The sequence below is a fragment of the Epinephelus lanceolatus genome, chromosome 23, assembly GCF_041903045.1.
Source record: "Epinephelus lanceolatus isolate andai-2023 chromosome 23, ASM4190304v1, whole genome shotgun sequence".
NCBI classification, from domain to species: domain Eukaryota; kingdom Metazoa; phylum Chordata; class Actinopteri; order Perciformes; family Serranidae; genus Epinephelus; species Epinephelus lanceolatus.
Genome location: NC_135756.1, coordinates 9,310,829 through 9,887,544, shown reverse-complemented (window position 1 = coordinate 9,887,544; position 576,716 = coordinate 9,310,829). Strand labels below are relative to the sequence as shown.

The following is a 576,716-nucleotide window of genomic DNA, read 5'->3' as shown; positions in this document are numbered from 1 at the left end:
CTTGTGTCAAAAAAGCATACAGGCCCTAAGTGCCATCAAGTGAAGAAAATGAAGCTCCATTAAAAGTAACTTTTGAAAAGATTCATAAGACTTTATATTCACTTTATATTTGTCTTGAAGGTGACAGGACGGCCGAGCACGGGATATCCACCAGTCAAGGATAGCACTTTATTAGTCAGTCATTAAAATCAGCAGCTCTGGGTCAAAATGAAAAGTCTCTGGGGACAGCAAAAAGTGACACAGAAGTAACTAATGAACTGTTAAATTATTGCATAGCCAATAAAATAAAGATTACATGTAGTAAAAAATGAATGGTCTTGGCCGACCTCAGCTGGCAATTGGCTGGCTGTGGAGGCTCGTCAGCTGATTAGGGTCACCTGGGCCTTTGATCTATAAAAGCTGGCTGATGTTTTCACTCTGTTTCTTTCCTCCAACTGCTGACAGCCACTCTGTGCTGCTTTCTTTTGGTTTGGACTACATGCTAACCACTTCATCTTACACCAAACCAGCAGAACACTCTACATCTGTGGCAAAAGCAAACAACTCTTGCAACACTCTTCAGACCCTACAATTTGAAGCATAGCGTTAGTTCAGGCAGCTCAGCTCACATCCCAGCTACATCAGCTGATCTCAAACAGCCCAATCAACTGATCTCAAACAGCCCAATCAACTGATGGAGCAGCTGATTGATGGAAGGGAGTCAGCTGATAGATCACATGATTCCTTTCTATGCAACCAATTGGTGAATCTCATTCAGGGCCCTATTTAAACTGCTGTGGCCTGCCTACTGTTGCTGCTTCCTCTGCAAACCGCTTTTCAACCCACCTCCACCCCAGCTCCTGCTTTCAATGCTGTGTCTGACTTATCAATGTCATTTCTGTTTGTCATTGATGCTGCTCTGTTTTGTTCCTGGGGGTCTTTGTTGTTGCTCTCCCTGCCTTAGGCTTTCCATGTAGGCGCATGGAAGGGCAGAGAGGTGTGCACTCTTTGCCTTAGGCTTTCCACATAGGTGCATGGAAGGGCAGAGAGGTGTGCCATCTCTGCCTTAAGCTTTCCACAAAGGCGCATGGAAGGGCAGAGAGGTGTGCGCTCTTTGCCTTAGGCTTTCCACATAGGTGCATGGAAGGGCAGAGAGGTGTGCCATCTCTGCCTTAGGCTTTCCACTTACGCGAGTGTAGGAGGCTTTCTGTGTAGGCCTAGGAAAGGCAGAAAGGCCCCAGAACAGAGCCATACTGCCAAATATAATACTGCAAATGGAAATAAAGTTTCCTTTTCTGAAAGTGGTCCTGACTGAAAACACTGTATCATGTATGAATAGCATATGCTGAGACTGAACTACTGACATCGGAGCAGCTTGTTTTCAAAAACTGTACGATCACAAAGAAGAAATCTTTACTTCAGTCAAATTTAAATTTAATATCTCTGGTGGAGTTTATTGCAGGCAATTCACATTTGGATGAGTAAGAGTATAATGAATTGCATGATGTGTGTGTATTTACGTTTCCATACCGCACCTTAGTTTGAGAAAAAGGTGTTGCTACAACTGTGGCTTTGTTACAATTATACTGGTACTCCCATGAAACCACTGAGTGAATCATAACGACTGCTTTCTCTATAAAATTTGAGCAACTACATGTGCAGGTTCCTCCAGAGGATTCCTTGTACCTGTGAATGTAGATTGCTAAGTCATCCTTTTCTACAGATGGTTTTGTTTTGTTACTAAATGGATGTTAAATGGACCTGCGCTTGTGTAGTGCTCAAAGCGCTTTTACACTGCACACTGAGATGCTGAAATCTTACAAGTACCTGGGTGTTCACCTGAACAATAAACTGGACTGGACAGACAACACTAATGTACTATACAAGAGAGGACAGGGCAGACTCCAACTGCTGAGGAGACTCAGGTTGTTTGGAGTACAGTGGGCACTCCTGAGGACCTTCTATGACCCTGACAAGACTAAACAGACTGATAAAGAAGGCCAGCTCTGTCTTGGGATGCTTCCTCGACCCGGTGGAGGTGGTGGGAGAAAGGAGAATGATTGCCAAGCTCTCACCCTTTATGGACAACATGTCCCACCCCATGACGGACACTCTGACAGCACTGGGCAGCGGAGAGATACTGCAGGTCCTTCCCTACTGCTGCAGTCACACTATACTCATGTCTTTGTTTTCCCACATTTCTAAAAACACCTCCAGACGTCCTGTATTTAAATGAAACGTGGTGACTAACTGTTTTGTTCTCTATAACTCAAGTGATTATGGTGCTGACCTGTTGGCTCTAATCAGGCACCAGAGTGGGACAACAGAGCCAAACACAGCACATTAACAGGCCTCAGGCTCCTGACGAGGAGCTTCCATACAATCAAAAAGAAGTTCCTACTGCACACTGTTAATCAAGTTACAATCACAGACGCCGTGTGGAGGCTGTGGATGGGTACAACTGGACTCTGCGTGGACAGAATGAAACATTAAAGATAAATAGAGTCTGCACACTGATGCCCTGAAGTTGTAAAACACATTTATCAAACCCAGTGAGCAGACTCTATTTTTCTCTGTCTGTCTGTTGTTGTTCTTCAGAGCATAAAAATAGCATCACGTCCAGGAGAGGCCTTCTGGACAGTTACAGCACACTGTGTGATGAAGGAGAAAAAGAATCCAGAAAGAAAAATATAAGAGGAGTGTGACTTTACCGCAACAGACCTACTGAATGATAAACTCACAGAAAAGTTTTCTTATTAGCGTTTTGATCAAATCAAATGATTTGAGCATAATTTGGAACGCAGCGTGGTGCAAACTGCAAAACCATTAGCTGTTAAATGAAAGATGAAAATGAGTGACTGTACAGTGGACTGCTAATAACAAGTAAAATCTGAATGTTCAAATTGATTACATCGTCCATTTGACTACATAATATGCTCAGCATTTGGCATTAGTTAAAAGCTGAAGAGTTTGCTCTAGTTGGCCACTAGATGGCGACATATCCTTGGAACTGATGGCAGAACTCCGTGCTGTTATTCCCCCATTATATACACACAACAAGTAAACTGTGCACACATATCTGGAAACTTGAGGCTCATATCAACAACAAGACTCCAGACTGATAAACTCTGAGCACAGTTTCATTGTTTTCACTAGGATGTGTCAGAGCATAACGATGGCTCTGCTGTGTTGGGGGGAAAAGAGAGGAAGACCTATAAAAAAATAGCATTCACTTTATTCAGCTGAACATTTTACTGTATTACATGAGAAAATAAATATTTGCTTTGTCACCTGTTTTGTATTTGTGCGCTGATTTCATCATCACTTCCTCTCAGAGACAGCTAAACAGAATCAGGTCATTTACTGTAAATAACACAGTCTTCCTCTAACAAAATGTCAGTAAAATGTGTATTCTCACTCTAACCATGTTGCAGCATTTACTATGAGGTCAAATAAATGACTCCAGGAAGCTGGGCTGGGCTGTGAGTTCAGCTCAGTTGAAGCTCATTTGATAGACAAATGGGCTTCATATCCTGTGCTGATGCAGTGATACCGTCAATGCAGTATTTACTGTGTGATAGATTCAAAGTATTGTGTTACAATATGGTTACAGTCTTTATCCTGAAACATATTTGAAGAACTACACAGTTTTATACATTTGAATATGTAGCGTGACCTCATGAAGCCTGTTTTGCTGGAAGAGTTTAAAGGTATACTATGCAGGATTTTCAGTTACTGTTTGAAAACACACTCGCCAGACAAAGTGGAAGTAAAACCCAACCACAGGTTCACTCTCGTTTGGCTTTTTGCCTGGTTATAAGTGTGTTTTTTCTGGTGCTGTGTCTCCTGGATGCATACTGCTTATGGTCTGGCCCCTCCTTGCTACCTTTTTGTAAAGCCCTGACTTCACCTGAGTGCTACAGGGGCAATCGCCCATAAACATACGGAACAAATAAATAAGGAGAAAATAAGAAAATCCAAGCAGAGGGCCGAGTCTCTGCAGAAAAGTACACTACCACACACTGATAGATGATTAAGAGGGATTACTTTAGTATGAGCCAGTCCACGACACCAGGGGTCTTCACGCCAGGTCTCTGCAAATGCCTGCTGCCAGGCACATAGTGCACCAGGCCCCGATGCCACTCCCTGCAGGTGGCGGGCCCACAGGGCAGTGGCTTCATGTCATTCATTCGGGCTGAATCTGGCCAGCAGATGCTCACTAGCGAGCCACCACCCCAGGTCTGGCTCCGGAGGGTGGACCCTGATATCCCCATATCTTGCAAGGTACTCTTTTCCTGAATGTGCTGTTTCATCAAGGTCTTCTTGAACCGCTCTTAGTCTGGCCTCTCCCCTGGGACCACTATGCCTTGGAAGACCCTACCAGAGGCTATTAGCCCCAGGCAACACAGCTCCTGGGATCATAGTGATGCGCAAATCCCTCTTAATGTGGCAGTTGTTGGAGGGTTGGGGTAGAGCTGCTGCTCCTTCGAATCGAAAGGGTTCAGTTGAGGATGCCTCCTGGGTGCCTTCTGTTAGAGGTGTTCTGGTCACGTCCAACTGGTAGGAGGCCTGGGAACAATTTGGGGTCCCCCAGGAGGAGCTGGAAAGTGTTGCTGGGGAGAGGGACATCTGGGGTGCTTTGCTCAGCCTGCTGCCCCCACAACCCGGCTTCGGATATGTGATTGAAAATGGATGGATGGATGGACTTTAATATAAGTCTAAATATTGTTTTTTTTAGGACAATCCTGCATAGTATACCTGTAACTTGAGATGAATTTGAGCATTGAGTTAGTGCTTTTCATTGAGATTACTTAAACCATAGTTTAGACCAGTGGTTCTCAACCTTTTTGGTTTATGGTCCCTTAAATTAACGTAGTTTCTACCTCATCCTCAAGGATTTTAAAGCCCCGGTGAGGTGATAGTATCCAGTATTTCACTTGGAAAACAGCAAAAATAAAAAGATAATCTAACATAATGAACGTAATTTGTGTAACAATACTGTTCTCATTTCCTTGTCCTTTAAATCGTATGGTCACCCCTCAGGTTCGTCCCTGTGAACAACTGATTTGGACTGTAAATGGGAAGTCTGGGTCAGTTAAGGGTTAAAATGCCTGCTCAGCCTCTGAGACTCCGCCTCCTTTGAGTGACTCATGAAAACAGGAAGCAGGAAGTGCTCACATCTAAACACGTATATCAGTCACAGGACTGTGGCTGTGAGGTATGTTTGGCTCTGACTCTTCTTACATGAAACTGACAGCTAATCAATTTGTGCTTAAAGGCTTCAGAGACTGGTGTGTGTTCAGTGGTGTTCATGTAGTGAAGTAAACAGACTCCACAGCATGGGATTGTGGGTATAAAGAAGGGCTCACCCTGTGTTTGACCAGCCTGCACCTTTGCCCTACTTTCATTTTCACAGTAAACCAGGAGCTCAGTGTCAGTATGGCAGGCAGGCTGTCGCTCCCAGAGGTGGACCTTTCCTGTCCCATATGCTGTGAAATCTTCAGGGACCCTGTGGTGCTCAAGTGCAGCCACAGCTTCTGTGCACCCTGCCTACAGCAGTACTGGAGTGGGAACACACGCAGCCGAGACTGTCCCCTGTGCAGGTCCCAGAGTGTGGACGAACCCGTGCCCAGTCTCACCCTGAAGAACCTATGCGAGTCTTTCATCCAGGAGAGTGAGGGTGTGGAGGAGACAGCAGGGGAGCTGTACTGCGATCCGGGGGAGATGTGTCCTCTTCACGGGGAGAGGCTGAAGCTTTTTTGCGTGCCGGACGAGGAGCCAATCTGTGTGGTTTGCCACACCTCGAGGAGGCACAAACAGCATGATTGTTGTCCCGTCAGCGAGGCTATCGTAGACATAAAGGTAAATACTTCGAGACAAAATCAAGATCTAAGTTTGAATAATGACTTGCTTCTCCTCAGGGCTGCTTTTCTAAGTTCTTTAAACAGCTGTTATGAGCTGGCACCAACTTCAAAGATTAACCTTCAAATTAATTTCCTCTTAATCATCTACTCAGGAGAAAATGAAGTCAGCCCTCAGCTCACTGCAGGAGAAGAAGGACGCTTTTGACAAGATGAAGAAAAACTACGAGGACACTGTGGCATGCATTCAGGTGTAGTGCAGCTTTTCTGCTAAAATACAAAATCATGCACTTGCAGGTCGTTCCAGAGTCATGATTACCGGGACTTTATTTCAGGTCCAAGCTCGATTTGTGGAGAGACGGACCCGAGAGGAGTTTGCAAAGCTTCGCAGCTTCCTGGAAGCCGAGGAAGAAGCCAGGATGGAGGCACTGAGGGGGGAGGAAGAGCAGAAGAGTCGTGCGATGATGCAGAAGATTGAGGAAATAACAAGAAGTATAACGTCTGTGTCTGAATCCATCAGAGCTTTAGAGGAGGAGATAGCGTTGGAGGGCATCTCTGTCCTTCATGTAAGTTTGTAAATGTTCGAAATATGAATAAATGCATGCATACTATTTTTTTTAATGAGTGACTTTGCCTCTGTTTTTCAGAAATGCAAGAGGACATTGGCAAGGTGAAAAAAGTTTTTATATTTTCAACTTTTCTTTTCTCTGCTTCCATAACATGATACATAAACTGCCTAATTCTGCTCCCTGCAGAGTGAGCAGCCCAGTCGAAGATCCAGTCATGGCTCCAGGAGCACTCATAGATGTGGCCCAATATCTGGGCTCGCTGAACTTCAACGTGTGGGAGAAGATGCATAAAATGGTCAAATACAGTAAGTACATAGTGTCCTACTTGTCAGGTCATGGTGAGGTTGATTGTTTAAAGTCCCCCTCCACTTAAAAAATGTATTTTTCTAATGTTTATTTCCCCTAAAATGTCTGATCTTAACAACACTGAGTTTCACATTCCTCCACTGAAGGGGGCGATGTTTTACCCAACATCTGAGATTCAAACGTGCGCCGGGAAAACTAGATTAGGTACGTCACTAATGTCAAAGTCAATTGTTGTCTAATATGGGAGGCACGGATCTACTAGAGTTCGACCAATAGTGGATGTTTAATGGCCGATATGATAACAACAGTTTGGAGCAGGATTAATCAGCTGATAATCGACTGATTGGCTCGGGCCCTGAAGCAACCACGGAAGCAACCTTCCAGCAACCTTATAATGCCCTTAATAAAGAAATAATGCTGTCCTACATAAGTTAACGTTCATTTAAATTATATAAATTATCTAAAGCGCATATTACCTACGGTCGTACCCACATGACAAGTGGAGGTTACAGCTATCGGCCACAATCGGAGCCCCGTTCCACCATCAACTAAAGTATTTATAAAGTCCTATCGGCACTGATTAATCGGCCAAACTGATGTATCAGTGGACCTCTAGTATCAACAGGGGAACAGACTTTGACACAGCACCACCAAAGAAACACCTGAAACCTTCAGCACAAAGGAGACTTGACAGAGAGATCAGAGTTAGCATTAGCACAGTCAAAGTTTTGACAACAAACATGGCAGAATGTGCACTTTTTGGACGTAAACTACTGTCTACCAAGATATTACAGTATGATTCCCAACTATTAACCACTGCCCGTTAGCCTACAAGCTAATAATCAAACATACAACATAAATAAAAGATGCTAACTAAACTTAGCATTCTGACTGAGGCTCAAACATGCATGGCTGAATCTCTCCAATGTTGCCTCTGATGCTAACGTTAGCTATCTTAATACGCACTGTTCCTTTTCTGGTCAACCAAGCAGAAGTGGGACCAGGTTTTTTGCAAGTCCAAAGTGAGTCTCAAGTCTTGCACACAAGTGCCAGGTCGATTCCCAAGTCAAGACTACCAAGTCCCGAATCTTAATCTTTGCGTTTCGAGTTCTAAACAAGTCATAATGCCTTTTTTGCCAATTTTAATTAAGTTTAAAAAATAGAGTAATAATATATTAAACCCAGAATATATTATGTTTAAAAAAATCATGGATGCTTTAAAAAAATGAGCTAACTATGTTATTATTAGCCTCGATTTACTGTTCGTATAGCTCCAGCCACGTTGCATTTGAAGTCTATTCGACATGTCCTGCAAACCACGCCCGCCACCAGCACAAGTTGTGACCCCCTAACCCCAACCCTAACCACCTCTACTGACCAAACCAGACCCCCATTAAAGCCGCTCAGCCTTGCAGCAATTTTTTCCTAGTGGCCACTGACAGTATTACAGCCAAGAAAAATCTGCTGCCCAAAAAACATTTTCCCCGTAACTGCAAACTGCAAACAAGGTCAATTATGACTCTTTCTTTTATGAATTTTCAATCCATTGAGGTATCTTATTTATTAACCTTTTCTGTAGCCAAAAAAAAGTGATGTCATCACAATGTAAAATCTATGTGACAAGCAGGAACTCGCAGGCGAAGCCAGTGGGAAAAACAATATTGTGCACATTTAGCAGAAGTAAATCCAGAAGCTCAAATTTTTTGGTGTATGTGAAAGGCGAGCAACTCCATTGGAATGAATAGGCGCCATCTTGTGGTCTAGTATCTAGTTATTCTATGCTATTATGTGTAAACTAAAGAAATATTAGTAAAAGTATTTAAAATGTTACTGGAGAGGGACTTTAAACTTTCAGGTGCAATTTCACCTCATCATGTATTCCTGAGGTGGAGAAAAGCTTGTGATGCTCACTGCTCACTGAGTTACAGTCAGAGACAGCTGACAATCTGCCATGTTTTCTTCAGCCCCAGTGACTCTGGACCCCAACACCGCTGCTCCGTGGCTCGTCCTGTCAGACGACCTCACCAGCGTCTCTGACAGTGACGAAAAGCAGAAGCTGCCCGACAACCCGGAGAGGTTTGACCCCGACACCGGTGTACTGGGCCGTGAGAGCTTCACCTCAGGCAAGCACGCCTGGGATGTCAACGTGGGAGACAACACGGCGTGGGTCGTCGGCGTGGCTAAAGAATCCGTGCAGAGGAAAGAGAAAGTGGCGTCAGTGCTAAAGAACGGCTACCTGAGCGTGTACTTTTACCACAAAATGTACTTCGCCGGCACGTCTCCTTTAACAAGGCTGAATTTGAAGAGGACCCCACAGAGGATCAGGGTGCAGCTGGACTGTGACAAGGGCAGAGTGTCTTTCTACGACCCACATGACAACACACACATCTACACCTTCAAGCACGCCATCACTGAGAGAGTCTTCCCCTACTTCTGGGTGGGTTGTCAGCAGTGTCCTCTGACGGTGGAGCCGTCAGAGGTTTCTGTGAGAGCTGCTGAATATTTCTAAAAGTTAATTTCCACTTCACAACTTCTTCTTTACTGCAGCACAAAGGGAATGGGAACCTTTTCCAGTTTCAAACATATAGGCCTTCAATAATCAGTACTCTGCCTGTACACTTTACAGTAAGCAGCAACATACTTCAGTTTGATCTCTGCACTTTAATCTACTATAAAAAGTCCTTCTGTTTCATTATTGTTTTGGAGGAAATACAGACTCACAGCATAATGTGCTTTAGAAATTAACCAGATAAACAGCTGTTTGATCCAAGTTTGTAAAGTGATTCTGAATTTGCACGTCAAACTCTTAATGTGTTTTTTTTTCTAATCCCAATTTTGTTAATAAACATATATGGCGAATACTAAATGGGCTTTATGTGCAGATACTAATGAGAGTGCTAATTTACAAATAAATTATTTGCAAATATCACGACTTCCTTGATTTTGTGCAACCTGCAGCTCCTGTTTGTTGTCTTATACTATATGTTTATCCTAAAATGAAACACTGAATGTTTCTTCTCACATTTATGGGTTATAGTAACATAAAAACGGTCCCAGAGGAAGCCATTATATAAAATTATTACAGGGTAGATGCAGTGTAAAATCACTAATGGCTGGTATTTCAATATATGTAACTACAGAAAGACTCCACACTGCAATGTCAAACATTTGACAGCTGTGATACTGATAATTTGATCGTAATAACTAAAGATTAAAGAGAATTAAACACTGAAAAAATTGCATCTTATACTAAAAAATGGATGTGGCCATACACAAAAATTAGCTCCATAAATATTCTTTTTTTTTTTTCTCTTTTTAAACATCTCCAAACATTTTCAGAACAAACAAAATGCATTTTGCACAGTCAGCATTCACAGTTGGAGAATGTCGTCTGTTTTCAGACATTTTTCTGCTTTATTGCCCAGTTTACATACAAGGCTCTCAAACAGGCCCCTCAGGTCTGCCAGTCTGGGTCTTCTACCTACTCCAGAGTCCAGGTTAAAGACAAAGGGTGATGGAGCCGTTTCAGTTCTTGCTCCTCGGCTTTGGAACAGCCTCCCGCTGGGCATCAGATCAGCTGACTCTGTTTAGGTCTTTAAGGGCCTGTCCCAATACCCCCCCCTTGGCCCTACCCCTAGATTTGCGCATTCCCGCGAGGGGTAGGGGTGTCCCAATTCCTTTTTGCTTGTAGGGGTAGGGGGCATAACGAGGGGTAGTGGGTATGAAACTAGCCCTTTGGAGCGAGGGATTTCAAATGCTGACTTGCCAAAGAGAGGTAGACGTCGCCATGCCTACCACCAAGCAAGAGACGGGGAAAAAAGTTCACACATAGCTAACGTTGCCGTCGTCAGGTTGCTTGTTAGCTAGCTAGCTAGCTCGCACTATCTGGCGTCTGTCATCTGTCCTGTTCTGCAAAATTGTCGGATTTTTCACATTACGATAACATGCCAGCTAGTATAACTATGCTGCCTTGTAATGTTAGCTGGTTAGCTATCTAGCTAGCTAGCAGAAGTCCCCTGTCATCTGTCGTTCATCAAACGAAGCATGATGAATACAGCAAACGCGATAGGTAGGATGAACTCAACCGGAGACTCCATTGTAGATGCCGGTTGGAAATGTAGATGGCTCGCAGCTTCCTGTTTAAAATAGTTACGTATGCGTGAACGTAACCGACGCGGTGACGTAGTGAGTGGTATCCCAATTCCTAGGGAAAGATTCCAACCCCTACCCCTTGTTGCTTCATTTCGAGGGCCAAGGGGTAGTGGACAAGGGGGGGTATTGGGATTGGGCCTAAATCTGGTCTAAGAAAACTTACTTTTTCAGATTGGCCTTTTCTCATAGTTGACACAGACTTATTGTGTGAATGGCACTGTATGTATGCAGCCATGTGCATGCTTACAGTATGTGTTAAGTGTATATGTTGGTGTAGGTGTATGTATATGCTTATGTTTTACTAGTATCTCTTTTATTTTGTATTTTTTGTGCGTTGGAAAGCACTTTAAAGTTTTTTCAAATGTTAGAAAAGTAATCAGTTAGTTCCATATATTTAATAAAATAATTAAAATAGTAACATTACTAATTACATTTTTAACAGGGTAACTAATAATTTGTTACCAGTACATTTCAAAAGTAACTTTCCCCAACACTGGTAATTACACATCAAATGTAATCTGGTATATTACATGTGATGTAAAGCTGTTTTTTTGTGTGTGATGTTATTTCTCATTTATTATTTTGATTTTAGTTTTGGCCTTCCTTATTTTATCTTTTACTTTGGTGACATTTAATGACATGCTTGTTTTTATTTTCCTTGTGTTTAGTTTTATTGTACAGCACTGTAACTGTGTTTTGAAAGGTGCTTTATGAACAAATATGTGTTTGTGTGTGTTAATGTGTTATTACTGTGAAAACACTATAAACTGATCCTTTTTTTATTATTGTTATTTTTAATCTTGGTGTTTTAACAGCAGTAAATGCCTCACCCCTCCCACCTCACTGTGCAGCCTGGGGCGTCGACATCAGTCCTCTTCTTCTTCACTCGAAGTTACACGGAAGTGCCAGTGATAAATTTAGCTTGTATTACCTGTCTGAACAAATGGTTAAAAAATAATTACTTCCATAACTTTCTGAGTACAGTTAATTTGTCTCAAGCTGCCTTTCCCCATCAAGTATCAACGTTAACGGCCTTAGCAGTGTCACGGTAAGATTAGCCGACTCGTTAATTAACGGTAGCTCAATTAGCTAACTGTTAGCATCGCTTTAGCCGCGATGCTAACAGTGAATGTAGCTAATAGCTAATTAGTTATAGCCGCGATGCTAACAGTGAATGTAGCTAATAGCTAATTAGTTACAGCCGCGATGCTAACAGTGAATGTAGCTAATAGCTAATTAGTTATAGCCGCGATGCTAACGGTGCCTGTAGCTAGCAGCTAATGATGTGTTTTAAATCCACAAGAACAGTGAAAAAGTTGAGTTTTTGTTGTTAATTAGAGGTTGGATAAAGGTATATTAACATAAATTAAAACACAGTTACCAACAAAAATATTATTTTCTTTGTAAGTTTGATTCTAAACCAAATCATATTGAAAATACTAATTTAATCTGAGCCTACACCATGTTCTTTTTGCTAATTTACTAAAACTGAATTGTTCAGACTGCATTATTATTATCAATTATTTTCTCAATTAATGAATTAGTCAAAAATTAGTCATAAAATGGTGGACAATATCTACCAGTGTTTCCCAGGTGTCCTCAAATGTCTCGTTTTGTCCGTAATATTCAGTTTACTGTCATAAAGGAGTAAAGAAATGGATTTTAATTTATCACCTCCATGTGTGTAACACTCACCGGCCACTTTATTAGGTACACTTGTTCAACTGCTTATTAATTCAAGTAGAGGCATTCAGGCATGTAGACATAGTCAAGACGACCTGCTGAAGTTCAAACTGAGCATCAGAATGAGGAAGAAAGGTGATTTAAGTGACTTTCAATGTGGCATGGTTGTTGTAGCATTTTCACACACAACCATCTCTAGGGTTTACAGAGGATGGTCCGAAAAAGAGAAAATATCCAGTGAGTGAGCCAAAATGCCTTGTTGATGCCACAGGTCAGAGGAGAATGGCCAGACTGGTTCAAGATGATAGAAAGGCAACAGTAAGTCAAATAACCACTGGTTACAACCAAGGTCTGCAGAAGACCATCTCTGAACCAACAACACGTCCAACCTTGAAGCAGATGGGCTACAGCAGCAGAAGACCACACCAGGTGCCACTCCTGTCAGCTAACAACAGGAAACTGAGGCTACAGTTCACACAGGCTCACCAAAACTGGACAATAGAAGATTGGAAAAACATTGCCTGGTCTGATGAGTCTGGATTTCTGCTGCCACATTCAGATGGTAGGGTCAGAATTTGGCGTCATGGATCCATCCTGCCATGTATCAACGGTTCAGGCTGGTGGTGGTGGTGTAATGGTGTGGGGGAGATTTTCTTAGTACCAACTGAGCATGGTTTAAACACCACAGCCTACCTGAATATTGTTGCTGACCGTGTCCATCCCTTTACGACCACAATGTACCCATCTTCTGATGGCTACTTCCAGCAGGATAACACACCATGTCACAAAGCTCACATCATCTCAAACTGGTTTCTTGAACATGACAATGAGTTCACTGTACTCCAATGGCCTCCACAGTCACCAGATCTCAGTCCAATAGAGCACCTTTGGGATGTGGTGGAACGGGAGATTCACATCATGGATGTGCAGCCGACAAATCTGCAGCAACTGTGTGATGTCGTCATGTCAATATGGACCAAAATCTCTGAGGAATGTTTCCAGCACCTTGTTGAATCTGTGACACCAAGAATTAAGGCACCTTTGAAGGCAAAAGGGGTCCCACCTGGTACTAGCAAGGTGTACCTAATAAAGTGGCCAGTGAGTGTATTTCCATGTCCATGTGGCAGTGCTAATCAATCTTGCATAGAATTGTATAGTAGTATATTGCAAATTCATATTGAAAATTAAATTAGTTTGGGATTCTTTTAATAATTTACAACTAATCAATTCATTGTTGCAGCTCCATCCAGGATGCCATACGTTCCATCCAGCAGAGGGACGAAGAGAAAGTTGGCAGACGATGCTGTTGGTTTACAGCCCCAGTCCAAATCTTCCAAAGTCACCTTCCTGAGCCCGTCTCTTATCCTGCTGGAACTCCCCTCTGACACCAACAGCAGCTTCCCAGTGTGGGAGGCCATGAGATCCCAGCAGGTTGACGTTGCCTGGACCGTCGACCCCTACAGCGCCATGGTTCATTTCACCCCTGTGACCTCTCAGCAGGGGAAGAGAACAACCTCCAGCCAAACTGAAGACACTTCCAGCGCTACACAGAGCTCAGTGCCTTTTTCTGGGATCCCGCAACCTCAGTTGGCCATCCAGTCCATCACTCAGCTGCACAGCACCTCCCAGAACTCCTGTGTTGTGCTCACCCTTTCCCAAGACAGCACCCAGTTAGCGCCAAGCCTTCCAGGTCAACTACTCTACACGCCTCCAACCCCTACGCCAGTCACCTCCGTCATCATTACCCTGCCACTCACCATCACCCAGCCACAGCCTGCCTTTCAGCCCAGCACCCCTACCAAGAGAATCACCATCCAGACCCCACCAGCCACCCCCACTATGCCGCAAGCCCCGTCTAAAGTGCCTGACCCCAACCTGTTCCACACAAGGAGCTCCGCCAACATCGAGATCTGTGACAACTTCCTCCTGGGTTTGTGTCAGGCAGGGAGGAAGTGTAAGATGCACCACACTCCCTACCCGTTTCACTGGCAGCTGTGGAGTGTGGTCACCCACCGGTGGATCGACATCCCCCTTCGCTCTCAGGTCCTAATGGAGAAGTTGTACTGCGATGTCAACCAAGAGGCCATTTGTGTCAAGGATGGGTGAGTGAGGCTAATAATTCTTGTTTTCTTGTTCTGTGTTGACAACAGTAAGTTAAAGCTGGCGTAGGCAGGCACCAGTTTCATCTCTCCTCTCTCACACTCTCTGCACAGCTCTGTCCTGCTCACTCACTCACAAGTTCTCCATCAACACTCAGAAAGACCCAGAGCTGCTCCTCTGTTTAATCTGTCTGTTAATTACAGTGCAATCTGGAAATCCATCAGTTAAAAAAAAAAACAAAAAAAAAACAAACTTTTTTTTCTTCCTTTACCTCTGGAGGCACAGCCCGGAGTTTTTCGACTAACGGAAGTGCAGGGGCCTCGGCAATCGCTCACGCCCTTCACTTCCGGCGGTGCCCCCAGGGAATCGCCATGTTGTTTACAAATACTTCGGATAGAAAACCAGCAGAGTTTAGCTATATATCACATTTTTCAGGTCACTGTATCACCGTGTAGACTAATCTGATGTTTGTTAAGTCTATAAACACAATGATTGAACAAACGTTCTGTGTGCACGTTTTGTAATTAATAACATGGTTATCGTAGATTAGCTGAGCTAACCGTTAGCTGTTAACGTTAGCCGTTAGCGGTGTCTGTAATAACCATAGACTGTATAAACATAAGGTAATAACTCATTAAACGGTCCGTGAATAAAATATTTTTTCCAGCGGATATCTTAGTTACAACACGATTGAGCTAGCAAAGCAGTTTTGTGTTGCTATGTGTGGTATTTATTCAGTTATGGGAAATCACGATGTCTAGAAAGCATCAGTGGCTGCAGCTGACAGGGACCGTTAGCAAAGCTAACATCAGGACGTCATCTGTTAAAAGCTTCCCGTTGTCGGACACGACATGAAACTACTCCAGTTAGCTCAATCATGTTGTAACTAAGACATCCACTGGAAAAAAAAAATTTTCACGTTGACGAGACGGCGTTTTGGGTGGAGCAGTCGCTATGGACGCAGAGCTTCCTGTTTCTGTAGGTACACATTTCCTGGGGACACCTGCGTGTCTCGGCCACGCCCTCTCCATTGTGATTGGCTAAAGCGCAGCATGTTCAAACTCAAAGCCCCCCCCTCTAGTCGTCTTTCACACAGGGCTGCCGACAGATTCTACAGTGTAAACTGCAGAATCTGTCTTGAGAGATTAATTACAGTGTCACATTGGTCTGTATACTACTGCGCAAGCTACGCTAAATCGGTCTGTGAGATGAATGAAGTTAGCGCAGTAGCACACGTACAATGCAGCGCTGTGCTGCTAGTGTGTGTATGTGAGGTGAATCATAGCACATCGCTGTTCTTCTTGGTAGTTGTGGTCTAATGTGTGACATGGAGACAGCACCTGGATGCAGGCAAAAAATGAAGCGACAACACATAAGATTAATAAGCCTTATTAAATAAAAATATTTAAATCATTTTCCAGCACTAGATTCATTTGAAAGGCTGACAGATCAGAAAAAAAAAAACTTTTTAACTCCCCCCACTAAGGTGTTTAGTTGTTCCCAAACCCACTTGATACCTTTTTACTCATGTTACAGTTTTGTGTCCTGTGCTGCAAACCTTTAAACCTCTGTAGCTCCATTGCTATGTGCAAAACATTAATGTGCAGCCCTGCTATTTATTTTATATCATTATTCATGTAAATGTTGTGCAGCTGTATATTTTAAAACAGCGACAAAAATCCCTGTCTTTGCATTTTATTTTGATCACAGTCTGTTTTTTATAGAAGTGCTTGTGACACCTCACATGTGGCTTTGACTTGCAACTGAAAACTACATTTTGTAAAAAAAAAAAAATCTGCATCAGTAGAACAGCCAATAGGAATGGCCTCTCTCTGAAATGACCTGTCATTGGCGTAAGTCTCCCGTCATGAGCTTGATTGTCTAAAGCCTGTAAGCAGACCTAAGAGTTGGTGCAGGAGTCTTCTCTCAGACCGCTTGAATAACAATGTGTTCAAATTTCATTATGGGATTGTAACCTTGAGGTGCTGTTTTGCCAAACTCTCCCTTCAGGCCGGTCTGCAACACTTTAAACTTTGACTCAATGGATGTGGACGACATATCCAAGTATGACAAGGTCAGACGACTCACTAACTCTGACAGTCTGATCAGAAACCCTCACTTTCCCAGTAGATGGAAGTTCTTCTGGTGGAACAGCATGGACTGGGAAGAGTACAACAAGGTGAACGTCTCCACTTTTTTTTCGGTCTTTGAATTTTTCTTATCATTGCACCCAGTTCAGTTTCAGAAGCTCCTTGTTCACTGAGATCTCTCTGTAGGATGCATCAGCCGTGCTCCTGCAGAATATGAATGAAAAGGAGCCGGAGTGTACTCTCACCATCGGCTCGCAGCAGTACAAGGTGGACTTCACCTCCATGGTGCAGACCAACGTCACCACAGGGTTCGAGAGAGAGGTTCGCTGCAGGCCCGTCTACCGCTCCCCTGTTTCCATGCAGCCTTACCTGAAGTCAGTATCCATCTCTCTGGAAGCATTAACATTTTAATTAAAAGAAAATTGTATTGGTGGTGCTGAAACCAACTCAGTAGTTATTGTCCAGCGTAATGTCCTTCTTCTCTCTGTACGCCCCACACCCAGGACAGAGGTCAAGACCAAACCCGACAGTGATCCTCCAGCAGCCAACTTCAGCGTGGACCCTCTGAAGGAGTTCAGCTCCTGGTATCCTCCAGTGTGGAGTGTGACCTCAGAGGACTACAGCCTGGTGGATGTTCCTGCAGGCACAGAGGCTTACCGCAGTCTCCTGAACCTGTTCTGCGAGAGCCTGCCCGAGACCAGGGTGGACATCGTCAGCATCCAGCAGGTCCAGAGCCTCCTCCACTGGGACAAATACCAAAGGTTCGTAAATAACAGCTTCAGTTGCCTGTTGGAAAGTCTGACGGCAAAATAGAGTGGTGAAAATATTCTAAAACACATTAAAATACTTGTGCGTGCGTGTCATGACAGGCAGAAGGCGTTCATGCAGAAGCAGCACGCTGACTTGAAGAATCCTCTGGAGAGACATCTCTTCCACGGGACGACCAAAAAGGCCTCAGAGGACATCTGCTACAACAACTTCGACCCCCGCGTGGCCGGGGTCAACGGAACATCCCACGGCGTCGGCTCCTACTTCGCCAGCACCGCCTCCTTCTCCCACACCTTCTCGGCCGTGGTGGCGTCAGATGAGGTTCGTCACATGTTCCTGGCCAAAGTCCTGGTGGGGAAGGTTTGTCTCGGGAGGCACAACTACCACCGGCCGCCGCCGCTGTACTCCACGACGAGGAAATTCTGTCTCTACGACAGCTGCGTGGACAACGTGGACAAACCCACGATATTTGTCGTGTTTGACAGCTGTCAGTGCTACCCGTACTACCTCATCAAGTACAAAGATCTGCCCAAGGAGGTTGAGATCTGAGGAAGCAGACGAGTTCGGTGATGCTGGTTGTTCAGAGTGTTGAGTTATAAGATCATCAAATGTTATCACCTGCAGTTTGTGTGTCAGTGTGTGCAGTTAGTTATGTGCCATGAACTTCTATTAACAACAATGAAGTTCTGAGAGGAGACAGTTCAAAAAAGTTCAAAATGTCTTTTATTTTGGTAAGTCAAACCTTTCACATGAATGGAAATAAGTACTTCTATTTGTCTTTTAAAGTGTTCTGAATCAAATTGACCTCTGCTGTGTTTATGAAAATAAACTGTTTGACTGAATACATTCATCTCTTGATGTTTAAACCTGATAAACAGGTTTGATCGTCCTTTGTTAAAATATATCTGGTTATATGTTTGTCAAATGTTGGACTGGAATGTGTTTAACCGAAGTAGTAAAAGCGTATATCTTTGAAAATATTTCCTATAAATTCCCTTTTCTCTCTGCAAACTCCACACAGAATGACAAAACAGGATTTTCATACATTGCTGGCACATTTACAATGACAAATGTATTACTTTCCTCAAAATTAGGTATTCTTTCCTGCTTGTTTTCATGTTTTGAGCAGGAAACGCCCAATTCAAGCAGAAAAGCACTGAACACCTTTTCTTTAAAGCATCCAAATTAAATTGATTTAAAGGTATACTATGCGGGATTTCCCTAAAAAACAATGTATGAATTTATATAAAAGTTATCCCTTTGAATCATTGGACGGAGCAGTGAGTGACAACAACCCCGCCCACATTTAAGAGTACTGTTAGCGGTGGAAACACTAGGGTCTAGGTACCATGTCAGAAGGGTTACTGTTGGTTCCAAAGGTACCATACTGGAAGTGTGTTGTGGTAATGGGGCTTAAGCCGAAACGCCAAACGAGAGTGAATGTGGGGTTTGATTTGACTGATAATCACGCATAGTATACCTTTAAAGTAACTGAATTATTTACTGTTGGCTCTGCAGCAATAATGACCCTGCCCCTCACAGACATACAGTACACTGTGTTAACAAAATATTAGGGACATTTAATGACAAATGATTACTGTCCTTTGTTGATTTCCCTTAAGTTTCCCTTATAACTCAAAAGGGATGAGATGGAGATGAAGAGGCACCGGCAGTTTTGTTGTTGAAGCTTTGACAAAATGTGGGAATATCAGCTCAATAAAATGTCTATTGAATATGAAGCGTAAATACAGTAGATTTCTGCAAAGTCTGGGAAGGTTTCTGTATCTTCATGCTTCACTTCTATCCATTATTTTAAAATCCCATGTCTTGAAATGACATTTTGTATTTCATGTCGCTATATGTACGCTAGAATAGATCGAATAAGAAGGCATGATCTTGTATTTTATATACAGTATGTAAATCCTTTCTCTCTCAATGTGCAATTCTGCATTTATGTTTTTTTCCCATGATAACCCAACCTGTTACAACAAAGAAAAATCACAGTCACAAGATAAAAATTACACTTATTCACAAAAACCCCACAAAAAGCGTTAAGACAGGCCTGTTCGGAATAATGCACGTTCCACACTAGAATAAAAAGAGGGATGACGAAATGATAATAAAAGGATGATGTCAACATTAGTTAAGAGAAGATGGCAGAGTAAATCATGTCACATTTAAAGATATAAACATGACTGAAATTGTGACTGTGATGCCAGTTACTTATCAAAAAGAGACTCTTGGACAGATGATAAACAGAAAACAACTTTCTTTGTCCCTTCTGACCAAATACTAACTCTACAGATTGGCCTGAGGGTGGCGCCAGAGGACAGGCCATGTAGTGGAGGGTTCAGACTGTGGCGTCGTGGACACCTACATCCTTTGGTCCACTCCTCTGAGTAAGGCAAAACAAAACAAAAACACTGACAGAAATAAAATGTACAGGCAAAAGAATTAATACAAAATGCATCATTAAAGGCACAGTTCACCCCAAAATCAAGCCCAGTTTTCCTCTTACCTGGAGTGTTTTTTTTTGTTGTTTTTTCAATGTAGATTGTTTTGGTGTGAGTTGCAGAGTGTTAGAAATATTGGCTATATAACCTTCAGACACCTGAACTATTGTTTGGTTTACATTTTTAATGTCTGCTAGCTATTTGGGATCAGTAGGACCGGATAAGTATAAAAAAACTAAACACTGTCAATGATAAAAAAGTCCCAATGTCCTCGAATGAGTACTAAATAATAAACGTCTCTTAGCTAGTTGCTGTTGCTAAAATTGGTCAAATTTGTTGCCATATCAAACTACAAATGTTACTAATCATGAATAAACAAGTTTCAACCATAAAAAGTGATCAGGTTTTGGACCTTTTCCACTTTTCGGGCTGCAGACTGACTTGGCAGAGATGGCTGCCATCTTGTTTTTACATGGATTAGTGTATTGTGCTCTTACTGCCACTAGATGGCACAAAAAGTGTCCATGGACAAGGACAACAGGTCTAAGATAAGTAGAATAAAGTATAAGGTCAAGTAAACCCAAAATGTGATGTCCTTATATGAGGACACAGGGTCTCAGGAGGATATGACATCACAGCACTGTACAAATGCCTGTTTCAGTCCACTGAATTGGAAAAAAAGGCCCCTTTAAGTCCCCAAAGTAGAAGGATGTGAAGGGTAGAAATAAGAAATAAATCACTGTGAAAGTGTCAAATGTAGATCAAATATCTCCGTCTTCAGTCTGCAGAAGCAGAGTCAACTAATGTAAAACGTTAATGTTTAAGTTGGATGCAATTACAACATGCTGCGCCAACGTCTCCATGTTTTAGTTACAACCCAGATTTTTAACAGCGTTTCAAAAGACCTCTGGGAAAAGTTGACATGGCAGTTAACTTGAGTTAGCTTATGTTACCTCGTAATGTTAACCTGGCAGCGGTGCAGCCATACACAGAGTTGAAATATAAAAGACGGTTGCACTCAAGCTCATCTACTCACCGGCCTAAAACAAGACAGCAGCCATATCAGTCGTGAACCCAACTGCACACAAAACAGCTATAGTCACTAGACGCTTGTACGCTTTCATCGGCTCGCTGTGTAACGTTAGTAACATGATGAGGTCTGGAGGGTGAGGTTATTTGTAACGACAACCGTGCCCTCACCCGACAAATGGTCAATTTTCGGACAAATCTCTTTTCTCTGTTTTGTATGAGCTGCATCATGGTGCAGAAGGAAGAGTGCATCTACTGCTAGCTCACCTAGCACCACTGAGATAGCTAACGTTACAGCTCAGCTGAGGCATTAATGTTTACGTCTAGCCCTGTCACAAGCACGAGCCTCTCATCCATGAGTAGATGCACGCTTCCTTCTGTGCAGTGATATGGTTGGCAGGTGTAGTTTGGTAGAGAGAAAACAGTTCCTACATGAAACTGCTCACAACAAGGTCTGTGGATTATCTTGAGTAACCAGGTCATGATTTCTGGAAAGAGACATTGATGTTGAGTTTTTCAAATGGATTTTTTTTTTTTGGCGCTTTGAGCACCACAAGCTGAGTGCCATCTAGTTCCATTATATTGGAGAGAAGGCAGACATCTTTACGGCTGATATCTGCAACACTCATCTCATGCCAAGACAAACTGATAAATAGCACTACAGGTAAGAGGCAAAGTGTGTATTTTTGATTTTGGGGTGAACTGTTCCTTTAACAAACAATGAGTCATAAATTTTACATCAGTTTTCTTGCACCAGATGTCTGATGAGAGCGCCTGTCTCCAGCACAGATGAGAGTGGTGTGATTTGTCTTTTCCCTTTTAGTTTGTACACATACACTGTACAAAATAATATTGAAATAAACCCCTAAATGACACAGGAAAAAAACCCTTCCACCCAGGAACCTAGAGGGTTGTTATTTTGCCACCAGAGGACCAACGTCTCCGATCAGTATCTACTTTCTCTTCTTTTAATCTTGCATTTCGTGCGCAAACACACGGAATGTGAACTGGTTCCTGATGATGTAAGCGGTGTAGCATCCAAAAAGTCCCGTGAGAAAAGATTTGAGGGAGGACAGGAGAGGTGGCGGTGTGGAAGCCAAACCGGTGGTTTCATTCGCAGGCCAACTTACTGTCAAAGCTTGACAGGCCGATGGCAAACGCCTGCAAAGCGCACATGGGGTAGTTGTAGTCCAGAGTGAAGATGTCCTCAGCCACTCTGCCGAACTGCATGACGATGTAGTCAGCTAGAGTAACAGGAAACAGTCTTTACTGTGAGCCTTAACAGCGCAGAGAATATGTGAGTGCAAACAGTGAAAGGTAGGGAATACTTACGGTCGTTGTCGTGAACTATTTGAAAGTTTTTGACTGACGCTTGAGTGACGCGCCCGTGGAAATTCAGCACATACGACTGGGTGTCGTCGTTCCACACAGGGGCTTTGTTGTGCAGCTCGATCAGGTTGTCCAGTGAGTGATTCTGCCACCTGCTCAGGAGGCTCTCCTGCTCCTGTAAAACAAACATGTTCAGGTTTGACTCGTTCAGCTGATGCTCCCACTCTGAATAAATGATTCTAGGATGATCAGACTCACATTCTGAGGTCTGACAGGGACTCTTTCAAAGTTCATGTTCATGCCCGGGATGATTACGGTCATCTTGCGTGGTCCTTTGAATCCAAGCACGTTGGTTTCCTGCCAAAGGGCACAGACAGTGTGACAGTTTCACACAGAATGAACACATGAATGAACGGGGACATGCAGCAAACACTTGTGTGCAACATCAGTCACTCACATAACAGATAGCAGCCACTTCCTGTCGCGTGTTGCTCTCTTCCAGCAGCGTCCCGGGGTTTTTACAGGGATTGGTGCCGTTGTCATACACTGTGAATTTGGTGCCCATGAGGTTGGACCTGTTAGAATACACACCGGAGATGGAACGTTAACATCATTTCATGTGTCAACTGCAGGCAGCATTTTCACCAGCTGAGTCATGTGGAGTGGGAAAGGCAAAAGCACTGTGCTTGGTTATCTTCAAACCAACCAAACATAAACACTAAAAGGTATCATTTCATACACTGTGCACAGATTAATAACAGCAATTACTCAGTTGCTGCTTAGAGTCTGAAAGCTGATAAAATTTGCTTGTAAGTGCTGGCTAATGCAGCTACTGATCATAGCCTCAACACAACAAGGAGGGTTTTAGGCAGATTTCTGTTTGACCCTTTAAGATGTATATTCAGTTAGGCTTTCAACAAATGACAGTGATAATGTAGTCCTCCATGGACACAGGTAGATCGAAGAGAAAGTGTGTTTTTACCTCAGTTTACCGATGAAGCTCTCTCCCTCTCGCGACAGATCAGTGGCATCCACTGAAATAAGATAGTTGGACGTCTTACTCTTTTTTCTCTTCCTTCCTGCCAGCAAAAACACCTGGAGAGAGGGGCAGAAAAATATATATGTAATCATGTAATCATGAGAACATGCCCATGAGAAAGGGCATGTTAGTCTTACACTAAGGTGTGGTCAGGCACATTGTTGACGTATAGCTATTTTGAGGCAGCAGAAAGAGACTGCGTCATTGACCAACAAAAACCGAGTCAAATGTCAGCATGGAGCAGTACTTTCCTGGCATTTAAAGCTCAGCCACTGTTTGTTCTACGGGAGAAATACAAAGCAATGACACTGATCAGACATTTTGCTTTTTGTTTTCATGAATAAAAGGTCTGCTGTTCTGAAATCTCAGTAGGCCCACAAATTACAGCTTCACTTTTCATTGAGCGAGTGTGTCCCCATTAAGACAGACGCTGTGTGAAGTAACGCGCGAGGAGCAGTGTAACGTCATTGATTATATCAGGAGCTAAAAGTTTAGTTCTGCTTCCTGTCAAGTTTATAGCTGCAGTTTAGTTTTGCTGTTTTAATGTCCCATGATATTTGCTGCAGTGACATCTGACAAAAGTTCAGTCAGGAATTTCCCAAAGCCCTGGTTTAACTAACCAATAGTGCAAAACCTGAAGATGTACAATCTACTTTAATATATGACAAAGAAAAGCATCAAATCCACAAACTTGAGAACCTGGAACCAAAAAATGTCTGGCTTTGTCTTTATGAATGTACCCATGGCCCACACTCACTCTCCTGCCATCCTCTCTCTCCATGTGCATGAAGTAGGTTGGGTAGAGGCCGCGGTCCATGCCCTTCTTGTCCCGGGTGATTCGACACTTTACGGTGACCCCCCGTGGAGCCGGACGCAGGACGAACTCCTCTAGATTGGCTACATCGATGAGTGAGCTCTCTGCTGTGGGTGATCCAGGGGTGACCACCTCCTGGGAACAACACAGTGCATGAACCTTTTTACACAATGTTCAGTATCAAGGCTGGGATTATGTAGTCTATGCTGGAAGCTTGTTGGTGAGTGTGTTTATTGGGCTACTCACTGGAGTGTCCTTGCCACTGGCAGCAGAGGCAGGTCTGGTGCTGTCGGCGTTTGGGGTCAGAGAACGCGTTCGCTCCTCCTCCGCATCGTCCTCATGCTCGCTGGATTCATCAAAGTTCATGCTGCCGGACAGACCTGCCGAGGAGATGGGGCAAGGGTGTGGGAGAGGTTTAATGCTACATTAAGGACATCAGACACACAAACTCACACCTGGCAGAAAAGAAAGTTAAGGCCCTGTCTACACTTATTTAGGTATTTTTGAAAACAGATATTTTCCTCAAAGTTTTGGCTTTTTGTTCACATACAAAGATCACTAAATCTTTTTTTCTTTGCTGCGTGTCACTCCTCTCTTTCCCCTGCCTTTCCTTCTCTCACTATCAAAATAAACAAAAATATCCTTGAAAAGAATGATGCAATACTTCGGCAATGGCTGAAGCAAAATTGTGCATCATACAGTTGAAATCATACACTTATATTTCTCAGAAATATTCAGCAGGGTATTTCTATCAAACAGGGGCGACTTATTTCATCTTTTCACAACAAAAGAGTTAAATGGATAAAGCCTTGCAAATCTGACTGAGCTATCTCCAGACTGCTTTCTATCAAACACAACAAAAACTCAGTTAAGCTCTGCTCAGTGCTCACCCAACTGCAAAGGTCACACTGGGTACATGGCCTCAATACCTGTCACAAACAATGCTTCTTTTTCGAAGTCAGCTTTTGCCAGGGTGAGATTAATGTGAAGAGATGAGGCTGACGCTTGTGAAGAGACAGCTCCATGCAGTCATGCAGATGTAAAATGGGCATGGCTCACTGCAGCCGGTCTAGACTGCTTGAGACATCTGTCTCTTCACTGATAATTGGATTTATCAGCCAGGACGCGACTCATGGCTGCAGCTAGAGTCCACTTTAATGTGCTGTCAGAGGGTGACAGTGGTCCAGTGGTATGGAAAGATCTCAGTAAGCAGTGTGTTTCCTGACAGCTTTGCAGTGTTAAGGCATGGTCACACCTCCCTAATATTTGCCATTCATTTCTATTCAATGAGAGCGAAGGGACGGACAAAACATTTGCAGCGTCAACTAACAGCACATAAATAAGTGTGTGAAGAAGAAACTGATTGCTGGCCATGAAAAATACAAAGCATTACTAAACTACACCCACCGACCATATCAGAGTGCAGAAGGAAGTGTGCATCTACTGCTAGCTCACCTAGCACCACCGAGCTAGCTAACGTCACAGCTCAGCCGAGGAGGACGCCATTAATGTTTTCATCTCGTCCTGTCTTGAGCAGGAGCATCTTGTCCATGAGTAGATGCACACTTCCTTCTGAGCAGTGATACAATTAGCAGGTGTAGTTCAGTAGAAAGAAAATTGTTCCTACATGAAACTGCTCAGAACAAGGTCTGTGGATTATCTTGAGTAACCAGGTCATGATTTCTGGAAAGAGACATTGATGTTGAGTTTTTCAAATGTATATTTTGGCGCTTTGAGCACCACAACATGCGTGTCGTCTAGTTCCATTATATTCAAGAGAAGGCAGACATCTCTACAAGTGATATCTCTAACACTCTGCAACTCACATGAAAACAATCTTAATTGATGAAGAGCACTACTGGATGAACTGTCCCTTTAAAATCCAACTTAAATTAATTGAAATGAATGAAAATAACATGATTTATGTAAATTATAGAACATGTTGCACAAGTCCTCCTAATTACTGTAAACCAATCCTCAACACTGAAGTGACTAACTGATGATATTTTGGGCCAACCCCAACTTCCACAAACACAAAGCATTTTCTATCTGGCACACTGCTTCCTCCCTCCACCCCCACCAACACATCCTAAGCAGGTTAGAGAGTACAGAGGACTGGGAGAGCTCTGCAGTATTGAACAAGAATAATAATGCGACAGACAACACAGCCAAACACAATATTTATACGGGGATATTTACAGGAGATCAACCCAGGATGTGCAGTGATCCCCGAGAGAAAGCAAGCACCATCGTGAAATACAGACTGCAAATGTTCCCTCTAATAGTGACTCCAGGGCTCCAATTAGAGCACTGAACAAAGTTGTGTGAGCCAGTGGCTTATGAAATCAACCATCTGGAAATGTCAGAGAGGACTCATAACAGGCCGACCAACAACCTACTAAACAAAACCAGAACAGACGTAATAATCAACACACAGCAGGTCGACAATGTTCCATTTTAAAGCAAGTCACAGATACAGATGTTGATTGAATGAGCTGATCAAATATTAATGCCCCAAAATTTCCTGTTTCTTCTGCCTCCTATCAGGTTGGGATGTTACACGAGGACAGGGAGCCAAAAATACCTGCTGGAAGTCCTGAGGACATATTCCAATGCTAAACCAGGCTGACATTAACAATGAGGCCTTGCATTATTGAGAAGGACGATGACATTTGCCACTGTGGCATGACGTCACGCTACAGCCCAGGAAAAGGATATGATAACGAGAGCAGCTTTTGTTCTGGCTTTGCAGCATTATCACACTTGTGGAGTTGCTTCAAAAGTTATTGCTTTCAGTAAAATGTTTTAAGGATGGAGGAACTTTGTATTTGCTCCACAGTAGCAGGTGGATCAAGAAAGTACACAGCCCACTCGGGGCGATGGTTTTAATGCATCTTCCATAAACTTTACAAATCCCTGCCAGCTGGCTGGTGAGTGTGGGTGGCAGTGACTGTAATGATGCCACAGATGAGCACTGCAGTGTGAACAATGCCCGGCCTATTATTAAATGACCCATTTCTCACTGCATCACCATCAATCACACCAATGACTGCATCCCTGTTCCATACTGCAGCAGCAGAGTTCTTAACATTTTATACATCCATTCTTTTTTGTCTGCTTATCTGGGGCTGGGGCAAAGTATTCCAGGCATCTGTCTTCCCAGCAATGTTTTCCAGCTCCTCCTGGGGGATCCTGACATGTTCTCAGGCCAGTTGAGATATATAATCCCTCCAGCGTGTTCTGGGTCTGCCCCGGGGCCTCCTATCAGTTGGAGGTGCCTGGAAAACCTCTAACAGGAGGTGCCCAGGAGGCATCCTGATCAGACGCCCGAACCACCTCAACTGGCCCCTTTTGACGCAAAGGAGCAGCAGGATGTCCAAAATCCTCACCCTATCTCTGAGGCTCAGCCCAGCCACGCTACAGAGGAAACTCATTTTGGCCACATGTACCTGCGATCTCGTTCTTTTGGTCACTACCCAGAGCTCAGAGCTTTGCCTTCTGGCTCAGCTCCTTCTTCACCACAAAGGCTGACACCACACCAAACCGCATTGTCCACCTCACGCTTCCATCACTCATAACAAAGACAAGTTACATGAACTCCTTTGCTTCCCCACAGGATGTCAAATACTCTGGCTTTGCTTAACAACAGCAGCTAATCTGGAGTGATTTAGAACAACGGCATTAACACAGAGTGGATTATAACAGCATCTTGGGACTCCACAGCTTCAGCAATAAAGGCAAATAATGAAGCAGACATGCTCACTCATGACACCAAACTGACTCTTATATTTGACTTTATTTTATTTTTTTCAATCAACCATCAATGCCAGTGATACAATAATAAAAGTGAACTCTTACAGTCATATCAGTGTTGATCCCATTCACTCGAAGCAAACCATTTTTTAAGACATATTTTGAACCTTACTTTGTTGGAGATTTTTTTTAGTGAATCGGGCAGTGAGTTCCACTGAGAGGAGGCTCTGTAAAAAACAGTTTTCTGGATTGCACTGGTTTTGGGTGCTGGAACCACTACGTGATGTTGTGTTGCTTGTCTTAGCATGAAATTCCTTAGGTGTAGCTTGAAACAAGATATTCCTAAAAAACATGAGAAGACTGCACATCAATCTATCCCCCACTCTAAGCCAGACAAGAGCATCATTCATGCTGTCAACCCTAGTCCTGGGTGAACAATGAAGAGCTAAACGTGCTGCTTTGTTTTGTGCAAGTTGCAACTTAAGAAGATCTTTAGTGGTTGCACTAGACCATACAACAGAACAATAATCCAAATGAGACAAAACTAGTGATTTTATTACAATATTGATTGAATGATCAGTCATGAAATACCTACAGTACATCTCCTGATAGATGACATTGCACTACCCATTTTAGTGATGATTTTATCGATGTGACAAGACCAGGAGAGCCGTTCATCCAGGGTGACACCAAGCAGTTTTACATTTTTGACTTGCTCAAGGGTTATACCTTTCATTGTGAGAGAAAGAGACGGCCCTTTTTTCAATGCATAGTTAGATCCAAAGATGATACATTTAGTTTTTATAATATTTAGTACTAATTTGTTATTTTCTACCCAAGTTGATAAGCAATCAAGCTCTCTCTGTAAGGTTTCATTAAGCTCAGTCAGGCTATTGGAGGGTCTATATAATGTGCAATCATCAGCAAACATTGTCATGGTTGATTCTTTTAACACCAAAGGCAAATCATTAGTAAAAATGGAGAAAAGGAGTGGCCCAAGGCAACTTCCTTGAGGAACACCCCACTCTAACCTTTTTTAACAGAGAGACAGCCATTAAGACAGACAGACACATTGTGATCTGTCATTTAAGTAGCTCCTTAGCCAGTCAACAGCATTTACACTAAAACCATAAACGAAAAGTTTTTTCAATAATAGATCATGATTGATCACATCAAATGCTGCACTGAAGTCAAGTAAAACAGCACCAACAAGATTTTTGTTATCTATTTGACACAACCAGTTGTCCGTCATTTGTGTTAGAGCTGTGCAGGTGGAGTGATTCACTTTATAGGCGTGTTGAAACTCAGAACCAAGGTCATTAATGGAAAAATAATTCATGATTTGATCAAACACAATTTTTTCTACAAGTTTACTTAAAACGGGAAGAATACTAATTGGTCTACTATTCTCCTTGCTGAAGGGACTTCTATTATTATTTGGTATGGGAATAATTTTAGCAACTTTCCAAGCATGAGGAAATACATTCTGTTTAAGGCTCAGGTTAAACATGACATACGGGTTCAGCAATGTAGTCTGCTATTAATTTAATTAATTTACCATCAAGATTATCCATCCCAAACTGTATGTCATCTTTTACTGAGGCCAACATTTTTCTCACATCCTCAGCTACTACTGGTTTGAAACTAAATTTACAGGTTTTGTTTATCATGATACATTTATTGATTAAGTCTTCTGGTATTGTGCAGTTTAAAGTGTTCATTTTCTGTCTTAAATTTCAACTTTATTGACAAAATAGTTATTAAGATGATAAGCAATTTTATGAGGTTTTGTGATAAATATTCCCTCCAATTCAATAAAGGAAGGAGTGTTTGCTCTGGATCTACCAAGTCTTCCCTTAACACAGGATTAAAGTCAAACAATGGGCTTCGTGGATAAGTGTTTAACAGGAAAATTAGAGCCTAACTAATCTTTATGAAGTAAATTAAAAAGATATTTAAGCCATAAACTGTAATTTCCTATGACTCAACATACTCTCAGTGAGAATGAAACTTAAGGGAGTGTTGGCTAGAAACAACAAGCCAGGACTCACCTTGTTTCTGCAGTAATTCGTGGATGTCTGTCTTGGGCTCGAGCAGCGTCTCAGTGTCTCCATCTCTCTCAGGCTCCTCAGCAGAGGGGGACTGGGGCTGAGACTGAGGCTGTGACTGGAACTGAGGCTGGGACTGAGACTGGCTCACCGACAGGACCTTTATTCCCACATCAGGGGCTTCTGAGCCCAGGAAAGCTGCTGGGCCGTCGATACCTACAGCAGGGGAGAACAGGCAGATGTTAGCTTAGCTGTTGATGTTCTCATGTTGTGGTAATTCACAGAAATGTTTGAGTTCTGCTGAATTTGAGTCATCACACTTGCTGAAAAGCTACGCTACTTTAATTAGCTAAAGATTTGCCTGGGGTGTTGCTGAGTGAGAGCCTTAAACAGAGTCATGATTTGTGTCAGTGCCTTCTGTTTTGCGAAGAGTAAAAGTGGTTTTACATGATCTTAAAAAACAGGTGACTGTTATGTTTTATTTTACCATCCATAATGACATTGTTGGTGACGTTCACTTGAGACTCCACTAGAGGGGCCTGCTCTTCACCGCGTCGTGTCCTGTAGCGCCGGGGCCGAGCGTCTGTGTTGGGCTGAACCATGAGAGGTTCCTGACGCTTCCTCCGCTGCCTCTGCTCCAGCAGTGCTCTCTGTGGACCAAACAGAAGAACAGAATTGATGTGGGGTCTCATTGTAAATACAAATGTGCGTGAGTTTCAAGTCAGGTGACCATAAAATCACTACATGCATATATACATAAGGTTTCTATTACAAGAGGCTGAGAACATTTAGTCGACTCTATGAGCTGAGAGTAATATCATTAGTATGCATGATGAGTTGCAACCTGTGCCTGTCAGTAGGTATTGCACATGGCCGGGTAACATTAAAGAAGAAACAGGCGACAGCTGCACTGCACAGTCAGGATAATTCTCAAAGACCAGCTGAGGATGATTTTTAGAGGCATCTTGTAATAAACTGAAGTATTGGACAAGTTTCTTAGGTTGTGTTTTTTATTTCATTCGTTCAAGTTGTTTTCTGTTTTACTTTGAAACTCACTTCACTTCCTGCCCCTGTGTGTTTTCCCTCCCTTTTGATGACCTCACCTGTGTCTGATTGTCTGTCCCGCCCTGATTAGCCTCACCTGTGTCTCGTTTGTCTTTGCTCCTTGTGTGTCTAGCATTCCAGTCTTTTGTTTATCCGTGTCCTTTTCTTGTTTTTTGGGGGGATCTAGACTGTTAGCTCTGCCTCTGCCTCATCCCTAGTGGATTTGTTTGCCTTCACAGATCGTTCTTCTGTGTATTGAACCTACCTTTTGACCAGTAAAGACTATTATTTTACGCAAAGTGTTGGCTCTCACCTGGTCCACCAGTTCTTACAAACTGACTTTCCAGTAGATTTGATATTTGCTGACATCACAAAGTCTGTCAATGTATGTTTTCAATTCAGGGGCCTGTAATTGATGAGACGGCATCAGTTAGGGCTGCACGATGCATCATTTAAACATCGTCATCGCGATGTGCGCATGGACGATAGTCACATCGCAGGACATGCGATGTTTTCTCTTTTTTTAGAACATGTAAAATTTTGTTTTGCTTCAGAAAAGCAGCTCTGAAGCTCTGCTCGTTGCTGCGCTCCGCACGCCTCTCTCTCTCTGTCTCTCGCCTCTCTGAGCATGCAGCAGCCCCTCCCCCTCTCATGCACACGCTGCAGTCACATGCTGAAAACGAGCAACATGAAGGAGGGAGAAACGGTAAAGGAGGATTTATGCCTGGTACACACTACGTGACTTTTCTGCCCGTTCTGAAAGTCACTATGTCACATTACATGACTGTGGAGTCATAAAATCATGCTGTGACTTGGCCGACGGACATGACACACTACACGATGGTACGCTGATACAGCTGCTCTTATTTTTATTTTTCATATTTTTGTTTAAAAGATGTTTACTACTTTGCTGCTGTTTTACAAAGAGATTTTTATTTCATTGTTGGATTTTTGTGAACCACTCAGGGGGCTGATGCAGCTGCTCTTTTATTTGTAGATTTTTGTTTAAAAGATGTTTACTACTTAAAATAAAGTGTTAAATAACGTCTATTCTGTCACTTGTGTTAATTCCACTTGTGTGGATCAACCTAATTCTTTCCAAATAGAGCTGCTCAAGTCATCTGGTGAGAATTCTTGTATTTTTTTAACACTGCAATATACATTGCGAAAAAATAAATATCGCAATGTCAGTTTTTTCCAACATCATGCAGCCCTAGCATGTCAATATGGTCATTGTCTTTTTCCTGGCTGCTTGCCATTGGCTGTCTGACAATAGGCTGCTAACACTGTTTGAATGTTTAGGATGGGAGTGTGTTTGAATGGAAATGGTGACAGAGACATGCCATGGAATTGTCAAAATCAAGGCTTATCTTAAAGATGACAATATGTATCGATGTTTTGAGTTTGCATCAACAATAATAGATCGCTGATCAGTGGATCAATATACCAGTTCAGGTCTATGTATCATTACACCCCTACTACGTACACTACACTCTTTAATTGATGAAGTGCGGACATTACTCTGTTAGTTGCCGATAAAAGATTCAGCAAGTGTTGCCTTGAAGATGATGTCATGGCAGTTTGATGTGACGTCACTATGGCAATTGGCTGAGAATCCTCCCAACACTGAGGTCTACTGTCTGCAGCGGAAAACAAAATAAAGAAAAAGAGACCTGGTTCCAAATTTGAGTTTAGTCGAGCCGTAACATGCAGTGAAAATATGGAATTTGTCCCCCAATGCTACAATGAACAGTATTTGTAAACCTCCTGGTCCCACAATAGAAGCAGAGAGAGCTACATCCTGTCTAGGCTTCAAGGCTGAAAAGGAAAGCCAATGCGAAAGTGCCATAAACTGCAGTTCCTCAACTGGCCACTTCAAGCTGGCTCCAAAAGTTGATCTACATAGAAGCCCATTTTAAAATGCACAACTTTACTACAGAAATAATGCCGTCATCATCTTGGATTTTTCTTGGATCATCAAGTCAAGGCTTTAGAACAGGAGTCTACAAACCAATGGATGACGTCACTGTGATTATGTTCATTATTTTTATATTGTGTATGGCAGCAGGATAAATATTTTATAACTACATGATGGATTAAGTGACTCAGAGTATGAATATTTAACATAATAGGTATAGAAAACTGGAAAGTGGTTTAAATAATGGGTATAGTGGCATACACCCACAATGCAAGGACAATACTAACACAGGTTGAGATTTGAATACAGGATGAGTCACACAACGGAAAAATAACCTTAAGAATGAAGCCAAAAAAAAAACGAGGGGCAAGAAATAAATCCATAATAAAACCCAACAATCACACCAAGGCCTGAATACCTCTGTGTGCAATGAATGGCTTCACTGAATAGCTGAAATAATGGGTGCTGCAAGGGTCTCATTTGGTGTTATGCTGTATTCTCTACTGAAGAATAGTGAGCATTCCATCCTGAGCATTTGGTGAAGAAACGAGGCAGGATTTTTAGCCTGATGTCGACACAGCATTAGTATATGCTTTAGGTAGTGTGGTATAGCGTATTGTGATTTCTGTTTACGTTTCAGTAAGGGCAGAACATTCATCCTGCTCATCCTGCTTCCCCCAAGCCCTCAGCCTCTGTGGTCAAAGCAGCCGATGGATTACGCAAGCACATTAATTAGCGCGTCAAATGCACAACAAGTCCTGTTTGGTGATGCTGTTTAGTGAGCTTGAAGAGATCAGGAGGCTTTGTCTCATATTTGCCAGACCAAAAAGCTTTCCTAACTCATCAGTCACTGAGAAAGTGTCTAAGAAATATATGTTTCCTCACTTCTGTACAATCACAGCAATATCAGCTCCCAATGTTATGATTTATGAGTACAAAGTTTTGGCATTAACAACACATTGACAACAGAAGGGGAAATGAGATCAAATGAATTCACTATGATATCAACAAAAGGTGAGATAAAAGTCAAAGGACGTTTAAGCATTATAAATGGTATTATAATGCACACATGTATAATAGTCCGGGAGCTTTTAAGCCTAGACCTGGATCTGTTATCATTTCAAAGGACTCTGCTTTAAGAGGACCGCAATTTGCATGCTCGCTTTGTCTATAAATAAAGGTGAGAAATGAATAAAACATAAAGCAGGATTATCATAATGAACGTCATTACTGTTGGTGTAATGAATGGATGTGGATATATAGCCAAATTTCAAGAAGCATAACAATGGTGATTGGGAGAAAAACACAGGAGGCTGCTGATGATGAAGGTATATGTAAAGATAAAGAGCCATTTTCTTGATTCAGTTGGAGTGATCTGACTTATTCTGTCTTTTGTTAATACTGGCTATTGAATGAGGGGAAACCGCATCCAGAACAACTGTGGTGTAATGATATCTTAAAGGGACAGTTCACTCTAAAATCAAAAATATATATTTTTTCCTCTTCCTATAGTTCCAATGTAATGGAACTAGATGGCACTCAGCTTGTGCGCTCAAAGCGCCAAAATATGCATTTGAAAAACTCAACATCAATGTCTCTTCCCAGAAATCATGACCTGGTTACTCAAGATAATCCACAGACCTTACTGCGAGCAGTTTCATGTAGGAACTATTTTCTTTCTAATGAACTACACCTGCCAACTGTATTATTGTGCAGAAGGAAGTGTGCATCTACTCATGGAAGAATATGTAGTCCCTCCAGTGTGTTCTGGGTCTGCCTCGGGGTCTCCTACCAGTGTGACGTGCCCGAAACACCTATAACGGGAGGGGCCCAGGAGGCATCCTGACCAGATGCCCGTACCACCTCAACCGACCCTTTCGACTCCAAGGAGCAGCGGCTCTACTCCGAGCTCCCTCAGCCACACTTCTAAGTGACCCATTTCTGCTGCTTGTATCCGCAATCTCATTCTTTCGGTCATTACAAAGAGCTCATGACCATAGCTAAGGGTTGGGACGTTGTTGGGCCAATAAATCCAAAGCTTTGCCTTCCAGCTCAGCTCACTCTTCACCACGATGGTCTGCACCAAATCACCAATCCATCTCACGCTCCATTCTTCCCTCACTCGTGAACAAGACCCCGAGATACTTGAGCTAGCTTGCTTGAGGCAGTAACTCTCTCCCAACCCTTCTTGTGCACTGAGCTTAACTGCAAATCAGAGTGATTATATTCACAGATGAGCTCTGCCAGCTCCAACGTCAATTCAACATGCTGAATCACCCAAAAAAAGGCCGAGACGGGCAGACTAGTGCCAACAGTGTAGGAAACACCTCAAAAACTGGGGCAAGATGGCGCCGCTCTATGGCGACTCGGTTCTGCTCTCACTAATTGTTTGTTTAGTGTTGTCTTGTTCCCGGAACCCTGCTTTGGTCTACTTCAGTATGATAAGACTGAGTTACTTCAAGCCGGTGCTACAGAAGCATTAAGAGAAAAACATCTCACTTCAGAGACAGCACCTACCTCCAAGCCATAAGGCATCTCAACATGCACTGTTAGCACTTTAAACTGTAAGCACTCTTGTGCACTTTCTGCTGAATGTGACGCTGCTGGGTACTGTCTTTCTGTGTGTATTGTTATTGTGGTGTATTGGATTGTTGTATTATTGTCTGAGAGCGAACCAAGACACATTCCTATCAACTATGTTGACATGGCAATAAATTATTGAATCTTGAATCTTGAATCCTGAATCTCATAGATGCTCACCGACAGCCCAACACTGACCAGCAGCCAACTGTCAGCTTGGTGTGTTAAGGCCTTACTGTTAGCAAGCTCAGTGGTGCTATGGAAGCTGGCAGTAGATGCTGGCTTCCCTCTGGGCAGTGATTTGGTTGGCAGGTGTAGTTTGGTGAAAAGAAAATGGTTCCTGCATGAAACTGAACACAACAAAGTCTGTGGATTATCTGAAGTAACCAGATTGTGATTTCTGGAAAGAGACATTGCTGTTGGGTTTTTCAAATGTATTTTTTGGCACTTTGAGCACCACACGCTGAGTGCCATCTATTTCCTTTATATTGGAGAGAAGGCAGACATCTCTACAGCTGATAACTCCAACACTCAGCAACTCACACCAAAACAAACTAGACTGATAAATAGCACAACAAGTAAGAAAAATAAAATACAAATTTTGATTTGGGGGTGAACCGTCCCTTTAACACTGATTTCACCTGCACTCACTGGGCATACACCCTGGACTACTTCTTCATATTATCAAAATCTCATCAATGTGTGTTGCCTCCCCTTCTAGTTGCTATTTAAAGCCAATCTATTGTAACATGGCATTCTTTTGTAAAGACTCAATACTTGGCATTTCGAGACCAGGATGTGACTTCATTCAGGCTCCAACGGTCTTTCCTGCATCAGCCAAAACATGAGATAAAGCAGACTCAAGTATAAATGTGATTTGAGGAGACATACTGTATATTAATGTGCCTTTTTTTGCAAAGAATCTATAGACAAAGGTTGAATATATTCAGTGAGAGGTTACTGTGTGTCCGAATCTTTCCTGTCTCACACAGATAAGAGGACTGGGTAAACAGTCACACACACCTACAGTATGTCACTGAACACAAACTGTTGATAAATGAAGAGAAGATATATCAGAAAAAGAGATATTAGAAGTTACCAACCCGTTCCATTGACATCCTGAACAAGTGCGAGTCAAAGCTGACCGGTTTCTCTACAGAAAAAACATTCCAAGTCGCGCTCGACTTGAGGTCAGATGCAAGTACGATCTCCCCCAAAGAGCAGCACTCCTGCTGGGAATGACTCTGTCTCACTGTCCGTCATTTCCTTCTCTGGAACTGGAGTTTGACCGCCGATACACCGACAACCTCCTCTGCACTCCTCTGACAGAAAAGGGTCTGGCTCTGGCAAACGCTGAACGCTAGTGTGCGCGTTAGTGTGAGTGTAAGCGTGGTCCCCGTTGCTAACTGAATCAGCCGTCATTAGTGCTCCAGCGGGAGGGAGAGACAGAGGAGAGAGGAGGGGGGAGCTGTGATGTACGCTCACAGTGAGATACGGTCACAGCCACAAGGTGCTCCTGGTATTATTGTCTCAATGGTTTTCATTTTACCAGAAACACTGATTTGAGCGAAAGCCATGGGCAGATTATGAGACAATGGGCCCCTGGGCGCAGACAAGCAGAGGGCCCCACCACCTCTCCTACACAGGAGCAAGACACACAGAATTTATGGTCATTTTGCCACACTTTTTAGTTTTGTTGTCTATTTAAGATAGTGTTGTTGTCTTTTTTTTTGGTCATTTTGTGTCTCTTTGTGGTTGTTCCGTGTCTTTCTCTCTGGTGACTGTGTCTTTTTGTTGTTGTTTTTTCTCTCTTTGAGGGTATTTTGTCTGTCTTAATGGTTGTTTTATGTCACTCTGTGGTAGTTTTTTGTCTTTTTATAGGCATTTTGTGTCTCCTTAAAAGCATTTTGTCTCTTTAAAAGTATTTTGTGTCTCTTTAAAGCATTTTGTGTCTCTTTGTGGTTTGTTTTGTGTCTCTTTCTGGTGGTTTATGTCTTTCTGTAGTCGTTTTGTGTTTCTTTGAAAGTATTTTGTGTCTCATGGTCATTTTGTGTCTTTTTGTAGGTTTGTAGGTAATTATGTGTCTACTTGAAGTACTTTTGTGTCTTTTTTGGTCGTTTTGTGCTCTTTGTGGTCATTTTGTGTTTATTTGGGGTCATTTTATGGCCCTCTAAGGGCAATTTGTGTCTCTTTGTGGTCATTTTGTGACTCTTTGAGGCCATTTGTGTTTATTTGGGGTCATTTTATGACCCTCTAAGGGCGATTTGTGTCCCTTTGTGGTTGTTTTGTGTCTCTTTGTAGTAATTTTGTGTCTTTTTTATTGTTTTGTGTTTCTGTGTGTCTCTTTGAGGTACATTTGTGTCTTTTTTTTGTCTGTGGTTGTTTTGCCACGTCTTTGTAGATATTGTGTGTCTCAGCAGTTCCTTTGTATCTCTTTTTGGTCTTTTTTGTCTCTTTGGAGTCTTTTTTTTCTCTTTGTGGTCTGTTTGAGCTTTGCTGAAAGGCATGTGTTACTTTAGATCTATTTACACAGAGATCACACTATATGAACTCTACCAACTCCCTCTCTACCAAGTACCAAGTCTCTAGTGTGACATATAACATGAGTGTCAGCAGTGCTCTGTAAACAATAATGATGGCGTAACATGGCAGTAACAATCATTTATCATCTCTGTTATACGGCAGCTGATCTCATCCTCTGCTCTGAGGGTAAGGAGCAACCTGACTTCATTGTTTATCCAATTTGTGGACATTTTCATCCACTTTTCTTCTTTTTTGAGTTAGCTGCTAACTGCTATTAGCTTTTAGTTACATCTCACACACAGAACACGCTGTCAAACGCCACGTTTCAAATGTCATGCTGTTACTACCTCAGATGCCCTCTTAAAGGCCCAACAACTCTGTGCCCCAATTCTGCTACTGTACCTTTTATACAGAACAGTGAGGCAGTATAATGGTGTAAAATTCCCACCTTGAAGAAGCAGTGTAAAAGGGGCTTTTGAGTAACATTTTGCAGATGAAGACCAGGGGAGCCCCTAGGCCTGTGCCTGGTAGGCCCGTTTGATAATCCACCCATGGTGAAAGCACAGTAAAAAGATGGATTTTACTTTCATTGTTTATTATATCTCAGTTTTTCCATAACCTGCATGTGATCCCCTCTGGGCATTAGAGCATCTGTGTTTGTCCTCATGAGTTATGTAAGAACAGAAGACTCTCGGGTGAGTCTGTTTGGACTCAGCTGAAAGTGTGCAGCATAACTGAGCCACAGCGGGACCACGAGACACACACACACACAAAGCCAGGCGCCCCACACTAAATCCTTCCCTCTCTTTGAACTCACCAATCTGGCCCTCCTGTTCCTTTCTGCCTAATGTGTGAGATAGTGGAATACAGCTTCCAGCTTAATCAAAGCTCTACACCGCAGCTCCTTAGCAAGGTTTGAGATAAAGCGTCTCACTGAGACTCGGGGGGGATGAAAAGGGAACAAATGTGTGGCAGAAGAGGGGCTGTGTCAGGTAATGGTTGGATAAAAGGAAACAATTCTGCCTCAGGAGTAAGCAAGCATTAAAATTCCAATTGACTGGACAGGTGAAAAACAGGAGATTTCCAAACCAACAACATTAATCACTAAATTGCACGCCACTGCGGTGATGTTAAAGCAGCTCCTGCCAACAGCAGGCACCCCTCGTTGACACCAGAGTGGCAGAACACAGGGTCGTCTCAGCCCTTTAATTTGACCGCTTTCATGCTAAATCTTGGCAGGTGCTTACAAATACAACAGGTTAGCTCTCGAAAACACCATCTCTGTGTGAGTAAGAAGGCTTAACCAGACTTAGGGTGCACTATAATAGCTGTGAACTACACCAGATGTTCTTTGAGAGTACAAAAGAGTAAAGACATCAAAGCCTTAGGAAAATGATGAGAAAACAAACAACAAAAGTGTGAATTGTTGTTAATTTGTGGGTGAAGTTCAGCTTCCTACCTGTCTCTCGAGCTTCTGTTTCCTAAGACTGGCTCCGTCATCTTCAATGCCACTGCAGAGAGAAAGCAGAAACCCGTCCTTAGAAAGAGTTGGACTTTTCACACACTTTACAGTTTTAATCTCTAACAAGTATTGACCTATACTTAAAGAAGTATTTCACTGCTGGAAAAATGGTCTTTTCATAAAACTGGGCTGTCTATGCTCTAGAAACAAATACACAAATAGACAACAGAGAAAAAGGCGCTTTTGTTCAAGAGGTAGAAAACCTGCAACTACAAGAACACACTGTGCCACACCAGACCAAAAACGCTCCTGCTGATGGGTGACATGATGCATGCTTGGCTGTTTTGACACAGGAGACATCATGTTAACCAGCTGGTTACAAACATCCTTGAATTACAGACATTAATATGACATCATAGAGATGTTGGACTCTTACACTGGCCAGATGACAAGCTCTGGTTGGAATGAAAATTGGGTTGAGAATGATTTAATTGTGTAACAACATTAGAATTTTACATTGGCAACGACCCAACTCAGTGTCATCTGTCGTCAGTATTCTATGTCAAAATGACGTTGGCATTAGATGTGTCCTGACATTGAACTTTGGTCACCAGTCGTCCCAACCTAAATTCAACCACATATCATTTGTCTAATGACATTGGTGGCCAGCCGTGTAGTTTTACCGTGTGATCTCAGTATTTTCAGCTTTCTATTTCTCACCTAAAAAACATTTTCTAGTGCACTGTTTGGCTGTCATATAAGAATTTGTCCCAAGTTTTACTTGAAGATCCATTGCAATACAAACTCAAGTAACGGTCAAAGTTGTCATATTGAAATTTAAGGTGTGTTGATGGATTCATGTCATCACCTCATGCACTGAGTAACATAACAATTAAACGTTCCACCTTAAAAGTCGCCGGCAGTCGGCCCAGTGAATGAAGTTATTTTTTCTCAGACTTCAGCTGCTGTGAGAGACAGCAAAACATCCTTTCATTTTATAGTTACAGTTTACTGATAAAACTCTCCACAGTATGAACAGTGGTTACATGAGCCTCAAAACTGGACACAACTCAGCCCTGAGCAGAGTGACCGTCCTCTATTGACCAATCAGACTGCAGCGTTCACAGCTCCACCTTTTAGTACCAGATCTGTGTGCTAGGTACCCCAACAGAGGGGGGACCAAACATGGGGACGGTACAGAACGGTTCCATTGTTACCATCCACAACTTTTCACTGTGGAAGCGGAAAATTAGAGTACTGAACTGAACCGTACTGCTTGGTGGAAACAGGGCTTTTGTATCCATGGTGGTGGTGGGCATATGAAAATGCAGAAATACAATCTGCAGTTTAAGAAACAGCCTTAGAGCCGACACTCACTCTATCAAAACACGGCAAACCAAACTCAATCTGAAATCATTCTTTAGAAACCTTTTTTTATCCCAGTGGAAAATACAAGTCTATTATAGCACAACTTTCAAAACACTTGATGGCATTACAAAAACTGCATTTGTTTTCATGTTTCAATTTTACAGGCATACAAGAGACTATGGAAATCCATTGTTATTTATAATTAAGTTTCCTTTCACTCTAAACCACTCTCTTTTGTGGTTGAGCGTTGAATGTAAGCATTGTGTGCAGTAGGGAAAAACTACTTAGTGACACAATTGCTGTGGTCAGAGCTTCATTAGCAACATGAAATTGCTGCTGGTGAGCAAAAGCAATCCAACATACATGGTCTTTGGTTCCAAATGTGTAAAAATAAAATGCACAAATACAGTACAAATAAGAAAAGGCAAAAAAAGTCTATACAATCTCCTAAAATCAGTCCAAAAGTCCCCTTGTGTCTATGTAACTGCGAGAACTTGCGACACCTGGCGATGTCTCCCATTGAGGAAGATGCAATGGTTGGTCTATTAAACACAACTTAAATCATCTATTTCTCAATGTTTCAATAATCTGTTAGCTTTTGAGATGCTGTTGTTGCAGAAGTAGAGGCTTTATATGACAACATTTTGCACATTAGTTTTCTATTTTTGGCATGCCTGTAAATAAGAAAAGAAGGGGTCAAACATTTAGGTATTGAGTAAGCTTGTGTGTAAAGAAAATGTAAGCATTTTAGAAACGTTTTAATTACTGCATATTCTGTAAAATAAACAAATTGTGTTAATGGTATGGTCCACCACAGATAGATGTTGTGAAGATGTGACTACAGATTGGACAAAAGCATGTTAGTGTTTGCCATCTAACAGCACGTACACTGAATTTGATTCGCCTCATCAAACCAGTAGAGGTCATCACTGCTGCTGCATTAATACAAGTCAATAAAGACTTTGTATCCTGTATGGTCGTCCATGAAATACACCAGTTAAGGCTTTAATAGTCACAGCAGTGGCAGGTTTGTAAGTGTAAATCCGCAATAAAACCAAATAATGACAAATCTACAGGCCGTAAAGTAACTGCTGGTTAAATGTGGCATGACTCATTCTTTTAAAAAAAGGATAGAAAGAAAAGCTAGTTTGTGAAAGAAGAGAAAAGGAGCAAGAAGAAGACAAAGGACAAAGATCCAGCTGAGAGAACGCCTTGAAGTCTGGGTCCTCTGGGCACTTACCCTGGACACCTATCTGAAGGGAACGGGCCCATGTTGCTTAGCTACTGTGAGGAGAGAGAAGGGCAACAGCAGGAGTCTGTACTGTCGGGAGTCAGAGACCTACAGACGCTCTACTACTGTCTCTCTGTCAGACACACACAGGCCTCGCACACAGGCTGATATATGTGCAGGTCACTCCATTTTTTATTTCTTTCATCTCTTCCTGTTGGGTAAATCTATAAATAGCTCCTGTTCTGTTGGGCTGAAATGAGTTTTTTTAAGAGAAAAGAATTAAAGGTATAGGATGATCCTCTATCTCTCCATCATCAGGTAAGCTCATCAGATATCTGACTCACTCATCCTCGCTCCCTATTCCCATCTCCCTCAGTCTCTCACATCCTCTCCCACAGTTCTAGTGTGTAGGTGATGACACACACTACTTAAGGACCTCGAGCCTGATGCTGGCTGACATCACATCTTATCTCTGAAGGACAGTCACCGAATGCCAAAAGGTGACGAGCTCCGGAAACCCATTTAAAGCCAAGAAGAAAATGAGTGCTTTAATGAGCCTGTTCCACTTATCGTAAACCGACAGAGTTTTTTTGGGGAGTTTTTCCTTATCCGCTGTGAGGCTGTAAAGCCCTGTGAGGCAAATTGTGATTTGTGATATTGAGCTATATAAATAAAACTGATTGATTGACTGATCATCATCTGTGGCTCCGACAGCCAGCATGGGCTTGAGTCATGATCTGTCCATTCTACGTCAAGATTAGTCATCTCGCACCAGCGCGTCATGTCACTCGTAAATCCCTCTCCAAGTGTCCCTCGCTGTTGACACTGGCAAACAGATGGGTCTCTTGGGAGGCCATTATGGCACCTGAGAACAGGTGCTGGTGACAAGGAGAAGAGATAGGGAGCTGAAGATGATAGTAGTTTTTAATTACACACAAAGGACTGTCATTTAGGATGCTGAGGAGATTGATGGGTGGGAGGTGAGCTCATCAGTGAGACAGAGTGGTCTGTTGCAGCAGTTGTGAAGACCTGACACCTGTCGATAAGGATACTTCTACCAGTGTGGCTCGTGCCAAAGGACTGCCACATTCACAGAACAGTTTGTCTCACACTACTGTCATTATGTCCAATAATAAGACCATGGCATAAATAACTCAGATTAAAATGGTGACTTAGATTTCCCATTAGGCTGTGCCATTAATAATGTTGTTTCCTTGCTGCAGAACACAGGCCCTTAACACACTATACTTAGCCCCAGGCTAAGGAAGCTGTTAGCTTCGGCACAATCCTGGCACATTCCAAAGTAGGCTAACCCAGACTTCAGCCTAGGGCTTGCTTGCCGTCTCAGGAGCAGTATTAGCCTCCAGTCTGCAGGGTTATCCCATGGATGTATAAAAAGAACTGGATACAGTGTTGGAGGTGGGACCCCGTTTCATTTCGGCAAAATGAAAATACCCCGACCTTCAGCATTGTGGGGCCCATATAGCAAGCACAGACGTCTTTCTTACAATGTAAGTCTACAGGGAAAAGTCTTTGTAAAATGACAGCCACAGAAGTTGTAATTCCATATATGGCCACTATGAAAATTGGCCTCAATGCCCAACACTGCTCCTGAGAGCCTGGGTTATCCTCTGAAAATCGACTAACCACATAGCTAAACGTTGCCTGTGTGAAACGAATCTAATGGAATTTGCATCATGTTTTTGTCATCTATTCCCACGACTTTTTCGTCACGTCATTAGTACACGTGTTTTATGTTTACATTGAACCATGGTGACCACTACGAACTAAAAGATAAGTACCTGGCTAGCTAACTTCAAACAAATCTGTGGGTTAGGCACTTTGCTATGTATGACACCCATTAGCCCCAAAAAATGGCTTCTCTGTTGGCCACTGCTGGAAAAGGTCAAACAATAGGACATCTTCTTTTCAGTTCTCTCTCTCTCTCCCCTGTTCTTTCTGTTTTTGATGTTTCAGCACCTCTCTCACATAAAGTCCTGCTAATGATGACACTCTGAAATTGTAGCTTTCTGTTCACACCAAAGTGAGCACATGCAGTGAGCAGCAGCAGGAACCATGAGCACGGAAACAGAGGGCTCGGCAGGGAAGGAGCACCTGCCTCAGCAAGCGAACACACCGTCTGCGGTCATTTTGACCTGACCAGCGGGCTTCACCACACGCTGACTGGCTGCTGAAACAGGTGACATGCTTTACGTTCTACAACCAGCGGCCGGTGATTTGACCAGTGGAGTTGCAGGTGACACCGTCAGCTGGCTTGAGTCGAGCTCAGACCAGCCGGTTCACACCACTGCAACTTTTCTCTGCAATGTTCTTAAACAGTTTCGTCTCATCTCGAATCTTTGGTCTGAAGAGCAGATGCATCATTCTAGAATGTAAATACTAGTCACATGTTGCAAATAGACATTTAAACCAGGGCTGCTAGAAGTGCAGTGTGAATCAAATAGCCCTGGGCTTACATTAACCTTTGGTTGACAATGTGTGTGTCAAAAGACAGTTGGTTAGCCCAAGGCTAAGGACAGCCCTGGGCTAAGAATATGCAGTTTGAAAAGCCCTGCAGTCTGATTAATAGCTGAAGGCATACCCTCTATATTACGCTTCAACATCAGTTTCCTTGATGTGTTTAACCTCAACAATCTTACTGCTGTAATGGTAGTGCACCAAACCCCTCAGGCAATCACTCTTGGAGTAGTCTGACTGAACAATTTATATGGTAGCTTTGATATACTAGAGCATGTTTTCCCAGATAAAGAGAAGCCACTTGGTAGTAGCAGATGATGCACATTAAGTTTGTTTGTTGTCTAGAGAGCAATCATAACTGATCAAAGAGTCTTAGCGGTGACACATCTCTGACATGCTGTGCGGCAGTTGGATTGCCATGTGTCATGAAAAGTTGTGAAAAGTCAAACAAACATGGTGTTGACATCATGGATAAAAATGCCCTTTTGAAAGTGAAATTAAACTTCCGTTAACTTGGTGATTCAAGTCACAGATTGTAAGAGGAAAGTGTGTGTTTGGTGAGTGTATTGCTGCCTACCTTGCCGTTGAGTTCGAGGAGAAGCTGGCAGAGCTGGAGGGTCTTCAGGTAAAATGGCAATTTGGCACCAAGGCAGGACAGGACATGTGGAGAGGAAGAGAATTAAACAAGTTCATTGAGATCAAAAAGTAACAAGAACCTATGGGACATGGCTCAGGGCTCAAATCTAACTTTTAAAAGTGGTCACTGGTTACTTGTTCACTTGTTCTCTCCCTTTAAAATTTTGCTTTGTCATTGACTTCATTCACAAACACAAAATATTACAGTTTTACCCCTTGCAAAGAGCTGGGGAGTTGGTTTGTGTATAACAGTGCTGCCCTCTAATAGTCGACCACACTTTAGTCTACCAGAAAGATCATTAGTCAGCAAGATTTCATTGATCACAGCACAAAAAAAACAACAACAACAAACATGAAACTCTATTAAGAGCCTTTATTCTATTTTATTTTGCCTTGTCAAAATAAATCAAAACCTATATGACTGGACCATGTGGGGATTTAATTTGAAAGGACACAGGAAGTGTCCACGCTCAGCAGTCAGACAGGAGTCAGGTTAATTTCCAGGGCTGGTACCTGCGGTTATTCCACAGGCTAGTTAATAACATGTCGGGCAGGAAATCCAAAGTGTGGGATCATTTTGAGAAGGTGAAGGACGAACCCAAGGTGATATGTAAACTCATCTTCATTGGTCGACTACAAACATGACGTATCATCTGAAACATGGAAGTAGCTACATGCCCATTAGCCCACAGCGTCATTAACAGGCGGCTCGCTCAGTGTGTGACGTGCACTTGTAGATAAAATATAGGCCTATATTAATGAAGGTTCATTAGTACGGTTTTGTATTTCTCTGTAATGTAGCACAGTGTTAACTAGGGATGGGAATTGATAGGATTTTATTGATATCAATGCCATTATCGATTCTGCTTATCGATCCGATTCTTTATCGATTCCCTTATCGATTCCTCCTTACAGGTTTTTGGTGTCAACAACATAAATTTATTGAGTTTCTATTCTAAACAAGAGATAAGTGCTAAGTAAGTAAGTAAACAAAATATGAAATTGGTCCACTGCTATCATCTAAAATGCAACAAATGAAAGAATATTTGTACAGCATTTGTTTTCATCTAGGTCAAATAACGTTACAGAATCTGTTAGTGTTGTCACGGTACCAAAATTGGGGCCCACGGTATGATACCAGTGAAAGTATCACGGTTCTGAGTAGTATCACGATACCACAGCAAAAATGAGGCAGGTGTGCCTTTTGTCATTTATAAAAAGATAAATCACTTTTCTATAATACATCAATGATATTTCAATGGAATAAATTACTTATTGACTTATTCATACTTCAAAAACAGCATCAATGAGTGATGAACATAGGGGGGGATCAAAATAAAATAAATAAATAAAACAAGAATCAACCAGCCACCCTCCTCCCCTGACATGTTAAGAACAGTCCCTCCATAAGTAAGGAACAGTCCCTAAAGTGAGGTGAGGTTTGTGGACCGTTACCTGCCACAAAGAGAGATGTGAACCGCTCGTTTCTCCTCTGACACGCCACATACCTGTGTGCCACCAGGGCTCGGCTGTTCAGGTACTTTTGGGCAGTCATGACACCAAGAAGAGGAAATTATTGGACCTGGAGCCGGGCTTCTTGGTCGCCGGTAAGCCGTTATCTTGTGCCGCGGAGCACTATGGGCGCGGTGTCTGTGTCTGTGACCCCCGTTCAACCCACAACTGGCAGGATTCGCCTTTCGTTTCTGCTGCTGGTTGAAATCTGTACTCGCACAGCGTGCTGAATGATTTATTTTGCTCACACAAAACTATTTTTAGTTGCAAATGCGAGTAACGTTAAAATGCTCGCACAGTAGAGCCCTGTAGTGGAAAACAAATCACTGTAGCATTGGTGGTGTTTCCACCCTTGCCTGTAATTACGGTGCTGCATAAACTGCATGTCATGCTGTTGTGATGAGTGAATGTCATGAGTCTTTTTTGGTGAAGTGAAGCCAAGCTTTCAACCGCTTCTGTCTCTCCACCATTACGTCTTCTTTGTTGTTGAACGTACTGCTGACTGACGAGCGTGACATGCGTCATTGACGTAAAGATTCGGCGTAATGAAAAGAATCAGTAAGGGAATCCTTAAGCATAAAGGCTAATGATGTCGATGAATTGAACCAGTTGGAACCGGTTCTTAACAGGAACCGGTTCTCGATTCCCATCCCTAGTGTTAACAATGTTACTGATATTATTCTTTTTCACACCTTCAACTCAAACCATTGTGTTGCCCCATCCAAAATATATCATTTAATAATTTAATTAATATCAGAAACATGCAGGCGACTAGTCGACTAATGGCCCTAAATGATGACTATTGGTCGACTAGGAAAATTCTTAGTCGGGGGCAGCCCTAGTATAACGTATTCATTGGAATGAAACAACAAAGCTACAGCAGTCTGCAAACAGAGGTTAGGCTTTATGAGGACAATAATTATCTAATTAAGTCAAACAAGCTGATGATTAAGACAGAGGACAGCTGAAGAACAGGTGCAACATAAATAAAAGACAACATCCTTCAGAGTGTTATCATAACTACTTCAAACTGTTGGGGGTTGAGGGAACGTTCTCTAGCACAAATGTTCTTGGAAAACATGTACATATGCACACACACACACACACACACACACACACACACACACACTCTTCCAGCGTGCCTCATCACAGCTGTGAGTGATCAATGTTTCATTAGTCCGTCACAGCTTGGGTGACAAGAGAAGGACACACCACTGTTGTCCCTTCCTTGTGTGTCAGACGAAGGTAACCATGGAGATTTCAGCTCCGTCAACAGCGCACCTCCACCAGCATTGATTAAAAACCCGCAGCCAGGTCTTGGGCTTCGCTGTAATTGGAGGTCTTAGCACAGTGCTGTAAAGATTTATGGAGTGACAGAGGGAGGGAGGGGTCTGCGAGGGCGTGTAATTTCTGCCGAGCTGCACATTAAAACGTAGATATTTATTTACTCAGGCAACATTCAGTCAAATTCATTTGTGAAGCAAAATTTAAATGTGTAACTTAAGTGAGAAAATGTAATTTCAATGCTACTGTATCACACCACTGTTGATTCAGGGTGCAAAAAGGGACACGTTGACCAGTGACTCTTTTCAGACAACAATATCAAAGCTATTTAGAAATGGCATGGCATTAAGCAGAGGGAGCTTATTATCTGAACCCAGTCCATTTTGGCTGTCGTTCATTTTAATTAAAAGCTTTCCATTTTGCCACTACAAAAAGGAAATTTGAAAATTGAATGAGCATAGCTGTCAGCCACAGGCAATTCAGCTTCCAACATCCAAGAGGATATTGAATAAAAGGAGGATGGACACGATTAAATGATTCATTCTCTGTGGGTCAGAACATGGCTACCAAAGAGAGGGAAATTACAACAGAATACATGCTGAAAGAATCAAACGACACTATCTGCCCTCTCCCAGTGTGAGGCTAGCTAACTAGTCGGCTTTAGCTTGTCACCTACGTAGTTCAATCATGTAACAACTGATCAAAACGAACTACATCCACACTGAGCCAGTATAAAAATAAAAAGTTTAACCTTTTGCTCAAATGCTTTCACACCTGGCCTGATTGGTTCAGCTCAATCAAACTCAAGTTCGTTTGTCCCCTAAGTGCAGTTCGTTTGGGCAGGTGTGAACACAGCAATCACACTCAGGTGCGCACCAAAACAACCGGACCGAGACCTTCTTGAAGAGGTGGTCTCAGTCCGGTTACAAATGGTGTGGTTCGTTTGTGGTGAGAACGTGTTCCGACCTGGATCTGAACCAACTGCAGTCACATGACACATTGTTTGGGTTAAACATGAGCATGTTACAGTCCTGGAGGATTATTAATGTGCACCTCCTCCTGTACTGCCTTAATATGCACATTCAGCACATCCAATGCATCAAAACATTGTTTTCTAGTTGGAGCCGCGCCTCGTTTTCAAACTGTATGGTTTGACTAAAATGAACAATGACAGCAATATAGTCCACGATGAGCAGCGCTAAAATCAACCTGCGTAGTTGTCCCTCCATTGTGACATTAGAAAGTGTCACATTTATCTTGCAAGTGTACTCTTCTTCAACGTTTGCTTTACTTCCTGGATTTTTCCCACATGGAAATTCTGACCAATCAAGAGCAGCTTTCTCACACAAGGCATTTGATCTGGTCCGCTTGTAAATGTTGCCGTGAGAACACGAACCAACTCTAGGCAATTATACAACTTTACAAAATTAGTCCTTGATTCGGACCAAAGCAAGACAACTCTAGGTCTGAAAGCACCCCAAGTGTCATTAATCATCTTCAATGATAATGTGGATGTCAGATACAGCTGTGAGCGCAAGTTCGGGTATAGGTTTCTGTGTACAAGCATGATGATATCAAGCTGTTACTAAACTGTTTCCAGTCTTTCACCAAAATTATGCCAGCCGTACACTAGAAAACCTTGAAAAGTGTGACACCCTCTCACATCTAAAGACAATGTGAGTTTTTAGAGAGATTTTGCAAAGACTGGGAATCTTGCAGGGTCACCATTTCCAAGACTACAACTAGATTCCTTTTCCCATCGTACTCCTGGTAGAAAATATTTCACCAAACCCTTTAAGGAAATATGACATATTAACAATTCCTTACAAATCCAAGACAAAAGGCATCATATGTCAACAGTATTCTTGTCAATTCAGCATCATTATAATCCGTACTGATCAACCCAAGTTGCGTACAAACACTACATTTTTCTTTTTGTAGCCACAATTTGCAACCAGCTTCTGTTGTTTAGCTGCGCTATTTTAGTGGGAAAAAAATGTGGGAATGAGAGGCAAACATTTAAAGAATAAAGATTTTCCATTAAAATAAGTGCTGGATGGTGGATCATGCCGGAAGACAACTAAACTTATGATAATATCACATGCTTGATTTTGTCGGAACGTCAAGTCACGAGAAAAAGAATGAGGTAAAACTCTCATGATTTTATTCTGACATTGGAAGTTTCTCTCTGACAGTGAAATCTGTACTTAGACTTAAGAATAATATCAACACTCTCATCTCACTCCCAGTGTTGAACTGCTCCTTTAAAACTCTTGGTTTTTATTGCGACACAGCCAGAGGAGCAGGAGGCGTGGATCGAGCAACTGATGACGTCTGCTATTCTCTTTCTCAGCATCACTTTGTCCCCCTACAGAGTTTTTCCTCATCAGCTTGAGCTATCTAAAAATGAGTTTGATGCATGGGGTTTACAAATAAGAGAGCCCCTTGAACAGCATACCAAGCATTTCAAAATGCATTAAATAAAGGCAAAAACGCAGAGAGATTACATTAGAATCTGACCTTGCTGAGCCTTGAGAAAGAAAATGCTGTGAGGACACATTTAAAGTTCCTCCCAAAATCAAAAATACACATTTTTCCTCCTACGTGTAGTGCTATTTATGAGTCTAGATTGTTTTGGTGTGAGTTGCAGAGTGTTGGAGATATCAGCCGTGGAGATGTCTGCCTTCTCTCAAATATAATGCAACTAGAGGGCACTCAGCTTGTGGTGCTCAAAGTGCCAAAAATCCATTTGAAAAGCTCAACAGCAATGTCTCTTTCCAGAAATCATGACCCACTTAGTTTCATGTAGGGACTATTTTCTTTCTACCCAACTACACCTGCCAACTGTATCACCGCATAGAGGGAACCGTGCAAAAACAATCTATATTGATAAACAGCCCTACAGGTAAGAGGAAAATTCTGTATTTCTGATTACAGGGTGAACTGTCCCTTTAACAGTCACAGTCATTTCAGCTGTTTCAGTAATCAGTTGGATGGATATTCTAAGCACATCCTTAGTTACAAGAGTGTTCCAATCAAGCAGCCAACAGCGAACGAAAAAAACAAAAAAAAAAACAAACAGCTTGGACACACGCACGCAAATCGCCAACTCTGGTTACAGCACAGTCACAGCCCGATGCTCTGAATAAGTAACGACACCGTGGCAGGAACATGAGCGAGAGGCACATCCTTGACTTGCAGGTCAGCCCTTCAGCTGGCAAGAGGGACGGAGCAGCGACGGGAAGAAACATTATATAGTAGCGCTGACCTCTCGTACTGGCACAGGCCACTTTGCAATTCTGAAAAGTCAATATGAAGAACTAAAGCCAGTTGTCCTGGAACAAATAAACCATAAGTCTTGAAGAGCACACAAGGAAAGCTATTTTCAAACAACAGCCTCTTTAGTACCAAGAGCATTATGTCTGTACCTGTATGACCAGCGACTGTAGACAGGCTGAGATCCTCCATTCTTCGTAGTGTCCATGGATGCGGCTGCAGGAATGTTAGTCCAGGACTCTCTACAGTATCACAAGAAGGCTTCATTAACACTGGAGCTCGGAGTCACTGTGCAGTCCTACCTAACAGTAAGCTCTGCAGGCTCCAAGATCTCTGCTATTATGTCACCGACAAAGAGTAGCTACGTCCCACTCAGGGGAGTGACGGCTACCAGAGGCAAACTGAGGTCGGGAGGCTTGGAGCTGTTACCATGACTTCACACTACAGGCAACGCACAAGGATTCAACTGGGGATAGGTATGAAAGTGAAGGGCCTAAATAGGGGAGAGCGGGGTCAGTTGGGACAGAGAGACAGTTAGTAAAGTGCCTTTTTAGCAACTGAGAAAGCAACTATGCCTATCCCACTAACTATGCTCAGCCACACACCTCACTTTCAACCTCAAAGAGGAGACCTTCTGACTATGTCTCACATTTTATTCAGAGTTTTGAAATCTATAGCGTGTCAGTAAATTTCTGATTCTGTTTTTAGTTATGCCACATACAAACATTTATTGTTGGAAAGCTGATTTTCTGGCCTATCAGGTCATGAATTTTTTGGTTGGGACTATTTTTTATTGTTACTAGCTTCTTACAAATCATCAACAAGTGGACCAAAACAAGACAAAGGCCTTTCCTAACTGAGTAAGACCCACTGTTAAGTCCCTTGAGTGAATGTTTACTGCTTAAACTTCATAAAGACTTAAATTTCAACCCCTGACCAACCTATTTTGAACCTTTAGTGTTCAAGTATTTCACTTTATATATCTATTAGTGGTGCAACAATACACGCATTTGTATTTATTGAACCATTCGGTACGAGGCTTTCGGTTTGGTAGGCATTAAAATTCAAACGCTACGTCAGTGTTTCCCATTAATTAACGAAACTATGGCGGCCCGCCATAGTTTAATTTGACCCGCCATAGTTTCTAAATAAAAGATTTAGGCTGCCGAAAGTATTGACTTCTCATGATATAAATAATATCTTGAACGCCGTAGTGTTTTGTGCCGATGTGCTCAGGCTGTCAGATCCAGCGCTCGACAGTGCTCGACAGTTTGATACAAAATCCCCTCTTCCCAGTGACTTGATATATTTCTTGAAAAAAATCAGACTTGCTATCACTTTACTGCCAGGCTACTCTCCAGTAACTTTGTGAAAGACTCAGCAATCAGTCACAGCTCATTTCCTCTGACTCATGGCGGAGCATTGCATATATCAAACCACACCATGCACATTGTGTCTGGCATCTCATGCAATAGTGGGAATTTATTGAGTTTTAAATAGCCAACATCTCTTCTAAGAAGCAGTGCCCCGTCGACATTACTGGATTTCTCTGTATTCAAATGTCAGCATAATGAGTAAGATATTCCTGTCTGTGTTCCTCACAGTAACATCGAAAAGCACACGCTGTCTTAAAAAGGTAACTCAATAAACTGAAACCTATAGATTGCCCTTTCTAAAAACAGACACGGTGTGGGGGACCTTAATCTAGTTTCTAGGAAATCAGAGCCTCCCAATCATTTTTTCTGTGCCTTATTTGCAAGAGAGAGAAAGAAAGCACGGAGAAAATGAAGAGCGTGTTTGTGACTGTTTGTCCTGAGAGACGGCGGTAAAACAGCATACAAGTCAAATGATGGTAAGCAGGGGAATCGTTCACTAGAGGGAGTAATTATTGAGCTCAAAACAAATGATGGAAATAAGCTACAGGAGTTGATAATAATACACTTTCCCTCTGGGACCTGAAGGGACACACTCCACTCATGACTCTCCTACAGCGATGCTTTAACTCAAGTCTCCAAACAGGAACAGAGAGTAATCGAGAACATACAGCTGAAACCATAACTTCAGTGGAATGTATACAACGCTGAAGCATTCAACAAGGACAAAGTGAGTCCATTACAAATACCAGGGATGTTTTTCAGTGTCTCAGTGATTGAGCAACACAGTGGATTACTCTGTCCAGCTGGGCCATATGTGTTTGGAATCCACAGATAACCACAGTTAATCACAACTCAACCACAATCCATACTCGAGTTGCAGAGGTCACCTTCATCCCTGTGGAGAATCCTTTTAAATTGATGGATGTATAATGATGTAGGTGTTATAATGGCCGACTACAACAAATGACCTTTCCTCTTGGGGGAAAGATATCGCACATTTTAGCAGTTTAGTTAGCTACATTTTTGACCTAGTTATGTTCTGCAAAAAAGCAACAAGGGATAGTTGTCTGCCAACTCCTGTGGCAACCACAAAGCTCATTTGTGATCCTTCATTCTCCTCTTATTCAATACCGTACTCTGTGAAGACTGTACACTCTATAGGAAACAGTATTCTGGAAATAGTCCTTCAGTTCTGAAGGGCAGAAGTCTCTTGGACGAGAGGTGAAAGGTCTTCAAGAAACTTAAGCAAGTCCAGTTGCCTATGATATAGCACTTAAGATTACCATGGCCTGGATGACTGAGAATCTTCACCAACATATTCTGGAAATAGTAATAATCGATGGTACTGTGATTGTGATTACAGCTGGGTATCAATACTTAATATCTTTTAAGGCCCAGACACAACAAACCAATGTCAAAGAACTAGTGGCGACAAAGGTTGTGTTGCCTCCCGTCGCCTTTGTCTTGGCCAAAAAGTTGCACCTGAACACACTGCAAAGACTACAGCCAAAAGCCAACTAGCACGTATGTTCTGTGCCTGCGTGAGAGGAAATAACTCTCCATACCAGCAGGCGGCGGTAGTCTGTATTGATCATTCAAAAAGGGAATCCAGGAGATGATCCCGACGATATTCAACGTGCACTAGTGAACAACAACACAAACGATTTTGAAGCGTTTCTGCTAAAGAGGTCAACAGCTGAGTCAGCATGGTGAATCAGCTGAAACAAAGCCAACAAGGGCCAACTGGAGCCAACAGTGCGGGACAAACCAACTAAACTAGGGCAACAGACGCTCACACTGACCAACAGCCGACCGTCGCCTTGGTGTGTCAGGACCCTTGTGCATTTGGCAGTTTAGTCAGGTTCTGACTGAGCTGAAATGTTCTGCAAAAAAGCTACAAGGGTTGTGGCAACCATACAGCTTATTTGTGATCTTTCTGACCTTATTCGGTACTGTATTCTGTAAAGACTGTACACTCTATAGGATATTCTGGATGCTTTTGTGTTTGCAACTAGGGCTGGGTATCATTATTCAGTACCTTTGAGGTATGGACCAAAATAACCCAGAGCCGAGCTGTATCAAAACTTCTTCAGTCAAATGATGACTAGCCTATATTTTGATCATTTTCACACCCAGACAGGCTGTTCTCATGCACTGTTCGTATACCTATGAAAAATAATGCACCATGATTCATACGTATCCTATGTAGCCATGAGCTGGTTGATGATTACAAATGCTGAGTCAGCCGTCTGTGAACTTTATAACACAAAACCTGTATGGGTTGGTTGAGCGTACAGAGTAGTGTGCATACTAAGGAATGAGTCTAGAGCTGCATCGATTAGTCAATTAATCAATTAGTCAATCAGTCTATCAACAGGAAATTAATTGGCAACTATTTTAGTCACTGAATAATTGTTTTAGTCACATTTTAAGCAGAAAAAGGGCAAATATTTCCTGTTTTTATGAAGGCCTTCTGACATTTTATTAACAAAACAATTTACTGATTAATTGAGAGAACAATGGGCAGATTGATCGATAATGAAATTGCTCGTTAGTTTCAGCCCTAAATGAGTCAGTTGCTGTGTTTCACATTTCTGAACTGACAAAGTCATAAACCAACTGACACTGACTGGCACAACTCAGATTATGGATATGTGTAGTCCAAAGACAATTTAATGAGAATATTCCACAGATATAGCTGATCACATACTTCTTTGTAGTGTAGTGGGAAATTAAAAAAACCTTTCAACATCACTGTAACTGTAATAAACAGTTTGTGTTATGTCTTGAATGATAGCTCTTGTCTACGAGCTGAAACAAGATAAAATAATCAGGCTGGGAGTGTGACAGGAAAGGGTGGGAACTACTTTGATTTTTATCTTCCTGCTTTCTCCCTGAAAGCTGACCTCTGTGCCACTGCTTGAAAGCGTGTGTAGTAGCTTCCATCATGCACACAAACACAAAAGATTCCTTTTCCCCTTTTACCGGCACCTGTTTGCTCGACCAGCAGAGTGGGCATCAGAAGAAAATCTTTACAGCACCATAAAGCCCTGAACTCACACAACCTTGGGGGGGCCCAGTAACCAATGTTAGGGCCCCCCAGGGTTGTGTGACTCTATGCTTTTCACTTTCTATACCGGCAACTGTTGTACATATACACCAAATCAATATAGTATTCAGATGACACAGCTTTAAAGGGGAACTACACCCATTTTTTTCTTAGATCATTGGAATAATGTATGAATTCTAAGACAGTCTAATTATATTAGTAAAACTCAAAACTGTGATGCCATTTCGTATAAATCTCAAGTTTAAGTTTGGACAATGAATTGGGAGCAAGGTTAGACATGACAATGAGAGCAGCCAGAGGGATGCTCTGATCCTTCTGGGTATAAAAAAGATTCTGTGGGTCCACAAAATCAGTCCCCCATTCACTGTCTATGGACAAGCCCCAAACTTTATATCCTATGACATCACAAGTTTGAGACTTACCTCTCTAGTTTCTTGCTTTGAGAGAGAGCAGCTCATGTTCACAAATTTTGATTTAACTTTCATAGGCCTTGGAAAAAAACATACTGGAATTCTTCATTTGGGTGGTGTTCCACTGTGATATCCTGGTTAGGTAATTTGGGCATAAACAAAGTGCTCAAATGGGACAATAATGCTTTTGAGATTAACACAAGGAAAACAGGAAATGTATTTGGTTCACCGTCTGACCCTCATTGCATTCCTATTGTTATCCATAATGAAAAAATTCTGCAGGTAATTTCTGTAATGACAGACCATTTGTTATCTTGAAAAGAGCAAAATGAATCTGTCTGCAAAAAGACAGAGCAAAGAATTTATTAGGTCTTCTGGGACGGGTAGGAAAATTCTTCTTTTGTCTTTTACTTCAGTGATTATGAGTTTTCTACAGTAAAGTAATACTTCACTATGTAAGTGTTTGTCCACTACTTTTAAGTCAAAAGTGTACCACCAATCTCCTTACTAGATAAACTCTATAAATCAGCCTACCATTACAATATATTAAAGCTAGCCAGCAACACTGTCTGCTGCCTTCGAACAGTGTCAGAAATTAGCAAGGGCCACGAGCCATTTGGCCCGCAATTTAGCCAAGAATGCCCCCAAAAGCCATGTTCCGGGGGCCAAAATTGCCCCCAAGTTTTCGAAACAACTATATGTATTTATATTTTTAACGGTATTACAATCTGACATTAAAGTATAATTTTATTTTCATTAAATTAATTTACCGTCACGTCTACAACTCATTTTCCAGGCATAATCAACGAGATTGCACTGATTACGTGAGAGTAATCTGACAGAGAAGGGGAGGGGGCTTTGCTGTACCATAAGTATAAATTAACCATTTCTTGGGTAATCTGTGTCTACACAATGACAAATTAATGAAAAATTAAGGTAGAATGAATGTTAAATTTTAAGTTAACTTACTTCCAGGATTGCATCTAAGGAATTTATAGTAATTTGGCCTTTTTAACAGTAAAAGTAACTGTAATGTGGTGAAACATTAGTACTGCTATCAGTCGATTAATGGTTAAATCATCACATTTAAACTGGTTGAATTATAGGAAATCTGAGTGATATTTTGCAACCATAACTTTATGTAACCCATTATTTGTTTCATTTATAGTGGTTTCTACTGAAGAGTGAAGACACTATCTTAGTTGGTTTTGCTTTTCATGTGCTTACTGTTAGAACATAATTACAATTTTTGATGGCCCCCAAACATTTTGAAAATGCCCCCATTTTTTAGACTGTGGGGACCAAAATTGCCCCCAAAATATTTTGTTAATTTCATACCCTGACTTCAAATATATAGATACAGCAGCATTCCACATTTTAATAAGGTTAGACTGAAGCACTCATTTGTGCACCAGTCAATCCTGGAATTAAACATGGAGCTTAATCCCAGATTAAATGCACGTTGAAAAGTTAAAAGAATCATCATCATCATCATCATCATCATCATCATAATCATGAGTGTGGGAGGTACTAGGCTATGCATGGTGCATTATGCTGAGGTAAATTATGCATGCTGAGTCTGACTTTTGCTTCATGTTTAAATTCAGTCCGTCCTGTTACTTTCAAATACGGAATAAAATCCATGTTTTGCACTTACTGACTGACTTGCTTGGCTGTTTATGTATTAGATGTATAGCTCAAGTCACTCTTTTGAGTTTTGAGATTGTATTAGGGCTGGGCAGTATAGCAAATATATCTGAATGCAGCAACAACACAGACTTTACAAGACATATAACGCAGACAAAGTGTTCCTCACTCCCTCAGCCTCTCTGTTGATGCTATGTGGATAAATAAGATTATTAGTCCAATTAAATAAAAAGATTTCAATCATTTTCCAGCACTAGATTAATTTGAAAGGTAATTGTTCCAAACTACAATAGATTTAGGCCTACTTCATACCTTTATACTCATGTTGTAGTTCAGTGTCCTACGCTGCAAACCTTTAAACCTCTGTAACTCCAGTGCTGTGTGCAAAATGTTAATATTATTTACATGTTGTGCAGCTTATATTTTCAAAAAGGGAAAACAACCCGTTTTTTAATTTTACTTTGATCACATTCTGTTTTTAAAAAAGTGCTTGTCGCATCTCAAATGTTGCTTTGACTTGCAGCTGAAAACATGTAGCCCATTTTATAGAAAACACAGAGATATATATCATGTTTCGTCAGTCAGCCTGTTAATACCAGATGTGAATTATTGTCCATATTGCCCAGCAAGTTGTATACCACTTTACAGGAATGCATTGACGCAACATAAACAGAGGCTACAGAAAGACATGCTCAAACATGACATCCCTTCCTTAAGCCTTCTCCCTTCACTGTATTCGTGTATGTATTCAGAGCTAAACCCAGTCAGAGCTTTGAAGTGGCTGAGTGCCTCCACCATCTGTGATGCATATCACTTGGTACATTGTAATTAAACAGGGTGCTGGAGCCCTAGTTTAATCATCCCACATTCCGAAACTCGACGCAATCCTACATATCCACAGAGATGGGGGTGTAAATGTGTTTAAATAAACTGTAGCGACAGAAATGCCTCAGGAAATTGCTTTAATTTTACACAAAAATACTGTCTACAGGTTGGAATAAATGCCTGGTTATTGTACGTTACTTAACATACATGAATCCTACAGGCTGGTGTGTGTGTGTTGTTTTACCAGCCAGCGAGAAAACCTATTTAAAAAGCACATTCGTCGGTTGGGGTGCCATTAATTGTGAATTTATGTCTTTTTTTCCGTTGCTCCGTTTCACGTTGAGCAATTTTTCGCCGTGACACTTCGGCCGTTGCCTAACTGACAAAGCTTGACACTCACCGAGCAACATACATCGTTAAATTAATGAAATTAGACACGGTAAATGTGTTTATCCGCCAGCTGTGTAATGAAATAGCTAGCTTGTTACCGTTAGAAGCTAACGTTAGCTGCCTCAGCCCAGCCTCAACTGTAAGCAATGGTGTCTTAATAAAAGTTGTGGGCGACAGGCAAGTTTTTCGGGTGTAATAAAACGGTAACGGCACCGGTTAGCTTCTCGTTACACAGTTACACAACCGGAACAAATATGAACACAACGGAACAACATATGTGTGTAGTATCTTACCCTATGCTGTTGTAACTCATGTTTGTATCCAAGGTTGCTAAGGAAGATCCTCGTGCAGCGGTTACACTCACTTTTTATGGACGCGGTTGAGGAGAACTCTGTTGCTCGGTCCTTAGTTACCGAGCACACGAAGAACGCGCGTTCCTATTGGTCGGTCGGTTACTTACGCGGTTGCTGATTGGCAGAGATTCGGGAGAGGAGCGAGGAGTTGTCTTCTTTTGGGAGCTGAATGATTTTTGGCTTTCAGCTTGAAATATGTCATCGTTTTAATTCAAATGTGCCCCACAGGCATGAAAAGACAACATATTGTTAAAGAAATTGATAAAAGAAAATAGTTTGGTCAAGGAGTTGCTAAAGTAACCAGCCAAAATGACAAGTTGTTGAATTCTGCATGTTTAAACCACTGATAGTCCAATCACATATTGTAGCCTGACAGAAGTCTTAATAAACCAAGAATTTAGTTTGCTCTTTGGACTTATATACATTTATTCCACATCTTTTATGCAATACATTACAAGTTACACAGCATTGCTCACAATCCCCAACAGCAGTGTTCAAATGATCTTACAGCAGCACCCTTGGTTTTATTACAACGGTGACTCAAAATTCCATGTCACTGACAAAGATATGCAGTTATTATTATATCAATTAGTCTATGACCTTTCTCCATATATCTGCCATTAAAATGCTGAAGCATAACTGTGACATAGAAGTCTCTGACCTGTCAGATTATGTGACCCAGTACCAGACTCCCTTAAAAAAAATCAGACTTGTGTTGCTAAAGGTCAGGATTTAGATGTGAATAAAAAGACTGCCTTTGATTTGCAGCATAATCTGTAACAAACAGTACAGTATAATTAGGACTGGTCAAAATAAATTATGAGATGTAAAAGGATTGGGATTTGGATATTGCGACGTGTCAGTTAATTGATTTAATTTTTGGATTCAACAATGATAACATCCTCGGCTTATCACTATGAAGTCAGTGAACTTTAAAACGCAGCAGTTCCATTCAGTGCAATAAAAATAGTTCATAGACAGATTTCAGGTCACAGAAGTGGTCCAATGATAGCCGATGTCTCTTCTCTGATCCTCTTCTCACCAAATCTCTACATCAGCTGTGAATTAGCGCATCTGCATCAGAGAGGTGGCCCCTCTCTTTTAACAACAACATCAAACCCCTCCTCCTCCTCCATGTCACCTTCACCCCATAATCCCTCTCTGGCGTGTCAGCCACTAAAATGTCAGGTGGCTCATTACATGGTGGTGTGCACAGTTGAGCTTGTAGCAAGTGTAGAGAGCTGACGGAGGGACAGCTACTCCCCTCTTGAATTACTTTTGGAGTGTCTACATCAGGTGGCGGACTGACAGAGCTGACCTCAGTGGTGATGAACTCATTTGAAGCAGGTGTTGAAACACCATCTGCTGGAGTTCTGCATTTCTCCGTCGCTTGAATATATGGAGTTTCAGGCTGGTCCAAGCATCTGCTGGTGGATGCAACACCGTCAGAAAATCTCTCCACATTGCGTTTCCTGATTGTAGTCGTCTGTCTCTTTGGTGTGTCTAAGCACTGCGCACTTGAAACTGTCCTTCTGATTTGGCATGGTTGATTTCCAGCATCAGCCACAGCAGTAGACGCTGTAGATTTCTTTGTGCGTATACTCTTTGGTTGATGAGAATGGTCTCTTGACCTTGTCTGAAACGATAACGGGGGGAATTTGCACACACTGGTTTTCCTGGACAGCTGAGTGCAACTTTGAAGGATGCTTGTTGCAGAGAGGCATCTTCTCCTCCCTCGTCTGACTGGAGGTGCAGCTGCAACTGAACTGTCAAACTGTGGGCTCACCTAAAGGAGTACAGGAAACAAACAACTGAATAAAACTCCAATCACATATCCTAATAATTATTTAGCGTAATAAGGGACTTTTCACCATTTATGAAGGGGGGGAACAGGGGAGGCATGTCAAAAAAAAAAAATTGGCACTAGGGAAGGGCTTAGGGGGCGATCACACCTTCAAGGAGCGCTAGAAACGAGACGCCAGTAAAACCATTGATTCCCTATGATACGGCCCATCTGACTGGTTTTCAAGCATTTTTCACGACGAGTGTTTTTCTGGCGTCTTTTTAGATGGGCGTTTGTAGACGCTGATAATTGAAATAATCTCAACGTTTGGGCGTCAGGCGTCATTGTTTACAAGCAGAGCAACGGCAAGTGCCCTCCTCCATCTTGGGTCCATTTTCAATGTTTTGATCGCCTGGTTGCGCACACACCCCTGCTCTACAGGCGCTCACTGAAAGGGCGTTTCAGGCATTTCAAGCATCTTTGAAGCGCCCGCGTTTCTAGCGCCACATGTAGGTGTGATCGGCCCCTTATGTATTGTATTTTGGCTTAGGTGAGGGACGTACAGCTTTGAATGGTTGTATTTTGTATTCATTTTAAATATAACATGAACGTTAAAAAAAATCCATTTATCTTAGCCAGAAACTGCCATCTTATGTTTTTGTAGCCTGAAGTGACCACATTTGAACGAGAGGCTGGCGCTGTGGAGGTACAAAACAAAATGTATACGAGTGAGCTATAAAAAATTCCCCTCCAGAACAGTTGTTATTAAGGGGAAATTAGCTATAAAGACCAAAACCATTTTTTGCACCAGGCTGTGAACATTTATTTATGCTTTAATGTTAGGCATTATAACATGGGTACGGTATCTATGGTGATTGACTTCTAGAGGCAGCCCCAATTGGCTGTGCAGTTTTTGGCACTTCCATGTTCACTCAATTTTCCATCCTTGGAGGTTGCTGCTTGCCCAATACCTCAGTCGGTGTGAATATATATATATATTTATGTATTGTTAGGGGCTATTTATGGTATTCATGTATTTTACCCCCAGTCACTCTGGAGGGCTCAAGGGAAAGTATTTGTAGCTTTGGGGAGATGATCTAGATGAAAAAATGGTCACAACCCACTTCTCTGATGAGTAAAGAACAGTCCCTAACTGCACATGATGCGCAGGTTTCCCTGCAAACTCTGTAGGCTAGGGCTCTGTTGCAGCGTTCAAAGAATGAAAATGAAACTTACCCATGAATTAAGAGCTGAGCCGTTCTGTGTCTCTGTGAAAAACTCTCTGGGATTAAGAGCTGCTCGGACTTCAGGCACATTTTGGAGTCTGGCTCCACACACAGGCCGCTCCACGAACTGCAGGGGAGACTTGTCTATCTTTGAGGCTTTTTTACGGGGCATTAATAGAAATCATTCCCGCAGACCTGATGGAATGAAAACATCACCAAATCAATGTAAATGTCTAATCAGCCAACATTGTTTCCACATCCAGATTACTGGCTGATTCAAAAGTCAACAGTCCGCTGTATACCTTTGACGGTTTTCATTCGTAGCTACTAACCTGATATTATACTCACCTAAAGGCGATAGTTCGCGAAAGATACCGCTATTAATGCAAACAATTAATTAAAGTACAAAAAAACAATAACTTAACTGTCTACTACGAACTTATTTTGTTTTCCGTCCTCTTGTTACATATTATTTCCCGGTTTCCACCAACATCGTCTCTGATTGGGTGATCTCACATCCAAGTGATCTGATGTCAAGCTGCCGTTGGTGCATTTTTATACCACGTGATCAGAGTGACGAAAGTGGCCACCCCCAGCGCCAAAATTCAAAAACGTTTCTGAATCGACCGGACATTATGTAAATAACACTAAATGAAAGAGTATCATCTACATCATAGATTTTAAATAGAATGTGAATCAAGTGTTTCAACTACTAGTAGAAGTCCGGTCAAGTGGAGTTGCCCGAAACATCGCAATAATATGAAGGTTTGTCTTTATATAGCTTTTCTGTTTGTTACGATAGCGCAGTTAGCTTGCTAGCCGCTACAACAGCGTAGCCCGATGCTAACTTAGCTTAGCTTCCAAACAGAAAGCTTAGAGAAAGTTACAACGTCAGCTAAGCTCGCCACGTCTAGTAGCTAATTCGTATTTTCCTCATCCTTAAAGCGATTGAAGTGCCTCCAAATAACTGTTATCTTCATTCCGTGCCCCGGTGCATGTCAGTCGTGTGTGTGAACGGGATGTCACATTGATCCCCATTCAAAAAGAATGGCATTGTAATGTTTTCATTACGTTTTAAGCAGATGTAGATCGATATTGAATTAAATTGAAATGTTTTATCAGTAATGACATTGCAGTCTTTAATTCGGCATACGTCACAAAACTTTGCAGCGTTTGTTTAAATAAAATATAACACAACGAATGTCTCGTTGCCACACATGGCTAACTAGCTAACGCAACTAATGGGCGACAACGTATGTTTAATTCTTTACAGCTGAAACGATCTAGGGTCGTTTTTTATCAGCCGAATTTTTCTATGAGTCCCAAAGGTTTGAATTATATTTGAGTAGTCAGATATCCATATAGACGTTGGCAGTTTGCCAGGGAATCAGCGGTAAACGTTACATGCAGTACGTCACCAACTGCTAACATGCTAACGAAGGTGTAACGTTAGAAGTCGCCAGAAAAAAACTGATCCGATATTAGGTTGCTAAACGGAGCAATTACACAGGTAAAACCCGGATTCAAGGACATTTGTAGGTTTATTGTTAACTTGTCCCACCGGTGTACATTATGTTCTGACTGGTGTTTGATATTAATCGATTACTTCATGTCGATCTCAATCGATTAACCCACAGAGTAACCGTTTAAACTGTTGACTAGCTAGCTACCAAATTAGCATTGACCTCATACTTCTGCCAGGTGAACTTAAATCTACAGGTTTGTCTGTGATAAAAGCTGAATATTTTTACCCCTCAGTGTCAGGAAGCTTTCAAACAGTCTTTGTTTTTTAATGGATCAGTATCTTTGTTATTTTTGTACAGAATACCAGTGAACACCAGGGAGCACTTTCAGTGATTTGATGACCATGAGACGGAGCCCAAGGAGACCCCTGATCCTCGGAAGAAGAAAGTTGCCTTTCCAGCAAAATGATCCTCCAGCAGCCGAGCCGCAAAGCCAAGCTGATGCTTCAACCCTCAAAGAACCTCCAAAATCAGCTGCCAGTCAGAGCCTCCCTGATGGCATCTGCATTATGGATCACCCCTCCATGTCTGACACACAGGTGGTCGTCATCCCCAAAACGGCAGACCTTCAAGGTGTCATCAGGGCCCTCACGGCCAAAGGCAAGGAGTGTGGTGTCCAGGGGCCAAACAAGTTCATCCTTCTGGGTGGGAATGGTGGCCGGGATGGTGGATCTTCATGTCAGGCTGCTGTTGACGGGGATGACGCCTCCACAGCTGGACAGCCAGTGGAAGCAGAAGCTATGTTCAGCTCCCCAGATGCTAAACCTCTCGCTGGAATTAAAGCATGTACGGAAATCTGATTTTTCAAGGATATTTGTGGCATTTTAAAGTGTTTTTTCCACCTCTTTAATAGCACTGACTTGGTAAGCTAACTTAAACTGCTTTTCTCTATCAGTGAATAAGGAGCTGGAGTGTGGCCCTTTAGATGACAGCCTCACTGATATTCAGTGGCTGGGCCGAAAGAACACATGTCCCATCAAACCAGATCCTGCCAAGCAGACCGCCAACAAGGAGAACCAAACACCCTCGCAGTTACAGACTCTTCAGGTCAGCTGCTCCTTCTTTTCACCTCAGTGTGACTGTTAACTGTTGGTGTGTAAACATATGCATGTGTGGAGGGGAGGCCTAGCTCAGGCATGTCTCAGCACGTCCCCAAAACACCATCCTTTCACTAGTCTGTCTCGTAAACATGTCACGTCAGCGTGATTTATGGTTCTATCTGCTGGGTTGGCAGATTTGAAAAGATTTGACAACAGTGCAGTTAAAGTGTGGTTTTAATTTGTCCAGCAGCCCATGTCAGAGAGGCCACCATTCTCCTACATGGCCATGATCCAGTTTGCAATCAACAGCCGAAAGACCCGGAGGATGACCCTGAAAGAGATTTACATGTGGATCGAGGACCACTTTCCTTACTTCAGAGAGGTGGCCAAACCAGGATGGAAGGTACTTTACAACTCAAAACCAAATATATCATTTGTAGGTGTATATAATAGAGCAGATGGAAGTGTTTGAGTGTCTCTTACCGAAACATTAAAGATTTGTTTGCTCATTATAATCGCAGAATTCCATCCGCCATAACCTCTCTCTAAATGACATGTTCATTCGTGAGATGTCAGCGGATGGGAAAACTTCTTTCTGGACAATCCGGCCTGAGGCCAACCGATGCCTCACTCTTGATCAGGTGTATAAGGTGAGCACAGCTTCTTATTTCTGTCCCCCTTTTCTTTTTCTTTTTTTTTTGGTAATTTATTTTTTATTGACATTCAGCATCAGGCATTTACATCTGGTACATCATATATTTATACATCATATATCTGTTGTCTGGCTTAAATGCCAAAATGATATTTTTGTTTTATGTTCAAATAGTGAAAAGAAAGACCAACAAACAAAAAAAACTATGTACAAGTAGGGAGTGATCTTTTCCATACAACACAGTCACACATTTGTGAAAATAAAATCAGGCCTATGAGGCGTGACATAGTCAACCTAGTTTTTCCAGGATGAGGCGAATTTCTCCAATTTATGGTTAACAAATGCTGTTATCGTCTTCATTTTATAAATGTCCATTGTGATTTCCATCCATACATTTAAAGTTGGGCTCTCCTGTGATAGCCATTTCCTGGTAATAGTCTTTTTACAGGCCACCAGCAAGATATTCATTAAATGTTTATCTCTTTTCGGCCATTCTTGAGGTATGTGTCCGAAAAACATAGTCTTACTCTTGAAAGGTATTTCGCATTTGAAGATATCTTGTAGGGCATTGTGTATCTCTCTCCAATAATCTTTCAAGACAGGGCAGTCCTAGAAAACATGGTAATGGTTTGCATTTTGATTTCCACAGTTTCTCCAACAAACAAGGGAGTTACTGTCATAGTGAGACTTCTGAGAGGGTGTAATAAAGTACCTAATCAAGCTTTTCCAGCCAAATTCCCTCCACTTAAGTGAGCTGGTACACATCCATTGATACCTCCATATTGTTGTCCATTCTTTCTCAGATATAGTTATCCCTCCTTCCTTTTCCCATTTTATTTTAATACATGAAGTTGAGTGTGATTTCAGATTCGACAGACCCTTATACAAGCATGAAATGGTTCTATCAATAGTTTCTGAATTATAGGCTTTTCTAAACAATTCAATCAGACATGCACGTGTCTCTGTTACATTTTTCATCTTCAGATCAACAAAATGCCGCAGCTGCAGATATCGATAGAAGTCTTGTTTTTCTAATAAACATGTCCTTTTAAGCATTTTGAAACTGAGCAATTTTTCATCTTTCATTACACTACATAAGGCTGTTATACCCTTAGCTATCCAGTCCTTGGATCTAGAGTCCATTTTATTAGGTGTAAACTCTGAGTCATAAGCACACCATTTAAGAACTGTAATATCGCTCTCGAGTTCGTGTTCCTTTATGATAGTTTTCCATGTTTTAAGGGTCCATTTCACCCATGAGTTATCAATGTTATTGATGTGGGATTGTAGGTTATTATCAGCTAGGATTGCCTGTATGGGAATGGAGGGCATTTTCTCCTGTTTGTGTATCAATGTTGGTAAAAACTCTTCTAATTGTTTGGCCATAATAGAGGTAAACAGTTCATAATCCACATTGAGAACAGATATTGGCCTAAAAGATCCGCACTCCATTTTATCCTTCCCTTCTTTCGGTATGGCCGAAATTATTGCCTCCTTCCAGCTGGGTGGCGTTTGTGCCTTTTTTAAAGCCCAATTCAGTGTGGGGAGTAAAACAGGTATTAGTTCTTTTTTAAATTCCTTGTACCACTCTGCCGTGTAACCATCAGATCCTGGTGACTTCCTTAATTTAAGCCTACTAATAGCAACTTTTAATTCATCCTCAGTTATATCTGCAGTCATTATTTCATTTTGTTCTTCATCTAGAGTGGGTAAGTCTAGGGAATTCAGGAAGCTGTCAATTTGGGTTACACTCCTTCCAGGAACTTCAGAATATAGAGTTTTTATAAAACACTTCAAAAGCTTCCTGAATTTCATTTAGTTTATTTTTTATCACTTTTGTTCTTGGATCCCTAATTTTATGAATTGTATTTTCGGCTATCTTTTCCTTTAGCCTGTTTTTCTCCCGTCGGGACCTCCCTTCATGGTCGAGTAACAGATGCATGACTTTTATCATCTTGTTCAACACCTGCTCCATGTTTTGAACACGGTCTTCCACTTTTTCAATTCGCACCTCTGCCTCTGCTATTTTGTGGTTAATGTTGGTGAGCTCTGATTTAATATCGTTTAGTTGTTGTTTTGAGTCCTTTCGGAAATCCAGAATCTCCTCCAGCGTCGTTTGAGTGAGGGTTAGCATTAGCTCCGCCATCTTGTGTCTGTGTAGGAGAGCTGTCCTTTGGGTTTTCCTCATTTTCAGGCTCTGCAGCGGTGCTTTTTTTGTTTGCATCCTTCTTCCCCATTCTTGCCCCTCTTCTCCATTCAAGTAATATCTGAAAATCTAGTATTTAACGGTCTAACGGGGCGAAATAACTATTTTCGCGAGGGAGCTGTTACTTGAGGCTGCCATTCAGGGTGATGACGTCAGCGGAACCCCTTCTGTCCCCCTTTTCACATTCTTCCACCTTTTTATATCGAAGGATTCCCTAAAACTGACTTGATTTTTTTTGTTAAGTTGTTCATAATTTTGTATATTTGATATCATCATTGTCGCCCGTGGTGTCAGGGGATTGTTTTGGATCTTTGTTGTCCAATCTTTATGATTTTCCTCACTCTCATTCCACATCTTTCTCCACAGCCTGGTTGTGACCCAATGACCGCTCCTGTTCCTGTGCCAATGCTTTTATTACCCAACCAAGTAAGATGGCTTTATCTTTTTCAGTTCTCTAGGAACATTCTTCATCTCTGCAGTCAGGCAGGAGAGAGCAGAAAAGGGACAGGAAATCAGATGTCCACTTTCACTGTCACCAGAGCCTTTGACCCAAAGAGTGCAGCTGCAGATGGAGGGCTAAGGTGTAGGGAAATCTTTCTGTTGCAGGATGAGAAGATGTGAGCAGCAGGGACGCTGAGGCTTTGTCTAACAATAATGTGTAGGGACAGTCTAACTTTGACTTTTGTCTGTTCTAGCTTGCCAGACCCTAAAACCAGGGAGAGAACGCAAGTTGTCACTGAGTGTAGTCAGGACAGAGAGAGCACAGTAAGATCACTCAGGCAGTGTGCTTTAACTCTATAAAGTGATGTTATGTTGTTTCATTTTTCACAGACTCAAAGGAGGATCGTTCCTGATGCAAGAAAGACGCCGACTAGTTCTGGTGAGTTAACAGATGGGGACACTAAATGGGTTGAAGGGACTAAAAAAAAAAGCAGCTGGAAGTCGGCAAAATTGACATTTGACATTGACAGTTGTTGTCCCTTCTTCACTCAGAGAGAAGGATGAAGCCTCTTCTCCCTCGAACCGATTCCTACTTGGTTCCCATCCAGCTCCCAGTGGCCTCCTCTGTCTACCTGCCGTCCTCGTCGGCCCCGTTTCCCCCGTCCAGCTCGCAGCAGAAACAGAACACTTTGCGAGGAGCCAAGAGAGTGCGGATAGCTCCTAAGGTAAACATTTGAGAAGCTAAATATGACATCTTAAAAATACATTTTAGATTTTTCAGTATCAAAAATATTGGTTAAGTCTGGCTAGAGTTTTCCATGCCAACATTTTGTGTTGGGTTGTGTCAAAAGGGTTCGGTATCATTTGGGGGGTTTTTTCCCCCCAATACCGGGTGCCAAAACAATACTTTTAAAACTGTGCTGCTGCCTAAATGGTTCCTGAACCACTACTTAAAAAAACACAGCACAAAAAGACTCAATGACATAAAACACGGTTGTTTTATTGCAAAGGCAAATCTTAACTTGAAACTGAACACTATCAATTCTTAATGTTCCAGTGGGAGGCTAACTTCACTTGCTAACTTTGTTGCTAACCCCCTTCACCTTAATCAGCAGATGGCAAATTAGACACAGGAACTTTGGTCTTGAGGAGTTGTAGTCTTACTCTATATGCGAGTTGGGTTTCCTCCAAATGTAGCACAAATGTCCACCTAAGTTTAAAACAATCGCCTAAAGAAAATGCACTTTTTTGTGCTTTTCCATCCACTACCATCATGCAAATATTGGCAGCCGGTTCACCAAGATAATTAGAAGGTGGCTGTAATTTTCCAGACAGGAGACAAGGGCACAACAAGAATATTAAATTAAATGAGCGCTAGTCCAGCCACCACTGGGAGATTTAAAAAGCAGCTGGCAGCGGTGAGCAGCTAACTCAAAGAAGAACGGTGACCGAAAGTGTCCACAAATAAGTGAAACATTGGCTTCTGGGAGCTCCTTAATCTCCGAGCCATATGACAGGGATGGTAAATGATTGTTGTTACTGGTAGAATCGTAAAATGTATTGTATGTCCGACAGGTGACACAAAGTGACGCCCCAGCTGTGGTAATGTATCCTCAGAAGAATAAAGACCTCAAGGTGGAGGTGAAGGAGGAGCCGATATGCGTCCCCATTAAATGCGAGACTCCCAAAGCCCCTCCAAAGAGACAAGCCAGCAGCTCCCGACGCAAACAGCGCCTGGTTCACTCTCAGCACGAGGAGCCCATCCTCCTGTGCCTTGACAATACTTTGTTTGACTCTGGCGTAGCCTCTGACGCCTCAACTTTCCAGGACGCGCGAGACACCGAGCCGGATGAGCCCGAGCAGGAGCAGCAAAGCCCCGATCGGGACTACTCCTTCAAGACCCCCATAAAAAGTAGCAGCCACCTGACCTCCTCCACACCTAGTAAGCCTCCCTCTCAGGTCTTACCCGAGCCGTGGAAAGTGACCCCTGTGGGCAAAGGGAGCCAAAACGTACTGGACTTCAGCCCCATCCGCACACCAGGCGGCCCCGCGGTCACACCGCGGCATGACTACACCACCTTCAACTTCAACAGCACTCCGTTTAAAGAGTTGCCTCTGTTTAACTCCCCCAGAGAGCTGCTCACGTCCGCTCCCTCCAGAGTGACCGGACTGACAGACTCTCCCATTGAGTACCACAGAGGCAGCTGCTCCAGCGAGCTCCTTCAGGCACCCACTAACTGCTCGGTCACAGAGGGCCTGGCCCTGGATACAATGAACGACAGCCTGAGTAAGATTCTCGTGGACATTAGCTTCACTGGTCTGGATGGTGAGGACTTGGGTATGGCCAATATCAGCTGGTCTGAGTTCATCTCTCAGTTTAACTAGCCGGAGGGACAAAACGCATTTCATGCACAGGGACGTGTCATGTTTTCCAAAACACTATAGGAGAAAATGGGAATACTGAGGGCAACACTTTTAGTTTCCAGGTTGTCGTCCTTCATGTAAGACGTTCCTCTCCACCTACTTTCTGATTGGTTTCATCACTTATTAACAGCTTCTTTTCGTCACTCTTATTTTGTATCTGTAAAACTTGTTTGCTTTAATCATTTCTCCTGTCATAACTGTCTGTACTCTTGAAGGATTTGCTAGAGAAATATGTCTGTCTGTATGTATGTACATAAACACCAATGTATGTCGATTTGCACATCTTAATATATAATTTAGCTTTTGCATATGTAAATGAGAAAACAATATATTCCCTGATAAGCCAGCGAGATGCTTGGGCGGCCTCTTGGAAACAACTTGTAGATTGTGACGCAGGATTGTTAGCAATAAAAAAAGGCAAAGTAATACACATAGCACTAACAGCAGTAGGATTGTGTCTGTACATTAATCATAGAACCGTCTTCACCACTTTGAAACCCTGAGTGTTCATCATTAGTATGCCATCAGTGGGCACTTTGTTCCTGCAGAGGGACATTTGCATGCAGTGACTCCTCATATCAACTGTATTTTAAGGCAGTCTTTGTCAACAAAATGCTGAATATTTTGTTTTAGTTTTCAGTTAAAATGACAGATTTCTTTTTACATCTGTAAGCACAAAGAGGACATCGCGATTCCAAGCGGAACATTATTTGTAGCACCGTCTTTGAAAGGCAGTAGGGGAGGTTTACCCTTTTTTTTTTTAAAATGCCACAAAATAATGTACGGCTTTGATAACTCCCTCAGGTTTGTGTGTTTTTATATCTGAGAGGTTTTCCGTTGCAGTTGGTGCTGGATGGCATGTGAGTGTGAAATGTTGTGGTTTCCAGAGAAACTGTTTTCAAAGCATGTGCCTTGTTTTTCTGAAGTTGGTGTTTCTGTGACTCTGCAATAAATCTGCTGGTGTTGACGCCTAAAACGGAACAAAAGGGCTTTTATTCACTCGTGTCTTTTTGAGCATAAGTACACTTTGATTTGCGTTGCTCAGCTGTCATTTCAATATCTAAAACAACAAGGTTTCTACGACCTCATGAAAAACTATATGACATGGCTGCCTATTTAATTTTATTTATGCATGAACAAAAGTTGAAACCATTTATACATCGTCTCTGTGATTTATAGGTTCTTCTGAATCTCTGCTCACGAGTCTTACTTGTACATGGTTTTATAGGCTCATGAGGAGTAATAACAGAGAAAAGCACCTCTTATTCCAGTGGCAGTGTCCTTTAAAAACACAAAATATGTCCAACATAGCACTTTACCTTAGTCAAGTTAGAGGATAAATCAGAAATGCCATCTGTATCCAGCTTAGTTGTTGCAAAAGTTTGCTCAAAACAGCACACTAAAATTGTCTACCTATCAAAATGGACACTTAAAACACAGGTTTGAACTCTAAAAAAAAAGGTTCTCAGTCTTGTTAAAAGGCCCGTTTCCACTGAAGAAGTTCCTGGTACTATTTGGGGGGCAGGAACTACTACAGGAATGTCCTCTCGCTCGGCCCTCTCAACCGCCGTGTCTCCACTGAGAGAGCGGAGTACGAGGAAGGTTCCTGTAAAGTTACGGGCTCTGGATGTGACGTAATCGTTGCGCAACCATTTTGGCCGGGGAGACGTAGGGGCGTAGGGACGCCGTTAGCCGATAGCGGTATCTGTAATAACTCACTAAATGGCCCGTGAAGAAAATATTTTTTCCAGCGGATGTCTTAGTTACAACATGATTGAGCTAACTGGAGTAGTTTCATGTCGTATCCGACAACGGGAGGCTTTTAACAGATGACGTCCTGATATTAGCTTTGCTGCTGCTGTTAGCTGCTGCTTTCAGACATCGTGATTTCCCATAACTGAATAAATACCACACATATCAACACAAAACTGCTTTGCTAGCTCAATCATGTTGTAACTAAGATATCCACTGGAAAAAATATTTTTTTCACGGGCCATTTAGTGAGTTTTTTTTTAGATGGCGGTGGAAGCTATATGAACGAGCTAACCCTCGTCTGCTGAGTTTTAAAAATGCCGGCTATTTTGTTGCTTTCTGTTGACGTCACATCCCTCCTTGAGTATATCCAATCAGCACCAAGTAAATCCCCAAGCCCCAGCCAGGAGTCTTTCGGGGCCGTTCTGAGTACCTACTCCGAGGCAGGGACTTGTTTAGCCCCCGTAAAAGTTCCGGAACTCTGTCCTTCGGGGGTGGTTCCTGCGGTGGAGACACGCACCAACGGCCCCGGCCCCGTAAAATTACCCCGAAGTTCCTGCGGTGGAAACGGGCCTAAAGTGGTATCCAGGTGTTGTGTCAGTAGACAGCAGTCTTTGGGGTCCTCAGTACGTCTGAACTTCTTGTTGAACCACTTCTAGAAGGATCTGCAGTTTCTTGCTGCAGTAGTCTGGGAACATTGAAGAGAGTTAGAATTAGGCCAAAGTTAAGATTAAATGTATCAAGTGGGGTTTAAGCAAAATTTGAAGTTAAAAACCATAAACGGGATGAACAACTCTATTTTCTTCTTTATGTTTCAAACAGTTGCCACTGTCCTCTCTATTTCACATATCAAGTTCTTTAAGAGGTTCGTCTTTGTTCCAAAATGACACATCAGTGAATGTAACATTAAGCAAATGAATCACCCTCTGCTCTCTGTAACATAATCACAGTGGGCAATTGAGCACCGTCAATTTACATCAACGAAAAGTGTTTGTTTTTGCCACTGACAGGCTCAGATTATTACTTCAAGTGTCTGACAACATTATGACATGGCTCCCTCTAGAGGTCGTCCACTTTGTTACAGAGTAAGATCCTTCTGTATAACCAGAAACGGACCAGAGGCCTGTACTACGAAACCAGTTCAACTTACCCAGGATATCTTATCGTTATCTGGCTTGACTCACCCTAACATTGACCGTCTGGATAATCAGTACCACAAACTTGTTCAGTTAACTCTATGTTTTGCTATCCAGCCACGGCGCATTCATATGAAAGAGGCGGGAATGTTAATTACAAAGGGACATCATCAGAATCATGAACCATGATGGTATGACTTACTGAAGATGCGTCTGCATCTATTGGGCAAGCGAAAGCGGTAGACGGTTACATAGTAAACTGGGACCCCGGTCAGAGTGAGAGCGAAGCTTTGCCCAGTGTTCCAGGGGTCAGAGTAAAGAGACAGGCCCACGATGAAGAAGCTAACCACCGTGAAGATGACTGCGATGGCCAGGGGCACCTTTGGGTCATCAAAAAGAGCAGATAACACAGTGTGGTGTCATTTTAGTGTACAGTTTATAATGGAGAATGCTGCACAGTTTGACACACTGACCTTGAAAGGTCTTGGGTGGTGGGGGAAGCGATATCGATGGATGAGCAGCCCCAAGGTTGCCAAGGCGATGAAGAACCAGCGAGCAAAGGAGACGAAGTTGATGAGCTGGTAGATCTCTCCACTGATTGACATCACAACCACTAAGGGGTACTGGAGACAGACAAAACCACGTCCTAATCATACAATTTCTTGCCAATAAACAATTAGAATTAAATGAAAAGGACACTGCTTTACATTTCACATGAACCAATCTAGTCTGGGGCGGGATTGTTTGCAGATGGCTCTCAACATGGAGGTGACTGTGAGATGCAGTCATGACATTGTCAGATAGCTTTTCTGGTTTATAGTGTGTGGACAGAATTTTACCAGTAACAGCACAGCAGGCATTGGTGTATGTCTGCGGATGTGAATCATGGAAAAGACTTGAGGCCAGTGGCCCTCTCTGGCTCCCACAAACAGTATCCTGCAACACAAACAGTAAGGCTCAGGGTGCTTTCAGACCTAGAGTTTTCTTGCTTTGGTCTGAATCAGGGACTGATTTTGTTACAAAGCTGTATAATTGCCTAGAGTATATTCATGTTCTCACGGCAGCATTTACAAGCGGACCAGATCAAATGCCTTGTGTGAGAAAGCTGCTCTTGATTGGTCAGAATTTCCATGTGGGAAAAATCCAGGAAGTAAAGCAAACGTTGAAGAAGAGTACACTTGCAAGATAAATGTGACACTTTCTAATGTCACAATGGAGGGACAACTACGCAGGTTGATTTTAGCGCTGCTCATCGTGGACTATATTGCTGTCATTGTTCATTTTAGTCAAACCATACAGTTTGAAAACGAGGCGCGGCTCCAACTAGAAAACAATGTTTTGATGCATTGGATGTGCTGAATGTGCATATTAAGGCAGTACAGGAGGAGGTGCACATTAATAATCCTCCAGGACTGTAACATGCTCATATTTAACCCAAACAATGTGTCATGTGACTGCAGTTGGTTCAGATCCAGGTCGGAATACGTTCTCACCACAAACGAACCGCACCAGAGTTCGTTTGTAACCAGACTGAGACCACCTCTTCAAGAAGGTCTGGGTCAGGTCGTGTGATTGCTGTGTTCACACCCGCCCAAACAAACCACACTGAGGGGGCAAACGAACTTGAGTACAATTTGACCAAACCAAACATGGCAGGTTTGAAAGCACTCTTACAAGGCTGTTAGCAGTCATTCTTGGCTGATTTGAAGCACACACATAGATGACAGTAATAACCTTTCTGTGCTCAGATTACCTGGCTGACCCAAAGAAACCACCGTTAAGTGCTCCAAGGCAGGATAGGGCCACTAGAAAGGGAATCACAGAAGCCAATCCCTGAAGAGCACGGTTCGCAAACGTCTGCAGAGACACAGGATTAGATCCCCATTTATACACATAGTGCATATTTCTCATGGATTTCTTTTTAAATGCAATAAAGCACTAACCACAGCCACGGCATCAGACACCAGCAGCTCAGCCGGAGTCATCATGGTGTAGTAGGCCACATTTACAAGCACATAAAAGACTGTCACTGTCACCATGGAGAAGGTTATTGCCAGCGGGATGTTTCTGACAAGACAGGTTACACACAGAGTGATATGATAGTATATTCAAGGCAACAAGGCTTTTAAAAAGAGATTGAGTGGAGAGCAGACGTCAGATGTAAAATACCTGTTTGGGTTTATGACCTCTTCTGTGACAAAGTTCAAGTAAAACCTAAAGGAAAAAGGAAAGCTCGTCAACAAAAGCAGACAGTTCTGATGTTTTTATAATACTACTGGTTATTATACGGTAATAGAGTCAGTGAAAAGGTTCCATGTGTGGTACAAGAAGACAACAAAGCTGGTGTTTTTACTATAATAAATGCTTGCTTACCATCCAGCATAGGCATATAGGCCATTATAGAAGGCCAGGGGCAATCTATCTAATGTTAATAAGTCAACCTCAAAACCATTCTGGAAATTCTCAGTTTTTCCTGGAAACACAAAGACACAGAAAGAGAGAGTAACTGAGCATTGTCAACAAACACATGTCAAATGACAGGACCTAACAGCTGTAAAGCCATCTGCATCCTCCCACCTTTAGCCAGTGCGATGACACCAGGGATGATGATGAGGGCCAGAGCAAACATCTTAATGAAAGTCAAGGTGACCTGAGTGCGAGAGGCCGTGGTCACACTCCAGCAGTTGACTGCCACGACAAACGCTACAGACACAAAGACAAACAACTGGTCAAATACACATTAATGACTGTACAGTATATTTTGCACTATATAGATTTATAAGGTTTTATATTGCAAGGACAGAACCACTCCATGGGGGGTGGTAGTGTGCTTTCCTCAAGCTTGGGCCCTCAGTTTGACCCCTGGTTATGGTGTTCTATGTACTCAGTTACTGCCTGCACCTTACACCCTGCTGTTATGTGCTGAACTGTCTCATTATAGCACAGCCTGCACCTGGGGTCCTGTCTGGTGTGGTAAACCCCTGCTTCTATTGATCCTGTACTAAGTGCCTGTTCTAGCCACTTCCAGCCACTGGTAGGGTTTCTTGATGGTGGCCACTCCTTCAGACTGTTGGTGTTACATGCCTTGCAGGGGCTTGTTCTTCCATGATGGCTCACCCTCCTCTTCTGCATTTTTGGGTTTTTGCTGCCTGAGGTATTCACTTAGCAGCTCATCTTCGGGGGCCATCTTCCTGATGTGTTCCTGGGTCATGGTTGTTTAGTCCTGGACAGTGGCTCTGATGCTCACCAGTCTTCGGTACAGTCTCAGGGTGCTGGACCTGGGATGAAACCCTCCATGCATTGTGAGATGCTACCTTGTCTTGATATCAGTGGCCTCTATCTCCTCCTTTGACCAGCTTATTATACCAGCGGGGTATCTGATGACTGGCGGGGCGTACGTGTTGATGGCTTGGACCTTGTTCTTTCCGTTCAGCCAACTTTTCAGGACCTGCCTTTCTCTGTGTAGCTATTTGGCTGTGACTGACTTCCTTGCGGCCTCCTAATGGTTCCCATTTGCCTGCAGGACCCCAAGGTATTTGTGGCTGCCCTGAACATCTGCAATGCTGCCCTCTGGTACTTCAATGCCCCCTTCTGATCATCTTCCCTCTCTTTGACACTATCTGACCACACTTACCTAGTCTGAATGAAATTTCAATGTCATTGCTGGCCTCCCTTGCACACAGCTTAATGTCATTCATGTAGAGGAGGTGACTGGTGGTTGCTCCACCTCGGAACTGGTATCTGTAGCCATTCTTTGTGATGAGTTGGCTGAGTAGGTTCAGGCTTATGCAGAACAGAAGTGGAGACAGTGCATCATCTTGGTATGTGCCGCACTTGATGGTAACTTGTGGCTTAGAGTTGGCCTCCAGAGTCGTTTTCCTAAGCCCCATTGAGTTCTTGATGAAGGTTCTCTTTCCAAGCATTCCAGTATCCCTGTGTGTGGCATTGAGTCGTAGGCTTGTAGTCAATCAAGGTGGTGCACTGGTTGATCTGCCTGGTCTTGCAGTCTGCAGTGACTGCTCTATCAACCAGTATCTGGTGCTTGGCTCCCCTGGTATTACTTCCAATTCCTTTTTGGGCCTTGCTCATGTATTGGGCCATGTGCCTAATCATCTTAGCTGCTATGATGCCTGACAGGAGCTTCCATGTTGTACAGAGTCAGGTTATTGGCCAGTAGTTGGATGGGACAGCGCCCTGCTGGGGATCCTTTATGGTCAGGACTGTCTGTCCTTGGGACAGTTTCATCTTTATATAGTTTCCTACAGCTAAAAGATACAAACACCATTCCAACTTCCATTCTTCAATATAATGTAAATTGGAGGGGTCCAACACTGCCCTCTTAAAAAATGCAGGGGACCTATCCTCTGTGTCCCCCTTATAAGTTAAGCCCCTGGTATAAAAGTGATGTATAAAAGCACTCACTTGCCCCCAGGATGGCAACAAGTTTGATTAGCACTGTCGGAGCAGCACAGGGTTCAAAGAATGGCTCCACCACATAACGGCCAAAAGCCAGGGACATGTAGGAAGCAACAGCAGGCCTGGACACAGAGAACATGTTTGTTAGGTGTTGTGGTTTGATTTTAGACGAGGACAAACAAGACGAAACAAATCTAAACTAACCTGATGAATAAGAACTCAACCCAGAGTCGTAAAAAGGCAGGCAGTGGCCCCAGTGTCTCCAGTAAGTAAGCGTAGTCAGCCCCTGATTTTTTAAAACTGGTGCCCAGTTCAGCATAGCAAAGGGCCCCTGATGGAACAGAGAGCAGATCAGGGAAAAACATATGAAATATAATTAAAGTTCTTAGATGTTGATAGTTCTTAATCAGCGTTGGAATTACAAGCATTACAAACAACATACTGTTTGTTTTATTATTTCCTATTGTGTTCTAAAATATTTTATTTTGTGTGAACATAGCGAGTGAATAAATAAAATAAAACAGTGATAAGGATTTACCAGGACAGCAGAGATTAACTAGACCATGAGGCATCTTACCAAACATGGAGAGGACCCCACACAGCACCCACACCAGCAGAGAGAGCCCCACGCTGCCACTGTTCATCAGGACTCCCTTGGGTGCGATGAAGATCCCACTGCCCACCACTGTGCCAATGATGAAGCACACTGCAGGCAGCAGGCCAATCTCTCTCCGGAGGCGCACCACGTCCTCTTCCGTCTTCTCCTTGTCAGCCTCCTCTGTCTTCACATGTGTCCTGTCCATGTCTCTGTGGCTGCACATCCTCCTTGGACACCTCAAACTGACCACACTTTGTTTACTCAATTTTGCTAAACTGAAGTTCACGTCCTTATTATGCATTCGTCCTGCAAACTCGAGTTCTTACCTCTTTTACTGTCTCCGAATCCTTTCCTCTTTCTTCCTGATGTGTTGGATAAAACAGAAACAACAGTCCTCTTTGTGCTTGTTCACCCTGACAGACACACATTTGCAACTGATTAATGAATGTTTATGAAACTGTGGTAGATGACACAACACTTGCTTCAACATGGGCTCCTCCCCTTCTAATTAATTCTGCATGCTTTCTCCCCTTATTGGCAGAAGGAAAGAGAGTGCACAGTAAGGTCACGTGAGGCAGTATTCTTGAACTGAGAAGGGCGAAACTTCTTTCCCCTCAAACCGATTCCTGCTTGGTTCCCATCCAGCTCCCTGTCACTTCCTCTTACTGGCAGCGCCATAGAACGATCTCTGCGTAAAAAGGGCCTCCCTCGCACACTTGCTATGCACACAATCTGATGATGAAATGAGGCATCGACATCTGTGTTGTGATTCGACCTGTAAGTACCGGTCATATAGAAACTGTAGAATAGAGAAGTTTTGGTACTCCACCCTGTGTGTGTTTGAAGGACACAGTTACTGGTAGAATCAGGCTTTTATTCGCTCTTGTCTTTGATTTACGTCGCTCAGCTCTCATTTAAAAATCTAAAACAACAAGGTTTCTATGACCTCACACAAACTACAGCAGCGTTAAAAACCCCTGTCAGGTGTAGTGTAAATAAAAAACAACAAGATTGCCTATTTTTATTTATATTTGAATAAAAGTTGAAACCATTTGTGCATCGTCTCTGTGATTAAAAAATGACCTTATTAGTTGGGATAAATCCATGTACAAATAAGACTATCATGAGCAGAGTTTCAGATGTTCATGAATGGTAACAGTAGAGAAAAGCACCTCTTATTCCAGTGGCAGTGTCTCTTAAAAACACAAAAATATGTCCAGCATAGCACATTACCTCAGTCAAGTGTAGTCTAAGTGAAATTTTAAAAGAGAAGTCAGAATCAGCAACTGTTTCCAGCATAGTGCTTTCTCAAAACAGCATCTTGAAATTCTTGTAAGTATCAAAATGGACATGTAAGACACAGATTTGAACTCTAAACAAAAAGATTCTTGATCTTGTTAAAGTGGTATCCAGGTGTTGTGTCAGTAGAAAGAAGTCTTTGGGGTCTTCAGTACGTCTGCACTTCCTGTTGAGCCACTTCTAGAAGGATTTGCAGCTGCTTACTGCAGTAGTCTGGGAACATTGAAGAGAGTCAGAATTATTTTCAAACAATTCATTCTTGCCAAAGTAAAATAAAATGGTTAAAGGTGGTTTGAGCTAAATTTGAAGTTGAATATGAAAACAGTTTTTGTTCCACACCAACGCCTGTTTTCTATCACACCTGTCTTCATCAGTCTCGTTAGTCCATCCCTGTTCCCAGAGTCTTCCATTCACACCTGTTCTGTCCTGTTCTTTTGGACTTTGTGTTTTGTTCCCTACCTGTTTCGAGTTTTTTCTTAATCAGCATTAGAGCTTGCTTTTTGTTTTACCTTCAACCTGCCACCTGCATTTGGGTCCTTCCTGAAATGATTCCTGACATTCTAAGTGTCTGACAGTATTATGGAAAGGATCCCTACAAAGATAGACATTTTTAAGAGGAGAATGCTTTTTGTTTAACCAGAAAGAGTCCTGAAATTGCTATAGTCAAACCCCCCAGACTCAATTTGAGTAAATAGTAATTTTATCATCATAAATCACATTCCATTCACAACAAAAGCAAAATAACTCTCAAAAGCTGTCTTGGTTCATTTTCCACTGTTCAACAATCAGTGACTCTGGTTTGGGTGAAATTAACCCTCAATTCACTCAGTTAGATGTAAAAACATGCTGGGTATACACACGCTTAAATTACTGTTTATGTAAATGAATTTCGCGAGTTTGCCTTTAGATATTTTGGGTCTGTTTCTGGTCAATCAAAAAGGATCCTTCTCCTTAACAAAAAGGTCTGTGTCTGTAGGGATCCTTTCCCTAATGTTGACAGACACTTACAATAACAACCTGAGCCTGTCAGTGGCAAAAACAAGCACTGTTAATGGACGTTACTCGATGGTTCTCAATAGCTGTGTCTCAATTCAGGGGCTGCAGCCTTCGAAGGCTGCATTTGAAGACCGATTACGTCACATCAGCTCGACCAAGGCTGTCCCATTTCAAAGGTTCCATCAACCGCGGCCCAGAAATGCAGCCTTCTTTCCCAGAATTTGGAGGATGTGAGGTGTCTGCTCATCCAATGTACATTAATGCTGATTATTTTTGGATGCCTTTAGAGACTGCTGTCCACCCAGACTCCCGTTGTTTTCGACTGTAAGGATGAATCCATCATTCTAACTGTGCTGTGGGGCCTACAGCTCTACAGATGCAAACAGGAATCCATGAGTCTGCCAAGATACAAGGGATCATCCACAGGATACATACATATATGGTAATTGCATGGCACATAAGCGAAGGCTAACTGCATTGTTTCTCCTAAGGAACATCTTGAAGGATTCGGGCCTCATAATGTATAGACTCATTGGTGGCTTGCCGAGGAGCAGTAAGGCGCCACTGTTATATTGTGTTTATGCATGTAGAAGTGACATCCAGAACCCTACGTGGAGAAACTAAAGGAACAAAGAAACACAGAAGAAACAAATAACCTTCTGAAACTGGAGAAGGGAATGACCACCTTTGGTTAGGAGGATGGTTTGGTATCCCATTATGCTATCAGAAATGAGCTAATATTATGAAAATGGATGAGGATGTCTCACAGGCCTTAAAACATGGAGTTTGGGGGGACAGAGGAGAGAGAGTTTCGAAGATTGGCTGAATCTCTCCCAGATTGCTGCAGAAATCTGAACTGATACCCTGGCTTGCTAATAAAGTTCTCTTGATCCGAAACAAGCCTGTATCAGCGGAGTCTTTTTCTTCACCATCATCTCACCATCATTTTGTCATTGCAATAAGAAAGGCCTGATAAACTACAGATGTAACAGATGAATCCTTTGTGGCAGGAAAAGGGAAGCAATGCCAATGGATCAGGGCGAGAACAACTGTTGATGTAACCAGGAAATCCTCCGCAGACTGGACCATCCCATGAGACAATTCGGTTTGGCTGATGCGGTCTTCAAAGGACGTAGCCGTCGTCGACCGCGAAGGCCGCGTCCTTCAAAGGCTGCAGCCCTTGAATTGTGACACAGCTAATTGCCTGCAGTGATCACATTGGAGCCATTTTGCCACTACTGTACAGAAGATGGAACGACATCTTTCCCCAGTGTGTTGAACTATAAATCTGACCGTTCTGTGTATTCTCTCATAAAACCCTTAAAAAATGACAAGTTAGCAGATTTTGGTACAACTTACTGAAGATGCGGCTGCATCTATTGGGCAAGCGAAAGCGGTAGATGGTCACATAGTAAACTGGGACCCCGGTCAGAGTGAGAGCGAAGCTTTGCCCAGTGTTCCAGGGGTCCGAGTACAGAGACAGGCCCACGATGAAGAAGCAAACCACCGTGAAGATGACTGCGATGGCCAGGGGCATCTTTGGGTCATCAAAAAGAGCAAAAACACAGTGTGGTGTCATTTTAGTGTACAGTTTATAATGGAGAATGCTGCACAGTTTGACACACTGACCTTGAAAGGTCTTGGGTGGTGGGGGAAGCGATATCGATGGATGAGCAGCCCCAAGGTTGCCAAGGCGATGAAGAACCAGCGAGCAAAGGAGGCAAAATTAATGAGCTGGTAGATCTCTCCACGGATTAACATCACAATCACCAAGGGGTACTGGAGACAGACAATACAGCTGTAATGACATATCCATACCCAGTCTGGCTCTGTTCTGACAGATTAATGTAGTTGAGAGCAAAGGTTCCCATTCAAACCACGTCCTAATTGAATTGTTTCTTGCCAATAAACATTTAGAATTGTATATACAAGTGATTATGGGATGCAAATGGAATCAATAAAATCAGTTTTTAGAAAAAGTCCCAAAACCATTCAGTGTACTGTATTTATAATGGACAGCTTTTGACGCTATTCTCAAAAATTAAGACAGGGAATACATATATTGCAAATATTGTCACATACAGCTCCTTTAAATGAATTTCATTACGACATTTTTGGTCAAAGCTCACACACATTGAGCATTAAAGTTCATTCTTGACCTTGGAAATAGTATTCTGACAAGAAAAAGAATTTTACCAGTAACAGCACAGCAGGCATTGGTGTATGTCTGCGGATGTGAATCATGGAAAAGACTGGAGGCCAGTGGCCCTCTCTGGCTCCCACAAACAGCATCCTGCAACACAAACAGACTTACAAGGCTGTCAGCAGTCATTCTTGGCTGATTTAAAACCCACATATAGATGACTATAATAACCTTTCTGTGCCCAGATTACCTGGGTGCCCCAAAGAAGCCACCGTTAAGTGCTCCAAGGCAGGATAGGGCCACTAGAAAGGGAATCACAGAAGCCAATCCCTGAAGAGCACGGTTCGCAAACGTCTGCAGAGACACAGGATTAGATCCCCATTTATACACATAGTGCATATTTCTCATGGATTTCTTTTTAAATACAATAAAGCACTAACCACAGCCACGGCATCAGACACCAGCAGCTCAGTCGGAGTCATCATGGTGTAGTAGGCCACATTTACAAGCACATAAAAGACTGTCACTGTCACCATGGAGAAGGTTATTGCCAGCGGGATGTTTCTGACAAGACAGGTTACACACAGAGTGATATGATAGTATATTCAAGGCAACAAGGCTTTTAAAAATAGATTGAGTGGAGAGCAGACGTCGGATGTAAAATACCTGTTTGGGTTTATGACCTCTTCAGTGACAAAGTTCAAGTAAAACCTGAAGGGAAAAGGTAAAGCCTGGTAGTAGAGTCAGTAAAAAGGTTTCATGTATGGTACAAGAAGACAACAGAGCTGGGGTTTTTACTGTGATAAAGGCTTGCTTACCATCCACCATAGGCATATAGGCCATTATAGAAGGCCAGGGGCAACTTATCCAATGTTAATAAGTCAACCTCAAAACCATTCTGGAAATTCTCCGTTTGTCCTGGAAACAGGAGGAAGCAGATGAATGAATGCCATTTGAAAGGACCTAACAGCTGCAAAGCCATCTGTATCCTCAGAAGAAACAATTACTGTACATCCTCCCACCTTTAGCCAGTGCAATGACACCAGGGATGATGATGAGGACCAGAGCAAACATCTTAATGAAAGTCAAGGTGACCTGAGTGCGAGAGGCCGTGGTCACACTCCAGCAGTTGACTGCCACGACAAATGCTACAGACACAAAGACAAACAGCTGGTTAGATGAACATTTATGGATTTGCAGTATATTTTGCACAATATGGATCTGTAAGGTATAACAATGTAAGGGTAGATTTCAAAGGTGGGGGGGCCGCAGTTAGTCCAGGCACATATCCTCAAAAGGGCTTTAGTTTATCATATAAAAGCACTCACTGAGTCCCAGGATGGAAACAAGTTTGATTAGCACTGTGGGAGCAGCACAAGGTACAAAGAATGGCTCCACCACATAGCGGCCAAAAGCCAGGGACACATAGGAAGCAACAGCAGGCCTGGACATCGAAAACATGCTTGTTAGATGCCGTGATTTTATTTTTAGGACAGGACAAACAAGATGAAACAAATCTAAACCAACCTGATGAATAAGAACTCAGCCCAGAGTCGTAAAAAGGCAGGCAGTGGCCCCAGTGTCTCCAGTAGGTAAGTGTAGTGGCCCCCTGACTTTTTGAAAGTGGTGCCCAGTTCAGCATAGCAAAGGGCCCCTGATGGAACAGAGAGCAGCAGGAAAAACATGAAATGTAATTTAAGTTGTAGGTGCTGATAGTTTTTAATCAGTGGTTGTATATTGGAATTACATTTTCCTGCCATGTCAGTGATGTTGCTTTGTTAGATGGTACTGTCAGGCTGTTGGTTGGTCAGAGCTACAAAATTTGGTAAAGACACAGACTACCATCAAATTGGCACACATATTCATGTCCCCCACAGGATGAATCCCCCCAGAAGAGAACAAAATTGCCAAAATTGTACATAAAAGGAGAGAGCTTGCCTAGGGCACTGAATGTGTGCTAGGTCTGGCAATGTCGATCCCACCATCAGCACTAACATCCACCATCAGGTCAACGTTTGATCTTGTACAATCATTTGGATTATGACAAAATCACCTAAAGTTTGTGTTTAGTACTAATTGGCAAATGTTAGAATGCTAGCATGCTAAACTAACATAGGATAAACAACACTGGATTTCCAACATGTTTGGAAATCCAATCTGCGCTCTGCTGCTCTGAGAGCGTGGTGCTCTGAATAACAAAACTTAACATTCCAATAGTGCTACGCTTTACGGTGTACTCCAAGTGCCAGAGCACACTTGGAGTAAGTATTTCCGAACACACCCATAGCAAACATGGTAAAAGGGTTTATCTGCTATACATCAGCATTGTCACAGGAGCTTATTAGCATGGTGATGTTAGCATTTAGCATGAAGTATTGCCCCACATGGTCACTAGCATGACTGTACATTCTTTGTCTTGTTAATGTGTAATGTATGAATAACTTGAAGCCAAACCAACAGATAAATACACATCATCTAGTGATTAACTGATAAAGTCAGCATTGTCAGATGAGCTTGTTAGCATGGTGATGTTAGCATTTAGCATTAAGTACAGCTTCACAGAGCCACACGCAAGGCTGTAGATTCTTGTTTTGTTATTGTGTAACTTGTGAAAAACTTGCAGCCAAATACACAACAGAATGTACATATTTTAGTGATTAATTATCGCAAATATGTTGACAATATCATGTGAGCATGTTAGTGTGGTGACGTTAGCATTTAGCACGTAGTACGGCCTTACAGAGCCACTAGCATGGCTGTAAAGTCTTTGTGTTGTTATTGTGTAACTTATGAATAATTTGCAGTCAAATGAACGGATAAATACACATCTTCTAGTGATTAATTCTAACAACAATATTAGCATTGTCATGTTAGCTCCTAAGCATGGTAATGTTAGCATTTAGTACAAAGTACAGCCTCAGAGCCACCAGCATGGCTGTAGATTCTTTGTTTTGTTATTGTGTAACTTGTGAAAAACTTGCAGTCAAATTCACAGATGAATATACATATTTTAGTAATTGATTATACTATAAATATGTTAGCATTATCATGTGAGCATGTTAGTATGGAGATGTTAGCATGCTGTAGCCACTACCATTGCTGCCGTCTCTTAGTCTCATTATTGTGTTACTTATGAATAACCTAATTATTACAATGATTTGACAGAATGATGGATTGAAAAATACATTGATGGATATATTGAAAACAAATGTACACTTACATAATGCTATCCAAAAATACACTTAAAAGTTTAATAACCATGAAATGCAACAATTGATAATCTTATCAGAGGAAATAATGTAATATAGGAAGTTTTAAAGGGATTCAAAACCTGGTGCAAGGCTTTAAATGTCATTGTCATTTCATATTGTGTTTTAAAATATTTTATTCTGTGCAATATTTTTATTCTGTGTATAAATGTAAAATTCAGTGAAAGTAACACATAGAAATGAACAGTTACAAGGATTTACCAGGACAGCAGAGATTAACTAGACCATGAGGCATCTTACCAAACATGGAGAGGACCCCACACAGCGCCCACACCAGCAGAGAGAGCCCCACGCTGCCACTGTTCATCAGGACTCCCTTGGGTGCGATGAAGATCCCACTGCCCACCACTGTGCCAATGATGAAGCACACTGCAGGCAGCAGGCCAATCTCTCTCCGGAGGCGCACCACGTCCTCTTCCGTCTTCTCCTTGTCAGCCTCCTCTGTCTTCACATGTGTCCTGTCCATGTCTCTGTGGCTGCACATCCTCCTTGGACACCTCAAACTGACCACACTTTGTTTACTCAATTTTGCTAAACTGAAGTTCACATCATTGTGCATTCGTCTTGCAAACTCGAGTTCTTACCTCTTTTTTTGTATCTGAATCGTTTCCTCTTTTCCTCCTGATGTGTTTCCCAAAACAGAAATCAACAGTCCTCTCTGTGCTTCCTGTTAACCCTTACGGACACACATTTGCAGGCGACTGGTGAATGCTCATGAACCTGCGGACAATGGCAAAACACTTGCTTCAACATGGCCTCCCCCCTTCTAACTTATTCTGCATGTTTTCTCCCCTTATTGGCTCCCACACCACCCTGCCCAGCCTGAGCAGGGAACAAAGCCAGCACTCTTCCAGGCTTCAGCAAGTAATTACCGCAGTTTAAAAGCTGGACACTTTCCTGCATTGTACTGTGTGTGCATGTGCTCTTGGATGTGTGTACAGCTTGACGGAGGCCTTCGGTCTCCGGGGGAATAAAGGGTCAGGGGTGATGTAGAGGCAGCTGCACAGACTGCAGGAGGGCTGCTTTCAATAACAGCAAACATTTTCATCTTGTCCCCTCCAATGCAAGTATTCCTTCATCATCAGCTTTTCACAGCTTTCATGCACAGGTAGCTTCAGCTAAACCCTAAAAAGTTGGTGCAATAATTCTGCAGAGATCAAATGGCCCAGGAGAGAAAATCACAGAGGCCACTCTATTAGCTTGTTTTTCTTTATTTCCACTTGACTGAGCGCTGTATGGATGTCAGTTTCACTCCATCAGCAATGGCTCTGCTTGTTAAAATTCCTCCACACCAAGAGGTTGCTTTGGTTAAGATTTATGAGGGGTGAACAATTGCATCAGATGTGCTGCGATGTCATCTGGATGCAATCCAAGGCAAAAGTGATTATATCAAGGATGTTGCAAAAACATGGAATTCCATTTCTGGTATTTTTGGCACTCGTGTCCAGGGCTCAGCGTAAAGGGGTCATGTGAGGTTTTTGTTTGGTTTTGTTTTGAGGTTAAGAAGATGGGAGATGCAGAAATGGAGGATGTTTGTGGGAAGTGTCATGCTGTTAGAGCCAATAAACATTTAGCATCTTAACTCTGAATTTAGAGTTGGGTTTTTTTTATCAGGCAAAAGTTAATGCTTAAATACAAACAGGAAGTTATGTAGATATGATATAGCATAGAGGTTGGACACAATTAGATGTACATGTGTTTAATGTCATTCACTCATGCAGTCCAGGACGTGCACCAAATTACAGCAGCCCAAGCAAAGCACCCCAGACGTCCCTTTCCCCAGCAACGCTTTCCAGCTCCTCCTGGGGGACCCCAAGGTGTTCCCAGGCCAGATGAGATATGTAATCCTTCCAGCGTGTTCTGGGTCTGCCCCGGGGCCTCCTACCAGTGGGACATGCCCAGAACACCTCTAACAGGATGCATCCTGATCAGATGCCCAAACCACCTCAACTGACGACGATGTGGTTCTGTTGGCTTCATCACAGCGTGACCTCCAGCATGCACTGGGGCGGTGTGCAGCCAAGTATGAAGCTGTCAGGAAGAGAGTCAGCACCTCCAAATATTAGTCCATGGTTCTCTGCTGGAAACTGGTGGATTGGCCCCTCTGGGTTGGGAGAGAGTAATATTGTTCCATTGAGGGTAGAATGGAGCATGCAGCTTTTCTAGACTTCCAAATGTCATCAGACTGAATATTTTTCCAGTTTTGCCACTATGTCAAAATATCTTCAAAGCTTGGTCCCCCCCCCCCCCCCCCAGGGAATTTTGAGTGTCAAACACTTGATTTCCTATATTCTGGTGAATTTATATGCACCATATTGTGCCTGTTCTGCATGAATGTATGAAGGAAATGACAAATGCACATATTCTAAATATGGAGGGGGATGTGTCCCCTGCACCTCCCAGCTGGCAACCAGAAATTGCCCTTCACTGTACCATAATTTGATGTATTATGTTCCATCCATCCATCCATCCATCCATCCATCTTCTAACCACTTAATCCTCTTGAGGGTCGCGGGGGGGGCTGGAGCCTATCCCAGCTGACATTGGGTGAGAGGCAGGGTACACCCTGGACAGGTCGCCAGACTATCACAGGGCTGACACATAGAGACAGACAACCATTCACACTCACATTCACACCTACGGACAATTTTAGAATTTATCAATTAACCTAGTCCCCAATCTGCATGTCTTTGGACTGTGGGAGGAAGCCGGAGTGCCCGGAGAGAACCCACGCTGACACGGGGAGAACATGCAAACTCCGCACAGAGGGGCTCCCACACCCGGGATTGAACCGGGAACCCTCTTGCTGTGAGGCGACAGTGCTAATCACCACACAACTGTGCCGCCCCTGTATTATGTTCCAGGTCTTTGAAAACAGGGGATTGAGTGCTTGCATTTGACACTTGACAAGGGTAATTATATTATATATGTCATGTTTATTTTTTTGTACAATATTCAATAGCATCTATAATAAAATTAGACGCTTATTCCATAACCATAAATCAACAATTAAGATTGTTAAATGAAATTAATAATTTCTTATTTTCTTTGGTATTTTTTGTCAAATACAGATATGCATTGCAGGGAAGTGATGTTATCTAAGGTCAAGTGTCTGATCATGTAACCAGACGATATGTGCATGATAGCGTGCACTAGGGCCCATAATAACTACCTTACACCACTGACCACAGCGTTGTTGTTGTATCCTCCACATAATAACATACAAAATCGTATCCATGGTTTACAACAGTGACGGACTCAGGATGTTTGAAGGGCAGGGGCGAAAAGGAAAAAAGGGCACCTACTGCATGACATGGGGACAAGAGGGCAGCCAAAAGGGCACATCCGCTCGTTTTCATTCAATAGGGCACATCGCCTTGTTTTGATCACTCAAGAGGGCAGCCAAAAGGGCACATCAGCTCATTTTCATCACTCAAGGGGGCAGCTGATAGGGCACATCCTCTCATTTTCGCCACTCAAGAGGGCACTTTAGCTCGGCGTTTTCAACCGAGGCGGCACCAGGGGGGGCGACCGCATTGACTGCATTTGATAAAAGTTTATAATCATAACAAAAATATCTTTCTAAAAGACAACAGTAACATTAGCATGTTTGATTTGTAGATTGACTACAAAATAAAGGTGACTAGTTTGATGATTGACACATTGTTCAAGTCTCTTTTTTTCTTTCAGCAAAATACTGTTCCCAGTTTCTCCAGTGTGAGGATTTGCTGCTTTTCTCAGTTTCATATCATTATAAACTGTATATCTTTGTTTTTTTTTTGTACAAATGGTTGGCTAAAACTATATGTTTTTATATGTCACATTTAACTCTGGGAACTGGGATGGCCATTTTTACTCTTCTCTGGCATTTTGTAACAAATTACACGATAAAAACAACCACTGTTTTCAGCTAGTGACAGATAAGTGAGTCACAACAGAGTGTAACATATATACTCAGACACTGATGTTTCTCTCCCTTTCACCAGCAGAGGGAGCCAAACTCTGACTTGTTAAATCCCATTCCCTCAAAACTGGGTGCACTTCATGTTCCCTACAGAAGATGGCGCCCTCGTCTCACTCTTAGTATTAATTATCTATCACTGAGTTACTTATTGCCTCTCTCTCCCAGGTAAGGCCCTGGGACATGTTGAGCATCACGCTGTGAAATCCCAGGGCAGGTCTGAATTTAGCCCCCCTCTCAGCAGGTAAACCTGCCTGCAGCTCACACACCGGCCCCAGGAGACGTGAGCCCAGCTCCCCTGCTGTTTTCCACCTGACCTCCCAAGATCCCTGCCCAGTCAAGTGAAGGCCAAACCAGCCTCAAGCACTCACTTCCAACCGTTCCTCCTATAGGCTCATCTCACACAGAACACAAAGGGAATATGCCCTGACATTTCCCATGAGCCATTCACAGGAAGGCCTCCCAGGTTTTTTTTTTCCATTTTGTACATCACTGGTTGTCAAAGTGGGATGTAAAGAGGTACACCAAGGCTTCACAGCAAAATGAGGATTTTGATTTAATACGATTGCCATCAGCAGACATCCCAGAGGAGGAAATGTACAGGAATGATCATGTTAATCACAGAATTCATTTCACCATGCTTTTGATACACAGCTAGGCAATTAAATATTAACAACAGCTGGAGTCTGAGCATATGGCTCTCTGATGAAATCGGGATCATCTGGGATCTGGATTTGAAAACATGTTCGAACCCTTTTTGGGAATCTATAACAAAATAAAACACCATCATTATTCATCCCTCTCCTTATGGATTATCCCTCTCAAGGTAAACAAGGAGAGAAAAGTCGTCCTCCACGCTGTCCTCATGGAGTCGTGCCCTTGGCAACCGGCGGAGGTTTTTGCATGAATGGAACAAGTCTTGAATACCCCAGTTACAAGGCCTATTATCACATATAATGTGTGTGGAGCCTATAGTGTGTGTGTGTGTGTGAGGAGCTGTCCTGGGAATTAATTAACCCTCACCCACCGACGAGCACACACAAACCATATTACCAGGAGTGGAGTGGAAGAAACATTTACCCTCATTACTGTAACAAAGTCATTTGTACTTTTTTTAATAAGCTATTTTTCAAAATCGATAAGTTTACATGTACTTTTTAATAAAGATCCAGTGTGTAGGATTCAGGGGGATATAGGAGCAGAAATTAAATATCATAATTGTGATTTTGTTACCTTAAAATGAGCCATTAATCAATTTATTTACTCATTTTTTTTAAATTTCCTTCAATGGTGCAAAATTAAAACAGTGGTGACCTTACAGGTATAAAACAAACAAAAAATGTGTATGTACACAAACACAAGGACAGAAAAGGAAAATAGGGTGACATACAGAGTTTGATAGGTATGTAAAAAAAACCATTGCAAACCAAATAAGGATCATTTTCATGTTTAAAGATCTGCATTTACTTACACTTAAAGTAACATAATTATGGATTGTTGTATGGGAAAACTGTTGGATGTGAAATAAAATAAAATAATAGAATAAGATTAAATAAAATAATATTACATTAGATTAGATTGAATTGAATTCAGGTTCAACTGGTTGCAATCTGCAATCCTCACCACAAGATGCCACTAAATCTCCCTGACTCTTACACACTGCTACTTTGCTACATTTCAATTAATTCAGTTATTATCATAAGTATCTATCTATTTTAATCATTCACTGATGTAAAAGTCTAGACAGGCTATGTACCGCAGTCTTTTAAGGTAGCTGTAATTAAACCTCTCCTAAAAAAGCCCACCCTGGATCCAGAGGTGTTAGCCAACTATAGACCAATATCTAATCTTCCCTTTATGTCAAAGATCCTTGAGAAAGTAGTCGCAGACCAGCTGTGTGATTTTCTCCAGGATAATAATTTATTTGAGGAATTTCAGTCAGGATTTAGAGTGCATCATAGCACTGAGACAGCTCTAGTTAAAATTACAAATGACCTTCTGATTGCTTCAGACAAAGGACTCGTCTCTGTTCTTGTTTTATTAGATCTTAGTGCGGCGTTTGACACAATTGACCATCAAATTCTACTGCAGAGACTGGATCACTTAATTGGCCTAAAAGGTTCAGCACTAAGCTGGTTTAAATCTTATTTATCTGATCGTTTTCAATTTGTTGACGTTCGTAATGAATCATCCTTACGTACCAAAGTTTATTTTGGAGTTCCGCAAGGTTCTGTGCTCGGACCAATCCTATTTACTCTATATATGCTTCCTTTAGGTAACATCATTAGAAATCACTCTATAAATTTCCATTGTTATGCGGATGATACACAGTTGTATTTATCGATGAAGCCAGAAGAAAGTAATCAATTAACTAAACTCCATAACTGCCTTAAAGACATAAAAAATTGGATGAGCACCAATTTCCTGATGTTAAATTCAGACAAAACTGAAGTTATTGTTCTTGGCCCCAAACAACTCAGAGACTCTTTATCTGATGACATAGTTTCTCTAGATGGCATTGCTCTGGCCTCTAGCACTACCGTAAGAAACCTCAGAGTAATATTTGATCAAGATTTGTCTTTTAATTCTCATTTAAAGCAAACCTCACGGACTGCATTTTTTCATCTGCGTAATATTGCGAAAATTAGGCCTATCCTGACCCGAAAAGATGCAGAAAAATTGGTCCACGCTTTTGTTACCTCAAGGCTGGATTACTGTAACTCTCTATTATCAGGTAGCTCTAGTAAGTCCTTAAAAACTCTCCAGCTAATTCAGAATGCAGCAGCACGTGTACTAACAGGAACTAAGAAACAAGATCATATTTCTCCTGTTTTAGCTTCTCTGCACTGGCTCCCTGTAAAATCCAGAATTGAATTTAAAATCCTACTGTTAACTTATAAAGCTCTAAATGGTCAGGCTCCGTCATATCTTAGTGAGCTCATAGTGCCATATTATCCCACCAGAACACTGCGCTCTGAGAACGCAGGGTTACTCGTGGTCCCTAAAGTCTCCAAAATTAGATCAGGAGCCAGAGCCTTCAGCTATCAGGCTCCTCTCCTGTGGAATCATCTTCCTGTTACGGTCCGGGAGGCAGACACCGTCTCCACATTTAAGACTAGACTTAAGACTTTCCTCTTTGATAAAGCTTATAGTTAGGGCTGGCTCAGGCTTGCCCTGTACCAGCCCCTAGTTAGGCTGACTTAGGCCTAGTCTGCCGGAGGACCCCCCTATAATACACCGGGCTCCCTCTCTCTCTCTCTCTCTCTCTCTCTCTCTCTCTCTCTCTCTCTCTCGTATCCTATTACTGCATCTTGCTAACTCGGCCATTCTGGATGTCACTAACTCGGCTTCTTCTCCGGAGCCTTTGTGCTCCACTGTCTCTCAGGTTAACTCATATCACAGCGGTGCCTGGACAGCGTGACGTGTGTGGTTGTGCTGCTGCCGTGGTCCTGCCAGATGCCTCCTGCTGCTGCTGCCATCATTAGTCATTAGTCATACTTCTACTGTTATTATACACATATGACTATTGTCACACAAGTATACTGTCAGATATTAATATATACTTTCAACATATTGTACCACAGTAGCCAGAACTATAACTATAATATTATTACTTTCATTAATGTTGTTGTAAGCTACTGTCATTACCTGCATCTCTCTCTCTCTCTCTCTCTCTCTCTCTCTCTCTCTCTCTCTCTCTCTCTTTCTCTGTCTCATTGTGTCATACGGATTACTGTTAATTTATTATGCTGATCTGTTCTGTATCACATCTATTGCACGTCTGTCCGTCCTGGAAGAGGGATCCCTCCTCAGTTGCTCTTCCTGAGGTTTCTACCGTTTTTTTTCCCCGTTAAAGGGTTTTTTGGGGAGTTTTTCCTTATCCGCTGTGAGGGTCTTAAGGACAGAGGGATGTCGTATGCTGTAAAGCCCTGTGAGGCAAATTGTGATTTGTGATATTGGGCTTTATAAATAAAATTGAATTGAATTGAATAGTCTGAACTGTGGCAAACATAGACTGGTTTTAATTCAATGCAAGCATGCAGGAGAACTACAGTGGCCGAGAATGGCCCTATCCAGAACCAGAGTTTGGTTTGTCCGTTCTGGGCTACTGTAGAAACAAAATGGCGAACTCTGCGATAGAGACTTGTCTGTATTTAGATATAAACGGCACATTCTAAGGTAACTAAAACACAACAATTATTATTTTCCGGTAATTATTAATGAATGAAAACATAGTTGTGAATATTGAAAACACACCGGACAAGGCACCACCCGGCCAGCGCGCGCGAGTTGACCCAAATCAACCGCACCCAAGCACAGGTGCGTTTGGCTAACATGCTAACATGCTAAGTGCGAAAGATGACGCAGCAGAGAATAGCCACAGTGCGCTCAACATGTTTGACAGCTTTGAGGACGACAGCGGCACAGAGAGGCTGAGAGGACTGGTTATACTGGGGCCGAGTGGCTGAATGAACTGGCTATACTGGGACAAAGAGAGAGAGAGGATATTAAGCTTTGAGAATGAAGGAGCAGAGGAGTTACATTGAGGGGAGCTTGCTGACGTAACTGTTACAGACCACCATAATGACAGGTGAGTACAACATGTTAGCATCTTCTCTGTGTTAGAGTAGGCTACATATTGTGTTTTAACTGTGCAGTATCTGCTTAACATGTGTAGCTGCAGCTGCTGTGGGGTTATATAGCTGGGTACATCTTTTTGTAGCTGCTTTGGTGATGTTTTATTCCGCTGTTAATTATATAAGAAGTGTCAGGCTGTTTAATTTATGTGATATAATATAAGGCTACTTGTTGCACCCTCCGTGGTGTCAGTGGTGTCACCAAAGGGGGGACAAGGGGCCATGGCTCCCCCTGATACAGTTGTTGGCATTAAGACGTATACAGAGGCTGTGATGCGTTCATTTTGTGTCATATATATACATTATCCCGTTTAGAACATGGCTTACTACTAAAACATTCAAATGTTACAACTGGCATTAATGTTCATCAATTAAACTGCTGGCAGAGTGTATTGACAGAGGAGAGGCGTTCACCAGTCAAAGGGGAGCGGAGGAGAGAATTTTACTCCACTTCTCCCGGTCAGAGATGCTGGGTGCCCAGTAGCTGCGAAGGCTGCCCTCACATTTATGGCCAGTGACCGACATGATCTCCCTGCTCTCCAGGACAGCTTGGGAGAGCTGTGTGGACTAACATTAACTGATTTTGATGCTCCTCAGTCTAAGGCCATTGCAGTGAAAAGTCCAGTGTTCACAGCTGGGCGATGTCCGTCGATAGCTGCCTCCGTGAGAAGAGAACAGAAGAAACGGAGGGGGTTATCACTGTCCGAGGGCTGCCGTAGAATGGCAACGAGGATGTCAGCCGACCAACACTCGCTACCCGGTCCCTGGTTGCGGTGATTTGCGATGCTGGCCAGCTAGGAATGAATTAGCAGCCAGTACAGTACAGTCCTCTCTCGGCTAGCTAACATTTAGCCGTGTTACTTACTGATCCATTACAAAGAAAGCTAGCTGGACATCGGTTTTGAAGCCTCTTTGGTCACGGAGCTCTTTCCATCTCTTGAACACCTGACTGAGGTTTACTCTTGTTTTTCCTCTTCTTTTATCACTCTCCTTTTTGCTCTTCTTTGCCTCCTCACACAGAGGAGCTCGTTTTCTTTCGCTAGGCCGTTTTTCACTTGTTTCCAAACTTTGTCCGTCTGCCATTGTGCTCGTGACTGAACTATCTCATGCCCAGCTTCTCATAAGGACCAGCTCCAGTCCCTGATTGGCTGACTGACCAGTTTTGCAATACATGACACGTTTCCTGCCGTAAAGCAGATTTTTTCCGTGAAATTTCACCCCTGGTGGCAGAAGCTTATTGCAAAGTTTGCAAAGCCACTAAGTAATCTATGTAAACGCTGATAGTCTGATTTTACTGTGGCCACTACCCTGTGCAACCCACATTATTTTCATAATGATATATTTAGGAAAAAAATGCTGTCTGTTGCCTCTTTAAAGTCTGTTGAGTCTCTTTACATGACTGGGGTGACATCCCTACTACACCTAACCTAGCCTGTCTGTTGGAGACAGGACTCCTTTCAGTGCAAGCTTTAGTGAGAGCCAGGTTTCTGACTATATTATCATACTTTTGGAGAGATGAAACAGTGATTCCAGAGAGAAGCAGACAGAGGGGTCTACAGTCTGTGTTTGAAGGATATATCCAGGATGTCAAACTGACTCAGCAGCAACAACAGGTAAAAAAGACAAAGATAGTTAGAAGCTAAAGCTGAACTATAGGCTACAGATCAGTGTAAAAGTGAACCACCACATCACTGCTGATCGTCACAGAAGACAGTAGTTGGGTTTCCATCCACCTATTTTTATTCTCATTTTCAACAATTATGGAAAAAAACACTTGACTGGAAATGCCAGAAATTCAAAAAAAGGCCGAAATATTGCAAAAAAAGTTTTTACACTTGGAGGAGGTGGAAAGGTCAGTGTATCGATATTAGGAAAATGTGACTTTTGGCAATGGAAACAGATTTAGCGAATAAACGATGACGTAGGCTACCGGATCCTACTTCTACTTCACTTACGCTCCACGAGTCCACAGTCACAGTCTTCCTCGTTTCTTTTTCAGGACACTTATGTATGCTGACAACGCTGATTTAAGTGTGATGAGAGCTCTCACGATAGCCAAGACGTTCCCAAGGAATCGCTCCATCTTGTCGTAGTCATGGATGTGCTGGTCGTTGTTTGAATCAGTTGTGGACATGAGACGCTCTCAGTGACGTCATCTCACGTCGCCCTCTTCTTCTATGGGTGTTCTTTTGCATTTTTATTTTTCACGAGAAGCGCCACATACTGCTCGACCTGTTGACTCCCAATACTCGCGAAATAAAAATGAATGGAAACGTGCATAAATTCGCATTTTCTTTTGCGCATTCGCATTTTCTTTTACGCATTTTAGCCAGTCTGCATCCAAGGGCGTGACTTAGCGAAGGGTCAGTTGAGCATGAAGACTTCTGGTGTTAACATAACATTGAGAAACAAATGCTCATACAAACATCAGGCACTGTTGTCATAGCAGGTCTTTGTGGAGAAACACATGGTGTTTTATTAGCAGATGAGCGAAGGCCAATTCAATTAATTATATATTGATGGATGTTACTGCAGTTTACAGCAAATGTCAGAGGTGACTTATTTAAGCGTCACTTGTGACATTTAGATACACAAGATTAAAGAGTGTGATTTAGACAGAGTACAGAGGGATTGTGTGGGGTTTAAATGTGATCCTGTGTCTAAAATGACACAGGTACCCTATATACAATAAGGTCATAAAGCTGGACACACCTTTATGCTGTGGTGGAGCTTCTTCTGAAATTGCCAAACAAAATTGCAGGTCATCACAGCAGGGCTTTTCTTCCCTGCATCATGCAACTTTCATAAATCAGAATCCAATGAGAGCAAAACACCAAAATGTCAGTGTGAGATTTGAATTGGCACTCAGGCTGTTGCACATTCACGGATGCTGATTTTAGCATTCAGGTCATGCCTGACAGCCCATCTCTTATTGCTCTGACTCTGACACACCTCACACACACATGCACCCTTCACCTTACAGAGTGTTTTAGATATGAGTCGTGTCAGGTGGGGGGAAGAGGATCATTACATTAGATGACATGCACTACACATGATGGATGGGGATGGGTGATAGTACGCAGGTAAAACCAGATGACAGGTTAACAGCAGAGTACTGGAGCATGCTGTTTAATTAAGTAGCTCATGGTGCATTCTGAAATTACAGCTCTGCCCAAAATGAAGCGACATACACAGACAGAGGAGAGGAAAATGTAAAGGAAGCCAGGCTGTTGCATTTTGGGGGATGCTTCGCTGCAGATTTAACGCTGTGGCTTCTTTAGCCTGTAGACAAACAAGAAAGGCTCCGATTCAAAGCCATCTTTGGGAGTTTGAGGTCTTCCCCGTATCTGAAGTGTAAATAAACACCACCGGCTCTGTAGTGTGGTGATACGGACCCCCACTGTCCAGAAGCCAAGATGTAAAGAACCCGGTTTTAAAAAATAGAAAAGAAGAACAATACAGCATCCTCGTCTGACACAGTGGCTCCCAGAAGGAAATCTCTCTTTCTCTAATCTCTAATCTCTTCTTCTTTCTGTTTCCTGCTCTGGTTTCCTCTCCACTTACGCACACACTTCCTGCGTGTTTAGAGTCTTGGACAGACATTCACACCTGTCTGCAAGGTGTGTGGGACATTATTTGGCTCTGTAACAACACTGTTTCTGTTCTCTGGTAAATTTACCTTTTGTTTGAGACTGGCCTGAATACCAGGTCAGATGATCAACCCAGTTTTAGGGTACGGTTTATGTAGGGTTTTGAATAAGGTAAAAGTAACTGGTTGTTTATGTCTGTATATTATTCGCTGACACTTCGGATCTATTGAAGGATAATCTTGATACACACATACCTGCATGTGTGTACAGAATCTCTCATTCCGGTTTGTAATCCATTTGTAGTGTGAGTAGTATTGACAATAGACTGTAGAAAATAATGGATGTAGCTACTGTTCCTGATCCATTGGTTTGTAGACTCCCATTTTAAAGCCCAACGTTTGGCGTTTTGGCTGCTGCCATCTTGGTTTATTGGAGCCAGATGTGGCCATATTTGGATGTTAGTGTGGAGCTATGGATGAGCGAGGGGTGAATCTGACTCATCGACTGTCACTCAAGTGGCCTTGATAAAACATAAATGGGTGAGTTGTATAAAAATTCACCCCCTGTACAGTTGTCATGGACGTTGAAATTAGCTATAGAGACCAAAACTGTTTTTTGTACCAGGCTGTAAACATGTTTATTTCTGCTGTAAAGTTGGGCACGGGCATCTGTGGGGATTAACTCACCCTTGGAGCCAGCCTCAAGTGGCCATTTGAGGAACTGCAGTTTTCAGCACTTCTGTGTAGGATTCATTTTTCACTCTTGCAGATTGCTGCTTGGTGTTGACCGATCACATCTGAGCAGCACGTAAACACTCTGTGTGGAGAGGTGGCTATCATTGTAAGATGAGTGTATTTTATAGTAAATAGAGATGCACCGATTGATTGACTTAACATTAGGTATCGTACGATATTCACCTTATTGACTGTCATCTGCTTATCAGCAAATAAAATGACATGCACTGATGGCAGTGGCTGATGTTTTTTCGAGACGAACAGCCACGAAACTTAAATTCTTGAGCAGGTACAAGAAGAACACAATGACTGATGAGATAGCTAGTAGCAGCCCGCAGTTCTCCTGGGGACAATAAAAATGTATTTGGGACAATAAAAATGTATTTGGGACAAACACAGATCCTTTCCGGGACGCCTTCAGGACTGAAGGACACAGGAAACTCACTATCTTTGCGTCAGGAGATGCAAGTGGTTTCCCACGTTAACGTTAGCTGTTAGCACCTGGTGGTCGCAACTAACTGCGCACAGAGGTTACACTGAGTGACATTATGATATGTTCAAGTTCTGATCCGTTAAATGCTTATTGTGTGATGGGACATTATAAAGTTTTGATGTGTTCAATGTATTCTTGTAAAATGTAGTTTTTGTCGAGAAACTTGGATAAATACAGTTTACAGTATTACAGTCAAATACAGAAGTTTAATAAATTTGTTAATTACTTGAAATGAAGATTTATTTGTTTACCGAACACAAAAATATTGGTGTCGGCCACTGGCTCATTTTTGTTTTATTTTAATTCTAATTGGTATTGGCCCAGAATGTCAAGGTTCAGTTTTTTTTCAAATACCTGAAATGAATAGAGGATGAAGTCTTGGCTTGTGTACCCACTGGCTACATGGGACCTCCCGAAATATTGGTTGATACTTCCAGAAGTTTATCTTCTTCAGATTGACAGATTTTTTCCTGTCCAGTAGTGGAAAATGAAATTGACGTGTTTCTTTGGAACTGAGTTATTGACAAAGACCAATGTGATTGTTCAAAATTCACAATCTGACGAGAATTATGTCGCTGGAGAAAAATTAAAATAATAATTTCACAACATTCCCTGAAATCAAATCAAGTAAGGCAAAAATAACACCCTTGCTTTAAAGACATCTACTGAATGCTTTTTAATAGGGCTGTACTGAGTTGTCCAAAGCATCTAAGCTTCATTCATAATGATGGTGAAAAAATCTAAATCAACATTCAAATGCTGTGCAGCTTTTTCTTTTGCATGTCCATTCAGTCTGTTTAAACCTGAGATTTCTGCACAGTTGCAAATAAAGATCAGGCTACACTAATATAGCAGTCTAGTTAAACAGTACCATACGTAACATTTATTCCTTAAAGAGGCAACAGACAGCATCTTTTCCTAAATATATCATTATGAAAATAATGTGGGTTGCACAGGGTAGTGGCCACAGTAAAATCAGACTATCAGCATTTACATAGGTTACTTAGTGGCTTTGCAAACTTTGCAATAAGCTTCTGCCACCGGGGGCGAAATTTCGCGGAAAAAAATCTGCTTTACGGCAGGAAACGCATCATGTATTTTGAAATTGGTTGGTCAGCCAATCAGGGACTGGAGCTGGTCCTTATGAGGAGCTGGGCATGAGATAGTTGAGTCAGGAGCACAATGGCAGACGAACAAAGTTTGGAAACAAGTGAAAAACAGCTTAGCGAAAGAAAACGAGCTCCTCTGTGTGAGGAGGCAAAGAAGAGCAAAAAGGAGAGTGATAAAAGAAGAGGAAAAACAAGAGTAAACCTTAGTCAGGCGTTCAAGAGATGGAGGGAGCTCCGTGACCAAAGAGGCTTCAAAACCGATGTCCAGCTAGCTTTCTTTCTAATGGATCAGTAAGTGACACGGCTTAATGTTAGCTAGACGAGAGAGGACTGTACTGTACTGGCTGCTGGTTAACTCCTAGCTGGCCAGCATCGCAAATCGCCGCAACCAGGGACCGGGTAGTGAGTGTTGGTCGGCTGACATCCTCGCTGCCATTCTACGGCAGCCCTCGGACAGTGATACCCCCCTCCCTTCCTTCTGTTCTCTTCTCACGGAGGCAGCTATTGACAGACATCGCCCAAAAAAATTAAATGATGGATCACTTTTTTTCCTCATATGTCTCACAAAGCAGAGAGTCATAGTTCCATTACTTTACATACATGGCTATAATATTTGATTTATTATTGATTATCATTACACCTATGACCTTATTTGGGTGAATATTATAAAAAAGGTAACTTAATGGTGTTGCAGAGTCATGTCAGTAAATCATTAAACAATCACCATGAAAAATGGGATTCAAGTGCACAAGTCAGTGTTCATCAAAAATAATGAATACAATTAATAATTCATCACCTTCACGACACAGCGGCTGGCAGTGACTACACTCATTTGTTGTGAATGCACTTTGCTGTCATGAATGGCATCCTGAATTATGGTTGTAATTGTCGTACCTAAATGTTTGTATTTTTTAAAATGATATCACTCATCAGTCATTACAAGAACCTCAGGATGGCACTCAGATGTCGAGGTCTGTGTTCTTTACACATTCCTGCAGACCTAAATGCATCATATTCAACATGTGTCGTCTAAGATATCCACTGTAGTCTCACTGTTTCATGCCACATGTTGCCATGCTGCAGATGATTCATGTCATCTGGTGTCTGTTTATCCTGACAGTCACACATTGTGGCTGTAAGTCATTCTGCCATTTGTTTCATCGTTATGGTGATATAAGAAATGGGTAGGATTCAGACATATTTTTAATTCTGCAGTAAAACTTTAGTCTGTATACGTATTATTGACATATTGAAGGGGCTGTTCACCCCAAAACATAAAATACATGTTTTTTCCTCTTACCTGTAGTGCTGTTTATCAGTCTAGATTGTTTTGGTGTGAGTTGCATAGTGTTGGAGATATCAGCCGTAGAGATGTCTGCCTTCTTTACAATATAATAGAACTAGATGGCACTTGGCTTGTGGGGCTCAAAGCACCGAAAAATAAATTGATAAAAATACATCCATGACTTTACTGCCTCAAGCGAAGGAGTTCAAGTATCTCGGGGTCTTGTTTACAAGTATGGGTAGAATGGAGCGTTAGGTGGAACAGTGATTTGGTGCGGCTTCTGCAGTGATTCGGGCGTTGCGCCGGACCATCATAGTGAAGAGAGAGCTGAGTCTGAAGGCAAAGCTTTTGATTTACTAGTCCATCTACGTCCCAACCCTCAACTATGGTCATGAGCTTTGGGTAGTGACCAAAAGAATGAGATAGCAGATACAGGCGGTTAAAATGAGTGTCCTCCGTTGGGTGGCTGGGCTCAGCCTTAGAAGATAGGGTAAGGAGCTCGGACATCCAGAGGGAGCTTGGAGTAGAGCCGCTGCAACTTCACATCGAAAGGGGTCAGTTGAGGTGGTTCGGGGCATCTGATCAGGATGCCTCTTGGGTGCCCCCCGTTAGAGGTGTTCTGGGCACGTCCCACTGGTAGGAGGCCCCGGGGCAGACCCAGAACACGCTGGAGGGATTATATATCTCATCTGGCCTGGGGACACCTTGGGGTCCCCCAGGAGGAGCTGGAAAGCATTGCTGGGGAGAGGGACGTGTGGGGTGCTTTGCTTGGCTTGCTGCCCCCGTGAACTGGCCCTGGAAAAGCAGAAAATTTATTTGAAAAACTCAACAGCAATGTCTCTTTCCAGAAAACATGACCTGGTTACTCAAGATAATCCACAACTCCTGTTAATAGATTCATTTCCATGACAACAGAGGGTTCACCATCCATTCATAAAGAAAGAGTGATATGGTTGAAAAATCAAGTATTTTAATCTGACTTTTAGTTGGGATTGTTTTGTGAAAGTGGCATTGCTTTATTATTTCTCAGTGAGATCTGACACTGCTGTGCTATATATACTTAAAATAGATTGGATCTAATTTTAATTTAGCACTCCTGTATGTGAAGGGAATGTTCCCATCATGCACTGTGTTCCTCTGAGGACTCCTTTATGAATTTATGAGAGCATTAACGCAGGAACAACCCACAGTGTCCGTTTGATTGTAACACAATAAATTGCTTGTTAAAGCTAATTCTCATTCAACAGATATTGATTTGGTCTGAGTGAAACTGTAATTACATCGTATTACTTACACTGTGATGGACTGTGGGGTGGCACACTTGTCTCCGCTAACCTCCTCTCATGCTGCCAATGCAAAGCTATGGTGATAAGCTAAATGTAATGTTGGTTATCTGGCTAGATTTCAAGGTCCACACATGCATTGTAAAACAGTGCAATAAAAGTGGGCTCGAAGCGCTGTGGTAAGCTGTTTGTTAGCAGAGGGGACGGATAAAATCTGGCTGTCCAAACAAACTTCTAGCTTTTAGTACAGGAGTTGTTTCAATGTTCCTTTATATGATTTTATTTGCTCTGTGATTTGCCTCAAAGGTGGGCTGATTCACTGCAAGAACAGAGAGGAGTCTGCTTTTGTGATTCTGGCATCTTCATTGTCAAACTTTCATGACTGCGGTGTCTTTGCACTCCATCTCAGGGATCACCGATGAGTTTTCTATAGTCAGGATGAGTGAACCTGAGAGAGGGGCAGCTGATGGGTCAAGAGTGCAGAGGAGCCAAAGGGGGCAAAGGGCCAGACTTGGGGTTCATCCCAATACCTGATCTCGCATCTACGCTTCCCTCACTTGTGTCTCTTCCTTGCGTCTTAGCTCTGCCCTCGTAATACACAGCGGAGAGATGCGAGGAGAAAAGAAACAATGAAATTCGCCTTGAGAGAAATGACATATCATTTCGTATCGAAAGGGGTCAGTTGAGGTGGCTCGGGCATCTGATCAGGATGCCTCCTGGGTGCCTCCTGTTAGAGGTGTTTCGGGCACGTCCCACTGGTAGGAGGCCCCAGGCAGACTCAGAACACGCTGGAGGGATTACATATCTCGTCTGGCTTGGGAACGCCTTGGGGTCTCCCAGGAGGAGCTGGAAAGTGTTGCTGGGGAGAGGGACGTCTGGGTTACTTCGCTTGGCCTGCTGCCCCTGTGACCCGGCCCGGATAAGCGGATGAAAAGGGATGGATGAATGGATGTAATTTCCTCCAAAGTGTCTCGTGAAGTAACGGCAGTTTCTGATGACGTTGGCAGCTTGCTATCAGTAGGCTTAATGCCTGGTTCACACTACATGATATCAGCCCGAATATAGCGACACAGCAGTGTACGGTGTCGGCATGACGGACATAAAGTAAGAAAATTTAAAAATGGCGGGGCTTTTACTCACCACAACTGCAGAGGCTACCAGCTTCATTTGAAACAGACTACATTATAAACGGGCTGTTACTTATTATTCCCTCTGTATTTTTATATTTTTATTTTTTATCCACTCCCGTTCGCCTTGATAAATTAAATGCACTGTGCCGTCATTTCAAATTCAACACTTCTGTATCTGTTTCATATTAAAAGCCCCTTATAACTTCAGTTGAGAGAATCCCCTCATTTTCTAAAAAGGCTTTTATTGTGAAACATTTGCAGGAACTTGTTGTGGAGGATTCAGTGACTTGCATGTTTGCATACGGTACTTCAGATGTAGCTCCTGCCATCTGGTGGCGCTTTTTATGTTACTACAACAACATTTCGGCTGGCACATGAGCAGACACACTGACTGAAATAATAGTAAAAGTAATAAAAATAGGACAAGAATAACCCGATGACATCACACACGTTGTGAAAGACGACTGGGGATAAATTGTGTGGACCATCGTGTAGTGTCACGTCATGGCACGATTTTATGACTCCACAATGGCATAATCTGACCTAGTGACTGTTTGAACGGACAGAAATATTGTGTTGTGTGAACCAGGCATTACAGACTTCATTGACAGCTCTAGAAACGTTTCGAGTTTGTGTCTACACACACATAATGTGTATTCATCAGGGAAAATTGAGCTTTGTACACGACCAGGTGCAATGCGGAAACGAGCCTTCTCACTTCTCTATACCACATTTATCTTTTGTATGAAAAGTGAAAGACCTCAGCTTTAAGAGTCTGAGTTAAAGAACGTCTGATGAATGTTTTGTCTTTCCTTTCCATCTGTACTTTTTCTTTGCTGGAAAAACCCCCCACATTGGCTAAGGCAGACAGAAAAGGCAGAAAATTTCATATGAATAATTTTTGCATCTGTCATTTGTTACGGTTTTGGATGACAAAGAGGATATCGTTCTGCCCCGAGGGCCGTCGGATCAGAAAACACTTACATGTGTCATTTTAGAAAGCAGCGACGAACAGCGTATTTTGTCATGCAGCTTGAAGGACTTGTTGGGGAGTGAAGCCAAAGATTTCCCAAACCTCTAAAAAGCAGCAGAATCACATTACATAATATTATTTCAGTTTTAGTATAGCCCTTTCCTGCTGTATACATTGAACAACCATATGCACTAAAGATGGTTGTTTATCACCATTTTACAGCAGCTACAGGTCCAGTGGTGATAAATGGCTACTTTCAGGAGAGAGGCCAGACATCATATATATGTCAGAGACGACCACGGCTACTATGTACAAGCACGGTATACTGCGTGTGATTCACAACATGTAATTCTTTCAGAGAGCTGTAAAACATATTGGAGCTCTCTGACCTTGTAAATACTCCAGGTGCCACAAGTGTGACAAGCAGCTCAGACGCCAAAACCCAAGAACAGGGATCCATTAGATTGAATTCTGAGTATACAAACAACTCACATACAACCCTGGAGATCATGTAATTAATGACCTTTGAGTAAATGTCACGAAGTTAACATAGATCTCGAGGATGACATTAAACCGCCAAAGCTAAATAAACACTCAGGATTAACTTCTGTTTTTGTCAGAGAAGGTTAATTAATGTCTCATTCTGGAAAGTTTGCTACAGGAGAAACTGAGAAGTCACCATAGTGATGTGATGGTGCTTCTGATTGGATTATAAAACTTTCAGTTTCTTGTAGTTTTTAAATGAGCAGTAAGAGGCCGAACATCAGCCCCTGCCAAGCAGAAAACAAGCACAGCCCAGAGAGGGCACTAATCTGTGATCTGCCTTCCGGGAGGGTTTGTTGAGCAGATGGACGCATGAAAGCGATCTTATTTCATTCACCTGGACACCAGCTGACCAAGCAGATCACTCTGATGGATGACAATTGGGAGACGACTCTCTCCCGCCGCAGAGACTTGGCCGACTGGGCTGCAGTCCGGCTCAGCAGGAGCAAACGACCCCCGCCGGAGCTGTCTGCTCTGCCGCCGCTCGTGACTTGCCTTATCTGCCCAGGTAAATGAAATCCAGATGGACTGCTGAGGGAGAGAAAGAGAGAGTGTTTAGAGAGTTCTGGCTCCTGTGAATGGATCTCTAACCACAGGGTTCCTCTTTTACTCTGGATTAGACCCAAAAAACACTGCTCTATTCAGAATCCCAATAGGCTAACACTTCTTTTCAACCCTTTGTGTGCAAATCAAACCCGTGCCCCCTGAGAAAAAGAAAAAAGGCCGGACATAAAAGCAGCCATAATCAATAACATTTGTCATGTTGTTGTTGTCAAACTATATTGAAGATGGTGGAGCTGTTGTCTTTGTTCGATCCAGCTATCAAGCACTGTCGTATGTCATCAAATAATTAAGTAACTTAAAACAAATATTGTGTTTACCTCATTGATCAACTAGCTTGTGTAACTCAGTGGCCATCAGCATGTGATTCTGACGCACAAGGCAAACCTTGAGTGTCTGCACGAAACATACCGGGCATTCATCTACCTCCAGTGTAAACCCATTTGCAATTATGATGTAGTATAAAGAGCAAGAAAGTCTGAGTCACGAGGGAAGGAGCACAAGCAGGCACAGCACTTTTACCCAGCAGACCACTGTTCATGGTCTGTGAAACGATTTTTTAAAAATTACATTACATAGTTAACACCACATCACACCTGTCATATATGTCACATGACATACTTATTAACTTACAGGCACTGTGCATGAACATCCACAACTGACGCCAGAGGGGTACCCAGAGCGTCATAGCTTGAAGCTAGGGATGCACAAAGATATCAGCACATCATCGTTATCGGCCAATATTGGCTTTAAAATGAACTCATCAGAATCAGCCAACATGCTTTTTCTTATGTTGCACAATGAATGAGTACTGAGCGTGACATGCAGCGTCTGCAGTGATGCGGACACTGTTCTGGACCGTCATGGTGAAGAGGGAGCTAAGTCAGAAGGCGAAGCTTTCGATTTACTGGTCCATCTATGTCTCAACCCTCACCTATGGTCATGACCTCTGGGAAGTGACCGAACCAACAAGGTCGCAGATACAAGCAGCTGAAATGAGTTTCCTCCGTGGGGTGGCTAGGCTCAGCCTTAGAGATAGGGTGAGGGACATCTGGAGGGAGCTCGGAGTAGAGCCCCTGCTTCTCTGCGTCGAAAGGGGTCAGTTGAGGTGGTTCGGGCATCTGATCAGGATGCCTCTTGTTAGAGGTGTTCCAGGCACGTCCCACTGATAGGAGGCCCCAGGGCAGACCCAGAACACACTGGAGGGATTACATATCTCATCTGGCCTGGGAACACCTTGGGGTCCCCCAGGAGGAGCTGGAAAGTGTTGCTGGGGAGAGGGGTGTCAGGGGTACTTTGCTTGGCCTGCTGCCCCACAACCTGGCTTCGGATAAGCAGATGAAAATGGATGAATCGATGGATATTACATACACTGAAAAGCAATCAGTTTCATGTCTCCCCAAAAAGTGTATATATCGATATCGGTATCGGTTATTGGTTAAATGAGTTGTTGCATATCGGCATTAGGGATGGGCAGCACAAGCAAAAACACTATTCGAAAATCGTGGCAACTACTCGACAATTTTTCGAGCCACGCACACAGAGATCCATTCATCATTAAAGGCCCGAACATACTCGGGCGGAACGTACGTGGAACGGACTCCACGGAGGTCCACACGGACTCAAAGCAGACGTCTGCAAGCCCTGTGCACGCAAAGCTCAGATTTTACGATTGTGCGGACTCCGCTCCGCGCACCAGTGACTGCTCGGCATGTAATTTTCACATCGCGGGGATTTTTCACGGACATTTTTACAGGACACTACAAGGATTGCAAATCGTCCGTAATGTCATTTACCCTTCCAATGCAGATCAGCTGCTATCTCCAAAGTTGGCGAAGCTCTTCCTCCCCTGATCACATCATATCGTCTGTTCTGCACGGGGGCATTCCTCTGTGTTCACTTAGGCTCCACATATTGCTGGACAGCTTGTAGGGAAACCTGCCTGATAGGCCGGGGTGGCAGCGATACAGCTGTGATGAGAGTCGGATGGGTGATAGACTGTGGCACTTTATTACCTAAAGGGGCGTGTTCAGCTCATCTCAGTGTGCTCAATCAATGTAAATCTGTCCGGCTGGGGAATTTATGTCCTACATGATGAAGTGCTTTGCTTTACTGTGCTGCATTAATTTGACGGGGCTGCAATGTAGTCAATGACACCATTTTCCACTCATTGCCAAGAATAATAAGTGAGACATAAGTCATACAAATACACTACCATTTGTCCAGTCCTCCAGCGTCTATTCTTGGAATATTCTTCTTAGGGGTACAGTATTTATTTCCTTTTTTTCCCCCCCACTCTCACATTTGCTGAATTAATCTGTCCCCTTGTGTCAGTTCATCAGACCACCACAGTGCTGTGCCAGTGTACTCCTCTTTAAGAAAACAGCCGGCTGACCAAATGCTTTAGCTGAGAAGCAGTTGCTAGGAGACACCTCCTCCCTGCCCAGCGGATGTCTGGGTAGCCCATTGTAAAAGTGTGTGTGATGGAGGGAGAGCGTGAAAGAGGGAGACAGTTTAATTCTGGTTCAGAGGAACAGTAAAATGGCCTTGGCTGATTTACAAGCGCTATATACTGTATACCACTTATTGTATAAATATCAATATCTTATTGCTAAATTGGAGTTTTATAAACAAATAAAACCACAGATGAAATATAATATGCATCACAGGGGGTTAGTTTTGTTTGTGCTATTGCAAACGTCTCAAACATTTAGCTTCAGACACTCCCCTCTTTATTTGTAAGAAAATAAACTGCAAAGACACGTCTCGAAATGTGCAAGTAGATGTTTATTCGGAAGCAGGGAGAGCCCAAAACACACACACAGTGGGTAAAACCTGACTCCAGTGCCTTGCTGGAAATCATTCAAGGGAATGCATTATCAGTGACTTTGACCTTGGTTGCTTGGTTACATTAAGTCAAGAAAATCTGACTGGGATTAAATTAATTTTACTCTCATGGAGGAGGGAAGCTGGCCGTTTTCTTGTTTTATTATGAACCAGTGATTCATCTTGCAACAAATCTCCCAAATCCTGCCTGCAGGAGAACACAATACATGTGCAGAAGACACAGGAGAATTTTAAGATACTTGTACATTAGTAACTCCACAGTACAGAGAGAAATAATGCACTTTTTACATTACTACATTTATCTGATAACTTTATAGATTCATATTATTAACACAAAACATTGGAAAATGTGATGTATTATTACAGATTAAGGGTGCTTTCAGACCTAGAATTGTCTTGCTTTGGTCTGAATCAGGGTCTCATTTTGTTACAAAGTTGTATAATTACCAAGAGTTGGTTCATGTTCTCACAGCAGCATTTACAAGAGGACCAGATCAAATGCCTTGTGTGAAAAAGCTGCTCTTGATTGGTCAGAATTTCCATGTGGGAAAAATCCAGGAAGTAAACCAAATGTTGAAGAGGAGTACACTTGCAAGTAGGGTTGGGTCGGTCCAATTCGGTTTGGTACTCCGTCCGTTTTTTTTTTTCCGAGACCGACCGGACCGCATACTCAGGCGGAGGTCCGCCCGGTAAAAGTGGACATCTGCAAGCCCTGTGCGCGCAAAGCACAACCGCGCGGACTCCACTCCGCTCACCAGTGTCACACAAAAGACTGTTCGGCATGTATTTTTCACATCGCGGGAATTTTTCACAAACATTTTTACATGGAGTCCGCTCCACTTATAGTAAGACCGAATCTGTGGGCACCTGTGTCTGCCTCTTCGCCAAGCGCACAGCGAGCAGGAGAGAGAGGGGGGTGGGGGTGGGGCAGGGACTGAGCTAGGGGGCTTCGAGTGCGCATGCGCTGAGGCCTCTACTGCAGCCTGGAGTTTGTTTAATAGTGACGGGGAGTCGATAATGGTGGACAATTTAGTCTTGAAGAAATCAAAGAATGTGCCACTATGGCAACACTTTGGCTTTGAGCCAGACGAAGGAGGCAACCCTTGTTTGCACTGATTGAGTAAGCTGCAAAATTTATTTGTAAGGAATAAAAGAAACAACGTGTTACTGTCACTCTGTTGTGCTATGGTCGCTTTTTATTTTAAATGAGTCAATTGTGCCCCCAAGTGGCGAAAATCCGGTATTACCGACTTGATGCAGTTTTTTACAAAAATTGACCGTTATTTTTTTTTCTCATACCGACCCAACCCTACTTGCAAGATAAATGTGACACTTTCTAATGTCACAATGGAGGGACAACTACGCAGGTTGATTGTAGCATTGCTCATCGTGGACTATATTGCTGTCATTAGGGATGTCACGATTATAGATTTTCTTGGTACGATTATTGTCAGAGAAATAATCACGGTTTTACGATTATCACGATTATTAATTTCACACTATAAATGTGTAAAATCACATGAACACTCCTCATAGATCTTAAAGTTTCATTTATTTCCATGCCAACATAACAAAAATAATATAACAACAAAGAAAAGTAACCAAAAAGTAGTGTGCGGACTCTACTTTCACTACATGCCTCTTTGTGGTCCAGCAGTCTAAGTTTTTTCTAGGATGTGTGTTTCTTTTTGTTCTCTTTAAATTACAATTACACAAATAAATTGAGAGCATATCTCGTGCAGTGTTAATAATAAATGAAACAGACATCGTGCTGGAAGGACAAGTCCAACATTTACTCAACACAGCCGGGAGGAAGCAAAAGGAGGAAATACTAATGCTAAATGTTCACTGACTGAGGACCTTGAGAAGACATTACGTATATCTTCCACATTGCACACTGACACTGAAACAGTCTGACGACTAAAAAAAAGGATTTGAACTTGTAACAGTCAAATATATGAAATGTGCCTTTAACATGGTGTATACTGTGTCACCTAGCAGCAACGTCATCAAGCAACACCTGTTATGATTTGAGTCTGTTGAGCGCACCCAACGCTGGTCGGACGTATACTTATGTGCTCCTGCTTTTTCTTTTATCTCACAACACAACAGTAATGGTTTTAAGTATGTGTGGCGACTATTTTGTTCATGCATGAAAATGTAGTAGCCGTACAACCGGGCTTGCTAAGCTTGGAGTGTTTATAAGTTGATGTAAAAATAAACGACGAGCATTTGTGAAATCCCACACTCGTGTGGACGTGAGTTTCTGCCTGTCGTCTCACTCCAAAGAGCTACACGGACCCAAAACCATTACAACCTCACACTGTGTGCACACAAACTGCAAAAGTATCCATCAAAAAAGTTTTTGAGATGTGCCTTAGCTTGTCACGTTGCACTGTAAGCCCAACTCGTATCATACCACTATGCCATTAATTGCAAATGACACGCTAACATATAATTTTTAATTCAGTGTTACATTAGATAAATCGAGATTGACGTGTTTTAACCCAGTTATTGTGCATTTACCTTTACTTGCGCATGTAAAGCCGGGTTGTTGTACCCCAGGTGTGGTATCATGTTGCTCGTGTTTGATCCTTTGGCTGCGACTTTTTTGCGGCATGTTTTACAAACTGGAAAGTCGTCGTCAACAATGACCCCTTGGTCATTTTGCGATAGCCAAAATGATACCACACGGCTGACTTTATCCGTTTTTTTTGGGGGGGGGGTCTTCTTCATCCATACTTCATCACTCGGAGACTTTTGTAACTTTGTTTTCGTTCCGTGCGATTTGCGCTGACCTACTGTATATGGTTCCGCGTCCTGGCATAATCTTTGGAGAGTGACGGTGTTGAGGAATCTTTACAAATAATTAACCGTGGCGTTTAAAATCACGGTTAATAGTGAAATCAAGTAATCGTGACATCCTTAGCTGTCATTGTTCATTTTAGTCAAACCATACAGTTTGAAAATGAGGCGCGGCTCCAACTAGAAAACAATGTTTTGATGCATTGGATGTGCTGAATGTGCATATTAAGGCAGTACAGGAGGAGGTGCACATTAATAATCCTCCAGGACTGTAACATGCTCATGTTTAACCCAAACAATGTGTCATGTGACTGCAGTTGGTTCAGATCCAGGTCGGAACACGTTCTCACCACAAACGAACCGCACCAGAGTTTGTTTGTAACCAGACTGAGACCACCTCTTCAAGAAGGTCTCGGTCCGGTTGTTTTGCTGCGCACCTGAGTGTGATTGCTGTGTTCACACCTGCCCAAATGAGCTGCACTTCGGGGGCAAACGAACTTGAGTTCAAACCAAACAGGGCAGGTGTGAAAGCACCTTGTCATATAGCATATAAGCCTTGTCATATACTCACAGGCCTGAGATGCACCTCTACATGCACTAAATGGAGAGGTGTCAGAGTGAGGGTGCTGCAGTGTCCACTAGGTACCTAGTTACCAGCTACCAGTCCATGCTCCATATTTGGTCCATACCCAAGTCCATATGGACTAAGCTACTGCTGCCCTTATAATACAAAGCAGTTGAAAAGCGTCAAAATATCCCTTTAATTATCTGAGTACTTCTTCCATCACTAGGTTTGGAGGGCTAAAACTACTTGATTAAGGTTATGGAAAGATGGTGGTCAAAGAATATAGGACAGTGGTTAGCATTGTCGCCTCACAGCAAGAGGGTTTGTGGTTCAAATGTGGGGTGGGGGGTTCAGGGAATGTATTGTGGAGGGCTCGAACCCTGGGGCGGAGGAACCCCCCAGTGTGGAGTTTGCATGTCCTCCCTGTGTCAACGTGGGTTTTCTCCGGGTACTCGGGCTTCCTCCCACAGTCCAAAGACATGCAGGTTAATTGGTGTCAGCCCTGTGATAGTCTGGCAACCTGTCCAGGGTGTACCCTGCCTCTCGCCCGATGTCAGCTGGAATAGGCTCCATCCAACTGCGACCCCTAACAGGATAAGCAGTGACAGAAAATGAATGACTGAATGAATGAAAGTAAGTCAAAGCTGCACTGAGAAAGTGTACAATTCTTCAATTCACAGCTTCTACACTGTGAGTGTGTTATCAGTAATCAAAAACATGTCAGTGTTGTTTGCTGTCTTCTTACTCTCACACATGCATCTCTCTTGTGACTTTTTCCTGTCTGCTGAACTTGATCTTTGTCCCTTGTGCCTCTCTGTACTGCGTGTGTGTTTCTTCTGTTGTGAAGCAGCGCTTTGAAGCGGAGATTTACTCTAACAAATGGTCTCTGCTGGATCAACTGCAGTAAAAGCTTCCCTGCAGTTTGCGTGGTCTGAAGTCAACTTACCCAAAGAGTGCATATGGGTAGTAGGAGGAGATGCAGAAGAGTGTGTGGGCTGAGTTGTTGCCGTCATATATGTGACCTTACCCTACAAAGAAACTGATGTTTCCCACCCGCTCACTTCCTCTCTGGCTTTTAGGTAATTAAACTGATATAAAATGTGGGACTAGAAAATGTTTTGTTTCTCTTAAATTCTCAATTATTTTTGTGTGAGGCCCCGCAGTGCAAATCAAATGACATCCAACCACATATTAGACTAAAACAAGACAAACAGTTGATCTTTGAACATGGTCTGTGGTAGAGGTCATATTTATTTTCACTGTATTCCCACCGCAGCACCTTATCTTGATTATACCGACGGGCGACGAGGGCTGAATTATCTGTTATTTGGTAGAGACACAGCAGAGATTGTTTATGAAATATGTTTGTGATGTAGAGGTCTGAGCTCATAAAAGCCAGAGAGCACCATTATCAAACACACACTTCATAACAGAGATTAAATCACAGTCTCTATGGTGAAGCTCACAGCAACAAAACAAGGATTACACTCACTGTGCCTCACCTTCGCGAACACTCAGATGTTTTTTCAGTTATTCAACAGGAAAACAACATTTAGCTGTTGGGTTGTGTTTGAACGCAGCCTTTGTGTTCCTGTCGAAAACTGACAAGATTAATCAGAAGACATAGATTAAGATCGACATTGATAGAGCATTTACTGTTTAAAGCTGTAATGATGAACATTTTAATCTTAACAATGAATCAAATGACTTTGTAAATGAAGAGTGCTGGTCATAGTGATGAGCACACAGTGACCTGTTATCCAAAGCTGCAGTTCCACTGTGCCTTTTAGCATCTTTCAGCTCATCGTTTTGGTTTGCAACCCACAAACTTTTGGGCAGAAACATGGTCTACGCAAAAAGGCGTACACAAGTACTTCAAGCTCATGGATGTATCATTAGATTTGGATACTGGACCCTAGATGGCACCTTTTCCGTTGAGTAAAAATTGCTTACCTGGTTCATACAGCGAAAAAAATATGCGCCATAGTGTTTCTCCGTCTGGCACCGACTGATAGTTCCTGTTAAGCCAATAGACTTTACATGCACAGTTAAGTTGAGCTACGGTTACAGCTCGAGCAAGTCATTTAATTGGACTACTTACCTTGTCCCAGTGTACAAGCACAGGAGGGAATCAATTTGGTGACCAAAGTACGTCCGACTCTGCTACAGTAGGTGGCCATATGCCCCCTTTCAGCTTGTTAGTAATGGACCTTTTGCCAGTGGACCTATTAGGTTACAGACCAAACAATCGGAAAACAAGTTAGCCACGGTTAACTTCCTTCACAGATATTTGTTTGATACTGTGGTCATGCAAACACTCTTATTAGCTTGATATCACCCCCTTGAAGGTATACTATGAAGGATTGTTGGCTACTGTTTGTAAGTACATTCGTCAGCCAAAGTGAAAGTAAAACCCAACCCACGTTCACTCTCGTTTGGTGTTACGCCTCTCTATTTTATTGTTTTTGTGGCAATGTGTCTCTTGGACGCTTGCTGCTTATGCTCTGGCACCTTACTGCTACCTTTTTATAAAGCCCTGATCTCACCTGAGCGATGTGGGGGTCCACGCCCACAAACGTCCTGAACACAGAAAATAAGAAGAAAACAAGAAAATGCAAGCATCTGCTGAAGTTTGTGACCGCCAATGGTGTCTAAGAGTGCATGTTGAAGTTCACTGGGGTTGTGCATTTGCACCAGCTCAGCCAGTTGTGTTTGCATATTTTCGTAGACCATGTTTCTGCCCTTACTATTTTGGTTCACTCTCACCAGTTTCATCATCAGCATTTCCAGAAGCTGCAGGCAGCTGTTTCAGTGATAAAGCTCTGAAAGCTCGCTGTACGCTACTTGCCCAGCACCAAATGGCAAACTTCGTGACCAGCTGGTGAACCAACCTGGTCTCACTTCAAAGTTGTCGGAATCTGGTGCGTGGGCAGTGACTTGCAGTATCAGACACTGATGAAACACGGCGGTACAAGACCGAAGTTAACTCAGCACTACTCCGAGTAGGGCGGGTGGGCGGGGGTTGGTGGACTTTTACCTGGGAGAGTGGTGTTTGTGTTCAGGTGTGTTAGTTGTTGAGGTAAAAAAAACCCATCAATTTGCGGCGTTGTACTGATGTGGTGCGTTTATTTTGACAGAGATTGTATGTTGTTGTAAATTTCCTGTGAAAACCGAAGTGTAATTTGAAAGAAGACAATGCATCTAACAGGGCAGAACTTGACACGGCGTCCCAGAACGTGAACGACCAATGCATCCAGGATACCTTGCACATTGGATCTAGACATGGAAAGTCCATGAATAAACATCGATATGTGACGAGGTTGGAGTGAGAATGTGTTGGGTGAACATAGTAGAGCATTTAGTGGATTATTCAATCAATGGGACTGAATAATATACTCTTGTTTATTCATTCCTCCTTTGCTGCACCAGAGATTAGACCGTTGCATTGCTCTCCAGCAGCTGGGTTAAAGTGGGTGTGATCCAGCCAAGAGCTCATTCCTAATTCCAGTTTTGTCATGTCTCCCCAATTCTTTCTGCCTGCCCCTAAACCTACACAGATTAAAGCCCTACTTTCTTACCCTGGCCCTGAGTGCTGACTCACTCTTTCACAGAGGCTCTTTGTTACTGAAACACCACATTCTCCACATTGAAATTTGGACTTTAAACTGAAAGTTTGCTAGATTAGTTAAATTCAGATCCTCTAGCCTGTATATGTAAAGTTAAACTCTGAAATAATGCAGGCATTTAGAGAACACGTTGAACTGTGTGCCACTGGGATTTGGTTTTGAGCTAGACAATATATTTTATTACAAAATCAGAACACAGATATTTTCTTGGCAGTGAAATGAAAAATGACAAGGTATTCTTTTTCACCAAGACAAGACAGGAAGTCACACACGGAGTCAACAGATGAATAGATGTTGAAATACAGTGTCCTTGCAGCCCATCTCAGATTTGGTCTCACAAGTTGACAAGCTGTCACCAACCCCATAGTCTCAGATCAATAAAACAGCTGTTTGGACTCCATCTCTGTCTGCCCCGTCGTGGTTGATGGACGCTCTGTCTGTCTACCTGTCCATCTTAACTGTGTTGGAGCGTCAGCCTGGGGAAATAAAGCACACATAGCTTGGCAGACAGATGGCGAGACACGTCCACAATCAATACTTAATGTGAGGTAGAGGTAGTTAGAATGAAATGATATGGTCGCCTTATTTTTTCCACTTAAAAGTACATGTCATGCTCCTCGGGACTAAACTGTGGGCCGCTGTTGACATATAAAAATATGAACAGTCTCTCGTACAATGAGTTATTCACTAGACTCGATATCCATCCTGACGTCAGCATTTTTAGGTTTGTGTGAAACAGCAGAGAACGTTTAAGCATCAAATGCACAGTGACAGCAGCAGTTCCCACAGCACTGCGTTCTGGATGCTTAAGAAGTCAGTATCTTAAATGTGACTAAATCATTTTTAAGGATGCAATGAAAGATGTTTTATATCAGAAACTATGTCAGTAACTACACTGCTGTTTTTGTCAGATGAATAGCTCTCTCATTTTATGGTCTTATGTTCCCATGAAAAAATGAGGGAATTAGTGTGCTTATTAAAAAGAAATCTGGTGGGGAAAAAAAACAGCCACACAAAATATAAATGAAGTTGTAAAAATGCCATGATGGCAACATTTACAAAAACCTTCCCTCCCGTCCTTAGTAATATAACTTTTGGGTGGAAAGAGAAACTTAATTAACCTTTCCACTCTCTTACATAAAGGAAATCTGGAGCTGTTATTGCCTTAAAAAGACCTCATTTATGTAGACTATGGTGAATGTAGTAGTGTAGCCTATAGTTCGGCTTTACCTTCTAACTATCTTTGTCTTTTTAACCTGTTGTTGCTGCTGAGTCAGTTTGACATCCTGGATATATCCTTCAAACACAGACTGTAGACCCCTCTGTCTGCTTCTCTCTGGAATCACTATTTAGTTTTCCCAAAAATATGATAATGTGTCTTCAGGGAGTGCAGTTAGTTACAGTGTGGGCTCCATGCTTACTCTGACAGCATGTTGGACCATCATGAAGGGGTGGGGCTTAGCAAAAGGTCAATTGTGATTCACCAAAGTCGCACAATAACACAAACAAATTATAATCAAGGCGGTGTGTCTCCATTGACAAAAAATACTAGTTTTGTCAATGGAGAGAAGAGAGCATAGATATGTTTCACTTTAAGTCAGGGCTCGACAGTGCGAGTGTTTCACTCGCATTTGCGACTAAAAATATGTGTGTGCGAAGTGTAAAAAATATTTAGGGGCACATGTGCGCATAAAAAAATCAGCCAAAGCAGCCTCTATTTTTGTCAGTAAAAAAATATGATAATCTAACCGCAAATGTTGGAGGAACTCCAACGCCACCTTCCCTCTTCCCTCTTCCCCGTGTGACACGGTTATGGGCGGTTTTCCAAGCCACTGTCGGCACAATGAATATAAGTCCCACTGTCGGCAGCATGGAAATAAGTCAAAGTGTGAAGGAGACGAGGGACCGGGAAAAGCGGCGGACCTCCAGGGAAGCCTGCTCCATTCTCCCCGCAGTTAGGGACCGTTCTCCACGGCCAGGCTGTTGGCTGGGTGGGAAGAGGGACCAGGAAAAGCGGTGGACCTCCGGGGAAGCCTGCTCCGTTCTTCCCGCAGTTAGGGACCGTTCGCCCCGGTACTGCTGCTGGGCAGGGTGGAAATAAGTCCTGCAGAGTTTCAGAGGACCTGGAGAATGTTTTAGGATAGTAATAACATTATATAAGATAATCATATTGCAAAATAATATATATAAGATAATAACATTGAAGGCAAAATTAAATTGCAATACTTTTTCAAAACTTGATGATTTTACCTTTCTGTACATTTTGTATACAAATTCATTAAATAATTTTGCTTGTAAATGTCTATTTGCGTCACGTTTATTACGGAAAACACATTATTTGATAAATTTACATTGTGCCCCTAAAGTTCTTTGTGCGCTCCTTACTTTTTCAACTTAGGAGCACATGCGTTCCTTGGGAAAAAAGTTAGCGTCCAGCCCCGTAAGTTCACTTCCCCATCCCCATCTGTCTGTTTGGGAAGTACTGAGCATGTGACTGGATAAATAAGACTTGGATTATACTGCAGAAGTTGCGTGAGAGTTTGTAACAGCACGTTTTGATGTAAAACCTGGTCGCCTATGACTTCAACTCATCAAGAATTTACTTTGTTTGAATTCTTTGTTTATCTTGGAGGCATACTTGTTACATACAAGTTTTTTTTCTCTAGTTCACTGTAACACAAGGTAAATATTTGACATGCAAATTACCATTTGGGGGGTGAAATAATCCTTTAAGACAATCTAAAATTGTAAAACTAAAATCCTTAACATCACACATCTTTCATCATGGTTTCACTGGTTGCTTTGGAATTTCTTTTCACTGTAAGACTTAAAATATCAGTTATCCCAAAACTGGCCAAACAGCTCTCACAGGTAGGTGATTCTGTATTCTGAATCTGATAGTTGATATAATAGAATAAGTCATCCAAAGAAAAGAGAGAAGAATAAATTTGGAGAGAAAGGGGAGAGCTTTTCCTCTTGCCAGCCTCTATTGATTCTCCTCCATGCCTTCCTGTGAGGATGCCCTAACCAGAAAGTAGTAATGAATAAATCATGGGGCAGCAAAGCATGAAAGAAAAATTGAAATGAGGTCTCAGATGTTTAAAGGTGAGCAGATAGCGCACGATCTCCGAACTTCACTTTATCTACTGTACACACTCCGAAGAATTTCCCCATAAGGCCTTTGCAGTTTTGTTCTCCCTGATTCGATGGGATCACCTGGACAGATCTGTCCATGAGGGATTGATTGAGCAGAGTTGCCTTTAAAGGAATCTTCTTGAGGCAATCCCACCAGGCGCGCTGTATGGTTGTGCTCAACAGGCTTCACTGGGGGCTTTGCTGCGGGGCTGGAGTACGCTGGTGGGTTATTGACATTCAGCTTGGCTACTGCAGCTGACCTTTGCTTCTCCATACGTTATTCTGCTGTTAATGAGAAGGAAGTCGATTTAATCCCATTTCCAGAGCTATGTGTTATTTAAATTGGCGCGTGTCTGCATAACATTGGCCAGAAAGTATGGCCCACAGCCAGTGGTTTGCATCAGCGCACAGTTGGAGATCTCTGACAGCCAGAACAGGTTTATAGTTTGGCGTGCAAACTAAATGCTTGGGTGTAAAAAAATAAAAAATTATGAAAATGATATGGTTAGATGCAATGCAAATATAATAATTTTATGTTAAAATAATGACAATAAAACACAGTATTGAGCTATGTATACAACTTCTATCAATCAGTCTCCAATCCAACCCTATGGACAGAATAAATGCTGGCATTATGCGTTTAAGTTTCACATGGAGCGGATATGTTAAAACTTCAGTGTTTCCGCTACATTCATTTAGCAGCAGTGGCACGCACATCCTATTTAGGGATGCACAAAATATATTCGGCCGAATACTGCAAAAAAACACACATTCGGTATTCGGTAGAATAAGTGAAAAGCAAGGCTGAATAATAGCGGCGTGTTTTGATAACGCAATCAAACAGTGTGCGGTGACGGACGGAGTAAAATGTCGGCAGTGTGGCAATAATTTATTCCGTCCATCACGGCACTCGAATTTGCGACTAAAAATAGTTTTGTGAGGGCAAAATAAATCATTCAGCGCGCTGTGTGACTACAGATTTCAACCAGCAGCAGAAACGAAATGGCGAATCCCGCCGGTTGTGGGTTGAACGGGGGTCACAGACACGGACAGGAATACGTATTCCTGTCAAATACGGCAGCGCATTATAACGGCTTACCGGCAACGGAGAAATCCGGCTCCAGGTGAATAACTTGTTGTCATGACTGCCCAAAAGTACCTGAACAGCCGAGCCATGGCGGCACACAGTATGTGGCGTATCAGAGGAGAAACGAGCTGTTCACATTTCTCTCTTTGTGTCCACAAACCTCACCACACTTTAGGGACTGTTCTTTACTTATGAAGGGACTGTCAGAGGAGGAGGGTGGCTGGTTGATTTTTATTTCATTTATTTATTTTACTTTGATCCCCCCTATGTTAATCACTTATTGATGCAGTTTTGTAAGTATAAGTTTATTCCATTGAAATATCATTGATGTATTATAGAAAAGTGATTTATCTTTTTATAAATGACAAAAGGCACATCTGCCTCATTTTCGCTGTGGTATCCTGACGCTACTCAGAACCATGATACTTTCACTGGTATCATACCGTGGGTCCCAATTTTGGTACCGTGACAACACTAATCTGGAGGGGGTTCATCTGCAAAAACTAATGAAAAACTAAATAACAGTATTCGGTACTCGGTATTCGGCCAAGCGTTTAATATTATTCGGCTTCTGCTTCGGCCACAAATTTTCATTTCGGTGCATCCCTACTCCTATTGGAATTAACATTATTCGCGGGATCTTAAAAGTGACATCATCACTGGTGCACCAGGTCAGAGTCTGTCGTCTTGAAGAATAGGGCAGCGAACCAGAGAAAAGAAAAAGGTAAATTTTATTAGCTGAAGATAACTTATAATATCAATATTTCAGAGAGAGAGAGACAAAAAGAGAAAAAGAGAGACAGAGACAGTCCGACACAGAAACAACATTCAAACATGCGGTTTATCAGAATCAAACACTTTCGTATTTCACATCCAAACTTTTTCTTTTCATATTCCAATGTAAATTTTAACAAGGTAAATATGCTTTCCATTTTTTCTTGTTGAATGTTTGTATGTTTGGGTATTTCTACTTCTCTGTGCATATGTATGTATGTTTTTCTTTTCAGATTTCAGTGTAAATTTTAACAAGGTAAATATTCTTTCCATTTTTTTGATTTACATATCAGTGCATGTTTTATGAAGGTTTTTCATCACTTTTTCCCTATATTTTGATATATGTGTCTTTGTATGTTTTTTTCTGTGTTTTTATGTATGGATTGCATTGTTATGTCTCTACTTAGTTTTTACCTATGTATGTTTATAAGTGGGTATGTATTTTTTTGTATGTCTGGTATTATTCATGCAGTATTCATGCATATATGTGTCTAAAATATATTTCATGTAAATTTTAACAAGGTAAGTATGTTTTTTCTTCTTGAATGTTTGTCTGTAACCCTGTGGATTTTTGGTGATGCATCAGTGTTATGCAGTATAATCCATAACAATGCACAATATTGACTGTAGCTGAAATTTGAGTGAAATGTATAGTGGAGGGGTATACGGTAACATTAAATGGAAACACTCAAGTACAGGTAACTCAAATTTGTACCCAAGTATCCACCTTATTTTCAAACACGGAAGTAAATAGTGATCAACTTCCATTTTTTTGTGCATGACTTCCGGTCAGCCGCTTTCCCTCATGCTTTCCCTTACCGGAGCTAACGGTGCAAGCTAATTTTTTTTCAATTTTCAGTTGTTTATGTTATTCAATCAGTTAGTTAGTTAGTTAGTTAGTCTGTGTATTTTGTATAACGTTAGATAACTGTGCCCACATTTCCGTTATAACGGAAATTTATTCCCTCTAAACGCGAATAAATCGCACATCAATCATAAACTATGAACCAAAAAAGCACAATCTATCCCGAGTGAGACAAACTGCTTGATCCCCGTCTCTAGTGTACCAGCAGAGAACCTGCAGAACCGAATCAGCGAAAAAACACACCGGGCTACACAGCCTCTCTACCTGAGCAGCTGAAGCTGCGGCTCGCACCCTCGACACACAGACACACAGACACACAGACGGTGCTTCTGCATGCCAGCCACACGTGTGCGCAACTTTGAGAAATAAATATGTGAGGTGTACGCTGCTTTTCTATCTTTTTTTCCCTTTTTTTTCTTTCTTTCTTTCTGTCAGCGACATACACTCCTAACACAGGACGGGTTGTTTTAATTGACTGAGTTGATCATTAAGCCATAGTGATGCGCGGATCGGCTCTGATAGCACCCGAATCAGCATGTACGCATCAACCATCCAGCCATTACAACATGATTGAGCTAGCAAAGCAGTTTTGTGTTGCTATGTGTGGTATTTATTCAGTTTTGGGAAATCACGATGTCTAGAAAGCATCAGTGGCTGCAGCTGACAGGGACAGCTAACGTTAACACTAGCAGCAAAGCTAACATCAGGATCGTCATCCGTTAAAAGCCTCCCGTTGTCGGATACGACATGAAACTACTCCAATTAGCTCAATCATGTTGTAACTAAGACATCCGCTGGAGAAAATAGTTTTTTCACGGGCCACTTTGTGAGTTTAGTGAGTTATTACAGACACGGCTAACGGCTAACAGCTAACGGTTAGCCCAGCTAATCTACGATAACCATGTTATTAATTACACACAGAGAAAATACTAATGTTTGTTCAGTCATTGTGTTTATAGACTTTACAAACATCAGATTGGTCTAAACAGTGATATAGTGACGTGAAAAATGTGATATATACATATATATAGCTAAACTCAGCAAGGTAAACAACAAGGGGATTCCCATTTACACAGTGGTAAGAGTGCTGGACCGGAAGTGTCGCACAAAAAAACGGAAGCTGGCTGCGTTCTGTTTTGCCTCCGTGTTTCCGTGAAAAATAAGGTGGATAGTATTTTAGTAAATATACTGAGTTTCATTCCCCCATTGTTTGTATTAAAAAAAAAACAAAAAAAAAAACAGTAGAACTGTCAGTAGAACTAGAACACATTTCACATTCCGGCCTTTGTGACATCACGGTGCAACACACCAGAGTCAGTAAGTACAAGAGGACACACACGCTCCGATACTTGTTGCATTGCGATGCAACACCAGAGTGTATATATACAGGGGGACACTTTCTCACTGGGATTTCAACAGAAACCCTTTGATAGTTGAGAGAGTTCTTTCAGCAGAGCTATAACTACTTTTTTGCTTGACTTTTTAAGTCCATGCACTTGGGACCTTCCGTAGTTTGATTGACTGATGAAATGTAATGCATTTTTATGTCTCTATGTACTTTATACAGTACTTGCATGTGTGTGTGTGTGTGTGTGTTTCTCAACTCTTCACTCCTACAGGGGACGCCTAGACAGCTCTGAAGCTCGAGGCGGACTGCAGCAAAGCACCCTCAAAGCTCTGCCCTGGCCTTTGGGAGCCTCTGCATCTGAGTGTTTGGATATGAGTTTAAGGCTCAGTCCCACTCTTGTACTCCTGCATGGTGACAGATGTCAGTGCAGGAGGCAGGCCATCGCCATCCAGTGGACCTGTTCCTCTGGAGCTTAGGTAGCTCCTATTGGACAGCAGAGTGTAGAGAAACTACTTCCTGAAAGGAAGTAGGCATGACTATTTCCTGTCCTATACTATTGGATTAAGTGATTAATCAGGTGTGCGGCACACCAAGCACACACCTGATTAATCACTTAATCCAACAGTATAGGACAGAGGGCAGACAGAAGTCTGTGTGTGTGTTACTCAACTCTACACTCCTACAGGGGACGCCTGGACAGCTCTGAAGCTCGAGGCGGACTGCGGCAAAGCACCCTCAAAGCTCTGCCCTGGCCTTTCAGAGCCTCTGCTGCCTGAGTGTTTGGATCTGGGGGGAAGGCTCAGTCCTGCTCTTATACTCCTGCATGGTGACAGATGTCAGTGCAGGAGGCAGGCCATCGCCATCCAGTGGACCTGTTCCTCTGGAGCTTAGGTGGCTCCCATTGGACAGCAGAGTGTAAAGATGACGTCATCTTTAGGCTCCCTGCACCAGGCATTTCCTGTCCTATACTATTGGATTTAGTGATTAATCAGGTGTGTGCTGGGTGTGCCGCACACCTGATTAATCACTTGATCCAATAGTATAGGATAGGATATACTCATGTCTACTTCCTTTCAGGAAGTAGTGGAGCGGGTGCCCAGAGCCCATAGAAGACCTGACAGTCATCTTTACGCTCTGCTGTCCAATGGGAGCCACCTAAGCTCCAGAGGAACAGGTCCACTGGATGGCGATGGCCTGCCTCCTGCACTGACATCTGTCACCATGCAGGAGTACAAGAGCGGGACTGAGCCTTCCCCCCAGATCCAAACACTCAGATGCAGAGGCTCTGAAAGGCCAGGGCAGAGCTTTGAGGGTGCTTTGCCGCAGTCTGCCTCAAGCTTCAGAGCTGTCCAGGCGTGGGAGTGAAGAGTTGAGAAACACACACACACACACACTGAAAGGAAGTAGGCATGACTATTTCCTGTCCTATACTGTTGGATTAAGTGATTATTCAGGTGTGCGGCACACCCAGCACACACCTGATTAATCACTTAATCCAATAGCATAGGACAGAGGGCAGACAGAAGTCTGCGTGCCAGTCCGCCTCAGAGCTCACTTGAGGCTTCCTGTGTGTTCCATGTAGGATGTTGTGGTGAGATACACACACTGCACTTCACCAATCTGACCTGCAACTTTGGAGACTAATTGGGCTTTTACTTTTTTGCTTGACTTTTTAAGTCCATGCACTTGGGACCTTCTGTAGTTTGATTGACTGATGAAATGTAATGCATTTTTATGTCTCTATGTACTTTATACAGTCCCTATTGTATGTATGTTTATAAGTGGGTATGTACTTTTTTGTATGTCTGGTATTATTCATGCAGTATTCATGCATATATGTTATGTTATATGGGCTGCCAAATGACCACACAGAGCCACCATGCGACACACACCCAGGTCTGATCAGCCTGTGGCGGGCCATCCTTGGTAGAGGGTGTCTTGTGATAAACGGTCGAAACACCCAATGAAGCTGGGGTACACAACTGACGATGTGTCGTACTGCTGGCACCACGTCTGTCTGCTTTTATTCATGCAGTATTCATGCATATATTTTTCTTATATATATGTATTTCAGTGTATTATGTAACAAGGTAAATATGTTTTCCATTTTTTTTTCTTGTATGTCAGGTTCTGTTAATGTTTTGATATGTATGTATTAATCCATGTGTTTCTTCAGGCATTTTTCATGCATCATTCATGTCTATATTTTTCATATTTATATATCAATGCACTTTTTAACAGGGTATATATGCTTTAATTGCTGATTTTTTTCATATATTTTGTCATGTGTTTGGCTATTTTTATGTCTATGTGCATATATATGTATGTTTTTCTTTTCGTATTTCAGTGTCAAATGTACCGAGGTATGTATGTTTTCCATTTTTCCTTCTTGAATGTTTGTATGTCGGATGCTGTTTGTATTTTTTATGTACTGTAGTTAGTAATCCATGTGTCTTTTCAGGAATATTTCATATATCATTCATGTCTATATTTTTCTCATATTTATGTATCAATGCACATTTTCACATGGTATGTATACATTATTTACATATATACTTTATATCTGCTTGTATGTTCTTTTGTATCGTTATGTGTGGGTTGCTTTTTATGTCTATGTACATGTGTATGTATGTTTTTCTTTTCATATTTCAGTGTAAAATTTACCAAGTTTAGTATGTTTTCCATTTTTCTTCTTGAATGTTTGTATGTTTGGGTATTTCTACTTTTCTGTGCATATGTATGTATGTTTTTCTTTTCATATTTCAATGTAATTTTTAACACACACCCAGGTCTGATCAGCCTGCGGCGGGCCATCCTTGGTAGAGGGTGTCTTGTGATAAACAGCCGAAACACCCAATGAAGCTGGGGTACACAACTGACAATGTGTCGTACTGCTGGCACCACGTCTGTCTGCTTTTATTCATGCAGTATTCATGCATATATTTTTCTTATATATGGGGCATTCTACCGAATGTGTGCAAAGTCAGGCTGGAAATATTTTGAAATTTTGTATGTTTTATTTCCAAAACTTTGTCCCTATATATATTGTGCCATATGTAAAGGGCACATATCTAGTAAAATGACTATAAATTTTTATATTGTATTTTCAGACTGTTTTGGAATGTTTTTCCTCTCCCAAAACTTGTCACTACCAAAACATATAGTATTATATTATACAAAAAAATATATATCAACCTGTTATGCTTGTTCCTTCCCTTGTCTAAAAATTTAAATTTTTACAAATATTTACTGAAGGTTTTCACAATTAAATCTATGAAAATTAATATTTTAACAAATTTCAAAGTTCGAATTATAGAATTCTTCAAAATCTAAATGCAATCTTTCTTTGTAAAATGCATAACGCTGATCAGATTGATTTCAGAGTTAATAACTGATGAAACAGAACATAAATGTAACCGATTAGCATCATAATACTTTAGTTGATAACTCAATATACTTTATTTTTTACAACCCAGTGTTTCGGTAGTGACCATTATTCTATTTTTAAGGTTGCATCATATTTCCTCAAATGTATGCCTCATGGTGGGAATATTACAAAGACAAAGACAAATGTTTTGTGGTCAATAAAACAATTTAATTTTTGAGAGAGCAGAGCATAGTAGAGTAGAGTGGAGAAGAGTATAGTGGAGCAGAGTATAGTAGAATAGAGCAGAATAGAGTAGAGCAGAGAAGAGCAAAGTAAAGCAGAGCTGAGTAGAGTTGAGCAGAATAGAGTAGAGCAGAGTAGAGTAGGGTAGAGAAGAGTAGATTATAGAGTAGAGTAGAGCAGAGTATAGAGTAGAGCACAGTAGAGTAGAGGAGAGCATAGCATAGTAGAGTAAAGCAGAGTATAGTAGAGCAGAATAGAGTAGAGTTGAGCAGAATAGAGTAGAGAAGAGTAGAGTATAGAGTAGAGCAGAGTAGAGAAGAGTAGATTATAAAGTAGACCAGAGTAGAGTAGAGTAGAGTATAGAGTAGAGCACAGCACAGTAGAGTAGAGGAGAGCAGAGCAGAGTAGAGCAGAGTAGAGTAGGGTAGAGAAGAGTAGATTATAGAGTAGAGCACAGTAGAGTAGAGCAGAGCAGAATAGAGCAGAGGATAGTAGAGCAGAGAAGAGCAAAGTAGAGTAGAGCTGAGTATAGTAGAGCAGAGTAGAACAGAGCAGAATAGAATAGAGAAGAGTAGAGTATAGAGTAGAGCAGAGAAGAGTAGAGTAGGGTAGAGAAGAGTAGATTATAAAGTAGACAAGAGTAGAGTAGAGCAGAGTATAGAGTAGAGCACAGCAGAGCAGAGTAGAATAAAGTAGTCAGGAGCAGAACAGCAGAGTAGAGCAGAACAGAGTAGAGCAAAGTAGAGTTGAGCAGAGTGTAGTAGAGTTAAGTAGACCAGAGTAGAGTAGAGCAGAATAGAGTACAGAGTAGAGCAGAGTAGAGTAGATTATAGAGTAGACCAGAGTAGAGTACACCAGAGTAAAGTAGAGTATAGAGCAGAGCAGAATGGAGTAGAGCAGAGTCGAGCAGATTAGAGTAGAGCAGAGTATAGTAGATCAGAGTCGAGCAGATTGTAGAGTAGAGCAGAGTATAGTAGAGAAGTGCAAAGTAGAGCAGAGTTAAGCAAGTAGAGCAGAGTATAGTAGAGTAGAGACGAGTATAGTAGAGCAGTGCAAAGTAGAGCAGAGTAGAACAGAGCAGAGTCAAGCAAAGTAGAGCAGAGTAGGATAGAGTATAGTAGAGCAGAGCACAACAGAGTAGAGCAGAATAGAGTATAGCAGAGTGGAGAAAAGCAAGACTTTGGACCACAAAATTATGGGGTTTAACTACTGACCATTCCAGTTTGTCACTACCGAAACTTTACCATAGGTTTCGGTAGTGACTGTTTCGGTAGTGACATTCCTAGCTATTTTTCAGGATAACTAAAGAATGCTAGCAGTCACATGGCTAACAAGCACATGTTTGAAGAGTTGTTCACACAGAAAAACATAATATTTTGCATAAACCCCCCAGTTTTTTACATAATTGAAGAGAACATGTGTTCGGTAGTGACAGTTTTAAAAGTAACACAGTGATTTTCAGACTTTGGAAGACATTTATTTAAAAAATGATGGGAGTCAGCGACTTACCATGCAGCCATGTGGGATGGGGGTGCAGTACTACCCCCTTTGCAGAAATTCAGGGGTGTGGCTAAAATCCAGACTCAACCAGTGCATTAAAACTCGTGTTTCGGTAGTGACATGAAAACAAGGGACACTATTTTTTTAGCACAGTTTCTCAATTTAAAAATGAATCTCACAATACATCTAAATCTTTCAACTTGTGTTTGAACTTAATCACAAAGATGTTTTAAATTACACTTTTGAAAAAAATATGAAAAATGTTTTAAGTGTTATTTACATGAATTGAATTTTAGAGGTCAGGGTTGGGGACAGCTACTTCCCAATAGAAAGTACCCTATAAATTATCACTTTTTCATGGGTTTAAATAGGTCATAACATAATCTTTGTAAATATCTATGTCTAAATACTCAATTATATCATTTTTGTTGTTTTTTGTTAAGGGACAGCACTTTGCACAAAATTGGTAGAATGCCCCATATATGTATTTCAGTGTATTATGTAACAAGGTAAATATGTTTTCCATTTATTTTCTTGTATGTCGGGTTCTGTTAATGTTTTTATATGTATGTATGTATTAATCCATGTGTTTCTTCAGGCATTTTTCATGCATCATTCATGTCTATATTTTTCATATTTATATATCAATACACCTTTTAACAGGGTATGTATGCTTTAATTGCTGTTTTTTCATATGTTTTGTCATGTGTTTGGGTATTTTTATGTCTATGTGCATATGTATGTATGTTTTCTTTTCATATTTCAATGTACATTTTAACAAGGTAAGTATGTTTTCCATTTTTTCTTCTTGAATGTTTGTATGTCGGAGGCTGTTTGTATTTTTTATGTACTGTAGGTAGTAATCCATGTGTTTTTTCAGACATTTTTTCTTATATATATTTCAGTGTGTTGTGTAACAAGGTATGTATGTTTTTCATTTTGGTATATTTAATGTGTGTCTATGAGTATTTTATATGAATTTTTATATGTGTATCTGTGTTTTTCAGAGATTTTTTTGTGTGTTTGTTTGGTCCTGTTTGTATTTGTTATGTAGGTATTAATCTTTTTTTTAAGGCATTATTCATGTCTACATTTTTCATATTTACATATCAGTGCATGTTTTATGAAGGTATGTATGTTTTCATCACTTTTTCCCTATATTTTGATATATGTGTCTTTGTATGGTTTTTCTGTGTTTTTATGTATGGATTGCATTGTTATGTCTCTACTTAGTTTTTACCTATGTATGTTTATAAGTGGGTATGTATTTTTTTGTATGTCTGGTATTATTCATGCAGTATTCATGCATATGTGTCTAAATATATTTCATGTCAATTTTAACAAGGTAAGTATGTTTTATCTTCCTGAATGTTTGTCTGTAACCCTGTGGATTTTTGGTGATGCATCAGTGTTACAACTTCACATACTGTTGTGCAGTTTAATCCATAACAATGCACAATATTGACTGTAGCTGACATTTGAGTGAAATGTATAGTGGAGGGGTATACAGTAACATTAAATGGAAACACTCAAGTACAGGTAACTCAAATTTGTACCCAAGTATAGTATTTTAGTAAATATACTGAGTTTCATTCCCCCATTGTTTGTATTCAAAAAAAAAAACAAAAAAAAAAACAGTAGAACTGTCAGTAGAACTAGAACACATTTCACATTCCGGCCTTTGTGACATCACGGCGCAACACACCAGAGTCAGTAAGTACAAGAGGACACACACGCTCCGATACCTGTTGCATCACGATGCAACACCAGAGTGTATATATACAGGGGGACACTTTCTCACTGGGATTTCAACAGAAACCCTTTGATAGTTGAGAGAGTTCTTTCAGCAGAGCTATAACTACTTTTTTTGCTTGACTTTTTAAGTCCATGCACTTGGGACCTTCTGTAGTTTGATTGACTGATGAAATGTAATGCATTTTTATGTCTCTATGTACTTTATACAGTACTTGCATGTGTGAGTGTGTGTGTGTGTGTGTGTTTCTCAACTCTTCACTCCTACAGGGGACGCCTAGACAGCTCTGAAGCTCGAGGCGGACTGCAGCAAAGCACCCTCAAAGCTCTGCCCTGGCCTTTGGGAGCCTCTGCATCTGAGTGTTTGGATCTGAGTTTAAGGCTCAGTCCCGCTCTTGTACTCCTGCATGGTGACAGATGTCAGTGCAGGAGGCAGGCCATCGCCATCCACTGGACCTGTTCCTCTGGAGCTTAGGTAGCTCCTATTGGACAGCAGAGTGTAGAGATACTACTTCCTGAAAGGAAGTAGGCATGACTGTTTCCTGTCCTATACTATTGGATTAAGTGATTAATCAGGTGTGCGGCACACCAAGCACACACCTGATTAATCACTTAATCCAACAGTATAGGACAGAGGGCAGACAGAAGTTTGTGTGTGTGTGTGTTACTCAACTCTACACTCCTACAGGGGACGCCTGGACAGCTCTGAAGCTCGAGGCGGACTGCGGCAAAGCACCCTCAAAGCTCTGCCCTGGCCTTTCAGAGCCTCTGCTGCCTGAGTGTTTGGATCTGGTTGGAAGGCTCAGTCCCGCTCTTATACTCCTGCATGGTGACAGATGTCAGTGCAGGAGGCAGGCCATCGCCATCCAGTGGACCTGTTCCTCTGGAGCTTAGGTGGCTCCCATTGGACAGCAGAGTGTAGAGATGACGTCATCTTTAGGCTCCCTGCACCAGGCATTTCCTGTCCTATACTATTGGATTAAGTGATTAATCAGGTGTGTGCTGGGTGTGCCGCACACCTGATTAATCACTTGATCCAATAGTATAGGACAGGAAATACTCATGTCTACTTCCTTTCAGGAAGTAGTGGAGCGGGTGCCCAGAGCCCATAGAAGACCTGCCAGTCATCTTTACGCTCTGCTGTCCAATGGGAGCCACCTAAGCTCCAGAGGAACAGGTCCAGTGGATGGCGATGGCCTGCCTCCTGCACTGACATCTGTCACCATGCAGGAGTACAAGAGCGGGACTGAGCCTTCCCCCCAGATCCAAACACTCAGATGCAGAGGCTCTGAAAGGCCAGGGCAGAGCTTTGAGGGTGCTTTGCCGCGGTCTGCCTCGAGCTTCAGAGCTGTCCAGGCGTGGGAGTGAAGAGTTGAGAAAGACACACACACACACACACACTGAAAGGAAGTAGGCATGACTATTTCCTGTCCTATACTATTGGATTAAGTGATTAATCAGGTGTGCGGCACACCCAGCACACACCTGATTAATCACTTAATCCAATAGCATAGGACAGAGGGCAGACAGAAGTCTGCGTGCCAGTCCGCCTCAGAGCTCACTTGAGGCTTCCTGTGTGTTCCATGTAGGATGTTGTGGTGAGATACACACACTGCACTTCACCACTCTGACCTGCAACTTTGGAGACTAATTGGGCTTTTACTTTTTTGCTTGACTTTTTAAGTCCATGCACTTGGGACCTTCTGTAGTTTGATTGACTGATGAAATGTAATGCATTTTTATGTCTCTATGTACTTTATACAGTCCCTATTGTATGTATGTTTATAAGTGGGTTTGTATTTTTTTGTATGTCTGGTATTATTCATGCAGTATTCATGCATATATGTTATGTTATATGGGCTGCCAAATGACCACACAGAGCCACCATGCGACACACACCCAGGTCTGATCAGCCTGTGGCGGGCCATCCTTGGTAGAGGGTGTCTTGTGATAAACGGTCGAAACACCCAATGAAGCTGGGGTACACAACTGACGATGTGTCGTACTGCTGGCACCACGTCTGTCTGCTTTTATTCATGCAGTATTCATGCATATATTTTTCTTATATATATGTATTTCAGTGTATTATGTAACAAGGTAAATATGTTTTCCATTTTTTTTTCTTGTATGTCAGGTTCTGTTAATGTTTTGATATGTATGTATTAATCCATGTGTTTCTTCAGGCATTTTTCATGCATCATTCATGTCTATATTTTTCATATTTATATATCAATGCACTTTTTAACAGGGTATATATGCTTTAATTGCTGATTTTTTTCATATATTTTGTCATGTGTTTGGCTATTTTTATGTCTATGTGCATATATATGTATGTTTTTCTTTTCGTATTTCAGTGTCAAATGTACCGAGGTATGTATGTTTTCCATTTTTCCTTCTTGAATGTTTGTATGTCGGATGCTGTTTGTATTTTTTATGTACTGTAGTTAGTAATCCATGTGTCTTTTCAGGAATATTTCATATATCATTCATGTCTATATTTTTCTCATATTTATGTATCAATGCACATTTTCACATGGTATGTATACATTATTTACATATATACTTTATATCTGCTTGTATGTTCTTTTGTATCGTTATGTGTGGGTTGCTTTTTATGTCTATGTACATGTGTATGTATGTTTTTCTTTTCATATTTCAGTGTAAAATTTACCAAGTTTAGTATGTTTTCCATTTTTCTTCTTGAATGTTTGTATGTTTGGGTATTTCTACTTTTCTGTGCATATGTATGTATGTTTTTCTTTTCATATTTCAATGTAATTTTTAACACACACCCAGGTCTGATCAGCCTGCGGCGGGCCATCCTTGGTAGAGGGTGTCTTGTGATAAACAGCTGAAACACCCAATGAAGCTGGGGTACACAACTGACAATGTGTCGTACTGCTGGCACCACGTCTGTCTGCTTTTATTCATGCAGTATTCATGCATATATTTTTCTTATATATGGGGCATTCTACCGAATGTGTGCAAAGTCAGGCTGGAAATATTTTGAAATTTTGTATGTTTTATTTCCAAAACTTTGTCCCTATATATATTGTGCCATATGTAAAGGTCACATATCTAGTAAAATGACTATAAATTTTTATATTGTATTTTCAGACTGTTTTGGAATGTTTTTCCTCTCCCAAAACTTGTCACTACCAAAACATATAGTATTATATTATACAAAAAAATATATATCAACCTGTTATGCTTGTTCCTTCCCTTGTCTAAAAATTTAAATTTTTACAAATATTTACTGAAGGTTTTCACAATTAAATCTATGAAAATTAATATTTTAACAAATTTCAAAGTTCGAATTATAGAATTCTTCAAAATCTAAATGCAATCTTTCTTTGTAAAATGCATAACGCTGATCAGATTGACTTCAGAGTTAATAACTGATGAAACAGAACATAAATGTAACCGATTAGCATCATAATACTTTAGTTGATAACTCAATATACTTTATTTTTTACAACCCAGTGTTTCGGTAGTGACCATTATTCTATTTTTAAGGTTGCATCATATTTCCTCAAATGTATGCCTCATGGTGGGAATATTACAAAGACAAAGACAAATGTTTTGTGGTCAATAAAACAATTTAATTTTTGAGAGAGCAGAGCATAGTAGAGTAGAGTGGAGAAGAGTATAGTGGAGCAGAGTAGGGTAGAGCAGAATAGAGTAGAGCAGAGAAGAGCAAAGTAAAGCAGAGCTGAGTAGAGTTGAGCAGAATAGAGTAGAGCAGAGTAGAGTAGGGTAGAGAAGAGTAGATTATAGAGTAGAGTAGAGCAGAGTATAGAGTAGAGCACAGTAGAGTAGAGGAGAGCATAGCATAGTAGAGTAAAGCAGAGTATAGTAGAGCAGAATAGAGTAGAGTTGAGCAGAATAGAGTAGAGAAGAGTAGAGTATAGAGTAGAGCAGAGTAGAGAAGAGTAGATTATAAAGTAGACCAGAGTAGAGTAGAGTAGAGTATAGAGTAGAGCACAGCACAGTAGAGTAGAGGAGAGCAGAGCAGAGTAGAGCAGAGTAGAGTAGGGTAGAGAAGAGTAGATTATAGAGTAGAGCACAGTAGAGTAGAGCAGAGCAGAATAGAGCAGAGGATAGTAGAGCAGAGAAGAGCAAAGTAGAGTAGAGCTGAGTATAGTAGAGCAGAGTAGAACAGAGCAGAATAGAATAGAGAAGAGTAGAGTATAGAGTAGAGCAGAGAAGAGTAGAGTAGGGTAGAGAAGAGTAGATTATAAAGTAGACAAGAGTAGAGTAGAGCAGAGTATAGAGTAGAGCACAGCAGAGCAGAGTAGAATAAAGTAGTCAGGAGCAGAACAGAGCAGAGTAGAGCAGAACAGAGTAGAGCAAAGTAGAGTTGAGCAGAGTGTAGTAGAGTTAAGTAGACCAGAGTAGAGTAGAGCAGAATAGAGTACAGAGTAGAGCAGAGTAGAGTAGATTATAGAGTAGACCAGAGTAGAGTACACCAGAGTAAAGTAGAGTATAGAGCAGAGCAGAATGGAGTAGAGCAGAGTCGAGCAGATTAGAGTAGAGCAGAGTATAGTAGATCAGAGTCGAGCAGATTGTAGAGTAGAGCAGAGTATAGTAGAGAAGTGCAAAGTAGAGCAGAGTTAAGCAAGTAGAGCAGAGTATAGTAGAGTAGAGACGAGTATAGTAGAGCAGTGCAAAGTAGAGCAGAGTAGAACAGAGCAGAGTCAAGCAAAGTAGAGCAGAGTAGGATAGAGTATAGTAGAGCAGAGCACAGCAGAGTAGAGCAGAATAGAGTATAGCAGAGTGGAGAAAAGCAAGACTTTGGACCACAAAATTATGGGGTTTAACTACTGACCATTCCAGTTTGTCACTACCGAAACTTTACCATAGGTTTCGGTAGTGACTGTTTCGGTAGTGACATTCCTAGCTATTTTTCAGGATAACTAAAGAATGCTAGCAGTCACATGGCTAACAAGCACATGTTTGAAGAGTTGTTCACACAGAAAAACATAATATTTTGCATAAACCCCCCAGTTTTTTACATAATTGAAGAGAACATGTGTTTGGTAGTGACAGTTTTAAAAGTAACACAGTGATTTTCAGACTTTGGAAGACATTTATTTAAAAAATGATGGGAGTCAGCGACTTACCATGCAGCCATGTGGGACGGGGGTGCAGTACTACCCCCTTCACAGAAATTCAGGGGTGTGGCTAAAATCCAGACTCAACCAGTGCATTAAAACTCTTGTGTTTCGGTAGTGACATGAAAACAAGGGACACTATTTTTTTAGCACAGTTTCTCAATTTAAAAATGAATCTCACAATACATCTAAATCTTTCAACTTGTGTTTGAACTTAATCACAAAGATGTTTTAAATTACACTTTTGAAAAAAATATGAAAAATGTTTTAAGTGTTATTTACATGAATTGAATTTTAGAGGTCAGGGTTGGGGACAGCTACTTCCCAATAGAAAGTACCCTATAAATTATCACTTTTTCATGGGTTTAAATAGGTCATAACATAATCTTTGTAAATATCTATGTCTAAATACTCAATTATATCATTTTTGTTGTTTTTTGTTAAGGGACAGCACTTTGCACAAAATTGGTAGAATGCCCCATATATGTATTTCAGTGTATTATGTAACAAGGTAAATATGTTTTCCATTTATTTTCTTGTATGTCGGGTTCTGTTAATGTTTTTATATGTATGTATTAATCCATGTGTTTCTTCAGGCATTTTTCATGCATCATTCATGTCTATATTTTTCATATTTATATATCAATACACCTTTTAACAGGGTATGTATGCTTTAATTGCTGTTTTTTCATATGTTTTGTCATGTGTTTGGGTATTTTTATGTCTATGTGCATATGTATGTATGTTTTCTTTTCATATTTCAATGTAAATTTTAACAAGGTAAGTATGTTTTCCATTTTTTCTTCTTGAATGTTTGTATGTCGGAGGCTGTTTGTATTTTTTATGTACTGTAGGTAGTAATCCATGTGTTTTTTCAGACATTTTTTCTTATATATATTTCAGTGTGTTGTGTAACAAGGTATGTATGTTTTTCATTTTGGTATATTTAATGTGTGTCTATGAGTATTTTATATGAATTTTTATATGTGTATCTGTGTTTTTCAGAGATTTTTTTGTGTGTTTGTTTGGTCCTGTTTGTATTTGTTATGTAGGTATTAATCTTTTTTTTAAGGCATTATTCATGTCTACATTTTTCATATTTACATATCAATGCATGTTTTATGAAGGTATGTATGTTTTCATCACTTTTTCCCTATATTTTGATATATGTGTCTTTGTATGGTTTTTCTGTGTTTTTATGTATGGATTGCATTGTTATGTCTCTACTTAGTTTTTACCTATGTATGTTTATAAGTGGGTATGTATTTTTTTGTATGTCTGGTATTATTCATGCAGTATTCATGCATATGTGTCTAAATATATTTCATGTCAATTTTAAGAAGGTAAGTATGTTTTATCTTCCTGAATGTTTGTCTGTAACCCTGTGGATTTTTGGTGATGCATCAGTGTTACAACTTCACATACTGTTGTGCAGTTTAATCCATAACAATGCACAATATTGACTGTAGCTGACATTTGAGTGAAATGTATAGTGGAGGGGTATACGGTAACATTAAATGGAAACACTCAAGTACAGGTAACTCAAATTTGTACCCAAGTATAGTATTTTAGTAAATATACTGAGTTTCATTCCCCCATTGTTTGTATTCAAAAAAAAAAACAAAAAAAAAAACAGTAGAACTGTCAGTAGAACTAGAACACATTTCACATTCCGGCCTTTGTGACATCACGGCGCAACACACCAGAGTCAGTAAGTACAAGAGGACACACACGCTCCGATACCTGTTGCATCACGATGCAACACCAGAGTGTATATATACAGGGGGACACTTTCTCACTGGGATTTCAACAGAAACCCTTTGATAGTTGAGAGAGTTCTTTCAGCAGAGCTATAACTACTTTTTTTGCTTGACTTTTTAAGTCCATGCACTTGGGACCTTCTGTAGTTTGATTGACTGATGAAATGTAATGCATTTTTATGTCTCTATGTACTTTATACAGTACTTGCATGTGTGAGTGTGTGTGTGTGTGTGTGTTTCTCAACTCTTCACTCCTACAGGGGACGCCTAGACAGCTCTGAAGCTCGAGGCGGACTGCAGCAAAGCACCCTCAAAGCTCTGCCCTGGCCTTTGGGAGCCTCTGCATCTGAGTGTTTGGATATGAGTTTAAGGCTCAGTCCCACTCTTGTACTCCTGCATGGTGACAGATGTCAGTGCAGGAGGCAGGCCATCGCCATCCAGTGGACCTGTTCCTCTGGAGCTTAGGTAGCTCCTATTGGACAGCAGAGTGTAGAGATACTACTTCCTGAAAGGAAGTAGGCATGACTGTTTCCTGTCCTATACTATTGGATTAAGTGATTAATCAGGTGTGCGGCACACCAAGCACACACCTGATTAATCACTTAATCCAACAGTATAGGACAGAGGGCAGACAGAAGTTTGTGTGTGTGTGTGTTACTCAACTCTACACTCCTACAGGGGACGCCTGGACAGCTCTGAAGCTCGAGGCGGACTGCGGCAAAGCACCCTCAAAGCTCTGCCCTGGCCTTTCAGAGCCTCTGCTGCCTGAGTGTTTGGATCTGGTTGGAAGGCTCAGTCCCGCTCTTATACTCCTGCATGGTGACAGATGTCAGTGCAGGAGGCAGGCCATCGCCATCCAGTGGACCTGTTCCTCTGGAGCTTAGGTGGCTCCCATTGGACAGCAGAGTGTAGAGATGACGTCATCTTTAGGCTCCCTGCACCAGGCATTTCCTGTCCTATACTGTTGGATTAAGTGATTAATCAGGTGTGTGCTGGGTGTGCTGCACACCTGATTAATCACTTGATCCAATAGTATAGGACAGGAAATACTCATGTCTACTTCCTTTCAGGAAGTAGTGGAGCGGGTGCCCAGAGCCCATAGAAGACCTGCCAGTCATCTTTACGCTCTGCTGTCCAATGGGAGCCACCTAAGCTCCAGAGGAACAGGTCCAGTGGATGGCGATGGCCTGCCTCCTGCACTGACATCTGTCACCATGCAGGAGTACAAGAGCGGGACTGAGCCTTCCCCCCCAGATCCAAACACTCAGATGCAGAGGCTCTGAAAGGCCAGGGCAGAGCTTTGAGGGTGCTTTGCCGCGGTCCGCCTCGAGCTTCAGAGCTGTCCAGGCGTGGGAGTGAAGAGTTGAGAAAGACACACACACACACACACACTGAAAGGAAGTAGGCATGACTATTTCCTGTCCTATACTATTGGATTAAGTGATTAATCAGGTGTGCGGCACACCCAGCACACACCTGATTAATCACTTAATCCAATAGCATAGGACAGAGGGCAGACAGAAGTCTGCGTGCCAGTCCGCCTCAGAGCTCACTTGAGGCTTCCGGTGTGTTCCATGTAGGATGTTGTGGTGAGATACACACACTGCACTTCACCACTCTGACCTGCAACTTTGGAGACTAATTGGGCTTTTACTTTTTTGCTTGACTTTTTAAGTCCATGCACTTGGGACCTTCTGTAGTTTGATTGACTGATGAAATGTAATGCATTTTTATGTCTCTATGTACTTTATACAGTCCCTATTGTATGTATGTTTATAAGTGGGTTTGTATTTTTTTGTATGTCTGGTATTATTCATGCAGTATTCATGCATATATGTTATGTTATATGGGCTGCCAAATGACCACACAGAGCCACCATGCGACACACACCCAGGTCTGATCAGCCTGTGGCGGGCCATCCTTGGTAGAGGGTGTCTTGTGATAAATGGTCGAAACATCCAATGAAGCTGGGGTACACAACTGACGATGTGTCGTACTGCTGGCACCACGTCTGTCTGCTTTTATTCATGCAGTATTCATGCATATATTTTTCTTATATATATGTATTTCAGTGTATTATGTAACAAGGTAAGTATGTTTTCCATTTGTTTTCTTGTATGTCAGGTTCTGTTAATGTTTTGATATGTATGTATTAATCCATGTGTTTCTTCAGGCATTTTTCATGCATCATTCATGTCTATATTTTTCATATTTATATATCAGTACACCTTTTAACAGGGTATGTATGCTTTAATTGCTTTTTTTTTCATATATTTTGTCATGTGTTTGGGTATTTTTATGTCTGTGCATATGTATGTATGTTTTTCTTTTCATATTTCAATGTAAATTTTAACAAAGTAAGTATGTTTTCCATTTTTTCTTCTTGAATGTTTGTATGTCGGAGGCTGTTTGTGTTTTTTATGTACTGTAGGTAGTAATCCATGTGTTTTTTCAGACATTTTTTCTTATATATATTTCAATGTGTTGTGTAACAAGGTATGTATGTTTTTCATTTTGGTATATTTAATGTGTGTCTATGAGTATTTTATATGAATTTTTATATGTGTATCTGTGTTTTTCAGAGATTTTTTTGTGTGTTTGGTCCTGTTTGTATTTGTTATGTAGGTATTAATCTTTTTTTAAGGTATTATTCATGTCTACATTTTTCATATTTACATATCAGTGCATGTTTTATGAAGGTATGTATGTTTTCATCACTTTTTCCCTATATTTTGATATATGTGTCTTTGTATGTTTTTTCTGTGTTTTTATGTATGGATTGCATTGTTATGTCTCCACTTAATTTTTACCTATATATGTTTATAAGTGGGCACGTATTTTTTTGTATGTCTGGTATTATTCATGCAGTATTCATGCATATATGTTATGTTATATGGGCTGCCAAATGACCACACAGAGCCACCATGCGACACACACCCAGGTCTGATCAGCCTGCGGCGGGCCATCCTTGGTAGAGGGTGTCTTGTGATAAACAGCCGAAACACCCAATGAAGCTGGGGTACACAACTGACGATGTGTCGTACTGCTGGCACCACGTCTGTCTGCTTTTATTCATGCAGTATTCATGCTTATATTTTTCTTATATATGGGGCATTCTACCGAATGTGTGCAAAGTCAGGCTGGAAATATTTTGAAATTTTGTATGTTTTATTTCCAAAACTGTCCCTATATATATTGTGCCATATGTAAAGGTCACATATCTAGTAAAATGACTGTAAATTTTTATATTGTATTTTCAGACTGTTTTGGAATGTTTTTCCTCTCCCAAAACTTGTCACTACCAAAACATATAGTATTATATTATACAAAAAATATATATCAACCTGTTATGCTTGTTCCTTCCCTTGTCTAAAAATTTAAATTTTTACAAATGTTTACTGAAGGTTTTCACAATTAAATCTATGAAAATTAATATTTTAACAAATTTCAAAGTTCGAATTATAGAATTCTTCAAAATCTAAATGCAATTTTTCTTTGTAAAATGCATAACGCTGATCAGATTGATTTCAGAGTTAATAACTGATGAAACAGAACATAAATGTAACCGATTAGCATCATAATACTTTAGTTGATAACTCAATATACTTTATTTTTTACAACCCAGTGTTTCGGTAGTGACCATTATTCTGTTTTTAAGGTTGCATCATATTTCCTCAAATGTATGCCTCATGGTGGGAATATTACAAAGACAAAGACAAATGTTTTGTGGTCAATAAAAGAATTTAATTTTTGAGAGAGCAGAGCATAGTAGAGTAGAGTGGAGAAGAGTATAGTGGAGCAGAGTATAGTAGAATAGAGCAGAATAGAGTAGAGCAGAGAAGAGCAAAGTAAAGCAGAGCTGAGTAGAGTTGAGCAGAATAGAGTAGAGCAGAGTAGAGTAGGGTAGAGAAGAGTAGATTATAGAGTAGAGTAGAGCAGAGTATAGAGTAGAGCACAGTAGAGTAGAGGAGAGCATAGCATAGTAGAGTAAAGCAGAGTATAGTAGAGCAGAATAAAGTAGAGTAGAGTTGAGCAGAATAGAGTAGAGAAGAGTAGAGTATAGAGTAGAGCAGAGTAGAGAAGAGTAGATTATAAAGTAGACCAGAGTAGAGTAGAGTAGAGTATAGAGTAGAGCACAGCACAGTAGAGTAGAGGAGAGCAGAGCAGAGTAGAGTAGGGTAGAGAAGAGTAGATTATAGAGTAGAGCAGAGAAGAGCAAAGTAGAGTAGAGCTGAGTATAGTAGAGCAGAGTAGAACAGAGCAGAATAGAATAGAGAAGAGTAGAGTATAAAGTAGATAAGAGTAGAGTAGAGCAGAGTAGAATAAAGTAGTCAGGAGCAGAACAGAGTGGAGCAAAGTAGAGTTGAGCAGAGTGTAGTAGAGTTAAGTAGACCAGAGTAGAGAAGAACAGAGCAGAGTAGAGCAGAATAGAGTACAGAGTAGAGCAGAGTAGAGTAGACCAGAGTAGAGTACTCCGGAGTAGAGTAGAGTATAGAGCAGAGCAGAATGGAGTAGAGCAGAGTCGAGCAGATTAGAGTAGAGCAGAGTATAGTAGAGTAGTGCAAAGTAGAGCAGAGTATAGTAGAGTAGAGACGAGTATAGTAGAGCAGTGCAAAGTAGAGCAGAGTAGAACAGAGCAGAGCACAACAGAGTAGAGCAGAATAGAGTATAGCAGAGTGGAGAAAAGCAAGACTTTGGACCACAAAATTATGGGGTTTAACTACTTACCATTCCAGTTTGTCACTACCGAAACTTTACCATAGGTTTCGGTAGTGACTGTTTCGGTAGTGACATTCCTAGCTATTTTTCAGGATAACTAAAGAATGCTAGCAGTCACATGGCTAACAAGCACATGTTTGAAGAGTTGTTCACACAGAAAAACATAATATTTTGCATAAACCCCCCAATTTTTTACATAATTGAAGAGAACATGTGTTCGGTAGTGACAGTTTTAAAAGTAACACAGTGATTTTCAGACTTTGGAAGACATTTATTTAAAAAATGATGGGAGTCAGCGACTTACCATGCAGCCATGTGGGACGGGGGTGCAGTACTACCCCCTTCACAGAAATTCAGGGGTGTGGCTAAAATCCAGACTCACTTTCCATTTGTTTTCTTGTATGTCGGGTTCTTTTAATGTTTTTATATGTATGTATTAATCCACGTGTTTCTTCAGGCATTTTTCATGCATCATTCATGTCTATATTTTTCATATTTATATATCAATACACCTTTTAACAGGGTATGTATGCTTGAATTGCTGTTTTTTCATATATTTTGTTATGCGTTTGGGTATTTTTATGTCTATGTGCATATGTATGTATGTTTTCTTTTCATATTTCAATGTAAATTTTAACAAGGTAAGTATGTTTTCCATTTTTTCTTCTTGAATGTTTGTATGTCGGAGGCTGTTTGTATTTTTTATGTACTGTAGGTAGTAATCCATGTGTTTTTTCAGACATTTTTTCTTATATATATTTCAATGTGTTGTGTAACAAGGTATGTATGTTTTTCATTTTGGTATATTTAATGTGTGTCTATGAGTATTTTATATGAATTTTTATATGTGTATCTGTGTTTTTTAGAGATTTTTTTTGTGTGTTTGGTCCTGTTTGTATTTGTTATGTAGGTATTAATCTTTTTTAAGGCATTATTCATGTCTACATTTTTCATATTTACATATCAATGCATGTTTTATGAAGGTATGTATGTTTTCATCACTTTTTCCCTATATTTTGATATATGTGTCTTTGTATGTTTTTTTGTGTGTTTTTATGTATGGATTGCATTGTTATGTCTCCACTTAATTTTTACCTATGTATGTTTATAAGTGGGTATGTATTTTTTTGTATGTCTGGTATTATTCATGCAGTATTCATGCATATATGTTATGTTATATGGGCTGCCAAATGACCACACACTGGGTCACACAGACCATCCTTGGTAGAGGGTGTCTTGTGATAAATGGTCGAAACATCCAATGAAGCTGGGGTACACAACTGACGATGTGTCGTACTGCTGGCACCATGTCTGTCTGCTTTTATTCATGCAGTATGCATGCATTTTTTTTCTTGTATGTCAGGTTCTGTTAATGTTTTTATATGTATGTATTAATCCATGTGTTTCTTCAGGCATTTTTTATGCATCATTCATGTCTATATTTTTTGTATTTATATATCAATGCACCTTTTAACAGGGTATGTATGCTTTAATGGAGTTAATTGTTTAACTTTGGTTCAGGAGCAGGACCACGCCTCAACCACTCCTCTAATCACCTGACTAACGTATATATACCAGCACAGCGCTACCACAGGCCTGTCAGATCTCTCGAACATTGGCGACCCTATGTATCTCAGCGAGTGTGTTTTTCATGTACTCACCAAGATGGATCATATGCTGCAAGTCAACCCGTCCGGGTCCGACTCCGACGACTTGTACGACTCCCTGTTCGAGCCAGGTGATCCTCTGACTCCGTCTCAGCAGTCTGCCGGTAGCCGACACTCTTAGGGGAGCCGGCTGCGCTCTGTGGTCCACATCCCTCGGTCTCGCCGTGGTTCTCCGTTGGGCTCCATCAACGAGATCGCCCCGACTCCTAGCAAGTCCCAGGCCTCCTCTCCTCCATCCTCGCGGGTGCCTCCATCCTCTCAGGTGGGAAATTGCCACACGCGTCCACAACCGCTACCCCCTCCCTTCCCCAACACCCTATTGTTTTTTCCTCTGCTGCCATCTACACTCTGGCCACAGCCACACCACCAGCTCCACCGGCCTCTGCCATCCACCGCCCCTCACCTGTCTCGCACTCACTGCGCCAGCAAATATTGTCCGGTAATTATGTAGACCTAGCCCGGCTCATTCAGCCAATCCTTTTTCGACAGTAGTCAACCCAGGGAACTGCAGACCTGTCCTCGGTCCAGTTCTACTAAAGCAGTCATCGCCAGCCAGGTCTAAAGACTTAACTCCTGTTGAGTTTGCTCTAGCTTTCTCCCTCTTTCGTGACGTCATCTGCTCTGCTAATCCTTACTGTCAATCAGAGCTGGACGACTATCTGTCCATCGTGTTGGATATGGCTTTGCATTTGGGGGGGGCGGGATTTTATAGTTACCACGTCCACTTTGCTGCACAAGCAGCCGGCCGGCTGCAGCAGCTAAATCAGGGGACGTACTGGGGGGTCCTCAATTCAGAAATATACTGCTGAATTTTCGCAGCTCGTGCCTCCCTCTCCTGCGACTTATGCGGCGCCCCTTCTCACCCAGCCTCTGCATGCACTATCATGGCTCCTCCACCGCACTCCCACCTCACCACTCCACGGACGCGGCTCCCTCTGTAGGTTACGGCGAGTATTACGGGGGGAGGTGGTTTGCTGCTGCTTGGCCCTCCGAGTTCGAGTCCCTCGACTAGGGCTATCACGATACTAAAATTTCAAACTCGATATCGATACCCAGGAAAATATTCGATACTCGATACCCATTTTTGTTACAGCAGCAAAAAATTAAGAGGCATGTCATTTTTTAAATAAAGATCAGAACAGTAACATCAATGATAACAACAAAATATCCCCCCAAAATAAATAATAACCAGAAACAAGATCTGTCCATACAAATGTATTTATCTACAGCCCTGTTTATTTTCTGTGCTTCTGGTGAATTGGCACCATATTTTCGTTGCTGATCAAATAGAGTTGGTAGTTTAGGCTCAGGATGCTCCTGTTTCTACCTCACTATGTGATCAGAGAACCAGGGGTTATGGGAGAAACCAAACATTTTTTCAGCTTCAATCTGTGACTTTACAGTTAACATAACTTTTCAGACACACATAATGATGTTGTCCTGTTAAACTAACATTGTCTATTAATGTTACAGACGGGCATGACTGATAAAGTTTTCTGCTTAGCTCCCACATTAACGTTAGAAGTTATATTTTAGTTTGATGCTGGCGACACCAGCTGCTCAGCTGCTAGTGACGGGAGGGGCTGTACCTGCCGTCTGCAGCGTGCTGTGTTCACTTCACTAAATATTTCCAAAAAGCGCTTTTTCCTTTATCATTTTTGACCAAAACTGGCTGCTCTGATCCTCCTGCAGCCGCGCTTTTGTATATTAGTATTGTATCCGGATACAGCGTTTGAGTATCGATACTTTTCAGAGTATCGATACTTTTGACAACCCTACCCTCGACACAGAGTCACGCTCTCCCTCGTCTGCTCTGTACGAGCTGTATTCCATGATCATCGCCACTCTAATTTGGGGGCACGAATGGTTTAAAAAAGGCATCACTATTCACTCTGACAACACAGCAGTAGTAGATATCATCAATAAAGGCCGTTCCTGTTCCCCAGCCATCATGCCATTCACCCGCCGACTCACTCTCATCTCTGCTCAGCATCAATTCATCCTCTGTGCGTCTCACATTCCCGGTCACCACAACGCCATGGCTGACTCACTTTCCCGCTTCTCTTTCCAGAAATTCAGATGCTCGGCTCCAGACTCGGATGTCCATCCCACACCAATCCCACCGTTTTCACCGACCATATTCAGTTAAATCCTCATCTGGCAAATCTCACTCGCACCTCCCAAGAAGCCACCCTTAACAGTTTAGCACCAAGCACGCTATCTTCTTACCTCACCGGCTGGAATTCTTTCAAGAATTACCACGCCACTTATCATCTACCATTTCCCTCTCTGGACGCCATGTCCATGTGCAACTTCATCACGCACTGTCACACTGTAACAAAGATCCGGGCCTCCAGCATACAAACATATCTGGCTGGTATCAATTTATTCCATAAATTATCCACCGGTCTCCCTTGTCAGTCAATCTTGCACTCTCACATCACCATGCTAATCAAAGGCTTACAAAAGCACAAACCAGCGCCGACAGCCAGGCGCCTTCCTCTCACCTCCGATCTGCTCTGCCGCTGCATACGCACTCTGCGCTCCGGTTACATTTCTCCCACAGTCGACTTAACACTGGAATCAATGTTTCTACTCGCTTTCTTCAGATTTCTGAGGTGCTCTGAATTTGCTCCAACCTCATCTGTCTACGATCCTTCCCGTCATCCCAGTCTATCCGACATCACCACTCACACTTCCGACTCGCTCATATTCACACTCCATAGGAGTAAAACCGATCAGTTAGGAGTATCCTTTCCCATCTACGTCTTTCGCCTCAACTCCTTTCTCGGCCGGCACGAGCCACTGACCAGATACATCCACACCCGGTATTCCGCCCGCGCTTCACCACAAGATCCCCTCTTCCTCACCGAAACAGGGAGGATGGCCACCCGTTTCTGGTTCCAGAAACACTTCTATAATATCCTCTGTCTCTCCAGAATTTCATCAGATCATTACTCTTGGCATTTGTTCCGCATCGGCGCTGCCTCCTCAGCCGCCAGATCGGGAATTTCAGACCAAGTCATCCAGGTCCTCGGCCGCTGGTCTTCACAAGCCTATGTTGGGTCTGTGTCTGTGTTTTTGTTTTGTCTGTCAGCTGGCTGAGGCGGGATCTTCTGTCATTCATGGCACCTGCTTCACCACCCACCTGCTGCTCATCAACCTGATTGCCACTACTCACCTCCTCCAGTATTTAAACCCGGTTTGCTCATCCAGTCCTCGCCAGCTGGTCAGTTACTTTCAGCGGTAAAACTACGTCCCGGCCTCTAGTCGACTATCTAGTAACTTTTTGCTGCATGTATATTTTGAATCTCTTCGTTTGGACCAATTTACCTCTGTTTTCTCCCAGTACCATCCTGTCGCCTGCTTCCCCGCCTCGGCCAGCTCCATTGCCACATTCCTGGTTCTGGCTCTGGACTCCTGCTTTTCGTTTCCCTGTTTTTTGGACTCTGCTTGGTGAAAATAAACTCACTCTCCTTTTTTTAACACAAGTCTGCATTGTGGATCCAGTTCTTTACTAAAGCCTAACAGCCTATCAATCCTACATCCACAACAACCTCAATGATCTCCGTCTAGCACACGACAGACTAAGTCTCACTTAACCAGACTCTTTTGGGGGCTTCCTAACAGCACGGGCTCATCAGGACAGGAGACGGAGCCCCCACACTGAGTCTCTCCGCCCACATCTACACCTCACCTAGTCTGACCCTCCGATGATGTCATCTCCATCATTCATTCATTCATCTGCAAATCTGCACTCCCCCATTCATCACCACCTCATTCATAACCATTTCTCTGACAATTGCACCTTCATTAAATCTTTAAACTGCATAACGTTGTGGTGTGAAATTGCTGTTTTTTTCATATATTTTCTTATGTGTTTAGGTATTTTTATGTCTATGTGCATATGTATGTATGTTTTTCTTTTCATATTTCAATGTAAATTTTAACAAGGTAAGTATGTTTTCCATTTTGTCTTCTTCAAAGTTCGTATGTCGGTGTCTGTTTCTATTTTTTATGTACCAGGGTTCCCGCGGGTCCTTAAAAAGTCTTAAAATGTCTTAAATTAAAATCTGGGTAATTAAGGTCTTAAATTGTCTTAAATATACTGTAAATTTGCTGTAGGTATTAAATTTTTAGCCGGTGCGTTTAATGCCAAGGGGAAAGCACAGTGGCCCACCGTAAAACATATAATAGTGTGTATTTGTGTGATTAATTTAGTATGGTGCCTATATGGTACGGTGTCGTAAATGAGTCTCCGCGATTAATAGCTGTTTTACGGTACGTCTGCTACAGACGCTGACATCGGGCATCCGCATTTCACGCAAAACTATTCAAGAGAAGGCTGAGACACGGAGTCAAACATGGGGGGATTGCACATGCGCAGTGTAACTTGAGCTGCGATGCTGGAGGGTGACAGCAGGGGAGCTAGATAAAAAGCGCAGGGTCCACTCAGGCGATCAAGGAGTGCACTTGGTGCGGTCTGCTTGGACTTTTGGACGGCGGCTACCTGAAGTTGTTGGAATTGCATCTCTGTCATTCTCACCCACAACGCAGGCCACCAGTGACAGTCCAGTAATAAGCTGTGAAAATGACATGCATGCACATATCCCAGAACCCACAAAATGGAGCCAGATCAAATACCTCTTGTTTTGCTGTGTGATGTTTCCGGCACAAAGCTCTTCCTCAGACTTTTAGTTCATTTGTTATTTGTGTGGTGACTGTTTGTGTGTGAAACTGCAAAATAAATCATTTTTTGTCCTGCAATTGTTCCTGTGTTTTGTGGTGTGTGACATCAAGACAATAATGAAACTGAGAATATTTGAATACTGGAATATGTCCAAATGTGTCAATAAGCCCTTTTTTCAATATCATTTCAATTTGTTTTTCTTCCTTAATAAAGTAGCTAACCTTAACTAATGCCTCTGGTAAAGAACTAGGGCTGTTGTCACTGGTTTTGATTCTGAGAATCATCCTTAAGTGTAACACTAGATATTATCACAATATATTTTGCTGTTAAGCCAGAGCACAGATTATCAGTTTTACCATAATAGTTAAATTCTATTGCAAAAACAAACATTTTCAAATCATTCATAAATTCCCAAATGTAACCAAAAATACAAATTGACCATGAAACAAACATCCCCCTTATTCCGCGGTCTCACGCCATCTACCTTTGAGCCTTTGAGGAAGTGCAGACCAGATTTTACTGCGCATGTGCAATCCCCCCATGTTTGACCCCGTGTCCCAGCCTTCTCTTGAATAGCCTTGATTTCGCGGATATCGAGGTGAGCGGTTGAAGATGCAGAGATGGGGAAATGTAAATTTAACGAGAAGCATGAATAAAACGACAAAGAGCAAACAAATGGACCTTCATTTGAGCCGAGGACATCTTGGGTCATTTCAGTGTAAGTAACGTTACGATTGTGTTTGAAATCACATATATTATTCATACTAAGTCCATTCTCACTGAGGGCGAATATCCGTGCGGATTATTCTCGCGGAAAAATATAAAAGTTGATTTCATGGGTTCTTATGGACATTTGCACACCGGGGCGGAACTTTAATGCGGTGAAAAAAGTTTCCGCCCAGACTTTGACCCGTGCGGAATTCGCCGGTGGAACTACGCAGCTGGGTAAATGAAATTGTTTGTTTATAGGTAACAACACATTAGCTCAGAGTTTAAGGGGTGTAACTGTTGGTTGATGTGGTTTGTTATGTGTAAATATGCCGAATTGTGGTTTGACGGTTGGGCAAATCTAGCTGCTAATGTAGTGTGTCACTTGTTGCCACAGCAACAGTAAACATTCACGTAAGGGTTAATGAGCTGTAAATAGAGATGCAGAATCAAGCTATGTTGTAAATACACATTAAATATGTTGTATTTTAGCACAAATCTATGATTTTACCAGTTAGTAAACCTTTAGAAAATCATTAGTTTAATTTGCAGAATCTACCATTAAATTTATAGGCCACACACACAGAAAGACCAGAGTGACCATAGACTGACTTGAATATAACCAGTACTGTTACTATCGGCATAAAGTCAGTAAATTGATATTTATATATGATTTTGGGTCTTAAATTATGTTCTTTGAGGTCTTAAAAAGCATTAAATTTTACTTTTAAAATGGTGCAAGAACCCTGTGTACTGTAGGTAGTTAGCCATGTGTTTTTTCAGACATTTTTCATGCATCACTCATGTCTATATTTTTCATATAAATATATCAATGCACATTTTAAAAAGGTATTTATGTTTTCATAACTTTTTCATATGCTAAAATGTATGTCTATTTTATGTTTTTTACATGTTTATGTATGGATTGCACTTTATGTCTCCATGTACTTTTTACCTATGTATGTTTATAAGTGAGTATGTACTTTTTTGTATGTCTGGTTTTATTCATGCAGTATTCATGCATATCATTTTCTTATATATATCAGGGTTCCTACACAAGTATGGAAAAGTATGGAAATAAATTTGATCAATTTCCAGGTATTAAAAAGTATGGAAAATGAAAAATAAAGTATGGAAAAATATTTATGTTTCCAGACTATTACCACTGTTCTAAAATACTGTTTTCTAAAATAGAAAATTAGGTATTTCCAAAAAAGATGTAATCAATCCAGATCGTGTTTTATGCTGGGCCAAGCACAGTTTGTGTGAGAGCAAACGTCTCAGAAAACATACCGCCCCTTTTACCTGATTGACAAGTGGTATGTCCAGTCCGCTGCCCCATGACCCTCCTCCAGCCCCCCAGGTATCAAGTTTCACTCCAACACTGCACCTTCGACAAGAAGATGAGTTGCACGTGGTTCACAGTGGGTTCCAGCCAACATTGTGGCTTTGCGGCCACAATGTTGGCTGGAAATATCCCAGTGTGTCCTCAAAAAATACCCGTTGTGACCTTGAAAAATACTGTCTTTTATTTATATATTCTGACGTGTCTCTTTAAAAAATAGCTTCTTTTGTCTCAGCTGGAAATATTCTGATGTGTCTTTAAAAAATACCTGCTTTTGTGGCAGTTTCATCTAGAAATATCACAACGTGTCCTTAAAGAATACATGCTTTCGCTGCCGCAGTCTCAACTGGAAATGTCCAGACGTCTTAAAAATACCTGTTTTGTCACCTCAGTCTCAGCTGGAAATTTCCTGATATGTCCTTAAAACATACCTGCTTTTGTTGCCACAATCTCAGCAGGAAATGTCTTGACGTCTCCTTAAAAAATTGTTTTTTTGTCGCTGCACTCTCAGCTGGAAATATTCTGACGCATCTTTAAAAAATACCTGCTTTTGTGGCAACAGTTTCATCTAGAAATATCGCGACGTGTCCTTGAAGAATACCTGCTTTTGTCACTACAATCTCAGCTGGAAATGTCCCGAAATATCCTTAAAACATACCTGCTTTTGTTGCTGCAGTCTTGGCTGGAAATGTCCTGATGTCTCCATAAAAAATACCTGCTCTTGTCGCCGTAATCTCATTTGGAAATATCCTCAAGTGTCCTTAAAAAATGCTGCTTTTGTCACCACAGTCTCAGCTGGAAATACCCTGATGTGTCCTTAAAAAATACCCACTTTTGTTGCGGCAATCTCAGCTGAAAATCGACGTCTCCCTAAATAATACCTGCCTTTATTGCCACAATCTCAGCTGGAAATAATGCGATGTGTCCTCAAAAAACCCTGCTTATGTTCCTTGATGGCCTTGAACAGTGGTCTGCAGTTTGACAGTCATCTAGCCACCTCGGCAAGGCAGCCATTTCACCCGAGGTGTCACACTATCCACCATCCCCTCCTCCTCCTCCTCCTGATGAGAAATTCAGTTAATATACATGTAATCTGAATCATGTCACTTTAGAATGTTGCGTGTAAGACGTACAAATAAAACACATCCGTGGTTTGTAGAAACATACAGTGCCAACACTTTCTTTTGGCAGCTGGGCTGATCCAGTTATATATGTGGTCTGGTCACTGTGGGACTGGGTGGGAGGCAGAGGGTATAAATCCACTGGAATGAGCTCGACCCCGGTCTAATGTCACCATGGGTCGATAGAGTCTGACCTGCCATGATTAAGTGAGAAATGTTCAGGGCTTTAAAATGCATTTAGCTTTCTTCTTACTGTGTTCCTGGATGCTCTTGAGGGAGCGGCCTTCCACCTCTGGAGGAGATGACTTTGAAGCATATGTTGTCCTCAGGATTCAGCGCTAGGCCTTGATTTGAAATTGCAAATCCATTGCTGGCAATCACAACATTGGAAGCCATCGCCAATTATTCAAATGCCAGCATTCTGGTTTCTAATTTACTTGTTATTACCCCTGGAGAAAAAGAAAAATTAGTGAGCTTTAGAGGCTTTTTTCTTTACTTTAGGGAGAGCCAGTAAGTCTGTATGCTAAGCTCAGCCAATTGCCCTCTGGCTCTACATTTTAGCGTTATACTTAACGCACAGACATGAGAGTGGGATTGATATTTTCATGTAACTCCTGGCAAGAAAAACAAATAAGCATACTTCCCAAAATGTCAACTTTAAGACTGAATATTATTTTTTTTTTTAATGAAATTGTCCTTTTGTGGATCTTCAAAGCAGCCATATTATATTAGACTGTAGCCTCTTTAAAGCAAAACAAAACCTGCAGACAGTGGCGGGCTCCGTCTTGGTTTCTATTCCAAACGTTTGCTCTTTAAATGCCGCCTCCAGCCTCTGCTACATCGTCCTTCATACACCCAGCTCTCCATTTAATCGCACAGGTGAGAGAAAGAAAGGTGTGCATGTGAGGAGGGTGACACATGTATGTGTCTCATCACGGCATATAATGTTTACCTGATGTTGAATTGCTCAAATGCATCTGTTCCCCTAAAATTAACATATCAGATACAGGCTGCTGTCGCTCCTTCATTACATCTTTTCTCAGAGTTATTGCACCCGTTGGGACACACAGTTTGTGATGTGGTTTTCTGTAGCGCTGTTGAATATGTTCAGTCTGCGTAAACATGGCTGAGCTATTCAGACCCCCCACAGCCACGTTACAGGGATGTATTTTGACGGAGTGTCTGTTTTAAAGGGTATAAAATCACACAGTTGGTTCTAAGTGTGTGCGTGTGATGGGAATTGTTGCTCAAAGTCGATTTCCCTTATTGAATCAAACTCCGAAATTCTTCCCATGGAGCCGCGCCAGGCTGATGGCACAGGGACACTGGGGTTTAGACTGCGAAGTGACTGATAGCGTGGAGTCCTAGGCAGTAATCTGAGCTCAGGGTATCTGTCAGATTCTTGGCACAGACAACAAGGAGAGCTGTAGAGGCAGCTCAGAGAGAGAATCACAGTTGTTGGCCAGACAGTATATATGATGGGGAAAAAACAATGGAGAGTTTGCCCGCTTGTCACAGAATTGTAGATGTTTAAATTTTTTCTGAGCACATTTTATCCATGTTGGATGAAGAGTTTATCTTTATGTAATGTAAAAAATGTAAACACTTGGTACACTATTGTGTCGTACATGTTAGTTTAACTTCCTGAGACTTGCACTTATGTTTGGTTTGGTTTGCATTTTCAATTTCTCCTAGCTATTTGGGATCAGTAGGACCTGATAATTACAAAAAACTAAACACTGTCAACAATAATAAAGTCCCAAAGTCCTCAAACGAGCACTTCCTAATTAACAGTGTCTTAGCATGTTGCTTGTTGCTGTTGCCAAAATTGGTCACATTTGTTCCCATATCAAACTACGAACATTATTAATCATAAATAGACAGTTTTCAACCATTAAATGTGATCAGATTTTGGAGCTTGTCCAATTTTGTGTCCGGATCGGCTGCAAACTGACTTGGCAGAGATGGCAGCCATCTTGTTTTTACATGTATTAGTGTATTGTGCTCTTACTGCCGCTACAAAGAAAAGTGTCCATGAACCCCAAAAAACCCAAAATGTGACGTCCTTATATGAGGACACAGGGTCACAGTAATTTATATTTATGTATTAGTCATTCAGATGTTATAATCTTTTATTAAAGTCAAGCTGAAGCATAAGAATTGTTCTTAACTCTGTTTGATGCCAAGGAGGTTTGAAATAGGAGAAGTCACAGTGTGATATTAGGTCATATCAATGCTGTACAACATGTGCAGTAAAATCTGGTCCGCACTTTCCAAAAGACTCAGTAGCTGGTGCACTATCATATAACATAGGAATGATTGATTAATTACACTGAGGCATTTGCAGTCAGCCTCAGGCCAGATTATTTTTGTATGAAAAATAAAGATGTGTGAGAATTACAATTCTCTAATTATTGAAAAAGTCCGTAATAAAAGACCATAAACAGATGCTTTCTATAGACCCTTTTAGGGCTGACATCATAATGACATCATGGCCTCTAGTTTCCCGGCGCAGCGCAGGGTGGTGAACCACGCGCAGAGCTAGTTTCGGGCAGCGCAACCCGAGGCGCGCTCAGTTTGGTAGTTTGGCAGACTGAGGTGCGCTAAAAGCTCGCCAGCTGAAACCACGTCTACTCCTACCTCACAGGCAGGTTTCCAGAATATCAGGCACATTAACGATGCAATAAATCCCCAAAAACCACTATTCAATGCAACTATCTGCAATCAGCACATAAATGTATCTCTGTATCGACTGTCCCGTCACATCTGATGTCAGATCAAAGGGGATTGGCACCGTTTGGCACGTTTGGCACGCGTAATGGAAACCCAACCTGATTTGATTAACACAGCTGCAAACTAATGAGTTCACATCCCTCTCAGACAACCACAAACAGCCCCAGCATCAGATAGGGAGTATATATTCAGCATCTGTCATCTTAGAAAAGTCAAAAGAAAAGAAACAGAGTGAGACTGCGAGAGAGAAAGAGAGTGCGCGTGCACGAGAGAAACGCAACATTGATTTACAATTGTGGTGACCTCCTCCCAGCTACCTTTGCATCATCAGCCCGTGGAGGTCTGCTCGCAGTTCCGTATATTCGGACACTGCGAGCTTGGACCTCCCGGACCAAAACATCAGTTTCCTCCTGGGAGAAGTTTGGCCGTCTGACGCTGCTGCTCTCTTCTGCTGTGGTGAATTGAGTAAACTCTCATTACGCCTTTGCGCGGCGCATTTAAGGGCGAGGAGAGGGGCTCATTTGATTGGTGTGATGTGTGTAAAACCCACTCCACGCCTTCTCTCCTCCCGCTTTCCGACTTGCGCAGGTAGGAGGGACGGAGGTGGGAAAGAGGAGTAGCTGCGCCAGGCGCACGGTGTGCCAAGCTTGCAAAATCCGCCTGGCCACACCCAGTTGGCGAAGCGCACCTCCGCCTCGCCTGGTCTGCGAAACTAGAGGCCCATGTCTTTAGCTGGAGGCAATCACAACAACATAGGAGTCTTAGAATGTGGTCTTGTGATCACATACTAGCTGCCGCTGCCTGTCAACAAAAACAAAGACAATTATAGTTAAATGTGATAAGACCAAAGGACTGGACGGCCATCATCAAAAATGCTCACATGTGCAGCGCACACTTCATATCAGGTTAGGGAAAAAGTATTTCCTGTTGTAGGGATGAATAACGTTATGTGTATTAAGGGTTATCATGTCCACCTCATCAGAAACTGGGGAGGGATTAAGAGGAATATTGGATTTCTTTGGAACGCTAACTTTTTAGCACATTAGCTTTGATAGCAAAACAAACTGGAGGAAACCATTCAAGTGTCGTCCTCCTTTGTAAGATTGGCATAGTAATCAACCACAAAGCTTCCTGTGACATCATCCATCCACTGAGTGAGAGCACACGGGTCGGCCAGTCTGGTCCCTTTGGTCAGTGTTTACTTTTTCAAGTAACAATCATGGTCCCAGAGAGTGAGTGACCTGACATGGTGTGTTCGTAAATTCAGTCTGGTGCTCTCCACTAAAACGAGAGCCCTGTTGGTCGAAGAAACGGAGCGTTATATTTCTGTATGAATTAACAAACGGTTAAGTAAATCACACATTCTCATGCTCGGTGCTCCGTTAACCACCAAAAAACGTGGCACTGTTCACTATTGCTAAAAGCGTCTATATGAAAACACTCCATTGCATATCAGCCACCATCCATTTGAGTGTACCCAAAACTTCTGTCAGGTTGAGCGCACTCATAAAGCACCTGAGCGGACATCATCCCTTTATTTCTGGCACTGTCTGATGTAACCCTCCAACACTGCAGCTCTAGTTACACCACACTAACATACCCCATTGCTCCCATGGGGTCTCATCCTTTATTGAGTACCTTTCTTGATGCTGACCACAGACTCCCCTCCCCCACATGATGTCACAGGAATTATGTCATGTGACTGGTCATGTGTGTCCACAGCAAGGCACCAAGTGCTTTGGCTGACACTTTTGAGGGCAGTGCTGTTTTCCTATACCGTCCTGAATTACCCGATGTCCCACTGTACCTTATGATTTTAGCTGTGAGCACCACAAACAAAAATCCATTCACCTACACAGTTGTCTTCATGTGTAGAAACCAGTTGAGTGGACTGACCCTTAAAAAAAACCTCTCAAACCCAAATGAAACAAAATTTGAATAATTGGTCTGATCTCCACTCGGAAGTCTTCAGGGCCGAATAAGCCGAACATCAATAAGCGCTGACTTGCTTGTTTGCTCACTGCCACCGCTGATCACCCTCCGCAGTGATATCTCTTGATTACATGTCGACTGCAGTTTTGCATGCATGTACTGAGTCACGGATTGTACAGGGCTTCACTCTCATTTCATGCCTGAAGGCTTTGGCTAATTAGCCTTTCTGTTTAATTCTAAACTTTCCCACTCCCCAGAAGACTTAATCAGCCTGCCTGGGCCGTGTTATTTATACTTCCGCTGAGAGTACTAAATATAAAGTGTCCAGGGCTGCTCATGCTGGAGGAGGGAGGCACTTTTTAGGTCCATTGGAGAGGAATGGAAGTTCCTTGGCAGAGGATACGTGGAATGCGTCCCTGGCGTTGTGGATGAGTCACAATTATCAGCTTATTAATTAATTCAGTGATTCATTCATTGCTCCGCCAGTTTTCTCTTCATTTTTCTCTGTCTCTCACGCTGTCGGCCAGCTCATTTAAATGTTTAGATATATTGACCCACCTTCGTTTAAAACTATTTCGTCCCTCAGAACAGTGAGAGGTAGTTTATATCAGAGGTTTGCTTCTCATCCACTCATTGCACCTCTTTTCCCTAAAGCAACGCTCTGGCTCACATGAAGCAATCACCTTGCTTCAGGCTCCGTTTTCTGTTTGTAGTATCCAACCTGTGCTCCATGCGGGTCTTTAACTCCAGCCGATTACAGCCTCAACTGTAGCCACATCTCTTATTCCATTAATAAACTCCAGAGATCCTTCTCAGTATCATATTCAGCCCGATCCTGCGTCAAAACCTCCCAAAGGCCTCAGAGGAGCACACAGAAGCTTCTTCCCCAGCACCAGCCTAAATAACCAGTCTAGCACTGGTGAGATGTGCTGGTTTCCAGTCTCTCAGGACCCTATGTGTATCCTGCCCTTGCTCCCGCTTGAATTATTTATGTCTGCTGCCTATCTGGCCTCTCAGCAGGCCCAAGACACTTTGCCTTTGAAATAGAGAGCACACAAGATTCAGGAGGAAATAATGCATTGTTCAGAAGACAGTAGGAAGGGGCCGCGAGGGCATTTTATACATGCTATCTGTTGAAAAAGTCATTTCCTGTCAGCTAGATAAACAATCAGGCGGTTTAAGCAGTCTGAGAAGACTCTATAGTGGTCATGTAATATATATTAGAAATTGCATGTTTTTTATTTTATAAACAAAAATAACTATGTCCAGTTACTCAAAATCTATGATGTGACTTCAGAGGATAACTATTCATCCCCTTGCTCCATATTCCCATGATAAACCCGACAGGTGGTCCATCACTTCTCCGAAACATAGGAATCACCGCAGGTGAGAGTACAAGGCCCTTTGACATTAGCCTCATAAAACCTTTATGTAGCCGCCATCAATCAGCCGTCGCCTGGAGAGAGAGCATGAAGACCTTGAGGGGAGGCCTGTATCTATTGAGAGACCCCGCGATCTTGTTTATCCCACATAACAAGATTCATTGCATATGGAAGATGTCAGACATGATGCGACAAGCTGGGCGTCTGTGGTACAGATTTCTTAACGGGGAGAGAGGACTGGGAAGATGTATGGACAGACACAGTGACGTACAGGAAGATCTTTCATTCATATTGGAGATTTTCTGACTCTATTATGTAGAGAAAGAGAATAAAATGATAAAAGAATAATAAAATAAATGAGAAAAAATAAGTGACATGTAGTGAAAGTGCTCTCAGGCATTATTTGAACCTGGGATTATTATGAGTAACCGAAGACAGAGTATTAACGACATTTATTAATGTATCTTTGTATTGCATTTTTATTGAAATGTTATTTACTTAACTCATTTTTACAAACTGCCTTCACCATTTTCTTACTTGGGTTAACATAAATGTGCAGAAACCAAGCAGCAACCTCCAGGGCTAAAAAAATTAAAGCCAACGCAGAAGGGCCAAAAGCTGCAGTTCCTCTCATGGCCACTGGAGGCTGGCTCCAAGAGTGAGTCAATCCCCACTGAGTGCTCCAGGGATGATGTTTCCTGACGACCCACACTGAGGTTAGTGTCAAAAAAAGCTCTGTGGCAAACAAACACTCATGATACTGACATGCTTACTTAAATGCAGTCGCCAGAAGTAAAAAGCTAATGTTAGGCTATAAACAAACTACACCACAGTGGCATGATTTAACATCTGTACCGCAACAAGACTGTAAATCTGTGTCTTTCTGTAGTCTACTTTAGCCATTTATTAGCAACTGCCTTTTTTTTAGACACATAAAAGCTTCAAATTTAACGGGTGGGGTATTGTTGTAACTAAAAACTCATAAAAAAACAAACCACTGATTTAGAGATGAGGGAACCAGAAAAATGCTAACTCATTGATGGACTCATTCCTGAGGCACTCTGTTGACCTCCATGTTAAAATCCCCAACCACAGCAGAAATAAACACGTTTAACTGCCTGTTACAAAGCTATTTACCCCCTTCATGACAACTTTAAGAGGAGGGGTTGCATTTTTATTTAACTCAACAGCTGAAATGTTATTAAGGCTTAAAGTTATGCATAATTGTGGATGTGGATGATTTGAGAGATAGGTGGGTGCTGTTCGTTGACAAATTGCTACCATAGCAACAATGTTGGTTGTCTTAAGGCTTTAAAACTGGAGTCCACAAACCAGTGGGTGACAGCACGGTGGCTACGTCATAGGGCTGGGCGATATATCCTTGAGTTGAGTTGAGTTTATTTCAATCAGCAAATTAACAGACATGAGGCTGACCGAAAGGGTTAAGGCTGAAGCTAAGTAGCTTATTAGATGTCCTAACCTGTATACCTTATATATGTAAACATATATACAGTACATATACATACATATAGATACATGCATGCACCTACACACATAAATAATGCACACACTCATATACACATATATATACATACACATATACACATACCTTCCACCTATACATATAAATACACATACACAGCTAATACCAAACATAATACTAGAAATTCAAATCATTTGTCCCATAAGTCATGATTACCTGCCATCATGTCTACACTTCTCCAGAATAATGTTTTTAAACGTTTTTTTGAATTGCACAAGATTTTTACTTTCTTTGATCTCATCAGGCGACTTATTCCACAGCTTCACCCCATAGACAGATACGCACATGCTTTTCAGAGTAGTATGAACCATTGGTTGTTTGAAATTCCATCTCCCTCTCAGCTCATATCCCCCTTCTCTATCACTAAACATTTTTTGGATATTACCAGTAGGGATGGGTCACGATTTTCGAATTTCGAATAGTCGTTTTATTTTTGAAAAATCGATTTTTTAATGCGACTATTACTATTCGCCGTCTTATTTCTCCCCCTATATTTGACATGCAATTCAGCTCCTAACCACACGAGGGCAGTATAGGATTGCTACAGCGGTGTGAGATGGGCTACCAGCTAGTTTGATGCTCTTCTACAAACAGGAGAAACATGCAGAGACTACTACTCCGCGAGGAATGTCCGCAGTCATTCGGGCTTTCATAGTCGAGCGCACTTCCGCCTTGTAGTTTCCTGTAAAAATGTCCGTGAAAAATCCCCGCGATGTGAAAATTACATGCCGAGCAGTCACCGGTGTGCGCACAGGGCTTGCGGACGTCCTCTTTGAGTCCGCGCGGACCTCGGCGGAGTCCGTTCCGCCCGAGTATGTTCGGGCCTTTAAAGATGAATGGATCTCTGTGTGCGTGGCTCCGGGGGGCGATTATTCGAAAAATTGTCGAATAGTTGCCACGATTTTCGAATAGTGTTTTTGCTTGTGCTGCCCATCCCTAATTACCAGGAAATAAATTATACCGTGCTTTATACAAAATTTGTGCAGTTTTGAACTCTACCAAATCCCAAAATTTCAGTGTCTGTGATTTTAAAAATAGTGCATTTGTGTGTTCATGGTATCCAACATTATTCACTATTCTTATTGCACTCTTTTGCATGTTGCATATTGTCTGCCCTTAAAATTATGTAATGATAATTTTAGGCTATTTCTCAATACACCATATTTATCTTGATATTTTTAAATCTCCTCAGAAGCACTTCATTAATACTAGAACTGGGAGACAATATCGAACATAATATTTCTGACCAAATGCCCTCTCTGATGCCACAAAGTTGTAAGGATGACTATTGTTTTTTTTGTTTGTTTGTTTTCAGAAAATATTAATACAGTGAGATTTTCAATCCAAAATCATCAATAATTTGGATATAATGTCTAAGCTGGTTAAGGCAAGCGTTAAAACAAATAGAAAACTCTGGTAAAATTATACATTCATATCACCATTTCTGCCATATCACAATGCAACGATGTCCAAAATCTAAGGCGATATATAGTGTCACATCTCAGTAACAATATAATAATGTACAGTCTATGGCGGAAATACATAAGCACTGAAAGAGACATGCAAGAAACTATAGTAGATATTGGATGATAAGCGTTCAATTGTCAATTTCTTGCATTTTTGGAACAAAACTTTTTGCATCATCTCTACGAATATTTTGCTTGTGGTCTCTCAGCAGTAACAACAACTAGACTTGTGGTGTAAATCCTTTAGAGAGCTTTCAAACCATTATCCTCACAAAAGTTAACAATCCAGAAAGCCTAACTTTGTCACAGAAATAGCCGGAATTATGAATCAAATGATGCCATAGTCCTCTCCTCACAACCTATATTTCATCTTTACACTATGTTTCAATCTGTTGCAGTGTGAGGAAAAAAGCTGTTGTACTTTATCTTACAATGGTGAGACTTCAGGGCTACTGTACAGCTCTTTTGTAACTGTTAATGCACAAATCATGTCTAAAAAAAAATCCTGCTGATTTGTCTTGGTTATTTATTATGTGGCTACAGTACAGACTACTAGTATCGACACTGATACCTCTTGAAAACTTGCAGCTAACCAGAAGAAATACTTCCTGGCAAAGTGGAAATTACCCAGAGGCCTGAGCTCTGCTCCATTTGCACCATGAACAGGCGAGGCAGCGTGTCGCTGGGGGCCCGACAGCCTAGTGTCGCTGTTCCAGTGGCTGCTAAAGTGCTCTGCAGAGGGACATAGTGAGGCTACATTAAGAGCTCGTGAACGGTGTATTTTCTCAGGCGTCCCCCCGAAATGTGTTACAGCAACATCCAGGGCAACGAGACAGACAATAAAGAAACAGTAAAGTACAACACTGCGTCATTACAGCAACATTACATGCATGAAATGTCTCGAAGCTTAAAGCAAAACACCAGGGAGCGGTTTTATCTTACAGCCACCAGTCTGCATAAAAACTCACACACTGCTGGATACATCCCACTTGGCCAATATTTATGATTTGACATACTGTAAATTATAGAACAAAAAAGAGGTATATTTCTTGTGGATTTCCAGTGTGGCCAAGGAGATTGAGCAGGCCGCTCGCTGCAGGATCTGTATGTGTGACCTGAGCGTGACTCATGCGCAGCAATCAACACTCTGCTCCGTGGCTGTCATGTTTGCGTGGATGCCATCTGTGTCTTTACACCTCTGAGTCCTCCACTTTCCAAAAACCTCTGACATGGCGGAGTGGAAGAGAGACTTTGCTTGCTGAAACCTGCCGAACATGTATAGTGATTACGGATGCCGTTCCTCCCTTCGCTGTGTAAATATTAGTCACTGGGCGATGAGGGGGATGGTGATGGCGATGGCGGAAGAGGTGGGGGCTGTCTAAGACATGATTGCATTCAAGCAGCTGACTCCTGGCCCCTGTGGGAGCACAGCTTCAAACACAGGAAGTAAATGAGTGTGTATACATGTGGGCATCTGTGTGTGTGTGTGAGGCGTTGGGTGTAGATATAGAGTCATGTACCTGTGTGTAGCAGGACCCCGAGACGTGTGAGGCATGAGAAAGGAGGTCAGATAGCCCTTTTCTGCAGCACGCTCCCTCTACCCGCCGCCCCGGCTTCATTAGCAGCTGTCTGTCAGCTAGGCCCCATACACCGCTGGATGGTTGCCTGGCAACTGGGACCCTGCTCGGCCAATCAGGGCCGAATGCAACAGGAGTTGTCTCCTTGACACATAAAAGAGAGAGACCGAGTTCTCTCCTCCAATTCAATTGATTTTGCGTCAGTGTCATTCACTTCAAGGGCAGAGCAGACGTGGGGCCATTCCGCCGAGTGAATGAGTCAGCCGGACAAAGTTGTGTTAACAGGGGCCGTTTGGGGGGAATTTTCCAGAGTCACAATCATTGCCGCAACCGTCATGTACAAATCTTTGAGGAACAGCCCGGCTCTGTCCTAAAAGGCAGACAGGAAAAGCTGCGAATCCCACCACTGCTCTTCTCACCAGATGGATGTGAGACACGCACACGAGCAGCCCTGCTCTTCATCAGTGATGTGTGCAGAGGGCAAACCATCCCTGCAGTATTCATCTGTGACTTATGGTAATAAATAAGCGCCTGGGGCCATTTGCTCTAGATAATGCACCTGTAGATAAGACGGTAAAGACGGCCATTAGAGAAACTGTCGCGCTCGGTGAGTCATCTCCAACCTCAGCCACCAACTAATGGCCCAGGTGGAGGAACACAGGTAATGCATCATTGTTCTGAGGACCGATATCATGACACACTCTTTGGTGCCTTTTTAAGGTTTTCTTGACCTCTCGGTTCATTGATCCAACACAGTGTCTTCTCTGCTATAGTGTTCCTCTCTCTGTCATGCTGCGCTTAAGCACAATGACAGCGGATCTTTATCCAGAGGAGCTACATGATATGTTAGAATTACATACAGAGCAGACTCATGAATCTTCATTCTGTCTGCTCTGATGTTGCTAAGAGACTGTCACCGGGGTCTACCTGTGTGTCTGAAATGCCAGTGGTACATCATTGAATCTGCTTTTTATCTCATATTGTAGAATTATTTAGCAAGTAAATGAACCAGAGACCCTCTTTACACCTTCCATTAAAATGTGTTTTGAATGATTAGGTTGTAGTCAGATAGTGCCTGACCACATTAAAGTCCAGGTGTAAATGCACCCAAAATGTATTGAGGACATATTGCGATCCAATCGGTCAGACGACCTTTGGAGGTGATCAGGGACACTCTGTAACCACACTGCGTTTTGAACCCATGTACAACAACTACGTGGGCGGAAAAGGTAATCTCGCACCAGCGAGGTAGCAGCCATTTGCCAGTTAGTGAGCTACGCTACCAGCAAGAAAGGCAGACTGCCCATAATTCCAGTGGCCCAAAATTCTGAAGCCCTGTTAGTCCAACATACGTCCCATTGGACTGAAAGCCAATTTCTCTAACAACCCTTTATCCTAAAAATCAAAAACCCAATGCTCCGAAGTCCAGTTTCTCTGAAAATACACACTCCCTGCAGTTAGACAATCCAATCACCAGAAAAAATGTTCACATTGTAGGCTTCTGTAAACCATGGACACGTTACATTTGTACATTAATTTGTAGCACGTTTCTCAACATTGCTGTGGTGAAGGTGTGGTCAGGCTCAGGCAGTGGTTTTCAAAATGTTTGTACCCAAGGCACACCAAAGGGCAAGCCAAAATCTCAAGGCACACATGTATTTATATTGTGCACAACAGACTCTGTTATCACTCTTATAACGATATAAGACAATAAAAATAAGAAAAAATAAGACAGGTAGCTTTCGTGATACTGTCTACTGACAGTTTTTTGTCTCTTTTCCTTCTGTGGTAGGCAGGGGTCGCGTTAACCGGATATTCTCGGTCATTGACCGTTTTTTTACAACAATGACCGGAAAATCTGAAGGCCGTTGGTCATTTTGACCGGTTGCAATTACCACCCCTGCCCACTTGGTGGCGGAGTGCACAGTCAGTGGTTTAAGTGGCTGCCGTTTTCACACTGCAGAGAAAAAGTCATTCATCTGCTTCATGTAGCGTTGTTGACATAACGCCCTGGACACACCGGACGTGGAACCAAAGTGCAGCGCCCAGCAGCGGAGGCAGAGCTTCAGTTCGGCGTCTGGTCTATTTTTCATGGGAGCCGCGAGCGCTTCTGTCAAGCTGGATCGAGCGGATCGTACCAAACAGGAAGTCGGACACAGAAAAGACGAGTCTTTTTTAGGGTATTTTTCAATACCCTAATCACTTCATTACAATTTTAATTTTGTGTCACCGAGCCTACAGGCATAACTACATAACGCCCTGGACACACCGGGCGTCACTAACGCCTAATGGCACGGGTGTGTGGATGTCTGTTCATCTTTTCGTTCATGTCCTTATTAATGCACACTTTATAACTTGCTTGTTGGATTTATTAAAAACGAACAAATGAAAACTAAATGTCTTTGAATATCTTTATTATCATTTAAAAACGAAAATTAAAATGACTGGTAAAAATAGATTATGACCAGATTTTTGTGACCCTGTCGGTCGTCTGGTGGTAGGTCATCTTTGTTGGTGCTTTGTTGTAATTTGTTTCGTACAAGAAAGCGATCCATTGTCCTGCATCCCTCACACTGGCTGCCAATCAGGGCTTTTGATGTGTCACACTTATAATTCCCACGTGGGAATGGCGATGAATAAGTTCCCCATAAAGGTTTTTTTTAAATTAAATTCAATTAAATTACATTTTTAGCTAGAATTTGCCTAAAAATTAATTCTTAACTTTTTGTATAGGCCCAGTTGAATATTTCACATTATTATGTGTGGTTATCACAAAATCCCACAGCCCACCTGGATTGACATCGGCACACCATTTGAGAACCACTGGGCTAAGGCACAAAACCACTTGGTTATGGTTACGAAAAGATCATGTTTTGGCTCAGAAACACCCACGTTTTGTGGCACAAAAGCAGCTGGAAAAGCAGGGATGGGCTGGTGAAATACACCTGGCAATACGCCGCTAAGAATTGCTGTGAAGGGTCGGTAAAAACACCCAGTGGCTCAGATGCCTCCAGGAAAGTGAAACTGACTGCAGGGAATGTGCATTTAAAGTGAAATGGAATTCTGGAGCAATGGGCGTTTGTTTCTGTTTTAACAGGCTGTCAGAGAAATGGACTTTTGGTCCAATAGGACATTTTTCTGACTAATGGGGCTTTGGAATTTTGGGCCATCAAAACAATGACAAGGCACCAAAGAAAGCAGCAAGAAAGCTCATGAATATTCAGAACACTCGTGGATGGAGCCAAGATGAAACACCCCTTGCCCCTACCACTTAGTCCTACCCCTTTAATTTGTACATATACGTCCAGAGGTAGGATGTCCCATTTCTTGTTGGTATAGAAGTGTTTGAGCCATGTGGCCCTCCAAACTGATGTTCAGAGGCATACTCCAAACTCAGTGTTGTGTATTTGACATTATGTGTCAATCACAGTCAAGTTGATCCAAAGTAAAGACACATTTTAATGCAAGATGTAAAGGACCTGATAATTTCTAAGTTGAGAGGATTTTTACATCATTTTTTATCTATTTCTCAGCAGACTCACTGCTGGCAAACATTTAACCAACAACATGGCAGCCTGTGATTGCTTTCAAACATATTAACTGTATCTCCAGAGTCATGAGGTGCAATAATCTACTTGATGAATGGGTTGCTGTTACAAGACCTTTCCTTTATGCCAAAATGAAAGAGAAAAAGTAAATAAGATATAAAAACTCATCACTGCAGTGCTTATCTGTGAATGACAAGGACCTTCTTTAGTCAAAGTATCTTTCTAGTATTAGGTGCATTTATACAACTAGATTTCTACATTTTCTAGTGCTTTTAAAGTCGAGTTTTTATAGTATCCAGTATTTATAGACTGCCCTGGCATAAAATTGTATTTTCGTAAAAAGTCATTTCGTTTAAAGTCCAGGTAAAACCAAGCCAGTGATTTCTTTATAAACACACATGTACATGTTAGAAAACATTTTTTTAACAGGCCTAAAATCATGACTCGAAGACACACTGGCGCCAACCTTAACATAACTCCTCCCCTACATATAAAAACTGTGTCACTACTTGCAACGATATGAGATCTTCATGGTACGAGAACCATCTCAGAAGATATTGCGTTTTCACGGTATCGTGGTGTTACAGAAATATCATCATCTACGACTAACCTTAGAGTGCATAGTGTCAGTGTCGTTTCGTTCGCTCCCTGTGTGAGCAACAAGTTTGCCACATTCAACAAGCTTTCGTAGCTCTTTTAGTCGAATAACTACATGAATGAACATCTCTTTTAAATGCAACAACCATATAAACACAAGCAAAACAGCCGTCACTTTTGTGTACTGCTCTAGTTTGGAGAACATGAGACAGCAGTCTCCAGTCCTTTGTGAGATAATGTGGCGTTATAGTTATACATGAATCGGCTGATCTTGAAGTCCAGGCATCACAAGTTAACGCCACCCTTCCTGCTGTACTCAAAGATTCCTCAACTTTAGGCTTCCCGTCTCTGTAGAGCTTAAGTACGGCTGTGTTGGTGAAAAAATGTGGGGCGAAGTCACATACCTGGGTTACGGTGTTTTTAGCATGAAACCAAAGCATTTGTTTTCGACAACGCTGTATGGACGCAGATCTTTGCACATGAAGTCGGTGATGGACTGTGTTATTTTCTTCGCTCTCTCGCAGTTGGATGGTAGTTTTGTTGAGCCAAATGTGTCCAGTGTTTTTCAGCAGGACATGTTTAGCTTTAGTTTGGCTGTCAGCGGCTAACACTATCTCTGGATGGTGGAGTGTGAGGTGAGCCCTCATGTCCGTAGTATTCCCAGTGTATTTTATTCTAATTTGACGCTACTTGCAAATCGCATGTGTTATATCCGAGTCCTCCTTTTTCGTGTCAAAAAATCCAAAATAAATCCAGATGTTTGATTTAAACACCAACGGCACATTTCTGATTTCTTCCTCCGGTGCCTCCATCTTTGTTCTGATGACCTCTGCTGACCTCACCAGCAAAAACAACATCAGCACCATCTAGTGGATCGAAAAAGCAATTGATTTTATTTAGGGGTGTCCCCGACTAAGAATTTTCATAGTCGAATCTGACTTGACAGATTTTTCCTTTAGCCAACTAATCGTCGAATCATGTTGTTTCCCCCATCATTGATTCATGAGCTCACTTGCATCAGTTTCCGCTCCAGAGAAAAGAGCTAAAACACCCAAATAAACAAATTTAATTCTTCAGTTGGCATAATAAGATAATAATAATAATAATAAAAGTAAAAGTAAAACAGTTTTCCTTCTTTCTGACTTCAAGTTACTTCATTAATCAACTCAGGTTCATACAAGTTCATCCACACGGACCATGCGTCACCGCTCTCAATCGTCGGGGTCTAGAGAGTCTATCAAGAAAACAATCAGCGGTGAAATTCGTTTCAAGACACTTCAGGTAAACGAATAATCCTTCAAAAAAGTTTGATTTGAGAGCACATACCTCCTCCAAACTTCAGCACTGAGCTGAGGACAGCAGCACAAGGGAGCCACACCAGTGCACTGGCGGCGGCGTCCTCAATGCCGCAGAAAAGCGCTGAAACGGAGATAAAGGGGAACCCGTTTTTTGCTTATTTTAACTGGCCCATCCAGTTTTCTGTAGGCCCACCCACAATCAAAATCCTGGCGCCACTACTGCTCCAAAGTGTTTGTTTATGCGCTCCGCCACCGTAAATCATCACCACATGATTCCCGAGCGCAGCACCGCTGCTGCTCACCGCTCCCTCAGGGGATGGGTCAAATGTGGAGAACAAATTGCACACACTCAGGTGTGTGGCAATCAGTGGGACTTTAACTTTAACTTGAAATCACCGTAGGCCTCGATGCTGCTCTGATGGTCCTGCAGCGCACTCACTCACCTCAGCTTATTTGGATCGAGCAACTGGGTGATTTATTCATGCGTAGTAATGATTATGCCTACTGATTAAACGCACGCGTCATTTTCAATTTTTTATTAACAAAAATTAGGCTGATGTTTGTATCAAACTAGGCTATATATCATGCATTACTAGAAAACAAATACATTCTATGTCAAATCAAGATGTTCAGCAGCAGTGAGCACCCCCATATAGTCAGAATGGTACGGTCTTGTTTCACATTTTGCGACGATTCGACGGCGATTCGACGATTCGAATCAGACTTCTCCAAATCGAATCACCGAATCATCGACTATTTGGGGTCACCCCTAATTTTACTATTCTAGCACCAAAAGTTGTATTTAGATGTGTATTTGCAGAAACTAATAATGTATAGAAGACAGATACTTGGGGTCCGTGTATCGATACAATATCACCATGCAAAATATCGCGATACTATGCTTTATCGATTTTTTTAATATGTTTCTTTTTTCCTGCTACCAGTTTTATTTACTCCATATTTATGCTAATGCCTTTCAAAATAAATCAGGATGCTCTATAGAAATCTAGTATACCAACATGTGTTCTATAATGAAGTGTCAAAGAGATGGTTTTAATAAAATACCTTTTGTTTGGACTGATGCACCTGTGGTACCTTGTCTGGCAGAGTTGGCGACAGGGCCACAGATTCAGCAGCAGCATATGAATCTTACTCTTGTTTGCTCTTTTTTATTCCATTTGAAAGATTATTTAAAGCCCTCTCCTTTTCTGATATACAGCCGCTCCCTGCATGGTTCACAGCATCTTCTGTGGCGCGTCTGTAGATATGAACAGTAACTTCATCACATCAACACGATGTATCAACGTCAAAAGCCCAGCAGCATTAAAAATAGATAAGAGTTTGAGCAGAAATGCGGTGGCATATGAGACTGTAATTGCTCCCGGCGAACACTACATCACGCCAGGGGTTGCTGTCGTCTCAGAGCTCCACTGATCTCTGCTGCAGTTCAAGGCGAAGCTATCTCTCCCAACTGCCAGCGCTGCCTCCGTCTCCCTCTCTCTGCCACCCCGCTACAAAAAGTCAATTGGATTTCAAATTGCGGAGGAGCACACTCGATTAATACTTAATGGCTACAGCAGCCGTGCTTGTCTTTCTGTCCGTGCGAGGTATGATGAGAGCAGCATATGTGGCCTCGGAGCTCTGATGCTGACCTCTGACACGTGGCCTCGCCGAGGTCTGAGCTGAATTTTCTGATGCTATCATTTCCATGCCGTCAGACTGGGTGGATTTCCCCGTTCGTCTCATAAAGACAGAGACATAAAGAAGATGTCAGAAGGAAAAAAGAATCATGCAGGGTTAAAGGCTCAAGAGTTCACAGTGAAGTTTTGGACAGTCTCCAGCGAGGTTTCAACAAGGAAAAAGTATCTTTCTTCCCTTTTCACTGAGCCTTCAAACAGATACTGTAATGTTTTTCTACAGTAAGATTGGCCTTTGGAGGCACTAAGAACCAGTGAAAGGTTGTTGAAGATACTAAACTTTTCCTACATCTTTTAAAGCTGGTTTCCAGAACTTAACAAAGCACACTGTACATTAATGTTCAAAATACGCAACTTTTATTTTGGGGGATTGACCACTGAAGAAATCAAGTTGTAGGCTGACAGCTGACATACATGAGACCCAGCCACGAAACTTCACATAGGTGGAGTGCGGCAAGGTTTTTTCCGCCTATGCAGCGTGTGGTTGCTGCCACTCTCACGGTGTGTGTATTGAGTTTATGGAGGGTTTCGAAGCGTAGGCTCGTGTGCTGACAAGGACCAGAGAGAGAGCACACATTACACCAATTTTAAAGTCTCTGCAGTGACTTCCTGTGTGCTTCAGAATTGATTTTAAAGCCCCTACAAGGAACTTTCATTTTGAGTTGATTTTGGCGACCCTGTGGACAAAAGCGGTAGTGTTTTGCCGGAATGAAGCCTACATTTCCCATGAGCTCTAGCGCGTATTGTCGTAAAGACGCTTACCTGGCTCGCGCACATGTTTGTTTTGGGGATGAATGAAACAACAAGACGGGAAAACTTTGCCCCCGCTCCTATCGGGGATCCCAGCTCACCTCTGCCGCGCCCCAGCTCCACCTCTCTGGCGTAAGCCGGGGTAAACGCAGCGATTGGCTGGTAAGGCTGAAGGCCTGTTTGGCGAGCACTTCCACAGCTTCTTGGACTGAGTATGGAGCGGTGCCTCGCCTCTTTATTTCTCGGCACTCGCTGGACCCTGTCGACACCTGGCTGGTACCTGTTGTCAGCCCAGATGAGGTGTTCCAGTCCCGCGGCCCCTGCTCTCCTCGTCACCGCTGGCGCGGGGTGAATCTGCACAACCTGCGGCCTCTGTGTGTGGCTCCCCGGACAGCTAACGCCGTGGACCCACCGGCTCCTGCCAGGATTGGGCTGGTAAATGCTAGATCTCTAGCAAACAAAACGTTTATCCTGAAGGATTTCCTGACTTCCCGAGGACTGGATTTTCTCTGTGTGACTGAGACGTGGCTGACTGTTGGTGAGTCCAGTGCTTTCACAGAACTTTTACCCGATGATTGCTGCTATTTTAACTCCCTGTGGACGTCGGGTCGAGGAGGAGGAATAGCAACGATTTATAAGAGTCGCTATAAATGTAAGCAGCTAGGTAAGTGGTGGTGCCGTCTGAGTGCCGTAAATCGTTTCGTCCTGGAAGCGACCTGGGGCGGACCCAGAGACAGTTTCCTAAAGGTATGGATATACACTATATAGAAATAGCTTATCTTCACACCGATGGTCTCATTTGCTGTTGTAGGTCATGCACAGACATCAGCAGAAACGAGAGACTTTTGCATATCCAGTTAAAAGTTCCGTGTAGCGGCTTTAAGATCCTTTAATTGGGTTATAAAGCTCTTAATAGTCTTTGTCCATGAATTTAATACATAGGAGGCTGCATTTAACAACAGCTTAACTAGATATCAGAACATCTGTTTATAAACTTTCACACAACTCGTGCAGTATAATCCAGCTCTCATTTATCCAGTCACACCCTCAGTACTTCGCAAACAGACAGGAATCTGAAAGGAAAGAGAAACTTATCTATGCTCTCTTCAAAGCCAGACTCCATTGACAAAACTAATAATTGCTGGTCTACTGCTGCCTCGATCAGTCGGTTAGTTTGTAGTTTGTGTGACTCTGGTGTTTCAGAGGGTTAGTTCAGATTCACCAAAGTCACACAATAACACAAACAAAATACGGATCAAGGAAGTGGTAGACCAGCAGCTCCCATGTTTAGCTGTTTTAAAATGGCTGTTTTTTGTCAATGGAGTCTGGCTGTGAAGAGAGAATAGATAAGTACTGAGCATACAACTGGATAAATGAGACTTGGTTTCCACTTCACGAGTTGTGTGAGAGTTTGAAAGCAGATTGCTGTAGTTTTGCTGTTGTTGAACATGGACCCCTATGTCTTCAAGTCATCAAGATTTTTCTGTTTTTGGATTCTTCGTTCACCATGGTAGCATGTGAGAAAAACAAAGTTTTCTTTACACACTCTACACAACACGGGGTGACTAGTGACACACAAAAGATCATTTGGGGGGGGGGGGGAGTGTTCCTTTAATTTCTTTCTTCTAAGTGACTGGTGGGAGTGTAAATGTGTGTGTACCATGCATCACTGTCCTCTATTACTGGCTGTACTTGACAAATTAAAAACATTTACATCAGCTGCAGCTAGACTTTATATTTTTGTGACTGTGAGCACGTTAGCACGCTGACGTTCAGCCAAATAAAAGCTGTTTTAGATTTCGCTATGCAGCATGTTAATGGAGCTTTAATAAAGTCATTCATGAATAGTAATGATTCATCCATTGCTTCACCAGATCAGGTGGTTTCTTATTTTACAAACACACATTCACACTCCTGCTCACGCTGTGTCTTGGAGCAAAAACTCTTTCCTCTTTGAATACACACATTAGTCCTGAGATGTGACAATTTTCATCTGAGTATAGGCCTGTGGATGAGGACAAAGATCCGTCAGTGTTGGGGTCGAGAGGGGTGCAGAGAGGTTTTTAGAGGTGGATAAATGAATGAAATGTACAGGTTGGTTGAAGGAGAATGGTTACGTCTGTTAGGGTTGTGTTAAATGTTTGAGCTCTACAAACAGGCCTCATCTAATGCTGAAGCTTTAGTTAACTCTGACTGCCAGCTCTCCCTCTCATTTCCTTTCTCCCTGTGAAGTTTCTTTACTTTCATTCTTCCTTCCCTGCTCTCTCCACTTTCTTCTTTCACATATTATTTCAGTGACTCAAACACTTGACTTTCACTCATCCTTGCCCGTGCAGAAACAAACCTCCACTCACGCACAGATACAAGCTGCACCTATACAGCCTTGCTGAGACTTCACCTGCTTCTTCAGCAGCCCATTTATCCTCAGATACTCCCCCACCCAGCCTGTCCTCTCTTTATTCCAACAGGTTAACGTCCCTGTGAGACACATTTTCCTATATTGTCCCCAGCACGAAGAGTGTTTGTCATAAAACATCAAAGGCCACTCATGAGGGTAGTAAATGGAAATGTGAACATGGCCGTAACTTCGCTCTCTCCCATTTAGATAAACGGCGAATGCTAATGAGATGAATACCATAACCTGTCAAGAAACAGGGAGCATATGGTCGTGGTGTAATAATTGTTATGGCACGAGATGTTATACAGCAGAGAGCACAGGTCAGGTCTTAATGCGGCATGAATCATTGGAGGCTGTGAGGAAATATGGCGATGTCAGATGTTACAGTACATTTGTCAGATTAACAGACTTAAAGAGATGAGTAGAAGTCATTTTGCAACAGGAAGTAACTTTTATTTTTAATTTATCAACATTTTTCCAAATATTCCACATACTAAATTCCAGATAATAAAAAACTTTATCATTTTTTTTTCTTAAAATGTGCGTGTCCCTGTGTGTCATTCTGTGTCCCTCTCTAAATTCAGATGTTTTTGTGGGTCCATGAATGCAGCACAGATGAAGCTCTCCATGAGTTCGTTTTTCCTCAGCAGTACTTTGTGAGTCACGGGGTAGATAGTTGTTAGGGCTGTCCCTGAGTAAGAATTTTCCTCGTCGACCAGTAGTTGTCATTTAGGGCCATTAGTCGCCTGCATGTTTACGATATTAATTTAAGTATTAAATGATATATTTTGGTGGTTTGAGTTGAAGGTGTGAGAAAGAATAGTATCAGTAACATTGTTAACACTGTGCTACATTACAGAGAAATACAAAACCGTACTAATGAACCTTCATTAATATAGGCCTATATTTTATCTACAAGTGCACGTCACACACTGAGCGAGCCGCCTGTTAATGACGCTGTGGGCTAATGGGCATGTAGCTACTTCCATGTTTCAGATGATACGTCATGTTTGTAGTCGACCAATGAAGATGAGTTTACATATCACCTTGGGTTCGTCCTTCACCTTCTCAAAATGATCCCACACTTTGGATTTCCTGCCCGACATGTTATTAACTAGCCTGTGGAATAACCGCAGGTACCAGCCCTGGAAATTAACCTGACTCCTGTCTGACTGCTGAGCGTGGACACTTCCTGTGTCGGTCCTTTCAAATTAAATTCCCACATGGTCCAGTCATATAGGTTTCGATTTATTTTGACAAGGCACAGCTACTAATAGAGTTTCACTAAGCAACCAATGAAAGCTTGCAGAGGAATGACCTTTCTTGTCGACTAACGTTTGGTCAACTATTAGAGGGCAGCCCTAAGGGTCAGGCGGTGGATCAAAATCTGATAATTCTGAGATGTGGATGAATATTTGTGGGCCTATGATATGAAACACAATAAATAAATAATGCTGAGGTTAGCACAACAAATTAAATGGTGTGCGATCAAGTCACTGGTGAACGCAAATGAATACACCGAAGCTGGAAGATCCACCTGCCGGCTGCCGGTGTAGAGAGCGTTATCAGAACGGGACAGTGTGCCGACGTTGCTCTGCAATTGTCGGGGATGTGAATGGAAACATCCGACATATACAGTCAGGTCCATAAATATTTGGACATTAACACAATTTTCAGCATTCCAGCTCTGTACAACACCACAATGGATTTGAAATGAAACAATCAAGATGTGCTTTAAGTGCAGAATCTGAGCTTTAATTTGAGGGTATTTACATGGGTTCGAGACTTCAGGCAGTCATTGACTGCAAAGGATTTGCAACAAAGTATTAAAAAGTGACAATTTGATTTATGATTATGTTAGTTTGTCCAATTACTTTTGGTCCTTTAAAAAGGTGGAAGGCACATATAAAATGTGTTGTAATTCCTACACCGTTCACCTGATTTGGATGTAAATACCCTCAAATTAAAGCTCAGAGTCTGCACTTAAAGCACATCTTGATTGTTTCATTTCAAATCCATTGTGGTGTTGTACAGAGCTGGAATGCTGAAAATTGTGTCAATGTCCAAATATTTATGGACCTGACTGTACTTACATCACCCAGATGTGCTGATCACCAGGATAAGGAAAAAACAATCAGGAGGCCAGTTACCAATCCACGCTGCTTTCAAGCAGCTTTAGGATGCAAATGCAGAACAGGATACTGTGTAGGTGTCTGAACAGAAACACACTGGACATGATAACACACACAGTCACTGGCACCCCTCTATAATGTAGCATATAATGACATGACAACACACAACAACCATTGAGGGAGGTTTTGTCTGGTGGTCAGAAGTGGAGTCAGTTTTGGGAGGTAATGTGTTACATGACATTGTAAATGTAATAACATTACTGAAATCCTGTTCATAACATGTCATATTACTTTGTTACTGCTGTTAATGGCAGTAAAAAAATCATTAACCCTAACCCTAACCCTAACCCTATGATTTGTATCTGCTCTAAAACTTAATGGGTGCCTATTTGGCTCATGATGCTCCTCTCCACCAAGTTTCAGGGAAATCTGGCCAGTAGTTTTACTGTAATCCTACAGACAAACAAGCCAAACTGAAAACATAACCTCCTTGACAGAGGTAATAAGAAGCACTTTAACCAGTTAAGAGGTGTTTCCAATTCAGCCCTGAACCTCACTATCCCAGAGCTTTAAAATAGACCATTAACACTGTTTAACGTGAGGATATGACTTGTGTGTTTCACGCTGACAGACGGAGGAGACGTGTGTCAAGGTGCAATAACATTGCTTTCTCAGGGGGTGGGCCCGACAGATAAAAAGATTTACAGGAGTCCAGACACCTGTAATCCCTCTCAGTTCTGTCTCTCTAATGCTTCTCTCACCCCGGCCCAAGCTCATCTCTGTTATCGCTGTATCAAGCGGCGAGAGGTTGGCAGCCTGCTTCATTTATGATTCCAGTCAGGCCTTAAAAACACAGGTTCAAGAAAGTCGTACAGATAGCAGGCCTCTGGCAGCTCTGTTTCTGTGCAGGCCGGGGCTGATATATGCCCATGTGTGTTTTTTGGGGTAGGAGGCCTTTTTTTTTTTATCCTCCGCAGGGCAGGAGGAACGGAGGCTGAGATGATGGACTTTCAAACAGGGCTGCCTGCCAAAAGCATGTTAACAGATGTGGAAAATGTCAGCCATGATAATACACATTTTCTTTGATCTTCTGTGAAACAACCTGGAGAGGCGGTGGCGTCCTGCCAGGCAGCTCTCCCTCGAGTTCACGGGAGCATTTTCTCAGCTGTCACATCATATGGACGGCTGTTTACATTAACATTTATTCATTAATATTAGCCGCCGCGCAAAGTCCCTCCATCATCCTGGGCAAACACTTGCATCAGCATCTCTGTAGCCCGGTGAGTGAGTGTGTGTGTCTTTTTAATTGGCCGAGAGGAGCTCAACCGCTTAGCCTTTTGAGATCATTGAGATTTTGATGTGAGATTTGCATGCGCTAACCCCGCGCATGAAAAGAGGGCCATTTGCATGACGAAAGGGGGGAGGGTGACTCGCTGTAATGACATTCACACATTTAGCGTGTCGAGCTGCGAGGAGGAGGAGGATTGGGTTTGAGCAGTGTCACAGGTCTCTTTTTCTTTTTATAGGTGTCTTTTTATAGCTTCCTCTTGATTCCTTTATCGCTTTGATCATTGCCTTTTAACTGGCACCCGTTTTAGAATAATTTCCACTGATGGAGCAGTCAAAAGATCCACTGTACAAATCCCACATTCAAGCTTTGCTGGTTCGGCTGTCTCTGAGACAAACCAGTCAATATGAGTGACTTTTTAGCCTCGAGGCGTTCAGATATGAGTGGGCTTTCATCACCTGGCTGCGTTACAGCCATTCATATGCAAAGGCTCATACTGACTCCTCCAGGGAAATTAATATGGAACGTCAGGAGCGATATGACACTGTAGTAGCAGAGCAGGCACACTGTAGGTCAGTATAGTGGGTGGGATGGTAAAGGAGCACCCAGCTGCATTATAAACAGGCAGTTAAAATGAGGTTATTGTCACTGTCATATTCATGAGGAAAAATCAGGGCGTTTTGTTGGTCCAGTCCGGTGTATGAGCCTAAACCAGTTTGATTTTATGAAGTGGCTGAACTGGCATTATGACATGTTCTGGCTTAGGATGTCAACCAGTCAACTGCTAGAGGGTATTTTTGACCGATTATGAATGTTGATCTACATGTCAGCTCTGCTACTCTTCAGTTTACTGCTCTGCGCACCACCTGAATATGGGGGGAGACAGACAAACAGCTAGCTGGTAGCTGGTGAGCTAGCTTTGGCTGCTCAGCACTGTGCACCAGCTCGGCATTCGGCAATCACTGCTGGTAATGCTGTCCCGACCCAACAACATTGCTGTAAAAACATTGTGCCCACCCTCCGGTGTCCCCCCAGGTGGTCTCAGTAGGAAGCGACTCAATGTTGAGTAGCAATCCCCCTTTAGCATCACTGTTATCTCTGTTAGCATCGTTAGCAGTGTCAGCATGGCTAGTGGTGCTAACATAGGTTACAATGCTAAAGGGGTTTTCCCACCACCAGGACGGTGTTACCAGCAGTCATCACAAATAAGTAGCTCGGTTAGCTAACTTAGCTCTAGTCTCGCTCACCAGACCTTTCTCAAGAAAAGAAAGGTCTGGCTGGGCCGACTCTCACTTTAAGATTGGAGAAAAAAATGCCCCGGCTGCTTGTATTTCTTTCAACCAATCACAATTGTTCTGGGCGGTGCCACAGCAACGGTGCGCTTGCAAAAATATTGCCAGGGGGAAACAGGTTTTGGTGTAACACGCCCACAAAAATATCACCTACAGGACGCGAACCATGGCAGAAAAATGGCTACATCCCCGCAAGATCAAACACCGCAAAAGTTAGTAAAGGACGTGCTGAAAACGGTTGGTAGGGCGGGACTTAAGCGGTTGGCTCGTTCCGCCCAATGAGAGGCTGATCTACACAGTGAACTTCCGCCCACTCAGACTAGCTTAGCTCCCACCTGACGAAGGTGGTGCGCAGCACAGCAGCCAAGGCTAATGTTAGCAACCCAGTTGAGACTGGAGGGTGGGCAGTGGGCACTATGCTTCTGCACGTTAACGTGGCCAGCTGGTTGTCTGTCATCTAAGCCAACCAAAAAGAAAATAAAAGACATTTACACCACAAAACATTAACATTTCATCACCTCTAAATGGATAGCACTTGAAAATGTTGTGCTAAAGCTCACAGAGTCAATGAAGCACTGAACTACAAGGAGAGGCCTCTTGTATTTCACGTGTATTAATCGATTAGTTACCTGTGATTGGGTGTTGGGCAACATTAACCAAAACATACATCCTGTGTCCTGGCAAATATAAAGGAGCCTACGTCAGCAATCTGTGCTGATGGGGTCACTGCGCTAAATCCAACTTTTATTGCATTAGTTATGAGCAATATGACAACGTGATGAACATAATATGTTTGCAATTAACCAGACCAGCGGAGCCACCAGCGTCTGACAGGCCATTAGCTGAGGCCGGCAACATGAAGGAGATCCAATTTCAGTAAAGGCGGACATTGTGTTTGTTTACCAGACAGTCCATGTGTTTTTTGGGGGTGATGATACGAGACGAGACATGGGAGAGTCATTCTCTCAAGAAAACTAAAACTGTACCAGTATGGAAACATTTGGTTTTGAAGATGACAAAAGAGGTGTGCTAACTGGCCGCAAGCGATGGGGCGCACTGTTTTGAGGTGAACTTCTGTTGGATGCCCCGTTTCTTTTACGTTGAAAGCATTGCAGTGGACGAGGACCAGCTGATTCATAAAGTAGAAATGAGGAACTATCTATACCAGTGGTTCCCAACTGGTCCCTCCACGGGGTCCAGATTTCTCCGTAGTCATTAGTTCACGGTCCGCAGAGTTTAATACATTCAGTGTCATACTTGTGTTCGGCCATGTCTTCATGCTAGTTTGCTGTCTCTGTCAAGAAGCTTTCCGTTAGTCACTCAATCTACTGCAGGAAACAGCACTTCATAATAAAAGTTCTGTGTTGGAATATCACTGTAATTTAAAAATATAGTGTGTTTTTTACAAATGTAATGATCTACTGTTGAACTACAACCCACCAGTTGGAGACCACTGATCTATACGATGCCTCCTTTTTTCCAAAAACCTAAAAAAAACAGCCCTAGACACTTAGTGGTTAAATTCGGTGTAACGGTTTGGTCAAGTGTTTGGCTTAATATCAAACCAGTTGGATATTTTTACACCAGCCCATCCTTTGTGTCTTTCATTAATCCTTACATAAAAGAAACCAAATCTGTTAAAAAAAAACAAAAAACACCAGAATTAGTCACCATTCACTGCTTCATCCTGGAAAATGTCAGCGGTCCCACTGCCCTTAGCGTCAAGTTCTGGGTGTGTCAGTGCCGACCCAGTGTCTTCAAACAGACTTTATAGCCCGCTAGCAGAGTATTTTCTCACTTGAGAGGAGAGCCAGCACTCCACTTCACCACTTAGCATCGCATTTGTTTTGGTAATTTATCAGACAAGAGGAAAAGAACAGGGGGAACTGAGCTGGAACTGCAACACAGAGAAGAGGCATCTGAGAGCTTGTTCCCAGGTGGGATTCAGTCCCTGCTAAAGAGAGGAACGAAACAGGAAACACCAAACTAGTGCATAATGTGTGTTAATTAAGTATCTCAGCCGATGGCAGGCAGCAGGAACATACATCCAACAGAGTGGAAGGGGGGGGGGGGGGGGGGAGTAGATTCCTGCGACAGTAGTCCAAGTAACAAATGTAATGTTCCTGTGTTGCGGCACAAAACAGCTGGCTGCACTGGTGTAATGTTAATACTTTCAACACACCTTCCTCAGTGAGCAGCACATACACAAAGCATACAGCATTCAGCACCATGGACAGTGACATCAATCGCTGGTCAGTTTACAGGCAACAGTTTGTCACGAGTCCTCAGTGCTGCAGCCGAGACAGACGGAGGACAGGGGGACAGACAGAGGTGCTCAGAGGCAGATGAAAGAGAGACATTGGGTCTTTTAATCAAGCTTCAATGATCACAAAATATGTAATAAAAATTTGAATTGAAATGTGATGAAATAGTGACAAACGCCCGATCTGTAAGCACGGAGTGATGTTTTCAAGTTGCTTGTTTTGTCTGACCAAAAGTCCAAAACACAAGAATATTCAGTTTACAGTGATATGAAACTGAATGAAACAGTGACTTCTCATATTTGAGGAGGTGAAAGCAACACTTGGCCTTTGCGTTAAGTTCTTGTTTGGTCTTTGTTGGGATGTTTCTCAGTGACCCGTGGCTGCTTTGCCAGCAGCTTTTTAAGTTTCGAACCAAGGTTAATTTTTAGTGACCAGTGGCTGTTTTCCAGTGGATTTTTAGCTTCAAAATGTGGGTGTCTTCCAGTGACCTGTTGCTGTTTTTCCAGCAGATTTTTAGCCTTAAAACATGGGTGTTTTAAGCTTTTTAATTTTTAGCTTTAAAATTTGGGTGTTTTTTAGTGACCAATGGCTGTTTTGCCAGCGGCTTTTTTTAGCCTTCAATTGTGGTTGTTTTTAGTGACCCTTGGCTGTTTATCCAGCAGCTTTTCAGCCTTAAAATATTGGTCTTTTTTAAGGACCCTTGCTGTTTTTCCAGCGGATTTTGGGCCCCCAAATGTGGCTGTTTTCCAGTGGATTTTTAGCTTCAAAATGTGGGTGTTTTCCAGTGACCTGTTGCTGTTTTTCCAGCAGATTTTTAGCCTTAAAACATGGGTGTATTTCAGTAACCCATGGCTTTTTTTGCAGCAATTTTTAGCTTCAAAATTTGGGTGTTTTTTAGTGACCAATGACTGTTTTGCCAGCAGCTTTTTTAGCCTTCAATTGTGGTTGTTTTTTAGTGACCAATGGCTGTTTTTCCAGCAGCTTTTCAGCCTTAAAATATAGGTCTTTTTTAACGACCCGTTGCTGTTTTTCCCAGTGGATTTTTGGCCCCCAAATGTGCATGTTTTTCAGTGGCCCATGGCTGTTTTGCCCGCGTCTTTTTTTAGCTTCACACCAAGGTTAATTTTTAGTGACCAGTGGCTGTTTTTCAGTGGATTTTTAGCTTCAAAATGTGGGTGTTTTCCAGTGACCTGTTGCTGTTTTTGCAGCGGATTTTTAGCCTTAAAACATGGGTGTTTTTCAGTAACCCATGACTGTTTTTGCAGCAATTTTTAGCTTTAAAATTTGGGTGTTTTTAGTGACCAATGGCTGTTTTGCCAGCGGCTTTTTTTAGCCTTCAAATGTGGTTGTTTTTTAGTGACCCGTGACTGTTTATCCAGCAGCTTTTCAGCCTTAAAATATAGGTCTTTTTTAAGGACCCTTGCTGTTTTTCCAGTGGATTTTGGGCCCCCAAATGTGGCTGTTTTTCAGTGGATTTTTAGCTTCAAAATGTGGGTGTTTTCCAGTGACCTGTTGCTGTTTTTCCACTGGATTTTTAGCCTTAAAACATGGGTGTATTTCAGTAACCCATGGCTTTTTTGCAGCAATTTTTAGCTTTAAAATATGGGTGTTTTTTAGTGACCAATGGCTGTTTTGCCAGCAGCTTTTTTTTAGCCTCCAATTTTGGTTGTTTTTTAATGACCCGTGGCTGTTTTTCCAGCAGTTTTTCAGCCTTAAAATATAGGTCTTTTTTAACGACACGTTGCAGTTTTTCCAGCAGATTTTGGGCCCCCAAATGTGGATGTTTGTCAGTGACCCGTGGCTGCTTTGCCAGCGGCTTTTTAAGTTTTGAACCAAAGTTAATTTTTAGTGACCAGTGGCTGTTTTCCAGTGGATTTTTAGCTTCAAAATGTGGGTGTCTTCCAGTGACCTGTTGCTGTTTTTGCAGCAGATTTTTAGCCTTAAAACATGGGTGTTTTTCAGTAACCCTTGACTGTTTTTGCAGCAATTTTTAGCTTTACAATATGGTTGTTTTTTAAGGACCTGTTGCTGTTTTTCCTGTGGATTTTCAGCCCCAAATGTGTGTGTGTTTTTTTTAGGAACCTGTCAGGTTTTCTAGCGGGGATGGCACCATGCAGGTTGTTTTCCTTATAAATTGCTGCTTTTCCAGCGGGGATTGGGCCCCCAGAACGGTGTATTGTAAGCCAAAACATAGTATTTTCCGACCCATAACTAAGTGGTTTTGTGTCTCACCTTTACCACACATTAACTACAGTGTTGCTATAACAAGTCTGCTACACAATAACGTGCAAATGTAACACATCCGCATTTTGCAGAAAGGTGCAATGCCAACATTTTTTTTCTGGCGCTTGGAACATGCAGTAAAACAGAGATAAAAACAAATTTTGTCCAACTTGTACTTGATAAACTGTATCTTTTTTAAAATATGCCCACTTCCTGTTGCACTTCTGAAATAAGAACCCAATCATTTATTCACTTAACTTCCTGGAGCAGACAGGCTGCTCTAAAACATTTATGCCTTTCTTTGAGAAAACTCGAGTCTTATAAATCGAAATAATACCGAGCTCAGTGACACCCAGACACAACTTACTCAAGTTCTTTAATATTTGATGAGCAGAAAAAGGGTGTTATTCTTGCAGTGATCACACTCCTGCAGAGTCATACGGTGATATTTCACTGTGGGTCGATTGCTGCAACAAACATTCATGTTGTAAAAGTGACCATTGGGGAACTAAATAATGTAATATTTAACTTCATTTAATATAAAAAGAATCAAGAATCATAAGATGTCAGTGTTTGTTCCTTAGTTTATTACAATGTTTAAAATATGTATTATAGATTCTGCACATTCAAACTGACTTGTATGTTTTCAATTACAAGAAATCTAAACAAACTTCCAGGGAAGATTTTTAAGGACAACATTTAATACGGACTCACTGACATTTCAGTGTTTTATTGCCTATGGGCCAAAACAGTCTAATTAGAAAGTAAAAGATGAAGTAGATGCAGTGAATCAGAGCTGCGGTGTAAATGCTCAATATGAATGAAAATATGTGTGAGGTGAGTAATCATCTCTCGCTTTAACTGCAGGAGAGTCACAGCTTTTCTTACGTCATACAAAGGAAAACAAAAGCAGCTTTATTTCTTGATGCTACATGTGCTTGATGTCTATTGCAAGGTGACAGCTCAGTGTTGGTAGCACAGCTGTTAGGCACGGGAAGCTCTGGTGGTTCTAAAGGTGGCTTCAACAACACTATGGTTAATGTGTGGTTAAGTTTAGGCACAAAACCACTTGGTTATGGTTTGGAAAAGATGTTGTGGCTGAAAATACATGGTTCTGTTTGCACAATCCCTGCTGGAAAAGCAGGTGAAAAACAACTGCTTTTCATGTAACTGTCCCCTCTGGAAACACTTTGACGGATTGCTAAAAACACATCCACAACTGGGGGCTGAAAAGCCACTGGAAAAAGAACAAACATTTCACCCGAGAGACCGATGGTCACATCCTAAAGTTTTCTAAAGCCAAACCCTTTTCTCTTTTCCTAAAGCCAAACACATACTTTTTTTGCCTAAAGCCAACCAGGTGTTTTTGTTGCCTAAACCCAACCAGGTGGTTTTGTTGCCTAAACCCAACCAGGTGGTTTTGTTGCTTAAACCCAACCAGGTGTTTTTGTTGCTTAAAGCCAACCAGGTGTTTTTGTTGCCTAAACCCAACCAGGTGTTTTTGTTGCTTAAAGCCAACCAGGTGTTTTGTTGCCTAAACCCAACCAGGTGTTTTTGTTGCTTAAACCCAACCAGGTGTTTTTGTTGCTTAAAGCCAACCAGGTGTTTTTGTTGCCTAAACCCAACCAGGTGTTTTTGTTGCTTAAAGCCAACCAGGTGTTTTTGTTGCCTAAACCCAACCAGGTGTTTTTGTTGCTTAAAGCCAACCAGGTGTTTTGTTGCCTAAACCCAACCAGGTGTTTTTGTTGCTTAAACCCAACCAGGTGTTTTTGTTGCTTAAAGCCAACCAGGTGTTTTTGTTGCCTAAACCCAACCAGGTGTTTTTGTTGCCTAAATCCAACCAGGTGTTTTGTTGCCTAAACCCAACCAGGTGTTTTTGTTGCTTAAACCCAACCAGGTGTTTTTGTTGCCTAAAGCCAACCAAGTGTTTTTGTTGCGTAAACCCAACCAGGTGTTTTTGTTGCTTAAACCCAACCAGGTATTTTTGTTGCCTAAACCCAACCAGGTGTTTTTGTTGCTTAAACTCAACCAGGTGTTTTTGTTGCCTAAACCCAACCAGGTGTTTTTGTTGCTTAAACCCAACCAGGTGTTTTTGTTGCCTAAACCCAACCAGGTGTTTTGTTGCCTAAACCCAACCAGGTGTTTTTGTTGCTTAAACCCAACCAGGTGTTTTTGTTGCCTAAACCCAACCAGGTGTTTTTGTTGCTTAAACCCAACCAGGTGTTTTGTTGCCTAAACCCACTCAGGTGTTTTTGTAGCTTAAACCCAACCAGGTGTTTTTGTTGCCTAAACCCAACCAGGTGTTTTGTTGCCTAAACCCAACCAGGTGTTTTGTTGCCTAAACCCAACCAGGTGTTTTTGTTGCTTAAACCCAACCAGGTGTTTTTGTTGCCTAAACCCAACCAGGTGTTTTTGTTGCCTAAACCCAACCAGGTGTTTTTGTTGCCTAGGGTACCTTTCACGTCATATGTGGACGTGGAAAATCCATGACCAAACATCGATATGTGACGAGGTCAGAGTGAGAATGTGTTGAAAATTCATTCAGCGTTTAAATGAAAAAAATCACATGACTTTTAGATTTGTTGCATTATTTGTAATTTAGTTTTTGCCCAACAATATTCAGGGTTTCAGTTGTATAGCCTGCTTCATAACACACTTGTGACTGTTAAGTTAAACCCAGCGTCCCCATATGAGGACTTTTTTTTGTTTGTCCAAAACTACTTCCTGTTCAAAGACAGTGTTTAGTTTTTCATATTTCTCAGGTCTTACTGATGGAGACATTAAAGATGTATACCAAACGGAAGCTGAGGTCTCAGGAGGACACAGTCACTGTTGTATTTTTTTAAACAATATATATTATAGAATAAAATTGGGATAAATTATAGAAAATATAAGTTATGATAATATTATTTTATTATTAGCATTATTATTATTATTATGAGAGGTCCACACACACACACACACACACACACAGAAGGGGGAAGAATTGCACAGCTGCAACTTTAAGACTCCACACGCCTCCCCTCCGCCAGCTCCGACAATGGTCTTTTCCAGCTCCGCTTATCACAGCAGAATTTGTAACATGCCATAATTTCTCCGCCGGTGTGTGTACAGCCCCGGAAATCAAATGTCATTACCCGACGCGGCTAATTTGGCGATTATTCCTGCTCTTTTGCTTTTGGACAATGCCAGCGGCGGGGAGCAGCCGCACCTTCCCGATCGGATCCTCGGCGTCGCTGCTTGTTTGCACTGAAGAAGCCTCCTAGGATTGTCCGCTCGCTTGATGGTATAGCTCGCAGAGACTGCAGTTGTCATTGATCCGCTGCCAGAGCCTGCACTCATAGTAGAAGGACTAAAATGTGAGTATGCACACACACTGTTGCGGTGACCTACATTGCCCCGCTCCTGCAGGCTCAAGGTGATTTTCCACGGTGCCCTCTTCACATCCTCAACTCTGGGTGCTGATGGAGAGGGGGGGGGGGGGGGGTGAGGATGGAGGATGGATACGCGGTGTATATGAGCTATACGTTCGGTGTGTGTGGTTGACATTGCGAGGCTCTCTGCAGGGGAGAGAAACACAGCCGGCTGTCACAGTGGAGAGACAGAGGAGAGAGTTAAAGGGGGGGCGGGATGCAGACTGAGAGGCTGGCATGATGTAATGCACTTGAGACAATAGCCAAGGATTCTCCCCAATTATCATTTCAGAGAATGAGGAGGAGATGTAAAGACGCTGCAGTCAGGCGGCCTCACTATGTGTGTGTGTGTGTGTGTGTGTGTGTGTGTGTGTGTGGTTAATAACAGTAAAAAGAGGAGCTGTCATAGGGGGAACAGCTGCCCCTCCTATAAACAATATTATCACCGGCTATTATAGAGATGCAAGAAGGGGGAGAGCATGAATAGCCTCTCTGTCATCCATCCGCACACACACGCTCACAAACTCATCATGCTGGAGATGAATGAATGAATGAATGAAAAAGGCACATGCAGGTGGCTTAATTTGATGCTAGAAGGCTAATCGCCGCAGGCAGAGCTGTGATCCTCTCTGGTTAATATTTGCCACCAACATGACAATATTTGCATCTGTCGCTGAAATTGTGGCACAAGTGGGATGCATTATGCAGAAGCGGTAATTTTGCATTGAAGAGTGTGACTTAATAGTCATGCAAATACACTCCACTGGCTAATATGTCTGGTGTGCAGGCGAGGCTTTTACTACCTTGAGGTGTCATGCAGAGGGGTGGCTACCTGTGGCGGGAGCTTTAATGTCTGTAAACTGATGGTTTAAGGGCACCTTAATGGGCATGGTTTGACTGAAGGCAAACCTTCTGTTAATGAGGAAATGCAGCTGAAATGTTGGCGGCGGCGGCGGCAGCAGTGTGAGGCGGCACGGTTCAAATCAACCCGAGCTTTACTGCTTTTTTTGTTCACCTCGATCTGTGCTCTTATTCAATCTCTATCGATTGACGGTTTGCATGACCTTGCTGCAGGGGATTGTGGGCGATGTTAAAGGCTACACGCTGTCCTTCCGTGCTTTCATGTGCATGCAGACTTGTTTTCAGTTGAACACACAGCCAGTGAAAGACACACACACTCCTTTCCCCCTCTCGCAGATGCTCACACACAGGTAGAGGTAAAGCGCGCTCAGACAAATGGACACACACATACACACACTTGATGCACAGCCTCCTCTCCCTTTCCCGCCTCCCTAATGGCAGCAGGCTGGGTGTAACTCTACACCCATGCCATCCTCTTCATCCCGTCTCTGTCTCATTCACTTTTTACTGCTCAGTGTGCCAGCGTTCACGCGAGGCTGTCAGTCGAAGCAGAACACATGAAAGAAATATTTTGTGGTAGAATTTTACACACGCACAAGATATTCGTTATTTATTTTTATCTGCTTAATCTGTTTTAATGTTCCACTGTATGGATGTCATTATGTGGTTTGTGATTTCACGCTGATAATAACTGATATTCAAGGAAACAAAGCAACAGTTGTTGGTAGATTTTGGGTCCATGATGAAGACTGTCATCTGTGGAAAGAGGCAGATGGGATTTTATTGATGGATCGTACATCATAGAGATGTCAGCCTCGGTTAATTTTGCTTGTGGTAGCAGTGACTAACTGGTTAATTTTTAAGGGGGGAGGGGGAGCTTTCCTTTTAGTCTGGCACTCCATTGATACACTGAGCTTTAGCACCATATTTGAAAGCACTATCCATTATGAGGTGGTGAAATTTTAATGTTTTGTGATGTCAGTGTCTTTTATATTATTTTATGTTAGCTTTGCTAGCTGCATTAACATGTGGAAACATGGTGCCCACTGCCCACCTTTCGGTCTCCACAGTCTTGGCCACTCTAAAATCATACGACCCGGGCAAGGTGGGTGCTAACGTTAGCTAGCAGCGCTGCTCATTTGCCACTGTTAACGTAAACATGGTGGCCACTTTCTGGTCTCCCCCAGGTAGGTTCGTCAAGTAAGCGCCTTCATTTTGAGGCAAAAATCCCTTTAACATTGTTAACCATGTTAGCACCACTAGCCATGCCGACACTGCTAACAGTGCTAACAAAGTTAATATTGATAATAGTTAAAATGCTAAAGGGTGGCTGCAGCTCAAAATCGCTTACTCACTGGGGCAACCTGGGGGGAGACTGGAGGGTGGCCACCATCTTCCCATAGCAACATTGTTGGGTTAGGATGGTGGTAAACTACTAGCTGTAAACGCTAAATGAGCAGCACTGCTAGCTAACGTTATCTCCCACTAGACTGGGGCAGTGTGCAGCGCAGTAAACTGAACAGTAGCAAAACAAATGTCAAGCTCGTCAATTTTGTGCGTAAGGAGAATAACTTGTTACGCAGGCGCTTCAGTCTTGCCTTTCTCTGAGTTAACAGTGTCTTCCACGTTGCTTATACGCTGCTCCGCCTCATACATGCCACTGGAGAAGTCGCGCACATCCCTCTTAACATCAGGGGTTCCATCCAGAACCCTATCAATTGTCGTGGCAAATCACTTCTCATCAAGTAAAGTTTTTGCATAACATCCACATTTAGAATATATTAGTCACCTGTCTTTTCTAGGTGTTGGGTCAGGCTAATTCCTGACGAGCTAGTGCTAGCATGGCTGCCAGTATCCAACTCGGCATCCTGCTACACAGAGAGAATCTCTAAATTCAATCTTTGGCTTTTTCGGTGGCATGACACAAGTTTTATACTCTGGAATAAAAAAATACAATATGATATGATAAAAAATGTAGGCTCCCACACACTTCCAAAAAAATATGGTCACTTCAAATCAAATTATTATTATTATAAATCAAATTAATTCTATTTTGTTCTTTTGATTAATTGTCATTGCCCTTGGATTAAATTCAAATCAAAATGACTTTCTCCTCCTGCCTCCTCACCAGGACTCTGTTTTATATGTCTGCTTATTGTCACTTGTTAAATAAAACACAAAGATGAAATTGATTGCACCAAAAATAAGAGCTCACAGATTGTTGGATATTCATTTATCAAAATTCCTCTCAAGGTTTCCCCACATGTGATGTCCAAATGTTGTTCCCCAACAACCTTCTGCACATTGCAGGAATTAAATTCTTGCAGAGAATACTCAATAAAACTTCTAATTTACTTTTTTTTACCTTGGCATACAAATGGTAAAAAATGAAATGAAAATATTAGATAAATGAAGCTATCTGCGAAATACTGCCATCCCACCATGTCATGTCATTTGGTGATAACCTCAGTGATAGTTTTCATATTTTTAACATTTATTTTATACCCCAACTGGCAAAGGTCAGTCCAATATTCACTCTCCTTTTAGCTTTGTTTTTGGTCTCTACCAACTCCTCTTTAGCAGCTAAATGCTCCACTGTGTTCAGCTGCTAGTAGCTAATTTCATCTGTCTGATTGACATGATTGACACTCGGTGGCTCTGATTGGTTGTTTTTTACAAATGCCGTTCGAGGCACCACAAGGAGGCAGAGGAACAGGATTGTTTTTTCACAGATCATCTGTCTTATATGCTTCTGTGTGAATATAGTGACAGTTTTCGTGAAGTTATTTTTATAAAACTCCTGCTTTTACATGTACCTCAGGTCACTAAAATGCCCCAGATTCCAAGGACATGACCGTAATGTCATAGCTGCTGCCCTGCCTTAAACTAGTCACATGACATTGTGGCCATCATGGCTTAATGCAACACTTTTCCTTTGAGAACATGCCCAGTTGTTAATACTCCTCCGGTATCCGAGAGCCTTGCACTGTGTTGCAGTGACAGAGCTTTTCATCCAAACCACATCAATTAGCATCAATATTATGTTTCATCATCCATGACTGTTGCATCACCCCAGATTGTCACAGCCCAGTCGCCAGGAGAAAATGTTGGCAAATGTTTCTGCAGACCATGAATATGTTACATTTGCCTGTTTCATACAAATCAACATTTCTAACGTGATGTCTTATAAGCTGACTTTGTCATCGGGAGGTGGATGGTGTGACACCTTGGTGAGGGGGGCTACCAAGCTGCAGACGATTGGTCAAGACCGACAAATAACAAAACTGGTTGCTATTTAGCGAGTCATTGCTGTGTTTTCAGTGGTGTTTTGTAGTACCCCATCGCTGTTGTTCTTTCCAGGATAGTGCCACAAAAAGTGATTGTATTTACAGAGGCATAGTTGGTTTCCTGCTGGGATAGTGTCCCGAAAAGTGGTTGTTTTTTACAGAGACATTGCTGTGTTTCCTGCCGGGATAGTGCCACAAAAAGCAGCTGTTTTTTACCGAGACATCTCTGCGTTTCCTGCCAGGACGCTGCCACGAAAAGCAGTTGTATTTACAGAGGCATAATTGGTTTTCTGTCGGGTTAGTCCCACGAAAAGTGGCTATTTTCTTTGACGTTGTTGCGTTTCCTGCCGGGATAATGCATTCAAAAGTGGTTGGGTTTTTTTTACAGAAACATTGCTCACACATAGCTGTGTTTCTTGCTTGGATAGTGCCCTGAAAAGTGGTTGATTTTTACTGAGGAATCGCTGTGTTCTCTGCCAAGATTTTGCCCCAAAACTGGATGTTTTCAATCAAAACATAAGCTTTTCCTAATGATAACCAAGTGGTTTTTCAGCCTAAATCTAACCATATGTTAACTGCAGCACTCTTGTTGATCTATGGTTTACAGAAACATACAATGCTAAAATGTTTTTCTGGCAACTGGGTTGACACTGCAGGTCACAGATCAGCTTTGTGTGGCCTTGAAGTGTTGGAGATGAGTTAATAGTTTGCTCCATCCGCTCAGTAGACTCCCATCTGAGTGCCATTGTATGTTCCTGTGGCTGTGATTAAATTGAATAGACTTGAATTGTTTTCTTGGCAGGCTGTCTCTTGGTTGTCAGAAGTCTCTGTGGTGCAGAGAGCCATATGAATAGGATTTCTCGGCACTATGAGTGTATCATGCAATCTGGTCTGTTCCATTCACAAAAATGCTGTGTCACACTTTTCCCACCTGTCGCCCAATATGGATGCCAAAGTGGGGGAAGAGCGGCGCGCAACAGTTTTGCCATTACCCTTTGTGCTCATCAATGCAGTCTGTAAATGCACTTTGTGCTCAGCGGCAGGCCAAGAAATCAAACACAGACATTATTTAAAAGTGGAATTTCCCAGTAGTCAGCTCCCCTGATGACCGCAAAGCGACGTGTGTAATCAGCCCAGTGCTCCTGGTACTGATGTAAGTGAAGTGCATTATCATCAAAACAATCGGGTCTAACACTCTTCTTCATGTCGTGAGGAGCTGAGCCTAATAGGGTGTTACAAATGTTTGAAAAGATGACCTCGTATTTCATAAAATATCGGCCTCTTAATGGGCTTTTTCTGGCCTAATTTGTTTTTTAAATCATTTCTAAATGACCATCTCTTTACTTATGAATTCCATGCTTGATGATAACAAAGCTTTAAACACACTATTAAATAATGCCGGTCCTATTTTAACGTCTCCAAAGTCAGCTCAACAAGCATACAGTAGTTCAGCTTATCTACAAAGCCACAGGGTGTCGTGTTCAGTCCTCTGCTTGTTCTGCACACGCTCGCTCCTCTGCATGCCTTTTGATGTTTCCCAGGTGGCGAATAGTGCTGAATTTGCCTCACATGGCCATATATTGCTCGGGAACATACTGCTGTTTTGTGTAGCTGCTCCTTATCTGCTCACACAATTGTTTCCATTAATTAGATTAACTGAAGACATTCAGGAAATTAGCCGCAGCTTGCTGATTTGTTCTTCCCAAAATGGAGTGGTTCTAAATAAGTGGTAAAATTTACATCTGTCCCATATAGATAGCTCACTGCCTGCTTCAGTTAAACTCAGGGGAACTCTCAAGCACCAGGGGTTTATTGTTCATTTTGTCACATTTGTCTGATTTACAGTCTTTAAAGTGTAGATCTTGAAGATATCTCTGCAGTTGCTGCCCTGACCATGTGGATGGCTAATATAGAGGCAAATATTATTCAAGGTCACCGTCAACACATTCTCATTTACAACTTGTCAGATACTACAGCTTGGTTTGCTTCAATTTATGACGCTCAAGGAGCCCCTTTAGCATCAGTTTTGGACATATCAGTTTCCACTTGTTACGTACAGGGTATTAATTATTATATGATATATTTTGGGCAGGACAACACAATGGTTTGAGTTGAAGGTGTGAGAAAGAATAGTATCAGTAACATTGTTAACACTGTGCTACATTACAGAGAAATACAAAACCGTATTAATGAACCTTCATTAATATAGGCCTATATTTTATTTACAAGTGCACGTCACACACTGAGCGAGCCGCCTGTTAATGACGCTGTGGGCTAATGGGCATGTAGCTACTTCCATGTTTCAGATGATACGTCATGTTTGTAGTCGACCAATGAAGATGAGTTTACATATCACCTTGGGTTCGTCCTTCACCTTCTCAAAATGATCCCACACTTTGGATTTCCTGCCCAACATGTTATTAACTAGCCTGTGGAATAACACTCTGTCGCCTCGCTCAGTGTCCCGCCCACAGCACTGTCTGATTGGTTACATGTCATATGTAATGGCCTATCAACAATGAAGGCTGCTGTGCCACAGATGGCGAAGACACAGATTAGAGTTGCTGCTCTGGTGAGCAAGCAGACCTGGAACTGTGTGTGGAACATAAGGCAGCAGATAGTACTGAAGTTGTATTAAGCATCACACACTGAAGTTGCAAGTGTTTCCACTACGGTTTGCCATTAGTCTAATAGTAGTTACTGCATGTAACTAACAAGGAGAGGAAGAGGAATTGAGACGGCGCCTTGGCATGATGAGAGATTTGACGAGTATCATAATTTATGAAAATGCAGAACAGCGAAGATACAGACATTTTACACACCAGCATCGTTGGACCCATTTATGAGTCAGCCGTCCTGTCACTCTGTTTGTCACTGTGAAGAGGGGGGCACTGGCAGTACACCACCAAACCGTGGTGATACGTTGCTGTTTAGGTTTAGGAAACGATGCTGATTTGGGTTAGAATTATGTTTACTTTTGGTTTCACAGGGGACACAAATCAGCGGTCTCCTACATGATTTATTTTTCTCGCTGTGTCACTCTCGCTTGCTACTCTTAAAACTGCTTACGTGCAGCGACTACAAGGAGATGTAAGACAACAACAAAAAGAGCCTAAACAGCTATGAAGTCTGTGTGTCTTTCTCCAGTGTAAGAGAGATGGCAGGGCCTGTTTTTGTCTGTGCCCAGGGGCTCATTGTCCCGTAATCCGCCCATGCTTTTTTGTAGTGATCCATAATTAAATAAACAGATGTGGCTCTTGTACAGGTCCCTTTTCTCCTGTACTTCATCGCCAGAATGCTTTCATATCCCAGCTTTTAAATCAGGTGGTATCCATCAATTGTATCCTTGCTACTTATAGGTCACACTACCTCCTGTGTTGGCACAAAAGCCCTGGCATCGAACTTAAATTGTGAGGTGCTGCGTTGTCCACTGTAGATGAGATCCTGGGCTGCAGCGGTTTGTCAGTGTGGCTTTTGGAGTGGGTTTTACAAACTTAGAGCCAGTGGTTCAGGTTTTGCTGTGATCTCATCAGTTTTCGATTTGATGTCAGCCATCGCTTCTGCCTTTTTTTCTTGAGTTTGCTCAGCAACTTCCTGCTGCCAGCTCGACGTCAGCCTGGAGCCAGGTGTCTGAGCTTACATGAGGCTGCTAGGCAGAAAAAAGGGCTCTGGATTTGTTGCGCTGATTGGGAAGAAAACCTCACTCCTACCCCCCTGAATAATTCATTGATTGGCATATGGCATGGAGAGAAAAGCCCAATGATCCCTGCCTGTCTGTCTGTGCGCATTTCTTACTGCATCTGCGGCCCACAATGTGCTCAATTGAGCGCGTTGCTGTTCCTCCCTCCCGTGATTCCTGCATAATTTCAGACTCGCATTTAACATCTTTAACCAGCCGCGCTAAATTCACTCACTTAAGCTCCATCTTGTTTATACAACATTCTTAGTCTATTGCTACAAATACCAATTCTGTGAGTATCATTCCGACAGATAAAATCGTACATACTCATTATTAGACATGCATTTATGCTAAGCCAAACGTCTGACACGCTAGTGGAATTTGAGGGCAGATTTCCTGGTGTGTATTACCATAATGTGCCATGATGTTGCACTGCAGAGGAGATGTGCAAAGAACGACACTCCATCAGTCGTCGTCCTATTTCGGGCTCTGCGAATATCTGTCGAGCAAATGGTTATTGTAATGAGGGTCAAATTGGCGGCGCACTTGTGAGGAAGTAGTATTGTCACTGCTAGTGAGACAACATCTGCATCCCAGCTGGCAAGTAGAGCTCCCAGACCACACATTGTTCACACTGCCCACTGTGGGTGATTAGCGTTTATCTTTCCAAGAGGATCACACTTGCTCTTACCTGTCATCACTACTGCCTCCTCGCTTCACACAAGAGAGAAACTAACGACTCAAACATGCACTCTGCTGACAGTATGTGGCAAATATTGAGCAGTAGAGGAGCCGAATTTCCCCACTTAAGAGAGAATTTTAGGAAAAGCAGTGGGTGTTTATCACTGCATTCGAGATATATCCCTCTGTCCCTTTTCCTGGATCTCCATTTTAACTAAAGAGGCAGGCCCGATGCCTTTTGAATGACACAATTAAGCGGATAAATGTTTAATTGAGTGACATGGTTTGCTTTCGGTTTTCAGGGAGGCTGCTTAATACGTCTAAGGGCGCAGACAAAAGCAGATCAGTCAGTGCACTTTCCCTCCGTGTCTATTGATTTTCCATAGACAGTAGAAATGATTTAAGGGGCAGTCACGGTAAGATCAAAGCATAAGGTGCAGGAACGGGACAAAAGGGGATCGTATGTGCCATGAAGCAGAAAAACATCCTCAATACACTTTGCTTCCCGCACAGCTTAAAGGGGAAATAAAATGCCATTACGCAACAGAAATGGGCCTATTTGTTGGTGCACTGTGGAGACCACAGCAGAGTGGGATCACTGAGGAGTTATGAGCGATGTAGGAGATTACAAGTAAAGGTCAGGTTTTGGAGTTAACCCCCCAGAATGTGGTAACAGGAGCTGCCATTTTGCTTTTCAGAGCTGCCATTTTGCATTTTGCGGAACAGACTAGAGCAGTAGTTCTCAGCTTGGACTTCAGAGACCTCCAGGGTAGGCTTGTCACGATACTGGAATTTCAGTAGTCGATACCGATACCAGTGAATTTCCATGATTGTTGATACTCATTCGATACCACGTTAAAAATAAAAAAAAACACAAACACCACTGGCCGCGCACATGTGAGTTGTTGACGATGACAATGTGTGCATCGGCTTCATCGAATGTACCAAGTATAGCGCGATGCTCATATATGACAACAAAAAGTCTGGGACCTCGACATTTAAGAGGCACATGACGAAGGTTTACCATGGAAAGAAAGACGAAAGTCAGCCTTCAATGTCCACATTCGTATCCTTAAAAAAAGTCGGGTTTAAACCGGGCTCGGGCTCATAATTACAGGGACAGGCCAGGCCGGGCATGGACAGAACATACACAGGTGGGGTTGGGCTGGATTTTTTGGGCCCGATCTAAGATCTAGCACTTGTAGAAGCCATTGTTTCTAGCAAAGACGATGGAGAACATCTTCTTCGGTGCTCGTCCTCGGCACAGACTGACGCGCGTATACTGCCCCTGTCAGTTCCGACAGGAATCGACAGGGGCACAACACTAGGGCAAAATTGTATCCGGTACTTACGGTACTGAGAAAAAAACAGGTACCAACGTATTTTTTGTGTGTTGGCATCGACTTGGTACCGAAGTATCGGTTCTCATGACAACCCTACTCTAGGGAGTTCCAGGGGGTCCTCATAAAAACGCTACTTAATGCACTATAGAAGTGAACCTGATGTGAGTAAAGGCTGTTTTAAAGTCGTGTTCTATGCAGAGCCTACGTCGTACCCTACACAACTGGTCTCCACTGTTCTGAGCATTTATACTTATACGGTGGTATGTCTGCGTCGCTCTACAATTACACATTCAAAACGCTAGCTAACGGTGGTGTTTCTACACTGTGTTGAGTGCTGTTAAGTTTGATAGATTAGATCAGCGCACATAAAACACACTTAAAACATGGGTTTATAGAGTGGTGCAGGAATGAATCCGAAACCCTGAAATGAGTTAGCATTTTTGCACTCCCAGTTCAGTCGTCTCAGAGTCAGTGGGTTTTTCCAAATCGGTTTTTGGTTAGATGCCTGAAATAAGGTCTGTGGTGGACACAAGCTTAAAGAGACTTTCACATTTTCTTCTATGATATAAAACACTATGTGTGTCATTTCAGAAGTTAGCATAGGAGCTAGCAGACTTTCCCCTGCTACACCAATGTTGAAATTTTAGTAAATAAAAGCCTCATTTGCACTAAGGGAAATGGTTTTTAGTTTACAAAAATAAACATGAGGTCTGCGTTGCTGTGACGTGTAGTTACCTGTGATAGTTACATTTCTGGGGATGTTCATGCCAGGTCACGACCTAAGAGTGTGACTGTTCTTATCACAGGTTTCACTTCCTCCAGGCTTGTCTCCTTAACTGTGGTTCACAACTAGGCTATAGAATTCTGGTCTTAATCATATCTAACAACCTGAGGCCACATCCTATCAAAGGGGGGTCTGTGACCTAAAGTGTATCAGTTGAGGGTCCTTGACATGATAAAGGTGAATTAATTTTTGAACCAACGGCATTAAATTTTGCAGATAAATTGTAGGAAATCCCAAACTAAAATAGGCATATACAAGTTAGTTTGTTGGAAACTGGAAATGGCACAAGTACTAAGAAAACAACATCACATGAACATTTTTCATAGTGGATTACTGGAGGGTGGATTTTTCTTTTGTCACAAGGAACACAAACTTACAATCAGCATCAATACTCCGCCTTCAGCCTGTTTTGATATTCCCTGCCAGATGCCGTATTTGTATGGATTTTTATGCAACCAGCACCTTCCTCCCTGCGCTCAGCTAACACGTATTGAGCCAGAGTCAGGAATAAATCACTACCTTCTACTTAAAATGCACCACCGGTGTCCCAGTCTGTCCGCCGGCTGGCCTGCTCTCCAAGCGAAAGGCTGGCATGTGCTGGAGCGTCCAGCCAAGCAGCACACAGGCTCGGTCTCTCAGGTCTAAACGGCAGCGGATGGTGAACTGGTGAGAGTCTGGCCAGGTGCCTGGAGAAGATTTGGGAGACCCCATATTACTGCCAGAACATGCTGAGATACAGACCTGCCATTATAACCCACCCAGAGGGGACCAAGTCTGGGCAGTGGGATATTGAAAGCTTACTGAATAAACCTGGCCTGGGTCAACACACTGAGTAACTGCAGTATAGATGCAGCTAACATTCAATCGAAGTGATTAACCTGTATGTATAGAGTGGTGTAGGAATGAGTTTGGAGGCCTGGACTTGAGTTAGTGTTTTTACACATTAGTTCCCTCGTTTTAAAGTCAAAGGGTTTTTTAAATGTGTTTTTGGAAGGGGTGGGTTCTGCTCACTTTTAAATTGATACCGGCATGGTACCCAACGCTACCCTTGTCTGGTACTTTACTTTCTCTGTGATGGCAAAAATGTAATTTTTGAACAGGCTGCAGGGGTGACGTAGTAGACAAAAATGCAATCCTGCTCCTCTGCTTTTTTATACTCATACATATTCTGTCTCTGCTTGTGCGTGTGTCTGTGCATGAATGTGTTTCTGCTTGTTTAGTTTTGGTACTAGGCTGTTACTAAAATAATATAGAAAAGAAAATAGACCAAACACTGAAGCTGTCGTGACAGATTGGTGTTGCAGTGATAGTTTTGGTTCGCTGAAAAGTCTACAGAGCTGTTGTGGAGCTCTGTGGTTGGCTTCCTGGCTCCAAGGTGCTTCCACCTCCTGTCTGAAGTCAACCCTGGCAGCTCCATTGTCAGCCACTGAGGTCTTTGCCTGGTTTCCAGGGTTTGGTGCACTTTGCAACACTTTGGCCTCTTGTCTAGACCCGGCCCTCCCACCCAGATGTGCTTTCAGGTACCGAAATTTAGCACTGATGGATTTAACGTGATACATATGATACCAACGTGATTCAGTTTGTACCCTTAGATGTACTGAGCTCCATACCCAACCCCAGGTTTTGGCTAGATCCCTGAAATAAGGTGTGTGTGCAACACCAGCTTAAGGCAATTTCACATATTGTTCTACAACATACCCCACTCCTAAATCTGAAGCATTTACATGTCTTAAAAAGGCGGTTGCTATCAAGCAGCTAAATCAAACTGTAGAGGTTGTCTGAGACATTAAACGACCATGTGACCATGCGACCATGCGACCATGGTGTAGTTGAATTTAAAGCCCAATGTTAGCTTTTTACATCTGGTGATGGTATCTACACTTCAGAAATCTTGTTTGAAGACTCTTGTTTGCCAAAAAGATTATTTTGTGCAGGAATCCAGTGGAAAAAACCCATGGACTTTTCGTCGAGGGAACCAGGGCGATGCTAACTTCCGCGTCAGCCTACAATTAGCATCATCCCTGCACTACTCTATTAAAGGCCAATGTTAGACTTTCAAATTATAGTTGGTAGACTGAGCTCTTGACACCTTTTAATATTTTTGTGGAAACTGAAAAATCAGTCAAAATATGTTTGGCTGTGCTTTTGACATTAGCATCAATCATGATTTTTGTCAGCATTTGTTGTTCCAGGGCCTGCAAAAAAAACCCAGTTAATCAGAAATGTAATACTCAACATTAGATGAATACATTGAAGCTTATTTTCTGTGCTGGAAGTTAGAAGATTTAGCCTAGAATGATTTCATACCTACGAACAGTGGAGCGATTGGTCCAAGATGAACTAACCTAGCTTAGCTTGCTTGGCGAAATGGTTAGCTCAGCTTTGGGCTTTCAATGAACTTGAAAACTATATACACATTATATCTGGTGTGTTACATTTGTAGAAATTATAAAGTATGACACGGTGGTTTAATGAACGCGTTAGTCACTATACCAAACAGCTGGTTCCAGTGACTGTGAGTGTAGGATGACTGAAGATGCTAGCTTTGCACAATTTCACAACTCTGAATGAAACTCTGAGGATTCTTAGATGTATTAATAACTGGCTTGCTTGTTGAATAAGATATACCAAGTGACAATGACAATTTTATTGCTTTTGGAAGGTGTACTTCTGTCTTTTTTGACAGAGGCTAACTGTTTCCCCCTGTTCTTAGGCTTTGAGGTAAGCTAACGATAAGCTAAACATGTCTAGGTATCTATTTGTACTCAATGCACAGATTAAACCGATATTAAATCAGTAAGAATGTGAAGAATATTTTCCAGTGTTACTTGTACCAGTGGAGTATCCTAAATGTCTCTTCTGTTTACCTCACCCTGTTAAATCTTTGTAACCCACGGTTATTTGTAGCTTAGCTAGCTTACATCATAACACAACTCTGACGCGTGATGATGTAAGCCCAGTTTTAACCCTTAAACTATCCCATCAGTTGTGACGACTCCGGAGGCTTCCTGAAGCCCCTCAGGGAAGCTGGAATATGGTTTCACATATCCACTATAGCATAGATGTGGTGTATTATGCAACTCGATCTGGGCTGGATCATTAAACAGCACAAGCGTGAAATGTAGGGCAGAATGCCCAGCCTCCCAAGACGTCTCTGCAGCTTTGCAACGCTGGGGTGACGCTGAACCGAGCTCCAACTGTGTCAGGCCCAGACTTATACTCACCAGCCATACAAGCAGAAATAGTGGGTATTCACATGTGTAGCAGGCACTGACGTAGACACAGAGAGTTGTCAACAGTGCTTCCAAACCTGGTGGTTGAGACCATTCAGTGGATCACAAGATAAACCTGAGGTGTCGTGAATAATAAACATGATAGAAACATTGCAGAAGTTGTTGTTGTCTGACTTATCTCAAATCTCAAAAGTGATCGCAGGTCAGTCTGTGATGAAATCTCAATGATTTAACATGCTCCTCAGAACTGGCCTCACCTTAGTAATGATTAGCCTCCAGATCTGTAAATTTGACCACTTTTATTGACCTTGCGATGGACCAGTGAGCTGTCCGTCCATCACTATGATGTATGGTAGGATATGTGCAGCCCGATGTAACTCTGAAAGGGAATATGTTGAAAATTCCCCCCTTCACGGTTCAGGGCTGTGGAAGCTGAATCCTTATTCCCACCTCAAATACAGAATAATACAGCCTGCAGTTCAGATTTGTTTGCAGTGCCTGGTGACATTTATTCTGAAAAGGTTGCTGTGATAGTTATTGGCACCTTTTAATAGCAAAGCTAAAGAGCGTCCTCCTTCACTCGATTAAACTGCTTCAGGTATGACCCAAGTGAGCTGATATTTATTGATGTTGCCATCTATTGCGTAATGCTGCCTCTTGCTGTTGAATGTTTTTGTCAAATGGCTTCCTGGGTCAAATTTTACTGAAGTTTGTGGGTTATTTCGTATGAGGCGATCAAATGGAAGCTAATTTCACCAGGATAGTAAAAGTAAAGTAGAGAGTGTACATGAAGTTATCTTTAAGATGCAAGCATCTCGCAAGTTGTATTGCTTGAGTAGGCATGTCAGGGGTTAACTGCCAATCACTTAACAGCCAATAATATTTTTGACTGGTTACATACTCTGTAGGTTAAATATGATACTGACTCTTCAGTTTACAGCGCACCAACTGGGTCTGGTGAGTGCTAGCTAGCAGATTACCGCTAGTAACACCTTTCTCACGCAACAGCATTGCTATAGGAACATTGTGCCCACTCACATTGTGAGTAAGCATCTCAATTTTTACCGCAAACCCTCTTTAGCATAATGTTAATAATGTTATCTCTGTTTGCACTATCAGCAGTGTCAGCAAGGATAGTGGTGCTAACATGGTTAACAATGCTAAAGGAGTTTTGTGGCTCTAAATCTTTCTGGCGACGGGCTAGCTAGCTCCCACCTGACCCATGTGGTGCACAGTGCAGAGCGGCTAAGGCTTACGTTAGCTAATCAGTGGAGACCAGAAGGTGGGCAGTGGGCACTGTGTTTCCACATGTGCATGGCATTAACAGACTGTCTGTCACCAAAGACAACAAATTAAGAACTGAAAATGACACCCCTATGCTTGATATATGTAACAAACATTTTGTTCAAGATACCTGAATCTATAAAAGGACGTACAACAGGAAATTCCATCAAGGTCAATGGTCTATATATAAATTACTTTTCTATGTTAGATGTTTCGCCATCAGAAATAAATCTAACACAACACTTTCTATGTCACATCAAACTCGTCTAATCTCTCATCTCCCTCCTCCCCGGCAGCGCCAGGATGATGTGCGAGGTGATGCCCACCATCAGCGAGGACACGGCGCTGAGTCAGCGTGGCTCTCAGAGCAGCGCCTCGGACCCGGATTCCCACTTTGAGCAGCTGATGGTCAACATGCTGGACGAGAGGGACCGGCTGCTGGACACGCTGAGGGAGACCCAGGAGAGCCTCGGTCTGGCTCAGCAGCACCTGCAGGACGTCATCTATGACCGTGACTCTCTGCAGCGCCAGCTCAGCTCCGCCCTGCCACAGGTGAGCCACGACAATGTCGCTTCTGGCGTCTTTTTAAATGTTATTTTCGTGTCGTTTTGGCCTTTAGTGTCTGTTTGATAGTGCAGATGTGGACAGGAAAGATGGGAAGACATGCAATAAAGGTGCACAGCTGGAATTGAACCCTGACATTGGAAAGTCCAAATTAAAACACAGTTGCATATTGTTTTCCTAATGTACAGTATTTGCTGTGTTAAACCAACTCAAATGTCAGATTTCAGACATCCCCAAACAAAACCTGATAAGTAGTTGGTATTTAAAATCCCAGGCCTAATTCACATTCAGTGTGCATTCATCCATGTTGTTTGTATGACACTGCAGGCCTGCCTTTGTTTGCAGTCAAATCACTGAAATATAACTGAAATATTGAGCTTGACATTTCGGGTTGTCGCTCGTTCATTTCTGTAGCAATATGTGAAGAAAAAAAAAGAGAAATCTTTGGTAATAAGTCCTACAGCAAGCGGAGATTAGCACTTTCTCAAAGTGTGTCAGTAATTCTAGTCACACGCTCTCCCCACTCTGTTTCCAGAAGACTCTGGAGGTTTGCTGGCGGTGGTTGGAGAGAGGAGGACTTTGTTCGATAGCACAGTAATCCGCATGGTTTCCGAGACACAGGCGAGGCACACACTGTGTCTGTATTAGCTTTGGTGTGATCTCATATTACTGCTTTAAAGAGGTTTGAAGTGTTCAAGCAATACTTCATATTTTGAATTAATTCAGCCAGAAAACCATTTCAACATCTGCTTTTTTTTCTTCGTCTCACCCTTTGGCCTGTAGAATAATTTGAATTAACCCACTTACACTTCTTCATTCGATCGTTGGGTGTCTGGGTGTCGAGATGTTACAAATATACCTCTACCAGAGTCTGTCTTTTCGAGGTTTTCATCTCGGATTCATCTTAGACTGTAGGTTTGAACTCAGGGTTAGGTGCTTTCCAGCTCGTACTTCAGCCTCAGGGCTTTTTATTTTCTTCAGAAGTTACACAGTGGACGTAATATACAGTTGAGAGTACAAGACAAGAAAGGGAAAACTTAAGCACTACAGAATGCTGTTCATAGATTTCACCCAGAGAAAATAAAAAAGACGTCTTTCCCCATTCTTGTTGGAATAGCAACCGTCTTCCTCTCCTGTCCAAACGTCCGCTTCATTTCAGGAGAAAGCATCCAGGGCTGCCAAAGTGAAATAACATTTCCATTATCAGACAATTTCATTGATGTCCACCGGCAGTGGAGGCTGTATGGTGGCGCTGTGGTGATGTATTGGTTGTCATTGTGTAATGACAGAGCTGACATAGTGTTCTGGTACTTTTCCCATCACCCGGCTTAAATTAGATGTCACTCCTGCGATTGGGATCCTCCCAGCGACGTCCTGGCACAAACGATTCCATTAATTAATCTGATGGCGTCTTATTGGCCTGTATGATTATCAACATTACTCTAATGGTTTATGAAGAGGTTTGTTAGGCCTTGGTAATTATACAGAGGCATTTAGTGACGGGAAAAGTGGCTCTGTTGTTCTGCTGTTTAAAATACAGGAGATTTTTGGACAATAAGAGAAAGCTTATTTCAAAGAAGCTGCCGCCACGTTTTGTGCTGGTGTGTTATGAAGGTCTTTGCTCTTGATTAGGCTGTCATAAGTTTGCCTGCATCGGACACTTCTAAAGGAGCTCTGCGTACAATTTAGGGGGATTTAGTGGCGTCTAGCAGTGAGGATTGCAGATTGCAACCAGCTGAAACTTCTCCTGGTTAGAATTCTTTCAGTGGTCATTGTTCAGGAAGTTTTAACTGGGAGCCGAATTTTCCGCAGAGGTCTCCTCCTGTCTAAATCAAACAGACCAGGTGATTATAACCAGCGAAAACTCTGAATGAAGCAGTTTCACCTTACAAATCAGTGTTTTTCTAATGCTGTTTGGCATATCAGAGATGTGCTGCTAGCCCAGCGTCTGCGTATTTGTGCTCTTAACTTAACTTAAGATCCAGACGTCCAGTAGGTTTTTACCGGGAGCAGAATTATCCACAAAGGTCTCTTCCTCTCCAAAACAAGCAGATCTGCGGATTAAAACTAGTAAAACACTGAATAAAGCGGTTTCACTTTACAAATCAATGTTTCTCCAATACTGTTTGGCATGTCAGAGATGTACCGCTAGCCCAGCATCTGCTAATGTGTGCTCAGTTTTCTTTTGTTGACAATTTAAGATCTAGACCAGGGTGTCAAACACATGGCCCGCCAAAGGGTCCAATCTGACCCACTAGACAGCTAGACTAAGAGGTGCCAGGTCTCAGGAGCAGGTTAAACAACACGTTGCCTACTTCATGTAAAATTCTGCTGCAGAGGCTTTTCCACCCTGACCAGAATACAGATCTCTGATATAACAATGAATACGTACTGTGACCATGTTTAAAGATATTGCACACTGTGCAAAAATATTTTTGATCAGCAGCTTCAGTTAAAAAAAATCTGTATCAGGAAGTGCGTGGATAAATGCACATGTGATGACAGTGACAAGCAGACTGAGTGAATGTGGAAAAACTGAGACATACTGTTGAAATTGCAGTTATTTTTCTTAAGACATCTCAGGCTGTTCATCTGTTTTAAAGAATGGCCGTCTACAGAATATACCTGTAATTATTTACACAAAAAAGGGAAAATATTGGAGCTGATGGTACTTCTAGGTTATTGTACGATGGTTTTATTGGTCCAGCCCATCTGAGATTAAATTGGGCTGTATGTGGACCATGAACTAAAATGAGTTTTAAACCACTGATCTAGACGTTCAGGAGTTTTCACCATCAGCCAAATTATCCACAGAGGTTTCTTCCTCTCCAAAACAAACAGACCAGATGATTTAAATCAGTAAAAACATTGAATAAAGCAGTTTAACATTACAAATCAACGTTTTTCCGACGCTGCTTGTTGCGGAGGGGCTGCTAACTACAGTCGCTGACATGAAAACGCAAATGGCCTTATCTAGAGTTTTGTTTTGTTTGTCCGTTCTGGGCTACTGTAGAAATATGGCAGTGCAAAATGGTAATCTCTTTAGATGAGGACCCGCTCCCTATGTAGATAAAAACGGTTTATTCAAGGGGTAACAAAAACACTACAATTCTTATTTGTAGGCGATTATACACAAATGAAAACACCAGGGCTTCTCCTGAAGACATTCTCTGGCTATATTATATTATATTTTTTTTTATATCTGCCATTAAATGCTCCTAATTGGTGCAATTTCTTTCAGAAACATTGGAAAAAAAGGCAATAAGCAACTTTGTGAGAGATGTCTCACAAATTGCAAAAAGAGAAAAGATTTATTTATTTTTAGAAAAAAGAAAAAAGCTAGAGAAAAATTATTCTTAGATATTATTATTATTACATATTTAAAATTATGGCACAGAATTATTTTAAGTTTTTTCAGGTCATTTACTTGTTTTATTTTTAAACTATTTTTCTTGTTTTTATTTTTTTCTTTTTACTCATTTTTACAATTTTTTTCTAATATTTTTTTTTGCTAATTTTTGGGTCATTCTTCTTTTATTGCTCCTTGCCTTCTCTCCACATTTTTGAAAGCACTCAAGCCAGTTAACTCAGGTTTCAAAGGGTTAATACAGATCTAATTTCGCAGCAGTTGTAGGGGAGCAGCATTGTGGGACGATGCTCTGATAATCATGTAGTAGGATTCTTAAAGAGGGCAATAGGTAGCTCGCAGGTCTTTCTCCAGCCTGTGATTGCAGAGGAGGTGGTGAATGAGAAAAGAAGCAGCAGAGTTTCTTTTTAAAGACAGAAATGGCCTCATTTAGGCGATAGGCAGGCTGAGAATGTGTCTTTACTGATATCACTCCTCTGTTCCTGAAGCCCGGAGCGCTGGCAGGATTTGGCGTCGGCCCACCACAAACTTCCCTCCCTCTTGTTCTTATTCCCCTTTTCCCCTCTCTCTGTCTCTCTCTGACTGCTTCTGCTGTCACTGCCTTTTCTGTTATGTTGCGCTTTGCCTTGTGTCTCTCTCTTCTCCTCTACTTCTCCCCTCTCCCCATCAGAGGTCACGGCTCCGCTACTCGTCATGACACTTTCGACTGATCGGAGTGACATTCGCCGTCCCCACTCGATGCTTCCAGGCAACACCACACCCCCCCCTTACATGCATAACAATCCAACAGTGCCCCTGTCCCTTCCCTGATATGCGTCCCCTCCTCACCCACTGTCCCTTGTCTTCTCCTTCTGCATTTCATCAGGCCATTTTGTTGCAGAGCGGAGGAATGGCAGAGGCAACCATTAGCTGTATATGTGTCATACGCCCATCGCTGCATGACATGCCCTGTATATATTAAATTGATGCCGAAATGCCTCTGCCTTGTAATTGAAGTAATATTTTGAAGGCTTGAAAGAAAGGCGGCTCTGAAAAGTTTCCTGCAGTCAGCTTTAGAACAAAGGATTCTTGTGGTAACTCAGAGTCTCGGCGAAAAAAGTCATAAACATAGCAATACGCCCTGAGAAACTTCTTACATCAATCCTGCATATTATTCCTTTTCTCTAGTCTATTCAAGTACGTTCCAAACACTTGCAGTTGTTGCCACAAAATTGCTGACTTGTACTCGTGAGGCTTCACTGGATGTATGTTTAATATCTCATTAAAAATCCATATCGTGATACTCGCAATATTGTGGCTCGTTGATATATCGATGTCATACCCACGGCAACAACAAGCATGGCTGAAAGCGACGTTATTACCAACTCCACAGTGGATCCAAAAAGAGGAGCAGCTTCAGCAGTGTTGAATAAACTGTGGCGTCCTGAATGTTTTATGAACAGCCCCGGACTTCTCAGACTCTTAGCGAGTTACCGCTCAGAGGGAACTCAGTCAGCGGCTCCTCTGGCAGCAGCTCAGTGTCTCTCCCTCTCCTCTCTCCATGTGCACACAGGAGTCAGTGTCTTCAAGTGGTTTTGTCATAAACCTTTGGTAATGTAAACCTACGTGACGCTCACAGCTCGACAAAAAACTCCATATATGTGAATGTGTGATAGTTGTGGTATCATAACAGCCTGTCACAGGTTACAGTGTGATGATTAGAGGAGAAATGTCAGAGCATAAAGGTCCAGGTGGAAAAAAACAACTCAATCATTTAGGATTTTACTAAAAGAAGGAAATCACCTGTTGATTTATATATATAGATCCCAGGGGACTTTTGTTGTATTTTGGAACTGTTTAAGTGTATAATTTGTGTTAGATTTTTTTTATTTTCTATTTTCTTAAATTGATAATAAAATGTATTCTATTAACTAATTTATCATATCGTCAAGACTATCGCAGAAATACCCTAAAATATTGTGATATTATTTTAGGGCCATATCGCCCACCCCTAGTATAGATACGATTACAGTTATTACAGTGTTTTATACTCATGTCAGAATCCAAACCTCTTGAAAGTAATCATCTTATTTTTTAAGGGGGTCATTAGGGAGCTATTTCAACCACAAAATGACCATTTGTATATAATTTACTCACCCAGTGTTACCTTGAATTTGTGAAGAAAACTTTGTTTTTCTCGCATACCTCCGGTGAACGAATAATCCAAAAATGGAAAAAAAATTCTTGAGGAATTGAAGTCATAAGGGTCCGCATTTAACAACAGCAAAATTGCATCAGAACATTTGTTTACAAACTCTCACACAGCTTGTGCAGTATAATCTAGGTCTCATTTATCCAGTCATATGCTCAGTACTTCCCAAGCAGACAGCGCTTTCCAAGGGCGAACTGAACTGAAAGGGAAACTTATTTATGCCAGACTCCATTGACAAAAACAGTAATTTTACCTCACTGAACACAAGAGCTGTAGGTCTGCCACTGCCTTGATTAATTAGTTAGGTTGTGTTAATTTGTGATTTTGGGGTTTTAAAGAGTTAGTTCGCCTTCACTTAAGTCACACAATAACACAAACTAACTCACTGATCAAGGCAGTGGTAGACCAGCAGCTCTCATGTTCAGTGCGGTAAAACTACTGTTTTTGTTAATGGAGTCTGGCTTTGTAGAAAGAATCGTCAGAAAGGGCTGTCTGTTTGGGATGTACTGAGCATACGACTGGATAAACGAGACTTGGATTATACTGCACGAGTTGTGTGAGAGTTTGTAAACAAGTATTTTGATATAATATTGCTGTTGTTAAACACCCTAAATGGACCCCTTTACTTCAATTCATCAAGAATGGTGGCTGTTTTTGGATTCTTCGATCACTGGGGAGACATATAAGAAAAGAGGGTTTTCTTTTCAAGATCAAGGTAATGTGGGGTGAGTCACTGATTTAAAAAAAAACAAAAAACAAGATGGTCATTTTTGGCTGAAATCTTCTTAAAGTGTTGTTTTTGAGCAGCAACATTGGGCAACTTGAGGAACAGTGAAAAAAGTTTCCACAGATACATAGTATAGCTGAGACGATTAAATGATTAGCTTATTCAAGGTCATAGGTTTGGTTTAGTTAGGTTTGGGGTTTGGGGGTCCTCCGCCAGAGGATTTTGAGCATCAAACACTTAATAACTTACCATTTTTATGTACTAGTTTGTGCCTTTCCTGCATAATTGTAGATGTGCATGTCTTTAATTATGTCAAGTAGAAGTCCTTTGCTGCTTAATCGGCAACTATTTTGAATAATTGTCATTTTTTGAGCAAAAATGCAAAAACGTCATCGGTTCTTGCTTTTTAATCGTCAGGATTTTGTGCTTTCCTGTGATTTCTGTTCACGTTATTGCAAGTTGAATATCTCTGGGTTTGGAAAGTTGGTTGTTGAAGACATCACCTTGGGCTTGAGGAAACTGTGATGGTCATTTTTCTCTATTTTTTGACATTTTATCAACAACAACAACAAAAAAAAAAATCGCTTATGAAAATAATTGTTACTTCTCAGCCCTAACAGATAGGAAGACTTAAACATTCCCAAAGAGGACTGTTTTTCCACAGTGTGTGAATTATCCATTCAATACATTAAATAATAAATATAATAAATATTTTTCTTAATAACCACCATCAGTTTGATACAATTTAGCGTGATATACATTCTGAGTGTTTTATTTTACCCTATAACAGGTGGTAAAGTCTATTCAGCAAATAAAGCGACAGATTTACCCTCGACTTCATCTCTGCTGCTGATGCAACATGCGTTTCATTGCACAGGGTGAGCAATTTGTTCTTGCCTCTAACTATAAGCCTCTCTGGGAAATGAGGGGCACCGCTGTCATCCGAAAGCCTAGTGTTTTTCCGTGTCTTGCATTATTCTGGCTTGTTTCCTCTGCTACAGTGTATCTGGAGTCACTCTGCTCGCACAAAGACTCCCTGCTTGTACTCGATAAACTCAGTTTAGAGAAAGAGATAGGGAAAGACACAAAGAGTGTGGAAACAACCCAAAGCCTGCAGCGCCGCACACATGTGACCCTCCTCCCATCCCCCAACGCCCCCTGTATCGTGACACAGGCAGGCGAGCTGGCAGACAGGCAGCGTTTCCCCATAGCACTCAGCTGTGCGTTACTGTACTCGGAGGGCCCTGAGGGGACCGCGGGAGCCTTCTCCCCATGCTGTTTATTTACTGTTGCCAAGCATGGTCTCTTGTGAAAGCTGCTGCAGATGATGTTCTCGACAGCAGCTTCCGCTCCTGCTGATCCTGGTCATTGGCACCATGCTGTAGTCTTCCACAAACACAGACTCAAGATGTAGCCATACAGATGCTTCTTAGAGGAGGAGATCCTCTGGAGCCAGGAAGATGTTCCTATGTTGGATTGTCTTTAAGTGAATGGAGCCTAGGGCTGTAGTCAACCAAAGAAAATCTTGGTCGACTAGAGTCGCACATAATCTTCAACTAATCGATTAGTCGTGGGAAAAAAAACCTGCACGTTATTTTTGCTTCTGTGGTGGTGTGTCTGTGTCACTCTGCAGTTACACCTCCAAAACACTAGTCGGCGGTGGAGGACTGTGTTAAGTGCTGTAAAGTTTAGTTCAAGTCAAAATTTATTTATATAGTTGATTCAAAACACACATTAAATATGGCTTAATAGAGACAGTTTCAAACACAAGTACACAAATTGGCTTCACTATAAAACACAGAACTGACAGACAAAGACTTGTCTTTATCTGGACACATTTCCCCCACCAGTACGACATGCTAATGTTATTAGCACAAGCCTATGGCATTTGGGTCCATGTCATTGGTTCGACATCCCATTAGTCCGACTGTCCACGGTGCTGAACGGCTCGCGGCGGGCGTGTGGTGCCCCGCAACCGGCTTGAGGCGGAGCAGGCTCACGGCTTATGAGTTTGTTACTTTCTTTTTCATTTTAACCCACACCATTATCTTTTCCTGACCCTAACCAAGTGGTTTTTGTACCTAAACCTAACCAGACCTTAACCACAGGGCATCATGATGATTTTGGAACGGACTTCGGAACAATGAGTTTAATATGGTCGGAACAATGGGATGTCGAACCAATGGGCAGTTCCCTGGCATTTTACATTGTATAAATTAGCCTAGCATCTAGCGATCTTTTCCTCATCTCATATGAAGCCAGGGACAACAGCAACATGTAACAAAGGCAACAGCACACAGTTTGGCTCCATTACAACTCACAAGATTCACCGACAAAACAACTGTCTTATACTAAACACGTTTTCCAAACAAATACAACATGCTAACATTATTAGCGCCAGCCTATGGCATTTTACATGGTATACATTAGCCTAGCGAGGAGCAGAGATTTCCTCTGCTCATATGAAGCCAGGATAAATCACACACAAGACTTAAAATGCTCTTTTAGTGGAGGCTTTACTGTCTTCACAATTTATTGTTTCTTATCTGTGAAATACAAGTAAATACAAGCTTCGTTTCCACTGAGGGAAATGGTTTCAGCTTACAGAAACAGACAGGAGGTCTGCGTCACCGCAACGCTGAGCGTGAGGGTGGGCAAGTCCAACTTTCTGTCAACAAGTTTTCACAGGTAACTTAGCCTGTCCCCCCGCTGCAGGAATAATGGGTTAATCCTGGAAAGCTATTGATGTAGCACTTTTCTCCTTATTAAAGTAATACGGCGATTATTCGACCAATGAGAATTTGGTTGGATGAGAGCATAGCGACCAAATAATCGACTAGTCGACCAGGAGACTGCAGCCCTAATGGAGCCAAAGTTTTTTTTTTACCTGGCAAAAAAGAGAGTGATCAAGAACAAATCCTGGTTCACATGCTGTATGATGGCGCTCGATTCTGATTATCTTTGATTGTGGCCTTTGTGTTTGTGATTGCAGATGGCCAATCACCAGAATAAATGTACGTTTGTGTAAATTCGTTTCATTTATACGTTATCAGTGTTGGGCAGTAGCGTCACTACAAGTAGCGACGTTACGAATTTAACTGTATTTCTCAGTTATGTCACAACTTTGTGAGTCAAATGTCTTTTCGGTAGTGAAGTTAACTAATTGACCGAGTAGCACAGGAGCTATTTTTCCCAGGGAAATGTCTGAAGTGCAGCGGACTGTTTTTCTGCAGAGGTCTGGATAAAGTAAGGAAAAAAAAACTGAGGATATGTAATGTGACTGACACCAGTGCCACACCGAGGCGTGTAGACAAGGTGAAGCATTTGACATCACATACGAATCCGCTGTTTGCTGCTTCTGCTATTGGCTTTTCTTGCCTCTGATTGGCTACATTGCACTTCTTGATGCATCTCTCATGTGTCTTGCCCACAGACTGTATATATTTAGTGGATTTGCAGTGGAAACGAGGGGAAAGAAAAGAGCCGGAGAGACGGAGAACAGTATTAAGAAGGAAAGAGGAGATAGAGACATACTGATGTCATGTGTTTATTCGCAGGACATGTTCATGATCTAATGTCCCAAAAAACAAAAGCTTTAATTTAGGTCTATTATTTTTATAGTTTATATTACTGTCTTTTTTTATAATGGTTTTATTGACTGAATAATATATTTTGCAATTCTGTTTTAGAATTACTGACAGAGAGCCGACTGAAAGAGGCCAAGACAGAGAAATGCATTAAGTAGGACAAGAAGAGAAAAAGGCCGAGAGCAATAGGCTGACTGATGATGTCATGTTATTGGAGGACACGTTCACGGTCATAAAGTCTTCAAAAAAGTTTCTATAGTCTGTTATTGTTGCCCGCCTATTTTTCCTGTCTTTATTGCTGAGAAAATGCTGCTTTGATATAAAGTAAAATAAATAAATAAAAGTAGCTTTGCAAGAAGCAAGCTACTTTTGATATTTTCTGGTAGCTTAGTTTGCATTTCTCTGGTGATAGCTTCAGGGTAGTGAAACATTAATGCTGTGGTTAATGCGTGGTTATATTCAGGCACAAAAACCACTTGGTTATGGTTAGAAAGAGATTGCTTTGGTTTAAAATACCTAGTTTGGTGGCACAACCCTGCCTTGAAATGCAATGATTTCTCAGCAAAAAACAACCCCTTTTCATTGCACTATCCCAGCAGGAAACAAAATGATGTCCCAGTAAAAAAAACAACTGCTTTTTGTGGCACTATCCCTGCAGCAAACACAGTGCTGTGTCCTTTAAAAACAGCCACTTTTCTTGGCATTATACCGGCAGGAAATGCAGTGAAGCCTTGGTAAAAATCAACAAGTTTTCGTGGCACTATCTTGGCAGGATACGTAGCGATGTCTCAGTAGAAACAGCTGCTTTTCATGGCTTCCACATTCCCAGTGGAAAAACAGGGATAGGTTGCCAAAAACAACCAGTTTTGTCATTTGTTTGCCTGCAGTGGTCTGCAGCTTGGCAGCTGTCTTGCCTAAGTGCCACACCATCCATCATTCCCTCCACCTCCCAATTACAAAATCAACTCATGTACTACCTCATTTTAGAAATGTTGATATAATTCATATGAAACCTACAAATAAACAGTATCAGCATTTTCGTCTTGAGACTGAGCCGCCTAGCCCTAATGGTCGGCAGGTGTACTTAAGCTCATGGGAAACCCCAGAAGCACAGCTGACCTTTAGATGTAGTTAAGAAAGGAAAATTGCATGAAATGACAATTTAACAAGCTCTGTAAGGGTGTGGATGTGAAGCAGGGAGCCATTTGTGTTTTTAAAATACACAAGGGAATGTCCACGAGACATGTGACTTTGCTAGTTGTTGGTTTGCGCTGCATCACAGTCACTGCTCTGTGATTTACAGCTGCGTTTTAGTCGTACACACAGCCACGTTTAAACAGGGTAATCGCTCTGTTGTGGGGTTGATACAGTGCGATTATCATATCTTTATCATAAAACATTTATCTTACGACAATTCTTATCATCACTGTTTTCATTCAGATTTAGATTCACAAATGTATTAATAAAGAATCTAGTAATAACATTAAATCATGAATGAATGTGTCGGCCACTGTGAAGGCAGTAATGAGATACCAGCCCATTGATCACTCGCACACCGATGTTGTAATGAAAGCTAAGACTGCACTAGATTACTGTACAGAGCAGCCAATTGATCTGTGGTTTGCTCATTCATGACTGTCATACTGGCCTCGGTAGAAATTACAACAGTGTCTTTTGTGCAGCATCTTTCATACCAAAGGGTGATTGAGCTCGGAGACATGATTTGATTTCACACGGCAATTACAGGTTCATTTAAAGATTAATAATTAGGGCGGTTGTGGATTTATCTAAAGGGTAAGCACTATGTACATCTGTGGTGTCTGGTCATTAGCGCCCTGCTTTAAGTCAATGATCCACCGCTCCACCTCCCTGTTTATTAATCATACATGACACGGCCATTCGTCAATGAGTCTGGCCACAGGCACACGACCATGTCCACCCATCCTTCTTAAAGCTTCAGCCGATATCGCCAAACAAGTGTTTGTAGTCATGGAACGTACCACTCTGTGGACCTCCGTGGGGGTGAGTGAGGATGCCATGGTGGTGGGAGGAGGGAGAGGAGATGGTGAAGCTCCCTGACAAGGGCAGAATGTGGAAGCGAAGATGACTAAGCTTGTCGAGGCGAGGGGATGGGAGGTGAATCCTTCTCCTCTTTGCTTTCTGATAGTTTTTTTTTCTCCTCTCCTCTCCTCACCGCTTCCCTCCTTCCACCCCCTCCCTGTCTTTCTGTTGCTTGTACAGGAGCGCCTCTGGGCTCCAGCAGTCAGCCAGTCAGCTGGTTTCCTCCGCCAGAGCACCACATGATTTTCCATGATTACTGTTATTGTTTGTGCCCCAGTTCACGCCGCCTGCAGGCTAGATGTGCAGTTGATGCGTGGCAAGAAGAGTGTGCAAAGACAAGCAAGAGTGGGTTGCACAGGACTTTACCAGTAATGACGGCCCTTAAGTAACAATTTCTCAGTTTCAGAATACATGATAATACATCATAAATAACATAATCGTGTCTGGAAACTTTCATAAAAGAATACTCCAAAACAACCCAGTCGCTACAATTAATGTTGTCATTTCTCTAAATCATAGATATGTGCGAGTTGTGCGTTATTATGTAGTGCATATTTTAATGTGGTTAATGTGTGGTTATGTTAGGGCAAAAAGGCTGCAATGTGTTACTAAAAATCACAAAGGTTTGGTGACACAAACATTGCTAGAAATGTTGTGTTGTGTCGCTGAAAGACACCCAGGTTTGGTGGCACAAACGCCACTGGAAATGCTGTGTTTTGGCACTGACAGAAACCCAGGTTTGGTGGCAGAAATGCTGCAATGTGTTGCTAAAAAAAGCAGGTTTTGTGGCACAAACGCAGATGAAAATGCCATAATGTATTGATAAAAAACACCCAGGTATGTTGGCACAAACACAGCGAGAAATGCTGCCATGTGTCGCTAAAAAAAAAAGGTTTGGTGGCACAAACGCCACTGGAAATGCTGTTATGTGTCGCTAAAAATCACCAAGACTTGATGACACAAACTGCTGGAAGTGCTGTGCTGCGTAGCTAAAAACACCCAGGTATGATGGCACAAACACAGCGAGAAATACTGCCATGTGTCGTTAAAAAAAAGGTTTGGTGGTACAAATGCCTCTGGAAATTTGTGATGAATTGCTAAAAAACGACCCAGGTTTAGTGGCATAAACACTGATCGAAATTTCCGCGGTGTCCCTAAAAAATACCCAGCTTTGGAAGCACAAACGCCGCCATGTGTCGCTAAAAGAGACCCAGATTTGCTGGCACAAACACCACTGGAAATGCTGGGAAGTGAAGCCAGAAAACATCCAAGTTGAGTGGCACAAACTGTTGCAAATGCTGTTTCGCTAATGAGCAACAGATTTTGTTGCTTTTTGGACTCTGAACACTAGTCTGCAGCTTGGCAGCCATCTTGCCTAGGTATCATACCATCCGTCATCTCCGTCTCTTGATGACAAAGTCAAGTCTTATATATGAAACCAGAACTACATCACTTTGGAAAGTATTATATGATGTGTATGAAACTTATCCGTGGCTTGCAGAATGGTGCATTGCCAGTATTTTTCTCTGGTGACTGGGCTGTGAAAAATGTAGTAGTTCATTTCTTTATGTCCTTGGCCATCTTTTGTCTAATATACTCACACGCTGATCGACAGTGGTAGAGTATTTTCCAATTTTCCTGTCTTGCAGGCGTTGATTCGCAAACTAAAGCCTCTCTCGTTTTTTCTGCTCAATTTACCCCCAAAGCCTTGTTTTTCCTCTCCTCCCTTAATTCTTTTCTCCCTTTAATCTTCTCCACATTGACAGAAGCAGGGATGGGCCCTTGGCACACAGCGTATGCATCAAGTGTCTGTAATGGCTCTGACAGGGATGCTTGATCAATACCCTTGAAAGTTTAGTTGAGTCTGATTAGGGAGACGGATCTCAGCCTCCTCCGGATGAATCATCACTGCCGGTGTCGACGCCGAGCGCCGGGTGTTGGTTGACCGGTGTCTGACAGTGTAACAGAAGAAGGGGATGAGGTGGGGGTTCTGATCAGACATGCGGAGGTGACAAGACAGTGCAGAAGGATCTCCTGCAGATGTAATTATCTCTCTAATGAACAGCACAGTAGGGCATCGGAGTGGTGTAAAGTCAGGAAGTTGCAAGAACAGTAGATCAGCCTAACAAGGAGACAGCAGCTGCTCGCATACAAAGTCGTCTTTTGGGTTATTCAGTCTGTGTACTCAAAGATCACTCTCAGAATTTAAAACGCTAAAGTTAAAGTCAAAATATTGAAATGATGTTTTCACTTTGCATTGATGATACTGGATCACTGATCATTGAATCCAGATCGATGGATCGTTACACCACTAATATTCAGCAGTGTCAGTAGTGAATATAAAATAACACAAAAAAGATGCATAGGATGCTACTACTCCTTCAATTAAACACAACCAATGACGTAAAAACCACTCTTGACTCCCTACAAAAAGATCTACATGATCCTGGAGGATGCGTTCCCTTCTCTGGACACAATATGCAACATCTTACAGCAGCAGTAAATACGCCATTGTGCGAGTTGACCTATGGGAAGCAGAAAAAGGTAGTGGGCTTGTAAATAGCATGATCAATCGCTAATTATTGGTTAGCATGGTTACCACTTGACATAATTGATTCCAATGAAGTGTTAGTGTAGTGCTTATTTCAACAGACCATAATGGTTTGGAAAATAATTAGGACTGTCAAAATAGAGCATTAATTTTGATGAATTATTCACAGAAAAATAAAGCGTTTAAAAAAAGATAACACTAATTAATTCCATTCCGTGGTGCCCTTTGACCCGGTGCGTCATTGAAGGCCACAGTGGCTTTGTCACATGATGGAGGCAGACGAGACGACGCTGTTTCTGCAGTAAGGAATTTTTGTACCATCGGAGCACTTCAAGCTGTAAATATCACCTCAACGCAAAGCATTTAGCAGCAAACCCGAAGGTCCGAGCTAGCACAGCCTCTGATGCTAGCGCTAGCAGCTAGCCTTGTCAAGCCACACTCGACCAGGCCGACTAACTAACTCCCTTACAAAATGGATTGCAATGGAATGCTGACCAGTTTTGGTGGTAGAGGACAGGGGGACAATTTTGTCCGAAATCCAGCAGCTTTACTACGACACATCTGTCAAAATTCATTTGAAATTCATTTAAATTTTTGAAATATTGTCACAGCAAAAGATATATGCGATTAGTTTAGATTAATTAATTGCAGAGCATGTGATTGATTATATTAATTTTTTAATGGCTTGACAGCCCTAAAAATAATAACAATAATTATTTTTAAAATTTATTTAAATGTGGAAATATTATTTTATTTTATTTATTTTTTATTATTTTATTTTATTTTATTTTATAAGGGTTTGTGTAAATGTGCCAGGGTTTCAACTGCCGTTCTTTGGCAAGATGTTTTGAAACCAAATTGAAAACTAATTTGAGTTTTAGAATATTATACAACTATAAAATTGAAGAAAACACACAAAAAATGTTATTTTGCACAAACATGTCAGAATGCAAATGTGCCCATGTGTGCTCTGCGTAGATTCTGTTCTTACCTGAATACAAATCCCAAATCAGAAATCATTGGTGAATGTCACAATCTTCATGAAAACTGCGTCACAGAATTTAAGAAGAAATTTCTTCTTAGGAACAGTTAAGAACAAGGCCTTTTGTTTGTGAATGATCCCTTACAAACCTGAATCAGTGTTGATGCTACAGATCAATAATGAGGGTTGATGGTGAGGGAACTGTCTCGTTCCTAGATGGCGATGAATCGTCTTGTGTTCATTGTTTAATATTAGCTTGAAGTGTTCTTGTTGGGGACGAAGGCAGAGCCGCAGCACCCGTCGCTCAGGCTGTCTGCAGCATTGTGGAGATGGCTCCACAGACAGGAAGTAATTACTCAAGCATGACAGACCCAGTTGTAGGATGAAATATTTGTTACTGCTAAGCTGCAGCTTTTAGTCGGCAATTGTAAGGTATTCATTTTTAATCTGGGGCTCTTCCCATACGGCATTTATTTTAAAAAGAGGCTCCTTCCACGTTTGATAACACATAGTAGAAATAAACATTTGAAGCAAATGTAGGGGGTTACAGAAATCTGAAGTCTTTCAGTGTAATCGATCCATCCAGTCCAACATTTATCCTGCGATGAATCTTAATACAATATTTATATATCGAGGCTGTTGTCGGTCCATAGTGTCCAATATGAAGCGGAGAAGTGGAAAGAGAAGTTGGGAATGTGAGTGAAGATATTGCAGGATATATTGGTTTCAAATTTGATGCTATTGACTGAACACCTAATTCACAATAGTTGCTGTGAATGCCTTTGGCTTTAAGAGTGAAGACTACACTCCACCATTGCTGTGTTCCAGTGGTTATCCCATAGATGCCGATGGCACAGATATTCATCTATAGTTCAGAGTTGGATTCAGTCAACTGGCTGTACGTGATGAAAGATGTGTACTTTATGATGTCATCTTGATCCATTGTAGGTTGAAGCTGTGGAGCTGTGCGGAGAGTGTGGGACAGTGTGAGAGGTGAGGGGCAACTTGTAACGCAACTTGACCCTACAGTATATTGTGTTTTCTAAATTTATATCTCGTTTGAAAATATATCGATATATCGTACATAGTCGTTATATCGCCCAGCCCTAACTTTAAGTCATTCCTCCTGTTGTCCTGTCCTGCTCCCTCTCTGCTGATGTATTTCACTGTGTGCAGGTAACATTAGTGCTGGTAGAGAGAGGAGGGGCTGTTTGTCTCAGCCAGCAGCTAAGTTTAAAAGTATCTGCCCAATTTTAAGATCTCAAACCAAGTTACAGGGTTTTCCCTGGGTTTTTCGAGACCAAGGTGGCAAAGGCCTGTAGTGGGGGGCATCTTGACATTTGTACTTTTAGATACGTTTCCCCCCTCTATTAAATATGAAAGGAGGCCCCCACATGCTTGAGCTTTACACTGCTGACTTGTATAATCAGAACAGACATGTCCTGTGATTTTCAGCCTTCTATGATTATATTTACCCTTTACAGCAGGCACATCCTGACAGCTGAGAATATTACTGTCAGGTATTGTCCCCCCTCTGTTAAATATGAAAGGAGGCTGAAAATCACAGGACATGTCTGTTCTGATGATACAAGTCAGCGGTCCTGAAATGTGTGTTTCTCTTCTATAATACACATTCTACATCTCGGAGGCGCCGTCTTTCCACATACGGGCTTCTTTCGCCTTTCAAACGGGGCAGAGCTCTGTGGGAAACAGTAGGAGAGACACAGCCCGAGGGGGAACCGGGATCTGACACAACATCAAAGGGAGAAGCAGGTCCGTGGAGCTGTGCGCCGGACGGAAAACAAGCGCACCAAATGCGCGCTGCTTAGGGTTTGTGCGCGCAAAAGATGCTACATCTGAACACCCCCCATGCACACACACAAGCTTTAACCAAGGCGGCGGCCAAAATCACCCAGGCGGCCCGCCTTTGTCTTAGATAGGCAGGGAAAAACCCTGAATTCATCTACATACAGACAGCTGTCATTTCACTTTATTAGTAACAATTCACTATCACTAGCGTGCTGTCCTTGTGTAAGACATAACGTTAGTGACGGTGGATAATCAATCAATCAATCAGTCATCAATCAATTTTATTCATAAAGCCCAATATCACAAATCACAATTTGCCTCACAGGGCTTTACAGCATACGACATCCCTCTGTCCTTATGACCCTCACAGCGAATAAGGAAAAACTCCCCCAAAAAAACCCCTTTAACGGGGAAAAAAAAACGGTAGAAACCTCAGGAAGAGCAACTGAGGAGGGATCCCTCTTCCAGGACGGACATACCTGCAATAGATGTCGTACAGAACAGATCAGCATAATAAATTAACAGTAATCCGTATGACACAATGAGACAGAGAGAGAGACAGAGAGAAAGAGATGCAGGACAGACGGTAATGACAGTAGCTTACAACAACATTAATGAAAGTAATAATATTATAGTTATAGTTCTGGCTACTGTGGTACAATATGTTGAAAGTATGTATTAATATCTGGCAGTATACATATGTGACAATAATCATATGTGTATAATAACAGTAGAAGTATGACTAATGACCAATGATGGCAGCAGCAGCAGGAGGCAGCAGCACAACCACACCCGTCACGCTGTCCAGGCACCACTGCGATATGAGTTAATCTGAGCGACAGTGGAGCACAAAGGCTCCGGAGAAGAAGCCGAGTTAGTGACATCCAGAATGGCCGAGTTAGCAAGATGCAGTAATAGAATACGAGAGAGAGAGAGAGAGAGAGAGAGAGAAGGAGAGAGAGAGAGAGAAGGAGAGAAGGTGCCCGGTGTATTATAGGGGGGTCCTCCGGCAGACTAGGTCTAAGTCAGCCTAACTAGGGGCTGGTACAAGGCAAGCCTGAGCCAGCCCTAACTATAAGCTTTATCAAAGAGGAAAGTCTTAAGAGACTGTGGATGGAGCATATTGAATATCACTGTCTACATGTCTACATGTTCATGCTTGCTGAACACATGTATTGATAAAGTATTGGCTTCTTACTCGCTAAGGTTTAATTGCACTTACAGTAACGAGCGTAGCTGCCGTCAGCTCAAGTAGTTTTTTAGTTATCTTGACTTTGTTTCCTCCGCGGCTGCTCGGCTGTTAACGGACTTTATGCCGTGTCCTGTAGGTGTGTGTGTATGTGGAGGAGTTTGGCCCCGGCGCAGACCCCAGGTGAGAGGCTGCAGGATGATAATAAAGTAAATCAAAATGTTTAAAAGTACTGACAAAAGAACCAATAACGCCAGAGCTCATCAATACGTTCTTTGATAATTTAGCCCCAGGGTTCGTTTAATACTGGGTTTCGGTACCAATCCCTACGCACTGCAGAGATATACAACTGCCAGGCTATACATCTGATTGATTTTTTAACTTTAAAGTACTTGAAGAGTCGGTAGTGGTATTGGATGGGGACTCGGTATCAGCAGATTCTCAATCATTGGGCACGTTTAGCCTGTGTGAATATGATGATGTACCTTTATACGTCTCTTTATCACGTCTTAGTGAAGCAGTGAGATCCATTGCAGCACCTCAAGGTGTTCTTTCTTTTCTCTTCTTCAAATGTCCCCAAAAAACACTTGATGAATCATTTGCGTTTAGGAAATGACAGTGCGTAGGCAGACACGCTCTGAACACTTTGATGTCATCTCCTCCAGTGAGCGAAAGTGCACGAGTGCGAGCGTGCATTTGTGTGGGTGGGATGGAAGTAGGAGAGGGCGGGGTGTGTGTGTCTGTGTAAGAGTTTGCATCACTGTGGGTAGAACTTGGGCATGACTCAGACCCCGAGGCAAGAAATACAGAAATTCTCAAATCTTACTTAATACACACACACACACATACATACAGACACACACACACACACTCACAGACAGGCAGTCCCATCCTCAGGAACACACACCCAAATACACATTCCACGCACAAACTCATGCCGCTTGCTGGCTTTGCCCGAATGAATTAGAGAACTGGTCCCTTGAGAGCCACTTAAGTGAGCCGAGTGAAATGAGGTTATGACCAATACTTAGTTCTCCTCGCTGTGCCGACCTGGAAATGTAATCCTCCCTCCAAAAGCCACTACATTTGTTTATTCTGCCTCGCCATTGATGATTATTACCTCTTCAGTTTCACCAGCTGCTCTGTGAGAACACCGAGAACCTCAAATCATCTGGTTTCCCCTTTAACACCTGATAATTTAGCATGTCACACACCGCTGCAGATGTAGGCCGACTGATGAGGAATTAGACTGACGTTCCTTTCTGACACGATATCCTGAAGACACGTAGCAGTAATGTGATTTTTTTTCACGGGTTTGGCAGCTGCACTTGACTCCTCAGAGCAGATCTCTGGTACGGACTGGTGTTTTTTCTGTGCAGCTGGTCCCCATTAATGGATACCTTTTAGCTTCTGAATGCTCCACTTGAAAGCCAGAAATAGAGCATGATGTCACCGGCTCTTGGCGCCGGCTGAGAATCTTGTTCAAGGACTCCTAAGAGAGTCGATGCCATGATGTCCTGCCTGCTCTGCTGCATCACAGCTCCAGCCCATAATGTGCTGTGATGAACTGGGTCTTCAGCGTTACACATCTGCAAAATCATTGCACTCATTACTGCTATAACGTTAGCATTTATCTGTGATTAGTTGTTTGGTCTATAAACTGTCAGAAAATGGTGAAAACCTTCGACCCAGAGACATTCAGTTTACTGTTATGAAGGAACAATGAAAGAAGAATCTGGAATCAGAGAAGTTTTACTCTTTTAAAGTACTTTAACCGATTATCAGATTTTTGCGATTGATTTGATTTAATAGTTGAAAACCAATCGATTAATCATTGCATCTCGATTAGCCATACTGCTATTTCCGATTTCGGGAATGCACACATAGTGAAGGACAGATCAGTCTTCGGGCCTGTCCCAATACCCACACCTCCCCTAGAAATACCCACTTGCACTTGGTTGTGCGCATTCACGTTTAGGCTAGTGGTGTCCCAGAACAGAATTGAGGTAGTGGAAGTGGTTTCCGACACTTAAAATCCACCCTAGATTCTAAGGGAGCCCCGACCCACACTTTCAGTGAAGTGCAAGATGGAATTTCCCAGAACACCTTGCAAAGTCAGCAACTTCGGCAAATTTTGGAAAACAATTTGTTACTGTACAATTGGAATGTAGGCTGTACAAACAACAGATGGTTGGACCAGCGTAAACTCATCAGCAATTCGGTTGAACACAGCGTCAAAATATTTAAACAAATCGACTTACCCGAACAAAATCGATCAGAAGCAGAGGACGTCGTAGGTAGGGTTGGGTCGGTATGAGAAAAAACAAAAAAAGGTCCGTTCTTTTTAAAAAAAAACAAAAAAAAAAACCGCATCAAGTCGGTAATACCAGGTTTTTGCCACTTGGGGCGCAATTGACTCATTTAAAATAAAAACGACAATAGGACAACAGAGTGACAGTAACACGTTGTTTCTTTAGCTTATTCAGTCAGTGCAAACAAGGGTTGCCTCCTTCGTCTGGCTCAAAGCCAAAGTGTTGCCATATTGGCGCATTCTTTGATTTCTTCGAGACTAAATTGTCCGCCATTATCGACTCCCCGTCACTGTTAAACAAACTCTAGGCTACAGTAGAAACCCCCTAGCTCAGTCCCCGCCCCACCCCCACCCCCCTCTCTCTCCTGCTCGCTGTGCGCTCGGGGAAGAGGCAAACACAGGTGCTTACAGAATCGGGCGTACTATAAGCGGAGCGGACTCCGCAAGGAATGTCCGCAGTCATTCGGGCTTCCATAGTCGAGCGCACTTCCGCGTTGTAGAAATGTCCGTGAAAAATCCCCGCGATGTGAAAAATACATGCCGAGCAGTCTTTTGTGTGACACTGGTGCACGGAGCGGAGTCTGTGTGGTCGTAAAATCTGAGCTTTGCGCGCACATGGCTTGCGGATGTCCGCTTTTAGTCTGGGTGGACCTCCACGGAGTCTGCTCCACGTCCGTTCCGCCCGAGTACAGGCTGTAAATTGACATATGCGGTCCGGTCAGCCTCAAAAAAAAAAAACCACCCAGTTCAAGACGGAGTACCGAACCGAATTGGTATTACCGAGAACCGACCCAACCCTAGTCGTAGGCGCCTCCTGTTTTTAGCATTTCTTCTCCATTGATTCGTCAGACGGAATAAATAATAAAAAAGAATAAACATAGCACACACCACAACACAAGCGCTGGAGCCGGCATTCTCATTGCGTCGCTACTGCGCGTGACACATGCCTGCACGTTGGCCACGCCGATTTGCATGAAGGGAAAGATCTCTACCCTAATATTTCTCACTTCCCTCATCAAGGGTTTTCTCACATGGGGCACTCAATACCAAGTGGAAAATTTAAGGGGTAGAAATGGGACAGGACCTTAAGCCTCAGCATAAATGCGTCAAAATAAATCAGGAGTTTTCTGACAATGATTGAATCGGTTCTTGTGACATCCCGAACAAGACATGCAGAGATGTCACCTCAAGCTGTAGGAAATTGGCATATTAGGAATATTATATTGACATATTAGGAATGTAATGGTAGGATAGCATGGAAGCATAATGCATTTACTCAGTGGTGTAAGGTCGTTACGCCACTGTTAGGTTGATGGGCCCCAGTGCACGCTATTGTGACAGGCCCTACTGCACACTGGTTACTAGTTACAAGGCGCACACACTCTACTGGCAGCTGTTTATACAAAATCCAAAGGAACCTAATTTAGGGAGCTTTGCCTGTTTTTCCTCCCGTTTGTTTCTGTCTTTTCTTTCTGCTGCTTTTATGTTTGAAAGACATGATCGCTTCCTGGACTTGTAGATGTGCTCAGCTTGTCAGTCTTGACAGATTTTGCACCTAAAGTAGCTACTGTATTGAATCATCATGTCACATGATCAAATAGAGAATTGACATTAGACATTAACATACGTCACCCAACAGGATGATTGCATACCTGTATATGACAAAAACATCATCACATCTCATTTAATTGAATAATTTTTCTGTATGTATTTGGTAGTTTATTCAGAGTTTTTTGTAGAATGAGCATTTAATTTTTGTTGTGGATTGTTACTGACTTTTTTACCCACAAATGAAATGAATAAAATATATAAAATAAAAAATAATAAAATTATAACGAAGACGGGTTTGCATTTTATAGCAAACAGCACCATTTTTAATAATAATATTTTTTTTTTTTTTTTTTTTTTATAAACACAGGTGTAGTATAGTTTCAAGGTGGCAGTTTGAATCAGGGGCCCCAGTGCAACTGCTCTGCCTGCACTGTTTATATTTACGCCCCTGTATTTACTGGAGAAGAAACATCTGCTTTGTTTTTCAGAATTAACAAGATAATCTTGTTACAGTAAATCATGTGATTAATATCTTGTTAGTTCAGAAAAACAAGCAGTATTTTTCCATTTAACTTTTTTTAGATTTCTGAAATAATAATCTCATTAAATAAAAAATAGGGCAATTGTTTTTTTCTCATGTGAATGAATTAGTTTTCTGTAAGATAGCCAAAAACCTTAAGGGATAAAGCATGATGACCTGTAGCACTGAGCTGTAAAACTTGTTTAATGTTGATTTCTAATACTGCCAACATTATTGTGGAAGTGCAGTCATCACATCAGTGGTACGAGTTTCTAAGAGCAGATGACTCTTTCTGCTCGCAGCTTTCCTCCAAGGCCACATACACATTCTCTCACTGAGCTTTTTGTAGCATCAACAAACGACCTATATATCACTTCTTCCCACATCTAAAGTAACGTGTGACAAGGACAGGAATGAAACTCCTCGGTTTTCAAGGTGAAATATAATGACTAGCTCACACTCTCAGAGGAGTTGGTCCTCTGGGTCTCTCCATGACAGCGTCTTACCAAACTGTCAGCACCGTACTGGAACTTCCTCCTCTCTGCGGCAGAGATGGCAGCTTCCCATCGCTCCCCTGCAGAGATCCAACATCTAGCCCACTGATGTGACTCAGGTGCATTGCAGCGTCGCACTTTATAATGTCACTACTAATCACGTGTCCGGTGTTAGGTAATACAGTGTGATGGCCCAGTAGGCAGTGTTGCAGGGGTTTGTGGGGGGATGGACGGGCGTACATCTGATATTGTTATGCGGTCAATGAGCCAGAGATGCTTGATGTAATTAAGTCATGGCTTGGTATGTCACAGTTGGTAATTACTTTCACATGATATAATACAACCCAGCTGTGCAGTAGCACTGCTTTGTCAATGCCATTATGGGATACTGAACTTCTGACCGTCTGGTACCATGACCTAAAAACAAAGCAAGACAAAACCCCTTAAGAAACAGACAAAACCCCTTAAGAAAACACTTAGAGGAAAAGGCATTAAATGTGCTTCCTTTATGCCTCCAGGTCAGGACAGCTGTGGCCAGAGGCATTATGTTTGTGGGTAGTCCATCTGTCCGTTGTACTCTCGTGAACATGATATCTCAAGGACACCTTGAGAGATTTTTTTATTTATTTTTTTTAAATTCGGCACAAACGTTCACTTGGATTTAAGAATTAATTGATTGGATTTCAGTGGTGACATGTGAAGGTCACCGTGGCCTTGCATGCATCTCATTCTCGTTATTGCAGTATCTCAAGAGCACTTAAAGGGAATTTCTTGAGATTTGGCACAAACATCCACTTGAATTCAAGAATGAACTGATAAGAATTTGGTGGTCGAAAGTCAAAGGTCAAGGTCTCTTTTACCTCGTCTGTCTCGTTCTCATTAATGCAATATCTCATGAACACCTTGAGGAAAATTTTTCAAACTTGGCACAAATGTCTACTTGGACTCATCAATGAACTGATTAGATTTTGGTGGTCAAATGTAAAGGTCACTGACCTTGCATGCATCTCATTCTTGTTAATACAATATCTCAATAACACTTTGGGGGAATTTATTTAGATTTGGCACAAACTTTCACTTGGACCCCCGATGAAATGATTAGAATTTGGTTGAAGGTCAAGGTCACTGTAACCTTGCATCTGTCTCATTCTTGTAAATGCAGTATCTCAAGAGGGCCTTGAGAGAGTTTTCTTGTATTACGCACAAACGTCTGTCGGTGATGAACTGATAAGAATTTGGTAATCAAAGGTCAAGGTCACTGTGACCTTCTATGCATCTCATTATCCTGAGCGCAGTATCTCAAGAAGTCTCTGAGGGATTTCCCTCAAAATTGGCACAAACATCCACTTGAATTCAAGAATGAACTGATCAGAATTTGGCGATCGAAGGTCACTGTGACCCAGACGTTGCCCTAGACTTTTTCATCGCCGGTCATTTTGACTGACAGGGTCATAAAAATCCAGTCATGATCTATTTTTACCAGTCATTTTAATTTTCGTTTTTTAATGATAATAAAGATATTCAAAGACATTTAGTTTTCATTTGTTCGTTTTTAATAAATCCATCAAGCAAGTTATAAAGTGTGCATTAATAAGGACATGAACGAAAAGATTAACAGACATCCACACACCTGTGCCATTAGGCTTCGCCTAGGCTTCGGCGTTACGTAGTTATGCCTGTAGGCTCGGTGACACAAAATTAAAATTGTAATGAAGTGATTAGGGTATTGAAAAATGTGTTCAGTTGTGCACTGTGGTGTTATTTTAAATTATAAACACGGTATTTTCTCCTCACGTTCCTCAGTGCATGCTGTTGTTATTTTATTTTGAAAATTGGTTGGATTCTCTCGTCTTTTCTGTGTCCGACTTGCTGTTCGGTACAATCCGCTCTATCCAGCTTGACAGAAGCGCTCATGGCTCGCGTGAAAAATAGCCCAGATGCCGAAGTGAAGCGCTGCCTCTGCGGGTTAACATGGGTGGCGATTGAAAACTGCCTCTGCTGCTGGGCGCTGCGCTTCGGTTCCGCGTCCGGTGTGTCCAAGGCGTTATATCAACAACGCTACATGAAGCAGATGAATGACTTTTTCTCTGCAGTGTGAAAACGGCAGCCACTTAAACCACTGACTGTGCACTCTGCCGCCAAGTGTGCAGGGGTGGTAATTGCAACCGGTCAAAATGACCGACGGCCTTCAGGTTTTCCGGTCATTGTTGTAAAAAACTGGTCAATGACCGAGAATATCCGGTTAACGCAACCCCTGCTGTGACCTTACAAAATATGGGTTTGTCTGTAACTCATTGGTGACACCAATCTTTGGTGTCCACCTTGAAACTGATTGTATAGATCTTCTGAGCTGCCGGGATGAAGATGTGTGTGAAGCATCCATGTTTTCACAGACAGATCTTAAGTGCACCTTGAGGGGTTTGTGGAGGCATACAACTGCCTAATTCCTCACAATTCTAGTTACTGGTTGTTTTTTATCTCATAGGCTTCCTGTAAATAACTGCACAAATGCAAACATTCTGACATCACCTCAGATATTTGCAGAGCCCGACATCAGAAGATCTTCCTGCTATGTTAAACAAAACTGTGAATGTCTTCTAGATAACTGTTAATGGCGTTCTGGTGTCAGCCTCTCCAACAATCAAACAGCTGGCGCATCCTTCCACACACCGTTTTGCACTCATATTCAGGGTGTTGAAAGAAATCACAGAAGCAGCAGAGATATCCGTTTCTCAGCAGACAGCAGCCTCAACACACAAGAACACTGTGGAGTTTTTTGTGACTGGATGTGTCTGGCTTTTTCTATTGATATCGCTTTAGCTGTCTATACGTGTTATTTACAGCTGATGTAGCAAGTCAGAGGAATTCTGGGACCTGTAGGAAACCATAAAATAGACACAGAGTACACAAAGAAAAGTTGAAGACATACAAGATGGCGTTTCATCAGAGAACACCTTGAGTCCTTTCAAATACAAACAAACACGGATGAATCCTCTGTCCACTGACGCTGCCATTATTACGTGGCAGAGCTGAGAACACATTTACTCTGACAGTGGAAGCATGCACCTCCTCTATCCTTTCAAAGTGTGGATATAAAAATGCTGTGGAGTTTTTAAACCCAGCAGCATTTACTTGGCCTATAATTATAATTCAGTGAGCTTGCAATGCATGAATTCTGGTAGGCACATGTAACACCCAAGACTTTTAAAAAAGTCTCTTGGAGACTACCCTAAACCCAACAGGAAGTCAGCCATTTTGAATTTAATGTGTAATTCTGATGCATTATTTTGGCCTTTTCCAGTGGTCATACTTTTACGAACACTTCCCACAGATTAGATCCGATTGACTTAATCTTAAGCAACTTTTGATGTCCTAGGTAAAACTTTAGGCCCGTTTCCACCGCATGAACTTTGGGGTAATTTTACGGGGCCGGGGCCGTTGGTGCGTGTCTCCACCGCAGGAACCACCCCCGAAGGACAGAGTTCTGGAACTTTTACAGGGGCTAAACAAGTCCCTGCCTCGGAGTAGATACTCAGAACGGCCCCGAAAAACTCCTGGGTGTGGGCTTGGCGTTTACTTGGTGCTGATTGGATATACTCAAGGCGGGATGTAACGTCAACAGAAAGCGACAAAATAGCCGGCATTTACCCAGTCAAAATGGTCGCGCAACTACCCCGCCCTCTCAGTGGAGACACAGCGGTTGAGAGGGCCGAGCAAGAGGACGTTCCTGTAAACTTCCTGCCCCCCAAATAGTACCAGGAACTTCTTCAGTGGAAACGGGCCTTGTGAGTGTTCGTCAAACCATGTAATCGTGGGAAGGTGTCAAATTTCCATGTTTCGTGACCAAACAGGAAGTGGTTTGTAACTCCAGCATACATGGTTCAGTCTGGCCCAAACTTCACATGTGTCATGAGGCTCCAGGCCTGAAGCAAACTACATGCACCTAAGGTGTCACTGTGATTGCGCCACCTACTGGCACCACGAAGTAGAACATGTCAGATAGTTATCTTTTGATCTATCTGAAATTTACATGATGTGGTCGACAATTGATTTACAGCAACAAGATGTACACTTTGTGTGTGATTGAATTTGTGCCCATTCAAATGAAAGACTGAACTGCTTTCAAACAGTTGTTGTTTTTTATAATGATGATGTCTTTGTTTCTCCGGCATAAAAAAGGGAATAAATAACAACAAAACAAAATATGCAACAACAACAAAAAAAACACATCTGTGACGGCTACGGCCAAATTGTTATTTTCAACATCGGTATTGGCCCCAGAATATCACAATTGGTGCATCCCGACTTAAGTTACTGTTGGGATGACTGTTATGTATTTTACTCCTTTGGACTATCATTCAGTTTGTTGGCCTGTACTGTTTTTCTTCCATTGACTGAGGCTGAGTAGATAGAGCGGGTTGTCCACTATTCGGAAGATCAGCGGATCAATCCCTGGCTCCTCCAGCCCATCTGTTGAGCAAGATACTGAACCCCAAATTGCTCTCGATGACTGTTCCTTTGGTGTACAAGTGAATGGTTACTGAATAGCAAGTGGCACCTTGTATGGTAGCCTCTGTAGTGTATGAATGTATGTGTGCATGGGTGAATATGACATGTAGGGCTCTAGTTTCGCAGACCAGGCGAGGCGGAGGCGCAGCGCACCTGTGATTCGCCAACTGGGTGTGGCCAGGCGGATTTTGCAAGTTTGGCACACCGTGCGCGCTGGCGCAGCTACTCCTTTTTCCCACCTCCATCCCTCCTACCTGCGCAAGTCGGAAAGAGGGAGGAGAGAAGGCGTGGAGTGGGTTTTACACACATCACACCAATCAAATGAGCCCCTCTCCTCGCCCTTAAATGCGCCGCGCGAAGGCGTAATGAAAGTTTAGTCAATTTGCCACAGCAGAAGAGAGCAGCAGCGTCAGACGGCCAAACTTCTCCCAGGAGGAAACTGATGTTTTGGTCCGGGAGGTCCAAGCTTGCAGTGTCCGAATATACAGAACTGCGAGCAGACCTCCACGGGCTGATGATGCAAAGGTAGCTGGGAGGAGGTCACCACAATTGTGAATCAATGTTGCGTTTCTCTCGTGTGTGCGCTCTCTCTTTCTCTCTCGCAGTCTCACTCTGTTTCTTTTCTTTTGACTTTTCTAAGATGACAGATGCTGAATATATACTCCCTATCTGATGCTGTGGCTGTTTGTGGTTGGCTGAGAGGGATGTGAACTCATTAGTTTGCAGCTGTGTTAATCAAATCAGGTTGGGTTTCCATTACGCGTGCCAAACGTGCCAAACGGTGCCAATCCCCTTTGATCTGACATCAGATGTGACGGGACAGTCGATATAGAGATACATTTATGTGCTGATTGCAGATAGTTGCATTGAATAGTGGTTTTTTGGGTATTTATTTTATTGTTAATGTGCCTGATATTCTGGAAACCTGCCTGTGAGGTTTGGTGATGTGTGCGCACTGTCCGCCAGTCAGCCAAACACCGGCTGCGCTCCCCCTGCGCTGACAGTAGACCTGGTTTCAGCTGGCGAGCTTTTAGCGCACCTTCGGCGAAGCCTTTTGGCACAAAACTGTCACTGCGCCAAGCTGGATCTGTCGACACCTCCCCCTGCTGCGCCGCCACACCCATCTCAGTGCACCTCAGTCTGCCAAACTACCAAACTGAGCGCGCCTCGGGTTGCACTGCTCGAAACTAGCTCTGCGTGGGGTTCGCCACCCTGCGCTGCGCCGGGAAACTAGAGCCCGTTGTGTTTAAGTGTTTTGAGTGGCCGTAAGATTGGAAAAGCACTATACAACTGCAGTCCATTTACCATCAAAAGCTACACAGGCACAAGTGTATTTGTATCTTTGCAAATATGAGCCATTTTCTTGCAGTTGTTTTTGGACATTTTGTCGCTTATACTTTTCATTTAACACTCCAGAGTTGTTTAAATAAATTAAATATTGACAAAATGTTTTCTGCTCTTCTGTATTTTTTTTCTTCATGTTTTACAGAAATATTTGACCAACAAAATGATCTTTTGTTCATCAATTCCGTGTAATGCTGAACTTGTGAAGAAAACTGTTTTTCTCGTATGCCTCTATGGTGAACGAACTGTATACTCAGTACTTCCCAAACACATGCATTTTTGTTAAAATCTTACTATTTAAAACACTTCTGCATAAACAGCCTCACGCATGGCCAGCTGGATAAGTGCGTGGGCAGTGCATGTGCTGCTAATCATATTCAGAAGTGTTTTGAATAGTAGTGTTTTAGGGAAGTACTGAGCATACAACTGGATAACGGAGACTTGGGTTATACTGCACAAGTTGTGAGAGAGCTTGTTAACAGCTGTTTTGATATAGCTTTGCTGTTGTTGAATGTGGACCCCTGTGACTCTAATTCATCAAGAATTTTCTCTGTTTTTTGGATTCTTCGTTCACTGTGGAGGTATGTGAGAAAAACAAATCAGGGTGTGAGTCATTGGTAAACATATGGTCATTTTGTGGGTGAAGTTCTTCTTTAACGTCCTCCTTAAAAATAATATGATTCATCTCAAGAGGTCCGGATTCTGACATGAGTATATAACAGTATAATAAGTATATAAAACATAACCATAGCATTGTTAGAACAGATTGATGGCTCATTCGGCGTTAGGATTAGTATTAAGCTGTAAGTTGCAGATGGCAGTGGTTAATTAGCATCAAGTGTTAGCTAGCTGGCCTGCTTATGTTAACAACACTTTGTGGCCCCGCTTTGCACTGTGATAATCATAGCCTGGCTTCCTTTAAAGACAGGGCCAACCCACCCACCGCTCCCACAGCTGCTTGTTTTGTTCCCAGGGCTGAGAACAGTCATCTGGTGCCGGCCTCCTGTTGCCAGCTGCTGCCCGGCCAGCTTCTATCACAGGTATCCAATAGGACACATCATGTATTGTAGCAAGGCCATGTCCGCTGCACTGGAGCTGCCAAACTCTCATAAGCACCATTGAAATAATCAACCAGATGAAACCCAGAGGTGTTGTTCTCTCTGTTGCATTTATTACTGGTTTGAAAATGTGTCCAGCGTGCTGGCAGTTCAGAGCCCCAAATCAGGTGGGAGAAACAGCAACCCTTGCACACCCTTATTGCTGCTGAAGTACCCTAAAGCCAGGCATTTATGGAGTGTTGCTTTAAAGAGACAGTTAACCCCTTGTGATCTGTAGTGCTATTTATCAATCTAGATTGTTTTGGTGTGAGTCGCTGAGTGTTGGAATTGTCAGCCAAGGAGATGTCTGCCTTCTCTCCAGTATAAAGGAATATAGTATGAGACTCTTAATCTCAGGGTTGTTGGTTCAAGCCCCACATTGGGCAAAGGTGTTATAGACTAAGATTTAAGCTGACATAAAAAGTGTTATAATATACCATGTTCTGAAAATGGTTCAGTCATCAAATCAGTCTCTTATGGATGTTTAGCCCGGAAGACACAATGTCCATGATTTCCAAAACTGGGTGGCTGCGGTTCAGAGGTAGGTAGAGCAAGTCATCCACTAATTGGAAAATTGGCGGTTTGATCCCTGGCTTCCAGTTCCTGTTCCATCAGTGTGTGAGTGTGTTAAAACTGAGTAGCAGGTAGCCTCAGCCACCAGTGTGCGAATGGGTCAGTGTGACATGTAGTGTAAAAAGCACTTTGAGGGATAGGAAGACTAGAAAAGCATGATACAAGTGCAGTCCATTTAGATGGCACTCAGCTTGTGGTACTTCTCAAGATGATCCACAGACTTTGTTTTCGGCAGTTTCATGTATTTTCTTTCTACAAACTACACCCGCCAACCATTTCCCCATGCACGAAGAAGCATGTATCCACTGCTAGCTCACCTAGCACCACTAAGCTAACTAACGTAACAGCTCAGCCAAAGAGGACGCCATTACATCTCGCACCTTCAAGGTCTGTGGATTATCTTGAGTAACCAGGTCATGATTTCTGGAAAGAGACATTGCTGTTGAGTTTTTCAAATGTAGTTTTAAGCACTTTGAGCACCACAAGCTGAGTGCCATCTAGTTCCATTATATTGGAGAGAAGGCAGACATCTCTACAGCTGATATCTCGAACACTCTGCAACTCACACCAGAACAAACTAGACTGATAAACAGCACTACAGGTAAGAGGAGAAATATGTATTTTTGATTTTAGTGTGAACTGACCCTTTAACTTTGGTCTTCTTTGTAATTATAATGTGTGTTTTAACATCTGGTTATTGACAACAGAAGGTAATTAGCCTTAGCTAATTTTAAGACAGCGTATTTACAGTTTCATGGTGATTAATGGAGATTGTCCCTGACAAATAAACAAATTAAACTAAACAGTAAAAGACTGTGTTTACCCTGGATAGCTGAGAAGGTGTGAATCTAATGCATACTCTTGTTGGAAAACAAAAAATGGAAAAAGCCAGTTTAGTCCACTTTTGCTTTAAAACATCAAAGTAATGAAATGGGTGTGAAGAATGCTTAATTTGTTATGTGACTCATTGTTTTTTTCGCTCTAACCAGCGTCTGACTAAAAGCGTCCATGTGCACAGAGCATCTTGTTACAGTGTTAGCAGGAGCCTGACATAAAATGAGGCACAGGAGGCTGGATAATCATTTTGTTTGTTTGATTTGAATAATTTTAGGAGGTAAAACTACCTAGTATTCCACAAGGAAAAAGATAAAAGTATTGTAGCAGTCGTTTCAGATTTCCTTCATTTTCAGGCTGGTTTTGTGGATTTGGAGCTAAATGTTGTGGCTGGGGCACGTCGTGTATTAATGATACTCGTTACCTGGAGAGGTTGGAAAAAGATATACGTTTCTTCCCTGTTCCAAAATCAAAATCAAACCCTGAAAAGTGTAGGGTTAGCTAGCTAGCTACTGAAGATATAGCCTACTGAATGTATACACATGCTGCTTTTGCTTTTTAATGATTATAACAGTGAAACAAAGGCCAACCCTGCTGTACAGGAACCAGTGAAGGGAAGCAAGGAAACTTTGCTGATAGTCAACCAGCTGTGTGTCATCGCAGTGTGCAGATGAACGTTGAAGCCAAACACTGTTCATCTATCTGCACACACTGCGATGCCACACAGCTGGTTCAACATCAGCAAAGTTTCCCTTTATATTCATTGTCTTGTGTGGCGATCAGCAGTGATGTGGTGGTTCACTTTTACACTGTGATCTGTAGCCTATAGTTCGGCTTTAGCTTCTAACTGTCCTTGTCTTTTTAACCTGTTGTTGCTGCTGAGTCAGTTTGACATCCTGGATATATCCTTCAAACACAGACTGTAGACCCCTCTGTCTGCTTCTCTCTGGAATCACTCTTTCATTTCTCCAAAAATATGATGGTATTGCTTTGGTGAGTGCAGTTTGTTACAGTGTGGGCTCCATTACTCTACTCCATTACAGCTTGACGGACCATCACAAAGGGGCGGGGCCTAGCGAAAAATCAATTTCCTTGTTAACTCATTGTAAATCATGCTTCATTCAAACTCAACAGAAACAAAATACAACTCACCAAAACCATCTCAGTTAGTCTTGTTAGTTATCTAATTTGTCCACCAATCACTCAATCACCAACTGTAGTTTAGTTGAAATATATCCCTTAATTCACAGAGTTAGATGTGAAAACATGTTGATCTCCACGGTCTCTCTCTGCCTTTCAGCTGTCCGCTGAGCAGCATCTTTTCCTTGTTCTTCAGAGGCAGCTACAGTAATGTTACGTGTTCAACAAACATGCAATTAATAGCAACAAAAGAAACATAGTAGTTAATATGATCTGCTTGTTTGGTCGTTCTTACAAAACCTCACCTCAGTGAGTTTGTGACTTGTCAGTTTGTGTATATGGAAGGTTATACAGAAGTTAGCCTGCTGAAATAATTGCAGTGGCAACAGTGTATATCCTCCTTAGTGTCCTCAAACAAGTACTTCCTAAATAACAGCATCATATTGTGTTACTTTTGCTAAAATTGGTCAAATTTGTTGCCATATGAAACTACAAACATTATTAATCATAAATAAACAAGTTTCAACCATTAAATGTGATCAGGTTTTGGAATTTGTCCACTTTTGTGTCGGGATTGGCTGACGAATGACTTGACAGAGATGGCTGCCATCTTGTTTTTACATGGATTAGTTTATTGTGCTCTTACTGCCACTAGATGGCACAAAAAAGTGTCCACGAACAAGGACAACAGGTCTAAGTTAAGTAGAATGAAGCATAAGGTCAAGTACACCCAAAATGTGATGTTCTCATATGAGGACACAGGGTCTCAGGAGGATATAAAAATGGCCGCCGCTCTGACCAGCCTGCATTGATTAGAACAGGAATGTCCGTTTACTCTGATTCTATTTCTATGGTTCATGCATTCAAGCTTCTCTTTGCTTTTAATTGTTGTCTGTGGGCCTCTGTAAAGCCCGCCAGTAAAAAATTCTCAGTGGCAACAATAACAAACCTTGATCTGTGTCTTAAACTTGACCATGTTGGGTCCTTGAATTTGAAGGAATTGGGCCTGGAAACTGGATGTTTAAGAAGGTGTGGGAATCCTGTTAAACGCTGTTGCATATTAGGGCTGCCACGATTAGTCGACTAATCGATGACTAATCGACTATTAAAATAATCGGTGACTATTTTAGTAGTCGACTAATCGGTTTGAGTCATTTTTCATAGAAAAGTAATATAAAAGTACCCCAAAATACTCTTACTGCAGCTTCTTACGTTCAGATATTGGCAGCTTTACACACTCTCCTGTGACGGTGAACTAAAACCCTTTGGTGTGAGTACGAAACAAGACATTAGATGACGTAATTTTGGGGTTTGGGCGAGACAGACTGACATTTTTCAACATTTTAACACATTTTTCGATAAAATGATTAGTCGACTAATCGAAGAAATAATCGACAGATTCGTCGACAATAAAAATAATCGTTAGTGGCAGCTCTATTGCATATCCTCATTCAGGCTTGATTTAAGGATCTTTTATAAATGTTTTACTACAGTATATTTGGTATGAATTTAAAAGGTACTTTTTTGGCTTTCATCCAGGCTCTGTTATTATTCTGTCTGACAAAGATAGGGGTCTCTTGAGCTCAATATACTCTTTTTCTTTTTTTATAATTTCCATCTGAACCAACAAATTTATTTCAGCACTGTGGCAACTAGGAACATCACAGACAAGAAAAACCGCTGAATAATCACAAAGTGCACATTTCCAGGAAATATATCTATGTCTGTCTTATGTAATTTAGGTTGAGAATGAGGTATATTTCTTGTTTTGCTGTCCTCTATATGAGGATATAAGGAGTGTGCCTCTCACTAAAATTAGCTTTAGCTATACTGATTTCTTCTGGTTGGATGATTATGAAAAAATTGGGTTTTGTTTCAGAAAGTCCAGAAACAGAACACTTTCCCTTCTATCCCAGGCCTGGCAAAGAAATTTAGCCACAAAAATGGTTCCCTGAGCAGTTAAATTGCATCATTACTGCGATGTCATTGTAATGGTATCTTGTAAACCCATGAGGGTTGGGCACATGTAAGTGTGCATGACACAAAATTAAAAACAAATCAATCAATCCATCATGGGGTGATTATTATTAGATCATGTAAATCATGTCACAACCCCTCAGCTTTATCTTAAGACCCTTCAGAGAGATCAAGACCACCAGGTTTGAACTTTTTGTATTACACTTGTTTTACTGGGAGTTAACGTTGGCCAACACACAGACACACTCCATAGACTAAATTGCATGTACTTCCATGTACCAGTAAGTAAATTCCAACAATTACTGCTCTGCATTTTCTGCTGTGTCACGGATAGAGGAAAGAGCAGATGTGCACCCAATCAAAGCCAATTTTACCCCTGTTAGTTCTCAGTGAATCAATTCCACATTTGTGCCTCTTTTAGAAAATTCAGGGAAATTGTAATGGCATGGTGTTGTCTAAACTGCCTTATCATTACACTAGCTCTGTGCAGATTTCTCCACGTTATAGCGGGCTATGTAGTGTGTTGAAACGGTGCTGCAATGCTGCAGAATCTAAAGCTATTCATACAGCACACCGCTAACTGAATTACTCAGACTGTCTCTCTGTATGGCAAAATGTTTCCATTATCTCCAACAAAGAAGCGTTTGACTGAAGCCATTAGGCTTGACTCTGACTGGGAGGCCGTCGCTGCACCGCTGCAGCATGTGAGGATCACAGGTCTCATGCTTTATGGATGCCTTTAAATGACTGATGGCTTCAGGGGTCAGTAAACTGCTTTTTATTAGAGCCTTTTCGTTTTTGAGAGTTTATAACTCTGTGTATATTATTATTATTATTCCCCAACTCTGAAAATGCACGTGGAATATAGATTAGCCGCCGCTCCTTTTTTAAGCTGCTGCCTTTGGCTCCGGCTCGCCGCTGAAATGCCTAATGCAGCTAATTAGCATCTTGATTGGCCAATCTGAAGCAATCTCCCTCCATCTCTGACAGCATTAGTCATGTAATATGCAGACAAATGCACGGCTGATCACAGATCCCCTGGAGTTTAGATTAATAACCAAGTATGTTCCATGTCAGTCCCTTTGTCCATATCATGAGCTATATTACAGGCATGTTTATGGCCGCCTTGCGTTCAGATCGTAATCAGTTCTCTGCTGCTTGCTTGACAGATTCTGTCTGCTCGGTTTTCATCTTCTCCAGCCTTGTGAAGAACACAGTTTGATAAGTTGATTGATTCATAATTAGATTTTTTTGTAGTCTGATTAATGACACTCTCAGTTTATTGACACTGGATTAAAAAATCAGATTTTATAAGTGTAGCAGTGCGACAATGCAACCATCAGATAAGCATTTCTCTCTGGTTGAATCGATGCAGTCAGACTCTTGGCCAGACCTCAGAACTCAATGACCGACTCGATTACTTCGGCTCTTTATGGAGATAAAACATAGGCTGACCTCTGACCTGCTTGTGAACACAATAGAAGCAGCTGATTGGTCACGTTTTTCATCAGGAGGCTTCCAGAGGCTGAGGATTGTGTCGCATCAAAGAAAGTGATGAAACAAGCTTGGCACGAGGCTGTTTGTACACACACACAACAATAATGAAATCTATATTCAAAGGTCATCAGGGAGCTGGAGGGTTTTGATCCAGTGTAGCGAGTGTGTTCATGAATGTGTGGGTGGCTGGATAAATAAATGGTGAGCGGATGTGTACTGTACGCACATAAATCTGTGACTGTTTGATTTCACACAGGCTGTGTTTCAAGCTGAAAAGAGAAATCCTTTGTTTGATAATGTTAATCTGAAGCGATGGCTGATTTATAGCTGTGCCTAGGCACGTGGTCTACTTCGTTGTGAGCATTTATACTTGTGTTGTGGTGTGTCTGCGTCACCCTGCAATTACAACTCCCAAACATTAGTTGTCAGTGGGGTTTCTATGCCACTGTGTTTGAGTTTTATGGATTCAACGACTAAAACACAAAACAACTCACAGGGTTCACAGACAAAACAATTGTCTGTTGGTAGACACTTTCTCCCCACAAATACAACATGCTTAGCATAGCAGCTAGCGGAGTTTTCCACTTTACATATGAAGCCAGAAACAACAGCAACATTTAACAAAGGTAACGTTACAAAATTCGGCCTTATTTTTCACGGACAAAACAACTGTCTTATACTAAACACATTTTCCAAACAAATACAGCATCCTAACGTTATAAGCACAAGCCTATGGCATTTTACATTGCATAAATTAGCTTAGCAGCTAGCAGAGTTATCCTCTACTCATATGAAGCCAGAAACAACAGCATCATTTAACAAAGGTAACGTTACAAAATCCGGTCTTATTTTTCACGGACAAAACATCTGTCTTATACTAGACACATTTTCCAAACAAATACAACATGCTAACGTTATTAGCACAAGCCTATGGCATTTTACATTGCATAAATTCGCTTAGCAGCTAGCAGAGTTTTCCTCCACTCACATAAAGCCAGGAACAGCAACATTTAACAAAGGTATTGTTACAAATTTTGGCTCCATTACAACTCACAAGGTTCACCAACAAAATACTTGTCTTATACTAGACATGTTTTCACCACATATACAACATGCTAACATTATTAGCATAGGCTCATGACATTTCTCGTTGCGTGAATTAGGCTAGCCGCTAGCGGACTTTCCTCTACTTATATGAAGCCAGGATAAATCACACACAGGACTTCAGAATGGAATTTAGTGGAGGCTAAATTGTCCTCACAATTTATTGTTTCCTGTATGTGAAATAAAAGTAAATCAAAACCCAGTTTCAACTGAGGGAATGGTTTTTAGTTCACAAAAGTAAACAGGTCTGTGTCGCTGTGCCATGTAGTGACAATTCTTAGTAGGTGCATGTCAGGCTACAGTAGAGGTACGGCAAGAGTATTAACCCCTGACTTATGATGTGCTGCACAGCTGTATCACTTGTGTGACTGGTGCAGACTTCTACAGAAGCCCTTAAAGATCAATTTCAAAACCCTGCAGTGTCTTTCCTAGATAGATAGGACATTATCTTATAGGCCTTTAAAAGTCTTGCATACACAAGAGGCCTTTATTAGTTTATATATGCACATTTTGTCATTAATAATCAACATAAACAATTATTATTAATGTTATGACTATTGTTGATTTTAATTATTTTAATTATTTTCTTTTAAAATCTTCTAATTTATGCATGGATAAATGTCATTTGTTGTGATAATTAAGACTGTTTATTTAGTAAGATTATTGTTATCTGTAAAAAGAAGAAGATTATTTATCACGAAGGGGAAATTCACCTTTGTCATACACACACAGGCCTGAAATACACACACCCAGCAAGTCCTTGTGAACTGAGCTACTGCTGCTTTGTGTGATGCCACACTTAACAAATAAATTATCCTAAATATTCTTAAGTGTTGAATTTATCACACACAAGGTGACAGCGCATTTTATTGCATCTCACCATGTAACTGTGTTCTATTAAATTATCTGTAGATCCTTGTACATGACACTGTGAGTGCTGTGAGGATTAACTGTGTGAATACTGAATCGTGGAGGTGTGGTATTTACAAGTCATAAAATGCATTTAAAAAATCCCCCCTTGGCACTTATGGGGCTCCATAGTTGCACCACTGCGGAAAGACTTCCATGTAGGATGCACCTGTGTTTCTTCACTCTAGCTCTACTAGAAGCCTCCTCTCTCCTTTGCCCTATCTCCTCTATCCTTGTCTCCTTGAAGTGCATTTAAGGGATTGGAAGATCCCCCATGATGGTGGAAGGGACATGAAATCTGGGTCATGGGAGGAGAAAGGAAGCAAGGAAGCATAAGTTGCCATGATGGAAAGGACCCGAGGCACTTTATGATTATATAGTGTGTTACTAGCTAATATCACATTGGAATAATAACATGAATATAAATATAATAGAAAAACCCCCACTAAAGAATAAAATAATGTTGATATTAGTGGTTTTAAACCGCCTGTAAACTGAATACCTTAGCTTAAATTGTAGCTAAGGCTGCAAAATCAAACTGCTGCAGTATTCAAATGTGACTATATCTTAATGAAATAATCATGTGATGATGCTCAGAGTAAAACACACACACACGCTCTCCTGGGCTGTGGTAAAAATCCACCATGGCCGGGCGACTGTATCAGCATTTTTATCACCTCTCCAAACAAAAAAATGTTTTCTTTTCATCTTTGCAGTTCAAATAACATTTTCCCAGCCACAATACATCAGCAGTTGTCTAAGAATACAATTAGCCCCCGAGATGACTAATTGTGTTCTCATTTTGTCATTGAGCATGATGTGCAGTTGTTATGACACATATCGCCGTGGCTGCGATGCCTGTCTATATTTGGCCACCATTGTGACAGTGCTAATTGATGATTTCCTTCTTGGTTGTGGAGCGTGATTCACTTTCACATGAAGAGAGGAGATAAAACAGATGTAAGGAGGAATGGAAAGAAAGGAAAGGAAAGAAGAGGAATGAACGCAGAGGGAGAGACATGATTGCGATGAACATAAAGCGCGACGAGGGAGCGATGTGCTCTAAGTGACACAGGGGTCACACTTTTATCACCCGGTGCTCAGACACACACTAATCCAGCCCGTAACTCACTCTGCAACCTCCCAGTACTCGTCTCCGTCTCCCATTCACGCTGCTTATTCAAAGAAAGTGACCAGCATTCATGCACATACTGTACTCCCACGTACATACTCCCACAAACAAACAGTCCTCACCCAGGGTTAAAGTGAATGAATATTTGTTTCCAGTCGGTGTTTTACTGCTCAAAGGTAGAAATCTTCTTGGCGTGCAGCAGCTGGATACAAGAAGCATAAAAACCTATTGACTTAGTGTACACTTCAAACAGTGAAATAAGTCTGCTTCACTGTGTGATTTTTTGGGTATTCAATCCGTAATAGTTCCCTATAAAGGTTCTCTCAGGTAATGGAGGAAATTAAAGGTATTTGTGGGGAAGGATAAACCTCAAACTGAGGCCTGTGTAGACTTTTAGACACTGAATCCCCGCTGACACTGTTTTGTGACTGTGTTACTCAATATTCAGCTTTTAGATGTATTCATTGAGTGATTTATGTGTTGTGCTCCCAAGCGAGGTCTCTCGTGATATACTGAAACTAAATGCAGTTTCACCGACTGTGAAAGCTATTATGATCAATGTCAGCAAACTATAAATGTGGTTTGAAATAAATCCTTTTCATACTACAGTAGACGGTGTTATTACAGCTGCCATCACTGCAGTGGCATCTCACTTGTAGGTGCTGCTGGGGTCTTGAGATTATCTTGTTTTTGCCATTTTAAAGAGAGCACTTTTCTTATTTTCTGTCATATATATATAATGTTAAAATGTTAGATGTTCATATTAAACGTGGCCAGCGTTTTAGATAATGTTGTAAATGTATGTATAAGTAATCCCATGAGCAAAAACCTCAGGCTTCATACTGTGTTTCCAAAATGTTTTCTCTACTTTCAAGACAAGCTGACATCAGCTTTTGAGAGATGTCTTCATATGGTCATCTGTTCCAGGCATGCTACTGCAAGTGATCATAATCCACTACATGTAGCTACATGCTGACACCAAGGAAAAGTCTAATATTGGTTTCTCCCCTATTTTATTTCCTGTTCTTACTGGAAGATGTCCGATTGTGAAGATTTTGGTTTAGAAGCTTTCATTGGCAATTTTAATGGTAGAAAGTAGGGATGTCCCGATCCAGCTTTTTCACTTCCGATCCGATACCGATATTACAGCCTTGAGTTTTGGCCGATACCAACCGCATATTATACACATTCACTTATTTTGTTGTCAGTCATGTTAGAAAAGGTTTGATCAAGCGATATTACTCTAACAAGAACAACTACTTAATCGGGTTAGTTAGAATGATCCACAACAGTTGGTATGAGAAACTGACCTGTTTATTGTTAACAGGGTTAAATAAACAAACTTTAAACTTGAACATTACCATTAAATAAAAAATATAGCTGGTTTGCTTTGGCTGCTTTGGCCCCTTAATAAACAGAAAATAAATCAACACAAGAAATCTTTAAAATGTCTAACAATGAAATTAAAATAGCAGCAAGACTCCACACACTTGTGCTTTGCCCCCTAATAAATAAAAAATAGATTAACACCACAAGACATTGTTGACATTTAACAAGCAATGCAGCCTTTCCTTTTCAGTTATTTCAGTAGTGTCAGTGCCAGCCTGGTGCTGCCATTTCCTGTGTGTCTGCATGCTGGCCTGGTGGATTGATAGTAAGTGCTGGAGCGGATCACTGGAATGGACTGATTGAATCGCGGAGCGCTGGGCTGGCCTGAAAACCTGGATCGGATTCCATGAAAAACTGGATCGGAGTTCTTGGATTGGCATTTTTCCGTGCAGTCCGATCCGATGCCGATGCACGTTTTTTGCTAATAACGGCAGCCGATACCGATCCAAATATCGGATTGGGACATCCCTAGTAAAAAGTGCCTCTATACTCTGTTACAGACATTGGAACCACTCTGTACCGTCCCCATTTTTGGTCCCCCCTCTGTTGGGGTAACTAGCAAACAGATATGGGGCTAAAAGGTGGAGCTGTGAACACTGCAGTCTGATTGGTCAGTAGAGGGTGGTCACTCTGCTCAGGGCTGAGTTGTGGCTGGTTTTAGTAATGAGTGGATCTTCAAAAATATCTACTAATTTCGACTGGGAAATGTGAACTGCATATATTCTAATCCTCACTCTCACTCGTCGTTCCTGTGGGCTACAGCAACACTAAACCCCTGAGGTTGCCTGAGAAGGACTAAATGCACAAACCAGGTATTTTAAGTTATCCCACGGAGAGAGACTCTCACTGCAGCCTGTTTTATTTTGTTCTGAAAATGTCTGCATGCAGCCTCATTCTGTGGACGATAAACGAGGTGCAGGCTGATAAAGGAGGAAATACAGTGAGTGCTGGACGGAGCAGTAAGTGACAACAACCCCGCGCACATTTAAGAGAACTGTTTGTGGTGGAAACACTGGGGTCTAGGTACCATGTCTGAAGGGTTACTGTTGGTTCCAAAGGTACCATACTGAAAGTGTTTGGTGGAAACTGGGCTTATGATGATATATTACCCTGGCATTAGCATGTAGCTACATCTAGCAGTGTGCTTGCAGCAGGGGGAATGACCATAACAGAGAGTAGCAACACTTTCTGCGTAAAAAAAAAATCACCAATAAAAGCTTCTAAACACAACCGGACATGTTTCAGCAGGAATATAATCCAAAAATGTGAAGAGATTACCAACATCGGCAACCAAGATTACATGTTTCCCTGATGTTAGCATGTAGCTACATGTAGCAGTGTAGGTAACGAATGTAAACACTTGCAGTAGTAGCCTGGAGAAGATGACCATATAAAGAAATCTTGTAACCAGGGTGGAACAACATTGGAAACAAAGTATTGAGAACGGTCTGAAGCCTGAAGTTTTTGCTCAAACAAACATTTACCTTATTATTTGAAACTTTGGTCTCCTTTAATATGAACATCCAACATTGTGACACTTCTAAGACACAAAATATGGAAAAGCATAATAGGTCTCCTTTAATATTCCAGTTGGTTGTGATGTTTTAGCCTTGGAATCATTGACAATTCGTAGAGTCTACCATCCTATCCTTCCTGACCTGTTTTACCTCTTTCTTGGTAGTTGTTCAGTAGTTCTAAAGAAGTGCACGGTTTGATCTCGACCTTGATTGAGACAATAATGAGTCCACTGACGTAAATGCAGCTGTAGGTAAAAGTAATGTTGAGCTGATGCCATCTCCTGCCAACCAGATCCTGTTTAGTTAATGGATCAGCAGTCGTTCCCAGAGTTGATGCTCTCAATAATTCAGCCGTCACTTATTCCGGGCTAATGGATGTAAACGCCACCTTCCTGCGCTAATGGAGCCACTGGACATGAAGGAGGCCTGAATCATCTTTTACCTACGAGGAGCCACTTGATGATCGCCAGACATCCTGCGTGGAGCATTACGCAACAGCTACTGGATTTTAAGAAAGACTCCTCATTTCTTGTTTATTGGCGAAGAGAGTAGGAGGAGGGGAGAAGGGGTAGGAAGCTGGAAATATCATCTGTGATGGAAGCTTGTAGCGGTGGTGGTGGTGGTGAGGAAAGCGGGCCAGAGTGAGGCAGCAGTATCCTCTCAGCGGCTGGTAAGGCGATGTGACGCACAGCTGCATGACTGACAGCTCCAGTTCTGCTTCGCAAAGTAGGTCGCAGCCAACTACCCCCTCTGGTGAGATGCTGGCAGATAGACAGACACGGGGAAGGAGAAAGAGAGGAGGTACACCAATGAAGGCAGACAGAGTAGATTAGTACACAGCACATTGGTCTGAGTAACCTGAATTGTACACTGGTGCAGGTGTGAACAGGTATGAGCGATGATACTCTGTGAAACCCAACTGCTTTTGTTTATATCATAAAACCACACCACCCTGGAAACAATTTAGTATGTTTTGAATGTCATTTGTTCGGGTGGTGTCCGCATCAGTCACAAATTAGGTAATGAGTCACCTAATCATGACACACAAGGCCCAGTCAAATGACCCAGTCACTGAACAGAGTCCTATTATCGTCCTAAATGATAGGCATTAGATGTAAAAGCGGCTGCTCGCCTGTGTTCTCCGGTGATGAACCTACATTTGAAGCAGAGCGTCGACTCCATTCGTCCCCTCTTGACCTCCACACGCTGCACACACCATGTGATCACCATTATCCTCGAGGCTTGAAAGACCAAAGAGATATTTTGAGATGCATGATGAAGTGAGGGAGGAACGAAGACAAAGGACTCTTTACATGAAGCGTATACCGCAGTGTATCTGTAATAACTGCAAGTACCATCAGTGAGTTCAGTCTTTATGTGTAGATGGTCTGTGTGAGTAGGCCACATCCAGAGTCAGCATGTCTCCTGGATTTCAAGCGTAAAGAGACGTGCTTTAATGACAGTATAAAAATACTCAGCCCTTCTGTGCAAAGTTTGCATGTTCTCGCCGTGTCAGCGTGGGTTTTCTCCAGGTACTCCAGCTTCCTCCCACAGTCCAAAGACACGCAGGTTAATTGGTGACTCTAAATTGTCCGTAGGTGTGAATGTGAGTGTGAATGGTTGTCTGTCTCTATGTGTCAGCCCTGTGATGGTCTGGCGACATGTCCAGGGAGTACCCCGCCTCTCGCCCAGTATCAGCTGGGATAGGCTCCAGCACCACCACAACCCCTAACAGGATAAACAGTTACAGAAATTAGTGCTAACGGCCCAAACAGTGCAGACAAAGCTAACAGTAACCCTTCTACACAGCGTGCTCAAGGCAGGAATGTCATGTTTTTATGCCGCCTCACCGATCTGGATACAATAGCTGAACTGGGGGGCGGAGTTGTCTCGCTTACAAGCTGGGAATGGAGATACAGTAGTAAGAAACAACAGCGTCTGTATAGAAGGGCCAGCCTAGAGGATGGGTGTGATATTTTGGATACGTGTTATGCCTGCGACCCACCGCGGAATACTTAAAAAGCAGCTAATAGCAGTTAGCAGCTAACTCAAAGAAGAAGAACAGCGTCCTTAAACATCCACAAATTGGAAAACCTGTTGTGTTACATGTCACACCTGTCATTTCACATTTGATCCCACGATGCTTGGATGCAGTCTATAATCAAACACAGGAGTGGCATGATGCCTCGGGCATTTTGTTCTGTGTAAAAATGCAAAGGCAGCATGAAGAAGTGACCCTATAGAGCAATCTCTGTATACCAGCTCACCAGTGGGATACTGATGTAGGACTCACACATGCACTGACATGCACCTTCAGTCTGTCAGATTACATATGAAGGTGGTGTGAATTCATTCTGTGCTCAGGATGTAATATCTTTACATAGCAAATAGTGTTTTGCTGCTATATTAACTCTCTGAATGTCGTCTAAGGTGAACACAGAGAAAACTTCCCAGAATCAGCAGATAAACTTAAAAACTGTCAATCTCTGCACATATATAATTTTATACAGTGAAGGTCAAAATGAAATAACAGAAAGCAGAACACATTATTGAGCAGCAGCAGCAGTGAGGGGCTGTAACTCTGCTGCCTCTGCTGAACAGCTGATCACGCCTCTCCTGGCTGACAACACAGAGCTTTGTTAAAACAGCAGGCAAACTGGAAGTAATCAGTTTCACACCGTATTTGTATTATGGTGCTTTGGAATCAGATGCCCGATGGAATTCATTGTACCAGATGATGTCAAAGTGTCTCTCTAAATGTGCGTGAGTTGCCCCTGCTAATGCTCTGGGATGAATCCTCTCTCTGCACAGTGGAATTGATAATTGATCATTTTTTGTGCGATACACTGCAGACTGGTGACGTTTGAGCCCGAGGTATAAGCAAAACATCTCATCAGTGTGCGTTTAAGCCTCAAGGAATGCAAGTTTCAATACAACTCCCTGGTTAATAATTATTTTAATTGCTATTGAGGATAATTTCAGGAGAAGCGAAAGGAAAGAAGTATTAATCTGTCAGATGTCATTATTTCAAATATAAAGGCAAAAGTAAACATTGACTGATTCTTTTTTTATCTACAGAAACCAAAACATTAAGTCACAAAAAAAGAATAATTTGTATGCCTCCGCACCAGTGACAGCTGTTGCCAGAGGCATAATTTTTTGGTTGTCCATACGTTTGTATGTCTGTACATATGTCCATACATATGCACGTCCATCCACTCAATTCTTGTGAACATGATCTCTTAAGACCTTAAGGGAATTTATCCAGCTTGGTACAAACGTCCTCTTGGATTCAACGATAAACTGATTAGATTTTGGTGGTCAAAGGTCAAGGTCACTGTGACCTCATCTGCCTCATTCTCGTGCGGTATATAAGGAACACCTTATGGAATGTTAATCAAATCTGGCACGGCTGCCTACTTGGACTCAATGATAAACTGATTAGATTTTGGTGGTCACATGTCACTGTGACCTTGTATTCCGGTCACTCTTGTAAACGTGTTATCTTAAGAAGACCTTGAGAGAATTTCGTCAAATCTGGCACAAACTTCCAATTGGATTCATCGACAAACTGATTCGATTTTGGTGGTCAAAGGTCAACGTCACTGTGACCTTACCTGTCTCATTCTCGTGCGATGTCTCAGGAACATGTGAGGAAATTTCATCAAATTTTGGTCAAAGGTCAAGGTCAGTGTGACTTTGTGTCCTGCTCACTCCTGAACATGATATCCTAAGATATCTTAAGAAGACCTTGACGAAATTTTCTCAAATTTGCCACAAACGTCAACTTGCACTCAATGATGAACTGATTTGAATTCGGTGGTCGTAGGTTCATGGTCACTGTGACCTCCTCTGTCTTATTCTTGTGTGATATCTCAGGAAAACCGTGAGGGAATTTCATCAAATGTGGCACAAACATCCACTTCGATTCAGTGGTGAACTTACTTGAATTTGGTGGTCAACAGTCAGGGTCACTGTGACCTTGTGTCCTGCTCACTCTGTTAAACGTCATAATCAGAATGTTCTGCATGTAAATCTTTTCTGGCCATTATTCACTGTCATATCTCAGGAGAACATTTGGTCAGATACTGGATTGGTGACACTAATCTTGGGTGTTGACCTTGAAGCTGTGTTGACTGTATAGATCTTCTGTGCTGCTGAATGAAGATGTGTAAATCATCCATGTTTTCTCAGACATGGGTGTAAACTGTAACTGCAACTTGACTTGTTTACCAAGGCATACAACCGTGAGGTGGTAATTCTAGTTAATATGGTGTTACATTGGTCTTAATTGAACTAAATGTAGGAGACTTTTTTTTATCACCTAGACACATTTTAGAGTGTGGGAGGCTAAATTAAGCAAATAATGAAGTATTCGTCTAAATGAACTGTGTAACACAAAATATTTGTAGATGCTGCAGAACAAGCAGACAACAGATTTCACGGACGCTGAGAAACAAATAAAAATGTTTGCATATTAAAAAGCAAATTTTTGTCAGGGTTATCCTAATTGCTTCAAATGAGTATCCAAAGCCACTGAAGTGAAGGCAAAGGACACTGGGAATATTTTTAGAAGAAATAAATGTTTTTTTTCCCCAGGTGTTTATATATATACATAACCCTGCCCAGTGTGGCATGAAATTGTCATACTGATAATAGCTCTTGTTCTTTCATAACTCCTCTCATCTAACATGTCTTGAGTGGAGCGTCTAAAAATAGCTGTTTCCCACACACAGACAGGTTTTGAACTGACTTCATCTCTCACAGCTTTAAATCTTGAAATCTTTTATTTGTAAGCTGTCAGAGATGTTTAGAGGCATCTGAGGCGCAGTTTAACATGTCTTTTTTTTTTTAAAGATACTCTTCAGTCATGGCTGTGTTTCTTTTTTTGGTTTCACAGACCTTTGTTTTCGCGTGGCTGGTCAGTTTTCTGAGCTCCATTCAGGAGAAAGATGCCATTTTCACACCATTTTTTTTCTCACTAGTTTAAAAGTGAGATCACGTAAATGGAAGAGTGAGGTGTGGGGATCTGAGGCTCACACTCGGCTTTATTTAAGGCCTGTATGATTTCAGAGTGATTTTACAGACATGTTGGATCATAGCTGAAGTATTAATGGTTTGAATACAAAGTCCTGGAGGGGGCTTCAGGCTTTGTTTCCTATATCTGCCGTGTTTTCCTTGCTCTTAGTCACCTTGAGAGACACACCTGGGGTCCCTGAGAGCACCTGAAGGTTACCACAAGACGTGGAAGGCGCTCGGTGGGGCAGAGAGAGTCTGGGTTTCCATGGTGATGGTGAACGTACAGGGGATGTGGAAGAGGATGACTGAGGAGATTTGTTGGGAAAAGGGCTCAAGGGAAGAAAGCAAGGAAACATTATTATGCTATTATGGTAATTTAAAAAAGGACTATTTTTTAATTTGCTGCAACTGTACTGCGTTTGTCAATGGGTGGTCTTTTATGTTAGCTCTAGAGTGGCACCGGGCAGTGGTGTAAGGTAGTTACAATAGGCCCCGGTGCACGCTATTATGACGGGCCCTTGTGCACGCTATTGTGCACATTGACATTGTATAACATTAACATGCATATTACCCAGCAGTCATCATTCCATATCTGTATATAACAAAAAATATCAAAGAAAATAAGAAATTATTAATTTAACACTTTTGATTGTTGATTTATAGATAATTTGTTATAGACGGAGATGGGTTTTCCTTTTTCAAGAGCATAACAAATGGCACAGTTTTGATTGTAATAGTGTAATGTTTTTAATGCATTCCCCACCCAATGCATTATTAGACGGCCCACTTTCTGAAGTCCTGTGTTTGATTCATTCCAGCTTCATGTGAGTAGAGAGAAACTCTGCTAGCCACTAGGCTAATTCATGCAATGTAAAATGTCATAGGCTTATGCTAATAATGTTAGCATATTGTATTTGCAGGAGAAAACATGTCTAGTATAGGACAGTTCATTTTTCAGTGAACTTTGTGAGTTGTAATGGAGCCTAATTTTGTAACGTTACCTTTGTTAAATGTCGCTTCATATGAAAACTCCACTAGCTGCTAGACTAATTTACACAATGTTAAATACCATAGGCTTGTGCTAATGACGTTAGCATGTTGTATTTGTGGGTAAAACATGTTTAGGGTTAATGTTTTAGAGGTGTAACTACAGAGCAACGCCACCACAGAAATTCAATTTGAAAGAAGTTAACGTTAATTTCTTTGTATTTATTTGATTGCTAATCAAGACACTCTGGTAAGAATTGCTTCACCTTGTTAATATGGACTTCAAAACTGTTTAGAAATGCAAACTAGTGGAATTCTAAACATGGGATTAAGAATGTGATTATTTATAAAGCAAAGTGCCCCACAGTATGATTACAGTTTGATTATATCTTTTATTTTGTTGGTAATTGTTGTATAATCACCCTCTGTTCACTGTTCACTCACTGGAATCAGGCCACTTCTCACAACAAATATGGACACCTGTGAAATGTGGGAAAAAAAGTTATTCGTGAGCACCAGAAACTCATAACTGTACAAGTTTAACTAACTAAAGTGGAGTAATTCTGATAACCAAATATTGTTAATACTATTGTATTGATAGGCAAAAGGTATGCTGAAACAAGTTATGTTATAAGTTTAGTTGTTCCCTGTTATTGATCATTCTAATTAAGTGCAGTGCTGCAGGAACAACACTACATTGTAAGTTATTCTTTATGTACTAAAACGCACACATTGACTTTACCCAGGGCTTAAATGTTCAGAGCTCCATACTAATCATCATAATGAGAAATCATTGAACATTGTGTCGACTGATCGAGCCACCGCAGGGAAGGGGGATGACTCCAGGGAAGTTTAGACTTGGTTACAGATCACACAGAAAGGTAGCAGTGTACGGATGGCTGCGTGTGTGATGGATGCACTGACAAAACAGGTAGAAAGGAAAATAATAAAATGTTCAACTGTCTGCTTTGATGGAGGATGTGTGTCGAGCTTTGTGGAGCTGTTGAGGGAGCTCAGTGGAGTGTCTCAGGAAAGTCTTTAAAGCTGCGCTGATCGATATTTTTTAGATCAACAATGGAATAAAATTACTACGTCTGTGAGAGGAGTCGTTCACAGTGATGAGTCCTCAGTGAGTTATCACCCCTGCCTGCTGTTTCCTTCAGCTCTGTGAACAGCTGTAGCTTTTAGCTCCTTGTTTGTGTCTTTGATATTCTGCTTTCATCAACCTTGCTCTGATTAACCATTTTGGGCTAGCAACAGAAGCTAGTCTACATGGGGTGTCAACAGTTAACCCTTAATCCATTAACCCCCGAAAACTATTTAGATGCGTTACTCATGTCAGTCTGTTGGGTTAATTTTGCCACTCTTCAGTTTACTACACTGTGAACCACCCGGGTCTGGTGGAAGCTAGCTAGTGGCCTTGCTCATTCAGTGATTAACGTCACCGTTCGTGACGTCTTGATCCAACAGAGGTGCAGTGGAAACATTGTGCCCACCCTTTAGTCTCTGCGCAGGTAGCCCCATGGTGTAAGCAGCTAAATTGTGAACCCAAGACCCCCTTTAGCTTTGTTAATGATATTATCACTGTTAGCTTTGTTGGCACCATTAGCAGTGTCAGCATGACTAGCAGTACTAACATAGTTAACAGTGCTAATGGGTTTTTGCAGCTCAAATGAGGGAGCTGGAGGGTGGCCACCATGATTTTGCAGCAACAGCATCTTGGTCCCATGGTAGTCACCAAATGAGCGGTCGACTTGGGTGATGTGCAGTGCAGAGCAGCCAAGGCTAACTTTAGCTAACAAGTGGAAAATGGAGGGTGGGCAGTGAGCACTATGGTTCCGCATTGCAGCTAGCTGGCTATTTGCCAGCAAAGCCAACAGAATATTAAAAACAGACAAGACATTTACATCACAAAACATTACAATTTCACCACTTCTTAATAGATAGCGCTTTGAAATGTGGTGCTAAAGCTCACTGAGTCAGTGGTGCCCCAGACCAAAAGGAAGGGCCTCTTGTCTTTCACACCATTTTGCATTTTCTTCCCCCTTAAAAATGCACTGTTTTGTTACCAGTTAATGGTTGTTCAGCTGTTGAAAGCAAAATTAACCAAAAGTAACACCCCTGTATTGAATATAGTAAAGCATTTTACAGCTACAGAGCTGAATATACTCAGGTGGTGGAGACCAAAGACAGAGCATTAGATTATCAATTTTCTAAGGCAGTAATAATTGTACTTACCTTAAGCCAAACCATGATGTTTGTTTTTTGTTAAACAATGTGCTTTTGTTGCCTAAATCTGAGGAAGTACACCAAAAAACAACGGTTTTTACCAACGTTCTAAGTTAATTTTGAAAAGAGACTGTTAGCATTTAGCGAGTGGAAACAGTACATGGCCTGTAAAACGTATATTTTGAAAATAGATAATGCATGTAATTACTTAAATTGACAAGCCGTGCCTAAACGTCCAAAAGTGATGCTGGAGGGGAACCGAGTGCTTTGTATTTTGACGCGACAGGCCAGTGACCAAGCGTCGGAATTGGACGAGTTCAGAGTGAGAACAGAGCCTACACACAAAGCTCAAACATTAATTTAATTATTGATTATTTTCTTAATATATAAATATATTTATCATTTAACACCCACAAACTGACTGGCATGTTCTTTGTTTAAGCCAGAACCATAATCAGAAATAAAATTACAATAAAATAGCCCCTGTAAATCACCTATTTTGTGGGTCATCCGCTGGGTACCCAGGTATCCAACCCAATGCAGGACTCTGCTTCATATAAGCCATCACACTTGATGTGGGTGACCCTGTCCAGTATCAGATTAGTTATAAAACAGGCCAATATTTCTCAATGGATTTATTTACCATCGTTTGGAGGACATTATTTTATGTGTTTTAGCTCAGACTATTGTACTATATGCATTTTCTGACACCTCAGTGTCCTTTCTCTAACACGGTGGTGCTCCTGTCTGGCTCCAGAGTGGTAACACTTCAAAGATGTGATGTCTTTTTTTTTTTTTTTTTTTTAGACTGTGTGAGTTTTACATGGTCAGTAGAGAAAAGCCGAGAGACACTGGGGCACAGATGGCCAGTGGGTAACTGATGAGAGAGAGGAGGAGAGACGGAGAGTTTGTCCTTGACCTTCACACACTGGCTCGATGTCGATGTGGAGCCCACCATAAGGAAGCGTCCCAAACACTCCTCCTGCCACACTCTGATGTATATTTATGTACATGCACATGCACTGTGTCTAATCTAACCAATCTTACTTCACATAAATCTCCTCTCCTCTGTTTAGCTCTCCTCCGTTTCTTTATTTCATTCACAGTTTCCCGCTGCAGTGAGCTCACGTCCTCACGAAGCTGCGATCAAACCTGATTCATCATTTGGTTTCATTTGTGTTGCCGTGGCCCTATTTCATGTGCATCCAATCTGTGCTTCTGCTGGATGAAATCAATGGAGGAGAAAATCATTTGCGCTGTTTCAGGCTTTTATTGTTCAAATGACGTATTTAAAACACCGACAGCTAATGTAGCCAGCTTGATTAATACAATACGACATCTGATTTGACTAAAGGACACAGTTTCCACTCACAATTATTTGATTTAAAACCAACAAACTTCTGTTGTGCAGACAGCAGATGTCGTGTTGGATGCAATTAGAGTCGGAGAGTTACTGTACACGTTCTCTGAGTAAACACTGGACTCTGCTGTATGGAGATGAGTCATATTGAAAGGCTAATGAGCTCCACTAATCCACTGTGTCTTTCATATCTCTGATGTCATGCTGAGCCATTGCACCTTATGGGAAATGAGAATTTGTGAAGTGTTGTAGACGGAGTGATGTAATGGGACATTAACTTGGTACAGCATGTGACAAAGAATGGTGTCAGTGTGTGTGCGTGGTGGTATTAAGGTGAGTGAGACGTGTGCAAGAGCTAATTTTGGGGCCAAACTGCAAAAGAGAGGCAGAAAAATGTAAAAAATAGAGATATCAGGGTTACATTTTCAAATCTAACATAAAAAGCAGCATGAAATACGCTAAACTACTATTTTCTTTTTCCTCCACATGTTCATAAAAGTGTGTTTAATCTCTGTAATACAAAAACTGTGAATCACGTCCATGTCATTTGTTCCCTCGACCCCGAATGAACTGTTTTCTTAAGTAGTGCAGTCCATTAGTGACTGGCGTGGGCTGATGTATAACGCCTCTTATTATTTCCGAACTTAACCAGAATCTGAAATATGTTTTTCTGTGTGAAGTTTAAATGTATGTTGAGTGAGAACGCAGTTTCATTTCCCTGCTTGATGTCTAAGGGGTCAAACATCAGGTAGTCCTAAAATTTATCAGCTTTTATCTTTGCTGAATGAGGGCTGTTGGTTTCAGAGGTCGTCCTCTCAAACATGGTGGGTCATTTTATTCTCTTATATCACCTTCCAGTATTAGTATCTCAGAAAGGTTCATGCTCTGGACTGATGTTAGTGTAAATGGTGCCTATTCTGCTCATTTTCAGGTTCATATTTATATTTAGGTTTCTCCTAGAACATGTTTACATGCTTTAATGTTCAAAAAACACTTTATTTCCCTGACACTCTGTGCTGGAACACCTTTCTTCACCCTGTGTCTGAAATGCTCTGTCTTATGATCTGTCTCTGACGAGCCCAGTCTTGCTCTGGAGTTGTCGAAATCTGGCGCTTGGGCAGTGACTTACAGCATCAGAAACCTACGGAAAAAGGCATCCTTTAACATCAGCATGATATAGTTTAATGCCACCCGGCAGCGTCAGGAGGAAAAGTGGCGAGACCAGGACGAAAGTTAAGGCGGTGAAAGTCCGAGTGGAGCGGGTGGGAGGGATGGTGGATGGGTCCAACGAACACCGACTTTCACCCGAGAGCAGTGTTTGTGTCCCTTAAGATTCTAAAGCCAAACCCTGTTCTTTTTTCCTAAACCTGACCAAGTGGTTTGTGATGTAGCGTGTTTATTTCCTGTGAAAACGGGAGTGTATTCTGAAAGAAGACAATGGATGTAAGGCAGAACTTAACACAGCGCACCCAGGGTACCTTGCACGTCACATGTGGACGTAGAAAGTCAATGACCAAAAATGTAGAGGTCGGAGTGAGAATGTGTTGCTCTGGCAGGTTTTATGATGGTGTTGGTCAGTCTGTCTGCTTTGCATCAAATTTTGTTGCAATAAAAATGATTGACGTCAGATGATAAGACTGAAAACTTAATCTTACGTTGTAAAACTGTCGTTGACAAAGTTTTCCTTTGGGGGAAATGATTTGCAGTCAGAAACACCTCTGTAAAACCTGTCGGAAATGTGAGGCTGGATTAAGCGCATGAGCAAAACACTTCACATGCAGGTATCTTGCTACCTGAATTGCAACACCCTTGTTAGAAGCATTGTCTGTTACAACCACAATCCCCCTTACTTGTGCTGCATTTTGCAGGAGGTCTGCACTGTTTGCTCCAGTGTGACTTTGGTGTCCTGGTCTAGGTTGGAGAATGTGAGACAGCAGTCGTCAGTCCTCTGTGAGATAATGTGCAGTTATAATCACACAGGAATCCACTGACCTTGAAGTCCAGGCGTCACAAGTTAATGCCACCCTTCCTGTTTGTGTACGGCTGTGTCGGTGAAAAACATCGGGATGGGGTCACAAACCTGGGTTCATGTGTTTTTAGCATTTAACAAAAGCCTTAGTTTTCAGTAACACTGTATGAAGTAGGTGATGGACTGTGTTATGTTCTTGGCTCTCTCAGAGTTGGATGGTGGTTTTGTCGAGCTAAGTGTGTCTAGTGTTGGTTGATTTTTCAGCTGAGCTAGTTTAGCGTTAGCTTGGCCGTTAGCGGCAGACGTTATCTCTGGATGGTGGAGTGTAAGGTGAGCCCTCATGTTCGTAGTATTCTAAGATTATTTTGTTCTCTTATGGCACTGCACATGTCATACCTACGTCCATCTTTCCTTCTGTCTTAAAAAAATCCAAAATAAGTCCAGACGTTTGATTTAAACATAAACGACACATTCCTGATTTATTTCTCCGCTGCCTCCATCTTTGTTTTGGTGAACTTCCTGCCAAATGCTGACTGATGGTGTGTTTGTTTTGTACTCAGAGTTCGGAAGTCAAAAGTGGGAATCACGTCACCTCCGAGTTGACAGTTTTTGCATTCTAGTTGACAACGGTGGACAAGTCGGAAAAAACATGGACGTTACCATTCTACCGTTGGTCTAGCCATAGCCACTGTTAGCTATAGTTGATAACAATTCGTAAGTTGGGGTTGATGCGGGTGATGCGGTTGCTCTGAGTTTCCGAGTTGGAAATCCGATCTCAGGGTGCATTCGAGTTTAAACTTCCGACTGGGAACTGGGAATTTCTGACCTCCGAGTACAAAACGAACGCACCAGAAGACCTCTGCTGACCTCACCAGGAGAAAAACATCAGCACCATCTAGTGGACAGAAAAAGCAATTGATTTTATTGTTTTAGTTCAAAAAGTTGTATTAAAATTTATATTTGCAAAAATGCATAATGTATATAAAACAGATCAAGACTTGGCATCTGTGTATCGATGCAATATTGTCACGCAAAATATCGCGATACTATGCTGTATTGATATTCCCCCCCCCACCCCTAATTCAATATTTACTCTAGATGATTGTGATTTCTTCTATCTGAGCATTAGCAAAAGTTTTTACTCTCCAGCTTTGCCAGAGTTCAAACTAAGGCCAGGGTACAGTCAAAATTTGGACAGAATTTTGCACAAACGGATTATCTCCTGGATAAGTAACCTCACTTCAAACAAACCGTTACCAGTGTTCCTTTCTCAGTTTCTCAAACGCAGCACACAGCACTGACCTGTAAATTACATAAGGCAACATGACCCAGCTTCCCCCTGCTTTTATTCTTCCCTTACTCTGCTTTGTCTTTATCCTTTTCACCTTACCGCCAGCACTATCTCTCTCTGTCTCCCTCACACACACACATTAGGCTCTTTCCATCGCTTTCACTTCCGTGCACACACACATACACACACACACACACACACACACTCACTCTCAGACCTTCACTGTGTCTCTCGCACTTGCACCTCAAATGCTCTTCTTAAAATCTTTCCCAACTGGCTCTTTTTTCCCTTCGCTGGTCCATTTCTGTCTCGCACGTACACACACACTTTTCTCTTGTACATGTGTATACACTCACTCACAGGTGGAGACACATTAAACACCGTATGTATCACTTTTTTACTTACTGACATACAGAAAAGCGCACACACCAGCTCTGCTCTTTGTTTTTGCCGTTAGAAAACACACGTCAGCACACACAGAAACACACACTGTACTCCCATTACTTCTTGTGGGTTGACCTCCCTCTGTTTGATTAAGGACTAGCTATGGGAGGTATGTGCTGACTGACCTGGCCACAGCATGCCACACACACACACTCACACTCACACTCACACAGACACAGTGGCTCATTTTGTGATTGGATGAGCGCATGTCCCTGGCCCAGGCACCACGGTCTCCCTGGAGCCGCCTGCCAAGAAGTGATGTCACCATCTCTGTTTAGACACATCTCATCTCTCCCTTCAACAAGGGCAAAGCACAAAGCACTTTGTCTCTCCCGCTCTCTCTGTCACACACACATAGATTCACACACTAGCATCAGAGTCTATACGTGGATGCTGACGTGTGAGAACACTGGCCGGAGTGTGTCCTTCCTCTCGTGCTTATGTGGTCACCGTAGTGATGTCGTTTCAATTCTAAACCACACATTGCCCGTCCAAGCTTCACCTCCAGCTGTGCCTTCAGGTTAACACCAAACCACTCGAGCTGCTGCTAACAAGAGTCTGAGGGTGCAGTGGGAGCGTAGTGGTCAGAGGAGTGACCTTGCAGCTGAAGGGTCTTTGGTTTGACCGACCGGTACAATGTTGGTGGGCAAAATCTTCAACACTCAGCAACTGCAGCATGCTCCGATAGAGGTGCTCAATAGTCAGATGCAGAGGAAAGGTTATTGTATCGGCCACAAGCTAGCCTTCATTGATGCTCTGCAACCTTGACTTAGCATGAAAGTTTTGACACTTTTCATACAGTCAGAGAGATACATAGATCTGCCTATAAAAGTCTGCTTGTGCAGCAGTTAGAGCTTAGATTGGGCCCAAAAAATCCAGCCCGGCCCGGCCTGTCCCTTTAACTGTAGTTATGAGCCCAAGCCTGGTTTAAACCCGACATTTTTTTAAGGATACAAACGTGGACATTGAAGGCTGACTCTCGTCTTTCTTTCCATGGCAAGCCTTCGTCATGTGCCTCTTAAGTGTCGAGGTCCCCGTCTTTTTGCTGTCATATACCAGCATTGCGCTGCACTTGGTACACTCGACGAAGCCAACACACGTTGTCACTGTCGACAACTCATATGTGCGCAGCCAGTGGCGCCGTCAAGGGGGGGCTGCCCCATGGATCGGCTCGGATCTGGGTCTGGTTCGGGCTCGGGGAGAGAATATAAGCTCTAGCAGCAGTGAGCTACAAAAGCCACTATCAAACCTATTGGGATGTCTTTATCATAAATAAATCTGTAATACAGCTGTAGTGCTACATACACATTCTCACTCCCAATAAGTCATATACCAACGTTTGCTGAGTGACCCTACATGTTAAAATATCATGCATTAGGTATTCCGTCTGTGTAGGTTTTGGACATTTCAGTTTTCAGTCAGGACCACTTTAGTCAAAGAAAACTTAATTTCCATTTGCAGTATTATATTTGGCGGTGTGGCTCTGTACTGGGGCCTCTCTGCCTTTCCTCGGGCCTATGGAGAAAGCCTCTTCAGGGAGAGCACACCTTCCTGCCCTTCCATGCGCCTACACGGACAGCCTATGGCAGGGAGAGCAGCAGCAAAGACCCCCCCGGGAACAGAACAAAGCAGCATCAATGACAAACAGAAATGACATTGATAAGTCAGACACAGCATGAAAAGGAGGAGCTGGGGTGGAGGCAGGTTGCAAATGTAAGGTTTTTTAAGTTCTGTATGAAACAAAACGAGGAACATCTTCAGGCTTGAGTCTGTTATTGTCACATGCCATACTCTACTCACTGCAGCAAACTTCTTACTGCTGTTATTGCCTGCTACTGCTGAGTGTATGTTCTGTAGCATTTCATTCTGGCATCCACCTGTAGGCTCTGACCTTTGGACGGGCTTTGGGGACATTATCTGTGCCGAAGTTCAAGGTCTGTTACGTTGGTTTGGATTAGGATCAATTTATTTTTGGTTGCTCTTTGGTTTGATTTAGCTTCATGTCAAAACACTGCCCGATCTACATGGTTTGCTCTTGTTCTTGTCCTGCAGCTTTTAGCTCACAAGTCCTCATTAGTCATATTTACAGTAGAAACTACAGCTGCCACGATAGTTCACTGGTGTCAATGGAGTTGTTAAATAGCAATTAATGGAGTAATGTAAACAGTTCAGTCTGTTTCTGTAGCCTCACTCAGATCAACTAAAAGGGCAGAGCGGCTTACAGCAGCTTCTCTAGATAAATAAAGGATAAAAGTCCACCTCTCACGTCATATACTTTATGCGTGGTAACCTCTGACCCACTGCGGCTCGCTCCCACCGTACCACACTCTTCTATCTTTCATACGAACTCTGCATCTTAAACACCTGCGAGCCAAGACTCGGTTATGTGCTCCTACATTGATATTTAAATGCCAAACAGTGCAGCATATGTGAAGAGATGTATCTGCGAGGAGGCTGACATTTCTGAGGAGGAGAGAGGGGGTAATGAGAGGAAGAGGAGGAAAGGCGGGGGTGAAGAGGAGAGAGCTGCAGCGAGGAGGTCGACTGGTATCAGCGGGAATTAAGCAGACGTGCAGAAGTGTTTTATATGTCTTATGTGAGTGTGTGAGCGTTTATACAGTATGAATCTTTGCATGTGAAGTCCCAGCTCTGTGCAAGTGACTAAGAGGGCTCGTCATGTGACAGAGCAGTAGAAATAGAGGTCATCAGTGAGGGAAGTCACGCATGTCGTGTCTGAGTGACTGGAGAACACACTCGGTTTGTGTGAGGCTGACACTTTGCTGCCTTTTCTTCCAAGTCTGCTTCTTCAAGGCAAAAACTCCCCCTAAAAAAAGACATGTATAAGGCAACTGCATGTTTACTGTATAATTGCTAGTGAGGTAAGACAATACCAAATGGTATCAAAGTTTCTCCATCAAATATGTGCTAGGCCTCCCTGCGTGGTGTTGGTGTCATTATAACAGGATACTGACCTCAGTAACAGACGTGCTGCTCACAACCATGTCTCAAAAAAAGGAACCTGCAGCCTTTCTGCAATAACTTGCCCTTATCTCTACCAGTGTAGGGCTGCAACTAACGATTGTTTTCATTGTTAATTTATCTCATTTTTGTGATTCATTGATGAATTGTTGGTCTATAAAATGTCGGAGAAAAATGTTGATCAGTGTTTCCCAAAGCCAGAATTGAAGTCCTCAAATGTCTCTTGTCAACAACCCAAATATATTCTTTTACTGTCAGAGAGGAGAGTATAGAAACCAGAAAATACTCACATTTAAGAAGCTAGAATAAGAGAATTATGACTTTTGTTTTTCCTTAAAAATAATCACTCATATCCGGGGCGCCCATTAGCTCACCTGGTAGAGCAGACGCCCCCTGTACAAAGGCTTTATCCTTGCCATTGGGCTGGGCGATATGACAACTATGTACGATATTTCGATGTATTTTCAAGCAAGATATACATTTAGACAACACCGTTTATAGAATGTGTAGGCTACGGCGTAGGCTCTGCACAGAGCTGATGCAGTGCGCTACAGACACAGAGCTGCTTCTCTGTTAAATCTGTCTGTTAATCTACAGTACGTGCGTTTACATGGAGCCATGTATTCCTTTTGCATTCAGGTTGGAAGCCCTACCCGAATAGAAATGCTCCTTGTAAACACCTCAACCCGCATGAAAACAGCCAACCCGAAAGAAAATCTAATCGGGCGCACAGGGGTGGAATATTCCTTTTTCAGAACCCGAATGGAAGAATTTTTCTGTCTTGTATACACCTCCTACCTGATTCCAGCCATTCCGGTCTTCCTGTGCATGCTCGTTTCCTTGCCCTTCTGGCGCGATGACATATATAGCGTGCATAGCAACGGGCTGACTCGTTGCACTCACCAGTTTCCATTCGCCACAGCACGGTCTTCTATCTCCCTTCTTCAACTTTCTACCTCCCTTCTCCTCCTCAACAGACAAAGCATTAGCAGAACAAGGTTGTTGTCATACTGCTGCTTCAAGAATATAAGCAAAACGAGCCCAAAAAAGGCACTAAGAACGGCGTCGTCAAGCATCTTGTTATCCGGAGCGAGGACTACAGTGTTTTCTTCCAGTGAACGTAAACACATAACATCCGCCCCGCCCCCTATCCAATCAGAAACCTTCCCTGCCCCAAACCTTGCACAGACCCAACTAAAGGCGATTAAACTGATCTCCCGTGTAAACCCTCATTAAGAATGAATATTTCTCATGTAAACTACCTGGAAAGACTTTAATTCCGAATGATTTCATTCAGATTTATTTCATTCTGAATGAGAGGCCATTATGTAACCGCACCCAGTGTGACATCATCCATATGTTGCAAGTGCTACGCTAAACCAGTCTGTGAGATGAAATTGCTGCAGTAGCACATGTGCAATCCAGCGCATGTGCACTGTTAGTTTGTGTGTGAAGTGGATCACAGAACATTGCAGTTCTTCTTGGTAGTTGTAGTCTACTTTGTGACGGATCTGTTAAAAACATGCATGGCACATGCAGCAAAAACCAACAAATGCAGCAACAAAACAGACATTTCATATACAAGACGTATATAACGAAGACAAAGTGTCTTTTGCTCCTTCCCTCCCCCGGCCTCTCGGTTGATTATCTGTGCATAAATATGATTAATAGCCTAATAAATAAAAATATTTAAAACGTTTTCCCGCACCAGATAAGACAAAGATTTTTAATTGTTCCAGACTACAGTGGATTTAAATCTACTTGATACCTTTATACTCATGTTGTAGTTCAGTGTCCTGTGCTGCAATCCTTTAAACCTCTGTAGCTCCAGTGCTGTGTGCAGAAAGTCAACGTACAGCTCTGCTATTTATTTTATATCATTGTTCATGTACATGTTGTGCAGCTGTATATTTTCAAACAGGGACAAAAATCCCTGTCTTTGCATTTTATTTTGATCACAGTCTGTTTTTATAAAAGTGCTTGTGACACCTCAAATGTGGCTTTGAGTTGAAGCTGAACACATGTCGCCCATTTTGTAGAAAATACTGAGATATGTGTTGTGTATTGCTAGTCAGTCTGTAAATACTGAGATATGAATTTATGTCCATATCACCTCAGCCTTACGTTACCGCAGTGACCACGGGTTTGATTCCAACCGACAGCCTCTTGTTGCATGTCATCCCGTGTCTCTCTCCCCCTTTCCCCTTTCAATTAAAATCAAAAAAGCCCTTAAAAATAACTCAAACTGCTTAATCGATTATCAAATTACTTGGCAATTAATTTAATAGTTGACAAATAATCGACTGATCGTTGCAGCTCTACTCTGGAGGTTACTCAAGGTCATTGTGGAGAGAATAGGAAAGTGGAAGGAGGTTAACACAAAATAATTTACACAACCTTGTAATTTGCAAAAATACAGCCCTCTTAGCGACCTGTATCACCTTATATGCAAATATTAGTGTCTATAAAAACAAATACTGCATTTGCAAGCACTGAATAAATTTTTTTTTCTAAAAATGATTGTACTTAAAGATATTAAAACTATTAAATATTGATGCAAAGTGTGAGCAGTATGAATCGCCTCCAACCAAAAATGTTATCATCAAATAACCGTAATATATATTCAACTGACAGCAGAGATGAGAGGGAGTGGATATTAGGACGCAGCACAGGATATGTACAGTATATTTGGTCTCTGTCCTCCTCTGCCTCTCCCAAATTCCCAAAACATCCAGTAAGAGATGAGATGAGTGGAGGAGGAAGAAGAAGAGGAGGATGGTTGGCTGTGGGTGGGGGTTGTTGCGTGACAAACAGCAGCTCAAAAACCACATGTCCGTGTCTTTGCCCTTAGAGGTGAATTGGGTTTGTGCTTTTCTTCCGCTGGCTGATTCTGTCCTCTCCATCCTTTTCCATCTCCCCACTCTCGTCCCCTGTGGATGGGCCGCTCTCGTCCACCATCACATACAAGCACTTACTGGACACAAATTCACTGAGGAGGAGGAGGAGGAGGAGAGGGAAGGGGGGGGACTGTCTTTGGAAAACAGAGTGCAAAGTTTACTGCGATAGAAGAAGCAATTTGGTTGTCAAAAACAAACACAGAAGACTCTCTCTCTCTCTGTGTCTAACATCTCTGAGCTGAGAGTTATTTTAAGAATCCATAGCAACCTCTCAGCTGATCCCTCCGGTGCTGGTGGCATCGCGGCACTCTGCCACAGCAAAACGGATCTTCATGAGATCCATTCACATGCCGGGCCTCTAAAGAAAAGAGGGAAAGAGATGAGGAGGGAGAGAAAGAGGCAGAAGTGCAGATGGATGAGAGAAATAAAGATATCGCTCAGTCAAAGCTCGAAGGAGCCGCATGGCAGCAGAACGCTCTTTGAAGTGTTTGATGCTCACGAACGCTGGCAGCTCTACATGTGCATTTGGTGTATGTGTCATTTCATTCATTCATGTCTGTGTATGTTGGTAGTGGTGGTGGTGGTGGGCGGGGGGTAGGTTTGGGCCTTGAGTCTTCTAATAGCAGCGGTTTCTTTCGCCCAGCCAGAAGACAAGTGCGTGGGTGTTGTTAAAAACCTGTCGACACGTCTCCATGAGCAACAACAGCTGGTTTAGCACATAACCCGAGAAACACATTGTCATTCAAAAGAGATCAGCGAAGCGTCCTCAATTTAGCCGTCTTAGCACAGGCGGTGCTGCGGTTTTGTTTGTGCCTCCACACTACAATTATTAACCCCGTCTGTCAGTGTGTTGATTTAATTTGTGTCATTGTAGGCAAAGTTTTAAATGTTTACCTGATCTCATGTGTTGTGTCTTTTCTCTTTCTCTCCCTCTCTCTGTGCTTGCTGCCTCTTCTCATCGGATCATGGCCCCTTTCGCTCGCTCCCACTCCCGCACCACAGGTAAATAACTTTCCACTTTGATTCCTGTCGAGTGTGAAGATGCCACACAGAGAGTCGGACCTCTTATGCAGAGTTGTTTTTGTTCTGTGGTCTGTGTTTTGAGCGCAGTGTGGGTGTCGAGACTTAAAGCTCTTGTCTATTTGGTTTGTTTGAGTTAGTCTCTAGATGAGTCCTGCTCTACTACCTGATCTTAAGGGCTTTTCTCCAAGAGGGTCTAAAGTGTTTCAGAAATTAGGGTTTCAGCAAAATGCACATTTTTGAAGCACTGAGCATCCGACTGGAAAAGTAAGACCAGACTCCACAGACAAAAACAGTAATTTCACCTCACTGAGCACAGGAGCTGCTGGTCTACCACTGCCCCGATCTGAAGTTTTTCTGTTGTTGTGTGACTTTGCTCTTTCCTAATCACATATTGGGAAAGACGAATCGAATCTTCTGTCTGTCTGAATGTCTGCTCGTGTGTGTGCACGTGTCCACTTGTCCAGTAGTAGTACTAGGCTATTACTAAAATAATATAGAAAGGAAAATACACCAGACTGTCTCAGCACTGTGGCGATAGTTTTGACTGGTGCATCTGGTTTTGGTGAAGCCGACGAGGCAACCGTGGAGCTCTGTGTCCCTGCTTCGGCCTCCTGTCTGAAATTAAACCAGGGGCCTTATTCACAAACATTCTGAGAACACTCTCAGAGAGCTCCTAACTTAGCTGAAATTTTTTTGTAAGATGTCCTAGCTTGGGAGTGATTTAGGAAAGTTCTCAGAGCAACTCTGAGCAAAGAAGGGACATAAACTTGAGGAGTGAGGAGGTGTGGTTGACCCCCATTTTAACAGATGCGATTGACGCACCCTTTTGTGAGCCTGCAAGGTGTGGACGCCCAGTGGATCACTGGGTCATAACTGCTGCACTGTTGCATTTTTCCAGTTTTCCAAATATCTTAGTGATGCAATCATTGTATTTCTGGTGTCATAGTGTTAATATGTTAGGTGTGAAATGTGTACGTATCCCTAATGAGACTGATCACAAATATTATCCCTGCACGCCGCAGTCTGTAGCATTTCATTTACTCAATGTCATCCAATGTTTGGAGAATATTTCTCGGACCTCTTTGTGATTCCACCATTTTCTCCTCTGGTAAAGAAACTCTTAAGCCTCTTAAAAGTCCTCCTCTCTGCTCCTAACAGTTTTCTCACCTTAGGAGCTCTTTTAAGGGCTAAGAGGTTTTGTGAATAACTTCCATCTTTACAAGGACTTAGTCTTAACTTTAAGGGGAAATTCTAAGAATACATCACAATAAGAATCACTAAGAATGTTCTTAGAATTTTGTCACTAGGAACAACACTTAGCACAAGGAAGCTTTATGAATACAGCCCCTGGTCGCTCCAAGGAGCTCTGTTGCTGGCCTTGGAACTAGGGATCCACCGAATATTCGGTAACTGAATATATTTGGCTGAATATTGCAAAAAAACACACATTCGGTATTCGGTGGAATAAGTGAAAAGCAAGGCCGAATAATAGCGGTGTGTTTTGATGACGCAATCAAACAGCGTGATTTGTTTTCCACAGAGCTCTATGGCGCAAGCATTTTGCTCGCATTTGCGACTAAAAATAGTTTTGTGCGAGTAAAAGCAATCATTCAGCACGCTGTGCGGGTACAGATTTCAACCAGCAGCAGAAACGAAAGTCGAATCCTGCCAGTTGTGGGTTGAACGGAGGTCACAGACACAGACAGGAATACGTATTCCTGTCAAATATGGCGGCCATAGTGCTCCACGGCGCAAGATAACGGCTTACCGGCAATGGAGAAGCCCGGCTCCAGGTCAAATAATTTCCTCTTCTTGGTGTCATGACTGCCCAAAAGTACCTGGACAGCCGAGCCGTGGCGGCACACAGGTATGTGGCGTGTCAGAGGAGAAACGAGCCGTTCACATGGCAGGTAACGGTCCACAAACCTCACCGCACTTTAGGGACTGTTCTTTACTTATGAAGGGACTGTTCTTAACTTGTCAGGGGAGAAGTCAATAAGTAATTTATTCCATTGAAATATCATTGATGTATTATAGAAAAGTGATTTATCTTTTTGTAAATGACAAAAGGCACATCTACCTCATTTTCGCTGTGGTATCATGATACTACTCAGAACCATGATATTTTCATTGGTATCGTACAGTGGGTCCCAATTTTGGTACCGTGACAACACTAATCTGGAGGGGGTTCATCTGCAAAAACTAATGAAAAACTAAACAACGGTATTCGGTACTCGGTATCCGGCCAAGCGTTTAATTTTATTCGGCTTCGGCCACAAATTTTCATTTCGGTGCATCCCTACTTGGAACTCCATGACTGACTTCTGGGCTTCGGGATGCTTCGTTTCACTGCTGTCTTTTTTCTTGGGTACCGAAAAATTACTTAGTAGCACCAGGGCTCGACAGTGCGAGCGTTTCACTCGCATTTGCGACTAAAAATAAGTGTGTGCGAACTGTAAAAAATATTTAGGGGCACATGTGCGCATAAAAAAAATCAGCCGAAGCAGCCTATATTTTTGTCAATAAAAAAATATGATAATCTAACCGCTAATGTTGGAGGCAGCAGCCTTCCCTCTTCCCCGTGTGACACGGTTATGGGCGGTTTTCCAAGCCACTGTCGGCACAATGAATATAAGTCCCACTGTCGGCAGCGTGGAAATAAGTCAAAGTGTGGAGGAGACGAGGGACCGGGAAAAGCGGCAGACCTCCGGGGAAGCCTGCTCTGTTCTCCCCGCAGTTAGGGACCGTTCGCCCCGGTACTGCTGCTGGGCAGGGTGGAAATAAGTCCTGCAGAGTTTCAGAGGACCTGGAGAATGTTTTAGGATAGTAATAACATTATATAAGATAATCATATTGCAAAGATAATATATATAAGATAATAACATTAAAGACAAAATTAAATTGCAATACTTTTTCAAAACTTGATGATTTTACCTTTCTGTACATTTTGTACACAAATTCATTAAATAATTTTGCTTGTAAATGTCTATTTGCATCACGTTCATTACGGAAAACACATTATTTGATCAATTTACATTGTGCCCCTAAAGTTCTTTGTGCGCTCCTTACTTTTTCAACTTAGGAACACATGTGCTCCTTGGGAAAAAAGTTAGCGTCCAGCCCTGAGCATCATTGTAATTCGATCTTGACGTTCAAGTACTGAGTTCAGTTTCCAACCTTAAGGCTATTTAATGTAAACTCTTGCAGTAGCGTGCTTGGAGCAGATGACTTCCTAGAAAAACCCGTCATGAGCTGATGTCGTCTCGAAAGTCGAAAACACTTTGGAAAGAGTATTCAGAACAGTCTGAAGCCTGAGGTTTTTGCTTTTACAAACATTTACCTCTTTATTTGAAAGTTTGGCCACATTGAATAAGAACATCTGACATTGTCATATTATATTTATGACAATAAGAAAATAAGAAAAAGCACAATAGGTTCCCTTTAAGGTAAGGTTGCTTTTGTTAGTTGCTGTTTTCAAGGTCAAGAATGAACTTTGAAGCTCAACTTCTTTGATTCAGTTTCATGCTTTTATTTTGTGTTCTCCTAAATGTATGTGTTTAATCAAATGACCACACTGCACACTGGTGCTATTCAAGCATAGAAGAACTTTATACATCACACACAGGATTGCATCTCAGTTTTACTCAGGTTAATTCAGCCCTGGTTTTGTGGTTCACCATTCAGTAAAATATGGTTCATAGATTCAGTGACACACTCAGGAACAAACACATTTAAAGACGCACTTGCACTTTTGCACGGCATCACTCACTGTGCACATAGAAAAGTACCTGTTCAAGCCAAAGCCTCACCTATTTGCTCAGTCGCTCTTTCTACAAGCCCACAGGCGCCCCGTGGAGACACTTTAATTTGGGATATCGAGTGCAGTGGGCTCAGCATCTCATTACCGTCTTAGCTTCAAGTGGGGTGGGAACCTGGGCTTCGCTTCCTTATCCATTATCAAGTGCAGTTTTAGCCTTTAAAGACCACAGAGCTGTGTGTATCAGACTGGATATTAGCCACTGCTGCTGCGTACAGGTCTGCATTACACTGTGAAGGATGTTCAGCAGTAAATAAAACACTACCGTCTGTAACGGCAGCCAATATCCCCCAAAAAGATGAAGAGAAACTGGCGAGGGCAGTGAAGGAAACCTGGCTGTGCTATTTCCCAGAGCTGTTTTTAAGTCTTGGAGATAAAGTCTCGTGTCAAGTCTAGGAGGACAAATGACAAGTTGCGTCTCAGGTCTACAAGTCGAGATGCAATCTTCTCAGGTTTATGAATTCATTGATCAAGGTTATTAAAGAAATACATCACCCTGCAGACGACCTTATACTGTATGAATAACTCACTCGGTGTTACATTGAATTCGTGAGGGAAAGTTTGTTTTTCTCACATGCCTCCACGGTGAATGAAGAATCCAAAAACGGAGGAAATTCTTGATGAATTTTAGTCAAAGGGGTCCACGTTTAACAACAGTAAAACTTAAAGTTACAAACTCTCACACAAGTCAGGCAGTAGTTAGTCTCATGTATCCAGTCGTATGCTCAGTACTTCTCAAACAGACAGCCCTTTCCAACGGGGAACGAAACTGAGAGTGAAACGTATCTATTCTCTCTTCAAAGCCAGACTTCATTGATAAAAACAGTAATTTTTCCTCACTGAACACAGGAGCTGCTGGTCTACTGCTGCCTTCATAGGTAGTTCATTTGTGTTACTGTGTGACTTTGGTGTTTTAAAGAGTTAGTTCAGATTTACTAAAGTTGCACATACTCAAAAGAAGTCCTACAGATCAAGGCAGTGGTAGACCAGCAGCTCCCATTTTCAGCAAAATAAAATATATGTTTATATCAATGGAGTCTGGCTTTGAAGACAACACAGCTAAGTTTCACTTTTAGTTCAGTTGCCCATCAGAAAGGGCTGTCTGTTTGGAAGTACTGAGCGTACAACTGGATAAATGAGACTTGGATTATACTGCACGATATCCTCCTGTGCCGTTGTACTTCATTCTACTTATCTTAGACCTGTTGTCGTCGTTCATGGACACTTTTTTGTGCCATCTAGTGGCAGTAAGAGCACAATACACTAATCCATGTAAAAACAAGATGGCAGCCATCTCTGCCAAGTCAGTCTGCAGCTGATCCCGACACAAAAGTGGACAAGTTCAAAAACCTGATCACATTTTATGGTTGAAACTTGTTTATTTATGAATAATAATGTTTGTAGTTTGATATGACAACAAATTTGATCAATTTTAGCAACTGTAACAAGCTTGTTTGAGGACATTGGGGCTTTCTTGTCGTCTCGTTTGAGGACATTGGGACTAGTTGCGATTAATCTAATCGCAATCGCAGTCGCGATGTCAGGCTGTGCGATTACATAACCGCATAAAAGGCTGCGATTTGCGATTTAATGTAGGCTAAATAAATGTTAACGTGTGTGCCTGTGAACGTGGCTGCCTCTCCTGTAGTGTGTGGAGTTTGTTGACATCACGCCCACAAGCTATCCTGGTGCGTGCAGCCGGCGTGCAGCAGTGACCAACACAGACGCTGAAGAAGAGCTCGACCATGAACAGGCTGAGTTGGTGGCGAACAAAACGTCTGTTACATGGCGATACTTTGGATTCAGGTACGGTGACGTTGGACAGAAAGACGTGCTGTGTAAGTGTAAAAGTTAAAGTCGCCACGTCCCGCAGCAACACGACCAATCTATATCAGCACTTGAGACGGGACGTGGCGACTTTAACTTTTAAATTTTTACACAGCACGTCTTTCTGTCCAACGTCGCCGTACCTGAAAGACGTGCTGTGTAAAGTTTAAAAGTTAAAAGTTGCCACGTCCCGCGGGAACACGACCAATCTATATCAACACTTGAGACAGCACAGGGAAAAGTAGGAAGAGTGCATGCGAGAGAAAGCCGAGCCGTGTAACGTTAAAGACAAAGAGACAACTGAAAGCCGCCAGAGCCTCATAAAACAACATCCAAGCACAGTTAAGCAAACATTTTTAAGTGTCACAGAGAAATCATGGACTCCATAACAAATGAAAATGACGCTGGAATTTGTCATTTACGTGACAACGCCTGAACGCAACATATGCTCACTCCGCTGTGTGTACAGTTCCGTGCTGCGCTGCTGTGTGAGCAGCGTGTTAGACTGTGCTCAGTCTGTTGATGGTCATTGACAAACTGTCTGTCCATAACAATAACTGTGTCAGGTCAGTTCCCCCTGATATAATGTAGGAGAAACACTGAATCAAGCAAAAAGACTCATGATAGCATTTATTTATTACATTTTATTGTAATTATATTGTAATCACAATCGCAAATCGCGATATTGTCCACCATAATCGCAATCACACATTTTTTGGGACTTGATTATTGTTGACAATGTTTAGTTTTTTACACTTATCAGGTCCTACTGATCCCAAATAGCTAGGAGAAATTTAATGCATACCAGACAAAAGTTCGGGTCTCATGTGTGAGAGTTTGTATACCAATGTTTTGATGGAAGTTTTTCTGTTGTTAAACGTGGACCCCAATGACTAACATTAATCAAGAATTTCTCCATTTTTGGATTCTTCGTTCACAGTGGTGACATGTGAGAAAAGCTAAATTTTTCCTTACGATTTCAGCGCAACACGGGTTGAGTAACTGCTACGCAAATGATCATAACAGGGGTGAAGTGTTCCTTTAATGGTTGAATCCAAGTCCTTTCCTCAGTGCATTTCATTGGAGCTTAAGTTAAAGTGAATGGGTGTAAAAGTGTGATTAAAGCCGCTTATTTTGACTAATTCAGACTAAGGAACACATTGGGATTAACAGCCATGTTTAGTCTACATCACATGTGCGAATGTGTAAATCTCGATAGAAAGACATTTAATACCATCCAGGGGAATACAAGATCAGCACCCCACAGCTCCTCTCACAACATTTTGCTCATGCTGTACAATAGCAGGAGCTGTGAAATGTCACACAGCTAAAGGTTATTTCCTACTTCATTAGTGCCCGGGGAAAAACAGCCATGCCTGTGTTCTGACTGAGCAAGTTGCAGTGGTCAGTGGGCCAAGGACAGTGTTAGTCTGAGATAAGGTGAGAGGGATGCTAAGTGCTCCACTGTTTAATTATAGCAGTAGGTAGTGTGGTGGGATTGTAGAGTGGGCCATTTGTTGAGGAGGAAGTGAAGTTGCACGCAGGATAAACATTCACACACAAGTATTTACAGCCTTAAGTTAAAGTAACAACACAGCAAAAGTCTTGTAGAGTTCTGGTCATATTTTATTGGCTTGTTTCAGATTACACAGCCCCAACCAGTGTGTCTCAACCCCCACACTCTCAGAGAATGACCAGTCATTACTGGAGCTAATTTTTGCGCCCTGGGTTTATGATTGGAAGTACCAGCTGCAGCCAGCTCCAAGCAGCCCCCGCCGTGAGGGGATTATAGTAGCTGCTGTAATTTGCTGCTCTGATAGGGCGCTGCTTCCTCAAGAGCGGCTCATGCGGATTGTGTGCTCGAGTGTGGGAGGATGCTTCAGTCTGATGGCCGGCACGAAGCCGTGCGATGCCTGGTGTGTATCGATCGCAGAGGCTTTACTGTAGATGTGTGCAGACAGCGCCGTTTCCTGTCTGGATGAAAGTGCAAAGCTTGTGGCCTGACTCCTGGCATGAGTAATGATACAGAGCAACAATGAAAGTACACTGAGGTACAGCTACCTGTTATTAAAGCCATTACAACAGAAATGTAGGTGAAAAGAACAGATGAAGATGCGTCTTTAATGAGGTGTACTCCTCTAGATTTAAATGTGATGAAATCTTTGCTGATCCTCATATAGAAATGTCTTTTTGTCCATTATTTTCCCCCTTTTTCCTTCATGAAATCTAAAAAATCTAAATATTCCCACTGAAAAAATCTATTGTTATTATATTTTACTTTCTTTATATGTTTATTTAATATTGAATTTTGTTATTATATTGTTCTAAAAAAACAAATGAATGGCAACAAAATCTGCATGGAGGCCAGGTCAGTTCAGGCAAGATCATTTAAGGAACCCAGTGTCCCTATGGTCTGTAGGTTACCTGCTGCAGCGGCATCATTTTTCTGTTGTTGTGAGAGTCTGCCATCTTGTGGCCAAGCCAGGTAGCGCAGTCAACAGGAATAATATTAAAGGAAAAATAGAGATAGAAGATGAGTTCTGGAATAATTTAAAGGACTCTGTGACATCAGCTGGTTTTACTGGTACATGGGGGCTATTTGTTGTCGATGTTTAAGCTCTAAAAAACATTTTTTAATTTGGGGTAGGTGATATGGATAATATTCTCTATCACTCTTTAGGCAATTTTATATTTTGATGTTGTTTTAAATTGCGATATAATTAATTTCCTGGAAGTTCAACATGTGGGGAACTGTGACAACAAAATTAGGTGCTGTATCACATTGGTGCAAAATTCTGTCAATGCAACACTGTTGAAGAGAGTGTTCAGTAGGGGTGGGGGAAAAATAGATGTTGTTTCGTGTGGCAATATCATATCGACACACAGACACCAAGTATAGATTTTTTTTATTATTTAAATTATTAATATCACAAGTACAAATTAAACTTTTGGTGGCTTACTAGAATAATAAAATCGATTACATTTTCAGTTCATGAGATACACTTTGCTGCAGTAAAAATCATCCAAGTGAGATTAGAGTTGTACCGATACCGATACCAGTATCAGAAATGCCTCCGATACTGCCTAAAATGCGGTCTTGGGTATCGGCAAGTACAACCTATGACCAATCCAATACCACATAATGCCTCACGTCATTACGCATACGCACACTACAGGCAAATGAAGCGGACACGGAGCAGAGTTTAAAAAGCATTCTGCTGTAGCCTTTAAAATGTCTTTTTTACCAAATTGTTTGGCTGCACTTTAAGCTGTGTCTTGATCTGTGTCAACACTGGATAATAATAAAAAAAAGTTTTATGGCATTCATTCTACTATTATGTTTTTATTTCTTAATATTTTACATAGAGTTTTATGGGGTTGAGACATACAACAATTCATATCCAATCCATTTTTATTTTACGCGCTAGTATCGGATTGGTATTCGGTATCGGCAGATACCTACGGTTCAGGGATCGGAATCGGTATCGGGAAGGAAAAAGTGGTGTCGGTACATCTCTAAGTGAGATGGACGGACTGAAAACTTTTCATTTTATTACATAAAAACAGATGTTGATAAAGTTTTCCTCTTCTCAATTTATAGTTGAATAAAGGAAAATTTTGTAATTTATCGCAAAATATTTTAGCGCAATACTCAGTACTTAGAAATACATATGCCAGCATTTTAACTATCGCGGATCACGATAAGAAACACTCACATTAAGGTGATCATAGTGACTTTCTATTATCAGGATTATCATGAATATTGTGTCTAGCAGCACTCAAAGATACTGCTCTGTCCATTGAAATAATTTGCATGTCCTATGTAAGATGCAGCAATGTTATTTAGAAGAAGAAGGTATACTTTGTTAATCCCCAAGGGATTTTTTCACTCTGTTGTCATATACACAGGCCCGAAAAACATGCTGCTCGAGCAGTTGCTCTGGGGCGCCGCTGCAGCGCCCAGGAGGTGAACTGGTGCTTCTCCAGCTACCAGTCCATGCTCCATACTTGACCCGGATGGGGACTTGAACTGGCAACTCTCCGGTTCCCAAGACAAGTCTCAAGTTTTAAGACTATTTAAATGACTATTGGGATAATATTGTGAATCACAGTTATTTTAACCAAGATAATCGTAACATTTCTGAAGTCTAATAGTCAATATTCAACATAATCTCATTTCCTCCACTCAGTTAACATTTCTTCCTTGGAAACAAATAGATTATGAATCTAGGACAATAACCTGACTCAGGAGTCCCTCTAATGTTGAGTGTAACATCTGCCTTTGTCCAGCAGATGGAGCCATATCTACTGAATTTCATTAACCTCTAATTTGCCAGCTATTGCTACAATCCTCATTATTTACCTCCTCATGTCTCCTCATCCACCGCTGCACGAAGACCTCTGCTCATATATCTCCTCCAATATCTCCCAGCATGTCTCAAGCAGTCATTAAACTAATCCACTGATCTCTGCAAATCGATGTTGAAGCTGTGATAATTTCTGGGACTATTTATCTCGATACCTCCACTAGCAGAATATGAATTGGCTTTCCAGCGCAGGGACGAATCAAAGCGATAAATCACAAGTCATTTGTGTCAGCGGACTCCTTCAGACTTCACAATGGTCTTTATCAGGCTAAAAGCGGCAGCACATGCTAATAAATATGGAGACTGGCAGTTTTCTGCTGCTTGCGTCCTCACTGGGGGACACTGTATTTTCTGCCTGCAGAAGCTGTGTCTCATGAATGCAGTTTGACTGTTCTGACCTTGGCGGTACAGATTTAACGCTCTTTTTTCATCCCAAATTGAAGATGATGTGTCAGATCCTCGAGAGGTCGCACGTGTGTTAACTTGTCTTCTGAAGCTTCATTTGCTTGCGCCTCCGTATGAGTGTGTTTGCACTGTCAGGAGGCCAATTAAGGCGTGTGATCAAGTGCAGGTCTCTGCTGGTTGCCGGCGACAGGCCAGAAGACGTAGTGCTCTGTGTCCACATCGCGGAGGATGGATGGTGCGTTTGGGGACAGTGTGTGTTCTCTGGGTAGACCAGTTGGGACAGCTTTCATTTCCATCCATCACCCCCGCCATGATGATTTGGCCTTTGGAGAAGCGGGCCGTCTGTCCGCCTTGTTAATGAGGTTTTGAGGGATTCTGTTGGACAAAAACTTTCTTAAGTTGATGCAAGAGTGTCGTTCTTTGCAGCCTAATTGTTCTATAAACTATAAAAGACATCTCCTGGTCTTAATTCAACAAGATTAGTAAGAATATCTTGGTGCATGATGTGGATTTATGCTCCTCCTTTTGGCCATGTGATTTTTTTTTTACCCAGTACCCTAAATGTGCTCAGTTTCAGCCCTTTTTTTCATTATCATGAGAACTTTAACCTTATTTCCTTTGCCCCTTTATTGGGTTACTTAATGAGTTTCAGAGTCACAAAGCAAAACTGCTGCAGAAATGGTATTTCGTGTCCCAAAAGCAAGGTTTGTTGTAATCTGTGAGCAGCAGCGGTATTCTTCATGAGGCCGGGGCGGTAATGAGAAAGTTATGAGATTGTTCCTTGCCCCCCTTCGCGCCGCTGGAGAAGACTGATGAGCCTGAACTTGCAAATAAAGTCAAAACAATCAGGGGAGAGGGCGGGAAGGGGAACGACGCACGCGCTCGCACGCACGTACCAAATAAAAAGAGATGTGCTCGTATACTGCGGGAAGATTGATCGTGTCAATATACACTTCATTTCTGTGGTGCAATATGTCTCCTCTTAGATTTCCTCCTTCACACTCAGCCCTCAGCTACAGGAAGGAAACTCCACTGCTGATTGAAACTTGTCCACTTCCTTATCAAATTGCGGTACTAATAGGACAAGTTAAGATTTACTGCAATAAAATGTTCTTAAAATCTAATTAGTGTCGATCAGATTTTATGTTGATCTCAGGCATCTCAGTCGTATTAGCCCCATCTGTGCCCTTCAGCATTTATTACTCTGTGACTTGGACACATTAAGTTCTCCACACAAACTTTAAAAGATAATATTTAGGAATTGCTAGCTAAGTCCCACCCCCAGACGCAGACTGGCCAATCATAACATAGCACTGGGCGGCTCAGACCAGGGTCCGACAACAACACAGCTCCATTGACTCTAATGCAGTGGTTTCAGATTTCTTTCATTTTCAGGCTGGTTTTGTGGATTTGGAGCTAAATGCTGTGCCTGGGGCATGTCATGTATTAATGATACTCGTTACCTGGAGAGGTTGGAAAAGATATACGTTTCTTCCCTGTAGGGCTGCCACTAACGATTATTTTCATTGTCGACTAATCTGTCGATTATTTCTTCGATTAGTCGACTAATCATTTCATCGAAAAATGTGTTAAAATGTTGAAAAATGTCGGTCTGTCTCTCCCAAACCCCAAAATTATGTCATGTAATGTCTTGTTTCGTACTCACGCCAAAGGGTTTTAGTTCACCGTCATGGGAAAGTGTGTAAAGCTGCCAATATTTGAACGTAAGAAGCTGCAATAAGAGTATTTTGGGGTACTTTATAGTACTTTTCTATGATAAATGACTCAAACCGATTAGTCGACTACTAAAATAGTCACCGATTATTTTAATAGTCGATTAGTCGACTAATCGTGGCAGCCCTACTTCCCTGTTCCAAAACCAAAATCAAACCCGGGGTTTTTGCGGACCTAATTGTATTGCAGAGTTTTGCACAGCGGTGACTGGATCTTTGCTCTCAAACCACAAAAAAATGTGATGGCACAACAGTCTCCTTCAGTACATTATTCTAGGCTTTCTTTTGATTTTCACATTGGCTAGTCATCCTGTTTAATTTGTCTTCTGATTAAATTGGAACCGTTGAAACAAGTTGTAGGAAGCCTCTGCAAGTAATTGGTTGCTGGCAGACACTCTGTGCTGCAATAAAATGGTTAATCAGCAGTGCCGTGCACTGTAGAGCCGATGCCTGCTGGTTCTGCCGGCCTGAATAGAATATAATGTCTACTGTTGTGTACAGCCTTTATAGACTGAGCTGAGTAGTGATGCGCAGGTCGACCCGTAACCTGTGGGACCCGCAAATGGACCTGCGGGTTGGGCAGCAGTGATCGTCTGTTAAATCGGTCTGTAAATGATATTTTGACATTATTGGCTATTACTGTCATGGCATCCGAAGGTACTGATGCGTTGAGCAGGTGACAGTCCGCGGTCGTTTTCAAAACACACTTGTGTCACGCACTCCAAAAGAAACTTGTTGAAACTTTAAACAATAATTTATTGTACAAAACGGGGGAAACAAACGTTGACAAAAACGGTTCCATAATTCACATTAAATTCAAAAGATAACGAAAAAACAGCTACAAGTTAGAGGGAATAGTGATGAAGTGGTAAAACTTGGCATTGATCCACAGCCTCAGACGGATGCGCTCATGCCTGCCGTGCGCACAAGCTCAGTTGGTAGGCTATACTATATTTTCACATTTTTAACAATGCAATTTAAAAGTTTTGATTTTTATTGATAACCTACATTTACCAACAACAAAAAGACTACATTTAGCACCAAAAAATATGTTAAAAAAAAAAAAAAAAAGTAAATAAAAAAAACGAATATCAAATACCAAATTTTCATAACGAATACCTACCCATAGACACGAATATTCAAATATCCGAATATTTGGGTACAGCCCTAGGCGAAACCAAACACTGTTCATCTGCGCTCTCGCGAAAATATTGCTGTCCACTTTTGTATTTCGTCAAAGCAAGTAGGGATGATGTCAGACACAAAACTAACCAGCATGCATTGTGCAGCAATTGCCAGTGATTGAATCTGCGCAAGCCTGGCTCATCTCGATTGAGCCAGCCACTCTTGCGAGTTTTTTGTGAGTGGGTTATCTTGGCGAAATGTGGTCCAGGTAACGCCAACTGTAACAGGAACTACCACAGAAATGGTTTGAGTATTTTTCCAGGTGTTTATATGTCATTTAACGCCCCTGGCCAACATTTGTTTTAAGTCGGGGATGGCTCTATCACAGCAGGAGTTGAGTAGTCTGTAGTTGAGAGGGACTACTTGTGTCAGCTGCAGTAGGTTGCATCTTTAAATGTATTTTTGCATGTTTACTGGTTGCCCAGAATGACTATATTTAAATCCAGTAGTTCAGACACTGTGCCACCCTGATCTGCTCTTCCCCATTTCTTGTAGTATGTTAAGTCCACTGCGCTAGCTACGAAAATATTTGGAAATATTTGACATCGAGCAAAGCACAGCACAGGAGACACCTGTGGCATCACAAAAATACATTTTCAGATGCTGTCCGCAGCTGTGTAACAGGTAAAAATAACGTGCACAGAGAGCTGGGGTCATAAATGGAGCTGAGTCACCACTTGCTGTATGAAAACATTTGCTTTTTCTAATATGAAATATCAGAAAATGGCCACTCTGCACTGGTGTTTAAAAGCATGCTGGCCAGTGATGCCTGTTGCTGGGTTGTTTATGCTCACAGATTCAAAGCTCCGTCCCAACATCAAGAGCAGCACAGGGGACTCAATCGAGACCGGGTGTTGAGATTATCGCTAATCATGAAAAGTCCACTTCTGACAGCCCCTTGGATCCACTGCTGAATTAACATTGTTTAGTGTTATAATACCGTGGACACATGCGTGCATAGACAGTGGCTCTTCATAATTTTGCTCTGGACTCCATTTAGGAGGCATCAGCCACCCACTCAGAGCTCTGCGGACTGTCAGCAGTGTGTACGTGTGTGTGTTTGTGCATGTTTAAGTGCTCATTAAAGCTTCAAAATGACTCCTGTTGACCTGTCAGCCAGCCCACATCTTTATGGATGTTCCCAGAGCTGACACAGGACGGGCATTTTGGATATTGATAGCATTGTTGTCGAGTGTCGAGTGGGGTGGCTTTCTACGTATTATATGAAGGATTTTAATTTCAGTGTAATATAGAGGCTTGGTTCACTGTCACAGCTTTTTTAAAGAATCATGAGTTATCACTCTGTGGTAAAGGAAGTGTAATTCCAGTCTGTGTGACTGCAGCAGAATCCTGCAGATCCCCAGAGGCTGTGTAAGCTGCCATCTTGTCTCTGCTCTGAGCTTCACTCAGCCAGAATCGGTCAAGTCTGGTTTTTCAATCCATATCAGTGCACACAAAAAAAAGTTTGTCTCTGTTCTACAAGATTTAGTTGTGTCCCCAGGAGAGTGAGACGGAGTTGTGACCTGTTTGTCAAAATGTGTCTCCGTTCCCCAACCCAAACAAAGATGGCAGGTGGAAGTGATAGTTGCTTACTCATCCACTTTCCAGCTCTATTTGGGTGAAGATAAAACAGGCATCTCGAGAGATCTGGTCACAGCTCTACTTCCCTGTACACTGGAGGCAATTTAATTTGTGCGAACGGAACATCCTGTAACAGAGGTGTATCTTTAACACACTGCAGGCCAGCTAACAACTCTGTGAGGCTCAGCTGGGGTTGATGGAGATGGCATTAGTTTTGCATGCTTAAAGGGATAGTTCGGATTTCTTTAAGTAGGTTTGTATGAGGTACTTATCCATTGTCAGTGTATTACCGACAGTAGATGTCAGTTGGCACACCCTAAGTTTGGAAAAGCAGGCAGGAGAACTGACATGGAAACTAGGCAAAGTACTGCTGTGGACTGGGGCAGCAAAGTGACTTGTAGCCTCCTTGATCTTCTAGATCTTAAAATTATTCACTGAATAAGTGAAAAGTTTAACCTGCTGGTGGCACTAGAGTAGAAAGTATCATCACCGGCATTAGAAGAGGAGCTTAAATATCTCTTGCAAATTCCATGGCAATCCATCAAATAGTTAGAGATATTTCGGTCTGGCACAAAGTGATGCCTCAAGTGAAGGAGTTCAAGTATCTCTGGGTCTTGTTCATGAGTGAGGGTAGGATGGATCGTGAGATGGATCGGTGGTTTGGTGTGATCTCTGCAGTGATGCTGCACCGTGCTGGAGAAGGACATTAGCCAGAGGGCAAAGCTTTCGATTTACTGATCCATCTACGTCCCAACCCTCAGCTATGGTCATGAGCTCTGGGTAGTGACCGAAAGAATGAGATTGCAGATACAAGCAGCTGAAATGAGTGTCCTCTGTGGGCTCAGCCTTAGAGATCGGACAGCCAGAGGGAGTTTGGAGTAGAGCCGCTGCTCCTTCGTGTCGAAAGGGGTCAGTTGAGGTGGTTCGGGCATCTGATCAGGATCTGATCCGTCTGGGGTGCTTTGCTTGGCCTGCTGCCCCCGCGACCCAGCCTCAGATAAGTGGATGAAAATGGATGGATGGATCAAGTGATGGGCTGACAGACCAGCATTCTTAGAGACATTCCTGGAGCTACGCTGCTGCTTATTCTGTGATGTAACTGTATGAAAATGTCTCAGAGGTATACGGCCCAATCCCATTTCTCATTTTTGCCCCTACCCCTACCCCTACCCTACCCCTCTTTTTCGAGTGCCCCTTGCCCCTTGCAACAATGTTACAAGGGGTAGGGGTTGAAATATTCCCCTATGAAATGGGACAACCCTTCATACCCAGAAACGTCATCATTAGTCGTCAGTGACATCATAAAAAGACGTGACGAGTATGTTGCCGGGGAAACCTCACAACTAGCGATTTTTTTTTTTGTTATGTTTGTTAGAACAAATGTATACAATACATTGAAACGACATTTCCGATGGTCATCATAGTCTTTAAATCTTTAGTTACGAAGAAAATACTTACATTTATGGTTTTCTTTCAATGCCTCTGAAGCCTTCCCTGCCATCTTGCCGGTGATTCACAAGGCATTCTGGGAGATTTCTCGTAGCACTCGCTTTGAAGTGTGCCTCTGAAAAAACTCCGTTTGGAGGGCCATATAGCCCTAGCACTCCGCCCTTCCCCTCTGCCTCAATGAGAATCGGGACATCCCTATCCCTATGCGTGAACGCGCAAAACGGAGGGGTAGGGGCAAGTAGTAGGGTTAAGAGGTGTATTGGGATTGGGCCCAAGACATGGGGTCTGGGGGTCAGTGCAGTATCCCTGTTATATGCATTGCAAGAGGTGCCAAGACATGCTGCACGCAAAAATAAGATAAGGATGTCGTCAAAATGTCATGTGGTCCATAAATCACAGAGGAGTGCGTTGTACATTTTGGGATGCACCTCTTGTTTTCAACGTTTTGATTGTGTTATGTGCATGGAGCTTGACGGTTCAATGTAATTGTATCTTCATGTAAGTCAGAGCAACATCAGGAGATACACATGAACCTGGTATTGGAAAAACATGGAACCAAGCTGCAGGCAGTCTCACTGTAACTCCCAGCAGGAGCCATGCAATACTGTTCTAGATTATACACAGGGCCAAATATCCTACTGACAACACTGACCTAACAGCAGGTTCAGGGCTTCAAAGCGTAGTGATACTCAGCACGAGTGGATGCAACATGAATGATGCAATGTTTGACATTATCTTTTTTCCTGTTCTTGAACCGTTGGTGGTGTTTGCAGACTGTAATTCTCGTCACATTTATCAACATTTCTGGATGATACATTAATGCAATGTGACATAAAGATTGTATCCAAGTCACACAAATGAGCAAATATCAACCAGTTGGTCGTAGTTTTACAATGTCGCCTCTCGTGTGGTTACTAAGCTATTTGTGCATCCAGAAGAAAGCTTCATGACATTCTGATGAGACTGCAGAGCCAACTTGCAAGAATGAGATGTGGGCGGTTTCACATCCAAGCTCTTCATTTTATGACTCAGCCATTATGTATGACTTTCACATTTGATTTTTTTTTTTTTTTTTTTTATCATGCACAAACATCAAAATAGCAGCTTCAAGTAGGAGTGTTTTGGTGCTTAAAACATTTCCAGAAGTTTTTTTATTCTTCTATAGTGTCATCAACAGATATACATGTTCATTCTCATGCATTCTCAAGTATAGATGCACTGATATTAAAGCAGTATGTAACAGCTTTGAACCTCGCAGACAGTGTTGGCTGTGATCAAGAACAGTTAACTCCAACACCTTTATGTAATCATATATTTTTACATTTTTATTTATTTTTTAGGATCCTAGAGTTTTTTTTTTTAAATATAGTCTTCTGCCAAAGGGTTAAGATGTCATTTCATAGTAACGGTGCTCTCATGGTTATCCTCTGTTTCCCCCGAAAGGGAGAGGCTATGTTGCTCTTTTCCCCTCTTCTTATGGAGCAGTCGTTTAGAAAATGAGCTTGTTGAGGATACGTCCTCATCATCCATGGATTCAATAGTCTCCGGTTTCTTCGTCTTGTGTGGGCTGATAATCCAGATCCTCTGTTTGGTCATTGTCGTCACTCAGATCAGTATCAGAGTCTTGAGGACTTTCTGGTATAAGGGCCAGAAAAGTGTGTGACCTTGCACTGAAACATGTTTAAATCACCATCTGTTATTTGTAAAATAGAAAGTCAAAGAAAACTTTATTTCCATTTGCAGTATTACATTTGGCGGTATGACTCTGTTCTGGGGACTCTCTGCCTTTCCTAGGTTTACACAGAAAGCCTCTTCCACGTGCCTATGTGGAAAGCCTTGAGGCAGAGAGAGCACGCGTCTCTGCCCTTCCATGCACAGACAAGGAAAGCCTGGCGGGTTGCAAAGCAGCTTGCAGAGGAAGCAGCAACAGTAGGCAGGCCAGAGCAGTTTAAATAGGGCGCCCTGAATGAGATTCACCAATTGGTTGCATAGAAAGGAATCATGTGATCTATCAGCTGACTCCCTTCCATCAGTCAGCTGCTCCATCAGTTGATTGGGCTGTTTGAGATCAGCTGATGTAGCTGGGATGTGAGCTGAGCTTGACATCGTGTCCTGCCTGAACTAACACTATGCTCAATTAATGTTAGGTTATCAACATGTATCAGTTTGCTACCTTGGAATAAGCAGTATTTCCAGTTCAGGTATGTCATTTTAGCTATTCATCATGTTTATAGTACTTTGAAAACATCCCAGAAATAGTGAAAAATAATGCTGTTATTTTTTTTGTTAAATTGACTCTTGAATAACATTAAATGTATATGATATTAACATTTTTTTTGTCATGAAAAATTTTACATTAATTACCTTAACACATCAGCACATTAGCTGATAGAGCATGTTTTTAGACAGTAAAAAGTAGGCATATTAGGCATATTATGAAATAAAGTAACTTATAAACATATATCATATATTGAACATTCAACATATGACATTGACAACAGTGAATGTTTATAAGTTATTTTATTTCATAAAAACTGTAAATTAATTATCTTAGCAGTACTGCCTTTACCATAAAATGACAGACAAGTATATTAATATAATTAATTACATTAACTGTATCATATTAACAACATTGAATTATCTGAGATTTTCTTTTTTAAGAATAAATTGAAAATGTATTGTCTTAGCATCACTACATTTACCATAAATGACAATTGAAATATTTGATAGAGCATGTTTTTAGACAGTAAAAAGTCAGAGTTATAGCATATATATGTATATATTATTGAACATTATGAAATATCTAGTATTTACGACAGTGAATGTTAATCTTATTTCAGGAAAATTATAAATTTATTATCATCACTGCCCTTATAAAATGACAAACAAATAATTTGGCAGGGCATGTTTTTAGATGGTTAGTTATCGCACTTATTTCAGCATATATCTAATTATATATCACGGGAAAATGTTTATTATATTATATTTACCACAATAAATGAGAACAAGTTATTTTATTTTGTAACAAAAAGTCTATTTTAAATACATTAACTTAGCTTCACTGCCTTTACTATAAAATGATAAACCGTTTCTTGTTTTTGGAAAATTATTTGACCCTTATTAGACTTTTTGTTATCAAATTACATAAATCTGTTCAGTAAGACCTCTGAAACTTTAATATGTCAAAAAATATGCCTACCAGAGTCCTTATGTCAGGAGTGCCATTTTTGTTGCTAACTTCCTGTATGAGTTGACCTGAAAAATTTGAACACACAGCGACATCTGGTGGAATTTTTTTGTGTAACATACCTGAGCGGTGGCGATAGTTCAGTCAGGTGGAGTTAAGTTCAACACATTTTTTAATAAGACATAGTGTTTTAAAATATGCTCGACCAAACAGCTGAGCAAAACATAAGGAGCATTTACAGTTAGTTATTGATCAGTGAGCAGATTTATTTACATGTAAAATGCAGCGAAGGAGAAAGAAGCTTGTCAATCTGGAGTTCTGACTTCCTCTGCTTCTTTTGTCAGGTTCTATTTCCATGAAGGAAATAGCAGTCAGCGTATGCACATAAATAACTACACTGAAAATAATGATTGACAGCTGATACACCGAATCAGCATGTTTCTTTTAGAACTGCTGAGCACGCCAGCGCTCGCCATCGGGACAGTCAGAAGCCACATGTTTATAATGCAGCGTTAGTTCACTCGGGGATGATTGAAAACCTGCTCCGGCGCTCTCTGCTCGCTTTGGGTTTGATTACTTTCCCCGATGGACTCTTCAACTGCATCCTGAAATCGGCTCTGTCTGTGTTATTTTATGTATGAGTAAACAAATAACTGTCACCAGTGTTCAAAGAGCTAAACATACAGTACGAAGTGCGGCGGGCCAACTGCAGAACGGCCATCCTTTGATACTGAACAAGAACTGTTTCTCTGTTGTGACAAAATATCATATTGTTCCTCTGGAAGATGCTTGTTTTTCAGCACTGGCTTTTAATACCCATTTTCACCAAAACAAATATCTATTTGCAGTCAGTAAATCATTGTCAGCTTCACATCCATGATGTGAATCTCCCGTTCCACCACATCCCAAAGGTGCTCTATTGGACTGAGATCTGGTGACTGTGGAGGCCATTGGAGTACAGTGAACTCATTGTCATGTTCAAGAAACCAGTTTGAGATGATTTGAGCTTTGTGACATGGTGTGTTATCCTGCTGGAAGTAGCCATCAGAAGATGGGTACACTGTGGTCATAAAGGGATGGACACGGTCAGCAACAATATTCAGGTAGGCTGTGGTGTTTAAACCATGCTCAGTTGGTACTAAGAAAATCTCTCCCACACCATTACACCACCACCACCAGCCTGAACCGTTGATACAAGGCAGGATGGATCCATGACGCCAAATTCTGACCCTACCATCTGAATGTGGCAGCAGAAATCCAGACTCATCAGACCAGGCAACGTTTTTCCAATCTTCTATTGTCCAGTTTTGGTGAGCCTGTGTGAACTGTAGCCTCAGTTTCCTGTTGTTAGCTGACAGGAGTGGCACCTGGTGTGGTCTTCTGCTGCTGTAGCCCATCTGCTTCAAGGTTGGACGTGTTGTTGGTTCAGAGATGGTCTTCTGCAGACCTTGGTTGTAACCAGTGGTTATTTGACTTACTGTTGCCTTTCTATCATCTTGAACCAGTCTGGCCATTCTCCTCTGACCTGTGGCATCAACAAGGCATTGTCACCCAGAGAACTGCTGCTCACTGGATACTTTCCCTTTGTCGAACCATCCTCTGTAAACCCTAGAGATGGTTGTGTGTGAAAATCGCAGTAGATCAGCAGTTACTGAAAACTCAGACCAGCCCATCTGGCACCAACAAGGAAAAAAGCAGTTTCATGGTACAAATCAGTGTTTCTCCTACGCTGTTTTTACTGGTCGCTTGCCCGGTGCCTTATGTGTTGTTCGGGAGGTATTTACCAGGAGCAGAATTGTCCCCAGGGGTCCTCCTCTCCAAAACAAATGGACTAGGTGATTAAAACACTAAATAAACCAGTATCACATTAAAAATCAGTGTTTTTCTAAAGCTATCCTCCAAGAGTGGCTGCTAACTTCGGTGCCTGACGCAAATGTCCCTATCTAGAGTCAGTGTTTGTTCTGAGCTTCTGTAGAAACATTGTGGTTAATATTAAGATCTCCTTAGACGAGGACCCACTCCCTATGTAGATATAAACGGCTTATCCGAAGGTTTACAAGAATTCAAGGATTTGTCTTTTCAGGTGATTATACACTGGAGAAAACATACTTAGTATATTATTTTCCATTTCTGCCAATATATCCTCCTGATTTTACTTGAATTCTATATATGATTCGGGCCTTGAAAAGGTAGAGCATTGAAGAGGGTTTAGAGACCTAAAGAATGGAAGAAAATAGGGCTGTCTATGGTCAAGATATTAGGCTCTTCTTTTGTGTCCTGTCAGGAATTATAGAACGGGGATCGAGAGGTCAGCCAACCACAACGGGGAAACCTCAAGTCCTTTCTGCACTTGAGAGCTGAGAGGAGCTGGGAGCTACATTTCCTGTCTTTATATTAGCTATACCATATCATAAGAGCATTTTCAAATGACAACCTACTGAGAAAATCTCCTCTTTGAGACTAACTTCCAAGGGAGAAAAATGTCAAAGGCTTTCTGTGCTGCTTTGGTGAAAACAACTTGACTGTGAAGAGGACTTGAAATTTCCCAGAGGGTGGCAAGCAATACCATGAGTTATAGACTGCCTCGGTAACTCAAATAAATCAATCTCCACCTTTCTTGTGGCGCTGGATGTCTTACACACCCTGCTTTGAAATCTCGCGGATCAAAAATGGAAAATAATGGTCTCTTGGATTTCATCATCCGCCCGTCGCTTGGAAGGAACACGGCAGCCGAAAAAGACTGCATGAGTCAGAGCTTTAAAATGACCACAGTAGACAAAAGGCGACAGACTCCGAGGACTAGAACATGAAAGATGCAGACAGAAGGAGTGTTGGAAAGTTAAAGTGGGCAGATAAAGAGATACAGAAGGAGTCTTTATGCTTCAAAGTTGTATCATTCAAAATCTTTATGTAAAAATATCTTGAAATTAAAAATATGACTCGCCAGAAAACATTGACTGTATCTGTAAGGCAAAACAGTCTAGTCTACTACTAGTACTACTGTCTACTTTTCTTGGAGTGTTACCACCGCTTGTCGATCAGTGGAATGTTCAGTGCTGGACCTAGCTCATTCACCTCCCAAGGCATGTGTATGTCCCCCTTGGGACAGAAGGGCACCATAGGCATTTTAGGTGCCTATGTTGCCTATAGGAGGATTTGACAGTGGCAATAGCGTGACACCATTGGCAGGACTGTGAATTGTGTGACCCACATGGACATCCTTGGCACCTGCCTAAGATACAAATAAAACGAGACATGTTCATGAAAACCATAGACTGTAAAAGTAATGGACGTAGCTACAGCGACGTCACCCATTGGTCTACTGTTTTAAAGCCTCGAGTGTGGCATTTCTGCTGTCGCTATCTTGTTTTTTTGGAGCCAGTTAACTGAAGCTAACTTTCCTTTTTTGTCCGTGTGCGGCCCTTTGTATCATTCTGCCTACTCTTTAAATTCAAATGCCTTTGCTGGTCTGTGAACGCAGCACAGGTGGAACGTGTCACAAGTTCTTTTTTTTTGAGTCAGGGGTGGATAATTGATCAGTCGAGGTGATCAGATCAGGTCTATGGATGAGAGGAGCAGCTGCTGCAGAGGCGAGTAAAAGCAAACGTACAGACCTAGTGCAGCAGTTAAGGGTGCTTTCACACCTGCCCAGTTTGGTTAGTTTACATCGACCTCAAGTTCGTTTGCCCCCTAAGTGCGGTTCCTTTGGGCAGGTGTGAACACAGCAATCACACTCGGGTGTGCACCAAAACAACCGGACTGAAACTCTGGTGCGGTTCGTTTGTGGTGAGAGCGTGTTCTGACCTCGATCTGAACCAACTGCAGTCACATGACACATTGTTTGGGTTAAACATGAGCATGGTACAGTCCTGGAGGATTATTAATGTGCACCTCCTCCTAGTCCTTGTTTCCATTTCCTCTGGTCACAAAGCACTGATTTCAAATGTCTTTATACTGCAAAGTAAAGGGAGAAAAATTACAATAAAAATACTCCAAATAGTCAAATCTAAATGTTCTCAAGCCAAAATATTGCAGCGTGACTCCAAAAGTTGACTTCTTTGGGTCCATTTTCTGTGACATCTCTATTTAAAAGTGAACTCTAAGAGCAACAATCAGATTATTTTCCTTTGGCATAAAGCAACACTGACTCTGCATTTAGTAACAAATCAGCGTGCTGTACGCAGTTAAGTACCTTACATGATGTGATAATAACCACATACTAGAAACACTTACCTGCTGTATCACTGCTGTTTAAACCTGCCGTTGTACAAAGTCTTTCGTGTTTGTATGTGTACAGTTAATTTGCTGTACTGAGCTTTTGCAAACCTACGTATGCAGCAAACAGCCAAACCTATACTTCTCTCCATAATCATGCCAGCATCCACCTCCTCCTGTTCTGCTGGTGTATTCTCCCACTGTACAGTACTGTGCACTCTACGGCCTCAGGGCAGAGCGTTTTTCTGTATGCACATGCATACATAAGCAGAGTTCTGAGGGCTTTTATTCTGGGATATAATGATTGCAACATATTTTATAACAGCACGGCTGCTTGTAGAATAGAAAGTAGAATTTGTTTCTCTTTTTCACATTCTCCAAGCGTGTTTAGAAGTTACAGGGAGTTCAGACAAGAACCAACACATTCATAGATGTTAATTTACAACTTCTAAATCAGATATGCAATTTGCAAATCATTGATTATCATATTGAATTACTATAAATGCAGTTATTCGACAGGCTTTTGTCCCAGCTGCTTAAACCCGCCCTCCTTTTTGTCCTCTCTACCATCATTTTGTTCCTCGGGTCGCATCTTATCGACTGGTTGAGGTTCCACACACTCTCACTGTACCTCTGACAATAGCTCTCTAATGTTTCAGCAGTGACAGGACCGGGGCAACGTCCATTACGGCTGTCTGCCCACACATGACTGTTGACACGATCAATATGCCTCCGCTGCTGCTGCTGCCGCCTCAGACCTTCGTTTTCCAAGAAACCTCAGTGCAGGTAGCGGCGCACGACCTTTCCTGACACCTGCAGATCTAGTGGGAGTGTTACCTGGTAATCTTACGAGGTGCTTCAGCTGGCTGATATTAAGACAAGCCAGTTAAGACACTTGCTGTCTAGGTGCAAATTGTGCGAGCAAAAGCAATCTGGAAAACACTCAATAGCAATCAAAAGCTCAGTTGTTTGAGAGTGCTTGAAGGAATGAGTATTCTGCTTATAAGGACGGAGCAGTTACAGAATTTATGGGACTCATTTGTGAGAATTAAAGCCACAAACATTCATATTCTAATAACAGGCAGTTGTTGCAGGCAGCAGAGAAAGACCCAATTAGGCGGCGACAAGTCTGATAATGAAGGTGGCAGTGTTGTGGAGCCTTGAGGGGCCCTTCAGCTGGAGACGGAGCTATCATACAGGAAGTAGCACAGAAATAAGAAAGAAAACCTCGAGCTTTCTTCACCAAACTTTCAGGAAGCCTGCACTCCTTTGTCTTCAATGATTTGTCCTCAAAAATGTCCTACTTCCTCCCAGTATTTGGAGAATCAGTGAAGCCCATTCCTGATGCTCATACATCCTTGTCTCTCTCTGTAATCTGACTCCACACCCAGAGGACGAGCGCAGATTTGCCACTTGCTTCATGTGACAGTTGAGCTCTTTGGGGAGCTCTGGAATACAGTAGGTACTACAGTACATGACAACACAGCCTCAGCGCCTTAAAGGGCCGCGTCTCTAGTCAGCTTGTTAAGAGTGTGTTTGACACTGTGTGCCAGGCATGGTGACAACAGAGTATGCTAATTCAAACATGCCACTATCCTCCCAATCCTGCAGTCCCACAGTGATTTATCATGTGCTGCATATCAAATGTGCGCCTCGGTAGCCAAAGCAGAGAAGGACTCTCTGGAGCAGTGCTATTTACAGCAACACCAACTGGTGATGGCGTGGAATGACAGTCATTAAATCACTGTATTATCTACTGTATGTCAGTGATCTATTTTTAGTGCATTTCATGATCCATGTCATAAAAATATGTCACATTAATATTGCAGTATTGCCTATAATTTCAAGTGCAGTTTGTGCCTAAATGGATCAGTTGTCTGGTTAAAAAAAAAAAAAAAATCTAGGTTTGGGACCCTTTTTGTTAGATTACCGAGAATAACACCTGCAATTCTGAAGACTACCCTGAGTGTTACATTAGACACCCATGGCTGTCGAACCAATGGGCTGTTCCCTCAAGAACTCCAGCCTCACTCTGATGACATGTTCAGGTAAAATGGGACAGTCATGTTTGTTTGTTTTCTAAATGGTTACATTTTATTTAAAAGAATATATATTTCCATAGCATTTCAAATGGCCTTTTTGCATGTGAAGAAAAACAACCAATCAGAGCTGTGGAGTCTCTAACAATCATGTCAGTCAGTGCTCGTGCTTGACATAATTGCCATACAATCATGGATCAACTTTCTCATTTTACAGCTAAACAGTACACTGAAATATGTTCCTGAAAACATCTAAGGCAAGAAATAGGCAACGCAGTAACGGAATTTTGATTCATATTTGATCAGCGCTGCTTAGTTTGACCCGCAGACCAGTGGTCCTCAAATGGTGTGCAGTTGGATTTTGTGATAACTACACATTATGATGGCAACATTCAACTGGGCGAATACAAAAAGTTATGAGTGGATTTTTAATTGACTCTATCAGTATGTTGTGCACACACACATTTCCTCATGAAGAGGCAAACTCTAGCAAAAAAAAAATTAATTTTAAATTTAATTAAAAAAAAAAACCTTAAAGAAAGGAACCTATTTGTCACTGTTCGAGTGTGGGAATTATGAATGTGTGACACATCAAAAGCCCTGATTGGCAGGGAAGATAACCAGGGTTGGGTTGGTTCTTGGTAATCCCAATTCGGTTTGGTACTCCATCTTGGACCGGGTTTTTTTTTTTTTTTTGGAGACCGACCAGACCGCATACGTCAGGCCCAAACATATGCGAAGCGGACTCTTGTGGAGGTCCGCCTGGACTAAAAGCGGACGTCCGCAAACCCTGTGCACGCAAAGCTCAGATTTTACGACTGCGCGGACTCCGCTCCACGCGCCAGTGTCACACAAAAGACTGCTCGGCATGTATGTTTCACATCGCTGGGATTTTTCACGGACATTTCTACAGGAAACTACAACGCAGAAGTGCGCTCAACTATGGAAGCCCGAATGACTGCGGACATTAATCGCGTAGTCCGCTCCGCCTATAGTATGCCTGAGTCTGTGAACACCTGTGTCTGCCTCTTCGCCAAGCGCACAGCGAGCAGGAGAGAGAGGGGGGGTGGGGGTGGGGCGGGGATTGAGCTAGGGGGTGCGAGTGCGCGTGCGCCGAGGCCTCTACTGTAGCCTGGAGTTTGTTTAACAGTGACGGGGAGTCAATAATTTAGTCTCGAAGAAATCAAAGAATGCGCCAATATGGCAACACTTTGACTTTGAGCCAGACGAAGGAGGCAACCCTTGTTTGCACTGATTGAGTAAGCTGCAAAATTTATTTGTAAGGAATAAATAAACAACGTGTTACTGTCACTCTGTTGTCCTATGGTCGTTTTTTATTTTAAATGAGTCAATTGTGCCCCCAAGTGGCGAAAATCCGGTATTACCGACTTGATGCAGTTTTTTACAAAAAAAAACGGACCGTTTTTTTTTTTTTTTTTTTTTTTTCCTCATACCCACCCAACCCTAATGATAACATTGAAATGGAGAAAGCTGTGAGTGGGACAAAGGATCGCTTTATTGTGTCTTACTTTATCTTATCTTTATCATCTTATGTCGTCATAAGACTGTTAGCACACATTATAGAAGCTATTGTGCACAGATATAAATACAGGTGTGCCTTGAGATTTTGGCTTGCCCTTTGGTGTGTCTTGGGTAAAAAAATGTTTGAAAACCACTACCATAGACTGCATAAATAATGGGTGTGGCTATCATGGTGTCTCCCATTGGTTGGTTGGTTGGTCATTGATTGGTATTGAAGCCTCAAGTTTAGCATTTCGGTCGTTGCCATCTTGTTTTTTGGAGCCAAAAGTGACCATATTTTGATGAGAGGGTGGAGCTGTGGAGGAGCAAGCAGTGGATCTGACTCCTTGTAGACAGCCTGTCACTCAAGCTGCCCTGCCCTTAAATAGGCATAACTTTGGGCCCAAACAGGGGAGTTATATCATAACATCAGCAATATTGTTTATAGTTTTACATGACTAGTGGTTCCATGTTGCACTGAAACAGTTGCTTAATCATTCGAGCAGTTAACAGACAGAAAATGCTGCTTTTCTATTGTATCATGCATCATCATTGATCAAATGCGTTTTAGTTTTACTGGACAAAACAAGCAACTTGATGTTGTCACCTGGGCTGTGGGGACTTGCTTTAGACATTTTTCACTATTTTCTGATATTTGATTGACTAAATGATCAGTCAACCCTTTGAAACCTGGATTGCTGTCACTTTTCTTGTGCTGCTTTCAGATGTCTTTCGCAAGTATTTAGAAATAACTGGTATAATGAGTGGTGGAGATAATCATAAGTTGCAGCCCTAGTTTCCATGAATGGTTGTTTTGTCCTTTGGATGAGGATAACCATTAAAATTCAGGCAGAGGGGCATTCAAGCATTTTTTTTAAGACAGCATCCTCATCTTGCTGAAGGATTGTTTTAAATAAATTGCCATATTTACCCCCAGCTTCTTCCCATTTGACAGTTTCAGTTTTTGTGTTTTTGCTCTGCACGTCAGGACAGACCGTCATGACTCTTGTTCCAGAAATAATTGCCTCCTGTCATCTCATTTGTCCCCAGTATTCCATGTAACTAATTAATTTGACTTCTCTGTTGTGTTTGCTGCTTAACAAAAAAGAGAGACTTGTTTCCAGTGATGTTTTGTTGGTGCAATATGATTTGAACACTGCTTTATCTTCATTTACAGCGTCTTCCAAGATGAAGATGCAAAAGCCGAATCGTCTTTGCACAGAGTGTTACTGTGCTGTACCTTGTTTGCAGCTCATTTGCAGTTTAAGTGGTTGTTTGACCATACAGGCCTGCGGCAAAGTAATCTGTCAGAAGCTTACATTGCGTGTTGGAGACACACAGTGCACACACACACATGCAGGGTGAATGAAAATGTGTGATTTACATACATATCCTCAGGTTAGCGCAGCCCTGCTAGTGTGGCCTCGTACTCCCACTATTATAGCCGAGGGTCACTGCTTAGTGCTTTATGTGTTTTCACTCAACAGCTGGGGCTTTACGGGGAATTCATATCGTCCCTTAACAAGACCTCTCAGAGAAGCGTTACACATTCCTGCACTCTTAGAAATAAACGTGCTAATGAGAGCCATGCAAGGTTCTTTGGCTTGTTACCATAGGAGAACCCTCTGTGGTTCCTGGAACCCTTTCATACACCTTTTCCCACGATGTTAGCTCTGGCTCTTAACCCGTGTTTCCACCAGATTTGAGTGGAACCACTGTAATCAAGGATGTGTCATCAACAGAGGGCGTTACACAATGCACATCGTAGCAATGGGGCAGATTGCACTGATCACCTGAGAGCATTTGTTCTGTTATTACAGATATTTGATTTTATCCAGAAAACAAGCACAGACCAATTTTCCATGAGACCACTGCACACTGTTTTCCTGACGATTTCTCCAGTAACGTCTCAATTGTAGCCTTCACCATCTTCTCTTTCCTGTCTATAGTATACGACACACCCACTGATGTTGTCATGGTTCTCACCTCAGGTTACGAAAGGCTTACTGTTATTTGGTTCCAACTGCGAACCAAATTTTCAGCTTCCAAACAAATTTATTTTTGAAAATGCTCTAACGGTTCAAAATTAGGTGCAGGAACCAGAGCAGAAGCTGTTCCATGTTGGTGGAAAAGGGGTATCAGAGGGTTCTACCTGGAACCCAACATAAAGGGTTACACCTAGAACAGTCTGTGTCAGGCACTACCCAGAACCTCTCATGGGAGGTCCTACAGAACCCTTTTATGGTGTAATGGTTCCACACAGACCCGTCAGATACCTCTTTTCCACCAACATGGAACAACATGGAAATTCCTGCACCTAGTCTTGAACTGTTCTGAGCATTTCGACGACAAATGAAGTGGTTCGGAACCCGTAAAGTTGGTTCTTAGCTGGATCAAAAAAAAAAAAAAAGCAGGTTTCTTTTTCCTGAGGTGTGAACCATGATAACATAAGTGGGTGTATCACATTCTACAGGTTGGAAAGAGATGATGAAGAGATGTTAAATAAGATATCATTGGGTAAAACAAAGTCTGCACTTGATCCATGCTTGTGTTTTGGATAAAAACAAATATCCTTGATAACAGAACGAATGTTCTCAGGTAATCTGCTGTTTTACTCTATCTACTTCTGTTGTGCATTATGCAACGCCCTCTGTTGATGACACCTCCTTGATTACAATGGATTACAATGGCGAGATCTCAACAAGGTTCTAAGAGTCCTGAAGAGAACTGGTTCAAGAACCCACCCAGAGGGGCTCTAGAAATAGCAATGACTGCATTAACCATGGATCTCTCTCTCCTACCAGCCATGGTTTTAGTCAAATAGGTTAGCCAGGGGTCAGGCAACCATATCCTGCAGCTTTAGGCTTGATCGGTGCAACCCACAACACTCATGGTTCACCTTTTTAGCAGATGGGGATTTCACAAAATCACTACTGTTACAGCCTTTACTATTGTAGTGGTGCAGTAGGGCTGAGAACCGAAATGTGGTTGTAAATTAGAACCACCAAATGCACCTGAACAGAACAACATCTGAAGTTTGTATTTGGTCATAAAAACATCGATACTTAATGATCGGTATCTGAGCCCCATCACATTTTGCTGCCACATTGCATTTGCTTATCTACAATATTGAAATACAGCTGGACAGAAAATCTTAACTTTAAGTCATATTCAAAAGGCAGACTTTTTACACATTCTTCCTTTAAAAAATGGTTTCAAGTTTCAGATATAGTAATAAAATGTTTGTTTAACCAAACATAACCCTTCCATTTTAATTCCTTTCTGACTGATAATAATAATTCTGAAATACTGTGAAACCGCAATATTTTCTGAGACGATTATTGTACTATGAAAATCTCATACTGCGCAACCCTACATTGAGCGCTAAAAAAAGTTTAGGCCATCTCATCTTTCGCCCCTTGGCAGCGACCACTGCTGGGCGCCACTTTGTAGCTTCACGCACAGGCTTCCATTTGAAAATGAATTGTAGCCTGTTGCTGTGTCGCTCATAGTGTGAACGCAGCATAAGTCTTATCAACACTTCAAGAATGCATTCTTCAAAAAAGGGTTCTCAATGAAACCCTAAAGCCCAGCTCAGAGCAAAGATTCATGACGAGACGAGTTGAAGCTTGCAACTACTTGCAACGGACCGTTCTGCAACGTTCTAAAAACCTGCCGGTTCACACCAATGCAGCTAGATAAGATGGTGTATCATCTCTATGCAACAACTCTCTGTTCTGATTTGCAGACTTATTTTGTGGCTGAATATAATTTGTAGCTTCTAAAATTTGAATGAGGATAGTGATAGTGAGATACTGGCTACAGCTGCATTTGTAGTAGTGATGGAACGGTGAAAAACATTAAACAAGCATCAGATGGACTGTGTTCATAATTAATACACCACAATAATATAAGTAAGCAGCGCCAATTAATGGCTGGGGGACAGAGCACGTTCCGCAGCACGTTAACACGCCATCTGTGTTCATTTTGACTTCACTACAAGCCAACTGGCTGTAGAAACAAGTGACGTGCTTTACGTTCTAAAACCAGACACTGACAATTTGACCAGCTGAGTTGCAGGTGACACCATCAGCCGGCTTGAGTCGAGCTCAGACCGGCCCGTTCGCACCGCTGCAACTTTTCTCTGCAACGTTCTTAAAGGGTTTGTCTCGTCGCAAATCTTTGATCTGACCTGAGCTTTAGTCTACAAAGAACCCTAGAAGAACCTGTTCTTCCAAAAAATTGGTTCCTCAGAAGCAGATGCTTCTGGGTAGACCCTCAGCCCGACAGGAGGAACCCTTATTTCTAAGAGTGTACCTAAATGCACATTAGCTTTCCCAGATACCCCCCTCTATGTATCATCACAGCTTCTATCTGATACACTGTGTCTGTCGGAGGCTGTAGCTGGCCTCATAGATTAGGAGCGCGGACTGATCAAACACAGGCTTTCAAACCAAAAATCAATTTGTTTGAGCTCTTTGATTGATGAAAAAGGACTGTGTGTGTTTTTCTCCTTAAGGGATTTAGATGGAGAGAGGGATGCATTTGAGGAGTTGCGCATGAAAGCACATGAACACAGAAACACACACACACACACGCTTTCTCACTCAGGTGTTGGTTTAATGAACACAGTTTCTGCGTTTGCACAAACTGCCTCAGTGGGGCTGTGTGAATAAGCACTTTGATGAAATATTAATTAAAAATATTACTTTTTAAACACCATACTTTGATCAGAAATTCTAGTAGCTGTTTAATTTGTTCAACAATAATGTGCTTTAATTAATTGGAAATCATTCTGTAAGAGTATTGGCCTCTTGACTGGGATATGATGGTCCATCCGTGATGATTTGGCAGCTTTGAAAATGCTGAAAGACAAAGAGCGGTGTCAATCAGAGCCGGAGAAACCACAGAGAGGATTGAGAGGCTCCAGCCAATGAGAGCTCAGAAGCACTAAGCCATGCCCACTGCACATCTGTACAATGACGTCAGAGTCCAGTGCACTGCAGCACACAGACGAGTCCCTTTATGTGACTGATGTGCAGGAGGGCTTAGTCGCCTCTGATGGCAAAGATCCTGCACGTCCACAGGGTGTAGTGATGCTGCAGGTCGGGCAGTTTGTTACAAGTGAGGACACAGAGCAGCAGAGAAGTGATACACAGGATGAAAAACGTTGGTCTTTTATTCCTTTGAAACTCCAACTTCTCAAATAATAATAGCTCCAATTTGTCCCAGTGTTGAACTGTAGCGATGTGTTTTTCTAAAAACTGAACATCATTATCCCTGCCAGTCTGGAAAACTGAACACTTTGACCACATTGATTGATTTTAAACAACACAAAAGCGCTTTTGCAAGTTTTAGCTCCTTAATAATTAAAGTTTTGAATGTCTTTTTCGAATGTTCCAGGCAGCCATTGATTTCTATTCTCCTCTCTGTGGAGATCAGTTATCAGACTGAACATGGTGAGCCCAGCAGGATCACAGGATGCATCCAGACTGGATGATTTTGCGCCTCATGATTTCAGTTCAGTGCCAGTAGGGCTGCTCCTGTCGGCTAATGGGCATGTAGCTACTTCCATGTTTCAGATGATACGTCATGTTTGTAGTCGACCAATGAAGATGAGTTTACATATCACCTTGGGTTCGTCCTTCACCTTCTCAAAATGATCCCACACTTTGGATTTCCTGCCCGACGTGTTATTAACTAGCCTGTGGAATAACCGCAGGTACCAGCCCTGGAAATTAGGGGCCGTACACATGCTGTGTCTTGAACCGCCAGGAAAACACAAAGTCAGGCACTGGGTGCTACTCTTGTGCCTATTTTGTGCCAGCTTTCAAGAGCACAGCGGCAGGTTGTGTCTGAGATTGCTAACAACCTTAACAAGCACTGTGTAGCCTATTTACCTGAAATCCTGAGAGCACAGCTGATCTTCTTCCAGGAGCTGTTTATAAGTGTGTAGACCTATCGTCTGTGGGACAGATGTAAAGCTCTTGGTAGCCCTGCGCTAACATGATCAACTTTTCCATATTCATCACAGACTGAGGGAAAAAGGGAAAGATATCTGTCAGCCCTGACTTGCTGACTAGATCTGCAAACTTTCTGTTGCTGCCTTTACACAGCTTAGATCTGGTGCTACCGCTGGACACCAGCCTGCTGTGACACCCAGTGCATCACAGAAATCTGTGACCTGTCAGATACTATGACCCAGTACCAGACTTTGGGAAGTTATTAGCCAGTTGGGGTTTATGGGCTGGGTCACAGACTCTGATGGGTCACAGATTTCAGTGTAACACCAGCTGTGGAGGGTTTGCGTTGGCTAAATTCAAGCTTCTACAGCCACCATTTGAAGGTTGGTTTATAGAGCTGCTGACAGCTCTTCTCCTTGTGAAGCAGTCAACAGCAGTGGGAGCAAGGCGGAGTGACTGTGGGGTGGCTAACTAGCTATCCTTGTCTCATTTGGCGAGTTATGACAAGCGTAAAAATAAGGTAGTCATTGAATGTTACGTTTGGTTTCAGCAGATGAGACTAAAGCTTCCCTCCCACTGTGCCCAGGTTTTGTCAGCCAATCAGATGCCTGGACTTTAGACCCCATCTGGAGCGTCTCTGCCCAGCTCTTTCCTGACACCACTCTGGGTAGATCAGGAGGTAGCGATCTAGTCCCAACATCCATTTCTCTGAAAAAGATGGAAGATGATTTTTGACACCTTTGTGCTCCCATCTTTAATTTTGTAGGTATCATTGTTCCTAAGTGTCTTTTCTTTGGCTCTTACTTTATCGTCACAGTGTAGGGGTGAGCCCACACTGGATACCTGGTATTACAGCACAGTGTGAGCTTGAGGAGCAGTCTGAATTATTTTTGGGTCAGGAGTGCAAACTCAGCTCAGGCTGGTTAATGGGATCCGCTGCTCCGCAGCTGGAAATGCTGTTAACCTGCGATGTAAAGAGCAAACACTTTGAAGTTTCCCAGAACCAAATCCCTCCTAAGAGTGTGAGGCTCGCTGTGAGTTCAACCCACTCAGCTTAATCAAGCTCACTGAGCTGTGTCTAACAGTACCAAATCAGGCCAGAGCACCGACTGCTTGGGTCGTTCCTATAGTGACTAAACTGGATTTGATCGCTGAAGAAAAGCTGAACACTTTGCTTTTTGATCCAATTATCACATTCCACCTCATCAGGATACACGTTCACTTGAATGCTTTCACATAGTTCAGCAGAACAAAGAAAATAATGTCATTTTTAAGGTGTTTTTTTTTCTCCTCAAGATGGCTCTTGGTAGTTAGGATAGAGAGTTGGATCAAACCATTCAGCAAATGTGGATTACTCTCATGAAAAGACCACTTGACGAGAAAAAAAAAAAATTGGATGAAAAGTGCAGATGTGTCACTGCTGGTTGGAAGTCTGTTGAAGTGGAAGTGATTTTCTTCATGTAAAATTGCAGATAAAAGCCGCTTCTAGGCAGTGTGCTTGTCTTAAATTGGCTGAGGCAGTTGTATTTCATAAAAACCTAAAAGTGCGTCAGCAAAAAAGCAAAAAACAAATCAATATGGGCCAACTGCATGGGAACATGGCAGGTCTGAGGAAATGCTTCTAAAGCAAGAGCCTGTGAAAGGATGGAAATGTTTCAGAGATGGCTCGATAATGGACGGTGGCTGGAGATCTGCTGGTGGAAGGAAGACGTCACTGTGTTTCTCCATTTTAAAAAAACTAGGTGCATTTGTGAGAAACGAAGACATCAGGGCACTTCTTCAAGTATTGCAATTTTTGCGTCCCTGTCAGAAATATGAAAAACAAAAACACACTGATAATGAGGAAAAACAGGGAGTGCTGCACTGGGTTAAAGCTCTGTGTAGTTAGTTGTAAACAATCTGGTGTTCTTCAAGAATCCTTTATTAATACATGGATGAACCAACGCGTTTCCACTAAAGAGTCTTCATCAGGGTGTAAAATGCATTGGAAACAGGTGTGCAATTGAAGAGCTCATGTAAGGGTCATGTGACACAGGTCATATGATATACTGGTATAACCCTACTAACAGAAATTGCGAATAAATGACATGAATGTACATTGTAAATAATTAACACATTTGGGAACAAGAAAAAAGGTTCAATGCCAAATAAATAAAAAGAAAACAATAGTGAACTAAAGTAAGAGTTGTTTTTGTTTTGTTTTTTTCAATTTTGTCACACTGACTTGACACCAAAAGGAACATACAAAAATTAAATAACAGATTAGATGCTATTTTTATTATATTAAAAAAGAGGCCTTTTACATGACATTTTTGCTGTTTCCTTTGTCCGATCCAGATTTTGGACACTTAATCTCGCTAAATTTTGAATTTAACAGTGATTTAATACTGTTGAATAAAAATGACACATAAAAACCCGTTTTCTTGAAATGGATCACGTCTTCTAAGTATAATGTTAGTATTTTATGTCTTTTTATTTTACTTTATTTTATGTACTGTACCTTGTTTTATTTTATTTTATTTTATTTTTCTTTGCTTTATGATACTGTACTTTATTTTATTTTATTTTTCTTTACTTTACATTATGTTACCATAATTTATTTTATTTTTCTTTACTTTACTTTATTTTATTTACTTTGCTTTGCTTTACTTTACTTTATTTTGTGAATTTTATTTTATTTTACTTTACTTCATTTGACTTCACTTTACTTCTTTATTTTACTTTACTGTACTTTATTTTATTTTTCTATACCTTATGTTACTGTATTTTATTTTTCTTTACTTTATGTTACTGTACTTTATTTTATTTTTCTTTGCTTTATGTTACTGTACTTTATTTTATTTTTTTACTTTATGTTACTGTACTTTATTTTATTTTTCTATACCTTATGTTACTGTACTTTATTTTTCTTTACTTTATGTTACTGTACTTTATTTTATTTTTCTATACCTTATGTTACTGTACTTTATTTTTCTTTACTTTATGTTACTGTACTTTATTTCATGTTTTTACTTTATGTTACTGTACTTTATTTTATTTTTCTTTACTTTATGTTACTGTACTTTATTTCTTTTTTTACTTTATGTTACTGTACTTTATTTTATTTTTCTTTACTTTATGTTACTGTACTTTATTTTATTTTTCTATACTTTATGTTACTGTACTTCATTTTATTTTTCTATACTTTATGTTACTGTACTTTATTTTATTTTTCTTTACTTTATGTTACTGTACTTTATTTCATGTTTTTACTTTATGTTACTGTACTTTATTTTATTTTTCTATACTTTATGTTACTGTACTTTATTTTATTTTATTTTTCTTTACTTTATGTTACTGTACTTTATTTTATTTTACTTTACTTCATTTCAGTTTACTTCACTTTACTTCATTCTACTTTACTGCACTTTCTTTTATTTTATTTTTTTAGGTTTGTATACTTGCAGTAGTCATGTGACAGGAGAGCACATGGCTGGAGGGCAGTTTGCTCATGGAGGGAACTGACTCAAGAAAAAAAATCAAGATACATTAAATGAAAAATAAATGTATTGGCTGATTCTCTAACAGCTCATGTGTGTTATATTTTCTAAAAGTTTCAAGACAAAAATGAACTAAAGCTGAAAAATGGCCCAAGAAACAACTAGAAATAATAAAGTATATTGTTGAATTAGTATAATTCACACTCAGACAAGACGCCTCATAATGGTCAGCTAAATGTATTTGGTTCCAATCGATATATTTACCCATAAAAACACCTGTAAACCTTCATGTTGTGATCAATATTTCCTCCTGCAGCCGCTCTGCACATGAAATGGAACAATAACATCACTTTCCTCCCTCTGAGTGAACACACGAGGCCGTCGTTCACACACAATGTGTTCAGACAGTGATAACTTCTCATCTTGTTCCACAGAGAAAATTGCCACAGTTAAGGAATTCAAGCGGCCCTCTCCTCCTCCAATCAATACAGAGCTACACTGCAAAAAATACACACCTATGACAACATGCAAGTCATTTAATAATCAAGGTTAGATATTTAAAACTGTGTCTGTATCTCCTAGCTTTATCTCCAAAGCAGAATATACTTAGGAGTATTGTTACTTTAACAACGAGAACAAAAAAAACAAACAAGTTTAATATTAATTTTATTAAGAAATTTGGCTTTATTTTTGTTTTGATTCAGGACTTTTTCTGCTACGAAAGGCAGCCCCACACTGCTATTCAACAATAATCATAGTTATTAATAGATGTAACAAATTGCCATTAATGTTACTGGTGGCTTTGGGTTTTACTGCAGTTCAGTGTTTGGTTTGTGCAAGCGGTGTTGCTGTAGACCAGCACAAGTCATTGCTGCCTGACTGCTGTTGGTACAATCAATGTCAAACACTGCTCCCTGTCTCTATTTTATTTCTTTCAAATGTATGATAAAATGGAAAACAAGGATGTATGTGTACTGTGTAGGTGTAAGTTACTGTCGATCATTATTGACCATTTCAAGGTTTCCTTCAGTTGCTAGGAAACAACATCATCGTTCCATCTAAACTTCCAGTCCAGCCAATACTGCATGTAATAGCATATGAAACACTGACCTTGAGTCCTCTTAAGGTAAAGAACACACTGGGGGAAACACCGAAATCAGCTTTAGGACCTTGCTGTTCAGTCTAAGTAGTTCCCTTTGACAAAGTATAAACTTGAGGTTAGAAATTAAGGTCCAATGAACCAGCGCGAAGTGTGGATTGCAGCAGTCATACCAAAGAAACAGACACCTTAGGTAAACCCCAAATTTTTGCAATTTTTTGCTGTTGGCTAGCAATTGTTAGCTTGTTCAAACAGAGGGAGAGCAGTGCATTGGTATTTGTGTATAGGTCCATTTCCACTGAAGAAGTTCCTGGTACTATTTGGGGGGCAGGAACTACTACAGGAACGTCCTCTCGCTCGGCCCTCTCAACCGCCGTGTCTCCACTCAGAGAGCGGAGCGGGTGGAAGGTTCCTGTAAAGTTACCGGGCTCTGTATGTGACGTAATCGTTGCGCGACCATTTTGACAGGGGCAACGTAGGGGCGTAGGGATGCCGTTAGCCGTTAGCAGTGTCTGTAATAACTCCGGTCATGGTTTGTGAAAAAAAAATTTTTCCAGCGGATGTCTTACAACAACAACATGATTGAGCTAACTGGAGTAGTTGCATGTCGTATCCGACAACGGGAGGCTTTTAACAGATGACGTCCTGATGTTAGCTTTGCTGCTGCTGTTAGCTGTCTAGACATCGTGATTTCCCAAAACTGAATAAATACTTCACATAGCAACACAAAACTGCTAACTAAGATATCCGCTGGAAAAAATATTTTTTTCACGGACCGTTTATTGAGTTATTACAGACACCGCTAACAGCTAACAGTTAGCCTAGCTAAACTATGAACCATGTTGTTATTTACAAAACGTCACATCCCGCCTTGAGTATATCCAATCAGCACCAAGTAATCCCCAAGCCCCAGCCAGGAGTTTTTCGGGGCCGTTCTGAGTACCTACTCCGAGGCAGGGACTTGTTTAGCCCCTGTAAAAGTTCTGGAACTCTGTCCTTCGGGGGTGGTTCCTGCGGTGGAGACACGCACCAACAGCCCCGGCTCTGTAAAATTACCCCGAAGTTCCTGCGGTGGAAATGGGCCTTAGGCCATGTGTTTTTCTTCATTCTACTAAAACATTGCGTAACTTACCAGTAATGTAACAAGTGCTATGTACCCTGGAGTTTCCCAATGATGTCCACTTCTTTGGGTTGACCACTGCAATCCACCCTTTGCACTTGTTTTATTTCTAACATAAAGTTCGTGTCTTGTCAAAGGGAACAACCTACCATTGAGCAGCAAGGTCCTAAAAGTAATTTTGCCATTTCCAACAGTGTGTTTTTCAGCTTCATATGCTGTTTAGATGCAATAATGGCTTTTCTTAGCAACTCATTGACACCTCAAAACAGTCTTCAGTTTTTGTTAAGTGTAAGCGTGTCATAAAAAAAAAATCATAGTGCGGTATGTCACAAAAAATTCATAGTGTGTGCACTTTTCATCATGTGCCAGCTCTCTAAATGGCACTCCATCATCAAAACCTTCCTATCTGAGGTTTTTGTTTTTAACTGCTCTAAAATGGTTGGTTTCGGGTTGCCTACTAGCTCACCTGGGAGAGCAGATTCCCCTTGTACAACCCTTTTTTAAGCCCCACCCTCGGCCGCAGACTGACAAATCAGTCGTTTCAGATTTCTGTCATTTTCAGGCTGGTTTTGTGGATTTGGAGCTAAATGTTGTGGCTGGGGCACGTCATGTATTAATGATACTCGTTACCTGGAGAGGTTGGAAAAAGATATACGTTTCTTCCCTGTTCCAAAACCAAAATCAAACCCTGCAAAGTGTAGGGTTAGCTAGCTAGCTACTGAAGATATAGCCTACTGAATGTATACACATGCTGCTTTTGCTTTTTAATGATTATAACAGTGAAACAAAGACCGACCCTGCTGTACAGGAACCAGTGAAGGGAAGCAGGGAAACTTTGCTGATATTCAACCAGCTGTGTGTCATCGCAGTGTGTGCAGATGAACGTTGTTTGATGGCAGTGGAGGTCCGGGTGCTTGTGGCAGCAGTATTGGGCCGAAGCCAAACACGGTTCATCTGCACACACTGCGATGCCACACAGCTGGTTCAACATCAGCAAAGTTTCCCTTTATATTCATTGTCTTGTGTGGCGATCAGCAGTGATGTGGTGGTTCACTTTTACACTGTGATCTGTAGCCTATAGTTCGGCTTTAGCTTCTAACTGTCTTTGTCTTTTTAACCTGTTGTTGCTGCTGAGTCAGTTTGACATCCTGGATATATCCTTCAAACACAGACTGTAGACCCCTCTGTCTGCTTCTCTCTGGAATCACTCTTTCAACTCTCCAAAAATATGATCATATTTCTGTCTACTGCTGACACTGCCAGACCGTCACAAAGGGGCGAGGCTTAGTGGAAGGTCAATTGAAAATGGGGCCCCCCAATCTTAAATATGTGGTTACGGCCCTGTGTTTTCATGCCTTTGCACCAAGTAAACAGTTTTTACAGTGTAAAAACAGAGTGAACGTGTGTCTCTGCTGCACCCGGGTATGTTGTTGGCTGAGCCGTGTCGTGATGCTCTGACTGATTATTGGTGAAGCCGGAGGAGGAGGAGGAGGAGGGAGGCGATAATCCGCGCACAGACGGACCCATCCGAGCCGCTGCCAGAGCTGCTTGCAGCGGGCGTCGGGGCACCATGGATCCGCTGTCTCTCCGCGGGTTTTACTCTCCAGGCAAATCGCTAGAAGGACACACAGCATAGTCACCTACATGCGTGAGGAGGGCACATTTAAATCAGCCCAGAGAGTCTCCTCGTTTCCTTCTTTCTTTCCCTCGGAGCGTCGCTGCGCATCTCCATCTCCACCTGAGCTCTCCACCGTCTGATGCCGGGAGCGCAGCATCGGGTCAGGGGCTGATCCGAGCGCTCGCCTCCTGCCTCGGGTCGCTTTTAAGAGTTTCCGTGAAGCACACTGCGCCTGGCTGATACAGCTGTGGATTGTTGGCTCATCAAAGGGATTATGATTTTCTCAGACATGAGTACGGGGACCAACTCCCCGAAGGTGCACCCGCCGAATGGGACGAGGTTTTACACATTTCAGGCAAGTTCACAGTGGATTTTTTTAATCCCTCTGGTTCATAACTCAGATGTTATAGCTGTTGATGTTTTCTTCTCCTGGCAGCTCTTTGTTGATGCTTTGTGGCTGTTATTGTGGCATAGTTAGGGGTGTTGGCATGCATAGGATTGCCTGCAGAGCACTGGTTGTTGGGTGTTTCCTACCTGCGTGCATGTGCAGACCCTCAGACTCCCATGATGGCTCAGTCCTAATTTTGCACGACTTTGTGTTGCATTTCAGTCCACTGCTTTTTTGCATTTTAGCTGGAAAAAGAGAGACATGCTCTTTCATAATGCCTCGTTGCATGAAGTGGATGCTAAGGAGTCCATATGTGCACCCAGTCATCATAAAACATACCATAAGGGACTCTATTTTTATATACTTTAAATCTTAAAAGCAGAATATCACAGAAGAATTGCAATGGCTTCACACTTCAGCTTGTTAAATAAAACATCTGAGGGTGAAATTGTGAGATCTTCATACTGTATAATGATGTTCAATTATTCAAGCTTAGCCCACTGTATCTCACCCTCTGTGTATCTATATTTGAATTGCGCTCTATTATATTCCTCTTGTTTCTAAAGAGAAATAAGGACGCATGTGCACAGTGCCCTACATTGATCACTGTAGGCTGCCCGTGCATATTTCAGCTCTGCCCAGAGCCTGTGCATGGCAATGAAGCGGTGTCAGTGGGTATTGATCGAGCGTGTTCCCTGTGACTCTTGTAACTAAGCCAGCACTTTCTGTTTTTTACTGTGGGTGGAAGAAAGGAGGGGAAGGAAATGTTTCAGCGAGTGAGATTTTGTTATTTTTCGCAGCAAGTCTTCAAGAAGCTGCTGGTTGCTTTTTGCAACGTGACAGAGAGAAAGGAAAAATAAAAAGGTGATGATGGTTGGAGTTTTTTGCATCCAGGTGCAGTCAGCGTGATTTCAGAGGCTGCTGCTTTTGCTGGAGATGAGTGGAAAGTGGTTTGTGGGTTGCTTTTCAAGTGAGCTGGAGTGCTGATGGGAGCTCAGATGAGATGTTTATGTAGAAATACACCTGCCTCATCAGTCTAATCACAATCTGGGGCAGCGACAGAGCCGAGCGTCTCATCCCTACTCGCAGGTTTTTACGTATTTGTTTTGCCAATGCTGTGATGTTTTCAGCAAAGAAAGGCCGGGGGCTGCAGAAGCCCAATAAGCCACAATATCATTATCTCTGCCTCTTAAATCACCTCTTCCAATATCATGTTCGTCCGCCCTCTAAGTGCACAGCCACTGTGACTTTCCCATTTGAAGATTTTTCCCGTCAGTGTCGGGGCGTCATAAACCTCACTTTGCCTTTTCATGTCAAATCATTAGTGAGGAAAAACTCCCTGAGGGCTCGTACCTGTTGGAAGAAGCTCCTCTGATATCTCCAAATCAAAGGCATCCTCGCTCACAGATTATAGTCCTGGGAAATCCCCATAAAAAGTCACTATCAGGCTGCTTCTGTACACATAAATCACAATTCATTTTCCTCCACCCCTGAGGTGACATAACATCTATCATGCTTCGTTAGGGACTGTAAAAAGCACGCATCGCTACAATGAGCCGTGCCAAATCAGTACGTTCTCGTCAGATTGTTTACCGACACCTAATGATATTCACATTATCAGATTGCCCTTACGAGTTTGCAATTATAAAATGGGGCGGGGCAAATTGAATTAAATTGCAAAGTAGGTCCCTTTTGAAGACTCGGCAGCTCCGTAGGGGTCATGAAGTTGTTGGGTTCCTTTAGTGTTCAGTGCCAGACTCTGCAAACATGTACCCACAAATGTCAGAGTTTGCTTAGTTCGGGAGCTCGCTAGTCTGCGACACAGCTGTGTCTACAGTCTCTGCATCTTGCTCCGACTCTCAGCAGATATCTCCTTTTTATATCTTCCATTTAGAGGCAACAGAGGTGGCACAATGTCACGAAGCACAGAGACGAGGAGGGCAAAACAGTGTTTCCCCCCTGCGCTAACCTGTAGTTTTGTAATCAACAGAGAAGTCTACACATTGACAGAGATATAGTAAAACATGTTCACTGCGATGTATGTTAGGCTCATTTTCAGGCTCATACTTGTACTTTGGGTTTCTACTAGAACATGTTTACATGCTTTAATGTTCAAAAAGCACTTTATTTTCCTCATACTGTGTGTGTTTGAACACCTGTGTTCACTCTCTGTCTGAAACGCTCTGTTTTAGCACCTGTCTCTTTAAGACACCCTCCTCAAAAAGGCCCAGTCTGCAGAAGTGGAGTGACTGTAACAGAGAATAGCAGCGTTTTGTACTGTGAAAAATGACCAATAAAATCTTGTAAACACAACTGGACGTCCTAGCAGGAATATGATCCGAAATCGGGAGAAATTAGCCAAAGAGTACATGTTTATCTGATGCTAGCATGTAGCTACATGTAGCAGTGTACTTGCAGCCTGAATATAACTATGTATAACGGCACTTCCTGTGCCTAAAAATGACTAATGACAGCTTCTGTATACAACCGGACATATTCCAGCAGAGATATGATCTGATATCAGGGAGAAATTAACAATGTCAGCAACCAAGATGACATGTTTCCCTGATGTTAGCATGTAGCTAAATGTAGCACTGTCGGCTACATAATGTAAACACTTGCAGTAGCGTGCCTGGAGCTTACATAATATTTACCTTTTTGTAGATGTTTAATGTGACCATCCGACATTGTAACATTACATATAAGGCAGAAAATGAGGAACAGCAACATAGGTCCCTGTAATGTCATGTTCACCATCTTATTTTAGTGTGTTAGCATGGTTATGTTTAGTGATAATCAATTGACACAGTTGCTGAAATATTTATTTAATATATAATTTATTTATAAGTTCTTTCACACTAGGGCATGAACCTGGATATGCATATAGATATAGGGGTAGGGCTGTCAAAATTGCTCAAAAATGACGTTCGAATATTCCTTCTAAAAATAACTCATAGGTTCGAACCATTCAAAAAAAAAATTTTCACATTATGTCAAGAAGAGGGCAAACTAATACAAGGAAACATACTTGTATATGTATTAATACAAGGAGACATAATTACTTGTAGGTATTTTTATTTCAACATAAACGTCTTTGAAAACATTTACATACCTACACATTAAAACACAACGTTATAAACGACCGCAGACCTCTCGCTCGACCTCCGTCAGGCCACACCGCCCGCGGAAGCGCTGCGAATAGCCTCGAAGCGAAGCCAGTTTCCTTTCGGCGCCCATGTTAACCGATTGTGTCATCCACACCGGCTGCGCTGCGCAGCTCTGTGGCTGGCTCGCGCCCTGCAGCGATCATTTCGGCGTCTGGCCCAGGCCAATGCCCACTCGCAAAGAGGACAGCTGCGGTGGTGTTTTTTTTTTCCTCCACAATCGAATATCAATTTTCACATTCGAAGGTCCATTTTTTTTTCGAATTTAAATTCGAATTTAGAATATTCGTTGACAGCCCTAATTAGGGGTGTGCCATATCATCTTGTTCACGATAATACCGATATAGTTTTTAATACCATATGAAAGATTCATATCGTGATACTCGTGATATTTCGGCTTGTTGACATAGTGATATCATACTGTTACCCACGGCGACAGCAAGCATGGCTTAAAGTGAAATTATTACCAACTCCACAGTGGTTCCAAAAAGAGGAGCAGCTTCAGCAGTGTGGAATAAACTGTGGCGTCCTGAATGTTTTATGAACAGCCCCGGACTTCTCAGACTCTTTAGTGACTTACCGCTCAGAGGGAACTCAGTCAGCAGCTCCTCTGGCAGCAGCTCAGCGCCTCTCCTTCTCCTCTCTTGGCGTGCACACACGGGAGTCGGTGTCTTCAAGTGATTTGGTCATAAAAAAACTACAATATGTGAATGTGTGATAGTTCTGGTATCATAACAGCCTGTCACAGGTTCCAGCGTGATGATTAGAGGAGACATATCGCCCACCCCTACTGCACAGCCCTAGCAAATATTGGTACACTGTAGTGTGTATGCCTTAGTTTAAGCCTTTTGTGTGTGTATTTGCTGGTGCTGGAGTGATATCCAATCAGATTCCTCCCATGGGAGAGGTTTGTTGGCAGTGCTCTGAACCCACTGGACCATATTAGTGGGTTCACAGCAGAGTCTTAGCCACGAGTCTCTTTGATGTGACACAAGTTTATAAAGTCCAACAGATACACGCAGCCAGTTGTTATAAAAACAGGAAAAGCCAGTGTAATGTCTTTATCAAGCGACACTTCATAGAGTTGTTCTGGTAAGAGGCAATTGGAGAAACAGTGTGTGCAGTGTTTCTTCTCCCTGGACGATTTTCTGGTGAGATGAATGCAGTTGTGGGGTTTGAAAAATCAGCTCACTGAGTGTAAAAGTTGAGCGTGAATGTTGAAACACGCAGACTCTAGTGTTGCGAGTCAGACTCTGGAGACTGTCGCTTGTTGAAACCGCAAAACAGCATCTTTCATTTTTAGTAAGTGTCACTTTATAGAGAGTGCATTTATATTTAGTTCAGCCCTGGATCTTTCCTTTGTTAGATTATTAGCTGCTTTGTCCATGTCCTTGTATTTAATATCCCATTGTTCCCATCCAATAAGCTGCCAAAGTGTTTGTCAGGGTTGAGCTACCTGAAAAATGAGATATAATTGTTGCCCAGTGTTTGTCCTTGGTTGTCAAATTAGCGCTGCATGTGATTAGTCTCTTCAGCTGCCTAAAGGCCGCTCCCTGGCCTCCTGTCTCTGTCTAAAATGTATTGTTTTCCACACGGCCCGTGCAGCTCGTCACCTCCAGCAGTAGAAGGTGTATTACAGCGAGAGGATCATACTGTACCGTTAATTGAAAGAAATTGGATAACAAGAATGAGGTAACACTGACTGAATCTAATCAGGGCTGAGGCAAAGTCACGCCAAAGTTGGCAGCCAACTTTCAGACAGATTGTCAGATACATTTTAATCGTCCCTGCGGCCTTTTTGTACAAAAGCATCCCTCTGGCCGGCCGGTAATGTGGAGAGGAAGGAAATGAGCTGCTTCTCGCCGCTCTCCTTCAAAGTAATCCTCTCTTTTTGCAGTGAATTGGCATTTTGGAAGTTTATGGCCACCGCAGGGGACTTTGGCTAAAGAGCTGCTGTTTGGGGTCGGATTCGTCTGCGAGCATCTGTCCTCAGTGCTCTGTTTGTAAGCACGGCCACGATGCGGGCCAACCCCACTTAATCAAACCGTTAAAGCCGTGACTCGTGTTGGCTCTCCCTTCTGACAGCCTGACTGAGAGTTTGCATTCTGGGCTCGACAGAAAAGACGGATGACAGGGCCGCGCACGCTGATTAAAAAGTGCTACTTCTCATTTAGCCTGGTGCTCACCTCCACACGGGGACATTCACACTGAAGCTCGGAGTCGTCTGTCGTACGCTACTAAAGCTGAGAGCAGGAATGGCACACACTGTGCCTGTTATTCAGCTCTGCGTCTTCTGGTGCATAAATCACACACTCTCGCACCTTCACACGCACAGCTGAACACTTTCCCAGGCCCAATCATGCTCCCGGAGCAGGGAAGGTCTGCGAGACAGGATAAGTCATCTGGTGACACCAGACAGCAGTTTGAGTGACAAGTGAGCACCTAATTCTGCTGCACCCAGAGATGGCTCGTCATGGCGATGCTTCAGCTGTCTACAGTCTACCTTGGTGTTTATTCTCTCATGGAAGGGAACTGCATTTTCCGGCCTTTGTCCGTGAGGGAGTTTCTATTTCTGTGACCTTGTAGAAAGCTGGTGCCAAATAATTTATGACTAATTGAGGACTGATTAATCATTAAAGGTCCAGTGTGTAAGATTTAGGGTGATATGTAGACCCTTTTAGGGCTGACATCACAATGACGTCAGCTTGTTAGCTGGAGACAAAACCTGCCTCTCCCCCACAGGGCTGTCGGCTACATAGGAGTCTTAAAATGTCATCTTGTTGTGTTACTGGGAGCCAGAATAGAAGGAGTCATGGCTCAAAACCAGCCACCACTGCCCATCAAGACTTTTTAGCACATTAGCTAACGTTAGCTTCGATAGCAAACAAACTGGAGGAAACCGTTCAAGTGTCGTCGTCCTGTGTAAGATTGACATAGTAATCAACCACAAAGCTTCCTGTGACATCATCCATCCACTGAGTGAGAGCATACAGGTCGGCCAGTCTGGTCCCGTTGGTCGGTGTTTACTTTTTTAAGTAAGACCCACAATCCCAGGAGTGAGTGACCTGACATGGAAACGGAGCGTTATATTTCTTTACGAATTCACCAACAGTTGATCACACTTCACTCTGCTCGGGGCTCTGCTACTCCGTCTCCACAAACAGAGTGCCCATTTATCTTGCAAGTGTACTCTTCTTCAACGTTTTGTTTACTTCCTGGATTTTCCCCACATGGAAATTCTGACCAATCAAGAGCAGCTTTCTCACACAAGGCATTTTATCTGGCCCGGTTGTAAATGCTGCCGTGAGAACACGAACCAACTCTAGGCAATTATGCAGCTTTGTCACAAAATTAGTCCCCGATTCGGACCAAAGCAAGACAACTCTAGGTCTGAAAGCACCCTTAGACTTTTATAACATTAAACCTGATATCTTAAGGTTTAGAAAAATATTGATTATTGAGAAAACAGTTGACATATTAATCAGTGAAGAAGATCATGGTTATTTGCAGCCCTATAAATGTTTGAGAGGAATAATTATCGAGAGTCCCCATTTTCTATCATCTCTACTGAACCTACTGTATTAGTGACCTCTCGCTATCGACTGCATGTCAACACTTAATCTTGGAAATCCCCATTTGTGCAGCACGATGATGATGATGGGCTAAATGCAGGGTCCCGCCCCTGTGGTGATCTCCATGCATATATCAAAGCGGACTGCGGTTACTCTACTCATCACATGACACCCGGATGGCGCTGATCCGGAGGGAAACATGTGGACCCTTTGTGTGACTTTTTTTCTTTTTTTTCACTGTTGCAAGCTGTGCGTGCGCCTGATTAGCGGGGACTGTCTCTGCTCTTATTTGAATAGCAGTGTGTGCAGGTGTATCCACGGCAACATGTGATTATAAATGAAAACACACGACTGCAAAGAAACAGCAGCGATGCACTCTGAGGCGTACACAGAAGTGGTAGCCTGTCACTCAAATGTAGATGCATGTACACACACAGTAATACTCCCAGCTGTGGGAGTGAGCTTATCCCCCCCAGCTGTCTTACCCAGCGCCCTGTCACACCCTGCCCCCCCCCCACCTCCTCATATGCTCCGCCCTCCCTGTGTCACGTGTTCAGGGTCAGTTGGCGGAACAACAAAAGGTGGCTGTATGCAAATGAGCACAAACACGGCGAACTGATACACGGCCGGCAGATTGAAGTCGAGGTGCTTGACCTTTTATTTGTTACACTGGCACACGGTGATTGCTTACAAACGCCCCCCCGACACCCTCGCCAACACGCGGTCCTCCCCTCGGTGTCGGTTCCTGCGGCTGGTCTCCTGAGTGGTGTGTACTGTATACGTGTGTGTTGGAGGCGTTTGCCCTATTTTCTTGGTCTTTTTTTAATCAGCCCTCGTGCATTTAAAATCTGGCCGGGGCAGATGGGGAAGGGAGTTTGACCCACTTTGATGGATTCCACACCGATTAAAAGGATGAGTGAGCTTTCGAAAGCAAGAGGCCCCTGTGTACGCGTGTGTGTTTGGGTGTGTGAACAAGGGAGAGGAGGAACAGAAGACTGTCTGTTTGTGTACCAGTGGTGTGTGTGTGTAACTGTAAAGCCTGTACCCTGTATGTAGCTGTGCTGCAGCTCTGTGCAGTCCCTCCAGGATTTTGTGGTATGGTAACTGTACTGCAAGAATTGATACAAATCAGTTAATTCCCAGAGAGTGGTTAATTAATAAATACATGTTACAGATCATTAAGGCTCAAACCTCACAAACAGACTGTCTTGTAAGAACAGTGAAAGGACTTTGTTTCCCAGACAAGGTCATTATAGTTCATTAAAACTGAACTAAGAACTAAAATTAGGTGTAAAAAAGCATTTTAGTTAACTAAAATAAAAATAAAGCCCAGACTTTAGAAACAAAAATGAACTGAAATAAAATAAAAATACACCGGAAATGTCTTCAGTTTTAGTCAACACAACAAGCATCAGGAGGCAAGTGCGCTTGTGTTTATTGAGACTAGGATGCCTACATGACCGTGAGTCAAATGCCTTCATAAAGTGTTGTGTTTGTTTGGTAGTGCTTATTCTGAACTTAAATCTTACCCCTGACAAATACCCCCCTATTATAATAAAATAAAACTAATGAAGAAACTAATAAAACTGAACTAAAACGAACATTTTTAAACATAATTGAAATGAACTCTGTTAACTGAATTAAAAACAAATATATATAAACAAATATAAATTAATAATAAATGTGTGTCTTCTCAGGCAGCATTTGCCCGCATGTTCAGTTTTGAAAGTTAAGAAACTGAACTAATTTCTACTCCGCTAACTAAAAATAACCAGTTGCTTCATGAAGCTTGCTGGCAGCACTACTTAGCAAGGTAGGAAGCATGAAGTTTGCTCCATAGACTGAATTCTGAGGAGGAAAAGTTCAGAAGTATGTTGACCTTAGAAGTGGTTAGAAAGTTACTGAGGTCCCCAAACTCACTTTATTCTATCTTGAATTCATTATATGCGATAGGTTTGGGCTGTATTTATTCATTTATTTATTTATTTATTTATTCATTTATTTATTTATTTATTTATTTATTTCTATGCTGCCATGTTTCCTAACAGTAACAGTACACAAAAATCATGGTATAAATCTTTGTTTTGGGTTCACGGTTTGATACATTTTCATCTATTTTTAAAAAAAACAGTAAACATTAATCAATCAATCAATTGTATTTATAAAGCCCAATATCACAAATCACAATTTGCCTCACAGGGCTTTACAGCATACGACATCCCTCTGTCCTTTGGACCCTCACAGCGGATAAGGAAAAACTCTCCCAAAAAACCCTTTAACGGGGAAAAAACGGTAGAAACCTCAGGAAGAGCAACTGAGGAGGGATCCCTCTTCCAGGATGGACAGACGTGCAACAGATGTCGTACAGAACAGATCAACATGATAAATGAACAGTAATCCGTATGACACAATGAGACAGAAAGAGAGAGAGAGAGAGAGAGCAAGAGAGAGAGAGAGAGAGAGAGAGATGCAGGACAGACGGTAATGACAGTAGCTTACAACAACATTAATGAAAGTAATAATATTATAGTTATAGTTCTGGCTACTGTGGTACAATATGTTGAAAGTATATATTAATATCTGATAGTGTACATATGTGACAATAATCATATGTGTATAATAACAGTAGAAGTATGACTAATGACTAATGATGGCAGCAGCAGCAGGAGGCATCTGGCAGGACCACGGCAGCAGCACAACCACACACGTCACGCTATCCAGGCACCGCTGCGATATGAGTTAACCTGAGAGACAGTGGAGCACAAAGGCTCCGGAGAAGAAGCCGAGTTAGTGACATCCAGTAACAGTGCATGAGAGAGAGAGAGAGAGAGAGAGAGAGAGAGAGAGAGAGAGAGAGAAGGAGAGAAGGTGCCCGGTGTATTATAGGGGGTCCTCCGGCAGACTAGGCCTAAGTCAGCCTAACTAGGGGCTGGTACAGGGCAAGCCTGAGCCGGCCCTAACTATAAGCTTTATCAAAGAGGAAAGTCTTAAGTCTAGTCTTAAATGTGGAGACGGTGTCTGCCTCCCGGACCGTAACAGGAAGATGATTCCACAGGAGAGGAGCCTGATAGCTGAAGGCTCTAGCTCCTGATCTACTTTTGGAGACTTTAGGGACTATGAGTAACCCTGCATTCTCAGATGCAGGCCAATGCTTACTGTAATAGCTGAGGCACTCAAATACTGAATTTCTGTTTGGCGTGTGTGATTAATAGACGGAAAAGGACAATTTTGACTGTTTGAGTCAGAGGTAGCAGACATATGTGGCACACAGAACCAGTAACAAACAGTTTGGGACGAATACGCATACTGTTCCACCACTATTTCCTGACATTTCACCAGGGTGTGCGGTATATGACGATATTTGCGTAAAAACAAACAAACAAAAACACAAAAGCTGAGCTGATGATAGTCGTCAATGTGGCACGTATGATATCAACTAGAATGTAATTATGTTTGTCTAAAGCCCCTTTTTCACTGCACAGAAAACCCGCATATATCCTCAAACACCTGTTTTTTTAATGGGAAAGTTTACAATCAGCATTCACACCTGGCTTTGACTGGCAGTGATGGAAGCACAACACGTGGGCAAACACGCTACTTTTAGCCTCTCAGTTGTCGAGATGAAATGACATGCCACTATCAAAAAAATGTCAGTGTCTCCCCAATTAGCGCTCAAACATTGTTCAAATTTGTCTGCACCGAGTTTGAGATACTGAATAAGTAAAAGATACATATACAAAGAGGTAACCACCATATTGTTTTCATTGGCATCCATGTTGCTTTCTACTGTTTACTAACCTGTATGCTGTAATACCTTGTAACTGTCCTTGAGACTACAAGAAAAATAGGCTTTACATTTGACTTTCAGTTTTCAGATATTGGCAAATACATTTATCAAAACGTACACAAAAATGGATGCTTATTATTTTTGAAAAGCTGCTCGTAGTTACATTAATTTGGATGGTAATGGTCACAGAAAGGATCCTGAAGCAGCTCTGTATTTAAAGGATAAGTCTGGGGATGTTTTTTGTGAACAAATTACATGAAAACACCAAAACCAACATGTTCTTATGGCTGATCCCACATACACCATCCTTCACATAGGCACATTGAATTGAGGCTGAAAGTAGTCCCCAAAAAATGGCACAATTTTCCACTGTTGGAGCAATATTTGCAAAAAAATATATATATATATTTTGGGGGATATTGTTAAGCTTTTTCAAATGTTATTCGTGACCCATTTTTAAAGATTTATAGCTTCAGTGGGGAACAAAAACGCTTCAGGCTGAGCACCACAGACATAAGGAAGCCAAAAAGTACTAAGAAGACAGGCTCACCCAATGTTAGTATTCGTCTTTGTTGACACTAACAAAGATGTCAAATATTTCCTGCCTTTACCTTCGACGTGAGACTCAAATTCTTTTTCACACATCATCTTCCGCTGTAATGTCAGCCATCGTTAGCACATGCCAAACAGTGAAACCTCACTGACACAGAACAGAGCTGTTATGCACACACTTTCACACACGTGCACACACACACACACACACACACACACACAGAGTGCAGAGATCCCACAAAGATTTTAAAGTGGAGTCGGGTGCACACACAGGCCAAGCCACTCACTTCAATAGACTCCAGTGTGCCAACAACCTCTCTTCATTGATGCAATTATGGTGTAACCCTTTGCCTGGCTTACTGCAGCAGCCTGATCTCATTCATCCAACAACGTGGACTTGAAAGGTGGAGAGTTTTAGTGTGCGGCTCGTCGGAATACAAAGCTGGGAATTTATCATTTCTCTCTCTCAGGGTGAAATCAAAGCGGTATGGATTTGTCCACTTGGTGTGTGTTTGGTCAGATGTCCGACTTGTTAGCTATTTGTTCGTCAGTGAGAGTGACATCAGTTGTGGAGCGTTCAGAGTGTTGAAAGACGTTAACTGAGGTTGATCAAAGAAAGCAAGGTTACATTTTATTTGAGCAGATAAAGCCTTGAGAAAATCTTTGACCAGTTTCAGAATAAGACAGAACGAGAGATAGGAGAGGAGTGAATCATGGCTGGTAATAAAACCAGCCTTACCTCAGTGCTGATCACCTCACTAGAGACATTGTGTCCTTTCCCCCCAGATTCAATGCTCAGACACCATGTGACCCGATGGCATTGGAAATCATGTACAATCGTGATAGAGTAAAGTAAAACCCCAGTGACTATTTCCACCTATCTTTTAATCTTTAAGTCTTAGACACCTGCACAGACACATACACAGAGTGTTCCCTTTCTCTGACTGCCCTGCAGTTTACTTCAGAACGGGGTCACATCCTCGCCGTCGTCAGCACATTTGTCACCACTGTCACCCAGCCCCCATCACCCCAAGCCTCACCCAGCTCCTTCTGTTTCAGCCTAATTGCCAGAAGAAAGTGTTGGCATTGCACATTTCTGCAAACCACGCTTTTTGAGCTGCAATTGTGGCACCAAAACCTTGATATCAGGGCATTTCCAGCAGTAGTTGTGATGACACAACCATGCATTTTAAGCCAAAACATAGTCATGCCCTTATCATAACCAAGTGGTTTTTGTGCCTAAACATAACCGCAGATTTGTTTCAACATATCCAATAAAACATACAAATGTTACATATCTGTGGTTTGCAGGAATGTACTATGCCAACATTTATTCTGGCTGTTGAGTTGTCTTTTATTGTGTTGTTTTGTTTCGCCCTGACCAATCAGTAGCAAGTCGTTTTTCCAGCTGATGCTTTTTTCATATAACGTGGAAGATGGGGTTGATATTAAACTCCACTTTTTCATGAAGAAACGTACCCATGTAAAAGGTGTAATTTCCGTACGTTGACCCCAGTTTCATCCACGCTTGTTGCTATCTGTCTTCCTAGCAAGGTAGCTAGGGTTAGGAGCTAGGGGTATCAAGATGATGTCCACACCCTTGGTCCCTTCTACATATGTGATTGGTCAGTTGAATGGGCACAACTCCAAAATTTATGTTGCAAAGCCAACTATAGATGTAGCCAGTAAATTAAGAGGTCTATAATCAGGATTGTGAGGGTAACACCTGCCCCAGATTGTGATACTTGAAGCAACAAATACAACAAACAAGATAGCACGTTGATCTTCGGCTCATTTGCCAGAAGAAAATGTTGTCATTGTACGCTTCTGCAAACCAAGGAAATGTTACGTGTATGTTTCATATGTTTCTAAAGTGAGGTTGTGTATGTGCTGACTGTTTGAGACGAACATCAAAATCGGTTGTGAACCGAATGTCCAAATCATGGTTGTGTTTCCAGCAGCTTTTCAAGCCCCAACCTTGGGCATTTTGTAGGGCTGCCCCTTGAATGCGTCAGTCAGAGACCCCTCAGTCGACTGAGATTGCTTGAAGTCGAGCAGTCTTTTTTTGTTTGGCTAGTCAGTGTGCTGTGCAGTGTACTAATTTTCATGCTACTCTTTGGTGCAGACAGCTGCGGATGTGATGCAGCACAACACAGATAAGGTCACTGTGTCTCCAGCTGGGATAGCGTTTTTTTTTAACAGGGCTGCTTTTCCAGTGGAGATTGCGCACCTGCAAATGGGTATTTAGGCTGCTTTCAGACCTAGAGTTGTCTTGTTTTGGTCTGAATCAGGGACTGATTTTGTTCCAAAGTTGTATAATTGCCTAGAGTTGCTTCATGTTCTCACGGCAGCATTTACAAGCGGACCAGATCAAATGCCTTGTGTGAGAAAGCTGCTCTTGATTGGTCAGAATTTCCATGTGGGAAAAATCCAGGAAGTAAAGCAAACGTTGAAGAGGAGTACACTTGCAAGATAAATGTGACACTTTCTAATGTCACAATGGAGGGACAACTACGCAGGTTGATTTTAGCGCTGCTCATCGTGGACTATATTGCTGTCATTGTTCATTTTAGTCAAACCATACAGTTTGAAAACGAGGCGCGGCTCCAACTAGAAAACAATGTTTTGATGCATTGGATGTGCTGAATGTGCATATTAAGGCAGTACAGGAGGAGGTGCACATTAATAATCCTCCAGGACTGTAACATGCTCATGTTTAACCCAAACAATGTGTCATGTGACTGCAGTTGGTTCACATCCAGGTCGGAACACGTTCTCACCACAAACGAACCACACCAGAGTTTGTTTGTAACCGGGCTGAGACCACCAGAAGGACAGCATGATGGAAGTCAGTAACTGTGTCATTTTTATCCTCACACTTACTTTGCAGCTTTCACTTCAGTGACAGTGGATACATTCATTTATTCATCCATACGTGCAGTATCTGCGCCTCAGCTGATTTCCATCTTACCCTCCATCTCTCCATCTGGGAGACTGACCGTTCTCTGTCCATGGTGCTGAAACTGGAGTACCCTTTCCATAAGGCACTCCTCCATGGCCGTTAAATTTTATATCTCGCACGTGCTCAGTAATGGGAGCAGTGGGGGATGTCGGGGGCCTTCCTATGTTCCACCATTAACTCTGCATCTCCGTCTCTCTGTCTCGCGACCCCCACTCCTTCTCTCTGACGGTAACCTACCATTTTTTTCACCAACCCACCATCGGTTTGATTAAAGGGCTAAACACAGTCCATTTGGAGGCTGTGTTTTCAAACTGCTATCAGGGTAAATTCATTCATCCCAAGCCTCTCTACAGCCTGCTGTGTTAGACTTTAAAAACCGTCTCACCCACACTGTCTCTGTGCAACATTATGTTTCCCCCGCAGTCATTCACATGAGGCGATACAGTACGCAGTGGCCTTTGTGAATAATGCAGTGGCAATAAAATCTTTTGCTATGTTCAATTACACCAGCTTTGGCTGCCTCCTCTTCTACTGCTGCTTCCCTTCTGTTTGTGTGTGTAAGTTCGTCTGTGTGTGTGTGAGTGTGTGTTGATAATGGCAGGACCAGGCTATAAAGACCCAACAACATTCATTTTATCCTCCTTTATTTCTCTATTAAACCGGGATGGTTTCCAAAAGGGGACCGGCCTGTTAAAAAATGTCATTCATAGATGCAGAGACAGTCTTTTCGCAACATCGGTGCAGTTAACGTGATTGGTCGTCGTGCTCTTTTCCTCATCACATTGTAGCTCTCCAGTCGTGTCGGTGCCTGGTGATCTCTCTTTCTGTGCTGTGACCTTTACCATAGATTTAAACGTGTTGTCTCAGTCAATAGACAAATGAGAGGCAGTGTACTTAATTATCAAGACATGCCAAAGAAAGTGAAATGCCTCTCTAAGAAAGGAAGTCAATGAATGGCTATTACACATTCCCTGGCCTCTGACCTCAAGCATCCGTAACCAAGTCAACACAAGATAGCCTTTTTGTGGACATCTGGCCTGTACTCCCACTTAAAGGGCAACTTTGGTATTTTTCAACCTGGACCGTATTTTCCCATGTTTTTGTATCGAAGTGACTAATGGAGACAACAATTTTTGGAATTGGCTTAGTGTTGAGTGAAAGCGCTGCAGAAGGCAGCATTGAAAAAGGCTGTCATGTAACCACTAGGGGCATTTGTGCACCATCGTTTTAGAAGTGCTTGTTTTTGCCACTGACAAACTCAGATTGTTATTATAAGTGTTTGACAACTTATGAAAAAGATTCCTATAGAGACAGATCTTTCTGTTAGAGAGAAAGATTGTTTTGTTTAACCAGAAACAGCCCTGAAATCCCTATCAAACAATCCACCAGACTCCATTTAAATAAAAAGTAATTTTAGTGTGTATAGAGTCAGCATATTTTCACTTCAAACTGGGTGAAGTGTTTATTTCAACCAAACCAGAGTTGGTGATTGTTGAAAAGTGGAAAGATGAACAAAGACAGATTTTGTTTGTTTAATTCTGTTTCTGTCACCTTGGAATGAAGTGTGTTTTACGATGATAAAATGACTGTTTATTTAAATTGAGTCTGGAGAGTTTGGCGAAAGTGATTTCAAGGCTGTTTCTGGTTAAACAGAAAAGAAGAGGTTCTTTCCACTGTTCCAACAATCACCAACTCTAGTTTGGTTAAAGAAACCCTTAATTCACCCAGTTACATGTGAAAATATGCTGCCTCTAAACACGCTAAAATGTCAGTTTTTTTAAATGTAGTCTGGTGGGTTTAGTGATAGCGACTTTGTGGCTGTTTCTGGTCGAAGAAAAATGATCTTACTCTTTAACAAAAAGGTCTATCTCTGTAGGGACACTTAGGATAACAATCTGAGCCTGCTATCTTGTGTTCAAATCAAACAAAATGCAAATTTTCGCGTTGCATTACTCGTGTCAGTTTGAATGCTAGAATATCCTCCTGAGATCCAAATTTTTGTTTGGTATGCATTTTTAATTTCTCCAAGCTATTTGAGATCAGTAGGACCCGATTAGTATAAAAAACTAAACATTGTCAACGATAATAAAGTCCCAATGTCTCCAAACGAGTACTTCCTAATTATGGCGTCTTATCTTGTTACTGTTGCTAACACAGTCAAATGTGTTGCCATATCAAACTACAACCTTTATTAATCATAAATACACAAGTTTCAACCATAAATTGTGATCAGGTTTTGGAACTTGTCCACTTTTATGTCCGGATCGGCTGCAGACTGACTTGGCAGAGATGGCTGCCATCTTGTTTTTACATGGATTAGTGTATTGTGCTCTTACTGCCACTAGATGGCACAAAAAACTGTCTAAGAAAGGGGTTAAGTAGAATGAAGTATAAGGTGAAGTAAACCCAAAATGTGATGTCCTCATATGAGGACACAGGGTCTCAGGAGGATATTTTTGTTGACTGGCATCAAACGCACATGAAATTGCTGAATTGATGAATGAACTTCCACCAGTACGTTCTCAGTGTCTTACATTGCCGTAGGATCTCAATGCTGATTGGCTATTGCGGCACAAATTGGTCGCTGAAGTTCAGATTTTTCAACCCTCGCGAATAAGTGCATGATGCGAAATCCCAATACTTGCTTCATTTGTGCCCCTTAATTTGCGTATTTTGTGTCACATCCATCACATCCACCAAATTCGTGTCTAATCGCGTCTTAACATTGACTTAACAATTGCCCCTAGTGGTTACATTGCAGCTGCTGCCGGATGCAGCTCAAAAAAATGAGAACACAGAGTCCAGGTTGAACAGTAATACGCCTTCCCTTTAAGAGACTTAAGCTTTGAATGCTGATATTGAGAAGTGAGTGATGACCATTGATTCGTGTGTTTCTCACACAAAGTGGAAGTAGATTGTAAAGGCAAATCCATCTGGTCTATAAAACAACAGGGTTGTAAAGTTTACAAGGTCATGGAGGTGCTGTGGTCAGGGTTTATGTACGTCTGGAACTTTATATCAGAGGCTCTTTAGTCTTTATCACGTGTGTATATTCTGTTTACACAAACTGCATTTTAAACAGACAGGAGCAGATTCTGCAGCCCATAGGTCTGTATTCCCGCTGCTACCACCCACCCCTCCCATCACGCACTGAAATGAAACCCTCCAAAATCAATACATCCGCTTGCGGGTTCACATGGGAAAAACTGCATCAGTTCAACCAGCAGCAACACAGACGCCCCCCGGCTGAGACCACACCACCTCAGCACCTAATGTTTTTCCCTAAAAGCTTGATCACAGAGGGCTACCAGGAGAGCATCTGTGTGTAGAGAGCCAACAGAGAACTTCACAGCTCTTCTATCCGGTGTCTTGTAGAAACACTCTCCCCTGCTGTGGTTTCACTCCCTCTCTGGCACCGAGCTCCAGCCCAAAACTTTCCAGCCGACATTTTCACTTTTTTTTTTTTTTTTCTGGGAAGATAATTTGTGCCTAAAGCCCTGCAGGTGAGCTGGGAGCCTGTCGCCATTCAGGATTTTTAATGAAAGTGTATAATGTCGCAGCTGGCAATGAGATTGAAGAGGACATGCAGACAGGGCGCCAGGGAGGTCCGGAGTTAGTTTACCAGGGGCACAGCAATTAACATGGAAAGATATTGAGAGACAGATTGGATTGGCTGCTCCTCTTTTCTTGTGGCGAGAGAAGATGATCTCTCTTTTAGCATTTTAATGTGTTTCTCTGCTTTCTTTTAATCTAATGATCTTGGCGGCTTCGACAGCACACTGCTGGTTCTAACGTTGCGATTCCAGATTACTGTTTCAGCTTCCATATTATGCTAATAAAAACATGTTGTGTTCAGATGCTCGGTCATTATAGCATGCCTGGCGGCTTTTGTACATATATTTGCACTGAGGATGTGTTGAGTCTGTGACAGAGGCATAAACCACATGTAGTTTTCCAGATGTAGCAGCTGCTAACAACCTCACTCCTGCTCCCTGCTGTAAATAATATGGTAATTCTGGCATCAAATCAGTCTTTATTTATGAAGCAAGCTTTCGTGGATAGCTTCCTTAAAGGCCCCCTCTGATGTGTTTTAAAGTATGTGCTCATATACTAATACTAGTATTTTGCTTAATGTGATTTTCCCACATAATAGGTAACATCCACCTTCACTCAGAAATGTGTTTCTTCTGTTTATGTCCCCTAAAATGTCTGACCTTGACTAAACAGACTTGTATCTGTGCAAAGTTTGTCCTCTACTGAAGGATGCAATGTCTGTGCACTTCCCTCAAACCTGAGATTCAAAGGTATGCAGGGTAAGCTAGTTTAGGTACATCACTAATATGAATTGCTTTCTAATTTGGCAAACACAGATTGACAGGGAAAGAAACTTCAACACAACACCAGCAAAGAAACCTGAAACCTCTGCTGTGGGATTTATGCTTCTGCATCAAATTGACGCCGTACCCTACGTCGTAGCCTGGCGTGCACCTCCCCAGAAATGTAATAGATAAATTGTGAAGACAATAAAGCCTCCACAAAAATAGCATTTTAAATCTTGTTTGTGATTTATCCTGGTTTCATATGAGCAGAAGAAATCTCTGTTAGTTGTCAGGCTAATTTATACATTGTAATAATGTCTTAGAATTATGCTAATAACGTTAGCAAGTTATATTTGTTTGGAAAAAGATTTGTCGGTGAACCTTGTGAAGCCTTTGTACCTTGCAAATTTTGTAAAGTTTGTTAAATGTTGCTGTTGTCCCTGGCTTCATCTGTGTAGAGAAAAAGTCTGCTAGCCGCTAGGCTAATTTATACAATCTAAAATGCCATTGTCTTGTGCTAAAAACATTAGCATGTTGTATTTGTGGGGAAAACATGTCAAGCAAAAGACAATTGCTTTGTCTGTGAATGCTGCAAGTTATAGTGAAGCTGATTTGTGTTTAAAATTGTCGCTATTAAGCCACGTTTACTATGTGTTTCTTGTATGAGGCAGCGATTAAGTGACGTACGGCGTACATTTGGATCTCAGATTTTTGGAAAGTACACAGACATTGCCCTCATCGGCAAGGATTGTGAAAAACACTCCAGTGACAAACTTTGCACAGATACAAGTCAGTATAATCAAGATCAGACATTTTAGAAGATGTAAAAAGACGACAAACACGTTTGAGTGGAGGGGGACTTTACACGTGTAAGCTACAGTTTTGAGTTGGGTCATGATTGGCAGCGCCCTCTTTTACTTCATGTCACATCACTTTGGAAATCTCACACTCCTTAACCAGTCCAGTGGTACCAACTATGCACACATTCAGTGTAGATATTCTGCTGTTATCTTTTTCAGTTATCTCTATAATGAACTGAAAAGCGTCTGACCCTCTGCGACCCGTCTCAGAGGCTGAGTGTGAGCCACAAGTGCCTCTTTGTATTCAGAGGTTGATCACACGCTGCAGGCTGCAGCTGTTGAGCTCCTCTATCAGTAGTTTTGGCCGCTTAGCCTGACAGTCGCTGTTTAAATGTGCGACAGCAGCAAGAACCATGTTGGCAGACTTCAGGTTGCTGAAACAGTCGCAGTCGCGCTAAAGGTGAAGTGTGTGGTCAAGTAGCTCTTGTTGTAGCGCTACCAGGCTCCAGCCAGAGGCTTTAAAAGCTGCACTGTCTTGTTACTGTGTTGAATGCGTGCAGGTGTTTGAGGATTCAGGATAAAAGGAGCTTAGCAGTGGAGACAGTGTGCCAGGAAGAAGAGCAGTTGTGAGCTATGAGTTGACAATATGCAGAGAAGTTTGTAGTAATGAATCCGATGCTTTTTGTTATGGTGAAATAAAAGAATCTTTCCGGAGGCTTCTTAAAGAAACACTGGGGGTCCCCGGATCCCAACTTCAACATCCTCCTCTGTCTGTCTCTGTAATAAGCCTGATGCCGACACAAAGCAGGCCTCAGACTGCCTCTGTGATCTGTGCTAATGCGAGCTGACAGCTAGCCCGGCATGGCACGGCTCAGACCAGACCCCCGCGGCCCTGCAGGCCATTCCAGCCCTCCGCGAAGGAGGGGAGCGCCACCTGCTACATGGCTATCACTTTAACACACGACACAGACACCGTCCGCCCTACAGAGACCCCAGCATCCACCCTCGGTTGCTGTGGAGACGGTGGCTGCGGCTCGTCTCTACTCGCGCTGGTGGATCGGCTTTGCCACACCCATGGGTGTCTGGAATGAAAGACGGGGAAGGTTGAGAGGGGAAAGTGGGAGATTAGTGCAAGAGAAGAGCAGCGCTACACGACTGATGCAGGTTTTTAACCCAGACAAGAACAAAATCTGAGTTTTAACAAGGAATATACCAACACTTCTGTAACTGTAAGGATCAGCATCAGCCATGAGTCAACATATGATGTCTTATTATCCTATAAGGCTCTGTTTGACTATAAAAGGTCATGGGAGCTGTGCAAGCTTGGGCTGTTGATTACAGAGATTTCAACAGATGCAGCAGTTTCCTTCCAGAGCTGGTGTCTTCAAATTCTTTTTTTTTTTTTTTAAGTTTTAGAGTGATGATCTGCTGAAGTTTTTACCGAGGGAAAATCCAAACATTTCCAACACTGCTCAGAGGAGTACAGAGGGTCAGGATGTTCCTCAACATGTGGGTGTTTTCTGCCGCGATGCTGCTGCAAGCAACATGTGCTAAAAACAAACTGACAGGCTTGTGTAAGGGACTGCAGGATGTTGAGCTATCGAAGGAGCAGCAGAGAATGAGGAGAGATGGGGAGCCAGCGATGCGTGCAATTAAGTCAGCTGAAAAAAAAAAAAAAAAAGGATTAATAAAAGTATTAAAAATGTTGTTTTGACACAAACCAACGTAACAATTTTCCCCTCCAAATTTAGTCCCAGCATGGTTCATCAGCTTCCTCCAAATGTCTTGAGACGACGATGCATCTGTTGGATTTGATTTGATCTTTCGCCTTCAAGTTATCTTTGCAAATATTGTCTGAAAAACGTCACTGCAGGCTTCGGTTACGTTATGCGCTAGCTAGCAATGCACATGAACAGACATGAACACAATGGATCTGGAGGCTGCAAATTATTACAGCTGGGATTTGAATGGAGCACAGTTCATTATTCACAAAGCCAGGAGGCCTTGCTTGGCCTGGGAATATCTTAGCTCTAGCCTAGCATGTGTGATTTGCACTTAGATGCAAGGGCAACAAATGAAGGATTACATGCGAATTTAAAACCAAACATATTCCACACCTCCATGAAATGACGGTGCTAGAGAACCGTACGTAGAGGACGGCTCTGCCTGCGCCACATTATTGGTGCCTTGCAGCTGAGAGGCAGAATTAATGTAGGGCATATACAATACATATACTGTATATACAGGGAAAGAATCTGACCCACGCCCTGACAGATTGTAGTGATTCAAAGCGCACATATTTTCCTGTTTGTTGTTAAACCTTGAATAATTCAGCACAATCTATAAAGTCAGCCTGTTATTTTAAAAGAATGCAGTGCATTATTAATGCAGTTGGTGCAGGTATGTTAGCATTCACATCAGATCATACACTCAACCTGTATGTTCTTGAGGAAAACCTTTGAGTGATGTACTGAAGACTGTGTGATCCGTCAAATGCTTGACAGCCACAAAAGAAATATCTAATGCAGCTCTTTCTCCAGGGAGAATACATTTTTGTTCTTATGTGATGTAAGTTTGGGTAATATCTATTTTTAAATACCTTAATACCGTCCTGACATTTCACTGGTGTATAGAAAGGAAATATTAGGACATTATTTTCCTTATTACGCAGATAAATACAGCTGTGCACCTGCTGAATTTAAGTTTCTCTCCTCAGAACTAAGACTACCTAAATTGCTGTTTTAACTCAAAGTGTGCAAAACACACTTTATTGGATCTGGTTGGTTAGTCTTTCCATTGTTTGGTTTGCTCAAAGTAAACCCATAAAGGGAAATTTCGGTTTATTTCAACCTGTCTCCTATCGTCCTAAATTTGTTTCAAGTGACTAGTGACATAAAAATAATAGTTAGCATGTTAGCCGTTAGCCTAGATACAGCCGGGGCGCACAGTAGCGTCAGACCTGTTAAAACGTAAGTGAACGGGCAACCTTGAAGTGCAAAGTTAGTCCACTAAACAAGCTTTTTTTCCACAAAGACCGCCTCATATCGTTAGGACCTGTTGCACCTCTCTCTCTCTCTCTCTCCTCCTCCATTCTTCAGTTTCACGAAGCTCTTCGTCAGTATATTCTGGCTCAAATAAATTGTTTACCATCTAGCTCTGCTTTCCAAAGTGCAGCCGAAATATCGCGAGAACAAGCAGCGATCTCATACCGTGCCTGAAATCTCAAGAGAACAAGCAGCAACAGGTGGAAGGCAGAACCGGACAGTAGCCTGAAAGGTTCATTTATTTATTTTATGAAAGATTTATAGAATAATGGCTGACTTTTTGCCAGACTTCGACTTTGTGGAGGAGGAATTTGATTTTGCAGAGTTTGATGGCCGCCCTTATTTATTTGAGCCAGAATACACTGACGAAGAGCTTCGTCAAATTGAAGAACAGAGGAGGAGACAGAGAGTCACAACAGGTAGAGGACGAGAGAGGAGGAATGGCTGCTGCAAGGAGATTGGTGGTGTACCTGTGAATGCTGTGCCCCAGTGCCCACAGAAGAGGAATGCCTCTGTTGCAAGGAATGGGACCGGCTGCAGCCTTATTTTCAAGGTCCAGATGTGACCGAGGACGAGACACCTCCACCTGGAGTAGTATCCAGCTGGGCTTTATCTAGAGCTCGCGAGATTTCGGCCACGTTTTGGAAAGCAGAGCTAAATGGTAAACAAACATGGCACCACACCGGTAAGGTAAGACAACACGTTTACATGTTGTTTTCTATATGTTCTCTGACATTTATCCTAACGATATGAGGCAGTCTTTGTGGAAAAAAAGCTTGTTTAGTGGACTAACTTTGAACTTGAAGGTTGCCCGTTCACTTATGTTTTAACAGGTATGACGCTACTATGCGCCCCGGCTGTATCTAGGCTAACAGCTAGCATGCTAACTATTATTTTTCACTAGCCACTTGAAACAAATTTAGGATGATAGGAGACAGGTTGAAATAAACCAAAATTTCCCTTTAATTCACCAAGTTAGATGTGAAAGTATGTCGGCTCGACAGCTCTCCCTCCCCTGTTTACAGTCCTGTAACGTTATCCCCGACTCTCGCAGTCACATCTTTCTTGGCTCAGCTGCCTGTCCCACCAGTAGAAGCTGACCTCTGGTGGCGTGTGCTGTGCACTACATAAAATAAATCTTCAAAACAGCATCTCCATATCAGTTTAATAGAAAGACAAACTTTTTTTTTTTTTGGTAGTAATATGATAAGTACATCAAGATATCTATATACCTCGATATACCATAATAATACCATTAAATGCCCAAGTCTAATGTGATCATGTGTTTTCTGCGAGGGTTCCTGGTACAGTCCCAGCTGCGGCCCTTCTGTGTGGAGTTTGCATGTTCACCCCGTGTCAGCATGGGTTTCCTCCAGGTACTCCAGCTTCCTCCCACAGTCCAAAGACATGCAGGTTAATTGGTGACTCTAAATTGTCCGTAGGTGTGAATGTGAGTGTGAATGGTTGTCTGTCTCTATGTGTCAGCCCTGTGATAGTCTGGTGACCTGTCCAGGGTGTTCCCGCCTCTCACCCAGTGTCAGCTGGGATAGGCTCCAGCCAACTGCGATCCTCAAGAGGATAAGCGGTTACGGAAATGAATGAATTAATGAATGAGTGATTAGGGGTGAACTGTCCCTGTAAGTTAGAATGCACAGAAATGCACAAACAGGACAAACCAATGATTGATGAAAGCATAAAGAAAATGTCATTGACAGATTGGAGGAACAACAATAAATTTGTACAGACAAACATCTGGATAACATGGACAAACATCTGCTGCTCCTTTGATCTGCTGCCCCGGTCTTGGATGAACCTCTCGATATTTGCATGTGTAAGAGATATTTCTCCACTCCGCTCATTAGGGCTCCACTAATGAAGAATCAGATGCAGACATGTTGTTGTCTGTCAGAGTCTAATGGATTATTCATGGTCATGTTTACACAAGTGCTCTCACTTAAAAGCGCTGAAACAACGTCTGTTGCGTCAACCTCTCAGCACATAAATCTCCTGTTAGCTGCCGGTTGGAGTGTATGTTGTGTGCAGTGTGTAGGTATTAATGGCCAGGCTTTTAGTGTGCCATGGGAACGGTGGGTTGAGTGATCTGTATTTGACCTTCATGTGTTTTATATGTATTTTTAACTGAGTGCTTTTGTGTGTTTGTGAGTGAATAGACACAGAAATATAAAAGTGGTGCAATTGTTTTTAAAATAAGTGAAAAATCTGATTACTGGGGCAACATGACTTCCTCTACACAAATCAGTTTTCTTCAGTTAAGTGATCTTAGTATGATAATGGTGCAGTGACTGACACTGGTTTCCTTAAATCACTGGAGAGATTTATTGGGGGGGGGGGGGGATGAGATTTCAGATGGATTTTCTGCACTGTGTGCATGTCTGACAACTTGAGCAACTTTCACATGATCAACATCAAAGCGCTTAACACCGTGTAAAAGCATTCATTTCTTATGGAAGGAACAGCAGCAATGCAATGCCTTCTGCAAAGAAACCACTCAGGCAAAACTCACCTCTGATGCTCAGAGTTTGAATTACTTTTACACTTTGACCGTGTTTGACACCGACCTCTCGGAGGGTTGTTAGCAGTGTTCAGTTCACATGAATTCAGCTGTAGATTCTTGTCATGTGGAAACTCCTTTACACCAAAAAAAAGGGCTCAGTGTTGGATCAGTGTTTGTCAGCAGGCGCCCTGCGATCTCCCAGAGACCCATTTGTAACCTGCTTAGTTGCTAAAATGTCTGCTCCATATACAGTCATGTATCTGAGAGTTTGTGCATCAGGGTGCAATCCACCATGCTGCCATATCAGCATGGTGAAGCATCGGTGGAGGAACAGCCCACTCACCAGAAGAAAATGCTGGCGTTGCATTTGTACATTTCCTACATATCATATCAACGTTTCTAAAGTGACATAGTTCTGATTACATGTATATGAGCTGACTTTGACATGTGGAGGTGAAGGGGATGGTGAATGGTGTGACATTGGCTTTTTTCCAGCTGTAGTTGTGCTACCAAAAGTGGGTGTTTTTAGCAAGACATCAGCGACATTTCTAGCCATGATTGTGCCACCAAAAGGGTTTGTTTTTTAGGAAGACGTTGGGGGCATTTCCAGCAGTGATTGTGCCACAAAATATAAATTGCGGCGTTTCCAGCCATGATTGTGATACCAAAAGTGGTTGTTTTTAGCGATACATTGGCTGCATTTCCAGCGTTATTTGTGCTACTGAAAGTGGCTTTTTTTCTGTGAGACATCGGCAGCATTTCCAGCAGTGATTGTGCCACCAAAAACAGTTGTTTTTAGTGAGACATCAGTGGCATTTCCAGCGGAAAATGTGCCTCTAAAAACTTGTTTTTTACCAAGACATGGACGCCATTTCCATCGAGCATTTTGCCACCAAAAGCATGTTTTTTGTAGCGAGACATTGACAGCATGTCCAGCGGTGATTGTGCCACCAAAAGCGGTGTTTTTAGTGAGACATCAATGCCATTTCCCGCAGAAAATGTTCCACCAAAGCCAGTTGGTTTTTACCACGACTTCGGCTGCATTTCCAGCATTGAGTGTGCCACCACAAGCATTTTCTTTTTAGCGAGACATTAGCAGCATTTCCAGCGTTGATTGCTACCAAAAGTGGTTGTTTTTAGTGAGACATCAATGGCATTTCCAGCAGTAAATGTGCCACCAAAACCAGTTGTTTTTTACCAAGATGTCGAGAGCATTTCCAGCAGCAAATGTGCCACCACAACCATTTTCTTTTTAGCAAGACATTAGCAGCATTTCCAGCAGTGATTGTGCCACCAAAAGCGGTTGTTTTTAGTGAGACATCAGCAGAATTTCCAGCAGTGACTGTGACACCAAAGGCGGTTGTTTTTAGTGAGACATCAGTGGCATTTCCAGTATTGATTGTGCTGCCAAAAACATGTTTTTCGTAGCAAGACAGCCGTGGCATTTCCAGCAGCAAATGTGCCACCAAAAGCATTTTCTTCTTAGCGAGACATTAGCAGCATTTCCAGCATTGATTCTGCTACCAAAAGCGTGTTTTTCTTAGCAAGACATTGGCTGCATTTCCAGCGGTGATTGTGCCACCAAAAGCGGTGTTTCTTAGTGAGTAATTGGCAGCATTTCCAGCGGCAAATCTGCCACCAAGAGAGGTTACTTTTAATGAGCCATCAGTGGCATTTTCAACAGAAAATGTGCCACCAAAACCAGTTGTTTTTTACCAAGACATTGGCAGCATTTCCAGCATTGATTCTGCTACCAAAAGCGTGTTTTTTGTAGCAAGACATTGGCAGCATTTCCAGCGTTGATTCTGCTACCAAAAGCGTGTTTTTTGTAGCAAGACATTGGCAGCATTTCCAGCGTTGATTCTGCTACCAAAAGCGTGTTTTTTGTAGCAAGACATTGGCAGCATTTCCAGCGGTGATTGTGCCACCAAAAGTGGTGTTTTTAGTGAGACATCAGTGGCATTTCCAACAGAAAGTGTGCCACCAAAACCAGTTGTCTTGTACCAAGGCATAAGCAGTATTTCCAGCATTGATTATGCTACCAAAAGTGTGTTTTTCTTAGCAAGACATCAGCTGCATTTTCTGCAGCAGTTGTGCTCCCAGAAGAGGTTGTATTGTAGCAGGACATTGGTAGCATTTCCAGTGACAATTGTGCCACCAAAAGGGCACATTTTAAGCTTAAACATGATCTTTTCCCAACCATACGGTTTTTGTGCTTTAACATAATGATTGCATTGTTGAAACATTTAGAAGCATACATTTTCAACATATCCACGACATAACAGCTCATAAATATACAACGCCAACATTAATCCTGTCAATTGGGTTGGGAGGGAAGTGTGTTTGATAGTGTGCCAGGGTGTGATGGACAGAGTATTGAGAGTGTGTGCAACGTGATTTTTTTGTTAAGAGAGAGCTCTCTGTGGCAAGTGTGTTTTTGTTCGTGTCGGGGGGGCTGGGAGGTGAGTGGAGAGAGGAGCTCCTGGGTGTGTCGCAGCTGCCATGGTCTGATGTTGAAGAGGTGATTGACAAGCTACTCAACCACCGAGTGAGATGGGAATTGTTCCAAATGCAGACTGTTTCCAAAGCGCCGTCCTTAGCCATCCATCACCTCTTTCTATTTTCCCTTGCCCACAGCATGTCTCTTCTTTCTCACCCACAAACCCCAGCATACCAACGTTACAGCCATCTCCTCGCCCATTCTTGTAATACCGAGATTTTCTTGCACTTTGTACACATTAATTACAGTCTGTTTTTACAGATTCTTTGTTCCCAAAGAAACTGAGGACTTGTCAACATAATACTGCATAATGAACACAGTTTTAAAAGCCAGAGAGCAGAAAATGAATCATTTCACTTTAGTTTTGGAGCAAGTCATTTCCAGATATCTGTCCTGTAATTTACTGCTCATCTCTTTTAACTTTGGATTTCATCACAGGTGTTGAGTCATGTAATTACTGCTGAAAACAAGATGAAAAATCTGCCAGTGAGGTTGTTGTGCTTCTTTTGCTTCTCTTTTAAAGGCTAGTACCAGACAACATGGTAAAAGCTAAGTATGGTATTTTTCAAAATAGACCCTTTTTTCCATGTTTTTGTGTCTAAGTGACTAATGACAACAACAGTTTTGCTACTGACAGGCTCAGATTGTTGTAAGTGTCTAACAAACCTAAGGAAAGGATCCTTACAGAGATAGACATGTTTGTTAAAGAGTAAGATTATTTTTGTTTAACCAAAAACAGCTCAAAAATTGCCATTGCCAAACCCACCAGACTCATTTTAAAGGAACAGTAATTTTAGCATGTATAGAGCCAGAATAGTTTCACATCTAACTGGGTGAATTAAGGGTTTATTTCAAACTAAACCAGAGTTGGTGATTGTTGGAACATTGGAAAAATAAACCAAGATGGCTTTTATGAGTTTTATTTCTGTCCACTTTGAACAAACTTTGTTTTACAATGATTAAATTAGTGTTTATTTTAAATGGAGTCTGGTGGAATTGACAGTAGCAATTTTGGGGCTGTTTCTAGTTAAACAAAAATAACCGTACTCTTAAACAAAAACGTTTATCTCTGTGGGGATCCTGTTAATAATGTTGTCAGACACTTAGAATAACAATCTGAGTCTGTCATTAGCAGAAAGCAGTCACTTTTAATGGACGTACATTGAGTGGTTATATTGCAACCTGTTTCACCTCTTGCTTAATGCTTGGCCAATTTTAAAAAAATACCCTAAAATTACCATTGCCAAACCCACCAGACTCCATTTAAATAAACAGTAATTTCAGTGTGCATAGAGGCAGCATACTTTCACATCTAACTGGGTGAATTAAGGGTTTATTTCAACCAAACCAGAGTTGGTGATTGTTGGAACAGTGGAAAAACGAATTAAGACAGTGTTTGTGAGTTTCATTTTTCTTTCTGTCAACTTTTATTTAAGTGTATTTTAAGATTATAAAATTACTGTTTATTTAAATAGAGTCTGGTAGGTTTGGGGCTGTTTGTCGTTAAACAAAAAGGAACTTACTCTTTTGCAAAAAGGTCAACCTCTGTAAAAATTAAATACGTTTACCGTTTACTTAAATGGAGAAATAGGAGATGGAGATTTCGGAGCTGTTTCTAGTTAAACAAAAAGGACCTTACTTGTGAACAAAAAGGTCTATCTCTGTTGGGATCCTGTCCACAGTGTTGTCAGACACTTGGAGTAACAATTTGAGCCTGTCAGTGTCAAAAGGACTTTTTGTGGATGAAATTGGAGTGGTTACAATGCAGCTTATTTGGCCGCTTCCATGTGCAGTTGTTCTACTCAATATTGGACCAATTTCAAAAAAGGTTGCTCCCATGAACCACTCAGGAACAAAAACACGGGAAAACAGAGTCTAGGTTGAAAAATACCAAACTTACCCTTTAAGACTTAGAGTTTGTTGCAGTATTTAAAAGTTGCTAATCACTTGTTTGAAAGATTCATCATGATAACGAAAGTTCAAAACTGTTTAGTTCATTTTCTGGAAGATTTCCCTCTCAGAATATTTCTCATTAACTCTGCGATTCAAAGATAAATCTTGGCAGAGATAGTGGATAATTTCAGTGAAACTGTCTCACCTCACTGGCCGAGTTTTGCACTTATTTTAAGAAAATAAAAAAAGTATTTCAGGACTCCATGCCACAGTAACTGGCTTATTAAGAGAGATTTTTCCATCAGCACGTCTCACATTCACTCCTGAGAACTTCTCTGTCTGTGTTGGCTGGAGAGCTCTTCACCTTCTAACAAGTGTCTGTCACTCTTGTCTTAAAAAAGAAAAAAGTTTGAATGGTCTCCAGGCAAGCACTGAGCCCTGTTGTCTGTCACAGGCATTTCAATGATGCTTCAGTCGGCCGTCATTGAATCCCCGTCTCTTTCACCTGTGTGTGTGAGCTTTGCTGCCTGTATTCCCTCCCTGATGAGATTTCACACTTTTGTGGCGGCAACGATTACTTTATCCTTGTGTGATGTTGATTTCATGCTTGGCATACACCTTGTCACAGATGCTGCGCCCACTTTTCCAGCACTATTCTTATTTTAAGCCTCGGGGCGCCCTTCAATTTGATGCTGTTATCTCTTTTTTTTTGCCCTCTGTTAATCTTCATTAAAACTCTCCGTGGGAGCGAGTATATGGCACGTTATCAGATTTGTTTGGGTGCAAGACTGAATCGTCCCGTACTCAAGGGAGGCAAAAGAATATTGCTTTTACACACTCTCTGGCTAAATCAAACCTTTTCTTGTTTGCATTTTTAACTTTGTGTGATTTGGGTCTTTGGAATGAAGCACAAATGCCCTCAGTGTCCACAGCCTTGATGTTTCAGTGCAGAGAATGGCTTCCTCACACCTAAAACACCTCTTTTATTAGTTAAAAACTCCTGGCCTTTGAGGCTTACCTAAGTAGGGTTTGGTTTGTGCCTCTGTAACAGTAGTAAAGGTCACTGTACTTTACTGAATGGCGATATGAGTTTTTAGTCTGTTTGTAAGACTGCAGCCAGATTCCTTTTGAGATTATTTCCCATCCTGCTCGCCAAACTCCCTTTAAGAAATATGACATTTAACATTTCTTTATGTGCCTGCAAGTTCACATCACTCCAGAATCACAAGATAAAAGCCGTCATTTGTTGTCAGTATTCTTGTCAATTCGGCATCAGTGTAATCCATAAAGGTGAACTTTACATTTTGGACTTTGTTGCCTCAACTCCAGACGGTTAGCTGTGTTATTTTGGTGAGAGGAGACTGTGGGAATGAGAGACGAACTGTTTCAAAATTTAAGACCAAATTGAGCATAGTGTTAGTTTAGACAGGACATCACCTCAAGCTCATCTCACATCCCAGCTACATCAGCTAATCTCAAACAGCCCAATCAACTGATGGAGCAGCTGACTGATGGAAGGGAGTCAGCTCGTAGATCACATGATTCCTTTCTATGCAACCAACTGGTGAATCTCATTCATGGCGCCCTATTTAAACTGCTCAGGCCTGCCTACTGTTGCTGCTTCCTCTGCAAGCTGCTTTGCAACCTGCCTCCACCCCAGCTCCTCCTTTTCATGTTGTGTCTGACTTATCAATGTCATTTCTGTTTGTCATTGATGCTGCTCTTCTCTGTTCCTGGGGGTCTTTGCTGCTGCTCTCCCTGCCTTGCTTTCCATGTAGGCACATGGAAGGGCAGAGAGGCCCCAGAGCAGAGCCATACCACCAAATATAATACTGCAAATGGAAATATTTTCCGTTTTCTTTGACTAAAGTGTTCCTGACTGAACTGAGATAAAGGAACTTTATCTGCGACAGTGAAATGGTTTGAAACGTGGTTTGTTGTAAACATAAACCGCAAGCACTATTTTAAAAAATATTCGGTTATCTCTCTCTTCATTTTTCAAAGGTAATGCATCATCAAAGGTGCCAAATATATCTAAAAGTTTCTGTACAAGATGATACTCTCTGATTCGATGCTCTCCACATTAGGTGTTATGATCACTCAGCATGCTGTGTGCATGTTTGCTGAGGAATAACAGGCGGCAGAAATGTGAACAGACACACTAAGCTTCAGTTCTCCCATTTGCCCTCTAACAGAGAGCATTCCTGCTGCTGTGTAACTGCTCACTATGCATGAATTTGGAGGAAATGGCAAGATAAAGTTAAATATGAATTTGAAATACAGAGATTGAAAAAAAATGAAGACACAGCTTGCACATATTGACCTCATCTCAGCTCCAAAGTCAATTTAGTGTCACTTCTGCCTCCATCACATTTGGTGTGGACCTGCTTTAACGACAGAAACATCACAGAAAAATGAATCCCATCTGTGAGAGATTTCAGTGACCCTCGCTTTGTCGTCACTCGTCTTTCTGGCCATTTTCTGCTAACTCATCATGTGTCTCTGCACACGTGTCACACTATTTCCTTGTGGTCACCTGCTTTATAGATTTCCCATTGTGAAAAAAATTCAACATTAAAAACCCTTTATATGGGTCACTGCATAAAAGGTCAGAGGAAAACTTTGGGTCCTACTTAAATATGGTTTTGCAGAATAATAAATCACTTTGCTTCCATTTATAATGAGACTCAGAAGAGTAGAGCAGACCGTCCACCAGTCAAAGAAACATATTACATTACCTTTTCCTGAACTTCCACAAGCACAAATTAACATTTCCTCATTATTTCGTAAAAGCGCCATTGTTCACCTCATGAAAATAACCTCTTGAAAAATAGTACAGATGAGATTCTTTCTCTGGCATCTCGCACAAATTGGTTAACTGTATTGGGTGAGTCTCTGTACAGATGCTCCGTTCACCCCGCACAATCCTCTCATTGTTTAACATGCAGACGAGCCTCTGTTGGCTATAATCTCATGAGAGGTGCAGCAGGTCGTTTTATTAACTCAGTTTTAATAACTTCATCAAGTGCATGTGTATGCCATTACTGGCTGCTGCCCCTGGCTGTTCAGAAGACATTGAGAGGCTTATCGGATCATTTTTTATCTTTTAAGAGTGATTGAATAAGTATTTATGGGAAAAGTCGGTGAGTCTCAGGAGTGGGAGCCGGTGGGTTCACTGACTGGAATGCCAAGTGATATCGTGCAGACAAACAGTCAGACAAATCTTTATGTCACACTCTGTTGATCAGAGGTCCGACAAAACGGCTCTCTCATGACTCTGACTACCATTACTGCCACTCCTGTAGTCCTATAACGCTGTCTTTCATTTGTGGGGTGGCTGTGGCTCAGAGGGTAGAGCAGGTCGTCCAATAATTGTAAGATTGGCAGTTTGAACCCCATTTCCTTCAGCCTGTATGTCAAATATCCTTGGGAAAGATACTGAACCCCAAATTTCGTCCGGGTCCATGTCATTGGTCCGACAGCCCATTGGTTCGACATCCCATTAGTCCGACTGTCCGCGGTGCTGAACGGCTCGTGGCGGGCGTATGGTGCACCGCGACCGGCTTGAGGCGGAGCAGGCTCACGGCTTATGTGTTTATCATTTTCTTTTTCATTTTAACCCACACCATGATCTTTTCCTGACCCTAACCAAGTGGTTTTTGTGCCTAAACCTAACCAGACCTTAACCACAGGGCATCATGATGATTTCGGAACGGACTTCGGAACAATGAGTTTAATATGGTCGGAACAATGGGATGTTGAACCAATGGGTTGTCGAACCAATGGGCAGTTCCCATTTCGTCCAATGGCTGTTCCATCAGCGTGTAAGCGCGTGTGAATGGATACTGAGTAGCAGTTGGCACCTTGTATGGTAGCCTCAGTGTGAATGGGTGAATGTGACATGTAGTGCAAAAGCACTTTGAGTGGTCAGAAGACAAGAAAAGCGCTTTGTAAGTGAAGTCCATTTACTGTCTACCATTTCTTAGTGACTATCTATCTACCTGTCTGCTGCATCTATTTAGATAGCTAGCCATCTAGTAGGGGGGTAAATCACGAGCTTCCTCGGAGAACAATTTAGAGTCTTTGGACAACGATATGATATTTGCTCATATCATAAAGTCTGTCCGACATAATTTCAACTAGGGCTGCTCCCAACTAAGAATTTTCCTAGTCAACCAATAGTCGTCATTTAGGGCCATTATTCGACTAGTCGCCCGCATGTTTATGATATTAATTTAATTATTAAATGATATGTTTTGGTGGTTTGAGTTGAAGGTGTGAGAAAGAATAGTATCAGTAACATTGTTAACACTGTGCTACATTACAGAGAAATACAAAACCGTACTAATGACCCTTCATTAATATAGGCCTATATTTTATCTACAAGTGCACGTCACACACTGAGCGAGCCGCCTGTTAATGACGCTGTGGGCTAATGGGCATGTAGCTACTTCCATGTTTCAGATGATACGTCATGTTTGTAGTCGACCAATGAAGATGAGTTTACATATCACCTTGGGTTCGTCCTTCACCTTCTCAAAATGATCCCACACTTTGGATTTCCTGCCCGACATGTTATTAACTAGCCTGTGGAATAACCGCAGGTACTAGCCCTGGAAATTAAAATGACTCTTGTGTCGATGATATTAGTGTTGCTTTTGTCAACGAAAAGTATGACTAAATATCGTCATCAACGAACCTTTATCACGTGACGAAGACGAGACGCAATGTAAATGGTGGTCATGTGACGATAACTATAATGCAATATTGCTGACGAATAAAAACGAGACTAAATGTGGTTTATAAAATAAAACCTCTGCTAAAATATCTCTTCATTTTCGTTGACCAAAACGAGACGAGACGAAAAAATGTTATAATGTTTAGTCGTGTTATTATTATTATTTTGCAGTATTTCTGTTTCCTAGGCTGGATTACGGATTACAGCCGTGACGATATACAGTACAACATCACTCGCTCTCATGTGATATTGCTTTTATACAACAGTTCAACAACAGCTTAAACAGCAATGCTGAGTAAGGAAATGTTAACAAAAGGTGATGAAATAAATTATTTAAGTATGTTCCCCCAGTCTGTTGCCAGGCAACGCGGCACACACACCAGGAACTCACAAGCTACTTTGTATTTACATTGATCTGCAGCTGTGTAACTTCGTCCAGTTCGGCTGATGAAACGTTGGCAAACCTGGATGTTGGCACGGCCGGATTCAGCTTCCGCTCTCCCTCATCCTCATCAGTACCTCATCAGATGATCATTGATAATTCCTGACCGTGTTCGCTTCATTTTTGAGGTTCGAGGTCGGCTGATGTTACACAAACACACCTGGAGGTCTGCATAGAAGAGTCCTGGCTTTCCTTTTCCTCGTCCTCTCCTGACGACCTCTCATAATTTAATTCAAATGTAATTTTGGGGAAAATATCCATCTTATTGGTGTAACGCTATAGAGTCAGTTTGTGTCAATGTAGCGAGTGTGACAGTTGGTTAATTAACGGCTGTATTTATATTTATAACACCTGTGAGCGGAGTGATTTTACTGTTACAAGTCCCAGTGATGTTATACTCTATATCAGCACTCACGGAATACCTCTCGTCCAATCAAATTACTCGGTCGGAACTAACTGTTGTATAAATAAATGTATATTTAGCTCTAACTGGGAGCTAATTTAGAAAAGAAAATTTTGGTTTGGTTATACTATACTAGGTACTTATACTATATTGACTGGGTATAATAGAATTGCATTACTAAAAAGAGACTAAAATACAATTGTCATTGACTAAAACTAGACTAAAATGTCATCATTTTTCATCGACTAAAACGAGACGAAATATAGTCATGGATTATTTTGACTAAAATAAGACTAAAATGCTCAGACTTTTAGTTGACTGAAACTAGACAAAAAGAGTATGAACGTGACTAAAACTAATAAAAACTAAAATGACAGTTTGACACAAAGACTAGACTAAAACTAAAATTAAAACAGGCCGCCAAAAACAACACTAGATGATATTGGATTGTTGGTCATTGATTCGTCACACCTCTGTCATCTAGCTACGCATAGTGATTTTTTACCTATAGCTATATTTATCTCTACCTGTCATTCATACTAGGAACAAAGATCACAAAGTTCTTAACAAGAAAGATGGGGAAAAAAAACAAAGTCATGTGCACATAAAAATGTTACTATGAAATATTGCAGTGGTTGTTGAATTGGTGTTTCAACAGGAATCCGAATCCAACAGAAAACCATCTGTATTTCCATCTTTCTGTTTCATGTTTCTCTGGCACACAGACTCATGAGCAGCTAAACCAACCAGCTCCCACGAGGCCACGGTAGTGGTCAGTGGGGGGTGGGGTTTGTTTGGTCAGGGGTCCAGTAGCAGAAAGTCAATTAGATTAATCTTGGATGGAATTTGCAGAGGCCTGCCTATAGTCCCATACAGTCCTGTCTAATTACAGCTAACTAGCTCCTCCCAGGAAGCCCCTGTTCATGTATACACCACCCTCTCCTGTGTTAGTATATACAGTCCCATTAGGACGGGACAGAAACGGACATGTGACATGATGTGAGTAGAGATGACGGAGCTGGATGTATGGCAGGTCACTGTATGGCCGCAGAGCGCCTGTCTCTTTATTCATTTCCTCACAGATTCCTCAAACAGATCCACTTCCTGCCTCTTCTCCATGATGCTATCCCGCACACAGGAAATAACATGTTACTCTTTCTCCCCTCAGTCTCCTCTCTGCAATCCGTCTATCCTCTCGTCTTTTGCTTGTGTGTTTTGATAGCAGCCGTGCTGCGGTTTCTCCGCTCGTGATGCAAACACTACTGATTATAATGACCTGTCCGTCAGCTGTCGCCAGCCTTTATTTTTCGCTTCTTGTCAAGGTTGTCTCGCTTCCAACAGTCCACTTTATTTCATCCTGTCACTGCTCATTTGAACTCAATGGAAATGTGATGCTTCAAAGCCGAGAGCGTCGGTGTCGCAGGATCCCTCTGCTGCACTTGTGATGTGCAGAGACATTTTTTTTTGTGTGTTTGAAGTGACTTCATCGTGACACACAGAAGCTGATCTCCAGAGGAAAGCGTAAACGTCCCTCTCCTATCCAACATTTCAGCTTCTTTTAATTAACTATTCAAGCCCTCAATAAATCGATACGTACTCATGCATTTTACATCTGCCCTGAGAGTGATGGTTTGTTTTTATATGTGCTGTAATTATCAGAGTAAAGGACAGATATGACATGAAAGCCAAAGTTCAATTGGTGGAATCACCGAGCCGATCTACAGGGGCATCAGATTGCAGTATTAGCGGTCGGTCACGCAGCTCTGAAGTTTCACTGCAGCACTTTGATGTTTGGGCTTGCTTGTGATAAGCCCCAAAGTCTCAGAGGCACAGAGATTGAGCAAAACACCCGGGGGGACTCCACACTGTATGTGTGTATGTGTATGTATGTATGTGTGTGTGTGTGTGTGCTTCCTTGAAGTCAGTCTCAACAGCTCACAATAAACATCGGTGTAGCAGAGATGAAGAGTTGTCTCTGAGGTTAATTCATTTTAACAGGACAGGGCCCAGTGATCAACAGAAACAAGAGTCATGTTTTTAATTTTAATCTGCTGCACCTGACCAGATTTTAAAAGGCAATTAAAATGAAACACACGGCAGAAAGTATGTGGACGCTGCAGTTACATACACACATACATATAATTATCGAACCTCTCATTCCAAACCATGGGTATAAATTTTCTACATCAGCCTCCGCTCTTCGAAGAAGGCTCTCTCTCAGGATTTTGGTACCTGGATTCAGGGATTTGCTCCCATTCACACAAGAGAATTAGCGAGGTTGGCCGCTGATGTTGGCTGATAAGGTCTGACTGGCAGTCAGCGTTTCAGTTCATCCCAAAGGTGTTGGATTGGGTTGAGGTCAGGGCTCTGTGCCGGCTAGTCAAGTTCTTTCACACCATTGTATGAACCTGGATATGCACAACCCTGTCACTAGTCTTGGGTTTCTATTGTTTTTATTTTACTTATTGCTTACTTTTTTACTGTGTCACTATTGGATTGGACCAGATATTAATGTGTTTTTTATCTGTTCTATTACCCTGGAAATCCAGAGTTCTCACTAGAGCACAATTTGAATTTGCTCAGCGAGTCACTCTGGCAATCAGTAATGATGCTCATTACCTATGCCGTTGGAGCTGAGCTGCACCAATCACATCGGTGTATCTGATATAGGCGGGCCAGAGGCGAGCTAAACAGATGACGACAGCGCTGCGATGACGAAGTCCAGAATCAGTCAGTAAACATTGCAAGATGGCTACGGATGAACACCAGTTGTTTGAAACGGCTTTGGCCGCTACAATGAACGAGTTAGACTTGGCTTTTTCTCTAAGAGAGGAACAGAAGATGGCGCTTGAATCTTTCCCTTGCAAGAAGGACGTTTTTGCTGTTTTGCCGACCGGATACAGCAAGAGTCTGATCTACCAGTTAGCTCCACTGGTAGCGCTCTGTATACGTCACCCCGTGTATTGTTCTGATTGGTCGTAGTGTTATCCAATTGCATGCAGTGATATTTACAAATGCATGCTTGGTGCCGCCCCTCGAGTTGGGCCATTTGCATTACTCATAGCCAGACCCTAAATCTTTCTAGATTTGGGTCTGGATTTCCAGGCTACTGTCCTATTAGAAAATGTTCAAAAAACAGATTGTAAAAAAAAATCCATTGGGGTTTAAGCACAAAAACCACTTGGTTATGGTGAGGAAAAAATAATTGTTAGGGTTAAAATGCCCAGTTTTGGTGGTACAATCCCGGCAGGACACATAGTGATGTCTCGGTAAAAGACAACCATGTGTCGTGGCACTATCCCTGGTGGAAACACAGTGACGGGTTGCTGAAAAAACACAAATGTTTGGTGGCTTAAAAGTCATCTGAAATGCAGGGATGACTATAGTCAGCTTGGCAGGTGTCCCACCTGTCAGTGTCATCCCATCCATCATCCCGTCAACCTCCAGGTGACAATGTCAGGTCATATTCATGTAATCAGAACTACGTCATTTTAGAAATGCTGATATGATATGTTTGTGCAAATGCAATGTATCTGTGGTTTGCAGTACAATGCCAATATATTCTTCTGGCTACTGCTTGATACGTATGCCACGCACCAAGAGTAGACAAAATACGGTATTTGGACAATGGTGTCCATATACTTTTGGTAATATAGTGTCAAAATCACATTTGTGTCAAAGTTAAGATATATTGATCTGATGTTGTCAAACCTTTACTCTAGCATCCACGTCACGGCTGATGTCACAGTAATGTTCATACTGTGGTTCTGCAAATATACGAATGAAAATCCCAGTATAGTAAATTATGTCAATCATGCACTTCAGTACAGAATGATTTAAGAGTAGAAAAAATGATGCCAGTCTATATAAGATCTATATTCCAGCACTTGTTGATGAATGGGAGGAGTTCAGCCCAGTGGAGTAGGATGGGGTTTCATATTCCAGTCAATACATAATAGAATAAGTCTTTGCCATGCGCATTAATTAATACACCATCCAAAGTTTAAACAAGGCCACTGGGGCTGGTTTCCACATTTAGCTCATGAGATGACTGGAAATAAATCACATGGTTGAGTGGGTCATTGCTGGTGTTGATTATAGCTGTGTGTGATGAACACAGAGATATGTTTTCCCAGCATATCAGGGGACATGATGAGAGAGGAGTAGCAGTGGTTAAGTCAGATTATATGTGTTTAAATACAACCTGGACAAAATGCTGATGTTACAGTATGAATGTTACAGTATAATGTTACAGCGTGTTTCTATTGATTTATCTGATTGTTCATGATGCCAGAGGCCATTTAATTCCAGGAATGTAGTAAACACTGCTGAGCTGCAGTCAATAGTCTTTCAACATTTTTTATGCCTCTGCAGTGGCAACAGCCGAGGCATTATGTTTATGGGTTGTTCGTGTGTCCATACGTACGTACGTCTGTCCGTCTGTCCGTCTGTCCCATTCTTGTGGACATGATATCTCAAGACACTCTTGAGGGATTTTTTTGTTGTTGCAAATTTGACACAAACATCCATTTGGAGTCAAGGATGAACTGATTAGATTTCAGTGGTCAGGTCAAAGGTTAAGGTCAATTTGACCTTGTGTCCATCTCATTTTCATGAATGTGATATCTCTTAAACACCTTTGAGGGCATTTCCTCAAATTTGGCACAAACATCCGCTTGGACGCAATAATATACAGATTAAATTTTGGAGGTTAAAGGTCAAATGTCAAGGTCACGTTGACCTTGTGTCCATCTCATTCTCATGAATATCATATCTCTCAAACTCCTTGGGAGTATTTCCCCAAATTTGGCCCAAACGCCCAGTTGGACTCAATGATAAACATGTCACATTTTGGTGGTTAAATGTCAAAAAAAAGGCCACTGTGATCTTGCATCCATCTCATTTTTTGTTAATGAGATATCTCAAAAACACTGTGAGGCAATTTCCCCAAATTTGGCACAAACATACACTCTGACTCAAGGATGAACTGACTAGATTTTAGTTGGTCAAAGGTCATATGTCTGGGTCACTTTGACCTTGCATCCTTCTCATTCTTGTGGACATAATGTCTCACAAACACCTTGAGGGGATTTTGTCAAATTTAGCAGAAATATCCACTTATACTCAAGGATTAACTGATTAGACTTTGGTGGTCAAGGTCAAGGAACAAGGTCAGTGTGACCCTCAGCCATTTTATTTTTGTGAACACGCCTTGAGGGAATTTCCTCAGATTTGGCAAAAACATCCGCTTGGACTCAATGGTGAACTGGTTCGATTTTGGTGGTCATGGTCACAGTGACCTCATATATCTCATTTTTGTGAATCCAATATCTAAAGAAAGCCTTCAGGGAATTTCCTCAAATTTGGCACAAACGCCCACTTTGACACAGCGGTGAACTGATTAGATTTTGTTGGTCAAAGGTCAAGGTCACTGTGAACTCCAAAAAACATGTTCTTGGCCATCACGCAAGGATTCCTATGGATAATTGGATAAAATTATTAAGTGATGACATTTTATAACCAAAAGGTCAACTTAACTGTGACATCATGATGTTCTGCAAAAACACTTTCCTGTCCATTACTCAACACCATAACTTAGGAACAGAAGGGGAGACATTTAGTCAGATACTGAATTTGTGACACTAATCTTTGGAGTTGACCTTGAAACCGTGCTGATTGTATAGACATTCTGTGCTGCCAGGTTGAAGATGTGTGTGAAGCATCCATGTTTGAAGCACTGTCAGCTGTCATGGCTACATACGACTCTGGGCAGACATAGATGTAAACTGTAACTGCAAATCGACTAGTTTGCAGAGGCATACAAACACAAGGTGGTAATTCTAGTTTTCCATGTTCAGAATAATTAGTTCTCCATCATCAATCTGTGGTGCAGTTACACACCTACACCAAGCTGAACATGGGGAATCTACTCAGCCACCATTGGGCCCATGAGAGCATGTTGTTCTGCAAAGATCCACATAGTGAGACCCTGTATAATCAACAGTATACAGATGCTCCGAGAGCCTCTCTGACTCATCACACATTTGTTTGGATCAAATGCAGTGTCACGGGCAAAAAAACAAACAACGTAGTTAAAAAGGTTAAAAAGAATTGAAATGAATTTGAATTTCAATTAGTGAATTAGATTTCCATAATGCAGTGACTGTGAGTCATCGCTTCGCTCGCCGTGAGTAGCTGCTGCCTTTGTGAATAAAGATGAAAAGGCTTGTTTGCTTTCCGAGGCTCCTCCAGAAGATTATTTTGCAGCCACTTCCCGAGAGCGCGCTTTGAGAAAAGTTGCAAACTTTCTAACCTCCGCGTTGTTTATCAGAAGTTTGATGATGTGTTTGCTGTGCAGAATTTGTCTGTTGCCTAACCTTGACTGCAGCAGCGAGGTCCAGTGAAGCTTGAACGGATTTGTCTTTGGAAAGGAGGAGCTATTGGAATATTGGATTTGCAGGCTCAGCTTGGTTCTGCATGAGTGAGCTACTTCTGCTGTGTCCTGGAGGAAGTGCTGCTGGTGATTTGCCTCCACCAAACTGCTTTCACATTGCTGTCAAATTAATTGTAGACCTACATCTTTTTAATCTCGAATTCATTCAAGGAAACAGCTGAAGGCTGTCTGCCGTTACTCTCCCATCCAGAACACTTATCGCTGAATCTTCCCCTAAGGTAAAGAAGTGGAAGACCACACTCCTTGCATAACACCATCCGTATGTGGTCAGTGGTGAAGGAAGAATTCAGATCATTTACTCTGGTACTCTTGGTAGTTTAACAAACAGCAGTACATCATATCGTGAAAGTATTAACTATTAATGATAGCCATAGTACAAAATTAATGCAGTGGGGTAAAAAACTAAGCCTGAATAGTCGTGAAGTAGAATTATAAAGTTATGACAGTAGGTATTTGATTGATTGAGTGATTTGATTAACGGGTTAGTTTGGATCTTTTGAAGTGGGGCTGTATGAGATACTTATCCATAGTCAGTGAATATTTGCTCCGCTTTACTTTGCTGTCAGGTAGTCCTTTGAACAGGGACGTCATAAATGCTTCAGTCCCCATCTATGCTCTTGTCAGAGCCACCAGATTCCATTGACAAAAACAGCAATTTTACCTCGCTGAACACAGGAGCTGCTGGTCTACCGCTGCCTCAATAGGTTAGAGAAGCAGCGGCATCCCTTCCAATCGAGAAGGAACATTAAATTTGTCACAAAATAAAATGCTTTTCCTAAAAAATCCATGTGCAGTGAAGGCAGGATTGTACAAAGACTGACTTTTATGAATATCATGGGGAAAACAACACATTTCCTGTGTCCTTTCTATGAGTCAAGAGAGTCAGGACTTAGCAATATTTCAATCAGGAGAGACTCGTTCTGAGAGAAAAGAATATTTATTTACATGTGCGCAAGAGTATGAGAAATGTGAAAAGTCATTGGCGATTAGACCTCTTTGGGATTTCATCTATTCCAGGAGGGTGGTAAAGACGTGGTAGATTAGGTTAGATGCTGCTGGTGGTGATTGTGGTGATGAGATGAGACAAAGAGGGAACTGAGGATCTGCATGTGAAGGCGAGTGGGCTTTTGATAAGCTCGTCCTGGGCTCTGGATAAGGTGACTGGAGGTGATCGGGTTGGAGAAGGGTTGCGATGGTTCCACCTAAAATGACAGCAGAGAGGAGAACAGATTCAAAGTTTGGCAGCAGCAACATGAATGGTTGGAGGAGACTGTGGCAAAATTTGATTGGCTAAGAAGGAGAGCTGATTGGTGGAAGTTGTGGGGGTGGGATAGAGAGAGAACTGTGAGTGGATATAGTATAAAGAATGTCTTCCTGATTGAACTTATGCTGAGCTTCATTAAACCATTTGATAATGGTTAGGGACGAGAACATGTTTTGGCTTAAATACCTGATTCTGGTGGCACAAAATGTTACAAAAATGCTACCAACATCTCACTAAAAACATCAGGTTCTGGTGGCGCATTTGCAGCTGGAATTGCCCCCAAGTCTTGCCAAAAACAAGCAGTTTTTGAGGCACAATCAGGGATTGAATTGCCGTTAATGCCTTGCTAAAAGAAAAATCAGTTTTGGTGGCACAATCACAGCCTCAGCTCATATTCATGTCATCTGAATTATCTGAACAACTTGAGAAACGTTGAAATAAGACATATAAAACAAAGATGTAATGTATCTGTGGTTTGCAGGTACATACAATGCCAACATTTTCTTGAGGCGGCTGGACTGAATAAATAGGTACGCAGGCTAAAATGTTGCCAGAACCGGTCTGTTGGCAGAGTGCAGCGGCTGCACAGCAGAGCCAGCAGCCGATTGGATCTCCTCAGCCCCCGTGGAACAAAACATCAAGTTGATGCATGACTCCTCCGCCGTGTCTCCACAGTATTGAACTTCCTCTCTTCTCTCCTCCTTTAGTACAAGCCCCCGAAGCTGATCGTGACCTTTTCTTTGCCAGCGAGGAAAGATAGAAACACAAGCAGGTTGTGTCGTTGCTCTCTGCTGCGTGTCTGTAGTGTCTGCGTAGCATGTAGAGGTGAGCGGGCGGCGTGATTGCTATTCATTACATGTCTGCTGCTTCCCATTTTATGGATTCCAGTGTGTTTAACAAAACATTGATTCAGTGGCTCTATTATCTCCAGGCAGTCATACACTAGGTAATGCTTGGCAAGCACTAATGGCACACATAAACACACAGGCCAAAGCCCTGTCATTAAAGCTCCATTCCTACAGCATGATCATCATTAGGTGTCTGCTTTACTCCTGAGGATGAATCTCCCTTTAACCAGCTGAGGGTTTTGATCCTGCACTGAAAATAAGGCCATACAAGTGCGTTCCAGAACCCCCTCCACTCACTGTTTGTCTTCCTCCTCTCCACTTCATACTGGTGACCAGATGTATAAGTCATACGACTTCACGTCAGGGTGCCTCAAGATTGAAGTCTGCTGCAGAAGCCAGCCTCCTCTGCAGCATGCACTCGAAGAATAAATGAATTACTCAGGAGATCAAAGCAATAATCATCACATCAAAGAAAACAATACAGAACAAAATCTAGGTTAGGCAGCACATAATCAGTTTGGAGCTCATTAGAGAAATACAGAAGCAAATTTTATTCATTATTTGTGAGTCATTTGAAAAATTCAAAACAACCTTTTTTACCCTAGAAAAGCAAGGCAAGGCAAGGCAAGTTTATTTGTATAGCACAATTCAACACAAGGTAATTCAAAGTGCTTTACAGAGACATTAAAAGCAACAAGACACACTTTAAAACAATAAAAACAGTTGATTAAAAAGGGAAGTAGAAATTGAGAATGATAGTGATAATAATAAAAGACAGTGACATAAAATAAAAACAGGCTCAATACATTGAACAGTCAGGATAAGAAAAGAAGTAGAATAATAAAGCATAAATCAGCAGTGTGTAGTTAAAAAGTACGGGCAGTAGAATACAGCAGGTAAGTATTTAATCTAAGAGTACGCTTCAGTAAACAATAGTGTTTTTAGCCCTGATTTAAAGGAGCTGACAGTTTGAGCAGACCTCAGATCTACAGGAAGTTTGTTCCACAGGTGAGGAGCATAATAACTGAATGCTGCCTCACCTTGCTTGGTTCTTGTTCTTGGAACACACAACAAACCAGTTCCAGATGATCTAAGGGGTCTGGATGCTTCGTAGGGAACCTGTAGATCAAGCGTGTATTTTGGTCCGAGACCATTTAGGGCTTTGTAGACCAGCAGTAAGATTTTAAAATCTATTCTTTGACTCACAGGAAGCCAGTGTAGCGATTTAATGACCGGTGTAATATGGTCCAGTTTCCTGGTGTTTGTAAGGACTCTGGCGGCAGCGTTCTGAATCAGCTGCAGCTGTCTGATTGATTTCTTGTTAAGGCCTGTAAATAAGCCATTGCAATAATGAAACCTACTAAAAATGAATGCATGAATAAGTTTTTCCATGTCTTGTTTAGACAGACACCCCTTAATTCTAGCTATGTTTTTCAGGTGGTAATGGGCAGATATAGTAATAAACTTTAAATGGCTGTTGAAGTTCAGGTCTGAGTCAATAATAACACCAAGATTTCTGGCTTGATTTGTAGCTGTCAGTGACATAGAGCCAAGGTGGGCGCTGATCTTTGCCCTTTCATTTCTAGGGCCAAAAATTAATACCTATAATTAATACCTATGTCTTTTCTGGATTTAGCTGGAGAAACTTCTGGCACATCCAGTCATTGATTTGATGAATACAGTTACTCAATGAGAGTAAGGGACTGTAGTCGTGTGATAACACTGAGATATAGAGTTGTGTGTCATCGGCATACGTATGATAGGAGATGTTGTGATGTTCCATAATCTGGGCTAGGGGTAGCATATAGATGTTGAATAGAAGTGGTCCGAGAATGGACCCTTGAGGAACCCCACATGTGATTGTAGTTCGCTCAGATTCATGGTTACCAATTGACAAAAAAAGTCCCTATCTTGTAAGTAAGATTTGAACCATTGTAGCACAGTGCTGGTAAGTCCCACCCACTTTTCCAATCTGCTAAGTAGTATATTATGATCAACTGTATCAAGTGCAGCACTGAGATCTAGTGATAGAAAGCAGAACTGCCTTTTAGAAAAATCTCTACCCAGTCATTTCCCTCGATATTCAAGTCCTTAAAACTTTTCTATGTTTTAAGATTCCTCTGTAATTGACACAAAGAAAGCTAGTTTCTTTACTAGAATCAAGAAAAATATAGACACTCCTTGAAACTATTGAAACTAGTTGATTTGTATTAGAAAGAAGTAAAAATGGTCATACTGCACTGGCTGCCTTAAAGGGACAGTTCACGCCCAAACCAAATCCACATATTTTTCCTCTTACCTGTAGTGCTGTTTTTCAGTCCAGATTATTTTGGTGTGAGTCACTGAGTGTTGGAGATATCAGCTGTAGAGATGTCTGCCTTCTCTCTAATATAATGGAACTAGATGACACTCAGCTTGTGGTGCTCAGAGTGCCAAAAAATACATTTGAAAAACTCGACATCAATGTCTCTTTCCAGAAATCATGACCTAGTTACTCAAGATAATCCACAGACCTTGTTGTGAGCAGTTTCATGTAGGGAACTATTTTCTTTCTACTGAACTACACCTGCCAACATGGATGTATCACTGGACGGGCCCACCAGGCATAGGCCCAGGGACCCAAACTGTCAGCTCAGATTGACATGTGCCGACTAGGAAAGGACTCAAAATGACCACAAAGAGACACAAAAAGACGGCAAAGAGTTGCAAAGAAACTGCAAAGAGACACAAAATAACTACAAAAACAGGCAAAACAACTACAAATTAACCACACGGGAAGCATAATGACTACAAAGCAACACAAAGTGACCAATAAAGCAAACAAAATTACCACAAAGATGCAAATTTGCCTCAAAGAGACCCAAACAACTACAAAAAAGACACAAAACACCACAAGGAGACACAAAGTAACCACAGAGAGACACTTTATCACTAAAAAATACACAAACTGACCATAAAGAGACACAAAAAGATGGCAAAGAGTTGCACAGGGACTGCAAGGAGGCACAAAGACACAAAATGACCATAAAGAAACACAAAACCATCTTTGTGTCTTGCTCCTATGGAGGAGAGGTGATTGGGCTCTTTCCATATCTGTGCCCAGGGGTCCGTTATTTCATAATTTCCCCAACTGTATCACTAATAATAATAATAATAAATTTTATTTGTTGGCGCCTTTCTGAGCACCCAAGGACATCTTACAATAAAAACATACAAAAATACCAATAATACAACATTAAAAATAGATAAAATACATGACAGAAAATTAAACCAGATAGGCAAGTCTGAACAGATGGGTTTTAAGCTGTGATTTAAATTGTCCAATGGAGTCAATCTGACGGATATGGGGGGGCAGAGAGTTCCAGAGTCTGGGTGCAGAGCAGCTGAAGGCTCTGCCACCCATAGTGGTCAGTTTGAAATTAGGGACAGACAGAAGAGCAGCTGAGGAGGAGCATAGAGCATGGGTGGGGGTGTAAGGGTGGAGAAGGTCTGACAGGTACTGGGGGGCCAGGTTATGGAGAGCTTTAAATGTGAGGAGACTTTAAATTGGATTCGCTGATGGACAGGTAGCCAGTGGAGCTGAATGAGGATGGGGGTGATGTGGTCGGTGGATTTCGTACGGGTGATGATTCTGGCGGCAGAGTTCTGAATGATTTGGAGACGATGGAGAAGTTTGTTGGGGAGACCAGTGAGGATTGAGTTGCAGTAATCGATACGTGAAGTGACAAGTGCGTGGACCAGGACCTGGGTGTTGTGTTGGGTGAGAGATGGACGTAGCCTGGAGATGTTACGTAAGTGCATGAAGGCAGTACGGGTAATGTTACTGATGTGGGGGGAAAAAGAAAGAACACTGTCCAATATGACACTGAGGCTTTTGACTTGGGAGGTGATATGGACCGGGTGACCGTCGATGGAAATATTGAAGGGATGAGTGTTGAAGAGTGTGGACCTTGTGCCGACGAGAAGGACTTCGCTTTTATTTCCATTTAGCTTGAGAAAGTTGTTTGTCATCCAGATGTTGATGGCCTGGAGACAGTCAGTGAGAGCAGGGGGGGGGGGGGAGAGAGGTGCTTGGTTTAGTGGAGATGTAAAGTTGTGTGTCATCGGCATAACAGTGAAAATGAATTCCAAAGTGACGGAGGATGTCACCAAGGGGGAGGATGTATATGATGAATAGAAGCTGTCCCAGCACTGATCCCTGCGCAGAAGGAAGCGTGCATCTACTCATGAGTGAGAGGCTCATGCTTGTAATGTCGCAAGATGTAAACATAATGGCGTCCTCTTTGGTTGAGGGGTAGATGCACAATTTCTTCTACACGTTGATACAACTTGAGGATGTAGTTCAGTAGCAAGAAAACAGTTCATACATGAAACTGTGCACTGAGTAACCAGGTCATGGTTTCTGGAAAGAGACATTGCTGTTGAGCGTTTCAAATATATCATTTCGGCTATTTGAGCTCCACAAGCTGAGTGTCATCAAGTTCCATTACAGAGAGAAGGCAGACATCTCTACAGCCGACATCTCCAACTCTCGGCAACTCACACCAAAACAATCTAGATTTATAAATAGTGCCACAGTTGAGAGGAAAATATGTATTTTTGAGTTTGGGGTGAAGTGTCCCTGCACACAAAACAGATTTGATACAAAGATTTCTACAGTGTTATCCACTGTGGGTATGCTCAAATATCACAAAGCACAGTGTCCGTCTTGTGGTGCACAATATTTCTAAATATAGACAATCCAAATTCACTCACCAGCAGCCGACGTGTGAGGAAATCTGGAGGATGAGGGGTCCGACAGGGTCGCCAGTTTTAGAACATGGTTATTCAGAGATAATACTGGCATGAAATATTTAAAGAGAAGAGGATCTATGCTCACCCTCTGTCCCTCAGCTCCTTGACAGCCAGAGGTCTTCTTTTCACATGATTCTTTTCCCTGTAGGTGATATAATAAATGGCTGTATTACTTGAATTTTTGTGATAACATTACAGTCTCCTGTCAGAACCGAAGATCCTTAACCTTACTTAACACTGCCATCAATGTCACCTTCACATTGACAACATCCATCGTGTACCTTTTCCCCCCCTTTAGAATATTTGTTGTATTTTTTGTTGTTTTGATCTCATTTGTGATTACGTACGAGACATGAATCAAGGGCTTTGCAGATGTAATTGATAGCTGCTTTTTGCTAATGGAGAATATGACTCCACATGTGGGTGGCAAAAAAATAAAACAGTTTCCAAGGAAACAAACACATGTGATGCTCGTTTTCCCTGATAATAGTCGGCAGGATTTGAAGCATTGTGTTTCCTCAGCTAGCCAAAAATATCCCCAGGCTTGATGTCATCTGTTTTTGCCCAGAGTAATTATTTGTTAAATAAAATGTCTGAACGACTCGTAGCTGTTCCCAAGCAGTGAGAAATGCAATGGGCTCAGTTACAGCTATAAGGCAGAGCCCACTTCTGGGTCATTAAACGGAGGCATTTTACAAAATACTCTCATGTGCTCATTTGGATTTTACTCTTTTCAACTCTGTCTCAGTAGAAGTGGTGGGTAGAAGTCATCTGATGTCATCAGTACACATTTTGGATACAAGAGTTAGAGTTTCAATGAAAGTAGATGAGAAACAACACCATGTTCTTATCACTCTGTCATATTTAGATGCTTAGGCGGAAGCCCCCGGCCTCACTATGGTGACGGCTGTGGCGGCTTTTGCGTTGTATTGTGACGCGGGGGTCAGACATTAGATTTAGGCAACAACTACGTAGTTATGGTTCGGAAAAGATCTTGGTTGATGTTAGTCACATTAGACTCTCTTGACAAACAACTGACCAATGACTGACCAATGAGTGACTGAGGTGTGACTAACAACACAAGTGACAAACGACTAACTAACAACTTGTGTCTAACAACTAACAACGTACGTGACTAATGACTGACTAAAGACTCATGTTACATGATTAGTCAGGTAGGTAGTTAATTTGTTTGTCAGTTAGTCACTAACTTACTAATGACTCATGTCTAGCGTAGGGTTGGGTCAGTTCTCGGTAATACCAATTCGGTTCGGTACTCCGTCTTGGACCAGGTTTTTTTTTTTTTTGGAGACCGACCGGACCGCATACATCAGGCCCAAACATACTCGGGTGGAACATACGTGGAGCAGACTCCGCGGAGGTCCGTCCGGACTAAAAGCGGACGTCCACAAGTCCTGTGCGCGCAAAGCTCAGATTTTACGACCGCACGGACTCCGCTCCGCGCACCAGTGTCATACAAAAGACTGCTCGGCATGTATTTTTCACATCGCAGGGATTTTTTTTTTTTTTTTTTAAAGATATTTTTTAGGGCATTTTGCCTTTATTGGACAGGACAGGTAAGCGTGAAAGGGGGAGAGAGAGAGGGGGGATGACATGCAGCAAAGGGCCATGGGCTGGATTCAAACCCGGGCCGCTGCGGCAACAGCCTTGTATATGGGGCGCCTGCTCTACCACTAAGCCACCGACGCCCCACATCGCAGGGATTTTTCACAGACATTTTTACAGGAAACTACAACGCGGAAGTGCGCTCGACTATGGAAGCCCGAATGACTGCGGATATTCCTCGCGGAGTCCGCTCCGCTTATAGTACGCCCGAGTCTGTGAGCACCTGTGTCTGCCTCTTCGCCAAGCACACAGCGAGCAGGAAAGAGAGGGGGGGTGGGGGTGGGGTGGGGATTGAGCGAGGGGGTACGAGTGCACATGCGCCGAGGCCTCTACTGTAGCCTGGAGTTTGTTTAACAGTGACGGGGAGTCGATAATGGCGGACAATTTAGTCTCGAAGAAATCAAAGAATGCGCCAATATGGCAACGCTTTGACTTTGAGCCAGATGAAGGAGGCAACCCTTGTTTGTACTGATTGAGTAAGCTGCAAAATTTATTTGTAAGGAATAAAAGAAACAACGTGTTACTGTCACTCTGTTGTCCTATGGTCGTTTTTTTATTTTAAATGAGTCAATTGCGCCCCCAAGTGGCGAAAATCCGGTATTACCGACTTGATGCGGTCTTTCACAAAAACCGACTGTTTTTTTTTTCTCATACCGACCCAACCCTAGTCGAGTGACTGACTCTCTACTTATGTGTCTAATGCCAAATGACTGACCAATGACTGACTATTGACCTCTAACACTCGTTTGTCGGCTAATGACCGACTAACAAGTAACTAACAAATCAAGTGATCAACGACTGATTAACAAGTGACTAAAGACTCACATGTCTAATGAGTGATAGAAGAGTGACTAACAAGTCACGTGACTAACAGCTAACAAGTGACTAACGACACACGTCTTACACTTAACTAACAACTCATGTGTCTAACGACTTGTTTGTCTGACGACTAACAACTGACTGACAATTCGTGACTAACAAGTGATTGACTACTAACGACTCATGTAGTTAATGACCAACTAACAAGTGACTAACGAGTCAAGTGAACAACAACTGACTAATGAGTTAAGTGACTAACAACTGACAAAGACGATTGAGTCTAACGCGTGACTGGCGAGTGATTACTGACTTATGTGACTAACAACTTACGTGTGTAACGAGTGACGAACAACTCACATGCCTAACAACTGACTGACGAGTGACTAACGACTAAAGTGACCAAAAACTGACTAACTATTAATGTTTATAACAAGTGACTTGCAACTCACGTGACGAACAGCTGACACCCTCTTTACGTGTCTAACGACAAATGACTAACCAATGACTTATGTGACTAACAACTTAAGTGACAAACGACTGACTAACAACCAGTGTGTCTAGCGACTGACTTACGACTCACATGTCTATCGAGTAACTGATGAGTGACTAACGAACCACGTGTCTTAGAACTGGATAATGACTAACAACTCACATCACTAATGAGTAACGAGTCACTAACAACTGACTTATGTGACTTAAGACTCACGTGTCTCAGACCCAAGTAGATTCTGCGGATTTTTTAAGTTGTTTTCAGCGGGGATACAGTGGTGAAAATCTGCTGAATACTTTTCTTTCTTTTTTTTGCTCTGTAATAGACAATATTTGTTCATGATAACAATTGTTTCTGAACATAAATGACCTCACACAATATGTTGATACCTAAAATGACCACAAACAGGCTCAAAGAACTACTTAGTAGATTATAGTAGAAACTCTGAATCAAAAATTTTACTTAATCATGAATACTGAAAGAAAAAAAATGTTGGAAAAGTCAATCAACAAAATATGGGACACCTGGCCTGATGCATGTGCAACAGGTTACCACAGTTCACATGTTGACATTGCTTAGCTTTAAGGGGTGGCAAGTCAGAAAGTTTGGTATCCAGTGCTCTGGTTTACTTGTCTTGATGAAGAACAAATGGAGGTGTGTCGTGACTTTCTTTCTTGCAGACTTTCTTGATCCTGTGCGTCATTATTAAGCATTTGTTTGTGAAAAAGTTGAGAGAAGAAACACCCATAAAGTGAAATTTTAAAAAGTCTTGCCCTGAGACTGAAATTCTCAAAAACTCTCAGCCTGAATCACCTGGTTGCCGTCGTTTATTGAGTTTAAAATTGCGACGCCAGTGATGACTGACTGTCAGTGGAGGGAAAAATCGTTTTTGTCTTCTGCACCATGCAGAAGGCAAACAGTTGCAGCACACCAGAGGGGAGAGGTCACATGCTTTACTATGGTAACAATGCTCGGAGAAGAAGAATGCTTGTTTCCAAGGAGATGTGTGTTGCTACATCGCAGATGTAGGTAGAGGAGACGGGAAGACGCTCCACCTTGAAGCGGCCTCGATTTCAAAGAAGCCACGCTCCATCAAGTCGTGTCATTAGGAGCCGCTCATCTGATTGCTTTTTGTTTCTAGAAATTCTCCTCATAAAAATCTCTTACTCGAGTGTTTCAGATTGAAACGTGCGTCTTTAATCTGCAGCATTATCATATGATTGTAGCTCTCTCAGGAAGAACAGGAGATAAATGTAGCCTCGGCGGCAATCAGAGAAATGTTGTTGTGTGTAGTAGAAATAGAACATCCAGGCAAATATAGGCAGAGCTGATCTCCAGAGCACGCAGATTTGAGTTGTTTTTTCCTTCAGTCCCTTTCTACTTTAATCTCAATCATAATCGTAATGATGCTTTGCACAGCTGTATAATCCAGAGATCCTGAAGATTACGTGTGTGGACATGGAAAACAGAATTCGTCTACCTTGAAAGAGTGTATTATCCAGACCCTCCTCTGCTAATGAATCTTTGATGGTGGCCCCTCCTCACATCCTATAGGTTCAAAGTCATCCTCCTCCTTTGCCCTCCTCAATGCTGAGGTCTTACAGATTACACAATGCGAGAGCTCATAATATTTCCAGACTGCTTCGCTGCCTAGATCCCAATTTTAATTAAGGACTTTTGTCTGGGGAAGCCGGCACCAGTGTTAATGAAAGGGACAGGCAGTGGGAGAACTTGGGAGGGATATAAATAGCAGCTTTTGTAGGCTAGGATTCCCTGTCGGGTTGGAGCCAAGCTCACAGCAGATCACGCCAGCTGATTAGCATAGACATGCTCCCGTGGCTGTGGATGCAGATGTGCCTCTGTGATGTTGTATCTGTGTCTGGGTTATGGGGAGGGGGCGGGTAAAAAAAAAAAACAAAAAAAAACTTGTTGCTCAGTATATCCTGTCTACGGGGCTCGTATTTGCATTACATGTGTGTTTATGTAAGCGTGCGCACGCATAAATACGCAAAAGAAAAAACAAAATGAGGCCACAAGAGGAAGGAGGGAGAAATCCTCCCTGAAGCACTGGGGAATGAAACAGCTACTGGCGTGTGTTTCTTGGCCTCATACACTGTTTGGTGTGTTTGTTTTATTCTTGTGGACAACTGGCCAAACACAGAGCGTGAGACTTTGTGTTGGGATATTTTCAGCACAGCTTCAGTGGAGTGCAAGAGCGGGAAATGTCAGGTAACATCAGGCTGAGGTGTCAAGTGCCTCAGAAGGGAAAAGCAAAGGTTCTCTTTAGATCCAGCAAGAGTCAGTAACAACAACAGACCATTGTGTTCAGTGTAAAGCAGTTGTTACTGAAAAATACACACGGCAGAAGTGATTTTTAGCCTAAATTCTATGTCGCCATGCATCCACAGGTTATTTTTACTGCTGCTAACGGACACTAATCTGTGAACAAGGTCCAGTTGGGTTGTGGAGTGTTCAGAAAGCAGTCTAGATTATAGAGAACAGTAGATGAAAAGTGCAATTGAGGTACTGATTAGGCACCAGGGTCTTTCTGTTTTGGTAAAAAACAAACCCAGTAAATGGTTAAAGGCTCCCATAGGAGTCCTCTTACAAACAACCACAGCTGAATGAAATTGTACGTGTCCTTGAGGCGGACAAACATGTTGAATTTACTTCCTCGTGAAACATTTTCAGAGACAATTTTTTGGAGTAGGGCTGCACTGGTTAGCACTGTCGCCTGTCAGCAAGATGGTTCCAGGTTCAAACCAAAGATGTATAACAATAACTAGACACTGGACCTCGAGATGGCGTTTCTATCTTCCAGATTCGGTAGTATGTGGCCCATTGGCTCCACCCGCAAGTTCCCATTTGGCTCAGACTTTACATTGTGAGGATGTGAGGACCTTTTTTACAGACATCTCTTTTTCAATGGTGGTCTATCCATATTGCTGCAATACCGTGAGTGGCCACTGGGAAAAATTGGAAGCAAGGCCGAGCTGCTTTTCGAGGGGGCCTGGTTCACACCCACTGTCTGGCTGGTGCCCTTCCATGTGCAGATTGCATGTTTAAAAATAAGTGTTAGCTGCAGTCTTAGTAACAGTAGAACAGTTTTTCATCACACTCAGCTTTGACTGGAATCATTAAACACTGGCGTACCACAGGAGATGATCACCTGTAGCTGGTGAGGCACTACAGGTGAAGAAGATGATGCTCTGAACGTTAGAGATTTCTGTCATACAGTTTAACAGTGTAATAGTATTCAGAGGTGGATTAAGAGCGCAGCAGTGAGTGGATGGCACAGTGACTGCTGAGACATATGTTCTGGCTGCTTCCCAACTGCACACCTCACAACAGCAAGGTTTTGTCTGCGTGCAGAAGTTACATTATCCTGTGTAAGCTGTGTAAGCCGTATGCCACTGCTGTTTCTTTACTCAGGATAAGTTGACGTCTTTCAGACTGACAGGATGTGTGATTTGTGGGTCGGCACGGGGATTTGCTTCATATGAAGAGGTGCGTTCATCCTCCGGGTTCTCTCCATTTGGCTCTTTGAGTTGAAGGAAAATACTGTAGCTCAAGGTCAGCCCATCCCGCTGCAAAATCAGTCAACATCACAATAATGGATTTTTTTCTCTCCTCTCTCTCAGCTCGTCAACAGCTGCTTTTCATAGCTGCTTGTGTGTCTAACATTGTTACGTGTGTTTGTGTGTGTACACTGTGAGTAGCGGTGTGGGTTTAAGAGAACAATGAGGATTGTAAATGAAATAAACCTGCACACCTGAGGCTTATAAGACCTTGTACCATTGTTTCCACCTTTGACAGCAGCTTTCTGGAGCCATCACTCTGAGTTTTACCCTCCAATCCTGCAAAGTTAGGTGTGCACAACAACCCAGCATGCTTCAAATAAAGAAAACGAAATGAGAAAAGCAGACAGAAAAAGCTTTCACCCTGAGCCCAGCCTGAGTGGATAGGTTTACAGTAACAAGTACAATTTACATTTAAAAATACCCTCATCAAACAGCTTTTAGAGGAAATGCTTCTTCTTCACAGTGTGAGCCTCTATTCTTAGCTGCAACCAGCAGCAGCTTGTGTACATTAAGTCAGGCTGTCTGTCGGTTGGATGGTCCCAAAGAAAAAATCTAACAGCCACAAAATTGTAAGTTTCTTTGGTGATGTTAAAGGTCCAGTGTGTAGGATTCAGGGCCATATATTGGCAGAAATTGAGTATGATATAATAGGTATGTTTTCCTTAGTGTCCAATCACCTGAAAATAAGACTTATTCCCCCAATCCCAAATGGATCCCTTACAGACTTGTTGACTCAAGCCCTAAGCCCTTACAGACCTAGGACCAATTCCATTTCTTCCCCTTAGCCCTTGTCTTGGCCCTTCCCTTTGGTTTTGCGCATTCACGTGAGGGGAAGTGGTGTCCCAATTCTCCGTCAGTTTAGCTCTTAACCTGATGGAGAATTGGGAACAAATGGAATTGGTCCTAGGTCTGTAAGGGCTTGGGGCTTGAGTCAAGGAGTCTGTAAGGGATCCATTTGGGATTGGGGGAGTGTGTTAGAATGAGCTGTTTATATCCTCGTCCGTCATATTTCTACAGTAGCCCAGAGCAGACAAACCAAACACTGACTCTAGATAGTACCATTGGAACTTTATGCGTCAGCCACCAAGTTAGCTAGCCTGGTAAGACCATCCTGATGACGTGAGCTCAACATTCTATTTCGCCCTCTGTATTAAGCTGAAAACACACTGGCTGCGGCTGCGTTAAGAGACAACCACACAAAGATACTACTTTTACTCAAAGGTCTGTACTTCCTCCACCTCTACGTTAGCTTAAAACAATGTGTGGTCAGCCCCTAATTAAAGTTGATTTCTCACCAGAAGAGCCGATCTCCAGAGCTATGACTCGCCAGGCATTGTCTTCATAATGACGGGATTGTGGGTCGTTTAGCTCGGTATACTTCCGTACCAGTCTTTGTCACACACGAGACAGCAACAAAGTTCTCATTATGCATCCATGGTGAGGAGAGGAGTCGACCTGCCATAGGAGCAGAGGAAAAGAGCTGTTATGGGAGCTGGTATGTTCAAGCAGAGAGCAAACGGGGAAAAATGTATAATTCCAGGGGCGGCGAGTGGAAGTGGAAGTACAACAGTGGTGTAAAGTGCCGCAGGGTGGCGTGTCAAGGAGTGTTGACATGCGTCTTGCCACAGCCGGTGTGGGATTGTACGGGAACTGCCCATTGGTTTGATAGCCCATTGGTTCGACATCCCATTGTTCTGACCATATTGAACTCATTGTTCCGAAGTCCGTTCCGAAATCATCATGATGCCCTGTGGTTAAGGTCTGGTTAGATTTAGGCACAAAAACCACTTGGTTAGGGTCAGGAAAAGATCATGGTGTGGGTTAAAATGAAAAAGAAAGTGACAAACTCATAAGCCGTGAGCCTGCTCTGCCTCAAGCCGGTCGCGGCGCATCATACGCCTGCCGCGAGCCATTCAGCACTGCGGACAGTCAGACTAATGGGATGTCAAACCAATGGGCTGTCGAACCAATGACATGGACCCGGATTATACATTGAAAACAGCAGGGGCGTATTGTTTGACGTGTGGCATTTGCCACCAGAATGTTTTTGTCTCTAGTCTCTGTGCAGCACTGCCTTGTATTCAGAAATTGAAATCTAATCGGGGCCAATAGCCAAAAGCCAAAAGGGCTAACTCTAACTTCAGTAGACAATTATTTAACATGAAACTGCTTTGTTCAGTGTTTTAACCAGTTTTGATGACATGGGCCATATGTTTTGGAGAGGAAGTGACCTCTGCGTGTAATTTGACTCGGTAAAAACCTCCTGAACAATCAACAATTCTAACCAGGAGAAGTTTCAGCTGGTTGCAATCTGCAATCCTCGCCACGTTATGCAACTAAATCCCCTTAAATCTTGCACACTGGTCCTTTAAGAATAATGAAACTAATAAAGGAAAAACCATCTGGTTTCAGAATAAAATCCACTCTTTGTATGTAAGCATGAAATATAAAACCATCATCTTGCAGGCAGTGTTCATTACAGTAATTAAACTGAGGAATGCAAATTGCCAGAACAAGCAAACACATAAATCATTGATCTTTGTTAGTCAAAGACTTTGATTACATTCCTGCAGTGAACACAAACATCATTAATATCAGGATTATTCCATCAAAGATTAATGCTTACATTGCACATTGTTAAATAAAGCTTCTCTGTGCAGACTGTGCTTTGTAATAAGCCGGTGGCTTAGACGGACAAATGTTTCATGCTCTGTTTGATCAAACAAAAGGTCATTGGACAAAACCTTCTTTGTTTGTCTTGGAACAGCATCAACCTTGGAAGTATTCATTGTGAAAATAACTTCAGACTCTGCTGCTTTTTATATCAAGCATAGTTTCATCGATGAAGCCAGAACAAACCTTGCTGGTGCTTGAGGAGCTGACAATATGTGGCGGCGTACTGCAGAGCTCACATTTCACCCACTGAGACATACATCTGGCAGCCCAACAGCACATGAGAGCCTATATCTGTCAACCCTCCTAATGCCTGCAACTTGAGACAGAGCTGGCAACCTAGGAACTGTCTAGGTTTGAGGCGGAGTTGGCAGCCCCTCTAACCCTGGAGATTTCTGACACATATCTGACAACCCTGGTGGCCCTTGAGATTTCAGACACATATCTGGCAACGCTTCCTCCCACCAGGGTTCGCTCCACATGGTGCATCTCGATCTGGCAACGCAGCAGCCTGCCAGGGAACTGCAGGGAGCAGACTGGTGCAGAGGATGGAGCTGGCAGTCCACCAGGATTGGCCACTTTCTGCCATTGCATGTTTAGCCTTTTGGAATTTACACAAGGCAGCTATGACAACAAAGTTGTACCCTTGGAGGACTTTACAATTAATACTGTAGTACAGCATATATATGGCATATATTCCCTCACAAGCCCCCCTCTCCCCAAAAATACAGATTTTAATACATATATAAAAGTGAATAGTAGAAAATCATTTAGGATTTTGCTAAAAGAAGGAAATCACCTGCTGATTTATATATATAGATTTTGTATTTGGGAGCTGTTTAAATGTGTAATTTGCAGTAGATTGTATTTTGTTGAACTATTACTCACTCTGAGTTGATGTTATTGTTCACAAACTAAAGAAATGAGAGGTCATTTTGTTTAGTTTTTACTAGATAATTAAAGGCAAACTGTAAAAGTATATCACTTATTTTGTTGCAATTCTATTTTCTTAAATTAGTAATGAAATATTATTTTTACTAATTTGCCATATTGTCAAGAAAATACCCTGAAATATCGTGATATTATTTTAGGGCCATATTGCCCACCCCCAGTATCAATTGGGGTTTACATTGTACACAAACTAAATAGCCAACAGTTATCAAGCTTGCGGGGTAGAGATGCATGCCCAAAGAAAAGTCCACATTTCTGGTCAGAAGGAGATATGCACAGATATCATAACCTTTTTAAAAAGGTGATTGAAGGAATGAAAGAATGAGGCTGTGTTTGCATAGTTGAACAAGTCTGCCATAGGTGAAAAACTTCTGGAAAAATCCTGTTTTGACACAAACTGAGCATAGCGTTAGTTCAGGACACGATGTCAAGCTCAGCTCACATCCCAGCTACATCAGCTGATCTCAAACAGCCCATCAACTGATGGAGCAGCTGATTGATGGAAGGGAGTCAGCTGATAGATCACATGATTCCTTTCTATGCAACCAATTGGTGAATCTCATTCAGGGCGCCCTATTTAAACTGCTCTGGCCTGCCTACTGTTGCTGCTTCCTCTGCAAGCCGCTTTGCAACCTGCCTCCATCCCAGCTCCTCCTTTTCATGCAGTGTCTGACTTATCAGTGTCATTTCTGTTTGTCATTGATGCTGCTCTGTTCTGTTCCTGCTGTTGCTGCTGCTTAGGCTTTCCATGTAGGCGCATGGAAGGGCAGGGAGGTTTGCTCTCTCTGCCTCAGGCTTTCCTCACTTGCACCTGGAAGGGCAGAGAGGTGTTCATTCTCCACCTTATGCTTTCCATGTAGGGGCGTGGAAGAGGCTTTCTGCGTAGGCCCGAGAAAGGGCAGAGAGGCCCCAGAACAGAGCTATACCGCCAAATATAATACTGCAAATGGAAATAAATAAACCAATAAGCTGCTCCGCTTTCCCACATTTTGATGTGATAAACAACATGCGGGGCACATTAATTGGAGTATTCCGGCTGTATGTGAACCGTAATACTAGTTGAATATTAATTTTCATTAGTCACGTAAACAGTTTAGTGGTAATATTGTCTTTTTCAGAATAAGGGCAAAAACTGAAATATTTTGCGTTTGTAAACGTAGTCATTGTACTGACGTTTGACCTTGTTGATGTTCTAGTTTTAATGGAGAGTTCAACACAATAACAATTAAAAAATCAGTGTGTAATTATCTAATGAGCTCTTTAAGACTCAAGTTAAGAAGGTCAGAAGTGTTTGTGTACACAGTGAGAGCAGGGCGGTTTGTAGCACAATGGCGCAGTGGAACAATGGGGAAGATTCGTCGAATCATGCTGGTTGGCAAACAGCGTGCTGACTTGTGATTTTCTTTGTGCCGTTGTTTTGCAGTATAATGTAAGAGTGTGCATTATGTTATAATGCAGGTGGATTTGATACAGATGTCACTAAGAGTCATCTAAACCCTCTTATTATTTCATGGAGAGCTTTCAACCAAACCTGTCTTTATAGATCCGCCCTCATGTATTATTGAAGCAGGTTTCAAGTGTTTTTCTGTCATATTTTTCCTCGACAGCGCTTCTGCAGCACATCAGTCTTGCTTTACCCTTGACGTGACCCCGTCATCGAATTAAGATGCCACTGGGGAGCTTCTGCACTTGTTTGTGCACTGGGTAGATGCTGTAGTGTTTCTTGCTCTCTGTATTCTGCTGTTGTTTCACACCGTATGCTGAAGAATGGTGCTGTGTATGGCTGTGTGCATCACAGCCTCACAGGCATAGAGATGGAGTTATATCTCACAGGGTATCTCACCTGTGTGCGATGTGTGAGATTTATCTGCCAGGAGATGTTTCATATGAATATATATACACATATCTCTCTATATTGGAATAGATAGGTAAATTCTGTCTTGTTGTTCTTGTGGTGCTGCACATACTACCCACGTCTGTCCTTTAGTTTTACCACATTTGAAAGCAAATAAAAAGCTTCACAGAATAGTTCTTCACACAAACTTGCACATTTGCTGCCTCAGAATTTTCCTTGAGTAAATTTGTCGCCCTTATTTGCTGTCGCCCTCCGAACGTGTGACTCAGGACTGCAGCCCTGCGCTGCTCGGTGAAGCGTGCCCTAACTGAGAGCGATTGTGCTCTGTAGGCAAGTGGGGCAGGTTAGTGGAGAGAGAAAGAGGCTGCTGTGAGGTAATCTTTCCTCCTGCACCAACACAGCCTTGTCCGAGCCCCGGTCAGAGCTGTAGCAAGCGAACAAAGACTTCCTGGGTGCTCTTTTGTCACTGCAGTGATTGGAGCATGTTAGGAGGAGGTTTGCTTTTTGTAGGGTGCATATCAGAGATGAAAGCACATGTACAAAATATGTGCTTTTATATGTTCTTGGAGCTTTTTTCTTTGTTTCCATTGTTAGTTGGTTTGTATTATAAAGTGACAAGGTGCTCTGGAAGTTGATTAAAGTGAATGCTAGAAGTCTTCTTAAAACCCAGTTCTGACCAAAGATTTGTGACTAGACGAGTTCAAGTTTGCAACTACTTGCAATGCGCTAGTCTGTTGCTTTCTGAATCTTACCAGTTTACACCAATGCCACTGCACAAGACAGTGTAATGTCTACATCGCAACAAGTCTTTGTACTTAGATTCTCACCCCAACTCATCAAAATCCAACGCTTAGTCTGTGGCCCTACACGCCGAGCAGTACGATACTGTTCTGTTTGGTATGCTCTTTTTCCCGTCTCCACTGTGAAAAGTTGTGGATGGTACCAATGGAACCGTTTTGTACCGTCTGTACGGAGCGTCACAAAATGCTGCCATCCAGTGCGTCACATACTGCTGCTAAAGGGTGCCTCAGTGTGTCTGTATCTTACACTGAGGGCCACTGACCAGGTATTCGACCAGTTGTAGTGAGACCAGGTTGAACTTCAACCCAAGTTGGGTTGGAGCCAGCTAGCACTGCTGCTTCTTTGGCATTTACCATTGGTAACGGCGTCCGATGATGGGACGGTCCCCCAGATAACCCCAGTGAGTAAGCAGCTTCATTTTGAGCCGCAAAACCCCTTTAGCATTGTTAGCACCACTAGCTGTGCTGACATTGCCCATGATGCCAACAGAGCCAACATTTACGGGGTTTGTGGGTCAAAATGAAGCTGCTTACTCACTGGGGCTATCTAAGGGTGGGCACAGCAATGCTGCTGGGTTGAGATTGCGTTACTAGGGACGGCTGCTAGCTTCCAGTTGTTGTGCAGAGCAGTCACCTGAAGAGCAGCAAAATTAACTTTGAGACTGACATACGTAACCACTCAAAAATATTCTCAGGTGTTAACAGATTAAAGGTCAGACGGTTTGACATCCCCACACTGAACTCCTACTTGTTGACTCTTTCTTAGTTGATCAAGTGTACCGTTACAGAAAACATGAACGTCTGTGTTTCAGCTCAGACTATTCCGCCTTCGGTCCTTGAGATTCTGCCTCACAGGACAAGGAGAAATCAACAGAGACGCACCACATTAACCTGCCATGTACCAGTGAAGGAGTTGTTGTGTTGTGCAGCATGTGTGCTTTGTGTCGCAGCGTGATGGATGCTGCTTGTAACGGGACACTGGGGCCAAAACTCAAGGCAAGCAGGCAAAGCAAAACATCTGGCCACCGAGCCCCCCGGGGATCTCAGGGACATTAGCCTCCCAAGGACAGTTCTCCCAGTCTGTGCACCCCAACACATCATCTGCTCAGTGTGTATGTGCCCTGCATGTGTAAGTGTACCTTCCCTAATCATCTCCCTCCAGCACTCACAATCAGCCCAGACCCAGCAGCGGAGAGCCGCCTTGTCAACAACAACAGCTCATTCCAAATTCAAAACATATAAAACTATTATCGCCTATCATCACTACCCCCCTGCTGGAACCAATCACAGGCGTTTTATCGCTCTAACAAGAAAACTGATCACACCGTTGAGTCATTGCTCAAACGCTGGCGTATGCAGTCAGCACGTACAGAGCTTGGGACTGTGTGTTCATCACCTGCGAGCTGTTTGTGCTGTGTTTCCTGGCCCTGCAGGTTCAACCGTGTTTTCCTTATCTCAGCACCTCTGCCTGGCTGCCAGCAGACAGCATTATCATCCCATTCTGCCTCGGTGTGTGTTTGATTTCTGCCTGACTACACGCTCCATCCCTGACCCTGCCGCTGCTGCTACTCCGCATCGGAAGAAACAGAGAAGTGATTATAGCCAGGGCTGTTTTGTAAACATTTATGTGAACTTTAAATGGACAAAATGATTGTTAGTTCATAAACAAGAGAGAGGATTGTTTTGATCAGTGTGTGTGCTCTGAAAGCTGTTTCCTGAATGCAGGCTGACTCTCAGGTGGTCTACTGCCTGCTACAGACCTTTTAGAAAATGCCAGAGATTCACAGCATCAGGCCTTCAACACTAATTCATTCTGAACAGTGCCAGAGGCCATTTGACTCTGTGTTTACCCGCAGAGAGACGGAGAGGAAATACTAGTGTTAGAGAGCGTATGTGTAACAGCATGTCTTCTCTTGTTATCTTCACCGCCAATCGAATATGTGCATACTTATCCATCCAAGCAGACGTGGTTTAATATACGTCGAGGTATCTTCTTTCACAAATACTGTTGACTGTGTTTTCTAAGGAGCTGCCGTATGATATGAAAGCCTCCTCATCCCAAGCGGTTTGACCTTTAAAAGCTGCTGCTTCAAGACAGCATGGATGATACAGGAATATTTGGCACGGTTTGGCGATGGTATGAATGGCTGTTTCTGAGAGGGGTTTCTGGAACCGATCTCAGTCGCCGCGCTTCATCGAGAGCCCGCCGGGCACCTCGGGATACCATCTCGCCTCACGTCCACGACTGTGATTTTCATTTGAGTCCATATAATTCATGCAGGAGCCCTGTGATCTGCCGCCGAGCTAAGTGTCCAAAAGACTGCGCAGGAGAGAAGGCTGGAGGAGAGCGATAACACCGCCTGTATAAAGACGGCTCAGATGACCGGGGAAGACAAGAGCAGGAGACAGAGACGAATCAGTATTTGATGGTTTAAATGGTGACCTTAAAGGCTCCAGCCCTCGAAGGCATCTGACCAGTAGCTCTCCAATTTCCTAGACGTACTGTACCATATGAGCTGACACCAAATACCATGAGAAATACTACTATTCATTTGGATCATGTTCAGTGACCTCTAGCATCATGCCTCGTGTTTGGCTTTTTATTTGGCAAAGGTTTTAAGATTTCTGTAATGTTTCTGCCGCCACCAAAATAAAATTTAGGCTTTCTTTTACATTCAACAACATATTTTCCCTTATTTCTCAGGATGACCAACAGACCATATTTCAAAGTTTATAGGGACAAACCTTTCTTTACAACATTGTTCCTTAAAGCTGAGCCAAGACCACAAGATGTGTTTTTAATTTCCTTTATTAAATCTGATATTTTTTTGTACTTTTTGGATAACCATGACTTAAAAGTAGGGTAACATTTACATAAACTACATTTTATGTTTCTGAACATATTAAAAAAAATTGATGTAGACACTGCGACGTCTGAACTTTGGCTGTGAAGCCTTGAGTTTGGCATTTTGGCCATCGCCATCTTGGATTTTTGGAGCCAGAAGTGACCATATTTGGGCTAGAGGGTGAAGCTAACCTTAATGCTAGCTGCTGGCTTGGTTAGCACAGTGCATTTACAGCAATGGTTAACTGTGATAATAGTCTCTATATACAGACTCTACATTCAGTGAATGTAGAGTCTGTAGGCAAACCCCGGAGATCTTGCCTCCGGAAGAAGAGCGGAAGAGCCATTATTTCTGGTTGTAGGCTGTTTGTAGTCCATGTGATATTGACCAGTCACGTTTCAATCAATCAATCAATCAATTTTATATATAAAGCCCAATATCACAAATCACAATTTGCCTCACAGGGCTTTACAGCATACGACATCCCTCTGTCCTTAAGACCCTCACAGCGGATAAGGAAAAACTCCCCAAAAAAAACCAAAAAAAACCAAAACCCTTTAACGGGGAAAAAAAACGGTAGAAACCTCAGGAAGAGCAACTGAGGAGGGATCCCTCTTCCAGGACGGACAGACGTGCAATAGATGTTGTACAGAACAGATCAGCATAATAAATTAACAGTAATCCATGTGACACAATGAGAGAGAGAGAGAGAGAGAGAGAGAGAGAGAGATGCAGGTAATGACAGTAGCTTACAACAACATTAATGAAAGTAATAATATTATAGTTATAGTTCTGGCTACTGTGGTACAATATGTTGAAAGTATGTATTAATATCTGACAGTATACTTGTGTGACAATAGTCATATGTGTATAATAACAGTAGAAGTATGACTAATGACCAATGATGGCAGCAGCAGCAGGAGGCATCTGGCAGGACCACGGCAGCAGCACAACCACACACGTCACGCTGTCCAGGCACCGCTGCGATATGAGTTAATCTGAGAGACAGTGGAGCACAAAGGCTCCGGAGAAGAAGCCGAGTTAGTGACATCCAGAATGGCCGAGTTAGCAAGATGCAGTAATAGGATACGAGAGAGAGAGAGAGAGAGAGAGAGAGAGAGAGAGAGAGAGAGAGAGAGGGAGCCCGGTGTATTATAGGGGGGTCCTCCGGCAGACTAGGCCTAAGTCAGCCTAACTAGGGGCTGGTACAGGGCAAGCCTGAGCCAGCCCTAACTATAAGCTTTATCAAAGAGGAAAGTCTTAAGTCTAGTCTTAAATGTGGAGCGGTGTCTGCCTCCCGGACCGTAACAGGAAGATGATTCCACAGGAGAGGAGCCTGATAGCTGAAGGCTCTGGCACCTGATCTGCTTTTGGAGACTTTAGGGACCACGAGTAACCCTGCGTTCTCAGAGCGCAGTGTTCTGGTGGGATAATATGGCACTATGAGCTCTCTAAGATATGATGGAGCTTGACCATTTAGAGCTTTATAAATTAACAGTAGGATTTTAAATTCAATTCTGGATTTTACAGGGAGCCAGTGCAGAGAAGCTAAAACAGGAGAAATATGATCTTGTTTCTTAGTTCCTGTTGGTACACGTGCTGCTGCATTCTGAATTAGCTGGAGAGTTTTTAAGGACTTACTAGAGCTACCTGATAATAGAGAGTTACAGTAATCCAGCCTTGAGGTAACAAAAGCGTGGACCAATTTTTCTGCATCTTTTCGGGTCAGGATAGGCCTAATTTTCGCAATATTACGCAGATGAAAAAATGCAGTCCGTGAGGTTTGCTTTAAATGAGAATTAAAAGACAAATCTTGATCAAATATTACTCCGAGGTTTCTTACGGTAGTGCTAGAGGCCAGAGCAATGCCATCTAGAGAAACTGTGTCATCAGATAAAGAGTCTCTGAGTTGTTTGGGGCCAAGAACAATAACTTCAGTTTTGTCTGAATTTAACATCAGGAAATTGGTGCTCATCCAATTTTTTATGTCTTTAAAGCAGTTATGGAGTTTAGTTAATTGATTACTTTCTTCTGGCTTCATCGATAAATACAACTGTGTATCATCCGCATAACAATGGAAATTTATAGAGTGATTTCTAATGATGTTACCTAAAGGAAGCATATATAGAGTAAATAGGATTGGTCCGAGCACAGAACCTTGCAGAACTCCAAAACAAACTTTGGTACGTAAGGATGATTCATTACGAACGTCAACAAATTGAAAACGATCAGATAAATAAGATTTAAACCAGCTTAGTGCTGAACCTTTTAGGCCAATTAAGTGATCCAGTCTCTGCAGTAGAATTTGATGGTCAATTGTGTCAAACACCGCACTAAGATCTAACAAGAACAGAGACGAGTCCTTTGTCTGAAGCAATCAGAAGGTCATTTGTAATTTTAACTTGAGCTGTGTCAGTGCTATGATGCACTCTAAATCCTGACTGAAATTCCTCAAATAAATTATTATCCTGGAGAAAATCACACAGCTGGTCTGCGACTACTTTCTCAAGGATCTTTGACATAAAGGGAAGATTAGATATTGGTCTATAGTTGGCTAACACCTCTGGATCCAGGGTGGGCTTTTTTAGGAGAGGTTTAATTACAGCTACCTTAAAAGACTGTGGTACATAGCCTGTTAATAAGGATATATTGATCATATCTAATATATGAGTGTTAACTAAAGGAAAGACCTCCTTAAGTAGCCTAGTTGGGATGGGGTCTAAGAGACACGTTGATGATTTAGATGAAGAAATCACTGCGGTCAATTCTTGAAGAGAAATTGGGGAGAAGCAATCTAAATATATATTAGGTTCTACAGCTGTGTTTGAGGTTAGATAGGTAGGCCTACCATCTGAGGGCAGGAGGTCATGAATTTTGCCTCTAATAGTTAGAATTTTGTCATTAAAAAAGCTCATAAAATCATTACTGCTAAGGGCTAAAGGAATACAAGGCTCAATAGAGCTTTGACTCTCAGTCAGCCTGGCTACAGCGCTGAAAAGAAACCTGGGGTTGTACTTGTTTTCTTCTATTAATGCTGAGTAATAGTTTGCTCTGGCATTGCGGAGGCCCCTCTTATAAGTTTTGAGACTGTCTGTCCAGATTAAACGAGATTCTTCCAGTTTGGTTAATCGCCAATTCCTTTCAAATTTTCGCGATATTTGTTTTAACCTACGGGTTTGAGAGTTATACCAAGGAGCAAACTTTCTTTGCTTTGTTAACTTCTTTTTAAGAGGAGCTACAGAGTCGAGCGTTGTTCGCAGCAAGCCTACAGCGCTATCAACAAAATGATCAATTTGGGAGAGGTTAAAGTCGGCACGGGAAACCTCTGTTACTGAAGGTATTGGTATTGAATTTAACGATGAAGTAATCTTTTCCTTAAATTTTGCGACAGCACTATCTGATAAACATCTAGTATAGTAACTGTTGCTGAGTGGCGTGTAATCGAGTAAAAAGAAATCAAAAGTAATCAGATAATGATCTGATAGCAAGGGATTCTGTGGAAAGACTTTTAGGTTATCAATTTCAATTCCATACGTCAGAACTAGATCGAGGGTATGGTTAAAACAGTGAGTGGGTTCATGTACACCCTGACTGAAGCCAATGGAGTCTATTAATGAGATAAACGCGGTAGCCAGGGAGTCATTATCAACGTCGACATGAATGTTAAAAAGTGGCTGCGAGGTTTTCCAGGTCGGATGTAAAACACTAAGAACGAGGCTTTCAAATGAATTAGAATCTAGTTTAGGTTTAGGGCTGATTAACAGACTAGAGTTAAAAATGGCTGCAACTCCCCCTCCTCGGCCGCTGCCTCGAGGAATGTGGGTATTATTATGACTGGGAGGAGTGGACTCATTTAGACTAACATATTCATCTTGACACAGCCAGGTTTCAGTGAGACTGAGTAAATCAATATGATTATCTGATATTAATTCGTTTACTAACACTGCTTTAGACGATAGAGACCTGATATTTAACAGTCCGCATTTAATTCTCCTGTTTTGTCTTTCTGTCACAGAAGAGGTTTTAATTTTTATGAGGTTGTTATGCACAACTCCTCTTTGTTTAATTTTAGATTTAAATAATTTAGGTGGTCGGGGGACAGACACCGTTTGTATAAAACTATGAAAACTATGGCTGGGTAACTGAACTAGAAGCTCAGAGAGGCGTTTAGGACTGCAACTCTCTGTCCTGGTCTCAACTCTGGGTTGTCAGGGATTTAAATTACTAATAAAATTTGCCAGGTTCCTAGAAATGAGAGCAGCTCCATCCAAAGTGGGGTGAATGCCGTCTCTCCTAATAAGACCAGGTTTTCCCCAGAAAGTTTGCCAATTATTAACAAAACCCACATCGTTTGCTGGACACCACCTGGACAGCCAGCGGTTAAATGATGACATGCGGCTAAACATGTCATCAGTGGTCAGATTTGGGAGGGGTCCAGAGAAAACTACGTTTGAGCCGGCTGCAGTTGTTGCCAGGTTAAATGGTCCATGCGGTGAACTAATGAGGCGGAACATAATTGGCGTCACTGCAAACTCTGAATCCATCGCAATGGTTCAGCATATTTACTTATATATAAACGGAAGTCAGAAACGGAAATTCGCCTCCTCTGCCCAAATCAAACCGGAATACCAAAAAATTGGGGGTCTGCCCCCAGAGGCTGTATCGCCGTCTGCCGGAAGTCAGACGCCGAATACAGCCGATGGGTTCTGAGAATGCTGTGATAATGCTAATGCTAATGTTCTGTAGCAACAAACAGGCTGGAATCCATTCGAAGAAAAAAGGAATTACAGGAAAAACTGAGCATACGACTCCCAGAGTGCCTCAGGATTGTTGGACTGCCTGCCTGTACTGTGGACTTTTACACTGAGTGATAGGTCAGTCGTTGTTGTTTTTTGTTATTTCTAAATGACTCTTTGCCCCATCTTTGAAGAGCGGCTGATTTTTTACAGCTAACTTCGCAGAGCCTTAACCCAGTGCAGCACTCCCTATTTTTCCCTCATTAGCTATTTACTGTTAAATGTGTGAGAAATTGTTTTTTTTGTCATTTGGGTCGACTGAACCTTGAAAGCAATAACTGTGAAATGCCAGTGATGCAACCGCTGTAATCCCCCCCCCCCCCCCCCCGTGCACTGTTCACTCAGCTGCTCTAAAACGCCGCCTGCGGTTCAAAATGCTGAGACAGTAATTGTTAATTCATGCTGTTTGATATTTACAAGCCATTTAGCTTTAATGCTGTGTCAGTCCAGGACTAAATAGACACTAAAGCTACATCACACAATGCTTTAAAGTGGCCTATAAACTGGCATGAAAGATTATATGATCACCTTGATGGTTTGGGGTGCCATTAGACTATAGTTGTGCTCTCATCAGTGTCGTCAAATAGTCGTAAATGTTAATGGGTGAGTCTTTACTTATATACATAGGAAAGAATTACCCCTTGAGAGCTATAGAGACACTGAAGCAGTTAAAAGTTTCTATCTCTGTCCAATAATTCAGACATATTTTAATCTTGAGCAGTGTAGCTCTACCCTATTGTGCCTTATTTTCTAAGATTTCTCAGTTTAATCTTTGAGCTTCAGATTGCTTTGCTTTCAAGGGTTAGTGATAAATGAAGGCAAGGTTAAGGTCAATATGACCCTGAATTCCCTGAGGACTGGAAATTGCTTCTTAGCTTCCATTTTAGACAAAACACCAAGGCCGCAGAGCAGGAGAGGAGGAGAAGGAAATGTCAAGGGGTCAAGAAAGTACAAATCACTTACTCCATGTCTGCTGCATTCAGAGATTCAGAGGAAGTCACCTCTCTATGGCTAAGCTCCTCTTTCTCTATCTTTGTATTTATTCCAGGTTTTTCTATTATATTCCCTCTAAATCAGCTTCACGCTAGCTTGTTAGTGCTCTGCGGACTCCTTTAAGATTCCAGCAATGGAGCCTTCCTGATCTTCGAACGTGAACGTCAGACCTTCTTTGATACACAGAGGGTGTTTTGTTTATCATGGCTGTCGCTGGTTATCTGCACGGACAGGGATTGAATCATCAATGCTCCAAAGCCCACCCTCTCTCCCTGCTGTAATCTTTGCAAATCCCACCACTTGTCTGATGAATTTTCCAAATGTGGCATCTCGCCCACACCAAACAGCTCAGTTGCTCGGTTGGTTATCTGCCTAACTAAAATTGCCATGCTTATCTGCCAACTAGACTTTGATTTATGATACTACACTGAAGCTCATGTTCTGCTGCTTTCATCTCCGCAGTGTTCATTCACTTGCAGTTGCGGTGGAGCAGCAATGTGTTTTCTTTTGAATGGATTTGTCTCATTTGAGGCGCCTGGTGCTGTAAAACATAACCGGGCCTCAGAGAGCTCTGTTCACAAACTAGCCTCTGGCCTGCGCATAAAACCTCAGAAGAAACATGAAACCAGAAAGACAGACTAAAAATGAATCTCTTTGTAGCTTTGTATCATTAATTTGATACTGAAATACACTTAGTTTTCTTTTATAATTTTCAGGTGTAGAGTTTTTCTTCATTTACTGGTGTGATTTGTAACAGTGTGGGGCCATGTTCCTTGTTTGAGGTTTAGCTTGCAGGGTTCAGCGCTAAGGTTTTTTTTCACTTGCCCGGTCGGGCAAGTTGGTCACAGATCTACTTGCCCGAAGTCAGTTTTTACTTGCCCTATAAAAATTGTTTAATTTAAGCGGCTATCAAATAACAAAGACTGCAGTTATTTTTATGTTATGTAATCTTTATTCACACTGTATTTATTAATTAAAACAACATATGCCATGTATGTAGCTTAATTCCTACACAAAATGACAGTGTCAGGGCTTAAAGTGAAAAATTTGTCAATCGTTCTCCGTCTATAATTTTGCGCCCTACTTGAGCCATGCCCACCTCTATTTATTTTTCACCCCTCTCTCCAGTTCTGCTGTATTAACACTGGGTTTAATATATTTTGCTTCCATCTCTCTGCCCTGCTCTACTCTACTTCAACACTGCTTAGCTCTCTCTCTACTCTACCAGTAGACTACCACATCCACCTGTTGCACAAAACGCACACAGCAGTGTTTCCCCTAGGATGGAGTTGTAGCAGCGGAGGTGAAGCACACGCATGAAAAATAATTTTCACATGTGTGAAACTTTTTTGTATGCTTGCAAAGCACAGCCTGCTGGGATGTTTCTATGTATCTACTGGCACCAGAAGGGCTCTTTAGGACTAAGTACATACAGTACATGTGTGCACAGTAATGAGCAGGTGAAATGTCTGTCTAGCTTACATATGAGGTGTCTCAGGGTTTAGGAGCATACAATTTTATTGAATATAATAAAGTATAAAGTCACTTGACATGCTGCTGTTTTGTGCTATGACCTATTTAAGTGTTGGAAGTTGTTATTTACGTGACAACGCCTGAACGTAACACAAGCTCAGCATGAGTGCCGTGCTGAGCTGCTGTGCGAGCAGCTGTTTGTCTGTGCGTAACAGCAGTCTGTTGGTGGTTATTTACACACTGTCCATTTCAACTTTGTCAGCTGACAAACTGCACCGGGCTCGGGGTCAGGTTTGGTCAGGAAAATGCGGCCCGAGCCGCTCTAGCGTGATCACCTGTGCGTGTGGCGGAACTCTGCCGTGCGCGATACAGAGAGCAGAGGAGAATTGTTAATGCGTGACCATGTAGAGACAGAAATGACACGATGGCATAACACCATAAATAGTATATTGTTATGTTATTATATGAAGCGTCCATCGCGCAAAATAATATCAATGGGGGCTGTGGGCAGGACATTGTTACACAGCTGTGCCTGTGACTTCAGGCAGAGAGACCGCTGCATCAGAGCAGAAGAGCACGTTTTAAAATACATTTATTTTATCAATTAGTTATTAACTTTTACTATTTTTAGCAACTTGCCTGATCGGGCAAGTGAGTTGTTAGTTTACATGCCCGACCGTGAGTTTTACTTGCCCCGGGCAAACGGGCAATCCTTATTGTTGAGCCCTGGCTTGGATTGCGTGGAAAAAGACCGTAGTCAAAAACTCACAGCAATGATGGTACTGGGATTTCAGCAACACATCAACTTTGCTAAGCCTGGTTGTACAGCTACTATCATACAGTGTTGGGCACGTTACTCGTAATATATTAAGTGTGACGAAAATTAGAAGAAAGTTTAATAATTTTACACTTTCTCATGTTTTTTAAATTCTTGTAACATTGACATTCTCCTATATCCATTCATGTACAGATATTTAGATATTTGTGATACTGTGTGTTGAAAACCTTTGAATATACAGACAAAAAAATAGATAAATCAAAAGGGCATGAATTTAGGGATGCCCCAGTCATGTATTTTGCTGCTGATACAATTGCGGATCGTCTATGAGCCATTTTGGCTGATACCAATTTATGTTTTTGTCTTTATGCCTCCACGCCAGCGATAGCCGTGGCCAGAGGTATCCGTCCAGTTCTCCTCAACATGATATCTCAGGATTGTCTTTAGGGAATGTCTTCAAATTCGGCACAAACTTCCACTTCAATGCAAAAATGGACTGATAAGATTTTGAAGGTTGAAGATCAAGGTCACTGTGACCTTGCATTTTTCTCATTCTTATGAACACATAATCTCAAAAACGCCTCAAGGGAATTTCCTCAAATTTGCAACAAATGTCCACTTGGACTTAAGAATGAAATGATTAGAATTTGGTGTCTGCAGGTCAAAGGTCAAGGTTATGATGACCTTGCAAAATATCTTTTTGTCTTTAACTGAAATATTCATATGCTAATCATGACAAAATGTCTCTCAAAATGTAAAATAATGAAGTGATGACATTATATATCCAAAAAGTCAACGGTCAACTCCACTGTGACATCATAATGTTCTGCAAAAACTATTTTCTGGCCATTATTCAACATCATATCTCAGGAACAGAAGGAGAGACATTTGGTCAGATACTGACTTGGTGACACTAATCTTGGTTGTCCATCTTGAAACCACTGATTGTATAGATCTTCTGTGCTGCCAGGTTCAAGATGTGTGTGAAGCATCCATGTATTCACAGACATGGTTTTGAACTGTAAGTGCAACTTGACTAGTTTGTGGAGGCATACAATCCCAAGGTGTTAATTACAGTTTTGTTTTAGCAGCTGGTCAGTTTGACTGCTCTGTAGTGTATTGGGATTTCTACCAGGTGGCAGCATCATAACGTAGACTATGAATGCCGTAGGCAGTACGATGGTGCAGTGGTTAGCATTGTTGCCTCAAAGCAAGAGGTTTCCTGGTTCGGACCTAGGGTGAGGGGTTCGAACTCCTTTTGTGCTGGGTTTGTATGTTCTGTCCATGCCAGCATGGGTTTTCTCTAGATGCTTCGGCTTCCTCCCACAATCCAAAGACATGCAGGTTAATTGGTGACTCGGCTGTCTGACTCTACAGTATGAAGTAAAGCGCCACAAATCGATCAGCAACTAGAAAGCATTAATCATGATCTTCCAGTCACATGTTTTTACTGAATATTTGCAGATAGCGATGGTGGTCGATCAATCTGGGCATCCCCACAGGAATTGCTTTTTTACATAAAGGTGTTGTGGTTCATGTATAGCACGACTCACATGCCAAAATCTGGGCTTCCTGAATAGCCTAGCTTGTCCATAATCATGTAATAAGACCATGGGGTAAGCCTATAAATAAAGGCAGTAAAAACTAAAAAAACAGTGAAGGCTTCAATGTGTTAATTGGCGATGAAACTAACAGTTAGTTGCAGCCCTAGACAAGAGAGTAATCCTATTTGCCAGCTAAGCTAGAATCAGAGGACACAAGGTCATCAGCCATGGGAATCATCTCCTGCTGCTGTACAAGGCGAGCAGGAGTCACAGCACATCAACCAAGAGCCGGCCTGCTGCTGTTGTATCCCTGAAAAAAAGACACACATGAACTGTTTGTCCCCTTCGGAGCGTTGTGCTCTCCATGGGTAATAGATGATGGATGGTCTGACATTTCCGGCCACGCTTGTTTGGGTGTTTTCACAGTGATATGCAGCCTGGTAGCTGCCTGGATGCCTGGCATTATTGCGCCCAAATGAGGAGTGCGTGACAGAATATTACATGTGGAAAACAGAGAGTAGGCATTCTCATCGGGTAATAAAACACAGTCCCCCTCCATGACCTTTTCTAATATGGGCACACTATCACCATGCACTGCAGCAACATCAATTTATGTCAGGAATCCATACACTGGATCTGAGTGTCACATCGAGAGCACATGCATTGAAGAAGGGAGGTCTATTGGATACTTCCTTTCATAGCCTCAATCTCATTCCCAGAATTAAAGCAAAATAATCCATCTTGAGATGAGGCTCGTTGCTCCTTTACCTTGACCTTGACTCCTCTACCTTGACAGAAGTCCTCAGAAACACACCAAAGTCCAGGCACATCTCTTGTATGTAAGAGGTGCTTGTTCACTGTCTACAGCTCATCATACAAAAGGTATCCTCGGCACTGACAGTATTTGGAAGTAATTTTGAACAGCATAATGAATGCTCTTTCAAGGTCAAGTGTGTAGGATTGTATGGCAGCTAGCAGAGAGGTTGCAGAGCTGAAACTTCTCCTGTGTGAGGGATGTGTAGGAGAACGAAGAATGTTTGCTGACGCGAAAAGTGAATGGCCCTATCTAGAGTGTTTGTCCGCTCTGGGCTAATGTAGAAACAACATGGCAGACTCAATGAAATTTCTCCAGGTACTCCAGCTTCCTGCCACAGTCCAAAGACATGCAGGTTAATTGGTGGCTCTAAATTGTCCGTAGGTGTGAATGTGAGTGTGAATGGTTGTCTGTCTCTATGTGTCAGCCCTGTGATAGTCTGGTGACCCGTCCAGGGTGAACCCTGCCTCTGGCCCAGTGTCAGCTGGGATAGGCTCCAGCCAACTGCAACCCCCGACAGGATGGGTCCATGTCATTGGTCCAACAGCCCATTGGTCCGACATCCCATTAGTCCGACGGTCCACGGTGCTGAATGGCTCCCGGTGGGCGTATTTCTGCCTTGATGGTGCGCCGCGACCGGCTCTGGGTCAGCTGGGAAAGGCTTGAGACGGAGCAGGCTCACGGCTTATGTGTTTGTCACTTTCTTTTTCATTTTAACCCACACCATGATCTTTTCCTGACCCTAACCAAGTGGTTTTTGTGCCTAAACCTAACCAGACCTTAACCACAGGGCATCATGATGATTTCGAAATGGACTTCGGAACAATGGGTTTAATATGGTCGGACCAATGGGATGTCGAACCAATGGGATGTCGGACCAATGGGCAGTTCCCGACAGGATAAGCCGGAAAATGAATGAATGAGTAAGAATGTAAAATCAAGTCATTCAAACTGACAAATGTTCTTCTCTACCTGTTGTTAATTTTTAGCAAACCTATTTTCCAGTGCAGTCACTCATCTTTTGTACTAATGATATAACAATGAGAAATTCGTGTCCATTCTTGCACAAAATAAACTGCTCTTGCCTCCACGAGGCACAAAATAACTCCTCCTTCTTCACTCCTCTATAACTACAGCAGAATTCCACTAATTTAATCCCACACTGCCTCCTGAATTTTGGAGGTTAGAGGCTGCAGGCTACGGATGATGGTGTGATGGGAGGCTACGGAGGTGTGGCAGGTCCTCATACGGGAGTTCAAAGGGATCAAAATTAGTTATTAGGTGCTGGAAGGGCAGTAAATTGTCAGGCTGTAATTTCCACTCTCAGATTTATGACTTGGCCTCAAGGGGCCTTTACAGCACAGAGACGACCCCTCTTACCTCGCCAGCTAAAGGTTATTGTAAATCACACCCCTCATACCCTCGACGCCATCAAACTCTCTCACACAAACACCCTCAGTGACCTTTCATTTCCCTTTTCTTTTTTTAGTCTGCTCTACATTTCTGTTGTGCTTTCCCTGAAATAATCCTCCATGTACAAGTAGCTGTTTTTCCAAGGATCCTCTCTTTTGTGTCTTTTGTCATGTTTATTAAAAAGTTTGACTGTCTCATTCCAAACGTAATCACGGGCAATCAAGCTGCATGAAATCAATGCATTATTCAACCGAGAAAAATCAGTGGTTTCCTTTTATTCATGGCTGGCTCGTTTTAAGTTAATGGTTAATTGTGAATGATTAACTTCTGCTTGGCTCGTTATGCATACACGATCAACCTCCGGGAAGTGCCATTAGGTTTTATGTGGATTTATGTGGAGGACATGAACAAAGAGATGTTAAATCAGACAGGCATATTGCGTTATCAACTTGATTGTGTTTCTTCAGTTGGGAAAGCGATAAAAATACAGCGTGATGTTTTACAACAGCCCCCTTCAGCTTCTCTGTGTCTATATTGAATCATCCTGCTGTATGCGCTTTGGTTTGAGCTGCTCTTTGAAGTTGTGATGGTTTTACAACCTGCCACTTTCTCTGCAGAGGATTAAAGGACGCTGGAATATTCATGCGTTTAAGGATCTCACATAGGTATCGGCTATAGTTGTGAGTAGAGTCGGTGGGTGTCCTCTGTGTTGTTTTGACAGATACATAGATGAAAAGCAAATACACGGTTCCTGAAGAGGCTGCATTGATAGATGCACGCTGGCTGCTGTTGTAACACTCGTCGCCCACCTTCAGCTCACTGGCATGTCGCCATGAAGAAGAAGGGATGCTCGCTCAGCACGGGTAACCTTCTTGAATATTTAAAGCAGAGGAAATGAGCCTGCTGGCTGAGCTGAAACTCGTGTGCAGCAGCTGCTCCTCGGTGTCCAATCTAGAGTCTCTGTGACCGATCCTTCTTTATCAGCAAGATGTGGGCCAAGAATCCAACTGGCACCGGTCCAGAGCGGACTGCTGCTGCTGCTGCTGTTGCTGTTGTGTGATTGATGTCATGGAGGTCCTTTGTGTCTGTAACCAACAGCTTCAGAAGGGGCCATACACATGCAGCATCCTTAACTGCCTGGAAAATGCAGGGTCAGGCGCTGGGTGGAGCATGGTGGCAGGTTGCGTCTGAGGTTGCTAAGTAACCTCAACAAGCACCATATCATAGCCTGTTTACCTGAAATCCTGAGTGCAGAGCTGATCTTCTTCCAGGAGCTGTTTATAAGTGTGTAGGCCTATTGTCTGTGGAACAGAAGTAAAGCTCTGGGTAGCCCTGCACTAACATGATCAACTTCTCCGCCATATTTACCACAGACTAATATTTACGGAAGAAGGGGAAGATATCTGTCGGCTGTGATTGGTTGGTCCTCATCACATGACATGTGGTGTGTGCTGCTGCGTTCCAAAACTTAACTCGGTTTATCTCAGGGTGCAGCCATTGTGCCCTGAAAAACAGGCGCACAAGAAGGCAAGCTCGCCGCAATAGCGTCGCTCTGGCATTAATGAATTTGAGAGTGCATAAAACGCGGCATGTGTACAACCCCTTAAAGGATACTCCGCCGCCCAAATGACCATTTGTGCATCTGTAACTCCCCCCATGTTATGTTAAATTCGTGAGGAAAACGTTGTCGGTCTCACATGCCTCCACTGTGAATGAGGAATCTAAATGCAGAGAAAAATCATGATGAATTGAAGTCATAGGGGTCCATGTTTAACAACAGTAAAACTGTATCAAAAGCATACGTTAACAAACTCTTACGGAAGTCGTGCAGTATAATCCAGGTCTCATTTATGCAGTTGTCAATCAATCAATCAATCAATTTTATATATAAAGCCCAGTATCACAAATCACAATTTGCCTCACAGGGCTTTACAGCATACAACATCCCTCTGTCCTTTGGACCCTCACAGCGGATAAGGAAAAACTCCCCCCAAAAAAACCTTTAACGGGGAAAAAACGATAGAAACAGAGAGCAACAGAGAGCAACTTTGGTGTTTCAAAGGGTAAGTTTTAATTCAGCAAAGTCACACAATAACACAAACAAACTAACTGATCAAGGCAGCAGTGGTAGACCAGCAGCTCCTGTGTTCAGCGAGGTAAAATTACTGTTTTTGTCAATGGAGTCTGGCTCTGAAGAGAGCATAGATAAAATTCCTTTCAATTCAGTTCCCCTTAAGAAAGGGCCGTCTGTTTGGGAAGTACCGAGCATATGACTATATGAATAAGACTTGGATTATACTGCACCAGTTGTGTGAGTGTTTGTAAACAGATGTTTTAATGTCATTTTGCTGCTGCTAAAAGTGGACCCGCATGACTTCAATTCATCAAGAATTTTCTCTTGTTTTTGGATTCTATGTTCACACACAAAAAAAAAAAAAAAAAAATCTCACTAATTCAACCTAATACTGGGTGAGTGTTTGATATACAAATGGTCATTTGGGGGGTGAAGTATTCCTTTAAAAACCCTTAAAGTGACTCTATTAACTCACCCACCAGCATTCCAATTTCCAGCGGGTTAAATGTCTTTCATAACCACTATACTTTATAACTGATTTGAATGCTCAGATGAGATTACAGCACTATTTGTCCACTTTAGTGCAGCATCGCTCTCTTGCACGTGTAAACATTTGTCAACTGTGCGAAACGCAGCGTCCGTATTAATAGCAGGAGGCTCAGCTCATCATTTATTTATAACCACCCTCTGTCCTGTCCTCCCTTTTTGTCCCACACTGTAAATATAACACTGTTTATCAAATATTAAAGACCCACAGTGTAGCGGCGCTTTCTGAAACTCCGATGTTGTAGTTGAAAAAGCACAAATATCACAATAAGGCTTGTGTTTGTGCTTGTTGCTCATTATCCGGTACTTTCCCAGAGTGTTTTTTTTTTTGGGAGGGGGGGGGGGGACTCCAAATTAGAGTCACAGTGCATTCACAAAGAGCCCCTTTTTGCTGTTTGAAAGTTTTGTGCAATGAAAGTTGTCAGAATTTGTCTAATTTATTCTGGGAAGAGTGTCTAAAAGTTGCACTCTGCACTCTCGCTGACTTTTTTTCAATCTCATTTGCCTCATTTCGGGCTTTTGAGAATCCGCTGTTGGTTTCAGATGAGCTTCCCGAGGCTTTGCTGGTAGCGTTATCGCGCTGATGGCGGTTTTTGTTTTGTTTTTTTTCGAGCTGCTCTCTGCTGCGTTTCACTCGGTGAATCAGCATGCCGTCAATCACACCAACCACTTCTCTGTGTCTCCTGAGAGTGATGTGCAATTGCCAGGGTTTGTTTTTAGCCTGGAAGCATGACTCTCCTGCAGAAGCAGCACACCTCCATTTTAAAAATATATATATAAAAAGAATCGAGCTGTAATTTTGGCCGACACTCAGGGAGGAAGCCTTGTCCACCATCTAATTTAGAGTTTACCTTCCAGGCAGACTCCACGCTCACATACACACACTCATACTCTCACACACTACCTGACATATTGCAGCGCTAGGCAGTTTGCCCATGTAATGAGATGTGGGGAGAAGAGGGAGGTGGGGAGGTAATGGTCCAGCAGGTCATGGGTAAAATAGTGCTGGAGAGACGCTTGGAGCAAATCCTCAGCCCATGCAAGTGAAATTTTATACTCCCCAGCTGTTTGAATGGACTATAACATAAAGCTGTAACACTTCATCAAAACTGGCCGCTGATAAAACGACCTTGGGTAACATTTTGGACGAAAGCGTTAAACAGCTCGCCTCAACACACAGTCGCTTACACTGTGTAGATTTCCTCATTTAACAGTCGACTCAGCAATCACAACCTCCTCATTATCACAAACTGCAGCGCTGCTTTAGTTAGGAGACGCCGCCGCCGCTGCTCACAGCTGGGCAGCAGTTGGCAACATCGAGGAAAGTCATCACCGCTCTCATCACTTCCCCTGAGGGAGTTCTCAAACATCCCCAGGGCCCCACAGTCTACTGTGTGTGTGCTATATCTGTGTGAGTGCGCACACTGTACTTCACCCTCTACCTCAGCCCGACCTGTAGAAGCACAGCCGAGGTGAAGATGCTCTGTCACGCAATCCCCTGCATGTGCATCCTCACCTTTTATTTATACACGTCAGGACGCCTCTCTTCTCCGTGCTCGCTGAGTCGTATTTCCACCGCGCTGCATTCACCCTCTATCTTTTCCATCCCATCATCCCATTTGCAGGTTATTTATGAGAGCGGCGCCTGGAGGCAGCGTTTCCTGGGAATAAAAATTCACCAGGTTGTGTTTTCCTTGAGAGAAGGAGCACAAGTAAATATGACTGGGAGGAAACAAACTTCCATTTGCTGCATTTTTCAGTATTGTGAATAATTCAGTGTGGTCGGGATACACTGTTAGCAGCTCTGGTTAAGCACAAGTTACTCCTGATATTGTTTTTGTTATGTTTGAAATTGATATTTGTGTGTGTTACAGATGTTGACAGTTACTTGTGGATTCAGCATAATAGAACAAATTCGCGCAGTGTGATAGGTTGGCTTGTAAGAAAGAAAAAATGAACCTTGGTTTGAATTGAATGGGTTGAATATAGCTGTCTCTATTTCTGTTTTACTGTTGAATAGCAACAAAGAAGTGATCTTTGCTATAATGTAATAAACTGGTGGTCTTTCAGTGACACTATAATAGAGCATACAGACTGTAAGACCTTGTTGCCAGTGTCATTATTTCTTCAAAAGGTTTCCAACTTTATTTACAGAGACATTGGGTCTGTTCGAAACCGCATACTTACCTACTACTCATACTAACTCTTTGAGTATGTAGTGTGTTTACACTGCGCAGTATGCGATTTTGAGTATGCGAGAAGTTCCCGGATGCATACTAGATTCGCCAGAAATGTTGAGTATACATCATGAGCTTACTACTCACACTCAAATTACCCAAGATGCAATGTAACGTGATGTCATCGATCGTCACTTCCTTGCCGCGAACAGGACAAAAGAAAAAAGAAGAAGTTATTTATTTGTTTATATTTATTACTACTGTATATTATAACTTTATGAAATCATTCAATTCACGACTTTGTTGTTCAATGACATACATTTTTCCCTCCAATTTTCAGGCTGTGAGGTATGTTATATTGCGTTGTATATTATTAGATTTATAGTTGATTAAAAAGGAAACTTACATCTAAGAAGAATCCCAAGTCGATTGCGAGCATGATGTACCAAAGACGGCGGGCCGATCTTCGTCTCAGAGCTGACAAGGCTCTCCGGTGAGGCATTTTGAACGGTCAAATTCCGTTAACAGGACGAGATCGGTCAAAACAGCGGTTTCAAGCTAGCTACATCAAGGGTAGGTTTGCCTCCCGTTTTCAAAGTAAAAGCACAAATTTTATCGTTATGGTTTTCTGTATAAGAAAGGGCAACGGGTGTTTTATTTTGTGAAAATAACCGGAAGTGCGTTGCTCACTATGGCTAGCTTGAGTAGCGCCGAAATCTCCGAAATCATCCGAACAAAATTGTAAACAGCTGGTATTTGTTCAGATTTTCAACACGTTGTGGATCTAAACAGCTACTTTCTCGCCTAAAAATGTTTCAAATGTTGCTAAAGTTATATATTTACAGAGTTTAGAGCTTAAGTGAAATCAGCTTAAGGCTGGCTGATTTCGGCTCGGGCAGGAGCGAAATGCATTGTGGGTTATCATGTAGTATGCTACAGTGTAAACGGTCTGCATACTGTCTGTTGATTGAGTATGTAGTATGTAGTATGCGGTTTCGAACACAGCAATTGAGATTTAGCCACTTAGCTAGCATTAAGAGTAGAAATGTCAATATTGAACCATTAATCGGTCAACAGCTGAGAATAATTTTTGACTAGTTACGTATGATGTCGGTCTAAAGGTTACCTTTGCTGCTCTTCAGTTTACTGCACTGTGCACCACATGGGTCTGGTGGGAGCTAACTAGCAGCGCTGCACATTTGGTGATTACTGCTGGTATCACTGTTCCGACCCAACAACATTGCTGTGGAAACACTGTGCCCACCCTCTGGTCTCCCCCTAGCTTGCCCCAGTGAGTAACCGGCTGAATTTTTAGCCGCAGACCCCCTTTAGCATTGTTAGCCTTCAGCTGTGTTAGCATCGTTAGCAATAAAGCACGGCTAGTGGTGCTAACGCAATTAACGATGCTGAAGGAACTTTTGTGGCTCAAAATGAAGCTGCTTACTCACAGGGCGAACTGGGGGGAGACCGTAGGCTGTCCACCATGTTTCCGCAGCAACCCTAGGATAGCGATACCTGCGTGAGTTGCAAATGAGTGGCGCCGCAAGCTAGCTCCGACCTGGCCTGGGTTGTGTGCAGTGCAGTGCGGCCCAGGCCAACAAGTGGAGACCAGAGTGTAGGCAGTGGGCACTAAGGGGTTTGGGAAAAGTCGATACAGGATAGTATTGTGATATTGTGTCGGCAGTATTGTTTTGATACACGCATGCTTATTGATTTTTTTTTATTATTTAAATTATTAATTCTGCAAAAACAAATCCAACTTTTGGTACTTGACTTGATAAATAAACTCAGAACTTTATTTTGTTTGATAAAACAGATTTTGACAAAGTTTCCTTTAGGGACATAATTTGCTCTAGCTTCATACTTATGAACATGAGAGTGGTGATGATTTTTGAAAAAAATCTAACTCATCTTAAGCAAAGCAAATAAGAGAGTAGTATTACCCCAAACAGTCCAGCTAGTAAATGTAAAAAATGCCTTTCTGTTTCCTGTGATTTATTACTTGCTAACTGCTGTTGAAATCCATCAGCGAGTTACTTGTTAAAGCTTTATCTTGTCTTGTTTGCTGCCTGTCTGAGCGTGCCCTTTCATTATTTTAGAATCCAAACACTCCCTCTGAGCCTGTGTGCGTTTATTTATGTGTTTGTACCACATTTGGCTTGAGACACTGACTCGCTGACAGAACACGGGGAAGTTAATTAAAGTGGGTGTCAGCTTGCTGGATTTAGTTTGAGGACAACAGTTTCAAAATAAGCAAACACTCCCAGTGTCACAAATACCAGCATCCAGTTTCTTTATTAATCATGTCCGTGCATCTCACATCTGTTACAGCTTCTCTCTGAGCGATGGAAAGATGATTCCACTGGTTCAGAGTGGAGATTTAGTGGATCCTCCAGAAGCCACCATAGTGTGTGAAATATTGTTTCAGTGGAGCCCATAATCTGTCAGGTAGCTGCCAGTGTGGCCTTTGGAAGGAGGCAGTTTTAAAAACATTTCCTGGCCCCTGGGGTCATAGCCTTTTCTTTAACTCAGCTCAGAGAGGACAGATTGCTCTGAGATGGCTTGTTTAAAGAAGAGCTCCACAGAGAGTGAGTGTACTGTCGACTGTTGCTGAGGAAGTTGAAGCAAACCAGCAGGGATTGTTGGGTCTCACAAGCATTAAAGCAAATGATGCAATTTGCAGAAGGGCTTTTTCTCTTAAGAGGAGGTGACTGTGATTAGCTGCATTTCTCTGGGAGAGAGATTTATGAGCTCTAAGCTGCTTTTTTGTGCCTGACCTCCTGCACAAACCAAGTTGGGAGAATGCAGGGAGGCAAAGAATTATTGTTTTTTATAATTTAACATGAAAGCATGATGATCACTGTGAGGCATACAGACCATCTTGGCAGCCAAAGATCAAGAGGATACTGGATATTTAGCAGGGATGCAAGATTGTGAAATTCTCGGTCAATACTGTTGTTTAAGATCACAAACTGATATTACCTGTTGCTACTAATATGTCTTTGTCGTTTATTTCCCCCATTTTGTGCCAGGGAAACCAGAAATCTTCATTCTATAAAAAAAAAATAACTGAACTGTTTTTAAGTCATTTACCTCCTTACCTTTGAATGAGCACAAATTCAGTCGTACAAATTTATGAAACAACCTTGAATAAAATCTTCTTTCACATGAAAACACATCTTTTAAAAAACTGTGTCAAATGCCTTTTTCCTAGTGGAGTAACGATCCATCAGTCTGGATCGATATATCGATCCAATGATCAACGATCCAGTGTCATCGATGCAAAATAAAAACATCGATCCATATCGCCATCTTTAGGATGCGCTTTTATTTTGAAAGTCTGTGTCACCGTCAAACAGCAGCAGGAAGATGGCAAGCAGCCGAGAGAGAGGCGATGAGGATAGAGTTATTTACTCAGGAATAAATCAGCAGAGTGGAAATATTTTGGATTTCGGAGAAAATACAGGCCAACAGACAGAGCACATGCTGTATGTGAACAATGCAGTTACGAGATAAAACACGACCTAACTGCCTGGACGGCATCTCATTCCACTAACTTTTCACTACAGTAACAGTAGCTGCTCTGTTTTAACAATGTTCGGCTGAAAAAACGTTCCTGCAGGCTGAAATTCAACTGAGCTGTTCTGTCGTGAGACGCAGTAACTAAAATCAACAATAAGTAAGAAAAATAATAACGTCATTTGTTAAGCCATGAGTGGAGGAAAAAAAGTCTGGTTGCCGCTAGGCTAATATATGCAATATAAGCATGCTTAAGTTAACGATGGGTGACTAGCAAAAACAATTCTTGTGTCTATGAACCTTGACAGTTATTACTGAGATGAATTTGATACCCGGCGTTATACTGCATTTTGCTTAACTTAGCCATTAGTCCTTGATTGTGGACACTTCTTTGTGCCATTTAGTGGTAGCAAAGGGATGATACACTAAGCCATGTAAAAACAAGATGGCCGCCATCTCTGCTAAGTCAGTCCACAGCCGATTCATATAAGTGGACAAGGTACAAAACCTGATCGCATTTATTCCAAGCTGGGAATAAAGAGCAAGAAAAATACTTAGAGTACAAAATGAACAGATCCTTAGACTTTGACATATGTCGCTTTTTGTAAGATTTTGTTTTTGGTCAGCCATGTTCCCACATTGACATAAGCAGTTTTGTACTTCATCACACACTTGTGGCTTTCAAAATTAAATCCATCGTCCCCGTTTAAGGTCTTCTTTTTTTTTTCCAAAACTACTTTAAAGACAATGCTTAGCTTTTTTATATTAAGCAGGTCGTACTTTTCCTAAATAGCTTGGAAGAATTAAAAATGCACACCAAACAAAAGCTTGGGTCTCCAAATTTTATAACATCTATAAAATAAAAAAATAGTAAACACTTATAATGTTACAATCTAATCTCATCTTTTTCTCTGTGCTCCTTCTGTTGTGGTGGTCCCCTCCCCTATAGGTCGATTTTTTGTAAAGATGACTTGGTTACCACGCCAACACTTCTTCCTCCATGGCTCCTGTTGCTATGGTAACAGCCGAGTCGTAACAGTTGACCTGATCTTCCTCTGTAGACAATGAAGTCGTTAACTCGACAGGCTCTCATGTGTAATGGACACATTTGTCCTGACAGTTTGACCTTTGGCTTCTTGTCTTTTGTTGACCAGTTACAACTGGGTTTTTATTGGTTGTGCTGGATGTCAGGCCTGGTTTTGTCTGGGTGGTCTCAAGTGGCGTGGTGTAGTAATGTGGTTGCTTCGTGTGTTTACTCCCAGGTTGGAGTTTTACCAACTAGAAACAGTTCTCCACCTCTTTCCACCAGTGTTTTATCTTCAGTTGTCCTGCAATTAACTGGATTTAAAGATACTAAAAGATCCCAGAGCATCCCAATCACTGCACACTGATTGGCTCTCCCACCAGAGTTCAGGTCCGGTAAAGATCTGAGACAACCATGACCTAATCCTGCAGCTGTGGGATTTCACACCGATCATCCCACGAGGAAATAGAAGCCGTGTTCCTTTGCATACGCTGCATTTTATGACCACCTTTGATTACACAAGTAAATCCACTTGACTTTTTAAAAAACCCTCACTCATAATACGGAGTGAGTGTCTGCAATGATTTGTCATGGTGTCTTTGTGCGGAGGATTTGTCGCTCTGTAAGGTCTATAAGGATTTGTTGCACTGCTGCAGCTATGAGACACAATATTGTCACATTCCCTGGAGTTTGTCTGTAAGTTATTGTCCTCGTCTCCTGAAGGGCAGATGGTGTACACACTCTGAATAACAATGTGTGCTCAGATAGACACATCACTGCTTGTGTTTATCTGACAGCTTTTAGGGCTCGGTATATTTTTTATTTGATGTTACAAGATATATGTAAGAAGAGAACGAATGAGCAGTCATGTGTTTTTTAATGAAAGGTTCTGTATGTGACATTCGGAGCATTATTATAGCTATGTAAGGATATAGTGGAGTAATGGGATCCTGGGCAGAGAATGAAGTCCTGCTCCCTCTGTGTGTTGTAATGCGAGCTTCTCTGTGGTTTGTTGTGGTAGACTGTCCGGTCAGGCGTGCATGTTAGTGCATGGGTGTAGCCCAATGGTTACCTCATTGCCTCTGCTTTGCACTGTGCTCATATGGCAGTAACCTCTGACATCAGCTCTAGGGATGGGTGTCATTACGATTTTAACGATACTCGTGTAATCAAACCACCATTTATTTATTTATTTTATAGTATCTAGTTCCTAAAATGTTGAGGCAGAGGGTACTTGCTGTAGCTCTGGTTGAGGGTGAGAGGCTGTCAGTAAATAGCTTGTTGGTCACAGATAAACGGAGATCTGTGTGGGTACATGAGACCCTAAAAAAAGAGGGTGGGTCATGGGGAGTACCACCAGTTGGTCCAGGAGCTTCGTCATGATGATGGCTGTTTCCAGACATATTTTAGGATGACTCAGGGGCAGTTTGACAACCTGCTATTTATCGTCAGGCTGCATAGAGTGTGCCAGTAAACCCGGAACTCTGTTAGCGCTTTTAGCACTTCCGGTTCTCTCGTCTAAAAGTCAATACGTTTTTTGAATGGGATTTTGGTAAAATGCCTCAAATAAAGTTTGTGGTTAACAAAAGCTTAAGCAAGTTTCAGGTTTTGTTCTACGACATAAAACACGTCAGTAAATACCCTACTTGTGAATTTTGAAGCTTTTACGTGTCGTAAAAAAGGCGGTTGCTAACAAGTTGCTCAATACGACTACAAACCCTGTCGGGGACATTAAACGTCATCACCCCCGAACAGGCGAGAGTGCTGGCAGTCCGCCATTACAGCTTCTTATTTAGCTTAAACAGTCCGATTTCCCCATTATACAATGTTTTTAAAATAAAGCAGCCGAAATCAGTTGAAAGCTTAGTGGCGGTGATGTCAAGAGTCATGCGACCGTGGAGTAGTCATGTAGTCCGTTAAAGCCTAACGTTAGCTTTTTACTTCTGGCGATCGCATTTAAGCTTCAAATGCGGTATGAAAGATGTTCATATGTGAAGATTATCTCGCTGACAAAACCTGTAAGTATCATAAACTTGTGTTCGCCACAGAGCTTATTTTCTGACATAATCCAAACAGCAATGCAAAAATCACATTCACTTTCTCTTCCGGGAACCAGCGCAATGCTAAACTTCCAGGTTTTAACGTCAGCCCTGGCACACTCTATAGCTCTGGGTATCCAGCAACCGCTACCACCAGTTTCTCCTCCATTGTTTGCCAACTGTAAACTTGTTGTTGTGACCACCACAGAAGGCCCGCCTCTCAAATAATCCGATTGGACAATGGGGAAAAAGGTGACGAAAGAAGAGATGATGTAGGGAGCTTTTTCACTCTGAGTTGAAAGTTTTCTTAACTCGAGGAATTCAGAGTGCTCCGACAGACACAGAAACACGAGGCGTGTTGCAACAAAAAAATAGCGAGCAAAAGAAATGGCAATGAGCGTAGTGTAAAGCAGCAAGGATTAGCTAGCCAGTGCGATTCACATGCACATAGGGACAGCAGCAGGACTGTCTGTCACAACAACCCACAGAGAAGCTTGGACTGAAACACACACTGAGACTGTGACTTCAATCTGTGCTCAGCACGCCATTACTTTACATAGCAAACAGAGGTTTGCTGTTATATTACTGTTGTGAATGTAGAGCACCTTCAAACCTGTCAATCAGTTTCCTGCATAAAAGTGCAAATCAATATAAACTGGACCCACTGTCACTGAGAGACAGGCTGTGTGTGTGTGTGTGTGTGTGTGTGTGTATTCCTGCAGTACTAAAACACTCAAATAAACACACATTTTTCTCTTTTTTTGATTCTGAAATCAAACACAGAGCATGCTGGTTATTTTGTCACATCGACGGCTTGTAAATTAGAATATAACACAAGCCGCTCCGTCACTCAGGAGTCACATTGAGACAGTGGTGTCTCTGTTTGATTCTGTTGTACCTGCCTGATGGGACTCACTCCAAAGACACGTCTGCTCTGCGCCTAATTTAGACGCTGATGACGGGGACAAAGGTTTGAAGTCTTCCTGAGCGACGGGCTGTCTCTCCTCCTCTGATGGTTGTTTGCCAGAGTGTTACTGTCACAGAGCGTGAGGCTGAGAGTCAGGACTGTGTGTTTGGGAAACAGCAGCACAGGGAGAGTATTGTGTTTGGGGTGTGGAGAGGAGCAGCTGGTGAGCACGCTGTAACTAGTGTGTTCATGTAGTTCAGGCTCTCTGACTCTCTGTGACAATAACTTTGTGTGTGTGTGTTTTCTGTGTGACCTGTAGCTACGTTAGAGTCAGTGTTGATTCACATTTTAGAGCCACCTCCTCTTCATCTTCACCCCCTTCCACCCTTTGTTCCTCCCCTGCCTCCTCCTCATTTCTCCTTTTGTGTTTTCCATTCCTTTCCTTCTTCTTTCTCCTTTCGTGTTCTTCTCCTCGTCCTCTTCCTCCTCCTCCTTCCTCTTTCTCCTTTCTCCTGTACTTTTCTTTCTTCTTCTCATCCTCCTTCCCCCTTTCTTCTTCTCTCTCCTCTTTCTCCTCCTTTCCTGTTTTCCTGTCTCGCTCTTGTTGTTGTTCTCCTCCTTTCTCCTTTCTTGTTCCTCTCCTTCTCATCCTCCTGCTTCTTTTTCCTCTCCTGTTCTTCTCCTCCTCTTCCTCCCTTTCCTCCCTTCTAATTTATTGTTATTCTCATCCTCCTCTTTTCTTGCTTCTCTCCGTCCTTCTCATCCACCTTCTCCTTCTTTTTCTTTACTTAACCTCTGTTCTTTTCTTTCTCCTTCTTCTCCGCCTTTCTCATTCACAGTTCTTCTCCTCCTCCTTTTCCTCTTCCTCCTCCTTTTTTCTTGTTCTTCTCTTCTTTGTTCTCCTCCACCTCCTTTTCCTCCTCTTTCTTTCTCCTTTTTTGTTCCTCCTCCACCTTTCTCCTTTCTTGTTCCTCGCCTCCTCATCCTCCTTCCTCTTTCTCCTTTCTTGTTCTCCTCCTCCTTCTTTCTCCTTCCTATCACTTCTCTTTCTTTTCTTCCTCCTTTTCTTCCCCCTCCTCATTCTTTCTCCTTTCTTGTTATCTTCCTCCTCCTTTCTTTTTTCTGGTCCTCCCTCTCCCTCCTCTCCTCCTCACTCCTTCCTCTTTTCTTGTTCTTCCTAACCTTCTTCTCTCTTCCTTTTTTGTCTTTTTATACTTCTGCTCCTCCTTCCTCTTCATTTTCTCCTCTCTTCTTTCCTATGTTCCTTTGTCTTCACCTCCTCCTCGTCCTTCTTGTTATTCATCTTCTGAATTACTGAATTAATTATTATTATTTCCATCATCACCATTATCATCATTTTTACTACAACTACCACTACTACCAGTAAGAATAGTACTACTAGTAGTAGCGGTAGTGGTGCCTGTGCCGCGTTACATAAATGACCTCCCTCCTCATGTCCCTAATATTGTTGTCATCAGTCTTATCTGCCAGTAGACATTCAGCTCACCCTGTGTGATAATTTCTGCCTGTGAAAAATATAAGTATGACTAAACTTCAATCTGCCGTGTTGATGTGACGCAGCTCCATCACACACAGCAGCCACACAGTCTGTCATCTCAGCTGCTGTCCACAGTGCCGTGCTCAGTTTGTAGTACTACTGCACAGTCAATACAAAGCTCCGTCCTCCTCCTTGCTGTCGCTCAGTGCTGTAGGTGTAAATCCACTCCACCTGGCACCGCGCCCGCACCGCTGTATGGAGCCAATCCTCTTTGGTCTGCAGATTACCACTCGACCATTCAATCCTTTCCCCTCATTGTACGACGGATTGAACCTTTGTTCCAAAATGCAATGACATGGCTGACCTGTTCCTAATATAATGCCCTTTATTGGATAAATTAAGTCAATAATAGCGTCTTAACACAGAAGACAGAATGTAGTCTATATGCTTTGTATGCAAATTAATTGTAGTGTGTTTGCCAGAGGGGAAACCTCCTATATCTGTCTGTCACTGAGGAGCTGGGATGTTTTCTGGAGTCATTGTTGACCCATGCTTGTCTGAAGCGCCTGTGGTTGTAACCTTGATGTTGCTACAGTTCAGTGTAAAAAGACGGCTTGTAATTCAATATGTGTTTGTATGAAAAGCAGACTTGTTTTCACTGTATTTCAGTTTGGGACACTTTTTTTAGGTACACCTCACCAGTACCAGGTGGGACCCCCTTTGCCTTCAGAACTGCCTTAATTCTTGGTGTCACAGATTCAACAAGGTGCTGGAAACATTCCTCAGAGATGTTGTCCATATTGACATGATGACATCACACAGTTGCTGCAGATTTGCCGGCTGCACATCCATGATGTGAATCTCCTGTTCCACCACATCCCAAAGGTGCTCTATTGGACTGAGATCTGGTGACTGTGGAGGCCATTGGAGTACAGTGAACTCATTGTCATGTTCAAGAAACCAGTTTGAGATGATTTGAGCTTTGTGACATGGTGCGTTATCCTGCTGGAAGTAGCCATCAGAAGATGGGTACACTGTGGTCATAAAGGGATGGACACGGTCACTAATATCCATGCTTCCAGGCAATGTAACTGTCAGGTACACAGCACACATCTAGAGACACAACACACACAGGCACACATTGAGAAAACCACATCAAGGGGACTCAGACGCTGATGAATAAAAGTAGGTTTTCAGCTAATGGTGGGGGCAGATCTGATTGGGAGGGGGATGCTGTTCCACAGTCTGGGGGCAGACACAGCAAAGGCACAATTACCCAGCTGACCGGAGGGACCTGGACGTAGAAAAGGGGGTTAGAAGGTCTGAGATGTAGGATGGGGCCAGACCATTGAGGACTTTGTACACAAGCAGGAGAACCGTAAAGTCAATTCCGAACTTTACAGGCAGCCAGTGGAGAGAAGCTAAAACTGGTGTGATGTGGTCTCTCCTCCAGGGTACCTGTGAGGACCCTAGCAATGGGACAGAGGGGACTGACTAATACAGTACAGAGAGTTACAGTAGTCTAAACGGGAGGAGATGAGAGCATGGGTAACTGTCTTCAGGTCTTTTAGGGAGAGAAATGGACTGATTTTGGAAATGATGCGGAGTTGGAAAAAGCTGGCTGTTAATACTGCATTAATTTGTCTGTCAAAGGCGGAGTGAAATATCACGCCAAGATTTTTGACACGGGGGTTTACATAGTTAGAAAGACTGCTGAGCTGGTCAGGAATCCCTTTGACGGAGTCAGGGGGGCCAAAGAGGACAACTTCTGATTGCCCTCATTCAGCTGAAGGAAGTTCTGTGCCATCCAATTCTTCATGTCCTTGAGGCAGTTTATGAGACTGGTAACGTTAGACTTGTGGTTAGGGAGATACAGCTGTGTGTCGTCAGCATAGGAGTTGAAGGAGATTTTATATGTTTGATGTTTTTCTTCAACTAAGGAACCCTTTAATGGGATTCTGTGCAACTGTGTACATCCCTCAGCTAAGGAGAAGTTAAGTGTAATTAAGTGTCAAGCTTAAGGAGCCTTAAAATTCGAGTATTGCTTGGCCTTCAGAACTTTTCACATTTTTCTTGTAAATGGTTGAGTTTGCCACCGTAGGAAATCTTGAAACTGCAAGTAACATCAGTAACTTTGATTTCATTGTCTATTTTTTCATCACTCAGTTTTTACAGCCAAGTGCCCTCTAACAAGCTCTGCTGCTTTACGTATGTTACATTGCATCAGAGCATTGTGTGATGCTGACGCCCTCTCTTTCTCCCTTTTGTCGATCAGGAGTTCGCTGCACTGACCAAGGAGCTGAACGCCTGCAGGGAGCAGCTGCTGGAGAAGGAGGAGGAGATCTCTGAGCTCAAAGCCGAGAGGAACAACACCAGGGTGAGGGCAACACGGACACACATCTTTAAAGCATTTACTAAACTGATTATAAAGCCTCCAGTTACTCTTTTCAAATCTGTTTAATGTGCCAGTAATTCTCCGAGGCAGTCAGAGACAGTCAATCAGCTGTTGTTTTGACGTTTTCAACCAGATATGAAGTTGATAATGCTGTTTGTGTATTCCCTATCCAACCTATTTAAATTTGCATTCCACAAGTTTCACCACAGTTTCCCAACTTGCCCCGAATTTGCGTGTCAGCTGCAAAAAGCCTGCTGCGATACTGCGATACACGGCGTCCTGGAAGGAAGCTTAAGTTATCTGCTGGGTACGGTTTTAAGGCTGTAGAGGCACTGAAGCAACCATGCGCACTGTCTGTTTCCAATGCCCAGACATACCTCATTAGCTCCCCACATTTCGCCTGAACATTTTTCCACTTACTCCACATGGATGGCTGCTCAACAGTAAAACTAAGTCCAAATGGCACTGATGCCCTGCAGTGTCCAGGTCAAAGTCTTTGGAGGGGAAGAGAAAAAACAAAACAACTGAAGACATTAACCGATCAGCTTGATTTTGTGGAGCTGAAGGCCTGTATCTTCAATAACAAACATTTCCTTTTTAAAGCAGTAAGCACACTCTGCTGTTGACAGATAAGACTCTGTTTTCCATCCCCACTGCTGATTAAGTGTGGATTTTTCAGCCTTGTGCTATCTGGCTTCGGGTGGAGGCAGAAGATTTTAGCATCTAAGAAAAAACAGAGGGGAGGGAGGTGAGGCGTAAGAGACGGGGACAGACACGAGTCGTCTCCTCTCTCTCACTTTATTATCACCTTGAATCTCGCGATGGGCAATTACCAAGCGATTTTAATTAAGCTCGGTTTTGTTGCAGTTGATAATTAAATCTTGGAAGGCATGTGCAGGCAGTCAGCGGACTGAGGAGCTGAAAACAGATGTGATGACAGCTGAGACAGGTTGACTTTATTGGTTGTTTCAGATAAGCATCAGAACTCAATGACATGCATGTAAATTTATGAACTGGAGTCATGGTGAGAGGCAGAAAAAGGAGAGCAGCAGATAAAGGATGAGGATATTTACGGAGCAGGAAGACAGTGTGGCTGAAGACATTACCTCAGGCAGAACTCAGAGTAAGCATTTACTTCCTGATTGATTCAGCAGTGGGCATTCTGTTGAGTGTGCAGGAGGACGTACGTAGACACGATGGCTGCTGATGAGACTCTCAGAGACAGTTGAATCAGACAGACGAGAGAAGAGACGACACTCAGTCTCCTTTCAGCCACACTAGAGGTCTGCGTGAGGTCTTTTTTCAACCCTTACATAGCTCTCACATTACCACTCAGTCCTGCAGAGATTCTCATCACTTCCTCCTGCTAAAATATCTTCTATTGAGAATTTTCTGGAGAAATGAGACAAATTGGTTTTGCTTGAGGCGACGGGAACAAAGAGTTCGTTTGCTTGTTTGTGTGTGAGGTGAATTGATCACGTCGCGCATCACTAGTCTACTTGGTAGTTGGACGCTTTTGCGCAGTGGTGAAATGAGCTGGATGCACGCGACAGATGAGTTCATAAAAATGAGGGGCTGTGATGATTAGGGATAGACCGATGTGGATTTTTTAGGGCCGATGCCGATACTGATTTTTTTCCATCACCCTTAGCCGATGACTGATTATGGACTGCTGATTTTCTTGAGCCGATATTTGGGGCCGATACTGCTTTTGCTCCCTCAATTTACATCACAAAAATGACACCATGATAACAAATATTACAGGTCTCAAGTTTAAAATAATAAACATTTATTGAACAGTAAAAAATACTAAAACAAGATGGACAGTTGAGGTAGAACAGGTAGAATATTATTATTATTATTATACATTCAAATAAAAAAAAGAGTTCAGTGCTCTTAAATCTTCCAGTAATGTCTTTATAAAATAAACAAATATTTAAGCTGAAGCATAAATAAAACAACAACTACTGTACACAGTAGGATTCGCTGCATGTACGCTGTAGGGTCTTCCGGCAACACAGAGCTGCCCGTGGATGCCTGTCTGTAAATCATGCCAGGGAAAAATAAATCCGCAAACCCACGCGCGTATCGGCCGATGCCGATACAAGTAAAAAACTCAAATATCGGCCCGATATATCGGCCGGCCGATGTATCGATCTATCCGATGATGCAAGCACGACGTGATTTTGCCAAGTAGGTCATGCTCCTGGACCAATGTTGCAATCAACCAATCACAGCCTTCTGACATCATCAGTGTGCTGCTCTTGTACTTCTCTTAAAATCCCTTTGTGCTTCCTCAGAGCTAAGGTAGTTGTCCAAATTGAAGTTAGCACAATTGAACAAAATACTCAGTAACGCTGAACAAAAATCTTGTAAGGTACTACACAGGAGCCAGAATAGACGGAGTCATGGCTCAAAACTCAAATGTTATCGAATACCAGCCGCCACTACCTGTCAACAAAAACAAAGACATCTATGGTTAAATTCGATAATTATGGAACGACTGGACGGTGGCGATCATCAAAAATATTCGCATGTCATATCAGGTTAGAGAAAAAGTATTTCCTGTTGTAGGGATGAATAACGTTATGTGTATTAAGGGTTATCATGTCCACCTCATCAGAAACTGGAGAGGTGTTAAGAGGAATATTGAATTTCTCTGTGACGCTAACTTTTTAGCGCATTAGCTAACGTTAGCTTCGATAGCAAAACAAACTGGAGGAAACCATTCAGGTGTCGTCCACCTTTGTAAGATTGGCTTCCTGTGACATCATCCATCCACTGAGTAAGATCATACGGGTCGGCCAGTCTGGTCCTGTTGGTCAGTGTTTACTTATTTAGGTAACATTCGTGGTCCCAGAGAGTGAGTGACCTGACATGGTGTATGACGCTCTACACTAAAATGAGAGCCTTGTTGGTCAAAGAAACGGAACGTAATATTTCTATATGAATTAACAAACGGTTAAGTTAATCACACTTTCACTCCGCTCGGTGCTCTGCTGCTCCGTCTCCTCAGAGTGTCCAGAGTGCGCTCTGCCACTCTGAGAGTGCGATGCTCTGGATAACTGAATGTTAGATTCAGATAGCGCGCCGAAGTTAGGAACGGTCCAGTTTGTGTACTCCGACACTCGGAATGAGTATCTCTGAATGCACCACTCACATTATCTTCCTCCATTGTCTAAAACAAGCCAACAGAACTTGCTAGCTAGCGCTGGCTAATGTCTGTGGAGAATTGTTTTGCCTCCAGCTAAGCCCCGCCCACCAGAAAACGTCATACTGCTTAGTAACAGTAAAAGGGTCTATATAGTTCAATGGATGCCGGCATAAAGGAATAGTTATTCTTTTGGTAAATATGCTAAATAGCTTCCTTGGTAAGAGTTATATGAGAGGACCACCACTACTCTTATATCTGTACTGTAACTAAACTGGTGCAGCCAGCAGCCCGTTAGCTTAGCTTAGCACAATGACTGAAAACAAGGGGAAACAGCTAGCTTGGCTCTGTCCAAAGGTAACTAAATGAATTTTATTATTGAACTGGGCAAAACAAATCAGAAACCACAAGTACAGCATGTGTTTCTTATTAGTAACTAAGACCTGCATGTGATGTCTATCACCAACATAAACCAAGATGAATATATAAGTGAATGTAATGGATTCTAGTTGTCAGACTCTCATTAGACTCTGTCTGTTGCTTTAAACTCCATCTTCCTCCCTGTATACTGCACATTCTGTTTTCTTACATTAAATTGTTCCCAGTCCTCTTGAATAATTAAATACTGTAATATCATACAGTGTAATGCTTAGTGAGAAAGAACGCAGCCTCTTTTAGTTTAACAGTGATACCAAGTGGGAACTTGATTTCCTAACCAGTGGTTAACCACAGAATACATTTAATCCAGCTGCAGCCTTCAGCTCTGGATGTTTAGTCTATGTGTTGAGGATGAAGCCAGGGAGGTTTTTCTAGGGAAGAATGGGGAGGTTATTTTGAGCTGGAACTTTACCCTCTGACCAGATCATTATCTCGGGGATGTAATATTATGTCTTCGGACAATTTCCGAGAGGGAATGAAGTGTTGAGATCTGCATCGCCACGAAACTGCTGCAGTGTCTCCACGATCCAGCGCCACTGAGTAACAAGGGGAAATGAAAGCAGATGATCTTCTGCACTGATCTCAAGAAGTGCAACACACAGTAATGAATAATGTTTTATCTCCACAGCCAGACTGGTTTTCTCTTTCCCAGTCACATGCTGGTTGTTTACTTCCAGTTGTTGTTGTTGTGGTGGAGTTTTCCTGAAGAAAGCCCCGCAGCTCTGCATCTCATCTGTCTGTCCTTGTGAAACTGTCTGCTGGCAGTTGACTTGACATGCTAGCAGCCTAGATTAGCATAATCCCTTTTGGGCACTGCTGGAAGGATTGCAGTTACTTGTATAGTTCATACCTTTACTCCACAACATACCGTATATATATATACAACAAATTTTCCTTAAAATAAAATAAAATGGCTGTGATTTGGAGCTACAGTATATGACCCAAAATCCCATCATTAAAAGACAATTACCAAAAAGAAAGTTACATTTGTATTATTTTTTGAGTTTGTATCATAGTCTCATTATGTTGTTGATTTATCTTTGAGGTCTAGGAGCGAGCCTAATGAAGCACACATTAATGCATTGTCTGTTCCTCCAGTGCAAGCATCAATAAATTAAAGGAAGTTTAGTGTGCAGCAAAGCCTCCCCCATTTGGATTCTTTCACATTATGCCTACGTTTTACCAGCACTTAACTTAATTATACTGCTGCGAGGAGGATTTCTACTTTCCAATGATGATGATGACGATGATGATAATTTCTCTCACGTGTCTTTTCAGCTACTGTTGGAGCATCTGGAGTGCCTGGTGTCCAGACACGAGCGATCACTTCGTATGACGGTGGTCAAGCGGCAGGCTCAGTCTCCCTCGGGGGTCTCCAGTGAAGTCGAGGTCCTCAAAGCGCTCAAGTCCCTGTTTGAACACCATAAAGCCCTAGATGAGAAGGTGAGTGTGCCTCTATCAGGACCACATTTCAGCAAACAGTAGTATCTGGATGTAGTTTGTGTGTTGTATCTTGGTGGTTTATAGGACGGGTCCATGAATATTTTTTAGCATTAGTATTATTTAATTTTATTTTTCAAGGTTTTATCACTCTGAACATACAGATTTTGGTTGGGGTAGGTGTGTTTTAGCATCAAAATGGTATTTTCCCATGTATGAAATGAAATGAAATTTCAATTTCTTCTGTCCCGCTCACTCCTCAAACCAAAGTAATACTCTTGGGTTACTACATAATGACATTACTACATATAAACCCCTGAGCAGAATGGAACTGAGCCAAGCCTTCTTTGAGAATTGTGTGCTTTAGATCCTCCAAATTAGCTTTATTCCTCTAACCCTCTAACCCCCATGGAAGCTAGGTAAAGTACTGCTGTGGACGCCACGTCAGTTTGAAACCCAAAGTCACACAATAACACAAACCGATCGAGGCAGCTGTAGATCAGCAACTCCTGTGTTCTGTGAGGTAAAATTATTGTTTTTATCAGTAGAGTGTGGTGGCTTTAAAGAAAGTGTGTAACGGCTTCAGTTCCCTGTAGGAAAGGGCTGTCTGACGGCTAGATGAAATAGTGAAAATGTGTACAAATGTGGACATATGCCATTGTCTTGAAACAGCTGTCTGCGCTCCCAGAAGAGATTGAAGTTGTCTATGTAGGAGACACCCTTAGCAGCACAGGCTGACGACAACCAAGTGTGCAGAGACAGCAGCCTGGTGAAACACCCAACACCGTGGCCACAGGAGGGGAGAGGGCCAGACACATAAATATGCCTGGCTGATCACCTTAGTGAGGAGAACAAGTGCAGAAAGTCACTTTTCAGTAGTTGTATCTTTGTACAACTATGGATTAGTTGTTAGTTGTTATTTATATTCTCAGCAATCGCCACTGTAACCTGCGCCACTGCTTTTTGCTAACAGCTTAGGGGCCTTTCCCTTTTGAAAAACCCACAAAAGAAGGCAGGTGCATCTCCTCTTTAAATTTTCAACAAAAATTTAAATTTTCTACTGTCAAGTATTCACATTGAAATCAGATCTCATATTGTGAGATCATGAGTTTACTAAAAATCTTTGACTTTATGTTGCCATCCAGTCGCTTTGGCAACCATTTCATTAAATGTCAATGTCAATTGAATTTTATATAATGTTTGGTAAAAATCCAAATATGTGTAATCATATAGAATCACTAGTCTCTTTTACACTGCCTGTTCAAGGCGGGAATGCCAGGCTCACCGTTCTTTATAGAAGTTACAATCTTGGGGGGCAAAGTTGTCTCACCATTAAGCCTGCAGCAGAAGTAGTAACAGAGCTGTTTCAGCATCTGTGTAAAAGGGACAGCCAGCAGGACCGGATGGGTGTGACGTTTTGACTATGTGTTATGCGTGCAACCCACCGCCGGGAGATTTGAAAATCAGCCATATAACACGGACAACGAATGGTGGTTACTGTCATGTTAATGTCATTGGTATTGTTTATAAAGTGCCGTCAACGTGTATGTTATATGTCACACTAGAAGCAGACGCTGTCGTGTTGCCCCTCACGCACATCATGCCTCTTGTGCTTCAGGAACCCTGGCATGCTAACTAACATCAGTCCCTGTGTTATTGGGTTCTGTAACAGTAAAGCTGGCAGAGTAAAGGGACGTCATGGCGGCCCTATCACACGATCTCTGTGTAAAAGTGGCTGTTGAGACAGTGACATATTTTGCCGCTACAGTGTCATCTGTGTTTATAGTATCATTTGTTGGTTTTAGTCCCAACCGGCGTTCCTCCTGCCTCCTCACAGCCTGCTGATTTATGACCTCAGCCCCCTGTGTGATATCACCACCGCCCCTGTAATCCATTCATCCTCTCCTCTAAAAGCCATCATTTACAAAGCATGTCCAGCAACATGCTGTTCAACTGCATAAAAGCTGTCTCGGGCAGCTGGGGAGGGGGGCGTCCCCACTCGGACCTTGGCTAACTCCTAATCCAGGATCGACCTCCACTGAGATCTGGCGTCCTATTGGGCCACAGCAGCAGTGGTGCGCGGTCACCATGCAGTGCAAGTAATTGCTCCATCACAGTCGAGACCATCCTAGAAAAAGACGCTCTGAGTTTCTTTGAGTTCACAGAGGAAGAGAGGAGCGTAGGAGGGGAATCTCCTCCCAGCAACTGGTGCTTTAAAAGCAATAAAAGCCTCAAAACGCCGCTTTGAAGCCACGGCAAAGTGTTATTGTGAGGCTAAGGGAGAAAAAGAGGACAGCTCTTTGTGCTGCAGCAGTAGGGCTCCTTATGCTGCCTTAACCCTTGATTGTCTGGACTAGAATTCACAGTAGTCAATGGGGGAAAGTGCATCTAGGTCAGATCCTGTGTGATCAGTTCAGGGCTCATGTAGAAGTCTGCACAAGTTCATCAGAGGAGTCTGACACCTGATCATGATGCCCGTGTTTTTGTTTTGTGTTTTTTACTTTCAGGTAAGAGAGAGACTACGGGTGTCACTGGAGAGGGTGTCCGCCTTGGAGGAGGAGCTTACAGCAGCCAATCAGGAGGTAAGAACTGCCACAGCTTCTAATGTTGAAGATGATCAATGTGAAGGAAGGATGGATGGCTGGATGGATGATATATGTATGGATGAATGATATATGGAAGGATGGATGGCTGGATGGATGATATATGTATGGATGAATGATATATGGATGGATGGATGAATAGATGGATGATGGATGGTTGGATGGATGGATTGATGATGTATGGACAGATGGATGGATGGATAGATGGATGGATAGATGAATAGATGGATGATGGATGGATGGATGGATGGATTGATGATGTATGGACAGATGGATGGATGGATAGATGGATGGATAGATGAATAGATGGATGATGGATGGATGGATGGATGGATTGATGATGTATGGACAGATGGATGGATGGATAGATGGATGGATAGATGAATAGATGGATGGATGGATGGATGGATGGATGGATGGATGGATTGATGATGTATGGACAGATGGATGGATGGATAGATGGATGGATAGATGAATAGATGGATGATGGATGGATGAATGGATGGATGGATGGATGGATTGATGATGTATGGACAGATGGATGGATGGATAGATGGATGGATAGATGAATAGATGGATGATGGATGGATGGATGGATGGATGGATGGATTGATGATGTGTGGATGGATGGATGGATGGATGGATGGATGGATGGATGGATTGATGATGTGTGGATGGATGGATGGATGGATAGATGGATGGATAGATGAATAGATGGATGATGGATGGATGGATGGGAGGAAGGATGGATTGATGATGTGTGGATGTGTGGATGGATGGATGGATGGATGGATAGATGAATAAATGGATGATGGATGGATGGATGGATGATAGATGGATGGACAGATGAATAATATATGTATGGATGAATGATATATGGATGGATGAATAGATGGTAGGATGGATGGATGGATGGATGATGTGTGGACAGATGGATGGATGGATGGATGGATGGATGATGGATGGATGGATGGATAGATAGATGGATGGATGGATGATGGATGGAAGGATGATGGCCTACGCTGTTGTGAGCATTTATACTTGTGTGGTGGTGTGTCTGTGTCACTCTGCAGTTACACCTCCAAAACACTAGTCGGCGTCAGGGTTTCTTTGAAGTGCTGTAAAGTTTAGTTGATTCAAAACACACATTAAACACACATTAAAAACATTAAACACACATTAAACACACATTAAACACACATTAAAAACATTAAACACACATTAAACACACATTAAACATAGCTTAATAGAGACAATATCACACAACTCGGCTTCACTCTAACTCGCAGCATTGACAGACAAATACAAATACAACATGCTAATGTTACTAGCACAAGCCTATGGCATTTTACATTGTATAAAGTAGCCTAGTGTTTAGCAGACTTTTCCTCTACTCATATGAAGCCAGGGACAACAGCAACAATGGGGGAAATGTGATGAGGGAAATGGTTTCAGCTTACAAAAACAGACAGGAGGTCTGCGTTGCTGCAAGGTGTAGTTACATTTCTGGGGAGGTGCACGTCAGGCTACAGCGTAGGCTCTACATCGACGCAGAGTCTACGCCGTAGGTTTGGCATAGATTCGACTGTACCAACATCCTCAAAGTGGTTTCAATGCTGCCTGTTTCACAGCTGCTTCCTGCAGCCCTCTCTCTCAGTATTGGAACAATTTCAAAATTGTTGTCTGTATTAGTCACTTCAACACAAAAACTCTGAAAAAAAGGGATCTAGATTGAAAAATAACAAAGTTGCCCTTTATGAGGGAATATGATATATAACAGATGTACTTAAATATGGACCAAGCTGCACGAATAGCAATGAATATGCAGAAGTACATGATTAGCAGCTTTATTGTCAGGACCAGGTGACGGACTTTGATGCACGTGAAAGCGATGCAGATTTACAGGTCATGTTTACTGATAAACAAAAGCAAGACGGGTTCACGGAAATGTGATATATTTAATGTATATTTATAAAGTATTTAAAACAGAAGAATTAGAAACAAAAGAAAAACATAAGAGAAATTGTGACTTTTTTTAACATTTTTAAATTACTTTCCATAAAAGAAAAGAGAAATAAATATCAGAAAAACATATTTATAGACTTGTACATGTGTCCATGATTGAATTCACAGTGTATAGTTATATACTGCTCCTCTGTGAATGTGAATGTAAATCTAATACATACCGTGATGCGTCCTGAGATGTGTCTTGAATTATGTATGGCCTCAAACACCCAGAGCACCTCTGCAGGCTTCACTCGCCCTCATCTGTACACTGTGCACATGAGTGGCTGAGGCACAGCGCTGACAGAAGAGTGGCCACTTTTGCGACGGTGGCCTAACTCCTTCTCAACCTCCTGGCTGAGGCAGGCTGAAGTGCCAGAGCACCTCTTTCACTGCAGATGGTTGTGTTCCAGCTGAGAAAAAACCCTCAGGCTGGCACTTCACAGCCTGTCAGACATGCCAGTCTGACACTCAGGCCCGGAATAAAAGTTGGTGAGGAGAAGAGAGGAAGAAGAAAAGATGAGGGGAGTGAGGAGCAGAAGAGGGGGAAGGGGGTTGGGAGGAGTGTGGAGTGGGTGGAAGGGCAGAGAAGGAGATGATGTTGGAGAGGAGAGAGGAGGAAATGCAAAAGGAGCAAAGACAGAAATAGGGAAGGCAGGTTGTGTGTGGAGGTGTGTGTGTTAATGAGAGCGCAGTCGGTCAAAGCACATCTGTCAAGAGGATTGAAGAAGAGGAACAGGCAGAGTAAAGTTTGACAGACAAACAGTGTGTTTGCTAAGTGGATAGTTGAGGTGCTAGAGCCCAACACTAGATGGTGTAGGATCCGAGCAGGAAGGGAGAGAATTAGAAAAACAACGTGACAGGCTGCTGGATCCCAAAGCTGTCTCTCATTTTGATTTCACAGCTCTTGGACAAAGTCTGCTTTTTAAGCTGTAACGTCGCTGACAGACATCTCAGCAGAGGATGTAGCACTTTGAAGAATTTCTTCTCACATCGCACAGCCAAGGTTAGAAAGACCGTGCAGTACATCTGAGGGGCCGTCCCTCGTAAATGGTTAACACTACAGTTGTCAGTGAGGCAGACAGATGAGTGATTGGACCTTGAGGCGGTGGAGGAGGCAGTTAAACTGGCTTTGCAGAATAAAAATGTCCACGCTTCAAAGGCTCCAGGGAGGCGGGCAGAGCTGCGAGCCAGCGAACCGGTAATTGATTTGTGATGGAGGTCTGGTATGAGTCCCGTCTCCCTGCGGGGGTTTGGACAACACGGCCACGCCAGATGAAATCAGCGGCCTCTGACCTCATGCAGTCACAGGTGTTTAAGTGGTGGCACACTGATTGCTGCTGGTGATTGCAATTTGCTGTTATAGAACAAACTGTAGTTGAGGACTGTGTTGGAATCTGTCTGAGCATAAATGGTTGTTCTGCTTATTTACACTGGATAATGGACGTTAATCAACACCGTGACACATTCTGGAAAACAGATATAAATAAATATGAAAGTGCTAGAGGTGGCCGAACAGCTCATTTGCACCCTTTGTCTCGTCACGATTAGAAATGGACAAAACATAGAATAATAATAATAATATGATAAACACCACCACAAACATTATCAGACCATAAAAAACTCTTGTTAAACAAGAGCAAAATTATATCATTTATCCAGTCGTATGCTCAGTACCTCTCACACACACAGATCTTTCTAACAGGGAGCTGAAATAAAAGTGAAACTTATCTGCTCTCTTCAAAGCCAGAGCTACATGCAGCTCTTAAGCCCCTCTCTGGTGGCTCCCTGTGGCTTAAAATAAATAGAATTATATGGAAATTAATAGCATTGTTTTTACATTTTGATTTTTATTAATCATTGCTGTAGGCCTAAAGAAACTCTTACGTTCTCTAATTGTAAAAATGTGTAGCCTATGTCAACTATGTCTACAGCCTGGCACCTTTTCCTCTAAATGTATGTCATGTCTAAATGAAACTCAGTAGTGGTGGCTAGTCTTGAATCTCCCTGGCAGGGCTAGCGATGGACTACAAATCCAAAAATGTAAAAGTCTCAGAGGTAAATAGAGACAATAATAGTGGGTAGGCAGATTCATTTGCTTTCACCAGCAACTCTTACCAAATGTTCATAAATAGTCCACTGCTGACGAGCCACCTTGTGCTAAAACATGTTATGAATGCTCATTAAGACCTATTAGAAATGTTGATAGGCTTTTTTATAGTAGTTTAGTTTTTTTTTTTATAATAGTTTAGATAGTAAGGGTTGCCGACCCCTGTCCTACACCCTTGGCACACAGGAGAAGTTACAGTTTTGCAACCTCACCACTAGATGCCACTCAGTCCCACACCTTTGACATTTAAATTAGGGCTGCAACTAACGATTATTTTCATTGTCGACTAATCTGTTGATTATTTCTTCGATTAGTTGACAAACATTTTATCGAAAAATGTGTTAAAATGTTGAGAAATGTCGGTCTGTCTCTCCCAAACCCCAAAATTATTTCATCTAATGTCTTGTTTCGTACTCACACCAAAGGGTTTTAGTTTACCGTCATGGGAGAGTGTGTAAAGCTGCCAATATTTGAACGTAAGAAGCTGCAATAAGAGTATTTTGGGGTACTTTATAGTACTTTTCTATGAAAAATGACTCAAACCAATTAGTCGACTAATCATTGCAGCCCTACTTTAAATGCCACCCCCCCTTGAATCCAGTTTTTCAAGAATTTTCTTCATTTTTGGATTCTGGAGGAATCTGAGAAAATACATTTTGTCTTTACAAATCCAACACAGAGTGACTAGCTGATATACAAATGATCACTGGGGCTGTTAGGCATTATTTATCAAGAGTTTAATGCTTAAAGACTTTGACTGACAGCGGCCTGTCAATGAGCAAACCCACAGCTGTCACCAGATTTGATTCAAACACCACTGCATCTTGATCGGTGCCCAGAAGTATCCGACATTACCTTTCTCAAACGGACTGCCTGCCAACTCAACCCAGTGAGACGAGCACAGACAAAACAGCAAAGCCAGAAATGTTTTGGGGTTTTTTTTGTTTGTTTGTTTTAAAGGTATTTTTTGGTCATTTTTAGCCTTTAATGGATAGGACAGACAAGTGTGAAAGGGGGAGAGAGAGAGAGGGAGCGACATGCAGCAAGGGGCCACAGGCTGGAGTCGGGCCGTCGCGGCAACAGTCCTGCACACGGGGCGCCTGCTCTACCACTAAGCCACTGATGCCCCGAGCTAGAAATCTTAAAAGTAAAATTATAGCTGCTGCGCAGCGATGGGTCGGGTCCGGGCATTTTTAGGCAATTCTGAGCAACAAGCAGAAGAATTGGAAGACATTTAGGAATTTAGCAACACAGTCTGCCTTTTGCATCAGCTGAGGCTTGAACTCACAACCTCTGAGACGAAGAATCAATTTCTCACTGAGCTAATTAATCAGTGACAATTTATCCGTAGCTTCACAAATTGACTAAGCCACACGTGCAGGTTTAGAAGCCGTCCATGCATGGAGAAGCAGATTTCAAACCACTGTAAAAAATTCAGTTATCGAAACAAAAATCTGAAAATACACATATTGCATCTAGACAGCATGGAGATGTTGGTAATTTGTTTTGAAAACAATGATTTATTGGCTCCATAAGTGAAAAACTGATGTTTAAAAATGCCATTTTTACATTGACTCCAATTGTTCACATTAGAGCAAAATTCAAAATGCTGTCAAAAATTCAGTTTTTGAGATAAAATTCTAAAATTTGCCAAACATCATCTTCATGAACATTCAAGATTTATTTAGCAAGAATTTGCATGTATATGTTTACAGTACCGTTTACAGTCAAACATTTTGATGCACTGTAGGCTCAATTTTTGATAAATCAAAAATCTGAGAAACGTAGTTTTTGTAGACAGTCTGAAGATGCTCTGTAGCAAGTTTGGTGTCAAGTGAGCAAAAACTGTGGGAGGAGATAGGTTAAAGAAGTTTTAGTGATGAAGAGTGATGACCTTCATAATTTTTAATAGGTTTAAGTGTACAAAAGTTTCTTCAGTATTGGGGCTACAGTTTGATGAAAGTTGTGAAGTTGTAGCACATATGGTTGATTTGTTATGAATTTTCAAAATTTTGAACTTTAGACGCTTGCTGTAGCGCCACCATCAGGACTATTGGCTTGAGTTTACAGCTGATGATATCTGGCATGAGACTGGACCTTTGTGCAAAGTTTGGTGAGTTTTCACCCATGGGAGGTATGATTTCCTCGGAAGAAGAAAGAAGAAGAAGAAGAATACCTAGGATTACAATAGTGTCCTGCCAGCTTAGTGTAGCTGCCCGGACCCTAATAAACTGCTGGCTGAAAATGTTGTGTTCACGTAAGTCCCAGCCTTTCAGAATGAAAAGCTAACTGAAAGAATAGATGACAACTTCAACTGATTTTAACAAAAGAAGAATTTTAGGGCTCACTATTATAAAGCCTTGGGACCGGTCAGGTCTGAGTAAGATGGAAGACTTTGTCAGAGGAAACATGGTCCTTTTTTATTCCTCCTGTTCTGATCCAGTGTGTAACTCTAAAATATTTCAAAGAAATCCCAGAGGTACCACACGCATGTTTAAAACACACAAAATAAATGAATTTTCACCTTAAAAGAAGTGTGTTTTGCTTCCATGATTTGTGTATGTGCACATGCATTTGCACCATAGTGTTTGATTGATTGTAATGTAAGCGCATTGCACTAGAGACGTGCCTGCCCCCAGCTCTCACCTTGACAAAATCAATCTTTTATACTCTAAGAAACCCCCCAAACACCCTCCCTTCACTCCTCACATATGTCCAATCTCTCCTTCATCACATTACTTCAGACAGTCCTCTCCATGCGACACAGAGGTGCCAAAGACAGATAAGGAAATCAGTCAAAAAAAAAAAGCCCACCTCATGCTTCTTGTCCCTCTTCTCCCCCCCTCCGTAAGATGTCTGCCTTTGATGGGAGGTAAATCAGCAACATCAAAAAGAAATAATAGGCGCCATGTTCATTTTGCATCTGTCAAACGTCTCCCCCTTTTCTCTAATTTCAGAGCTGGAGATGCATCTGTAGCACTCCACTCGTCATTTGTTGTGCCTTTCTGTCAGGCGTGGTGTTGGCGTTTGATCTCTGAGCCGCAGAAATTACAGACAATCTCAGAATAATGGTGCAGAAACATACAGAGGCATAATTATGCCCTCATTAAAAATAATGAACGGAGACGTTGTGTAGTCGGTGTGCAACAGGGAAGAAGAAGCCAAGCTGTTGCCAGTGGAGTGTCCAGGCATAATGCGAGGTAAACCCTGTCTATTGTGGATGAGAGGAAATCACTTTCCTCTGCCTTGAAATCCTGACATCAACTGACTCTCACTTTGATGTCAGTGAGGGCAGGTTAGGATTTGGGTTTACACCAGATCAGCCCAAAGTCACTCGAGAGCATTGTTTGTTTTATCGACGGTTGTGTCATTGATTGTGCCGCGGCTTACTTCACAGTTTCATTCACAGAAAATATCTGCTGCTGGGAGAAATGCAATTTTCTCGCTTCCTATAGAGACGCAGATTTTCAGGCATCCCAATTTATTTGTTCTGAACAAAGATGACCTTCCAGTAACTCTATTATCAATCCCTTCAGAGGCAAACTGTGAATACTATAGACTATATTGTGAGGCTTCTAATAACAGATACAGTATCTGGACTGCTTGGAAATTGAAATCACCGGGGGGAAGAAAAACAAGCCAGTCCTGGGTAATTCAGAGATTAAAACATTTTGAAATCTTTTGAAAACTCCGAGTCGAACCAGCAGGATGCAGCTTTAATCACAACAAGCTAACAGCACAGTACATGTACTGTAGTTTTTGGTCTGTGTTTTATGAAGTTGCTTCTTTGTTGGATTTTTGTTTGTTTGTTTGTTTTAGCAGAGATGTCCTGGTGTGGTGGACTACTTTCTGTGACAGCATGTTTTTCTGACCCAAGAGTAAATGTTGGTGTTGTATGTTTCTGCAAAGCACAGATATGTTAATTCATTTTATGTTGTGACAACACTGTGGATAACTTGAGTTTAGGTATAGGCACCAAAAATGCTTGATTTGCTTCAGTTCCAAATGAAAGTCAGAAAGGGAGTGGTAGCAGTCAGATTGCTAACTCCAGTGGAGAGATGCAAACGAGGAAATGTGTCTTTTCATTTTGTCACCTGTTGCCAATTTTCACAACGAATAGAATAAAAAAATGCATCTGAATCAGTGTGAAAGGTTTCTGACTGATTCAAAAGATGCATCTGAAAAAAACTGACTCAGTGTGCAAAGGCCTTAAGTAAGAAATACATAAAACGAAGAAACCACTGTAAAGTTTTCACAGGCCTTAAAGCTGCTTTCTACCGTTTACTAACCAGTTTTTCAGCCTGTCTATGATGTAGAATGTGACATACCAAAATAAAACGTGTACATGGCTCTAGTCTACTGGCAACAGGAAAGGGGTCTATTGCCTATTTTTTGCAGGTCTATAAGCGCTGAAGAAGTATGAAAATTAGTTGCAAATAAAACGTGCATTTGGCTCATTTTTTGTGTTTCCAGTTTCTCACAACCTTGATTAAGGTCGTATAAAAAATGGGATATCCTCCTGAGACCCCTTGTCTTCATATTTTGGGTTTACTTGACCTTATACTTCATTCTACTTAACTTATGCCGGGTGCACAACCTATTTTTCCTGTTTTAACGGAGCGTTTCCCCAACGCATTCCCCACCCCCAGAACAACGCCGCGAGGTTCCATCGTTGGACCAGGCCAGATGTGGGCGGCTAGCTAGCATGCTGTCGGCAAGAGCTTTTAGTAAAGTCATCTAGCAGAAGAGCTAGCAATATCTTCCTGCGAAGTCACTGTACCAGCTGAACTGAGACGAGTTGAGTAGTGTGCTATTGCAAGAGCTGATGTATATAGGCCTAGAAGTGAATGCGAAATTCGAAAATATAGAGTAATTATCAACCGCATAGAAATCAACCTATGGTCAACAATCACTTTTAATAGTGGAAAAAAAGCTTATGCTTATTTTTCTTTTGCATAAATAAATGAGATATTGTTTGTTTACAACTGCCATTGCAATTTATTTCCTACTTCCGGCACCATTATGCTCCGTTTCTCCCATCGTGTCAACACCCGAGTAGGAAAAATCCAACACCTCCACGGTCTGACGGTCAACGGAACCGCTGCCATGCTACGCACTAGTCCCTTACTATCTGTCATTTTCACCTCCACTGGAATGAATGACTTCCGGTCAGCGTCAATCCGTCAGTGCGTTAGGTTGTGCACCTAGCTTTAGACCTTTTGTCCTCGTTCGTGGACACTTTTCTGCCATCTAGTGGTAGTAAGAGCACAATACATTAATTCATGTAAAACCAAGATGGCAGCCATCTCTGCCAAGTCAGTCTGCAGCTGATCCTGACACAAAAGTGGACAAGGTCCAAAACCTGATCACATTTTGTGGCTGAAACTTTTTTATTTATGATTAATAATGTTTGTAGTTTGATATGGCAACACATTTGACCAATTTTAGCAAGAGGAACAAGATAAGACGCTGTTAATTAGTATGTACTTGTTTGACATTAGGACTTTACTGTTGTCTTGTTTAAGGACACTGGGATTTTCTTATCATCTCATTTGAGGACATTGGGACTTTGTTATCGTTGACAGTGTTTAGTTTTTTATGCTTATCAGGTCCTACTGGTCCCAAATAGCTAGCAGACATTAAAAATGTATAGCAAAGAAAAGTTTGGGTCTCAGGAGGATAAAATGCGCAAGGGTTGTAACTTACTGGAAGAAAAGAAAATGCTCTGAGAGCTAGGAAAATGAGAGTGAGGATAGTTGAGCAGACAGTCCAGCGGCGCGTTCAATCTGAAAACAGTGCACCATTTTGCATGTTTCCTAGAAAGGGTGTGAAACGGGGTGCTTTTTATTATGCTAACTTATGCCGCCTCGTGTCCTCTTTCCTCCTGTGACCTGGAATTCATTCCTGCCTTCGCCATTGTGAAGGATCTTCCAGTCCCTTAAATGCATCTGGAGGACACAGGGAGAGCGGAGGCTTCTGGAGGAGCTTAGAACGAGGAGACACGGGTGTATCGTTTGTGTCTCTTCTTCGCATCGCCCTCACATATCCTTGCTTGGAGGAGCTAAGACATGAGAAAGAGGTGCGAGTGAGGGAAGTAAGGAGACAAATTAGCATCACGAAAAGCACCCATATATAAGTCCACCATATTAAAGAGCCAGTAATACAACGCTTCTGTTTAAATAAACCTTTTTCTACCTGTTGTTGGGACGCCCCAGGTGAACTGAATCTCCCCGTTAGCCCAACTCCACCCTCCAGGCTCCTGCAGGGAGGAGTCAAAGGTTGTGGAGTTTACATTATGGCTGTATGATTTACCAAATTACTGCAGTGTTTTTCATAACTGCACTGAAGTAAGAGGCGGATGTTTGTACAAGAATTTGACATGTTTGGTTGGCCATTTTGCGTGGTTCAAATTACTACAGTACATGTCTCTTACGCCCACGAGCTTAGGGTTCTGGAAAGTCCTGTTTTGGAAAGAGGCACCACAGTCTCCGAGGCTTCAAGTTGTTTATGAGAAACAAGTAGCAGCCGAGTGCACTGTGTACCTTTCTCTTCCCCATCATGAGGAGAGTGATAATCACATGGTGCCTGTCAAGGAAGAGCCTAATTATTGTTGTTGTCGGTCACCCTCTGACAGGATTATGACTGTAGGATGGTTGCTTAAGGTGGTGAAATGAGACACGTGGTCCGCAGAGTCTTATAATTATGGTGATTGTATCAGCGCTCACATGCTTCCTGCTTCATGTTGGTTAAAGCCATGTTCCACAAATTCCTACAGGAGTGGGGGACATACTGTAATTTATGTTATGTTGCATAACATTGAGGTTTCAACATGTTTGCAAAGCCACATAGAAGGAAATGCAGTGATGCATATTAGCACCATCTGATCTTGTTTGTATGTCAGCTTTCTCAACCTCCTATGTAAAGTGTTTGTAGGTCTCTGACACTGTGTCTCTTTCAGCTCTCATGTGCGTGCTTGTTGTCACCCTGCAGATCGTGGCCTTACGGGAACAAAATGCTCACATTCAGAGAAAAGTGGCTTCTGGGGACGGAGGAGAGGACATCCTGGAGGGCAGTGAAGCTCAGCAGAAGGTCCACGGCAAGGTGAGACTCCATTGAGTCAGAAACTTGTTTTTCTGTAAGTTCGATTCAGCATCTGCAGATGGACTCCCAACAGTCAAGAATGAGCTGAGTGCAAAGAGTATGTCGGATACTTACTCTCACTGACATCAGCCGAGGTCAGGGATCTTCAACAAGCATTGTCAAAGGGGTGTCAAAGCAGTTTGGGCCGTCTTATCCAGTCATGTCCTTTGACATCAAGTAAAGCACTCGCAGCTTGTTACACACTGACAAAGAGTAAACGTCATGTAAGGCTCCTGTGCTTGTGACATCCTGACAAGACATAAAATGCAAGATTACTTCACATTCTTTCTGCTCATTTGCACATAGCACAGAGGCCTAAAAGTTTCCATTACATGAATGTTAAATGTTGCATAGATTTAACATCATTTCTATTTTATTGTTAATAAACTTTTCGATTATGTAACTGTTGCATTTTAAAACATGGTTAACATTGAGAAACAGTACTAGTTTGGTTAGGTTAAGGCACCAAAGCTACCTGGTTAGGTTTAGGTAAAGGTCATGGTTTGGGTTACTAGAAACATTTGTCTTCCATCAGTGGGAGATTATGTCTTAAAACAGGAGGACAAGGAAAGTTTTTGAAGTCTTGAAATGGCATAGTACTTCTTAAAATATTCCAATCTATACAAGCGACACAACCTGTGTGGGCAATTTTTTTAATAAAGGAAGGACATAATCTTGCCATCCTAAATTGCTCTTATGGTACTAGATGCAGCTCGGGTATGGCTGCAATGTAACCGTTCGGGGCATGTTCACCCCGTTAGTTTACGCTCTCTAAAAGTCTTTGTTTTTGCCACTGACAGGCTCAGATTATTATTACAAGTGTTTGGCAACATTATGGAATGGATCCATGTAGAGACAGATGTTTTTGTTGAAGAGTTCAGGGCTGTTTCTGTTTTTTTTTTAAAAAAAAAAGGATCATACTCCTTAACAAAAAGGTCTATCTCTGTAGAGATCCTTTCCATAATGTTGTCAGACACTTGTAATGACAGTCTGATCCTGTCAGTGATAAAAAACAAAAGCACTTTTAGTGGACGTAAGTTGATGCTGCATTTACACAAAGTGCTTGTCTTTATCTGGACACATTTCCCCCACAAATATAGCATGCTAATGTTTTTAGCACAGGTCTATGGCGTTTTACATTATATAACTTAGTCTAGCGGCTAGCAGACTTTCTCCTCTGCTCATATGAAGCCAGGGACAACAGCAACATTTAACAAAGGTAACGTTACAAATTTGGCTCCATTACACGTGTAGTTACATTTCTGGGGAGGTGCACGTCAGGTTACAGTGTAAGGTATGGTGTCGATGCGACGCAGAAGTATAAATCCCGCATTACACTAATAATCTGAGCCTGTCAGTGGCAAAAACAAACACTTTCAGTGGACATTCACTGCTGCTGTCTGCATCGATCTCACTCAATACTGGACAAGTTTAAAAAAATGTTGTTCCCATAAGTCACTAAGACACAAAAACATGGGAACATAGGGTGCAGGTTAAAAATACCAAACTTACCCTTTAAACAAGATCTGGGCTGTCGTATATTATCCTCAAATGTCTTCAATGTCAGAATCAGTTTTGTGGTATTACACGAATATATTCCTGCACATTTAGTTCCGTCTGATGTTTTGATGCCAGTATACTGTTATTAAATATAATGTTATTAAAAGGTTTTAATCATACATTTAGCCCTGCTGGTGTTCTGAAGGTGACCCGCCGTCAGATGAAAGCTCTTGCTGTGACCTTAGCCTCTCTTTTTATGCAGGAGCACACATGTGCGTGTGTGTAGCTGAATACAAATTCCCCTCCGATTATTAATTTAAAGACGGAGGTGTAACTGCTGTCACTTTTACTAGACTATACAAAAACAGACACTATGTCAGAGCCCTAAACACCCAGCCCCAAATCTCACAGCAGACCTTTGAAATCTTTTTTACATGCAGACGGCAGCATCTACATCTTACACAGGATACCTGGGTGGATCAATGCAGATGCTATTACTCCTTCAGCCTGCTGGGGGGGGGGAGTTTGGGGAGGGATGTTGGGAGTAAAAAGATGAAGGGTGTGTTGTGCAGAGGGATGGGCTAATGAGCAGACAGCTATCGGCTGCCCTGTTTTGTGAAGATAAAAGCAGTGAATACCAACGCGTGTTGGTTTTATTTGTGTGTATGTTTGCAAAAGAAATTGCTTGTGTGTGTGTTAACTGCTAAAAGTGTTTAGGTGAGAGTGAGGCTTTCACTGCAGTCACAGATGTGACAGTGGCTGCCATCGAGGGGGAATGACAACCTTGATGTGCAGGACGCACGTCTTCTCGGAAGCACAATCCTCTCCACTCGAATCCCACGTGTCCTTTGGTTGTCATTAATGTGACAGGTGGAGAGAGGTCACAGAGGGGGAGGATGGAGTCAGAGTGAGAAAGGAGCAGCTCTTGAAGTGCATATTGACCCACAGAGCTCGTAGACCTTTAGCACAGACCTGGATCTGCCTGATAACCAGCTAATGCAGTCTGGCAGGTGATGCCTGCTGCTTTAACACTTTAATTTTTCATAAGTGTGCAGCACTGGACTGGTCCTGGATTAGTTTGTTGTCCATCACTGCTAGAGAGCAGATTTACTGACATACTCTACACCTGGGTCACCTTTTACTTTTTATAAAACATTTAAGATAGAAATTGAAAAGAAACATATTAGGAAAGCAAGCAAATGTGCTGCAGTCTCAACATTTACGCCATGTCAGCAGAGCGAGCAGGAAAATGTCACCCTGTTATGAATTTGGAATGTCCATGAATTATTCCAAGATGCTTGGAGCGAGACCACCTCTTCAAGAAGGTCTTGGCCGGGTTGTTTTGGTGCACACCTGAGTGTAATGTTGTGTTCACACCTGCCCAAATGAACTGCACTTAGGGGGCAAATGAACTTGAGTTTGATTGAACTGAACCAAACAGTATAGGTGTGAAAGCACTTGAAGTCTCATGAACATGCTATCTCAAGAACACCTTGAGAATTTTTTTTCGAATATGGCACAAATGTCCACTCTTAGTCAAGGTTAAGGTGATTAGATTTTGGTGGTTTAAGGTGAAAGGTCACTGTGACCTTGCATCAGTCTCATTCTTATGAACGGGATATCTCAAGAACACCTTGAGAGAATTTATTCAAATTTGGCAGAAACGTCCACTTGGACTCAACAGTGAACTAATTAGATTTTGTTGGTTAAGTGTCAAGTTTATTGTGACCTTGCATCCAACCTATTCTCATGAATGCAATATCTCAAGAACGCTATGAGGAATTTTTCAAATGTGGCTAAAACATCCACTTGTACTTGTACTGAACTGATTAGAATTTGGTGGTCTAAGGTCAAGGTCACTGTAACCTTGCATCTGTCTCATTCTCATGAACGCAGTATCTCCAGAGGGCCTGGAGGGAGTTTCCTCAAATTTGGTACAAATGTACACTTGGATTTAAGAATGAACTGAGTAGAATTTGGAGGTCAAAGGTCAAGGTCACTGTGAAAGAATTTCATTCGCTAACGATAAGGTAATGACATTTACATCCAAAAGGTCAACTTCACTGTGGCATGTTAATGTTCTGCAAAAACTCTTTTTTGGGCCATTATTCAAGGTCATAACTCAGGAACAGATGGGAAGACAGTTGGTGACACTGTGTTGGGTTTTGACCTTGAAACTGCTGATTGTGCTGCCGGGTTGAAGATGTGTCTGAAGCATCCATGTTTTAAAATTTGTAGCTGTAACTGTAACTGGTACTTGACTGGTTGGTAGAGGCATACAACCACAAGGCGGTAATTCTGGTTATTTTTTTAAGTCATTTTCATATCGAATCATATCTTTATTTCAGTGACAGTACGACTCTCAGCTGACATGGCATTAACAGCACTCGTTAATTTTTCCCATTCCTTGGTTTTAGCAGGCCCCTTAATTCCTCTGCTGATGCTGTTAAATTATGAACTTTCTTTTCATGGATCTCTGAAATCAGGACTTCAGTTTCCAGACTCGTAAAGTTCTTTTTACTCTTAAGCTATTTTCATGAATCAACATTTTCAGACAAATGGAGCAGGACGTTTAGCCTTTTACAGTATTATTGGAGCATTAGTTACGCTACAGTTCTCATGAATGTGCGCTCATTTACACTAGGGCTGCCCCCGACTAAGAATTTTCCTAGTCGACCAATAGTCGTCATTTAGGGCCATTAGTCGACTAGTCGCCTGCATTTTTACAATATTAAATTAATTATTAAATGATATGTTTTGGTGGTTTGAGTTGAAGGTGTGAGAAAGAATAGTATCAGTAACATTGTTAACACTGTGCTACATTACAGAGAAACACAAAACCGTACTAATGACCCTTCATTAATATAGGCCTATATTTTATCTACAAGTGCACGTCACACACTGAGCGAGCCACCTGTTAATGACGCTGTGGGCTAATGGGCATGTAGCTACTTCCATGTTTCAGATGATACGTCATGTTTGTAGTCGACCAATGAAGATGAGTTTACATATCACCTTGGGTTCGTCCTTCACCTTCTCAAAATGATCCCACACTTTGGATTTCCTGCCCGACATGTTATTAACTAGCCTGTGGAATAACCGCAGGTACCAGACCTGGAAATTAGAGGCCGTACACATGCTGCGTCTTTAACCACCTGGAAAACATGAGGGCGGGCGCTACTTTTGTGCCTTTTCTTTGGACGTGACACGCTTGTATGAGCCCACTGTACAAACTATAGTAAGAGAAAGTTAGATGAAAATATAAAAATGTTTGAGGCCCAGCGTGTTTTGTAATCTGGCTGAATGTATCTGCTCATGTGGAGGCAAAACTTTGTCTAAACTCTTGCAGGTTATAAAAAGATCTGCCGTTTAAACTTTCTCTGTCTTAAAATAACAGGTGTCTTAATTTTCTCGACTGTTAAGCGAGCACAATAACAGGAGCCACAGATGCATAATGTATCATCTGTGGGACGTTTTGCAATAAAGTAGAGCCAAATCCTTAAAGTTTTTTATGAGAGCGGCCCTGTGCCGGAGTGCCGGTATTAAAATCAGTGGTGTGATTTAGAGGGTCTTGTTCCCTGCTCGGGTGAATCATTGATCACAGGCAGCAGGCAGAGAGGCCAATTAGGTTTGTCCTCACAGATGGATGGCCGAGGACGGGCAGCTGGGCCTGATACAGCAGAGAGACAGAGAGAGACGGACAATAAAGAGATCCCTTTCCCTCAATCTTCACTTCCACCTGCTCTACAGTAATTACACTTGAACATAAAGAGGAAGCTTTGTTATTTAAAAAGAGTGTGTTATTTAGTGGTGATAATAACGTTGTCCTCTGATGCTCTAAACGCCCGCTCAAGTTGGATCTCTCTGGCATCCCCCTCATTAATCTACCTCATGCAGAGACCCGTGGAGCTGCAGAGAGTGGGAACTCAGCAAAAGCCAATCATATTACTGATGCAAGTGTCACAGCGAGTTTTGCGATGCAGTCTGGAGTGATTCTCAGTCACCCTGTCTTTGTCACCAGCCAGAATCAAAGCGGGAGAAGAGCCAAAGCCCTGAGCTCCTGAATTTATTGGAGTGCTAATGTGTGTAACTCTCAAAAGAAGACATGGTATCTGAAGTGGGAGCGCGGCTGATTTCTCAAGGCCCTCTTCAATACGCCACAGGAAGCCGGGGCATGGCAGGAAATCAAAAAAGTGTTTTTCACCTGGTGCATTTTCAATCTGGCTAATGTCTCTATTTTTCAGTCAAAGCTGAGTTTCCACTATTGGGTGTTTCCAATTACTATTTTACCTTCACTCCACCTGTGGTTAGAACATGTTTTCAATAGAGAAATACACACAAGAAAGTGATGTGAATGGCAAATTTTAAAGCCACTCGAATGTCGATTTGATTTATTCATGAGCTTTAAGTATCCTCATCAAAATGCTTCCCAGCCAAATGGACCCATAAGACAATCAACAGTAACGACCAAGATGATCACATAGCCAAGATATACATATTTGTGGTGACCAAACAAACCAGGGCTGCGTTAAGCCCTGACAAAATGTAGCAAAACACTTATTTAAACAGAAATGGTGGTGCGTTGAACACCCTGTGTGTTACGCAAGGGCACTGCTTTTTAACAGAGCAGGGTTTAATTAAATTCAACTTGAAGGGGCTTTAATGGCAAATGTGAAATAAAAAAAAATTCACATACAATACGTAAATGTCTACAAGAAGTTGGTTCTGCTGATTGGGTAACACCTCTTGACACACCCACCAAACAAGAAAACGTACCTCACAGTCTGTTGCACACTGTTGTGAGGAAACATTTTCTATACATTACACATATTACAAAAAAAACAGTAGGATTACACACAATATTAGATATAGGGAGCACATGAACACACTGTTTTTAAAGTCACATGCATTAAAATTCGGGAATTTGGTTAAACTTAAAACAGCAAAAATAATGTACAAAACAAGAAATAACCTACTTCCGAGCAATATTCAAAAAATGTTTAGTGACAGGGAACATGGTGTTCATACAACTTCTGTGTATTTCAGTGTGCGGGGTGGATTTATGGAATTGGTTGGATGAGGAGTTAAAGGGAAACACAACTATTTAGGAGGTATGCAGATGAAGAGGGTGATGCTGATGGGCTGGTTCATTTATTTATTTAGCTGGGCTTGGTCGAGATGGGGTCTATATATTTAATATCTATGGCTGTTGCTAAATCATCTATATTAATGGCTGTAAATTAGTTTGGGATAGCTGCTGACAATTTCCTTTTCAAATCAGACATGAATACTGAAAGTCATCCATTCATTCATGTGAAAATGTAAAAAATAATCCACATTATGTAGCCTACACACGATGCACACATTTTTTTCTTGTTTAAAATAAATACAATAGAAATCTATGAATATATTTGTATGTATAAATCCAGGTATTTGCAGTTTACTAACTGCTTATCATGTGTGAACTTCACCACCACGGCTCCATTCATAAATCCTTTTTATTTAACAGAGAATTATATGCAGCCAATCAGCTGTCAGCTGTCTCTCTCCCTCAGCCAATCATGTACGGAGCTTGAAGGGTATCATTTAATGGGGTCACATAAGTTAGCGTTACACCTGCGCGGTCTGTAATCATGAACAGGAGCGTGGACATCAAATATGCGGCATCCGCCCCGGTAACCAGAGGTTAACCGCAACATGGCGCCTGTTAGTGGCGCTCCAAGTGTAGGTAATGTCCGCTGTGGCGAGTTTGATTAATTATGATTGCGTTACAAGTGCTTGCTACGTTTTTGAGGTCGCATTTAACTTACAGATTAGCTAAAAATGCTAATAAACAAACTGGGATCGTTAGCTAGCTAGTTATCAGTTTACTTACTTTGCTTTCAATATATTTTACAACATATACTCAAACAGGAGAGCCATTTGCAGCTGACTTACGATAAAATTGTGTTGTGTTAACGGTTACATTACCAGAATCACATTTTGGCTAGTTAGCTTATTATACTCGGTTGTCTGTTAGCATTGTTAGCTTACTTGTTAGCTAACGCTAAATGCGACACAGATATATATACGTAGATGCCGCATTCAACGGTGCTCCTCATTGGAGCGATACGTCAACGCGGCCGCCATCTTGCCCAGGTGGAGCCGCGCTGCCCAATGCATGTATGTCTCTTGAGGCAGGAGATTATTTATGATTAAAATCATCATTACTCGCTGAATTCTCAACCGATTTTCATGCGGTTTGGTTTGTTACAATTGTCAGACATGTAGTTATGATACAGGATACTTGGTTAAATAAAAAATGCAGCTTTTCATACCAAAATATTTGATCTTATGTAGATAAAGTAACAGTAATAGTTCTACAACACATTTAAACTAAACTTACCCCATTTCTTACTTACATTTTTCTTACTAGATGTACAATGCCCACCATGATGTCATTTAATTATTAATTTTGACTATAAATGTTTATTCACATTTCACACAATGGGCAAAAACTAGTATATCAGCAGGGTTGTGCCGAGCTGCAGTGTAGATTCTGATTAACAAATGTTGGTTTTGTACAAGTGAAAATAAATGACTTAGAGCTGCATGTTAACACAAAATTTTGCTTTAATCTCATATGTATATCACCACAGTGCTCATGGGAGCCTGGACACAGAACTGTTTACATTATTAGGTCATATTTACAAAAAATACAGTGTACAGTAGCTAGTATTATTTTTAGGAGTCTGCCCAGTCCTGTCGAAGTCCTCAGGTCTGAAGTGACAGCTGCAGATGACTGAGGAGTCACTCGGGACAAAGTCCTTTCTCCTCACTGCTGCTACCCATGCCCGTCTCCTATCTGTGTTTTTTGGGAAACCACACATAAAATAAGTGTGTCAGAAAAACGCAGTTCCACATCATTTGTAGTTACAATTCAGGCCACAAGTTAACTACTGACGTTATGCTGCGTTATGTCACGTTGGTGCCATGAAACAGATAGTTGACAATTTGGAATAACACATACACCGACATAGCTGTTTGACAAAGCATCATAACTTTATAAGTAATATTATATAACGTTAAATGTTAACCTTTTTCTTTAAGTTGTGTGACATAGCGTTAGCTTAATTTGGCATTAGGACCAGATCAGGACAGTTACTTTACTTGATTAACGTTAGCTTAAAAGAAGGATCACTTTTTGAGATATATATCTCATTAAACATGTTCGTAACAGTAAAATATTGTAAAACAACTTCTTACCTGTGGAATGTTATTCCCTTCTGCTTGGTTTTAACACTTCTTTCATTAGTACACCCAAATGCAGAGCAAAAATGTGGCATTTTTGCCTAGTCTGACATGGGTCTGAACTGGTCAGAGCACCTAGGCAAGATGGCGGCGGTATTGACGCATCCCACAAGCCAGGGTGCGTATGGCGCAATAACAATTGCAGATATCCGCAACTACATTGGAGATATCTATAATGACAAACCCCATACACATGAATGGCAAAAATAGTTAGAATCTTACTAGTCAAAAGTGAATTACAGATATCTGTAATTAGAGTTTTGACTAGGCAAAATCTAATTACAGATATCGTGAATAAGAGTTTTGACTAGGCAAAATTATGTTGCAGATATCAGTAATGAATATCCAGTCTAGCGATTAAATGTTAAAACGGCTTGCCATAGGGTGCGGCATCTATGTATATATATCTATGAATGCGACATCAATGACGTGGCAAGCATTCATTACCTGCGCTTGGAGTGCCGCTAACGGCTAACTAGTTAGCTAGTAATGCTAATAGACAACCCAGGATAATTAGCTAACTAGCCATGCTATTTTCCAACTATCACATATCTTACCTGTTTAAATATTTGCAATAAAATAAGTTACCATTAAACCATAATAAGTGAAGTGGTTACCAGAGAGCTAGCTAACTTTCCTAGGTTACTTATTTGCATTTCACTGCCAACTTGTTAGCTAAGTATTCAAAATGCTAACATATTTAATCATACATGTCAAGGCAGTTATTAACTGCAGTTGGAGCATCACTACCAGACACCATGTTGGGGTTAACCTCAACAGGGGAGCTGGAGGAACCTAGTTTGACATCTATTAAATTACACCCTCATATCATGGTTTACATATTTGGCTGAAGTTAAAGGAGACATCTAATTGATATATTCCCTGTTGAAAAAGAAGGTGAATGATGTCAGGTAGGAGAGTCTCATAAAAAGCGAATGCGTTTACACATGACAAGCAGTTTGTAAAGGCAGATTTAACAGTCTGTATATGATTGTAAAGAGATTGTATTTTATTTAAAACAAGAAATATTAGTGTGCATCATAAGTACATTTGTCCACCTTATTTAAATGTATATGCACCACTTTTTTGTGTGCATTAAAAAAGAGTACCTCTACCTCATGAGGACCCAAAACATTGTGTTTTTATGCATTTTATTACGAGTAATAGGACAGTGTGCAGGTTTTTTTTCTCTCTCTCTCTCTCCCACACACTGATCTACAAGTTATTGATGGTGTGCATGAGCCTCCACATTCAGGTTTTTAAACTGTATGTGTGCCAACAAAAACAAATTTTGTTGTCAACATGATGCTAAAGTTGCTGTCCCGTCTTTACTTGTCTCTCCCCCAGCGTCTGTCCAATGGCTCTCTGGAGTCGGCCCACGAGGCGAGCCAAGTGGTGGAGCTGCAGGACCTGCTGGAGAAGCAGAACTACGAGCTGGCCCAAATGAAGGAGCGCATGTCCTCCCTCTCCTCCCGGGTCTCCGAGGTGGAGCAGGAGCTGGAGACCGCCCGGAAGGACCTCATCAAGTCGGAGGAGATGAACAACAAGTACCAGAGGGACATCAAAGAGGTTACAGCACACACACACACACACACACACACACACACACACTGGGGACAGGGAAAAGCATGCACATTTGCAAGGGAATAACAGTTGCAAGAGAGACATCAAAGAAGGCTAGCAGTGGGCTAAAAAAAGCTTCTATTAGCATATACTCTCACACTCCCTCTTTATGACTATGTATTTCTCCAACACATGCACACGCTGCTTCTTTAAAGTATAAAAATACATTAAAAAGGCTTTATTAACATGTCACTCTCAAAAAAATCACACGCAAGCAAGTGAATCTTATAAATATAATATGCTGACAGGCTTTTGCTTAAAGCTTCATAAACACTTCTCAAAGACAAAAACTTAACAATGAAGAAAAACCTCTAATAAAAACAAGCAGCTGTGTCTGCACCTGCCTCTGTTTGGTTATCAAACACCATTTCAAGCAGGAGTGTCGACATATAAGCACCAAACCAGCCAGTTAAATGCCAATTTCCCGGAGAAATGACAATGTTTGTGTCATACATTAGCAATTAGAGAGCCCATTCAGTATACGCGTGTGTGAGGTGAATGCCAGTGAAGTGGACTGGATATGAATATAAGCTAATCTCCCCGTAGCCCTCGGCTGAAATTGCTATTGATTGCTAATGATGCAGGCAGAGGCAGTGACTGTGGCCTTATCGGGCCGACCCTTCATTATTACCCTGCACTGCGTCCTCTGAGAGCAGCCGCTTATTCAGCTCTCCCAGTGGCGACTATTTTACGTGTGGTTTCGAAACCACATGTGCTTGCATGACATTTGTATCTGCAGCAATTCCCCGTGCAGGAAATGAACTCTCAGAGCTTCGGAGATAATGTTGCCATCATGAGAGGAGACCTTGGTTCATGGCAGTAGTGTGAGATCCAAGATCACAGCTGTGTGATAATGAAGCTTTATAGTCTTATTTTATATTTGTTTCATGCAGGTTAGGTTAATTGGTAACTCTAAATTGCCCTTGTCAGCCCTGCGATAGTATGGCGACCTGTCCAGGAAGATGTGCCCCGCCTGTCGCCCAATGTCAGCTGGGATAGTCCCCATGTGAGAGTTTGTAAACAGATGTTTTGATAAAGTTTTGCTGTTGTTAAACGCGGTTGCCTATGACTTAAATTCATCAAGAATTTTCTCCTTTTCTGGATTCTTTGTTCACTGGAGGCATACACGAAAAACAAAGTTTCTAATGAGTAATAGATATGCAAATGATCACATGGGGGGTTAAGCATTTCTTCAAGACAAAACTAAGCAGCAACAAGAAACATGCTTTTTCCCCTCTCTTCAAAACACTCATCAGTAGAGTGTTAAGACTGCTCTCATCTTTATTTTCACATGCTGTTATTCTCAAAATGCTCTGACTGTGTGTTTGTGTGCAGGCCATGTGTCAGAAAGAGGACATGGAGGAACGGATCGTAACATTGGAAAAACGCTACCTGAGCGCCCAGCGAGAGTCCACCTCTGTGCACGACATCAACGACAAACTGGAGAACGAGTTGGCCAATAAGGAAGCGTTCCTGCGACAGGTCTGTATAATCCAAGGAGAGTGTGCGAGGTCAAAGTAACTGATGACTTTATATCCTGAGAGATTATCAAGATAATGTGTCTTCCAGTTTTCACTGATCATTACGTCAAACCGAGTCATGGGTCCAGGTGGCTGCTGAAATGGACCATTCAGACATTTCTTTTCCACGACATAACTGGATTCCGAAAAGATTTAAAGATGCATGCAGCTGGTTGTGTGAGATAGATGGTTCCTGTCAGTTAACAAAGCCCTTAGAGCTGATCCACAGAGAGTTTGGCAATGAGCAAACCTCTTGACATTGTGTCAAATAAGGTCAGAGGAAATTACTGCCGGAGAAGGAATTTTGACGGTAGATGACTGAAAGTCATCTTCATAAGTTGCGTAACGCTGCGCAATATGACCAAACAATGACACAGATTTATTCTCCCTTTTGATGGTTCTTTGTGATTCATAGCAGCCAATTAGAGAAATTGCCCGGCCATAGAAGATTGAGTGACATTTTCATGCGTACGGGCTTAAGCACCAGCTGAGCTCTGGAAGGATGGAAAGAGCATCACACTGATATGAGCAGAAGTGATCATGGGCGCGCACACAAACACCATGAGACACACAAGCTCCCTTTGGCTTTGCTGCAAAGAAAATTGCTTCGACACTTAGCAACAACTCTATTAAAGGAATAGATTGGAATTTTAGGAAAGACACTTATTCCCTGTCTTGTGGAGAGTAACATGATCAATACCTCTCTCATGTGTCCAATAAATATGCGTTGATGGAGTAACGGCATCCTGATCAATGAACGAAGTCTGCTCCCTCTGTGTGTGTTGTTATCTGAGCTTCTCTGTGGTTTGTTGTGGCGATCCGGCCATGCTTGCATGTTAGTGCATGTGTGTTTCCAAAAAGCTAGGTAATCGCCGCTCTACATTGCGCTCATATGGCGGTTACCACTGATATCCAGACAGTGTTTTTGTGGAAATAGTACCACCCATCCTCTGGTTCCACCCTGGTTAACACTGTTAGCCATGTTACCACTGTTGCAGTTGTTAAATGTCGTCTTTGGAGTTAGCACTGTTAGCTGCTAGCTGCTGGCTCAACCACCTCCATATTGAAAACTGTGTCCAGACAATTCATACACTAGGAATTTCATACAGAGCCCCTTTGGATTAATAAATTGAATAAGACATCAGCCAGCAGCGAGTTAGCTTAGCTTGGCACAAAGACTGGAAACAGAGGGAAACAACAACAAGCCTGGCTCTGTCTAAAGGTAACAAAACCTGCACCTCCGAAGCTCACAAACGAAAGCATGATTGTTTGCAGTATGTAATCTGAGCAGACACAAAGAAATAGTCTGGACAGAGCCAGGCCAGCTGTTTCCGGTCTTTATGCTAACCCAAGTTAACGGGCTGATGGCTGCATATTTACCATACAGACATTAGAGGGGTAAAACATTTGCTCATTGAACTCTCTGCAAGAAAACATATTATGTTCCTTGGAAAATAAATGCTGTTCGTGGTAATTCAGAGTAGGGAAGACAGTTTCAGTTAATTTTGTGTTCAATAGCCCAACACACATTAATTATACAGGACAATAAAAATGCAAAGTGATGTGTAACACAAAAGGCCTTTTCTTTTGGTCTGGCACTCCAGTGACTCACTGAGCTTCAGCACCACATTTCAAAGGGCTATCCGTTAGGTAGTGAAGTTTCAATGTTTTGTGATGTAAATGTCTTGCCTTTTATTTCATATTCTGACAGGCAGGGAGCCATCCTAATATGCCCACCATCCAGTCTCCATTGGTTAGCTAATGTTAGCCAGGGCCACACTGCACTGAGCATCAGCCAGGTCGTGTGAGAGCTAGCTAGCGGAACCATGCTGATACTGCTTACAGAGCTAACATAGTTTAAAACGCTAAAGGGTGTTTGCAGTTCAAAATTGAGTTGCTTTCTCACTGGGGCAATCTGGGGGGAGACTGGAGGGTGGGCACCATGTTTCCACAGCAATGCTGTTGGGTCAGGAAAGCATTAGTAGTGATAATCCCTGAATGCGTGGCGCCCCTAGCTAGCTCCCACCAGACCTGGGTGGTGCACAGTGTAGTCAGCTAAAGAGTAGCAAAATGAATCTATAAACTGACATGTGTAACCAGTCAGAAATATTCTCAGCTGTTAACTAGTTAACTATTAACCATTGAAAAGCCCTCAGAACGTACAGAAATAACATCTTAAACCTTTGGGTTTCCTCACTGGCTGTGTGATGATTTTACTTGTTGTTGTGCCACAAGCTGAACTCCAGGATCTGGCTGCTGATGTTTGAAGATGAGTTGTTCAGGGAATGTAGGCTTGGCTGTCCGTACAGAGGGATGAAGGGATGAGAAGAAATGCCGAGCAAAAAGGCAAAAAAACACACTGTCATGCTTCTCCAGCGTCATCCCAGACACCAGTGGGATTGTGATAAGGGTAAAGTCAGAAAATATCACTGATACACACAACAAAGGCCCTGCCCCACTCCAGTCTAATTATTGCTTATAGAGCTGCCAGGCCCGATGCTTTGGGGAGCAGAGCATCTGTCGCTGATGGCAAAGGCTGCCAAGCCAGCCCCAAAAGAAGAGTCTTAAAACTGATCTGCGCCCAGAGGAAGGCAGGGACAAAAGCCTTAACACGCAACAGTGACATACACGTCACTCGGTGGCAGCGTCACTGAATGCTGGGTTTTGATTTCCATCCTTATAATCCATCTGAATGCCTCATCAGGGCAATTACCGGTATCTGCCGAGCAAAAGTTGCCACTGTCACTCTTGGCAAGTGCAGAGCCGCTGCTGTTCTGACTCTGTTATAGTGCTATTTTGAAGGAGGGTTGAGGCACGCTGCCAGAGCCTTCAGTAGCCAGTCCTCCTACTAAACATATCTGTGCTTCTATTTTCTACCAGGCGATGATGCTCTGCTGACATTGAGAGGAAAAGAAGGAAGGGATTAATATTCACAGAATGCTTTTAAGGGTACATGCCAAGATAGAGGGGGAGAAAACATAAATACTGTTAACTATTCTTAAAGGTACACGACACAGGAATTATTGGTTACTGTTTGTAAACGCATTCAAACTTGGCCCCTCCTTCAACATTGTTTGTGTGCACGCTGCAAGCTATTCTTGTAGGAACGTTGTTTCAGTGGAAAAGCTGATATTTTACCAAACTAACTAAGCCAGTGAGGTGTCACAGGCTCACTCTGAATTGGACTGCAAGTGACTCATAAGTGTGTCAAGTTAAATACAGTGAATTTTCGGCTCAGAGCTTTTATTTTGAAGTGCTGTTTCCTGCTGTAGAGTGAGTGACTAACCGACAGCTACTTGACAGTGCAGCAAACTAGCTTGACGACATGGCCAAATGCAAGTATGACGCTGAAAATCTTACACTATGTGGACCTTGAACTAATGACAGAAATCTGGACTCCTTGGCTGGGAACCACTGTATCACGCTAACCCCTGGCACCTACCTGTTCAACAAGAAACGGCAGTCGCTGCGGCAGCTCCAGACTTTATACTTGATGACATCACAGATTGAGTTTTAGCACTCTAGCTTTGTTTATTAATATTCTTGGACTGTCTTAGACCATAGGAATAATGTATGAATTTTCAAAATGAGCATAGGTCCCCTTTAACTACATTTATGTAAGTATTTAATCAGAGAATTTACAGCAGGCGATATCTTGTAAATCTTCTAAATGACTACCTGCTGGTGTGGTTGATGTTTCTCTCTGCAGATGGAGGAGAAGAACAGGCAGCTACAGGAGAGGCTGGAGCTCGCAGAGCAGAAGCTCCAGCAGACCATGAGGAAGGCCGAGACGCTGCCGGAGGTAGAGGCTGAACTGGCCCAGAGGATAGCAGCCCTCACCAAGGTAGGAGCACACGCACACACTCACATTAACACACACATGCTGTTAACACTTTCCCACAGATGCCCTCGTCTCTAGATTGTTCTATACCTGTGTAAGTGTGCACGTGGTGTCATGTCATGACGTTTCAACATGTCCCTCTCCTCTTCCTCGGCCACGTAGTCTGACTCCAGCTCCTCTTCCTCCCCTGATGATTATCACTTTGTTATGGAAGCTAAACTCCAAGACATGAACTCCATTCTTAGGAAGGTAGTCCCACAGGGCATCACAGCTACTGCCAATTCCTGTAGAGAACAGATTTCATTCATTTATCTTATTAGTGTTTTGTGGCGAGCGTGTTTACTGGGGTTCTGCTCTGGCTGTTCTACCACCACGGGACAGCTGCATGGCAACTTCTGGCTGGAGCTCATACTTGGCAGTGCTGGAGGAGCTCTCTTCCTCTTTCATTCTGTCCTTTGGTGGCCTCGTTCTCCATCCTTCTCCTTGTCACTCTTTTTTTCAACCAGCTCTCTCTCTGTCTCTCCTGTTACGCTTTGAAACGATAGACATCCATCTTTGAGTTTGGGGTAGAGGCTTTGGCTTGTGTCGTCGCCACTGCTTTTCTTTGTCGCCCTTTCAAGGCTGTCAAACACGCAGATCATCGTGCCCTCTTTTGTCCTGTCTATGCTGTGATCCATGTGTAGGCGGAAGAGCGTCACGGGAGCATTGAGGAGCGAATGAGGCACTTGGAATGCCAGCTGGAGGAGAAGAACCAGGAGCTGCTACGGGTGAGTCACAGCGGAGGCGTTGTGCCAGGCAGCGTTAACCAGGCAGCCACTCCTGCATGAGCATGACAGCTTGAGGCGACTGCGACTGATGACATGCTGTCTGATTTATCACCGCTGACACTAGACCAAATCAATGTTTCACACACTCTGGTGTGTAAATTGCTCACAAATGATGCAATAATGTACTACTTATTTTAGATCTCATTAGCATCTTCATAGTCATATTGTATAGTGTTGTTCCAAAATGCTACATGCACAGTTTGAGAGAGAAAAGCATATGTAAATATTATTGTAACCTTAGGAAGAATTCACAAAGCTGATTTTCCCCTGGAAACCTGATTTGAACCCTGAATTGGTGAAGTTACATTTTGTTATTTACTGTAGTTTACACTGAGAGTCAGGTCAGAATGTCGTATGTGAATTAAAGGAACACTGTATGTCAGTTACTCACCCCATGTTGTGTTGAATTCATGCTGAAAACTTTGTTTTTCCCACATACCTCCACGGTGAACGAAGAATCCAAAAACTGAGAACATTCATGATGAATTGAAGTCATAGGGGTCCACGTTTAACAACAGTAAAGATATATCAAAACATCTGTTAACAAACTGTCACAGGACTCATGCAGTATAATCCAAGTCTCATTTATCCAGTTGTATGCTCAGTACTTCCCAAACAGACAGCCCTTTCTGACAGGGAACTGAACTAACAGTGGAACTTAAAGGGATAGTGCACCCAAAAATGAAAATTCAGCCATTATCTACTCACCCATATGCCGAGGGAGGCTCTGGTGAAGTTTCAGAGTCCTCACAACACTTGCGGAGATCCCAGGGGAGAGGGGGTAGCAGCATAACTCCACCTAATGGAGGCTTAAGGCGCCTCAGATGCAAACGTCCAAAAACACATAATTGAAACCACACGATAACTCCATACTGCTCGTCCATAGTGATCCAAGTGTCCTGAAGCACCGACATAAAAAGTTGTTTGGAAAAACGTCATTTGAACTCAGTTTTTAGCCTCATTGTAGCCTGTAGCTCTAACTGCCTCTCTTTGCATGGCACTCACGTGTGTGCGCTAGTGTGAGACCGTAAGACATGGGCACCGCGTTCATGTGTGTTCATGTGCTTTGGCTGGTCTCACACGTGAGCCCGGAGCACAGAGAAGCAGTTAGAGCTACAGGCTACAATGAGGCTAAAAACAGAGTTCAAATGATGTTTTTCCAAACAACTTTTTATCTCAGGGCTTCAGGACACTTGGATCACTACGGACGAGCAGTATGGAGATATTTTGTGGTTTCAATTATGTGTTTTTGGACGTTTGAATCCACGGCGCCTTAAGCCTCCATTAGGTGGAGTTTTGTTGCTACCCCCTCTCCCCTGGGATCTCCTTAAGTGTTGTGAGCACTCTAAAACTTCACCTGAGCCTCCCTTGGCATATGGGTAACTACATAATGGCTGAATTTTCATTTTTGGGTGCACTATCCCTTTAATCTATGCTCTCTTCAAAGCCAGCCTCCATTGACAAAAACAGTAATTTTACCTCACTGAACCCGGGAGCTGCTGGTCTACCACTGTCTTGATCAGTTAGTGTCTTTGTGTCATCGTGGACTATAGTGAATCAGAACGGTCCCTTTAAAACTCCAAAGTCCCACAGTAACACAAACAAACTAACTGATCGTAGGCAGTGGCAGACCAGCAGCTCCTCTGTTCAGCGAGCTAAAATTACTGTTTTTGTCAATGGAGTCTGGCTTTGAAGAGAACATAGATAAGTTTCACTAACTGTTCAGTTCCCTGTAGGAAAGGTTTGTCTGTTTGGGAAGTACTGAGCATACGACTCTGAGACTTGGATTATACTGCACGAGTTGTGTGAACTATATGATATAGTTTTGCTGTTGTTAAACGTGGACCCCTATGACTTTACTTTATCAAGAATGTTCTCTGTTTTTGGATTATTTGTTCACAGGAGGCAAACAAAGCTTTCTTTACAACTTCAGCTTAACACAAAGTGAGTAATTGGTACACAAATGATCATCTTGCGGATAAAGTATTCCTTTAAAGCACTGCACTGCTTTAAAGTAGCCAGTAGTTTTACAGCGATCAATTCAAAGGGGTTATTGTGACCTTTTTTAAGTATAAATATTAAACTGTGTACTTCCTCCAGGCTCGACAGAGGGAAAAGATGAACGAGGAGCACAACAAGCGACTGTCAGACACGGTGGACAGACTCCTCACAGAGTCCAATGAGCGTCTTCAGCTCCACCTGAAGGAGCGGATGGCAGCTCTAGAAGAGAAGGTTAAAGAGGGCTGCTGTTGTCAATGGAAACCTGTCAATATCCGTTCTGTCCAATGGATGTCAGGAGGAGGTGGATTTTTACACCTCTGTGTTTTTCCCTTCTCTTTGCAGAATTTGTTAATCCAAGACTCGGAAGGCTACAGAAAACAGTATGAAGATTCACTCCATGAAAAAGTAGGTTTCAGAAATGATGATGATTACCAACCTCTGCAGCTGAATAGCCATGAGCTTCCTGTAGGGGGGACAACAGTGGAATTAATTTCATAAGCACTCTGTTGGTATTAATTATTATGAAGACAATCAGAGAGGGTGTTGACATGCACCGATATGACTGTTGTTTGGTACTGGGACAGACATTCTTTGGGCATGTGATATCATGGACAGTCCTGTAATGATGTCTTGTCAAACTGTTTTGTCCAGACACATCTGGCGGAGGAGATTGAGAAACTGAGATCAGAGCTGGACCAATTCAGATTGAGGGCAGGCTCCCTCACAGAACCCACCCTGTCACGGTAGGTTGGCTGTGAGTTTGGGTGTATTAAGGTTTGAGTTTTTGTAGGCCATTATTATTTTACCACTGAAGCCTGATATGAGTTTAGACCACTGGACCCTGAAACTCTCTGCTGAACTTTGAACTTATGAAATTGACTGTTTGCTGAGCCCAGCTGCACTTGGATGCCGTCGCTACGCCCATCAAGCTTTTTGTTATTACATGGCAGACATGCAGTCAGATTTACAGCTCCAAATACCTTTTTTAAAATTGTTGTTTTTAAAATCATAACTTATTATCTTTGAGACAATAAGTCCTTGATTTCAGACAGAAGTGGAGGTATTTCTAGCAAGCTGCAATGTAGCTGTAGCTAGCAAGCTAATTAAGCTAACATTAGCTCCGTGACTTACTTGACGTAAAGCGCTTTACACCTCTAGGGAGCATAGGCCGTTGATGAATGTCCTCCATTTAACTTGATTGTTAGTGGTTTGCTCTAGATCTCTCCTAGACATTTCTGTCTGGACACCTCTTCTCTAGCTGTTTTCCTAGTTCTTTGTGGGTTCCATTTCAGGGCTTATCAGGTGATGTTTGTGGCAGGTTCTCTGAAGGTGTGTCCAATCCAACTCCACTCTTGGATTACCACTTTGCGGCAGTGGAGAGGCTTGCCTACTCCAGTGATCCTGAGAGCTATGCCAGAGGGGGTTTTATACCACTGGAAGGGTCCTCCAGGTTGGGTGTTGGGTATGAGGTTAACAACCCCACCTTGTTAAAAAGAGTGCGTTATGAAAACATTAAAAGATGAACACTAAATCACAAACCTGCTTGAAGAAGGTGCCCCAGCAATGGGGACTATGAGCCTTCCCAGCGAAACCCACAAGGGAAAGCTGACACACCGTCTGACGCCAAGGAAATCTACTTGCTCTATTAGATAGTTGAAAATGCCATCTTTAGCAGACTCATTTAAAATAGAATTTCTTCAAAAGCAGTCTCAAATATATGTCTGATGGGTGCATAAATCATGCTAAAATCCTGGGGCTAAAGCGTCATTTCAGCATGTTCACCAGTTGATGACTGATATGGAAGAAGCCTTACAAGCTACAGCAGGTAACTTGTAAAATAATAATGTTTGACCATATTTGCAGAAACTGCCACGTTATTCTGACAGTAGTACAGGAGAGCTCCTCCTGGTGCTGCTAATGGCATTTGCAAAAATTCTCTGTTCCTGAACAAAAACAACCAATCAGAGCCAGGAGGAGTCTCTGACGCAATGTCCATCACAGTCTTGCAAATGCCATTAGAAGCACTAACACGAGCCAGATAATTTTTGTTTTTTGTTTTACTAGGGCTGCATCGACTTAGAATTATGTCAGTCAAATCAGATTCGGCCATTTAATATGAATATTTGACAGTTTTTTAATATAAAACTAAATGTTTGAACTGGTGCTCAGTGGGATGTTTAGTGGGACAGTGGCAATCCTGTCATGTAGTAAACAAGTTAAGGGTGCTAACGATGTATTGGAAATGTGCAACAGCTGTTTTTGCAGGCACTGGATATAAAACAAAAAGCAGACACTGTGTTGTATCAAGTATTTTTACATGTAAAGTTTCTCCTACAGTGTAGCTGCATCGCATCCGCAACTGTCCTAACCAGAAGGTAGCGTGAAAGTCAAGAGTGCTCACTCCACAGCAGAGTCTGGGGACTAAAACATCCCTAGAAGTACACTGCCTCGCGAAAAAAAAGACTGCTCGACTTGAAGTAATTTCAGTCGACGATTCATACTGAATCTTCAATAAAGAAAAAGTGTTGTACTTTTATTGCAGTGTAAAGCCAGTTAGGCCTCGTAGTGTGTCGTATGATGACGAAAAATAATCAGATTGTCTGAACTGATGATGACTGTTTTGTTAGTCACTTTCACATGAGAGGTTGAGCCAGCGGTCAATTGTTTTAGGTGGATTAAGACCTCCTGCACCTATTTACCACCACGGGACAATCTGCAACACATTATGCATGATTAAGCCTTAAAATTAACAAGAGTTTAGCCAGTCTGGTGCTTCTCAGAAACAAGTCCAAACCAAAGTTAGGATTCACTGGAGTTCTGGAGCACACAGACAATTAAGCAACTGCATGAAACTAAGATGGATCTGTGTCCAAACATTAGGCAGTATTTGGACAAGGATGCTTGACTCTGAACAGTGGTTTGCACTTAAAGCTGCTTAACTATCTGTGTGCCTAAGGTTTAAAAGATTCTTCACATAGCTGCAGTCGTCGAAACATCTCCATTACTTTGTTATTGGGTGACATTGACTGGCTGAGATCCAGTAATTTGTGCATGTAACAGGAAGCACATAAAATGCTGGAAAACAGATACACTCTGTCCAGTAGCAAGTCCTGTTATTTTATCTGTCACTGATGAAACAATTTGCTCTGCTCTATTGTTAGAAACACTGGTATCACTGAACTCGCCGCATCTATTCTTGGATGTATTCTGGCTTCCTTTTCATGCTGCATGAAGTTCTCATATTACAGTGCCGATGTGTTGACAGTAGCAGCTGTAATCTCCTCCATAGACAAACAATTTGCAGCCATAGAAGCGTGCATAACGAGCACTGATCCTGCAAGGAGTACACTTTACACCACATCATTGTGACTGTTAGGTACGCTTCAGGTGCCTGAACACACGATTGGATTGGTTTACTGTCTGCGTATCTGTGAACATTACCATGACATTTTTGTTGTGTCTCATCTTTTGTAATCTCCTTTACAGCTCAGGCAAAGTCCCCGTGTAGGATACTGTTCATCTTCAATATACGAGACCCAGAAGATGTTTTAGTGAAGGCACACACTCGGTAACTTGGGGTGTAGTATTACTCATAAAAGTATCTTCTCAGGTCTCATCTGGACACATCAGCTGAGCTCCGATTTTCGTTGGGATCTCTGGCTGAAACACAGTCGGACCACTACCGCTCAGCCAAGGTCATCAGGCGGCCAAGGAGAGGTCGAATGGGTCTGCGTGAAACCAAGGTGAATCAGTCTTAATTGTTTTCTTTCCAGCTCGCTGTGCCTTTATTGTAAAATCCTAGTGTTTCTACTTTTACCACTGCTACTTTTAAAAAGCCAGTTGGAGGCTCTTAAAGTCATCCAGTAGAAATATTCTAAGAACCCTGAGGCTGTAACGCAATGTTAAGTGCTAAAAGTCTCCATTAAGGCAATATAATTAACCTTTCATAAGGATGCTAAAATCAGATTAAAGGGAAAACGTGTTTGTGTCTAAGGCACTATTGGGAACGAAAATATTTAAGATTGGTGCAATATTGAGTGAGAGGGCTGAAGCCAGCAATGTAAACACACAGGGCATGTTCACTTAAAGTACCTGCTTATGCCACTGACAGGGTTAGATTATTATTCTAAAAATGTCAGACAGCTGATGGAAATGATCCCTACAGAGATAGACTTCTTGTTTGGTTCAGGTTTGAGCAAAAGGGCTACAGCCAGCAACCGTGAAACAGGCTGTAATGTAGACATAGTAGCTTTGGTCACACTCTCGTTTACGTTTTCGAAAACTGCTTGTTTTTGCAACTGACAGGCTCAGATTATTATTCTAAGTCTCTGAAAACTCATGGAAAGGATCCCTACATAGATAGAAGTTTTCGTCGGTCCAGGTTTGAGCGGAGGGCTGCAGCCGGCAGCTGCACAACAAGCTGCACTGTAAACATTCAGGGCATGTTTGCAGTCATTCTGTGTCCATTAAACCTTCTTGTTTTTGCTACTGTCGGGCTCAAATTATTATTCAAAGTGTCTGGCAACATTATGGCAAAGATTCCTGCTTTTTTGTTGGTTCATATTTGAGCGAAAGGGCTGCAGCCGACAGCCATAAATCACAGCTGTAATGGCCAAAACACACCAGTGGAGAATGCCGCACATCACAAAATTTTTCCCCCACTTGCTCTCTGCTCTTCTTCTCTGCTCCTGTGGCAGCTTGACGCCTCACCCTGGATGCATAAAGAGGACTCTGTAACTGTTGCTGTCTCGAGTGTGACTTAGCCTGGATGACAAGAGACTCGTTATTGAGATAGGGAAATATTCCGAGCTAAATGACCCACAACCCGTCATTAAAAAGACAGTGGCCAAAAAGATATTGCCTGGTGAGTCATAGCTCTGGAGATCACCTCTTAATTAGTGGGTGTCCACACATGATTTCAAGCTAATGCAGAGTTGGAAGAGGTACAGACCTTTCACTACAAGTAGTAATAACTTTGTGTAGGCTGCAGCGTGACGCTTCCAGTGTGTGCTAGGGGCAGCACTTGACGCGGTTCACATGATGCGGTGTGTTTTCAGTTTTGTGTAAACATTCTGGCCATGTTCACACTGTCATTTACGTCTACTAAAACTGCTCGTTTTTTGCAACTGACAGGCTCAAATTATTATTATTATTATGGAAATGATCCCTACAGAGATAGACCTTTTTGTGAAAGAGTAATACCATTTTCTTTTTTTTTTAAACCAGAGACCAGAGCATTGAAATCGCCATCATCAAACTCACCAGACTCCATTTAAATAAACAGTAATTTTATCATCGTGAAACACACTTCATTTTAAGTCAACAGAAACAAAATAAAACTAACAAAAACGTCTTTATTGGGTTTCAGCTGTTCCAACAATCACCAGCTCTGGTTTTGTTGAAATAAACCCTTAATTCACACAGTTAGATGTGAAAGTATGCTGCCTCTATACACGCTAAAATTACTGTTTATTTAGATGGACTGGCGGATTTGGTGATGGTAACTTTGGGACTGTTTCTAGTTAAATAAAAAGGATTGTACTCGTTAACAAACAGGTCTGTCTCTGGAGGGATCCTTTCCATAAGGTGTCAGACACTTACAGAAACAATCTGAGCGACAAACAAGCTCTTTTAGTGGATTTAAACTGACAGTGCTGACATGCCCTGAGTGCGTACATTAAGCCTGTTGTCGTGGCTGCCAGCTGCAGTCATCTCCCTCAATACTGGACCAATTTCACATATTGCTGTTCCCATTAGTAACTTAAACACAGCAACATGGGAAAATAGCATCTAGGTTAAAAAACACTATCCCTTGTTAATTCCACAACCCTGCATTTTGTTAAAAATGTATTAAGGCAATTTAAACTGAATGATAGTATTAAGGGTGTAATGTGGGGAGAGAGATAAAGGCAAGTTTAAGAGGCGATCTACTTGAGTGGGGCCAACTCATTTGTGCAATTTTGGTGACAAGAGACAGTCCCTGCCATAGTGCATCAGGGCTAGCGTGGGTTTTAGTGTTGTTGTTAGTGGGAGAAACATATTATCACCAGGAGAGTATAGATGGGCTTCAATAATGAGATCAGCTCGTGTCTTCTCTTTTTAAAGTAGTGTACGATGTTTTTTTTTTTGTTTGTTTGTTTTTTTATGGACCAGGAGGGTAAGTGTCCAGGCTTGTCTCTCACGTGATAAAATCATTTTTATTATTAGAAGGCTATACTCTACAGCAAATACATGGCTCCAGTGGTAATAGTGTGCCTTTTAAATTGAATTTGAAGTTTAAAGGAGACAACAAACTCACCATGTCGCATTCGTATTATGTCCAGACATAACAAGGCAATAGAAGTCATTTTAGAGGATAAGGATGTGCGCTCTCAGGCTACAGCTGAAGCAAGTTGTAGTTAACAAAACAAACAAAATGTGTTTCCATCTTGTTGGTCTTTTGCCTTTATTTTTGTTCGCTGTTGTGATTAAGAAGGCATTCGTTTAGTTAATTTTGGTTGCATTTATATGTAGATGTTTCCTGAAAATATTATGAATAAAGTAATAGAATTCTGATAACATGACAAAAGAATGTTACTTTGATTATGTGAAGAAAAAGGTTTCCTGAAACCCCCGAAATATTTTAGATGTATTAAATCAGAACTTATAGTACATGGTCTGGTATTCATCGTCTGTCCTTGTCTTTACGTGCAGGCTAAATCGCTCGGGGAGCATGAATGGCGCTCGCAGCAGCTCGGGGTTCTGGGAGGCCACCACTTCGAGAGCGACACGGAGATGTCCGACATCGATGACGATGACAGGGAAACGTTGTTCAGCTCCATGGACCTGCTTTCACCCAGCGGCCACTCTGATGCACAAACTCTGGCCATGATGCTGCAGGAGCAGCTGGATGCAATCAACAAGGAGATTAGGTACCTGACACACACTGCAGTATTAATTTAATAGAAAAGGCCAGATTCCCAGACATATCGATTTGCCTGCTTTACTTATTGTGTTCCTAATCCATTTGACTTCAAATCAGATTAGCACCTGATATGGTTTTAGGACCATATTCCAGAAAGCTGCACCTTCTCGTACTGTTTGCAGATTAACAAAAATGTTTTTGACTTTAGGGTGATATCCTGGTGTTGGATTAATCCCTGTTGCCAACAGATAACTCTGTCTCCACCACTTTTTTTAATCAGTGTTTCTCTACTTTTCCCTTTTTCTCACCCCATCTTTGGCTTCCCAAATGATACTCCACTCAAAATCTATATTTAATGTAGTATTAGATAACACATCCCATTAAGAGCAGAGATTTTGGTCAGCTTGTGTTCATGTCAGTGACTGCAGAAGCAGAAAAAAGTCCCACAGAGGAACTTTTTTTTTACGTAGTTACCTCTCACGGAATCGGGTGTGTCTGCTACAAGCCACAGAGCACCTTGACTGAAGGTCATCTAAAGTTTGTATGTGGTCAGAAATATGCCTGTGCTTTTAAATAATGTCTGAGCCCCATTGTAGCGTTATAATTCACCGCCCCATTGCATCCCTGTGTGCACCGCACTGCGTGTGAACCTAGCATAATGTCACCTAACTAAGCTAACAAACACAATACCACAACTAGAAACAAAAACATATAGTTGTTTGATGCCTCACTGCAGTATTGGAGCGCTTTGATTTGTAGCCTGTCGCACCTGTGGCGTCAGTTCGTAGCTTCATGTCACTGGCTTTCACTGAAAATGACATGTAGCCTGTTGCTTTGTTGATGGTAATGTGAACACAGCATAAAATATACATTATTTCAAGCCTTCATAACATTTGAACAGGTGATTTATATTAAAATGAACCCCCTGTATAGTTGTTATAAACAGGAAATTAGCTACAGAGACCAAAGCAGTTTTTTGTACCAGGCTGTAAACATACTTATTCATGCTGCAAAGTTGGGCATTTCAACATGGTGATCTATGGGGATTGACTTGCTCTTGGTGCCACCCTCAAGTGGCCATTAGAGGAACTGCAGTTTTTGGCACGTGCTTAAATGCTTAAAGGGATAGTGCACCCAAAAATGAAAATTCAGCCATTACCTACTCACCCATATGCCAACGGAGGCCCTGGAGAAGTTATAGAGTCCTCACATCCCTTGCAGAGATCGGTGGGGGGGCGGCTAGCACACCTAATGGCTGACGGCGCCCCAGACTAACGTCCAAGAACACAAAATTGAAACCACAAAATATCTCCATACTGCTCATCCGTAGTGATCCAAGTGTCCTGAAGCCCCGACATAAAAAGTTGTTTTGAAAAACGTCATTTGAACTCTGTTTTTAGCCTCACTGTAGCCTGTAGCTCTGACTGCTTCTCTGTGCTCCATGCTCATGTGTGCGCGCTCAGGGTGATCGGTGATGTACGGTATCTGAAGAGCAGCAGTCTCGTCAGTACTGATGTCCAGATTCTCAAGTGCAGGCATCGCCAATTCTCAGTCTGAGCAGCAAAGATTTTACTCATCCGTTGGCATTGCTTTGCATTTGAAACAACTACACCACCAGGTTTCCAGTGCTCGACTCCGGTATTCTGCAGCTGGTTGAGGCTCATGAGCTGCGGCGGCTGCTTCGTCCAGTAGCCTGAGTTCCGTCCATATACTCGGGCTCAAACAAATACGGCTCAACAAAGAAATGCTGTTCCTCCTCAATTTCAAATTCTTCAGACATGTTGGGCTGTCCTTTGCTAAAAGACTGTAGTGCAAATTATCTTTTAGCTCTGTGGTTACCGTTGTCTCTCCCTGCAGTGCACGTGTCACGTGATGCAAACACGGGTAAGCAAAGCTCATGCTTTTGCTGGTCTAGCGTAAGCGCGCACACGTGAGCACAGAGAAGCAGTCAGAGCTACAGGCTACAGTGAGGCTAAAAACAGAGTTTATATGACGTTTTTCCAAACAGTTTTTTATGTCGGCACTTCAGGACACTTGGATCACTACGGATGAGCATGTTGGAGATATTTTGTGGTTTCAATTTTGTGTTCTTGGACGTTAGTCTGGGGCGCCGTCAGCCATTAGGTGTGCTAGCCGCTCCCCCCGCCGATCTAAGCAAAGGATGTGAGGACTCTAAAACTTGACCTGAGTCTCCGTCGGCATATGGGTGAGTGGATAATGGCTGAATTTTTATTTTTGGGTGCACTATCCCTTTAATATACTCCTTTTGTCATGCAAGAATCTGTCAAGCTCACACTAAGGTATCATTTGTCTTTCAGCATGGCTGTTCATTATGCTTTTCTTTACTTGTATGCACTGGATGTTTCAGGAAGTGTGAACTGCCTCTTGCTTGTTAATGCTGTAATTATCTTGTGCTGATAAGTATTCATAACCTCGGGCGCAACTGCACTTAGTTCTTAATTTCAAGGGTTCTTAATGTGGCTTTTGGTCTTTGCTGATATTCATCCCAGTCAGTAGACACAGAGCCACATATCTTTCAGGAAGAGTTCTTTCAGATCTGATGGTAGATAGTGATCATGAAGGCGAGGAGTCGAGCTCTCAGCTAATTACAGAGTTCAAACCTGGGTATGGGTAAAACTAATGATCTGACTTTTAGCCTTTTTATCTCCTCACTTTGGCCTTTAATTAGTTCGCCTTATACTGTAGGTAATTAATGGACTTTGTGTGGAAAATCTCTAGAAATCCACCTCCAAAGACCTCCAGAGATAAGACTAAACTCCATCGTGGGGATACTGATATTTTAACTGCCTAGAAATAAAAATGGAGCTGGAAAATATCAACTGGATGTTACTGTTACTGTATATAAGCTCCATATTGCAGCATCTTCATGACCAAATGTCTGTTGCTGATTCTGCCTCTCATGTCCTCCTTGCTCCTTTTCCAAGGCTGATCCAGGAGGAGAAGGAGTCGACAGAGCTGCGGGCGGAGGAGATTGAAAACCGGGTGGCCAGCGTTAGCCTTGAGGGCCTCAACCTGGCTCGAATGCACCACCACGGAGCCTCCATCACTGCCTCAGCCACCGCCTCCTCCTTGGCCTCCTCCTCCCCGCCCAGCGGACACTCCACCCCTAAACTTGATCCTCGAAGCCCTGCCCGTGATATGGAGCGCATGGGGGTCATGACACTGGTAAGTTGCATTGACTGCATGAAGACCTTGCCTCCCACCGAAAATACATACTCATCCCCTCAGCTGTAAGTACAGTACAGTACATCAACAGAGTGATGTCTCTTTAAGTGTTACAGGAGCAGCTTAACTTGAGAACACATTCTTTTTAAACAAGTAATACAATCTAGTACTGTTCTCTAAATGTGTTTAAGGCATACTTCCCCCCAAACAACCATTTGTATATCAATTACTCACCCTGTGTTACATTGAATTCGTGAAGAAAGCTCTGTTTTTCTCACATTTCTCCATGGTGAGCGAAGAATCCAAAAATGGAGAAAATTCTTGATGAATTAAAGTCATAGGGGTCCATGTTAAACATCAGCAAAACTTTATCAAAACATCCGTTAACAAACCCTCACACAACTTGTGCTGTATAATCCAGGTCTCATTTATCCAGTTGTGTGCAGAGTACTTCCCAAACAGACAGCCCTTTCTGATAGGGAACTGAACTAGAAGTGAAACCTAGGGTGCTTTCAGACCTAGAGTTGTCTTGCTTTGGTCTGAATTAGGGACTACTTTTTTCACAAAGTTGCATAATAACGTAGAGTTGCTTCATGTTCTCACAGCAGCATGTACAAGCGGACCAGATCAAATGCCTTGTGTGAGAAAGCTGCTCTTGATTGGTCAGAATTTCCATGTGGGAAAAATCCAGAAAGTAAAGCAAACGTTGAAGAAGAGTACACTTGCAAGATAAATGTGACACTTTCTAATGTCACAATGGAGGGACAACTACGCAGGTTGATTTTAGCGCTGCTCATCGTGGACTATATTGCTGTCATTGTTCATTTTAGTCAAACCATACAGTTTGAAAACGAGGCGCGGCTCCAACTAGAAAACAATGTTTTGATGCATTGGATGTGCTGAATGTGCATATTAAGGCAGTACAGGAGGAGGTGCACATTAATAATCCTCCAGGACTGTAACATGCTCATGTTTAACCCAAACAATGTGTCATGTGACTGCAGTTGGTTCAGATCCAGGTCAGAGCACCTTCTCACCACAAATGAACCACACCAGAGTTGGTTTGTAACCGGTCCAAGACCACCTCTTCAAGAAGGTCTCGGTCCGGTTGTTTTGGTGCGCACCTGAGTGTGATTGCTGTGTTCATAACTGCCCAAATGAGCTGCACTTAGGGGGCAAATGAACTTGAGTTCGATTGAACCAAACCAAACATGGCGGGTGTGAAATCAGTCTTAATCTATACTCTATTCAAAGCCAGACTCCATTAACAAAAACAGTAATTTTACCTCACTGAACACAGGAGTTGCTGATCTACCACTGCCTCGATCAGGTAATTTTGTTTGTGTTATTGTGTGACTCTAATGTTTTAAAGAGATAGTTCGGATTCAGCAAACACACAATAACACAAACAAAATACTGATTGAGGCAGTGGTAGATCAGCAACACTCATGTTCAGTGAGGTAAAATTACTGTTTTTGTAAATGGACTCTGGCTTTAAAGAATGCATAAATAAGTTTCAAAGTTTTTCACAAATTTAACATAACACATGGTGAGTAATTGATATACAAATGGTAATTTGGGGGAAGTATTCCTATAAAGCAGACTTTTTAGGTTTGTAAGTGAGCCTCATCTTTGAATTTATTGATGTAGTTCTTGTGAGTCACCAAGAGTAAATCTGACCTGTGAAATAGTGTATTTACGTACTGTATATCCAAGATTTATCAACATTAGATGAATTATGTCATTTCATATGGAATACTGTAAATTTATTATGTTGATCTGTTGTGTACAAAATCTGTTGCACGTCTGTCTGTCCTGGAAGAGGGATCCCTCCTCAGTTGCTCTTCCTGAGGTTTCTACCATTTTTTTCCCTGATAAAGGGGTTTTTTGGGGGAGTTTTTCCTTATCCGCTGTGAGGGTCTTAAGGACAGAGGGATGTTGTATGCTGTAAAGCCCTGTGAGGCAAATTGTGATTTGTGATATTGGGCTTAATAAATAAAATTGATTGATTGATTGATAGATATGTAGTCTAACTAAATCTTTTTCATAATTTTAGATTTGACCCTCATTTTCAACATTCTGGAACTAACAGAGAAAAAACATAGTGCTATAATAGTGTAATCTGTACTGCCTGATACATACAGTACGTTTTGATTATTAGCAATTAAACTATTACAGTAACTGACAAGTCTGACCCCGCCATCTGCCCATTCAGTGTAAATTCTTTGTCCTAAAAGTTAGTGATGTGCTCAGTGGGTAAATCTTGTAATACATTCAATAAATAAAAAGAGTTAGGTTCTTCAAACATGTATGAAAGAGCACAGTTCAGGGATGAACACATAGAACAGGAGTATGTGAAGTTTTGATTAAGAAAAAGCCTTTATTATGTATAAAATACAATTTACAAAACAACTGGTTTTTGCCTTGGTAGATTTTTATCCGGGTTTAAATGAAGAGAACTTTTTATGCATTCATTCGCCAGAGTAGCAGCATCAATTCTTGACCCCAGAACACAAAACATAGCATAAAAGATAAAACTGGCCAAATATGTGACATCCATTGTTTTTTCCCATTATATATTGTGACCTTTAAAATCACATCCAGTGGTATGATTGTTTCTGCAAAGCCAGAACACGTTATCAAGATGTATTAAGTCCCTGGGTTCAAACTCATACAGACAAGTGGTGTCTGAGGATTCACACTGATGAAAAGACTGATGACCATTATGTTACTTGAGCAGCAGTGTGAAATGTAACATGGATTTCCACGAGGCGCCGAATTGCAAATATGGCCGTCTGTCTCTGAATTTAGTGTGTGGTGCTGTGAGTGACGGGCAGAAATTTCTTTAAGGCCATCAGGGATTTGCTGTCCTCGCATCACACAGCAGCATTCGATTAGAGTTTGAGTATATGCTAAATCTGAGTGTGTACTTTCAGGGATTTAAGGTTTATTTGTAGAGATTGTACCACTTTTGTAAGTACACAGAGATGCAGATTAGTAGAGAAATGTAGTGTATATAGAATATTTCTCCTTCTCTTGTGTGAAGACTGCCATATGTCCAAAGCAGCTTGTGCACTGAGTTGGTAGCTGATGGTTGTTTCAGTCAGCTGTAAACATAATTTTTGTATAAAGTAATAATAAAGCAAAGGGAATTTAAGGTCAAGTAGCTTTTTGTTAGGTCCATGTTTTTAACAGTGTCTCTGCATGACAAAGAAAGAGTTCACCCCCCAAATCAAACATACATACAGTACCTTCTCTTGAATATAATGGAACAAGATGGCACTCAGCTTGTGGTGTTCAAAGCGCCAAAAAATATATTTGACTCAACAGCATTGTCTCTTAACAGAAATCATGACCTGGTTTCTCAAGATAATCCACAGACCTTGTTGTGAGCAGTTTCATGTAGGAAGTATTTTCTTTCCAATTGTATCACTGCATAGAAGGAAGTGTGCATCTACTCATGGACAAGAGGCTCATGCTCTTGACAGCATGAGATATAAACATTGATGGTGACATCCTCAGCTGAGCAGTAATGTTAGCTAAATCAGGTGCTAGGTGAGCTAGCAGTAGATGCATGCTTCCTTTTGAGTGGCGATATGGTTGGTGGATAGCCTGGCATTACCCCTCTGAGCTCATTTTAGATTTCCAGGATGTGTCAATGGGCGTGTACCAAAATTCCTCTGCAGGCAATTGGATAGATTTAAAATAGGTTTGAGCAGTTGTAGTTGTAGCAGTACTTGGTCTGTTTTCAAGTAGGCCTGGTCATAAACATTCTCAAATTACAGCTAAATAGTACACTAAAATGTGTTTCTGAAAACATTTGAGACAGAAAATAGGCAATGCAGTAATAGAATCTTGATTCAGATGTCATCAGAACTGCCTAGTTTGTAAGATTTCAGAGTTTCGTGAACCTGGCATGTTGAGCTGGACAGAGCAGAGACTGGTGATGTTCCATGAGTAGATGTACGCTTCCTTCCGCGTGGTCATACAGTTGCCGGGTGTAGTTCAGTAGAAAGAAAATAGTTCCTACATGAAACTGCTCACAACAAGGTCTGTGGATTATCTTGAGTAGCCAGGTCATGATTTCTGGAAAGAGACCTTGCTGTTGAGTTTTTCAAATGTATTTCTTTTTCTTTTTTTTTTGGCACTTTGAGCACCACAAGCTGAGTGTCATCTAGTTCCATTATATTAATGAGAAGGCAGACATCTCTAAGGCTGATATCTCCAACACTCTGCAACTCACACCAGAACAATCTAGATTGATAAATAGCACTACAGGTATGAGGAAACATGTATTTTTCATTTGGGGGTGAACTGTCTCTTTAAGCTGTTTAGGTAGAGAAGACTTTCATTTTAAGGCTTGCTGCATTAAATCAGCATGCAGAGAAAGTCGTGACAGAAACTGTCTTGCTCTGTCAGCTGTCATCATGCAGGTGTCACAGGGACAGCTCGCAGTTTCTCTGAGAATAGACAATAATCTGTTCTACAGCTCAGCTCCTCTCTTACTCTCTCCATGATGCTGACCTGAGGCTGAAACACTCCAGATGTGCCCATAAAGGAGCTTTTATTACATAAGAAAATAATCATATGCCCCTGTAATCCACCAGAACAAGGGAAGTGTGTAATATGTCCTTCACCCGGAGGCTTTTAAAGGCTTTGATTTTATTGATCAGTGAAATGACTTTTTTACCGATCCTTCAGTGTTCTTCTTTATTGATCTGTGAATTGATGCTCTGGTATTGGGAAAAGGCTCATGAGCATCTGATGGTGTATGATGTTCATATGAATGAGCTAGTCGTCTTTCATTATGTGGAAATGTGTTTGTTCATACCGGAACACATGGATATTGATGATTGCTCTTATCTTTTCTCTGCCCAACAGCCCAGTGATCTGAGGAAACACAGGAGAAAGGTACGTACAGCATCACAACATTTTTAAACCATGTTTCCCTGAATTAATTGTTTAAGGGGACCTATTACGCTTCTCCGCATCTTGTGTCTTATATATAATGTTAGAATGAAGGGTGCTCCTATCAAACGATTTAAAAGACTCAAATAATGTGGTAAATGTTTGTTAAAGTAATCCCTATGAGCAAAAACCTCAGGCTTTCAGACCACTCTCCAGACACTACTGCAAGTGTTTACATTACGTAGCCTACACTGCTACATGAAGCTACATGCTGACTTCAGGAAAACATGTAATGTTGGTTGTTGATGTTGTTAATTTCAGATCATATTCCTGCTTTAACGTGACCCATTGTGTTATGAAGTTTTTATTGGTGATTTTTCATGTCAGAAATTGCTGCTATTCTCTGATATAGTCATTCCCTAGCTGCAAGTGCACTGCTAATGTACCTGTACATGTAGCTAACGTCAGAAACACGTAATCTTGGTTGCTAATGTTGCTAATTTCTCCCCAGTTTTGGGTCATATCCCTACTGGAGCATGTCTGGTTGTTAGGAAACTTTTTATGGGGATTTTTAATAGGAAGGAGTACCGTTGTGCACAGTCATTCCCTGGCTGAAAGTTTATTGCTACATGTAGCTTCATGCTAATGTCAGAAAAACGCATTCTTAATTACTGATGTTAATTTCTTCATGATTTCAGATCATATTTTTGCTGGAATATGTCTGGTTGTGTTATGAAGCTTTAATTGGTGATTTTTCACAGTAAAAAGTGCCACTATTCTCTATTACAGTCATTCCCAGGCTACAAGTATAATGCTAACGTATATGTAGCTACATGCTAACATCATGTAGCTTACGTCAGAGAAAAATGACACCTTGGTTGCTGATGTTAATTTCTCCTGATTTCGAATCATATTCCTGCTGGAACATGCTGAGTTATGTTTACAAGCTTTTATTGGTGATTTAAAACAAGAAATAGTGCTACTATTCTCTGTTAAAGTAAATTGCTACATGCTAACGTCAATGAAACATGTACACTCGTGGTGTGTCTCAAATCACATACTTCCGTTAGTATACTTATATGTAGTATACTATGTGCACTATGTACTCATTGGCGTAGCTAGCATTCACGTTATCGTTCGCAGTACTGAATCATTACAAACTAAATTATCCCAATCAACATACTGCTGACTTATACCCGACAACCATAAAATGTGCAGCTATTCTTTATTACAGTCATTTCCCACCAGCAAGTACACTGCTAATGTACATGGAGCTACATGCTAACACCTGGGGAACATTTAATCTTGGTTGCTGCTGATGTTGTTTTATTTCCCTCCAATTTCAGTTCACATTCCTGCTGGAAGATGTCTGGTTGTGTTTAGAAGCTTTTATCTGTTATTTTTCATAGTTAAAAATGTTGCTATAATCCATTTCAGTCATTCCCAAGCTTCAGTGATGGTGCAGAGATGCAGCAGATCCAGAAATGCTGACCGGTCAGAGCAGACTGTGCTTTTGTTGTTAGCAGGGCTTTAAGAGACAGGAGCTAAAACAAAGCCTTCTCAGACAAAGGGTGAATACAGGTGTTCCAGCACAGACAGTATGAGACAAATAATGTATTTTTTGAATATCAAAGCAAGTAAACATGTTCTAGTAGCAACCCAGAATACCCTGTCAATGTGCACAATAGGTCCCCTTTAATAACATGATTGCTGTAGTGACATCCTGGATAAATAGGTGATGTACCGGTATCCGAGGGTCACGTTTAATGTCCCATTCTTTGCCCTCATCCCTCAGATAGCAGCGGTGGACGAGGACGGCCGTGAGGACAAGGCCACCATCAAGTGTGAGACGTCCCCGCCTCCGACACCACGCACCGTCCGAATGACACACACACTGCCAGCCTCTTCGCACAATGACGCACGAGGGTAGGTGTCAGCCACACGACCATTTCTTAAAGACAGAAGTGATGTTGAAGTTGGAGTTATTGTTGCATTGATCGCTTCATGCTAAATGTTTGGACTTTTAAGTATTTTTTGTGTGATTGCTTCTCTACCTTAGATGCAAATGATTTTCTTTCTTGTAAAGTGTAGCTTGATGTACTGGTTTTCAGATAATGTAGTCATCTTAGCTCTGCCTGTTTTTCCTTTGGATGAAAATGAGACAGTTTATTATGAAGCTTCCAGTTTCGCCATGCATCATTTTTATGCAAGCTAGGTACTTTTTCAAAACTTAAGGTGCAGGCAGTAGCAACAATATTAGATGAGTCTTCAGTAATTGGCATGGATAAATGAGCTTAATAAGTAGAGTCGGGGAAAGCAGCAAATACTTCACAGAAAACACATAAAAACAGAGCAAACGAAGGTATTAAAATAAAGTGAGAGGACGATTCTTGGAACAATATCCATCGAGGTATGTGTGAGTTGAGCCCACTATTAAGAACTGTCTATTCTCATTATTTATTACAAATAAATACACTTTTTTCCCCATAAGATTATTGACAGTCTAAAGTAAGGACCTTTGAGAAGTGATCTTTAAACTCTTTAACTCATGTCTTTGTGTCCTCAGGATCGTGGCCTCTCTGGAAGCTGAGGCCAGCGCACTGAGTAGTGTAGCCAGCAGCCAAGACTCCCTCCACAAGCAGCCAAAGAAGAAGGGCATCAAGTCCTCCATCGGACGACTCTTTGGAAAGAAGGAGAAAGGCAGACTGGCACATCTGGCACACAGACAGGTCATGGTAGATCCACAAGGTGGGCACTGGAGACATGTTTCAACGATACTGATTATAATGTGCTGATATTTCACCTGATTCCTAATGTGTAAAGTTTGGATTTTTTTACTGGTTACTTTATAAGTAAGGAGTAAAAATAGGTCATCACAATTAAAATCTATAATCATCTCATTTTGTAGGCCTGTTTAACTCACCCCAACACTACCTAAATCTTAAAGGTCCAGTGTGTAGTATTTAGGGGCATATATTGGCAGAAATGACATATAACGTAGTAAGTATGACTTGTTTTGTGTGTAATCATGTGAAAATAAGAATAGCTGTGTTTTCATCACCTTAGAATCAGCTGTTAATATCTACATAGGGAGCAGGTCCTGGTCGATGGAGACTGCTGTGTTGCACCACCATATTTCTACAGCCCAGATCGCACAAATTTTTCGTGTCGGCCGCTGTAGTTAGAAGCCCGACTGTGACAAGTAGCGTTGATAAAATGCTAACTTCTTTCCACATAAACAGCTTTATTAAGCATTTTTAGGGGTTTAAATCACTGGGTCCATTTGTTTCGGAGAGGAAGAGACCTTTCCGGATAATTTGGCTCCTTCTGAATAATGAACACTGAAGGAATTCTAATCAGGAGCAGTTTCAGCTGGTTGCAATCTGCAGTCCGAGCTTTGTGACATGCTGCTCAAAACTTTAATTACTGTCAAAACAGACTCCCAAGAATTCTTACAACAGGTTTGATATTATCCAAACCAGTTGAAGGCAGAATTTGTCGTGCAGTGTTCTGCAGCCCGATGACAGCAATCTCTGCTTTGTCTGAGTTCAGCTGAAGAAATTTTTTGACATCCAGCTTTTAACATCAGTAAGGCCGTCATTAAGTGAACACATCATTCCAGGGACTGTGGATCTAACGGGCAGGTACATCTGTGTATCATCAGCGTAAAAATGAAAAGAGGCACCATGTCTCTAAATAGTGTGCCCAAGGGGAAGCATGTACAGGGAGAATAAAATCATCCTAGGATCGACTCTGTTCTCAGTGTATTATTGTATTAACTGATATCCCATGTTCTTCCTCTTCTGTCAGCGACCCTGATGGACCCGGACATGGCGGGCCAGGATATGGGGGTGAGCAAGCTGGGAACTCAGGCCGAGAAGGACCGCAGGTTGAAAAAGAAGTAAGCTTTGTCCAAAGAAGCACATCAATAGTCTCCAAAGCAGACATCAGAACAGTCCCTGAGTAGGGTCTTCTCATACACAGCCAGCCAGTTCAATATATCTGCTCGTGCAAATGACCACATTAAAGTTCATGGTCAGTTTAGCTGTATGTTTTAAGACCTTCCACCGCTACATTACAGCCCAGTCTGACCTTTGACACACACACAGAGGCTGTTACCTCCACCTCCTGTGTTTACCTTTACCTCTATGACGGCACGGCTGTACTGTATACGATACCATAACCCACAGTGATAGGAGGATCAATAGAAAGCAGAAGCTGGATCAGTATCCAGGAGCAGAGATCAGCCTCACTGTATTCAGACGCTGAGCCAAAGTCAGACTATTGATCTGGGCTGAAAACCCAATTAATCTCACAAAGCTACTTTGTCAATTTGGAAGCCATAGATGGCTTTCCCAACACACATAGATTACACTCACCGTCAGATCGGGTGTCTCACCCCGCAGGAGAAAGGAGGAACTCCCTCTTGCAAGTCTCTCAGCAGGAGTGTTGCAGTATTTGTGTGTGTGCGCGCGCGTGTGTGTGTGTGCATTTGCCATGCCCCAGTGCCAAATGATGAATGTCATTTGCTCGAAGTGCACATTGAGTTGTCATGACGAATAACTTTGCCTCCCATGTAGTCAATAGAGAGTACCGTTTGTTGTATGTTGACAAATGTGTTGTTTTCTCTTCCACTGCACTGACTTCTTCATAGCAGTGTCCAGGATTAAGGCCACACCACCACCTTGCATCTTGGCGCCTCCTCCTCCTCCTCCACACTGCATGCCATCGAGCTGCCTGCTACTATTTCCATTTCAGCATCTTGATCGATCAGTACCGCTGTGGTTCCTCATTGTTGGTGTGTTTTGTTTTTTGTTTTGTTTATTTCCTTCAAGAGGTAAACGACAAGTAATCTGAATGTAACTGCGCATCTGAATGTAAGGCCATGGAGGGGGTCTTGCTGTGTTTCAGTGCATTTCTCATTCCCTCTGCTGCACGAGATGTGGTCAGGACTGCATTGTAGAAGATGACATTTTTATCGACCGGTCTACAGATGCTCCTGTAAACGAATGTCCTCCATTGTGAGATATTTGTGTGTGGATGTGTGGGCGTGAGCGCACGTGTGTTTTGTTTTAGCGCCGTTACCGTTAATTGCCTATTGACTCATTAACATTTGTGTACTTTTGTCTCCCCGTCGCTCTCCTCTCTCTCTCTCTTCTCTCTTTTCTCTCTCTCCTTTGCTCTCTGATTCTCTCCTCTTCTTACCCTTCCTCTCCCTCTCATCATCCTCTGACTCTAACAAAGCGGGTAAGTTGTGAGGATGTATAACTGACCTCCTGGATATGACCATTGTCTCAGCCATTTTGCCCTGTCTGCCATCTCTTCCTGTCTGTCCGCCATCCGTCCTCTTCCCCCCCCTCCCCCCCGCTCCCCTGAAAAAGACCAGTGCCAAAGCTGACGTCTCTTATCTATCTGTGTATCTTCTCTATCCTTCATGGCTGTTAACGACGCCATCTTTCTTTTTTCATTTACCACCTGAAGACGTTTCTTCCCCCCTTTTTACAGTGCAATTGCAGCTGCATCCACGGCTGGACAGAGAATGTGCCGCCGCTAAAACTGGGGCCCAATTTTTACACCCGGAATGTCTTCCTCTCCTTTTATGTGTCTCTATCTATTTGTGTGAAATAACCAGCTGTAATATCTGGTTATGGGAATGTCAGATTTTGTTTGTATGATTTGTCATAACTGTTTTTCCTTACTTCCCTTTCCCCAGCTATGTTCAGTGGATGTATTTCTCCATGCATTAGACCTGACCTGAACATAAAACATGAGCTATCTCCCCATGTTGCTGGATAGATAAGACAATGAATGTACCCTGGTCGTGTTGGGGCACACACATTTGTATGCCATGTATGTTCTAAGTGCCCTTTCACTGTACTGAGGCCTTCAGAGTGCTACATGTATATCATGTTTATTACTAAGCACCACTCTTTTCCATTTGTCAGTTCTTTGACAGCACACTCAGGGAATGTTGATTCAGAGTTTTGTGTTATGAAATGTCTTCACTAAATAGAATAAGAACTGTTTTGATGTGTGGGTGTGTGAGTGAGTGTGTCACCTTGGTCCCCTGTTTGTCGGGCACTTTTAGGCTGTTATACGTCCTCTGTTTTCTGGCCCGAGAGTGGGAGGACTCAGCACAATACAAATACCTCCGTGCACGACAGTCCGAGAGCGTCTATTCGCTGCTCTTTGTCGATAAGGTGCAATTTACATCGTGCAGCTCTCAAAGTGAGGCAAAGCAAAGTAGCGCTCTTAGGTTACACTTCAACACCTGCGAAACAAAAAATACATGGAGAGCAGCCCAGACTGTGTGGAGAAAAGTTACTTGTAAAAATACCCTGCTGCAAGATTCAAAAACTGCACCAACAGAAGTATCAGTGTGAAAAAAACAATCTCTCTCAGCAGAATAAACTCTGAGTGGCTGAACTGGGATGAGTCGGGGATTTGTGCTTAGATTAGCAATGCAGGTTCACTGTAGCACAGTGCCTTCCAGGTGTGTGTATGAGTGTGTTGTGTGTGTACTCAGGGAGCACATACAGTACCACTGCCAAGGATACACAATCCCTTAACTGTGTTGTTTTAATCAGATACTTACACATTTTAAATTTGCATCCGGGTCTACATCTGCTGAATGTTTCCTGCTGTAGGGTGAGTTCATAACAGACAGCTACTTAACAGCGACAGCAAACTAGCTTGACAATATGGCCAACGCAAGTATGGCGCTTAATGTATTCAACTGTGTGGACCTTGAACTGATGACTAAGGAGAAATCTGGACCAGTTGGAAACCACTGAAATAGGCCAAACTGAAGAGAATTTGGCAAACACTTTGTATCAAAAATGACCTTGTGGTTAAGACTGACAAAACAACCTCACATCAAGGTCCACTAACAACCCTTTACACAGTGTTAATGAGCAGATTGAGCTTGCTTCATCTGCTCCAGAGCAGCTTCTGAATGGGTCTGGAGGTGAGATTGTTTTATCAACTGCTGTTTCAAGGTCAAAAACAACTTTGAGCCTCAATACGAAAAGCTTTGATGCCATTTGTAGCAGTGGTGGGGGGGAAATGCATCAAACTAACCATGTGGTGTCATTATCCAACTTAAAACACTCACTTGTTCCTTGGCTTTTAACCTAAACTTTGATTTAATGCCATTAAAATCTGCTCAGTAGTTGCGATACCCTGCTGCTACAAACACTAAACATACACGGCAAAAGGAGGCGGGTCCTTCCTTCTACTAGCAATTATAAATACTGTAGGTGACAGGGAAACTGATAGTGTAAGGTTTAGGGATTTGGGAGTGAATGTTGTCACAAGTTCAGTAATACAAAGCGTGTGTGTGTGAGTGTGTGTCTCTGAGTGTAGCTACAGTTTGTGCGCTTGTCTGTGCCACTCTCTGGCAGCACAGAGATGAATGATAAAAACGCTGCCATTTTCAACACTCTTAGTGTACAGGCAGGACTAGGAGATAAAATGTGTTTGAGTACTCTCCTCTCATGTATTATATATACACACACACACACACACACACAGTCCTGTACACGCAGACACGACATGGTGACTGCAGGGATTTGTGAGCAGCAGTGTGCAAGAGTGAGGATGTGAGAGCGTTGAAGAGGGTGTGGTATCAGAGTGAGAACGTGTGTTTATTGTGATGTACAAGTACATGTGCTCATACAAGGTCTCCTCTGTCCCCGCCCTCAGACACGAGCTATTGGAGGAGGCCAGGAGAAAGGGTTTGCCTTTCGCCCAGTGGGACGGTCCCACTGTTGTAGCCTGGCTGGAGGTAAGTAGACGCTCTCCTGTTGGTTGATCTTCAACTGATGATTTTTCACTGCAGATATACTCAAATGCAAAGTACTAAAGTTGCATATAAAGAGTTCTATTTATCCTACTCTGAAGCTTCCTGTTGACTTTAGGTGCATGAATCTTTTTTCTGGCCCAGTTTCCACCAAACACTTTGGGTATGGTACCTTTGGAACCAACAGTAACCCTTCAGACATGGTACCTAGACCCTAGTGTTTCCACCACAAACAGTGCTCTTAAATGTGGGCGGGGTTGTTGTCACTCATTGCACCGTCCAGCACTCACTGTATTTCCTCCTTTATCAGTCTGCACCTCGTCTATCGTCCACAGAACGAGGCTGCATGCCGACATTTTCAGAGCAAAATAGAACAGGCTGCAGTGAGATTCTCTCTACATGGGATATTTAGAAATAGCAGGTTTGTGCATTTAGTCCTTCTCAGGCAAGCTCAGGGGTTTAGTGCTGCTGGAGGCCACATATTTTTACATGTTTGAAGATCCACTCATTACTAAAAGTCTGTGTCATCTAAGAGAGACAATTAAAACTACAGTAATAGTCAAAGTTGTCACAGTGAAATTTAAGGTGTGTTGACTGATTCACATCATCAACTCACACATTACAAGTAAACGTTCCACCTTAAAAGTCACCAGCAGTCGGCCCAGTGAATGAAATTATTTTTTCTCTGACTCCAGCTGCTGTGAGTGCTGTGCTTTCATTTTATAGTTACAGTTTACTAATAACTCTCCCCAGTATGAACAGTGGTTACATGAGCCTCAAAACCAGTCACAACTCAGCCCTGAGGAGAGTGACCGTCCTCTACTGACCAATCAGACTGCAGTGTTCACAGCTCCACCTTTTAGTACCAGATCTGTGTGCTAGGTACCCCAACAGAGGGGGACCAAACATGGGGACGGTACAGAACGGTTCCATTGGTACCATCCACAACTTTTCACAGTGGAAATGGGGCTTTTGTCTGAAAATAACCTGCAGAATATAGCACAGAATTTAAACTAAACTTAGTCAGTCCCATTTTACTTAAAGGGACATTTCACCCCAAAAGCAAAAACACATATTGTTCCTTTTCGTAGTGCTATTTTTTAGTCTAGATTGTTTTGGTGTGAGCTGCAGAATGTTGGGAGATATCAGATGTAGAGATGTCTGCCTTCTCTTGAATATAATGGAACTAGATGGCACTCAAGACTCAAAATCAATGTCTCAAGGTCTGTGGATTATCTTGAGTAACCGGGTCATGATTTCTGGAAAGAGACATTGCTGTTAAGTTTTGAGCCGAGTGCCATCTAGTTCCATTGTTTTGGAGAGAAGCCAGACATCTCCAACTCTCACCTAAACAATCAAGACTGTTAAATAGCACTACAGGTAAGAGGTAAAATAATGTATTTATGATTTGGGGGTGAAGTGTCCCTTTATTGTTTCCCATGCCTAAACATAAGAAGTGATGGCTTTCCGTTTGACATTAACATGTAACACATCCTTGACTTGATGAAACAAGACATTTAATACACAGTATCTGTACTTATTTAATATTGTTGTTTTGCTTAGATCTATTATGACTAATCTTATCAAGCTTTGACCCCAATTCCAAAATTAGTATTAATATTTAGCAACAAACGCACTGATGAACCAAAATAATACCTCTACAATTTACGATGAGTCATTGCAGTGAATCACTCACTGCATGTTCCTCTGCCTGATATTTTTGGACTAACTGAACACACTGGAGTAGAAAAAGCCAAACACTAGAAACACTACTGCCCCCAAATGTTCAGGGAGTGACCTGCAGCCACCAGCATATTCATGACTCCAGCAAACCCAGTCCACATGTTCCAGTTAGAGTCAAATGGGATTATTGGAGCTGAGAATTATTCAGCTGCTGATAAGGCGGCATTTTGTGCTAACATTAGACTCCATATTGGTGGCAAGATGTCAACTATCAGGAGACAAAATAATCTGCTGAAACTCAGGATGGTTGGATAAAAATATATTCTTATTTAGGTGGAATAAAATTAAGATGTTCTATGTTACAGAAAGTACAGATAGATAAGTAATTTTGGATGGACAGCCAGAAAAGTTGCCACTACAACTTTCAGTCTGGCCTAACTCAACATGCCTTGCTCCTTTGTCTCCCCCTTCCTCTCCTCTCTGTGCCGTAAAAGCTGTGGTTGGGAATGCCGGCGTGGTACGTGGCGGCGTGTCGCGCCAACGTGAAGAGTGGAGCCATCATGTCGGCGCTGTCTGACACTGAGATCCAGAGGGAGATCGGTATCAGTAACCCTCTGCACCGCCTCAAGCTTCGCCTGGCCATCCAGGAAATGGTCTCCCTCACCAGCCCGTCGGCTCCGCCCACCTCCAGAACCGTGAGTTGTACAGAAAATATGGGAACATGGACGCAGAGTGGAATTTTAGTTTTACGAGCATTTGTTAAAGACGGAGCTGATCAGGAGGAAGAGATAATTTTAGACTTTTGTGGGACAGAAATGAAAAAGAACATTTTAAATATTTACAACATTTTAGGAAGTATTTATTTATTTTTATTTTATTTTTTAATTTAAGTTAGATAAGATCATTGCGTCTTGACCTCGAGTCAAGTCATGTGACTTGAGTTCCCCACCTCTGCCAGCACATCAAAAACGCACCAATTAAAAGTAAAGTCTAGAAATGATGATTTAGGATTTTATGGGTAATTATGAACATATTAATTAGTAAACTTTTCTAGTAGGTGGATTTTGTGACATTTGGACAGAGGCAGATGAGCTGTTTTGCCTGTTTCCAGTCTTTATGCTATGCTAAGCTAACAGGCTAACAGGTTCCAGCTTTATATGGAGCAGTAACACCAATCTTCTCATCTAAATCTTGACAAAAAGTAAATAAGCAAGTTTCCCAAAATATTGAACTATTCCCTAAAACAAAAAATAAACTTTAGCTTCATTCTGCTTTTTCTGTTCAGCCAGATTCACTTTCTCTAAAAATAAATGACATACTTTCTGCCTCCAGATCAGCTCTGACAAATGTTTGTATGACTGACTGTCCTCTCCGCTTACATGCACACCGCCTCCAGACATGAGTGACACGTGTGTTGGCGGGTGACAACAGGCGAATGATTAGCAAACAGAGCCGTTACGATCACGCCCAGCACATTTTAAATCCTGCAGTCTTTGTGCTAACTAAGTGAATATTACAGTGGGAGTGGGTTTGTATAACATTGCTCCAGTGTGTGTGCTGTAATTTAGCTCTCCAGTTCTTCCACACCACAGTCGCTTTCATAGCCCCCTGTTGTCATGGTAATTGCATATGGTCTCTAAGGACTGTGCTGCTCCTTAATGATAGTAACTGTTCACGCTGCAGAGCAAGGACTAATATGCTTCATACTGAAGGTACACATGCACAAACAATGTGGACCATACATCACGCAGACATTAGAAGTCGTGCACTGTTACATAAACCCAGCTGAGAATATTCATTAAAGTTTTTAGTCTCCACACAATACTATCGGTGCATGCAGAAGTCATAACTCATGAGCCCCTGCACTTTCCCCGTCCCCTCCTGTTGTAAAATAACACTAGTAGTACTTTTTTATGCTCCCCCTGTTCCCCCCTTTACCTCACCCTCTCATCTACCACTTAGCTCCACTTCCACACCTCATGAAACTTTCATTATAGAGCATGCAACTTCACGCGGCCAATCACAAACTCCCCCAACTGTGACGGGCCCTCCGCCTGTTGTCGTACTTAAACCCCCCCCCACACACTTACAAGAGGGGGTTAATTGACCTTGTAAATATGGTTTGACGTGTATGTCAAGCAGAAAATTGAGGGAGGGGGGAGAATTGGTCACTTTAACTCCGCTGTCCCCTTGCAAACATGCAGTGAGGGAGTCCTGTGCCTTGCTGTGCTGCAATGACGCAGCAATGCATCAAAATGAACAACAGTTAAAGTGGAATGAAGGGTCAGTTCACACAAATTACAAAAGCAACTTTATTGCAGTTACTACTAAAAAAAAGAGAAGTGAAACTTCTGATTTATTTTTGTCAAAAATAAACCAAAACCTATATGACTGGACCATGTGGTAAGTCAATTTGAAAGGACAGACACAGGAAGTGTCCACGCTCAGCAGTCAGACAGGAGTCAGGTTAATTTCCAGGGCTGGTACCTGCGGTTATTCCACAGGCTAGTTAATAACATGTCGGGCAGGAAGTCCAAAGTGTGGGATCATTTTGAGAAGGTGAAGGACGAACCCAAGGTGATATGTAAACTCATCTTCATTGGTCGACTACAAACATGACGTATCATCTGAAACATGGAAGTAGCTACATGCCCATTAGCCCACAGCGTCATTAACAGGCGGCTCGCTCAGTGTGTGACGTGCACTTGTAGATAAAATATAGGCCTATATTAATGAAGGTTCATTAGTACGGTTTTGTATTTCTCTGTAATGTAGCACAGTGTTAACAATGTTACTGATACTATTCTTTCTCACACCTTCAACTCAAACCACCAAAATATATCATTTAATACTTAAATTCATATCAGAAAAATGCGGGCAACTAGTCGACTAATGGCCCTAAATGACGACTATTGGTCGACTAGGAAAATTCTTAGTCAGGGGCAATATATATAAATAGAACAGCTAGAACAGTATAGTAAGTTCATAAAATTACAGCACTTTACTGTAATACAGCCTTTAAAACCGGAACAACACAATCCAAAATCTAACATGATACCTAGTCTTGTATTACAATATTGATTTAATATCAATTTATTTCCCAGCCACACTTTCTACTTAAGAAATAGTCCCCATTAAAGCTTCTGACTGTATGCTCTGTGGATCAGATGACACTTGGGAGAAGTGTCGTTTCTGTACTTTGAGTAAACCGACCCCTCACTAGTAGAATAAAGATGTAGAGGGAGGAGTAATGTGGGGTTTATGTGTGTTAGTGTCAATGATACTAATGTATATGGTCTTCCTTGTTGTGCATGTTAACTGTTATTTGTATGTGTCCTGTATGCCGACACCGGGATGTTCTGTGCTGTACTGTGTTGTGGTTTTGTCCTCTTCATGCGCCCTCTGACCCCTGGCGGGTTTGGGCCAGTTCATGATCTGACTGTGATGCTATAACACTATTGGCTTACAGTGGTGCTGCTCTTCTTCTTTAACACTGCTTGCCCCTCCTACCGGACCTCTACTACCAACCCTGCTGCTGCTGCTGCTGCTGCTGCTGCTCTGTCTCTTGGGCTCTGCCCCCTTGTAGCCGTCAGGCAATGTATGGGTGACCCATGAGGAGATGGAGACCATGGCAGCCCCTTCCAAAACGGTCAGTCCCCTTGTGTCCTTCACCATCACCCTTTTCTTTCTCTGTCAGTCGTGTGTGTGTGTGGGTGTGTGTGTAAGAGTGGGAATGGAGTGAGGAGAGACCTGGGTGGTGACTGATGGAGAAGGCATGCGTCATTAAACCTCTTTCCTGTTCCTGTGAACCTTTTAACACACATTTAAACGGGGTTTTAATCAGAGGAGCCTCCCTCAATGATACACAAAGCACTGTATGTATGTTTAGTCTAAGTCTTTTGTGACGTCTCAGTGAAGGTGTGAGTCCATTTTTGCTTTAGTTTGACTCAGTTCATCTGTTTATTTATACCAACCACAACTCCGCACACACCAAATCTCTAAAAGCTATTTTATGGCATTTAGCTTCTTCAGGTCTCCAGGATTTTGTGGGCTTATTTTGGGATAGCTGATTTCACGGCAGCTTTTCTTAAACATTGCAATGTATGTTAAAATATTTTAAAACTTTTTTGCAAGGACTTTACAGGAGCAAGTAAAACTTGCAAAACTAGTTGATAAATTTACACTATATTATATTATATATAATTTTACACTATAAAAACCAGGGCGATGGACGCTCACTGACGGCCGACCATTGGCTTGGTGTATCAGGGCCCTTAAAGCTGAAGGCAGCCCTTGCCATTGACAATAAAACTGCACTGTTCTAAATTGATTTATCCTCAAACGTTACCTGTAATCAAAAGCATATTAAATCAAACTCACCTTGATTTTTTTTTTTTTTTCCGCACCTGCAGTAGATATGGGTGCAGCAGCCTCTGGCAGGGCGATTTGTCTTGTCCGTTGTCCATGTCTTTCAGTGAGTGTCCAGTTGTATTTTGCAGTAGAAAAGGTTGATCAATCCATGACTTTTGGTCATGTTCCACCACAATGTTGCACACCATGCAAAAACAGTTTACCCTGCTTTCTTGCAGAATATTGGGGAACTGCCCTGCCTGGTGTTCAGCAGCAAAATTTGTTAGAAAAGTGAGATGTTCGTGTTGCACGTCTGCATTTTTACAACCAGAAACAAGGGGTGCAAGGGACTGCTATGATTGATTAAACTCACTGGAAGCTACGCTGATTGATCAAACTTGTGAAAAAGTTGCCGTCATTGGACAAAATTTTAAGGTCACACAGAATTCAGTGAGAGTGGTTGACTTTGCATTAATTGCTGCCATCGCAACATCCTGGAGAGGCTGTGAGTCAGCCTGATTAAGCAGAATTTAGTATGAAAGCAGCAGTTGTATCTAAAAGAACTTGACTACCTAGCAGGATGATATTAAAACAAAAATATCTCATAGTTTAGGTATTTTTAATCAAAATGTTGTCAAATTTTGATGGCTCTTTATAAAGAGATTCTCCCACATGCACCACTAGAGAGTGTTTGCGTACCACCTGTGGTACATGTACCGTAGTTTGTGAATCAGAGTCACAGCCAATGTGCTTTATCTCCTTCCTGGCTTCAGGACCTTCAAAGCTAAAAGCCAATTTGATGCCATTTTTCAGGACACCATTTTAGCCCATTAGTAACCTATTTCAAAACTAAATGCAAACTGTCAGGCCAGGCCACATCTGAGGCTAAAAAAGTCCCCCTGGAGACCAATTCCACATGCCATTTATATGTGAGCTTTCTTGCCTTTTAACTTGCTCAGCAGTGACTTCCACAAGCCTTTCAGCGTGTCTTGAAAGCACCTTGTCGTGAGTCAGGGTTTTTGAAAATGTAGCAGAGGTTGGTGAGAAGAAACTTTCTTCCTTCATCCGACTTACTCTTAGATGTTGGAGCACTGTAACCATCTTTGGGCAAAAAACCAATACAGATTTATATTTGACTTCTGATAGAGTAGCAAATAAAAGAGCGCAAACATGCAAATGAGAATTTGCTCAGCATTATTTGCAAGTTGCATTTGGATTTGTTAGAGAACAGTCAGATTACAGTCTGCCTCCATTTCCTGTCATAAGTATATTTTTCTTTTCTTGTTTCAATCAGAAGTCAGACTCTGAGGAGGGGAGCTGGGCACAGGTAAGGCCAGAGAAACCGGATGTCATTTCTTGGATTTGTTTATTACAGATTAAATCTTACAGCTGATATGAAAATGTATCCAGTAAAAGCACCAGTAAAGATCTGTTGAGGTAGAGTGTGCTGACTTGTGTCTTTTCCATCAGACTCTAGCTTACGGCGACATGAACCACGAGTGGATAGGAAACGAGTGGCTGCCCAGTCTAGGACTACCTCAGTACCGCAGCTACTTCATGGAGTGCCTGGTGGACGCACGCATGCTGGACCACCTCACCAAGAAGGACCTGAGGGTGCACCTCAAAATGGTGGACAGCTTCCACAGGTACTGCACTCACCTTAGCTGCGTCACACACCGCAGCTCACCTCGCGAACTACTGGACCAGTCAGCCTAATATTTTGTGTGCACGTGTGACTGTGTGCTCAAGGACCTGTCGTGGTTGTGGTGATTCACAGTTGTTGGAAAACCTGTTGTCTTGACTGTTAAATACCACCATTGGCTGCTGGCTCCTCGCTCCTTTTAACCAGCGGGTTGGGGCCAGAAGTCATAAACAATATCAAATCACAAAAGAAAAGAGCAAAAAGCATTTTTGGAAATCGTCCTGGCTCAAAACAAGAGGCCTTACCGTCTGTTGGAGGACACATTTTGGCCTTCATCTTGGCTCAAAAGCTGACATCCATAGAAGAGTTAGATATCATTTTGAAGCGGAGCATGTGCAGATTGAATCCATACCCAGGCACGTGATCATCAAAATCACCATTTTTGTTATCTTCACCACCATCTTGATCGTAAGGTAGTTGGTGCGGACAGTTCCACCAGATGCAGCTGTAACACCTGCATTCTGAGTAGCTGCAATCAGCTTTGGGAGCCCTGTTGCAGCCAGAATACTGCCTCCTGGTGAAGATCTGCACCCTACTGAGTGCACTTTTCTGGTTTATACATTTAAAAAATATTAGTAGCATTTCAGTGAGGCATTTATTTTATTTTTGGACAGGAGATAATTTAGGTTTTAGACCTGCAAAAAATGACTTTATTGTCAGTTTCAGGAAGTCTTTCTGTCACAGATGTTTTAGGCTGTTTTTGTCGTCTGTCCGCAATCAGAGTTTTTCATGACATGACCGTTTATATCCCCGAGACCCTGTGTTGTCATATGAGGACATCGCATTTTGGGTTTACTTGACCTTATACTTCATTCTGATTAACTTAGACCTGTTGTCTAACGAGGACAACAGGTCTATGTGCCGTCTAGCGGCAGTAAGAGCAGAGCAGTCAGTCTGCAGCCAATCCCAACACAAAAGTGGACAAGATCTAAAACCTGATCATATTGTATGATTGAAACTTGTTACTTCTTATTTATGATTGATAATGTCTGTAGTTTGATATGGCAACAAATTTGACCAATTTTAGCAACAGTAACAAGCTAAGATGCTGTGAGTTCAGAAGTACTCATTTGCAGACGTTGGGACTTTATTATCATTGGCAATGCTTAGTTTTTTGTACTTCGTGGCTGCTACTGATCCCAAATAGCTAGGAGGAATTAAAAATGCATGAATGTATGAAAGTGACCAAACAAAATTTTAATTTCAGGAGTACGTGTGTGTTTTTCTAACCCCAGAACAAGTTTACAGTATGGCATCATGGGTCTGAAGAAGCTCAACTATGACAGGAAGGAGCTGGAGAGACGCAGAGAGCACAGCCAGCACGAAATGAGAGGCAAGTGTCCCCAAATTAAAATAACAAATAAACATGATAACAAACCAAAACCAAGATGCAACAGACGAATAGACAGATAAGCCTTTGACATGAGATGTTTGTACATGTGTGTGTCTGCAGACGTGCTGGTGTGGAGTAATGAGCGGGTCATCCGCTGGGTGCAGAGCATAGGCCTGAGGGACTACGCCAACATCCTGCTAGAGAGCGGCGTACACGGAGCTCTGGTCGCTTTGGATGACAACTTTGACTACAGCAGTCTGGCGCTGCTCCTCCAGATCCCCAACCAAAACACTCAGGTACTCCAGCTACAACACACACTTCTTTTTTCATCAGGCTGTTAAAATGATGACAGTTCAGTTTCTCTTTGAAACTCAGACATGCAAAAAGGTTTTGAATTCAAACTAAAGTGTACCATACATTTTTATTCCAACATTTTCAATTTATCTGCAACAGTGAAATCACCTGAAAAGTCAAAGCTGGACCCAAAAATCAGGTGGTCTGGTAAAAATAACTTTCACAGCTTTTCCACACTGGATATGGAAACACCTGATCATGATGAGAACCTTTTTTTAACTTGTTTCGTGACATCATCAAGCCAAATTTAAAGGTGCTGAGTATGTGCAGAAATATCATCTGTCACCAGCTTCAGTCCAAAAGTAGAGGTGTGTTGTTATCAGCCTTCAAAAAGCTGGTCCAGTCTGAATCAGAACATGCAGATTTGCCAACTGTCACTCTGGCAGCTTGCCCTGTGAATTCTCGCTGCTTATCCCATCTATAGTCAGGTAAAATGGATATGCAGCGCGAACAACGTAATGTGTCAGCTGCCTCTGTTACCATTCTGCTATAAATAGCCAGCCTTGTGGAAGTCAAAATGTGTTTGTGTGTTTTTTTTCCTCAGGCACGTCAGATTCTGGAGCGAGAGTACAATAATCTGCTGGCGCTGGGCACCGACAGGAGACTGGATGAGGTGAGTTCTACTGTTAACCACAAAACTGACCTCACGACACATGAAGCTCGCTCAGCCAACTTGCAACAATAACCTGTTAGTATTCAAGAAAGATAAACAGAATTAATAATATCACACTCACAGATCTTTAATTATGCTTTCTGTCTTGTGTGTAAATCAGATCATCATTAATGCACTGAAAGCATTAAACTATTTAAATGTGACGTCTCAGACTGAGAGATGATGTGATCACGATGCTGCCTTCACATCCTTTTTCCTGAATGTCCAGCCAGAACAACAGTTGTATATTATTTTTGCTCAGTTTTCAGTCGCAGTGCAGTGACCCAGATTTTATGGTGTCACAACATAAAGGTTTTGAGGACAGACAGACAGTCAGCTACAGACTCTTTGGATAAGTTAATTTTTTGAGTGTTGTGGTTTGACACTTTTCCCTGTCAATAAATTCGACCTTTTATATTAGTCATTTGATTTAAAGCTGGAGTGTTGGACTTCAACATTAAACTAACGAGGGCTGCCTCCTGAAAGTCAAAGATCTGAATCGTTAAAGGGGAACGACTGTTTTTTTTTTTTTTTTTTTTTTTTCCCTCTCAACGTGGGCCCTATTTTCCGATCTACTTTTGTCTAAATGAGTGATAGGATGTTCAATATTTGACATTTCTCCAGTACGAAGCTAGGGCTGACCTGCCTACAGCCCGTGAGAGCGCGCTATATTAAATAATAGGGCACTCAGACAGCGTCAAACAATGTCAAAATACGTCCACTAAAAGTGTATTTTTTTCCACACAGATAGGCTCGGATTGTTAGTATAATTATCCGACAACATAACGGAAAGGAGAAATGAACGTCTGTGTTTACCTTTAGCTGGATTCGGACATGTTCCTCTGCCTGTTGCTGCTCCCTCTCTCTCCTCGTCTGCTCTTCAGTTTCACTGAGCTTTGCATCTGTGTACGTCTGTGTACTCCGTGTTCAACTAAATACGGGCGGTCATCAAATCCATATGGCTCATCCAGATCTAGCTGGTCAGAATCAGGTAAAAATTCAGCCATGACTACTCCAAACAGAGTAACTCCTCGCGTTTGTAAAGTCACTCCAGCGGTAACTTCCTGCAACAACTCAAATCTCGCGAGACGTGAGATTTCAGAGCCAGACTTTCACCCTCTGAGTGAGTGTTTTGACTTGCCACAAAAAACATGTCCGAATTTTTACCTGATTTTGACCAGCTGGATCTGGATGAGCCATTTGAATTTGATGACCGCCCGTATTTATTTGAACACGGAGTACACGGACGTACACGGACGCAGAGCTCATTGAAATTGGAGAGCAGACGAGGAGAGAGAGAGAGAGAGAGCAGCAACAGGCAGAGGAACATGTCCAAATCCAGCTAAAGATAAACACAGACGTTCATTTCTCCTTTCCGTTATGTTGTCAGATAATCATACTAATAATCCGAGCCTATCTGTGTGAAAAAAATTAATTTTTAGTGGATGTATTTTGACATTGTTTGACGCCCTTTGGTGATGTCTGTGGCAACTTTACTATGCTGGTGATGTGTTTTACGTCAACCAGCCAGAGCTAAAAGGGGGAAGGGAACCTTGAGAAGCGTCCCCTTCAAGAAAAAATCAACTCGTCGTCAGAGGATTAAAATTAAAAAAAAAAAACATAGATTCCTGTGGGGAGGGGAGATGTAGCGAGTTCACCTGGAGGCATACGACATAAGCATGTGTCAGCTGTGTTTTTGTAATTACTCTCTCTGCCAGATGGGGGAGACAAAAGCTCTGCACTCCAGCTTTAAAAAATTTTAGAAAATAGGACCATTTGTCATTTTATCTCTGAAGTATTATCATACGAACACAGAGATATCAGTGACTTTGAGTGAGCCGAGTTTATTCAGGATTTATAAGTATTGACTGTATCCTTATGTTTTACCATCTGGGTCTAAAAACATGAATGATACTTATCTCCCCATCAGTGTGACGACAAAGACTTCAGAGGTCCGTCGTGGCGGAGGCAGTTCCCGCCCCGGGACGTTCACGGTATAAGTATGATGCCCGGGTCTGCAGAGACGCTCCCAGCTGGATTCCGTCTCACCGCCACGTCCGGTCACTCCCGGAGGTTGCCCCCTGAGGGTAAGTGCCCGTCTCTGCACCTTCACTCAGCCACTGGCAGATTATTTTTATTAGTGCATGAAACTTGTTAAAGGTGGATATTTTCTGAAAAGCGTCTTTGAAAGGCAGCTACAAAGCAAAGGTTAAATCCACCTGTTGCACTGGTAGATCAAAGCACCACACCTGAGCGCAGGAGTTGCTGCTCCTCGCTGTGTTGTGACTCTGTCTCTTGTTCTCTCCGACTCTGTGACGGCTGCTCTGCAGTCCTCTATGAGGCGCTGGATGACAGCCCTGACGACATGTATTTGGATTGGTTTCAAGGTCAGCTATGCCCCTCTGAGAGTTCTGGGCTTGTCGGCCCTGCGTGTCTTATTATTCTACATACACTCCCTCCTCTTCACATGGTCTCTGCCAAACCACTGTCCGGCTGTCTCTCTCCTTTTCTTTGTGGTCTCTCACCCTCGCCTCTCAATCTTTCTCTATTACTCTCCAATCTCTCAGATATCCAACTCCAAGGGTGTTGTTTTGCAAAGTTGCAAAATAGTTGTGTTCAGTCACCCTGGTTATAAAAGCTACGGGGTCAAGTTATGGATTCAGACCCATGCTTGCTGGTGTAACCCTTGAAGTTACAGTAATTGAGCAGCAAAAACTAAAGGCGGCTGAGCGGTGCTATGTAAGTGAACCTGACTCAGGAGGTTTACATAGGTAACAATACGTCTTGGATGTCTCAACAGCTCAAACTGACAGTTTGTGTCATTCCTCATCCCTCTGCTGTTAAAAGAGGACACTGGCTGAAATGGGCCTCCATTCAAAGGATCATTCCAGGTTTTCTTAACTTGGCCATTATTTCAATTTGCTCTGAAAACAATGTGCTCAAAGTAAATTGCTGAGATCTGGGAACACAGTGACATTGCTTCAACAAAGTCAGACAGGCCAGAAACACAATCACACAGGTTGTAAACAATTTAAAAGCACTTCATGTGAAGGTGAAACTAAAACTGAGCCAAAAACAATCTCTGACTGCACACGAAAACTGTGAGTACGATAGCGTCAAAGCCTCCCAGTGCAGGAAGCTGCTCTGTAAACGGTGAGGCATATTTGGACAGTTTGGATTTAAATGTTACCGTTCACTGTCTCTGCCTACGTTTCCCAATTTTGGGATTTGTTTAAAGCCTGTATGATCTGATCTGACTTTGTTGACTGCTCATGTATTTTGCTCCTTCCAACTTCTTTGTAGCGATGTTCCTGCATTTGCACGTCTCAGCAATTAAACAAACACTTAACTAGAGTTGGGTCGATTTCTGGTTTGGAAGTGTCTGGTGTACAGGCGCAAACTGGTTTGATTTTATGCAGGCAGCCTGAACTGGAATTTGGTATCAGAATTAGCCTACATCAGCAACCTGTGCGCTTCGTCCAACTTGTAGTGCATTAGTAATAAGCAGTATGACAAGGTAGTTAACATGGTATTGTTTTTATGAACAGACTAACTGTGCCACTAGTGTCTTACAGGCCGTGTACAACTTAATGCCGAGTCAGCGACATGACATGAAGGAGATCAAACTTCACTAGAAATGAATGGGTAGAGGAGTTGAATGTTTTCTTTAAGGCAGTGGTATTCAAACTTTGTGTCAACCAATGTAACCCAAAATCCCAAGGCGACAAATAGGTTCCCTTTGAAGGCTTTGTCAATTAAATTAAATTACATTTGCCTCTTTATTAGGAAATGGGTGCACACAACATACTGATAGGTCAATTAAAAATTCATTTATAACCTTTTGTATAGGCTCAGTTGAATATTGCAATAATAATGTGTGGTTATCACAAAATCCCATGGCACACCTGGATTGGCATCATGGCACACCATTTGAGAACCACTGCTTGAAGGTGACAAGAGGAGACAGGGCGGAGTTAATCTCAAGAAAACTAAAACCGTGCCAATATGGCAACATTTTGGATTTGAAGCCAACGAAAGAGGTGTCCTAACTGGACTCGTGTTTCGAGCTAAACTTTTGTCGGACACCGTGTTTCTATTTATCCTGTCACTTGCGTGCGCGCTGTCGAACGTAACACACCAGTTAAATAAAAAGGATGGGAAAAAGGTCAATATTATGTGTCGGGGTAGGTTTATATCACTTGGGTGGACACACTAATTTTTGCCCTTTTCCGGCATCATCATTGGTATTCTGCGATTCTTTGTAATCTCAGCTACAAACTCTGTTTATTGCTTTTGAGAAGCGTTCAAATATTGTTCCACATTAGTCGGCACCAAGATGTAGAGAGAGACCAAATGAGTAACATGTATAAAAGAGATGTAACCATGTAATATTTTCACTGGCCCCATGCTGCTTTCTACCTTTAACTAACCCTGTTTTTCGACATGTTCATGGCAAAAAACAGAGGCACACTTTTAACTGGCAACGGGAAAGGAGTCAGGGTGTCTACAGGTCCTTAAAAGTCTTAATGTCTTTAAGCAGTGTTTATTTATTTATTTATTCAATTAAGAAAAGGGACAGTGTGCATTTATCAACACTTTAACAAATGTATGCACCCGAATCAGCTGAAAGGCTAATTTTCACCGTCAGTCCCTTCGCCAGCTGTAAAAAGGCATTCTAGAAAAATTGAACAATAAAATACAGCATGTAAAGCAGGTCAAAACATATCGCATTACAGCAAAAACACAGGTTATGTTTCAACAATAAGGCCTAAATAGTCTTAAATCCAAAAATTGGTTTAAATGTGTCTTGAACTGGTCTTAAAAGCATTAAATCTAACTGTCTTATGCCTGTAGACACCCTGGGAGTATATTTCGCCAGTTTTGCGGGTTGTCCTGTTTTTAAAAAACTTCCATACGTGCTACATCTGGTAGTAAAAGGGTATAAGACTTGTCAGGGACTAACGGTTTGGTGGCCTATTAGGAGTCAGCCTCAGGTACATGACTGGAAATCATCCCACTGCACTGATTTCAGCCAGTGTTCTCCTCTAACAAGGTGTTCCCAGTGACACTGAAACAGCCTTCCTGTGTTCCTCTGTCTCTTTTCTCTGTACTCCCTGGTCTGTGACGTCCACAACACGTCCACACTCAAATCTGCTGTTATCCACTCAAAATTAAGACATCCTTTGAGTGCGTGATGCATTGCTTTCTCTTCTGGGGGTGACTCTACAAGTAATCTCCGCTGTGTGAGAAAAAAATGTTTTGCTTGTGATCTCACTCATACCGTTGAGGACGTCTGATCTTGTGGCACATGTTTTGGGTGGAAGTGGAGGAATGTTTTCTCCTCACTCACTCTCACTGGGTCCATCTGATAAAGAGGAGGCTTTAATACTTTAGACTTAAAAATCTTTTCCTCTCACTGTCTCCCCCTACAGTCGGACCCTCTGCAGTGCAGCGGCTGGACAGCTCCACGGTGAGAACCTACTCCTGCTGAGAGGAGGAAGAGAGGGACCTTATACTGTACGCTGTATGTAACACAACACAGACTCTCGCTTTGTTAACTACACAGCTTTCTTCAGAAGTACTTAAAGCAGACAGTGGATTAAAGAGAAGGAGGCCAATTGTCTCCTAAGATTAATGTTTGTCTCTTGGACTTGGCGAGCCTGTGCAGTGTTTTTGCCAGGTAGCTGTGATAAGGTGATAGAAGATGGCAGGGCTAGCAGCGAGCAACCATCTCATACTGATGTCTCCGCTTTAATGTCTGTCCAAAAAAGATGAGTCAGACATTGTCCAAGCTTTGGAGATGTGCTTCAAATAAACGAGGAGTTCAGTACCTTACACAGAGACTAGTTAACAAAGTCCACTTACATGATTATAGAAGTTCAAGGCTCCTAAAAATAGGCCTTGTGAGACTTACCCAGACTTTACAGATTACCAAGTGAGCTTGCCCTAGTTTCATTTCCAAACTGTTTTCTTTGTACCGCCAGGTGCTGTGAAAAAGTGTCATCTCTCACAAGTCTTTGCTTTGATTTGACGACACTGTCTCTCTGCATCTGTTGTGTCAACCTAACACAAGTAAAAAAGAGAACACTGAATTCTGCTTCAGATGCACTGTTTAGCATGAAAAACCCTCATAGTTAGGAGACTGTCACCTGACAGCTATGTGCCAAATAACTTCCTTGATCGCTCATTCACTCATCTTTATATAACAGGCATAGTTTGTTATAGTGAGCTGAAAATTAATATTTTGGACATTTATAAATGTCGTTATTATCCGCCATCACTGACAAGTGTAAATTATAACTGTTCCGCATTGCATTGTGGAATTGTTAGTAGAAAGCTGTGGACACGCCATGTTCACTACTTATCCAGTCTGTTCTGGGACTTTTTAAGGGCACTGCATATAATATAGTTTCTCATACTAGAATATGTCAGAAAAAAGTCATAGTGTAGTATGTTAGAAAAATGTCATAAAAGTGTCAAAATATAATATGCCCCGACAAATGTAAAAAAAAAAAAAAAAAAAAAAAAAAAGTTAAGTATGACATATTAATTCTATAAAAAGGGCCTAAAGTATGTCATAAAAATAATTAAAGTGTATGCTAAAAATGTGTCACTAAAAAAGTCATGAATAGAGAAACCATTCTGTAATTCATAAAGAAGTCATAATTAAGAATGCCAGAAAAAAAAATCATCGTATCTTATGCCATTAAAATGTAAAAAAGGATTTAAAAATGTCATGATATAGTATGGCAAATAAAATGTCTTAGAAATGACATAAAAATATATTTTTTTAAAAATCGTAGTTAAGTATGCCATTAAATGTCATTGAAAAAGTCTTGCTATACTGTGACATATTTTGCCATACTATACAATGCCTAAAACATGCTATAAAATGTCATGAAATATCTAATATCTGTCATGGGAAAGGTGTCATACACTATGACTTTTTTAAAGACAGAGTATAGTATGTCATGAAAAGGTCATAGTATATCTTTAAAAAGGTCAGTTAAAAAGGTCATAGTATTGTATGTCATAAAAAGGTCATAGTATAGTATGTCATAAAGGTCAATAAAAAAGGTCAGTATAGTATTTCATAAAAGAGGTCAATAAATAAGTCATAGTATAGTATGTTATAAAAAGGTCAATAAAAAAGGTCAGAGTGTAGTATTTCATAAAAGAGGTCAATGAAAAACTCATAGTATTGTATGTCATAAAAAGGTCAATAAAAAAGTCATTATAGTACTTCTTCAAAGAGGTCAATAAAAATGTCATAGTATTGTATGTCATAAAAAAGGTCAGAGTATAGTATGTGATAAAAAGGTCAATAAAAAAGGTCAGAGTATAGTACTTCATAAAAGAGGTCAATAAAAAAGGCATAGTATTGTATGTCATAAAAAGGTCAATAAAGTCATAGTATAGTATGTCTTAAAAAGGTCAGAGTATAGTATTTCATAAAAGAGGTCAATGAAAAACTCATAGTATTGTATGTCATAAAAAGGTCAATAAAAAAGTCATTATAGTACTTCTTCAAAGAGGTCAATAAAAATGTCATAGTATTGTATGTCATAAAAAAGGTCAGAGTATAGTATGTGATAAAAAGGTCAATAAAAAAGGTCGGAGTATAGTACTTCATAAAAGAGGTCAATAAAAAAGGCATAGTATTGTATGTCATAAAAAGGTCAATAAAGTCATAGTATAGTATGTCTTAAAAAGGTCAGAGTATAGTATTTCATAAAAGAGGTCAATGAAAAACTCATAGTATTGTATGTCATAAAAAGGTCAATAAAAAAGTCATTATAGTACTTCTTCAAAGAGGTCAATAAAAATGTCATAGTATTGTATGTCATAAAAAAGGTCAGAGTATAGTATGTGATAAAAAGGTCAATAAAAAAGGTCAGAGTATAGTACTTCATAAAAGAGGTCAATAAAAAAGGCATAGTATTGTATGTCATAAAAAGGTCAATAAAGTCATAGTATAGTATGTCTTAAAAAGGTCAGAGTATAGTATTTCATAAAAGAGGTCAATAAAAGTCATAGTATAGTATGTCATAAAAATTACTATATTATGTCATTAAAAAACGCAGTCTAAGATGTCATTAAAAAAGTTCTAGAAGTGCAACTCTCACAGTAAACAGAGAAAGTGTAACAGTAGGGAGGCTCCATGATTCACCAGTTTAGGCATCTTTCTGCGATGACTCTAACAGGCAAGAGAAGTTTTTAGTCCTAGATCAGTATCATTACACTCCTGCAGAATGTAATAAGAGCAGAGGTTCGAGGCACAGCAGACAGATAATAATGATATAACGCTCTGACTGCAGGGTTATCATATAAGAGAGCAATGTTAGGAAAATAAATAACACAACGGCTGCAGGGGGAGAGAGACGGGGAAGTTAAAGCAGAGGGGGGTTGATTCAGCGGGGAAAAGTTTGTGTGAGTTACATCTTCATAACAATAATTTTGTGTTTCCAAAGAATTTGCTCATCCCGTGAAGCACCCTGCGGGCTGTTTCTACAGCTTTCATCATCTTATTTTTATATCTACTCCCACGCAGCAAAAAATAAAAAAGACAATACAGTGCAAAGAGAGCAAAGGGTTGAATTTTGGTACAGTACACGAGCACAGGAAGCAGAAGCTGATTCTATTTAACTATTTTCTGCACACAGTCCGACTGTTTTAACTCAAAGTATTTATATTTTTACACTGTTGTAAGATGTCACTGCACAAACACAGACAGGGCAAGAGTTGCATAGAGGCACCCCCCAAAAAAACAAACACCTTTGAAAGTTTCCGGGGAAGTACGCAAAGTAAACAAGTCGCCATTACTGCTGTGGCGTCTACAGTTGGTGTACATTTTAATGCAAGTAAATTTTGACTGGTAGCTCTCCGCTGACTTTTTTTAATCTACGCCAATCATTTACGCAAGTTACTACGAGCAACAACAGACGCATTCGGTTCGAAGTCATGAGTGAACATTAGGGCTAGGTATCTCTACTCTGGAGACAAACAAATTAAACATTACCCAATCCTCCCACCAGGGGTCTGATCCTGGACCGTCCTGATTCCCAAACTTTCTGTTGCTGTTAGCACAAGATAACACTAAACACCGAGCTGTTAAACCTATTAATAACTCTTAGGTAACTTTAGCCCCGTCACTGTGTGTTCACGGGTGGACTTTCTGTCCCTGACGCAGAGCTCACACTCCTACAGCAACAACTACAACTCATACAGTCTGTGGTTTGGTGAAGTTGAGCGTGGTGTATTTGCGTGCAGAGAGGCCACCATAACGTTAAAAAGTGTGGCTATACTACACAACACTACATTTACATCATACACGGGGGGGGTTTCTCAAAGTCCAGGAAGGATACTTAAATGGCTGAATTTCAAGGATGCTATGTCATCGAACCCTACCTGCTGACTGTTCCAATGTCGAGGATCCTTCAAATTCTACTGCGGAGTCCTTCATTCAGAGAAATTTCAAGGATACAGGTGACGGAAAAGTTTCATTTAGCCTACCAGTTTGCTTTTTTAAGTGTAATCCAAAATTAAATTCTCCCCAAAAGTCACGTGACTCTGAAAATACTGCTTACATTTGTTCAAATTGTACAACACCATTAGAGATTGCCATAATGACCACAGTACCCTGAACCCGCCTCAGTCTGCTCAGGGTTAATGACGCACACCTAGGACACTAATTAGCCTGTTCCAATGTGTGTTCACCAAATGCTAGGAAGGACTCTTGCCTTGCCGCTGCAGGATCCTTGACTCTGAGAAACACCAATGATGTTGAATGAAGCACTCCATTGGTATCTGGATCATTCAGGTTGATGGTACTGGCATCCTACCGATATCCAGCCCTAGTTAACAAGTGAAAAGCAGTGCCACAAGATGGCCAAACACAGCGGTTGCCAGATTCATGCATAGACACACAAACATCACAAGGCAAAGTATAAAATTTGCGCCAAGTATATCTGAAAATATGTGACAAGGTTTTTTCCTCTTTCCTTTAGAAACTTCACTGAGCCTCATTAAAAACACCTCACTCTGCTTCCCCTCAGGTACAGTTCTAAAAGGAGATTAACTAGTGGAGCTGCTGGACAGGCCAACCTGCCGAGGAACAAACCATTCTGACGACACGCACTGCCAAGAAGCCCTGCTCTCCTCTCTGACTCTCTCTGACTCTTCCTCCTCCTTCCCCTCAACCCTCCTCTTCCTCCTCCTTCCCCTCCCTTCCTAATATGGGCACCAGATGCCGGTGCTAAACTGTCCTGCAGGCTGCCCCGTTGTCACCATTTCTACCTTTTACATGTACAGTAACTTGTCAAAGCATAACGTACTGTGTATTTCTTCTACAGGAGATGTGTAGGTTATCTGTAAATAAATATGCCATTTTTTAATATATACACACATCTATGTATAAAAAGATATTCAGAGTTTGTGCAAAAAAAAAAAAACGTCCCTGCCACCTCATTTAGTGGACCATAGATTAATATATGCTGCTCTTTAAACTGTCTCCATATTACCCCGCCCTCTCTAGATCATTTTGTACATATGGTTTTATTTTTTCATTGTGCTGATGATGATGATGATGATGATAAACCTGTGCTGCACCATAGAGAGAGGACGAGACTGGATGTTGTGTGAAAACCTGCCCTCTAGTGGTGTCCCAAAAAACCACCCTGAGCCCCAACAAACTCCATTATCCTTTCTTATGGACTCGCTGTCATAACAGGAGCGTTTTAAGGGGACATGTCGGCGCACTGGAACGACATGACAAGCACTTTGATACAACCGCATCAACTCAACGGACTATTTAGTAGCCAAGGATGAAAACAAAGAGACGCCATTGCTCTCCGAAGTCGCACAAAACAACTTCTCAGAGAACAAAAAAGCAGGACGTCATTCATAGAACCTGTCACTTGTTGTACTGTATGTTTTGTCAGGCGATACATTAACACAAAAAGGACAACTACACACACTCAGCCGAGCTGGCCTTCTCCCCCGACCCCTCAGACACTTAAACAGAACAGATGAAATAACTGAAAGACAGACCGCTTTAGCTCATAGTGTGCGTAGAGTGTATATGACCATGTTGAAGTGAGGTGACATTTAATGACAAACCTGTTGCTTGCTGTGACTTACATTGGTGTAACTGTTGACTCTTTGTTTCCGTCAGAGTTTCCAGGGTAACCTATTGTACAGCCCTGTTATCTGTCTTTTAGTTATTTCTGATGGACGACTCAAACAAGTCTTACGCTTTTGATTTGTTTTTACATCTTCAATTTGCACGAACAATGAGTCATTTTATTTTGTCCATTTTTTTATTTATTACTTCTTGTACTTTGGTCAAAACTAAGTGGTGAGCAAGCAGATTTTCATTGTCAATAAAAAAAACTACTGTCAGTGAATGGGTGGTCTTCATTATTTTTCATTAAAAATTCAAACTGTTAACGGCACCAGGGCAACATTTTGTACATTGGTTGTAACTTGCCCTGCTTATAAATTGTAAATGCACAAAGCCTGTAGTTAAATACAGTTTCACAGTATTATTCAGATTACATGCATAAAAATTGACTGTTCATTTCATTATTTCAGACAGAAACACTAGCCCTGTAGGAAGTACTGACATCAATGTTTCTCTCTAGCTTGACTTAGAAAAATAATCACAAATTTTACTTCTACTTTTAGTTCATATTGGCGACCCCCACTTCATAGTAAAAGCACACTTCTTGTTGAGTGAGTTTTAGTTTGTGTTGACGGAATGTATCCAACCTCAGTTTCTTCTGGTCATCCAACAGGTAAGTTCAGCCTCCGCGAGGTCTCAGGGTTTTTTCAACCTGTCTCTCAATGTCTTTGAAAACTTCTGGGTCCTCGATGGTTGGAGTAACCTGTAGGGGAGAAATAACTTACTTTGCGTCATTGGAAAAAAACATAGAAAAGCACAAAATGTCAACAAAACCCTATCATTATTAAAGTATGTCATAGAATACTATGCCAAAAAATGTCATACCAATAAAAACATAAAAACGGCCAACTATGGTTTGTCGAAAAAAATTAATGACGTCATAGTATAGCAAGACGAAAAAATTAATAAAAATGTCATAGTATAATATGTCGAAATAAATGATAAAAAACGCCATAGTATAGTATGTCAAAAAAAAGCTTATAGTATAGTATGTCGAAAAAAATGATAAAAATGCCATAGTATAGTATTTCAAAAAACAGTCATAGTATAGTATGTCAGAAAAAGTGATGAAAAAGTCATAGTATAATATGTTGAAAAAAAAAGATAAAAACGCCATAGTATAGTATGTCAAAAAGAGTCATAGTATAGTATGTCAAAAAAAAGTCAGTATAGTATGTCGAAAAAAGTGATTAAAAACGTCATAGTATAGTATGTCGGAAAAAAAAAGATAAAAACGTCATAGTTTAGTATGTCAGAAAAAGTGATGAAAACGTCATAGTATAGTATGTCAAAAAAAGGTCATAGTATAATATGTTGAAAAAAAGATAACGCCATAGTATAGTATGTCGAAAAAAATGATAAAAACTTCACAGTATGTCAAAAACAGTCATTGTACAGTATGTCGAAAAAAGTGATAAAAACATCATAGTATAATATGTGGAAAAAATGATAAAAATGCCATAGTATAGTATTTCGAAAACAGTCATAGTATAGTATGTCAGAAAAAGTGATGAAAACGTCATAGTATAATATGTTGAAAAAAAAGATAAAAACGCCATAGTATAGTATGTCGAAAAGAGTCATAGTATAGTATGTCCAAAAAAAAGTCAGTATAGTATGTCGAAAAAAGTGATTAAAAACGTCATAGTATAGTATGTCAAAAAAATCATAGTATAATATGTCGAAAAAAAAGATAAAAACGCCATAGTTTAGTATGTCAGAAAAAGTGATGAAAACGTCATAGTATAGTATGTCAAAAACAAGTCATAATATAGTATGTCATCAAAAGTGCTTAAAAACACTATAGTATATCGAAGAAATTCATAGTATAGTATGTCGAAAAAAGTGATTAAAAACGTCATATTATAGTATGTCAAAAAAAGTCATAGTACAGTATGTCAGAAAGTGATGAAAACGTCATAGTATAGTATGTCAAAAAAAGTCATAATATGTTGAAAAAAAGAACAACGCCATAGTATAGTATGTCGAAAAAAGTCATAGTATAGTATGTCAGAAAGTGATGAAAACGTCATAGTATGTCAAAAAAAAGTCATATTATAATATGTTGAAAAAAAGATAACACCGCCATAGTATAGTATGTCGAAAAAAGTCATAGTATAGTATATCAAAAAAAGTCATAGTATAGTATGTCATCAAAAGTGCTTAAAAACGCCATAGTATGTTGAAGAAATTCATAGTATAGTATGTTGGAAAAAAAATGATTAAAAACGCTGTGGTATAGTATGTCGAAAAAAGTCATAGTATAGTATGTCAGAAAGTGATGAAAACGTCATAGTATGTAAAAAAAAGTCATAATATGTTGAAAAAAAGATAACGCCATAGTATAGTATGTCGAAAAAAGTCATACTATAGTATGTCAGAAAAAGTGATGAAAACGTCATATAGTATGTCATCAAAAGTACTTAAAAACGGCATGGTATGTCGAAGAAATTCATAGTATAGTATGTCGAAAAAAGTCATAGTATAGTATGTCAGAAAAAGTGATGAAAACGCCATAGTATAGTATGTCGAAAAAAGTCATAGTATAATATGTTGAAAAAAAGATAAAAACGCCATAGTATGGTATGTCCAAAAAAAAGTCATAGTATAGTATGTCGAAAAAAGTGATAAAAACATCATGATCATCATCATATCGAAAAAAAATGATAAAAACGCCATAGTATAATATGTCATAAAAAGATCATAGTAAAGTATGTCGAAAAAAAGTGAAATAAACGTCATAGTATAGTATGTCAAAAAAAAGGTCATAGTATAGTATGTCAGAAAAAGTGATGAAAACGTCATAGTACAGTATCTCAAAAAAAGTCAGTATAGTATGTCGTAAAAAGTGATTAAAAACGTCATAGTATAGTATGTCAAAAAAAGTCATAGTAAAATATGTCCAAAAAAAAAGGATAAAAACGCCATAGTATAGTATGTCGAAAAAAGTCATAGTATAATATGTTGAAAAAAAGATAAAAACGCCATAGTATAGTATGTCAAAAAAGTCATAGTATAGTATGTCGAAAAAAGTGATAAAAATGTCATAGTATAGTATGTCAAAAAAGGTCATAGTAAAGTATGTCGAAAAAACTCATAGTATACTATGTCAGAAAAAGTGATGAAAATTTCATAGTATAGTATGTCGAAAAAAGTGATAAAAACATCATGGTATAGTATGTCGAAAAAAGTCATAGTGTAGTATGTCGGAAAAATTGATTAAAAAAACGCCATAGTATAGTATGTCGAAAAAAATGATAAAAACGTCATAGTATAGTATGTCGAAAAAAGAACTGATAGATAACCTTAGTATGTATGTCGAAAAAAGTCATAGTATAATATGTCGAAAAAAGTGATAAAAACATCATAGTATAGTATGTCAAAAAAGTGATAAAAACGTCATAGTATAGTATGTCAGAAAAAGTGACAAAAACTTAGTAGTATAGTATGTCAAAAAAGTCATAGTATAGTATGTCAAAAAAAGTCATAGTAGTATGTCAGGAAAAGTCATAGTATAGTATGTCGAAAAAAGTCATAGTATAGTATGTCGGAGGAAAAAAAGAGATAAAAACGCCATAGTATAGTATGTCGAAAAAAGTCATATGTCGGAAAAATTGATAAAAACACCATAGTATAGTATGTCGAAAAAAGTCATAGTATAGTATGTCAGAAAAATTGATAAAAATGCCATAGTATAGTATGTCGGAAAAACTCATAGTATGTCGGAAAAAGTGATAAAAACATCATGGTATAGTATATCGAAAAAAATGATAAAAACGTCATAGTATGTCGAAAAAAGTCATGGTATATGTCAAAAAAAGTGATAAAAACGCCATAGTATAGTATGTCAAAAAAGTCATAATATAGTATGTCAGAAAAAGTGAAAAAAACGTCATAGTATAGTATGTCAAAAAAGTGATAAAAACGTCAAAAAACATCATGGTATAGTATGTCGAAAAAAGTGATAAAAATGCCATAGTATAGTATGTCGAAAAAAGTCATAGTATAGTATGTCGAAAACAGTCATGGTATATGTCGAAAAAAGTGATAAAAATGCCATAGTATAGTATGTCGGAAAAAGAAATGATAAAAACGCCATAGTATAGTATGTCGAAAAAAACTCATAGTATGTCGGAAAAAGTGATAAAAACATCTGGGTATAGTATATCGAAAAAAAATTATAAAAACGTCATAGTATAGTATGTCGAAAAAAGTCATAGTGTAGTATGTTGGAAAAATTGATAAAAACGCCATAGTATAGTATGTAGAAAAAAGTCATAGTATAGTATGTCAAAAAAAGTCATAGTGTAGTATGTAAAAAAAAAATGATAAAAACGCCATAGTATAGTATGTCGAAAAGAAGTCATAGTATAGTATGTCGAAAAAAGTCATAGTATACTATGTCAGAAAAAGTCATAGTGTAGTATGTAAAAAAAAAAAAAGTGATAAAAACGCCATAGTATAGTATGTCGAAAAAAGTCATAGTATAGTATGTCAGAAAAAAGTGATAAAAACGCCATAGTATAGTATGTCGAAAAAAGTCATAGTACAGTATGTTGGAAAAAGTGATAAAAACGCCATGGTATAGTATGTCGAAAAAAGTCATAGTATAGTATGTCGAAAACAGTCATGGTATATGTCGAAAAAAGTGATAAAAATGCCATAGTATAGTATGTCGGAAAAAGAAATGATAAAAACGCCATAGTATAGTATGTCGAAAAAAACTCATAGTATGTCGGAAAAAGTGATAAAAACATCTGGGTATACTATATCGAAAAAAAATTATAAAAACGTCATAGTATAGTATGTCGAAAAAAGTCATAGTGTAGTATGTTGGAAAAATTGATAAAAACGCCATAGTATAGTATGTAGAAAAAAGTCATAGTATAGTATGTCAAAAAAAGTCATAGTGTAGTATGTAAAAAAAAAAAGATAAAAACGCCATAGTATAGTATGTCGAAAAGAAGTCATAGTATAGTATGTCGAAAAAAGTCATAGTATACTATGTCAGAAAAAGTCATAGTGTAGTATGTAAAAAAAAAAAAAAGTGATAAAAACGCCATAGTATAGTATGTCGAAAAAAGTCATAGTATAGTATGTCAGAAAAAAGTGATAAAAACGCCATAGTATAGTATGTCGAAAAAAGTCATAGTACAGTATGTTGGAAAAAGTGATAAAAACGCCATGGTATAGTATGTCGAAAAAAGTCATAGTATAGTATGTCGAAAACAGTCATAGTGTAGTATGTCAGAAAAAGTGAAAAAACATCATAGTATGTCAGAAAAAGTGATAAAAACGCCATAGTATAGTATGTCAAAAAAAGTTATAGTATAGTATGTCAGAAAAAGTGATAAAAACGCCATAGTATAGTATGTCGAAAAAAGTCATAGTATAGTATGTCAGAAAAAGTGATAAAAACGCCATAGTATAGTATGTCGAAAAAAGTCATAATACAGTATGTTGGAAAAAGTGATAAAAACGCCATAGTATAGTATGTCGAAAAAAGTCATAGTATAGTATGTCGAAAACAGTCATAGTGTAGTATGTCAGAAAAAGTGATAAAACATCATAGTATAGTATGTCAAAAAAAGTCATAGTATAGTATGTCGAAAAAAGTGATAAAAACGTCATAGTATAGTATGTCGAAAAAAGTCATAGTATAGCATGTCGAAAAAAATGATAAAAACGCCATAGTATAGTATGTCAAAAAAAGTCATAGTAAAGTACGTCGAAAGAAGTCATAGTATAGGATGTCGAAAAAAGTGGTAAAAATGTCATAGTATAGTATGTTGAAAAAAGTCATAGTATAGTATGTCGAAAAAAAAATGATAAAAACACCATAGTATAGTATGTCGAAAAAAGTCATAGTATACTATGTCAGAAAAAGTAAAAAAAAAAAGGTCATAGTATAGTATGTCAAAAACAGTCATAGTATAGTATGTCGAAAACAGTCATTGTATAGTGTGTCAGAAAAAGTGATAAAAACGTCAAAGTATAGTATGTAAAAAAAAAAAAAGTCATAGTATAGTATGTCGAAAAAAGTGATATAAACATCATGGTATAGTATATCGAAAAAAATGATAAAAACGCCATAGTATAATATGTCATAAAAAGATCATAGTAAAGTATGTCGAAAAAAAGTGAAATAAACATCATAGTATAGTATGTCAAAAAAAAGGTCATAGTATAGTATGTCAGAAAAAGTGATGAAAACGTCATAGTACAGTATCTCAAAAAAAAGTCAGTATAGTATGTCGTAAAAAGTGATTAAAAACGTCATAGTATAGTATGTCAAAAAAAGTCATAGTAAAATATGTCCAAAAAAAAGGATAAAAACGCCATAGTATAGTATGTCGAAAAAAGTCATAGTATAATATGTTGAAAAAAAGATAAAAACACCATAGTATAGTATGTCAAAAAAGTCATAGTATAGTATGTCGAAAAAAGTGATAAAAATGTCATAGTATAGTATGTCAAAAAAGGTCATAGTAAAGTATGTCGAAAAAACTCATAGTATACTATGTCAGAAAAAGTGATGAAAATTTCATAGTATAGTATGTCGAAAAAAGTGATAAAAACATCATGGTATAGTATGTCGAAAAAAGTCATAGTGTAGTATGTCGGAAAAATTGATAAAAAAAACGCCATAGTATAGTATGTCGAAAAAAATTGTAGTATAGTATGTCGAAAAAAATGATAAAAACGCCATAGTATAGTATGTCGAAAAAAATGATAAAAACGTCATAGTATAGTATGTCGAAAAAAGAACTGATAGATAACCTTAGTATGTATGTCGAAAAAAGTCATAGTATAGTATGTCAAAAAAAGTGATTAAAAACATCATAGTATAGTATGTTGAAAAAATTGATATAAACGTCATAGTATAGTATGTCAAAAAAATTGATAAAAACATCATAGCATAGTATCTCGAAAAAACTGACAAAAACATCATAGTATAGCCTGTTGAAAAAATGTCATAGTATAGTATGTCGAACAAACTGATAAAAACGTCATAGTATAGTAGGTCAAAAAAAGTGATAAAAACATCAAAGTATAGTGTGTCGAAAAAAGTGATAAAAAAGTCATAGTATAGTAAGTCAGTCGAAAAATCGATTAAAAACATCATAGTATAGTGTGATGAAAAAAGTGATAAGAACGTCATAGTATAGTATCTCGAAAAACCTGATAAAAACGTCATAGTATAGTTAGTCGAAAAATCGATAAAAACATCATAGTATAGTGTGTCGAAAAAAGCGTTAAAAACATCATAGTATAGTATCTTGAAAAAAATGATAAAAAAAGGTCATGTCGAAAAACCTGATAAAAACGTCACAGTATTGTATGTTAAAAAACTGATAAAAAAAAGTCATCGTATAGTGTAAAAAAAAGTGATAAAAACGTCAAAGTATAGTATGTCAAAAAAGTCATAGTATAGTATGCCGAAAAAAGTGATAAAAACGTCAAAGCATAGTTTGTCAAAAAAGCAATTAAAAACGTCATAGTATAGTATGTTGAAAAAAGTGATAAAAACATCATAGTATAATATGTCAAAAAACTGATCAAAACGTCAAAGAATAGTATAGCAAAAAAGGAAATAAAAATGTCATCCTACTATTAAATGGAGAAACCTCTGTCCCTCCGTCTATCCGTCCATCTGTCATCATCCGTTTTCCTCCTCACTGCTTTGACTTACTTCTCTGAACTTGCACATAGTCTTTCATCTTGGTCACGTGCAGACAGCCACGATGCAGTTTTTGCATTTTTCCCACATTTCTACTGTTTATATTCGCGTTTTTGTCCATCTACCCATTCATACTGTCAGCACCATTAGCAGCGCGAGCTGCGCATGCGCGCTGGGACCACAGTTTGGCTGGGAAGCCTTTATCTCCAACACTTGCGGATCGAAACCTGTATGTGTGTACCTGTGTGCCCGCGCACGGCCCTGGGCACGCTCATGTCTCCGTGCCGTCAGCCAAAACTATGCTCCATGTATTTTGCCATAAAGCATGTTTCTAAATACAGTATTTTAGGTCTAAACATTTTTTTCACTGTTGTATGTTGAAAAATTTACTTAGTAAAGTATGTCAAAGAAATATCACGCTCTAGTATACCATCATTAAAAAGACATAGTATATCATTTCATAAAAATTCTTCAAAATGCTACTTTTGCTGCATAGTCTGGTGTGACATAAAAATTTCATTAAAAACATCATAGTGCAGCTTCTCAAAGCGTGGCCCATGGAAACATTGTATTTTCATTTCACAACAACTGCTATATTAAGAACTATTGTTTTCTCAGTTTGTCATCCACTTCTCTCCAGAGGGCTTTAGCACCTGATCAGCAGAAAATAAAGTCAGTAACTTAAAGGAAACAAAGTCCCATATGAGCCCTCAGTTCTATTTAATGAGTGCAGAGCCTGCTAATGCACCATCGTTACTCAAATTCTGAACTGCAAAATGAGCTTCACTGTTCCCTGAGCAGCTGTGAATCTTGGCACAGGGGATGACAAAAACATGCACATACAATATGTCCCCTCAGCAATTATATCCTGCAGCATTTGACTTATGAAAAACTACTGGTGGTGGGAACAGTGCAGCTGTGTCATACCTTGTAGGGTTTGCCATTGACCAGGTTGGCTAAAGAGGAGCGAGGGATCTTGCCCGAACGCGTCTTCGGCAATCCTCGGACAAAAAGCACTTTCCTAAAGGCAGCCACTGGTCCGATGTTGTCTCTCACAAGCTTCACCATCTCGTTTGTGATCTCCTCTTGATTTTTGTGCACACCTGAGAATTATTGCACACAGCAACAATTTTGATTATGGTCTTATATTTGTGGGTAAATTATCTTACTTCATGAAGAGTGTGATTTAAAAAAAAAGACGTGTCAAAATACTGAAACCCCAGGAGTCACAGTGCATCTGTCATGCCTCACCGTTCTTGAGCACACACAGGGCCAGGGGAACCACACCCTTCAGAGTGTCCTCTAGACCCACCACAGCACAGTCTCCCACCGCAGGGTGCTGCAGCACGGACTGCAAAACACACACGTACATACACGATAACACCACCAAGAAGAGTCAGGAAAACCTTCATGTCACTTCCTCTGTAATCACTCTCCTACCTCCTCCAGTGCTCCAGCAGACAACCTGTGGCCTGCCACGTTGATGACATCATCAGAGCGGGACATGATGTAAAGGAAGCCCTCCTCGTCCACAAAACCTGCATCCATGGTGTCATAGTAACCCTGATGGTTGAACGGAAAGGAAAGGTCACATGATGTGTTTGGAGCAAGTCAGAAAAGCCTCTTTCACTCCAAACACAGACGAACCAACTCACTTTGAATTTAAAAGGTCTTTACAAGTAGCTCTGTAATGTAAGATTTCAACACTGGAGGGCGCCATTTTACCACACATTTCACACCACCCACAACTACACTATTCAAGTGTCACATTCCAATGTCACAAAAGGAGAACTAAATAGAACTTCAAACAATACAAATGTTATTAAAGTAATCCAAGATTTATCAAATCCGCTTTGCAAATTATTAGCTGTCCAATAATGAAAAATAAAAAAGGAAATGAGGACACATCTTACTGGGAACTTAGTGAAGTAGAGCTCCTTGAACAGACTGCGGTTCTGCCACAGTGACAACGCTGCACCAGGTGGTAAAGGTAGTCTGAAGGAAAAGGTGTTAAAAAATTCAGTTTCATATCAATAATTCTCTTTAACCCTCTGATTTTGCCATAAACATGAGTACCTTTTAAAGGCACACTATACATTTTTCATTTATTTATTCCTTTTGACCCCTCCCTGGGGTATAAGGGGCAGACAACAAAAAATAACATTAACAAATCAGGACAGGAATTTCCTTAAAAAAAAAAAAAAAAAAAAAAAAAGATATAGACTCTCAACCATCAATCATGAGAAGTGTGTAGCAGTGTGTTTATCTGGAGAGATCCTGAACTCTGCCTGGATTTTATTCTTATTTTGCAATAGATACACGCCATCAGAGGAAAACAATCGGTAACCACAATATGAAACAAAGGGCTGGAACATCGACAAAATGTTTGTCTGCTTGCTGTGCGCATACTGAACGTGAGGTTTCCACAGTCTTCCCTTATCTTCCGACTGATGCCTCATCACCTGTATCCACTTTTGTCTTCTTAAAAGCTGCGAACATCAGTTTGAGAGCTTATAAAAATGGTGCATCCCACCACTCAGCAGCTTACAGGCATTTTTGCTGGCACACAAAGTGACAAGGAGGCACGTTAATGAAATACAAAGTCAATAGAGAGTGCCAGGGCTGACGTCAAAACCCGGAAGTTTAGCATCGCGCTGGTTCCCGGGAAGAGAAAGTGAATGTGATTTTTGGATTATGTCAGAAAATAAGCTCTGTGGCGAACACAAGTTTATGATACTTACAGGTTTTGTTCAGCGAGATAATCTTCACATATGAACACCTTTCATACCGCATTTGAAGCTTAAATGCGATCGGCAGAAGTAAAAAGCTAACGTTAGGCTTTAACGGACTACATGACTACTCCACGGTCGCATGACTCTTGATGTCACCGCCACTAAGCTTTCAACTGATTTCGGCCGCTTTATTTTAAAAACATTGTATAATGGGGAAATCAGACTGTTTAAACTAAATAAGAAGCTGTAATGGTGGATTGCCAGCACTCTCGCCTGTTCGGGGGTGATGACGTTTAATGTCCCCGACAGGGTTTGTAGTTGTATTGAGCAACTTGTTAGCAACCGCCTTTTTTACGACACGTAAAAGCGTCAAAATTCACAAGTAGGGTATTTACTGACGTGTTTTATGTCGTAGAACAAACCTGAAACTCGCTTAAGCTTTTGTTAACCACAGACCTTATTTGAGGCATTTTACCAAAATCCCATTCAAAAAACGTATTGACTTCTAGACGAGAGAACCGGAAGTGCTAATAGCGCTAATGGAGTTCCGGGTTTACTGGCACAGAGCGATAAAATGCTTGTCCAATTTAGTATGGGCGGGACTTGACGGTGATCTGTCTCTATGTTGGGGACGTTTCTGGGTGGGTAGCCCTCAGCCAATAACAGCGCCCAGGTGAGGACAGGACTTCGTAAAAAGGTATAGACCCCAGAGAACAAGCAGCATGTACCCAAGAGGAAGCTACACTCTGGCTTTAAGCACAACATGAAGTATAACTGTCTGCATGGAAATGACTCTCTAGTTGAATGTCTTCTAGAGTTTGAATCATTTCAAATTTAGGGAGCTGTCTATCAGCCTTACTCGGGAAATAATGTATAGCTGCCTGGACATCCAGCCAGCCTCTGCTCTCTGCTAGACTTCCCCTCACCTGACACACACTCACACACTGAGACTTGGCACACACACACCGAAGCAGACAGGAGAGCTCGGTTACTCAATCTCTGTTTATCCAGAGACCACCAGTAATCCCCCTTCTTGACCAGTGTCCTGACCGAGATGATCCCATTTCCCGAGTCTGAACCTCTCAAACGTGCCTCTGCATAGATTCATTTCACTGCACAGAGAATATTCAAACACCAAACATCTTATTCAGTGCTGATGAAAAAAAAAAGCCTCATTTCTGCTGTTTATGACTGCAGCAAAAATCTGCACGCTCTCTATTCCAATATTATTTGAAGCCAAAAGAAGCAACTAATGTACGAGTTTGGCTGCCTGCTTTTCATTTTTACAGTCTGTCACACTGCTGAGCGCTTCCTACGCACAGAAGCTGCACTCGAAACAGTAAGTTGTGCAACAAAAGCAACATAACATTAACATTAAAAAATAATTTATACATGTATCTTTTTACTGGATAATAAACCACACGCTGCTTGGAAGCAATAACACATTACAGTGACCTCACTCTAAATATTGATTATGATTTTACGAAGCTGTGGAAACAGACTTTCAGGCTACAGTGCCACAGCAGTTCCCGTCTGTTTACAGCTCTACCTGAGGTCGTCACTGTTCGCGCTCCATGTGAGTTCCTTGGAAATCCCCCGCGTTGGCACTGAGTCAATACCAGCAGTTCCAGAGAACAGGGAAATGGAGTTGGAGAGTGATAACAGATAGGTAGCAGGCTGCAAGATAAGGCAGCACAAAGGGCTAAGGGTTGACTGCTGGAGCTTTTGATGAAGTCCACTTGCACAGGCAGCTCTCTAACATAAACAGACACACACGCTTCATTCAGGAGTGAGGCTCTTTGGAGCCCGACAGTGACTTATCAAGATTAATGACTAAAACACTGGAGTTTAAATTTGATCAGAGTGTGCATCTATGCCGCATTTAAATGTGTTTGCATGTGCGATCGACAGAGGAAAGGTAGAGCATCGGAGCTGCTCACATGGCTGTGAACATAATCACTCGGCTTACCTCACCACGATATTTCCCAGGGTTCTTGGCTTCACCTCCTGCATGTCATCATTGATCACTGTGACTGGTGGAAAAGGGAAGAGCATTCATATTCAGAGGCGCTATATCACCCACTGGCAAACTGGAAGAGCAACAATATTAAATGCTCTGCAGGGAATGACAAGCAGCTGCAAAGTTTTGTCTATTTCACTTCTGAGATAAAGGTCCAGGGTGTCGGATTAGAGGGTGCATTGGCAGAAATGGAATATCACATAATAAGTTTGTTTTCTTTAGTGTATAATCACCTGAAAATAAGAATCGTTGCGTTTTCGCTACCTTAGAAAGAGCCGTTTATATCTATAAAGAAAGCAGGTCCTCATCCATGCACTCTCATGCTTCTACAGTAGCTCAGAATGGACAAACTAACAGTTGGTTCGGATCAAGGTCGGAACACGTTCTCACTGCAAACAAACCGCACCAGAGCTGGTTTGTAACTGGACAGAGACCACCTCTTCAAGAAGGTCTCGGTCCGGTGTGCTTTGGCCTGAACCCTACAGCACAACTCGCTGCGCTTAAATGGAAACGCAAATCAATGTGGCAAAAAATGCCGATGGAAAGACCTGTTTGCCTTAGATGTAGGGTCTGACCACCTCTTCAAGAAGGTAGCATGCGAGAGCGAATGTTGTGTTCACACCTGCCCAAACAAACCGCACTCAGGGGGCAAATGAACTTGAGTTTGATTGAACCGAACCAAACAGGGCAGGTGTGAAAGCACCCAAAGTGACCTCTGTGGATAATTTGACTCCCGGTAAAAACCTCTTCAACAGTGATCGCTGAAGGAATCCTAACCAGGAGCCCACCCTTGACACATGGGAGGACTTTTAACCAGTCTGCAAACTTCACTTCTAGATGCCACTATTTTCTAAAGATCCTACACAAAGCTCCTTTAAATCTGTGATTGAAGGGAAGCAATTCTACAGATCAAAAAATCTTAAAATAATGAGCAGAAAGTAAAATTAAAATTGAACTCTTACCATTGTAACCTGGAACAGGTTTGCCAGCCTGACCTGCAGGTGGCGTGAGTGAGTTCCCCAGACCAATGCATGAGGAGGTGATGGCTGAGCCGGTTTCTGATGAGAGAGACACAGAAAAAGAGATGCATGAAGATTCATATGTGTGTGGGAGACCCAGAAAGTTTGAGTCCAAACACAAGAGTTGTGGATGTGTAGTTTAACACCAAAGTTTAGACACAACTCAGTTTTCTGGCTTTTCTGCTTTCTATGCAAATGCTACACCTACTAATGTTGGGCTGATCAAAAGAGCTTGTGTGCTCCTGCGAGCAGCATTAACCTACATTATGCAAAACTATGACAGCTCCTATGGGCTCTCCCCGACTCCACCATCCAACTGTGCTCCACATACAACAATACAACTGCCTGTTTGTCAGCCCACCCGGAGAATGAAGAACAGAATCGATCCGGCTCAGTGAGTGAGATGATATCAGCAGACCAGCCCGAGATCAGCATCTGCCTTCTATGATACACTGAAATTTAAAAAACACACAGTCCTGCTTTTTATTCACCGGGTGTGTGTCCGTTTCTTGTCGTAAATACCAAAACAAAGATGCAGCTGAATGCTTCCATCTGTCTGTCATGTTTCCTTTTCCTACCTGAGAGAGTTACTTAACTCAGCTGCTGTCTCACAGGGAAACTTGGGTGTTTTTCAATCTGGACTCTGTTCTCCTCCGTTTTTGTGTCTAAGTGACAAATGGAGACAAGTATTTGTACAGGGGGGTCCTGTTATTTTGTGTGGCAATATTGTGTTGATACACACATGCCAAGTATCGATTATTTATCATATCAATTATTAATACTGCAAATACACAATAAACTCTTGGCAGCCTAATAAGATCAACTGCTTTTTCAGTCTACTAGATTTGTTTTACTGCAGTAAAAATATACTGCTCAAATCATCAAATTGAAAATCCTTACTGATGTACATTGTATAATTTGTTGAGAGCAAAATGACATATCAACGGTTAGTGGAAACCAAAATCATTAATCCACTGAGGGCTGGATTCAAAATCACGCCGAAAATCAAAGTAAAACATTGAAATTACAGGCTGATCCAACTTGCATGAATTCTATCACAGCAACTCATAACGTCTGTTTGACCTCCCGACAACATCTGGGCATGCTCCTGGTGAGTCAGCAGATGGTGTCCTGGGGGACCTCCTCCCAGATCTGGATCAGGGCATCAGTGAGCTCCTGGACAGTCTGCGGTGGTACTTGGCGGTGTCGGATGCACCGATACTTAACGTCCCATAGGTACTCAACTGGATTTAGGTCAGGGGAACGAGAGGACCAGTCAATGGCATCAATGCCTTCATCATCCAGGAACTGCCTACACACTCTGGCCACATGAGGTCGGGCATTGTCCTGCACCAGGAGGATCCCAGGGCCCACTGCACAAGGAGGAACCCAGGGCCCGCTACACCAGGAGGAACCCAGGGCCTTCTGCACCAGGAGGAACCCAGGGCCCACTGCACCAGGAGGAACTCAGGGCCCACTGCACAAGGAGGAACCCAGGGCCCACTGCACAAAGAGGAACCCAGGGCCCACTGCACCAGGACGAACCCAGGGCCCACTGCACAAGGACGAACCCAGGGCCCATTACACCAGGAGGAACCCTGGGCCCACTGCACCAGGAGCAACCCAGGGCCCACTGCACAAGGAGGAACCCAGGGCCCACCGCACCAGGACGAACCCAGGGCCCACTGCACAAAGAGGAACCCAGGGCCCACTGCACCAGGACGAACCCAGGGCCCACTGCACAAGGACGAACCCAGGGCCCATTACACCAGGAGGAACCCTGGGCCCACTGCACCAGGAGCAACCCAGGGCCCACTGCACAAGGAGGAACCCAGGGCCCACTGCACCAGGACGAACCCAGGGCCCACTGCACAAGGACGAACCCAGGGCCCATTACACCAGGAGGAACCCTGGGCCCACTGCACCAGGAGCAACCCAGGGCCCACTGCACAAGGAAGAACCCTGGGCCCACTGCACCAGGAGCAACCCAGGACCCACTGCACCAGGAGGAACCCAGGGCCCATTGCACCAGGAGCAACCCAGGGCCAACTGCACAAGGACGAACCCTGGGCCCACTGCACCAGGAGGAACCCAGGGCCTTCTGCACAAGGAGGAACCCAGGGCCAACTGCACCAGGAGGAACCCTGGGCCTTCTGCACCAGGAGGAACCCAGGGCCCGCTACACCAGGAGGAACCCTTGGCCCACTGCACAAGGAGGAACCCAGGGCCCATTACACCAGGAGGAACCCTGGGCCCTCTGCACCAGGAGGAACCCAGGGCCCACTGCACCAGGAGCAACCCAGGGCCCACTGCACCAGGAGGAACCCAGGGCCCACTGCACCAGGAGCAACCCAGGACCCACTGCACCAGGAGGAACCCAGGGCCCATTGCACCAGGAGCAACCCAGGGCCCACTGCACAAGGACGAACCCAGGGCCCACTGCACCAGGAGGAACCCAGGGCCTTCTGCACAAGGAGAAACCCAGGGCCCACTGCACCAGGAGGAACCCAGGGCCCACTGCACAAGGAGGAACCCAGGGCCCACTGCACCAGGAGGAACCCAGGGCCTTCTGCACCAGGAGGAACCCAGGGCCCACTGCATCAGGAGGAACCCAGGGCCTTCTGCACCAGGAGGAACCCAGGGCCCACTGCACAAGGAGGAACCCAGGGCCCACTGCATCAGGAGGAACCCAGGGCCTTCTGCACCAGGAGGAACCCAGGGCCCACTGCACCAGGAGGAACCCAGGGCCCGCTGCACCAGGAGGAACCCAGGGCCCACTGCACAAGGAGGAACTCAGGGCCCACTGCACCAGGAGGAACCCAGGGCCTTCTGCACCAGGAGGAACCCAGGGCCCACTGCACCAGGAGGAACCCAGGGCCCGCTGCATCAGGAGGAACCCAGGGCCAACTGCACCAGGAGGAACCCAGGACCTTCTGCACCAGGAGGAACCCAGGGCCCACTGCACCAGGAGGAACCCAGGGCCTTCTGCACCAGGAGGAACCCAGGGCCCACTGCACCAGGAGGAACCCAGGGCCCGCTGCATCAGGAGGAACCCAGGGCCCGCTGCACCAGCGTAAGGTCTGACACTCGCTCTGAGGATTTCATCCTGGTACCTAACAGCAGTCAGGGTACTGTTAGCTATGACATGGAGGTCTGTGCGACCCTCCAATGACAATCACTGACCCACCGAAACCCCGGCCATGCTGGATGATGTTATAGGCAGCATAATGTTCAGCACAGCGTCTCTTTCACCCTCATGGAGTCTGTTTCTGACAGTGTAGTCAGAAACATGCACACCAGTAGCCTGCTGGAGATCATTTTGTAGGGCTCTGGCAGTGCTCCTCCTGTTCCTCCTCACACAGAGGAGCTGATACCAGCCCTGCTGCTGGGCTGATGCCCTTCTACGGCCCTGCAATACATTTAAAAATCCCTAAAATATTGTATCCTGACTCAAGTTTCACAATAATATTGTTTTGTGGGTCCTCTAGTGATGTACAATGTACGCACAATGACTGGACAAATTTCAAAAATACTTGCCTCCATTAGTCACAAGCCGAGAATATTGGAAAACAGTGTCCAGGTTGAAAAATGCTGAAGTTTCCCTTTAACCAAGATTCACACAACAGGTGAGAGACAACACAAAAACACCTGTAACAGATTGATTCCCATCAATTTTCTACCACACATTCACACTCTGGTACGTCTGCCTGTTTACTTGTGTTTTTCTGCAGGTGCACTTTGTTTGCACAAAGGGGGAAGATTAATCTTACAGACAGGACTGAGAGCTTCACTGGCTGTTCAATTAAACATTAGATCAGACTTGTGACCACATTTCAAAAGCAGCTTTTTGGCTTTTTGACACTAATACGGTTAACAAACAAAAGGCAGCTAAATTACCTCATGCGCTGCGGCTTTTCTCCACCAACATGCAAATGTATGCGCGAGCTGTTCCAAAAGGTAATCAGATCATCTACTCTATAGGGAGTGCATGCAGTGTAAATATGATGTTTCTGTCATGTATTGTGCTTGAGTTATTGTGGGCGCTAGTGTTTCGGCATTTCCCCCTGTTAATATGCAAATTCATGCAGCAAGGTGCACTAAACCTGAATCAGATGTGTTATTGCACAGGGGGGAAGCGTACAGTTTCAATCACGTATTCTTTTAAAATATGCAGTCGGTGGCAGCGCTGACAGCAGAAGTGACTCGACTTCTGAGAGGCCAAAGGCCAATGGCAAAACATTCAAGCTAGCAGGCCTGCTATGCAAATGACAGCTCGGTCGATGCGACGGTGATGCGCAAAAACACATTTTAGAGTCCTCATTAAACCTTCAGGGAAAGCTACCGCAACAGAGGAGCTCAGCGGGGTTACACACCTGTCAGCTACCATCAGAGAGACAGGGCTGCATCCAGAGCCTGGCCACCACAGTGTTACATCTGCAGCTGCCCTGTGCAGTTTACATGTAAACAAAGTTTGTTTACATTCAGTGTTACTCAGCAAAAGGCACGATCTGAATCCCCGGGGTCTAACAAACATGTTGAAAGCATTTCCTTCCTCATAAAACATTTACCAAACCTGTATCGGTTACATCCATGCGCATTCCTGCCACCTGTCAATCAGTGAAGTAGTGTGAAGCACTGGCAGGAGTGTGAGCATGATGGAGAAAAAATGATGAGACCCACTCATAAAATCACTGGCACTACTACTTGACGAACTCTATGGGGGACCTTTACTGCAGGTCTTACAATGACTTTTCAAGGGATTTCACTGTTCCATACGAATTTCCAACGTCGGAATAAAATCAGTTTTACCTCACTTAGTGCGCGCTCACATGATCACAGATGTTTGGTGTAAGGTGGTTGTAAAACTCAGTCTGAACTGTCTTAAATCAATCTTTATCTTGTCTTGATGTTCCAATAAAACCAAACATGTTAAATATTATCATACACTAAGAGGCTCAATGACATTTCCATCATCTCCAGCACCAAACAGGAAGCAGCAAACTGGGCAGGCAGTAAACATGGAGGGGACTCTCGGGAGGCGTAAAAACAAGTCTCAGTACTATGGACTGTAGAAAAGGAGGATAAACTGATGGAGTTGTGGTGTAAACAAGAGTCTGTTTTTATAATTTGGACTGCATTTGATCCACCAACAAGCATTTATTTTAGTGAGAAATCTTAATTTTCCTCTCATTTCGAAGGTCTTCTCCCACTAAAATAATGCATCTAGCCTACGTAGGCTGGTAGCAAACTGAGACGACAAAATCTAAAATTTAAATTTGGTACATATACAGTTACTTTATGGATTATACTGGTGCCAAATTGACATGAATACTGTCAACATTTATCTTGTGTTTCTAGAATTATGTGTTTTTGTGAACACGTAAGGAATTGTTATGTCATAGCTCTCAAAGGAAATTTGGTGTAATAGTATCCATCAGGAGCACCATTGCAAATTGTTAGGTTGACATGTAAAATTATATCACTTATTTTGTTGCAATTCTATGTTCTTAAAATAGGAATAAAATTATTTTTTTTAACTAATTTGTCATATCGTCAAGAATATCATTATCGCAAAAATACCCTGAAATACTGTGATATGATTTTATTTTTTTCCTTTTATTGTCATTTTTATGATGAAACATAAAAACAGGATACTGTTTCACGTCTAAAACCAGCCAAATTAAAAGTTCTCAGCGTAAAATTCTTCAAAATTGACTAGAAAAGCACTCGGAGAGCGCAGACCTCCGCCAAGCAGCTCGGATTTCCCGCCATTTTATTATTTTATCCACTTCGCTTTAACCGATCACCACCAAAATTATCATCTGTTCCCTGTCCCATTATCAACCTTTCCTGAAAATTTCATCAAAATCCGTTCAGAAATTTTTGAGTTATTTTGCAGACAAACAGACCAACGCCAGCCAAAACATAACCTCCTTGGCAGAGGTAATAAATAAATAAATCTAAAACAGAGGCTACTAAAAAGGACAATAAAGTGCAGGGAAAAGACTAGGTGAGTTCATGTGTGCTACAGTTCAACAGTTCAATTCGCTGCATTGTTTGGACAGTTTTACATTTCTCCACAATACTGTTATCATCTTCTTTGCAAGTAACAGCAACACCCAAAGCAGATATGTCCAGTTTTTGGTGTCTATGTCTTCTGGAGTCTCTCCCTAGTATAAAGAATGCTGGCTCTAAAGGTAAGTCTACCCCCATGAGTTGCTTGATCTCAGCCTTAATGTCTCTCCAATACTTATCTAATTTGGGACAATCCCAAAAAAAACAGGTACGGTCGCCAATTTTTCCTCACTGTCTGCAGCATAATTCAGAGATGTTGCTGTATCTCACGGACATAAGAGGATTCTTTAATACTTTCATCTTTGTTTTCCATTCAAACTCCCTCCAGGCAGGGTTACTTGTGTCCCTTCTTGACAGTCATGGGCTGGATTGGGGGGCTTCAACAGGGCTACCCACTTCAAGCTGTGTTCTTTGATGACTGCTTGTCTTGAGTGATGATGTTTAAAAGCAGCAGGCCGATCCACGACGCAAGTCCCTTCATATTTTTCCTGCGTGTGTTTTTCCACAGCAGGGCAGGTAGAAGAAGTTAACCTGTTGGAGGTGAGCTGTTTGCAGAGGTGCAGTAAGAGCCTGTTGTCTGCAGCTCTTCATCAACATCTCACTGTGGCTGTTTCTGCTTTCACAAAACCTCCATGCGGCACTAATAAACTGGCAGCTAATTCAGTGATAACACATTTAATTTCCTGTACATTCTTCACAATAAAAGCCCCCCGTTAGTTGATGATGTAAAAACTTTTATTGTGAAGCCGCAAAATAAGGAAATGTTGCTGCAACTTCGCACAACTTCTAATAGATTGATGATAGCAAACATGAAACAGCAAAACAAAGCAGATAACTAAAGTGAAAACAGGACGCAGTAGAGAAACTAAACTCCAAATCACAGAGATTCAGTTAGAAGCTACAAAGGTACTGAGAGCTGAAAACGCCTTTCTCTCTGGTCTCCTGCACAAACAGAGGTGAGTAGAGGAGTTGTCGGGATTTTGCTGCGTTCGGCGAGACATCAGTACTACCTGCTTGAGGGCAGGCAACTGGGTGGAACTCGGTGCAGCATGGCTTGACTCTGCACGGCCACAAGTGACAGTGGAAAAGGTTCACAGTAGGCTTGTGAACCTCCCGGCATGTCTTTCCCCACATTTCATCCATAATAAATATTCATTTCTAATTCCCATTTCTGTTTCATTTCTAGTTACGAACTCTTGAAGTTTTTTTTAATCACTCCCTAACACTCCATAGTCAACAGGAAGATCCTTTCCAAATTAGAAGGAAGTTCACATACCCGCTCCCAGTCTGCACGTGTCTGTAGGAAGTGTTGTATTTGAAGACATCTTAAGAAATCCTTCAGAATCCTTTAGATGTTCATGTGATTTCAAAGTTTCCCTTCAGAAAAGCTTACAACTCTTTCAACTGTTGTAAATTAAATATTTAAAAATGAACTATTCCCCATTTTTCTGGGGAGCCCCTCAAGGACCACTGCTCTAAGGTCTTATCTTAGGGAACTATGTGACACAAGGTCGACATTGACCAAGACAAAATCCAGCATCTTGTTAAGGCCCCAGTTCATACGATTACAGTGGATACAGACTGCTTCTTCTCTCCACCACTAATCTAACCAGTGCAAACGGCTATAGACCTGCTTTCAACTCCAGCACAGCAGGCTTCAAAGACACGAGCTCAGGGGCAGGAGGCTGCTGTTGGTTGAGGAGGGGATTAACTTATCAAATGAAGACAGGAAGGAGGGGGGATCTGGAGTTAAACACGTTGCCCAACCACAGTGGCCTCTGAACTGGCAACCACGAACGCCTCATTCATCAGTGGCAGGTTAGCCACTCCCTGCAGGGTTCAAAGCCCATCACTGTCAGCAGAGACAGCATCCAGCACCAATGGTAAAAAAAGAGAAGATTTTATATTCCTTCATGGGGGCATTAAGTCCCACCCACGTGGTCAGAGAGCAGGGTCATGACAGAGTGATGACAGACCCCCTGTTGACCAATCATGCCCTTTGCTTTTCCCTCAGGAACACATCACTTCTTGCACTGCAACATTTATGACTATCATATAATCCAAATGGAACTGGAGCAAAGGGGAAATACTGGAACTTGTAGGGAAGTTGGAGCAGATTCGTGTGGGATTCAAGGTCAGACACACTTTTGTATTAATGAAATTCTTTATAATCAGTATTTCGTGCAAAACTAAACAGAACAGATTCATTTATTGATAAAAAGCTCACCGAACTCCATCATAATGGACCTACATGACATCATCTTCCCCACTTTTAATAACGAGCCAGTATTGGCAAACCAATATATCCGTCTGACCCTGAAGGACGCCATAAGGGTCCTTTTAAAGCTCAGCTGAATTGCACGTCGATTAGGGCTCGACACAGCCACTGAACCGTGTCAGCATGAGCGAAGTGTTTAAACCTGGCTGTTTACAGCAGGAGCAGCCAGAGCTCGCTGGCGGCGATTCAGGGCCGGGCGAGGAAATTCGAAAACCCAAATGAAAAAAGACAATATAATTGGACCTTGACATTTTACAAGGCATGCAGAGAGACAGCGGACTGGTTGTGCAGCTTTGAGGCATGAAATCAAACCATTACAAAGCAAAGTGATCTCAATGAAAATTAGTTGCATCGCTTAAACATTTTGTCCTCGCATTTACATGAAAGATGGTGCGCTGACAAGAGCAGAACTCAGTTTCTAAAGGCTGACTCAGATGTTTGTTGAGAGCTCCCAAGGTTCTTTTCCCAGCCCACAATATGAAGGCATAATAGATCATAACACAGCCGCTGACGTCCATTTACATCCCGATACGCCCAGGCTCTGAGACATACAGATACAAGAATGATTAAAATATATACCTGGAAACTGAGCTGCACGATATGTCATTTCAGCATCAACACTGCAATGTACGCATGTGCAAAAGTTGCACTGCAGGACATGTCATGTCAAGTAAGACAAATGAACTGACATATCATGTTAGGGCTGAGAAATATGGACCATAAATTATACTGCAATATTTTTAGGCCTTAATGCAATACACAATATATATATGTATCACGATTTTGAAATCTCCTCTAAAATAGTGTAGACTACTAAAAACTGTTGAAGCATCTGACCTGTCCTCTGTCTCATAAAAGCACCTTTACCACCAGAAGTTGCCCTGAAATTACAGACAAAGTGGTAGATCCCATGACCTCTGAGTTGTGACTACAGGTTTGGCCGATTAATCGGCACCGTTAGGGCGTTTTACAAAGTGTCGTTATCGACGTAACTTGGATCAGGTTGTGGCCAATAGCTGTGCAGCCTCCACCAGTCAAGTGGAGACTAACATCCTCAACCGGAGCTGACGAGAGGAAAAAGCAGGTCCCTTCTGCCTGGCCAGCGCTGTAACAGCAAAAGTCTGACTCAAGACCTGTTTCCACCAAACACTTTCAGTATGGTACCTTTGGAACCAACAGTAACCCTTCAGACATGGTAGCTAGACCCTAGTGTTTCCACCACAAACAGTCCTCTTAAATGTGGGCGGGGTTATTGTCACTCACTGCTCCGTCCAGCACTCACTGTATTTCCTCCTTTATCAGTCTGCACCTCGTCTATCGTCCACAGAACGAGGCTGCACGCCGACATTTCCGGAACAAAATATAACAGGCTGCAGTGAGAGTCTTTCTCCATGGGATATTTAAAAATAGCAGGTTTGTGCATTTAGTCCTTCTCAGGCAAGCTCAGGGGTTTAGTGTTGCTGTAGCCCACAGGAACAACGCTCCACAAGGCTTTATTTACTCCGAGTGAGGATTAGAATATATGCTGTCCACAAAATTCGGTCACGTCACATTGAAACTCAAGGTGTGTTGATGGATTCACGTCGTCAACTCATGCATTGAGTAACATTATAAGTAAACAGTCCACCTTAAAAGTCGTCAGCAGTCGACACAGTGAATAAGAGGCAGCAAAACATCCTTTCATTTTATAGTTATAGTTTAAAACTCTCCCCAGTATGAACAGTGGTTACATGAGCCTCAAAACCAGTCACAACTCAGCCCTGAGCAGAGTGACCGTCCTCTACTGACCAATCAGACTGCAGTGTTCACAGCTCCACCTTTTGGTACCAGATCTGTGTGCTAGGTACCCCAACAGAGGGGGGACCAAACATGGGGACGGTACAGAACGGTTACATTGGTACCATCCACAACTTTTCACTGTGGAAACAGAAAAAAAGCGTACTGAACTGAACTGCTTGATGGGAAGCTTTCAGTTTCAAATTAAAAGCCCTCTTGCATTTCAAACACTGTCCAATCATATGTGGATTCTGACGTAGTCTTGTCACCAAAATAATGCAGCCCTACCTGGAAACACATTTTATAATCTTTTATTTGCATCCTATTATCACTTCAATAAGCAGACATTATTCCTACTGATGTAGAAATATGACTGTTGACACCCTCAGCTGTAAAATCTCCCCGTAACTCTGCTGTAACTCCCATGAAAATCTTCCCACAGGGACGAAATCTCACCCAGTGGGGACATCCATCCAAAATGTGTCTATTTACAGGTCAAGATGAAAACGTCCTTGAGGTGAAACAGACAAAACACCTTTACTGCTACTATTCTGCTCACATTGTGCAGCGCAGATTAAATATGCTGGGTAAGAAGGGTAGGCAGACAGCACAGGCTGAGACAGGTGAGTGAACGCTAGCGGGGAGTGAGAAGAAGTTAAAACACCGTCTGTGGGCTGGAGTCACTCTCACACACACACACACAGACACACTCATGCTGCTTGGTTGTCTATCTGCTCATCTGACTGACTGCTAGTGTGAGTCTTTGTCACACACACCCAGAAACAAAAACACACCTTGGTATCAGTCTTCCTCTACTCCCATCACTGTCTTTTCCTTTTCCTTTTGCTGCTCTTCGCTCCCTCGCGCTCTCTTTGCCTCTGTACACAAACAAATCAATCTTCCTTCGACCTGCTGGAGATGAGCTCGGCCAGTGAGAGGCATTTTGAGTGTGATGAATGGGCTGAGGGAGGGGGATGGTTGTTGGAGGATGCGTCGGAAGAGCGGCACGGGCAATACGGAGGCGCCTTTTCAGCTGAGAAGGTGCTATCGAACAGCAGTGCTCATTACTGGTAGCTTGGGGGGGAACTGCTGTTCAGGAAAAACAAAGATGGCTCTCTGATCCTGCACTCTGTATTCTCTGCAACTCCTCGAGCGCTCCCTCTAAAACAGATGAAACAACTGTCTCCTCCTCACACAATGTAACACTTCCACTCCGTCTGTCTGGCCTGCACTCCGAGACACATAAAACCGATAAGGGAACAGGAGATGTTGGCCAAAGAGTGCAACTGGGATTGACCAGGTTTAAAATATGAAACCTGAAAGAGGAGGAAAGGGAGGCAATAACAGGAGAGTGGAAAAATTTAATTTCCCCACAGGGGACTAACATAAAGGTATGCCTTCTTTCATAGCTGTAACTCCAGTGCGAGCTATTTGCTTGGATGGAACATTTGCTGAAAAGATTCATAGAATTAAAATATAATAAGACTGAATCAGAGTGTGTCTCACTATCCTCCTGTCACAGAGCTCTACCTGCCGACTAGCTCCTGACTAGAGAGAGTGTTCATCTCCCTTCAGTTTTATCTGCAAAGTGGTGATGGTGCAGCTCAGGTATGCTGTACACCTACACATTTACTGTATCAATGCAGAAATACACAGAATCATGTCACAAAAAAGCGACAATTAGACCAAAATTAGATGTGAGTAGATGCGTTCATGCTATTGTCGCGTAGTTGTACGAATAACTTGCACAAGAAAATTCTGTGACACTATGTCGTGAAAGCCTATCAGCATTGAGATCTAGTTGAGATTCTCCTGACGTTACTGAGAATCAGAGATGGAGAACAAACTTTTGTTGCCGTCTGTAGGCACCTGGGGATCTGCAACTCCACGTCATCAGCAGATCAACAACGACAGGAGTGAAGCGGCAATGTGCTGCAGACAACAATGTCAAATGTAATAGAGTGTTGCTGTCTTGGTCCAAACAAATTCATATAGTCTACTTTTTATCCTTAGCTTCATATGGTTCTTATTACAGGTTAAGTGTTGTTTTTTCATATCTTGACAGTTTCGACGACTGCGTCTGTCGTCATCATCAGAAGCGTCACGTGATGTTGTGGTGACGTGTCCTGTAGATGTTTTATCCAGGTTGTCATTCCCCCTGGTGACAGGTGCCAGGGTTCCCTGCTATCCAACAGCCCATCAGGTGATGAAACATCTACAGGACACGTCACCCCAACATCACGTGATGATATGAAGACAGAAGGCCCGTTTCCACCGCAGGAACTTCAGGGTAATTTTATGGGGCCGGGGCCGTTGGTGCGTGTCTCCACCGCAGGAACCACCCCCGAAGGACAGAGTTACGGAACTTTTACAGGGGCTAAACAAGTCCCTGCCTCAGAGTAGGTACTCAGAACGGCCCCGAGAAACTCCTGGCTGGGGCTTGGGGATTTACTTGGTGCTGATTGGATATACTCAAGGCGGGATGTGATGTTTTGTAAATAACAACGTGGTTATCGTTAACCGTTAGCTGTTAGCGGTGTCTGTAATAACTCAAACGGTCCGTGAAAAAAATATTTTTTTTCCACCGGATATCTTAGTTACAACATGATTAAGCTAACAAAGCAGTTTTGTGTTGCTACGTGTGGTATTTATTCAGTTTTGGGAAATCACGATGTCTAGAAAGCATCAGGCTGCAGCTGACAGGGACAGCTAACAGCAGCAGCAAAGCTAACATCAGGACGTCATCTGTTAAAAGCCTCCCGTTGTCGGATACGACATGAAACTACTCCAGTTAGCTCAATCATGTTGTAACTAAGACATCCGCTGGAAAAAATTTTTTTTTCATGGACCATGACCGGAGTTATTACAGACACCGCTAACGGCTAACGGCGTCCCTACGCCCCTACGTCGCCCCGGTCAAAATGGTCGCGCAACGATTACGTCACATACAGAGCCCGGTAACTTTACAGGAACCTTCCTCGCACTCCGCTCTCTCAGTGGAGACACAGCGGTTGAGAGGGCCGAGCGAGAGGACATTCCTGTAGTAGTTCCTGCCCCCCAAATAGTACCAGGAACTTCTTCAGTGGAAACGGGCCTAGAAGCATTCGTCGAAACTGTCAGGGTATGACAAAACAATACTTAAGCCTGTAATAAGAACCATATCAAGCTATATTGCTGTCTTGGTTCGTGCTGGTTCAGAGCAGGAAGCCTCAGTGTTCACCATCTACACATCTGATTCCAGCTATTGGTTGTACGTTACTACAAACCAAGTTAGCTGTTCCTGCCTTGCTGCATTCCCCAGTTAGTAAAAACATTAGAACAGCTGTTAAGCCCAGCTCAGTTCAATGATTTGTGTCAAAATGAAACCATTTTAGAACGTTGCAGAGAAAAGTTGCAGCAGTGTGAACTGGCCGTCTGATGGTGTCACCTGCAACTCAGCTGGTCAAATCACCGGTGGCTGGTTTTAAAGCATGTCACCTGTGTCTACAGCCAATCGTTTTGTAGTGAAGTCTGCTGGTCAAGTCGAAATGAAATGGCGTGTTCGCTTGCTGCAGCAGGTGCTCTGTCCCCGCCAATCTCTCTGTTTCAGTCCTACGGTGTGCCAGTGTGGGACAGGGGTGTGGTGCTGCTCCCAATATGTGCGTATAATTGTGGCGTATTTATGATGAATACAGTCCAGCTGATGCTCTTGTTTGTTTTTCACCGTTCCATCACTACTACAAATGCAGCTGTAGCCAGTATCTCACTATCACTATCCTTATTCTTATTTTAAGACGCTACAAATTATATTCAGCCACAAAATTAACCTGAAAAGCTGCAAATCAGAACAGAAGTACAGAGAGTTGTTGCATAGCGATGATACACCATCTAATCTAGTTGCATTGGTGTGAACCGGCAGCTTTTTATAACACTGCAGAATGGTGCAAGTAGTCACCTGTCTTAACTCGGCTTGTTGTGAATCTTTGGTCTGAACTGGGCCAATTTTTGCCAGCTGCAAAATACACACAACCAACGCAAAGTGAAAACTTCTGTCTGTAAAATCTGCTTTGAAGGCAGCCAGTTAAATTTTGAATGTAGCTGCTCCTTTGAAACACTGAAAACAGATGTCAGGTAAATGTTGCTGTTTGCTACTGCTGCCATATGGGAGGTTTGTACACCCCTCTCCTGATTGGACTTCTGTCTTAATGTTCACCTTGGACATCAACTCAAATACAAAGTACAAACAATATTTTGAAATGGTACTGAGGTCTTTAGTTTGTCGGTACTTGGAAGGACAGCAGTGAAACTAACTCCCACACTATCTGTTATAACACACCAACAAACAGCACTTAGGTGTGTAAACAGCCTGTCAGAAATAGCCACGGGGGTGCTTTCTGTACATCATCCATACACACAGCGGTACTCGTGGTTGTCCTGGTGATGTGTGGTTGCTGGGGTAACTCGGTCAAGAGGTAAACAAGATAGCCAACCAGAGGTCATGTGAAAAGATGGAGTGGCGTAGGAGGATGAGAGGATGAGAACAGATGGAGGGAGAGTGGGTTGTTTTTGTCTTTATTTTAACATTGCTTTCATTACTAAAGCCATGTTTCAAGACAATTAAAACCCATCTACCTCACACAAATCGATAGTGGCAGGTAAACACTATGAAAATTTGAAATAGGACGTCATACATAAAGAATTGCAATAGGAAACATGTCAAGACAGGAGAGCATGTTGTGTTGTATCCTTGCTGTTTCTCTAAGACTTTGGGTCCAAGAGTGAGTGACGCCCAAATCTCACTACAAACTTGTGGGATTAGTTCTGCCAGGAGTCTGTGTAAAACAATACAACTTAAACAGCTCACACTAAGACCATCATTGGCAGTCTGCTGGGGAGCCAAACACAAGACGAAACCAAAGGCTTGGTTAGCCAAGCCTCTCTGATTGGGCTGAATGTCAAAATGAAGCAAAATAACAAGTGAAGACACGTTGGGAGAGAGAACAGAAAATAAAGTGCGTGGGGGAATCAGAGTAGGTTGCAGCAACTACAAAGGGTTGGTGATGCCGCCCACCAAAGACAGACATGAAAGCAAGATGAGCAATCGTGTTCAACATGTGCACACACACACGTGCACACATCTGCACACATCCGCACACGCTCTCCCATTTTCAACTCTGGACTCTTGGGACAATTTCATTCCATCAGCTAAAAACACTGCCTCCCTTATCACTTTCAGACGGCTCGCCTCATTCGCTCAGAGCTAAGTTTATGCATACAAATTCACTACTTAACTTGCTAATGAAAGACCCCGTCTTGTGCCTTCGAAACCTCAGCAGACAAATAATATAATGGCTTGGAATGAATGCAAGACGAATTCCCAGGTTAGAGAGCCGATGACAGCAGCCGCCAGTAAACAACAAGGTAACACAAACGTGGCACCTCGGCTCTCGGATATGTAATTACAGGAGCCGCGACATCTGCGCTACTGTCTCTGCAGTAGTGTAATGAAACTGCGTGAGTGACAGCAGCTTTTTGCTGTTTGCTGTTGAATGATATGAGACTCCCAAAGGTGGGCAAAGGAGCATGATGGTGACATGACTCAGGAACAATTTTAGTGAAAAGAAATGTATTCTGATTTGTTCTTTGAAGGAGAAGCTGAGGGAGCGGTCTATGTGGAGAAAAGGTGGGGCAGAATACCAATAAGGTGAAGAAACAAAAATGGTCTTTTTATTACTCTAGTTTATACAATTAAGAGCAACACAGGTACAACAAAGGTATTATGATGAAATGTCTCTTTGAAATGAACAGTTGTCCCCATGTTTCCCTGGTAAGGCCAGGAATTAAACTTCTCGTTCCAAATATGCAAGAGATAAAGCTGATGGAAAGTCCCTTAATCCCCACCCTATGAACACGTTGAAGGGCATTGTCCTGCTTATACAATGGTAACTTATCAAAGGAAATAATAGAGACAATTCATTTGTGCTGTATTTTGCAATCAGAATCTAAAGTTTCTCAAAAGCCATATTGTAACTCAGCTTCCCTGTTTTGGATTTGACTAATACCTGAGACGATCGTTACCATCCCATAAGGTTCTTATCCAATGGAAATGGCTGCCCCCTAAGAGCCGACCAAATGTTAGCTGACTACAAAGGTCATTACTCGGCAAGACTTCATTGGTCGCTTACTCACAGAAAAAAAAGTGATTTTCAAAAACTCTGCACCTTGTCAAAATAAATCAAAACCGATATGACTGGACCATGTGGGAATTTAATTTGAAAGGACAGACACAGGAAGTGTCCACGCTCAGCAGTCAGACAGGAGTCAGGTTAATTTCCAGGGCTGGTACCTGCAGTTATTCCACAGGCTAGTTAATAATATGTCGGGCAGGAAATTCAAAGTGTGGGATCATTTTGAGAAGGTGAAGGACGAACCCAAGGTGATATGTAAACTCATCTTCATTGGTCGACTACAAACATGACGTATCATCTGAAACATGGAAGTAGCTACATGCCCATTAGCCCACAGCGTCATTAACAGGCGGCTCGCTCAGTGTGTGACGTGCACTTGTAGATAAAATATAGGCCTATATTAATGAAGGGTCATTAGTACGGTTTTGTATTTCTCTGTAATGTAGCACAGTGTTAACAATGTTACTGATACTATTCTTTCTCGCACCTTCAACTCAAACCACCAAAATATATCATTTAATAATTAAGTTAATACCATAAACATGCAGGAGACTAGTCGAATAATGGCCCTACATGACGACTACTGGTCGACTAGGAAAATTCTTAAGCCCTGGAAATGTCATTCACTATTCCCATAAACAGGATGATCCTTAAGGCCCAGACACACCAAGCTGATATCAAAAGAACTAGTGGCAATAGAGGCCAACTGTTGCGTCGCCTCATTTAGCCTGTGTCTCTGCCAAGAAGTTGCCCTTGAACACAACACAAAGTGAAACAATACAAATTATATTCAGCCACAAAATAAGTCTGAAAAGCTGGAAATCAGAACAGAAGTACAGAGTTGTTGCATAGAGATGATACACCGACTCATCTAGTTGCATTGGTGTGAACCTGCAGGTTTTTAGAACGTTGCAGAACAGTTCATTGCAAGTAGCTGTTTCAACTCATCTTGTTGTGAATCTCTGGTCTGAACTGGGCTTTAAGAAATACAGAGTTCCTACTGCACCTTCTGTATATTTTTCAAAAGTTTTAAGTCAATTATTGGACAAAAAAAAGTATGTTTGACACCCAAAAACTTTCGCCCTTGTGTGATTGTTGAACATAACAAAATAAAACTATGGGCTGCTGCTTTATCAGCCTCCACTCTTCTGGGACAGCTTTTTATACAAGATTTTGGAACCTGGCTGCAGGGATTTGCTACCATTAAACCACAAAACCATTAAGTGGGGTTGGCCACTGACGTGTGGTGATAAGGCCTGGCTCACAGTCAGCGTATAAATTAATGCCAAATGTGTTAAGTTGGGGTCAGAGCTCTGCCTGTCAACTTCCTCCACATCGAGCTGAAATACCAATTCTTTTTAACAGTCCCTGTATAAATGAGGGTATTATCTTAAAACAGGAAAGAGCCTTCTCCAAACTGTTGCCACGCAGTTAGAGGCAATCTACTGTCTAAAGTATCACTGAATGCTGTGGATTAAAATGTGCCTTTATTGGGGCTGAGCTCAAACCACATTAAACCTGCGACAGGGTTTCCACAAAGTTCTGGTCATACAGTGCAGATAACTACTCACAAATGTCAGTGTTCTAACTGTATATTTTAAAAAAAGTGCAGTATTAGTTTGCTTACTTGCTTCCACCTCAGGATAAAATTAGTGTTAGCAATTTTGGTCTCTATAGGTAAGTTCCCCCTTCATGACAACTGTCAGGGGGTGAATTTTATTTGTGACTCACCCGTTTTCATTTTATTAAGGCCCAAGGTAACGAATATTAGAGGGCGAACCCACTTGAGATCCACCCCTCCACAGCTCCAACCTCTCATCCAAATATGGTCACTTCTGGCTTAAAAAAAACAAGATGGCGACGACCGAAATGCTGAACTTGAAGCTTTAAAATGAGAGTCCACAAACTGGGGGTGACTTCGTAGTATTTACCCAGACCATGGTATGAACTGTACTACATAAAGCCTAACTGTTCTGTATTAAGAGATGAGTTGATTCAAGACGCCAACCTGATCCTTTGTGATCACGCATGTGTAAGGCACTTTTTCTAGCTTCTGATTTTCTGTTGTAAGATGTCTGTATTTTTGTTCTTTTGGAATTGAATGCTTTTTGTGGCTGCAGCATGGGTGAACAAGCCCAGGACAAACTTCCCACTTGTGGGACAATAAAGTTCATCTTATCTTATCTTAACCTACATTACCCTTATGGTTAAAAACATCTTAATCCACGTGTTCCTTAAGACCAGTTCAGACCAATGATTCGTGATGAGACAAAAGTGCTTTAGAACGCTGCAGAGAAAAGTTGCAGCAGTGTGAAATGGCCGGTCTGAGCTTGACTCAAGCCAGCTGATGATGTCACCTGCAACTCAGCTGGTCAAATCGCCAGCGGCTGGTTTTAGAGCATAAAGCACGTCACCTGTTCCAACAGCCAATTGGCTACCAACCTCTAATCCAAATACGGTCATTTTTGGCTTCAAAAAACCAAGATGGCAACAGCTGAAATGTCAAACTCAAATTGGCGTTCTACAAAAAGAAAAAAAGAAACCTTTTAACCAAATGGCCAACTTACTGACTTATTGTAGAAGCACAAATATCAAGGAAAACCTACCAATTCAACAAAATCTGCAAGTCTACAAAACTGGGAAGGCAAAAGGCCTCACTTCTGAAACAATCCCAGTGTGGTATGACATTGTGCCATTGACGGAATGAAACAGGGTTACGGCCATGGCAGCCGTAATGTGGTGCAGCCGCACCTGGTGGAACTGACCAACCCCGCTCCCTTACAGTCATGATGGAGGTAAGAGTAACAAAAATGGTTGAGATATTTGTGCCTTACTTTACCGGATTATTACAAACTGGGCATGGAATCTAAATATGCTCCTGTTCAAAATGAGACCAAACTTTTCTATGGATTTAAAATTTTGAACTACAAAGGGCCAAAATGTGGTCTGCAATACACTGTGGTCTGCAATACACAAGTGAAAAGTCAATAAAACAGGTTTTACAGATAGAATTAGTTCACTTTTACATTTTCATGGGTCTACATTCACCTGCTTTCATCCTCCTCTACACTTAAAATGCATAAAATACTCATATTCAAAAAGACGTAGGGCTTCAAGAACAGACAGAATTTAAAGTTATAATGAATTTCAAGTTATATAAAAATGTGTAAAACATTAATACAGCAAAAATGATCGAACATTTTCTTTGTGAGCAGCTGGCTCTTGAATAAATCTTTAATGAAGACTGCTGAAGTGCAAATATTGAACAATAGCTGACTTGAAAAATGGGGCATAAATTCTTCAGTTAATCAGTTCTTTTGCATTATGTTCTATATCAAAGTAGCACCCCAGTAAAAACCAATATGTTGATAAGCTGACCACTGAGAAGCTAATTGTGAAAATATATCCTGCAGGAGAGGGTAAGACATTCAGATTTAAATCAACACTGCAGAGGTAATATTTCTGTTTCTTTTTGGTCTCAGGTTAAGATTCCTCATTAACCCCTGATTCAGTGTTTTGCTGTGTATGTGCTGAGTTAGTGAATGCCAGGCTGTTAAAAGCCTCTTGTTTTTCTCCACTGAGAGGACGGTATTTTCAAGGAGGCTGTAAAACTGCCCTTCACAGACTCTCTGAGGCTCTGACTTCCAGGAGGAGGAGGAGGATGTGTGGAAAACAATCCTGTGCCAGTGCTGCATTTGGCAAAGGCCAGGAGGGAATTGTCAATTCTACAATTTATTTGACAAGATGGGTGGTTTGAGGAGGTCCGGTTCACTTTTTTATGGTAATTCAATTCTGCGTACAGAGGCGTGCGCTGTCAGTCAGAGAGAGCCGGAGAAAAACAAAGACAAACAGAGAGAGACACCTAAAACACTACTGTAAGCCCGTCCGCCACCACTCACTGGTGAGGCAGCCGAACCCTGCCAACTGGAAACACACATTTGTTGCCAGGCAACACCAGTGACATCAGCAACCTTCATCATCACCCTCCTCTCCACCCCCTGCCAATAGCACTTGGCTCTTAAAATAGCGCACAGATTATTATCAGCCTTCAAAATGGCAGACATTTTCTCATATGCACATAAGGGGATGAGAGCTGGACGGGCTTCAGGTGGCTCAGAGGTGACAGACTGTGCGCGCATGTCAGTTCTGGGCGGGAGGAGGTTAGCAGATGTTGTTAATTTACGTGTGCATGTCTGTGTGTGTGTGTGTGTGTGTGTGTGTGAGCAGCACATAAACACGGACAATATGATGATAATGAAGGTAAAGGGGGAGAGACGGAGGAGAGAGTGCAGGTGAAAAGCAGTGCAGCGTCACGTCTGGGATGATGAGACAGGATGAATCAGCATATCAGATGACAGCGGGAGGCTGAGGAATGATTGAGTCCGCTGCACATGGGAATAACGAGCACACCAATCATTTCCCCTCTGTATCAAGAAAACGAATCTCTCTTGCACCAGCCAAGCGTTCCATAGTGAAAACTAATCAACGAGCTAAATTGGTCAAATTAGTCAAATTCTCAGCCGCGTTAACGCTATCAAATATTCCCAGCAAAGAATGTGTAAATTTGGCGTTGCATGCAATCGCTGACAAAACATGTACCAGTTGGCGTGAAGCAAAACAATTTGTTTATCATTATCTATTCCCCAGAAAGTCCTCTGAAATCCAAACCTGCTGGCAATATTGTTTACAATCTAAGGACGTGCGATACATGTCAACCCGTGACCTCATCTCTCCTGCACGTCATGCTGCCTCTCTCAGCAGCACCATCACTGCAAACTGTCTTGAGTCAGCTGACTTTATTTCATTCCTCAGACTGGGGCCTTGTGCAGATCTGAGGAGAGCTCTGTTAGGAGGGAGCGGGCGCCACTGGCTCTTTGTGTGATGCGACTGTTTACCAATCAGCAGTGATACACCAGTTGGCTGCAAGGTAAGGAAAGTCCCACAGGGGATGGATGGGAAAATGATGCGAAACCACAAACCCCTTATTTTAATCTTTTCAGCGGCATGCGCCTGGCACAGCTGATGAACTGCTCCCAGTGTAGGGAGACGACGTTAAAGATAATGAATTAGATGATGTATCTTTTAACAGGGGCTGGAAAACACACAGACTGTTTGATAAATAAATTATTCTACAGTGATGATACAGCAGCTCTACGCCAAGGAGCTGGAAAATACACTTCAAAGGTCTGACAGAGACAGGCGTCTGGGGCGGGGGTTCAAATGCATTTTGATCAAAAATCAAATATGGTGACAAATATTTCATTTCATTTATTCTTAATTTAGTCTGGAACCTTCCTCTTTAAGTGGATTGAAATTAAACTGGATGTTTTTCAGCTGTCAGTGACATATACCAGCATGCTCTCTAAAGAAGCAACCCTAATGTACTGTACTACATCTCAAAGGGACTTTTTTTTTTCATTCCTTCTAACGATAGAAGACATCCCCAATGAGTCTGAAAATAACCATAAGATTTCCATAAGTTGCAGTTTGACTTGTCCACTTCCTCCAACTGTCCACCATAAAGGTTCATTTAATTTAAGAGCACTTTAGTCAAAGAAAACTTTATTTCCATTTGCAGTATTATATTTGGCTGTACGGCTCTGTTCTGGGGCCTCTTTGCTTTTCCTAGGCTTATACAGAAAGCCTGTTCCACGCACCTACATGGAAAGCCTTAAGGCAGAGAGAACACACCTCTCTGACCTTCCACACGCCTACGCAGAAACCTAAGGCCGAGAGACCACACCTCCCTGCCCTTCCTCACGCCCACCTGGAAAGCCTAAGGCCGAGAGACCACACCTTCCTGCCCTTCCATGCGCCTACATGGAAAGCCTAAGGCAGGTAGAGCAGCAGCAAAGACCCCCCGGGAACAGAACAGAGCAGCATCAATGACAAACAGAAATGACATTGATAAGTCAGACACAGCATGAAAAGGAGGAGCTGGGGTGGAGGCAGGTTGCAAAGCAGCTTGCAGAGGAAGCAGCAACAGTAGGCGGGCCAGAGCAGTTTAAATAGGGCCATGAATGAGATTCACCAACTGGTTGCATAGAGAGGAATCATGTGATCTATTAGTTGACTCCCTTCCACCAATTAGCTGCTCCATCAGCTGATTGGGCTGTTTGAGATCAGCTGATGTAGCTGGGATGTGAGCTGAGCTTGACATCGTGTCACTGGAAATCCTGGGGGCAGTGTAGCCAACCTGTTCTAATCTCAGGTCGCCAAAATCAACGAACTGTCAAGCACAATGGTGTCTCATAGTAACACAAAGGGCCACAGACACCTTCTTGTCCTTTATTCTACAAAATGAGGGTACAGTAATATCATTAGTAAGCCACTATTTGTAGAAGATTCCAGATTCCAGTGGTGGCTGCATAAGTATGTTTGTAACAAAGCGGCAACCTTTGAGGCTGGGAAACGAAGACAATGTGAACATGCCAAAAACTGCAGTTCCTTGGATGGCCACTTGAGGCTGGTTCCAAAACAGAGTAAATCCCCCACTGACCCACATGTTGAACTGCCGTTAAACATTAAAACAGAAATAAATTAGTTGACAGCCTGGAACAAAAAACGGTTTCAGTCTCTATGGCTAATTTCGACATTATGACTTCCTAACTCCCCTGTTTACATTTTATGAAGGCCCAAAGTTAGACATATTAAATGGCAGCACTGCTCAAATGACAGGGTGTCTGCAAGGTGTCGCTGTACGCTGTGTCAGATCCACCCCTCACTCCTCCACAGTGCCAGCCTCTCACCCAAATACGGTCACTTCTGGCTCCAAAAAAACAACTTGAAGACAGCTGAAATGCCGAACTCAAGGCTTCAAAATGTCCACAAACTAATAGATGATGTCATGGTAGCTGAGTCCATTATTTATACAGTCTGTTTCCAGCTCATTAGACCCAAGCATTTAAATAACTCCAGTGCGTTTTTAAGTCCAAGCTTCATTCAAAAACCTCAATAAAAGCTTTGAATGTAAAAAAAAAAAAAAAAGACATTTAGTACAGCCATGATTAAAGATCTATGTTCAGTATACATAATGTCAGAGGTTTATTATTAGATCAACAAGTTTACGTTGCGAGCCTGGCACCTGAGCCCTTGAGGAACTCATATTTTTCCACTTCAAAACTGTTGTGTGCCACTCTGTTCACCTGCTCTTCCCATCATCGCTCATGGTGCCTGATCTCTTGCCATCGATTACGGCTTTCGGCTGCTGAATATTACATTCCAGCGCTACAAGCATGAAGCTGGGAAGATTTATGAGCAACTGCACCAGTGATTGATTTTGCTCAATTTCTATCTATTTTGCAGGTAAGGAACAAGTAGAAGGACAGATCTATCAATATGTGTAGATGAAAACCAAATGTGTGAGAGAAGGGCTTAAAAAACTGTCAGAAGTTTGAGAAATTTGTTGATTCTGAGTTGGACGCCAGGAGATGCAAACAAACTTTGCTTTTCAGGTGTTTTGACGATAATGAGTTTCTCAAGGAGGACTCTGTCTCTCCTTTCTGTGATGCCCATTTTGGAGTAAACGAGCCTTGAATGTTAAACTGCGTTCCATTGACAAAGTTGCTTCTTCTTCTGTTGGAGGGGAAGATGAAGGAGGGCTGTCAAGGGACCGACATTGCTAAAAGTTGCTTGATTGATGTCCTGTCTCCAGAGAGACGGTCGAACAGTGCGTCGTGACACTCCCAGCTGGGTGACTCATGAACTCAGTACAGGCAGAAGGAAACTGTGTACACACTGCTTTTTATCTTTTTACTGACGCTTGATACCTGCCTGTCACTATAACAACACTGATAAATTTGAACTGTTTATATAGGCAGCATTATAGAAGGCCATTGCATTAAGTTTTCGGAGGACTATGTAGCATTATGACTGCAAAGTAATCAAGACACCCTTGAAAATGACACTTAAAGGGACAGTTCCCCCATAAATAAAAAATACATACTTTCTCTTATCTGTAGTAGGCCTACTATTTGTCAGTCTAGGTTGTTTTGGTGTGAGTTAGGGATGTTAGAGTCAGTTTTGCTTTGGATAGCCTGACACCTGTCAGCCTGTGATAAACTTGCTCATTTTGTTGTTGTTTTTTTGGCAAGTTTTGCCGTTTTTATTGATGGGACAGTTCAGATAGATAGCATATGTGGGAGAAGACGGGGGACGATATGCTGTAAAGGGTCACAAGCTGTAATTGACCCTCTATATGTGGTGCACACTCTACCAGGTGAGCTAGAGGTCTTCCCAAATTCCCCAAAGATTTGAGTAGAGGCTTTTTTTTTTAAAGGAAAAGAATGCAACTGATGTAAATACAAGAGCCGTCCATTGACTCAGTGAGCTTTAGCACCACATTTCAAAAGTGCTATCCATTCAGAGGTGGTGAAATGTCAGTGTTTTATGATGTAAATGTCTTGATTTTTATTTTATTTTTTTGTTGGCTTTGCTGATAGACAGACAGCTTGCCGAGCTAATATGCAGAACATAGTGACCTTCTTGAAGAGGTGGTCTCAGTCAGGTTACAAACAAACTCTGGTGCGGTTCGTTTGTGGTGAGAACGTGTTCCGACCTGGATCTGAACCAACTGCAGTCACATGACACATTGTTTGGGTTAAACATGAGCATGTTACAGTCCTGGAGGATTATTGATGTGCACCTCCTCCTGTACTGCCTTAATATGTACATTCAGCACATCCAATGCATCAAAACATTGTTTTCTAGTTGGAGCCGCGCCTCGTTTTCAAACTGTATGGTTTGACTAAAATGAACAATGACAGCAATATAGTCCACAATGAGCAGCGCTAAAATCAACCTGCGTAGTTGTCCCTCCATTGTGACATTAGAAAGTGTCACATTTATCTTGCAAGTGTACTCTTCTTCAACATTTGCTTTACTTCCTGGATTTTTCCCACATGGAAATTCCGACCAATCAAGAGCAGCTTTCTCACACAAGGCATTTGATCTGGTCCGCTTGTAAATGCTGCCGTGAGAACATGAATATACTCTAGGCAATTATACAATTTTGTAAAAATAATTAGTCCCTGATGCAGACGAAAGCAAGAAAATTCTACAGTAGGTCTGAAAGCACACTAAGTGGCTTCACTGTGAGCCACAGAAACCCTTTAGTACCCCGTTGACAAGCTAGCTACCACCAGGCTCAGAGGGTGCACAGTGCAGTAAACTAATGAGCAGCAAAATTAACCTATAGACCGGCATACAATGGTTAACCTTTGACATCCCTGGTGTGAGTTGCCAAGCGCTGGAGATATCAGCCGTAGAGATGTCTGCCTTCTCTCCAATATAATGGAACTAGATGAAACTCCGCTTGTGATGGCAAGGCAAGGCAATTTTATTTATATAGCACCATTCATACACAAGGCAACTCAATGTGCTTTACAAGAGAAATACATTAAAATAAAACATTAAAGGAACAAAACCACTTGATCAATGTCTCTTTCCAGAAATCATGACCTGGTTACTCAAGATAATCCACAGACCGTGTTGTGAGCAGTTTCATGCAGGAACTATTTTCTTTCTACTGAAGTACACCCGCCAACTGTATCACAGCACCGGAGGAAGCTGTTGTGCCTTAAAGGGTATCATAGCTCCAATTACCCTGATATTGTTAGTACTGTTGCAATAAGACACCAACAGATGGTGAAGATAAGTTTCTTGAGCTCTGAAATTACCTGGTAATGTTATATTAACATAAGCAATGTCAGAGGAATTCAACTGGGTAACAGGGTAGATTGTGTGTTTACAGACACGTATTGAAAATTGTTGTTACACTTCCTGACTACTATGTGTCACTGTGAGACGGTGTACACCAGAGAGATACAGGTGCTGGGAAGGGGTGTGGCAGAGAAGAAGAACAGAGGTCAAGATATATGCTACAAGTCTTAAGCAGTGTTAGAAAATAAAGCATTGTAAAGAGTACTCTATTCTCCTTGCGTCACACCACAGAAGTGTGCATCTACTCACAGATAAGTGCATCTACTCACAGAGTGAGTCTTGTGCTCGTTACAGTGCAAGATGTACACATTTATGGCGCACTCCTCGGCTGAGCTGTAATGTTAGCTAGCTCAGTGGTGCTAGGTGAGCTAGCAGTGGCTGCACGCTTCCTTTTGAGCAGAGATTCAGTTGGCGGGTGTAGTTCGGTAGAAATAAAATAGTTCCTACATGAAACTGCTCACAACAAGGTCTGTGGATTATCTTGAGTAACCAGGTCATGATTTCTGGAAAGAGACATTGATGTTGAGTGTATATATTTAGCGCTTTGAGCACCACAAGCTGAGTGTCATCTAGATCCATTATATTGGAGAGAAGGCAGACATCTCTACGGCTGATATCTCCAACACTCTGCATCTCACACCAAAACAATCTAAACTGATAAACAGCACTACAGGTAAGAGGAAAATCTGTATTTTAGATTCTGGGGTGAACTGTCCCTTTAAATCATAAGGCTGGCACTAAGTTGTTTTTCATATAAACAATTCACATGAAGACAAATGAATTTATCCAAGTAAAAAGCTAGCTGCATTTGCTGTGCTGGAAGAATGAATCAATAAATGTCACTGTTTCTGTACTAGGCAAAGCATGCATGATCTATATCAGGCTGGGCCAAAAATTGTCTTTACTATGATGAATTAATTGTTGGTTTCTGGAAAACTGACGTTAATAGACGATATAATGCCAGCCGATAAATAAACTCAGAACAAGTTGCTCTGTTCCTTCTGTAACTTCAGAAAGAAATGACAAACTAATGATGATTTAATGAATATGTATAACATGGTAAAGTCTGTTCCACCCACGCATCTGAAGTCAAACTGCCTCAGACACACAAAGAGAAAAGCGAGTGAGACGAGGAGTGACCCAGTCTACCGTGAAAAAGTGGAGAACACATTTGGATTGCAGCGCTGGCCGCCAGCTGCCAGTTATTGAGTTTAGCAGGGGGTGAAGAATCCAATGGGATTTACACATCTAGACAGAAATCAAGAGGGCGCCAGAGGTTTTTCTCCAAACTCAATAAATCACCTGGCGAGGATAGCCAGAAAGTGTGACAGGATTTTGTTTGGGTGCTTGTGTGTATGCAAGTGTATGTGTGTGTGTGTGTGTGTGTGTGTGTGTGAGGGGGGAGAAAAGAAGTGAGATCCAAACTTGACTGTGAAATAAACATCCTTTTTCCCCGAGTAGAATGAAAAGTTATTTCTCAAATTCTAAAGCTACAGAGAGAAAGATGGGAATCAGCGGCTCTGCTCAGCACATCCAGGCTGGTGTAAGTTGAGTTCATCCATCTGCACTGTCAGTCATACACAATCTAAGATGGAGGTACAGGTGGAGAGCAATGCAATGTATTCTACGAAGTAAACAACTAAATCATGATGCCAACAGGCTTACATGTGTCATAATCTTGTGTTTGGCGCCTGCTCTAAACCCATCAGCTCCAACACTGATAATAGAAACAATAAATGCTCGGCCATAAGCATGTAGCAAAATATCAGTGTCTGGATATTTAAACTAAGCATAAAAATGCCACAGAGGGGAATTAGCTGCCATTACTGCACCTCAAATTAATTTTCACCATCTAGGAAGGGACTGCTGACACAGTTTACAAAGCTGTGTCCCAGTTAATGGGCTGGAAGGTCACCACTCAGGAGGGTTTGTCCATCAGCACATCAGCACACCAGCCTGAACCTGCACCTCTACCCTAGTCTCTATATACAGACTCTACATTCAGTGAATGTAGAGTCTGTAGGCAAACCCCGGAGATCTTGCCTCTGGAAGAAGAGCGGAAGAACCGCGGTTTCCTGTTGTAGCCTGTTTGTAGTCCGTGTGATACTGACCAATCACGTTTGAGCCGGCTGCAGTTGTTGCCAGGTTAAACGGTCCGTGCGGTGAACTAACGAGGCGGAACATAACTGGCGTCACTGCAAACTCTGAATCCATCGCAATGGTTCAGCATATTTACTTATATATAAACAGAAGTCGGAAACGGAAATTCGCCTCCTCCGCCTAAATCAAACTGGAATGCCAAAAAATCGGGGGTCTGCCCCCAGAGGCTGTATCGCCATCTGCCGGAAGTCAGACGCCGAATACAGCCGATGAGTTCCAAGAATGCCTCTACCCCAAATAAGACAGTCTGACCTCACAAAGACAGAAACTATTGGTGCATTTGGCTGATCCTCTGTCTGAAAAAAGCAAGTTTACGACCAGGAAGTCGCCCTTAAATTGCAGACAAGTGGATAGTCAGATGATCTCTGTATTTATCATACAAGGTGTGACTAGAGGTCAACCAATTTATCAGCTTGGAAAATTAATCCACGTCCATAGGACATTTTATACATGGTTATCAGTGGTGCCCGATGGCTGCACAGCCTCTATCACTCATGCAGGGATGTACATCACGACCCGAGCTGAAGAGAAGACGGCTGCTTTAAATCAAGCAAAAAGGATCTGATCAGTGGGTATAGCTCCAGAGAAGACAGGTCCCTTCTGCTAAAAGCGTTCTGTCATCCAATTCACCCTGACTCCGTCTTCCGTAAACACTGTCTGTCAGCAGCAGCTCCTGGGGAGCTGAGTGGACAGCGGCTGACTCACCTGACCTCACCGGGCTGACTGGCAGCAGATATTAACTGAACCAAAATAGTTTTCATGTCTGCTCCATGGGGAAAAAAGTGTTTTAATGTATTTATTCATTGATTTTATTTCACCACCCACCATAGCAAGAAAGATGATTCTGCCTGTGGTGAAACAGGCAAGCTCACAGACAGACAGACTTTGAAAGTATCCATCCATTCATCCATCGGGTCGCAGGGGCAGCAGGCCGAGCAAAGCACCCCAGATATCCCTCTCCCCACCAACACTTTCCAGCTCCTCCTGGGGGACCTCAAGGCATTCCTAGTCCAGACGAGATATGTAATCCCTCCAGCGTGTTCTGGGTCTGCCCCGGGGCCTCCTACCAGTGAGACACTGGTTACATTCAGTGCGGATGGAGGGGGTGGGGCTTTTATATCACGACGGTGGGCTCAGTGGTTGATGGCTAATTGCGATTGCCATTGGTCCGACCCAAACTGTCAATCATGTCAATCACGTATCATGAACTGCAGTCAAAATGTCTACAGAATCTTAATTCATATTTGATCAGCGCTGACTAGTTTGACAGTCTGAACACTCGCTGTGATTGGCATGATTCGAGATTTGAAACAGAGTCGTGACTCCTCAACTCTTTTCAGTGAGTGGTGGACTCTAGCTAATGCCATTAGCAGCAGTGTCAAGAGAAGAATCAGAATTTTATTCACAGACTGTCTGTCTCATGTTTTTCTTTCAGAAAATAGTGACAGTTTTAGCAAATATGATCATGAAAGTTACCAAATGCAGCTTTAATTACTTTGACTTAGATGTTCAGTACAACAGATATGCAGGTTCCAATATCTTATCTCACTATATAATGACGAAAACTCTTGTCTGTCTGTCTGTCTGTGAGTCTGTTCCACGTTTTTCTCCTCACTGACTTGGTCAATCCATGTGAAATTTGGCACAGTGGTAGAGGGTCATGGGAGGATGTGAATGAAGCAATATTACATCAGTTGGCCAAAGGGGGGCGCTATAGCAACCGATTGAAATTGCAAACTTTGAATGTGCATATCTCATGCCCTGTATGTCGTAAAGACATGAAACTTTGCACAGAGATGCCTCTCCTCATGAGGAACAAGAACCCATAACTTCCGGTTATACTGATTTTCCGCCATTTTGAATTTTTTGACAAACATTTAAAATCGATCTCTTCCTAGGAAGTTTGATCGATCTGCATGAAACTGGGTGAACATAATCTAGGGACCAATATCTAAAGTTCCCTCTTGGCAAAAGTTGGGAAACTTACTAAAACTGAGCTTCTATAAGGCAATGAATATTGCGGAGGGCGTGGCTCATCACATAAAGGTGTATAACATCTCAAGGGTTTCACCCAGCACCACGCAACTTTGTAGGCATATGACCACACATAATCTGAGGGGACCCCATCAAACAAAATGGGGGTGCTAGAGAGCTAACTTCTTATCTAGGCCTAACCGCCATATCAATTTTTACTAAACTTGGTAGATATGTAGAACAGGATGCCTCAAGGTGACTGGAGAAATTTAACTCTAATTAGCAACTGGGTGGCGCTATAACAACAGAAAAATGCTTAAACATGGCTAAAATGTGACCGATTGCTGTGGCTCCCCCTGTGGACCAATGTTTGTTTGTTTTTTCTAATTTTTGGTATGACTAAGTCATGGTATGGTATGCTGTACATAATCACAGAAACTGTCAAGTGCAACACACACCGCCGCCATACGCCGCGCGCGGCTGCCTCCATATATGAACAAACCCACACTGGCGCCGGCCGCTGCACTGCGCCACGCTGCTCTGCTTCAGCCCACTGCTCTATTTCCAGCGCGGCTGGCACTGCGAGAAAAGCCTTTTATGTACGTCTCGGCCACTGTAGTATCAACTCCGGTTGCTTGAAATTTTTAATAAGACAATTTTGATAAGAAACTCACCCGTGAAATCCAAGTTGTTGTTGCCTCAAAGTTTTCCCTCTTCTTCTTCCGTTACTAGCAGTTGGCAACCATCGGCAACTAGTGTAGGTACAGCCACCTAGCGGGCTGGGGTGGGAAATACACTTTAGTGTCGATGGTGCCGCTGCGCACCGCTGCCAATGTGTGTTGGGGGCAGCACTTGACGGCCACGCGCGGCACTGTGTGTTGCACTTCAGTGTGTCATTCTGTCAGTCCCACGTTTTTCAAAACCTCTGTCTGAATACATTGCTCTTCTTAATGGGTTCAGTTGACTATTTAATCTGCAATTTCCTATGACCTGTATCCCAAACACACACCATGTGAAACTGCACGTGGGCAACTGTGCACTCAGTGGGTATGGACTAGTAGTGAAAGACTTTTAATTTCTAACAGTGTCAAAGACAAAATAATGAGGGGTTGGATATCAGCTGATTAACCAGCTTTAAACATTCAATATCGATCTCTCTCTAGCTGTGACGTTAATCTTCAACACGTGATGGAGATTATTATAAAGCCCCGTGGTTCACAACATGTCCAGACTACTGAAAAGAACACACTGGAGTCCATTCATATACATCTGGAAGTGTTTTTCTTTGTACCTGACCATATATATTGGTGGCTATTTGAGGGGAAATACCCTGCAACTATGTGGTGTGTATATGTGTGTAAAGGGCTGAAACTCAAAAGGCACTGGAATTTTTTTTTAAGGAGAAATTGGACAGACTTAGCTGAAATGGGACAGCCTTATCTGTCTGTTGGTATTCAACCTCGAATTGCAGACTCCAGAGGATGCAGCTTTGAAGTGGAATGCAGCGCATATGTGATAAGCCTACAGTAGGGTCAGCAATTCAAACACAAGAGCCTGCATCGATAACTAACATTCCTGCAATATTACAACATCGAGCTCTTCACACTCCTACTGAGCCTGGACAGACCAATCAGCCGAGTGGACTAATCTGCGCTCAGATCAGAGTGTGTACAAACTCAAGGTCGATGTCGTTGCAACGATCCAACAACAGTATTGATCCCATATTTAACACAGAGATGTCGTCTTGTCCAGCCATCGATCCTCCGTTCTCACAGGCAGGATATTACAAAACAAAGAGACAACCAATTGTGCTCTTCTGCTGTCGCCCGCACATTTATCATAGTTCAGTAGTACTTGGGGAGGACGGCAATCAAACAAAGGAGGGGGATGGAGGGGTGTGACATTAGCATGATGGCACGCTGCCTGGATTCAAGCCTCCCATCCAAGAGGCTAACAGCGTCTTAACCATTCAAGAATCATTACAAACTGAGGCCCAAGAACAATGCAGGGGAAGCTGGGAACCCAAGATTTCAATTACATATCTTATCATCCAGACCCACAGCAGCCATTTGTGCAATGGGTCGATTGTGAGGTGACGTAAAGGGAAATTACAAAGTTTTTTAGAAACTGCAAACTCGCCCTTCCTTGTCAAATGTACGACCACCGGACTGTGAATTAAGGGGCATGACCCAGCCTTTTAAATGATGATCGTTACTCAGCCTCTGTGAGCCCGACATTAATCTAAAGTGCATTGCGGCAATGTGGTGCTGAAGTATTGACTATGTTAATGGAATTTTTAAAGAGCAGACAGATCTAAATGAAAGCCCTCCTGCACCAAGGCTGATTAAACACAAATTATTGTAATCTTGTTTAAGTGAAAATCGACAGAATTCCTGTACCGTTGGTTGGGTCCGGTTTTGTGTATTTTGGACTCTAAGTTAGGAGCAAGACAGTGAAGACTTATTATCAAGAAGCCTGACTCTAAGCATGCTTCAGTGGAGAAGCTATTTCAATTTCCACTCCTGCACTGATGGACAAGGTGCCCGTGATTGTTTTCTTTCCTTTATCTCTTCGCTAAGCACACAACTTAGTCCTCACATCTCAGCCAGTCACTCAGTGTCCCATATGGGTGCAAAGTCAATTAAACATTAGTGAACTCAATGAAAGGCAATGCCAATCAAAGCCGTTGTTTAATTGCCGCCCTGGAATGTGACCGGTTGAAGTAATGCGCCCTGGGAGTTTCGCCACCTCGCTGTGGCTGACTTTGAGGTGAGGAGCTCTCTGGTGTCTTTGCCTACTGGGTGTTGATCAATAATAACTTGAAAAGAACCTGCTGAACAGGAAAATCAGCCTTACTGCACGTATATACTTTCATATAGATTTTTGTCCAGCGGTAATAGAGATGTTCCATTTTAATTTTTGCACTCTGCACAGTCCTGACTCCCATTCTTGACTTCTGGATTCTATTTTCCCATGTTTTGTGTCTAAAGCCCCATTTCCACCAAACACTTTCAGTATGGTATGGAACCAAAAGTAACCCTTCAGACATGGTACCTAGATCCTAGTGTTTCCACCACAAACATTACTCTTAAATATCGGCAGAGTTGTTGTCACTCACTGTATTTCCTCCTTTATCAGTCTGCATCTCGTTTATCGTCCACGGAGGGTTTGTGCATTTAGCCCTTCTAAGGCAAGCTTGGGAGTTTAGTGTTGCTGGAGCCCACAGGAACGACACTCCACAACGCTTTTTTTTCTCCAAGTGAGGATTAGAATATGCAGTTCACATAACCACTTGAAGATCCACTCATTAAAGTATATGTCATCCAAGGGAGACAATAAAAACTAAAGTGATGGTCAAAGGTGTCAAATTGAAATTTAAGGTATGTTGATAGATTCATGTCATCAACTCATGCATTGTGTAACACTACAGACGAGCAGTATGGAGATATTTTGTGGTTTCAACTATGTGTTTTTGGACGTTTGAATCTGAGGCGCCCTCAGAGTTGTGTTGCTACCCCCTCTCCCCTGGGATCTCCGCAAGTGATGTGAGGACTCTAAAACTTCACCCGAGCCTCCCTCAGCATATGGATGAGTAGATAATGGCTGAATTTTCATTTTTGGGTGCACTATCCCTTTAAGTTATTTTTTCTCCGACTCAAGCTGCTGTGAGAGGCAGCAAAACATCCTTTCATTTTATAGTTACAGTTTACTAATAAAACTCTCCACAGTATGAACAGTGGTTACATGAGCCTCAAAACCAGACACAACTCAGCCCTGAGCAGAGTGACCGTCCTCTACTGACCAATCAGACTGCAGTGTTCACAGCTCCACCTTTTAGTACCAGATCTGTGTGCTAGGTACCCCAACAGAGGGGGGACCAAAAATGGGGACAGTACAGAACGGTTCCATTGGTACCTTTTATTCAATAGTAAGATTCTTTTTGTTTTGTCAGAAACAAACCAACTAAACTCCATTGAAATATACCGTAACTTTAGAGTGCTTAATCCAGCATAAATTTACCTGGTCTTGTCATATTAATGACATACTGCTGTCAAAATGGGCAGAGCAGTGTCTGTCATCAGGAGGAGCGTGTATTTCCTGTCTGATCACTCAGACATATTTTACACTCACTGGTTTGTTGCTATGTAGTTTGGTCAAGTGTGACTAAAAGAGATTTGCACAAACCTCAATTTGTGCTGAACAAAGCTGCACGTCTGGCTCTTCACTGCTCATCCTGTCAAGGGCATGCATTATGCTCTCTTCTGGCTCAAAGTGGTGGACAAGATTTTTGAGCAATCTCCTAGTCTTCTTTCGGGACTTTTGTACTTTGGCCAGGCCTAAAAGCTTACACCCAAGATTTCAATGACAGACTTGGTCATACTACCAGAAAGGGAACACAGGGTCATAAGGTAATTCCTGCTCCTGGTGTTCTGCAGAGCTACTACTCAATGGAATAATGCTACCAAGCTCCCCCTGAAATCTTGCTCGTTTTAAAAAACAACTCATAAAGTTGATTATTTGAAGAAATTCAAAGAAATTAGTGACACGTCAACTGTAATCTGATGTATGGCTGTATGTATCACAGTCCTGATGTTATCTTACTATATCTTACTCTGTTTATAGTGTCAGTTATTATGACTGATGTCAGTGCGATTGTCCTTTAAAGCTGTGGGGTTTCGGTAAAGGTATTGGGGGGGGGGGTCTAGGGGTGTGGGGGGGTGTAAGGGAAATCCAGGTTTTGGGTGAGTTGTATGAGGTTTTTGTTGTTGAATGTTCATGTATTTTCTTACTCAGGGCGGCAGTAGATAAGTCCATAGGCGCTTGGGTTGGGAACCCGTTTGGACCAAATATGGAGCGTGGACTGGTAGCTGGAGGGGTGCCAGTTTGCTTCCTGGGCCTTCTTCTTCTGCTTCTGCTTCTTCTACTAATGGCTAGCAATCCAAGTTAATAATTGAATAAGTGTATCTTCACATCTAACTAGATAAATTAAGGGTTTATGTCAACAAAACCAGAGTTGGTGATTGTTGGCACAGTGGAAAGATGATCACGCTCACATTCATACCTATGGCTCATAAACTGTAGAGTCACCAATCAACCTAACATGGTGTCTTTGGACTGTGGGAGGAAGCCAGAGTACTCGTACTCGTCGTACTCGTCGTCCTCCGCTTATCCGGGTCAGGGTCGCGGGGGCAGCAGCCTCAGCAAAGAAGCCCAGACAGTCCTCTCCCCAGCCACTTCCGTCAGCTCTGCCAAGGGAACCCCGAGGCTTTCCCAGGCCAGCCAGGCGATGTAATCCCTCCAGCGTGTTCTGGGACGGCCCCGAGGTCTCTTCCCGGTTGGACATCCCTGAAACACCTCCCAAGGGAGGCGTCCGGAAGACATCCTTACCAGATGCCCGAACCACCTCAACTGGCTCCTCTCGATGTGGAGCAGCGGCTCTACTCCTCGTCCCTCCCGGATGTCTGAGCTCCTCACCCTATCTCTAAAGCTGAGCCCAGCCACCCTGCGAAGGAAACTCATTTCGGTCACTTGAGCTCATGACCGTAGGTGAGGGTTGGAACGTAGATCGACCGGTAAATCGAGAGCTTCGCTTTCTGGCTAAGCTCCCTCTTCACCACAACGGACCGGTTAAGCGCCTGCATCACCGCTGACGCCACCCCAATCCGCCTGTCAATCTCCCGCTCCATCCTACCCTCACTCGTGAACAGGATCCCGAGATACTTAAACTCCTCCACCTGAGGCAGGACCTCCCCCCTCGACCTGGAGTGGGCAATCCACCCGTTTCCAGCTAAGGACCATGGCCTCAGATTTGGAGGTGCTGATTCTCATTCTAGCCGCTTCACACTCGGCTGCGAACCGTCCCAGCAAGATCTGGAGGTCACTGTTCGATGGGGCTGGGAGGACCACATCATCCGCAAAAAGCAGAGACGAGATCCTCCTGTCACTGAACCTGACACCCTCCACCACTTGGCTGCGCCCTGGCGCTTTGGCCGGCAGCCCTGGCGGAGTCCAACTCTCACAAGGGAACAGGTCCGACTTACTGCCGGCCACGCGAACCAGACTCGTGCTCCTTCGGTACAGGGACTGGATGGCCCTTAGCAAGGGGCCACCAATCCCATACTCCCATAGCACCCCCCACAGGATGCCCCTGGGGACACGGTTGTAAGCCTTCTCCAAATCCACAAAACACATGTGGACTGGTTGGGCGAACTCCCATGCCCCCTCCACCACCCTGGCGAGGGTAAAGAGCTGGTCCACGGTTCCACGTCCAGAGTACCCAGAGAAAATCCACACTGACATGGAGAGATCATGCAAACTCTGCACCGAAGGCCTCCCCCAGCCTGGGGTTCGAACCCCCCACCCTGGACTTGAACATGGAAACCTCTTGCTGTGTGGCGACAATGCTAACCACTGCACCACTGTGCTGCCCAAATCATTAAGAGAAGCGAAATCTCAAGAGATGATGACATGGATAACGTGACAATATGTGGCAGAATGGGTTGTGCTTGTTTAACTGCCATTTAAAAGAAAAAAGGAGTAACACCTGTGGTGGTGCTGTGCAGTGTTTCTGTGTTTCAGGTACAAATGACTGCGTGCATCATATCCAAGGAAAATGTCAGTAAATCTGAGTAAAATACAGACTTTGCTTGTCCAATGTGAATGCACCACACGAAACACAGATGTGGCAGGGTAATGTCTAAATCAAATGAGGTCCCCTGGTAATACAAGTCCCTTGAGCATAGGGCTATTGACAAACAACCATAATAAACTAGGGCCCAGGTTGGAAAATATAGAAGTTAAATTTGCTGAGGTGGTTGAAGTCAATGGAATAATGTCTTTTCCCCAAAATGATCTCCAGTTATCGCAGCTATTTTTCCATCTGCTCTATCTGCACACCCCTATCTAGCTTTGACTGCTATTCAAATAACTGGTGCAAATGGTGTCACTTTGTGTGATGATCAGTTCTCACGGAAGCTTAGAAAATCAAACATTGGGGTCTTTAGCGTCATAATGACTCCAGTAGAAGGGATCCAATCCCCTGGTCTACCATAGAAAACATAAAAGGGATTAATCAAAGAGGGGAGTTTGATCAAATGTGCTTCATAATGACGACGGGCTTTCGAGGGAATAGTGATTTCCTGGAGTTATGCCTCTTCTCAAGGCCAATTTAATGTCAATGGACTAATAAAATACAGCAAATACCACATTTATAGTCTTCTCACACTGATCAGCTTAAGATGGGACCGAGACTTAAAGATCAAGTTAAATTAAAACGTTATACACAGTTCATGCTAATAAAGTACTTGAGGTCCTTGAAATGCTTTCTCAGTGTGTATATCATAAGAGCTTAATCCCTAAAGTTTGAGAGTAAAGTGCTTCTCAACTTACTAGACTGACATAATTAATTGCACAAGGCAGCTTCACACTGAGCATATGGTACGGGATAAATGTTTGAGAGATTTTAACTTCAGCTAGCAGAAATACTGTAACACTAAGTCCATGAACTGCACACTCTGTATGCTGGGCCGGCTGTTATGTGATGCTTTGTACCCGAGAGATAAAAGAGACAGAACAGAACATAATGTTAGTGAGTCCATCATTCACTGCAAAGCTCAGTCACTGGTATCCAAGAGTCACTTTGCATTTCGTTTCCAACTTTCAATTTGCTGCTTCCTGTCCAACATGCAAGTTTAGGCTAAAAGGGAAATGTATGCAATCAGATTAGACAGGCGCACTCTATATTTATAGCAAAATCTTCCCCAGTGTGGCTTCAAATAGAGTGCATCAACAAGGTAAAAGTCACGGTTGTCAGATTCAGATCTCTCTCGCTCTCTCTGATTTCTGTCTTTAGAAAGTACAAAGCTTCCTACCAGTCTGCCACCAATGATCCAGGACGGGAACCCCAAAGCTCCTCTTTGCCCATTCCAGCGTCTCCACATCACAGCGTTCACCTGCCAGAAATAACGACTGCAACCTGCAAGGACAAACAGTCCATCTGTCAATCACCTTGAGGAAATGTGACATATCCACTCTGCCACAGGAATGGTAACATTTATGCAAGGATGAAATATACTTCTTGTGTTTTTTTAACCAAGTGTGAGTGTTTAACGCCTTTAACTATAAATTTCTGAAGGCTAATATGTGACAGAAAAAATGGGGTGCATGGCTGACAACAAATTCTGACAATTTAGTGTGTAGTGTATAGGGCTGCCCCCTAACAGTTGACCAAATGTTAGTCAACCAAAATGGTCATTAGTCGACAACATTTCATTGGTCACTCCGCAGAAGAAAACTAAAAATTAAACAAACATGAAACTATTAGGAGCTGTATCTTGTCAAAATAAATCAAAACCTATATGTCTGGACCATGTAGGAATTTAATTTGCCTAGCTCATGTTTTCCAGGCAGTTAAAGTACATGTGTATGGCCCCTAATTTCCAGGGCTGGTACCTGCGGTTATTCCACAGGCTAGTTAATAACATGTCGGGCAGGAAATCCAAAGTGTGGGATCATTTTGAGAAGGTGAAGGACGAACCCAAGGTGATATGTAAACTCATCTTCATTGGTCGACTACAAACATGACGTATCATCTGAAACATGTACTGTAAGTAAATGCAGTAAATGTAATTTTTGACCAGTTAGTCATGTCTGTCTGTACGTTAAATGTTACTCTTCAATTTACTGCACTGCACACAAACCGGGTCTGGTGGGAGCTAGCTAGCAACACCGCTACTAGCACTGTTTGGACCCAACAGCATTGCTGTGGAAACATTGTGCCCACAATCTGGGCTCCTCTCAGGTTACCCCAGTGAGTAAACCCCCTCATTGCTAGCACTGTTAACTGTGACAGCATGGCTAGTGGTGCTAACATAATAAACTATGCTAAGGGGGTTTTGTGGCTCAAAATGAAGCTGCTTAAGGCCCTGACACAACAAGCCTTTGGTCGGCCACAAGCAAAAGTTGGGCCATTGGTGAGTGTCCATCACCCTAGTCTGTGCAGTGTGTCCCATACCGTTGGCCCTTGTTGGCCCTAATTGGCTTTATTTCCACCAATTCATCCTGTTTAATCAGCAACAGCCACAGCGGAGCCCATCAGTGAATGAAATCACTCTGATTTGCAATCCAGCCCAGCACACTAGATGAGAAACAGAAGTGAGGAAAGTAAACAAAGAGGATAGAGAGGAAAGTAAACAAAGAGCTTAAGTTAAGAGGTAGTGAGATCAAAACCAACTTGTTACATAAGATAAGATTATATTTCTTGGCCATTGAGCTCTTCTGGGCACAAATGCAGCAGCAGAGAACCAGGCACGATGAAAGTGAAACTTAATCTTTCATTGCACTTGGTCTAAAAGTTTGCTTTCATTCACAAAAAGCTGCTCCTCTCATCCATTGATTTGATCTGATTGATTAACAGGTTAGTTAGAGGTTTGTGGGTGTTAGGCTATCAAAAGCAAAATAAACTGAAACTGACATCCCCATTCACTTCCTATTTATAAAAAGTGGGAGATCCATAAAGCTGTGCTGCTTGTAAGCTAGATTTTATTCTTTTAAATTTAAGAGTTCAGTGGGCAAAAAGAATTTCATTCAGCTGCTATTGAATGGAACACACCTTCAGTATCTCTGAAAGTGATTGAAGCAGAGAAAAAAATTTAAGTGGGCCTTGAAGAAATGGCAAGGAAATAGTCTCTCAGAATACTGTGTTAAACAAACACAGTATTATCCTTTTATGTTATGTCTTTTATTTTTCTATGTAATTACATAGCTACTGTATTTGCACGTGCACCTTGCCCAGTCTCCCACAGGATCACAATGGAAACAGGCTTGTGGCTTTATTGTGTAATTCAATCCTCAACAGTAGCAGGTGTTTGTGATAACTGGCTTCAGGTGAAGTACTTTTATGTGTATTTTATGATTGTCAAATAAACCTCTCTATCTAGCTTCCGATTTACCTCTTTGTTTAAAATGCTTTGCGAAGTGAAAGTTGTGTTATGAAAGTTATATCGATTGTGAAAACTGTGAGATGTACTGGAAACTACTGCTGATAACTCCTCTTGAATGTGACTTGGAGCTCAAGCAAAATCTCAAGGAAAAATTTTTTTGGACCACAACCTGTTTGCCTTTGAGGCAGCACCCTCCACTTCACTTTCCCTGTGATCCTCTGCTGTGACTGAGGCATCCTTTCCGCTGCCTCCGACAATGTCAAGCAGATAGTTCTTGTCACGTTTGCTGACTAAAGGATCTTTTCTTCCTGCCTATGATGGTTTGCCTCCTCACAGTCACACTTGTCAGGACAGTAGAGGTGAACCCCTGTTTGTGTTGAGCATCGTCTCCACCTGAGCCTCCCAGAGCTCATCCTTAGCCTTTTGCTTTGAATGTCAAGACAGAGAACACTGAATTCCACTTTTTCCTTCTCTCTGAAACTTGAATGCATTTTGACTGAGCTCAAAGGTGTTTCAAGTTGGGTGTTTGTCTGCCAGGAAACTCAGTCTTAGTGGGACTTCTGCTACATTTTCACTGCACAGTGGGGCTCCATTTGACTTGCTTGGAACCTTTCTTTTTGAGGTTTCCATTTGCAAAAGTTGTGGAGTACCTAGTACCTAGTACTTTTTTTGGTAGTACCTTAGTCAAGGTTCCAAGTGACATGTGTCAATGTTGTGTTTAATTTGTGAAGAGTATTTTGTTTTTCTTGCATGCCTACGGTAAATGAACAACCCAAAAATGGAGAAAATTCCTGCTGAATTGAAGTCATACGGGACCGCATTTAACAACAGCAAAAACTATATGAAAAGAATTTTTCACTGATTTGGATTCTTCGTTCACTGTGGAGGCATGTCAGAAAAGCAAAAATTCAGCGTAACATGGGGTGAGTAATCAATGTATCTATGGTCAGCTGGTGGGTGAAGTTTAACTTGTAGCTGAGCTATCGTTGATAACATTTGCAATTTGTTTTATTCACTTGACCCAGATTTTTTACTTGAGAAACCACCTCGCAGTTGTATGAATCCGCAAACCAGTCAAGCTTGAGTTACAATTCACATCCATGTCTGTGAAAACATCAATGCCTCGCACACATATTTCCCAAGCAGAACAGAAGATCTATACAATCAGCACAGTTTCAAGGTGGGATCCTAAGATTAGAGTCACCACTTCAGTATCTGACTGAATGTCTCTCCGTCTGTTCCAGAGAGTAATGGAATAATGGCCAGAAAAATGTTTTTGCAGAACATTTTGATGTCACAGTGAAATTGATCTTTGACGTTTTGAATATAAAATGTCATCACTTCATAATCCGATTGGACATTTGCGTGAAATTTTTTCATAATTAACAAATTAATTGACATGTTTTGTGAGGTCACAGTGGCCTTTGACCACCAAATCTGAATCAGGTCATTATTACATGCAAGTGGACGTTTGTGCCAGTTCTGAAGAGAGTCAAAGTGTTCTTAAGATATCATATTCACAAGAATGAGACAAACAATGTCAGTTCTTGAGATATCATAGTTACAAGAATCAGATGGATACAAGGTCACAGTAACCTTGATCTCTGACCACTAAATTCTAACCAATTCATTCTTAAATCCAAGTGGCAATTGGGCCAAACTTGAAAAAACTCTACCAAGGCCTTCTTGAGATATCACCTTCACGAGAATGAGACAAATGAGGTCACAGTAACCTTGAACTTTGACCTATGACCAACAAAATCTTATCAGTTCATTGTTGAGATCAAGTGGAGGTTTGTGCCAATTTTGAAGGAAGTCCTTCAAGGTGTTGTGGAGATATCATGTTCACGAGAATTAGATGGATGCAAGGTCACAGTGACATTGATGTTTGACCACCAAATTCTAATCAGTTCATTCTTAAGTCCAAGTAGACGTTTGTGCCAAATTTGAAGAAATTTCCTCTAGGCCTTCTTGAGATATCATGCTCACAAGAATGAGACAAACAAGGTCACAGTAACCTTGACCTTTAACCTATGACCAACTAAATCTCCTCAGGTCATCCTTTAGACCAAGTGGATGTTTGTGCCAATTTTGAAGAAAGTCCTTCGAGGTGTTTTTGAGATATCATGTTCACGAGAATGAGACAAACAAGGTCACAGTGACTATGACCTTTGACTGCCAAATTCTAATCAGTTCATTCTTAAGTCCAAGTGGACGTTTGTGCCATATTTGAAGCAAATCCCTGAAGGCCTTGTTGAGATATCGTTTTCAAGAGAATGAGAGAAATGGGGTCGGAGTGACCTTGACCTTTGACCTATGACCAACAAAATCTTATCAGTTCATAGTTGAGACCAAGTGGGTGTTTGTGTCAAATTTGTCCATCATGAGAATGGGATGGACAGAGAAAAGGACAACCCAGAAACGTAATGTCTCCAGCCATGGCTGTACCTGGCACAAAGGCATTAACATAGCAGTCAGTTAAAACCACGCTGTGGATAGTTGATGAAGTACAGACGTTCCTCTGTGTGGATGCCAATGAAAGGATTCAGCAAGAGCTGGACAGAGAAATGTGTGCTGTGTCGCCTTGAAAATAGCCTCATGGCAGTTTCACACTACATTGCTATGAGGGTCAACTAAAAGTCCCACTTAGATTGCCCTGGTGCTGTCTGCAGTGGAAAACTAAATTTAGAGCTGGTACCAAAAGTGTTTCAAGAAGAATCCAGTTGGATTGTGGAGATGAAGAATAAAGTGCTCTTTCTCCTCGGGAAAATTCTGCCCTTTGTACGACCTCTCAGTCAGTATTGATGTGATCCTGAATCATGAGTACCTGGAGACCACAAACTCTTGCAAGGACATCTGAATCTGTTAAAGTCATCCTTCTATGTTCAAACTGTAGTTTCCTCGTAGTTTTGTCAACTGCTGCTCCCTGGCTTCATGAAACCCTCCCTCTGTGACCTACAAGTGACCCAAAATACTGCAGTTTCTATCTTCAGCCTCCCCCGATTTCTCCCACATCATTCTTTCCCAAAACTCCCTCTGATGGCTGCCCATGGCTGCTCATATCTAATTCAAAACACTGCTGGCTGCTCACTACAAAGCTGCACAGGGATCTGTAACCCCCCTATATGTCCAGGCCCATGTGCAGCCATAGATGCTAGTCCCATCACTTCGCTTTCCCACAAATGACTGCTGGTCATCACTCATCGCTCTCAACCCTCCACGATGGCAAAATGGCTTTCCAACTCCAATCAAACTTGAAGTCACATTCTATCCTCAGTAACAGGCAGACAGATTTTCATCATGTCACCCCCTCCCCATTGAATCATATCTTTTCTGTTTCTCTCCCTGGATTATTTTCTATTCTCTTTTTCACTTGATTGATCTTTGGTCCTTGGGATATTATGTAGTCTGGTTTCTCTAGTTTTCAGTAACATTGTGTATGTAGAAGACAGCGTACAAAAAAAAAAAGTGATTTCATGTTAGTAAGCAGAAAAACATCATAAATATTCTGCCTTTGTTTATCACCACCAAGATTGTTGAAGGATGCCTGGGAGCCTTCAGACAGTTCAGTCACAGTAACACAATTCCGATCCAATAATGATGGAGATTTTAACGTCAAGTACCTGTAGTTAAGTTTTGAATCCGATGATGATTTTCTTTCTTCTTCTTTCTATGTTTCATGTCCAGTTTTCCCTAAACACTTTTTAGTTTGGTACCTTTGGAACCAAAAATAACCCTTCAGACATGGTACCTAGACCTAGGACCTACCTAGACTTAGACTTGACCTTGTTTGCTGTCCGAGATGTCCTGTGTAACAGGAGTCCTTCTTTCGGGATTGGGATGGGACAAGAATTTTTTTCTTTTACTCTGACATGGGATTGGGACGGGACCGGTGTCTCTTGTGGGAGTGTATGGAGCTACATTAGGGTCAAATGTTTTGTACTTGAAAAAATAAAATTTGAAACTGAAAATTCATGTGTTTATCTTGAATTTTGAAAAATAAAACAATGTATTCAAAATAAAAATAAGTGTATGAAACGTTTTTCAGGTTAAATATAATTTTGATTCACTTTGGTAATTCTTTTGAATGAATAATTTATTTTCACTTTTCACTTCCATATATATTTTAACATTTGAGGTCTTATTTTTTTCAGTTGCATGTTTTATCTTTTCAGATTCAGATCTTATTTTTTACAGTTTCAAATCTTATTTTTTCAGTTTCAAATCTGTTTTTTTGAGTTTCAGACTTTTGACCCTGATGTGGCGTGGGGGGCGTGGCATCAACTGAGAGGGGTGTGGAATCATGAGTGACAGTGCCTTCAGTGAATGTAGGAGCTAAAACAATTCTGACTCAACACTTACATACACCATATTCATGTGTCTGGCAGTGTAAAAATTGATGCCAGTGACAAACTTCCATTTAGAAATCTGTTTTAGACAGTACTGAGCACCAATTGCGGTATAAGAGCAATAAATTATGCCAGATTTTGCAGTTCAACAGCCACATTTTAAGTGCTGATATGTCCGATTTCCACATAGCACTGTGAACGCAGCGTAGTGTCCGTTTTGCTTGCGATGATGGCATCCGGTCAGTCGGGTCAATCTGCTGGAGCCCATACATCCAGCACACAGGTGAGAAATGTTAACTAAGCTTTGGGAAATCATAACAAACATTAAGGGGTCGTTTTTGTGACAACATACATTTTCACAGCTCCATCATCACGGCCCTGTTGATGCTTCCACATCCAGACGTGTCCCCTGGATGAAACCTTTAAGGTGCCACAAAAATCACCTGGAGCCAGGTCAGGTGAGTAGGGAGGTGTTTTAGGATTGTTTCCTTTTCCCCAAGCTCAAAGGTTTCATCCAGGGGACACGTTTACTGGATGAGGAAGCATCAACAGGGCCGTGATGATGGAGCTGTGGACAATCACACTTCACAGCTCTGACAAATTCGCCACTTAAAAGACGTCACAAAAAAAAGTATGCTGTCACAAAAACAACCCTTAGTATTTGTTATGATTTCCCAAAACTTAGTTAACATTTCTCACCTGTGTGCTGGATGTATGGGCTCCAGCAGATTGATCCGACCGACCGGACGCCATCATCGCTAGCGAAGCGGACACTACGCTGCGTTCACAGTGCTATGTGGAAATCGGACATATCAGCACTTAAAATGTGGCTGTTGAACTGCAAAATCTGGCATAATTTATCGCTCTTATACCACAATTGGTGCTCAGTACTGTCTAAAACAGTTTTCTAAATGGAAGTTTGTCACTGGCATCAATTTTTACACTGCCAGACACATGAATATGGTGTATGTAAGTGTTGAGTCAGAATTTTTTTAGCTCCTACGTTCACTGAAGGCACTGTCACTCATGATTCCACACCCCTCTCAGATGATGATGCCACGCCCCCCACGCCACATCAGGGTCAAAAGTCTGAAACTCAAAAAACAGATTTGAAACTGAAAAAAAAAAATTGAAAGTGAAAAAATAAGATTTGAAACTGTAAAAAGTAAGATCTGAATCTGAAAAGATAAAACATGCAACTGAAAAAAATAAGACCTCAAATGTTAAAATATATATGGAAGGGAAAAGTGAAAATAAATTATTCATTCAAAAGAATTACCAAAGTGAATCAAAATTATATTTAACCTGAAAAAACGTTTCAAATACTTATTTTTATTTTGAATACATTGTTTTATTTTTTCAAGTTTCAAGATCAACACATGAATTTTCAGTTTTATTTTTCAGTTGAAATTTTATTTTTTCAAGTACAAAACATTTGACCCTAATGTAGCTCCATAGGAGTGAGACGGGACAGGAGTGAAAATCCACTTCTGTGTCACCTTATACTCTTCAGCTCTGGTCGGTGATGTACGTCCCCACATGACTGGTGGAGGGTGCACAGCCATCAGTCACTATCAGAGCCAAGTTCAGCCTGTAATGACGTTTATAAAACTTGCTATCTGCATGGATTAATGGGCCAAACTGATAAATCGGTCAGTCTCTCGTTTAGAGATTAGTTAACCACCTAAATCAAAACATAATCGAAATTGCCAGCTGTAAATGGCAGCTTCAGTTTGATTACGTACACTTTTAAGTCATTATTTCTTACAGCAGAGTTTTATATGACTGCAGTGGAAACATAGTGGCACTACTTACTCACACAGCACTTATAAGGACTCATAATAACAGATTTAAGGACAAAGCTTTCAGTAAATGCCTGAACTGTATCAAATATGTAAGAAGTATATCAAGGACCATGTTAAAACCTCTGAATTAACAATGTACCATGATTCATCTATCAGATAGATCCTGCCCTGCTACGTAACATGTGGAATAAATGAATGATTGACTCACTGCCCCAGCAGTGACCTTATGTTCCAGTTAAACCCCGCTACACTCCCACTATCATGCTTCTAGTTATCCAAGGACAATTCACATTCTCTACAGCTTTCATGTTTTCTAAGGAGTTCAGTGGAAGTAAAGTTTGGAGGATTCACACAGACACTGTGACCTCAGAAATGGTGGTGGGAGGGCGAGGCTTTGGCTGCTGCCCAAGCTCAGGGACTGCGCACTGAGTCAGTAATAGTCAGTGTAAACATCTGTGTTGCTTTTCCCGGAATAAAAAGAGCTTAAGAAAGTTTTTCTTTCACTTTTTAAACTCTTTCTCTAAAAGAAAATCAAGGACGGTATGTAAAACGTTAATGATGGTGATGTACGAGTTATTTCAGATTACACCTTCATGGCATGAAGCAACAATATTTATATTTTTTGCATCTCAACAGCTTGTCAGTTGTTCCCAATCTTGTTAAAATTCAAATGCCTCCTTTCATCTGCCGATTAAAAGTAGAAAAATAATTATCTAAAAGTTAAGCCATCTGTCTCAAAATAAAGTTCTTCACAGTGTGAGGACAAACAAAGACATAATTGATTCACGTTAAAACCAGGAAGTGTGCCACCTGTTTAGTTCACCCACTCTGGGTTACTGGTGAAGGTGAAGTACAATGATAGTAAATGTACTCTGAACTTTACTGATGCAGGGCTATAAAAGTATGTTAACAGCAAAAGGAAATATTCTCTCTCAACAGTAACTCTGGCCACAACATGTTAACCATTAAAAACTACTTCTCTGCTAGTTAGTGAAGATAAGATTACACTAATCTCTACAGTTTGACCTTGAAGTGGGCCGATAAAGCAAATATCAACATGTTCTTGGTGGTTAAGGTTATCCACATGATGGCCTTTTGTCACATATTGGAAGTCTACAAATTGGTAATGTGTTTAAAGCTGATTCTATAAGTGGTGGGAATATAATGGAGACACTAAAGTTTGCAGCAATTATATTTTCCACACAAATTGACAATTTAACTCTAAAACTAGTGCATGAATGTCTGTGTATGACCTGTTGTGTGCGTTAGTGTATAGTGTACTTTGGCCCCTAAAGGCCTCAATGAGGAATTTGACATAAGACCATTCTTGTGATCCTGTATTTCTATATTCCGTCATGTCTGTTATGGTGCTCACAATAACACTGTCAGTTCGACTAACAGAATAGATAGATATGTATATAATGTCTTTTTGTGGCTTTCGAACTGGTGTTACATATCTACATACTACTTATCATTAGTCTTACCCGCAATGTTTCAATAAGAAAATGATGGTTTGTCCAAAAATCAGTCTTAAATTTGGTTCCCACTCCTGTCCTGTTACTTTTAGTTAGATGTGGTGTTTTTTTTGGACTCAAGTTGTACCGGTGACTTTTTTAACATCAACGTCAACGCCTGGTGGTGAAAAATCTACGAGACATAGACAAGCTCAACCAAAAAGTACGGAACACACTCTGCGTCTCAAAATGGCGTCGCCACCTTCAGGCAACACAAACACAATGGATGTAAATGCTATGGATATGTCGGAGTTGGTGCGGAAAGTAAACCAGCAAAATGATGGAGCAGAAATTGTCTAAACTCACGAATAAATAGACAGAGGCGCCTCTAAAAGATGTTGTTAGCTAGCTAACTAGCTAGCTAGCCCACAGTCCCTACACTTCACTCCCTGCCACTAGAATAGAGTTTAGAATCGGAGAGATACGCTGTGTCGCCCGCCACGGAGCACCATCTTGGTTACTTGGAGACTACCTGTGTGAGGAATGTGGTGGAAAGCTCCGAAGATGGGCTCAGTAGCAGCTGTAGCAACTCAAATTTAGCCTATTCAAACCACAGCACGGGGGTTTATAGCAGGCTGGGTCTAATCTGTGTAACAGCAGCAACAGAAAGTTTACTGATCCAGTGAGGGAGTTTATGGTTGGCTGGCTGAAATCAAGTCGCCATTCAAGCAGCTGTAGGTCCGCCATTTACTGCTTTCTCACTTCGGCTTTGTTTTTCTTTTTTGTGACTTGCAATTTTTATCTTTTATTTAAAAAATGCACAGTGAACACAAATCCAGTGTACAAATACAACTTGATCCAACCCCCTCCCCACTTAAGCCAAGATTTTTCTACCCTATTACAACTCCTATATGACTTTTCCCATTTCAGCAACCCAGTCCTGAAAAGCAGGTGATCCAGGTGCTTTCCAGTTCTTAAATATGTTTTGCCACCCAATCATTATTGCCGTCTGGGTCCATTTCTCCGTATCTTGAGGGAGTGCCAACAAAACCCTACCATCTCCAAAATGCAAGCCTATAACATCAACAATATAGCTGTGAATCTTTGGCTTTGTTTTTCTTGAAACAGAAATTAGGTGCCAGTAATTGTAGATAGGGCTGGGCAGTATATCAATATTATATCGATATTGTGATATGAGACTGGATACAGTCTTAAATTTTTGGTATCATAGAATCCTAAGTGTTGTCTTTTTCTGGTTTTTCAAGGCTGCATTACAGTAAAATTATGTGATTTTCGGAACTTGCCCAACTGTTGGACTGCTGTCATATTATTTGCCTCTACCAACTCAGTCATTATCTCCACATTATTAATGATTTCTTATCAAAAATATCATTGTGTAAATATTTTGTGGAAGCATCAATACCATGGCAATATCAGTATCGAGGTATATGGTCAAAAATATCAAGAATTTTGTTTTCTCGATATCGCCCAGTCTTACTCGTACATTATGAAAGAAGAAGAAAATCTGCACACTGAATTAGAGCTCCCAGTTTACTTTGTTGACTTAAATGCAACGTTTCTACCCAAATGGTCTTCCTCAGGCAACTTCAAAAGAATGAAATGGCAGGTATATATATAGGCTAAGAGCCAGGTGACATCCCACCCACGTCATCTGTCAATCAAACAATCCGACAGTCGTTCAGGTGAGCCATATATACTGTAGGCATATAATGGCTACTTAGTATGCACGAAGGATTTGCATATCAATAAGTGCAAAGACTACAGATACACAAAATATACAAATTGTTATTGGGGAAACACACAATACAAAAGAGACAACTATTAGAAATAACTTTTTTAGAATTTTTTAGAAAATGTTTTAAGATTTTTTTAGAATTTTATGGAAAAAGTTTTGCAAAAAACAAACAAACACAGGATTACAGTTTTAAAAGGAACACTGCTTGGAGAATAAAAACACCAAATACCAGTTCACAAAAAGGGCTTAATGTCAAAATCCTAACATTGTGGCCTGCTTTTTTTAAAAAACACACAGGTCGCAACATTTCTATTCATGGGGCCATCACATGCAGTACCATACATGTGACTTACATGATCCGTTGCCCATGCGGCCTTGCGTATATTGGGAAAACATCCAGGGAATTACGTACTAGAATCAGTGAACGCAGGAGCAAGATCAGATCGGGCGACGAGCACAGCCCTGTTGCGGCCCATTTTAAAAAAGCAGGCCACAATGTCAGTGCTCTGCGCTATCTAGGAGTGGAGAGGGTTCAAAAACAGCGTAGGGGTGGTGACATTGAAAGAAGACTCCTTCAAAGGGAGACCTACTGGATCTTCTTTCTCAATACCATGTCACCTAATGGCCTTAATGAGGATTCTGACATTAAGCCCTTTTTGTGAACTGGTATTTGGTGTTTTTATTTTCCAAGCAGTGTTCCTTTTAAAACTGTATTCCTATGTTTGTTTGTTTTTTTGCAAAACATTTTCTAAAAAATTCTAATTTCTAATAGTTAAATTGTCTCTTTTGTATTGTGTGTTTCCCCAATAACAATTTGTATATTTTGTGTATCTGTAGTCTTTGCACTTATTGATATGCAAATCCTTTGTGCATACTAAGTAGCCATTATATGCCTACAGTATATATGGCTCACCCGAACGACTGTCGGATTGTTTGATTGACAGATGATGTGGATGGGATGTCACCTGGCTCTTAGCCTATATATATACCTGCCACCTGCCATTTCATCCTTTTGAAGTTGCCTGAGGAAGACCATTTGTGTCGAAACGTTGCATTTAAGTCAATAAAGTAAACTGGGAGCTCTAATTCAGTGTGTGGATTTTCTTCTTCTTTCTGCATGGACCCCTACTACCCAGCACCTGACCAAAAACAGTACTGGATGTGCGCACAACTACTCTGTCTTCTGTTACTCGTACATTATAACAACAAAATTCTTGATACCTTGATATCTCTGTCTTCTTATTTTATCGATTCAGGCCTTGAAGGAAAACTGTGATACATAAGTGAAGTGATTATTGTCCTACCTCTTGTGAATACCCTGGTATATTCTCAGGAGTTCATTTAAGATAAAGTCAAACAGGGTGCAAACATCACCATCTTAAACAGCATCATCTTTAAACCTCTATTAACTGAAGCCACTCACTTTGGCCTCTCAGCATTGAGATCGTCCTCCCGTCTTTAAAGCACTGATGACAGAGTGTCTGCCTCTTTTGTCAGGCTTCATTTATGCAGACTGCTGCTGCCTTCACAACTTCAGACAGCCAGACTCTGGATGTAATTTTCACATCGACGGTGACAAGTAATATAGCTCAAGTATATTGATAAGGGTCCAAGACGGTTACAGTTGAGCAGCCTCTGGAGGGGTAAATGTCTCATAGTGTCAATAATCTGCAGACAGGGTGTTTGAACTGTATCAAATTATCACTTGAATCCATTCTAGCGTGAAATTATGTGTTTAATAATAAAGCTAACAGGATTTTCTGAAAGGTTTTACTACTTCCATCGACACACTTTTAATTAAAAGCAGCATTACTGGTATTGACATATCCCTCCAAGTGTTATAGGAAGTGGAAAAACGCATAGACTAGATGTGGATCCATTAGGCAATACTGTCACAAACCATTTCGTTCTTTTAGTAAATTAAACTTTCAGGACAGACAAGAATTGAATCACAAATTGTCAGTAACTCCCCCATTAAACAAACCTTCTAAATATCAGTATTAGACAGTCTGAGTTTTAAAATGCCACATTTTATTGGCAGAAAATCTGTTTGTGAAACTGCAAAACTGAAAGTACACATCATCAGTTAGCGAATGAAAGGCTCAGACGTTGAGCCGCCCTGCGCCAAAATGAAATCATGTTTCATTGCTTCCTTTCTATTGCTGCCTCTGTGTCATGGTGACATGTTTTGTTCAGCGCCAAAGGGAAATGCAGTAATCTTTCACAAACCTGCCTCCTCCAAGGGGAAAAGGCACATTAAGAACAAGAAAGTATACACAGAAACAGCATGTCGCCTAAATGACTGATTGCAGCGAGGTTGAAACTGAGACGATAAATGCCAACAAATATTTGAGGCAGAGATATTGGAGGAAATAATCTCTGTTTGCAAGTACAGCAGTTAAAAAAGGCGCTGTGCATTCAGCTCAGGGAACAACCGGAGATCGTCAAGTTCAGCACACAGTGCCAGAGTTACTGAATGATTCACCAGGGCCATAGGTCACCCGCTCCCGAATTGCTTTATGATTGTGTGCTTAGAGGCATTTTTACACTGCTGAACAGAATGAAAGTGGTGCATTGACACCACAACCCTCGAGGTCCAAATTTCTCTGCACCACACCAAACAATTAACAATTCCGATCATCTCAGCAAGTATTTCACTCACTGGGCCAAACTAATACTATGAAAAATGTTTGTTTTTAACTCGGAGCTACAGGAGACCTTTACCTGAATTGTGAGACAGAGGCAGCCGAGGAAACAAGCCCATGCAGTATGATTTAATGTGGGTGAGCTGAGGTGACCTGCCATTGTTTGTTATCCATCCTGATTAAGACCCGAGCGAGTCGAGGTTGCAGACTGTGAGCTGTGGAGGTGGGAGAGGGCTGTGCATCAACAGATGGCCGGAGACTAACGAGAGGCTGGACAGGCTGTGCAGAACACCGTCAGCCAGGAGATACTTTAACACATCACTCCTGGCATTTCAGAGCTCAACAAACAACCTGCAGCTGAGGGTTAAAACCTTCACCCACTGTCTTCACAGTTCTCACATTTAGTTTCTCAGAGCACCAAATTTTGTGCTTCAGTCCATGTAACACTCAATTAACATGATAAGAACATGGATCATAAGCTGCTTTTACACTGCCAGATTTTCCTCGAATGTTGGGTCGTTTTGCCGGCAAGCTGCGAGCGTTTAGACACACAGAGTCGGATTGGCGAGTTGATCCGAGGTGCCCGATTTTCCGCATCGTAGGGTAGTCATACTGGCGGAACCTTTTAAGTTTAAAAAGACAGAGGCGGCCTTCCGCAACGGGAGGGGCTGTTGATGACTTGTGGGAGGAGCTGTTGATGACGCCGCACGTGCGAGCCACTGGCGGTGGATAAACAGGAAACAGCTGATAGCAGGAATTAGCGAGCAGCTAATAGCAAGAGGGAAACACAAACCTGACAGACACATGAGCAACTGGGGAGACAAGGAATTGCGCGCCCTCCTTGTCCTCGCAAGTGAAGAGGCCATTAACCGTCAGATGACGAGAACGGTGAAGAACGGGCAGACTTATGAGAGAATCACCGAAGGACTGACCAGCCGCGGCTTCCCTCCCACGTCACTGTTTACGTCACACACTGAGCTACATGTTTTGTTACTTGCTCACGCCCCCCATTGCCCCGAAAAAGGCTCATTCTGTATAAACAAAAGTAGGCAGGTGGCATTTTGCTGCACTCCCTGATTTTGTTTTTATACTGCCAATGCTGAAAAAAGACTGATTGGGCTTTCCTGCAAATTTGCACAATTCTATCTAAAAGGGGCTACAGTCTAATGGGCTGAAGGGTTTGCTATGAAAATCTTTCTCTTACATCTTACACCATGCCAAATTAAAAGCCTGTGGTATCTTTCAAGAAAATCATACACATATCCATCCATTATCTCACACTGATCCAGAGCCCAGTCGTGGGGGCAGCAGTCTAAGCAAAGTATTCCAGATGTCCTTTTCCCGAGGAGCATTTCCCAGGCCAGATGAGATAAATAATCTTTGCAGCGTGTTCCGGATCTACCTGGGGCCTCCTACCAGTGGCACATGCCCAGTAAACCTCTAATGGGAGACGCCCAGGAGGCATCCTGATCAGATGCCTGAACCACCTGAACTGGGCCATCTTTATGCAAAGGAGCAGCGACTCTACTCCGAGCTCCCTCTGGATGTCTGGGCTCCTCACCCTGTATCTAAGGCTGAGTCCAGCCGTACCGCCACATTTAACACTGCAAATGGAAATAAAGTTTTCTTTGACTAAAGTGTTCCTGACTGAATTACTATTATGGGTATAAGAATGTGTAGCTACCAGGCACCTGTGGACATGTTCAGATTTGACTGAATAGATGAATAAAAAAGCTGAATTACAAAGGAAATACTGCACTATCAACATTACAGGGACTTCCTGTTGTGCCAAGTGTTGCTCACTACCTGGACAGGGGGTATTTTTTCCCAACTTCAGCATGTGGGTCCTGCTGGCGAATGGCTCGGATGGCGGTGGGTGCTGTGAACATGGAGGAGGCTCCGTGTTCAGATAGGACACGGAAGAACGCCCCTGGGTCTGGAGTCCCCACAGGCTTACCCTGTAAAACAGACAGAATAGCGACAGCTGGTTGGTTCACAAACTGTAACACGGGATGCAAGGATATAAATCATATGACGGACTGTCTACAGAGCGAACAGCAGATACATGGATTATTATGGAAGCTCAAAAACATTACAGCAATATTTCCACAATGTTCCGCTGTACAAATTCACTTCAACTGTGAACTACAAACCATGAATATTCATAGAGCAGCTGTTTAAACTGGAGAGGCTCACTGGAAGGCTGCCTTCCAGACAGATGGGCCCCGAAATCCACGGATTAGAAAACACAGTTGCACTATTGGAGTATTGTTTGTCTAGAAGAAAAGACATAGACAAAAGAAGCCTGCGGGCAAATGACTCCAATAGCAATTTCCACTGTGTTTCTGCGATTCACCTAGCCTCTCCCTACAGTGAGGAGACAACTACAGATGAGAATGGTAAACAGCAGCAGTGAGTTGTGGGTGTCATTTTTGCTCTGGTTAAATATTTGTGTCTGTGTATTGATCAGAGGAAAGACAAAAGGTTGGCAGCATCATGCCTGAGGAGCGATGGGCTGTTAGCACAAGTGCCATGTGAGACAAACTCAGTGGCTGGAGCCAAACATTGATTCAAGGAAGTCAGATGAATTCATTGTCCAGCTGTGCTGCTTCCTACAGGTGACAGAAAAACAGTGCATTTCAGCAAAATGTTAATTTCACCCAACTGTATCGGTTCAAATCTTTAGGACGCAGCCCCTCCGCTGAGCACAACTTCGCCATGCAGCACACCCAACGTCTCATAAAGATGAATGGTAATTAGGCACAAACAAGCTTAACATTTTCTGCATGACTGTGTGTTTTGAACAGCCACTTGATGCATCCGATTATTACAGGTAATTTGGCTTTGCTTTGTGAGTCGATGGCCTGACAGCTCGTGGAATACATTCTCTACGCAGGTTATTTATGTGGGGGGTTATTAGCATGCAACAGAATGTGTAGGCCAGGGCGGAGAAGGATGTGTGTCTGTCTCTTGATCTTTTCCTGTATGTCTTACAGTGTAGATTTTATGCTGAGGACCACACATTACATCAGTGCTGTTACTTTGGGGCGACTGTGGCTCAGGAGGTGAAGCAGGGCTTCCACTTATCGCAATATCAGCGGTTTGATCCCCAGCTCCTCCAGTCTGCACGTCGAAGTGTCCTTGGGCAAGATACTGAAACCCAAATTGCTCCTAACAGCCGTGCCATCATTATGTGGATGTCTAAACCAACTGAGTTGTAGGTGGCACCTTGTTTGGTAGCCTCGGCCACCAGCGTGTGAATGTGTGAATGTGAGTAGTGTAAAAGTGCTTTGACGGGTAAGACTAGAAAGGCGCTATACAAGTGCAAGTCCATTTTACAGTCTTCCTTTTTTTGTAAAATGCTAAAATGATTTACAAACTAAAATGGAATGATAAAAGACCTGGAATGAGGCTTAATTTATTGTATTTGCCAAATGATTGAGGGTAGGAATGAGATGATATCCAAACATTCACAATAAGTTGACAATGGTGAATCTCCACTGTTGGGATAATCATGAATATCCCACTGGTTCTGTTAGCTTCGAGCTAAGCTTACGAAACGATTGGGACAAGAGTCAGCACCTCCAAATCTGAGGCCATGGTTCTCTGCCAGAATCCGGTGTATTGCCCCCTCTTGGTTGGGAGGGAGTTACTGCCACAAGCAAAGGAGTTCAAGTATCTCGGGGTCTTGTTCACGTGTGAGGGTAGAATGGAGTGTGAGATTGATCGTTGGTTTGGTGTGGCGTCTGCAGTGATGTGCGCACTGCCGTGGATTGACGTAGTGAAGAGGGAGCTGAGCTGGAAGGCGAAGCTTTCAATTTACTGGTCCATCTATGTCCCAAACCTCACCTATGGTCATGAGCTCTGGGTAGTGACCGAAAGAATGACATTGCAGATACCAGCGGCCGAAATGAGTTTCCTCCGAGGGGTGGCTGGGCTCAGCCTTAGAGACAGGGTGAGGAGCTTGGACATCCAGAGGGAGCTCAGAGTAGAGCCACTGCTCCTTCGCGTCGAAAAGGGGTCAGTTGAGGTGGTTCAGGAATCTAATTTGGATGTCCCCTGGGGGCCTTCTGTTGGAGGTGTTGGAGGGATTACATATCTCATCTGGCCTGGGAACACCTTGGGGTCCCCAGGAGGAGCTGGAAAGTGTTGCTGGGGAGAGGGACGTCTGGGGTGCTTTGCTTGGCCTGCTGCCCCCACAACACAGCCCTGGATAAGCGGATGAAAATGGATGGATGGATGGATGGATGGATGGATGGATCATGTCCAGCAGCATCCAAAGAGTCAGGGCTTGATATTAAAGCTAGCTCGGAGCATGTAAACTCTATGTTTGGGCAAGTGGAATGCCTCATGCAGTTCTCTGATCGAACAAGTGGAAAAAAATGTAAATAATCAGCATAAGAATTATGGCAAAAAAACATGTTTTGTGAGGTCACAGTGACGTCAAGTCACATTCACTTTGAGTCAAGGATGAACTGACTAGATATTGGTGGTCAAAGTGCCAAATTTGAAGAGGCGTCAATTAAGATATCGTGCTTAAAAGAATGACATGGAGGCAAGGTCACAGTGACTCAGATAGTACCTATCTAACCTCAAACACAGCTGTAAGACCTAATATATATTTAGATTGCTTCTCCCCAATTTCTCTTCAAGAATTGACAGCAGTGATTTCTTCATCTAAATCATCAACGTGTCTCTTAGACCCCATCCCAACTAGGCTACTTAAGGAGGTCTTTCCTTTAGTTAACACTCATATGTTAGATATGATCAATATATCCTTATTAACAGGCTATGTACCACAGTCTTTTAAGGTAGCTGTAATTAAACCTCTACTAAAAAAGCCCACCCTGGATCCAGAGGTGTTAGCCAACTATAGACCAATATCTAATCTTCCCTTTATGTCAAAGATCCTTGAGAAAGTAGTTGCAGACCAGCTGTGTGATTTTCTCCATGATAATAATTTATTTGAGGAATTTCAGTCAGGATTTAGAGTGCATCATAGCACTGAGACAGCTCTAGTTAAAATTACAAATGACCTTCTGATTGCTTAAGACAAAGGACTTGTCTCTGTACTTGTTTTATTAGATCTTAGTGCGGCGTTTGACACAATTGACCATCAAATTCTACTGCAGAGACTGGATCACTTAATTGGCCTAAAAGGTTCTGCACTAAGCTGGTTTAAATCTTATTTATCTGATCGTTTTCAGTTTGTTGACGTTCATAATGAATCATCCTTACGTACCAAAGTTTGTTTTGGAGTTCCGCAAGGTTCTGTGCTCGGACCAATCCTATTTACGCTATATACAGTACAGGCCAAAAGTTTGGACACACCTTCTCATTCAATGCGTTTTCTTTATTTTCATGACTATTTACATTGTAGATTCTCACTGAAGGCATCAAAACTATGAATGAACACATGTGGAGTTATGTACTTAACAAAAAAAGGTGAAATAACTGAAAACATGTTTTATATTCTAGTTTCTTCAAAATAGCCACCCTTTGCTCTGATTACTGCTTTGCACACTCTTGGCATTCTCTCCATGAGCTTCAAGAGGTAGTCACCTGAAATGGTTTCCACTTCACAGGTGTGCCTTATCAGGGTTAATTAGTGGAATTTCTTGCTTTATCAATGGGGTTGGGACCATCACTTGTGTTGTGCAGAAGTCAGGTTAATACACAGCCGACAGCCCTATTGGACAACTGTTAAAATTCATATTATGGCAAGAACCAATCAGCTAACTAAAGAAAAACAAGTGGCCATCATTACTTTAAGAAATGAAGGTCAGTCAGTCCGGAAAATTGCAAAAACTTTAAATGTGTCCCCAAGTGGAGTCGCAAAAACCATCAAGCGCTACAACGAAACTGGCACACATGAGGACCGACCCAGGAAAGGAAGACCAAGAGTCACCTCTGCTTCTGAGGATAAGTTCATCCGAGTCACCAGCCTCAGAAATCGCAAGTTAACAGCAGCTCAGATCAGAGACCAGATGAATGCCACACAGAGTTCTAGCAGCAGACCCATCTCTAGAACAACTGTTAAGAGGAAACTGCGCGAATCAGGCCTTCATGGTCAAATAGCTGCTAGGAAACCACTGCTAAGGAGAGGCAACAAGCAGAAGAGATTTGTTTGGGCCAAGAAACACAAGGAATGGACATTACACCAGTGGAAATCTGTGCTTTGGTCTGATGATTCCAAATTTGAGATCTTTGGTTCCAACCGCCGTGTCTTTGTGAGACGCAGAAAAGGTGAACGGATAGATTCCACATGCCTGGTTCCCACTGTGAAGCATGGAGGAGGAGGTGTGATGGTGTGGGGGTGTTTTGCTGGTGACACTGTTGGGGATTTATTCAAAATTGAAGGCACACTGAACCAGCATGGCTACCACAGCATCCTGCAGCGACATGCCATCCCATCCGGTTTGCGTTTAATTGGACGATCATTTATTTTTCAACAGGACAATGACCCCAAACACACCTCCAGGCTGTGTAAGGGCTATTTGACCAAGAAGGAGAGTGATGGAGTGCTGCGGCAGATGACCTGGCCTCCACAGTCACCGGACCTGAACCCAATCGAGATGGTTTGGGTTGAGCTGGACCGCAGAGTGAAGGCAAAGGGGCCAACAAGTGCTAAACACCTCTGGGAACTCCTTCAAGACTGTTGGAAAACCATTTCAGGTGACTACCTCTTGAAGCTCATGGAGAGAATGCCAAGAGTGTGCAAAGCAGTAATCAGAGCAAAGGGTGGCTATTTTGAAGAAACTAGAATATAAAACATGTTTTCAGTTATTTTACCTTTTTTTGTTAAGTACATAACTCCACATGTGTTCATTCATAGTTTTGATGCCTTCAGTGAGAATCTACAATGTAAATAGTCATGAAAATAAAGAAAACGCATTGAATGAGAAGGTGTGTCCAAACTTTTGGCCTGTACTGTATACTTCCTTTAGGTAACATCATTATAAATCACTCTATAAATTTCCATTGTTATGCGGATGATACTCAGTTGTATTTATCGATGAAGCCAGAAGAAAGTAATCAGTTAACTAAACTTCATAATTGCCTTAAAGACATAAAAACTTGGATGAGCACCAATTTCCTGATGTTAAATTCAGACAAAACTGAAGTTATTGTTCTTGGCCCCAAACAACTCAGAGACTCTTTATCTGATGACATAGTTTCTCTAGATGGCATTGCTCTGGCCTCTAGCACTACCGTAAGAAACCTCGGAGTAATATTTGATCAAGATTTGTCTTTTAATTCTCATTTAAAACAAACCTCACGGACTGCATTTTTTCATCTGCGTAATATTGCGAAAATTAGGCCTATCCTGACCCGAAAAGATGCAGAAAAATTGGTCCACGCTTTTGTTACCTCAAGGCTGGATTACTGTAACTCTCTATTATCAGGTAGCTCTAGTAAGTCCTTAAAAACTCTCCAGCTAATTCAGAATGCAGCAGCACGTGTACTAACAGGAACTAAGAAACGAGATCATATTTCTCCTGTTTTAGCTTCTCTGCACTGGCTCCCTGTAAAATCCAGAATTGAATTTAAAATCCTATTGTTAACTTATAAAGCTCTAAATGGTCAAGCTCCATCATATCTTAGTGAGCTCATAGTGCCATATTATCCCACCAGAACACTGCGCTCTGAGAACGCAGGGTTACTCGTGGTCCCTAAAGTCTCCAAAAGTAGATCAGGAGCCAGAGCCTTCAGCTATCAGGCTCCTCTCCTGTGGAATCATCTTCCTGTTACGATCCGGGAGGCAGACACCGTCTCCACATTTAAGACTAGACTTAAGACTTTCCTCTTTGATAAAGCTTATAGTTAGGGCTGGTTCAGGCTTGCCCTGTACCAGCCCCTAGTTAGGCTGACTTAGGCCTAGTCTGCCGGAGGACCCCCCTATAATACACCGGGCACCTTATCTCCTTCTCTCTCTCTCTCTCTCTCTCTCTCCCTCGTATTCTATTACTGCATCTTGCTAACTCGGCCATTCTGGACGTCACTAACTCGGCTTCTTCTCCGGAGCCTTTGTGCTCCACTGTCTCTCAGGTTAACTCATATCACAGCGGTGCCTGGACAGCGTGACGTGTGTGGTTGTGCTGCTGCCGTGGTCCTGCCAGATGCCTCCTGCTGCTGCTGCCATCATTAGTCATTAGTCATACTTCTACTGTTATTATACACATATGACTATTGTCACACATGTATACTGCCAGATATTAATACATACTTTCAACATATTGTACCACAGTAGCCAGAACTATAACTATAATATTATTACTCTCAATAATGTTGTTGTAAGCTACTGTTATTACCTGCATCTCTCTCTCTCTCTCTCTCTCTCTCTCTCTCTCTCTCTGTCTCATTGTGTCATACGGATTACTGTTAATTTATTATGCTGATCTGTTCTGTACGACATCTATTGCACGTCTGTCCGTCCTGGAAGAGGGATCCCTCCTCAGTTGCTCTTCCTGAGGTTTCTACCGTTTTTTTTCCCCGTTAAAGGGGTTTTTTGGGGGAGTTTTTCCTTATCCGCTGCGAGGGTCATAAGGACAGAGTATGCTGTAAAGCCCTGTGAGGCAAATTGTGATTTGTGATATTGGGCTTTATAAATAAAATTGATTGATTGATTGATTGATTGACTTCTGATCCCCAAAATCTAATCAGTTCATTCTTGAGTCCAAGTGAACATTGGTGCCACATCTGAAAAAGATTCCCTCAAGGCGTTACTGAGATGTCACTGTGCGAGAATAAGAAGGATGCAAGGTCACAGTGACCTTTGACTACCAAAATCTTTTCAGTTCATTCTTGAGTCCAAGTGAACATTTGTGCCTAATCTGAAAAAATTCCCTCGAGGTGTTCTTGAGATATCACGCTCACTAGAATTAGACAGATTAAAGGTCACAGTGACCTTTGACTACCAAAGTCTAATCAGTTCATTCTTGAGTCCAAGTGGGCATTTGCGCCAAATTTAATGAAATTCCCTAAATGTTTTCTTGAGATACCACATTCACAAGAATTAGACAGGTCCAAGGTCACAGTGACCTCTGACCTCCAAAATCGACTGAGTTCATTCTTGACTCAAAGTGGATGTTTGTGCCAAATTTGAGGAAATTCTCTGAAAGATGTTCTTCAGATATCACGTTCACGAGGTTGGGAGGAGGGGACGTACAGGTAGATGGACAACCCGTAAACGTAATGCCTCGAGCCACAGCTATCACTGGCGCAGAGACATTAAGAGTGAAAGACTGAAACAGAGCTGCAGTCTGTCTCTCCACAGTGGACTGTAGCAGCCAGAGTCAAACATGGCGTCAGGGTAGAACAAAGTCCCAGTCCACATTAACTGGAGTCATTAACCAAAGATGGATGTCATCAGCATGCGGCGTCAATAAAGGCAGAAACCCAGCTGACATCAACCAGACTCTGTAAGTCGGGTATTATAGTTCACATTTTCTGCTATTTCTGGTTGTTTGCAATAATGCTGTTGTAAGTTCCACATATCAAACCTTGTCTACAGGGGCCTACCTCATAGAGTATTGTGCTGTTACCATGGAGCAGAGGACCATAGCAGATGTATGAGTGGCCGACTACCCAGCCGAGATCTGACGCTGCCCACCAAACCTGTAACAGGATATAGAAGGTGAAATAAGGGAGGTGACTCTGGTAAGTAAAGAGAATTCTAATAAGACTTAATTCCCTTTGTGCCTTCAAATGCTAAAAATATAACATCTGAAGGCCCCATAAATGTAAATCACATGGCTTATGTTACATAAATGATGAATGTAAATGAAAATAAAAAACACAAGCAACACATACGACTTCCAGAACGTATGACTGTTCAGTTACCATAAATATTACATGGTGATCAAATCGCCTTTCAAGTACAGAGCAATCTATCTCTTTGCTGACTGCGTGCTCCTTTTTTTTCCTTCAAACATGGCTCAGACTCAGAAGAGGATGCTTTATTGCCTTACATCTCCAGGACGGAGTCCATAAATATTTGACATGGTCCATTTCAGCATCACAGCATAGCCTGCAGTGTCTCGCACAACACCCTGAGGGACAAGATAAGAAAAACATCAGACTGGTGACAGGTATCGCACTAGGCAAAGAAGCAGGCGTAATATCAATCTAAACACAGACGTTCAGCCTGGCTGCGGCGGAGGAGATGGTATTTTGCTTTCAAATGACTGCCTCTCAAACTGACTCCAATTTCTGGCTTTTATTAGTTAATGGTGCTGTTAAAATATTTTTGAGCAGAGCAGCGTGTCCTCGAGTCCTCATGTCTCCTATTATAGAGATTTTCACAAACTTATGGTCTCCTTACGGCAATAACTGAGAGTCACAGCAGCTCACAGAGGAAAAAGCTGCCAATAACGGCACTATTAGGCTCTGGAAGTAGCTAGCAGGTGGATATTTTATATCATCAGTTGGTCGAAGACAAAATGATGCTATTTGAGTGGAGCTGGGGGGAGGTTCATTTGGAACTGCCTGGAGGCAATTCCTCCTGCATGAGTCCCAGCTCCTGCTGTGGAAATCTTATTTATGTCATGGTGACGGTGTTTAGATTGGGCCTGGATTGTTTTGCAGTCAAAGAACAGATGAGTCACACAAAAGCTCTATACAGAACTGACAGCCTTTATACAAACAGGGCCGACTGAAAATCCTGCTAGGGGTGTAAGAAAGAACAGATACTAGGGAAGCACTGGTTTATCATCCGAACATTGGCATCGGCATATTCGCCTTGATGATGGCCATCAGCCTATCTGCAAATAAGATGACATTCACGGATGGCAGTGGCCGATGTTTTTCTGTTGTGTCACAGCTATTTTTGCAGGCTGACACTAAAAGCATCCTGTCGTCCCAGAGACAATAGAAAACAAGACTGGGACACACAGAGATCTTTCCTGGGGCACCTTTGGGACAAAAGGACGCAGTAAAGACTCGCTAAGACTCACTATCAGCACATCAGGGGACACACCAGATTTTTTCCCTGATAATGCTACACTGTTAAAAAAAAAAAAAAAAATCTGTTGAAATCGGCAGGAGATCTTGTTAATAAGGGTGTAAATCACTACTTATTACGACACAATATTATATTCGTTCCTTGGACAAGACTACGATATTTGCGTATACAATAAAGTCTGCCACGATACAATTTTGATTCAGTGTGATGCGAGAGTTGAAAAATTTGAACCTCAGATACAAATGTGCACCGCAATAGCCAATCAGCATTGAGATCCTCTGGGAACGTATGATGTTTAGGACGTACCGGCAGAAGATCATTTATCAATTCAGTGATTTCACACGCCTATGATGTGAGTTATTCGTGCATATTAAGTGAGTCAACACAAAATATTCTAGTGTTTAAACTCGTGCAAGAAATGCAATGCGAAAATTCACACTGCAAAGATTTTAGTTTCTGATGTGACACTCCTGTTAGTGCAGTTGTTTTAAGGAGAAATTTGTTGATGTTTTCACTGCAATATAAAATAGATTCAAGGGAGGGAATTCTGATATATTATATGTCGTAAAAAAGGCTTTTGAAGCAGTTATTTTTAAAGATGTTTTTTATGTGAAAGAAGGTTATATTAAAGGTTGTTTCATAAATTTGTATGATTGAATTTGTGCTCATTCAAAAGGCTGAATGACCTTAAAACAGTTCTTTTTTATTATGAAGATTTCATTATTTCCCTGGCACAAAAATAAACAACACAACCAAAAAACACTGATATCAACTATTGATCAAACTGTTATTTTTCAGTACCTTTGGCGTTCCAGTGGTTCCAGATGTATAGAGGACGTAGAGAGGGTGGTTGGAGGGAACAGAAACACAGTCATGCGGCTGAGCAGTGGCCATCTCTTCCTCCCAGTCCAAACTCAACTCAGGTCCCAATGATACTTTTTCCTTAGAAACACAAAGACAAATGAGATATAAATACTCAATTTCATTCTAATGAAACTGCTATAAAAAGGAAACTGTTTAAAGTGGTGAAGACTGTGCTGCTTTATAGCTTCAAACGGTCATCAAATATTTTTGGGTGGTCATGCAGTGTGAGTTATTGATCAGATCCATCGACTCCAGTGTTTTGATTTGTGTTTTAAAATGTTTTTTTCAGTTTGGGGAAAGAGACATACAAACGCACCCCTATTTGCTTGCTTTATGAGTAACTGGGGAAATAAATTCTCTCTTCAAGTCGAATAAATACATATTATACACGGACGTTTCTGTTGAAATTCTGTTCTAACTCCCATCAGTCATAATTTGGGGTCATAGAATAATGCCCCTTGTATCTCTGACATCTGTCTCATTCCAAATCTCTTTGATACTTTAATTTCATTAACATTTAAATCCTCCCAGGAGGCCAAAGAAAAGTCATTTCTTTCTTTGGTTCTCTGAGAATGAGCTCAAGACTGCGACATCATTCAGTATCACACAGCCTCCTGAGGCGGAGGACAGACGGCCCATATAACCTCCAGCTGTCTGAAATGCATCCCATTTTACTCGATTTACTCAAAGCCAAGCCGGAGTAAAAACTTGGCTGATTTAGCAAGGCTTTCATGTTGGGAGCCGTGTCCACAGAATCACAACCTCTCGCTCGCTGAATGCAGTAATTGATCAAACAGCCGCAACCACCTTCAAAGCCGTGCTTCAGATGATTTTAAGGGGATGAATTTCCGCCGAATTACCAGTGAAAACCATTTCTCTGACTACACTGCTAATGGACCTAAGTCCACCGTGTATCATCTTCCAAAAAAGATGCAACAGAGATGTCTTAATTCAGCAGATCATTCACTGATAAATAACACTGGAGTATACAAACCAGATAAAAGAAATCGTGTAGTGTTAATGTAAGAACACAGACAGTCAGACAGAGGTATGTGGCGTAACTGATAATGTTGAACTGAGACGTGGGGGCCAGAAAAAACACTTTACAAGAATGATTGCAACCCTGGAATCAATTCTAAGAATACTTTCTATTTTCTGGGCTGAAAATTCGATGGTTTTCTTTTACGCTTGTGTGAAGGTGAAGCAAATTTCAGCTTGCTGCCACCATATTAATGCATAATTGTGTTCTGTATAATCATTCTACACTCCAAACTGGATCTGTGCCAGGCAGTTTATGACGGGCGCCAACCTGCAACCCCTGCTGCAAACACACTACATACACTCTTAACTTTCTCTCATCTACTTGAACCAGCCATACAATCAATCAGCCATTTATTTGTCACATAAAATCATGAAGTACACCTCCAGAGAAATATGATCCTGTCAGCTCCTTCAACTTGTGCACTGTAATTTAATCCTTTTTGCCTTTTTCTTACATTGTAGGCTGCTGCTCTATAGTTGTCCATGTTTACAGATGGTTCTGGTAATCCATGGTTTCTGGTTGTGGAATGAATTAACTGTAGTTCAGTCAAAGAAAACTTTACTTCCATTTGCAGACCTCTCTGCCTTTCCTCGGGCCTACGTAGAAAGCCTCTTCCATTTGCCTACGTGGAAAGCCTAAGGTGGAGAGAGCAAACCTCACCACACTTACATGCGTCTGCATGGAAAGCCATAAGGCAGGGATAGCACACCTGTCTGCCCTTCCATGTGCAAATGAGGAAAGCCTGAGGCAGAGAGAGCAAACCTCCTGCCCTTCCATGTGCCTACATGGAAAGCCTAAGGCAGAGAGAGCAGCAGCAAAGACCCCCAGGAACAGAACAGAGCAGCATCAATGACAAACAGAAATGACATTGATAAGTCAGACACAACATGAAAAGGAGGAGCTGGGGTGGAGGCGGGTTGCAAAGCAGCTTGCAGAGGAAGCAGCAACAGTAGGCAGGCCAGAGCAGTTTAAATATGGCGCCCTGAATGAGATTCACCAATTGGTTGCATTGAAAGGAATCATGTGATCTATCAGCTGACTCCCTTCCATCAGTCAGCTGCTCCATCAGTTGATTGGGCTGTTTGAGATCAGCTGATGTAGCTGGGATGTGAGCTGAGCTTGACATCGTGTCCTGCCTGAACTAACGCTGTGCTCAATGTTTGGGGACAGTTGCTTTTGTTGTTTCAGAAATAAAATCAACACAGACTCAGTGAATTAACTGATGTCATCAGTGACACAGATGGTGTCCTGGAATGTGCTCCAGACTCTGATTGGCTCCAGCTCTTGCGCCACTAGGGGTACGTGTCATAGTTTGTACGGCTGCCCCCTTAAAGTTGAAGATTCAAATCATCAGTTGGGGACCCCTCAGTCAACTGAGATTCTTCAAGTCAAGCAATCATTTTTTCTTTTTTTTGTCAGTCTGTGTACATGATGTTTTGGTCCCCAGGTTCAGCTGCAAAGTGAGCACTCCTCGCTTTCACACTGCCCTCCAGTAGAGGCAGCTGGGTGAGTTTGACTGAGATGGTGGCAGCTGGAGGAAGGAAGGCTTTGTCAGGTAAGGCTCCGAGATAATGTTATCTTCTGCCATCTGCTTTTAAATGGTGAACTTAGAGCTCACAACAACTTCCTATGACATTCTTTGGCTTTTCTTCATTGGTACGCATGCATTAACTCAGACGCTAAATTGGCCGGTTTACGAAAGTAGAAAAATGTTGCTGTCAACCTGAACGCCTGCCTTACCCTGTTCAAACTGTCAGACTCTATACGGAAAGACAAGGAGTAACCTGGTCGAAATGCGCTGTCCAGTATTCCAGGATTTAGTCAAGTTTCACCGAAACAAAGGATAATACAGTTCCTGATGTCCAAAAATGAAATTGGCACACAAGTCGTTCAGTTTATTATCCAACATCTGTTTGATAGCTAGCAGTGTTGCTGGTGCCATCTTCTCCATCTTGACCTTGATGTTTACTGACGTTTACATTTGAAAACCCCAACCTGGTTAGCTAGCAGAAGTCGGCAGGAGGAGAGTTTACAGAGTGGTCATTTACTTTCCTCATCCCGATGAGCGTCTCACAGCTATATGTCACCATTGCCAAACGCCAACTACAAAAAGAAATACCAATTCTAGGCAATAATCCTTTAAATCCAATCCTTTAAATTGAGTTCAGTGATTAAATCCTTTTTTATAGGTTAGAAACTGCAACAACAGCAGCTACACAGTGATATTAATTAGGATCACATATGGCCGCCATATGTTAGATACATTTACATTCTGTCACACAGCCAGCAGGTTTGGAAACGACACCACGTTGACAAATTAAGCTTTATGATGCTTTGTGCTTCTTACCATGTTAGGCCTGTTGTAGATGAGGACCTTCGAGGGTCTGTGAGAGCTCAGCTCCAAGGCCTTCTTCACCAGAGGGATGTACTCCACTCTCCTGCCTGGCTCGATGCCAAATGAGGCTGTAACCATCAGCTTGGGCTGAGAAACACAGAGATCAGGTGAGAATTGGACTGTGTTCAAATGTCAAGAACGCACAGCATCATGTTTCTTCAGCGGTGTTAGAAACAGAATCTCGTGCTCCCATCATACCTGCCTTGAATGTTTGTTTTGATACATTTTTAACAGGGTATTAGTGGTATGAGTCTGTTGCCTGTGGCAGCACTCCAGTGTCGAGTCACATCAAGTTCACGTACATGAGTGCAATGATGATTCTGAAATAAATAGCAGGCTCACATCACACCTGAGGCATTTCTATTGCCTGGGTCCAGACCTTTGAATCTGCCCACTCCACTGAGTTGATTGATTTGTCTGGAATGTGATATGCAACAGCAGTAACTTGGTGAGAAAGATAAACAACCAATAAGCATCATGTGGGGGACTACCGATTAGCCAACCAGAACCATGGATGGAACTAACGCCACTCTCAAGCTATTGTCAAGCTGTGCGCCGGAACCAATGAGGAATCATCGAGGTGGATGTTAATTTACAATTCTTCTCTATATCGCCCAAACAGTAACATGCTCGTGCTTGCTTAACCCAAACAATGTGTCATGTGACACATTGTGACACCATAGTTTGTTTGTAACCGGACCGAGACCCCGTCTTCAAGAAGGTCTCAGTCCGGTTGTTTTAGTGCGCACTCGAGTGCCATTGCTGTGTTCACACCTGCCCAAACGATCCACACTTAGGGGGCAAACAAACTTGAGTTCGACTGAACCGAACCAAACAGGGCAGGTGTGAAAGCACAATAAGGTTTGGTCAGGGAAAACGGAATCCTCCTCCCCTACGAACATTGTATAAGCTGAGCATTCAGTGTATGATTTGAGCATGTTTCCCCAGGGTTAATTTCTTTTTATCAACTAAATCAGCATATAAGCAGCTAGTTTGTTGGTACTGCTAACTGAGAATCAAAACTTAGTCCGGCCCACTTTTGCAGGAATGGACTTTTACGCTCTTTTAAGCCCTGGATGCCTGTCAGCTTTTCGGGATGTCTGATTGTTTTTAAACGTACAGTATTAGCACTCAGGTTGTGGACTGACTGAACTTACTCGTACAGCAGCAGTTGGAAAGAAAAAACGTCTCTAAAACCAACTCATGTCATACAGTGTATGCCCAGCTTTAAAGTGCATAATCTTTGACCGAATACGGACAAATGGAGTGTAACGAGATGACAGTTCTGTCTGATATTAGGCAAGTGTTCCCTCAGAGTCAGTAATATTTTCTGTAACTTTTTAGATTTTATAGTTTGATGCACAAACACCACAGCTTCGAAAGAGATTCCTTTTAAACGCACTCAGTCATAGTTTATTTTCCCTAGTGGTCATTATACGGCATTGCAATGTCTACAGGAGAGGTGCTCAACAAGGATCATTCACTTGCCTCTTTTAATTGCAAAGGGGATTCATTTCTCTAAAAGGGTCTCCTTATTCATGCAGATTATTATTAAGTGTTCGTCTGAAAAGAACTGAGTCAACAAAACTCACAACAACATTAAGCGTCCCGCGGAGAGTGCCTCAACAATAAGAGTTGAAACACTGGATCAAGTCGCTGGTAGCGATACTTAATAATACTGTATTACTTCAGATTTATGTTTGTGTAAACACATCCATCAACAGAGATCATCATCTTCACAAACAGTCGCTGTCAAAATGTCAGATTGGTCCATTAATTCTTCTGTTGCCCTGTTAGAAACTCTGAGTGCAGATGGCATCATTCTTCAGTGTGTGATTGCGAAAAGAAAAAGCAAGCCAAGTGCTTCCCACTGTGAAAGATTCATTCTGAGCTTACAAACACAAAGGGACCTCAGGCACCTCTGGCTTTCAGTGTTTCAGATACTTTTTCAGGGTGAATGGTTCACATTAGTGCTCTTCAATATGCACTTGTCAACCTTAGACTAGTGCTAAATCCAAGCAAAACAAAGTTCATGCTTTTTTTCTAGAGCAAGAAATTCTGACAGTCCTCATCAGTCCACACTGGGTGGTATCAATACTGAGAGCCGCAGAGTGTAAATATCTAGGTATCTGTCTTGATCAATCATTTAAACATCACACTGAAAATCTCATCACCAAACTGCAGCAAAAACTTCTGTGCAGAAACAAATCCAGTTTCCTTCTGAATTCTAGGAACAGTATAGTCGAGGCTGTCTTTCTATCAGTCTTAGAGTATGGTGGTACAGTATCATCTGCAGATATGCTGCTGCTTCTCTTTAACCCCCAGACTAAGTTGATCATTCTTCCCCCTGAGTCTTTATTAGAGATCCCTCTGATAATCACCACTGCATAAGTTGGTTAGACATTCAGCACTACACATAACATCTACGCTGGACTGGACCACAGCTAGGGTTGGGTACTGTTTACAGTTCCAGTACCTGGAATTTGGCACAGGTACTCAAGTTTTTCGGTAATCACAAAACATTTTGTACAAGCCGCAGGGGATATGTAGTAGACTAAGACAAAATTGACCCTTAGCTAAGTCCCACCCCTGAACGCAGACTGGCCAATCATAACGCAGCATCCGGCCGGCTCAGACCAGGGTCCGACAACAACACAGCTGTGCTCCATTGACTCTAATTCAGTCGTTTCAGATTTCCTTCATTTTCAGGCTGGTTTTGTGGATTTGGAGCTAAATGTTGTGGCTGGGGCACGTCGTGTATTAATGATACTTGTTACCTGGAGAGGTTGGAAAAAGATATATGTTTCTTCCCTGTTCCAAAACCAAAATCAAACCCTGAGAAGTGTAGGGTTAGCTAGCTAGCTACTGAAGATATAACCTACTGAATGTATACACATGCTGCTTTTGCTTTTTAATGATTATAACAGTGAAACAAAGACCGACCCTGCTGTACAGGAACCAGTGAAGGAAAGCAGGGAAACTTTGCTGATATTCAACCAGCTCTGTGTCATCGCATTGTGCGCAGATGAACGTTGTTTGACGGCAGTGGAGGTCCAGGTGCTGGCGGCAGGATCGGGGTGAAGCCAAACACTGTTAATCTATCTGCACACACTGCGATGCCACACAGCTGGTTCAACATCAGCAAAGTTTCCCTTTATATTCATTGTCTTGTGTGGCGATCAGCAGTGATGTGGTGGTTCACTTTTACACTGTGATCTGTAGCCTATAGTTCGGCTTTAGCTTCTAACTATCTTTGTCTTTTTAACCTGTTGTTGCTGCTGAGTCAGTTTGACATCCTGGATATATCCTTCAAACACAGACTGTAGACCCCTCTGTCTCTTCTCTCTGGAATCACTTCCCTTTTCCAAAAATGTTATAATACTTTTTCAGGGAGTGCAGTTAGTTACAATGTGGGCTCAAAGGCCAGCTCTGACAACTTGACAAACTATCACAAAGGGACAAGGCTTAGCAAAGGGTGAATTCTGCTCCTTTACTCTTTTCTAATCACACGTAGAGCTAATCTTCTGTTTGTCTATCTGCAGTGATACTTGGCTATTACTCAAATAATATGGAAAAGAAAATAGAGCACATGCTGAAACTTGATTTGAATCACTAGGAAGTCGATAGAGTGGTTGCGGAGCTCTCTGTTGACAGCCTCAGGGCCCCGTGGCTTTGGGGTGTTTCACAATACTTATGCCTCTTGTCTAAATCTGCTGCTCTCGCCCAAATGTGCTCTCAGGTACTGAAATTTGGCATCAATGAATTTAACGTGAATCGGTACTTGGTAGTGGCACCATAATTTGGTCGGTAACCTTTTAAGTATCGAATTCAGTACCTTTCCCTAAACGGGAACCTACCAAGCTTTACTACTACTGCTCTACTGTGCTACTAACTGTCATATGCTTCAAGTCTAACAGATTTATTCTGAACTTGGAAAATGTGCCTAAAGGTTTTGTGCACCACCTGTAATAATTTCCAACACATTCTCAAGATCAACAATTCAAGATTGTGACCTCAAAACACTTCACCTCAGTGTGCTATTGTTCTTACTGAGTATTTTCCTGTTATGATTTTACTGTATCTCAACATCCTTGAAAATGAAGGAAACCTCAGTTGTTTTCGAGGCTAAAACAGAAGCTTTGCATTGGCACATGAAAATAGGAATTAGGAAATGAATAGCTTCAGCCACGTCATTTCTCTGCTTCATATAAGCACATAAAAAGAACAAAGAGTGATCACATCAGCCTGCCCTTGGGTTTTAATAAGTGGTCAAGGTTCTGACACTGAATTAATGAAGATCGTGTAGCCCTGTTGCCATGGCTCAAGAAAAGATAAATCTCAACCACAGGGTGAATAACAAGATCTTCTAACCTTGGCATGATCAATGCGGACAGAGAGCTCTTTTGAAGCAAAGCCACCAAAGATAAGGCTGTGCGGTGCACCGATCCGTGCACAGGCCAACATGGTGAACATGGCCTGCGGCACCATGGGCATGTAGATGACTACCAGATCTCCTTTCCGTACCCCGTTCTTCACCAGGACTCCTGCTAACCTGGAAACCTGAAACAAGACATAGAACACAGAACATTCACACTGCACTCCTTCAAATATCCGCATTAATCTACTTTAGTTAAGTGCTCATGACTAAGTTTACCCAGCATAAACAAATGATGGTAAAACTGACACACTTTCTTGAGCATGGTTTTGGGTTATTAATGTGCAAAGAACTGTGGATTCAAGTCCTTTATAGATTGCCTTCAGATGGAAATAATCTGACAAATGAAAGACCTCAATATGTTGTTGTAAATTCAATCAAATTAAATTAAATGTATTTTTGCTCTGGGGGCAAAGCACATTCTGATTATAGTGCATGAAACTGAGTCTTTATTGAACTGAAGCATCTGCCCAAATGCCACCAAATTAATAATTTCCCTTTAATTGTGTTACTGTGTTTTGCTGTGTTTCATGCTAATGTTGGCTCAATCCAGCAGCAGAAAAGCTCAGGCAACAGTCTCAGTCAAAGGATGAAAAATGTATCTATTGTCATGGCAACACTGACAAACTCCATTGCTCTGAAATCCAACCAAAGGTTACTTGCATGCCTCTCAATCCATTTTTTACCACACGTCCTGACAGTCCAGATCAGGCTTTAACAAAGTGACTCCTCCAGCTCCTCATGCTGCTGCTCACTTCTGTGACTCCTGCCTCTAATAAAACCTTTTACCTGGTCCTGAAGTTCCCTGAAAGTGATGATTTGTTTAGTTCCAGTCACTGGGCTGTCGTAAATGATGGCAGGCTGCTCTCCACGGCCACTCTCTACATGTCGGTCCACAGCATTGTAGCAGACGTTCAGCTTCCCTCCGACAAACCTGACAGAGACAAACAGAATCAACCAACAAGCAACACCACTGCTCAACGATCATATATAAACCACACATATTTTTGCACATGTGCATTAGGGCTGGGCGATATGGCTTTCAAAATATTCTTGAAATATTTTAGGCTATTTCAGAGACACAATATATATCTCAATATTTTGAAATCTCTTCTACACTATTGTAGACTACTAAAACACATAATTATTAACTACAGTTACAATAAAGTTAAACAAAGTAGCTACTGTCATAATACAGTTAAATAAAGTACTGTTATAATAAAATGAAATAAAGTATTGTTGAAAAAAATCAAAGCAGAACCACTGGTGCTTTCATTCTGAAGCATCTGGCTTGTCTTGGACTGGAGGCGTTCATGTTTTTGCCGTGAATGTGAAGCTTCCGGTTAACAGTTAACAGTTTGCAGAAAGTTAAACTGTTGTCACTGTGCCATTAAATGTGATGATATTATTCACGGTAAGCGACAAACTAACAACTTTCCAGTCTGTGTAAAAATAATATCTGAAAGTCACAGTGGTGCTCCATGGTCGCAAAATGCAACTAAATAGTCGTGGTCTGGAGTCCTGCAGGTATAGAAACACACACCTTCATCTGCTCACACTATCATTACACACATTAGGCTAAACTGTTACAGTGGTGCCATTAAACGTGATGATTTATTCACTGTAAGCTGCAAACAAACTCACACCTCTCCGGTCCATGAATAAATAATATCTGAAAGTTGCAGTGGTGCTCCATGGTCACAAAATGCGACTAAACAGTCACACTCTGGAGCCCTGCAGTTACAAAAACACACACTGTCTGCTCACATTGTTAAACTCATTGAGTCAAACTCTTACTGTGGTGCCATTAAACATGATAATTTATTCACGGTAAGCTACAAACAAACTAGCAACTCATCAGTCCATGTATCAGTAATATCTGAAAGCTGCAGTGATGCTCCATGGTCGCAAAAGGCAGCTAAACAGTAGTGGTCTGGAGCCCTGCAGGTTCAAAAACACACCATCATCTCATCTGCTCATACTATCCCTAAACTTAATGAGTTAACCAGTAAGTGTGGCACCATTAAAAATGATAATCTACTTACTTAAAGCTACAAACAAACTAACACCTCTCCAGGTCCATGTACTAGTAATATTTGAAGGTCACAGTGGTGCTCCATGGTTGCAAAAGGCAGCTAAACAGTAGTGGTCCGGAGGCCTGCAGGTACAAAAACACACACCTTCATCTGCTCACACTACATTACATTACACTCCTTAAGTTTAACTGTTACCACGGTGCCATTAAACGTGGTGATTTATTCACTGTAAACAACAAACAAACTTAAACCTCTCCAGTCAATGTATCTAATCAATATCCAAAAGTCCCAGTGGTGCTCCATGGTCGCAAAATGCCACTAAATAATAGTGGTCTGGAGCCCTGCAGATGAGACACACGCTACACCTGCTCACATACTATTGCTTAAGAGAAAGTGATCTAAATGGGTGGGGGAGTGTGTGACGTGTACGTTTGTGAGTCTTATTGTGTGTGTGTCTATAGCAAGAGAACCAAAGTGAGCTCATGGCGGTGATTTAAAAAGAGACGACTGGACAATTTATACTTGACATTCACAATTTAGTCTTTTTAGACATCCCATCAGGAACAAGCCACAATACATCGAGTATATTCAATATATCACCCACTCCTAATATCCATACATACTTTAGGTTTCTATATCATCAACATCATATACCACCGTCTCTATCTCCACATCTCTAAAAGCATGCTTTCCTGAAGAGTACATTTTTGGCTGATAGGGTTCTTTTCTTTTCACTTAATATTGAAACACAACTTGATGAAACCACTTGAAACTAAAACATATGCAGCTGCCTGTGCCAGCAGTATACAAATCAATGCACTTGATAAAGCGACAGTTTCAATCCATTCTGGTGCTGTGCATATGGATAAAGAGCAGTGAGCAGGTTGAGCAGATGGTGTTTTGGAAACCAGAGAGAGACACACTGGCTGTGTCCTTCATTTTAACATGACAGTAATGCTGCTACATTCAGGCAGCTCTGGTTCTTTTTCTACCAGGCTACATGATATAATTGACAACCCCACTGTCCAAACAAACAAACAAACAAAAATATTTTCAATTCATTCCATTCCCAGTGCAGGTGTACGTCGGTTGTCAGGCATTTTAATGGTTTGCTTGCAGCTATAAAGAGAGCTTTTATCCATCTAGAAAACATCTTAATTTACTTGTACAACAAATATGAAGACATAAAATTATTTTTAAAAAAAATTTGGTGTAATTTAAGAAACTTTCAAGGCTCACTTTGCGCCTCTCTTACAAGACCTCTCTACTGTTAGCAGGCCTGAGCTGACAAACTAGCATTCGCTGATAAGCTAGCATTAGCTGTAGACTAGCTTTAGCTAGCCTCGATGAGAAACACAAGTAGGGTTGGGACTCGTTAGGATTTTAACGATTCCGATTCCTTACCGATTCCTATATTATATTCATTATACTTGCTATACATAAACAAGTAAACACAAATGCAATCATACAAATACAAAAACTTTATTCTAACTGTTGCACAGTACAATTAGATGAAAATACACATTTGTGTGTGGTGTGTATTTCAGATTTAGAGCTTGTATCATCTCCCTGAGAATATATAACAACAAAAAGTGATTCCGATTTCTACAGTAACACTATTACCTCAAATTAACCACAACAATGTAATAAAAAATACTTATATTGCATTCATGCTTGGGCACTGTTATTTACGTGACAACACCTGAACATAACACACACACACTGGCTGTTTGTGTCTATCTCTCCCTTGCTGGAAGCGGACCTCCCGCCGCCAGCCTCCGCCTTGATTAAACGCTGAAAATTAAATAAAAGAGGGAGACAGGTGTCTCCTATTTTATCTTATTTTGTTATATTTCTACCGCTCCCCTCGCTGGAAGCCTCGGACCTCCCGCCACCCACTCCCGCCGCACGCTCCTGTCTCAAACACGGAGGTCTTCCTCTCCGCTGAGCACCTGGCGCACGCCCGGCCTGTTAAATAGCCTGTAACCATGACAACTGTGTGACACAAACTCAGTGCTTTAGTGATTAGATAATGTCGGGCTCGGTCGGGTTCGGACAGAAATATGCAGCCCGTGCCGCACTCTAATGGAAATGCACGTGACCTTTTTTTTTTTTTTTTTTTTTTTTTTACAATCTAGGAATCGTTTGCAGCAACCGTTATGCCAAATGTGATGGACCCGGTTCCAAAAAAAAACCATTTTTTAAGACATTTCGAACATTAAGGCCCCTTTATCAAAATGGAGGACAATAATCTTTAATTTTAACTCCATTAAAGGTAACGTTGACATTGAGCGAGACCGCTGATGCCAGCAGACACAAAACAGGCTGCGATGTAACCACTTGGGGCAATTTTGCAATGTCAATTTACGTCAACTATAAGTGTTTGTTTTTGCCACTGATAGGCTCAGATTCATTCTCAGTGTCTGATAACATTGTGGAAAGGATCCCTACAGAGATAGACCTTTTTGTTAAATAGTGAGATCATTTTTGTTTAACCAGAAACAGCACTGAAATCACACACCAGAATCCATTTAAATAAAACAGTCATTTTATCATCATGAAACACACTTCATTCAAAGCCAGCAAAGCTAAGTAAGACTAACAAAAGCTGTTTTGGTTTGTCTTTCCACTGTTCCAACAATAACTTAGTCTGGTTTGGTTGAAATGAACCATTAAAGTCACCAGTTAAATATAAAAATATGCTGCTCTATACAGGGTAAAATTATTGTTTAATTAAATTAAGTCTGGTGGGTTTGGCAGGGACAATTTAGAAGCAGTTTCTAGTTAAACAAAATGGATCTTACCCTTCAACACAAGGGTCTATCTCTGTAGGGATCCCTTCCATAATGTTGTCAGACACTCGGAATAACAATCTGAACCTGTCAGTGGCAACTCAGACCTAGAGTTGTCTTGCTTTGGTCTGAATCAGCGACTAATTTTGTTCCAAAGTTGTATAATTGCCTAGAGTTGGTTCATGTTCTCACAGCAGCATTTACAAGCGGACCAGATCAAATGCCTTGTGTGAGAAAGCTGCTCTTGATTGGTCAGATTTTCCATGTGGGAAAAATCCAGGAAGTAAACAAAACATTGAAGAAGAGTACACTTGCAAGATAAATGTGACACTTTCTAATGTCACAATGGAGGGACAACTACGCAGGTTGATTTTAGCGCTGCTCATCGTGGACTATATTGCTGTCATTGTTCATTTTAGTCAAACCATACAGTTTGAAAACGAGGCGCGGCTCCAACTAGAAAACAATGTTTTGATGCATTGGATGTGCTGAATGTGCATATTAAGGCAGTACAGGAGGAGGTGCACATTAATAATCCTCCAGGACTGTAACATGCTCATGTTTAACCCAAACAATGTGTCATGTGACTGCAGTTGGTTCACATCCAGGTCGGAACACGTTCTCACCACAAACAAACCGCACCAGAGTTCGTTTGTAACGGGCCAAGACCGTCTTGAAGAGGTGGTGGACATCACAGTGTGATTGCTGTGTTCACACCTGCCCAAATGAACCGCACTTAGGGGGCAAATGAACTTGTATTCGATTGTGTGACCCTGTAAGTAAATGGTGCACAATTGCCCCAAGTGGTTACATTGCAGCCTGTTTTTGCGGCTCTATCCTGCAGTGGTCTCACCCAATACTGGACCAATTTCAAAAGATATTGCACTCATTACTCACTTAGACACAAAAACGTGACAAAGTAGGGTCCAGGTTGAAAATACCGAAGTTACCCTTTAAAGATGCAGAACTGACATACTGATATGTTGTCCTGTAGGACTCACCTGTCACTTTTTAAATTATTACTTCATATTTTTCTTTCACACAACAAAACAAATGGAAAATGCCACTTCTTTTTGTTTGACTACATCTAGGTTTTTGTTAAATTGTAGTTTAATAACCAAAAGTGACATTTCTCACATGTCTAGTTAATGTATCTTTGCTCAGGGGGCAGAATATTAGTGATCTGGAAATATACAACCTGCATCTTCTCCTAAGTGAGGTGTGTATTTTTGCAGGATAACAGATGTACTATAATTTCTATCTAAGAGCCTATGTAAATAAAACAAGGCTCCACATAAGCTGTTTTAACTCCACATTTTGTTGTCAAAAGACATTTTGGTGATTATGTAACAGTCATGCCTCATGACGGAGGAGTCTATAGAGCTTACTGACATTGTGTTCAGTGATTTTACAATGAAAATGTTAATACTTCAGGGTGATAATTTGACTTCTGAAAATGTTTCATGTTTTTACTGGGTTTTTTTTGGACGCAAACACACGTGTCATTTTGAAGTGTTGCACTGAAACTGTTCCTTGCCGTGTTGCTCGCTTGCAACATTGAAACCTACCAGTTTGGAAACACTGGATCCTCAACGTGCAAAGTTTTAGTCCACGGCTCAAACCAGTTAATATCCAGTCCCATCTCACCCCAGAAAGTCTCGGGGTTGTCCCTGGCCGAGGCGAAGGCTCGGCTGTACGCGGTGTCGGATGCATACTTTCTGCAGCACTGCAGGTCGAAATACTTGTTCAGGTCTGCAGATGCATGCGACCCTGCAGCTCTAACACCGCGTTGTTGTTGTTGCGCTGCAGCTGAGACAGTCCACAGTTTCCTCCCGAGGCTCCTCTCGCGCTGAACTGACGCGCACTGATTCAGCCGCAGTAAGTGTTTGATTTGGAAATGCATCGCAGCTGGAGTTGTTTCTGAATGGGGAAACTTCCCACGTTTCTTCGGTGTTTTCCTGCAGGTGAGGAACCCTTCTACGGCTCGACTCTGAGCGACGTCATCTGAGGCCACGTCAGGGGAGAGAAGGCTTCTGCAGAGATCTTTGCAATGCACTCAAGGAATGCGAACTCTGAACTGGATGTGGTCTCTTGCAGGAGGAGCTCTGAGCCACAAAACTGTTACACAACACATAAACTGGTATTAGTGCAAACCGCATTATAAACCGCACAAAGTATTTCTGCACAAATATGTAAAGGATGCTTTTAACAAAAGAAATAGGATGAATTCAGGTCATGTGGGACACTGTTTTGTTTATGCCTCTGCAGATCTACATAAAAACTCACCCTATAAATCATCTTAAGTCTTTTTATGTTGGAATAAAATGAGAAAACACAATTTTTTGAAGCTTTGTGCCTCCAAACACACCATGACTGCCCCTCTGTCACTCAGGCAGCATGTTCAGGTTGGGTGGGACAGCTTGTTTGATAAGGTGAGACACTGCACTCACCATGTGCTTGCAATGCACAGACTTCCGGTAAAGGCAGACCACGCCCACTTTGATAATGTCAGACCAATCCAAACCAAGGTGACATGGCAAGCTACCCCTACACCCTCTACCAACACGTTTCCACTTTGTTTTCTACTTACATGGAGTGTCCACCTTATTGAATGCCGTCCTAAACCAACTAGTGAGTGGTGGAAATGGGTTAAAAAAAACCTTCAAACAGTGAGCCTGCACCGATGCCGACATATCGACCATGCATGGGTGCAGATCTGATGACAAGTTTGGGGGGGACACAATCAGTTGTGATTTTTTTTTAATTGCACGCGTGCAAATCATGCCCACAGAGCGCTTGAGATTGCCAGCATATTTCACGATTTCATAGAGGCTCATCACCATCACCAAGTCATTCAAAAAGCACTACAAAGAGAATCATATGCTTACCTTTACTGTTTATTTCTCTTAAACAGCTAGTAGTACATGGAACCAGCCATCACCCTCCTTTTCACTGCTTCGCTGTTAGTTAATGCTACTTCTAGTTTCACGATCTCAGGCATGTTATGTCCACTCACGTTCTCATCTCTCGCCTCTCACGGATTCCCATTTCTCCTCATCATCTTCCCTTTCTCCCAGTATATAGGACTACTGTATACATTTGTTCAATTTCAATTATTTAAGCTATTTAGAATTGGGGGGGACAATTTGTGTTTTTCAGAATTTGGGGGGGACATGTCCCCCCCATCCCCCCCTGGGATCTGCACCCATGCGACCATGTGCACGCTCTGTACAAATTAAATTCCACGCGACTACCCTGAGGTTTGTAAACTGTTCAAACGAAGACATACATTTAATATTGTCATGCAGACGTTAACATCTTAAACGCTACATTGTATTTAGGATCAAATCTACACTTCTCTAGCCTCTATAAAACTGTAGTCGTGTTTTTTTTTATGGTAAAGTGTAAGAGACCGAGTAAAGTCCGCTTGAGGCATGGGTTGAATGGTTTGATTGTGAGTTTGGACAGCCCTTAGCACTCCCAAACTTCGCAGGAACACACCTGCAAAGTCCACTAATCTGCAAGTGCGGTGAAGTCCGGACATTTGGCACAAATGTCTGAAATGGTGTCCAAATCCACAATTCATCCAGTCCACAAGCGGACTTTCTGCAGACTTCCAGAGTCCACTTGGGGTGCAGACTATTAAAACAATACTTGAAATCGTGTAGGCCAGAAATAATATTCTACAACATCATGATACAGAAATACACAGTAATATAGGCTATGGAAGGGAACCAAAATGCATTGTATTTCTGCACCCTTGCGCAGGGTATTGCCACCTATAAGGGCTAAAGTGTCTGCAGTCTATATGTTATACAGAACTTTATTTATATCTTGTTATCTCCAGGGACAGATGAGCAGAATGAATCTGACAGCAGTTACAATGACTGTAACTGTCACTCCAACGTTTCCATGGCAACGAGTAAAACAGTCTCGAGGGCTGTCTTATCAGCGGCTTGCAGTCTCTGCCCCAACAGACTGTACGTAATGACGGTGAACACGTCACAGCGTGTACGACTGGACTCCACAAGTGCTCAGTCTACAAGTCTAGACTCCAGACTCGTGGACATTGTGGGCGCTTTCTCAGGAAGTCCAAAGCTACAGTTCATACAGTGCACAAGGGGTCTAAAGCAGACTTTCTGCAGACTTCCAGAGTCCACCTGGGGTGCAGACTTCAGCAGACCTCTCTGATTTAATACCCATTGCAATATGGACGTGACGTTGTGAGTTTTGGAACTGCAGAAAAAGACAAACCATATGAATGTGTAAAATAGTTATTGATAGTCTCAAAAATTAAAATGTTCCAGAAATAATATTCAACCACATCATGATACAGAGATATGTTTAAGTCTTGGCTGTAGAGGGACTGAAAATACATTTTATTTTTCATCAGGCTGTGCAGCGAAATAGGCTAAAAAACTGGCCGAAAAAAAAAGAAGGTTTCTAATGTCAATAATGCCCAGTTTATTGAGTTATAGTCCTGTCCTTAGTCACAAACATTTCTGTTTTTGAACACCTGTATCCTGTATGTTATATAGAGACGTTAATACATTTTTGTTCTGTCACAGAAAACTCTGTATGGTACATGGGATTTATATCTTGTTATCTGCAGAGACAGATGAGTAGGCACTGTTCATCAACTCATATGACATATATATAAATATGGCAGCAGCAATTGCTGAATGTTTCCACGGCAACAAGTAAAACAGTCTGGAGGCCTGTCCATCAGGCGCTTGCAGTCTCTGCCCTCACAGACTTTATGCGATGATGATAAATACGTCACACTACGAGCAACTGAAGTTTGCAAGGGCTCAGTCTGCAAGTCCAGAGCGTAGACATTGCAGGATGGATGCAGCCATTGTGTAGTGCCAACAATTTAAGGGTCCCATTCAGGTTTGTATTTTATCTTTAATGTTCAAAAACACATTATCTGGGTCCTTTTAAGGATGTGGCCTTTGCAGTTGATGTCGGCAGTCTATGTCCTTTCAGCCAAACCATATGGTTTCCGAAATGAGGCGGTCTGGTCTGCGGAGGGTTTCCTGGTTGCATCACCAGTTGTTCTCGCCCCACCCCTTTGGCATCTCTGCTTCCTAACAACAAGCTGCACTTGACAAAAGAAGGAGCAAACTAGTAAGTTAGTTAGCCCTAAATCATGGACCCAGAGATTGTTATTATATATATACTTGAGGAGTCACTGCCGGAGACACCACCGTTTGATATATTTCAGGCTGATCGTTGGACCGTTTTCAGGAAAGCTTTTTAGATTAAGATTGTTTAAGCTGTGTGCTTTTAGCTAATCATAATGTTAACTGTTAGTTAACTTACGTCACCAGCACACAATCCATCCTGGGATAGGCGGGGCCACGAAGGATTCATGCGTTGCATCCTCCAAATTCTGGGATAGATGGCCTGATTTCTCGGCCGCATTTGAAATGGGACAGCCTGGGTCGCTCCGATGTGACGCAATCGGTCTTCAAATGCAGCCTTCAAAGGCTGCAGCCCCTGAATTGAGACACAGCTATTGGTTCTCATGCTGTCTGCTTTTATATACCTGTAATCATCCTCGGTCTGGAATGTTCTGTTTTTTATCTTTATAGGCCATTTGGCAACAGCTTGGGTCCATGTTTACTTCCTGTCAGCTGATGTCATCCACATACACCGTAAAACATTCCAACAAGAAATACAAAAGAACCAACTTAGGTTGAGGTTTCAAACAGTCTACATGGTAGAGTTGTGACATCACAAATTCACAGAAATCTTGACAGCTCATTTACAGGCACAGTTTCTGATTATGAACTGTGTGTGTTTCTCTGTGTTTTGATACTTTCACAGTGTTTATAAGGCACTAATACCTGTTTTACCTTTAAAAAGACATGGAAATCTGACTTTGACAATATGGGACCTTTAAATTTAATAACAGTGTTTATCTGATGTCCCACATCACCTGAACTCACCGTAATGTTTGCATGTATTATTTTGGGATTCTGCTTACAACCTGATATCAGCATCATAGTTTTGAGCTCCACACAATTCCCAAAACATTTCTCAGGGGTAGCAGTTCAGCCTTTTATGATGAAAACAAGAAGAAATAATTGATATTTATTTGTGAACGCTTGCAGCTCATTATCATTAAATTCTCATGGTCCTCAGGGTGGCATCAATAACAACCCTCTTGTTAAGAATGCAAATACCTCTGATTAAACTGATCAGGGAACGCTTCCAGGGGCTTGTTGGAGGATATTTATGAACATGGCTGAGTTTATTGTATGGAATCAAATTCTATAAAATCTCTTGTTTAGCTGAGTCACTCGTTCTGGTGTCATCACAGTGGCAGCTTGTGCAATCCTGTCACGCCACACGGCAGCAGCAGCAGCAGCTCTGTCTGCTCTCAGATGGTGCTGTGTACATCTCTTTCGTCACTGCCATCATCCAAGCTGCGGGTAAATACCCATAATCCAGCTGACCCCCTGGACGTGACCCCTGCACACTGGTGCCCCTGGTTGAGTAACTCATCCATGTGATATTTCAGGGTCATCTGTTTCTATTTATATGTGCGGAGCAGTGTTTTCCATTAGACAGTCCTGGAAGCAGCATGCACTTTTCCAGGAAACACAGTGCACTGCCTCGCAGCTACTGGGCTCGTAACATTTCTCGCTGATTGTGTAAATGTAAAAGAACTCAGACAAACACCTTGTTAGTTTAGCAGTGGTTTCCAGGGAAAATAAACAGAGAAGTGAATATATCATTTATAAACACAAATGTTATGTTAGCATCTACATTTTACATATTCTGAATTATTGATGAAGGCTTTTTTTTATACCCATCACATTCCAGTGTTATCCTGTGGATTGTTTTAGATCTGATGAGCCTGTGCCATGGGTGGATTATGAGATAATGGGCCCCTGGGCACAAACATGCAGAGGCCCCCCACCACCTCTGCTACATAAGAGCGAAACACACAGACTTTGCATGCCTTTGTAGTCATGTTGTCTTTATGGTGTAATTGTGTGTCTTTTTTGGTCCTTTCCTGTCTCCTTGTAGTTGTTTTGTGACTTTTTGTAGTTGTTGCGCATCTGTTTGACAGCAAGATTGTCTTTTTTGTTCATCTCTTTGACGTAATTTTGTGTCTCCTTGTGGTTGTTTTGTGTCTCTTTGAAGGCATTTTGTGTCTCTTTGTGGTAATTTTGTGACTATTTGTAGTCAGTTCGTGTCTCTTTGTGGTTGTTTTTTGTCTCCTTATGGTTGTTTTGTGTCTCTTTGTGGTTGTTTTTTGTCTCCTTATGGTTGTTTTGTGTCTCTTTGTGGTTGTTTTGTGTCTCCTTGTTGTCCCTTTGTATCTCTTTGTGGTTGTTATGTGTCTCATTGTCAGTGTTTTGTGTCTCCTTGTTGTCACTTTGTGTCTCATTTTTATTTTTTTTTGTGTCTCTTTGTGGTTGTTTTATGTCTGCTTGTTGTCATTTTGTGTCTTTCTGAGGTCACTTCATGTCTCTTTGTGGTTGTTTTGTGTCTCATTTTCATTGTTTTGTGTCTCCTTGTCATCACTTTGTGTCTCCTTGTCGTCACTTTGTGTCTCCTTGTCATTGTTTTGTGTCTCTTTGTGGTTGTTTTGTGTCTCATTGTCATTGTTTTGTGTCTCTTTGTGGTTGTTTTGTGTCTCATTGTCATTGTTTTGTGTCTCCTTGTTCTCACTTTGTGTCTCATTGTCATTGTTTTGTGTGTGTTTGTGGTTGTTTTATGTTTGCTTGTAGTCTTTTTGAGGTCACTTCATGTCTCTGTTGTTGTTTTGTGTCTCCGTGAGGGCATTTTTTATATCTTTGTGTTTGCTTTGTGTCTTTTGGGAGTAATTTTGTGAGGGTTTTTTGGTCATTTTCTGTCTCAGTGTGGTTGTTTTGTGTCTGTATGTGGTGATTTTGTGACTATTTGTAGTCATTTTGTATCTCCTAAAGATAGTTTTTTGTCTTTTTGTAGTCGTTTAATGTCTCTTTGTAGATGCTTTGTTTCTTTTTACAGTAGTTTTGTGTATGTTTGTGATCATTTTGTGTCTCTTTGTGGTTTTGTGTCTGCTTGTAGTCAATTTGTGACTCTTTGAGCTCACTTCATATTTCACTGTGTTTGTTTTGTGTCTCCTCCTAGTTGTTTGTGTCTCTTTGAGGGCATTTTCTGTATCTTTGTGTGTGTTTTGTGTATTTTTGGGGTAATTTCATGTTTGTCTGTAGTTGTTTTGTGTCTCTTTGTAGTTGTTTTGCGTCTTTTTGTAGTCGTTTGTGTCCGTTTGTGGCTGTTTGTGTCTCTTTTGTATCTCTTTGAGGTCACTTCATATCTCATTGTGGTTGTTTTGTGTCTCTGTAGTCGTTTTGTGCTTCTTTGAGGTCATTTTGTGTCTATTTGTAATCATTTTGTGTCTCTGTAGTAATTTTGTGGAGCTTTTTTGTCTGTCTTTGCAGTCTTTTTGTGTCATCTGTATTCAGTTTGAGGCTTGCTGGTCAGTATGTGTTAATTTAAGTGACATTTTGCAGGTAAAGGCTAGGGGGGGACCCTGACACTCTGGATCCCTGGAGCTATGCCTGATAGGCCCCTTCAGTAATCCATCCATGACCTGCGCTTGTTTTTAAATCTCATCACATTTCAGCAGAGCATATAAATTACAATCTATATTCATGTAAGATATAACTACAATCAAACTTTGATGAGGAAAGATGCCTCACTTCTCTCGTGCTGTAATTTGTCCGGCCAAAACGTCTCACTAAATCATTCCTCCCCCAGGCTCTGCTATAACTTTTTTTTAATAACAGTGCAGATGCTGTTGGCACAATACATATCATTCTTTCTTTCTCTGGCACCGGATGTGCTTGGAGAGAACACTAACTAATAGCTGCTTGCAATCAGACCCAAACCAGAGTCCAAGATGGCTCATTACAGCCCCTCCATCTTGCCCTCTTCTGTGATTTGATGTAATGAGTGCGAATCTTTTGAAGCAGAAATCAGTCGGCTGCCCTTCAGAAACAGTTAGAGG

General features: G+C 42.0%; 9 protein-coding genes across 23 annotated transcripts; 4 read left to right on the top strand and 5 right to left on the bottom strand.

Moving 5' to 3' along the window:
* The first annotated feature begins 5,116 nt into the window (after nt 1-5,116).
* LOC117249025 (E3 ubiquitin-protein ligase TRIM35-like) lies at nt 5,117-9,641 on the top strand. 2 transcript variants are annotated; one of them, XM_033614350.2, is made up of 7 exons: nt 5,117-5,197; nt 5,396-5,841; nt 5,996-6,091; nt 6,176-6,406; nt 6,488-6,510; nt 6,596-6,714; nt 8,680-9,641. In XM_033614350.2, the coding sequence occupies exons 2-7, from the start codon at nt 5,419-5,421 to the stop codon at nt 9,222-9,224; spliced, it is 1,437 nt and encodes a 478-aa protein (XP_033470241.1). In that variant the 5' UTR covers nt 5,117-5,197; nt 5,396-5,418; the 3' UTR covers nt 9,225-9,641. The 2 variants fall into 2 exon arrangements, with proteins under 2 accessions (XP_033470241.1, XP_078021257.1); XM_078165131.1 differs by lacking the exon at nt 5,117-5,197 and having other exon boundaries at nt 5,277-5,841.
* Nucleotides 9,642-14,173: 4,532 nt separating this feature from the next.
* On the top strand, nt 14,174-18,090 carry LOC117249063 (protein mono-ADP-ribosyltransferase TIPARP-like). The gene is made up of 5 exons (XM_033614431.2): nt 14,174-14,652; nt 16,661-16,829; nt 16,927-17,114; nt 17,244-17,501; nt 17,610-18,090. The coding sequence occupies exons 1-5, from the start codon at nt 14,390-14,392 to the stop codon at nt 18,055-18,057; spliced, it is 1,326 nt and encodes a 441-aa protein (XP_033470322.2). The 5' UTR covers nt 14,174-14,389; the 3' UTR covers nt 18,058-18,090.
* A 124-nt stretch (nt 18,091-18,214) lies between these two features.
* On the bottom strand, nt 18,215-59,400 carry tulp3 (TUB like protein 3). Of its 3 annotated transcripts, XM_033614624.2 has the most exons (13): nt 59,297-59,400; nt 51,438-51,527; nt 45,155-45,196; nt 39,498-39,549; nt 30,461-30,623; nt 29,977-30,189; nt 24,419-24,552; nt 24,116-24,307; nt 23,302-23,414; nt 22,777-22,894; nt 22,578-22,676; nt 22,323-22,494; nt 18,215-22,234 (listed from the first exon to the last, which is right to left on the bottom strand). In XM_033614624.2, the coding sequence occupies exons 1-13, from the start codon at nt 59,314-59,316 to the stop codon at nt 22,101-22,103; spliced, it is 1,542 nt and encodes a 513-aa protein (XP_033470515.1). In that variant the 5' UTR covers nt 59,317-59,400; the 3' UTR covers nt 18,215-22,100. The 3 variants fall into 3 exon arrangements, with proteins under 3 accessions (XP_033470515.1, XP_033470517.1, XP_033470518.2); XM_033614626.2 differs by lacking the exon at nt 51,438-51,527 and having other exon boundaries at nt 59,297-59,397; XM_033614627.2 differs by lacking the exons at nt 39,498-39,549; nt 45,155-45,196; nt 51,438-51,527; nt 59,297-59,400 and adding an exon at nt 36,619-36,939.
* A 341-nt stretch (nt 59,401-59,741) lies between these two features.
* On the bottom strand, nt 59,742-62,878 carry rhno1 (RAD9-HUS1-RAD1 interacting nuclear orphan 1). Of its 3 annotated transcripts, none has more exons than XM_078165370.1 (3): nt 62,791-62,878; nt 62,376-62,560; nt 59,742-61,142 (listed from the first exon to the last, which is right to left on the bottom strand). In XM_078165370.1, the coding sequence occupies exons 2-3, from the start codon at nt 62,535-62,537 to the stop codon at nt 60,411-60,413; spliced, it is 894 nt and encodes a 297-aa protein (XP_078021496.1). In that variant the 5' UTR covers nt 62,538-62,560; nt 62,791-62,878; the 3' UTR covers nt 59,742-60,410. The 3 variants fall into 3 exon arrangements, with proteins under 3 accessions (XP_078021496.1, XP_033470521.2, XP_033470520.2); XM_033614630.2 differs by having other exon boundaries at nt 62,698-62,872; XM_033614629.2 differs by having other exon boundaries at nt 62,714-62,872.
* Nucleotides 62,879-62,963: 85 nt separating this feature from the next.
* On the top strand, nt 62,964-71,637 carry LOC117249178 (forkhead box protein M1). 2 transcript variants are annotated; one of them, XM_033614623.2, is made up of 9 exons: nt 62,964-63,130; nt 64,189-64,674; nt 64,784-64,935; nt 65,179-65,331; nt 65,450-65,578; nt 68,153-68,212; nt 68,618-68,666; nt 68,780-68,952; nt 69,803-71,637. In XM_033614623.2, the coding sequence occupies exons 2-9, from the start codon at nt 64,227-64,229 to the stop codon at nt 70,610-70,612; spliced, it is 1,974 nt and encodes a 657-aa protein (XP_033470514.2). In that variant the 5' UTR covers nt 62,964-63,130; nt 64,189-64,226; the 3' UTR covers nt 70,613-71,637. The 2 variants fall into 2 exon arrangements, with proteins under 2 accessions (XP_033470514.2, XP_033470513.2); XM_033614622.2 differs by having other exon boundaries at nt 65,176-65,331.
* Nucleotides 71,626-79,430, bottom strand: LOC117249609 (cystine/glutamate transporter-like). The gene is made up of 13 exons (XM_078165110.1): nt 78,880-79,430; nt 78,533-78,795; nt 78,160-78,286; nt 77,962-78,077; nt 76,117-76,242; nt 75,913-76,012; nt 75,709-75,753; nt 75,483-75,606; nt 75,293-75,396; nt 74,379-74,475; nt 74,013-74,162; nt 73,742-73,919; nt 71,626-73,091 (listed from the first exon to the last, which is right to left on the bottom strand). The coding sequence occupies exons 2-13, from the start codon at nt 78,774-78,776 to the stop codon at nt 73,027-73,029; spliced, it is 1,476 nt and encodes a 491-aa protein (XP_078021236.1). The 5' UTR covers nt 78,777-78,795; nt 78,880-79,430; the 3' UTR covers nt 71,626-73,026.
* Nucleotides 79,431-79,565: 135 nt separating this feature from the next.
* LOC117249180 (cystine/glutamate transporter-like) lies at nt 79,566-87,128 on the bottom strand. 3 transcript variants are annotated; one of them, XM_033614628.2, is made up of 13 exons: nt 86,845-87,128; nt 86,501-86,763; nt 84,519-84,645; nt 84,320-84,435; nt 84,014-84,139; nt 83,810-83,909; nt 83,658-83,702; nt 83,432-83,555; nt 83,242-83,345; nt 83,045-83,141; nt 82,478-82,627; nt 82,208-82,385; nt 79,566-80,065 (listed from the first exon to the last, which is right to left on the bottom strand). In XM_033614628.2, exons 2-13 carry the CDS (start codon nt 86,742-86,744, stop codon nt 80,001-80,003), a joined length of 1,476 nt encoding a protein of 491 aa, XP_033470519.2. In that variant the 5' UTR covers nt 86,745-86,763; nt 86,845-87,128; the 3' UTR covers nt 79,566-80,000. The 3 variants fall into 3 exon arrangements, with proteins under 3 accessions (XP_033470519.2, XP_078021233.1, XP_078021235.1); XM_078165107.1 differs by lacking the exon at nt 86,845-87,128 and having other exon boundaries at nt 86,501-86,838; XM_078165109.1 differs by lacking the exons at nt 84,320-84,435; nt 84,519-84,645; nt 86,845-87,128 and having other exon boundaries at nt 86,501-86,838.
* A 97,614-nt stretch (nt 87,129-184,742) lies between these two features.
* Nucleotides 184,743-477,847, top strand: ppfia2 (PTPRF interacting protein alpha 2). 7 transcript variants are annotated; one of them, XM_078165276.1, is made up of 32 exons: nt 184,743-185,076; nt 200,579-200,834; nt 395,962-396,063; nt 400,949-401,113; nt 403,618-403,692; nt 414,818-414,928; nt 425,105-425,326; nt 426,716-426,862; nt 430,610-430,744; nt 431,425-431,508; nt 433,669-433,800; nt 433,912-433,974; nt 434,221-434,312; nt 437,180-437,312; nt 440,263-440,480; nt 443,419-443,659; nt 448,541-448,570; nt 450,363-450,493; nt 451,134-451,315; nt 452,378-452,468; nt 456,272-456,353; nt 458,546-458,746; nt 461,638-461,700; nt 463,696-463,728; nt 463,872-464,047; nt 465,339-465,436; nt 465,557-465,732; nt 466,335-466,403; nt 468,373-468,529; nt 468,773-468,829; nt 471,875-471,912; nt 476,498-477,847. In XM_078165276.1, the coding sequence occupies exons 2-32, from the start codon at nt 200,586-200,588 to the stop codon at nt 476,507-476,509; spliced, it is 3,765 nt and encodes a 1,254-aa protein (XP_078021402.1). In that variant the 5' UTR covers nt 184,743-185,076; nt 200,579-200,585; the 3' UTR covers nt 476,510-477,847. The 7 variants fall into 7 exon arrangements, with proteins under 7 accessions (XP_078021402.1, XP_033470861.1, XP_078021403.1 ...); XM_033614970.2 differs by having other exon boundaries at nt 471,875-471,966; XM_078165277.1 differs by lacking the exon at nt 461,638-461,700 and having other exon boundaries at nt 471,875-471,966.
* On the bottom strand, nt 477,742-570,090 carry acss3 (acyl-CoA synthetase short chain family member 3). Its single transcript, XM_033614978.2, has 17 exons — nt 569,990-570,090; nt 569,272-569,821; nt 563,665-563,809; nt 562,812-563,000; nt 558,393-558,527; nt 554,941-555,081; nt 553,148-553,228; nt 552,699-552,794; nt 544,983-545,134; nt 529,098-529,201; nt 491,020-491,115; nt 490,007-490,070; nt 487,219-487,300; nt 486,746-486,868; nt 486,557-486,656; nt 486,233-486,408; nt 477,742-478,327 (listed from the first exon to the last, which is right to left on the bottom strand). The coding sequence occupies exons 2-17, from the start codon at nt 569,604-569,606 to the stop codon at nt 478,244-478,246; spliced, it is 2,103 nt and encodes a 700-aa protein (XP_033470869.1). The 5' UTR covers nt 569,607-569,821; nt 569,990-570,090; the 3' UTR covers nt 477,742-478,243.
* Between the last annotated feature and the right edge of the window lie 6,626 nt (nt 570,091-576,716).

What these genes read in the sequence shown, in the direction of transcription:
- ppfia2 (XM_033614970.2), top strand. Translation starts at nt 200,586, where the DNA reads ATGATGTGCGAGGTGATGCCCACCATCAGCGAGGACACGGCGCTGAGT. An exon ending in ATAAAGCCCTAGATGAGAAG is followed by an intron (nt 401,114 to 403,617) that starts GTGAGTGTGCCT and finishes TTTTACTTTCAG; the next exon opens with GTAAGAGAGAGACTACGGGT. An exon ending in CCGGAGGTTGCCCCCTGAGG is followed by an intron (nt 468,530 to 468,772) that starts GTAAGTGCCCGT and finishes GCTGCTCTGCAG; the next exon opens with TCCTCTATGAGGCGCTGGAT.
- rhno1 (XM_078165370.1), bottom strand. Translation starts at nt 62,537, where the DNA reads ATGCCCCGTAAAAAAGCCTCAAAGATAGACAAGTCTCCCCTGCAGTTC. An exon ending in GCTCAGCTCTTAATTCATGG is followed by an intron (nt 61,143 to 62,375) that starts GTAAGTTTCATT and finishes GTACTCCTTTAG; the next exon opens with GTGAGCCCACAGTTTGACAG.
- acss3 (XM_033614978.2), bottom strand. Translation starts at nt 569,606, where the DNA reads ATGCATTTCCAAATCAAACACTTACTGCGGCTGAATCAGTGCGCGTCA. An exon ending in GATCCAGTGTTTCCAAACTG is followed by an intron (nt 563,810 to 569,271) that starts GTAGGTTTCAAT and finishes TGTCTCTGTCAG; the next exon opens with GTTTGTCGGAGGGAAGCTGA. An exon ending in CTGCTGGAGCACTGGAGGAG is followed by an intron (nt 486,657 to 486,745) that starts GTAGGAGAGTGA and finishes TGTGTTTTGCAG; the next exon opens with TCCGTGCTGCAGCACCCTGC.
- LOC117249063 (XM_033614431.2), top strand. Translation starts at nt 14,390, where the DNA reads ATGCCGCAAGCCCCGTCTAAAGTGCCTGACCCCAACCTGTTCCACACA. An exon ending in ACTGGGAAGAGTACAACAAG is followed by an intron (nt 16,830 to 16,926) that starts GTGAACGTCTCC and finishes ATCTCTCTGTAG; the next exon opens with GATGCATCAGCCGTGCTCCT. An exon ending in TCCATGCAGCCTTACCTGAA is followed by an intron (nt 17,115 to 17,243) that starts GTCAGTATCCAT and finishes CCCCACACCCAG; the next exon opens with GACAGAGGTCAAGACCAAAC.
- LOC117249025 (XM_033614350.2), top strand. Translation starts at nt 5,419, where the DNA reads ATGGCAGGCAGGCTGTCGCTCCCAGAGGTGGACCTTTCCTGTCCCATA. An exon ending in ACACTGTGGCATGCATTCAG is followed by an intron (nt 6,092 to 6,175) that starts GTGTAGTGCAGC and finishes ACTTTATTTCAG; the next exon opens with GTCCAAGCTCGATTTGTGGA. An exon ending in AGGGCATCTCTGTCCTTCAT is followed by an intron (nt 6,407 to 6,487) that starts GTAAGTTTGTAA and finishes TCTGTTTTTCAG; the next exon opens with AAATGCAAGAGGACATTGGC.
- LOC117249180 (XM_078165107.1), bottom strand. Translation starts at nt 86,819, where the DNA reads ATGCACAATGATGTGAACTTCAGTTTAGCAAAATTGAGTAAACAAAGT. An exon ending in TGGGGTCCTCTCCATGTTTG is followed by an intron (nt 84,646 to 86,500) that starts GTAAGATGCCTC and finishes CTGTTCCATCAG; the next exon opens with GGGCCCTTTGCTATGCTGAA. An exon ending in TAGATGCAGCCGCATCTTCA is followed by an intron (nt 80,066 to 82,207) that starts GTAAGTTGTACC and finishes CAATGTTCCCAG; the next exon opens with ACTACTGCAGTAAGCAGCTG.
- tulp3 (XM_033614624.2), bottom strand. Translation starts at nt 59,316, where the DNA reads ATGAGTTACAACAGCATAGG. An exon ending in CCAGTGGCAAGGACACTCCA is followed by an intron (nt 24,308 to 24,418) that starts GTGAGTAGCCCA and finishes TGTTGTTCCCAG; the next exon opens with GAGGTGGTCACCCCTGGATC. An exon ending in AGCTTCATCGGTAAACTGAG is followed by an intron (nt 22,895 to 23,301) that starts GTAAAAACACAC and finishes GTATTCTAACAG; the next exon opens with GTCCAACCTCATGGGCACCA.
- LOC117249178 (XM_033614622.2), top strand. Translation starts at nt 64,227, where the DNA reads ATGACCATGAGACGGAGCCCAAGGAGACCCCTGATCCTCGGAAGAAGA. An exon ending in TGGCCAAACCAGGATGGAAG is followed by an intron (nt 65,332 to 65,449) that starts GTACTTTACAAC and finishes TTATAATCGCAG; the next exon opens with AATTCCATCCGCCATAACCT. An exon ending in CTCTTGATCAGGTGTATAAG is followed by an intron (nt 65,579 to 68,152) that starts GTGAGCACAGCT and finishes CTTTCTCCACAG; the next exon opens with CCTGGTTGTGACCCAATGAC.
- LOC117249609 (XM_078165110.1), bottom strand. Translation starts at nt 78,776, where the DNA reads ATGTGCAGCCACAGAGACATGGACAGGACACATGTGAAGACAGAGGAG. An exon ending in TGGGGTCCTCTCCATGTTTG is followed by an intron (nt 78,287 to 78,532) that starts GTAAGATGCCTC and finishes CTGTTCCATCAG; the next exon opens with GGGCCCTTTGCTATGCTGAA. An exon ending in TAGATGCAGACGCATCTTCA is followed by an intron (nt 73,092 to 73,741) that starts GTAAGTCATACC and finishes CAATGTTCCCAG; the next exon opens with ACTACTGCAGCAAGAAACTG.